Genomic DNA, 411,241 nt, shown 5'->3' with positions numbered 1-411,241 from the left:
TCGGAGTGTGGGCTCTACTGTGGGCCCTGGCTGGTACTGTGTTTTGATTGGTGAATTGTCACCGTGGTAACTTCACACGTGCCCAGGAGCTGCAGGATTACTAAGGCAAGTAAAGCGCAGGCTCAGAGTTATGAGTGCATCTGTGATGGACACGAGCGCAAAAAGAGAACAAAAGAGGGCCAGAATTACTGCGTGAACGAGTCTGAGGAGTCCACATCAGACATGTTGTAGCCCTTGATGGCCAAAGATGTATACGGTGGTCCAGATCTAATTATGCAGATCCAGATCGTCTGGATGACTTTGAGTTATGCGGGGACGCTTCCAGTTCGACGCGAAGACAATTCTTCATGTCGTCAGTTCGCACACTTCTCGATGGGCCGGGATTTTAGCGTGATTCTCAATGTAATAAACTTAATATGTTAAAGCGTAATGAAAATTGCATAATTAAAACTGGACCATCCTGTATGTGCTCTCCTCTGATGAGGGCTTTAATTTCGTGTTAGTGGGACTGATTCGTTTTTAACTAAAACTGACACCCTTGGCGGTTCCCCAAACCAGTTTCTTTAATACTGTGTTTTTACTTACCACGCTTATATTAACTTCACCGGTTTGTTTTCTGGTACAAATCTTGTAAACTCACTTCTTAGTATCCAAATGACTTGAAATTTTGCCCACTTACTCACTTCCGATGACAATAAATGAATGAATCGTCAGTTTCACTAATTGATCAATTAATCCATGTTAATTAAGAAGTGAAATTTTCATATGAAGAATAGTTCACGATTTCACCAATAGATGGCGCTAGTAACGGATAGAAATATTAAAGGAAGTGTTAAAATATTGATTACAAAATTATATTAAAACAAACCAAGACTAAAAAGTTGAAAATAATTATATAGTTTTTAAAAACCACGCTTACATTAAGTTAAAAAGTGCACTAAAAAAGTACAAAATAAGTCTCTCATACATCACTCGTAAAATAAAAGCGTGGGCGCTTAGCGCTAATCAACATTCAAAGAACACTTCTTAAAAGCGCCCAAATTTTTATTTTACGAGTGATGTATGAGAGACTTATTTTGTACTTTTTTAGTGCACTTTTTAACTTAATATAAGCGTGTTTTCTAAAAAGTGTGTGTGTGTGTGTGTATATATATATATATATATATGTATGTATGTATGTATGTATACTTTTGTTTTTATTATTTATTAAGGATAGCATGGTAGCACAGTTGCAGTAAGTTTGTGTCTGTCTCTATGTGGAGTTCGCATATTTTCACTACATCCATGCTGGTTTCGTCCTACGTTTGTGAGACGGCCACATTATGTTATCTGGTATCTTTATTTTGTTTTTTGTTTTTTTTTTTAATGTCAGTGTGTGCCCTGCATAGGCTCTTGCTGGTCCAGAACTGTTTCTTTCCACCGTGTGCCGAGTACTGCTGTATTAGGCTCAGGCTCCACAGGACCTCATACTCAGTTGCTGGTTAAGAAGATGGATAAACAAATCTGACTTTTTTAAATTAACTTTTACACATTAGCAGCTTGCAAATCGCCATGTTTATACGGTGTTTCGTTCCCATAATTCTACGACAGTAAAGCTCGTGGGTAAAGTCAGTCGCTTCTAGTTACACACAAGTGACACCATTATAAACGGCTAACGCTTTAACCACAAGAGGGCGCATCTTGGCGCCTGTAAGTTATGGAGGAATATTTCAGGCAAAATTAAATAACTAAATGGATTGTAAAATGTGGCGATAAATAACTAATAACATGTGAGTATAAATAATTAAAAATACCGCCCTATTCATTCACAATTCAAAAACAGGACTTGTTCGCGTCCACCCTCTCAACTTTGACATTTCAGGGCGTTATTCATGCAGCGTCACCGAAATAAATAAATGAAGAAATAATTACATAAACAATAAGCAACACAAAATATATTCAGTCACACGTTATTTTTTATACTCCCATTTCATTATATTATTTACTTGAACACCTTTCACCGTGCATTTATTTAATTGTGTTTGCAGAGAAAAGCCAAGCAAAATGACACCTTTTATTGGCTAAAACCAAAAACATTACAATATGCAAGCTTTCAAGGCAACTCAGGTCCCATCTTCAGGCAAGATGTAATCTTTTGTCTGAAATACTTCTCCATAGTAATACGCAATAGTCGGTTTCTGTAATATGGACGGATTTCGAGAAGGTAAAAGATTAATTGAAATAATACCTGGACCCACTGGTGTCATTTAGTGGCATGGCCGGGTACATTGTTAGTGAACTGAAGCTTACAGTGCATCCAGAAAGTATTCACAGCGCATCACTTTTTCCACATTTTGTTATGTTACAGCCTTATTTCAAAATGGCTTAAATTCTTTTTTTTTCCTCAGAATTCTACACACAACACCCCATAATGACAACGTGAAAACGTTTACTTGAGGTTTTTGGAAATTTATTAAAAATAAAAAACTGAGAAAGCACATGTACATAAGTATTCACAGCCTTTGCCATGAAGCTCCAAATTGAGCTCAGGTGCATCCTGTTTCCCCTGATCATCCTTGAGATGTTTCTGTAGCTTATTGGAGTTCACCTGTGGTAAATTCAGTTGATTCGACATGATTTGGAAAGGCACACACCTGTCTATAGAAGGTCCCACAGTTGACAGTTCATGTCAGAGCACAAACCAAGCATGAAGTCAAAGGAATTGTCTGTAGACCTCCAAGACAGGATTGTCTCGAGGCACAAATCTGGGGAAGGTTACAGAAAAATGTCTGCTGCTTTGAAGGTCCCAATGAGCACAGTGGCCTCCATCATCCGTAAGTGGAAGAAGTTCCAAACCACCAGGACTCTTCCTAGAGCTGGCCGGCCATCTAAACTGAGCGATCGGGGAAGAAGGGCCTTAGTCAGGGACGTGAACAAGAACCCGATGGTCACTCTGTCAGAGCTCCAGAGGTCCTCTGTGGAGAGAGGAGAACCTTCCAGAAGGACAACCATCTCTGCAGCAATCCACCAGTCAGGCCTGTATGGTAGAGTGGCCAGACGGAAGCCACTCCTTAGTAAAAGGCACATGGCAGCCCGCCTGGAGTTTGCCAAAAGGCACCTGAAGGACTCTCAGACCATGAGAAACAAAATTCTCTGGTCTGATGAGACAAAGATTGAACTCTTTGGTGTGAATGCCAGGCCTCACATTTGGAGGAAACCAGGCACCGCTCATCACCAGGCCAATACCATCCCTACAGTGAAGCATGGTGGTGGCAGCATCATGCTGTGGGGATGTTTTTCAGCGGTAGGAACTGGGAAACTAGTCAGGATAAATGAAAAGATGACTGCAGCAAAGTACAGAGACATCCTGGATGAAAACCTGCTCCAGAGCGCTCTTGACCTCAGACTGGGGCGATGGTTCATCTGTCAGCAGGACAACGACCCTAAGCACACAGCCAAGATATCAAAGGAGTGGCTTCAGGACAACTCTGTGAATGTCCTTGAGTGGCCCAGCCGGAGCCCAGACTTGAATCTGATTGAACATCTCTGGAGAGATCTTAAAATGGCTGTGCACCGACGCTTCCCATCCAACCTGATGGAGCTTGAGAGGAGCTGCAAAGAGGAATGGGCGAAACTGGCCAAGGATAGGTGTGCCAAGCGTGTGGCATCATATTCAAAAAGACTTGAGGCTGTAATTGCTGCCAAAGGTGCATCGACAAAGTATTGAGCAAAGGCTGTGAATACTTCTGTACATGTGATTTCTCAGTTTTTTATTGTTAATAAATTTGCAAAAACCTCAAGTAAACTTTTTTCACGTTGTCATTATGGGGTGTTGTGTGTAGAATTCTGAGGAAAAAAAATGAATTTAATCCATTTTGGAATAAGGCTGTAACATAACAAAATGTAGAAAAAGTGATGCGCAGTGAATACTTTCCGGATGCACTGTAGATTCTAGAAAGTCACACTAGTACAGGGGTGGCGAACTCCAGACCTCGAGTGCCGCAGTGGCTGCAGGTTTTCATTCTCACCATCTTCTTAATTAGTGACCAGTTTTTGCTGCTGATTACTTCTTTTAATTAATTTGACTCAGGCCCTATAGTTGTTTCTTTTTCTTTAATTAGCAGCCAAACCATAATGAGACACAAAACAAGCCATCACATGACCAGCTCCCCTGTGCCCATCACACAATATCTGAAATTAAAGAGAGGTGATGGTCTTGGTAAGGTTGATCTCTCAGGTCACCAAAACATTTTGACGGTGCTTTTAGAAAGAACAGAAAAAAAAAAAACAGTATTCGAACTTTGTGCTGTGGCAGAATGAGAGCAGCAGCAAGTCATGGGATTAAATAACGGGTTTAATTAACAGCAAGAATTGGCTTCTCATTAAGAATGTGATTGGAGTGAAATTGGTTGGAGTTTGAAGCCTCAGTTTAGCTGGTCATCTGTTAGCTCGTTTCACGTCTCATTTCTGCTTGGCTGTCATTTAATGAAGAAAGGAATCGATTCAGAGGGCTGAACTCTTCTAACTGGGCTATTAAAGTGGTCTCTGATTAAGAAAAGGGTTAGTATGAAAACCTGTAGGCACTGCGGCACTCCAGGCCTGGAGTCCGCCATCCCTGCACTAGTATTTCAGATTTCTAAACTATGTACATTAACAAACAGATTGCTTATAGTTATCTTATTCGCGCTGTCCTTCAACTGGATAAATAATTAATCCGAATCCATGACGGGTATTAATGCAGCTAAACTGAATAACAAAGCGCTTCCTTAAAAAAGCAGGTCAGACGAGCCGCTCTTGTGACGTCAGGACGAAGCCACGCCCTTTAGCGCTACATACAGTGCTAAAGGTATGCCGACCAGACCATCGAAAGCAAAAATCTAATACGTGATTGGCCGAAGAAAATATTAATAGCAAAAATCTAACAAGTGGATTGGTTGAAATTGAAAATGATGTCCCTATTCCCCGCCCACTTTTCATCCAATCGGCAGCGATATCTACTTGTAAACAGAGCGCCCGAGTCTGAAGTGACTTGCTGTGCGCCGACTTCTTCCAACACAGAAGACCCTGTAAACTCTCCTTTTTCAGGTACTGTAATGAGGCGAAGTGCGCCGGGTTGATGTCCCCGGAAAAGTAACTACACACAACCGTGCGTTCATTCTTCATATTCGCACTGGTTTTATACAGGAGGTAATGTAGGCGGTCGTGTTGTATAATCCGGGGCCCATTACACGCTGGGCGGTCGCGTCGTGGCCATCTGTATGGAGCTCAGCGGCCACTTTAATTCAGGTGTCTTATGTCAACAGACGAAATTGCCTTCCTGTTAATAACAGAGCAGTATGTTGCCAAAACCCGCCCGTCATGTATTGTTGACTCTGGAAGGTCGAAAGATAATCATTTAGACAAGAAAAAACAACAGATATTCCGGCCGTCACGATTACATGATACACGAAGGTAAACGACACGGTGCCGCCGTACGGCGTGACAGCAGTTTTCGGCTCCGTAGCATTTGTGGAGATTGGATGTTCTCCCCGTGCGTATGTGGACCTTAGAGCTCTCCATACGTGTCGAGTGAGTGGTTACTTCATGAGACAGAGTGGTGTGATTGAGTATTTGCAAAGATGTGTTCAGTTGTGGGTAGGTAGTTTAATTATTCTTGTGTATTTGGCTGACGCCTTTATCCAAGGTGATTTACAACATTTGATATACGATTGGTTACATTTGCTGTGCTTTTCTAATTGGAGCACAGCAGGTGAAGTGACTTGTTCAGGGTCACACAGAGTCAGGTAGTGGGAACTGAACCCACAACGTCAGGGTTTGAAGTCCAAAGCCTTAACATATGCCACACTTGTTTAACAGGAAGTTGCCCCACAATTGTACCATCTTCGCCATCCTAGAACACTGGTCTTCAATAACAAAATTAAATAGGTCGCTCCCCTCAAAAATTGCAGGTCTTCTTTACAGATCTGAAGGTGCTGAATTTAATTCTAGCAGCAGAATTGCAGAAGATGAAGGCTTAAACTGAAAAAAAATACTATTTTAGGTAAAATAGGTAATCTGTTTTTAAAATGGATTATTTAGACTTGAAACAATTCTAAATTGCACATATTCATTTCACATATAATTACTACTTGCAAAAAGTACTCACTTGGTAGTTCTTTTTCCTCATATCAAGCTCAAAAATGGTGAGTTTTACCCCCTGGGCCTTCCAGGATCTTGCAATATTTTTCACATATTGCTAATATTTTTGCTTTCTCCCAGTATTTATTTCAGCATTTCTTGCACCGAGTTGCACTCTGCACTTTGTATGTATATACAGTATTTACGTTCTCTGTCTCATGTATTTGAGGTGTGTGATTAACTGTTGTGTGTATGTTGATTATGTAACTTGGAGAGTCACCAAAAGTGGAGTCCAATTCCTTATGCATGCATACTTGGCCAGTAAATCTGATTCTGGTAATCTTCTGAAGGGGTTTCACGGTGGCTGCTGGCATTGATTCGTTTCACTTTGACTTATAACATCTCTTAATTTGAATGAAGTCCTGGTGGAGCTGCTCTCATGTTCACCAGAGACCATCTCTGTGTTCTTGGTGGGGAGGAATCCAAATGAAAGTGTGAGAGTAAGAAGAGAGAAGAAGCTCCTTGTAGTTTTCTGCCTTTCTATTCCAAAGGCCGTGTATTCTTTCATCATCTGCTAACCTTTTACATCCTCAAGGCTATGGATGGATCAACCCGATCTTGCTTATTTCTGTAAAGAAACATTTAAACAAAACGTTTTTTCACTTCCAAACAGTAACAGGTATCTTTCTGACCTTCCAAATATAAAATTCAGGCTATATTGAAGAAATAATAGGAGAGAAGAAAATACTTATGCCATAAAACAACTATTGGTTGAGAAATGCCATCCTCCTGGCAGCACTAGTATCCCTAAAACCCTGGGCATCAACCTCCGGCTACAAGTTTATCATAAAGGGAGCGGGCATTACTTAACAGCGTGGATGACCCTAGATTTGCACCCTGTGTCGTCTCTGACGGACTGCCCTCCAGCCACGTTAATGACCTAGTAGTAGTTAACTCCCAAACACCACCCGTTATTTTGACGTATGGTACACCAGTCTGGTGGTGGTTTAGTGGTGCTGACTACCATTTCTAAGGTATAGTAACAGCCGCTATAGTCACAATGAAGTGAAAGAGGTGCTGTTTTTACTTGATATACAGTGGGTACGGAAAGTATTCAGACCCCCTTCAATTTTTCACTCTTTATTATATTGCAGCCATTTGCTAAAATCATTTAAATTAATTTTTTCCCTCATTAATGTACACACAGCACCCCATATTGACAGACAAAAAAGAATTTTTGAAATTGTTGCAGATTTATTAAAAAAGAAAAACTGAAATATCACATGGTCCTAAGTATTCAGACCCTTTGCTGTGACACTCGTATATTTAACTCTGGTGCTTTCCATTTCTTCTGATCATCCTTGAGATCACCTTCATTTGAGTCCAGCTGTGTTTGATTCTACTGATTGGACTTGATTAGGAAAGCCACACACCTGTCTGTCTATATAAGACCTTACAGCTCACAATGCATGTCAGAGCAAATGAGAATCATGAGGTCAAAGGAACTGCCTGAAGAGCTCAGAGACAGAATTGTGGCAAGGCACAGATCTGGCCAAGGTTACAAAAAAATCCTGCTGCACTTAAGGTTTCCAAGAGCACAGTGGCCTCCATAATCCTTAAATGGAAGACGTTTGGGACGACCAGAACCCTTCCTAGAGCTGGCCGTCCGGCCAAGCTGAGCTACCGGGGGAGAAGAGCCTTTGTGAGAGAGGTAAAGAAGAACCCAAAGATCACTTTGGCTGAGATCCAGAGATGCAGTCAGGAGATGGGAGAAAGTTGTAGAAAGTCAACCATCACTGCAGCCCTCCACCAGTCAGGGCTTTATGGCAGAGTGACCTGTCGGAAGCCTCTCCTCAGTGCAAGACACATGACAGCCCGCATGGAGTTTGCTAAAAGACACCTGAAGGACTCTGAGATGGTGAGAAATAAGATTCTCTGGTCTGATGAGACCAAGATAGAACTTTTTGGCCTTAATTCTAAGCAGTATGTGTGGAGACAACCAGGCACTGCTCATCACTTGTCCAATACAGTCCCCACAGTGAAGCATGGCGGTGGCAGCATCATGCTGTGGGGTGTTTTTCAGCTGCAGGGACATGACGACTGGTTGCAATCGAGGGAAAGATGAATGCGGCCAAGTACAGGGATATCCTGGACAAAAACCTTCTCCAGAGTGCTAAGGACCTCAGACTGGGCCGAAGGTTTACCTTCCAACAAGACAATGACCCTAAGCACACAGCTAAAATAACGAAGGAGTGGCTTCACAACAACTCTGTGACTGTTCTTGAATGGCCCAGCCAGAGCCCTGACTTAAACCCAATTGAGCATCTCTGGAGAGACCTAAAATGGCTGTCCACCAACGTTTACCATCCAACCTGGCAGAACTGGAGAGGATCTGCAAGGAGGAATGGCAGAAGATCCCCAAATCCAGGTGTGAAAAACTTGTTGCATCTTTCCCAAGAAGTCTCATGGCTGTATTAGCTCAAAAGGGGGCTTCTACTAAATACTGAGCAAAGGGTCTGAATACTTAGGACCATGTGATATTTCAGTTTTTATATTTTAATAAATCTGCAACAATTTCAAAAAGTCTTTTTTTTGTCTGTCAATATGGGGTGCTGTGTGTACATTAATGAGGAAAAAAATTAATTTAAATGATTTTAGCAAATGGCTGCAATATAACAAAGAGTGAAAAATTGAAGGGGGTCTGAATACTTTCCATACCCACTGTGCAGGTAAAATCCCGTCACAACGAATATCCTTACAACAAAATAGTGTTTTTATGGTCACGACAGCTTCCCCACATGACGAATCTATAGAAATCTCATTACCACGAAATACATTCAACAGATACTATCATTACAACGAAGTGCCAAAAGGCCTTAGAATACCAAAAGAGTTGCTAACTTTGTGAAGTTTTTTCTTTAAGAAACGCAGTTAGACCTGCTCTGAGCGGTTCTGCGTTTGCAGCTCACTTCCATAGAAAGATCCTGATGACAAACATTGTAAAAGTTCCTCAGAGTTTCCTTTGCTGTTAAAAGTCGTGTTAAAGTTTTGCTCCGTTTGTTCTATTGTGCTTTTCGATTGCCCTCAATAAAAAATGGCCGAGTCGAAAAAGCGACAGCAGTTCACCTTAGACAAAAAGCTTGAGATTTTTGCGGCTCTTGATTTCTGTTTAAAGAAAAAAAGAAGTTGCCAGCAAATTTGGAATTTCACAGTCAACACTCTCAACCTTCTTGAAACAGAACGCCAAAATCGAGGAGAAATCTCAGGACGCAAACCTTGGGCCCAGCGCAAGCGTATACAAACTGCAGCATCTGAAGATGTTGAAAGAGGAGTTTTTATGTGCTTCCAAGATGCTCGTGCGAGGAACGTTCTGATTAACGGGCCACTCATACAGGAGAACGTGAAATCAATAGCTACTGCCTTGGGGCATGAAGACTTCACTGCCAGTTGGGGATGGCTGAATCGCTTTCGAGATCAAAGCAAAAGCAATCTGCGGTGAAGAGTCGGCAGTTCCACTCGAGGCAGTAAACGAATGGAGTTAAAAACTTGATTGCTCACTGCAGTCCTGACGATGTTTTTAATGCTGACGAGACAGGGATGTTCTAGAAGCTCCTACCACACCACACCTTGGCTGCCAGGTATGATCCCAGTCGTGGAGGCAAAAAATCGAAACAAAGGCTTACTGCTCTCTTTTGTTGTAATGCCTCTGGGACAGAAAAGTTTCGGCCACTTATCATTGGGAAGTCGGCGAAGCCTCATTGTCTTAAAAATATGACGTTTCTCCTGTGTGAATATAAAGCCAACAAGTGCGTTTGGATGACTACCCCAGTCTTCGGAGAATGGCTTAAACAGGTTGACAAGGACATGAAAAAGAAGAATAGGAAAATCCTGCTGACCATTGACAACTGTCCAGCCCACAGGGTCATTCCTTGGTTAGAAAATGTAGGTGTAGAGTACCTACCACCAAACTACACAGCCGTTCTTCAACCTCTGGATTTAGGCATCATTCGAAATCTGAAAGTACATTACAGGAAGACGCTTTTGCGTAAAATGCCATCCAACATTGCTTGCGAAAAAAGTGAACCTGAAGTTAACGTGAAGGAAGCCACAGAAATGATCGCTAGTGCCTGGTCATGTGTCACGAAGGACATAATTGTGAAGTGCTGAAAAAAGAGTGGCATAATGAAGATGGCTTTCAACCCAGATGACTGTGAAGATGAGGAAGATCCTGTGGAAGACGCATCAGTTCGTGAGCTGTGGGCTACTATTGCAGGAAGGTCATCTGGAATCCCTGCAGAGCTCAATTTTCATCACCGCTTAGGACCAGGTACTTGTCACGAGTGAGACGACTGATCAAGAAATTTTGAATAGTGTGACCAACATTGAAGCTCCAGGAACAAGTGATAGTGATAATGATGAAAAAGAAGATACACCTGTAGTTACCGAGGAGAAAACAAGTGCTGGTGAAGCTTTGGCTGCTTTCGAGTGCGTCAAAGATTTTCTAAAAATGTTCAGACGTGGCAAATAATTTATGACACGTTGAAACAAGTAAGACGCACTGCTGACGTCAGTAACAAAACATTTTGTACAGACAAAAGTAACAGACTATTTAAAGAAGTAAATACAGGCATGTTTAATTTTATGTTCATAAAAAATAAAATACTGTAATGTAAACAGAATTCCATCCTAACGAATTTTTCAGTACAACAAATTTTTTTTAAGTCCCTCCAGATTCGTTGTAACGAGAGTTTACTTGTACTTTATTATTCCCTGAGGAGACGTTGTCTTTTCACATCACTTTTGGAGGTCAGAGCACAGCGTCAGCCATTGTGCAGCACCCCTGGAGCAATTTGCAGGTTAAGGGCCCAATGGAGTAGGATTCCTTCTGGCAGGAATGGGATTTGAACCGGCAACCTTCCCGATATCGGCACAGATCCTTAGCCTCGCAGCCACCACTCCACGCAATATCTGTGCTTGTGAGATCCAGCTAGCCAACTAACTGGGAACATACCTCATTATACAATAAATATTAGTTACTGGAGGGGTTTAAATGGTTTAGTAGTAGATGGGAAGAAAAGCATCTGCACATGCTCAAGTGTCAACAGGTAATAGCGGGTGGCGCACAAAAAACCGAACCATCGACTGCAACGTCGACATACGTTTCTTAGCCCGTACACGAAATTAAATATATGCAATACAAAAATCCAACTGCAATTGTTTGAAGGAGCCACGTGCAATAAAATACACGTTTTTCTTTCAGTTCTTGTACACAAGTTATTCTGTACGGCTTCATTTGCAGTGCGTGAAACATTCGCTTGTTGTGCCAATTTGCATGTCGATTTCCTAGGGCTTCTGGCCATCCGTTCCTGAATATCTGCTCCGACCGCAGGTGTACAAACAGACGAGGCCCGATTCTTTTTGCAATTGATCCAGTCTTACACCACCTGTTCACTAACTCATGAATACCGCTCTTTGCTGGTAGGTATACGCCAGGAAACTTCTATGTGAAAATGTCCCGCGTTTCCTTAAAAGAACCGGTAGACACAAACGCCTTCACTATTCCAATCCTCCGCTGCGGAGAATACATCTTCCAGATCTCTTTCACGCACGTCTGTACCCAATGGCTGACAGCTTCCTTACTAATGCACAGTTGGGGCTGCTGACCCCGTCACGACAATGAGGCTCTGCAATCGCGACGGCACCCGCCTGTATAATAAATAGCTCGAGCCAGCCGATCGGAGATGGTTCGGTTCTTCGTGCGCCACCCTGTATTAAATGTACACATTTTAAGGCTTTACGGTAGAACGAATTGTGGTTCAGTAACATTTATTTCGTATAGTAACTTTTTATAGGGAATAATACTACAAAGTGCCTTGTAACTATAAATCCATAGTAGAGCTGGTAGAGCAGTAGCAGTAATAGAACATACCAGAGCAGGTGAAGCAACTGGATACAATACAATACAAATTATTTTTATATACCCCAAAATCACACAAGACGCGCCACAATGGGCTTTAACAGGCCTCTTGACAGCCCCCCAGCCTTGACTCTCTAAGAAGACAAGGAAAAACTCCCAAAGAAAAAACCCTTGTAGGGAAAATTGGAAGAAACTCTGAGAAAAGCAGTTCAAAGAGAGACCCCTTTCTAGGTAGGTTGGGTGTGCAGTGGGCATCAGAAAAAAGGGGGTCAATACAATACAACACACCGAACAGAACACACGTAATCCTCAATACAGCATAAAAATAATACAGAATGTAACAGTAGACGATATCACATAATATGATTTGGATGAGGATAACACACCGAGTCCAAGGTGGGAACTGAACTGGCACTCTGGTGGGTTAGTCTGCAGTTCCTTGACCACCACATTGCTAATGCTGGTATTTTTACTGCTGTGCTATTAAATGCCATTTTTAAAGTGGATTAGGAATCCGAGTGGCAGATATTGGCCATTTTTTGGTGGATTCGGTTACAAAGTATGTTATCTGAAACTTATTCTAGCACTTGGGTCTCAACTGCTTTAATACTTTGGATCACAACTGCCAGTATTAGTGTTTAACACGCTAATACAAAAAAAACACTGAGATGGTAATTGTGAATGCAATTTAAATTTGATTCAACAATGTTGACACCCATACCAAGCTATGCTGCAATGGTTGTGCAGAAGATGCCTTGTGATTGAAGTTATGCTGGCACCTATAAGGCTGGCACTTAAATGTGTGGAGCTACCTTGAGTGCAGTGCCAGTGCAGTGTCCTCACATTGTGTGCTTATCAGAGCTGTGAGTCTTTTTGGAATCGCATTCCCACAGCTAGGCTGGCTGCTTTTGTTCACAACTCTGTCTTTTTTTAGTGAACTACTCTTTATATAATTTAAAATCGGTTAAAAAGAGAATTTTATTTAAAAAAAAAAAAGGAAAAGAAGACACAGATTGCCTAGAATGTTCAAAGGACTGCCTGCGTTAGGCTGCTTGGAAAAAACTAGCAAGGCAGCTGGGCTGCTTTGGGCTATCCGCTGGAAAAATATGGCAAGGAGTGGAGTGTGGCTTTTTGGTGTATGGGGAGACACCAGCGGATTACACTTAATTTGGCGTAAACCCTTCAAAAACTAAGAGTATCAATGTCGACGTGCACTTTTGACTTGTTGTTTGAAGATGCCAAGTTCTACTTTGGTTTACAAATGTTGATATGGAAATCATGTTCATCATGCACGTCAAAGGCATATTACGGTGTCACTTCTCTGGTAAGTCTACTTTTCAATTAAGAGCAATTAAATGACAACAATGAAATGTGCCTGGTTATACAGAACCCTGGTGTGTACTGTTGTGCATATGCGGATATTAAAATCTGCCATATTTTGCAGCTGAGTCAGCGCACTATTTCACAAACTGTACAAACCCTTTACAAAGTACTAGTCTTGACACACAAGTTCAGCACCATTTTCTCGATTAATGCTAGCACTGAACAAGCCATGCTTCTCTTGGAAACACAATATACATTTATAGGGTGGGTATCTTCATGGGTACACGGTACAGGGAAATTCGTACTTGCATTTGCTGCTTAATATGCAACATGTCTGCACCTTCCCTGCGCCATTAATGAACAGAACTACCTCACTTGAAACGTCTGTCTTCCTTATCTGGTATAATACAGTGGTGTGAAAAACTATTTGCCCCCTTCCTGATTTCTTATTCTTTTGCATGTTTGTCACACAAAATGTTTCTGATCATCAAACACATTTAACCATTAGTCAAATATAACACAAGTAAACACAAAATGCAGTTTTTAAATGATGGTTTTTATTATTTAGGGAGAAAAAAAAAAATCCAAACCTACATGGCCCTGTGTGAAAAAGTAATTGCCCCTGAACCTAATAACTGGTTGGGCCATCCTTAGCAGCAATAACTGCAATCAAGCGTTTGCGATAACTTGCAATGAGTCTTTTACAGCGCTCTGGAGGAATTTTGGCCCACTCATCTTTGCAGAATTGTTGTAATTCAGCTTTATTTGAGGGTTTTCTAGCATGAACCGCCTTTTTAAGGTCATGCCATAGCATCTCAATTGGATTCAGGTCAGGACTTTGACTAGGCCACTCCAAAGTCTTCATTTTGTTTTTCTTCAGCCATTCAGAGGTGGATTTGCTGGTGTGTTTTGGGTCATTGTCCTGTTGCAGCACCCAAGATCGCTTCAGCTTGAGTTGACCAACAGATGGCCGGACATTCTCCTTCAGGATTTTTTGGTAGACAGTAGAATTCATGGTCCCATCTATCACAGCAAGCCTTCCAGGTCCTGAAGCAGCAAAACAACCCCAGACCATCACACAACCACCACCATATTTTACTGTTGGTATGATGTTCTTTTTCTGAAATGCTGTGTTCCTTTTACGCCAGATGTAACGGGACATTTGCCTTCCAAAAGTTCAACTTTTGTCTCATCAGTCCACAAGGTATTTTCCCAAAAGTCTTGGCAATCATTGAGATGTTTCTTAGCAAAATTGAGACGAGCCCTAATGTTCTTTTTGCTTAACAGTGGTTTGCTTCTTGGAAATCTGCCATGCAGGCCGTTTTTGCCCAGTCTCTTTCTTATGGTGGAGTCGTGAACACTGACCTTAATTGAGACAAGTGAGGCCTGCAGTTCTTTAGACGTTGTCCTGGGGTCTTTTGTGACCTCTCGGATGAGTCGTCTCTGCGCTCTTGGGGTAATTTTGGTCGGCCGGTCACTCCTGGGAAGGTTCACCACTGTTCCATGTTTTTGCCATTTGTGGATAATGGCTCTCACTGTGGTTCGCTGGAGTCCCAAAGCTTTAGAAATGGCTTTATAACCTTTACCAGACTGATAGATCTCAATTACTTCTGTTCTCATTTGTTCCTGAATTTCTTTGGATCTTGGTATGATGTCTAGCTTTTGAGGTGCTTTTGGTCTACTTCTCTGTGTCAGGCAGCTCCTATTTAAGTGATTTCTTGATTGAAACAGGTGTGGCAGTAATCAGGCCTGGGGGTGGCTACGGAAATTGAACTCAGGTGTGATACACCACAGTTAGGTTATTTTTAACAAGGGGCAATTACTTTTTCACACAGGGCCATGTAGGTTTGGATTTTTTCTCCTAAATAATAAAACCATCATTTAAAAACTGCATTTTGTGTTTACTTGTGTTATATTTGACTAACGGTTAAATGTGTTTGATGATCAGAAACATTTTGTGTGACAAACATGCAAAAGAATAAGAAATCAGGAAGGGGGCAAATAGTTTTTCACACCACTGTATCTACTTCTCCATAATTTGGTTTGACCAGGAAGTATTCAACCCAGTTAGATAGTTCGGCTTCTTTCAACCTGAATTGGAAACCAGTGAAGGTCTGCTGCAGAGGTCTGAACTGCCCATTGTTCTTTGCATGTCTGCCTGCTCCACTTTCTAAATATTCTTGGAATATCTGGGATTCAGAAATAACTTTGTAGCAATAATGGCAGTATCATGGGAATTTTAATACATAAGTAGGAATTGTTACGATGTAGTGTTTTTGGTTCATATTCAAAGCAATAACATTTTTAATGGAGTTTTGTTACACTTTATGGGCAAATGCAGACTGCTAAATCTTACCTTCATGAGAGTGAAAAGGAGCTGTACAACTTTTACAAGGAGCCGCTTGACATACTGATATTAGTCTTAATCTGGATGCACATTTCTAACGCACATCTTTCTTCACCAGCACCTTCAGTGGTTGCATACTGTATAGGATAATAGTGTGCATTGTGATCCACAATACTATAACTTAATAATTACCCACCTGTCAGAATAAAAATGTCATCTATAAAGCCATGGTTAGAAACTTGTGTGGAATCCAGGGGGCACCCCAGCTTCCCAAACACCCAACACAAGCAGACTTGGACACAAGTATAGAAGTCTTTTATTGTGGGAAGCTCTTCCTTAAGCGTTTCCCACCACAGCCACAAGTATCATTAAGCACAATACAGCACAACTGTTTTTTTCCTTCTGTCTCTGTCACTGCCACTTCCACTCCTCCATGCAAGCGTTGTCCTCCTCCTCCTCCCAGCACTCTCATTGATGTGAGGCAGGCATCTCCTTTTTATCTACCACTTGGTAGTACTTCCGGTCTTCCATACATGTGGTCTGAAAGTTCTTCTGGGTAAGGTGGAAGCCCCATGAAGTAGGGTGGCTCCCCAGTCCCTGCAGTAGTTAACCCCTGGCGGCACCCATGGAAGCCAACAAGGCTGTGCCAAAGACCTCTCATGTCCCACAATGCCCTGTGGGAATCTGAGGCACCGCTGCACGCTAGGTAGGGCTGCCATCTAGCAATCCAGGGAAGATAATGCCCTGTGCACACTCTCTCCCCCGGCCCTTCCATTCTGAGTCCATCCCTCACCCTTGACATACACTAAAGCTTGAGTCGGAGTTTTTCTTGTTAGCATTCGTCACAACACCGCTAGGGATGTTATACAAAAGAAATCCAGTGTTTGTACGCTTTATGCGTTTAAGTGTTTTTTAAGAATTTCTTTTTTTAAATGGACAACAGTTGTGACTCGAGGTTGTATTTTTATTTCAGAGATGCCAGAAGGACCTGAACTGCACCTGGCAAGTCAGTTTGTGAACCATTTCTGTGCTGGAGTGGTATTCTCTGGAAAGGTGAAAAAGTCAGATGTCTCCAAAAATGTGGAGGTCCCCTTTGCTTGTGACAGTTATTCTATTACTGCTTGCTCTCGGGGGAAAGAAGTCCGGCTAAGGCTGACACCTATCAAAGATGAGGAATCCAAAGAGATGAAACCCACAGATGCCAGTCAGCCAATGGATATCATCTTTCGGTTTGGGATGTCAGGATTTTTCAGGTTTACATCTGAAAATGAAATACCCAAACATTCCCATTTGCTTTTCTATACCAAAGAAAAACCGCGAAGAGTGCTAAGCTTCGTTGACATCAGACGCTTTGGAAGCTGGGAGCCCAATGGAAGCTGGCAGGCAGACAGAGGGCCGTGCGTTATGTTTGAGTATCCAGAATTTCGGTAAGATCCATCAAGCGATCTTTATCATAGAAAGAAGTTTATAGGAAACGAATACCGTGCATTGTGAAAGTATTCATCCCCCAAGGTCTTTGTGGTGTTTTGTCTCATTACAACCTGGGATTAAAGTGGTTTTTGGGGGGTTAGCACCATTTGATTTACACAAAATACCGACCACTTTGAAGGTGCAAAATATTATTTTTTGTGACTTAAGCAATAATTAAGTAAAAAAAAAAAATCATAATTGTGCCTAGGCATTCATGTTCCAAAGGCAGTACTTGGTAGAGCCACCTTTTGTTGCAATTCCAGCTGCAAGTCTCTTGTTGTATTCCTCTATTGGCTTAGCACACGCAGCCACTGGGACGTTCACCCATTCCTCAAGGCAAAACTGCTACACCTCTTTCAAGTTTAATGGGAGTTGCTGGCGTACAGAAATCTTCAAGTCATGCCTCACATTCCCAGCTGGATTGAGGCAGAGGCTTTGAATAAGCCATTCCACGACATTTAAATGTTTCTCTTTAATTCACTCCAGTGTACTTTTAGCAGTAGGGTCATTGTCCTGCTGGAAACTGGGCCGTCAGAAACAGGTGTTCCTCAAGAATTGCCCTCTATTTAATCCTTTTAATCCTGACCAGTTTTCCTGTTCCTGCCAATGAAGAACATCCCCACAGTATGAGGATGCCATTGCTATGCTGCACTGTGGGAATGGTGCTCTTGGGGTGATGGCAAGTGTTTGGCATTGCCCATGATAGCCAAAAAGTTCAATTTTAGTCTCATCTGACCTGAGAACCTTTTCCATGTGTTTGGGGAGACCACCACTGTTGGCCAAACTCCAAACATGTTTTTTATTTTTGTTTTTTTCTTTAAGTAATGTCTTTTTTTTTTTTTGTCCACTCTTCCAAGCCCTCTACCCGTGGCCCCCAACACAACCAGGGCGGTCACCCCCTCGCAGTCTGGAGGAGGTACAAGCCCTCCTCCGGTTCTTCTGGGCGTCCCGGCTGGGCTCCACCCCCAGCCACATGCGACTATATATGGTTGAAATAATTTTACTGTCAAATAATGCAAAGAGTACACGACACGTGTTTCACCCTATTCAACCATTCTATGATCTGCTTCTCGCAACTGAAAGAGGGCACCATGGCGGATGTTAGCCGACTTGCTGACCAACCACAAGCGTTACCTGGTAGGTAACCACCCATACAATCTGATTGTGATTCAGACTATGAATGCATTGAATATATATATATATACAGTGGGATGCAAAAGTTTGGGCAACCTTGTTAATAGTCATTATTTTCCTGTATAAATCGTTGGTTGTTACGATAAAAAATGTCAGTTAAATATATCATATAGGAGACACACACAGTGATATTTGAGAAGTGAAATGAAGTTTATTGGATTTACAGAAAGGGTGCAATAATTGTTCAAACAAAATCAGACAGGTGCATAAATTTGGGCACCGTTGTCATTTTATTGATTCCAAAACTTTTAGAACTAATTATTGGAACTCAAATTGGCTTGGTAAGCTCAGTGACCCCTGACCTACATACACAGGTGAATCCTATAATGAGAAAGAGTATTTAAGGGGGTCAATTGTAAGTTTCCCTCCTCCTTTAATTTTCTCTGAAGAGTAGCAACATGGGGGTCACAAAACAACTCTCAAATGACCTGAAGACAAAGATTGTTCACCATCATGGTTTAGGGGAAGGATACAGAAAGCTGTGCCAGAGATTTAAGATGTCTGTTTCCACAGTTAGGAACATATTGAGGAAATGGAAGACCACAGGCTCAGTTCAAGTTAAGGCTCAAGTGGCAGACCAAGAAAGATTTCAGATAGACAGAAGCTAACGAATGGTGAGAACAGTCAGAGTCAACCCACAGACCAGCACCAAAGACCTACAACATCATCTTGCAGCAGATGGAGTCACTGTGCATCGTTCAACCATTCGGCACTTTACACAAGGAGATGCTGTATGCGAGAGTGATGCAGAGGAAGCACAAACAGAGCCGCTTGAGGTATGCTCAAGCACATTTGGACAAGCCAGCTTCATTTTGGAATAAGGTGCTGTGGACTGATGAAACTAAAATTGAGTTATTTGGGCATAACAAGGGTTGTTATGCATGGAGGAAAAAGAACACAGCATTCCAAGAAAAACACCTGCTACCTACAGTAAAATATGGTGGTGGTTCCATCATGCTGTGGGCTGTGTGGCCAGTGCAGGGACTGGGAATCTTGTCAAAGTTGAGGGACGCATGGATTCCACTCAGTATCAGCAGATTCTGGAGACCAATGTCCAGGAATCAGTGACAAAGCTGAAGCTGCGCCGGGGCTGGATCTTTCAACAAGACAACGACCTGAAACACTGCTCAAAATCCACTAAGGCATTCATGCAGAGGAACAAGTACAACGTTCTGGAATGGCCATCTCAGTCCCCAGACCTGAATATAATTGAAAATCTGTGGTGTGAGTTAAAGAGAGCTGTCCATGCTCGGAAGCCATCAAACCTGAATGAACTAGAGATGTTTTGTAAAGAGGAATGGTCCAAAATACCTTCAACCACAATCCAGACTCTCATTGGAACCTACAGGAAGCGTTTAGAGGCTGTAATTTCTGCAAAAGGCGGATCTACTAAATATTGATTTCATTTCTTTTTTGTGGTGCCCAAATTTATGCACCTGCCTGATTTTGTTTGAACAATTATTGCACACTTTCATTTCACTTCTCAAATATCACTGTGTGTGTCTCCTATATGATATATTTAACTGACGTTTTTTATCGTAACAACCAACGATTTATACAGGAAAATAATGACTATTAACAAGGTTGCTCAAACTTTTGCATCCCACTGTGTATATATATATATATATATATATATATATATATATATATATATAAAAAATACTGCATCACAGCGAGAAGTAGTGTGTTAAAGAAGTTATGAAAAAGGAAACATTTTAAAAATAACATAACATGGTTGTCAGTGTAATTGTCGTAGGCTTATTTTTAGTACTGAGAGTGAATTTGAAGATTGTAACGAAAAGGCAGGAGTCACCAACAGGAAGACGTGAAGCAAGGCAAACAATAACAGGGTTGAAGCGGTGGAGTAAAGAAGAAGGGAGCAGTGAGCACGACAGACAGCTGAGGAAAGTAAGGAAGCGAGTGAGGAGGCACATGAGCGCGGGATGTCGTTAATGTATATAGGCAGGGAGCCAACTACGTGGTAGGTGTGCGGACAGCAGCCGTGCGGAAAAAGGAAGGGGGACCGCTGGCGGCTGTCATGCGTCTCTGCCATGAAATAAACTGTCTGTTAATGGAAATAAGGAATGAAACATAAAATCCAAGTGAAAATCCATTTTAATTCCCGTCTGTAATGTGACAAAACAGGACAAAGACCGTGGGGGATGAATACCTCTACAGGGCACTGTATTCATCTCATGTAAAAGAATTTAAAAACCAAATCATGTAATTCAGTTCTCAATTAACAAGGTCTTATTGTGAATTCATTAGTTTACTGGTCTAGTTTATCAGCCAGAATGTATTTTGTGACAAGTAAATTTATGAGAGCTAATGTAGATATCTGTTTATAAGTTGTGAAGTTAGCACTATGTAGAGCCCGACCCGGCACAGAGTCACTCCAGAGGTACGTGTAAAATGGCACAAGACTCTTATTTTTCTTCACCTGTGGGGCATGTCTTCCCCGTGAACCCCACAGACAATACACAGTCCCAAATACTTAAAGATAAGCACCAAACACACAAAGGCACTCTCTTCTCAAACCACCACCCCTCTCTGGCAACCTCGTCCTCTTCCTCCCGATTCTGGCCCCCGAGTAGTGGCTGCAGGCTCTTCTTATAGTCCTCCTGGAAGTGCTCCAGGTGGTGATTGGCCTAATTAGGCTGCACTTCCGGGTGTGGCTGCATTCTAACCCACACGGGCTCGTTAAGCCATGCAGCCCCTCCAGGTGGAGCCCCACAGGTTTGAGCCCTGAAGTCCCACGCTTGTGGCCCCGATGTAACCCAGGAGGGCTGCCACCAAGCGTCCTGGGTGAGGTATCGTGTTGCCCATGGTTGCTCCCCTGGAACATATGCAGCAGGGGCATCCCGGCTGGGCATGGGACCCGGCTGCCTGTCACCAAGTATTTATTTATTTTCAAGCTCACGTAATTCAGCTATAGGGTCTAACGGACCCCACATTTGTCCCAGCAGCATCAAACACACCATTGACCAGTCATTTGTACCCCAAAATATGGAGTCAATTTGGTATCAACTGATTATGTAATCTGTTGGAGGAAAACTGGAGCACCCAGAAAAAAACAAAAATGAACAAAGAATTCAAACTGATGTCCCCTGGAGTTGTGAGGTGGCAGTGTCCCAACATAAACCTTTTTGTTGTTGTTAGATAAGAAAGCTCTGGCAGTTTGAGGGAAATGTTGGGGTGTGATTTGATAAAATGTTGGTTCACTATTTCCCCTGTAAAAAAAATAATTTATCCAGTATCTGCAGGGGGTGAGCTGTGAACCCTCTCAATTCTTCAACTGTCAAAAATGAAGCAGGTTTTGGCATAAGAAATGAAGCTTGGGGCTGGCAGTGTGCTTCAGCTTTCTCCTGCTCTCATTTCCTCTTTTTGTTTTGGTTTAATGCTGCAGCTGCACCTGCAGATTATGTAAATCCTATGTGCTCTTACAACGGACTTTCATATTTATGTTTAAATATATAACGTTTGAAGGGTGCAATAAACAATGTTGATTTTCTACTAGAATGCTTACTTTTTTTTTAGTATGATTGCATTACAGGAATCTGCAGTGTTCAGCAGTAGAGCACCTGTTCACACAAACCAAACTTCTGTTACATTTTCCAAATGTAGAATAGAAAAGAGTATTGTTGTAGTTGATATTCGGAGTTTGTGTTCAATGGATGTGCACATTTTATGAATCCGTGGACACATCTTGACAGTCTCCAGTGTGACATGTCTGTGTCAGTGATATGCACAACTTGTAGTTGAATTATTATTACCTGGAGATGAGTTTACCTCTCCTCAGTGTTTAGCTATCCCTATGACCTCGTTCAACTGAAGCAACTCTGTGCAGTTTGTTTTTTGTTTGATTTTTTTTTTTTGCCCATTATTGAGCATTGGAACAAATCATCATTACCACTTGGCGATATCACTGCCAGTCTGCTGCATTTAATGAGACGTTTGGCCGCTGAACTCTTTCAAGTGAGCACAAATGTGCTGCTAATGAGGGAGATCAGTGTGCGGAGCCACTCTCAATGAACTGCAAATCCTAATTTAAGACCACCCTAGATATGTCTGTGACTCTTGTTTAATATATTGTGGCAAGTGATTTTGTGGGAGGAGAAAATACTTTGCTTAGTTAGATTTATAAAGCTTGTGGTAAGATTATACAATAGTGTCTAAGCCACGTTTTGCTTCTCTGGGGATTTCTTACCATTTCTTACTAATGACAGTTGTGTGCAAAGTTTAAAGCTGCTGCCTTACATCAAAAGCCCTATTTACCCTCTTTGTGTGCCACTTTTTTTCTTTTTTTCTCATTTTTCACTCTGCAGATCGAACGTGTTGGCCAACCTGTCTGACAAAGCCTTTGACAAGCCCATATGTGAAGTTCTGCTGAATCAGAAATATTTTAATGGAATTGGAAACTACCTGCGAGCAGAAATACTGTACAGGTACACATGAAACTTGGAAAAACACACACGCGGCTATTTGAGTGCCTTTGTCTTTCTTTTTAAAAGTGATAGGATTTCCATTTGTTATTATTAAAGCAGAAAGTGAATGTCAAGTAAGAATGAGCAAGAATGGAAACCAAGAAAGTAGCAGTTATAAGTAACATATTTATTAATGAATGTTAGAAAAAGTAAATAGATTTTTTTTGTGGATGATTGAGTCATAAAGATTGAGAAAAATATAAAGAGTAATGACATGTTGCAGGTCTCAGTATGTCATCTTCTATTTTAAACATTCATTTGCCTTGCATATCCAGTGTTTTAATTTTCTAAACCTGCTTTTTCCTGATTGGGGTCATACGTCATTCGAGTCTCTACCAGTACCAAGGTAGAATTAGTCATGTATGGGATGCGAGTCTGTGACAGAGCACATTTAACACTTGGACATGCACACAAACGTAAAACCACGCGACCTCCACACAAAAGGACATGTCAGCCAGGATTTAAACAACACTATTTCTTGTGCCATCGATAAATTATAGTACTTGCCACACCCTTAAAATTTTAGATAGATAGATAGATAGATAGATACTTATTTTTGTCCCCAAGGAAAAATTAGAGCTTTACAGAAGCTTGAGGAAGAGAAATAACATATAAATAATAAAACAAACAACAACCCCCTAAGCACACATAAGAACTTGTGGCTTGGATACTAGAGAACCGCTGCAGTCAATAAGGCGGCAGTAAGATGGCCAGTGACCAGAGATTACATTTCTTCTCCCTTTCTCTGCAAGTTGTAAAATTGCTTGGGATGTGTGGAAGAATAATTGTAGGGTAACGGAGCATTCATCTTAAAGAAACAGCATAAAGGGGTAATAAATGTCAAAAATCAGATAAAGGTCACGTGAACAACAAAATGTACTGAAAGATGATTAAGAAATGAGCAGATGTCCTGTAAAAAAACAGAATGGACAGTCGTTATATGCACAGAAATTTCAAGGGTGGTAGCTCATTTTAAAAGGTATAAGAAGAACCAAAATGTAATATAATAGATTTTTATTTTATATAAGTTGTTTGGGTGTAAACCAACAAACCAGCCAGAGTAAATGTTTGCATTGTCTGACACTGTATGTAATTTCAATAGTTTATAAAATGAACCTCTATTCTTTTGTGTCTCTGACCAGGCTGTAACAGTCTGCTCCCTCGTAAGGCGTTTTGCCGAGGAGTAATTAAAAGATACAATGGACAGCTCCTCTCCTGCCTGATGACTGACTTGTCCTGTTAGAGGATGTTTCTTTTTTTAATAAGATGTTAAATTTCTACCACACATGAGAACAGATAATTATCCTCACATACCATAGTTTTAATACCTCCATGAGAAGTTAAGTTAGTGAGGATAATCCTTTAATATGGCAGAACTAAAACCACAACTGTTAAACAAGAGTTTTGTTGCATTCAACACATCAAATACAATGGTTTACTCTTCACTATTGCTTTGAAGCACAAAAAAAAAAAATAAGATTTTACTTTGTTGCTTAATCTACTATTAATTTTTTTTTCTAATTCTTCCACAAGATCCATGGGATCAGAAGGCTGCTGTGCAGTTTGTGTGTTCCTTCTATATATAATCTAATTCATTATGTAACATGTGATGTTAGATTCATTTTCTCCATTTCATTACAAGGGCAGCACAGTGGTGTGAGTGTGTGCTCTGCCTGCAATGGACTGGCGTCCTGTTCAGGGTTTCTTCCTGCCTTGCACTCTGTGCCAGCTGGCAGAGGCTCCAGCACATCCCCACAGCCCTGGTCTGGATTAAGTGAATTAGAAAATGACATTTCATTACAATAATGTTCGTGTTCTGTTGATTTGTACTCAACAATAAATAGGAAAAAAAATTATACCAAGTCCATCCATTTATCTATTTTACAACCCACTATATCCTAACACAGGGTCACGGGGGTATGCTGGAACCAATCCCAGCCAGCACAGGGCACAAGGCAGGAACATACCCCGGGCAGGGCGCCAGCCCACCGCAGGGCACACACACACCCAGGACAATTTAGGATCACCAATGCACCTAACCTGCATGTCTTTGGACTGTGGGAGGAAACCCACGCAGACATGGGGAGAACATGCAAACTCCACGCAGGGAGGACCAGAGAAGCGAACCCAGGTCTCCTAACTGCAAGGCAGCAGCGCTACCCACTGCGCCACAGTGCCACCCTCATTCTGTAGTCTACTCAGTAAATTCACTGCCTGTGAATTGTTGCATGATATAATCTTTCTCTTTTAATGACAGGGTGAAGATTCCCCCTTTTGTTAAAGCAAGGACAGTCTTGGACAACCTATTACCAAAAAGCAAGGCAAATGTGGAAGTCAAAGCAGAAGATAACCAGTGCCAAACGCCTGAGGTAACAGATGTTTGCTCTACCCGAGTCGTCCCTGTCAACTCATTTGAGCTAGCGCAGAGTTAAGGGACATGCTGTCATTTTATTTTTTTGTCTTCTTCTTTGAAGTAATGGGATTGGCCCTTTTTGATAAGAGCACAGGCCTCATCGCAGACTAGCTGTTCAGTGCCTGGCTTGAGTTGCCAAGAGAAGAATGCAGCATGCAGACCAGGAGCCTTTGTTCTGCTTGTCCACTTCAGGCTTTTCATTCCTGTCAGGTAAATGTGGATAGCTGCCAATGGAAAGGTCCGCTGTAGCTCAGTGGAAACCCTGATGGCAGTAGAATAGAAATATTATGCAGCAGATCAAGTAACCCTAGGAATCTACACTTTGCTTGAAAATGTCCACATTGAGTCAAAAACTTGTACAAATGTAGATGTAAGATGTTATTACATTATTTGTACATGTGTCTTACTGAGGATATATAAGATGGTGCAATATAAAGTAAACAGAATAGATTACAAATAGAGTATGTTTTTCATTTAATGTTCGGTTATAAGTAGTAGACACAGTCTCACAGCATGTTTTAAAGTGGCCAAGTTATCCTGATAAGATACAGTTGTTCAGATCCAGAAAGTGCAAGGAAAACATTGTATGCCGGCTTATTGAGTGTATTCCCACCAACGCACCTCTTTAGCAAACGGCTACATTTGGGTGACAAACTGTATTTATGCTCCAGGTACCTGTCACGTTTTAGCACACAGCTCTCTTGGCCTGTCAAGTTTTCTCCTCAATCCCTTATTTAGTCATTAAGGCTAAATGGAAACTGACTAGGTAGATAGATACTTTACTTTATGTGTCCCCAAGTGTAAGTATGTTCCAAAATATCCAGAAAGTATTCAGTGCATTCCTTTCTGTGGCCAAACCTGACATTTTCAAGGCCATAATAAACTTCCAAGTGAAGGCTGCTTTATCTAGCAATGAAAGAAACCACATATACCACAAAAAACAATGTATGAAATGATTCTTATTTTTCTGGCGGCGTTCGCTGAATCTTTAACGGTTCCTTTTGCAGATAACTTTGAGCAAGAAAATCAAGCAGAAAAAGGAGCGCCCTGACATACTTGACCTCTGTCACTTTGTGCCTTTGGAAGTTGTTAAAATGGGTAAATGCAAGCTAAATATTTAACTGACTGTAGGGACTCCTGAATATTATTACTAAATGTTGACACAGTTTGTAAATTCCATCATTTTAATTTCAGCTACTGAGATTCCGTTCAGTTCTTTTCTTCTCGGAGTTCTTTGCCTTCTGTAATCCACTTTTATCATCACTCATTATAGTCCGGTCAGTTTTTTAGTAAGGAAGGTATGCAGCTTCAGGCATAGCCAGTTGCTTATTATATCTAATCAAATATTTCTGAAATTAACAACACATAGAATCTTTTTTTAAAAAGAAGAAACTTTGCTGGTTATTTCTTGTGCCCCGTTTAACAGGCTTGGTTTTATATTGTGTTACAAAAATGGGTTTCCAGACATTCTTCTTTAAATGTCAAGTTTGTTGTTTGCATTTGGTGGTGATGGAGGTGGGCTGCTGCCTCGTGGATCATCCTGCATGTCTTTTGTTTTTCCCCACTTTGAGCAAATGAGGGTGAACTAATAGGTACGCGGTCAATGTTGTTGCCGGTCTTGTATCCACACAAAGACACGATAACCAATATTTGTAGATTCCTGTAAATGTTGATTACACAAACAGTAATTTTGAATGAAAAAAGGGAGAATTCATAATAGACTGTGGTACAAATGAAAAATACTGAATAATAACAATGGGTGAAAATTCTTAGCTCAAGGCTGCCAATGCGGTTGGAATTATAAAACAAACTGCTTGCCACCACTGAAAGAGAAAAGCGTTTTTATACTGCGGGCCTACTGGGGGTGACTGCACTTCATACCCTCTGAGCTTTCGTTAGGCGCTGACTTTTCTCAGTCGTTACATGGATTATGCCAGTGAATATCTGGATGAATGAAGAATTAGGAGGTGTACAGTGTACTGTGAACCAAGGTTATTATAGTTAACAAAAACTAAAATCAAAACTGAAACTATTATTAAAAAAACATTTTCGTAAACTGAAATAAAATAATTAACAAAACCAAAATTAAAAACTAAAACTAAACAAAACTATTAAAGTAGCTGGAAAGACTAACTGAAATAAAATAATAATTTACTAAAATATTTTTAGTTTTAGTTTTTGAATGAATATTCTTGCCGTTAGTCTTTAACCCTTGTAAGTTTTGCAATCCTATTCTAGATAAGCAGGTTTAGATAATGTATATGTTGTTCTTAATCTCGGACGCTGTCTCTGTCGTTTTGTGCCTGTCCATACTCTTATTACCTGCTCCTGCTCTGCTCATTATGGGTTTACTGTTCTTATGGTGGGCTATTCAAGATTTACCACCCCTAACCTTGACACTACATGCTTGTTGTTCTTTGTTTCCCTCAATACAGCCTGGTGGGGCCTGCACACTGACTCAAGCCTAAGAGTCCTGTTCTTCCTAAGCTCTTGTGATTTTCATGAGAAAATATTTTAAAAATGATAAAATTGTTCATATTCAGTGTCTAGTTTTGATTATGTTTGGTTGTATTAGACAAAAACAAAACCAGATAGTAAACTAGGCAGTATAGTAAGCTTCCACTAACATTAAACTCATATCTAAATCTGTTAAGTGTGCAGTTCTGTCTGATTGTGACACAAAAGTAACTCCGTAGGCGCTCCATACCATAATTACTAAAACTGAAACTAATATATATATAAAAATAAAATAGAAATACCTTTGTGAAATAAAAACTAAACTAAAACTAAAATACACAATGAAGGAAAACTAAAACTAAACTGAATTTCCAAGTAAGGTCAGAAAAAATATAGAAATAAAAACTAATATAAAAAGGCAAAACTATAATAACCTTGCTGTGAACATTGTTGCCCAAACAACAGCTCGACATTATTATTTATATTCCAACACGGTAAGCATTTTATTTTAAGGAGATCAAGCATTAAGTCCTCCAGTCAGTTCTTTGTTTCCTGAGTAAGGTGAATGTGAAATGAAGATTTTGCTTCAAGTAGTAAAAGAAGCAATATATAAATGTAAAGAATTCTTATTATTACCATTACTTTTTCTATACCTAATCTAGTAGGTGGCCATATTAGACAGTGCATGCAATTAAGTCGAAACTAAAGAAACATTACCTAAATTATCAGGAATTATGATTCTCATGAAAGACTGCAAAGCAAAATACACCGACAAACAGAATTCGGGGATTACATGAAGTTATTTAACACGGACGCCTAGAGAAGTGCAGTTTCCATTCTGTTTCAGCTACGTCGATATAACTTGTGATGGCCATTTCAGTGACTGATGCCAAAAAGGCACTACATTTAGAATTATCAGTCTTTCTTTTATATAATACTTTGTCACAGTGAGCACACTGTCCAAATTATATAAAGTACAAGTGAGGGTGGAAATCTGCTGCTAATCCACTGTATGTGTACAGTTCAGTGAATTAGTTTGCTTATTATATATAGTAATATTGCAGATAAATTATTTTCCCTTTATTTAATGCACCACTGAATTTTATGAGCCCCATTAACAAATTGAGAATTTTACAACATGTACATGGAGATCAACATAAATAGGCATGCAAGTAGGGTTACTGTATCGTTTATGCTGGCATATTTACTAAAAAAAGAATAAAGTTACTTGTAATTGTGCTGCACAAACCCACACGTCTCAGACAGTATGGAGAGCCCCACTTCAAGGTTTTTCTATTTCTATTTCAGGAGGCAAAGGCTATGACCCGGAACAATCCAATGACTACTCTTCTTTCAAAGGCTGGCTGCAGTGTTACTGTGTTCCAGGAATGAACTCCACGCGTGATCATAATGGAAGAACCATCTGGTTTCAGGTTTAAAGAGACAAAGAAAGCTACTTTTTAAGAGTTAGAATAACAGAGAAATTGCAAGTTGGTTACCTTGAGGGAAGTGATTGAGGAAGGTGAAATATTCATGTTATAAAAAGGCACAGCCATTTCCATTAATCAAGTATCAATGAGTGCTTAGGCAGACTTAGGCAATGTTGCTAATCAGCATGTGCCAACCAAAGTAAATTATACTTGATGTCTATCAACACTCTTTCATATGATGGAATGAAACACGATCAATTATATACAATACGATGGTGCAAATGTTGTTTACAAAGAGGCCTATGGTAGATATACGCTTAATAGGGTGTATAATGTAAGGTTGTGAAGTAATTGAATCATCCGTGTGATGAAATGAGGCGACTCTATTGAATTCCTGAGAAACTAAATCACTAAACTACCGAGACATGCAGTGGAAGCAGAAACCTTGAGAACGTTTAAGAAGAATCAGGATGAGATATTGGGACAGCTCAGCTCTCCGCTAAACACTCAGACTTCATGGACTGAATGGTCTCCTCTCTTGTCAGATTTCTTACGTTCTTATGTCTGGGAAATTTGCTTGTGTGTTAACAGAGTAATTTATTAAAGAAATACTAATGGAAAGAACACTCCTGGACTGTCCTGTCAGGCTGGGAAGTGTGTTGTATTACGTAGTATTAACAATGCAGTGTTGGATAGAACTGAAATATGGAGATAAAACTGCTGTGGACAAAACTGAAGGTTTAGTTTCCAAAAACAAGGCTTGCTCATTTAATCCTTTTATCAAATATGCAGGAGCAGGTCTGATTAATAATGGTAACTTTTTGTTGCTGCTTAGTCATATCAATGTAAAAGCATACAGTTAGGCATATTTTTAATAAATATAACCAATGTAATACGCCATATGGTTATCCTGTACTTATTTAATAGTAAAATAGAATGAATATTAGAAGGTAAAGAGCAGAACTTGCCACTAGCAACTAAAATACCTAAAAATAAGACAGAGGGCAGAACCCATCAAACGAGCGCCCATTCATCCTTCTTTCTTGATTGTGTTACAACACAAAAGATGAAAACAGCTACTACTACAGTAAAGAATCGTCAGAGAGCTGTGCCTGGGTATCTGCAAATGCTGGCAGCTTACTAAGAAAAAAAGAACCAGCAGACCTTTTATTAATGTTGACTAAGGACGAACTGAAAACATCTCTTCTCTTTTTTCATTTCAAAAGTCTTGTCATATTTGCTAATTAGCCGTTTTCTTTTTACAGGGAGACCCTGGACCTTTGGCTCCTAAAGGTCTGTTTTTTCTGTCATCTTCTGTCTTTCTAATCATTCAGACTAGTGTGGTGCTGCGGTGTCACCCACTGCACGATTTCCCTCGGGTCCTAATTTGGGATTCTTGAGGTGTTTCCTCGTGTGGTGGGTGCAGCAACACGTAACAGCGCATGCTCACAACCTCTCACTCTAATCTCAACATACTGAACAATTTAACTTTTTTTTTATATATATATTTTAGGCTTGAAGTCTCGCAGAAAGAAAACCAATAAGCAAAATGTAGAAGATAGTGATGAAAAGGTGAGATTTTTCCCCAGTATGTTTTGTATCTTGTTACGTGACTAATTTGGATAAGAGAATCGCATGCAACATTGAAGTTCAGGTAAAGTCTGGCTGGTAACTGTTTAAGCAGTCGACGTTGTGCAAGGTTAAAATCGGAATTCTTATCATTTTACCAATAACTAAAACTTACATCCCACTTTAATGTTTTATCTGTTTCTGACTGTTTCAGTTTTCTTTTTGACTTTCATAGCCAATTGTAGAAAAAGAGGAAAAGAAGCCTAAAAGAAAAAAAGGGAAAGATACCGAGCGTGAGAAAGATGAGGTTTCTGAAGAATATGAGTCTGAAAAACTGCATACAGACAAAAAAAGAACAGAACTTGAAAATGAGGAGGCTGCTGCTGCTGTGAAGAAAGGTAGGGAATGAAAGGATTTATTCTTTAAACCAAATGTTGCTTTCTTACTGCTGTAAAAAGCTTACGTGGAATCAACGCTGGGAATTGCAGGGAACATTAAGATCTTGTTATCACAGTCCTGCATCAAAACACAATAATATTGTAATATTAAAAGTCAATTCTGAAATAGATTCACATTTATTTTTTCCTTTTTGTTTTGATGTAGTATTAAAATTATATCCCTGTGCACAAAATGGCAGGGACACTGTAAAAATGGTGCCATCTTTTGGATGTGACATAAAACCGAGGTGCTGATTCTCTGTGGTCATAAAAAAAAAACCCTTGGCATCCTTTATAAAAAGTAGGGTGTACCCCAGTGTCCTGGCTAAATTGCCCATTGTGACATTGTCTATTCTGGCCCCCTAGTCATCTCCTGATTTTGTCTCTCACCCCTTCACAACTTAATTGTTAACGTGTGCTGAGTGTACTGGTGCAGAAAATGACTGCCATCACATTATTCAGGTGAGTGCTACACATTGATGGTATTTGAAGTGGCTCCCCACTGTCTACGTAAAACATATTGGGGGTCCCAAAAGTGTCATATAAATGTAACTAACTATCTAAATTTGATTTGATTTGCATGTAAAGGCAGAGTGAACAAAGTTCTTACAGAACATGGATTAACAATGTGACCCAATGAGATTTCAGGGTTTATTCCCTATACAGCACAATGTGTTTTGTTAAGCAAGTACCAATAAAATGCAATCTTTTTACATGAACATAGATGCGCCAAAACAAACTGCAGTACCGTACTGTATCTTGGGAGTGGCCACTTGATTCTGTATGTACAAGTAGCAAGTCTAGTATGGTGACTAACGTCCTTCTCTTCCGGATTTATTTATTTGTAACAACACTTACATAATCCTTGGTGTTTTGTTAGAGGTTTTTCTGTGGGGATTACTTTGCATTTTAGAAAGTGCTATCTCATGTATCAATACTTTGTTACCATTAAGCTTCAAAAATGGATATTGTGATTTACAGCAGCTTTGTAGAACATGTCATTCTGATAGGTTGCATCTCAACAAATTCAGAACTTCTGATTCAAACACATCGTGGCCAGTGCAGCATGAAAGTAGTCTTGTGATACAGTCATATGAAAAAGCTCTCAGCCTGCATAATAGTTTACTCTGCTTACAACAAAAAATATAACAGTGGTATGTCTTTCGTTTCCTAGGAACATCTGAGTACTGGGGTGTTTCCCGAACAAAGATTTTTAGTGAAGCAGTATTTAGTTGTAGGAAATTTAATCAAATGTGAAAAACTGGCTATGCAGAAATTTGGGTTCCCTTGTAATTTTGCTGATTTGAATACGTGTAACTGCTCAATACTGATTACTTACAACACCAAATTGGTTGGATTAGCTTGTTAGGCCTTGAACTTCATAGACAGGTGTGTCCAATCATGAGAAAAGGTATTTAAGGTGGTCAATTGCAAGTTGTGCTTCCCTTTGACTCTCCTCTGAAGAGTGACAGCATGGGATCCTCAAAGCAACTCTCGAAAGATCTGAAAACAAAGATTGTTCAGTCTCATGGTTTAGGGGAAAGCTACAAAAAACTATCTCAGAGGTCTAAACTGTCAGTGTCAACTGTAAGGAATGGAATCAGGAAATGGAAGGCCACAGGCACAGTTGCTGTTAAATCCTGGTCTGGCAGGCCAAGAAAAATATAGGAGTGGCATATGAGCACGATTGTCAGAATGGTTACAGACAACCCACAGATCACCTCCAAAGACCTGCAAGAACATCTTGCTGCAGATGCTGTATCTGTACATCGTTCTACAATTCAGCGCAATTTGCACAAAGAACATCAGTATGGCAGGGTGATGAGAAAGAAGCCCTTTCTGCCCTCACACCACAAACAGAGTCGCTTGTTGTATGCAAATGCTCATTTAGACAAGCCAGATTCATTTTGGAACAAAGTGCTTTGGACTGATGAGACAAAAATGGAGTTATTTGGTCATTAAAAAAAAGCGCTTCGCATGGCGGAAGAAGAAAACACTGCATTCCTAGAAAAACACCTGCTACCTACTGTCAAATTTGGTGGAGGTTCCATCAGGCTGTGTGGCTGTGTGGCTAGTTCAGGGACTGGGGCCCTTGTTAAAGTCGAGGGTCAGATGAATTCAACCCAATATTAACAAATTCTTCAGGATAATGTTCAAGCATCAGTCACAAAGTTGAAGTTACACAGAGGTTGGATATTCCACTGAGACAATGACCCAAAACACAGTTTGAAATCTACAAAGGCATTCATGCAGAGGGAGATGTACAATGTTCTGGAATGGCCGTCACAGTCCTCTGACTTGAATATCATAGAAAATCTATGGGATGATTTGAAGCAGGCTGTCCATGCTCGGCAGCCATCAAATTTAACTGAACTGGAGAGATTTTGTATGGAAGAATGGTCAAAATACCTCCATCCAGAATCCAGACACTCATCAAAGGCTATAGGAGGACGGCGTCTAGAGGCTGTTATATTGGCAAAAGGAGGCTCAAGATAGATAGATAGATAGATACTTTATTAATCCCAAGAGGAAATTCACATTCACATCAACTAAATATTGATGTAATATCTCTGTTGGGGTGCCCAAATTTATGCACCTATCTAATTTTGTTATATTGCATATTTTCTGTTAATCCAGTAAACTTACTGTAACTGCTGAAATACTACTGTTTCCATAAGGCATGTCATATATTAAAAGGAAGTTGCTACTTTGGATTTTTGTTTATCATTGGCTGAGTTTTCAAAGAAACTCAAACTTTTTCATTTGACTGTATGTGCATAAAAATGTTTACCATTGCTTTAATGTAAATACCAGACAAGACTGGAGAGCCTCTCTGCCACTTTTTGTGGTTAAAACATACAGAACAAAAAGATGCCTAAATAGGAAAATCAGTGGAAAGTAAACTTTTTCTACTTCCCTTGCAGTGAAATTGGGAGTCTGCTGTCATGTTGAGGACAGATGCTCACACTACAAGTAGATTCACCTTAACGGAGTAGGAGTTAAATCTTTCACCAAGAGAGACCGATTATACTATCTCACTCCAATTGCCAGCTTGGAGAGCAGAACTGTTATTCACAATGTAGACAGAAGTGTTAACGTTACACGCTGAACTGCACACATTTCTTTGACACGATTATTCGTCAAGGCATTTCAGTGCGGTGCGCACTATCAATAGAAAGGTTTATACTGTAGCACTTGTTTGTTTTTCTGACTCCATGTCAGAAAGCAGGAAGGTCAATTTTTGCTCTGAAGGTTTTTATTTTCTACTTACTGAACAACTTAACAACCAAAACGCCAAATTTAGCATGACAGTGGTCTTTCTCAGCCATCATAATTACAGCTTCTTTTAAAAGGCTTTCCTTCTCCACCCTCTGTGACTTCTAGACAGGAATGTATGGTGAATTGACATTGTTGTTTGTTTGTTTTTTAGGATCAAGAAAAATGAATCTTAGGAGCAGAAAAGTGAAGTCAAAACCTAGCTGATGTTTGAAAAGCTGATTATATTTTTAATATGAATGCAATATATATTGCACAATAGCACAATATATACTGTGCTTTTATTTTTATACTACTGTATTTCCAAAAAACACTTTTTAAAATAAAAAAAAATATTAGCTGTTTTTAATGGATTCTATCTTTAAAAATATGTTACAAAAGAACCCAAACTATAACTTGAAAGCTGTTTCTTTGCATAAAACAAAAGGCATTCCAATTAAATCTTTTCTCTGATAAATGACTAATGTTTATTTGGTAACAAACGTGCATCTTTCAACTTCTGAAACAATGAAAGACATTCAAAGATATAAAAAGTGTCGCCTTACTTCATTAAGGTCTATCAAAATACTTGAAAGGCACAGCAGCACAAGGAAGGTCTGGTGCTTCAGAAGTCTGGAAGAAACGCCTCTGGTTCACTGAAGGACGAGTAGAAGACTGGTGATCTGGAATGGCCTGAAGGTCAAGGAGAACTCAGATGCTGGGGCACTTGCTACAGGGTGACTTGTATCAGGGCGCTCAAGAAGATCACAGCTGTAAGAGATACAAAGTCCGCGATTTCTTTAAAATGCTCTCGGCAAGCACTAAACAGAAACTCCGCCACCACTGCTAATAGCGAGTGAGCACTATCTGGGATGACTTTGATGTGAAGTGTGTGCCATTCCATAGAAAGTAAACAAAACAGGGATGACATAAATAGTACATCTGCCTCGGTTCAAACCTCATGTCTGCTTGTTGCATCTATGGAGTTTGCACCTTCTTCCTCAGTTTGTGTTTGGTTATAAAGATGCGCAGGTCGGGCCTGTTTACCAAGTCTAGGCTGGCCCATTGTCAGAGTAGTGATGGGTGTGTGCACAAGTTGGCACCTTAATGGATTTGCATCCTGTGCAGGGTAGGCTTTGGACCCCCATAACTGTTTGTGTAGAGAATGTAGTACTTAAAATATGAAGTATTATGATCTTCAAAAGATTTCCACAATATTGCAGTGTTCAATCATAATGTGATCCTGTGGGTCCTGAAGTGAGATTTTCTAAGATGCATTACAGTAATCTGCTGAAGAGGACCGACAATGGTGACCTCCAACAGCTGTTTCTTCTCGGTCCTTTACACTGCATGTCCATTCCTGTGTTAACAGCCAATGAGTAAAGCCTGGATGGCTTTTGTGTTAGCCACACTGAGTTATCCTCTAATAGCTGGGGCAGGCAGAGACATTAAACTTTTTGATGAATTTATGGTAACAGCAAGTGTGCGTATTAACTAGGCCCTGCACTAGTGTCTCACCCATGGCTGGTCCCTGCCTTGCACCCAATTCTGCCAGTGCCACCCCAGATCATAAATAGGATTCACTGGGCTTGAGAATGTTGTGATGCACCGATTATCAGGATCTCCATAAGGATTTAATAAAAGCCCAATGAAGATCCTTTTTCCATATTTGCAGAAACTGTTTTTCTTTTAAATGTTTTTATGTTTTATGATGCTTGGTACTGACTTAACCAGGAATTAAACGGAGCAAACATTTGGTAGCTTTTAGAAGTTGCATATATTACTGCTAAAACAAGGTACACTGAACATGATGGGACATTTACGAGTGAAAAGCAGGTATTGTTTTTACTGTCTACTCACCCTAACTGCAATGATTCAGGTAAACACTAAACGGTACAATTATAATGCATTTTTTTGAAATATAAATTATGTGTTCAGGACTACCAGGCACATCATCCCAAGGATAATCTCTGCTCCAAAAGGACAGGAGTGAAAGTTAGATGATACTTGCCTCTGGCCTCAGTACTTATGCAAGTCTGTCCTATCTCGGACTTGTCAAGTATCATCAAAAGTGTCTCTAATGTCACAGACGTTTCCTCTCATTGTATATCAAATGCTTTCTCTTCTAATCATTTGCCTGTTTCCAGTATTTGGAAATTTGGTTATGTTTGACTTTTTGTTTTACACACTCATAAATCTCCAAGACGGTTGTCCACTAATGGACTGCAACCCACAAGGTTACCAGTTCAGTCCCCACAACAGACTTGATGTGGCGCACATCAATCAATTAATACAATAGCTACTATCATCATAAAATATAAAAAAACAACAACATTGTAATTCCCCACTATCCTAAACAAATTTCAAAAATTCTTTGAATCAATTAATTTATGGGCGCCCCACGATTTTGTTTTAGTCACATATAACCATGAAAATTGCGGTTAAAGAAAATTAAATTTTTTTGCTTTTTAGTCCATTTATAACTAAAATAAATAAAATTGCTTTACTTGAAAATATTTTTTGTATATTTTATTATATGAAATGTGAAAAAATGGATTTAACCTACAACAGAAAAAGGCAACCAAAGCATTTCTATAAAGTATGTGTAACAAATTTAAAATGTAATTATTTCTGCCGTCTCTCCTCAGATATACTCACTAGTAGGCAGCCTTAACAGCGAGAGTGGTGCGAAGCATAGTTGAGACTGTGCTGCCGTGAGACTCATAAAGCCGCAGTACGACAGCATCCTTCTGGTCCTCCGCCTGTCAAATTCAAATAGAAAGCAGTTGGCGTACACAAAGCACTCGGCTAACTAACAAATGCAGCCTGTAGACTAAAAAATGAATTCCATATCTTCTGTAGGTTATGACACACTAAACCTAAAGAAAGCTGACAGTATATCAGACTTCTCATCTTCTAGATTTCTCAGCTGGTACGATAAAGCAGTAAAGTGCGACTTGAGAAGCTAAAATAAAAGGCACTTACAGAAAAAGGGGTATCATCAGACACTTAAATAGAACAGAGAAAATGACACGTTGTAGACCTGAGGAACAGGCCCTAATAAGCAAACCAGACTGCACTGAATTGTTTAACTGAAGTCCAGAAACATGAATACTAAAATCCATTCTGGAAAATGCATTTAAACGACTGTAATGTATATGCCGCTCATTCCCTTGAGAAATGTGGTGGAAGAGACGTGATACAGCTGTAGGTCTTGATGGTAGCTGAAGGGCACAGTCTCTGCAAAGTCGGGCATTGGAACATTTTGTTTCCTAAATATGAAAACAACCCGTCCATTTCTGAACTGCGAAATGAATCAGTGTGCTTAAGTTTTCCTTTGTGATCTACAGCAGTGCCCACATTTGGCTTGCACTATGTATCTCAGTGGCATTGCTGCTCCTTTGCATCTAAGAAGTTAAGGAGCCGTTGAGCATCAGCAGCTCAAAAACTCACCTGTTTTATGGTTTCCAGGATGATAGCAGGACAGTCTACTGAAAAAGCACTCCATGACACGGCCTGGGAAGGACTCCTTTGTGTGGGAACACAATGAAGGGGAAAGTTCATGTTGTATGCACACTGGATAACGCCAGCTTCCTGAAAAGAGCCTTTAGGGAAAAAGGAAACAAATGAAGAGTTGCTGTGATCAGTTGATTCTAAGGTACTCTGACCTTACAAGTTCATCTCAATGGCATCACTTAAAATGAGACAGACAGGTCACTGTTGTTTTGTTGAAGGCATCCTTGCTAAGCTTAAGATGCCTACCTTGTTATGTTGCAATAATACAGTATAAAAGGGCAGGGGTTCAATAAATGCTGGCTTTTATTTGTATTTTCAAGGATAAAATAAAACACAAATTCAAACTGTAGGAGGTTTGTGCCATTTACTTATAAATAAAGATGCACCATGACATCCTAAACCTATCTGACTGTACACCCAAAAGGGAACACTTGTTTGAATCTCTGCCTGTTTTTAAACATTTAAGGTTTTACTCACACTGGTAATTCATTCCGTGCCCAAGCACATTTGTCCACAAGTAATTCCACAAAGTCTCATTCGTTTCACTAGTGTGATTGCTCTGTGACGTACCCTCGCCTACTTGAAAAAGGTAGGCCTAAGCACGGCTGTGTAGCATTTAGGAACAGTGTGATCGCTAAATGTGCCCAAGCGCGAAAAACAGACGCGATGTCAATGATGTGACAAGTCAGAAAGTGCAATTCTCATTTCATTCAAAACCTTTTGAGTTAAAAGCAGATTTTCATTCTCACTTTACGCATGAACTTGAATTGTAGTTGGCAAGAAGAGCCGAAGATTCCTCCCATAACATCATTTGTCACCATAAAAAGCTTCTTGGATGTGCAGCACGATTATCAGCAACATGCTGCACTGCACACTCAAAAAATCTAAAAGAGGACAGAGCGTTATCCTGCCCTATTCGACTCCAAAACAACCACAAAATAAGTAAAGTCGTTTTGACATGCATGCTGTCACACCGTGTTCGGATCATGTTTTGGCTTTACACAAAGTCACATGGTCATGACGAAAGTGGCCCAGGCCCAGAATGTTAAGCACAGTGTCCGTGCAGGCTACTAGGGGGACAATCGCACTTAGGCACAGTACGGAACAGACATGCCTAGTGCGAGTACACCCTGACAAGAGTAGCTGTAAAGATTAGCTTACAACAAATTACTTCACTGATGCAATGCAGCCTCATTTGCCAGTAAGTCACATATCAAGACATTACCAGTCACTACCATGATCTCATGATCAAGAAGCAGGCATGCTATCTGTACCTTCTAAATAATAGTTAATTATATGCCTCTCTATTATAAAAAAAGAACATTTTAGGACAAGACGTAATCTTTTGAAGAGAGACAGAGAGACACCTTCATGTCCCGCGAGATGGCCAAGTCACATCATACTTACAACCTTTGGAAGCAAGTCCCGTGAGACAGTGTCTTTTGCAAGTCACACACTACTTACAACCATTTTCAAACAAGACCACGGTCATCTAACCTCTCAGTGGTTGGAATGCTTTTGGCAGACACACTTCCTGTGCTCTCAGCTCTTAAAAATTTTATATGTTCTAGATGACATATCATTGACTAAGCGAAGAAGAAAGAGCACCACATCGAAAAGAGACATAAAAGCATTGGAGAGAAAAGAATGCAAAAAAGAACCAAAATAATCGATGTGCAAATTCTGAAAATTAGGCAAGTAATAATCAGCCCGTCCCGTTAGACTAGACTTTGTGCCAAGAGATTTAACCATGCCCAGGACTAGAAATAAAAGACAAAGTAGAACATCGTAAAGAATTTAAAAACATTGGCACGATACACGTGCAGAGCAGGTTAGAGATAATGGAAGTACTAAAATTTGAAAGTCTCAAAAAGAGATCTTTATATAGACAAGTCTTTGCATCCTATGAACAATTACATTCCAAATTTAACATTCCAGCTACACATTTCTTTCACTATCTTCAAATCAGGAACTTTGTTAAAAAGAATCTTCCAGATTTTCCTCATCTTGCACCCACATCCATGCTGGAAAAAATATTGCTCAATCTCAAGGACTCCATCTCTACAATATATAAAATCATTTTACAATACCTCCCTTTCAAAGATCCAAGAGGACACTGGGAAAAAGATCTCTCAATCAATATATCAGAAAAGGAGTGGAAAGTAGCAATGCAGAGAATTCACTCGAGCTCCATATGCGCAAAGCATACAATTATACAACTTAAAATTATATATCTAGCACATCTGTCTCGACTAAAACTCTCCAAAATGTTTCCAGGACATGATCGAACCTGCGAACGTTGCAACCAAGCCCCAGCCTCAACAGGTCACATGTTCTGGGCCTGCACCAAATTAACATTATTCTGGACAAAAATTTTTAATTACCTCTCAGACAGCCTCGGTGTCACAATCCCTCCTAACCCATTAACAGCTGTGTTTGGGGTTCTTCCAGAGGGGTTTAAAGTGGAGAAAGACAAACAAACTGTGATTGCATTCACTACACTGTTGGCACGCAGACTTATTCTGATAAACTGGAAGAACCCAAACTCTCCTCTTTTAAGTCAGTGGGAAACCGATGTGTTATATTATTTGAAGTTGGAAAAAATCAAATACTCAGTTAGAGGATCTGTACAGACCTTTTTCAAAACATGGCAGGATCTAATCAGTAATATTTTAAAATAAGTTCATAAAGCACAGAGAATTTATTAATTTAGGTATGTTTACAAACCTTAAATTTCACGCCGTTTGGCTTGCTCTCTCTCTCAGGGGTGGGGATCGATTTGTTCTTAACTTAATTTTTCTTTTTGTAAAAACTTGATTGATTTGTATGGATTGTAATAAAATTAATAAAAAGGAACAAAAAAAAAATAATGGAAGTAGGAAAATTCGAAAGTCTCAAAAAAATTATAGTAAAGATCGCATTAGCGCAAACAAACGGAAAATATAACTTGGTGAAACAACAGAACAATAAAAAGAGATCGCATAGTGTTTGAGGATGCCTGGGGGAGAAGAGAGACAAGGCAGTGAGAGAAAAGGACAGCTGCTGTACAGGCTTTTAAACATTCGAAGCGCCGCACGAGATGCAGATCACACGGCTTAGCAGCAGCTGATTGAGCAAAGAGGAGGTAAAAAAAACAACTGTATTTGTTTCCCATTGCATCACCGTTTAGAAGGGGTTTCGGTGGAGCAACCACGTCTCCTTGGGGTGTGTTCAGCCCCCCTCTTCACAACAGCGCAGGGAGGGTGTGGGGAGGGGGCAAAGCCCCCTAGTACTGTATAATAAAATTACATTTTTTTCCCTCTCCTTTAAAGAGTCATATAATCAGAAAGTTCAGAGGCACGGTTCTGATGCAGGATTTCAACAAACTGCAAGTTACTACAAAATCTGCTCCCTGTTTTCGACTTCAGTCTATTACAATATCAAAGACAGAAAAGGTACTGCACATTACCAATGACATTAGAAATGTTTTCTCAGTGGGCAGCCACCATCTTGAGTCCTACCTTGATGAGGCATCACAGCATAAGTGAACTCATGCCATCCAATGTCAGCCGTGGCATCAGGAGACTTTGGTGCTCGTAACCTGAAATGCACATGTTGCACAGCAAGTCAAAAAAGCATGTGACTCAGGTCAGACAATATTTGAAAAGGCCACAACACCCCATTTACTATGTCAGCTCCTGGAAAAAAGACACAGTTGTTCAAGGTTCATGTACGGAATGCAGGAAGCTTCTTCTGCACCCTGCCATACCTGCATATGGTTTTGCTTGCCAATAGCACATCTCTTTTAATTCCTATAACAGTTTTTTTTCAGGGTACAAATGTATGTAATGAGACTACAGCTTCCTAGAGATTCTTCATTGCTCACAATTTATAAAGATATTGCCTCTTGGTGCTTGATGTAACTTTCAAGTGGAGTTTTGCGGTCATGTACCTCTTGACTTTGAGATTGCACTGTGATAATATGCATGTGCAAAAGCTGAACTACAGCCTGAAGGCAATGTCATCTGTGCAGGTCATCAACATGTCTACTGATCTTACTGATATCCTGTCACACTTTATAAGTTCATTCGTACAGAAACCACAAGTAGCTTTGCCAGTTTTCTAAAATTACTTGCTATGGTATGCATAATGCACATAAGGTTATTTTTAATAATGCTATCGATCTATTCTGCAGATGAAATGAGAGCTTCAGGACAAACATAGCGTGGTATGCAGCTCAAGCCACTTCATGTAAATCTGATGTTGTTTCCTCTTCCACCTAAATAACACGGTTAGCTTTCATACTTAACTCTCATGGGGGCGAATGTCATCTGTAATGGCTGCAATGCAGAAAATTAGTTTCATTAATGTACATTGTGATAATAACAACCCTATAAACGAACAAATGTACAGTGTGCCCTAGAAAAGAAAACCATGCTAGTATGCCCTGGGGATTTTACCTACATCAGTATCTGCAGAACATTTACGTTTCCTGCTAACAAGTCAGTCCTCAGAGGGATAGAAATGTTTTTCAAACACTGCTGTGTGTGTACAGTGCATCCGGATAGTATTCACAGCGCATCACTTTTTCCACATTTTGTTATGTTACAGCCTTATTCCAAAATGGATTAAATTCATTTTTTTCCTCAGAATTCTACACACAACACCCCATAATGACAATGTGAAAAAAGTTTACTTGAGGTTTTTGCAAATTTATTAAAAATAAAAAAATTGAGAAAGCACATGTACATAAGTATTCACAGCCTCTTCCATGAAGCTCAGAATTGAGCTACGGTGCATCCTGTTCCCCCTGATCATCCTTGAGATGTTTCTGCAGCTTAATTGAAGTCCACCTGTAGTAAATTCAGTTGATTGGACATGATTTGGAAAGGCACACACCTGTCTATAGAAGGTCCCACAGTTGACAGTTCATGTTAGAGCACAAACCAAGCATGAAGTCAAAAGAATTGTCTGTAGACCTCCGAGACAGGATTCTCTCGAGGCACAAATCTGGAGAAGGTTACAGAAAAAAAATCTGCTGCTTTAAAGGTCCCAATGAGCACAGTGGCCTCCATCACCTGTAAGTGTAAGAAGATCGAAACCACCAGGACTCTTCCCAGAGCTGGCCGGCCATCTAAACTGAGCAATCTGGGGAGAAGGGCCTTAGTCAGGTAGGTGACCAAGAACCCGATGGTCACTCTGTCAGAGCTCCAGAGGTCCTCTGTGGAGAGAGGAGAACCCTCCAGAAAGACAACCATCTCTGCAGCAATCCACCAATCAGGCCTGTATGGTAGAGTGGCCAGACGAAGCCACTCCTTAGTAAAAGGCACATGGCAGCCCACCTGGAGTTTGCCAAAAAGCACCTGAAGGACTCTCGGACCATGAGAAACAAAATTCTCTGGTCTGATGAGACAAAGATTGAACTCTTTGGTGTGAATGCCAGGCGTCACGTTTGGAGGAAACCAGGCACCGCTCATCACCAGGCCAATACCATCCCTACAGTAAAGCATGGTGGTGGCAGCATCATGCTGTGGGGATGTTTTTCAGCAGCAGGAACTGGGAGACTAGTCAGGATAAAGGGAAACATAACTGCAGCAATGTACAGAGACATCCTGGATGAAAACCTGCTCCAGAGCGCTCTTGACCTTAGACTGGGGTGACGGTTCATCTTTCAGCAGGACAACGACCCTAAGCACACAGCCAAGATATCAAAGGAGTGGCTTCAGGACAACTCTGTGAATGTCCTTGAGTGGCCCAGCCAGAGCCCAGACTTGAATCCAAATGAACATCTCTGGAGTATCTTAAAATGGCTGTGCACCAACGCTTCCCATCCAACCTGATGGAGCTTGAGAGGTGATGCAAAGAGGAATGGGCGAAACTGGCCAAGGATAGGTGTGCCAAGCTTGTGGCATCATATTCAAAAAGACTTAGGCTAGGCTGTAATGGCTGCCAAAGGTGCATCGACAAAGAATTGAGTAAAGGCTTTGAATATTTATGTACATGTGATTTCTCAGTTTTTTTTATTTTTAATAAATGTGCAAAAACCTCAAGTAAACTTTTTTCACGTTGTCATTATGGGGTGTTGTGTGTAGAATTGAAAAATGAATTTAATCCATTTTGGAATAAGGCTGTAACATAACAAAATGTGGAAAAGGTGATGCGCTGTGAATACTTTCCGGATGCACTGTATGTCACATATCAGAATCACCATACAAAGTTCTAAACAGGAGTAAAAAAAAAAAAAAACCACACCAGATGATGATGTTCCCCATAATGACTGCTAACACCAGCACTAACAGATCTGATGACATTCAGTTTTAGTTTAAATAAATGCCCATTGCTTATTATACAGAAAATTAAAAAAAAAATGCTTCATTAAAAAAAAGTGGGGATTGATGTGTCCTTAACTCAATTTTTCTTTTTGTAAAAACTTGATTGATTTGTATGGATTGCAATAAAATTAATTTAAAAAAAATGTCTATCTCCAGTACTACACATATTAAGCACACAAGGCAGAAAAGAGAATACTTACAAGGACAGGGTGAGTGTGTTCCTGTGCACGGAGTACCCATATTTGCAGTCATTCAGCAACGCTACTCCAAATCCATGTTCAGACACATCCGCCCATTTGTGACCCCAAACCTATGAAACAGAACAGATAGTTGAAAATGACGTAACCTTCATACAAACAATTCACAAAATCAATCTAATAAGCTAGAAAACTTCCAAAGTTCATTTTCTGTTACAAATTCATACTGTTTGGTCATCAGAATGTCACATAAGCAGCACAAGGGGACATCTTTAAAACAGCATATACGGTGGGTATAGAAAAGAATCCCCCCTTCAAAATATTCCCTATTTTTTGCTTCACATCCTTAAAGGAAAACACGCAAACCAATATTTTTTCCACGTTTACTTACTCAATGCAATCTGTAACATCCAAGTGAAAGATATCATAGCTACAGTTCAGAAGAATTAAAAAAAATAAATAAAAAAAAACAAGACATACTGAGATTAATAAAAGATCACCTCCCTCCTAAACTCCATCAGTTGCAAGTGCCCACCATTTCCATTGCAGACCATAGTTACTGGCTTCCTTCCACCTGTGATCAGTTGTAATCGGTGTGATTAGTGAAGCTGTTCCCAGAGCATTAATTCCCTTGCTTGGTACAGCAACTGACAGCAAACAACAGACTATGGGTGGCAAGCCACTTTCAAAAGATCTCAGGGATAAAGTTGTGGACAGACATAAGGCAGGAGATGGATACAAACAAAAATCTCAAAGGCTTTATCAATCCCAAGGAGCACAATAAAGTCCATAATAAAGAAGTGGCGAGTGTTTGGTACTACTAGGACCCTCCCTGGTCCGGCCGTCTGGATGGAAGAGCAAGGAAGAAACTGGTAAGAGAGGCTACCAAGAGGCCAATGGCCACTTTGAAGGAGTTACAGGATTTGATGGCAAGAGTGGTCATTGTGTGCAAGTAACAACAATTTCACATGCACTCCACAATTGTGGCTTGTTCGGGAGGGTCGCAAGGAAAAAGCCACTTCTCAAGAAAGGCCACATTAAGGCTCGCTTGAGCTTTGCCAGACAAGTGGAAAAAGGTCTTATGGTCAGATGAGACCAAAATCAAACGGTACACCTGGTGGAAATCCAATGCAGCTCACCATCCACAACACACCATACCTACAGTAAAGTATGGAGGTGGCAGCATCCTACTGTGGGGTATTTCTCTGCCACAGAGCCTGGCACTCTCGTTAGGGTAGAAGGAAAAATAGATGGGGCAAAATCCCGTCAAATTCATGAGGAAAACCTGCTACCATCTGCCAGAAAGTTGAAGATGAGCAGAATGTTCACCTTTCAACACGACAACAACCCGAAGCACACAGCAAAATAGCACATACTGTGGCTGAAGGAGAAAAAAGTTAATTGTCCGCGAGTGGCCAGTCAGAGCCCAGACCTAAATCCCATTGAAAATCTGTGGAAAGATTTGAAGATAGCAGACCACCAATGCTTACCATCCAATTTGACTGAACTTGAACAGTTAAACTGTAAAGAAGAGTGGGGGTAAATATTACTCAATCTAGAAGTGCAAAGCTGATAGAGAAATATCCCAACAGACTCAAGGATGTCATTAAAGCAAAAGTTGGGTCAGCAAAATGACATTGACATTAGGGGGTGATCCTGAGAACTGTAGCTATGATAATTTCACTTGGATGTTATTGGTTGCATTGAGTAAGTCAGTGGTTCTCAAACTGTGGGGCGGGCACCCCTAAGGGGGCGCGAAGTAACAAAATGGGGGGCGCAAAGATGTGGAAAAAAGAAAACAAGAATCAAAAATATGAAAAATACATCTTTGAAACCAAAACTAATTAACTTAAACTACATTCTGATACTAGAAAAATAAATATAGAGTTAGATAAATGTCGATAAAAGTTAAGTAGGTATAATAAAATATGCATCTATGATATATCATTAATTAAAAAAGAACAAATTGGTATTAGTGGGCTCCTTTCAAAAAAACGTTAGGGGGGGCGCGATTAAAACTGTTATGAAAACTCGAGTCGCAAATACTGAAAGGTTGAGAAACGCTGGAGTAAGTAAAGCTAGGAAGAAATATTTTTTATGTGTGTTTTCATTTAAGGCCATACAGCAAAAAAAAAAAAAAGGAATATTTCAGAGGAGGGATTCTTTTCTATACCCACTGATTTCACGATTGCAAAACATAGTGCTAAAACACTGAGTTGAAATTATTTCCAACTTTGTTTTGTTGCCATAACCATGCTCATAAATATAGACAACATGTTTTATTTTAGGGCGGCATGGTGGCGCAGTAGGTAGCGCTGCTGCCTCACAGTTAGGAGACCCGGGTTCGCTTCCTGGGTCCTCCCTGCATGGAGTTTGCATGTTCTCCCCGTGTGTCTGTGTGGGTTTCCTCCGGGTACTCCAGTTTCCTCCCACAGTCCAAAGGTTAGGTGTATTGGAGATTCTAAAATTGTCCCTAGTGTTTGCTTGTGTGAGTGTGTGTGTGTGTGCCCTGTGGTGGGCTGGCGCCCTGCCCGCGATTTGTTTCCTGCCTTGCGCCCTCTGTTCGCTGAGATTGGCTCCAACCAATCCCTGTAGTTAGGATACAATGGGTTGGATAATGGATGGATGTTTTATTTTTTTGAAGGCTTTTGCTTCACTTGCAGTCTGATGCCTTATTTGTTGCTACTGTAAGCCACTTAAGGAGATTTTGTAACCTCCCTAGTGTTTACCTCGGAAAAAAGAGCTAAAAGCTTTGAATTTTTTTTTCCCAACAAGAAAATACCCATACTGTACATGTCAAGTGGCCCCTACTATACTGATGCAGATTTACAACACGTCTTACAGGTGATATGTTTTGAAACAATCACCATGTACAGTACAGCCATATGTTGCAAACGAGACAGTACAAGCGTGTTTCTTAGTGCACCTTTCTTATAAGATTTTTCTTATAGGGTAGAATGTCAGAGCCTGATCCCCAGGATCGACACCGCCCATTGTGTTATTATAGGCTACCACAGCACGTGGCTTAGTGACTTCCACATTTCCCCCAAGATGAACAGTGACAGTTGATGGACTTAGGGGGCTAATGTCTTCTTGCACATCTACTTGATCAAAACAATATTACCTTTTTGCAATTCAGCTGCAAAAATTCACCAGCCAGAGCACGACAGTTAGGTCATCAGATAGATAGATCGATCGATCGATACTTTATTCATCCCAAGGGGAAATTCATATACTACAGCAGCAGCATACTGACACAAAAACAATATTAAATTAAAGAGTAATAAAAATGCAGGTAAAAACAGACAATAACTTTGAATAATGTTAACGTTTACCCCCCCGGGTGGAACTGAAGAGTCGCATAGTATGGTAGTGTCTGGTGATGATCCTGTTCAGTGGATGCAGTGGATTCTCTATGATTGACAGGAGCCTGCTCAGCGCCCGTCACTCTGCCACGGATGTCAAACTGTCCAGCTCCTTGCCTACAATAGAGCCTGCCTTCCTCACCAGTTTGTCCAGGCGTCCCTCTTCTTTATGATACCTCCCCAGCACACCACCACGTAGAAGAGTGCACTCGCCACAACCGTCTGATAGAACATCTGCAGCATCTTGTTGCAGATGTTGAAGGACACCAGTCTCCTAAGGAAGTATAGTCGGCTCTGTCCTTTCTTACACAGAGCATCAGTATTGGCAGACCTGTCCAATTTATCATCCACCTGCACTCCCAGGTATTTATAGGTTTGTACCCCCTGCACACAGTCACCTCTGATGATCATGGGGTCCATGAGGGGCCTAGGTCTCCTAAAATCTACCACCGATTCCTTGGTTTTGCTGGTGTTCAGGTGTAAGTGGTTTTAGTCGCACCATTTAACAAAGTCCTTGATTAGGTTCCTATACTCCTCCTCCTGCCCACTCCTGATGTAGCCCATGATAGCAGTGTCATCAGCGAACTTTTGCACGTGGCAGGACTCCGAGTATTGGAAGTCTGATGTATATAGGCTGAACAGGACCGGAGAAAGTACAGTTCTCTACGGCGCTCCTGTGTTGCTGACCACAATGTCAGACCTGCAGTTCCCAAGATGCACATACTGAGGTCTGTCTGTAAGATAGTCCACGATCCATGCCACCAGGTATGAATCTACTCCCAGTACCATAATGCATCAACTTCACTATTCATGTCAACGCCTGATGACCAATTCACACTCTCCTCACTATTCCTTGATTCATCTAATGCTACAGTTTCATTTCATTCTAAAACTGGCTTTACAGTTTTTCATTTACAAGCAATTGTTTTCCACCCTACCTATGAATATTAATGAGTTACCACAGAGCAGCAGAATTTATAGAAAAAAATTCATGTTTTTTTTTTTGCAATTTGTTATTTTTATCCATAAGATGGCAGCAGAAAATTGTCCCAAATATTATTCAGGCACAACACTATATATTTCAACAAAACAGGTTACCATTTTTACATGAAATTCTGAATCCAAGAGGTGCTCAGGATGAATGCCAAGGAGGTTAATTATTGAATACTTTAGGACACATGCATCTCTGGCAAATGAAAGTAGGCCAACACTCTGAAAAACAATACGTCACCTTCAAAAGACCTCACTAATAAGGTTCATTGGTAAAACTGAGGCTTTTTCAATTATTGTTGAGGTACAGCTAGAAGCAGTACTTAAGATTTCTGTAAAGTGTGAACAAAACAGCTTTGTTGGGAGACTATGAAACTAATAATTTAAAAGATCAACTCCCATGTAAATCCCAGATTTCAGCAAGAATGTTTTCTGATGCTTCTCAACTGTGCCCAGTGCTATGAGGAAGTACAAAAGGTTTTCATATATCCTTAACTGGATGAGGGGTTACAAAATAAATGAATAGACATATATAAACATATATATTTTTGAAATGGAGACAAATCATTCAGCTGCTTGCTTTAACAATACAGTCTTAAAGATGGGAGATAGCAGATTATTTCCGATTGAAAAGACAAGTATGTGTGACGTCATCATAAATATTTTAGAAATGGGCTTCATGGAAATCGTAGTTTGCTTGTATGTTTATTTGTTACCCTAGGAGAAGGGCTGTCAGGAATATTTTATTGATTAACTGTCAACTTGCTCATTTATAAATAAATAGGAAGAATTTCCAGCCAGAGAATAGTCCTTCAGTGCCAATAGATCCAGCTTTACAGTGTCAGTGAGGAACAGTGAAGTGCGCGTTATCAGCTGCCTTACATGTTCCACATTGTTCATGCAGTGGAGGAGGCATGCCTCTGAAGCATACACACACTTCAAGATTTGCCAGTAGGACTTTATTTATATTTTTTTGGTGAAGCTGCTTTGGCTGAGAAATGCTACACCCCATCATCCATAAGTACTCATTATTTACAGCTAGACTGTTTTATCACTTTTGCTATCCTGGAGTGTTTTGGAACTCAGCACATACAGTTTGGTGTTTGTGTATTTTTCGTTAATTTGAGGGGGCATTGTAAATATTTGGGTAATTGTGGCAGCATTTTTATTCTGTAGTATTTCTTTTATTTGAATAGGTGGATAGCGGGAAGTATATTTACAATATTTGGGCAATCTAGACCTTTAAATTCCGTTGTTTTTTTGTTAATTGTAACCTTTTATAGTTAAGCAAATCTGTGGCAGCCTCAGTGCTCCTAGTATTCTTGAGGTCTGCAACAGTTAATGAAAGGATAGGCTTAGAAACCAGTACAAGTACAGGAGAAGGACCCAGGCATTCCCTGTTGCATCTTTTTCCTCCCTGGAAATTCTCATTGAGTACCAAAAACAGCAAGAGTATAAAAGGCCTACCTCAAACCTGGCCCAGTCCCACGAGGTGTTCCAGTGTGTTGGTCTCTGCAGATGGCCAAACTGAATCTCATATGTGGCATTGGCACTGTGAACCTGCACTGGAAACTCCACCTTCAAGAACTTATGTGCTTCTTTCCAATCTACCTGTTATAACAGACAAATCAAAATTTATATTCAGCACACTACCATCAGATAATCTGGGATTCAAGCCTCAAAATCCACAGATAAGCAAAACAAACAAACTCTTAAGCCATTATCCAACAACATTGTACTATAAATTTGCCATCCAATACAGCCTAGATTTACTGAGCCTAGAGATCATAATGCAACATATATTTATAAAATATATCCCAGTTAAAAGTATAATATGTGCAGCATTCTACTTATATATGTCTAAATGAATTAAATCTTACTTAACACTCAACACTTTAGTCTACTTAGTCTAAACAACTATGTGATTAGATGGCTCACTATGAGATAGTTGCTCATGCACATTAAAACATCAAAAGAAAAGGATGGTTAAGTAGAGGGTCAGCAGGCTTATTTTAGAACAACACTAATGAATTTTTGCCAAGTTTGCATAGAGAGGTAAACATCTACCTTTGTACGAAATTTGACATAAGGGCACTGAGCATCGAGGATAATCTCCTGAAAAAGCATGCTAGCTTCACCAATACGCAGTGAGAAAGTGACACTGCCCCGCAGACCTCCAGAACTCACAATCCTCACTGGCTCAATTATCTCAGTGACTGGTTTCCTGAAACAAACAAGAAAGAAACATAATTTAGACAAAGTTGTTACCAACAATTACATTTTCCAGCAGTGATTTTCATAATTCTTTCATCAAATCAAACTATAAAAAAATCACCCAAAGCTGAGTAGAACTTCCACCATACCTGGTCTGTAAATGGTAATCCATCACATCCCAGGCATCCCAGTAAAGAGGAATGTCATCAAAAATAACAAACTGGTTTCCACTGCATCCATTCAAGATGGCTTCTCTGAAATTAACAGTTACAATCAGATATTTGTCCCATTCCAGTATATACAATGCATAGCACTGCCATGACTCTGTTTTTCTTATACTGTATGTTCTAATTCTTCTATATACTATTAACATATGAAGGTAGCCTTTCTCAAAGTATGGAAAAAATTTAATAGGCAAGTTGCAACCCTTGAGATCCCACTTATGAATCCAAGAAGTGAATACATCTCAGCTCAGATAATAATATCACACATGTAAATGATTCTACTCTTCCATTATTTTCTGTCTAGTACTGTGTAAATTTTATGCTTGGGCATTTGGAAAAGGTCTTGTGTTTGATTCATCATATACTGCATTTGAATCATGTTGCAAAGCAGTTTGTTCATTTTTATACTTCTGCGCTTTCAAAGGGTGTGTACAGTTAGAGTTATAATGTAAAATACATTTGCTAAGCAAGAACAATTTCAGTACCTGTTAGAATCAATCAAGCGCAGAGATATGACACATCCATTCCTGTTAACAATAAGGCGTAGAATTCCATTCTCCAGGATGACACTGTCATCGGCCTGTGGATAGACAGCACATGCATTCATTGCAATGCAAACTGTTTTAAAGGTATTAAGACATTACTCAGCACAATGCTTGCTTAATTCTATTAAAAAAAAACTGGCAGTGTGGCTTGACAACTTGCCAGGTGTCTCATATAAAACAGTCCACAAGGTTAAGATGTGTATGTGTATAAAAATGAATTCAGTCTCTCTTCCATATTGCTTTCCACAAAATATCATCCTTATAATTCCCTTCCCATCAATGTCTGATCATTACTTTTAAAATTAAAACACAAAGTGAACCCCATCTAAGATTATCACAACCTATTGAGCAACTGTTCTGTAAGCAGAAAAGTACTCACTCAAAGCCAAAAGTTTAATTTCTAAGGCAATTACAGTGTTTGGTATGATTGTTCATCCATCTACAGTAAATGCAAGTACAGGGCCATTTTATATTTTAGCAGCATGAGCTACAAATCGGGAAACATTTTTATATTCACTTGCACTCACTAACAACATTCCAATTTAAAGTTAATTAAAACTTAAAATAAATGTCTTTGGTATTCAGAGGTGAACCAGAGAATCAAACAACAACTGCAACAGTGGGGCTGAAATTCTACCCCAGTTTCCTCAAACTGTTTGACAGCAGCATTAACCAAGGCACAACCTTGCTATCATTTCTTTTGCAGTATCTTATTTTTTAATTCCCTGTCGTAAAGTACACAGCTAAAGCTTACATTTGAAATACACAATTAGATTATGTTTAATTGTACTGGGATTGGAAGGAAGTTCTTCACACAAAGTGTATAGGAGTTTAGCTTCACCTGCTAATTATGTTGACCTGCTTATCTTAGGACCATTAGCTACATGCTGACCTATTAAACCAGATGGCCTACAATGTAATATCTAATTTGGACATTTCTAATTTTCTAATGAGACTTTTTCATCAAACTTGTCAGAAAACAATTCTGTAGACCTGCTAGAGTGCACATTGTTCTATTATAAAAGGAAAGCCTGTGAAGAGACATTCTCTGAGATAATTTAAAGACCCGTGAGAGATAAATTTTAAGTCCCGCAAGACAAGACTTTATGCAAAGAGATTTTGAAAAGTCCTGCCCTCCTTTCAAATGTTTACAACCACGCACACAGTACAATCATTTCTCATTCCTGTGAATGCTATTGTCAGACACAGTTGATGTGCTCTCAGCCCCTATAAATGTTTACGTTTTATACTTTTTAATTCGTTTACGAGAAGTCCTCAGTTTCATCCTTTAGAGAAGCTTTTCTGGACAGTATTTTTAGACATACAATCTATTTGTTTCCTTCAATGTGGTCCTTTTATGGACAATAATTTTATATGTACAAGATGACACGTCAAAGACTAAGTGAAGAAGAAATGGCAATGTGTTGAAATAAGGCCCAAAAGTATTGGAGAGAAAAGAATTGAAAAAAGAACAATAATAATCTAAGTGAAAATTCGGAAAATAAGGAAAGTAATAATCAGCCCGGAACAAGAGGAACTGAAAACCTAGCAGCTCCAAGCAGGTTCAGAAATAAAAGACAAAGAGTAGAAGACAAAGTAGAACGTCATAAAGAGGTTCAAAAACATTGGTGCGAAACACATGCAGAGCTGGTTAGAGATTATGAAAGTACTAAAATTTGAAAGTGTCAAAAAACTGATAGTAAAGATCATAGCACTAACAAACAGAAATTATTACTCGGTGAAATAATGAAACAGCGAAAAGAGATCGACTACAGTATATGAACACAGGTGATATGACAGAAGTATGTAGATAGTGTTTGGCTTTACACTTTAAGTTGGAGACTTGTAGATTGTCTAATTCGTGTTACCATCAGGGAAAAACAAGTAGTGTTTCTTCCCAACGAAGAGTCGTATCCATGAGAATTAAAGGATTTGTTGTTTGGTGAAAGTGAAATCCACATACGTGAGCGGTAGAGACGTGAAGTGGCTGGTGCGTAGCACAGGCAGGGGGGTTGGCGAGTGAAGCGAGTAGGGGGCAAAGCCCCTTAGTTAAAAAAAAGACAAAACTAAAGTAATCACCCACTATTTTAGAACTATAAATATCATACTCCAATTCAAACCTGAGAAGCGAATGAACAAAGGAAAGATGCTTGTCTGGGTTTCTGAACTATACAGTATTATTTTTACTGTCGTGGAATCTGAGAGCCAATTTCATGTACTCCCTATACATGAACTTGCATAAAAACAGAACAGACATCTGATTTTCTAAAATAAATTTCTGTTTTAACTCATGCCTCTAAACTGCTGTTGGACACTTATGATTGTTGTTCATCATATCAACGCTACAGTATGTGTATCACAAAGTAAATAGTGTTCAGTTACCTGTGTTGATACCGTAACAGAACAGCCTGGTTCAACGGACTCCTCCACAGAAGCAATTCCAATACTTGGGACCTTTACTAACGCTAACAGAAAAAGAAACACAATTTGTTTAAGGGAATAATGATAGCAGGCACACTCAACAATAACATTAGTCTATTAGTCTACATTAAAGTAAATTGAACTATTAATCTAAACATACCTCATCATTCTTTTAAATTTGTCAAAATGCATTTATTTAGGGGGCACTGATGTTCGAGGTAACACATACTTCATAATGGTATACTATATGTGTGTGTGATTTTTCCCCTTGGGATTAATAAAGTATCTATCTACATATGATATATGTAGGTTACAGATTAATGTATTAGGCACTGGGACCTATTGCTTACTCTGTTAAACAGGATCAGCAGTATTATAGTGAATAAATGTGGCTGAGAGTTACTTAAATATCCAGAAACACCTTCAACTACCAAAACAACAATGCATAAATATTCTTTAACAGCGCATTTTCTTTTGTCTAAAATACCTTAAGAATGTTTATGTACCAAGCAATGGTTCAGCACTGCCCCCTGGTACTGAGATGACTTCAGTGCGCTCCCACGGCATACTGTTAAATACCACATGACAGCTTTTCTCTAGATCTTGCGGCAGAAGTGCCTGAAGTGCTTCCTTCAACAGAGCAGAACCAGTATTTCGAATCTCTAAATCATAAGCATATAAAAAATTGGATGTGAATAAGCAAAGTAAAAGATCAATTACTTAGTAGATTTATAACTTGAAATATAACATGATCTTGTATAACTGATTAGTCTTGATGATGATTCACGCAGCATTTCAACAATGGATAAAAGTATTTCAAAGAATCTACTCTTTAATGATCAAAAGGAATGCTGGGAAAGGGACCAATTAGTATTACAGAAAATGAGCGAGACTCAGCCATACATCGAACACATTCTAGTTCTACGTGCGCCAAGCATTCCAGAATTCAACTAAAAAAAATCTTCCTTTAATCATATTAATCTCATTTAAAAGTATCTAAAATGTTACCAGTGCAAGGTCCAGCCTGTGAGTGTTGCCATCTGGCTCTAACATTAGTAGTCCATATGTTTTGGGAATGCAGTAATTTATATATTCCTCCAATAGTCCTGGTGTTACAGTCACTCCTAATCCATTAACAGTCATATTTGGTGTCCTTCCAGATTGCATTAAAAGTGAATAAGAATAAATCGGTTGTAACAGCCTATACTACTGGGTGGGAGATGTTCTATTTAATCTCACATTAGAAAAAAAAATCGAATTCTCTCTTAGTGGATTTGTCCAAAACTTAAAATGGCAAAAATTCATATTATATTAGACCAAGCATGCTGGGCCTATGACTGACTGCCTTATGCCAGGGTTGTTTACATTTTTTTTTTATCAAAGTCTTGACCTTTTTAGTTTCTTTGAGGACCCATTTCTTGTTGAATGTCCAGACAATTATCAGTGCAGGTGTCCATCTTGAAGTATTATGGACAATTGTCAGATTGCAGGTGGAAGAAACAAGGATGATCATCAGAGCAAAGAGCAGTATTGACTGCTTAATCAGCCTTCCGCAACCCAATCTGTAAACCATCCATGACTTATTACCATTAAATACAACAGTAACTTGCAACCCAACAGTGGCAGACCATAGCCCCATACTTTAAGGATCCCTGTCTTATACTATTAAATTGCTCTATTATATTTAGAAAGTTGTTTTTTTTTGCTTGTCTCTCATCTTTTTCTCTTTGGTGGGGGTTGAATGTTGTTTTGCTCTTTTCTTTATATTTCAATTTTTCTTTTGTTTTCTTTGCATTTGTTTCGTTTTTTTTTGTTTTTTTAAATAAAATAAAAATGTATTAAATATAAAGATTTTCTTGGTGCACAGAACAATAGATGTATGAATTAAGTTACCAAGTAGTGTGGTAGACAGTAGGATCTTGGGAACCTTCAAAACTAGTCTTGATGTTATTTTGGAAGAATTAAATAGCTACGACTGGTGAGCTTTATTGGTCTAAATGGCCTGTTTTCATCTAAAGTTTTCTAAAGTTGTAATGTCTTGAATGTTGTACAGGTTTTCTATCCACAAGATGTTTAATACACTACTACGACATTTCTAATACTTTTGTGGTAAGAAGTAGTAACAGTCTTAGCAATTCAGGGGGTGTCACAGTATGAAGCCTTACCAGGACAGTAAAGATATGGCTTACTGATCTGACTAAATGACAACATTATAATTTTTTTTTTTAAATGTTATTGCTATCACTGCACTGTATTTATGAGAACCCAAATAAACAAAAAGGCACAAAGCTACCCATTCCCTGAACTTACCATCATAGTATTTAATTGCATCCTCAACCACCAACTTAATGCAACTGCCTGGAATGACATCATGGAACTGATTGAGCAGTAATAATCTGCAAAAAAAAAAAAAATCAGCATACAAAACAACACATTCAGAATCAGTGCCGAGGCTCTGCCATGACTTTATTTAAGTCTTAAGTCATTTATTTAGCTGCAGAAATTCTATAGGTTGTCAGAATTTAAAGCTCAACAAATAAATTAAGTGATGTTGAAGTAACTGTTTGTTTTTTTTTTCATAAAGAATCAGTCATGAACTTTTGTGGCTTGGATCTTTCCTATTCTGTATGTGGATCTCAATGCATCCCGGAAATATGAAAAACACCACAGTCACATTATAGAAATGTACTAATTTCAGCCTGTAAATGCAGAGAGGATGCATGTTCTCAAAGCCCTGTACTCCATGTTTTAAGCTTATTTTTATGTTTTTGTGTATTGCAGTAAAAAAATAAATCAAACCACTAAACTTCCTCCTGCAATGTAAAATAAGTAACAAATGCACTGAATCACAAATGACACATAAATTATGTTAACAGTGTAAAACAGGACTTAAATCAATAACAAAAAGATGTGTACAGGTTATTATTAAATTAGATGACAGAAATGGACATAAAATAGAGCTGAGTGAAAGTAAAATCTAAAATAAGAATGCAAAAATGCAGAGAAAATACCACCAGTGTAACTTCACTCATATCTAATATGTGGGTATGTACTATAGGTAAATATCTACCTCATACGTTAGATGTAATCAAACTAATGCCGCCTTTGAATTATTTCTTGCAAAGGAAAAAGACCTGAAACCAGACTATCAGCATCATTATGAAAACAGTAAAGTGCCGCAACAGTTTATACTTTTTATACTAAACTGGATATCCTTGCCGTGTTCTCATACCTTATTAATGAAACTAACAGGTGAAGACTAAAGAACTTTACTAAATCAGACATTATTCGGCATATTATTAATCATAAATCTTTTCAAATGTCAAAGTCCATTTACAAACCCAACAACTACAGTAACTCACCTCCAGAGATGGTGTAATCGGTCCAAAGGATAGAGAAAGTTCTTGTCTCTTATCAAAGCCAGACTGCTTGCTACTTCGATATCATGAAGTAAAGCTTCACACTGTCTGTTGCCAAGCTTTATCTTTAAATCGCATAGAGAAAATATAAACAGTAACTGTGAAATACATTCTGGCACCACAAAAAGCTATCAAAAAATATGCACCATACATTAAATAAAAGTGTAAAAAAATGATGTTTTTAATATAACTTAAAGCTGTTATATTTGGTCTAAAAATGAAAGAGTGTATTTATAATATTTTTCTTTATGTGGCAGTGTCTCTTATATTTTGATTGTTTTTTAGGGTATTTTTGTGTGATATTTATACATGGAACACACATGGGAATCATTTAATCAATGCATCTAACGTTGAGCAGACTGTAACATGAAAGTCATACACTTTTTCGAGGTTCAGCAATATGCCAATACATTAGATTGTCAGAAAAAAAAATAACCGTTTCATTGCCCATTGTCAGAAAAAAAAAATAACCGTTTCATTGCCCATAAGATGTCTCTAACAGAATTAATGAAGCAGAGCAATTAACTGTACACATGATATGAAAAGTTCCTTTGAATGTTTTCTTAACAGTAGAGGTGCAATCCCTTTCAGGCTTGGTAATGATGATCTCTATTCTTCTACAAATTTCAGATTACTTTCTCTCAAATGTCTGTAATGCTCTTACTTACTTTCAAATGTCATCTTTAATGAGTAATGTGAGGCATGTAATGATTTACCAGGATGGTAGAGGGCATTTCTATACAGAAATGAGGCTCATTTAGTGTCATGTGCACATATTACAATACAAATTCTTACTTGCATGTCTCCCACACACTACTGACAATACTACAACACCAACAGCAGATATAAAATATATTATATATTAAATGCAATAAGCAATCATGAATTTGTCATTATAAATGGCCATTAATTAAGCTTCTGACCTGTGGATAAGATCCATTTCTGATTCGAATGGTGCAAGTGCTAATGGCTGTATACCATTTGCCAGAAAAAAGGAGATACAAGAATGACTGAACATAATGGCCTAGGTATATATATATGTCCTGCACAGAGGAGAACTGTGTAGCAGTAGTGCTGTATTCACCACAGAGTGAAGTGTTTCTAAGATGCAAAGCTGAGTGGTGCCATACATGGATGAGTATGGAGTCCACTGCACACTTGTAGAAGTTTCTGAGTATAGAAAGAGAAAGAGATATCCTGGTTTCCTCAAACATCTAAGGAAGCAAACTACAACATTATTGCACCCTCTTGAAAATACCCGAGTTGTGTTTTGCACATTTCAGGTTTTCAGTAATGGTAACTAAAAGAAATTTAAAGGCACTGATCCCCCTTCACAAAGTCCTCTCTGATGTAGATGGAAGAGTGGTTTGCCCACTGCTTCCTTTAAGTCTCTGACCAGTGTCTTTGTTTTTCTAATATATAAATATTTCTTTTTAATATTATTTAGTAAACCCCGGCCTCTTTCTCTTCTTCTTCCCAACTGTCAATAGTCAAGCAATGGGTGAAATTATGTCTGGATTTTTTGTGCTGGCAGGTAGGAGTGCTACAATGTTAAAGTTTATTGTGCATTCTATGCAACAAGGGCTACATAGCTTTTTCTTTTTTTTTTTTTTTTTTTTTTAAGAAGTGCTACATAAAGTTTCAGAAGGTAATATGGTTAAACATCAATTCTTATTCAACAGATGTTAAAAGTTTTATAACACGCATCAGATAAAACAGGCAAGACAGGGAAAAAAAAGTCACACTGAAAAGTAAAAAACTTCCGACGTCAAATTAAAGTTCACATGTCTCTTGGGCTTATGAAGCGTAGTATTAAGGTTGTGGTAATGTTATCAAATTCATCCCATTATACCATTCACCTGCGAGTTGCAAGGACTTTGTGAAATAAGTATTTATTACTACTCTAACTGCAACTTGCAAATATTCTTCATTTCAGCTTTCAGTTCTGGGCCAACATAAAAATTACTTCTGTTTTTACTTCATACATGTTGCAAAGTACGCATGATTCTTTACCCAGTTTTCACAGTTAACAATATCTAAGATACAACATTTCTTATAAATGAATGGAAGTTTGTGCGATGAAGTTATTTTTAAAATGTATTGCTTTCAGATTAAATGTCTTTTAGTCTTAAAAATTAACTCATTTCTAAGGGTTTGCCAGCACTCTGATCTTGTACAGATATACAAAGAACTTCTTGTATCTGAGTTATACTGTATATACTGTATATTGAAAGTCAAATTCAGGTAGCAAATAGACAATACCTGAGCTTGTGTTGTATATGTGCCATTGTGCAGCTCCAAGAAAAGCTCTCCTGTCCAGCTGCACAGAAGGGAGGTGTTGGCTTCTAAGGCAGTAAAAAGCTTATCAGGGTTGGATATTTGGATTCTGTAATATGAACAACACAACATGTTTAAATCACTGCTCATCTAAAATGTCTAAAAGCAGAAGGTGGATGCATTTTTATCAGTTTATGTTCCTATGAACATAATGAAGCAACAAAATGAATGCTCTGCTTTCCATAAAAAAGAAAAGTAAGTCAATAAGACATAAACAATCTAAATCACCCTTTCCCAGCTTGCCGGTATTATAACAAATTCTCTAAAAGACTGGCTTAATTAACAATAAAAGGTTTTATATCATACTGTGTGTGTATATATATATATATCTGTATGATATAAATGTTTTGTGTTTTCCTCTAAGATGAGAACTTAGGCCTCCACAGTACATTTGATTCTCTTCCTGCTTATCCAGCTGAATCTAAACTTTGATATTCTAAATACAATTGCTGCTAACATCGCATTTGACTTCCACATGCCAGCCATTAGCAAAGATAATTAATGTGGGATAAAAAAATGATTCTAACATAAATGTATATTATCTCTCTCAAATATAGCTAAACCAATGTCATGTTCACTGTATTACTTGGAAAATATCTTAATTGTTGATGGGATTACAGATAAACCTTGTTATCCCCATTACATGATCATATTTCTTTGGCAAAGATTAATCATTTACCTCCTTTACCCAGTATGCTGTGTAACGTGTTTGAACATATTTTGGTGCTTGTGTAGTATTATAATATTAGATGTTATTCTTCATTAAAGAGAATAAATTAACCAGGAGGCTACTGTATATATAGCATAATAAACTATATACAAATGATCCAGTTGTCTTGTGCTCTTAATCATTTTTTTAGTATTATTCCACCTATGAAATATTATATAAAATTAAAAAAAAAAGATTAGATATTCAATCCTGGATACTAGCTTCTTTTGTTACATCATAATTAGATATAGTACCTGCTAGGAATGAAATGAAAATAGGAAAAGAAATTGTATGGTATGCATAAAGTATTTGAGACAATGCTAACTATGAAATATACAAAATAAAAGATTTTGAAATCCAGAAAAATGTTGTGGCGTTTGCAGTACACATAGGACCTTACATTGTTTAGTGCTTTTTTCTGGAGTTTGTATTGCTTTTTGACAATGACAGCAATATTTTTTTCTTTTTTTAGCAACTTCAAGGTTTCACACTAACCTGGGCAATCCATCAGTGTCCATCACTCGCTCCAGCCGGTCCAACATTATCTGTGTTGGACCTCCACCTCCATCCCCAAATCCAAACAACAATGCACTGTGATTGGCTCTCCCTTTGTCCTTGTTATTCCTCACTGTATTTAGCAACTAAAAAACAATCAAATAAATAAGTTACCAATTACACACAACTGACTTTATCATTACACAAAAGTTATATGTAGGAAACTGAAGGAACTCACATCCTCCACTTTACACTTCATCTCATAGGAGTTGCCAGGAGGAAAGTGGGTCAGAACTTTGGACCCATCAATGCCTTCCCAAAAAAAAGTGTTGTGCTGAAAAACAGATTGTTATTAAAGCATAAAAACAGGAGATGTTCCAGTGTGGAAAAGTCACATTTAAGCTGCATACTTCTATCAGTAACTGTATCAGTAACGGAAAGCAGATGAAAGCCACATTAGACAAACAATGCAGATAATCAAGTGAAATACTGTAACAAATAATAATTTTATTATTAATTATTTAATTAATAATTCATAGAACACACCTTTAAGCAAATAATTATCTAATATCTTTTCTTTACACTTTATTCTGAGCAATTTTTCCTATTTGAATTCAATCATAAATCTCACCAATTTTTACTTTAATTCACATATTACAATACAATACAATACAGTTTATTTTTGTATAGCCCAAAATCACACAGGAAGTGACGCAATTCTCAGTACATTTTTTTTCCATCATTTTTAAAAAGAACCCTATATATCTTACAAGCTTATAATAGGAAAAAAAATAAAAGAAGACTATAAAAAGAAGTTATGAATGTTCCGGGCCACACATACAAGTTAATAAAAAAATACTACATTGTTATCATGCCCAAATTTACATTTATAATTTTACAGGCTCCTTAAGTCTTGATATTTGGAACAGTGAAAGACAACATCTGAAGATGTAGTGTGTTATATGCAAAATGCACAAACAGTATTTGCAAACTGCTTAGTATAATTTATTAACTACTGGAAATACATACGTTTGGTCATGTGTGTAAATACTGCTATTTCACATTCAAAGTTTAAAATGAAATAAAATAATCAACAAAATAGCAGCTCTTCAGTCTTATATCAAACACAAAGAAGTATCTATATCGTATCTAGAGTTTCCAACACTTGTGAAGTTAAATCTTAGTTGCAGACTTAAACAAGAACAGATAATATGTACAATACTATGATCTATAAAATATCAAGGCTTTCAAACTGCTATTCTTAAATAGCATAATTCTGAAGGTATGGAAGCACTTATCTATATCACCTCCTTTAAATATGCACATGTTAGGATATAAATAGGAGCAATATTTACTCTTCTAACCATTCTTCTCAAACCACTTATTCTTTTACACATCTGCAGGAAGCCAGAGCCTGCCAACCAGTTCTAATTCAAGACGACAGTACATTGCAAGACGAACTCTAACATTTAATGTTGTCAATGAACCCAATATGTGCAACTTTGCAAAATGGAAGGAAAATGAATCACCTGAATAAACTCCTGTAAGCACATTTGGGAACTGATAACTGTTTTAATAGCTGAGAAACTGTGATATTTGTGCTACTCATAGAAAAAAACTATTTACCATGCATCACATTATGCATACTGTTTTTTTTTTTTGTTAAGGCATACACTTTAGTTTGATTTCTGACATTCAGCTTCAATTCTTTGCACATGGATCACTGTGAAGGACAACTACACTTCCTTGAGAAAATGTGCCATGAACTAATATTAACCTTTAATTTCTGTCTAATGTGGTTGTGATGTTTTGCTTATTAAAGACATCTGAGACATAATAGTTGTCTCTTACTCAATTAATATGAAGCTTTTACTGTGATTTGTACCCAGTTGTAAGTATGTTTTTAGCAAGACTGATCAAAATAACATCACATTACTTTTATCTGTGTGTGCATTTCCATGATTTACTTTATGTCAAGCACATAATCTTTTTGTCACTATTTATTAAAGTTTACCAAAAATTCCATTACATATTTCAACAAACATTTTAATTTGATAAAATGCTATTAATATCAAAACATCTGAATGGAGATATCGCCACACTACCTATTATTTCCCTTTAAATCCTTGTACTGTTTATGATTTATTGTCATATAATTCATTTATGGTCCAAAACATTCTTATGCACACTGCTTGCATTGACTCAGTATGCCTGTATAGTTTAAGTCCACACAATCACACATTTAGAAATCATGTTCCAGCAGAAAGTTATTGGCTATAATGTTATAATAAAAAATCTAACACTTTAATGACCTTTACCCAAGGATAATAAAGAAGGTTATGAAAAGATAGCTGACTAACAATCTTATATATCTGTACCACTAATAAGCAGCACTTGGAGTGCTCAGTTTTTCCGGATACTCTGAACCTCTATTAGAAACAAGAAATATGCATTCTTCTCGACAGATTTCATCAATGAAGTACTCACAGGAAAGGTGTTTACTAAGTTCCAGCTGAGTTTCTGAGTCAGGAACCTGGTTATTCCACAATTTTGCATTATCTGAGGCAGCTGAGCAGAGTAGCCAAATGTATCTGGTAACCAGAACTAATGAAAAAAAATAAGAAAAGTGCACCTAAATAAGATTTTTTTAACCAATTCAATGCTCGTGCTAAAAATATGTTAGAATGTTAAATGTTAAAATATTAAAAATAAAACTTTCAGCATGTGTTGAAGCTGAAAGCTCCAATTTCTACCACTCAACTCTTCAGATTTTTCAGCTGTGAAAAAAAGAATAAAAAAATATTTTTTATTTCTGACCTCGGTGCAGTATTTTCCAAATTCCTGATGGAAAAATCTTTGACCCTCTAGGAACTGTCTGACCATTGACTCTCCAGAAGGCAAGTTGCCATCCTACAAATGGTAACATAAATGGATTGTTAGTTTCACTACATTTACCACTACTATATACCAAATTAATAAGCAGCTCAATCTTTATTTTTACATAGGAAACAGGCCTATCAAGTAAATATTTTCAAATCCCTATTAACGAATGTGGCACATTGTTTAAAAATTACCATTTCAACCCAGGTCCCACCAACAGGTACAAACTGTTGTCTCCTGACAAAGTGTTGAATTCTTGAGTACAACCCTGGGTACCAATTCTTCACCCAGGCAAACTGCTGTGCCTAAGGAATAAAATTGTTAAATGTGAGTGTTTCTTTAAAATGCATACCAAAAAGTTAAATGAACTATTAAAGAGTTCTTACCTGGGAGCAGGTAAATATGAAGCTAGGGTTTTCTTCCATCAGACGGACAGCTGTCACCCAACTGCGAGCACACTTACGAACTGTCTCTTCATAAGGCCAAAGCCATGCTAGGAAGGGAAAAAAGCAGAACACATTGACTTGCTCTTTTACTGTATTTACATATCATTAAACTCATTCATTTTCCTTGACAAGTATTATAATTGTGTTATTTTTGATATTTTAACTTTTCTCCCACAAAATTACAATTCGGTTGATATCTTTCAAGCTTATTGAGCTTTGCCAAATATCTTGCCAAGGGTACTGCTAGTGTCTTTTGGTTTATGTAGTGGTTCCAAATTTTGTACCTTAATTGATGTTCAGAGCATACTATGAAAATATGGAAAAAAGAAGGGAATTTAGTTATATGCACTCTCCTGTTACTGGTATCACAAGTAGCCATTTTGTTCTAATAAAAATGCATGTTATGACCAGAAGCAGTTGAGTCCATCCTTATTAAGCCTCAAATAAACTAATGCCTGCAGCCATCAAAATAAACTTAATATGGCATATTTCATAACATGCCCATACCGGATATCACTGTAGGTTTTTGAGAGCTCACATTGTACATCGCACTAGATAAGATACTTTTATTTTAAAGGTACTATATTTAATATATCATTCATGTCATGTTGCATCCACAAACACTATTTAAATTTTTCAAGGAAATTAAGTCCTTGTTCTGACATCATACACATTTTATCTCTACATCAAGCTTTCAAACTATTTTTTTCACACAATATGACAAAATATTACTTCATACTAATTTGTATGATTTTATTTTAGGTGCTTTCTTTAACAAATTGTATTTCCATTGCTTAATTCCAGTTACACAAACTCAATTAATACAAAGTTTGCACTAAATCTATGCCTGAAGCATTTCTTGCATTCACAATTTTTTTTTACTTTTGCATTATGGGCTTTTGTGAGATGTCCTATTCTTACCTTATAATGAGATAAGCATGTTTTTTACCAGGCCACATGGCCACCACTGAATTCTGTTAGAAATTTCTAGTTTTATTTTATTTTAGCATGTTTTACTACAGTATTTTACATCAAAGGTTACACACATAGATTTTAATCATGTTGCTGCAACTTTGATTGAAAGATCAATTTGTGAAGAATCAGAAAGGAAACGGATTACTGCTTTACCTGCCCTCTAAAGCCCCGGGGAGCAACCACTTCTGTCTCTTTTTTGCTCTTAAGTCTTAAACCTACGAGTGCACCAAGACTAAGTAGAAGGTCTACTGCCCATTAACTATTATCTTTTTGCTTCTGTGAAATACAGAAGTGCTTTTTCACTGCAACTGTGGTTATCTCTCATACTCTAGCCAAACTGTTCACTATTTTGTGCCATTTAGAAGGGGTGATTTCTCTTGGCAAGTCCTTGCCTGGTGTGCACCATTAAACACCTTAAAAATGAGGTTTTATCTAAACCTGTGCATGAAAAATGTTTCACTTTATACCATCTGTCATATGCTTTATTTGCCTTAGACAAAGAGTTCTCCTCATTCATATCTGTAATTGATAAACTCATGGCAAGTGAGTGCAAACAGAATATTATATATATATATATATATATATATACACATACACACACATTGCTCCTCCTATAGAAATGGGTCTCATATTTCTCATCAAGCCACTGCCCACTGGGCATTACTGTTTTAAAATATGAGGGAGGCCTGAAATAGGACAAACACAGCAGACGGGTGGAAAGTATGTGTTGTTCTCTATAGTTTATCACCTTAAGAATTTACCATGTATCAGCATACATAAAACAAAAGAAAGTGTTGCTCAGGTTTCTTTGAGTTGTGGGTATTGAGCAGGAAATCTACTGAAGTATATTAATGCAACTGATTTTCTATAAACAAGATGTTCTCTGACATAGCATCTTTGCACTCTTCTTTATACAGCTACATTTACTGCATAGCCATGAAAGTGTAAATTGTCTAACCGAAATTACATGTGGCCTCCAAAATTTGGAGAAATTTGGCAATATAGGAAAAAAATGGAGATAAACAACACAGCATTATTATTTTTTTTTAATTGTCCTTATGTCTTTACCGAATTATTGGTTGAAAGATGCCAGAAAGAATATACCACAGATGCAGTAAGGATTTTTGCTTTCAGTAAACAGCTTGCAATTTATGAAGTCCTAAATGTTTACACTGTGTATCATGTTTTTATTCAAATATTTTCAAATGCAGATAATACTTAACCTTTTAAAAGTAGTGTATGCATTTAAATAATTTTCTTAATCAAATTTAAAACTAGTGGCCAAATAGAACCTTTTTTTAAAATCATGCACAAATCTGGGTAGGTGTTTGATTATATCGGCTACTCCACTAATAAAATATGGTTCCATAAACAAGTTATATTACATTTCAGTGTGAACATTTAACAACTATTGTCAAAGTAAACAATAATTTGACTATATGTCAAAGTCAAAATGCTTGCATTGCAGCTTTGTGTGTCATATGATCTCTACCACATTCTCACATATTGTTTCTTCCATCACCTATACAAATAATTCTGCATGGTAATTATGGTTAACCCTTTACCATTGTTTATAGATGCTTTTACACTGATCTGCATTACAAATGTATCCTACATGTATATATGTAAATTTAGAAAAAAGAGTTAATTTTGAAGTAATAAGTAACACAAGAAGGCACAGTAAATAAAGTTTGGGGGAGTGAGTAAGAGATAAAATGACAGACATGACTCCCTCACAGACAAAACAGAATACATTTTTCATCATATAGGAGTGGAAAGATGAGGACCAACAGTCTAAAGGAAAAACATCTGTGCATTTTAGAGGTAGCCCTGCTAAGTTAAAAAATTAAAAGGTAACAGAAATACATATGTTATGAGACTGTGGAAAGAACAGTGACTAACTAAGGTGAAAGTAGGGTAGGGTAGGGTAGAAGATGTTGAGGCTTTTGGAAGTGTTCTGGAGGACAACAACTCATTTTGGATTTAGATGTTGAGAGTGAATGAAGGTCCATTGGAGAACCCAGAGACAAGGTTTCTTTCTATTGCTTCTAAATATTTTGTTGTTCCTCGTTGCCTTTTGTCTTTCTTTGTACACGTGAAGGGGCACTGTCAAATTAGGTTTTTGCTTTAATAAAAATAAAACATGTCACCAGCCTAGAATAGATTTCAAAACTGAATGGGTCCACTTGAATTAAACATTGTCTTGAACTGGCTAAGTGCAACAATACTTTGCAACACTGTATTTAGACATCTCAAATGTAACTTTACATTAATATATAATAAAAATGTCTAAAACCAGACCATACATGCACTTTGCCCAGTAAAGTTTATATAAATAGCTCCAAAGCTTTTTATGATTAAGTTATTTCTGCTTTTACACGTCTACCAATGGTAATATGTTAGCAGCAAATTAGATATTTTTGAGCTAGAGGAACTCAGGCTACACCCTCCAAAATAATCACTTGGATGTATTGTCCATAACTGTGGTAGGAATGCTAAAGTAAAAAGGACCTTATTGTTCACACTAATAAGTACTAATAACTGCAAAAGCAAGACACACTTACCTGTGTCAATGTGACAGTGGCCCATAGCATGGACTGTATGTTGACTATCCCCATTCTTCTCACTGAAAAATTTCTTGGCAAGCTTGCGAGCTGCAGAAAATGTGTTGGGATTTTGGACATCACACACATTCACCATTTCATTAGCTACATAAAGTGCCTGATATCCACGCTGGTCATTCTCCCCAAGCATCTAAAATAGTAAAGAATCATTTAGAGAAAAAAAATCACCCAGCTGAAATTCTGCTTTGATACACAAAACAATATTCCAACATAATAAAACAAAGACCATATGCAAAAATGAAATCAGTATTTAACAGAAATGATTATTGGCTATGCAAAATTATAAGAGATTACTATTAAACCATATATGTGTCTGCGGTGGATTGCCAAAGAGACTTACAATTATGTTCAAGTAAGGTAAAAAATATGAAAATGAAAATTCAACACACAAGCATGAAGAACTAAAGCAGTTGAACAGTGGGGGTATTCCAAGTCATGATTTGTATATAGAAATGACTGCAACAAGTCAAAACATATAGTTCATATAATGCAACATTTGAGAAAGAAGTAAAGTGGTATACCTTTCTATGTATATGCAAATGAACCATAACTACATATATCAAACAGTTCCAGATGCACCTACATTAAAAACTTTACTTACTTTAAGTAAAGAAGAATAAATGATACCTTTACGATGTCAATCAGCATCTCAAAATCCACTAACAGGTCATTAACAGCAGAATTAAAAACAGCAAGCTCTGCCTTTTGAACAAAAAATTTCTTGTCAGGGTCTGGAGGTGCAATCATAGATCCCTTCCCTGCCCCGAACAAACCATTACATGCCAGCTCCACATATAAGGTAATGCTGCAGGATAAGAAACACAGGAGAGGCTTTACTTTAGAATGTGAGTTACTTAAGGCACCATTCCCCAACCCTATATTTTAATTGAGTAAGGCTGGATCTAAGAGTTAAAATGTTATGACACAACACAAATTGTTAGCTCATAACGGATAATTAAGTCAAATGTGACACTAAATGTACTTTAACAGTTTTGTAATAATCCACAAAATTGACTTTACTAACTTGTGAGTTTCATTTTCTTTAAGGTTTCGAGATAAAACATAGCTTGTCTTGCCGCCTTCCTTAGTTAATCCCTGTGTTTAAATATAAGAGAAGAACAATTATTAATAAATTCATTTGAACACTTAGATGAAGTATCAGTAAGTACTTTAGAAATACTACAATAGAGGTATGTAAGGAAACAGGCAAAAAGGCCACAATATTGATAAAAAAATGTGATTATAATAAGAGCTACTGAATGCTGCAAACATCTGCAAAGGAAAATGTCCATACAACCACCTATTTATTCACAGTACTCACTTTATTTAATTTTAGCTTTATGAGGTGCTACAGCCTAATCTAGTAGCACTGGACAAAAGGAAGAGATCAGAGAGGTTTACCACAACCACTCACACTAGAAAAATGTAGAGCTTCTGATTAACCTAACCTGCTCATCTTGTGTGTGAATAACTTTAGTACACTGAAAAACGTCTATGAAGTTATGAAGAGAACACAAAAAACTTCTCAAAAACAGTGACTACCTTTGGATTCAAACAAAATCTTGAGGATATACAAGGCCATAGTGTGCAGCTTACATATGGATCATGACACTCAAAAGAAACTTCAGAGAACAAAATGAAAAAAATAATAAAAGGTTACAGTTCAAATAAGTGTACTTTGATTAAGGATCACTTACATTTTAAAGTTAAATGCATATAATTTTAAAATTAAAAAAAAACCTTCTCTGAAATTAGGAGGACAAGAGCAAGAAAAATAAGAACACATTTTATAGCATTCTCAGAGAATTTATATAACAGGTACTAGTACTGAGAATGTGTGTTTAATTTGTTACAGGGTCCTATGTTAGCAAGAATTAAATGGGGAAAGGACGCCACCCAGAGGGAACAAGGGAGCAGAATATCCCATAACAGAAATTCAGGAAAAAGTGAGTATCACAAAGATAACATTAGAGCAGCTAAAGTCACCAGATAACTTCACAAACACGTTTTTGTGATTTAGTAGGAAAGCCGGCAAACCCAGAAAAAATAAAGTAGGGAGAGAGGACAATTATCATGCTGATATTGACTAGGCAAGTATATAATCTTAACCTCCAGCAGAAGTGGATTGGCAGTACTAACTACCACACTACATTGGGGCAAAATAATCATCCATCTATACATCATGTTTTTAATCATCTGAACCAAGTCATGAGCCAGTCCTGTACTGAAAGCACCAGTCCATCACAGGGCACATTTACTCACACACACCCATATAAGGCCAATTCAAAGTCACCAATTAACGTACCTAGCACATCATATGGATGGGGAAGGAAAGCCTGGGAACCCAGAAACAATATATTATACAAAAAAAATCAGAAAGATTGACAGAAAGCAAAACTTTTACCAGAGTGATGCTGCCAAAAGTGGCAAGCAAGTTACATAAACACATTTAATGATAGGATATTAATTGGTATACATTAAATCATTGCTGATTTAAACAGTAACAACATTTTCAACCATTTGGTCATTTCTGCAACAGTATTCCTATACTGCTTTGATGTACTTGTTATAAACTGTAAATTAAGTAGACCGAGAAACATGCAAAAAATAGCATTCGCCCACTTTTTATGGATTCAAAAATATAAGTAGAAAACATAATATTGTTTATAACAATACCAATACAATTTCAAATATAATATTTTTATTATCAGAATATTTTAATGTAAACATGATGGACAGTGGATGTACAAAATATTAAACTCAGGTAAGGCTCCTAGAAACAACGGCTTGAGTTAAGACATTTCACATTTTTGCATTTATAAGGGGTTTCTTTTAATACACTTTCTCAAGTTACATGAATCAAAGTCGCACTTTCTATTGAGTGCTACAGACAGATGAATATAAGAAAGGTGTAAGAAGCCAAGCAGATTAGTTATCATTCTTTTGTGTGGCTAATCCATCCGCTGATGTGTGGGCAATTACCTTCTGCTTCTGGCTTCTGTTGTCTCATCTTATTAAAAAAATCTACAGCCTCTTTCTCTTCATTTTTTCACTCTCACTCTCTCACCCACTACTGCAGTCACCAACCAGCACACCACAATTATGCTACAACAATTCCTGCATCTTCACTTCACGCTCAATTTGTTATTTACGGAGATCAGATGTTTCTTTTTCCCTGATATGTCCAATATTTGTGCCTTAATAAAATAAACTGGTCCAACTGGGTTTCATAAAATTCTAAAATGTGTCTGTGAGAGCTTATTTTCTTTGTAACTCAGAATGTATAAACAAACATTTGCCTACATATTTCATTTGTTCCATGTGCTACCAGTAGATGTTCTGAACTTGCTTGCTGAATAACTTTGAGCTGTGCATACAGTGCCGTACAAACTGCTAGGCAATTGTTGTTTATCTAAAGAAAAGCCAAGAAAGGCAGGTTGACTCAAATGACAGCTATAAGCACCAGTACATAAGTACAGAACAAATCCAAACAAAAGTGTAAACTACACACAATTAAAAAAATACTTTGGTTTTGACCTTGACTCAACGAGGGAAGTGTCAGTAGCAAAAAAGGCACTAGTAACTTACAGGCTCATTTTCAATATATAAAACACAAAACGTGTATTCAGGGAGAGAGCTGGCAGACTAGTTACAGCTCAGTGGACTGCATACATGACATGAAAACTACCATGTGCTCACTTCAAGACAGAACCAATAATTAATGTTTTGATTAAATTGTGTTCTGTAGAAGCAACTCTAAAAGCACTTACCATGGCATTGCAACTTATGGCAGCAATCAGTGTAGTCAAAACATTTAAATTTTCAGTTTAAAGTAGGGCTTTGTTTTGTTTTTTTTTTCTTTTTTGCCATTATGGGAGCTAAATAGCAAACCTGCCACTGTTTAAAAATAAGCAAGTTCAAATAGATTAAAATTAGTTTATAAAAAGTAATAAAGATTAATGACTTTGAAGGCTTGTATCAAGAATTCCCCGTCTCTTAGCCCAAAAGTATCTCTGTGTCTCGGTCATCGGCACATCTTCTGAGTGAGTATTCAGCACTGTCACAGGTTAGCACTGAAGCCAGTATTAATAGATAAGCTGGTCTTTTTCTTCTCAAAGAATCTGAAGATGTGATATCTATTAGCTCATTTGATCAAAGAAAATGCTACTTTGTTTAAAGAATCAAGGTCTAATAAGGAATTAATTGGCATTAAATGTACACTTTTATTTTCAGAACTACATTAAAGTCATTGACTTCTTTGAAAGGATACAATCTACTCCATTTGACTGTTTATATTTATTATGAAGATATGAATGCTACTTACTGTGTAAGTTTACTTTTATATTAAAAAATAAAGAGTTTTTTTTAGTTTTTCTCTTTATATTTACATTTAAGATTTTTAAGATTATTTTTATTGATTATTATTGTTATTATTGAATGACCCTTTGATTACTTTTTTTTTTCTGATTTAAAACTTCTTTGGTTAAACTTAACATTTATGGGCATTTTGGTAAGTAATACATAAAATGTTCCAAAAACTAAAATTAATTGCTAAAAAAACTAAAACTAAATTAAAACAAAAAAATTCAGACGTGAGCATAATAAAACATTTAAAAGTAATAGTACAATATCTAGAATATTGTTTCATATCACCATCAATATCATTATTGCAAAAATGTCCTTAAGTATTTTGATATAATTTTAAAGGCCATGTCATGCATTGCTAAACAAGACCCACCTGAACTGGCTGCCCATCACGCCATACCATACCCTCTCCATCACTTTCCCATAAGAAGTGAACCTCTTTCCCATGCCATTCATCTGGAATACTAAGACAAACTTTAAACCAACAAGTCCACCAGCTGGTAAAAAACAAACAACAAGAGAAAATGCATTAGCCCCAAGAGTACTGATACAGAAAAGAGAATCTCAGAAAGACTTGCAAACCATGCAATACTTACGTGAGTCCATAGCCATCACCAACTTTAGCTGGCTGGAAGGTCTGCTGTTCAGCTTCTGAGAAAGGAATCCGATTTGGAGTTGAGAATACAGAAAGGGACCTCACTGGAAACGTAGCACCATAGAGCCTTATGGAGAAGACACACAAAAAAAAAAAAAAAACTGTCACATAAGGTACAGGGACAACTTAGTTATTAGTTAACCAAACAGTCATGATGGACTGAAAGGTAGCATGTCAGTAAGGTTTCTTAAATTCCGAAATATATTTCCTTTGCAATTAAAACAAATAAACAAGTACAGTACTTGTATTTAAAGGTATCTAGTATATTACACTATGGTTTATTTGATAAGTAGGTAAATGTCATTTGTGGCCTCTAGAGAGTGCTATTGTGCCAAACTCAAATGTTGGCTGGGATGCAAAAATAATTAAAAGGAAAAATCTAGTCCTTTATGTGAGAGTGTTACTAGGTTAGTTATGTATATATGTCTGGTTCTGCCCTACCAGTCAGAGCTTACATATATATTACATGCTAGCTTACTTACCGCCTGGTGTGAATTTGTCACATTGAATCTTCCATCATACCTCAAAGTATGTATTCATGTAGAGCAAACTCTGTATGAGAGAATGCATTACTAATGTGCATGCACTGAGGTGAAGTTCAGCACATAAAAATTCATTTGCAATAAGTCAACTTAGAGGCTACCAGTAACGAGTGCAGCTCACAACAGTTAATCTGTTGTCAGTAGTAATCACACCACAATCACTACCTGGGAGAAGCGATAGTTTTCCCAAAATAAAACCTCTAATATCTTAGGTCCACATCACCTTACCTGGATAATTTCAGGATAATGGTTGATTTCTCAGCAATATATGACTTTAGAATCAGTATGCTTTATAAAGCAAAGCATCTCTGTGACTTTTAAGAATTTAAAAACATGGGAGCGAAGCAAGGAAGGCACAATGGCACAGCATTTCAGCTGTATAGAAAATTTTTAAATCAAAACGGTTTTCTCTATCTAGACTCCAGAGGTTCCCCCTGTTAATCTATGGCTAATCTACTGTCCCTTATATTTGTATACACCACTGGAACCAACTGCTGTCTAGGAGCATTTTCAACCCCACAGCCCAAAACTGCTAAGGTATGCAGCAGCCTCTTGCAACTTTGACAAACCAATACAGGAAATTCATGGATATGTTATTTTATTTCTCTTTTTACCAGAACAGCTAACTATTGGTCTTAAATATTATAGCAAAAATGTATTTGCTTGTTTACTACTACATAATTCCAGAATGAAACATTCTCCTTATTTTAGAATATAAAGTGGATTAGAAAATGGATGGATAGATTAACACTTGACCAAACAGGGTTTACTTTAAGACCTACCACAATAAAACATGAAATATATTATAGACAAGGGACCCCACCATAAAGATGAACTTTTTTTTTTTAAATGAAAATGCTCTGTGCAACACCTATAAATCCCAACAGGTAATATAGAACATTTTTACACATAATATGTTCATTTGCTTTTTTAACAGGAATATGTCTATGGAACATATAAATAATGTAACCAGCATACATTAAGCTAAATGAATGCCAGCACAGCTCAGTATGGTGCCTAGTACCAATAAGGTGGAGAATAACTGCATTTTCTACACTTATACTAAAAAGAGATAAAATAAGCGAAGGTAACATAACAAGGCCCAAGAACAAAGGGACAGGATCAGGAAGTGGTAATGCCAGCATGTCACAATGCCAGTGTAGAAGGAGAGACACTGCCAGGGTGGGCAGCTAAACCTGGACACCAGAAAAAAAACAGGTTCAGGTGCATTTGAGAAGAAAGACCTGCCTCAGAGGAAACTGGCATTCATCCCATTGCACTCAACGTCTGGCCAGTAGCCACACAACCTAGAAAACGATCAGTGAGCTAAATAAGCTGTTTTCCAGACTGAGCATTTACTAATACTGGTATATGTAAGTTTAATGTTGTTACAGTACCATCACGGAGTACTACTGTAAATTTGCCATCTTCTGCAAAAAAAAAACTCCACTTTCTAGCAGTAAACTGTAATTGAGCTTGAATCTCATGCTTAGAACTTACCAACCTCCACCACACAAGCAATCTTAATATACCTTTCTAAACAAAATGCTTTATTGAGACTTTTAACATTAATGGTGACGAATGCATTTTTAGGCATCAACATACAAACTGCAAGTGAGCTTTAAAGACGCTGGATCTGCTACTTCAATAAATAAATAAATAAATAACATGATTATAAGAGTATCAGATTTGATTTTAGACAAAACGTTACACACAAACACAGTCTTCTCCAGTAATACTATTCATCCCCTCTGCAGGGCCGTTCTTAGGCATAGACAAAGTAGGTGACCGCCTAGGGCCCCCACTGCCAAAGGGCCCCACCCGGCCATTATTTTTTTTTTTAGCCGTAACCAAATACAACTTACAGGTCCATATTTCAGAAGTACAAATTTTCTCTGGTGGGGGAATTATCAGTATGGTTACGTGCTAGCAGAGATAAAATAGTGATGACAGGCAGCATCAACAGTGACGGTGGGGCCTGACATAGTGGACGGGGCCCCAGTGGGAGGGCAGGTCATGCTCCTCGTCTGCCAGGGCGTCTGTGCAAAAGATCGATCATACTATAAATAGCGGAAGCTGAGAGGATAAAACCATTCCACAAAGCGGCACGACTCTGTTAAAGCTGTGCGCTTTCAAGTAAGATTGATTTATGCTACATTGATTGAGATCTCTGAGATGCAAGAACAGAGGCTGCCACTTTGGCAAACCAAATTAAACGTTGCCCTTTCTTGGTGTCATTAGTAATCTGGTATGATCTCTTGGTGCAAATTAATATTGTCAGCAAAATATTGCCAAGTGAAGATACGCAGTTTGACATCACTTTGAACTGCATTCAGAACACAGTCGACTTCTTGAAATCCTACAAAGAAGGTTTCGAATCGGCCCAAGATGCAGCTAAAGAGTTAGCTACAGAACTGGAAATAGACGAGAATGAAATTCACATTTCAACTGCACAGGCCACACGTAGATGGAGAGTGTGGAGACAATTTGATTATGAAGTTCATGATGAGCTGAACTAATTTGACAGAGTGCTGCGATGTTCTTTGCAATGTCTTAACAGATGAAATTAGTGGGTCCGATATTGATGCTTATGATTTATGTGCCGAATTGTGCAATTAAGCAAATTTGGTTCCACAAATTATTTCTGCTCTTAAAAGTTTGCAATTCATACACAAGAACAATTTGCAAGATTCTTTCCCAAACGTCTTTGTTGCATTACGTATCGCTTTGATAATTCCTGTAACTGTCGTGTCTGCTGAACGCAGCTTTTCAAAGCTCAAGCTGATTATGAGTGACCTGTGAACAAGCATGACGCAAGACCGATTGAATGGCTTAGCATTAATATCAGTAGAGCATGAAGTCATCGACTCCCTTGATTATTCACACTTGATCAAAGAATTTGCAAAAATAAAAGTATGCAAGGTGTTTATACGTTAAAGGTTTGATTTACATGCTACGTTAGGTATAGTCAGTAGGTTCCTTTGACATGTTCCTCTCAAATCTGATGTATATAATATGTAATCATAAAATTATAAGCTATAAATCACTAATTATTACGCATTTATATCAAACAGTCAAAGTCAAAGTGAACTTTGTCATCTCAACCATATACAAGTATACAGATAGACAAAATTGCAAAGCTCAGGGTCCGCAGTGTAACAACATCATGTGCAAATAACAAATTAAAAACAGAATTAAAATTTAAAAATTAAAACACAAAACAAGACAAGACATTGTGCAAAGATAGGACAAAGAAGTAGCAACAATATTGATGTGTAAGATATGTAATATAATAAATAAATAAATAATAGATATAGATTATACAGAGATTATCAGTGTATGATAATAGTTGTTTAAGACATTTGTAAACAATGACAGGTCAGAACGTTTCACAGCAGAAGGATATCAGGAGTGTTAAAATACTTAAAGGTCAGTATGAGATAAAATAATTATGCATTCATACGGATAAAATAATTATCATACATTAATGTGGATAGAAACAGCAGGTACCTTTGCCTAGGGCCCCCAAAAACCTGAGAACGGCCCTGCTCTCTGTTAACTACGGGCTGACACTGACCATTTTGTTTCAAATGACATCGTGCGCATCATTCATGACAAATGCTTTAAACTGATATTTGACCAACTACGCTGGTCACATGTGTCATTGTTGCAAAGCAGTATACTTGGTTCGCTTTATTTCTTAAAGCTTCTTATACATTTATAGCAGGTGTACTCCTTAACTGTGGTCTTACAAGTCAAAGGCTACCGTACTTTGAACTTTGCATATGTTACTGTATTGCATACATATAATTATATAGCTAGAGGACATTCAATACAAAAAAGAAAAAAAAGCTGTCAAAAGCCGTTTCACACATATAATTAATCAATAAAAGAACAACAGACGAGCCAATCACGTCATGCACTAGTATACTAATGCACCACAAAGACTCATCAAGTATCCCGTGTCGTGTCAATCACAGCAGTTGCTATAAAGCAGGCGACCAATTCGCCATCACCTCGCTTACCTGCCCCTTAGATTGCAGTCTGTGAAATACACATCTGAAATAAATTTCTCTGCCCGCTCTAAGAGCGTTCTACGGTTTTTTAAGACTGGCTGGTGATACATGTTGCAAAGACAGTAACTTAAAGTGCAGAACAACACATCGGGGTTACGTCGCGTTTCCAGTGAAATGTACATGCGACTCTACGGTCACGTGGCACGGAAGTGGCTTAGCAGTTGGATATTATTGGCGGAAAACGCACAGGCTAAGGGAGCGTCTGCAAAAATTCGACTTACAGAATAAGCGTGGCGGAGGCGTGAAGAGGTATTTAGGGAGTGTCAACTTCAGCACAAAATTAAATTGAGAAAACGGATTCTTACCATCTAAAATGCATAAACTGTTACTCCCTTCAGTGCAGTTTTTGCATAACTAGTTTTTAATTTCTCAGCTTATACAAAAACATAGAAACTGGGAAAGAGCAGTTTGCTTAACTATGGAAGAAGTCTGATGTAAAGAATAAATCGGTTGGTATTACTAGTGTGGTGCTGAGGTGTCACCCGTTGCATGGCTAAACGCGGGTACAAATCTGGATCCTGAGTTGGTTTGTCGTGTGGTGGGTGCGGCAATGCGCTGTATCAGCGCGGGCTCGTAACCTCTTCCTCCTCCTCCTCCTATAAACATCTGCAGCCACAGGGGGCCCCCCAGGACTGACACTAAGAACCACTGATGCAGACCTCCACGGGTGACCTGACGTTCATTCTGAATGCTTTTGGAATGCTGGAGGGAACCTGTGAGGCCAAAGACAACATGCAAACTGTGCACAGACAGTAATCAGGCTGTACTTCAAACCCTGCCCCTGTGGTACGGTGCTAATAAATTGGTCAAATTTGAGATTCTTATTATTTTTCTCCTGTTTATCATTTTTGAACTATTTCATGCATTAATATTTTGCTTTTCTGTAATTCGTCCCATTTTTAGCATTATTCTGCCAGTTTCATTTTGTGTTCCGTTTGCCTACCCCATATTTGTGATGTTTTCATGGCTATGTCCATATTGTTTACTGTTACTATGTCTGTTGCCAGTCACATGGCACAGAGGTCACGTGACAAATTGTGTCAATCTTCCCCACCTAAATGAGATGATGATGTGCTAAGCTTATTACTTAAGTATTTGGATTGATGCAGTGCTAATTGCTAGGCCAAATAGATCCCCAAATTCTTTTGTCTTTTTTGTACAATGTTTATTTTAGATGTCTGTTTAAGACACTAAGCCATTTGGTGTCTGTTTCTGTTTTGGCATCTCAATCATTTTCACCTCCTTTTATTGCCCTTCGCAACATTTTTGACTGTCATTCTGTTAGTAATTTTGGGTCATCTCCTGGTCACTCTTTCTCAACTGTCCTTTTCCGGACATTAGTACCACCAGAAGAGAAACTGTCTTGAACTGAGAGTCCCAAAACATGTAAGTGTAAAAAATATTTCCTAAAAAGCCCACTAGAGGGGGGAAATCCCATCAAAACCCCAGAAAAAGGGCCATGCAGAATCTTTATAAAATAAAATGTTTATCCTTCACCAAAAAATGTTTCTCAACTAGAAATGAAGCTCCATGGAACACAAAGTCAAAAAGGAATTCTCTGTAACAAATAGATATATGAAGGCAATCCAAATCAAACAAGTTCCAATACAGATTCCAAAAGCAAGGTCAAAAAACAGAGCAGAAGGTCTCTGGAAATCCAAAGAAATAAAAAATAAACACAAATAAACTCACCAACACTATAGCATATTCACAATAAACTATCAGGAACCATCAAGAACTATGGAAGGTCCTCCAGTTTTACAGGGCAGATGGTAGTTCCTGGCAGTGACTGGAAGGTGACCTCGTTTCTTAGGTGGACCACCCACAAAACACATGCAGCATAACACAGTTGCAGATACAGACACATCAAATGTAGAAAATACTGCAAATCACAAATAAAAGAAAATAAAGCAAAAAGGTTCAACAAAGCCACAAAGCAAGCATTTGAACTCCAGCCACGGGAGGAACCCTGGCTAAGATATAACAAAAACTACTAGAATATATGCTAGTGCTTAACTATTTTATTATATGTTTTAAAATCACTTGCAGTCTAATGCTTATTTATTGATCCAGTGACCTTGTTTTTGTTCAGAATGTGTCCTACTTTTGCATAGAGGTAGCTGAGTTCTAATATACTCATTTGTAATTGTAATTATTAATTGTTAAGTAATTGTGTTCAATGAATTTTTAAATTTATTTTTGCACCATCTTTCAGTAACTTTTTTTGTCAAATTCTGATAAACTAAACACTTTTTTATCATCCATGCATATTTTAGAGTTTTACATGCTTTATGCTAGATGTCTTCCATAACTATGCAATTAATATCTCTCTATTATAAAAGAAAATCTTGAGATGAGACGAGACTATTGCCAAGAGATTTTTTTCAAGTCCCGCCCTCCTCTCAACCATTTCTGGCTAATGGTCCAAGACCACGGCCCTCTCACTTCTCATTCATGTGAGTGCTTTTGTCAGACAAACATAGTTCCTGCGCTCTCAGCTCTTATAAATTTTTACGTTTTAATCACTTTAAGTTCCCAATAAAAGAAAACTATTATGTCCAAATCTTATTGAAGAATTTCATCCCGAAAGGTTATCAACAGAAGAAATGAGTGCACAGGCAATCCTAGCACTGAGAAACAATGAAGCCAAACGAATTAACGTGAAATTTGTTGATCAATTACAGGTTAAATTGGTTAAATGTGTATCAATAGACTATGCTGAAGCAGTTGGTGGTGATGGTGCAGAAGATGAAAACATCAATTTATAATATCCTGTAGAATATTTATAACTGTTAACATCATCCGGTCTTCCACCTGCCAAATTACTGTTGAAAGAAGGATCAATCGTAATGTTATTGCATAATTAATGTATGAGTGATGGGCTATGTTGATCAGTTGTATTGAAAATTGGATGAACAATTCTAACATGTAAAATTTTAACAGGTGACAAGAAAGGTAATGTAGTACATTTTCTGTGGGTAACAGTAGACACCAAAGGAGATCTTGATATAATAATTCTTTGTATTTATATAGCGCTTTTCTCACTACTCTATGCCATTCGTATTAAAATGTTTACAGTTTCCCATTAGAATAGCTTTTTGCTATGACAATTAACAAATCACAGGGACAAACATTCAAAAACGTCAGTTTATTTATTAGAGAGAAAGATTCGAAAAAAAGAAAGAGGCACAATTTAAATTAGTGCAGACAAAAGTCAGTATAAAGTGCATTTGTAAAAAGGATAAGCTCAGGACAGTTGCATCCTTTAGAGCAATAATCATTTATTTAAAACATTTATACAAACGTGTAAGCCTAAATATATAGAAACGATTTCACCCAACGTTACTGAGGCAAACTCTATTCATTGTAACAGAGTGGTGTAGTTGTAAAAATTCTGAATCTGAACCTACTGTGCGCTTTAAAAGCAAGTACATCTGGTAACTTGACATTTAAAAATCCAAAACAATAATGCAAAACTCTTTACTATGTATGGATTCAACAAAGTGAAAATGTCATCTAGATGTTAAAGCAGTTGGAATATAAAGCATCACGTTGCCAGTTTAATCTCACCGTGAGACCCTAAGTAAATCACTTAAGCTACTTGAGTTCCAGTTGCAAAAACTTTCTGTATTACTTTGTGTTTTATTTTAACTGCATTATGCATAGTGCCATGTAGTTACAAATTATTATGCATAATGATTGCTGTCATTAACATTGGTACCATGTTGTTTTGCTGAACCAGGTCGCGGGGAAACTGATGCACATCACAATCAAAAATGCTTCTCAAATAAAACTACTTTACTAACAAAAAGAACTCTCAATCCTAAAAGTCCTATACAGGTAACTAAAAAAAGTTAGACAATTAAACAATTAGTCATCTAGGACGCCACTTTCACTAATTTATTTGGTCGTCCACATGGCTGATGGCGCTGCTAGCGCCGTGATAAAGTTACGCGAACACGAGCGATGCCATTGTTGCCCAGTCGACACGATACGTCAGCGCGTCCGCCCTATTGGCAAAAGTTCCATTGAAACTAATACAGGTAGACGTGGAAACAGGGTTTTCTGATGAAAAAAACAATAACGTTTAAAACAGTATCGTTTACATAGAACATTTTGGCGAATAGTTTAAATGTAATTATTTATATCCATTTATACACTAATAATGGAAATCTTCCATTTAAGTAACATTTCTCGGACTGCCTTCTTCCATCTCCGAAACATTTCTAGACTTAGTCCTGTTCTTACGCAACACAGTACTGAAGTATTGGTTAATGCCCTAGTCACCTCACGTATAGATTACTGTAATGCTATTATATCTGGCATCCCACAAAAACTTATCCATCGCTTACAACGTCTTCACAATTCTGCTGCCAGGATAATAATCTGCTGTTCTAAATTCACTGAACATATTACACTTATTCACTCTCAACTTCACTGGCTCCCTATTAACTACAGAATACAATACAAAATACTGCTCTAAACATTTAAAGCTCTCCAGAACCTCACTGATCTCCTACAGACTTGCACTCCTCTCGCTCACTCAGATCCTCCTCTGCAGCTCGACTTTCTGTAGCACACGTCAGACTCAGTGCTATGGGAGCTCGAGCGTCCTCTCATAGTGCTCCTCAACTCTGGAACTCTCTTCCCACTCATATACGTTAGCTCGATTCAATAACACATTTTAAAACTGCAGATTAAAACTTATCTTTTCTAACTGGCATAACAATTGTGAATTTTGCACTGTTACTGCCAGTTACCTTTGTTTGTTTGCTAATTATTGCTTTTTGATTTATCATTCTCTTGTTTTAATTTTACTAATGTTTAATTTTATTGTAAGGTGACCTTGAGTGCTAAGATTATAAAACGGGATTTTCTAATGGCCAAATATAACCATAACAATTGTTCGACCTTATCTATGAAATGTAATCCCCCGGGATATGGTTTGGAGCGTACAGCGGTTTGTACAATCCCAAGCAGCACATGCGTGAGGGAGGCATATCTTTATCCTTTACTTCACTCCACAGCAGTGCCACTCGCAATATGGCGACGACGTTGACGTATGATGCGGCTGATCATGCGGCGTCTAGTAATTCTATGTCTAAGAGCGATGCCACACTTATCTAAGCAGTTTTTTAGATGTCTACGGTGATCGTTGGGTGTTCAGCAGTAGGAAAGGCGCATGCGCCACAACTCACGTGACCAACCTCTGCTTCACAACAGGGATGTACTCTATAAACTGGGTTGTATGACTTTACTCGAGAAGAAAATCGATTTCATTAACCGTGTTTGGATCTGTTTTACAAAATGACAGTTTGTGTGTTTTTTGGCTGTACGTTCATCGCATTCGGTCCTGCGATTTCATTATTCATATTTACTGTGGCCAGAGATCCCTTGAGGGTTATTTTTCTTATTGCTGGGTGAGTGCCTTTTGATTTATTCATTTATACAATAGTTACGTTATTGAGACCGATACATTGAGACCGGACTTACAAAAGAAAACGTGTCACGGACAGTGAAGTTGAAGCGACTTTAAATGCTCTGTTTTACAATGATCACTCATATGACCTTTATAAATGATTAGTCAGCCGGATGCCTTAAACTGCCGGAGAATTCAGCTACTTCCACAATCCTTAATACTTTTTTTATGAACATTCCTCACTTGCTGCGTAATGTCCTGCCTGCCAGGCTCTGTGCCTGAAGTGGATGGTCAGTTATACAATGTGCGCCCATTTTTTTTTATTGAATTTCTAGTCTAGTGGCTTTGAAGTCTAAATTGTGGCATGAATGGCAGGGGGCTTAATGTGTTTGAGTCCTACTATGACAGGTTTACGCTGTCGGCATGCCTCAGCATCAGAATATTTTTATTGTCATTCTAACAAATACAATGAAATTAGGTGCAGTCCCTGCGGTGTCAAAATATAAATAAGTATAATTACAAAAGGATAGGAAAGGATACGAAAAAATAAGGTAGAACGCAAACATTCAACATAAGACTTTAATTGCACATGAAACACTATTGCATAAGATGTCATCTATTGCACTGCTGCATTGGAGGTGATTAGGGGCATCGCTGCCTGGAGTACTTAAGCATCTCCCTGAGCTAAAGGAGCTGGGTTGCCAGGTGTTAAAGTCAAAATTCCCCATTCAGGAACAAAAGAACTAAACTAAATCGTTAAAGTTTTGTTAAGTAATGAACAATGGCAAATTGTAAAGGAAAGTTTTGTCACTTGTACGATTACAAGTACATTTTGCTGCCAAAGCTACTTAATGAACTAGCGTAGGCTACACTAATATTACATTATTATTATTAACAATCCTTTCCAGCTTTCAGTATGCATTCCTGTACACCATCTGCAAAAAAAAAAAGTCATGGTTTTTACATGAAGGATATTAAAATAAATGGCCAACTTTTGTTATGCAAAACCGGTTAAAGTATTTGTCTTTAATTCTGTTGACAGTATTCTTTAATAATTTTAAAGTTTTACAAACTTACTACTGTACATATAAATCTCTTATGGAAAACATCACTCTAAATATCTGAGGGGAGTTCCAAAAGTCCATGTGCTTTAGTACAAATAAAAGAGATAACGGCAAATGTTTTTGTCTTAGGAAACCTTACTCATTCTCTCCTTCTCCACATAATCACCTCCGCCTTCAAGGCACTTTTACAATCTGTGAATCCATTTTTCAAAATTTTCCCAACAATCATCTTTTTTTTCCCAGCTTTGGCAGGTATAAGCTGCCTGACGTCTTGATCCTCATAGCATTTTCCACACATGTTGGCCTTAATTTTGGGGAAGAGACAGTAATCTCAAGGGTCCAGGTCAAGCAAGTAAGGTGGGGTCATCTAAGAGGTTGATCACAGAGGCACCAGTAAAGGGGATGGCTTGAGGCACAGGAACAATGTGGTGAAACAACTAGTTGCTCACCTTGCACTTGGGGCCACTGCTCTTGAAATTTTTGAAAAATTCTTTAGGAAACATTATAGTGAAACATTTCTTTGGCTAGACTCCTTTTTTTTTTTTTTTGAGTAAACCATGCTCTGCTGTTTTACCTCGGGATACAATTTGAAGAACCAGACTTCACTTCTACCTTCATATCTTGTCTCCATGATGAACTACAAACCTGAAAATTGCAAGACATTTTTAATGAATAGATTAATGGTTAGATAGAACTTGATTTTTCCCCAGGGGGGAATTTGGCTTTTTACATAAGCTCTATAAATAAATAAAATGACTGATATATACACACTATAGACTGAACACACACCAGAATGACTAAAAAGGAAGAAAAATAAATAAATGAAAACTGCTGACTTGGCAGCCCCAGTCTCCGTGAGACATTATACAGATGTATTGTTGCTGGTATAAAGGTGCCTCAGTTGTGTTTCTTGACACACTTCAGATTAATTATTTGTTTGTGAAAGTCCTCAGTGTTAGTGTGTCAGATAGAGGATGTGGAGCATTGTTTATAATGGCACTCAGGTTTGCTTTAATTCTCTCCTTCGCTACTAAATCCAGGGGGTCCAGAGTGCATCCTGTAACTGAGTCTGCCCTTTAATTAGGTTATGGCTTCAGTGGGCCTCTCTTGAAGAGATGTTACCAGCCCAGCACACCACAGCTTAGAAAATCACACTGGCCATTGCAGAATTGTTAGTAGATGGGAAGGATGTCATTTCCCACATTAAAGGAACACGGTCTCCTAAAGGAAAAAGACTGCTGTGCCCTTTTTATATAGTTCTTGTATAGGTTCACTGAAAAAAAACAATCAAAGGGAACACATTTAAAAGTCCATGTCAATGGTCTTTTGAAACCACCCTCATAAAGCAGTGCTGTGTTTTCTGATATGAAGGGATTTGATTTAAAATGAAGTCATTCAAAATTATATTGATCCTAAAAATATTATCACAGTTTTATTTACAAAGCAACAAATAAAACAAAAACAAAGGTAATCTTTTAAATACTATAGTCACTACCTATACACCCTTGTTATATAGTTTATTTACTGTTGAAATTCTGCCTATAACATGGTGCTTTAGGAGTTGTCATTACACATGGTATTGTCATACGGAAATATATTCATCCATCCATTATCCAACCCGCTATATCCTAACACAGGGTCACGGGGGTCTGCTGGAGCCAATCCCAGACAGCACAGGGTTCAAGGCAGAACACAAACCCCAGGCAGGGTGCCTGCCCAGCTCAGGGCACACACACCCACACACACCAAGCACACACTAGGGACAATTTAGGATCACCAATGCACCTAACCTGCATGTCTTTGGACTGTGGGAGGAAACCGGAGCACCCGGAGGAAACCGACACAGACATGGGGAGAACATGCAAACTCCACGCACGGAGGACCCGGGAAGCGAACCCAGGTCTGCTTACTGTGAGGCAGTTGATTCAATTTTAATCTTGCAAAGCTAGGCTGACAACATCACAGAACTGCCCAAGCTAACACCAGCCCTAGATTTGTGTTTTGTCCTTAACTGGAACTCTGACTCTTGATAATAAAGTTAGAAAAGTGAGCAGGGGGAATACAGGCTGTGGTGGGATAAGCAGGCCACACTCGGGTGGCACATCAATCCCTGGTCACTCCGACCCCTAACCAATAATGCATGAGCTTTGAAACGAGTGAGTGGAGCATTGACTGGCATCTGTTCAGTATGTTATTGCTGGATGACGGTTTGATCAAGCATTTGGGAGTAAATGGGGAAGTCAATGTCTAAAAGAAAGGTAATTCACCTAAAAAACTCCATTTATTTTTAAGAAGTCCCCCCATGTTATATTTTTGTCCTTTCATATTTAGCCCATAAAAGCCTTCCCTCTATTTCCCTCTAAAAATGGGGAGTTCTCTTTAATCTGGCAACATTGTAAAGAAGGGGTCTTTTTTAAGTTTGAGGGAAAATGATGTTGCTGCCTGTCTTTGAGTATTTTTAACATAAAAATGTCAGTAAAACCTCTTGTTATGTTGTATCAGGCATTAGTTCCTTACCATTGAAAGGCAAGTGTCCTAACATCTACCTATAATTAATTTACCAAATATTTTAGTGTATCCAACTACACATAAGAGATGCATGAGTGCAGTATCTCTCAAGTCCATAATGTTGACATTAATTTAGTAATTAAATAAGTCTTCTTTCATTTAAGACACCTGGCCATTTCTGGGACCCTCTTTTGCCAACTTTAAAGCTAAATCTCTCTGTCAAACCCATACACTCATTACTGAATTAGCCCTGCAGTTCACTGCCACCCATTCCAGGGCTGGAGATGACCGTGTGCCCAGTATTTATAGGATGAACTTCAGCCCCTGTGAACCAGAATTTGATTAAGCAGGTTAGAAGATGGGTGAATAATTACTCCTAATTTTAGATATGAGGAGTCTTTAGGCCAAACACCCTGTGTCCTCTCTAGGAGAGAATGGAAAAGAACATTCAGATACTCTACAATACTCTGATCAGGTGAACAACATGTTCAGTAACTGATACAGCTGTAAAAATGTTTTGGTCTGTTCTTTAAATCAAGATACACGGCCTAAAATGCTCCTTTTGACCATCAGCTTTTTCTGAAAGTGATACGGCTGCGATTTTATGTTTAGGTTATTGTGATATACTAAATGCACGATGAAGGATGGCAATAACCCGTAGTGCTTTGTTATTCACTCTAGGGCCTTTTTCTGGTTGGTCTCCTTGCTGCTCTCCTCTTTGGTGTGGTTCATCGCAGTACAAATCAGCAATAAAGAAAATGCCTCTCTCCAAAAGGGTCTTCTTATATTTGGAGTCGTGTTGTCAGTGTTCTTGCAGGAAGCCTTCCGTTTTGGCTATTACAAACTGCTGAAGTAAGTCATTTCCAACAGCTAAGTATGCTTAAAAGAAAGTGAAGCACGTATTATTTTCTGTATGTGTCTATAATGTAATCTTGGTTTTTTTTTTTGTTTTTTTTTTCTGCTATATTTTTTTCTTTTTTTTTTTTGCTTATTAATTGTCTTTTTAAACTGCAGGAAGGCTAACGAAGGCCTAATGGCTTTGAACCAAGATGACACAATGCCAATTTCAATTCGGCAACTTGCATATGGTAGGTCCCCAGTTCAAAAATGTATTAATACATTATCTGTCAGATATAACAGAGGTTAGTTTTAATATGTTTTTGAGAGGATGGTGGCTCAGTGGTAGCGCTTATGCTTCACAACAAGAAGGCCGGGGTTCCCATCCCAGGTCCTTCCTGCATGGAATTTGCTTGTTCTCCCCATTTCCGCGTGGGTTTCCTCCAGGTGCTCTAGTTTCCTCCCACTATCCAAAGACATGCAGTTTACGTGGCTTGGCTGTGCTGAACAGGCCATAGGATGTCTGTGTGTTTGCCCTGCGGTGGATTGTGGTCCTGTCCAGGGATTGGTTCAACCTTCTACCCTGTGCTTGCTGGGTAGGCTGACATGACCTTTATAAAAAACGGATGCATGTTTTGATCTTAAACATAGTAATACACTTTAACATCAATGATGTGTCCCACATAACTGGTATGTAGTAGTAGTTTACACCTTTTCATTAGTTCATAATCCATCCATTTTCTAACCCGCTGAATCCGAATACAGGGTCACGGGGGTCTGCTGGAGCCAATCCCAGCCAACACAGGGCACAAGGCAGGAACCAATCCTGGGCAGGGTGGCAACCCACCACAGGACACACACAAACACACCAAGCACACACTAGGGCCAATTTAGAATCGCCAATCCACCTAACCTGCATGTCTTTGGATTGTGGGAGGAAACCGGAGTGCCCGGAGGAAACCCACGCAGACACGGGGAGAACATGCAAACTCCACGCAGGGAGGACCCGGGAAGCGAACCCGGGTCTCCTAACTGCGAGGCAGCAGCACTATCACCGTAATCCATAATCATTTATCTTTTTTTTTTTATGTTTTAAAAGTTTACTGTATATTGAATTATATTGAATTGTTCCTTTTTCTGTCTTGTTATCTATAAATGCACTTTGGCATATTATTAATTTCTGTTCACCTTACTAAGTCCTTGTTTTACTTACTCAAAATGTAATACTTTTTACTTTGAGATTTGGTATGTAAAAGGATTTCACCTTTTGGAAAAGCTTGTATGGTAACATTTGTAAATGTATCATTATAAATTGTGATTTTTCTTGATCATTTAATAGGTAATACATATATTGTGCTTCTCTTACTGCTAAAATGTTGTTTTCTTATGTACAAAGTCCTATATTAAATATTTTTTATGTGAATCTTAATACATTAAATAATATATCCTTTCAGTCTCTGGCTTGGGTTTCGGTTTTATGAGTGGAGCATTTTCAGTTGTCAACATCTTAGCAGATTCTCTTGGCCCCGGCACAGTGGGAATTTATGGCGATCCTCCACATTACTTTGTATCTTCAGGTAAGGTGACATTTTCTCTCCTACTTCACATAATTAATTAGGTTAAACTTTTATCTGACTTGCAGTAAAAATTACTGCTGATAAAGCAATAAATGTGTCTTTGCTTTAGGTATTATGAATCCAATATTCTTGTGTATTGGGAACAATGCAGGGCACATTTACAAAACCACACTCGTTAAATAGTGCTAAATTAAAATGACATTATAACTTAAAATATGGTATTTTTGAGTAAACAGTAGCCAAATTCTTAGAAAATAGTAATTTACTTAAGATGCATTATTAATTGGGCAGCGCGGTGTCACTGAGTTTAGTGTTTTTGCCTCCCTGAATCACTGGCCCAGGCCCTTCTGGTGTGGAGTTAGCAGTTCTTTCTGTCTTTATGTGGTTTTTATGCCAGATATTCTGTGTTTCCACCTGTATCCCCTAAGTTAGGTTAATTGTCAATTCCAAATTTTCCCAGTTTAAGTGAGTTTGAATGTGTGTATGTTTCTTGAACTACCACCCCACCAAGAGCTGACGGCCACCTTATAATGAATGCTTCAATTGTAGCCACCTATGGCCAGTCAGTTCTTGTACTGGATGGCTGTATGTGGAGATAGAGATGGACAGTGTTTTTTAATACTTGAGTAGAATAAAAATATTAGGGCTGGGCAAGTTAAAGCGTTACTATTGTGTTAACGCATTAATTAATTAACACCGATTAATTATTTTATTGCGCGTTAATGTGGTTTTTGTTACTATTATTATTATTTTGAAAGCCTCAATCTCACTAGTGATCTATAGAGAACAGGGATCTTCTTGTTACAGCACTCTTCTATATGCTTTTGCTAGAAGGAAAGTTAACTTTGTTGATTTGACCTCAATTCCCTGTGCGTGTATGAGGAGCGAAGAGCAAACAGCTTCTAAAATGGCCTGTGGACAGATACCAAAGTGAAGGCTCAAAGCAAAATAATCCGTGGATGACTTTTTTCGTATTATCGCTGAATCGGACTCCGATTTTGTTGCAAGTGATCTGGAGATGAAGATCGAAAATGAAAGTGAGGAATCGGCATCAGCTGATCGGTCCCCAGCTGGTCGTGGTGCTAATGCACCTATGGCAAAGTTCGCCTGAGAGGACAGACACTTACAATGACAGGAGGTACAAACTATATTGCGTCTCACTGCAACTTCCACCCCTGCCCACCTGTCTCACAAAGACAGCCAGGCAGCCAGCCCACTGTGCATTCCTGCTGGCCGTCGAGCCGATGCTGCCGCAAACTGCAAACAGGCGCCACCAGCAGGCACAACAGGCAGCAACAGACATTTTATGTTCATTTATGTGTGATACCATTGCTTTGGGCGCTTTTCAGAAAACTAGGGGGCTTTGCCCCCTGCTCACTTTGCTTGAACGCACCAACCAACCTCCCTCCCCTAAACCCCCACCCCAGGGTGCGCTACGTGTCAGCCACTTCGCATCTCTGCCATTCGCATAGTGCTGCCGAGCTGCGTGTTCTGCTTGTCGCACTGTGCGTCGATCATTTAAAAGCCTGTACAGCAGCTGTCCTTTTGTTTCACTGCCTTCTCTCGTGGGACATTAAAGTGTCTTTTTGAGAAGATCACAGCTCAACCCCAGATTTTTTTATTATAATAGAGAGACATATTAGCCCTCAAGGAGCGGCTACTGAAAATACAACTGTTTATGCTGTTCCCTGATAAAAGAAAATGTTTCTGCTGGTATCTGTTCAGATAAAAAAGAAAATATTTAGAATTGTTAACTTGCTGTTGCTCGAGAGGTGCCTGTTATAATGTTATGATCGTGGCTCTGGACTCTGAAGGTAACTTGTTTTTCTATAACAAACTAGATAAAACATTAATGCCCTGGCAGTGGCAAATGGCTTTGGTTTTATATTTGATTTGATTACATTAATGTTTAAGTTGAGATTTACAAGAAATATTTTAACTGCCACTATGTAAAGGGAATACTGCTGTTAAAAAGCACCTTATTTGTTTAAAGTGTTTGCAAACCAAATGCACACAATGCACTACTTTTGAGTTCATTATTGAATTTTGCGTATAACAATGTAATTGTTGTGATTGTCAATTAATCGCAGACAATCATGCAATTAATCGCGATTAAAAATTTTAACTGCTGCCCAGCACTAAAAAATATACTCCCCAAGTTGAAAAAAAATCCACATATGTAATTTATAGGAGGCACAGCAGTGCGATTGTCTCAAGTTAATCAGTGATTTTAGGCCCTCTGTGAGTGTGAGGTATGGATGTATGCGTGACTGAGCCCTGCAATAGACTGGGACCCTGTACACTGTTTGTCCGTTCATTATGCAAGATGCACTGATCTAGAATTGGATGAACAAAGTTTGAGAATGTTTAAAGTTGTGTCATAGAATACTGTACAAAAGTTTTACGCCACCCAGTTATTATTTTAAAACAAGTTAAGTGGGCAGTATGTGTTTATTTACGCATGGTAACACTATATAACATTTGAATGTTTGGCCAGGACATTTGCATAGCAGAGTATATTCATACATAAAGGTAGCAGGTTGGCACACTGGCTTGCATTGCCACTTTGTAAGTCCAGCATTGTGCTTTTGAATAATGCACCCCAGATGTCATTTGTGTGGGGTTTGCATGCTCAACATGTATCTACATGGATGTTCTTCTGGGTACTCTGGTTTTCCTGCCCCATCCCAAAACACATACAGGTTAGGCTGATTGACATTTTCAAAATTTGGCCCCACAAGAATGTGGTTGTTCCATCCAGGGATGTTTCCTGACTTGTGCCCAATGTTGTTGGCACTTGGTATAGACTCCCGAATTGGATTAAATGCATATTGAGATAACTGCTAAACCATTTCACTATCTGCTAAAGTGTACAGCTGTTAAAAACAATCCACTGGATGGTGGTGTTGTTTCTTGTATGTCTGGCATGGGCATTGGTGTTTAACATTGTGACACATTGCTAAGCACCACCACCTTAAAACAACAAGGATCTGGCCCTGTAAGTGGAGTCTGCACATTCATCTGTGCTCTGAGGGGTGCTCTTGATTGTTATCCACCTCCAAAACTCATGCATGTTAGGTTAGTTGATGGCTATAATCTGGCCGAGTGTTTGTGTCTGATGATTGACTGGCATTCCATGCAGAACTGCTTCCTACTTTGTACCCAATACTTCAGAATATTGTTCAGGTGTTTGCAAACTGAATTAGACCAAGCAGCTTCAAAGAAGTGATGACTGAATAATGCTTGTGTAATATGCAATTGGAGTTGTCCAGAGAAACCTTATCAAGGCGTCCACACTTAAATGTATTTTTTAGGCAAGCATAAGTATTTGTTCACATTTTCAGTATGCTTTTATTGTGTTTGAATGTGCTTTATAAAATACCAGGTTGTAAAATTTATATATCTGCTCACTCATATTTCTCTGAATGTTAGTTTGATTTTGTACACAGAATACATACAGTGGGTATAGAAAAGAATTTCCAAATATTCCAATTTTTTTTTTTTTTTTGCTTTACAGCCTTAAATGAAAACACACACAAAAAGTATTTCTTCCCAGCTTTACTTACTCAGTGCAGCCTATAACATCTAAGTGAAAAATATCACAGCTACAGTTCAGAAAAATTATAAAAAATCAAAACTAAGACCTACTGAGATTAATAAAGGATCACCTCCCACATGTCAGCATTTTGTTGAACCCCCTTTTGCTTTATTGACATCTTGGAGTCTGTTGAGATACTTCTCTGTCAGCTTTGCACATCTAGACTCAGTAATATTTGCCCCCCAATCTTCTTTACAGTTTAACTGTTCAAGTTTGGTCAAATTGGATGGTGAGCATTGGTGGTCTTCTATCTTCAAATCTTTCCACAGATTTTTCATGGGATTTAGGTCTGGGCTTTGACTGGGCCACACGAGGATATTCGCTTTTTTCTCCTTCAGCCACGGTGTAGTCAATTTTTCCTGTGTGCTTCAGGTTGTTGTCGTGTTGAAAGGTGAGCATTCTGCCCATCTTCAACGTTCTGGCAGAGGGTAGCAGGTTTTCCTCATGAATTTGACGGGATTTTGCCCCATCCATTTTTCCTTCTACCCTAACAAGAGCCCCAGGCCTTGTGACAGAGAAACACCCCCACAACAGGATGCTGCCACCTCCATGCTTTACTGTAGGTATGGTGTGTTGTGGATGGTGAGCTGCATTGGATTTCCGCCACATATACCGTTTGGTATTGAGGCCAAATAGTTCGATTTTGGTCTCATCTGACCATAAGATCTTTTTCCACTTGTCTGGCAAAGCTCAAACAAGTCTTGATGTGGCCTTTCTTGAGCAGTGGCTTTTTCCTTGTGACCCTCCTGAACAAGCCACAATTGTGGAGCGCTTGTGAAATTGTCACATATACACAATAGATAGATAGATAGATAGATAGATACTTTATTAATCCCCAAGGGGAAATTCACATACTCCAGCAGCAGCATACTGATAAAATAAATATATATATATATATATATATATATATATATATATATATATATATATATATATATATATATATATAAAATTAAAGAGTGATAAAAATACAGGTGTAACAGACAGTAACTTTGTATAATGTTAACGTTTACCCCCCACCGGGTGGAATTGAAGGGTCACATAGTGTGGGGAAGGAACGATCTCCTCAGTCTGTCAGTGGAGCAGGACGGTGACAGCAGTCTGTCGCTGAAGCTGCTCCTCTGTCTGGTGATGATCCTGTTCAGTGGATTCTCCATGATTGACAGGAGCCTGATCAGTGCCCATCGCTCTGCCACAGATATCAAACTGTCCAGTTCCGTGCCTACAATTGAGCCTGGCTTCCTCACCAGTTTGTCCAAGTGTGACGTGTCCCTCTTCTTTATGCTGCCTCCCCGGCACACCACCGCATAGAAGAGGGCGCTCGCCACAACCGTCTGATAGAGCATCTGCAGCATCTTATCGCAGATGTTGAAGGATGCCATCCTTTTAAGGAAGTGTAGTCGGCTCTGTCCTCTCTTGCACAGAGCATCAGTATTGGCAGTCCAGTCCAATTTATCATCCAGCTGTACTCCCAGGTACTTATAGGTCTTCACACAGTCACCTCTGATGATCACGGGGTCCATGAGGGGCCTGGTCCTCCTAAATTCCACCACCAGCTCCCTTGTTTTGCTCACAACTCTTTACCATAAAATCCTGTAACTCCTTCAATGTGGCCATTGGCCTCTTGGTAGCCTCTCGTACCAGTTTCCTCCTTGCTCTTCCATCCAGTTTGGAGGGACAGCCGGATCCAGGGAGGGTTCTAGTAGTACCAAACACTTGCTGCTTCTTTATTATGTACTTTATTGTGCTCCTTGGGATAGATAAAGCCTTTGAGATTTTTTTTTGTATCAGTCTCCTGCCTTATGTCTGTCCACAACTCTATCCCTGAGATCTTTTGAAAGTGGCTTGCCATCCATAGTCAGTTATTTGCTGTCAGTTGCACTGCCAAGCAAGGGAATGAATGCTCCAGGAACAGCTTCACTAATCACGCTGATTACAACTGATCACAGGTGGAAGGAAGCCAGTAACCATGGTCTGCAATGGAAATGGTGGGCACTTACACCTGATTGAGTTCAGGAGGGAGTGATCCTTTATTAATCTCAGTGTGTCTTGTTTTTGATTCTTTTGAACTGTAGCTATGATATCTTTCACTTGGATGTTACAGATTGCATTGAGTAAGTAAAGCTGGAAAAAAATATTGGTTTGTGTGTTTTCATTTATACATGTAAAGCAAAACAAAATGGGAATATTTCGAAGGGGGGATTCTTTTCTATACCCACTGTATTTGTGATCTGGACATTAATAATAAGTAGTCTTGTTTTCCATTTGATTTTCCTCAGCCTTCATGACAATGGCCATAATATTACTCCACATGTTCTGGGGAGTTGTATTTTTTGATGCCTGTGAAAAGAAGCAGTGGTTGTCACTGGCTGTGGTGGTTTGCACGCACCTTCTTGTGTCCTGTTTGGTAAGAATTTTTTTTTCCTTTGGTTAACAAAAACAGCTTCAGTTTTCTACAGGAAATAATTACTCGATATCGAATATAAAACTAGAGTTGCCAACTTCCTTTGTATATTATTGACAGTCCTCTAAATACATCAAGAAGAGTGCTCTTAACAAAAGATATATCCACATGTTTTGAGTACAGCTTACTAAGAGAAATGACAATAAAAAAAGTAATGTTTTATTTAAGCCTAAGTGATTGTGAATCAACTTCTCCTGCTTTGGTGCAAATGAAAGTGACAACACGTGCACTGGAGAGGCAACAGCAAGACAACCCCAAGAAGAGAATGGCTTTGCAGGTGGAGGCCACAGACAGTTGCTCTGTCCTTATCCTTCCTGACTGATCCTTCTCTAGTTTCGCGTTTTGCTGTTGTCCTTGTCACTATTGGTACCATGAGGCGGTACCTGCAGCCAATTCAGGATGCACAGGCACGATTACACATCCATACATACTGTCACAAGGTTTTCTGTGTTTCCCGCCACAGTCTCAGGAGCATGGAGGAAATACCAGGAGACGGGCTGTTACACGAGGAGAGCTCACAGGGCCATAGAAGGGCATCAGTCCAGCAGCAGGACTGGTATCTGCTGCTTTGTATGAGAAGGAACAGAACAGGCACTGCCAGAGCTCTACAAAATGACCTCCAGCTGGCTACTGGTGTGCATGTTGCTTACCAAACTGTTAGCAACAGACTCCAGGGTGGCATGAGGGTCTGATGCCCTCTAGTAGGACCTGTGCTCAGAGCCCATCACCATGCAGCTCGACTGGCATTCTCCCGAGAATACCACAATTGGCACCTCTGCCATTGGTCTCCCGTTCTCTTCACAGATGAGAGCAGGTTCACACTGAGCACTTGACAGACGTGAAAGAGTCTGGTGACGCCATGATGAACGTTATGCAGCCTGCAACATCATCCAGTATGATCGATGATCGGTTTGGCAGGTGGGTCAGTGATAGTCTGGGGAGGCATATCCTTGGTGGTCACATAGAGCTCCATGTGCCTAGGCACCACAACCCTGACCACTGTTAGGTACTGGGATGAAATGCTCAGAGCCATTGTCAGACCTTATGCTGGTGCAGGACAATGCTGGCCTCGAGTGGCAAGAGTGTGTACAGTAGGCAGTTCCTAGATGATGGTGGCATCGATGCCATTGACTGTCCTGCGTCTCCCCCAGAAATGAATCCAATTGAAAACTTCTGGAATTTTATGTATAAGTGCATCCAACATGGCTAAGTAGCACCACAGACTGTCCATAAGCTCTGGGAGGAGATCCCCCTGGATTTCCATTGACTTTTGTTCTTGATGAATTACACAGTATTACTTAGTGAAGATTTTCCACTTGAATATTTTGTTCATTGAGATCCGATGTGTGATCCAAGTGTTCCCTTAATATTTTTGAGCAGTAATAATTATTACTTATGAAAAATGCCAGAGCTGTAATCCCACTGTTTGACTTGTGAATGAGATAATTGCGTATTACAGCTAGGACTTTGCATCTGGCTGGCTTCGGGTTCAGGTTCAGGGCCAGGTGAAGTGTGCCTTTTTTCAGCACACTGTTTATGTGTTTTTAAGTGGTCTATTATTTTCATTTTTTATATACCGTATTTGGTTTTGGCTTCAGTTCCGTGGTATCTTTAGTGAGTCAGGCAGTGACCTCTGACTGTGTTGGCCAAGTGAGCAAAGCATTGCCTTTTGCCTTTGGAGGCTCTGCCCTGCATTTAGTTACCTGTTTTGCTCATATTAGGGATGAGGGCCTGCAGGTTATTTTCTTGGTTTTTAGGGCACCACTTGCTGATTCATTTTGTAGTCACCTTATAGCTTTAACAGCTTTGGCGACTCGGTGGCGTAATTATACCACATTATTTTTATGCCACACAGAATCTGACGACGTATGACCTATCCTCATTCCCCACGAACAACACTGCAGTGCGGTTTGCACTGTTACAGACGTACAAGAGGCCTGATTTTTTTTGCATTGTCTTAAGAGAAAGGTGATACACAGAAAGCCATAAAAATGCGGACCTATCTGACAATTCTGTACTTCTGTTTTAGACTTTCCTGAATCCACAATACGAAGGCAGCCTCATCCCAGCCTACGTCATTGCGTTTGTGATGGGAGCCTGGGCATTCTTCATTTCGGGGGGATCACTTCGCAATTTACGGCTCTGCTTGACATGCAAAGATAAAGACTTCTTACTGGCAAATCACCGCCCGAGATAACAATTTGAGAAAATGGCATTCAAAATAAACCAACAGGAACTGGTTACGCTGCAGTGACAGCCATTTTACTTGCATAACAGGTTATTTTTTCTCACCTGTTGCTGCTTTGCTTTTTGTGGCAATATTCAAAAATATTTCATTTTTCTTCAGCTACATGTGGGAGCAACATCTAAAAAAAGAAAACGAGCCATTTTTAACAAAGCCTAAATGAATGAGCAAGCAAGTAGTACCAGCCATAGGACGGAATCGACTAGACCTCTCCTTTCTGGTGGATAAACAACATTCCTTTACAGAAGTTTTATTTGAATTTTGTAAAATTCACTTCTTCTTTTATTTACTGTTTGACGTATTTGATTCTAAAATGTAAATTGGTCGGCCGTTCATGGTACATTAATCAATCGATGCACCAGGCACATGTCTAAACCACAGTGCCGATCGGGAAATAACTTTGCTACCATTCTTGTTTTAAGATGAATATCCTAATATTTCGATAAAACTTTAGATGGCCTTACTGTTTGCTTAATAGCAATTTTCTTAAAAAAAATCATTTTCAAGTCGCACATTAAACCTTTATGTTGAGTTTGACATTTCTACATTCAGCCTTAATTTGTCCTCCGTGATGTGGATGCTTTGTACTTTATAGAAGCAGAGATATTTAAAGATGGATTTGTAAAATTTGTGTGGAGGACAGTACCTCAGTGAAAACTACTGCTACGTGTTGAATTATTTTCTCTCAAGATAACATTTATCAGAGATTTTAAACATGCGTATATTTTGAATGAATACTTCATAACCTGCAGAATCTATCATCAAGATGTAGGATCAGTTTTGCATACAGAAGACTTCTTTCCCTAATTTTGCTCGTTAGGTTGATTTATTTATCATGTTTATTTAGAATTGATTACATTTGTTAGATTTAGGAAACCTCCATGACAGACTGCCAGGAGCACAAGAACACTTCGAATTTTACTGACGGGGCTGCTTACGTTATGGTAAATGACACTTGAATTTAAGTTAGTATTACATTAGTATCCAATTTTAACATAACTAAAACTTTGATTACTAAATAATGTCCAAGAATTTTACATTTTATAAAGAACAATTCACATTTGACCAGTTTATGTACTCAAATCATGCTGTTATCTAATACACAATAAATTTGTTAATAACTTTATTGTGGACATTTCCCTCTGTTTCAGGACTGTGTGCATATGTGAACGGCAGAAGAATTTTATGTCTTTTCTGTGTGCAAGTTTTATTTGTTCATGTTTTTATTTTCACAATTGTGGATCAGCATGCCTACTATATGCAGTGATTTAAAGTTGTGGCCTCATGGATCAAGGACCTGGGTTTGAACTCCACACCTAGTCATAGTCTTGGTGGAGTTCACAAGTTCTCCGGGTGGGTCTTCTGCTGGCACTTGGGTTTTCCTCCAACATCCCAATGAGGCGAGTGCTACTTTGACTGGCAGTTCTAAACAGGCCTGGTGGGAGTTGGGGGCCGAGTGTTGGGTGTACCCTGTGATGGGCTGGGGATCAACAGTGAAGAGACAAGTCCGATGCTTAGGATGCTGGCCTAATAGGCAGATTCTCTCAGTCATCGTCCAACCCGCAATATCCTAACACAGGGGTCTGCTGGAATCTCAGCCAGCACAGGGCAGGAACAAATCCCACGCAGGGTGCCAGCCCACTGCAGCTAAGAGGCAGAGTCTGAAAGAAAAATCCTTCTGGGAAACTGGAAAAACAAAAGAAAAGGTTCAAATTTGTAAAAGAACACAAGCATTGGTCAGAAACCGACTGGAAAAGCATGTCATGGCCAGCATCACAGAGTTGTCTTTTCTTTGCTGCAGATGACACTGGTATTTGGTGTGCAAGTAAGGAAGAAGTCAATTGAGGACCTGTAAGACATTTGTTTCTCAGACTACAACTCTGATGTCCTTATCCTTTTATGCAGTTGTCCATCTGGACCTTCCCAGATTAATATATACTCTGTCAAAAACATGAACATTTCTGGGTGGGACTAGACTGACTGGTACTGTATAGGAAAATTTAAGAGACTCTTAAGCCACTTAGGGAGGTGCAATTTTAACCTCATTAGTGTTTCTGGATAAACACTGAATCCCCCAAAAAAAAAATTATAACAAACATGTAAATACCAAAACGGCAACACAAATTTAATAGAAAAGGTATTACTAGTGAGCCCACGGCTGTACGGAGGCAGATTTAGTAGACATCCCTGTGGTAAGTTTTGAAACGGTCGCCATCGCACAGTTCAATGTCATAATTGGGATAGTAGAAGTGTGTCCCTTTGCGGACACTCATTTTTTACTGTTGTCTGCACATGAGGGTAGTGCCCGATACACACAAGTGCTGCTGTAGTTTGGAAACTTCAGCCACTTTATCACAATGATGAAAAACCATTCCAATTCCCCCCCACCAAAGAAAGAGGCATAAGAAACAGGATGGATTTTGAAAGGAGGTTTCCTTTATTAGAAGTTCCTTGCACTAAAAGAGATATTTACAAATCTAGACAAATACACACTCAGCAGGCAAGAATAATAAAAAAAAAAAAAAAAGGGTGTCAAGTTATAACCAAACAAAACAAAAGCTACAAAAAAAGATTACAATTCCGCCCTTCATTACTTGAGAATGAATTTTATGAATTTTTTGAACTTTTATAAAAGGAGACCATTCCCGCTTACCATTTCATGCTTAAGAGAAAATTGAATCCATAATCCTAAAACTGCTATCAATATAAAAACACAAACACGTCTTTACATAACACAATACAGCACCACTTTAATAAAATCTGAAGGTTCTGGTCAAAGTGGACACCCTTCAAGGTCATGCCATCACTCAGATGCCCTTTGTCCATGCCTGCATTAAGGGATTTAAGTAATTGGATTTATTTCGACGTTTCCTACATAAATGTGCATTCCATACTGATATAGACCAGAGTTACGGCACCCGTTCTTTCCACGTTAATGCAGCACCACCAAGCAGGCATTTCTAAGTTCAACAGTGGAGCCGGTGTCCCTCAGCCAGACCTTCACTGTTGGACTTTGGAAATCTGGAACAGATGAGGTAGAATTGACGTGTCCTGCCCACATTTCCAGTTACCACAAAAATGTCCAGAGATCATGCAGAACACAACAAAAGTTAAAAGGCTTTCTAAAATTCGTGCAACTTGAGATCTTGGGGTAAACAATTTCCTTTAAATCCTCAAGTATCCAAAGAGCACCGGGGGCCACATCAAGCTCCTCTTTTCATGCTACACTTTGGAAGCCTCCCCTTCTCGTTGGGCAGCGGGTTTGTAGACGACTTCTTTCATCTTGTGCTCTGCAGCCTTTCTTCTGTAATGAGGAAAGGAAACAAATTGAGTAAAATGTGGAATGAAAATGTTGGAAAATGAAGAATACTGGTAGTACCTGTGCTGGGAAACAAGTCAATCCATTTTTTTTTTCTTTTTTTGGAAAGAAAAGCCAAGCGAAATGACACCTTTTATTGGCTAACTAAAAAGATTACAATATGCAAGCTTTCGAGGCAGCCAAGGCCCCTTCTTCAGGCAAGAGATTGTCTTGTAACACTAAATTGGCCCAGAAAGAGCAAAATGGGCCGTGAGACACAGTGGCACCTGTAACAAAAGGCACTATACCAGCACTTGACCCAGCATAGGAACCACACTAATGAAGAGTTTTTATTTTTCTTTGCCTGTGGGTAACGCCTTCCCCGTTTCACACAGGCACAACACAGTCCCAAAAAGCACTAAGTACACACAATACTTTTTCTTTTCTGTCTCCTCCACTCTTCTCCAGCAAGTTGTCTCCCTCCACCCGACTCAGGCTGGTGGAGTAGTGTCTGCTGTCCCTTATATAGGTCACCCAGAAGTGCCCTAGGTGCTAGCTGACCCACTTCCAGGTGCTTCACAGGCTCAGGGACAGTTGCAGCACATCCTGACAGCACCAAACCGGATCCAAACAGGGCTGTAACGAACTACAATTCCCATGAAGCCCTGGGAAAGTCGGAGATATTGCTGCCATCTAGCATTCCGGGGAGGAGATGCTCTGTCCACATTTGTGGCCCCACAGTCCTTTCAAGGCAGAGGCGTCCTGGCCACCCATGACACACCCTATCCAGTTAAAATTGTTCCTTTTGTGCCCCAGATGTTACAAGTTGCTTCAGAAACTGACTGCGAATTGGAATATGCAGGACCATAGATGACCGAATCATCTGATGTAATCAATCCCAGCAGCACAGTAATACTCCTTCACTAACTTAGCATTCAAAATGAAGGCAAGAAGGACAGCATGGCAGCACAGTGATATGTTCCTGGACCTAGATTAGACTGTAGTTAGAGTTTTATATGAAGTGCTTACATTCTCGCTAGTTCCTTTTAGGGTTTGTAATGTCCTCCCATATCCTAGTTTGTGTGCGTTAGGCTAACTGGTGACTCTAACCTGGTCTTCATTGGGGTTGCATGTAAACCAGAGTACATTGGTGGGTGGTAGTGATGGGCATGTGCAGAAATCAGGCTAACAACTGAACTCGATGGCTGGCGGGTGAACACACACCCATGAAAGTCTACGCAAAATGCACACTTTCCCCAAACTTGCTCCTATACAGACTGGTTTTCCTAGTGGTCAGAACATTTACTTTTTTTACAAGGAAGTTGAAAGTTTGTGTTGTCATTAAAAGTACATGGAGCCCAGATGAAGCCACTTGCTTGGAAAACTTCCCTTATGGATACGTAAAGTTCCAAATTGAACTTCGTCAGCTCTTGACTTTCACACGTGACTCGCATATGAACTGCGGATGTTCGTGTGGCACGGATTGCATTGGTGTTTTATGCAAACAGAAACCCCAGAGATGTCATATTTTGGCAACCTGGCTTTGCTTGTTTGGATATTGTTTTCCCCCCAAACAGTTCATACGAGATGACGCACACAAGCTTTTTTTTTTTTTTTTAGTGCCTTGGGGCATATTCCTCTGCTGTTTTCCAGCTAGCTGACATTAAACAAAGAAACAGTGAGAATTAAATGAAGCAGCTTCAGTAAATGGATGGATAAATCATCAGCCAGAGTCACCCAGTTCTATAATGCCGCAGCCCAAGACACACACAGATGAGAATTAAGAGCTCACCTCTTCTGTCGTATCACAAAACAGGTCAGTGCAATGATGAGAGCAACCCCAAGTAAAGCTGCTACGATAATGGACAGCAGCATACCTAGGAAAGAAATACAAAAGTGTGAACTGAAGCACAACTGGATCAGGTCAGCGCAAATCCTGGGCAAAGATCTGCTACCCACAGAGGTTATTTTGTTTAAAGTGCCCTGAAGCTACAACTAAACAGGTGAATCCTTCCACAGTCTCCTTACCACAGGTCTCCTGTGCAGACACTTGAATAGCCAAGAAATGCCACACATGCCAGTGCCCCCTAGGAAACGTGAAGTGAAAGGCAGCCTAGGTCCAGAACAAAAAAGAAAATACACAAAATCCAACTAGGCAGAAGTTGACTGCAAGTCAGAGGTTAACCACCTGTCCTGATGGCATAGATTCACTTTCAGAATTCACCAAGAGGTGGTAAAAGGGAGGCAGAACGTATCCCACAAGCACCTGCCCCAGAGAGTATACCAGCTATTATGGGCACTGGACACTATGTCACAAGGGATTACTGGCCCTGGTGTTTGTGCCTGATCTTCAGAGGACAAACTGAGCAGACCAGTTTACAGACGCCACTGGTACCAAAAGCAGGTCTGAAATGTGTAAATAGGCCAGTTTAAAACTGCAGGAACCTGTCAACTCTGCACAGATTGAATAGGAATAAAAAAAAAAAGTCACACAACTTTCTATAGGGTGGTCCAGATCTAATTATGCAAATTTTCATTACGCTATAACTTAAGTTTATTATATAGAAAATCACCCAGAAAAATCCCGGACCATCTAGAAGTGTGCCAACTGACGACAGAAGAATCGTCTTCGCACCAAACTGGAATCATCCCCGCATAAATCAGTCATCCAGATGATCTGAACCACCTTGTAGATGTACAATGGCCTATTGGCACTATTTAACAGTGCAGAAAATGCCATTCACCCTCTCCTTCTGGTCTTAGCAGTAACGAACAAGAGCAAGTGGCACATTGTGTGTAAAATTTTTAAACTATCTCCACAACAGTTAATACATTTTATTTATACAAGGCACCTTTCTAAGCACTCAATGACAAACAAAAAAAGCACATAAAACAAAAAAAGTTAACACATCAGAAAATCTAAAAATTAAAACCAAACAAAGCCATTTTAAAACGGATGGGTTTTAAGTTTACATTTGAAAGCTGAAAATGATTCAATGTCTAAAGCTCAGATGGTAAGGAGTTCCACAGCTTGGGAGCGGAATGCTCGGCTCCCCATGGTGGTTAGACAGGCGAGAAGGTCAGGCAGGTGGATGGAGGAAGAGGATCTAAGGTTACGGGAGGGAATGGCAACATGAAGGTCGGACAGATATGGAGGGGCGAGGTTATGAATGGCCTTAAATGTTAACAGCAGAATTTTAAAATCAATTCGAAACTTATGGCCAATTAAGCTGTTCCAAGACCGAACATGGTGAATAGATGGGGTAATGATGCAAGCAGCAGAATTCTGGGCTATCTGAAACTTAGAGATTTATTAGGGAGACCCAAGAGGAGTGAATTACAGTAGTCCAGACAAGACTGTGAACAAGGATGGCAGTGGTATGGAGAGTGAGGGCAGGGGTGGAGGAGATTAAATATTACGTAGGTGGAAATAAGCAGACCAGGTGATGTTATTAATGAGAGATTGGAAAGATAGAATACTGGCAAAGATGACACCCAGACTCTTGACCTGAGATGAAGGGGAAACAGAAGTTCAATAGCATGTGAAAGATTATCAGCTTTAGCTAATGATGTTGTACCAATGAGGAGAACCTCTGTTTTGTAACGGTTTAAGAAAATTTGAAAACCAGGATTTAATGTCAGCAATGCAGTCAATAAGCAAAGATGGTGGAAAAGAATAGTTGGATTTACTAGCAAGGTAGAGCTGGGTGTCATCAGCATAACCATGAAAATTAATTTTATATTTACAAGGGGAAGGTGGTAAATAAAAAGAGGCCCCAGCACAGAGCCCTGGGGCACACCTGAAGTAAGAGTGGTGGGTTGGGATGTGAAAGTTTTAAGCTGAATGAACTGATGGAAGTCGGAGAGGTAGAATATTTATTAACAGTTGGCACTTTGTGCCACACTCTGTGGTAGGCATGCCTTCCCATCACCATAGTTCAGTTTAAGCCTGGTCATCCATCACAGGCAGAAGTTGAGCACAGGTACTATGGGGTAACTCCACAGCTATGCAGATTTATCTGATCACATCTCTTAACCACCAGAAGCTAATCCTTACTGTGTGAATTGAACTTGTTTCTCTGAAAATTCACGTGAATCCAAAAAAAAATTCCTACAGGACAGAAAGGGCAGTACCAAGCTATTTACCTTAACTCTGGTGCTGGGTCTAGCCCTAATGTGTAATACGTTAATAAAAAAAAAAATAAAATAAAAATCACAAGGTAGCAGCCATACCTAAAATGGACTGCAGTTCCCAGCAGCCCCAGAACCTCTGTGCAATTGGCCAGCTTCAGTGGCCACTGAATTTAAAAGGAAGCCTCAAGCAGCCAGCAGGATCAGAAGTGTCTTGTGCAGTTTTCTTTTAGCACTGCAGCTAACCCTCTGGATTAAAATGAATTACACCCATCAAGGATTATAGTATGACACCTGTGTTCCTGTCCCGTTCATTCATTCATGTAATCTCATCTAAACTGGACACCTTCAGAGCACACACAATCTCCACAATTCATCACCAATGGTAGGCATCACAGGATGATAATTTTACATTACATGCAGGTGGTTGTGCACTGGCCAGCTCACGTCAATCACCACCATTTGTGAAACTAGACTGTACCATGAGTGTTGGCAGTTTCTATTGCTAATCACCGTTTAGTTGGTTATCACCATTGGGGTCTTTTGGATGGGTCTCTGCATGCACTACCCAGACAGTGCTCAATCCACACTAGCCAAACTTAACTCTGGTTTAACCGAAACATTATCTGGCTGGGGGAGAGAAGAAATAAACCTTCATTTACTACATACAGGTCCTTCTCAAAAAATTAGCATATTGTGATAAAGTTCATTATTTTCTGTAATGTACTGATAAACATTAGACTTTCATATATTTTAGATTCATTACACACAACTGAAGTAGTTCAAGCCTTTTGTTTTAATATTGATGATTTTGGCATATAGCTCATGAAAACCCAAAATTCCTATCTCAAAAAATTAGCATATCATGAAAAGGTTCTCTAAACGAGCTATTAACCTAATCATCTGAATCAACTAATTAACTCTAAACACCTGCAAAAGATTCCCGAGGCTTTTAAAAACTCCCAGCCTGGTTCATTACTCAAAACCGCAATCATGGGTAAGACTGCCGACCTGACTGCTGTCCAGAAGGCCATCATTGACACCCTCAAGCAAGAGGGTAAGACACAAAGAAATTTCTGAACGAATAGGCTGTTCCGAGTGTTGGATCAAGGCACCTCAGTGGGAAGTCTGTGGGAATGAAAAAGTGTGGCAGAAAACCCTGCACAACGAGAAGGTGACCGGACCCTGAGGAAGAATGTGGAGAAGGACTGATTCCAGACCTTGGGAGAACCTGCGGAAGCAGTGGACCGAGTCTGGAGTAGAAACATCCAGAGCCACCGTGTACAGGCGTGTGCAGGAAATGGGCTACAGGTGCCGCATTCCCCAGGTCAAGCCACTTTTGAACCAGAAGCAGCGGCAGAAGCGCCTGACCTGGGCTACAGAGAAGCAGCACTGGACTGTTGCTCAGTGGTCCAAAGTACTTTTTTCGGATGAAAGCACATTTTGCATGTCATTCGGAAATCAAGGTGCCAGAGTCTGGAGGAAGACTGGGGAGAGGGAAATGCCAAAATGCCTGAAGTCCAGTGTCAAGTACCCACAATCAGTGATGGTCTGGGGTGCCATGTCAGCTACTGGTGTTGGTCCACTGTGTTTTATCAAGGGCAGGGTCAATGCAGCTAGCTATCAGGAGATTTTGGAGCACTTCATGCTTCCATCTGCTGAAAAGCTTTATGGAGATGAAGATTTCATTTTTCAGCACGACCTGGCACCTGCTCACAGTGCCAAAACCACTGGTAAATGGTTTACTGACCATGGTATTACTGTGCTCAAATGGCCTGCCAACTCTCCTGACCTGAACCCCATAGAGAATCTGTGGGATATTGTGAAGAGAAAGTTGACACAAGACCCAACACTCTGGATGAGCTTAAGGCCGCTATCGAAGCATCCTGGGCCTCCATAACACCTCAGCAGTGCCACAGGCTGATTGCCTCCATGCCACGCCGCATTGAAGCAGTCATTTCTGCAAAAGGATTCCCGACCAAGTATTGAGTGCATAACTGAACATTTGAAGGTTGACCTTTTTTTGTATTAAAAACACTTTTTATTGGTCGGATGAAATATGCTAATTTGATAGGAATTTTGGGTTTTCATGAGCTGTATGCCAAAATCATCAATATTAAAACAATAAAAAGGCTTGAACTACTTCAGTTGTGTGTAATGAATCTAAAATATATGAAAGTCTAATGTTTATCAGTACATTACAAAAAATGAACTTTATCACAATGCTAATTTTTTGAGAAGGACCTGTATTCAACTCTTTCAATCTTATTGGAGGAATACAGGATTCACCGCATGATCAATGTCAAGATAGCCTCCTATACAATTGTATCTAGTAAACATGAGCCACGGCTGATATGTAGAAGCTGCTGATTAATCAGATATTCAACAAGAGCTTAAGTCAAAAAGGGACTGTGGTAGGTGGGGCGCTCGAACAATTCAGTGAAGGGAATTGAGGAAGGGGACAATCTATGGCTCTTGATAATGACCTGCTGTAGAGGTCTTCGTGATGCAAAGCTTGTACTGAAAAAGACGAGAGCACAGCCAGTGTGCATGTATATTATACAATTACCAAAGACACCACGTTATGTGAAGATAAAGATCAGTAGCCAAAGCCTCGTCTGGAAGAAATTCCTAGTGTAGGACCAGATTGTAGGGTTTCTTAAGGTCTTATTTGTAACCCAAGTTTCCCCATCCCACAAATTACACTCAAAAAGGGGGACCAGACCCATCATAATTATATTTATTTCGATAGACCAACATCATTTTGGCTTGGCAACGCTGAAATAACACACGTTTGTGTACATATACTGCCAAATAATGAGGTAGGGCGAGGAAGGCTAGACAAATTCAGACCCCAAATGGGCAACAGGTTCTCTTCATTTGATGCACATGTTACTCTGACATGCATAGTCCAGCAACAATTCCATTTGCAATGAATAAACTCCATTAGTGACAGGACAGATTTCCAGATTTTTTCAAAAAAAAAAAAAAAAAAAAGGTAGGGCAATGTACGTACTATACATGCTAAATTGACTTCTCACCAAATGCAAAACCCAAAATTTAACATTACAATATTCCATAAAAAAGGCAAAAACAAACAAAAAAGGACCTTGAGACTCCAACCTCTGCCTTGACCAAGTTTGCTTTGCTTCAGTCAAATCACAACCTTCATGTACTTGGCATTAAAGTCAAGCTTCCTGGGGCAGATACTGCTCCAGGTCACTGGCCTAAAGAACAAAAGGCAGGATATTAGACAAGTTCACAAGTCTCAGTCTTGGAGGTGTTTATCTTGTGGTGTGTAACCACAAACCTAATCTTCTATATTCATCCTACGCAGATGAACAGAGTTTCCACCATTCCAGACTTTTGGATGGTAATTGCTAGTGCGTCGCACTTTGGGGTGGACAGCTTGAACACGAGAGGACTGAGCAATCCCTGCTCGTGGGGCGTTGAAGCTACCCCTTTGCCCACGAGCGATTCTTCTTGGGACGTGATTGAGTTCTGCAGCCTCTTTGGCTCGTCTAACTTGCAGGATTCTCTGCACAGTTGCCGGCATGAGAGAAGATCTTCCTTCAAGGTAGCTTCGAACGTTTAGTTCTGGACACACCGCTTCGCTAATAGCAGATACAAACTCTCTTGAGGAATAACTCTTCTTCAGTAATCGAACATACTTCTCCAAGGCACTGAAACTGAAGGGGGAGTCTTTAGATTTCGGATTTCCTGTCTCCCCAATAATCCCAGAGTAGCTCCAGTATTCTGGCAAGGCTCCTGGGGCATGCCCTGTGGACCGCTTCTCCCAGTCCACATCATTAGCTCCTTGAGTCACTCTACCAGTCCGTTTGCTAGCTGGAAGGTCAGGATATCCAAACTTTGAATATGGTATTCCAGTCATTTCATCATCAGTGAGGTCCCCCAAGTCTTCAAACTTCAACTTCTGGATAAGATGTCTGCGCAGGTTTGGAGGTGGCACCCTTGAAGTTCTGGCTTGTCCTGTCCCAGAGATACAGCGAGTCTTAGTTTGTGACAAAACGCATCACACACTGCGATCTAGAGCCAAATCAGCATGTTCAGCTTGATGTGGCCATGCATATAGTTAATTGGTCATGCAGGTCTTAAAACTAATCAATTATATTCAGCCAGTCTTCAAGCAGTACCCAAGAATGAGCCTTCAGAGTTCATGTTTTAGTTTCGAATGACCTTCATGCAGAGGCTAAGGAACTTCATTCTGAACATACAGGATACCTGCGTGAACACCAAATCAACAGATCTGCATGCTAATCTCCGCATGCCATGGAGAAACTAAACCAGGCAATTGTTCAAGCAGTGCACAGCCAAGCAGTCTTGCCTCAGTGGGCTCAGCGAGCAGCATCAATTCAAGCAAAATTCATGTGCCTATCATATACCATGATCATGCAGTCATATGAATGCAGATCTTATCAAGGCACTTACCTTCACGGAAGGAAGCAGAGACCTGTCTTTGATTCACATCCTTGGTGTGCCTAAAGTTATCGACCATCATTACTGGTACAGTCTCTTGGAAACTGTTGCAATACAACTTTGACACCAACATGTTCAGCTGAAAAGACAAATAATGAAGTAATTTACCTGGAAACAAACCAGCTTTACCTGCCATCTTGTTCAACTAAACATTCTTTAGAAAGCAGGAAAGTAAGAAGTCACAGGTTCTTAATGCATCTTTTGTAAGGTTCTCTTCATTCAGGCTTCAAAAGGGGACCATTCAACCAAGATGGCTACTTACTGTTGACATGTTATGGCTGGTTAGCACTACCAACCAGTTTTTACTCTGCCTCTGACACAGTCAACCACCAGACCCACACTGCCACCCTTGGACCTTGGCATCACTGGGAGAGATGTCAAAGGCACAACAGGCAAACATGGGGGTGCCCCGAGGATTGCTAATGTGCCACTCTCTACAGCCTCTCACTTGGCCCTATCTGGTCTCACTTATCCATGCTTTAACAGCTGTACCTGTCATTTCCTCGATGTTTGACAGATATGTTCTGTCATCCAAGTTTCACTATCTCCAGCTCAGCCTTGCAAATACAGACCTTATCCCAGCTTATCCATCTATTCAGCAACCCATCTCTGTTCAACCCAACTTTAGTGCAATGTCTGTATGCAATCTTGTGGTGGGTGGATGACCAGCAGTCCTTCAACTATTTTGCAAAGGTCTCTCAGTCTTGAAAATTCACATTGTGTTGCATACTTTGTCAGATGTCCAACATCCACAAGATTAGACCACAAGTCCTGGTCCAGGCTTTGATCCAATTATGTCTGGACAACTGCAGCTCTGCTGGCAGGAGTACTGGCTTGCGTCACCAAGCTGCTGCAGACATTTCAACCTGCAGCAGTGGGCACCTCTGTTCAGATCACTACATCGGCTCCCTGTAGCAGTACACAGTAGTCCAAATCCTCAAGGCTTGCCTACAGAGTCAATGGATTAACATATACAACATATGGAGATGTGGGATCATTTTTTTTTTTTTTTATAAAAATAAAGCGTACCATCTGGTTGCCGTCTCTGCTTAACAGATGGCAACTCAATCAGCAGCACTGCTTTTACAAATCCGGTTCCAAATAGTATGTAACAAACATGGTAACCAGACAAATGCTGCACTGCAATTAATGTGGAGGTCTACGTTGCTTAGATTTCCAGTCTTAGACTGGTAGCACAGGTAGGTTAGAGAATCTGAAAGGGACAGAAAAACTACAGCATATAGTAGCACATTTCTGCACTCCCATTACAGTTTCAGCTTGATGCTGCAGCTCCATAGTCCAAGTCTTTTTCTGACGAGCACAGGTACCCTTCAACTCTATGGCTGCTGAGGAGTGGGTTCTGGGTATTAAGGATACTGCTCACCTCTACTTCCGATCACTGTTCTAGGCACAATGGTGAAAGCCTAGTACTCGTTACTCCGGTTATACTTCACATTTATAAACAGGAGGGATAACTAAAGAGGCCATGAATTTATAAAACCCCAGCCCTCTAGTAAATAGCTTTCAATGTACAAAAAATGAACACAGAAGCCAGTTTGTACTCCAGTCTTGGAGGGGGAAAAAAAAAAAAAAACATTCTCCTCCAACTGGCTTTAGTGCAAGTTGAAATATTCATAGGGTGGTCCAGATCTAAATTATGCAATTTACATTACACTATAACTTAAGTTTATTACATAGAAAAATCACCCAAAAAAATCCCAGATCAAGAAGTGTGCAAACTGACATGAATAGTCTTTGCGCCAAACTGGAATTGTCCCCGCATAAATCAAAGTCATCCAGACAATCTGGATCTGCATAATTAGATCTGGACCACCCTGTATTCATTTCTCTAAGCTCAAACATCCCTCAATCTTGCCCACAGGAGCAGATTTAACAATCAAAATTACAGGCTGTGTGTCATCATACAAGAGGGCTGTGGTTGCTGCTTTCTGTTCAATGACAGCAGGTTCTTCACTTTCACAAATGCAGGAACCTGGTGGCTCTCACAGTGCATTAGAGTATCTAGTCACTGAAATGGCAGAGTATTCTCTCCTTTGATACACACTGCATACAAACACTTCAGCAGCCAAAAAAAAAGGACGCATGTGTGGCAACACACACACACACAGAGCTGCCGTACCTGCTCTGAAGAAATCTCTACTGGCTCTCTGAAGATGGTCCACAGAACACTGGGGTAGCAGGGGGGTGTTGTTAGAGAGCCATCATAACGGTAATATTCATCAAGCTTCTCAGGGAGGAGGTCCCGGATATCAAACGGCAACACTTGAATAACCTGATCTGAGAGAGCAGAAATGGGAAAGGTACAGTCACCATTATCAAGCAGACAATTTGGCTTTACAATAGACCACCTGAAAACCAGTAACAGAAGCAATTGGTTATGATGGCAACAAGTAGATGAAGCCAAACTCACCTCTAAATTTTACACTGCTCAAGTGCTTCAGAATTCTGGCAAATGCTGGACTGAACTGACCAACCTGGAAGACAGAAGACATTCAGCAAACCTGGTTCGGGGGCTTTGGAGATTCTCCATCTCATCATTCTTCAGAGTTACCTTAATGAAAACACCAAGCACTGCCAGGCCATCTGCTTTGTCAGCAGCTGTCGTCAGGTCTGCATACTTGTCAGAATTGAAATGCACAATGTGCAGCTGGGCATTGGGAAAGGGGGTGGGGGGAGAAAAAAAAAAAAAAGCCAAGACAGTGTCAGAATTTTCCTTGCTTCTAAAGGTGCTTAGAAATAAGGTATAAAGCACTTACTAGCCATGTTCATATTTGTATAGCTCCTTTCATAAGGACTACTAACCCTTTGCACAAATCAGTGATCTGACAGATTTCGTGTTCCCTTTATAATTAAAGCCAACCAAGCCATGGTTCCAAGGTTCTAGATGGGCCAGTCCTTTGAAAATTTTCAAAGAGGCCACGCTAATAACTAGAGCGGATGTGCTTTTGTTTTTCTATGTTAAGAGTCCATGACTGCAGAAAGCAAGCAGTGCACTATCAAGACCAACAGAAGCTACCAAATACTGATGAGCAGCTACCATCGGACTCAAATGATAAACTGAAAGTACGTTGGTGCTCAATGATTCTATGCTAAAAGCCTACAAGTTGTCCCATAGTGGCCGAGCAGCCGGGGGGGGGGTTTGGGGTACTAGCCCACAGTTATATTAAAAGCATTTTGCTTCAACCCTTTTTCCATGAAATACACCCAATAGCTGTACTACAGGTGGTATATTAAAAAACTCCAAGATTCAAAACACCTGGCATATCATTGATGCTACACTCAAATGCAGGTACCATAATGGCAAATCACTGGGTGCTGGTGCTTCCTTGTGAAAACCACTGCCTGACTAAGAATGGTTTAGTTCCAGTAGTGTTTCCCCAACATGCAGGCAAAACAAATACTTAACGTTTAGTAGGCAAATGAGCAGGATACTAACGAAAAACCTTCAACTTAGCCGGTGTTAGTCTTCCGACTGCTCCAGTTAGGAGTTACCACAATGGATCTTCCATATTGGTCTTCTGCATCTTGTTCGGTTACACCCAATACCTGCATGTCCTGTCTCATCTTATCCAATAACCTTCTTAGGCCTTCCTCTTTCCTGGCAGCTTGATCCTTAATATCCCAGCCTCTCTCCTCTGCACATGTCCAAACCAAAGCAATCTCACCTCGAACTGTCTAACAGCCTTCCCACCTGAGCTGACCCTCCAATGTAAAACGTAGCATGTGTTATTTCCCTTTTAAAATCCACAAACTCATTGTTATTTCACAAATATGATAATGGCCGTTTATGGACCTTGTTATGGATATAAACACATTAATGCCTTCACATGATTGGTTCTGTTGGGAACGAATGGTTTCCCTAAAGCATCTCTGATGAATCATTTTGGCACCTTTATTTGTAGGTTGCTTTTCTGCTAATCTGCTATTTCAGGATAATGTCCATGAGGACTATCTCTTCATATGTGGGGTCATCTATGGCACCAGTTGTCAGTAAACCCACATCCTGAGGTTTCTTGAAACCTTGCTAGTTGGGGATAAAATCTTTACATTCATGTGGCACTCCTCCCAATCCTGAAAAACCCTCAGAGAATGCAGGCACCTTGTGTTTGTTATGCCTGTGAAGCTCTAGAGAGAATTATGCACCTTTTAGAGCTCCTAAGGAATCTCTTCATTTCTGGAAGTAAAGAATGATCCATTCATTCTCTAAGCTACGAGTCAGGTTAAAGCAGAGATCTCCAACTATGGTTCCAATGCACTACCATAGCTGCAGGATTGGATTCTAACCCTTTTAATTAGTGTCCAGTTTTTGATGCCAATTAATTTTCCTTCAATTCGACTTGCTATTTAAGCATCTGACCCCAATCATTTTCCTTAATTAGCAGCCCAACAATAATGACAAAACAAGCCAACATCTGACCAGCTAACCTGCGTCCATCTTAGGATACCCAAAAAAAAGGGGGGGCGAAGATCTTGAGATCTTGGTAATGTCAATTGGCTCAGTTCCATACCACATTGATAGCGCTCCAGGGGTGGGGGTGTTTAGGGAATAATAAATAAGTTTAGAAATATCTGCTGTGGCAGAATGAGAGTACTAACAAGCCACTGAATTTAACAAGAACAGGTTGGTCATCTGTTAGTAGACATCTCATTTTTGTTTGGGTGGCATTCAGGTGCCGGAATCTTATAGTAACAAGACGGGAAAGTTCATTAGCAGGAAAAACTGATCACGATGCTAGAATGAATACCTGCAATGACAGTAGTGCTCGCAGACAACATTTGGGGACCCTTGAGTTACAGGATAAAGCATCAAGACAGGTGCCAGCCTATCATACAGCACACTCCTTCACACCAGGTCAATTTGGAGCCAACAAGCCAGATTACATGATCAGATTGTCCACTCAAAGCTGCTCTGGACTGGATTGTTGAGCCATACCTCTGCTGCAAATCGCTTTCCATTGATGGTGTGCTCCGAGCCCCATGGCTGCATAGTGCTCCCCCAGTGCAGGTGTAGCTGAGCTGCAGAGTAACGGTAGGGCAGACCTCCGATGCACATGCTGGATGGCAGTGACAATTCCACTAAAAAAAAAAAATAAATAAAATTTTAAAAACTGAGAAAGCAAAAAGGAGTCATGCTCTGTGCTAGTCTCTGAAGACAATGTACTGGCAGATGCAAGTCATTACACTATGGCGAGGAGTGTCAAGACAGACTTGAAGCCATTAGAATGAGTTTCTCTACACCCCCTTCTCTCTAGGAACATAGGCTAAGGCAGGGGCATCGTGTTCTGCCATCTAAATTTTCACTGAAGATGAAAAGGAGTGCAGAAGGCAAAACTTGCTGCAACGTGTGAAAGGCACTATAAAGCTCAACACCAGCAGCTTTACTCAATTACAGCCAGCAGCAGAGACATGCAAAAAAAAAAACCCAAAACAAACCACACACAAATGCAGTAAATTCCTGACATCAGTAATTTATTTCAAAGGAGTTAAAGACCGCACTTTAAGGAATTAATGGGTAACATTTATTGGTCACCAATCCTTCATACACTACCAATAGTTAATACTAAAAAGAGCCAGACTGGCAGTTCTCATTCTTAATCGGCCTTTTTTTTTACTGTTTGAACTAGACATTGAGTGGATTAGTATTGTTAAAACAGGACTCCTGTTGAAACTGTAAAAGGTTACACAGCATGTTTCCATTTGAAAGTCATAATACTATAGATCTTTAAATAGTCCCTTTTTTGTATCATGGCAATTTAGAGGGTATGGCTGGGCAGGAAAAACACTGCCGTTATTTTGCGAGCTCCTTTAAATTTTGATGGGGGGTGGGGGGCAAAACACAAACTGAAAAGCAGACCAATGGCAAAATTTAGTTGAGAAACTGAGCAAGTCCTCCAGTAGTAGTGCAAGATTGACTGGCCCACTGCTGGGGCAACCAGTTTGTGGGCAAGCCTGCTGATGATACTGGGAATGATGACAGCATCATGTGGGCAGGCACTGGTTTCAATACCCATAAGGTTTATTAGGGTGTGTAAGAGACACCAATTCAAAAAGGAGCATTTAAGCCAGGGAGTCTTAACTCTAGGGTCACATTGTAGCCACAAAGTGGGTTGTGAGGGTCCCACTGGGACAAATTTGCAGATAAGTGAAATTTATTTTATTTATTTTTTTAAAAAAGTCAAACAGACCACTTGCTTCAGCAATAAAAGATGCCGATACTTATTTGGTCACTTTCTTGGAGGTGGCTCATGAGAAACTAAAAGGTTACAAACCCGGATTTAAGGGCAAGCGCACTACAGAGAGTACCTGGTAGGGTAACAGTAGAACATGGAGTGTACCCGAAGGCAACTGGCAAAGTATAATGAAACAAGGGGAGAAGCCCCAAGAGCAGTAACATTCTAAGAGATACAAAGCTACTGCTTTAAACCCAGGAGACATCAAGATGGGAGACTGCAAATAAATGTATAGAAGAGTTTGCAAAGTATGCCAATATGTTGACAGCTCACTTAATAAAAAGAATCACTGGAAGTTTGGATGAAACACCAGCAGCACTGGTTTAAAAAAAAAAAAAAAAAAAGTACATGATTTATGATTATCAGAAATGTGACCACACACACCTTACTTTTCCTAATATACCGCTTTAAGAAAAAAAATTCATCTAGTCACATAAAAATACCATATTTTAAGAGGAAAAACACATGCAAGCAAAGTGGTTGCCAACCTTTATGCCCTGTATCCCTATAAAATTTCTTGCACTCCCCTTACAAATGTAAAATCACATTTAAGATGAAGTCAAATTTATACATTTTTCTACCTCTTGCAGTACTGAGGTCGAACAAACTGAACTCCCAAAAGTAAACTTAACTCTGTGCATACAATTTAAACTGAACAATTTACCTTTAATACGGTAATTACAATCGTGTAAAATGTGTCACCCGTGAAGCTTAGACACTAAGGACTACCTGGGGCCGAGATATCCCGCAAATGGTCAAGCGCCTTAAAGAAATGATACGATCCATGATCAGTGCTGGATTAACCGTAAGCAAAGGGGGCACCACAAAAATTAAACTAAATTTATCGCCATTTTCAAAATTTAATGAATAAAGCCTCCCTGTACCTCCCTATGCCTGGACTGTTCGTAGATGGCGCCTTACACAGTGAGTTCTGCATACTGGTGCCATCTATGATGGGGAATTCCCGTTTCATGGGGATTCCCTTAAACGCCACGTTGTCAAAATATTGGGAAAATTCGATTCAAAACAAGTTTATATCTCTTAAATATAGTTAATAGTTGATTAAAAATCATGTAATTGTTGTTTCGTGAATTATGGTTATTTAACTTAATATATATTTTTGCTTAAAACCGAAAATAACGCTTTCTATACGCACTAGAATTTTTTTTTTTTTTTTAACATTAATGGTCACAAACTGCTCAGCGCTAAATTTTCTCGGTTGAAATATATTAAAAATCCCCTCAGAACAACTATGCATCAAAGCAGGCTGGATGCATCATCTCTAATATGTATAGAAGCAGATGTGTTACGCAAGATTGATTATGAAGATCTAATCAAGGAGTTTGCAAGGAAAAAAGCAGAAGAAAAGCATACAAAAAATTTTATATATATATATCCTTCTTACTATATGTATGTTTTGTTTAATTTAGAATTTTCGATAATAAAATTTTCTAGTTTGTTATTGTTTAAATATTTTGAATTACTAGTGTAAGGGGGCACCAAAATTATTTTGTGCACCTAAGCGTCTTAATCCGGCCCTGTCCACTATCAAGGGGTTTTAGGGATGAGGTAAGCAGTGAAGACGACCGTGAAGCAACGGGTGCCGGCGCACAGCTAAGCAATGAAATCCAGAAGACGAGCCGAAGTTCAAAAAACGGCTGCACCGCACAAATAAAACTGCCACGTGACTACCACAGGACCGCCAGAAGGGGAGTTGGAGGAATGTAAACGGCTAGCAAAAAACGTCAAAAATCAAAAATTCGCGACGTTCAGGTCTCAATATAAAAATCAATTCTACACCTCGCCCTTCCCTACGGATTATTACAAAAGGTTTGCCTTTACGAACGCTCAGACCATTGCCTTGAAGACTCGTGCACTCGTGATTACTATCTTGTAGCCGTCTGTGAGTTTTGCTTAAAACCAAGCAATACAGGACAGCTAAATAAACACTGTAGCAGCAGCAAGCCGAGACTTGGCTACAATTAATTTCAGAAAAAGAAACTTTAGTGCACAAAAACAAGTTTTCAATTACCTTCACTTTTACTGAACCGACATGCGTCACGAAAAAAAGAAAAAAAAAAAAAACACCTGTTAGCATTACTTTTCCAGGCTCCAGGATGTCCATGCCAATGATACACCAGCTAAACGCTTATGGCGCCTTCGACTGGCACCCATCGTGTAGGTTTTCATTAACATGAAAGATTAAGGAAATCGCATCCATGGAGAGAGCTCGCCGACTAGACGCAAATTAAAACCACCCACCAATGAAATTGCGTTGTGGAGAATTTACACAGAGAAAGCCTTAGACCTACTAATTTTTTTATTGATTATGTTACTGGCAAGGGACGTCGAGCTATTAAAAGATTTTTTTTTTGCGAAGCGGCGTATCTCCTTATACAGAGAATGGCCGATTTACATGAACTGCCCTCACCACCGGTCACTTCGATTAGTCGTTACTTTACCAGTAGCAGACAAAACCCGTTCGTAGCAGGCGTACTCGCTCTTAAACAAGGGGTTCGATGCTTTCCACAGGAATCCAAATGTTTCAAGGTGTCACTTTTTTATTGATGTACGGAGTTCTGATTGAACAAAACTAACGTGGTATTAGTTTGCCTGCAAGTGTCTTCATTTTCCTCATACACACACCTAATGTTCTTTTAATGAACAATGGTGTGGTTTGATATGGAACAAAAGCCTCCAAAGCTTCCATATTGTAATCTGTTTAGCTGGCTAATAAAAAGGTGTAATTTTGCTTGACTTCTCACTACATTTATAATGGCTAACAGTACAAGACCCTAGTACTATGAGCAAAAAGTTAGAAAGTCTTAAACGTCCATATTTAAAAATTTACCGGTCAAATCTTGAATTTCATGTGAAAAATAAAAGCACTGAACTGCATTTTTCTTCAGTGTGTTGCAGTTTTGTAATGAGATTGTAACAAGATTTCAGGTGACTGCTAAGAAATTTGTACACCATATTCTCCTTACAATCATTAGTCACCATAAGTAGTATAATTTATGCTGCACAGTAGCATGTCAAGGGCTTGAATCCCATTCCTGGTCAAAGTCTGAAGTTTACACTTTTACCTCATGTTTTCCTCCCAATTCACCTAAATATGCAGCACATCTTTGGGGATATAGGAATAAAAATTTGCCCTAGAGAAGCGTGTATTAATGGGCCCCCATAATCAAGGAAAGGCTTCAACCCTCGTAACTGAATTGAAATACAAAATGTCCACACTACCTACCTACCCACACATCTATCCATCCATTATCCACCGCTTATCCGAGGTCAGGTCATGGGGGCAGCAGCCTAAGCAGGGAACCCCAGACCTCCCTCTCCCCAGCAGGACCCCTGAGGCGTTCCCAGGCCAGCTGGGAGATATAAACCCTCCAGCATGTCCTGGGTCTGCCCCGTGGCCTTCTCCCAGTGGGACATGCCCAGAACACCCCCTCCCCCCCGGAAGACGTCCAGGGGGAATCCTGACCAGATGCCCAAACCACCTCAACCGACTCCTCTCAATGCGGAGGAGAAGCGACTCTACTCAGAGTCTCTCCCAGATAACTGAACTCCTCACCCTCTCTCTAAGGGAAAGCCCAGCCACCCTGCAGAGAAAACTCATTTTGGCCGCTTGTATCCACGATCTTGCTCTTTCAGTCACTACCCAAAGCTTGTGGCCATACGAGAGGGTAAGAACGTAGATTGACTTGTAAATTGACAGCCTCGCCTTTTGGCTCAGCTCTCTCTTCACTATGACTGACTGTTGCAGAGCCCACATTACTGCGGATGCCGCAACAATCCATCTGTCAACCTCCTGCTCCATTCTTCCATCACTCGTGAACAAGATCCTGAGATACATTACTGCCTTGAGTGGAGGAGTGAAGTATTCCCAACCCGGAGACAGCATTCCAACCTATTCCGGCTGAGAACCATGGCCTCTGATTTAGAGGTGCTAACTCATCCCCACCACTTCACACTTGGCTGTGAACTGCTCCAGTGAGAACTGTTCGATGAAGCCAACAGAACTGTCATCCGCAAATAGCAAAGATATATATTTTTTTTTATTAATTTCATTTCTATTATGAACTCAAATCTATTTCCAAAGTTTGGATTTTATACTTTCCTATGTAGCATACTGTATGTACAGGGGGAGATTTTTACACCTGTAGTGGTCTTAGTGTATGGAGTACACTTCGCTCTCTACTCAATTATGGTAGAATGTAGAATTGCTTGACAAAATAACCTCATTGTGGGAAGGATCTTTGCACTTTGAGAAACTATATGTCAATAAATAAATCTATCACACATTGTAGTCTTTTAATGTATGGTAGGCTGCCTAACAGACTAAGAAAACCTTGACTTAGCCTGTGTGGCTGTATGCAACAACAGTCCTTTGGTATTGGTCATCTATTTGTAGTTTTTGATTGAAAAGTTGATGCATCTAAATAAAAGGTTCCTACTGGAACTTTCATGTGGATGGGACTTTTGGTAACCTAAAATGGTTCCCCTATGGCATTGCTCAGAAGAGCCACTTCGGCAACTAAGTGTGTAGTGAACTTCCTACTTGCATCAACATTAATGTGCTGTGAAAAATTGGGAGGACAGGAGATATAAATTTCATATAAAAACCAAATGCAGCTCAATGATTGGAGATGTACTTAACTTAAAAATGCAGCACCCAATGACTGGAAACAGTTTTCAGGGTTTTACAAGGTAGGAAAATAATTTAGATTAACTGGGTTTGAGACTAAGTTCATGTGGCTTCAGAGTTTATCCTGGCAGCACCAGGCAGAAACCAACAGTGGACAAAACGTCAGTTGATCACAGGACCCACTCACACACACATTGAGTCCGGTCAAAGCCAGCAATTAAAGGAACTCCTGGGTCTTTGGGTACACAAAAAGAAAAAACACACTCAAGTATGGGAAGTATAAACAACGTCCAGGCCCAGGAGTTGAACCCACCTGCTGTATATGAGGCGTGCAGTTCTTAGAGCACCGATTTCTGTACAAATTAAAATGGCTTGTGTGATTGGCTTGTGTGATGGGCTTATTTCCCCATATAAAGCAATTCGCTGTTCTGCTGCAGTTCAGGACATTGATGGGTTACAACATTAATCTTGTTATACTTGTACATTGGCAATTTCTGTCTAAATAAATAAAAATAAATTTATTTCCACCTCACCTGAATGCCCATTGTTTTTCAGGTTCAGCATTGAGGCCCCAGACACATTATAGTAGAGAAGTTCAACTGGCTGCAGGGAGGCGTCATACTGCACCACATCACTGCGTATGTCAATAGGGGACTGGTGCACCCCACCACAATATGGGAAGTTTTTGTTCCAGTAAAGCTCTCCATCAGGTCCTTTATATTTATTAAAAAAGAAAAAGAAAAAAAAGTTTAGCAGCTACAGAGTTTTTGCTTGGGGTGATTTATCCAACATTTTAAATATTAAAAACCTTCAGACAATTCAGGATCTCAACTCAAGGATAAAAACTTACACATACAGTACATGCATGCATTTTGCTTGTGCAGACTGCCAATGGAGGAGATCATCATGAACACAAGTGCCTTTAAAGCTGACTTATGTGGGCTTATAAAAGCTGAACATGATTAAAAGGTGCACATGTAATTACACCCAACGTAACCATCGCCACCCATCATCATCTCAAACAGCAGTCCTTCAGACTCTGAAAGGCATCAGGTCACCTTGCTGAACATCCCAATTAGCAGAGATATGGCAATCAGTTGAGCTATACCCTAGGGGGCTGCAGGTTTTCATCCCAACTACTTTCAATCAGCAAGTCATGTTACCTCCAGTTAAGCTCCTTGTGTAATTAGGCAACCCTTTTTCCTTGGTTTGCCTTCAGAAAAGTGCCATAGTGCAAGATTTACATTAATAAATTTTTTGCTGTAGCTTTAAGTACATAATTCTGCCCCCCCTTCACATTTTGTAATGATTTTACTCTGTTAAGTTTACCCAAATAATGACAGTTGCATAAACTTTGGGTACACACGGCACTAAAGGCAAAAGGCCAGCAGTTATTTAGTATTAGCCACTTGTGTACTACTTAGCAAATACTTACTGGCTTAAAATAACCCAAATTAAAAAAAAATTCTAAACACACACGTTGTTTCATCCATTAGTTATTTAGCATAAGTAGTTTATGATTTCTGGATTGTCATAAGAAAACAGAAAATGAGAAACAGCTTGATCAATTAATGGAACAGTCAGATGAATATTAAAAAAAAAAATAGTTTAGTGGGTTTCAAACTGGGCTTGAACACCCCAGCAATACTGAAAAAGCAAAAACCAACTTTGTTGAATTTGGAGGAAGTGGATTTATGATGAAACACTTGTCAGTGTGTGTTTAAATTTGCACCCCAAATCTGGAGCAGGTTCACAGGTATTGCATTCTCTATACATGTTAATGGGGATGGTCAGTGGATAGGCAGGGTAGAAGTGGCGGCAGTGCAGGGATTCAATGTAATCTTCGTAAACTGTGCATGCGTTCCTCCCCACTCACCCTGACTCGCCCATAGCAATTTTCCTCATATCAAAATGGCATGCATGTTGCATTGACAGCTCTAAACAAGCCCCATACGAGTGCAAATGTGAGTTTATACAGGAGTGTACCCTGTAACAGACTGGCTCCCTGTACAAGTGTGGTTGTTGCTTTGAGTTACACGCATCAGACAAGACTTCGGCATAACTGGATTATGTGACTCTAAAAAAGGAGCAGCCACAAGTAAAGCAGAAGCTGGGAATTTGTGATGCCACTTACAGCCAAGGTGTGCGCAGTGGCAGAAATGGAGCATACCCCCCCCACCCTGCTGCATTTATTAGATACTTCTAACCAGAGTTTCTTGCAAGCCACAAGTGCAACCATAGTTGTACAAATGGATGAGAGGACTTGCCCAGGGTCACAGCAAGTGGTGGGAGTTTAATTTGAAACCTATAGGCTCTTTGATAAGGAATGCCAATGCAAGGTGGTTAACAGGGCGATTTAAATAAATTAGTCACAATCTTTGTGCTTTACACCACTTATCAATCTCACTGCATGTTTGCATTGCACAAATGAGCCTCCATTCATTCCTTACAAAAAAATCCATTGCAGGAGAGCTCAGTTGATGCAAAATTTGGTTTCTGGCAAGTAAGCATCTGCTCTTTGTAGCTCATAACTGGCATAACGCCAACACTAAACAATATAATCCAATAGGAGAAAATGACAGGTCACCAAGTAAGCAGCCTCTGCAAGGTGTCTTGTCAAAACAAGGGTGTCTGCTCATGTGGGTGCAGTGCCTGTGGTTAGGCAGGCTATCTGTAAGTGATCCCACTTTCCAAGAAAAATAATAAGGAGCCGCAAACAAAATGAAGACAGTCGTAACGTCCTCCTAGATAAATGCTCACTAATGAGATGTTCTACAGGCATGTGGCCAGACAACAAAAAAAAAATAAAACACCACGCCTAACAGTGCAGAAGAGAAGCAGGCTGACCAGTTTCTCTTGAAGCATCACTGCTGGCTTATTGGTGCTTTAACATGGGGGGAGGGGCTATTCACTACAGCCGCAGAGAGAAGAAAACAAGGAGGCTGCAACTTCAATTGACAGTAGATGGCCACATATAACAAATAAAAGCACCACTTGGCACTGAATTACAGTGACTATGAAGTTGACGTGAATAAAATTAGAATTAATCTTTACAATTAAGGCTCTACAGGGCAAGCGAAAAACTGCATGAAGCAGGTTAAATGCTTTGAAAGCAAAAAAAGCATTTTATACAGTTCCTCTCAATCATGAGCACCAACTCAAGTTCATTACAGAGCTTCGGCGTTTTGTTTTTAATTGAACAAGCGTTAATCGACGGTGCCAGGCATACAAATGAAAACCAAGCCAGTAACTTTTTGGTTTGAAGTCCAATGAATAAACAAGCGGGTCACGCTACCTTCCAGCCAAGGCATTAGTGACACTTATTATGGGCACCAAATTAATTTCTGCTCCAAAATACAATTACTGTATCCCTCAAAATGCATCATTTCACATGACCTCAGCAATTTAAGTAATTTGTCTGTCATTGTGCATTTTGCTTTCTAGCGGTGAAGTGGATACACTTATTCAGCAACGCATGGCTCCGCTTTATAATTAGCACTTTACGAGGAGGCTTAACTATCCCAGACAGACATGAAGGCGTCTTGAAATAAAACATCTTGAGAAGCCCGACCCACAGACGAGCCCAGTGCAATACTTACCCGTGTAGGTCCACTTTGGCCCTGTATAAAAATAGAATGGAAAAGTGAAATTAGGAAACAGTGCTCCTAATATACACCGTTTAGTCTCTGGTTTTACACACTAATAAGCCTTCTACAGAGCGTTGAGAAAAAACAAAAAACCGCAGTAAGAGTCAAAATGAAATCAATAGTCGAACGTATCTAAAGGCTTCATAAGTTTCCTTAGCAGTAGAGATTTTAGTGGGCAGAACGAGACTTTGGAAAATGTTCGAATACATTTGTAACGCGTTAAGATAACTCGGTCAAGGTGGTCTGCGAAAGGCTGATTTAACGCAGCGGACGACCAGCGCAACACAAGCCTGCAGCGGATAAGGCGAAACACCGACGAACAGAAGGCGCCGGCTATTTCTCTTACGATTAGGCGGAAAGGGGGCGTGGTTACTAGAGATCAAGAGTTAATTGGTCCACATGTGGAACTCCATACCACAATGGGCACACATTTACTCGCAATAGATGGGGTAACATTTGAAATGGTTCCTTCGCACTCATATATACAAGTCTCGCTTTCTAGGGGCACCTGTCCAGTGGATTTTGGAAAAAGGCGAAGTGAAATTCGGCTAAAATCCGCACGCGCATATTTTAGAATTACAAACCAATACTAAATGCCGTTTTTCATGGGGGCTACAGGGTCGAAGTCGTCGTTAACGCAGCTGTCCGACATCTCTAGGACACCTGAACGCCGCCCCGGTAAACTTTCTATGGAGACTTACAAATGCTCTTGTCCACGTGGGTTCTGCCCCTGAAAATTTTTTAAGTGTCGAAAAATTAAAGTTATGTTTGCCTGTAATAGATAGATTCGGGTCGATTCTTGTCTTGAACTCTTTGGTCTTCAAACCCGGGGGTTGTGGATTCAAATCACGCTACTGACACTGTGACTATGAGTAGGCAACTTCAACTAGGCAAATTGTGCGCAACTGGTATTTCTGAAATGCAAGTCGTCTTGGACAAAGGGGTAGGTCAAATAAATGTACAAGAACTCAACGCAAATGCCCTGTGGCATTTAACCCCTTGTTTGCTCAGAAGTGCCATATTTCACTTAGAACTGTTTATTTTTCAACACCACTGTAGTCATTTCCATTGTCAACGTATCGAGCTGCACTTTCACTAGTATGACATTGCATCTGACCCTTACATGGTGCAGGTGGCGGGTCCATGTCACCTAGACAAACGTCACTCACCGAAAAGCACTGTCCAAGCCAGCCTTCAGGAAGGTATACTGCACGAATATAACGATACACACATGTGAAATGTCAATTACTGCAGCGATCCGGAATCCGCCTGACGAGTTACCTCCGGGAGCCTGAACGATGCGCTTCAATTGATAGGTGATAAAGAAAACAATGAACTGATGGTATTCCACGGACTTTGTCCAATTCCTCTCTTTATCAAGGGATTATTAATACCAACATGTTCGACGGCACATTGCAGTTCTTTCAAACGCTACAGGTTTTTCTTCCGAATCTTCATCAGCAAATGCTGCCTAGTTCACCGAAATCCCGAAAATTGGTCGCGGAGTAATTCATCACACTCCATTAGAGTGAAGGAGAAAGCGATTTTAAACTCCATGGGGAGGTGAAAAAAAAAATCAGTCTTCTTATTTGATCTTCTCAGCTACGCTTGAAGCTTCTACAGGGTGGTCCAGATCTAATTATGCAGATCCAGATCGTCTGGATGACTGACAGGGACGATTGCAGTTCGTCGCGAAGACGGTATTTCATGTCGTCAGTTCGCACACTTCTCGATGGTCCGAGAATTTTCGGGCGATTTTCTAGTTATAGCGCAATAAAAATTGCATAATTAGATCTGGACAACCCTATACAATGTCCAGGCCTACGTAAAGAAAGAAGTTCGGTCGGGGTTGTACCATTGGGCCTTTAAGTCCATTCCGATATGGAGTGCCGAGTGATTAAAATCGTCTTTAATGCCTTAACGGTTGCGCCAAGTTCAATGTGCAGCATCAAATGCCTGGCTACAAGCAAGTTGTCGCTTCGATTGTTCAGCGACAGAGTCACTGACCGGACAGAACCACGAACCGATCGAGACTCAAGAGAAGTTTTAAATATCAGGAGCGCCTTTATCAACGTGTTTAAGAAAACTAAAAGTTCAAGTCTTAAGTAACGTTTTATCTAGCAGCAACATGAAAAACGGTTTCCTATGAAATAACTATTAGGAACTATCTAACAATTTTAAAGCTAGTCTCTCAATGGTCAATATAAAGTCTACGCGCTCACAATCTTCAGATCAATGTAGCGAAATGCAAGGCGGTATTTTCTTAATTAGTAAAAGAGCTTACAGTGGCGTATCTCAACAACTTAAAATTTATTACCCTTTGCATTGGGATCGCTATGGACAGCGACGATCAGATACGTTAGCAGCGCAGGTAGAAACCGCCAAGTCATTTCTAGTACTCAGGTGAGCCTCCAAACACGCGCAAAAAAAAATCCCCAAACGCTGGGGACCTTGCGCTTTTATACATCAGGCTCAGTGCTCTTCGCCACTCCTACAACAAAGCAACCTGCCGGGGGAGGCGCTCGAGTAGCCGCGGTAATTGGAGGGGTGGACGTGTAGTGGCCAGGTGCTCTTGCTTAGGGTGTAAGGCTACTGTTTTCAGAATGTAAAAGGTAAACAACGGAAAAATAAATCGGGACATTAGTAGAACACTTACACCAAATGAGCAAAGCACACATTACTGAGTCACATACTGTTAGTAAACAGATGGAGGATCCACATATAGTTTAGAAGTTGCACCGGGACATTTTGTCTGACATTGATCAGATTGAATAGCAGATCTATTCACAGAATAAGCATTACATTTATCAGAGTGTGTAGAACAAAAATCCTGTACTTATTGTTTCCGTCCTAGGGATCAGCAATAAGGGGAACAAATCAAGTGTTAATGAAAAGGATTGCGACTTACTCATCAATACAAACGTTAAAAAGCGCGCGCGCGTGTGTTTTTTTTTTAATTTCAACAGACTGACAAATGAACAGTTTCTGTTTAAAGACAAGTGTGGTTTCAGAACTTGCGCTTAATTGCTTTGCTGACCCGTAATTGGCGGCTGAGCGGCCAGTTCCCCCGTAACTCAAGGCGCCTCGTTTAGTCTATGACGTAAAGATGGCCGGGCTCTGCTATTAAATGTCTCCGGGTCTGCACGTGAAAGGAAAATAAAGCGTAATGCACTGGCTGCGCTGTTGTCAGTTTGTTATTGTCAGCTGTCAAGTATGTTATGTGGCATGCTGTGTCTGCTGGTTATCCCGCTCTGTCAGGCATTTGAATTTTGGGGTGCTATACCTGTGTGATATCTGCATGTTCTCACCTGTAGGCACTCGATTTCTTTCGAGTGCTCCAGTTTACACACATCTTAGAATATTATGCTGTTGGTAAATCTGAATTTCCTCACGGTGATTAACTTTGCCATGCACTACATCGGCATCCCTACCTGGATTTGTTTCTACTTGTGACCAATATTACAGAAATGTGGCCCCTGTTTTGGTGGATGCAGGATTAGAAAACCAATTGGCAGATAAATAAAAATGAGACCTGATAGATATAGGACCAAATTTATGAGTGAAATCCTTGATATTAAAATAGTTAGACAAGAGAAGCTGTAGAAAAGTAAAATTCTCTATCAATCTATCCATCCATCTTGATGTGTTTTCAGTATCATCAAGTTCAACTCAGACTCACTGGTGCCAAAGCCTAAACTAGCAGCACTGGGTGCAAGGCAGGAATTGAACTTGAATAGGACTCCAGTGCACTGCACATGTCCACACTCAGACATACTGGGTCAAACTGGGGTTGTGGGCATGGATGGAGGTTGGAGGGTGGACAGAAGAGCATGCCCCCCACCAATAAATACTAAGATAAATTCCACTAAAGGGTTTCTAATCTCCAATAAAGGTTTTTTCTTACTTTTTAAAATTATTATGTTGTAAGTACATAGCTAATGTAAATATGTTGGTAATCAATAAAAATGTCATTCTACCTAAGCAACTCTCAATTGCATCTTCTTCAAACAAACCGAGAAACATTTACTACATAAATTACAGATTATTATACTGCTTGAAATTCAGCCTGAGAGAGGTCACTTCAATTTGTTTTTTTCTGTTTTATGTGTTATATGGAAGACATGGATCAGGGCCCACTGTTTAGAGTCATTCGGTCCATGTTTTTGTGGAAAGATAGTTGTGTCCACATTCTTGGCACTAGCTAGATTCCATTTAGCTTTACAGAAGGTCCATCTTTTCAGAGAGAGCATATCAAGGCAGAGCCAAGGCTTGGAAATGATTCAGTTTAGGGATCCGAATCCTGTAACTCTGGAGATTAATATTGTCATCTAACTGTGATCATTAGTAAACATGGGGAGACATTCACCAAGGCTAAGGATTTGCAGGTCTAAACCTGAAGTCATTTTACCTTTCTGGTAAAGATTTTCATGCTCTCTATTGGTCACATGGGAGCATCCACCCCAAATAGAGAAGTCTAAGTACTTTACGACACATGAATGAGGGTCAAAAGAAAGGAAAAAATGACCATTGGAGTGGTGCAGCAGTGACAGGATATTGAACCACTGCCACCTGGCAACTTCCCTACACTTGTGTGTACTTTTAAATCACTTGTCAATGTGACTAGTAATATTTAATGATTGTAACACACTAAGTGTTGGTGAGAATTTTACTGTACATGTGACAGTAAATTTAAAGTTGAACCAGACCCTCAGATACAATATCTTTAAATCAATTTATCAGTAACTCTACACTCCATCACTGCTAATAGCCATGAAGTTTCAGTAACAACTCGAACATTGAGGTTACAAGTAGAAGTGACCAAAATGAGGTTTACTTACAGATTTGATGGACTCATGCCCAATAATCGGTTGAGGAGTTCAACAAGCCAGGAGGACTTTGGAGTAGAGCTTTAGTATTCTAGTGAGAATGTCAACCTTCCTTCCAAATGGAGGTAACCCAACCATTGTGAAGATGACATAAGGAAATGCTGGAGGAATTGTAACTCTTAGCTAGGAAAACCCAGAGAATCATCCTGAAAGATCTGAAAGAAAAGAGGTCTGGTTACCACCACAGTCCTCATCAGGTGAGCCAGCTGAAGTAGATAAGATGAAGCGAGACAAGACATACAGATAATTAATCGCAAGTACTTTCCTTAACTCAAAGAGGAGAACACGTCAGACCAATACAGAGGTAAGGAAATAAAACAAATCATGAAGTTATTAGAAGCTCAGAGAGGCTTTAGTCATAACTCCTCTAACAATGCCCTGTTTATGGACAGTCTGCTTAAACAAATGAATAACTGAGAAGGACATTTACCAGCGGTGGCACAGTGGTAGCGCTGCTGCCTTGCAGTTAGGAGACCCGGGTTCGCTTCCTGGGTCCTCCCTGCGTGGAGTTTGCATGTTCTCCCCGTGTCTGCGTGGGTTTCCTCTCACAGTCCAAAGACATGCAGGTTAGGTGCATTGGTGATCCTAAATTGTCCCTAGTGTGTACTTGGTGTGCCTGTGTGCAGCCTGCAGTGGGCTGGCACCCTGCCCAGGGTTTGTTTCCTGCCTTGCGCCCTGTGTTGGCTGGGATTGGCTCCAGCAGACTCCCGTGACCCTGTAGTTAGGATATAGTGGGTTGGATAATGGATGGATAGACATTTACCAGCAATGAGAAGAAACAGGCTCAGCAACTTTCTACTGCAGCCAGTCAATTCTGAAAAGCGAATTCCACAAAATGTATTTCGATATGGCACCCTTCACCATATTTTGGTTTATATGCAAAGTTCTACCCAGATGATCAGACACCTCCTGCTTTGTTTGCAGCTCTTTGGCTGGTGGCTCCCAGTGCGTGATGTACAAATTACCCACAGTGTGAAGCTGTGTTGCACCTGCAGGTTTTTCCTTCATTTGTAATGCTGTCAAATTTTCATACTAAACAATTGTAAAAGCAAATGAACAGGCTAAGCAAAAAAAAAGGAAGATTCTAAATATTTGACATATTAACTTTAAACAGGTGAGCACTGAGGGGGCTACCTGCATAATAATAAAGGAGAAATCATACCAGCAATACACTCTGTGAGAGACCTCACTCAGCAAGGTGCTATATAAAATGAAGCCTTTGCGACTGAAGGAGTTCTCGTCAACTGCCACCATAACAGCCACCCTATGACTTTATAGAGAGTGAATAAAGGGTGTGTTGCCCTGGTGCCGAATGAAGCAGACAACAGCTGTCTGCTCCATTTATTATGCCAAGTTTTGAGACCAGTGACCACAGTGTTTATTTTCAGCAGAGCCCGAGGATATATCTGTCATTTCAAAGTGAATATTTAAGGAGCTGTGTGTAGTGGCCTAGACCAATATGATGAAATCAGAAAATTAAACGTTTTAAGTTGGCTAAATTCAGAGTCAGTTAATTGCGTACTGCCACCTTTCCTCATTTTTGCTCTTACAGTTCTGATGCACTTGGTGACTGGTAGGCTATGTGTGCCTCATCCCTTGGGGTGCTGACTGTGTTTCACACCAAGCCAATGGTACCAACCTCTTTGGTAGTTTTGAATGTCAGACTAGTCCTTGAGCAGAATGGGCCAAGCTGCCTCCCAGCATTTCTCCGGTGTGTAGTGCTACCCTGGGGTCTCACTAAGCTCAGTGCAGGCACACAATTAGAATACTGCTATCACACTAGCGGCAATACTTCATGAAAATCTGTTTGGTGTTCAGTGACCAACACTCACTCATCCTTGCTTAACCTGCTCATCACAAATCCCAGACCAGCACTCAGTGTACAGCAACTTTACAAACAAAAACAAATACTTTACAACACAAACCTTCCAAACAACAGATCTATTCCCAGAACAAAGCCTGACATTAACAAATTAGGGTGCGTGATGCAATCACCATTATTAACCCTTTTCACATGAAAATAACAGTCTTCTTTTACATTCCTTACTGTTCCATAAGAGGCTAATGGAAGCAGGAAGGAAGCAGACACAAAAAATATAAACACTCTGTCCTACCAGGAAAAGTAGTTGGGCGCTCCTGAGAAAGTACAAGCAAAAGGGTTCATCTTCTGAGACGCATCTCACTTGTAAATCTGGACAACAACCCAACTTCCAGTAGAAGGCTTCAATTATGAATTTCTCGCGCTTGTGTGATATTGCTCCTTGCTTCACCTACAGATGTCTTACTCTCTCTCTCCTCTTACTTTTCTGGGTTAAATCTCTTCTGGCAAATTGTCATGTCCCACAAGCGCAAATGTTCGAAAAAATATTTTCAAAAATAACCTTTGTAAGTAAGTGGATGCTAGGTGGCACTGTTGGCCACCTTTTTCCCAACAGATAGATGCAGGATACAGGTTAAAAGCACTAAGAAGACTTTTAATCTTTTCTTCTTCTGAAATAGTGTCTCCAAAGCACCACAGCCACAATAAACACAATATAATACACAATAACAATAAAACAATAAACACAATAGTAATACTAATTCCTAATTTCTCCTCCACACCTCCCAGCAAGCTCTGTCCTCTACCTCCCAACTCCAGCTCACTTGCTGGGTCTCCACCAGTCCTTTATATACACCTTGACCTTCTGTCCTTCCGTCCATGTGACTTGTCAGCACTTCCGGGTCAGATGGAAAGTTGTATTTCTCTACACTCCGGAATTACTTCTGTGCTTCCGTCCCCTTGACTTTGAAATACTTCTGGGTTGTGTAAACAGTAGGAAATCCACAATCTCCCTGCAGTGTCTCCTGGTGGCACCCACGGTACCCAGCAGGGCTGTGTTGCCAAACTTTAAGTCCCATAGTTCCCTGCAGGGCACTGCTGCAGTCCAGGGAAGCTGCCATCTATCGTCCTGGGGGAGGCAATGCTGATAAGCTGCCTTCCCCCATCCTTCCGTTACTGGAGCATCCCAGCTGGGATAAACTGCTGGCTGCCCCTTACACTGTCAAACCCTAATTAAATACAAGAAAGACCCTTGAAATATCTTTATAAAACAAAATAGTTTATTTTCCAATAGGCTCTGCAAAAAAGGAATCTCTGAAGAGCTCAAAGGAGATACCTGAAGAGGCGAGGCAAACACAGCAAACAAGTCCCAAATCAGAATAAAAAGGCATACTCAAAAACTGAGCAGAGGTTCAAAAATCAATGAACACAGTCCCAATACAGAATCCAAAGACGTCGTCGAGAAACAGACCACAGGAACAAAAATCTGGAAAATCACAATTCAAAGCCAAAGGCAAAAGGCAGGACAAGCTACACTCCACTCCTTAGGGCATTTGAAAGGAACTGTAGAAAGCCCTCCCATAAATAGGGTGGTGGGCCACTTCCAGTCATAACTGGCAGGTGGGCCCACCCCTTGGGGAACCACCCACAAAACACAAGGGACATAACCTAGATCATTACTACTTAAAACTGAACAGAAAGAAAAATGTACATAATAAACAACAGAAACATAAATACAAAATTAGACAATACAAAGAAAAACACAACTGTGAACCCTAGCCAGGAGGACATGCTGGCTGAAACATGACAATTGTCCTGTCCCTGCACTGTCTCTTCCTTAAAGGTACAGATCCCCAATAAGAGGCAAACCCACATCAACCTAATTTCCAAGATTTACATTTAAGGAGAGGGCAAGCTAACAAAATTCCCACAGTACATGCGGCATTCGCAATAAGTGAGTCAAACGTATGCTGAACACACAGGAGATGGACATTAGCCAGAATTTGAATGCAGATCCCAGGAGCCGTAAAGTAGCACTACTCTTTAAATTTCTTCAGGTTGAGATCTTCCTTCTTTCATTTCACTAGATTTACTGACAATTTGTAATTCATGGGACTTCACCCATTAGTGTTCACAATTGTATTCCAGGATGTCCTCTAATAATTGTTATCAGCATATCAAAGCTGACACAATGCCCGCTTTTAATCAGATCAAAGGTTATCAGGCGGATGCAGACATTGACTAAACACCTAGGAGTGCTGCTAGTATATCATGGATTATTACTTGTGCAAATAAGCAAGCTATGTACTACTCAATACAATGAATAAACACATAGAAATGTACTGTAGTTGCTGCTATTAATAATATGTCCAGCAGGGAGCGCCAAGCTCCACGCGTGGACAAGGGTCAAGGTTAGGAAATCCACTGTGGAAAGGTTGTTCCACTTGCAGTACTGCAATAAAGCTACAATAAGAACAAAAAAACTTAGCATCAACAAAACAAATCATGACACAAATAATAATTTAATAATAGTTGCATTAGATCATTTTTACATTTAGTAATCTATTGAAACCAACAACCTTTTCTACATTTATTTTGCGAAGTTCCAACAAATCCCCACGGACTAATACAGAGCAATAATGGAAACAAGAAGCAAGAAACCATAATTAAAAGAAAAGCAAGCAATAAAACATCTATTATGAACTAAAGAGTTCCTAAGCATAAAAGTACAAAAAAAAAACCTCCCAAAAATGCCCAATAGAGGGGGAAATAACGTCAAACCCTGGATATTTACAAAATAAGGCAATGAAGAATTTTTATAAATAAAACAAAATCCTGCTCTCTTAGCTCTTATAAATTTTAACATTTTCCTCACTTTAAGTGCCCAATTAAAGAACACATATTACATCCAAATCTTACTGATGAATTTCATCCCAAAGGGATATCAACAGAAGAAATGAGTTCATGGGCAATCCTATACCAAGAAAAGATGAAGTCAAACAAATTAATGCGAAAAATTGTCGATCGGTTACACAGCAAATTGGTTAAATGCGTATCAATAGACTATGCTGAAACAGTTGGTGGTGATCGTGCAGAAGATGAAAACATCAACTTACAATATCCCAAAGAATAACTACAAACTTTAACACTGTCTGGTTTTCCACTGCTCGATTTACCGCTCAAATCTACTATACAGGAGAAGACTCCCTCTTTTATGCTGGACTCACGAATACTTCCTGTGCCACAGCACTGCACCTCATCCTAGTCGGGCATCAGTCTATCTCTGCCTTTCCATTAAGACCTCCCTCTCTGGCAAGGAACCATCTTTCACTTGGGTCAGGATACCAGTCCATCTCATATGGTACTCACAATATACTATTACCAACTTAATGGGATAGGTTCTGGAATGTTACTGCTCACTAGAAAATCATTTAATTCAGCAAGGCTAACTGCCAATTCTAAGCAGACACTGTGTGTGTGTGTGTGTGAGTGTGTACAATAGACTGGTACTGGGACAGGCTCCAGTCATCACAGTCATGAATTGTATTAAGTGGTTTCAATAATGGATGCATAAACAAAACAATGTTATACGATATTTACTAATAAAGCATGTCTTAAACAATACAGCTAACCAAACAATTATATTAGAACACATTTGACATTTTGCCAGGAATTATGGGCATACACTTCTTTTTTGTTTTTAAGCTGTGCCTTTAACAGTATAAACAAGGCAGACACAATTAGATAGATAGATAGATAGATAGATAGATAGATAGATAGATAGATAGATAGATAGATAGATAGATAGATAGATAGATAGTGTGAGACAGAATTGATGAAACTAAACCATTTTCCCTTTCAATCTTTTGAGTAGAGGAGTAGCCTGATGTCACTTCCAGTCTGTATCTGCAAGCTCCACTTGTGTATGTATATATTGCCACCTACTCAGAAGCTGACATTCATTTTGAAGTCAGCATATAAGGAAGACAGACTCCAAACTACAGAAGCACTAACTAACATATAGAGTGCAGTAAAGACTGGTGACGAAAACCAGACAAATATTTTTGATTTTTTTTTTTTGTTTTGTTTGATTCGTTTGGAAACGAAACAGGGAGTCCTCTCAAGCTCTAACCCTTTAATCAGTTTTGGGGCTTCCTTTCCACAATAGACAGGCAGACCACATAGTGTACATACTGTTTTTATTACTGTATTAACTGATTGATGTCTGGTGTCCCTAAAGAATCAGAGTATACAGTGTAACTGCACCTTAATACCCATCTGCACAGTTAATTATAGAGCACAAAAAAAAGCAACATACTGTAAATTCAAGTCTCTTGCTTATGCCTGCCAGACCAGTCTCACCAGGATCTCACTTTCTATCTATGAATAGCTGGTTAGGCCAGCAAGACAGGCTCTCTGGGAGCAGCCTACAGGTGCATTAGGACAAAGCCAGCAGGTATAAAGACACATAATGTTTTTGGGATATATGGAGGATTTTACATTCAGTGAGCAGTACAACAGATCATTTATTCACAGATGCCCAGGTTCAAGATGGCCTGAAACATGAAGCAGTTGTTGTTGGAATACCTAGAACAGGATTTCATACCAACCAATCTGTTTTGTTGATGTCCTCATTTCAGCAATGACTTTCACGTTTTGGTGACCTCTTTTCACTGATGATCCCTTTTTCCTCATGACTCAATATCTCCAATGGTTTCTTCTAATTGAAGAGTCTTTGTTAAGTATGACATTCTTTCTTTGATAAACTTCTTCTATTGTTTAATTTTGTGGCTGACATTGTCTAATCAATGGCCTTCACTGTTTGATGAGGTGCTTCTCCAATGGATTCCTATCATTAATGACCTGCTCTCTATTATTGATGAGTGCCTTCTGAGTTATGCTCTACTCGTGTGATTGCTCTTTCTGTTTAATATGATCTTAACTTGTTGATAACCTCCTTTTCTTGACTGTCTCATGTCATTGACAATCCTCCTTCTGATAGCATCTATTGGTGGTTGACTTTCTGTTAATGGTGGCAGAGAAAAGCCAAGCAAAATGACACCTTTTATTGGCTAACTAAAAAGATTACAATATGCAAGCTTTCGAGGCAACTCAGGCCCCTTCTTCAGGCAAGATGTAATCAATGTTAATGTTAATGTTAATGGTGGCCTAAGTTCTTTAATGACTTCCCTTCACCAAAGGAGTCCTATCATTGATGATATCCTCTAACCAAGGGCATAAATGAATTGATGTCTGCTACTTAGTTATGTCTACTTTTTGTGCCTGAGTTCAATAATTATCTATACTTTTTCATGACCTCTTTTGCTGACTTTGCTGACCAATACCTTGCTTTTGCAACAGACATCCACTACTTGCCAATAGTTTTCACTCTTCAATGAGTGAAAACTATTTGTCAATAATCTCTTGTCACTAATGATAATCTTTCACTGATATCCTCCTTTGGTGACTGATCTCTTGTCAACAATGACTTCCACTGCTCAATTACATGAGTTCCCTATTTTTGTGTTTTTTCTTCAATGACCCACCCAATGATCCCTTTTGCAGTTGACCTCTTCTCAAGAATGACCGTCACTCTTTGGTAACCACCTCTCAGCGATGCTATCCTGTCACTGATGACCCCGTCTCAATGATATTCCCATTTGTTTCTGAATTCTTCTCAGCAATGTCATCCTGTCATTAGAGCTGAATAGAATGTGCAGAATTAATTGATTATGATACAGAAATTCACTAACTTTTCCTGGAATACATGGAATGACTTTAATGTCTTGCATATATTACACAAGCTGAAGACCTCATGCCATACTGATTAAGAGGTAGGCACTGCAAGTAGATTTCTACATAATGCCTGAATGCCAGAGCTCTATCACTTGTCTTCCTAATTCAAACACATCTTGAACTAAGAAAGAAGCAAGCTATAATTACAAACCTGTGGTGAAAGTGCAGATATTTTTTAACTGTCATCACTCTTTTATTGATTGTTATTGTTTTATGACCATTGCTTTTATTAACTTCTAGAGGCCAATTTTGATGGAAGTTTGCAAGGTCAATATACAGAATAAAACATCAGTAAAGCAATGAATTTGGGTGATCTCTGGAAAAACAAGAGTATCAAAATAAACACAAAGATGTGGCTGTTCGGTTCACTTATACTGCCAATCACTCTATATGGTTATGGAACCTGGACGTTAAGGAAGGCTGAAAAAGAGAAACTCCCTAAGGAAGATTCTCTGCATGCATCTGCTGAACAAGATCAAGAGTGAAGAGATCAGGAGGTGTCTAAACCAGGTAGAGACACTAGTGCAGTTGGTACATCTAGGACAGCACCAGTGGCTTGGTCATCTATAATTGCAAATCATGGCTATATTGAAGGAGTTAACAGGTCAGAACACTCAACACAAACACGGTTCCAGTCAGCACTGGAAAGATTTAACATTATTAGCCTCCCTGATAGGAGGCTATTTTGTGGGCTGCACACAACAGAGATAAATGACACCTGGCTTTCAATTCATGCGAGAACCAATTGTAACAATAACATCTCTTTTCTCCTCCATAGCTCCCAGAAACCACTCAGTAAGGGCACCACAGCCGTACCCCTGCTCAACTAAACCACACCTCTTCCAGTGGAGACAACATAAATTCAAGGGCTCCATGGAGATCGCATCTCAGTCTGAGGAACTCAGTCCTACACCACAGACCACTCCAATCAAGACTTGCTCAAGAGAGATGATAAAAAGGCAAATATTGCACCTGAATTATGTTGCACCACCCTGCACTTATTTTTGTTCTTTGTTTTGGACACTGGCAATAAACAGGGTGACCCGGCTGGCACCACAAATTTTATTTGGTTCTCCCCTCCTTTGTTTGCATCTCACAGTCTACATTGGTAAAGTGCAATGACTACATCATACAGAAAACTGGAAAAGAAGAACAGAGAAGAAAATAGCGGAGGCCGCTCAGGTATCTGCTCATATAGGGTCACCTCAAGTGTTAGGCCAAACACAAGGAAAAACAAGTCTGAAGAAATGCCAAAAACTAGACGAAAATCTGTAAACAAACGTTCTCCTGATCTTTCACCAAACCCAGGAACGTTTAGTACAAACAAACGAACAGTATGCAAAAGTCCAAATCATTATGCCAGTCTAAATACTGAAGAAATAAACCCTAAACATTAATTAAACACACTCAAAATTTGCTTTTATCTGCATATTTTGATACTGCTAAATAATGAGTTGCTGGTCACAACCCCTTGAAACCACACACCCTACCAAAAGGCCACCACATTACAGCAACAAAACCACAAAATGACTGTTATAATCTGTACTTTCGTTTAATTTGCTTCGCTCGCCAACCCCTGTGTTTGGTTAATCGGATATACAATTTAAATTTTTTTTTCTTTAGAATTGTTTCAATTTCATTATTTGCACTTTTACTTTAAAGCTTCATTAAAAACAATATTTTTTGGAGACACATTGTGACAATGCAACGTATAACTGCCCGTGAGTGAATATTGTTTCTGATTCTCTAATAAATAATCTGACTTTTTCTAATGTGTGTCCCTGTGATTTATTGATTGTCATAGCAAAAGCTATTCTCACATTAAACTGTAAACATTTTAATACGAATGGTATATCACGATCTCCTTTGGTGTGTAATGTTATTCGTGGAATATATACGTTACCTTTCTTTTTGCCAGTTAAAATTTGCATCGCTTCTCTGTGATCATAAATATACACCTGACCAAATTGTGTATTCTTTGAAATTAAACTTGTCGTTGCTTTAACTGTTCCGGTACCACAGATTCTCATAGCGTATGGTCTATTATTGTGTAAATCCACATTTTGTGCATTGAATGATGCGAATGCGAAAAGACTTTGTTGTCTACTCTTTGCCTTTTATTTCTGACCTCGATTTGTCCTGCTCTGTCTTCAATTACACCTGGTTCTGATGATTAATCACCGTTTGTTTTGCGGTAATGCGATCTTTTCTGTCTTTTCTTTGATACTGTAGCGACTGACATGATAAAGTGTCACAAAAGTTTTACTTGAACAATCGCTGACTTCGTAACCCCAAACACAACTTTCTAGCACCTTCTCCAACCCCTCATCCCCTGCAAATCGCCCCCCCTTATCACATCAATGTATACCCTGCTATCAGTCTTCTGTGCTCTACTCCGCCCTCCCTCAATCGGACAGAACAATCAGTTAAAACCAAAAAGGCCTCAACCTGGCAGGGAGGCTACAATACTTTCGAATTTTACTAGTTTCATAATGTCTTATCTGCCTTTTTTTCTCTCCAACGCCTTTGGGTCACTATTCTCCATATTGTCCTTATACGCTTTATATGTGTTGAGAGCATAGGATCTGTGTGAACTACGTGCTTTTACACGACTGAATGTTTTTTGATGCATGTGTTCTTATATGATATCTTTTGTAAGTAGGGCGTGTCTTGCAAGAATCTTATGTTCCACGTCCCAGCGAGGCAGTCCTGGCACAGTCTCTTGGCACCAAGTCTCATGTTTACGGTCCCCACAAGACACTCCGTGGCAAGTCTGTTTTGTCTCATGCATCTTTTAAATGTCTTTCGAGAACTTCCGAGATGATCATGTATCGTTGCCTTGCTTTTGCTTTCCATGATTTCTTTTTATAATAGAGAGATGTGTCTCTTTTTAACATCATTTTAGGATTTCATTTTAGGATTTTATTTTTGTAGTCACTGATTTCGATCCTGATCTCAGTTTTTTATTATTTTGGGTGTTTTTAATGTTGTTAAGATTTTTTGTGTTTTTGTGGTATGTTCTAAATTTTGCTCTTGTCATTAGGGTAGTGTTCTATGCTGTCAAGGTGTGCCTTCAAAGGTCGTGACCTGCGGGAGATGATCCAATGAGTTAAAAGGTCCTCATCTGAGCTGACAAATTCCAAACACCCCTCCTTCATTTCAAAACTAATTATTTCCTTTGTAATTTTGATTATCTATCTATCTATCTATCTATCTATCTATCTATCTATCTATCTATCTATCTAACAATGCGAAGTACATCACACATCAGGGGGCCACCTTCTGTTTTACTTTCTCTTAATCTTACCATGTTGTGCAGTGTGATGTATAAGAGCTTTGATAGACTGGTGGAGTTAGCCCTTAGTCATGGAACCAGAGAGCACAAACTGGGATAATGTTAGTGCAGGAAGAATGCTCGACTGGTTTCATTGGCTTTGTCTTAAGCCTGTGCTGTGAGTTACCAGCGCCACCTCCTGTCATGTTTAAGTACAGTTAAGAGATTAAGAAGGTATGATAATCGGATGTCAGGCACGTTAAAACAGGGCCCTCTAGTGTTTCTCAGAAGTACCCATTGCCTCACACAACACTTCAGGAGCTGTATTCTACTAATAAGGATTGGGCTGCACACACTTTACCTTGGCTATACAAACATCAACCCTCTTATACTCAGCCAAGCAGTGAGGAAATTATTTAAAATTATGTCATGATATTGGATGTATTAAGAAAAATTTAGAAAAACCCAGTGAGACTAACAAAGAAATGAATAATTTGATGGACAGCTTTCTTTTTCTGGCTATTTCAAAAGTCTCTCATTCATGCAAATTCACTGTATAACATCCACACAATCAAGCCTTATCTGACTGAGAATGCAGCATAACTTGTAGTCCATGCTTTGATCTTATCATCTTGTCACACGTGGACTACTGCAACTCACCAGTAGTAGCAGGACTTGCATGTGCCATAAAGTAACTGCAGATGGTCCAAAATGAAAATGCCTGTCTTGTATTCAGCCAGTCAAGATGGGTGTATGTCGCTCCTCTGTTCAGGTCACTATATCGTCTCCCTTTAGCAGCTTGCTTTAACTTCATCTCCTTGATACCTGCCAACAGAGTTGTCCATGGGTCAGCATCTGTGTATATGGAGACACTGGTGAGATACTATGCTCCTTCTTGTCCACTCAGGTCTACCAGTGAACAGTATCTGGTGATGCATGGTATCAAATCTCATTCCAGACTCTTTTCGTGTGTGCCTCCTAGTTGGTGAAAAGAGCTGCCCACCTTCATCCAAACTGCTAACTCCCTCATGTGTTTAGAAAGTGATTGAAAATCCTACAGTACTGTGTCTATCTGTCAGATTATTCATGAATACTTCTGGCTCTGTGGATATCACTTTTTTGTTATACTAGCTTCATAACTCTTCACTTGTGGTGATCAACTTTTGTAAGCTGTCCTGCTACACTTGTTCAACACTGTCCCTAGACTGATTTTTCTCAATTTGTAAGTCATTTTGGATTAAAAATAAGTGTCTGTTCAGCAAATAAATGTAAATGTACGTAAGATGATCTACCAGACTTGATAGACTGCTCCAGAGAAGGGGCGTCCAGCTTCAGTCCTGGAGGGCACAATGGCAGTTGGTTTTCATTCTAACCACTTTCTTAATTAGTGATTAGTATTTGTGGCTAACTAACTTCTTTTGCCTTAATTTTACTTGACTTGATTTTTAAGACCCATAATTGTTTCTTTTTTCCCTAATTAGCACATGAACAAAAATGAAATATGAAACGAGCCAACACATTACTAGCAACCTATGTCAATCATACAATATCTGAAGATGAAGAAAGGTGAAGTTCTCAGTTCACATTCTGACGGTGTTCTTAGAAAAAAAAATTAACAGTTTTGTAAATGTCTACTGTGGCAGAAAGAGAGCACCAACAAACCATGGAATTAAATAACAGGTTTAATTAACAACAAGAGTTAAAAAAAAAATGGTTTGAGTAAAGTTGGGTTGAGTTTGAGGTCCCAACTTAGCTGGTGTTAGCTCACTTCACAGTTACCTTATGTTTGGCTGCCATTTAAGGAAAAAATTAACAATTCAGAGGATTGAAATAAACACTGCAAATAAAATGAAAGGAAAAGAAGTCAATTAACAGCAGAAACTGTTCACAGATGAAGAAAGTGGCAGGAAGGAAAGCCTGCCACTGTAGCTCTCTATGATTTGAGTTGGACTCCCCTGTTCTAGAGGATCTAAGGCACAAGCCCTAGGAGGGGAGGCACATGGTAAAGGCACTAAGAAAGTAACAACCTAATGGAAGAGGAAAATTAAAGTGAAATATGAATAATCCAGGGATGATTCAAGCAGGAACTCACTCCACTCTGCAAGACTTATTCAGTCAATCCAACTTGTTTGACATTGCATAGTGGTTAAGGCTTTGCACATTAAACTCTAAGGCTGTGGGCTCACTTGACATGCCAGTTCTCCAATTGGAAAGGCAAACGAAACTGTTGTAAGACATCTTGGATAAAGGCATTAGCCAAATGTGTAAATATTTTGGAAAGGCGAAGTCCATATAAACATGTAGGCAGCGTTTCTTTCATCGAGATAAGCATTGTGAAAACACGTGATCGAGAATTCAGAAATGACACAATACGTTTCTGTTTTTCCCTCAAACATAGCCTTTCTACTTCCTTCTTTCCTACCCCTCACACATGGATGAGACATGCAGGTGAGGTTGGCCATTTTAAAGACACAGTACCCTCTTTCCCCCTTTCATTTTACATGTGTAAGTATTTGGGGCAACATTACTATACAAGGGCCAGTCACGTTCAGAAGTGCACAAAACATTCTTTGGGGTCCTCACACCACTCAATTGCAAAGCAAAATCTGAATAGATGTTACAAGTTTTTTTATTGTTGTAGAGCCATCAAGTGGCTGGTACTAGATGAGAGTCCGCGGGCCAAATGCCCTATACTGCTTATATAGTATGAGGCAATCCTGCAGTGCTTCACGCTGAGAACTTCCCAGGCGCGCTCTGAAGTACTGGAGTCTCAGTTTCACATCGGGCAGCACTGATAAGATGATCCTATTATGAGTTTGCTCAGTTCATTCGCTGCTTTACTTTATTGCACAGAAAGTCCAAAGGGCAAGCAATAAAAGAGTCATCCCAGGTGTACTGGCTGTCAGTATAAGTCATCACCAGCGCCCTGACGCTCCTTCCTTCCAGATCATCATGGGGCACACTTTCATCACTGGTCTTCTACTTCTGTCCACTTGGCAGCTCAGTTCTGGCCAATCCATCAACAATGAAGGTGAGCCACAGTCTTTACTTTATTAGGTAGCATTCTGGGGACAATTGGGAATGAGGAACATGTGCCCCACAAGCCATTTCACCCCGTATTCTTTGCATAGCTGGATCAGTTAGAATGTGACTTTATTGTAGTCAAGGGCTTCTCAAGTCCATGTGGGACTAACTTTCGAATTAGTGAATTATGTATAACAAGTGTATAATTAACAGGCACTTCCAAAAATGTCAGACCCGACTGGTGTTGTTCCTTCTGGCTAACTTGTATACTGTAGAGCCAGTGGGAATTAAGGTGAGCACAAAATGGTGGCACTTTGAGGGAGTAAATTGAGGGGAACCTGTCCATCATTCTTCTTTGAGATGTATGCAGCAGCACTGGAGAAGACATGCCTGCTCCAGAACAGTTGTGATTACAAGAGGGTCATTTTCCATCAGCTTAACAGATATAAATGTATACAAAATGGAAACAGACAGATGGACTACTCCTGAAAATGCTCCACTGCTCAACACTGTTTTTGTAGACTCATATGAAGAAGCAGCACTAACAATGATTCATGACTGATGTTAACAATCAGGAAGCACAAAGAAGAACATGGTGGAGCACTCAGGCATGATGGATACTTATTGCCTTACACAAAATACTAGCTAAATTAAAACTGCACCATTCCTTGGAAAGTTGATGGAGATTGAATGTAGGTAGTAACTTGTGGTGGCAGCAGATTGGAGAACATGGAGTGCAGCAATTAGGGACAAAAAAGTGAAGTATGGTCAGGTGGCATAAATATGCAGGGCTTCTGCAGTTCTCAGGGCAAATACTGAATGAGATGTGCCATTAAACAAGTATAGATAACTCAAAGCAAAAGGAATCTACGTACTTTCTGCAGCAGTATAGATTAGATACTAAAACTGACAGTGGTGGATAAGGCTGTGCCCAAGAAAACTATGCATCAGCCTCCTTCATAATCATCTGTGTACCACCTTTACTGTCCAAGCCCCGGTAAAGCCCCCACCATTTGCCTATAGAGTTGTGATGGCTCCCTTTCAGTCCCCTTATTATACGCGACAGACTGCTTACTGATGTCCACTTCTCCTAACATTGTTTATCCGCAATGCTTCTTCTGTGTAATCCTAACCTAGTAGCATTTGAGATACTATATAAAGTACAAAGGAGGACTGTCTGTTAAATATTGTTTGCTAGGTGATGGCTAGGTGCTTCTAATAAAAAAACAGTGAGGTCTTCAAGAAGGAGCAGCAGTGCGCCGGGCTGGGCCAACCGGAAGACACACATTGTTTTTTTAAGAACAAAGAGAACTGAAGTCTGGAGCACACCACTGTGCGCTCTTCCCAGTTCCTGAAACTGTGCCTCTTGTTAATTATTGTCCAAGACTGTTAGGCCGACTGTTTGTCTTCTGACAGTTATCTGAGCAAAGCTGTAAACTTTACAGCATGTCCACATGACCTTTGCATCTACACCTCTCCCAGATTCCAAAAGTGACGTCTCCACCTGAAGAGGATCCTGCCTACAGTTTTACACACTGAATTCAGGAGGAGGAGCAGAACTTGTGGAAGGTGCTATGTAAAATAAAGTTTGATTAATTAAGCCCTTACTCCTTTGCTTTATTTTAAGCCTACCTGGTTGCAAGTGAACATCTAATAACCAGCTAATCTTGGAGCAATTCTACATCAATGAGGGACTATTTAGCACTAATCTGAACAGAAAATCTCAGATTCTGTGGAGCCTAACAAAGTTCAGACATCTACAGCTACTTGCTAGTGTCTAAACCGCTGGCATTTTTCAGTTCTACCTGCTTATGTTGACATGTTGTGACCTTTTTTAGACCAGCTGCCTCCTACTGGCAGATTAAGTCATTTCAGGTCACTTGAACCCTTAGCCGCTAGCAACACAAAACAATACACAAGGTGCTGAGGAAAATGAATCAATGAACATCAGCAGACAAAACTGACATGACTACCCTAGAATGCCAGGAACATCATGGGCAGGAAGAAGATGCAGCAGAAGGGGAAAATGGACCCTTCTCTTGTTCACCAAATATAAACAGATGGAGGAGCAGCTGGAAGTGTCTCAGACAACGCCCAAGGATAGCATCCAACAAACACCAGACTTCCAAGAAAGTTCTTATGTGCCGTCAGACACTTCTCACAAGATCTATAGAGAAACATATACTTACAGCGCACTTATGATATTTTAAATTTCATTTTCTACAGCGTGTCTGTGCCCAGTGCAGTAATTAGAGGGGAAAAATGGCACAGACAGCTTCGCCAAGCCACATTCACCTTGTGGCCCCTCTGAGCCAGCGTGGCACCACTCCCCTGCTTTTAACACAATCGGAAAAATAAAAGGAAATTCTTTGCAAGTGTACCAACTGAAGTGTAGTGCCTTTCAAGGTGAATACCACTCCACATCGATTTACATGTATGAAACAGTTGTTTTACACTGACACATATTTGTACAGGGGGAGTGGAGGTGAGTGCAACAACTCACTCAGATCGCATAGGATGTCTCTATGGGCAGAGTTCAGAATAGAATTAGGCTGTAGTTACTTTGCCACTAGGGGGCTCCACTCCGGCAGGCGAGCTCATGGAGACAAATTTAGAGCAGATCACATTCTGCCTCTCTTTACTAGAAAGGTGGGACTGGCTTAGCCATGTCTCTGTTTGACCTTTTCTAACTAAACCTCCATATCCTTCTAATGCTCATCTATTAGATCTCTGGTAGATAGATAGATAGATAGATAGATAGATAGATAGATAGATAGATAGATAGATAGATAGATAGATAGATAGATAGATAGATAGATAGAACTGAAGAGTACTATATAATAGATAGATAGATAGATAGATAGATAGATAGATAGATAGATAGATAGATAGATAGATAGATAGATAGATAGATAGAGATAGATAGATAGATAGATAGATAGAAGAGTACTATATAATAGATAGATAGATAGATAGATAGATAGATAGATAGATAGATAGATAGATAGATAGATAGAACTGAAGAGTACTATATAATAGATAGATAGATAGATAGATAGATAGAACTGAAGAGTACTATATAATAGATAGATAGATAGATAGATAGATAGATAGATAGATAGATAGATAGATAGATAGATAGATAGATAGATAGATAGATAGATAGGTGTCCGTGATTGAATAGCTGACTGACTCATAAGATATTTTTGGCCATTTATAGACAACGTAAGGTAGAATTATTTTCATCAATGGATGAACCCCATGTTACCAAAAGCTGACTAAAATCCAACCTCACCAAAGGTTTTTCATGCAATAAATAAAAAAACACACCCTGGATTTGAATGCCATGCCCAGTTGTTAATGATTTAATATGTTCAAATGGCAATCTTTGTGCCGGTGGTTGCAAAGATGGTAGCATAACCAAATGCAATTCAGCGGCAGCAGCATTCCTTCTGGTTTTTTTTTTTGTTTTTATCTTGATCTTATTTATATTTTGTACACACAAATATGTGCAGAAGGGCCGCACAGTGGGAGGGTACTCCCTGCAAGGAGTTTGCATGTTCTCCATTTGTCCAAGAGGGCTTCCTACAGTTGCTTGCTGGAGTTGGGTTGGTGATGCTAAATTGTCCCTTGATGTGTGTGTGTGGATGTTTGCCCTGTAATGGACTGGCACCATGTCCAGTGATTGTTCCTGCTTTGTGTCCTATTATTGTTGGGATAGGCCCCAGCTTCCCCATAACTATGCTCAGGATAAAGTGTGTTCATAAAATGAATGAATGAATGAACCAATTTTTCAAGTGTTCCTTGTTAAACAGGGTGTTATACACCTGGGTACACTATGGGAGTACAAGATAAGGTAAAATAGAAATGTGGGGGACATCAGGATCAGGCTGCCGAGCAGGACCATGTTTGAGGACTTGATGGCCGTTCAGGTCACATGTCTATGTATTTGTGAACTAACAACACAGAAAGAAGTTCTGAGACCAAGTGTACATTTAGCTGGACTGATGGTATTTTGTCTTGTCTGTTTTCTCAGACACACTACAATTTAAAGTCTTCTATTTATTTTTTCCTTGTGGCTTTAAGGCTACTCTATGCTATGCTTTTGTCTCCAAAAATGACTGTGGATAAAGCTGACACGTACTTGAGGAATACAAATTGTTACTTTAGTGGTGCAGCAAACATTTGAAAGTGTTATGACAGCAGACTGTGGTGGCACTTCTGACTCATCAGGCTCCAGTTTCACTTTGTGCTCCAAAGGCGAAGGCCTGCATTACAAGACAGCGGACGTCTCAATGTCCCTGTGTGTGACAAATGACCGGTCCTGATGTAATATACATGGTAGTGAAGTCTCTTCAGCAGAGGTGGACAGTGTGGCGCAGTGGTTAAGGCTTTGGACCTCAAACACTAAGGCTGTGGGTTCAATTGGTTAAAGAATAGACATGTAACCAACTGTATCTCAAATGCTGTAAGTTGCACTGGATAAAGGTGTCAGCCAAGTAATTGTTAAATAACTGTTACCCTGCATGAAGTATTACATATGTTGCTAGCTAATACTTACAAGGCCACTTTACTTGATCTCCTTTTTCCTTTTTTTTCTTTCAATGAATAGAAGTGAGGATCTCCACAATGATATGGAGATTGCACATCATCCCCTCCCCAGGCTGGCATACAAAGCTGCATTTCAGTGGTTCACTGCTGTCAAGAGTCCATTAGTCAGGTGGCAGAGTTCCACCCGTGACTGACAGAGAGCTGGTGAGTTACACACCTAACCAATCCCAATGATTCTCTCTTTCTTTCTCTTTCACAGTATGCAACCTGCCAGCAGATGAAGGACAAGGAAGCGGTAATATTCCTAATCTTTATTATGATAAAGCCAGAGACAACTGTCAGCCCCTCTCATACCGTGGAAGCGGAGGCAATTTAAACCGATTTAGCAATGACAAGATGTGCATGAGGAACTGTTCTTCCAAAGCACATGTACTGTACCCTGAGACAGGTGAGTCCACACAAGCATTCCATGGGAGTCGGGTATTTTGTTTAAAATAGTAATTTGCAAATGATGAAGAGCAAACTGTGTGGTGGCCATAAGCCTCAGAGCGCCTGCAAAAGGCCAAAACCAGATCTGTCAAAGTAATGAGCATGAACATGAATTAAAAATGCATTTGTCTCTCTTACAAGCAGGTGGTAAGGGTACTGAATCAACCCAGCAGTGAACTACTAAGTAAATGTTAGCTCAGTATTATTGCAGTGAAAATTCGGCACCATATGCCCCCACCACAAAACACCTAGCAGGCCATATAAACCTTAAAGACAGCCATGTGCAACTGGCATCTGCCACACCTCCAGCTTTCCTACAGTGAAAGTCTTCTGATTAGAACTCATGCCGAAGTTCTTGTGATGGCTTTTAAGACCTGGCTGAAGCAATAAAATAAAAAGACACAGCAAGGAAAGCCACCACTCCATACGGAGTATTGGTACTTGATCACAGAAAGCAGGTAAGACTGAAATGAAAAGGAAGATGTGGCGATTTGCATGATAGTATTTCATGTCCATGGGGCCAAGAACCCAGCAAGTCCCTTTGCATTATGGTCAATGTCACATAATTCCTGGTGAAGACATTTGTTAGTGCGTTTAGCCCTAAGAGTGCCCCAGCTGCAATGTCATGGCTGCTTGTGTGCCACCAATTGTTATGCAATGCTGCAGGAGACTGATATGGACAGGCTGAACATGAGAGATGGGGAGAGTCGGCAACAGATTTTTCCAATTTTAGTTTGCCTATTATGCATTGGTGAAGGGAGGGCTGGGAACAGACAGAGAGACTCACTGGCTCACAACAAGAAAAACAGACACGAGGTACAAGTGACAATGGAAAAAATAAACAGCGGAAAAGACAGGTAGTGGAATCAGGAAGTCATTGTGATTAGTGTCCCGAGGGTCCTGTGCTCATGGACAAGCAGACAACGTAAGAAAGAAAGAGAAAGGAATTGTGAACATAATGGCTTTACAAACAATGACTCCAGGTACCTGAGAGCCATTTCTTTACACAGTGCTGAGATGCTCCAAAAGTTACTTAATAATTTCACAAAGTAAATGAATTTAGATACTATCCATCCATCCATCCTCTTCTGCTTATCCGGGGTCGGGTCGCGGGGGTAGCAGCTTAAGCAGAGAGGCCCAGACTTCCCTCTCCCTGGCCACTTTTTCCAGCTCTTCCGGGAGAATCCCAAGGCGTTCCCAGGCCAGCCGCAAGACATAGTCCCTCCAGCATGTCCTGGGTCTTCCCCGGGGCCTCCTCCCGGTTGGATGTGCCCGGAACACCTCACCAGGGAGGCGTCCAGGAGGCATCCTGATCAGATGCCCGAGCCACCTCATCTGAGAAGGGTCTGGCTGCAGCCACTGTAAGGTGTTGAGCTCCACAGTAAGCGGAAACACGTGACCTCCACAGTAGGCGGATGAATATAGGACCTACCCAATCACCAGCCCTAACCTTAAAAACACTGGGGAAGGCAGAAACAGTGAAATAGCATGTCTAAGCTTAAGATAGTGGGAGAGGGGGCTTATTCCTTCTTTAGCGTATAAAATAACGTCATGAAATGTCCAGAAATTGTCCCGGACAACAAGTAACACGAGGCAGGACAGGATCCAACTTAAAAAGCTATTTCTTCCGCAAACTAAAAAAATCCCTCTAAAAACACACATGGATGAACACCTTTCCAGACAAGAGTACGATGAAAACGGTTTCTTTTAACTAAATGAAGCCAACCCGAACAACCGGACGTACAAGGCAGGATAAAATTAAAAAGACTAAACGGGACTAACTAATATAGGACCTACCCAATCAACAATCCTAACCTTAAAAAACAATGGGGAAGGCAGCAACAGGCAAATAGCACGCCTAAGCTTAAGATAGTAGAAGAGGGGTGTTTTTCTGTCTACTGTGGCGGTCACGTGTTTCCGCTTACTGTGGAGCTCAACACCTTACAGTGGCTGCAGCCAGATGCTCTTGCCTCATCTGACTCCTCTCGATGCGGAGTCTGAGCCCCTCCCGGATGACTGAGCTTCTCACCCTATCTTTAAGGGAAAGCCCAGACACCCTGCGGAGGAAACACAGTTCAGATTTAGATACTAAATTTGTACAGTTCTTTGAGAAATTCATAAAATTAATCCGTGGAAGGATAGCAGGAAATAAGAATGGCCTTGTCTTTAAAACAGTCAAATATGTAAGAGTGAGTTTTACATTTACTGCCCTCAGCGCATATGTACGGAAGCGTATTAGGGCCACGGTGAAAAAAAAAAAATACGGATTCCTTGAAATGAACTTCAGTAGTTTTGACACAAGCTCTCCCTCTGCTGGTGAAAGCAAAGAAGTGCACTGATTTACTTTGTAGTTCACCACGTCTAAAACAACTTTTCTTGCAAATGGAAATTACCGCGAATGATCCTTGGATAAATAGATGAGGAAGATGGATGGATGGATGGATGGGTAGATGGCTGTTTGCAGGGTCTGAAGAGGGGTCGTGCACACCGATACACCATACCAGCTTTCCCCAGTTCAAGCACTGGATGTATGCCTACAATATCTGCTCAGTTCTTGTCACTTCATTGCCTGCTGCACGAGCTCAATATTGTCTCACTGAGGCCCACATTTTCTTTGTCAATCACGTCGGAACAGGCAGGTTTTCCTTAGAGTGAAAGAATATTTACGATCATAAGTGTGATTTTTTTCCGGTTTTGTGGTATAGCTATCTATAGAGCAGGTATAGGATTAAGACAAACAGGGAAGACATGAGGCACACATCCAGTCTCCTTTTAAAATGGCTGAATCTCATAAAAGTACTTTTTGCTTTTTTCTTCTTAAAATTAAGGAAGATTATTAGTGCCAAAATTAAATGCAAATCTAACATGTTAGCACTGTAATAAATGTAAATGTAATAAATATGCACATGGGTGGTTTAATTTTGTTTTTGATCGTGACATAATTAAAAATGTATGGTTGTGCATTGCACTCCCATGCTCTGTTCATATTGATAGCCCACAATAGCCTCTGGGGAACCCCCCTCTTTCCCCTTTGAATTGGCCACGTTCAATTCCCAAAAGTGGAAACCCCCTCACTCTCTTTGAATTGTTAGTTCTCAACAACTAAAAAAAAAGTGGGGCTAAAACCTTGATAAAATCATATCCTAGAGACAACTACATAAATTGCCTGTGCCATGGGCCAGTTCCATGTTTTTGACCTGCAACATGTAGATATACACTAGGCAACCACCTGTGTCACCTACTGTATGTGAGGCACTGTATGTGTGTGCCATCGGCCAGACCTTCCACCATCATCATAGACTGGTTGGATATTTCCTGAGTCAAGGTTGATCAACTAATGTTAATGAATATACCACGCAGTTGGGAACAATAGTTGAAAAAGAATAAAGAACACAGACATCAAACACAATAAACAGGACTTCATGTACCTGAGAAAAGAAAATGATCAATCAGTCCTTACAATTCAGGGCAACAATGGGGAAGGAAGATGATAACATTTGTCCCAGGCCCTGGACTGGTGGGAAGCCCAGGATGATCTGAGCACAATGAGCTGGTATGGGGCGAATAGATGGTATGTGCACAATGGGCTGATGGGTGGCCCAGGACATTCTGTGCACAATGGGCAGATGGGGGGTCCAGGACAGTCCAATACACAAATTCACTGTTTTCGTAACAGCACCATTAGTAACACTATTTGGAGATTTAATGTCATATGAAGTCCCAAAAGAAGATACATTATGCCAGCTTTAAAAATGAATGGACCCTTCTTGAATTGCTTAATGCCATCCATGGTATGAAGCTTCACTGCACTTACCCAAATATGTGTGTGTTGCACTGTGTATTTTATGCACATTACACTGCAGTGAGGGGACAGCATGTCCATCCATCCATCCATTATCCAACCCGCTATATCCTAACACAGGGTCACGGGGGTCTGCTGGAGCCAATCCCAGCCAACACAGGGAACAAGGCAGGAACAAACCCTGGGCAGGGTGCCAGCACACCGCAGGGACAGCATGTTATTTTAGTAAAATGAAATTGATTAAAAATGACTTCTGCTTAACATTGTACCATGAAAGACTGAATGGTCATGTAATCCTTGTCTTTATCTTGGGAGCTTGAGAGTCAAGTAAATTTTGCAGACATCACTAATGTCATTGCAAATAAGAAAAGTCAGAAGTGAATCAAGTAGAAATTATGCACTAATGTACACTACCTTTGCTTTACATAATGTTAAAAGGATAATTTGTTGTACAGTATTTGGTTTGCAGTGTTACTAAATCATTTGCATTTGGTTTGAAATGTAAAGTAAAAATATGCAAGCTAGTAAATTTATGCATATGTGTTGAAATGTTCCAAGATACGTATTTGTAATGTTCTGCTACTAACAGTTTTGAAAAAAGGTTGATTCATCATTTGGTTGAGGCTCAGGACAGACAGAATAGGACAGTTCTGCATTGGGCCCTGATATCTGTAATGGCGCCCCTGCTCATGACCAGATTACAATCAGTTGCAAACAACAAGTACCACCTGGGCATCTCCAGTCCATCTGTTGCCAATGCTGAAGCACAACATTGTTTTCCTTTATGTCCTGTTCTCTTTTTTTTTTTTTTTTAGACGCTGTTTGTAAAATGAAGAATGACAAAGGCTTTTGTCAAGGTTTCTATTACGTATTTCATTATGACTGGTCAAAGAGGACATGCGACGGGTTCTTCTACACAGGCTGTGGTGGAAATGGCAACAGATTTGAAACCAAAGAAATGTGCAACAGGACATGTGGCCACCTTGTTGGTAAGCACGAAGACAGAAAGCTTGAGGGCTTCATGAATGATGTGGGGTGAGGGATGGCTCCTATAGTTCAGAAAACTTGTCACTTGACCCCAAAGGGGAGATGATTCATAGTAGGTGCTGGAAGAAACCTATTTTGATATCAGGCTCTGAAGGTCTTAACAGAGAAGCCAATACAATAGGCTCCTGTTAGTTTATTGTCTTGATTGATTGTATTTAACTGGGTGTAAATGGAGAGCACATTCCAGGTATATACAGCTGGGAATCCTGGAATAGTGACAAGTACTTCCAAATGTATTAAAAAGGTGTATTTATATAAACAACACACAAAATGGAGGGTCACACAAGGGATAACAGAAAGAACAAAGGAAACAAAATGACCAATCAAATCTCGTCAACGCTTTGGGTCTTCTTTCACCACTATAAAAATCCCATTTTACCAGTTTGATAGACTTTCCAGAGCTCTGTCCCTTTATTTTAATTTGTTCATGTTCTTATTTTTATATGATTATTTTGTGATGTTTTTTTCATTGTTAGAGCCCGTTTATATCTAAGCATTTTTTTAGCACCCTAGCCCTGAATGCTCCTAAACCACTGGAAAAGTTAGTTGCCATTTTTTTTCAATGGCACTATTCACGCCTTTAGCAGAGAGTGATTTAGAAAACTCCTGCATGCTGCAGCTTTCAAGCTTTTTTAGATAGACACTTGCTCCATTGAGATCAATGGTAATGTTCATAAAACACTGGCAAAAAAAATAATAATAAATAAATAAAAGTGTATGTTTGCAGAATTTTTACAGGAAATCTCTGTTTCTTCCAGGATAAAGAAGGAGTGAAAAACTCATAGAAATGAGAAAAATAAAAACATAAGTTAAAAAATGCCATTGTCATCGTATACAAGAATGCTTCAGTCATCTAGTGACAGCTGTTGACGGGCAGGTCCGGTGCACACGTAGCTTGCAATCAAGTGACAATAACTTAACAAAGTTATAAGTATACATTTAGTTTTAATCAAGTTAAAGTTTACTATAGATATTTAAACATATACTATAGGCAGAGTAGTAGCGCAGAGCTGTCATTCCTGCCTCAAAAAACCAACTGTATGGGACATGCCTGTTCTCCCCATGCATTTCTGGATTAATCACAATTAATGTGCGTGTTCAACTAAGTATGATTACCTGTTTTAACACTGAAAACTAGATATGTGTCAGTAATACTTCTCAATTTAAAAAACACATTGATTCCTTCATGTGCTGTTAAGTAAATAACATCCTTCCCATTTTATCTATCCATTATCTGAGCCCCCATTTATGAAGACTGGTCATTGTGCCACCAGATCACAGTGTTTCAAAATCAAATAACTGAATTACAACTAATGTTTAATCATTGTAGGATTAAAGTTGGACAGTTTAACTTCTGTGGCAGAGCGATGGGCATTAAGCAAACTCCTGTCAATCATGGAGAATCCACTGCATCCACTGAACAGGATCATCTCCAGGTAGAGGAGTAGCTTCAGTGACAGACTTTTGTCACCGTCCTGCTCCACTGACAGACTGAGGAGATCGTTCCTCCCCCATACTATGCGACTCTTCAATTCCACCCGGGGGAGTAAATGCGAACATTAATTTTATTTTAATTCTTTTCATTTTTATTACTATTTAATTTAATATTGTTTATTTGTATCAGTATACTGCTGCTGGATTATGTGAATTTCCCCTTGGGATTAATAAAGTATCTATCTATCTATCTATCTAAACAGATGCTTTATTTATAGGTTTCTGCTATTGGATTGCATGCAACACATCCTTTCTGTTTAACAGTGAAATTGAGTCCTGAAAAGGATTGGCACGCCATCATTCACACTCCTCTAAATGACCCTAAACTGGGAGGATTAAATGTACCCCTCAGTTCATTCAGGATTAAATGTATATGCATACAGCATATGTTCGATTCTTTGTAGTTGATAACATGCCATGCTTAATTCCTTCTTCACTAGCTGTCACTACAAAACTGGATTGTCAGCTTGCATGCTACACCAACAGCAGCAGGCATTTTTATAACAAAAATAACACAATGATATCTTTTTTTTCACATATTACTACTTGTGGGCTTATGTGTTAATCGACACCCATGTGTTATCTTGGAAAATTTCAGCATGCTGCCTGCTTCAGAGAGAGTCGAGAAATGTCTGTCTTTTTTAGTTTTGCCTTTTAATTTTTTTGGCCTATGTTCTTTTCAGGGTGGCGCAGTGGGTAGAGCTGCTGCCTCGCAGTTAGGAGACCCGGGTTCGCTTCCTGGGTCCTCCCTGTGTGGAGTTTGCATGTTCTCCCCGTGTCTGCGTGGGTTTCCTCTGGGTGCTCCGATTTCCTCCCACAGTCCAAAGACATACAGGTTAGGTGCATTGGCGATCCTAAATTGTCCCCAGTGGGTGTGTGTGTGCACACCCTGCGGTGGGCTGACGCCCTACCCGGGGTTTGTTTCCTGCCTTGTGCCCTGTGTTGGCTGGAATTGGCTCCAGCAGACCCCCGTGACCCTGTAGTTGGGATATAGCGGGTTGGATAATGGATGGATGTTCTTTTCTGACTTATAAATCCTTTTGTTCAACTATGAACTATGTGATGATACTTAAACCCACCCTACAATGAAAGTGTCTGTTCAACCAGTTGATCCACCTCGTCAGAATGCCTGTTGTATTCAATTACTTTCAAATGTCAATTTTCGTCTCACTTGGACTTTCTGTATTTGGGGATTTCATTTCTGATGTTACCCTTTACTTTAATTTTTGTTATAATGGTGTTGTTCTTCATTACTATCTTATTTTGATCTTTTTACTCGACACAATGTCAATCATGCATCATCATTTTCCCATTCACATTGCTGAGGGATAAACAATTAAAGATGTCACTGGGATTTCCCACCTAAATATGGTGGTGCTCAACAAGTTCCGTATCCCTCAGTGGATATTCTCTACGTCTTGTAGTCTTAGCGATAGTTAGCTTAATTTCCATGTAGACCTAGTGTATGGAATTCTTGTTTAGATTTTAACCTTGCCCCTGTGCTCAAATTATGATTTTTTTTGCCCTGATCTCTTCGTTCTCCTGTTTTTTTTTACTCACTCTGGCCTTGTCCTTTATTTCTGCTAATATCTCCTGGTTTATTTCCCCCTCAGAGGGATTTCTGTGTGAGTCTTTAACACTGTCTTCGTCCTCATACAATGTATGCAACTTTAATTCAGTTTAGTTTATTCTTCTCTGGTACTCGTCACCATGTACATGCTGAAATTATTCTAACTGTACTGTATTATATTTTTAAAGTACATAACCTTATTCTATTTCCATTTACAAACAAACAAAGAAAAAACAAACTGACTAGTTAAATATAAAAAAGTTAAGCTCCCTTAACAACTGTGACATGGCCAATTAACAGTAGAGAAGAACAAAACCCTCCATTGATTTATAGTATACTATCGACTGGGAGCCCATTCGAATCGGGCTACAAATTCAACGTTTGTGAAACCCATACTTTCTCTGCAAAGAATTATTTGTTAAGTCATTGAAATGATTTTGTTATCATGGTACTGATTTGTGGTTAAAAGAGACCTTTTCGGCCGCCGCAAGGCACGGGCTGCTCGATTTCTTTCAATCCCTGCTGCATTTGCGGCTGCTCGAGCTTCTTCAGTCGCTTGTGCACGGCCGGCACGATGTCTGTCAGCGTTAGTAGCATTCTGTAGCGCATGTTCTTCATCTATCCTTTGTGTCCGATTTGCACGATTTCTTTCAGCGTTAGTAGTATTTGAAGCCGTACGCTGCTCATCCGTTCGTTGAAGTGATGGGTCGTTCTTGAACAAATCTTTAATGTGACTCGGGAAGAACGAGTCGTCTCGTGGGAGTGATTCGTTCAGTCGCGCATGCGCATTTGCGCAACATCCTATAGTTTCTGTATTGGAATTGATTCACCTGTTTCGAGTCTTCGGGTTTTTCGAGTCGTTCGTTCATCACGTGACAGCCCCATAAGCTTAACCTATGCAGTCTGATCCGGAAACAGAATTGATTAGTTCATCTCTCGAGTCTTCGGGTTCGAGTCGTTCGTTCATCACGTGACAGCCCCATAAGCTTAACCTATGCAGTATGAGCCGGAAAGAGAATTGAACGAAATGACTCGAAAAATGATTCGTTCATTTTGCTGAACGAGACTCAATGATCCGAACTTCCCATCACTGTGAGAGGGATCTGGCTGCAGCCAGGTGCTCTTGATCACTGTGCTCATTGTGTACGTGAGGTCATATTAGCAAGTCTACGTTCTGCGTCAGTCATGTGACTTCCTTTCCTCCGCATCCATCCCGCGGCCGCTGCTCTTGTGGCTGCTCGAGGCATTGCTGCGAACACCATAAATACAGATAGTATCACATTATCTATAAGGATAGAACACTGAAAAAGAGAACTGGTGGCACCAGTAGGATGATAACTACCTCAGGACTTCCTTTGGAATTTTCTTTAGGTCTTAGGATCAAATGTGTTTCTGCAGTTCCTTTTTTCTGAATGGATCAACCCAGAAATTGGATACACAAAACACATAGTTGCTGAAAAGCCCTACAGCTCCAACCGTAATAAAAATGTAAGACATTTAAAATTTGATGCACATTTCCTACTGGATAATTCTTCCTAAACTTCTTTGTTGTTAACAGATGCTCCAAAAGATGAAGAGGATGAAGAGAATAAAAAAAATGGTATGAATGACTTGTGTTACTACACTCTGGGGCTTCTTGTGAGGTGCATTCTGCTGCCATCTGAGGTCTGCCCTGCCATCAATGCGTGAGAAGGTTGGGAATTGAAATCCAGGGTTATCTCTGTACACAAGTAAAGACCCTGTAGCATTAAATGCCTCTTTTCTGTAATTTTCACTTATATACTTTGTGTATATAATCTTAGTGCGTCAGGGGAAGTTGTGTAGTTTGACAGACTCAATTCAACACCTCACCCTGACCAAACCAAACAAATTGGATTTTATCTTAAATCACAGGGGTGGGTGCTGTGTATGTGAGGACTGATAGCCAATAAGTTCACATTCTCAAGTACATGTTTTGGTTCTTGCAAACAAAAGAAAGGCTCGTCTCATATTTTTACATACCAGAATAGGAATGGAAAAAAAAAGAGAAATAAGGAGAGAGATTGCAGTTGAACTTGCCATACTTGTAAAGCATTCATACAACACCAGCTTCTTCAAGCAAGACATTATTGGCTGCCAAAAACAAAAGGTGCAAGCTCACAGTACTTTGCAAATCTGAAACTGCATGGAACAGTTGTCAAAACACAGTCACATAACTTGACATGCCCTGCAATTTTTAGCCATGTAGACTGAAACACTCAGTTGACTAGATTAGTAACTCGGTCATCAAGTCTGACATCCCTCTTGCTATAAGTCATGTAATGTCACATCAGCTTAACCAACAGGGACCTGTCATACTCTATGAGCACTACTGGAAGCACAACATCTTGTTTGCAAGCAGACAGTTGCCCTCAATCGTAATAGAAAGGAGTTAAGCTCACTCTCAGTGTTTTGCTCTCCTTCTCTCCCACCAGAAATCATTCTGCCTCATTCCACACTTTAGAATTCCATAGCCATAGATTACACATGCCTTGTGTTAGTCCCTTGAGGGCATTTTAAATGATGTTAAGAACCATGACATATGTACAGTGGTAGGAGAGGATGCCCAGAGTACAGGGTGCATGTCCTCCACTTATCATTCAAATAACATAAGGAGTTTTTGGTTTTATGCCATTCTGATTCTATTTAATGAGTGCCCCATTTTAGGCTGTGATGATGACCTGTGGTTTTTCTGAGTAGATTGTGCCACAGCCTCGGGTTACTATAACTATTGCTTTTAGATTTTTTAATCGGTGTTCATTATTTCATTCTAATTCAAAGTGATGTAAGCTTTATTTTAAAGGGTAGTCACTCAGCATTGTACTGTGATGCCCAGAGTGGTAGTTGTTGTATAAAATAAACTGGTGGACATCATTCAGAGGATTCACACCTGTTTTGAAAGTTTTCTCCTGGTTACTCATTTTCTGTTTACGTCTTGCAGACTTAGTCCTTTACATCGTGCTATAACTAAGTGGTGTGTTTATAATCATAGCTGTCATTGTTTTTACTGTCAAAGCCAAATAAGACAACAACTAAGTGCTCATTTAGCTGCCTTGCCGATGCTGCTTCTTAGATGTTTACTCAGACACAGTAACATTTAAAAGTCTTCTGTTTATTTTTCTTTTTTTGATTTGTGGCTTTTAGGCTACTATAGTCTATGCTGTTATCTCCAGAAATGACAGAGGATAAAGCTGGCACACACTTGAGGAGTACAAATTGCTACTTTAGCAGGAGTGGCAAATATGAGAAAGGGCATGACATCAGACTGTAGCGGCAATTTTGACTCATCCTTTTATGTGGCCAAAGTGTCAGCCGTCTGTCACCATGGTCTTAAAATAGGGTCTTGTCCTCCAGGAAAATAAGGCAGGAGGGAAAAGGCAGTGCTTTAGCACCCCGTCTTGCAGTAAAAGATCCACATGCTGGATACCATTATCTGGCATCAGATGTGTACATGAAGCATTATGTGCGAAAGAAAAGGTGTTGACTTTTTTAACATATTTGAACAGGCAAATTTGAGCAAATAGTGCCTACAGATAAAGGTGATATATTTGAATAAAAACACAAGGAACAATGGTCTGTTCAATAATTTATTTAGCAAAAATGCCAGTAGATATAATAGTCTACTGGGGGAAAAGTAAGTGAGTTTTGACCTCAGAAGCTGGTATTGTTCCCTTTAGCAGAAATGACCTCTTGTAGGTGTTTTGCACCAAATCTTTCACAACATTTTATTCTCTCTTTTCATAGCTTGCAACATGAACTTAGACGAAGGATATGGAGACGGCTACTTTTTTCGTGTTTATTACAATAAAACTTTGGACAACTGCCAGCCTTTCTCATACCGAGGAAGTGGGGGCAACTTAAACAAATTCATCACCGACAAGATGTGCATGAGAAACTGTTCTTCCAAAGGATATGAAGTGTACCCCGAGTCAGGTGAGCAAAGAGAAGCTAGTAATGTGGAAACGTGGAGGTGCATGTGATTTAAAAGTGAATAAAGTCATGCTAATAATATGTTGATACCAAGTATTTGTTGAAAGCAAATGAGCCCAAAATGAGTTCTGTTTCAGACTTGTCCTAATTCAACACATACATCCATCACATACAGTGCCAGGCAAACACCTGAACACACCTGAATTAATGTATGTGTTTCATGACCTTAAATAAATTAGTTTCTAAGAAATATTTAAGAAATCAAGTTGATGTCCATGCATTCGTTTCCTTCTAAAGAAAAAAATACAAACTTTAAAAAAATGGTTTTGTAAATTCACCTCAGCTCATCAAGTGCACTTTGAAATTCAGTGAAATTTGTAGTTGCAAACTACAAACTACAATCATTTTAACCAAATAATTACTTATTGTGTTTCTTTAAAATTTAATTTGTGCAGCTAATTCCTTGTTAATGCATATGAGCCAACTGGGTGAGTTATGACATTACAACATACTGTAGCTATAAATATGGTAGAAAGCCATTGTTTGGTTGAAGTAGCCCATAAATTGACACAAATGGCTCAGCTTAGCAAAGAGATACAACAATCGATCATTACTTTACACGAGTAAGTAAGAATTTCACTTCATCTGTACACAAGACAATAATGACCCTCTGAACCTGTCAACTTTATGAAGTAAAGGTCAATTAATCCAGATAATTTTAAGAACTCTGGAAGCTTCTTCAATTTCAATTGCACAAGCCACCAAGCAAGAACGTAAAATAGACTCTCAAGAACACAACCTCAGGAAAAGCAGACCAAGAGCTATAGTGCATCCGGAAAGTATTCACAGCGCATCACTTTTTCCACATTTTATGTCACAGCCTTATTTCAAAATGGATTAAATTCATTTTTTTCCTCAGAATTCTACACACAACACCCCATAATGACAACGTGAAAAAAGTTTACTTGAGGTTTTGCAAATTTATTAAAAATAAAAAAATTGAGAAAGCACATGTACATAAGTATTCACAGCCTTTGCCATGAAGCTCCAAATTGAGCTCAGGTGCATCCTGTTTCCCCTGATCATCCTTGAGATGTTTCTGCAGCTTAATTTGAGTCCACCTGTGGTAAATTCAGTTGATGTGACATGATATGGAAAGGCACACACCTGTCTATAGAAGGTCCCACAGTTGACAGTTCATGTCAGAGCACAAACCAAGCATGAAGTCAAAGGAATTGTCTGTAGACCTCCGAGACAGGATTGTCTCGAGGCACAAATCTGGGGAAGGTAACAGAAAAATTTCTGCTGCTTTGAAGGTCCCAATTAGCACAGTAGCCTCCATCATCCGTAAGTGAAAGATGTCTGAAACCACCAGGACTCTTCCTAGAGCTGGGCAGCCATCTAAACTGAGCGATCGGGGGAGAAGGGCCTTAGTCAGGGAGGTGACCAAGAACCTGATGGTCACTCTGTCAGAGCTCCAGAGGTCCTCTGTGGAGAGAGGAGAACCTTCCAGAAGGACAACCATCTCTGCAGCAATCCACCAATCAGGCCTGTATGGTAGAGTGGCCAGACAAAGCCACTCCTTAGTAAAAGGCACATGGCAGCCCACCTGGAGTTTGCCAAAAAGCACCTGAAGGACTCTCAGACCATGAGAAACAAAATTCTCTGATCTAATGAGACAAAGATTGATCTCTTTGGTGTGAATGCCAGGCGTCACATTTGGAGGAAACCAGGCATCGCTCATCACCAGGCCAATACCATCCCTACAGTGAAGCATGGTGGTGGCAGCATCATGCTGTGGGGAAAGTCTAAGTAAATGATGTTATGCGCTTTGCTTTTATCAACTATTGCACGTTCCTATTAAAAAAATATAAATAAAAAATTGGCTTGGCACAATCTTCCTCTCATAAATCCAAGCTAGCTGTTACTTAGTATATTATTTTCTAACTGGCCGACGCCTGCCGTAGCATACGGCGGTGTAAGAATAGGAACAGAAAACAGTGAGAAAGGAATTCAGAAATCAAGAAGAAAGAAATACTTCTTGAAAGACGCAGTTGTGAAGAGGCGTTTTGCTGGAGACGATTTGTGTCAAGAAATAACCCACTGATAGGAACAGGCAGTTGCTGGATCCCGGAATAGAGATGACGTTGTACAAAAACCCGTCGACAGACAAGATACTGTTGTTCATTTTATAATAAAGGCTTAGGAAACAACCGTCGCAGAAAGAAAGAAAATACCAAGGAGCGAAACCAATGCCCAAGGTCGAGAGCATAGACATATATAGATAGATGCCGCATTCACTGTGTTGCCCAGTCGTCACGATACGTCAGCGCGTCCACCCTATTGCGAATGGCAAAAGTGCCATTTAAACTAATACAGGTAGACATAGAAAACTGGGTTTTCTGATGAAAAACAATAACATTTAAAACAGTATCATTTACATACAACAGATTTTGGCGAATCGTTTACATGCAATTATTTATATCCATTTATACACTAATAATGGCAATTATTAAATAATAATAATATTATTATTATTATTATTAAATAATTCCTCCCATATAAGTAACATTTCTCGGACTGCCTTCTTCCATCTCCGAAACATTTCTAGACTTAGTCCTGTTCTTACGCAACACAGTACTGAAGTATTGGTTAATGCCTGAGTCACCTCATGTATAGATTATTGTAATGCTATTCTAACTGGCATCCCACAAAAACTTATCCATCACTTACAACTACTTCAAACTTCTGCTACTATGATAATAACCTGCTGTTCTAAATCCACTGAACATATTACACATATTCTCTCTCAACTTCACAGGCTCCCTGTGAAGTTGTGAATAGGTGTTTTGCTGGAGACGACAGTTGCCGGATCCCAGAATAGAGATGATGTTGTACAAAAACCCGTTGACAGAGATGATACTGTCGTTCATTTTATGACAAAGGCTTGGGGAACAACCATCGCAGTATAACAAAAATAGCAAGGTGTATGGGAGGCCACAGACAGCGTGGGGAAGGGTTTGGAAGAGGACGAATAGGAATCGAAAATGCCGTGTTGGCTGTGTGTGGGCGGGACCGGTTTTGAAGAGGAGCTGCAGGCAGCGTGGGAAAGGGTTTGGAAGAGGACAATTAGGAATCGAGAAATGTCATGTCGGCTGCGTGTGGGTGGGACTGGTTTTGAAGTGGAAGCAGGACGAACCAGAAGAGAAATATATATGAGATGTATTAGTTTCCATAATTTTGCATGATACAGAAGTAAGATTATTGATCCGTAAGTGCCAAAGCACCATTGCATTATATGAGATGAGATCACACATTCACAGCTGCAACTCTGTCTGTTCCCCTTAGACAGAACAAAGCACTGAGCTGAAGCAAATGTCTTTCTGCTGAATTTGTAATTCTTGTAAGTCACACATAAGAAGTATCATCCCAATAACATTCTGCTACTGATGGACATTTTCAAGGCGGTATGTTTACAACAGGGGAAAATGAAACAGGGAAGTATTTCCTCATAAGAGAGACAGTGGTGACTCAGCCCACAAGGCCTTACCCTGTATGGTCCATGTATGGTCACTGTATGGTCACTTAGTCATGTGCTCACTTAGGAGCATTTATAGGTGATAGCTAAGCTTGAAGTGCTTTACATTACTTCATAAATAAGTTGGAATGAACCAGCATCTTATCATCTGTCTTTTCACGATTCTTCCTTTAGATAAAGTTTGCTCCATGAAGGTGGACCCTGGATTTTGTCAAGGTCGCTATTTATTATTTTATTATAATTCAACAAAGAAGGCATGCAAGACTTTTTCCTACACTGGCTGTGGTGGAAATGGAAACAGATTCGTGACAAAGGAAATATGCAATGAGACATGTGGCCAATTCACTGGTAAGCATGAAGACGTTGCATGATTTTACAAGGGTATTTGAACAAGTGGTGGAGAAAGATTTGGGTGCTGTGTCTCTTTAGGTCAACAGTGGAGCAGGTCTCAATGACAAATGTAGCAGGAAGTATGGCAACATCTCTCCCTCTCCGGTGACATTTCTGACAACAGGTAATCCTTCTTAGTAAAGGATTATTCTTTACCCTGATGGGCTTGCCCATTTTTTTTGTGCTCCGAATTGAGTATAGTGGAGAGTTAAGGTCAAAATTTCACATGTTACAGAGAACTAAGTCACAGTAACAATAGCTTTTTCCAATTTGAGAATAGTATCGCTTGTGTGACTATTATAAAGGAGATCTGGTTCATTATTTAATTAATACTAGGGGGCTTTGCCCCCTGCTCGATTCGCTCGCCAACCCTTGTGCTTACACTACACACTAGCCTCTTTACGATTCTGCCGCTTGCGTATGGGGATGTGGATGTACAATTTACTAATTATTTTACACAACAATGAGTATTTAACATATTAAAAATATTAAAATGTAATACTTTGAATGTAAATTATGTTTCATGTTGTGTTAGAGTTATTCATTGCATAATACAATTTTGTTCTGTTTGGCTTTGAAATTAACATACAAAAACTAATTAAACTTACACTTTTACTGTAAAACTTAAGTAAAAACAACTTTTTGAATTCAATTTTCGTCAATATCACATTGAATTGTGATTCTGTGTTTGGACTTTCATCGTGACAATGCCACGTATAACTGCACGTGATTGAATTTTGTTTCTTTCTCTCTCTTAAATAAAACAACTTTTTCAAATGTTTGGCTCTGAGATTTGTAAATTGTCTTTGCAAAAGCTATTCTAATGGGAAACTGTTAAAGTTTTAATATGAATAGCATATCAAGATCTCCTTTGTTGTCTAATGTTATCCCCTGAAGATATACTACATTGCCTTTCTAGGATACATCCTTCTTTCTACAGTAATTCATGCAGAGGAAGACCAGACGGTGTTAATGGTTATGAATATTCTTTGGAATATTGTAAGCTGATGTTTTCATCTTCTGCACAATCACCACCAACTGTTTCAGCATAGTCTATTGATACGCATTTAACCAATTTGCAGTGTAACTAATCATCATTTTTGGCGTTAATTCATTTGACCATCGTTTCTCGCTGCTAGGATTGCCAGTGTACTCATTTTTATTGTTGATAACCCTTTGTGATGAAATTCTAAGAATTGGACATAATACGTCTTCTTTAATTGGGAACTTAAAGTGAGGAAAACGTTAAAATTTATAAGAGCTGAGAGAGCAAGAACTGTGTCTGTCAACAGCATTCACACAAATGAGAGGCGAGTACCACCGTGTGTGTGGTTTTCGATGGTTGAGAGGAGGGTGTGACTTGAAAACATCTCATGGCCAAAGTCTTAACTTGCGGGACTTGAAAAAATTTTCCAAAAAGTCTTGTTTTGTAGCAGGATTATTTTATTATAATAGAGAGATATTAATTAATGACATTTATATAACACTTTACGTAGATAAGGGGGGGGGCACATCAACCAATACCAATGTGCAGCATCCACCTTGATATTGCGACAGCAGTTATTTTTGCATATTTGCATATGCTCAACAAACATTGGTGAAGGGGTGAGAGACATAAGTAGCCAGTCAGAGACAGGGGGTGATTTGGGAGCCAGAATAAGCAAGGCTGTGATGGGCAATTTTATACAAGACATATGGGAATCCACCACATGTTTCAAAAGATGCTTAGAGATCTTTTATGACCACAGAGTCAGGACCTTGATTTTTATATTTCATCTGAAGGCTGTCCCCGTCACTTTACTGAGTTATTGGAATCCACACATAGACCATAGGATAAGTATTCCCTAATAGCCCCAACAACACTTCTGGTACTGTAAACTTGATGGTGCCAAAAAATAGAATGATCTAAAATCTAAAAAGCAACCCAAGCTTTCATAGTTGGCATCCCATCAAAGAACTGGCCTGGCCCAAATAGCTTAGGTTCTGATGGATTTCCCACTCTGAAGTGGAGGTTGTATGGTTGCTGTTTAAGGGTTATGACACCTTCTTTGCATTTGACATTACTCGCTGTGAAGAAGCCTAATATGCCCAAAGATACTAAATGTGGAAAGTCAGAGCTGGCTGCAAACATCATTAACAAATTTATATGGGTGCTATCTCTGAAGTATTGAAACTAATTGTACTTAAAAAAGGTCAATGGCTCCCTAAGCAGTGTGCTAATGCTTAAGCCACCTTTGAATCAGAACAGATCTAATGGCTAGACTGACAAAGCACATAGTGACTGAACCCTGATTACTGCTACACCCTAGATGGGTCTATAACTACAAACGCCATCAGTCCTGGACATGATGTGTAATCGACTAAAGTGAATGATGCCTTATTGGATAGGAGTTTGGATAATGGAAGGTATGAATAAAAGGTGTCTCATAAAATTGAACAAGAAACATTCAACACTGCAGCAAGAATCCTAAGCTTTAATTTTCAGAATTCAGAAAGTAATTACTCTGCTGAATATTTCTTTTTCATTGCTGTTTGTTAACAGATGAGCTAAATCCAGAATATGATGATGATGAAGAAGTGAATGGAGTCGATCTTGGTATGTAACTCCTTATTATATACAGGTTTCTGCCATCTTATGTGAGCCATTTAGAATTGAAATAGGTGGGAGCCGTTGCAAGTTTCTTTGCAATTGTAGAGGATGGGCAAGTTCAGTGGTCACATGGCCAACAGTTAACAAGTAAGACCCCTGAGATTTTTCCCATTTTTGTTCTTCTTGGGGGTATTTGTTTGATTCCCTTATTTATGACTTTAGGGACTGTCTATGCTATGCATCACTTGTAGGTGGTGTGGCCTTGCCTTACTGAAGTCTTTGCCTCCAAATGTTTTGACTGTTGTACAAAATTTGCTAATGAATTAAAAAGGTGTGAGCTCTTCGATGTTTCTCTCCTGATATCTTACTTTCTGTTTTATGTCTTACAGGTTTAGTGTTTGGTATTATACTGATATTGGTTGGTGTGGCTGTTTTCATAACTGTCGTAGTCTTGGCTGTCAAAGCCAGCAAGTAAGTAACATGAAATGCTGATGCAATTGTTTGCAGTCTCAAAATGAGATGTGTGGCTTTTTTTTATTTCTGCAGACTTGTGCCACATATAATCAGACATTTGCTCATGTAGAATGCATGTCAAAGTAGCTCTGGATTCTAGTGTATAGCAACAAACAACTTCCACTGCATTTTCTTAAGACAACAGGTACTTCTCTGCTCATCACAATTCTGTACTCTGCCTCACATCTTTCTTGAAACTGCTTTCCATCTTCGTGAAATTTTCTTGGACATTACAGTGGATTGAAAACCTACCAGCAGTCACAGGACTAAAACTGAGTGTAAAAAAAAAAAAGTGCATAAAGTCAAACATGTGGAAATGTGTAGGTAAAGCAAACTACAATCAGCATTAACATGAGCCACAATCAGACGGCACTAGGTGTATATGTGCTGGTGATGGAGCACCCAGACCATATTCTGAATTGGTCAGAAATGGATAGAAAAAAATATTTAATACAACTGCACATGCACATGCCACATACATCAATTAAGTCAGGGGAAAAGACAAAAACAGGTTGGTGGATGTCAGGTAATCTGTGGAATGCTAGTCACCCCTGACACCAGCAGCATGTGGAGTCAGGCAACCCTCTGATTCATTAAACCATCACATCTTTCTCATCATGTTAAAACATTACAATTCTTTATGGCAGTGTGGTCCTTTTTTCACTTCTTTTTTGTTGGCTTGGTTAGGATTCCATTCTGACTACAGGATAACTGCTGTGCACTGTGGATGCATTGCAATGCCAAGTGTAAATGTGTTCTGGCTAGTGATATACGGATGCATAGGGAAAAGAAAACTTAATAGTCACTGCATGGCACATGTAACATGTTTTGAATATGGATGAAGCGGGATGCTTAATAACAGTAAAGGTTTAAGTGCCAGATTGGGCCTGCAGGCCTTGAGTTTGACATGCCTGCTTTAGTCAGAACAGCATTCAATTGGTGTTGCAGTCTTTCTCAGCTGAAGTACTCTTCCTATACAATGAACCTGCTAGGTAGGTACCAAGATCTCAGAGCCCAGCAAGCCATTTTCATGGTGTACTTGTGCAATTGTGACAATATTTAACTGTTTCACTGGATTAAATGGTTTTGCAATCAACAATTTTTCAAATCTACTTGAAGGATGGGTTTTGTAGTTACAATGGTAGTTTTTAATTTTTTCACCATTACATTCACTTTCACTTGGAAATATAAATTGCTCAATGAAGCTATATGTATAATGGAAAAAGAAAGCAAAGAGAAAAAGTTGCTTTCCCATGTTAATCCTGCAAAGTGGTCCTACAGAATAAACATAAAACAAAATCCCTAAAATACGTTCAGTTTTAAGCGGCAAAAGATCCAGTTTTAGAAAATATGCCTTTCACAATTCAGAGGTAAGACCAAGAAGAGAATTTGGAAAAACTTAACTTAAAGCTAACATTAATTTTATTTTTATTTTTTTCATTTTTTCATTTCTATTACTATTTAATTTAATATTGTTTCTTTGTGTCAGTGTACTGCTGCTGGATTGTGTGAATTTCCCCTTGGGATTAATAAAGTATCTATCTATCTATCTATCTATCTATCTATCTATCTATCTATCTATCTATCTATCTATCTATCTAAAGCACCAATTCTTGGCACTAGTTTTTCTGAAGAAAGGATAGGTCTTCTCCCTTTACAATGACTGCCTTAGGGAGAAAATTCATGTACGGTAAATAAAAAACATCATAAATTAGATTAGATTAGATACATTTATATAATCCCATGGGGAAATTCAAATGCATACAGCAAAAGAAAAATAAGAAAGAAGAGTACTGTAGAGACTCACAGGACAGATAATACTGCCATTCAGTTCATCAACTGATAAGTAAATACATAAATAAAAATAAACGGCGCAGTGGTAGCGCTGCTGCCTCGCAGTTAGGAGACCTGGGTTCGCTTCCCGCGTCCTCCCTGCAGTTTGCATGTTCTCCCCGTGTCTGCGTGGGTTTCCTCAGGGTGTTCCGGTTTCCTCCCACAGTCCAAAGACATGCAGGTTAGGTGGATTGGCGATTCTAAATTGGCCCTAGTGTGTGTTTGTGTGTGTCCTGCGGTGGGTTGGCACCCTGCCCAGGATTAGTTCCTGCCTTGTGCCCTGTGTTGGCTGGGATTGGCTCCAGCAGACCCCCGTGACCCTGTGTTCGGATTCAGCGGGTTGGAAAATGGATGGATGGAAAATAACCTTAACAAGTACATTGGGTGAAAGTATTGAATTGCCTGATAGCAGTGAGCAAAACATATGCTTTGGTGGAATGAGCCAGTGGCTAAAGGTACTCCAAGACAGTGCCTCCTGGAGGAGATGAAGGGGAGTTTTCATGATGGTATCCAAATTTCTCACCGTCATCTTTTCCATAACAGCTTCCAGTGTGTCCAGGGTTGGCCTTATAATGGAGCAGGCTTTCATGATAAGTTTGTTCAGGCATTGAGCTTCTTTTGATCGCACACAATGTTGTTTCCCCACGAAAATGAAGTGTAGAACACCACACTGAACACTTTGTTTTTTTTGTTGTTTGTACTATTATGGTGTCACTGTCACTAGTCTGTGGGAGACATGCAAGTAAGAATTCGCACAGAATTCAACCTTTTTAAAACTGTCGTACAAAAAAAAATAATGTTGGGGAAAATTACTCGGATATGCTGTAAATTAATACAGATGTATTATTGCTTTAAAGAAGATGTATTTATAAAGTTTAAAGCTTTTTTTTTATCATATTTCATATGATACTCCACTTATAAGCTGTTGGAGAGACACCTTTTGTAAATTTACTAAAACAGTTTTCCCTAAAAGCACTAGTTTCTGTGGCAAAAGAAGGTATTCCACAAATGTGTGAAAATTAATTTTGACTTTAAAGATACCAGCCTAATAATTTAATCTAAGTTATGTTTATTAGATATTTTTAAGTAAAAGGAAAAAAAAGGCCCGAAAGGTTTCCATCAATCTCCCCCATCAAATGCTCTTTTCCAGGGTTGCTTGTAACACAAACCTACACTTTCAGGTAACCATAAAGGCTCGTAATGATGATAGTTGTGTTCACTTATCCTTCTAGAAGAGTTGGGCTGATAACAAATTGAAATTTCCACAGATTGTTAAACCTAACTGTCCTCCATATACAAACTATTAACACTAAAGTACAGCAATTTCAGAAATAAAATAAAGCTCTCTAAAATAAGCTCTCCTCAATAGCCCAGAAAATTGTTTGTTTGTAGACTGCTCCCCATTTACAAATGAGGCATCCAGGCAGTCCGAAAAAAACGGCGCTCTGCTCAATTAGTTGGCTTTTTTGACAGCTGGGGAGCTTCGTGTGGTAGGCCAGCACTTTACTGAACAGATGGTCTGCACGCAGCTTGTGCTGAACATTCACACTAACACAGCAAAGTGTTGTTGCTGTACATCATTCCTAGTATGAGTAGTGTGGAAGAAATACACATCTAAATAATATAATGGAAATTAATATGCTTATTAACATCCTCTGTATCACAAATTGTAACTTCCCTGCATGGTTCAACGACAAGCGCGGGTCATGAAAAATCCCCTCCATCCCCTCCAGAAGGTGCACTTCTGAAATACTTTTAGCCACAGGCTCATTCCACCATGGTGTCCTAAGAAGTGCCTCTGGGGTTCTTTTATGCTCACTGCTATCACGCAATTCAATGCTTCCACCCGATGTACTCGTTAAGTTTATTTTTATTTATTTATTTATTTATTTATTTATTGATTGATTTTATTTTTGCAAATTTTTGTTACATTTTTTTTCCTTCTTTTATATTTGTCTAGCATTTCCTATTCTTTTCTGGTAATTTAAGGTGTTGCAGCAAAACAAACAAATTTAGAATGCTTATTCTTATCTTTATATATTTGGATTTATTTTCATTCTAACTTGGGTTCTTCATGCTAACCCTTTTAATTATCACCCAGAGCAGAGAATATCCGTTTCACTGGAATTCACCTGAACACACAAAACTACCACCTGATTTTTCAGCGAATCTTAGCACTATTTTTAATTCAGTAACTTGTCTCTGTTAAAGTGTACCTACTATTTTACAGACACATTTTCCTATATATCCACCAGTTCATTCATCAAAATGATCTTTGTAAAACCATTTTTACAAGAACTTCATCTACAGGCTGATTCAGTCACATGACAACATCTTTTTTTAAGATAGTTCTTGACAGCTCGGTCGGCACAGGCTCTCTTAAAAGAACAGTTTTTCCTAATGCCTCGAAAGTTGCTTGTGCTTAAATCTTAATTAAAGAAAACAACTCAAGACAGTTCTATTATATCCAGATCTGATTAAAAAATGTTTGCATTCAACTCACCTTCTTCTTGAAATTAAACAATTTTCTTGATAGGTTTCAGTCATGCTTGAGATCTAATTACAACATACAGATCGTAATATAAATGTTTTGAAGACCTGATATAAGTCAGCCTAAAAATATTTGAAATTTTCCCATTTATAAAATATGGTGGAGTGAAGATAAGAATGTCCCTAAGATGCCACTTTCAACTAAGCTATTTGCTATTTTTTATGCATCTGTGTTTCTATGTGTGTCTAACATTTGTAAAAACTCAATTCCTTCTATGTCTCTTTCTTTTCTGTTGAAAAATGTTCCCACTTCCATAATTGTTTAAATAATTATTCACATTTCCATCATAATACCTTACTTAAAAAAAAACAAAAACATTGAAATGTGTTATTAATTGTTACCTGAAGTTAGATTTTTCTGTTTATAGTTGTTAGGGATAACACAATTGTGATTTAGACCCTGATTGTTAAAATCTCTGAACTGAAGGAGGGCATGCTTTTGTTTTTCGCATGACTATTGTGGAAAAATAATAAAAAGTTGATCAGTATTGATCAATCTGGTGTACGTGACAAAAGCCACACAGGCCTATCTTGTCCATTGTGCACATGACAAGTGTAACTTCCTGTTTCTCCTAACAGACAAAAAACCACAAGTGACCAACTGATGAACTTTAAAAATGTTGTAAATGCTGATCCAAGCAAATTGTTGTAAAGATGTAATGTCTTGAAATTCTTGTGCAACTAAAGTCATAAGACAAAGCTTTGCCCTATAAAAGATTTGGGACACCGACCCCTCGGGGCAGATGAAGGGTAGGTGTCCTAGGACTGTGCTTCTCTGTCATCTTACCTTTGCCTGGTGTGTATTAATAAAAGATTTTTTACTAACTTTAATTATATCTCTCTGTCTTCAGTCACAAGAAACGACACTAGAGAAAAAGTGTCCACACTATACAGTGGTGTGAAAAACTATTTGCCCCCTTCCTGATTTCTTATTCTTTTGCATGTTTGTCACACAAAATGTTTCTGATCATCAAACACATTTAACCATTAGTCAAATATAACATAAGTAAACACAAAATGCAGTTTTTAAATGATGATTTTTATTATTTAGGGAGAAAAAAAATCCACAACGATCTCTTTGTGGGGCCATTAATGTTTAATTTATATAGGCAACCAAAAAGCAAACTTGTTTTTGGTCATGGACTTAATTTCCAAAATGAATGAAAATGTCAAAATTCTTGTTTCTTTGATAAAATTTTACACACAAATAAAAAGGGAGAATAGAATCCCTACAAAACTGAAGGAGGATACCCTTGGTAATAAGCCACAAAACAAAAATAAAAAATCACACTAAACTTGGTGTAATGGATTAATAATTATTCCGGATGCTATCCTTAAACCTGATCTGTGTTTTAAAATCCAAATTAATCATGTGACCCAATCTGTTTTCTTATCTAAAAATATTACATGTTGAAGTATTTATTTTGTCCAGAGTCACAGAGAAGCTGATTTGCTATTTCACTTTTAGTTAACTTGGATACTTTCATACTGTGTATCTTGGATTGCCAAAAAATATGCAAATAAACTGCTAGTTGTACTCTACGTATGTGTAACTATTGTCAGTAAAAACATCACATAAATTGCATGGAGACATTGTTAAAGTAGCTACCTGTTTAATTTAAAAAAGATTTTAGATTATTCTATTGTTTTGGCCCTTGTTTATCTATGTATAAATTATTCTGCTGAGAAACTGGTGATCTCTTCCAAACTCTAAATTTGAAATATTTGAAAAAAAAAAGAATGGAGAGATGGCTTTCTGTTTTTAAGCTATGGAATTCATTATTTATGCTTCACATACAATCATAATCAATACTGTTTTAAAAAGCAGCTCAAAACATATGGTAATCTGGCTTTTACTGTATAAAAACCACTGTTTCCAATATTCCATTTTATCCAACCCGCTATATCCTAACACAGGGTCCCGGGGGTCTGCCGGAGTCAATCCCAGCCAACACAGGGCACAAGGCAGGAAACTAACCCAGGGCAGGGCGCCAGCCCACCGCAGTTTCCAATATTAATATCATTAATAATAGTGATTCTCTTCTAGAAATTTTTTTTGTTCTTTTATTCTTTGCTTAGTATGTGAGGTGACATATTGTTTTAGCAAAGTACAGTACATATACAGTATTAAATACAGTGGAATAATTAATGTAAAAAGGTGCTAAATATTCACTCATAAACGTATTCATCCTACTTAATTCACTATAGGGTTACAGTGAAGTACACATAACATAAAAAGATGCCTTTAATGGCAGAAAGAACCTCCAAAGCAGTCTATCTCTCTCTCTCTCTCTCCCTCATCCTGGTGAAGTGATGCATGCTGGTATTTTGAGGATTCGGTCCAGTTTTATTTCAGTTGCTAAAACTATTGGCTAAACACAGGCACCATATGGAGGTGCCCAAAGTCTGATCTCTGTGAAGCTGCACCAGTGTTGAGAGGAGCCCCAGGCAAATGCAGTGACCTGCACCTGTTTTTACCCCTGGGTATCTACCTGGTACATCAAGCTTTCTGACATTTTTAACAAGAAGGCTTCCCGGGGCCATATGTAGCTGACATCTGTAAAGTTTTATCTGTTCAATTTTGTGTTTTATAGATTAATTGCCAAAAGCTAAGACTGTCTTTATATTTCAAATTACAGAGAAGAGAAGAAACATAAGAAGACTATCCAAGAAAGTGAAGTTCAACCCTGTACTCAATTGGAAGATAAAGATATTTTGTAGACCCAACACCATCATCGCATATCTGGACTGAGCAGAATTTTTCCCTCTGAAGAAATACCCCGAAAGTCCTGGCAGCTTACAGCACGAGTGCTCCCTCTGTAACTTCTTAACACTCCCATTTTGTAGAAATCCAATAAGAAAATGTGTCGAAATCACCAAGAGAGACTCCACGCCACCCCGATCTTAATTATAACATCTGTGTACAACTTGTGCTAACCTTCAAAGTGTATTACCACACCCCAACACTCTATGATCTGTTATAATGTGTAAAGCAACTACCATGAAGATATGGGGCATTTATTTGTAGTCCAAGATTAGTATATATGTTTAAAATAGGCATTGAGATTCATTTTTAATGGGGTATTGATCTTTAAGAAAGACTGTGCAGGATTGCAGGGGTTAATGGGAATAGGAAAGGATTGTAACTTTTTTGTATGGCATGGAATGGCAGTGGAAACACATTATCTTCTCACTGGGTCTTTTTTGAAGTTTCATATTATAAATGTGGAAATATAACTTGGAAATTAAAGGCTGCTTGATTTACTCAAAAACGGATTAGATCATTTAAAAGCCAACGACTGGACAGGTGTAGGTTGATGCTGCCACCAGTTTGCGTTGTTTTGCACTTACAACTTAAAAACAACACAGGCCTAGACACTCAGTACTTTTGGATATGCGATATCTCTGCCTAACATAACCTCATTAGTTCATAGTAGTAAACAAAATCTTACCAAGATAAGCTGTTAAGTGTCATGATTTGATATACTAGGGTCTAGTTTACATTGTACAGGATATTTTATCATTATATAATTAGGCATGGGTTTATTTACTTCCACTTGTAAATTACATGTTAAAGTGGCTATAAACTCCTCTTTGCAGCACAATTATAAAGGTGACTAATCTTTTTTTTTTTTTGATACATGAATAAGAGTGCTGCTGGGGTCTGTTCAGTCACATGATTATAGCAGGGGTTTACTTCTTGGGAGTGCTATGTTTGCTTCTTCTATACTGCTAATATTAGTTTGTAAAAATGAAAAACAATAAATATTTTATACTCTTAAACAGAGGCATCTCTGGTCCATTATAAATGTCTCTCTCACACAGTCTCCTCTATTAATGGTTGTCCTTCATCTACTCTCTTTTGTCTTATTCTGTCATTCTCTGCCTTACATTCATTCCTGTATTATCATGATGACACACACACACACACATACATATAGAGATCCTAGCCAAAGTGTCAAGCTGTGCCAACTGCCAGACACTCTGCAGCATTTCACATAGGATCTTCACGCAGAGGCTCACTATCACCAGCACTAACAATCATTGCAACAAAAGTGCAACCAAATTATATCTTGCTTTTACCACAGTTCTAATTATTGAGAAATTACCTCAATAGCTTTAGTAAACCCTGTGGGCAAGAAAGTGCCAATTTTGCCAACACTTGACACCCTTTTATTATTCAATCAGTTTAGATAAAAGACAAAGTATAGAAAATATAAAAGCAATGTGGCATTTATTAATGTATAGCAATACTAAATATTACTGCGGTGGGTTGGTGCCCTGCCTGGGGTTTGTTTCCTGCCTTGCACCCTGTGTTGGCTGGGATTGGCTCCAGCAGACCCCCGTGACCCTGTAGTTAGGATATAGCGGGTTGGATAATGGATGGATGGAATGCCAAATATTATAAAATAGTAAATAAAATAGATAGCAGTGTCTGGATATAAACAATCTAGGACAAGCCTGCTGAAAACCAGAAATGGCATGGGGTGGATGTTGTCTTGGACGACTTTTGATTTAGAGATTGTTGTTATTCATAGACTAAGTTCTCTGATGTCCAGATGAAATGGTTACATGTGTCTCTATGTCTGACGTCACTTCCTCTGTTGCCCTTCTGTAGTTTTTTTCCATTTTAGTCCCTTGAAAAAGCCATATTTATGTTAAATTGCACAGGTGGGGTTTCAGGACATGTGACATTGCATACATTTGATTCACTACCTTGTCATGATGACAAATGACTTTGATCAAAGTCTTGTATCTCTTAAGTACATCCAAACTCCTTCCTTTCTCAGCCTATAATTCTATAACTCTAAGTTCTAACGCTTCCACCCATTCCCTGGTTATAATTAACTAAAAAAGGTTATATGGCATCTGGACTTATTTCCCATTTCCAAGTCACTAACTAATTGAAAAAGAAACCAACTGAAACAAAAGCATGCATTACTGGTACAATACAGGAAGAATGTACAAGAAAAGATGCTTGTAATGTCTGTAATTAAAGTCCTGTAAATTTAGTTTATCTTTATTCATTTGAGCAAAATAATAAAAATGTAATTTAAGTCTGCATTTAAAATACTGAAGATTTTTCCACTCCAGAACAATTCCTAAATAATTATCTTTATGACTATTTGTATTTCAAGGACAAAACTGAGTATGCCTAGAAACTGGCATTAGCAGCCATGTAGGATTGGGGCCTGTTGAAATCTATGTGGGTGACAAAGCTGATACTTCTGCATTTCTGAAGGAATACCATCTTCAGCTCAACCTGGTGAAGATGGGCCCTCTTTTTAACCCAGCTCATCTGTTTATTCAGCACCCTATCTCTATTCAGTTTGGCTCATTATCACTAAACCCACCAAGTCGTTTGGCAGCCTTGGGGTGGTGATCAATGACCAGCTATCCTTCAGGGACCAAGTTGCTATGCTCTATCGGTCTTGCAGATTCACTCTATTTAATATCCACAAGATCAGACCATATCTGACTTGAGCATGCAGCACAACTCCTGGTCCAGGCTTTGGTCTGGTCATGTCTGGATTACTGCAACTCTCTGCTGACAGGAGAACCAGCATTTATCATAAGAAGCTGCAGGTGTGGCATGTCACATGTTTAACCACCCATAGCGGGTACATGTCACACAATGTTAGCATGTACTAATTTCAAAGCCTTGAAATCTGCCAACTGAGTAGTCAGCAGTTCAGCACCTATATACTGTATATGCTCCTTTTCTACCACTGCTGATAAATGTCATCTGGTGGTGCCACCTCTGCATTGTATCAAATCTCAGTCTAGACTCTTTTTATGTGGACCTCCTGGCTGGGGGAATGAGCTGCTCATCTGCATTCGAACGTAATAGTCCATCAATGGGTTTAGGAAATATTTGAATACTGTCTTGTCTGGTGAATTTCTAATTGATATTAACTGTTAGGTTTTGTAACCTAAAATTGTAACTTGCTTGTAATTTTGTTCTGAACTGCTGCGATAATCAATTTTATAACCTTGTCCTTTAACATTTGTTCCCAAACAGCCCTGCAGAATGATGTTTATTAAGTTGACCTCTTTTGTAAGTGGCTTTGGATATAAGTATCTGGTACATAAATAAATATAAATAAATGTCCTGAGCAATGTGAGAACCCAAAACAGTAAGGTACTGGAATGCAAAAGTCCTAAAATGGAGAAGACAGTGGCAGCCTTTTAGGAAGATGTAGGAACAGCTTGGATCAGCAGAGGGCAGCAGAAGCTAATAATACCGTAGCTTCACATTTTTCCACTCTTGTGAGTCCATGTGACTTCTGATGTCATTTCATGTATAATGCTTGACTGCACCAGAAAGCAATCAACTCAAAGGCTTCTTGGTCGTATGATCAGTGTGGCTAAGCTACAGCTACTGTAAAATGCCTTGGAGGTCTTCAGCGGGTCTGCCACACCTCCTGGCAGCAATCCTGCCCAGCTACTACCAGCAGATGCTGCTATCACTACTGCAGACTGGTTGTTTTCATTATTTGCATCTTCAGCAAGCATTCTTTTTCATCATCATGAAGGCAACAATCCTTCAGCATACAAAGAGGGCAGCAGCTGGGATATACATAACAGTGGTACAACGGAATACTGAGTATAATGTGCAATCAAGATTCATATAGAAAATTCAATATAAATGTACTGGAGTTATTGATAAATCAGTCATTTCAGTTACTATATATAGCACTGCCAAACCACAAACACAATTAATTCCAATTTATTCTTTTAAATGAACTGTTACTTATGAGCCCATCATGCTACATTACTACAGTGAAAACTATAAAACTACACTATACTACAATTCAAATACATACAAATTAAAGTATATTTAAAGGAACAGGAAAAGAAGGGACTATCTTTAAATGCATAAAGATGCTGAAAAGCCCCTAGAAGCTTTCTGCCCTCTAATGAGCAGACAGACAATGGTCAAGTCTTCTGTATCTAGACATTGGAGTTGTGTGAGGCTCAGCCTACTGTAGCAGTGAACAGATGAACACTTGCCATGCTGTCATCTGTCGCCTGTTTTGCTAGCGGTGGAGGAGATTTATACAAGAGCCTAATAGGCATGGATCACACTGATTACAAACTGTCCCAGTATATACAATGGATTCAGAAAGTATTCAGATCTCTTAACTTTCTACACATTTTATTGTGTTGTAGATTTATTGTTAAATGGATCAACCTGCCATTTTCTTCCATCAGTCTTCACTCAATAATGATAAATTGAAAATATGTTTTCAGAAAGGTTTGCAATTGTATTTGCTAATTCAAAAACTGAAATCTTGTATGGACAGAAGTAGATTTAGATTTTGTACTTGTAGAAGCCCCTTTGCCAACAACTACAACTTTTAGTCTTCTTGGAGAAATCTCTACAAGTTTTGCATCCCTGTATTTGGAATTTATTCCATTATTCCTTGCAGATCCACTCAAGCTCCATTAGATTGGAATGGAAGCATCTGTAAACTGCCATCCTCAGGTCTCTCCACAGATGTTGTGTGTGGTTTAAGTCTGGTGTTTGGCTGTACCACTCAAAAACAGTCAGAGACTTGTCCTCAAGCCACTCCAGCGCGGTCTTGGCTGTAGGTTTCGCATCATTGTTGTACTGAAAGAGTCTGAAGTTGTGTGCACTCTGTAGCAGATTTTCGTCAAGGATATTCCATCTATTCAGAACAGAATCCCTGCCCCTGCTGCTGAGAAGCACCACCATGGCATGATTCTGCCATCGCCATGCTTCACTGTAGGGATGGTATTAAGTGGGTGATGATCAGTGCCTGGTCTTCCCTAAACATAATGCTTGGAGTTCTGCAGTTCAATTTTAGTCTCATCAGATCTTAAAATCTTTTGCATCATGCTCTCAGAATTATTTAAATTGTCATATGTCTTTTATTCAAGAGTGGCTTCTGTCTAGTCACTCTGCCATAATCACCTGATTAATGAAGTGTTGCTGAGATGGTTGTCAATCCAACAGGTTCTCCAATCTCAGCAGTAGATTTCTGAAAATCTGTTAGAATGACTATTGGGTTCTTCCCTGACCATGGTCTTTCATGCCTGGTTGCTAACTGGTTCCAAACATCTACTGTTTCATAATTTTGGCGGTCACTGCGCTCCTGGGAACACTCAAAGGTTTTAGAAATGGTTTTATTCTCAGCTGCTGATCTATACCTCACCACAATTTTATCACAGCAGTCTACAGAGAATTCCTTGGACATCATGGCTTAGTTTTTGTCCTGACATGCAGTGTGAATAGTGGGATCCTATATACACAGGTGTGTGCTTTTCGAAATCATGTGCAATCAATTCAGTTTGTCACAGACAGACTCCAAGTTAAGTTCTAGACACACCTCAAGGATAATTAAAGCAAATGGGATGCACCCAACCACAATCTGGAGTGCCAGAGCAAAGGGTCTAAATAGTTATACTGTATGAATGGGAAATTTCGTTTTTTGATTTTTAATAAAAAAACATGTCTTCACTTTGTCATGATGGGTTACCAAGTATAGATTAATGGAAAAAATGACAAATTTATTAATTTAAAATAAAATCTACAGCACAGTAAAGTGTGTAGAATATCAATGGGTCTGAATATTTTCTGAATCCACAATAACTGCATCACACAATATCCATACGACTACTGGGTATGAAATGACTTCGTAAGCCACAGATAAATTGAAGGAATGCAACTGGTTAGTTTGCAACAAAGTCAAGAGGAAAGTCAAGTGGCTCCTGCCCATGCAAATGCTGTCTTCTGTAATTGCTTGCTCTTATGCGTGAGTGTAAAATAAACCATGCATCAGTAACAGAAATCCCTGAGAACTTGAATCTTTAACTTCAGTATGAAGAGGTGTGGCATGTTAACCACAGAGAGAACCAGGAAACAAAATAATCTAAAAGGACATGACCTGGGTACATAGGCAAATGGTGTAAAGTGTAAACTAACATCACAGTCACTCTTAAAGAGGAACACAACCTAAGCTGCACAGCAGTCATCCCATGGCTCAAACCAAAAAAGAATAAGCTCCAGACCAAAATTTTAAGAAGGGGTATGTAGAATACTAGGGGTGGGGGGCATGATTTCATAAAGTCCTAAATAATCCAAAAGGTAACATTATACCCAACGGAATGGGGTGGCCTTATCCCTGTCAAATGACCTCCTTGTGCTTTTTTCTGTCAGAATTTTTACATTTTTGAAGTAAATATAATCAGCAGTACATAAATGTCTAGACATGGCATCCTGCATCCGCTCGATTAGGCTACAAATACAGAAGAGTGTAATACAGCTCCCAACCAAAAACGGTAAAAACCTTATAGTCACTCTCCAGTTTCTCAACAAAATTTAAAAACTGGCTCCAATGTGCGTAGGAAACAGATTGATTTCAAAGAGAGAATTTGCGTCCGCCTCTGTTTTAGAGTTTACTTCTTCATGGGAATGGGTGCACGTGACCCGCGGGTACGGATTAAAGAATTACTGTACAATCAAATTAGTGAAACTAACAATCCATTTAAGTATAAATTGTAATCTTTAAGCATGTTCTTGAACGAAAATGTGCTATACTGTATATACATATCCATCTATCTATCTTCCTAAGCACCCCTCCCCTGTCCCCACGCACACACATAAGGGGACAATTTAGCAACGGTAGTTCTCCTCGCCTGCGTTTGGAATCAATGTACTGTGAGACGGGACTTGTATAATTACAATACAGGTGTACTGGCAATTAAATTCTCGCGAGACTGTAAGAGGCGCGCTTTTGTTCTTCAGGTTGGCGTGATGCCGGCTTAGCACAACTTTATACCATGAAGAAAATTGTCCAACAGTTGGTAGCAAAACGCCTAGTACAGTTTGAAACTGCCATGAACAAGCTGTTGTTAAATGATCACTTTGCAACAAAGTGGAATTTACAAGACACAGCCTAAGGATACATCTTGATAGCTATTATTGGAAGCCAGAAACCAACCGACTGTCGATAAAATAAGAGCTGCAAAATGGACTACCAAGGACATGACAAGGTGATATTTATTTATTAAAAAATAAAGTATAATAGCAGTTAAGTTATAGAATTGTATATTACTAGTCAAAGTATGTTATTTAACCTTCACTATTGAAAAAAATATTCTTTTTATTTATTTGTATTTTTAATTGTTTGGCGGCCGCTGCACGGACGCATTTCAAACGGCGAGAAGGTGGTTACTTGACGTCAGGGCCGTTTGTGGACATAGGCAGTCAAGACGGCCCCATTTAAAGATTTCTACCGGTATCTTGATTTTGTTTAGATGACCGGACTGGAACACAAAGAAATGTTTATGCTGTGCGCCTGACTTGTCTGCACCATGGACAGCACAATCTGTTGCTCAGAAATGGCCCTGGCCGACGGGACATTTTTTTTTTAAAGAATACAGACCTACTAACATACAGACTCAACGCGGAAGTGCGATTATATCGTTTTACTGTATATTATTTTTGCATACTAGCGATGTTCGGTCTTAATATCTGATGACCTACACGGTCCAACAACAACACCAACACCAACAGCAGCAACAATGATGATGATGATGTCATTAATAATAATCTTCAGATTGCTGAATAGAACAGACAAACATGGCGAAAAAAATTAATCGATGAAAACAGCAACACGACTAGCTCTTGAGTGAATTGCTAAAAGCTGATTTAACCTAAACTATGATCGTCTCTCAAATGGACATACATTAAAACTTGGCAAATATCCTTCTTTTTTGGTGATGACCGTTTGTGTGATTCGGTCTGAGCACGCTAAGCAGTTGTGCAGTTTTTTTTGTAAAGGTAGATTGCATTAGGGTGGCACGGAGACCAGGGTTTGCTTCCCGGGTCCCCCATCCGTGCTGTTTGCATGTTTTCCCCGTGTCTGCATGGGTTTCTTCCGACAGTCCGAAAACATGCAGGTTAGGTTCCTTGGCGATACTAAATTGGCCCTAGCGTGTGTGTGTGTGCACGCCCTGCGGTGGTTTGGCGCCCTACCTGGGGTTTGTTTCCAGCCTTGTGTTGGCTGGGATTGGCTCCAGCAGACCCCCGTCACCCTGTGTTAGGATATAATGGGTTGGATAATGGATGGATGGATAGATTGCATTATTTGTATATATGAGCATACAGTAAATGTGTGAGTAAAGATTCATATTTAAAGATAATCAGTATAGTTTCAGTGAATGTTATCAGGGTGGCACAGTGGTTGCGCTGCTGCCTTGCAGTAAGGAGACCTGGGTTCGCTTCCCGGGTCCTCCCTGCATGGAGTTTGCATGTTCTTCCCGTGTCTGCGTGGGTTTCCTCCGGGTGCTCTGGTTTCCTCCTGCAGTCCAAAGACATGCAGGTTAGGTGCATTGGTGATCCTAAATTGTCCCGCGTGTGTGTGACCCTGTGTTAGGATATAGCGGGTTGGAAAATTACTGAATGTTATCATTATGCTAAGTTTTCAATGTATTTTATTAATTTAAATCATAGGTATATGATATGGTAATGTGTTAGTTAAAAAACAATAATAATAATACAGTGGTGTGAAAAACTATTTGCCCCCTTCCTGATTTCTTATTCTTTTGCATGTTTGTCACACAAAATGTTTCTGATCATCAAACACATTTAACCATTAGTCAAATATAACACAAGTAAACACAAAATGCAGTTTTTAAATGATGGTTTTTATTATTTAGGGAGAAAAAAAAATCCAAACCTACATGGCCCTGTGTGAAAAAGTAATTGCCCCTTGTTAAAAATAACCTAACTGTGGTGTATCACACCTGAGTTCAATTTCCGTAGCCACCCCAGGCCTGATTACTGCCACACCTGTTTCAATCAAGAAATCACTTAAATAGGAGCTGCCTGACACAGAGAAGTAGACCAAAAGCACCTCAAAAGCTAGACATCATGCCAAGATCCAAAGAAATTCAGGAACAAATGAGAACAGAAGTAATTGAGATCTATCAGTCTGGTAAAGGTTATAAAGCCATTTCTAAAGCTTTGGGACTCCAGCGAACCACAGTGAGAGCCATTATCCACAAATGGCAAAACATGGAACAGCGGTGAACCTTCCCAGGAGTGGCTGGCCGACCAAAAATACCCCAAGAGCGCAGAGACGACTCATCCGAGAGGTCACAAAAGACCCCAGGACAACGTCTAAAGAACTGCAGGCCTCACTTGCCTCAATTAAGGTCAGTGTTCACGACTCAACCATAAGAAAGAGACTGGGCAAAAACAGTCTGCATGGCAGATTTCCAAGACGCAAACCACTGTTAAGCAAAAAGAACATTAGGGCTCGTCTCAATTTTGCTAAGAAACATCTCAATGATTGCCAAGACTTTTGGGAACATACCTTGTGGACTGATGAGACAAAAGTTGAACTTTTGGAAGGCAAATGTCCCGTTACATCTGGCGTAAAAGGAACACAGCATTTCAGAAAAAGAACATCATACCAACAGTAAAATATGGTGGTGGTGGTAGTGTGATGGTCTGGGGTTGTTTTGCTGCTTCAGGACCTGGAAGGCTTGCTGTGATAGATGGAACCATGAATTCTACTGTCTACCAAAAAATCCTGAAGGAGAATGTCCGGCCATCTGTTGGTCAACTCAAGCTGAAGCGATCTTGGGTGCTGCAACAGGACAATGACCCAAAACACACCAGCAAATCCACCTCTGAATGGCTGAAGAAAAACAAAATGAAGACTTTGGAGTGGCCTAGTCAAAGTCCTGACCTGAATCCAATTGAGATGCTATGGCATGACCTTAAAAAGGCGGTTCATGCTAGAAAACCCTCAAATAAAGCTGAATTACAACAATTCTGCAAAGATGAGTGGGCCAAAATTCCTCCAGAGCGCTGTAAAAGACTCATTGCAAGTTATCGCAAACGCTTGATTGCAGTTATTGCTGCTAAGGGTGGCCCAACCAGAGAGAGGTTCAGGGGGCAATTACTTTGTCACACAGGGCCATGTAGGTTTGGATTTTTTTTTCTCCCTAAATAATAAAAACCATCATTTAAAAACTGCATTTTGTGTTTACTTGTGTTATATTTGACTAATGGTTAAATGTGTTTGATGATCAGAAACATTTTGTGTGACAAACATGCAAAAGAATAAGAAATCAGGAAGGGGGCAAATAGTTTTTCACACCACTGTATGTATAATAATAATAATAACATCACCATCGTCGAAAGGCACATATTTAGCTGGTGGTTTAAATAGATAACTATAGAATATTAAAAAAAAGTTTTAAAGAAATGTTAAAGACTACCAATACAACACGATTCATTTTTATTTTCTGAAATGGCACCAGTCAAGAGTGTATTTTACTGAGACGGTCTTGTAAACAGACGTTGCTATAACACAACATTCTCAAATTGTGAATTCAAGTTCCTAAATACTTGTCTGTCCTCAGTCCTGTCTCCAGGTCTCAATGTACAGGTCTGACAGTGATGATTCCTCTCAAAGCAAATGGGATGGCTGGGCACCATTTACAACTTCACCTAGGTCAGCAAAAATCTTAGAATCATCTCTGCTTGAAATGGCCATGATAGTCCCGGCTGAGCTAAAAAAAATGTCCTCTTTGTAGAGCAACTATGGCAACTTCCAATTGATGATGACATGCATGCATTGCATTCACAACTTTTACTTCTTTGTCCGAGTATTTTACGTCTCACATTTCACACTTGGCTGCTAATAGCTCAATGGTGACAAGTCAGCATGATCTTCATCGACCTGTTAAATCTATAGATCATGGCACCAGTGACAGATGATTTTTCTGACAGGAATGTTACTCCACCGTCACATTCAAGTTCACCCTTGAGAATGCAAATTCTGATTGTAGCGATTGCTGTGCCAGACCAAATCTCAACCACCCACACCAGGGTTGCAAAATAACCACATTTATTTATATTGCACATTTTTATACATGAAAGTAGCACAAAGTATTTTACAATAACGATGGTTAAACAAAGTTACAAAAGAGAGTAAAAACTAAGGAAATTATATTTTTGCCAGTAAAGAATCATAATGTCCAGCGCAGTACAAATTATGATGAGGTGACCAGGGAAGATGGGAAAATAAAAACTTTAGTTCACAGGATGTTGGAGAAAATAAATCTGTGGGGTTCCAAGGCCAAAACACTGCCCAATTCCCTCTAGGCACTCCACACTTCATGAATGTGTTGCTATTGACAAGGCATTCTCTGTATCCTTATGCGGACCTTAGTGCCACTGCTACACTGCCAAGTTGTTTGCCTGCCATGGAAAAGTCAACCCAGATAAAGGAGTACTGAAATCTTCAGGCAGAAAGTCCTTTTATCAGACTGGCTGACCCAGCACTGACTCAGTTTTAGAATGGCCAGTAGCGGGGAAGCAGATTGTTGGCCAAGGTCTCCAGAACTCTACTGTGTCTGGCTTGTCTGACACCTTTTTTGACAATCTTGCAGTGGTTCTGTAATTAGCTGATGGACAGGTATTGTTATTTTTCATTTATGTTAATTAGTTTCTACTTTTGTTTTTGGGGATTGTGGAAGACAGGTGAAAAAAAGAGTGCAGGCAGGGTGGAATGGGTGGAGAAGAGTGTCAGGAGTAATTTGTGACAGACAGGTATAAGCAAAATTGAAAGGGGAGGTCTACAGGATGGTAGTGAGACCAGCTATATTATATGGGTTGGTGACAGTGCCACTGACCAGAAAGCAGGAGACAGAGCTGGAGGTAGCAGAGTTAAAGATGCTAAGATTTGCATTGGGTGTGACGAGGATGGATAGGATTAGAAATGAGTACATTCGAGGGTCAGCTCAAGTTGGATGGTTGGGAGACAAAGTTAGAGAGGCGAGATTGCATTGGTTTGGACATGTGCAGAGGAGAGATGCTGGGTATATTGGGAGAAGGATGCTAAGGATAGAGCTGCCAGGTAAGAGGATAAGTGGAGGAAGGCCTAAGCGAAGGTTTATGGATGTAGTGAGAGAGGACATGCAGGTCATGGGAGTAACAGAACAAGATGCAGAGGACAGAAAGATATGGAAGAAGGTGATCTGCTATGCAAACCCTGACGGGAGCAGCCAAAAGAAGAAGAAGAAGACGTTTCTACTTTGCTTTTGATTTATTTGAACAAATCTCTATATGTGATAGTTCTGTATTTAATGGGTGGTATAATCCATTCTTACATCTTGCCTTGAGAGCTGTCGTGGCGCTCTGCACTTGCACTTAGTGAGGAGTGCTGGGCAAGAACAAAGTACAGTATTTTTGACTATTGTGTCTACTATTGGATTACTTTTGTTCTGTTTTGTGTTTTGTATTTACACCATTTTTTGACACCTATTGCGCACCCAAAATACCTGGAAGTGAGTCTTTCTCTGAATTGTGTTTCCTAAGCTTTCTTCCATTTTTTTCATATAAAGTTGTTTTTTTTTGGGGGGGTGGTAGTGTCTTCTTAGGTAGTCAAGACAGTTGGACTGTCAAGAAACAGGAATTGTTAATGCCCACTGACGCATTCCTTGAGTGAATTTAGGCTATACAAGAAATAAAATGTGGTTGTTATTCATCTTTCCAGCATTGTGGGTAAATGCAGCATACTGAGGCCTGGGGGCAAATGTACATAGTGCCACCACAGAGTACCAGAAAAAAAGAAACACACAAAAGTAGTGTTTAGTGACTAGTCCATAAAGCAACAAAAGAACTGCATTTTATGAAAACTATAAATTACATCCTGCCTTCATTATAAAAATAATGCTAGTGAATCTAATAATTTGTTAAGTGATCAAGAAAGCCAGATTGAATAGGTTGGTTTTTAGTAGTTTTTTTGATGTGTTCAATTGTACTGGTGTGGCATATCTCTAATGGTAGAGTATTTCACATTTGTGGTGCATAAAAACAGAAATCCACCTCACCATTTCTTTAATGCTTTACTCTCAGAATACTGAGTAAGCCAGTATTAGAAGATCTAACATTTAGAACAATTAGAAGTATAAGGGGACAAGCACTTCAAAATATAAGGTGGTAGTTTGTTTAGAGTGTTGTATACAATCAAAGGTATTTTAAAATCAATTGCAAATGACACAGGCAGCCAGTATAATGATGCTAAGATTGTTGAGATAGGCTCTAATTTTCTCAAAATTCTTGCTGCTGTGTTTTAGACTAATTGCAGCCAATTTTGATCTTTTTTTGGTAATTCTAATAGTGTGCATTTCAGTAATCCAGATGACTAAAAACAAATGCATGTATTAACATTTCAGGGTCTTGCAGTGATGAAAAAAATCAAATATTTGCAGTGTTTTTTAAGTCCAAGAAGCAGCCTAATGGGCACTGAAGTTTAGCTTTAAATCAAAAATGACAACTACATTCTTTACTTCTGCTTTTATTTATAACACCAGATGGCTTAATGTATTTCTAAGGTCCTCATTTTTTTGTTTGCCACCAAGTATTAAAGTTTCAAATGTAGATTGAGGAAAATAAGTTACTCAAAATAGAACCCTATGGCACACCATACATAGTATTGTGGATCTCGGATGTACTGTATAATCTCCACAGCTAACAAAGAATTTTTTTCCTTTGATATAAATTTATAACCAACACAAGGCACTACAAGAAAGGCCAACCCCTCTGTCTAAGGTGGTCAATAAAAATGCTGTGATCAATTGCTTTTTTCTAGAATTTTACTTAAGAAAACCAAGCTAGAGATAGGTGTAAAATTGTCCAAGAAACATCATCAGATTATTATTCTTGCGTAGTGCCCTAAACTACAGCAGTTTTTGGAGAAGCAGGAATAATGCTCATGCCCTATAAACAATTAAATATATCAAATATAGTGTTGCTTAGCAAGTCACATACTTCTTTAAAAAAGCCTTTTAGGACTGGAACTAAGACACATGTGGCTGATGTTAATTGAGTAATAATTTCTCAATTAAGTTTATTTTGGTAAAGATGTTTAACTAATTGTTCACCATGCTGAGGTTCAGTTAGCCATCAAATCAAACCTTTATAGTAAAGTGATTTTTAATGTTAACACTGAAGAGTAATGTCACTTGTGAATTTAAACACTATGGAACAGACGTAAACGTGAAAGCTGTTTTTAAGTATGAGCTAATGAGTGAACTGGTTATGTTTAAAGTGTTTTGAAATTTGTAACTTTTATAATTCTTTACAACAAATGCAGAACATTGATTGCACATTCCCCAAGTATTTCAGTGTTTTCACCTAGAGTCTGCAGTTTCTTCCAACCATACAAAAGCATACATACTGTTGTTCTTAGGTGACATTAAAAATGTTTTGATGTGCGAATGTGTTTAATAGTGCCTGTTAATGAACTGGCATCCAGTCTAAGATGTGATCCTTATCTTGTATGTGTTGTTAGTGAAGAAATACAGTAGACAGATTTTTTTAATTAACTTTAACAGAAGAACCTTATTCAGATGCATGAAACTACCTCTCAAAGATAAGTGCAAAAATGACATTTATTTAACAATAAATGTAATAACAGCACAATGGAACAAATTACTTTGTATAATGAAAAAATGTGCCCATGTTAAAAGACTACAATAGTAAACTATGGAAAAGCCATAAGCCACAAGGAGCTTGATTCTGGGAATAAGGTAGGGTCTAAATAAAGTTGACTCCAGAGGTATTGAAGAAGGGGACAGTTTTGGTGGCTCTGTGAAGATTTTCAAAAGCTTCTTTTAGGTACTTCTACATGTAAACCTTGGAAGATACTGCCTGTAAAATGGAATAGCTGCCACAATTCTGGCTGTGGCAAGGAAAATTGCAAACATCACCTTGATATGCGATTTGGGAAGCCATACTTTCCACCTGTCCTTCTCGGGACCAAACCATGGTTTGTTGCTTGGTTTCTGACTCCATTTTGTAAACAAGCTTTGTCGCCATTGAGGATTGATTTAAGCTGTACCAAATGCTCTTGCTCAAATCCCATAAGGAATCATTTGGAAAACTTCATGAGGGCCCGTTTCTTTTCTGTCAACAGCAAGTGTAGGACCCAACGAGCAGAAAGCTTCACTTGTGATTGCAGATCACCGCCACTTGCACATCTGCTTTCACATTTGCATGACTTTCATTGGGGATTAAATGTTTTGAGCTGTTCTTTAAAACATTGAAGTATGTGCCATAAAAGAAGGAACCCAATCTGATGACATGAAAGCACATTTAAAATAGACTGTTGGACTTCTCCTTGTAAACTGTAACACCTTATTAGCTTTCTTGATCTCTTCTGTGTACTGTCTGGATGTAGTCAGTGATGAGTCCATTACAACTCCTAGATCCTTCTCATAAGGTGTATTTTCAGGGCTCAGGCCTTTCTTTTTGTATTCACATCAAACATATTCACTTCCTACATGTAGTGTTTTACATATACTTCAATTAAATTTCATCTGCCACAAATCTGCCCAGGCCTGTATGCTACCCAAGTACCTCTATAACAATTTAGCTGATCCTACATCATCCGCAAACTTAACCAGCTTATTGATTATATTCTTGTACAGATCATTTGTATCTATTAAAAAGAGCAGCTGCTCCAGCACAGATCACTGGACGTGTGGTGTAATTTCATAGCACTGTGCTCAATTAGAAGTCTGCAGACATCAGAGGAGGCAACTGTTCAAGCATGCAGATGAGCCACCTAGCTGTGACGTGCTGGTGGCATGTAGACTGTTACTGCAGCCACCCACTGACATACTGTTCCGACATGAATTATGGAGCAGTTTCACCGAAATTGTCATCCACATGTTCTATTACCTTATATAGGACATTTTTTTCTTTAGTTTCTCCAAACTATTTGCAGTCTTTCACTGTTGTGCATTTAATTTATATCACTGGGTTTTTTAGTTAAGGCAGTGTGGTGTAGTGGTTAAGGCTTTGGACTTCAAACTCTTAGGTTGTGGTTTCAAATTCTGCTACTAACACTGTGTGACCCTGAGGAAGTCACTTGACCTGCCTGTGCTCCAATTGGAAAACCAAAAGAAATGTAACCAATTGTATCATAAATGTTGTAAGTCACCTTGGATAAATATAGTGCCAGATAGGACGCCATGCACAAATAAATAGGCCGCCGGCGTGTTAACGCTAATGTTTGTCTCAATGCAGTACAACAATTCAAACCATAATGTGGATTTGTTATAAGATAGCTCTCCTCTCTGGTATAGCTGATCGTGTACGCCTAATGCAGTAAACGTACGCTCACAGTCCTCCAGTCCACCCTTAATCGCTCCGCCCCCACGGCCTCGGCCTGGATTTGCAGAGAGGCCCGCGTGTTGACTGGAAATCGCGGAATGGATTTCCTTGCCACCCGGGCAGCGGCTCGTTGTGATTTAATGAGACACGCTGTATGAAAGATGGCCGTGGCGAGCTTTGAGTGAGAGGGTCCTGGGAACAATTAGCGAAACAACAAACCGTCGACCGAAAAAAAAAGATTCACTTTAGAGACGCGCGCTGGAGGATATTATCGTGAACCTGGGGTCGCCCTGCCTGCTTTTGTGGGAAGTAGTGGTCTCTTCGCATCCGATGGAGTGCCCGCACCTTAGCGCCAGCGTCTGCATCGTTCCCGATTCCACTCGCTTCCCCAATGGGTCGCCCTCCTCCTGGTGCTGCAGCGGTAAGTGGCTGACCCAGTAATCCGTATCGTGCCTGCCAAGAAACTCCGCAGGCTGAATTTTGGCCTGCTATTGGCAAGTGGTGCCGCTTTAAAGAGCTACAGGCCGACTGAGGCGAAAGTGCAAATTTAGTGAGCAGACGTGGTCCAGAATCGAGAGAGACGGGGTTAGGGCTGGTACAACTTTTATTTTTATCATTATAATTGTTGAAGTTGTTTAAAGGTTAACATTGAATAAACGAAAAGAGGAAGAGTTCCGATTTGGAACTCCGCTCCATTTACTTAAGTGCAGCGTGTACTTCATCTCTCTTTGTCTGTGCAACACTCGGTCATGAAGTGCCGCGCTGGGAACTTTACGAGTAGGCACTCGCGTTCATTGTTAAGTGTTCCAGATCTTCATTTTAAACAACGGCAGTTCGTAAGGTCAAAACAAAACCAGGGTGTAGAGAATATCGAGTGCACCCAATGCAGAACTCTTAGTAGTACCCTAGTCGGGATTACTAGCGTGAACCCCTTTTGGCCGAATCCAGGTCTCAAAGTGTAGAGCGCAAAGGGTTAACGGGTTTCTAGACCTTGGCATACGACAGCCAGTGTGGCTTGGTGACTATGCAGTGGACCTTTCATCAGAATGTATCCTGTTCTCTGAGCGACTTGTGACTCTGTACAAGTTCCCTAACATGTTTGTGCTCCAGTTGTAAAACAATTAAAATTACAATTTAAGCATCTGCACAAAAGATCACAGCTTCTTAAGATAAGTGTGCATCACAGAAAAGTGCTACATAAAGTAAAGATTGATTGTAAGGCCAGCAGCCATCACCGGTCTCTGTCGTTGCTGTTTTTTTTTTCCGGAGCATTTCGAGAACATCGTAAACCTGGTCCTTGAATGGATGCTTGTTTGCAGTTCAGATAATTAGGTTAGGTAGACTTTATTATCCCGGTGGGATATATATATTTGGTACATGTATTTTTTATTTTTTTTTTTTTGCAGCATGAAACGAGCCTTTAGGCACTTTTACACCTATAGATAATAAGTCAAAACACCAGCAACCAGTGTTGTTACACACAAACTAAAAATTAGTAAAAAAAAAGAATAATTACCCGTTTTACAGTACACAAAATAATTCAGAATTCATTAGCATCTCTCTGCAAGTAACAGAATTCAAGATGCTTATAACGCTGGGAATAAAAGAGTTCTTAAATCTGTTGCTGTTTGTTCATGGAAAGCTGTATCGACAGCCTGATGGCAACAACTAAAATTAAGGAAAAAAAGAGAGTGGCCGTCCCTCTGACAGAACTGAGTTGGCCTTCTTTCTAACCTGGTTATAATACAGTTCAGTGATAAACCAATAATTTTACTACTAATTTTTGCTATGTTGTTAAGGTGGATTATGTACTTAATGCTGAAGTTACCAAACTAGTATATAAAAAGGAAATGTAACAACAGATTTAATAAGAGACCCATGAGACTGATTCAGTATGGTTTTAGCCACTTTACAACAATTGAAATACCTAAGTAAGAAAGGCTGTCGCTGCCCCTTTGACATTTTTGTGTTAAGACCAAAGTTTAGCCTGTTATCAGTGATTGTCCCTAAATATTTGTATTACTCTAATAATAATAATACATTTTATTTATACAGTGCCTTTCCCATGCTCAAGGCATCTCAAAGAAATTTAAAATGTTAAATGTAACATATGTATATTACATTGGAAACAAATATCTGCAAAAAAACTATAAAAAACACAATAAACCAGAATAAAAATACAAAATATACAAAGCCAAGTATCCTGAGCACCTAGACAGAGAAAGGTCAGAATGTCCGGTTACGTTCAAAGCCTTCCTGAATGAATGAGTTTTAAGCTGTTTTTTTTTTTTTTTTAGGAATGAATTGAGTCTTCTGATATCATTAATTTATGGAGGTCGTTCCAAGCTCTTGATGCAGTATAGCTCAAGTTTAGTTATTTGCTGTAGGGAAAATCTTTCTATTGCTGGTTCCTCCACTCTGTTCTGTCTTCTGACCTTTTCATGTCTTGGTATGATTTACCATCTTTCATATAATATAGCATGTCCTGCCTTGGCTTTACTCTTGATTTCTTTCCCTCCAGTTTATCTTCCAACACAATCTTCAGAAATCCCTCACCATTAAGTGCGTGTTCCATCCAACTTTCTTGCCTTCTCTCTGTTTCCAATATGCTCCTTAATTTATGTATCCTCTCCACCACTTTTTCATTAGACAATTTATCCATCCAAATGATCATTTCTATTCTTCTCCATGGCCAGTAGGGTAAGGAAATACAATTTGTAAGGGTAATGAGTCTTCACAAGCATTCAAACTAACATAACCAAAGCATTGTTTTTTTTAAGTAATTGGCCTTAACAAAGACTTGAAACCACTATGGCCTTGTAGGATTTGGAATTTGGAATACGGCACAACAATCTGTGGCACCCTTTGACATGTGGCATTAACATGCTTCATATTAGGATTGTATCTGGATGTTTTCTGGCCCGATTACATGTACACCTGGCTTTAACTTGTGTCTCGATACAGATCTATTGTCGCCTTTCTTGTAAAATTAAAATCTGTCAGCTTACATGATCATTGTATGTAGATACAAAATTAATTTGTCTTCATGTTTGTATTAAATGTAGTTGCTATCAGTTTATAATCATCTCTGAATGTGGTCTGAGTAAAATTAGCATTGAAGCAGTATGGTGATTGAGGCATGAAGTCTTGATTGTATCAATACAATAATGGGTGTGTTCCCCATTGAAGACTTGATTATGTCAAAATAATGGGCCTTGGGGGTTGGAATCCCCATCAAGGCCTTTGGTTTGAGGTAATCTCCAACACCTCCAAATACGTTTTCCTTATCAACTTTACTGAGTGTTGAGGGTGTTGATTTGAAAGCTGCCGTTTACTGCTGGTACTATACAGTTTTAAAATTTGAGTATTTCAGTATTGTTCCAGTACCATTATACCGTGTAACTCTAGGCCTGAATGATTCAATCAAAATTCGGTCACAAGTCTATTTATACCTGATTTTTAATGTGGTCACGTGATTTGCATTTCTGATCAAATCAAGAAAAAAACGTGTTAATTTTTATTATTAATTCTTATCTGGTGGATTCCTTTTTCCAGCCAACTTACAAAATTTGAGAGAGACATCTGGTTGCATTTCTTTTGTTTTTTCATTTAGAGCAGAGGCAGGTGAAGTAACTTGGTCATGGTCACACATTATCATTAGTAGGACTGGTACCTGGAACCTTAACACTGCACCAGGTATAGTGCCCGGAAGCACTTGTGAATGAATCAAATGGGCAACTCCAGTGTGTATTAATATGGTTCACCAAAAAATGTATTTGAAAACGCCACTTGCAAAGGAATACACATTTTCATTTCATGTATGGACATGGAAAAAAAGATTTTCATTGCACTGTGCTTACCTGAACATATTATAACTACTACTCCATGTGTGTGTTTTAACCTTTTTTATACTTTTTAAATATAATTCTGTGAAAATCTGACTTCCAGAGCAAAGTAATACTAGGATACATTTTCAGATATACATATTATACTGACACTCATTGGAAGAGTAGAGTAGTATCTAAAATTAAAGAAAAACAAAAGAGTTTCTAGGGAAGGGAAAGGAAAAGGAAATGTGGGGATGAGTTAATCTAGTCAATTTCAGAATGGATTGGCAGATTGTCTTGTTGAAGGCATTTTTTTAAAATTAATATTACTGATACTGTACATGTAATTATGCTGCGACAGATACTGTAACATAGAGGATATCTGTAACAAAACAGAAACTGAAATTAATGAATCCTCACATTTTTTGAGAGAAATGAGCCATAATAACTACACACTGGACCCAGATAGACTCTTTGGTTGTGGAAGGAAAACAGGGACATTTTGTACAAAATACAGTGCCACTAAGCTGAAATTCAAGCTGTTCTGCCTTGCCCTCTCAAATTGTTCTTTTAATCTTTTTTTTTATTCAATTTTCCTGTCTTTGAGAGTGGAGACACATTCTGTACAAGATAACAGGTCATTACAGAGTAAATAGGGGCAATTTGTATTCTTACACAGTAAGAAGTAATTATTGAATTTGGTTCTGATGTGTAATCATAACTATGTTAATTAAAACAAGCATTATGTTAGTAAAAGTTTTACATAAACCACTAAGAGTAAGCAATTTGTAATATGGCAGTGCACCTTTTGGTGCTACCCCAAGGCATTTGGACCCTGGCTTAATGTCCAGGTAAGAAGGATTCTTATTGTCCTTGTGTTTTATGCATTGAATTTTATACAGAATCTTATCCTATAAAGACATTGTTACTTTGCAACTGTAATGTGGTCCTTTGTGGGTTATTGTGCCCTGTGATGGAATGACATTGCTTTCTCCATCTTCCACAACTCGGTAGGAGAATCAATATACTGCACATGTGTAAATCTGAATATGGTCATTTTCATATTTCATGTCTTTTGTATTGTGTCACAGGAGGGCCTGGCAGTGGCAGCAGGAACATTTTTCTTTTTATGGGTTCAAGTGTAATCATTTATTTAATCTAGCTGACAACAGTGCATGGTTTCTAACTGCTGCCTGTGAATGTGTGTGTTGGCACACAGGTTGCAAACAGTGAAGAAGAATACAGTCAGAGGTTTCCAAAAATCAACCACTTCCTGGACCTGTCAGCTTTTCTGTTTGGAACAACATCCGTTAAAGCAGGAGGAGGAGCAGAAGGAAGAGTAGTTTTTAAGCCAATAGTCACTTGCAAATTCCTCTAGCTCTTTCTTGCATTTTATTCGGCCTATTTGTACACTTTATACCAAAATCACTATCAGGATTTAGCTCAGTACAGGTTCTGTCTTCAAAGACATGTCTGTGGCCAGTCATAGCCATCAGAAAGCACTGCTGGTGTATGAAAAATGTTTAATGTTTTAATTTATAATTTTGGCTGGTATGCTGATTTTGTGGTTAGTGTTTCCGGATGTGTTCAAATTGTGTACCTCGTCATTATCTGTTTGGAATCAATGCATTCTTTCTGGCTCTGCATTGATTTTCAAAGACCTGTATTTTAGGTTTATTTGTGCCTCTAAATTGGCCCCATGATGGCAAGTGAGCCCAGTCATGGTCTAGTCCCTGTAACAAATGCTTCTGGGATATTCTGCAGCCTCTCGCAACCTTGAATTAGATTCAGTTGGGTTGAGTATGTTACATTATGCAATGTGTTAACTGATGAATAGATGAAAAAGTAAAATTCTAAGCTGTTGAATTCTAGAAGCTCTTCATACACAATTTATAAACACAATAAGGTAAGCTTTTTTCCATTATTTCACTGGTTCAATTGAGTTGATATAATGCAGCAGCTTTTTAAAGTTTGTATGATCCATGATTTTTTCAGTATCAACTCGATTATGACTGCTCCTGGGTTTTGTCAGTTAAAGTTCTTCATGTATCACTGAGCTAGTACACCAAAGATGAACTGGCAGGATGGTGTTATGGTGGGATACAAAATGTGGAATGATGCTAAAACTGTACTAGTGAATACTCCTACATATTGACTTTTACAGCATACAGTTGTTCACACTATTAACTCTGTATATGAGTACATATCTGAACACCTTTATATAGGAAATTGTGAAAAAGAGGTGCTTAAATAAAAGTACTTACAGTACTATAGTAGTATCACTCCTGCATTAATGATGTGTTGCCTAGTTAGGAGCTAAACAGTGATACGCTATAATTTAAACCTAAGAAGCATGCTCAGAGGGTGATATTTGTTATATTTTGCTTAGAATCATTAGCACCCTTGAACACTATATCCTTCATAAACTAAGAAACCTGATTACATACCACTTTTTTTGGGTTCACCTACCCTGTGAATCAGCAGAAATCGTACCAGGCAATGTATTTGTAGTCCTCCACCAAGGAAGATGGATTTATAGACTAATTTTTATTTCCTGGTTCTTCTATCAACAGCAACTGAGGATTTCAGTATCAGTTTAGTTCTGTATAGTCCTCTTCACTGTGTGCAGACGCAGAGTGCCACGCCATGTTTACAGGAAGATTTAAGTACAGTCTTTACTAATTACATAATGAGTACATGTAAGGATGCAGATTTGTTTAAACGGACAGTAAAACAAAGTAGTTTAAAACCAATTCATATAAATAGAGCCCAGCAATTTTGGTCCATTATTTAATTGTTTGTCTGGCCAGTTAACAATGGAAGAGAGGAAAACAACCTCTAGTCAGCAGCACCTCTGGGTTATCCAAGGACCGTATTAACACAAAGTCAACCGATGAAGTCAGGCACAGTCATAGTACTGGAGACCTCAGCCAAATGGCCACCTGCTCCATTCTGGTCATTCTACAGTAGAGTCTGCAGTAACCTAGATTTATTAGACCAAGCGATGTTTTCCAATTGTCTGAGTATTCCTTGTCTTATAATGATAAAGGTGGATCTAAATTGCTGTGGGGGCGGCACGGTGGTGCAGTGGTAGTGCTGCTGCCTTGCAGTTAGGAGACCCGGGTTCGCTTCCCGGGTCCTCCCTGCGTGCAGTTTGCATGTTTTTCCCGTGTCTGCGTGGGTTTCCTCCGGGCTCTCTGGTTTCCTCCCACAGTCCAAAGACATGCAGGCTAGGTGGATTGGCAATTCTAAATTGGACCTAGTGTGTGCTTGGTGTGTTTGTGTGTGTGTCCTGCGGTGGGTTGGCACCCTGCCCGGGATTGGTTCCTGCCTTGTGCCCTGTGTTTGCTGGGATTGGCTCCAGCAGACCCCCCGTGACCCTGTGTTCAGATTCAGCGGGTTGGAAAATGGATGGATGGATAAATTGCTGTGGACTTTGACATAGCTTGTGAGACTGTGTGGTACAGGGGCTGCATTCTCACATGTTTGTTTCTGTCCATTTGTTGTACACGTGTGGATGAGAGAGTGTAGTCCATATTTTACTATGTACAATCGGTCATCTTGGAAACCATTTCATCAGTGATTTCCATTTCTGGTGGTAGAGCTTCTATTGGCTAGATAAGTTTTAGGTGGTGGCTGTAATGCTTGTTGTTGATCTAAATGTACTCATGCCAAAGGGACTTGGAACTTGTGACTTGGTGAATAAAAAGCATTTTAATCTCTAATTTTGCTCATTCACCCTCTGAAATGATTTACACTCATGCCCATGATTTTCTGATACCTGTTTTTTGATTTAAATAGTGTTGCTTACACATACAGTGATTTTACTGATTGATCAGTTGGTTATGCAGAAATAGAAAAAGGTGAATGAAGCTGAATTTTCAATTTATGATTAATATCACGCCAGTCTGTGTTTACTCGGATCACTTGTTTGCTAAAGGTCATGGCACATGCCGTAAGTGGATAGAAATGTAAACAATAGAATCTTCTTGTCAGACTACAAGTTATATCTGTATATGCTGTTAAAAGTTAGCTGTTGAAGGAAAATTTTAAGAAAAAAAAAGTGTTCCTGTTCTGCCTTAACAAGCTAAAAACAGAAAGCCAGATTAAAGTTCACTTAAGCAAATGGTTACTTTACTGGTGTAATCTAGCTTTTCATCACCATGGCAGCTAAAACTGAAATCTGCAGGTAGTATGAACCTCCAGTACTTTGCTCACACTGACCTACAGGAAATATTTTAAAAAATCTCCGTTATTTTCTATTACTGCAACAAAGTAAATTGGGAGTTTCAGTTCTGTCACTTAATAGCTATAACCAGACCATTATTCACTTATGTAGTTCTTTCTAAATTCTTTCTTCACTTGGACAGTATTAAATGCTGTGTTTTCATGCTTGAAGTGGTTATTCCCCTTCTGCTGAGTTCCTTGCTAGAACTCTGCACTGACATGCATGGAGAGGCCTACTGAAGTTGTCCAGAAGGTGTTCGCCATTGAGGAGCAAATTTCATAACTTACTCAATCCATCAGGCTCGGTTTCAGAGAATTGCCCTCCACTTAGAAATTCTCAAATTACTACATACATGATGGTGTTATACATATTTATGCTACTTTTTTTAAATTGGAACACAAAATGTGATAGTTATTTTGTTTACCAACATGAAAGATATGGTGCTAATTGTTCTTTTTGCTTCTTTAATATGTTTTACTTTTTCTTACTCTGTAATGTTCCATGCTGCGCATACCCATTTCTTTCAGCTTCTTTTTATATTCACCTACATACTTTTTCATTGCAGATTGAAGTTTCCATGTCACAGTGAATACTGTCATAAGTCCAAACCACTTGAGAGCCAGTGCATATGTGACTCCACTGTATATGAAAAGGCCAGTATTGCAAAAAAAAAAAAATAATAAAGTATTTGTTTAAAAGAGGCACAGATGGCTACAGTGCTTTAGCCTTTTTGTATGCATGATGACGCAGGCTGAACTAGTTAGTCATAGCATCATGGGGGCGGTGTTGAAGGCATTTCCAAGTCAGAACAAGCTCCATGTAACCAAGGGTGGCTGTAAAATTTTATGGAGCCCTTAAAGAAAAGGTAGATTTTGAACCACTCGCAAACAAGACTTGATCAGGTCCTGGGTAGTATTAGAAAGAAAAGTGACATTAGTGCCGTTCTTGTTTTACAGTGTGCAAAAATATTTTAAGAACATATTTTACTATCATGTCCAAAATGAATAAATATGAACTGAATGAGCCTTAAAGATCTGCTCCAACTGGAGTTCCTTCTGCATGATGGCTCTTTGGGAGACCGCAGCTCATTAAGATGAATTGAAGCATTGTTTTTAAGAATTCCCAGCTGGCCAGGAAAGCAGAATTTTTAGTTCTGTAATTTTTATGTTACAGGAGAGCAAAATGCTTTACATTCACCTATCCTACAGTACTCTGGGATTGTTTTTGAGAACCAGGCTGTTTTGAAACATATCAGAAGAGACTCGTATTTAAAGGTAGGAATAGTAAGGCTTCCCATTGCTTCATTATGATGTGAACCTTTTGATTTCATGTCTTAGTTCACATTCATCATATTTTAGCTTTTTTATGTTTGCTTTGTTTTCTAATACAGGGGTTTTGTTATCTTACAAGATACTGTATGTGTAATCACCTTATCCACAGTCACTCATTTGCTCCCTAGATACAGTTGTGCACTTTAAACTCTGCTCATATTGTTCATTGCTCTCTGCAGTGATGAGTAATGTTGGCGACATTGGCTGCACTGTACTGTACTCTGTGCCTATGTCATGATTTGGTTTGTGTGTCTTTATACATGCCTTAACCTGGCTTCACGCTGCACAGTTATTCCAGTGGGTGTGGTTTTGGGGGGGTGGATGTAGCCCTGATTAACATAATCTTAGCAAGACATTTTCAGCTGCGGCTTGTGTTACTCCCAGTCATGTAGTGTGAACCTGTCATAGAACTCTTATAACCTTCATCAACAAACCAGTACAGATTTGATTTAGTCTTAAATTGTAGGCATGGACTCTTATGTGTGTGAGAATCAGTGCTTATCCAGTAGTACAGTGCAATCAATGTGGCCGCAAGGTTAAAAAAAAAAAAAGAAAACCTCTGTTTTTGAGGTTTGCATACAGAAGAGAGAGCTGTCTGTCTAATATCTTGTGTTAGTTCTACAATAGCCAGTTGTAAGGACAGAGAAAGGCCAAGACTGTGATCTAACACACTATACCTGGAAAACATTCACACTAGCCCCAGCATGGTCAGGCAGCACATTAATTGGTTGTCAAATTGAAGTGAGCTCATAATACTACAATTTGTGCTAAACTTTGATGAAAAGTCTTCGAAACAAGTAATCTGTCTTCCTCTGTGAATCCTAGTTTTATAATTTGATATTGTTAAGATGGCAAGATACAGCAAATGCAGTTGCTCATTTTAACTTACTCTCAGACTCAAAATTGTATAGTGTGCCATCGGCACCTGGAAAAAGGAATTACAAAGAATAACAACATAGCTTTCATGCAGAAATTTACATAAGAGTTTATTATTTATTGTAAAGGTCTGGTATGTCAACTGTATTTCATGATGCTTAGAGTAGCTCAGTTGAAATACTCATCATTCTAGTATTTTAAGTTTGGCATACCAGCCTCAGCATTGTTTTACTACAACATAGAAGCAAAACAAAACCTATCCACTTTGTTGCCACAGATTCAGCACTCTGTATAATTCGTCACAGTAAACTTGCGTACACACTACTTTATAACTTTACATTGAGCTTGCAGATTTAAGTTTGATACTTTGGGTTTAAGTACACAATTTAGGATTGAATAATCATTGGCAGGGTGGTGCAATCTTACGTTTTGCTGCCTCGCACATTCAACAGTCCTGGATTTGAATCCCACACTAGGCTGTTGTTTGTGAGGTGTTTGCATAGTCGTCTTGTATCTGAGTTGGGTTTTCTCTGTGTACTCCAGTTTGCAAATTAGTTCAGTTGGTAATTCGAACTTAGTCCAGTTTGTGTGTGAGTGAGCCCTCCTCTGGATTGGTACCCCATCCAAGACAGTTTCCTTCCTTGTGTATCCTGCTGCTGGGAAAGGCTTCTACCACATATCCTTATTTTGATAAAACAGGTTAGAGAATGTTATATTAAGGCTTAACATCCATTTTCTGCTGCTGGCATCTGAACAATGTTTAGTGCAGAACCGAGTCCCAGGGTCTGAGAGGTGACTTAAGAAAATGTCTTTATTGTTTTTATAGTTGTTTTAGTTGTACATTTTAAACTTCAAAGAGACTGCATTGTAGCCAGCCTGAAGCTAACATGTTTCCTTTTAATCCAAGTAATAGTTGCTGATAGGTTCCTGCTTTGGGTCAGGCTCTGCTGGGGTTAGGATCCAGTAGACTGAATGTCAGTGTGTGTTCAGAAAATGAGCAAATGAGTGATAGTTTTTATGTATGTCAGTTTGCTCTTGGTCCAGCTGCATTTTTTGAATTCCTTATGTCACCAATATAAGTGTATGATACTAACACATACATGTTGCACTGCGGGGAAAAATGTATAAATATCTTCAGACAGCCTAAACCTTCCAGACCACGCATAGCGTTTACTTTCAGAAAAGAGTAACACTAAGGGATCAGCTGGGGTTTTTTTTCCACACATATGTAAGCAGAGACTTTCAGGATGTCGTTTACAATTTTTTTTAGAAGATCTCAGTTTTCCTGAGAGAGGATGTTCTGCTGCTATGTCTCATCATTTTAAAGGAGTGACACTAGTGAGAAATGTCCGAGTACTGCCCTTCTCTGTTTCATGTCCTTGCATGGAGAGGCTGGGCTTGAGCCCAGGGCCTCCTAAGTCAGTAAGCCAGAGCTTATGTAGTTGACCCAGAGTGATTTCTCTCCAGTGACATGGAAGTGTATATTGCAACCGGATTTGAAAGCATACTCTATATTCAACATATTGGGAACCTGTAGCACAAACAATGAGTGACTTACAATCATCCAATCAGTATTGCAGTTGGTTATTAAATGTTTTAAATTGGTCATTTACAGGTAATTGTGCAGTTGAGTTCCTAACAGAAGTTGCTTTCAAAAGATTCTGTTGAACAATTTAACAGAGTTTCCAGGCTTGAGTTTGCTTTGTCTTATAGGTGTACTGATTTTGGAGAGGATGACGTTTTTATTCTGTTTCATATTTTCTGACAGTGTGCCGTTCTAACAAGAGCCCTTGGGTGTGTCTGACTTGTTCAAGTGTTCACTGTGGAAGGTAAGTGAATACACTCAATTTAAACTGTCTGTAGTCCCATTCCTTATTGCTTATCAGATGGTGTGCTCTTTCAACAGTGAACTCATAATGGCTCCTCAAGAATATTTTCTCCTCCTGGGTTTGTTTATTTACAGTGTGGACCATGCCCTTGCCTTTTGTTCTCCGCCCCCTGCAGAGCCTTTTTGTCTTACAGGTTGCATCATTGCTATCTTTCATTCTATTTTAGTTGGATCTGGCACTTTGGGGGCCGTGCGCTATGGTGATGTGCACCTGTGAGGGTTACTGTGCATCCTACACACTTTAAATAGTTAAATAAGAGGTAGTGTGAAAAATAATTTTATAAAACTGATAAGCTCTGGTCTGTAAGATTTTGGAGTAAAAAGCAGTTAGAGTTGCATAATACACCAAACGCCCACTTCATTTGACAACTTGCTGTTTGCATGTAGAATACTCTGGAGTTGACTAGCTGGCGCAACAAGTTTCCATAATGCAGTGTGTTGACATTGGCCTTCATCTTCTGTCTTATAGTTATACCAAGTGTTGGTGGATCTCTATTATGAATACTGTAACTCATTCCATCTCATCTCACAGATGCTCGTCTGGATTGAGATATGATGACTGGGAAAGCCACTACTTTAAGATAAAGTCTCTGCCAAGGTTGTAGAACAGTTTTGGGATAAAACTATACTTGTCGAATAGACCACTGTCCTCGTTCAGATGTTAACTGAAGGCTGGCACTTTATCAGTAAACACATTCAGAAAACGTATGCCATTCAGATGTTTCTCCACTTTTACTGGGCACCAAATGGCATTATTGGCATCCAGCAGGATAAAATCATGGACTCGTCCTATGTGTTGTCCTCCCATGTGCACATCTCAGTGGTAGACAGATTTATCTGAACAGGATAAGTGTGAAACCTGATGCAACAGCAACTGAAAGGAGTGACACTCACTTTTGTCATCTGCTTCTGTACATCATTAATGGCAAGATCGAAGATGTTTCACAACACTGCTGTACTGAGCCATTTCCTGTACAACTTATTCAGTACAAATATTGCCAGACTCCATTTGCTCCTCAATTTAATGGGATATTTCTGACCACTGATTTACTATAGGCCAAATATTTTTTGCCTGGTTTTCCATTCTCGATACATTTTCAATTTAAGAGTTTGTACATGGAAAAACTGTCCGGGATTTCCCTGCCTAATCAACTTATGACAGAAATGACGTGCCTGCTATTATGCCACTTTCAAGGGCACTTAATGTTTTTATTTTTGGTAATTCTTCCCAAGTGCGCGCACACACACTCACACAATCCTTCAAAGCTTGTCCACAGTACCTGCTTTAAATAACAGTCACTATGTACAGTATGATATTCTTACTGTTTAAACAATCTTTTATGTGGTATTGTCACATGACCATAATAAAGTGGTCATAAATCATGTTACATTTAAAGGCAAGTATACTGTGTGTCCAAGACATCTTGCAAACAATGTGGCCTATAAATAAAGCACAGTTTAAACAATCCTGAACCTGCATCAGTGATTAATCAACTGAAAATTTCTTTAATTGGACAAAAATTTGGAAATCTTGTCTGCTCACACTGCTTTTTGTGTGAATATGACTAGTTTCACATTTTTCCTGCAAAACAAGCTAAATAAGTTGTTTTGTTCTGTTTTGGGGCCTTAAACAAAAGTATTCATCCACTTTTTGAATTCACTTTTTTCTTTACAGGAATGTAGCATCTGGTGTGATAGAGAAACCAATTCTGGATGACTTGGTTGTCAGTCATAAGGCAAAAAGGCACTCATTTACTCACTTGCTTTCACTAACCCTGGGCAGTTTAGTGCCATCAATCAACTTCACTTGTTTGTCTTGAGACTGGGGATTGGGCCATCGATAATGTGGGGGGCATTTAAGCCACACATACAATTAGCCACTAACCGCTAGCCATTAGCCGCTAGATCTCAAACCTTGCGCCTTAGAATTCTGAGGTAGCATCCTTAAACTGGCATCCTCAACTAACATCTTTCAGAATCCGTATTTAAAAGAATTCATCCCAATTACTGTAAGAAATTAAAAATTTCAAACCATTGCAGTGGACCACACCTAGTTAGCATGTGATGTTTGTTGCAAGGGGGAAATACACACAGTGAGGTAACCCTGTGCCGGGCAGGTTTATACTTCACGTTCACAACGGATACGCACATGCATCATGGTTGCCACACACTCCCAGCATTCATTTGATGTGTCCTCAGAAATTAACATACATGTGCGTGAGTTACAGTAGCAGGAAAAAATTTGGTGGTACAGAGTGTTCAAGTTGGAACATGACGTCAGAGTCTCTGTTTACGATCTGCATGTGACAACAAGCCGCTTTGCAGATCCTGCAGGATCAGAGTGTGCACTTCAATGTTTGATGAATAGTTCAACGTGATGAAGCAAAATGCTGACATAAATGTATTGACGGTGCTTTTCAAGCGTCACATATTCCCCATCGTAGTGACACGATACATTTTAAAGGTCTCACATGCCTTCTTTCTGTGTCTTCTTTTTTTTTTGGCACCCTTACAACAGCATCAGAATGTACAGCAGCGTATTTGAGCTACAGAGAAAAAAATTTAGGGACACAATGAAAAGGTCCATTTTGTGATTAAACTAGAAAGTTCAGCTTTAATGACAAAATAAACTGTGAGATTACAGTGGAAATTTAGAGATTAAAGTAAAACATCGTAAACATCATGTCAAAACTGGCCCAGTTGTTAATCACTACATGCTTCTGGGGCTTCCTCCTGGACTGACAACAGCGGTTGCCACACAGACCACATTAAATGTGGGATATTCTAGCTCTCTGCACATTTAGACTCCTTAGATTTATACTTGATATCACTTTCAAGATGAAATGCATTAAAGTTTATATATTACATTTTACAGATAAATTGTTCATTTAAATAATGAATACTGTTAATAATTAGATATGTGGGACGGCATGGTGGCAGAGCAGTAGCGCTGTTGCCTCAAGGTAGGGAGTCACATCCCTAGTGTTCCCTGCCTGGAGTCTGCATGTTTTCCTGGTGGGTTTCCACAGCTTATGAAATGTTAAATTATGAAGAGTTTGTTAGTGTCGCAGCAGAGTGATCAAAGACTATGAGTATTCAGAAACTTAACTAAATTAGATATAATTGAGTATTGGAGCATTAAAACCTTAGAAGGTAAAAAGAGTCCTTTTATAGATAGCTGGCAAAATGCTAAAAAGATGCAGGTTTTGGGATTTGGTGCTGCTAAAATGACGCTAGTGTATGTATGAGCTTGTATTCACCTTGCGATGAGCTGATGCCCCGTCCAGGTAGTGCTTCTGTCTCTCACCCAATGCATGCTGGAATGGGCACATCCATGGATTGATGGATGTAATCATTAAACAATTCATAACACAAGGAAGCCGAACATTTACTGACCGTGATGATATTTCTCATTGCCAGCAGGTGGCATCTTCCAGATTTACATGAACTACTCATGCAAGTATAAACAGTACACCGCTTGCGTAGGGGAAGCGTCCACAGATGTATAAACCCGGCCTCAGGGTTTTAGTTTTTCTCCTTCCTGCATCATTTTAATATTTAAATCAGCAGTTGCACATAGTGCCTTGAAAAAGAATACTTTTTGTTACCTTGAAAAAGAATACTTTTTGTTACCGTAGTGTAACAAATTTTTTTTTAGTCTTGCTCCTCTTTGTATTGTCTAAATTTACCACATTAGGTTATGGAGTACCATTGAAATATTTGTGTGTAGGGTTTTTATTTCCCATTTAGTATTTTGGGATACTTTGCACCAGTTATATTGACTACCATTTTGTGCGACAGTTGATGCACATGCAAGTATTGGAACATGGCAGTTACAGATTATACAGTACTGTGTCTATTTGTTTGCACTAAGAAATAATTGATTTAGATCAGAGACTATGAACAGAATAAAACAATATAGATTGGCCTCTTTTGTATGTGAACTTGAGGAAAGAGTCATAGGGTTTTGCGTTTAGTTTACAATAATAAGCAGCATATTGGGAACAAACATCCTGGGGCCTCATGTATGAACAGTGCATATGCACAGAAATGTTGCATAAGAACTTTTCCACGGTACCTCATACCTTGTCGTACGCAAGTTCTCCGCTCGGTTTTGAAGACTGGCGGCCCCCAGCATCAAAGCAGTGCTACTGTTCCTGTGTGGTTACCCTTTATTTCTTAGAACCACATTTCTGATGCGGCTTTATAAAAACACAAACTAACCGCATATTGTTTATTAGTGTAATGCATCTGATTGGAGATTACCTGTAACAATATAATGGCCCAGGTAATAGCCATAGTATTCCAAATACCATAACTGCTTTAGCGTTGTTAATCTCACTGCACCATCTTCTTTTTCTTCTTTCAGCTGCTCCCTTTAAGGGTTGCCACAGCGGATCATCTTTTTCCATATTACTCTCACTGCATCACTCGGAGTATTTATATCACTGTATCTGAGTGGTGAATCACAGCAGCAGCTGATTGGAAAGAGAATTATCGGTATACAGCATCAAGCACACGCTGCCAAAGCCACAGCAAAACGTTTCAAAGCCTTTCCTGTACGGACCTTGCGATTCAGAAACAGTTTCGTTCCAAGAACTATAAACGCACTCAATCAATTGGTCCTTGTAGAACTGTTAGTACTTATATAAGTACAATCACCCCACTGTAAACTTGCACTACCGTTATAATATTGCACAACCTGCGCCACTTTATAAAGCGCGTATTTACATTTGATGACGATATCATTTTTAAGATGAAATACAGCAAAATATGTTGATTATATTATACAGATAAAACTTTAACTTCATTTAAATAATCTGTATTGTTAATAATTTAACATGTGAGGAAACCGTGCCGCAGCGCTTGCTAGTTTACATGTTGTTCCTGCCTTGCGCACTGTATATTTACTGAGGCTGGCGAGACACTGGAAGGATAGATGAATAGAATAATTAAACACGTACTACGAAGATATTTTAGTGTTCCTTAAAAGTTTTGAAGAATTGTCATTGTAGGCTTACAGATGGATTAACGTCTATTACAGAGCTGATTGTGTGGCGATTGGATATTTGGGGAAAGAAAAGTAAGGACAGGAATTGCAGGTTAGTACGTTTGAAAGAGACACTATTGCTACAATAAATTATTTCATCGAAGGTCGCAGCAGCATCTTGTGTGAGACATGATCAATTACTGCGCCATCGTGTTCCCATGTTTAATAACAGGCTTTCATTCCAATCATCATGAAAATGATACCATGTATACATCTCAGTATTTTAATTATTCAGAGAGCTGTAATATCACGAATGTAATGGATTCTGTGTCCTGTCGGAGAAAGAGAAAGAACGGAAGCACATAGTGATTCACACACACAGAGCACATAGAAGATCAAATACAAAATAAAGCATTTAACATGCTACTTTAGTTACGATGGGATTTGAGAAACTAGTACATTAAATGAATTTAAGATGAAGTTTATGATCTACTTTAATGACAAAATAAACTACGTGATTAAAGTGGAAATTTCGAGATTAAAGTTGACATTTTGTGCTTTTTTCCTACTGTGTGCCTTTTTTTTTCTCTGTACCCTAATAAGCTTTCATATGAAACTCAGACGGTGGGCTCTGGCTCACCTTTTCACAGCAACTTTGATATGTGACAACTTCTTTTTTTTATTTTGGGCACTGTGCGAATTTGTGAACTTGAGCTTTCGAGTTTCTCCAACACACTATGTCAGTTGATCAGCTTCCTTTTGTTGTTTATACCACTGTTTAAATCAACAAATAGTACGTTTTTCTTTGCCTCCACTTGGTATTCGCTGAAATTCTTATTTTCCCCCGTGCTTTTCCCATTGTCTTTTCACAGAACGCTGTGCTCAGGGGCTATTTATATTGATTTGCATATTCAAAGAGGTGTAACTCTGGGAGGAATTGGGGCAGGACAGAAGGTGTGTGCACGTGTGTTAGTTTTCACGCTGCTCGGGATTTATGGAGCGGAAGAACTTGGAAGTTGGAGTACGCACAGACTCCTGCATCTGGATTTTTCTGTGCGTAAGCACATTTTGGCTTTTGTGCTTACGTCATGTTATAGTGCGAGTTCTACGCATGGCGTTATACATGAGGCCCCTTGTTATCTTTGGTGTGCTATAATGATGTTTTTATATCATTTTGGCATTTTGTTGTTTGTTAGGCCCTCCTGTGATTTTGTTTGGTTTTCATTTGTTAATTTAGGCTTTAATTGTAACTCTTCTCCCACTGGACAGATGTTTCTGAAAATTAGAAAAGTTGGAATTTTCAAAGACAAATCACTACATCATATGGTATTTGTAGGAGCCTGTTATCTTTGAGAGTTTTTTACACTATGGGACATATGTATAAAAATGATTTTATTTCAAAAAAGGTATGGTTTCAACACAGGAAATGACAACAATAAGAAACATTTAAAGAAGTTCTACATCCATAATGCACCAACCTGTACATTCTGCAGGTCCTGATTGCCATGTGGGATGGCTGTTCTGGTTCACATGAGTACAAAAGAATATTATCTGCTTACTGCTTGACTGTGCTACACCTCCTCTATACATATACTGCATGGTTGCCTTCCTTTTTTCCCTCTAGCTGATCTGTTGCCACTAACCCATCTTCTTTCTTAAAGCTACAGCAAGTTACCATATAGCTAGAAGGGGATATTTATAGCAAAATCTCCAGTGTTATGATAGGCTCTCTAATTGTTAAATTAATTTCCATATAGTATACTTTATTGTGAAAAAAAACTATAAAAGTGTTATCAACCTTCAAACGTGTTGAACGTTTTCTCATAAAAACACATATATCACGATGATTAATATGTTAATGATTAATATGTTACCTTAAACTGCAGAGGCCGCTGTTATGCTTGGTTCTGAATTTCTTGCCACAAAGGTTTACTTGCAATATGATAAAAACATGCTTGCCCATATAACAATGGGCATTGGTGATGTTAGGTAATAGGAAACCAATCTGTATGTATCTCCGCTTTTAGATAGCACCACCGGAGTGGTGGCTCTGAGGCTAGGGATCTGCACTGGCAATCGGAAAGTTGCAGGTTTGAATCCCGTAAATGCCAAAAGGGACTCTGCTCTGTTGGGTCCTTGAGTAAGGCCCTTAACCTGCAATTGCTGAGCACTTTGAGCAGTGAGAAAAGCACCATATAAATGCAAAGAATTAAAAAAAAAAAAAAAAATTTTTAGTTTGTTTTACATTGCACCAAGACAAATGGATAGTTGAATAACTTGCTAAATGACAAAATTATATGCTCAGTAGTAATGAGGAAGGGGACTTAAATCTACTTTATTTAGCAAAAATTAATTTTAAGTAAGAACTACTATGTTTTGCTAATAGAAAGTAAATTTTATAATGTTTTTGGTAAAGTGATCATATTACTTACAAATAAAAATAGCAGAGGCAGCATTAGGAAGCAGGTCCAGATGACACTTTTTGATTTAGTTTGGAGCTTTTCATAGCTAAATAAACGCAAAGGCATATTTACAAAAGGTATACAAAAATGGCAATTAAGACAAAATACTTGTGCCAAATTCTTGTAGGTCTGCCTCTCCCAATACAACTTAACAATTAAATGTACAATTTGAAAGATTACAGGGAAAAGTGACGCGGTTTACATTCTAAGTCATCCAAATACAAAATATCTTCTCTTATAGATTACTCTAGGATCTTGAGTGGAGAAAATCAAAATGCTAGTTTTGACATATTATGACTAATTCATTTTAATTGATATCAAACATTTTTTTTGTACCGATCTTGATACTTAGGTAAAAGTGCTTAAAATTTTTTGTTTTTTCACCCATAAAGATACGTAAATGGACATGCAAAGAAACATTTTGAAGACTCTCAAAATCCACCCAATCTCAGAAAACTGGAAAAACAGGAAAAAGAAAAGCAAGAGCATGTTGTGTGCATGGACTGTAGCAGCTACAGCACATACTGGTAAGTCAGACCTACATATATCTTCTCACTTTTAGTCTCTGTCAAAAATGTTGAGTGAACAATCTGCAGGCCTCGCCCTGCTGTGTATGTACTGCTCAGCTACGGGAGAAATAGAGCATCATTAACAAACCTTGAAAGACTCATAATGTCTGTGGTGATTTTTAGAAATCTTTAGGGTGCATATTTATTGACCTCAGTGTTGCGAGCACCTTCCATTTGCTTCTTGGTTTCTCATCCACTTGCAGTTCTTTACAGTTGGTATTCTGGATACTTTGAACCATTTAATGAGGTGAAAAACATGTACAATTGATAATTTATCTAACAAATGTTTACCTTTACAATTTGGGTGAAATGTGGCTTAAACAGTTTACTATTTGTACAACATTTTGCTTTGAAATGAGAATGTCTACTAAATTGCAACTCACTGTGGAAGTGTGGTTGGCAAAGGATGCAGCTCCACCTTGTTGAAAGTAGCCTTGTATCTAAAGCTATTTTTAAATGTGGAAGTGCAAAGTTTCCTACAGATTGTTTTGCTCATTTTCCTTTGGGTGTGTTAGTAGGTTTTAATTATTTTATATATGAATGGAGGTGTAAAAGGCAAAATGCATGTTGATTTGTCCATCAAGAGACTCTGTTTACAACACAGTACCTGTTCAGAAAATGTAACAAAAGTGAAGAAATAGCAGTAAAGCAGAAAAATGCACTTGCTTGTGATCTAATGCCATCTGAGTTGCCTTATTTCTTTCAATGACTAAAATGTTCTTTTTAGCTACAGGTGTGATGATTTTGTAGTGAATGATACTAAAATGGGTCTTGTACAGAAGGTCAGGGAACATCTGCAAAACTTGGAAAAGTAAGTACTAAGTAATTTCTGTTATGTATTTACAATGTTTTTCTTGCATTAATCAATGTCAGAAAATCCTGTATTAATCAAAGTATATTTGAAAAGTTATACTGGGGCCAATTGCAGATATGATAAGGCAGTCTGTTTTCTTCAGCTTATGAAATGTTAAATTATGAAGAGCTTGTTACTGTTGCAGTAGAGTGATCAAAAACTATGAGTATTCAGAAACTTAACTAAATTAGGTATAATTGAGAGCACTGGAGCATTTAAACCTTAGAAGGTAAAAAGAGTCATTTTATAGGTGGCTGACAAAATGGTAAAAAGATATCCTGTGGTGCACTTTTTGCATATTTTGTTAACCTAAATCCAGCACGTTTACCAATAAAAATATGCTGTCTCTTTATCTTGCTGCCAACGTTACATCTTTTTTTTTTATATTGAGAATTCTGAGCAAGGGAGTTCCTTACCTTAATTTTTAATACTTTATAGTAGAGACATGCATTCCTACAGGACTTTTTTTTTTTTTTTGTGCTGTAGGCAGCACTATGGTATGTTGTTTATGCTAAAAGGAAGGAATAGGATGAAGTATTTAAAAATTGGGCAGGAGTGGTATTAAGGAAAATCGCAGTCCTCAAACCTTAGATGTATGTGCGATTGGGAGTGGGGCAAAGTGGTTAGTGTGCAAATCCTTTCTGTGCAGGCGCAGGTGTGAGCAGAATGAAACCTTTAGACAGTCGGAAGGGGCAGCATTATAAAAGTAATAATCAGTCGCATGTAGTCCTCTGAATTGTGTTTCACAGTTGGATGGGAGTAAAACAAAGAGTTTAGTTTTGGTGTGTAGGTAGGAATGAGGTGGTTCTGTTGTGAATGTGGGCAGAAGCATTATTATAAAAATCACTCCCTTGCAATCCACAACTGTAATATATCATTTTTCTCAACCAAAATTATAATGTGACACAAACATTAGCTCATTTAATGCTTTTTTTCATGGTGATGTATTCTCAGGTGATAATACAATGAAAATTCTCCATTACAACAATGTTTGATGTGGTATATTTGTTATTTGTATGGAATTATATTGTCTGTTAATTGTGCTTTTGAGTGAAAGGAAGAAAATTAAACATTTTTTCAGGTGGTATTTTTGTAGGTTTTCTGCCTTTTTAATTCTGTTAACTTACAGAGATTTACACTACCAAAACAGTACAAATATGTTCAGCCAAGATCCAGTGTTCCCTGCTGTGCTAGTGTCGTACCTTTCAAACTGGCCATCATAATTGATTAACAAAAAATATTCTGTAAAACCTCAAATTCGGTTGTGAGAGATTTGTTATATCATTTGCATCATTTTCAAATAGCCAATTTTTACTACGTGCTGTGGTATAAATTCCACTTTAGGTGTTGATACAATGATAAATTATGCAGTGGACTCAGAAACATCATCAGTGATGTTGCCCAGGGCAACTGGGTGTTTCATCATTATTAACCCTTGGCCATGTGACCCAACTGGGGGTGTGCCTGAGTATCTCTCTGCCATGGGTCATTCCTTTTGATCCATAACCGTCTTGATTCTTATTGTGTGGCTGTTGTGCTGTTCCTGATGACTTTTCTGTTAAAACCTCCTGGAATTCCCATCAGGCTATGGGCTCGACAAAGGGACTGACTAGCAATCCAACTGCAGAACGTCTGCACTGGAAGTACACTGTGCTTTCCAAACTTCAGCTGCTTTCCTAAGTCAACTCTCAGTTGTCAGTGTCTCACTGTTCCAAGTGGCCAGCTAGTACCTTGGGTTGGATCTGATCTTGTTCTACTACCTTACTAAAAGTAATTGCTTGCTTTGCTGGACTCGGATATTTGGATTTTGCATCAGCCACTGTTTTCCACACCTAGTCATGGCACCAACAGGAGCATCCCTCTTTCAGGGTTTTTGGGCAGAAACTAAGGATTTGCTGTAATTTTCCGTTTCCTGGGCACGGACAAAGATGTCAGTGTTTCAGCCTTTTTCCCAGCTGAAGAGATTTGCAAGGCTAGACGAGCTTTTAAACTGATTTGTTATTTTTAAAAGTGGAAACTGGTATAATATATAGAGTATATTGTATTTCACTAGAAACACCGTTAAATACAGGTAATTCTCAATGGCTTTACTATTTCTTTTCAGAAAGATGTGTCATTAAATATATTTTTGTTGCTTCTGTCTGTCTGTTTGTCTTCCTTTGAACATAATAGGCATCTGTGTTTTTTTGACGGCCTTGCTAAACCATGCTGCTGCAGTCACCTTTAAAACTGAGCAAGGGGCTGCTAACTATCAGAGCAAAAGTGTAATATGACGCACGCAAACTCAGGAATGTTTATGTAGCTCCTGACCTAGAGTTCAGTTTATTTGAAATGTGATCTCAGTTTATCCTCTGTCGCAGTGGATAAATACGTACGCAGAGGGCTTCAACTGAATACGTTTTGCTGGACTTTTGAGGTGTGAGTGAGTGGAAAATAAAATTGGCAGCAAAACTGAAGTTGGCATAAGACATAGAAAGTGTGTATGCTCTTTTTAAACAGAGTTTGTGATTGCTGCTTTTACATAATAGTATTAGTAATTTGAAAGGTCTATGTAGGGATGGGAGATATGACCAAAAAAAATATTTTTAAGCATTTTGACAATAAATATATTGTGAAACGGCTATTGATTCACTTGGAAATCATAGACATGTTACCTGCATAATGCCACTGGTAACACTTCTTTTTCAGGATGTGGTGAATTATTACTCATTTTTTAATTACTGTAGAAAGCTAGGCAGTCACATCCTCCTGTGGACAAAACAGTATGGTAAAGACTTTATAAGAAATGTCAGTAAAAAGGATGCGCAGCATTGTAACAAAATGTGTCATATATTAATGACATGATTCTTTTGTTTCATTCCATATGGCCTGTAATATTTTCCCCTAACAATACAGCTTTAAGTTAGCAATTTCATGTGCTGAACACAACAGACTTTTAAGTACTGAAAATATAAACCTTGATGATTTGTGAAATCTTCTGAAGAATGTATTAGTTTACAATATTCAATGTGTTTTAAATGAATAACAAGGAAAGGTTTTACTCGCTGCATGTGGAATTATAGTTTTTGCGTTTAACTTTTTTTTAATTATGTATAAAGTATCTGGTTATTTGATGTACACTATCCCATCTTAAGAGAGATTTTTTTCTATATAATTAAAGAATTCAGAGTTGAGATAAAAATGCGAGTGAGCAGAATACAATTTATATGCTTTAACAGTTTAGAGCAATACCACTTTTAGTATTCCATTACCGTGAAAGTCACATTTTACCTAGTGCATTGATGGTGTAAGAACTGTAAATGTGCAGTGTTGGATTTAGATTTTGGGTTTTCCTTTGGTGTTGGCTGTTGAAGCCAGGATGCCCAAACCAACATGAAGACTAAAATGTCCATGAGAGGAAAGCAAACATGGAAAAACTGCTTATCTAAAAGGTTGTAGTTTACTATAAAAATGAATTTGCACAGAAATAAAATATACTATTCACTACTTGCACCTTTTTGATGTGTCCATCCCAACTCCAAAATTGTTTTTATATACGTCAAAAAATGTTGGTTTTGACTCCTTTTCCCTAATGCATAAGTAGGGTTCTGTACAGATAAATTTGTTATACATTTAACAGCAAGCCTCTCTCTATGGCCTTTGACAGAGGAGTGGAAAGAATTTGTGATAACTGATCGACCCAAGGCAGCATTTCACCACCTCTGTGTGGCAGCCGTTGAAGTTCATCCTAGTTGGTCAGGAATAATTGGTTTAGCTGTAAAGTGACAGATGGAGATTGCAACAAAATAACATTTTAATTGTTTTAACAGGTTAAGTGCTAGAAAGAAAAAGTAAAAGGCGTTAAACATGCTCATATGCTGAATCTGTACTTAAAAAGCAGCGTTGTTGCATATTGTGTATGAATATAATTTTCCTTAGCTTTTATTTCCTGTGTATCATTTCTTTTTTTCTTTATTTTTTTTTTACTTTACCACCATCTACAGATAGGGAACACAGGGATGCAGGATCTACAATCTTGGGTTTACATTCAATGCTCAGTCATCTGCATATAGTCTGCACATTCTCCCCATAACCACACAAGTTTTCTTAGGGTATCCCAGTCTATATTACCTTTAAAATTCTGCACTTCGAATTTACCCTCTCTGAGTTTAAGTGTGAGTTTCTGAGTGGCCCCAGTGATATCCAGGTACCCTGCCCAGTGGCTGCCAGAATAGGCTCCAACCAACCTACAACCCTGAATTGAATTAAATTAAATTGAATTGAATTAAGCTGGTTTGGGAATGTGTTATTAGTTTTATGTTATCTGTAGTTTGTCATTTTACTCTCCACTGCTAGAAGCACTATTCAGGTGTTTGAGACATTTTGGTATTCCTATAGTTTTATAGTTTTTTTTTATAGTTATTATTTTATAGTCAAAAGGCACCTCATTTATAGCAACAGTGAAAAGGAGTAAAAAATCAGAATCTCCTTTGTTTTGTGAGCTATAAAACATTTGAAGGTCAAGAAGTATTAATTGCATACTCTTTTATTGTTTGTTATCTGTAGTTCTGCTTTCAGTGAAAGACACCGGAAAAGAAAGCTTCTGGAAAGCTCATCGTTGAACAATAAATTGTTAAAAATCAATGTAAGTATACAGTAATTTTGCATCTAATTTATAGTACTACTTAATATGAAAGATGCAACCATCATTCCTCTAAAAACATTTAGTTTAATTTGATAGATGTTGCAAATTGCCATTATATTGACAAGAGTATATCTTTGAACTAAATACAGCTTGTCATGTCGTGTTCTCCTAGCGTTTCCTGTGCTCATATCAAGTCACTGTTTACCAGTTTTGTGTACAGTATGTACACTAGCATCCAAAAGTTGGGAATCGTCCTTACATTTTCTTTTTTTTTTTTTTTGATAGAAATTGATACCTCTTCTTCTTTTTCTTTCGGCTGCTCCCGTTAGAGGTCGCCACAGCGAATCATCTTCTTCCATATCTTTCTGTCCTCTGCATCTTGTTCTGTTACACCCATCGCCTGCATGTCCTTTCTCACCACATCCATAAACCTTCGCTTAGGCCTTCTTCTTTTCTTCTTCCCTGGCATCTCTCCTCTGCACATGTCCAAACCAACGCAATCTCGCCTCTCTGACTTTATCTCCCAACCGTCCAACTTGAGCCGACCCTCTAATGTACTCATTTTTAATCCTACCCATCCTCGTCACACCCAGTGCAAATCTTAGCATCTTTAACTCTGCCATCTCCAGCTCTGTCTCCTGCTTTCTGGTCAGTGCCACCGTCTCCAACCCATATAACATAGCTGGTCTCACTACCGTCCTGTAGACCTTCCCTTTCACTCTTGCTGATACCCGTCTGTCACAAGTCACTCCTGACACTCTTCTCCACCCATTCCACCCTGCCTGCACTCTTTTTTTTTTTTCTTTTTCCCCACCTCTTTTCCACAATCCCCATTACTCTGTACTGTTGATCCCAAGTATGTAAACTAATCCACCTTCACCAATTCTACTCCTTGCATCCTCACCATTCCATTGACCTCCCTTCATTTACACACATGTATTCTGTCTTGTTCCGACTGACCTTCATTCCTCTCTTCCCTAGAGCATATGTCCACCTCTCCAGGGTCTCCTCAACCTACTCCCTACTATCGCTATAGATCACAATGGCATCGGCAAACATCATAGTCCACAGGGACTGCTGTCTAATCTCGACTGTCAACCTGTCCATCACCATTGCAAATAAGAAAGGGCTCAGAGACGATCCCTGATGTAATCCCACCTCCAAATTGAATGCATCCATCACTCCTACCGCAGACCTCACCACTGTCACACTTCCCTAGTACAAATCCTGTACAACTGTTGTTTACTTCTCTGCCACTCCTGACTTCCTCATACAATACCACAACTCCTTTCGAGGCACCCTGTCATATGCTTTCTCCAGGCCCACAAAGACTCAAAGCAACTCCTTTTGGCCTTCTGTATACTTCTCCATCGACACCCTCATAGCAAACCTTGCATCTGTGGTGCTCTTTCTTGGAATGAAACCATACTGCTGCTCAGTTCTTAACCTCACTTCTTAACCTAGCTTCCACTACTCTTTCCCATAACTTCATGCTGTGGCTTATCAATTTTTTCGCCCTGTAGTTACTACAGTCCTGCACATCCCCCTTATTCTAAAATATCAGCACCAGTGCACTTCTTCTCCACTCGTCAGGCATCCTCTCACTTTCCAAGATTCCATTACACAATCTGGTTAAAAACTCCACTGCCATCTCTCCTAAACACCTCCATGCTTCCACAAGTATGTCATCTGGACCAACGGCTTTTCCATTCTTCATCGTCTTCATAGCTGTCATTACTTCCTCCTTGGTAATCTGTTGCACATCATGATTCACTATCTCCACATCATCCAACCTCTTTTCTCTCTCTCTCTCATACTCTTCATTCATAAGCCTCTCCAAGTACTCTTTCCATCTGCTCAACACACTCTCCTCGCTTGTGAGTATGTTTCCATCTTTATCCTTTATTACCCATACCTGCTGCACATCTTTCCCAGCTCAGTCCCTCTGTCTAGCCAATCGGTACAGGTCCTTTTCTCCCTCCTTAGTGTCCAACCTCTCGTACAACTCGTCGTATGCCTTTTCTTTTGCCTTCGCCACCTCTCTCTCTCTCTCTTCACCTTGCGCCTTATCTCCTTGTACTATTGTGTACTTTCTGCATCTCTCTGACTATCCCACTTCTTCTTTGCCATCCTCTTCCTCTGTATACTCTCCTGTATTTCCCCATTCCACCACCAAGTTTCCTTTTCATCTTTCTTCTGTCCAGATGTCACGCCAAGCATCCTTCTTGCTGTCACCCTTACTACATCATCTGTAGTTTCCCAACTGTCTGGTAATTCTTCACTACCACCCAGTGCCTGTCTTGCCTTCTCCCTAAACTCAACCTTGCAGTCTTCCTTTTTCAACTTTCACCATTTGATCCTTGGCTGTGCCCTCACTCTCTTCCTCTACTTGATCCCCAATGTCATCCTACAGACCACCATCCTATGCTGCTTAACTATGCTTTTCCCCTGCCACCACTTTGCAGTCTTCAATCTCCTTCATATTGACTCTTCTGCATGGGATGTAATCTACAAGTGTGCATCTTCCTCCACTCTTGTACATCACCCTATTTTCCCTCCCTCTTCTTAAAATACTTAGTCACCACAGCCGTGTCCATCCTTTTGGCAAAATCCACTATCCTCTGACCTTCATTTCTCTCCTTGACACCATACCTACCCATCACCTCCTCGTCTCCTCTGTTCCCTTCACCAACATGTCCATTGAAATCCGCTCCAATCACCACTTTCTGTCCCCTTGGGTATACTGTTCATCACTTCATCCAACTCACTCCAAAAATCAATTTTTCTCATCCATTGCAAACCCTACTTGCGGGGCATATGCACTAACAACATTCATCATCACATCTCCAATTTCCAGCTTCATAATCATTACTCTGTCTGACACTCTTTTCACCTCAAAAACACTCTTGACATACTGTTCCTTCAGAAATACTTCTACTCCATTTCTCCTCCTATCCACACCATGTTAGAACAATTTGAATCCACCGCCGATCCACCTGGCTTTACTCCGGTTCCATTTAGTCTCTTGCACGCACAATATATCAGCCTTCCTTCTCTCCATCATATCGGCTAACTCTCACCGCTTACCAGTCGTACTACCAACAGTCAATGTTCCTACCCTCAGTTCCACTCTCTTTACCTTCCTCCTGCCTCCGGACACTTCTCCGCCCTCTTCTTCTTCGGCCAACAGTAGCCCAATTTCTGCCAGCACCCTGTTGACTAACCGTACTGGTGGCGGTCGTTGTTAAACCGGGGCTCAAGCGATCCGGTATGGAAATTTGTATTGTCTGCATATTTGATTTGGCAAAATTTTACACCGGATGCCCTTCCTGATGTAACCCTCCCCATTTATCCGGGCTTGGGGCCAGCACAAAGAAACACACTGGTTTGTGCATCCCCTGTGGCTGGGTTGATACCTCTTTTTATTAAGGTACCATTAAATTGACAAGTAATGTCTTGGCTATGTTTTTTAATGTCAAGAGGCAATTTACTGTATGAAATAGTTGATTTATAATTTTATTATTTAAAGTTGACTGCAAAACTCCCATTTTCACTAGCCATTATTCCAGTGTCACATAAGGTTAAAAGCTCTTAGCTTATACTTAATTAATCTTGTTTAATCGCTGGATGTTAGAGAAACCGTTAATTGTCTTTGCATAGCCATAACCTGTTATTCTGTTCAAAAAACAAGTTAATTATTTTCTTCAGTTGCAAGGCACTGGCGTCCTTAAAGTTCAGTTCCCAGGTTTAACAACTCCAAAAATGGAACAGCTTTCTCAAGAAACACGTTAGTCTCTTGTTTATTTGTAAGAAATGTGACAGATTGCCAAGAAAGTGAAGGTTTTTTTTTTGTGGTTAGTTTCAGGTATTGCTTTTTCAATGAAACTCTGTATCCTAGGCGAGCATTCAGGAGTTCTCTGTCACTGTTGTAGAGAATTAATTTAATTCTTATTGCTTAATATAATTTGTATTAAAAACTTGACCATTTCTGGGTGATTCCAAAGTTTGAATGCAAACCAAGGGTAAAGACCACATGTTAGTGTTTTTAACCCAGTCATACTAGTTTCTACTACTAGATTCCAGCTGTCACTGTTGGGCTTAACTGTTTCAGGTAAGTGTGTTATGAGGTGTGTATTGTTTCCATTAAACGCCTGGAGTAGCCTTTTGGGCAGCAAAGTAGAGTGAAGTTGTCCTGAACTCTGCTTCAGAGTAGGAGTACCTTTCACTTGGAAGGCAGTTCAGAAACTGGTGCACATCATAACAGCAGGATGAGCTTTTTTTTTGATGTGCTGCTATTGTCTTGTACAGGGAGGTACCTCAGTGCTGTGTGCTACAGGCCTCAGGAACCTTGGTAACACCTGTTTTATGAATGCAATTCTGCAATCCCTCAGGTAAGTGCCTTATTATATTCTCCTTGCTTAGATGTGATTTAAATAGTACTGGACATCATTCACTGCATGCCAGAATAATACATGTTAGTTGGAGCCAGGCTGGCTATGTGAAATAAATGCAGGGTTTATGGTTTCTTCATGCAGTGGTAGGTAATTATTGTCTTTGTCTGACTGACAGCACTGAAATTCTCCTGCCTTTATGGCTGTCAGCATTCCCTTTTGGCATTTTTTGAAGACTATTGGTATTATGATTATAATATGGAAACCTTTACATTCTCTTTGCATTCAAATAAGGTTTCTGTAATTTCATAAAGGGGTAAAGTGTTCGCTACCATTTTATGAAGATATATTTGGGTTAAAGAAAGTCTTAGCCTAGTCTCTATTGTCATTCTTTTCCTGTATTTATTTTTAAGGTTTTAATGTTTTTGTCAGCCCCAGAAAGTCTTTCATGTGATGTATTGTTATATTCAGTGGTGTTAGACATGCCTTCCTCTTTTCCTAATCTGTATCTTCTCTCTTGTACCAGTACAAGTTCAGTAGTATTTGACTTAATTTTTTTTCTGTTTTAAATAATTTTCTACTGTACTTTATACAGTTGAGCAGATGATTGTCAATTTAGACTTTGTAGACATGAGGGAGGTTTCCTTCTTTTTTCTCTTTTTGGGAAGTTCCTCATAATCTAATTGAAAATCTGTCATTCTGCACCTTAATAAAGTATGCAGCAAAAAAATGCAATTCCAGCTGAAAGGATTTGACCAAGAAATAAATGACAGGTGGTGCAGCCTTCCAGTGACCATGTAAGGTGCTATAAATAATCTCTTGTTTTGTTCCCTTTTTAGTAACATTCAACAATTTTGCTGCTATTTCAAGGAACTCCCAGCTGTTGAGTTACGCAGTGGTAAAACAGCAGGCAGAAGAATGTACCACACAAGGAGCCAAGGAGACAACAGTGTGTAAGGACTCTTTACACTGAACGTAATCTTTATCATATCTTTGCTGTCCGATTGCTGTGCTATTTTGTCCTGAAGCCCTGAGAGATTTAACATAAGATTCTGATTTTTTTTTTTTCTGTAGCAGAATAAGCAAGAAACTCATTAACAGAAGTGTGTCATGGAAACCTTCCAAGCCCAGTGCCTCAGCTATATCTGCATATATTTGCTGCTGCCAGTGGTTCAATCAGTAGTCACAGCTTGGTGGCCTCTCTTAGACACGATGTTTCTTTAATAAGTGCCATTCTAGTGTATGATTTCACTACAGATTTCCTTGTGTCACATGTCTTTTCTAGATTGTTAGCAGTTATTTTTAATTTTCACCTATACAGTACATAATTAAAAAAATATATATTTTCAGTTATGACCTGCAGTTTTCTTCCACAGGGATTAAATATCCAGGAACTGCATGTCAAAGGAGTTGCTTGAGTTTATTTGTTTAGACATAAATTAAGAAAATTTCCTTCTGTGACCCTGATTTGGATTAAGTGATTTTGAGAATATGTAGAAAAATTTTTTGATGAAGTGATTAATTAACACAGCTGCATCCTGTTTTCAAAGTCCTGGATTCTATTCCTGGACCAGGCATACTGCCTGTGTGAAGTTTACGTGTTCTCCCTATACTTTCTTCTGATTATTCTCATGGTTTAAAGACTGACTAGCAAGGTTAATTATTAGCTCTAAACTGGCCTAGTGAGAGTGACAGTATGTAGAAGTGTGCCTGGTGACAGACTGGTACCACATCTGCAATTTCCAACCAATACTGCTAGATAGGCACTGGCTCCCAGCTTTCCTGAAATGGATAAGCAGATTGAAATATAAAAGGTTATAATAACAAAATTACAGCTAAATGTTACTCAATTCTGTCTATACTAGGATACAGTTTTAAAGAGCACTTTTTCATGTTGACTTTGTTTTGTTTAATGTATAAAGTCCATTATCTATTGCAAATGTACTGGTGATGCTGGGATAGACCCACAATCTGGAATTGAAAGAAGTACATTCCAGAATGTCATGTCATTACAGTGGTCTTGATGAAAGCAGTTTTATTCAGGTTATTGAGTGTCAGTTGCTATTCAGCTCTGCCAAGTCTTGATGAGTAGTAGTTGAAGGCCCCCAACATACCTCTATCCGCTGGTTGTTCGTGTGTCTGTGGTTCTGTCTTTGAAGAAAAATGTGCCCATATTTAAGTAAAACTAACATCCTTCTGTCTGGAACCCCATGAAGGACTCATTTTAAAGTCGCCACTGGTATCTACCATACTAATTCTTATATGACACCCAAGCCCTTCACATAAATTGTACTTCTATGTTTTTGATCCCCACAGTGTTGTCATATCTAGTATTTTTAATTCCTATGTATAGTTCTTTATGCTTATTTACATTAAATTTCATCTGTCACATTTCTGCCCAAGTCTACTTTCTGTCCAGGTCCATCAAGACTCAGCTGACTTCTAAGGTATCTGCCATTTCCTTTTGGTTTAGTCTCAAAACATTAAGTCAAAGAACACTAATTCATCTGCTGTACCAAAACGGTAGCAATACTAAGTTTTTTTTAGGTTTTTGTTTCATTAATCTACAAGTGTTATATAACTTTTTGTCCTTGGGTGGGGAGAAATGTCTATTTACACAAGCTCTTTAAATAAATAAATACATAAATAGGCATATAACTAAAAAAAATAAACATACACACACCAGAATGACTATAAAGCAAGAAAATTAAAAAAAAAAAAAAACTGCTGAGTTGGCTGTTACAGTGAATGAGGTATTATACAGACATATTGCTCTTGGTATAAAGAAGCTCCAGTGGTGTTTCTTGACACAGTTCATTGGCTGAAGGCCCTCAGTGTTAACTGTGTCACAGAGAGGATGTGCATCATTGTTTATAATGGCACTCAGTTTTGTTTTAATTCTCTCCTTCGCTACAAATTCCAGGGGGGCTAAAATGCATCCTATAACAGCTTGCTATTTTAATTAGCTTGTCAATTCGGTGGGCCTCTCCTGAAGTGCTGTTACTAGCCCAGCACACCACAGCGTAGAAAATCTCACTGGCCATCAGTTATAGAAGAGTGAACAATGATACTTCCCACATTAAATTAATTAATTTTTTTTTTTTTGGAATTTTTTATAGTTAAACAACCAAGTACTTGTAGGAGTGGACCACTTCAACATCCACTCCTTGAAGAGTGACCAGACATAGAGGCACCTTGGTGCTGCTTAACTCTATAACGGGTTTTGCTGTCGCTGAGATGCAGGCAGTTCTCATTGCACCAACAAGCTAACTTCGCTTGACTCCTATACTCTCTCTTGTCCCCTTTATTAATACATGCAGAAGTTCTCGGATGATTCAGCACTTAAAACAAGTAATATGACGTGGTATTATATTTGTAGTTGGTGTACAGAATGAAGAGAAAAAGAGAGAACTGTTCCTTGTGGTGCTCCAGTGTTGCTCACATCTGTATTAGAAATACAGTCCTTGAGTCTTACAAATTGCGATCTGCCTGACAGCCCATTATCCAGGACATCACAGGCTCATCCACCTGCATGCGTCCGAGTTTGCCCCTTAACAGGAATGGCTGTATGGTATTGAAGGCGTTGGAGAAATCAAAAGACAAAAATCCTGACAGTGCTGCCAGCTTTGTCCAGGTGAGAATAAGCCTTGTGCAACAGACAGATAATTACATCCTCCAGACCAATCTTTGCCCGATAGGCAATCTGCAGTGGATCCAGGTGATCTACCACAAGAGGACTCGTATAGTCCAGGACCTGTTTGTCAAAGGTTTTCATGATGCAAGAAGTAAATGCCACTGGTCTGTTGTCATTAGAAGAAGAGGTGCCTACCTTCTTTGGAACAAGAAAAATGCAGAATGTTTTCCACAACGTGGCACTTTTTGAAGCCTTGGGACAGACGTGACAGGGGACACCAGAAGGTTCGTCAGCACAAGAATTAAGAACTTGAGGACTGACTCCATCTGGTCCCACAGCTTTTCCTTTATGTAACTTCCTCAGGTGTCGTCTTACTTGGTCTTCAGTTATGGAAAGTCCACACTGATGGTCAGATGAGGGCTTTCACCAGCCACTCCAGTTGACGTGTAGGTTTTGTTGATGTAGGGTTGGTGTGGGGAGACTGGCCAATGAAAGAAGGTGACAGTGAGAGGTAAAATGAATTTGATAAAAAAAAAAAAAAAAAGGTTCAGGGCATTGGCTTTGTTCACATCTCCTACTAGCAACAGAGCCCTGGATTGGCTCAGCCCCATTAATTATATGCAGTTCATTCCAAGAATCCTTCATGTTATTCTGAGTGATTTTGTTTTGTATTTTAGCTTTGCAAGCATCCTTTTGTTCACTCTGCACACTCTGTCCTTCAGGGCCTCATTGTCACTGGACCTTCAGGGCCTCATTGTCACTGGATTTGAATGCTCTCTTTTTCTCATTCAGGAGACCTTTCAGCTCCTTGGTATTCCAGGGCTGCTTGTTTGGAAAGGAGCACATTGTCTTTGTGGGTATGACACAGACGTTAATATAGTCTATGGAGCACAGACTGACTCCCTCAATATCATCTCCATGAGACTCGCACATCATTTCCCAGTCCATCATTTGGAAGCAGTCATTCAGAGACATTTCAGGCTGCACTTTCTCACCATTCTGGTGGTAACAGGTTGCTGTCTAATAACAGGCTTGTAGCTGGGAATAAGGTCTATCAGGTTGTGGTCAGATTTGCCTAAAGGAGCCAGTAGATTACACTTAAGGGCATCTTTAATATTTAAATACAGCAAAGTCAATGTATTTTCTTGAGTTAAGATGGTCACAAAGTGATCGAAATTTGTTCCATGTTTCTTATTTTTAATCCTATCACATCTATACACTTCTTTTTGAACTCGCTGTACAGGGTGTGCAGTAGCATATGGTACCCTACAGTACAGGTGATAGCACTACAAACTCGTATCTCCAGGGTTCTAATGGCAGCCTGGATTGACATCTGTGGCTTGGTGCACAAACTCCATAAAACTGCAGGGTAGTTTTCAAGTTTACTGGTGGTGTAATTTTAAATCATGTGTTGTAAGCCTGAGAAAATCACTTTGAGACTTACTGGGAAGGTTATCTTCTGAGGATGTCTTTAGTATCCAATGGAAAGTAAGTTTTCTTAAAGCTCTCTTGTATTCAGTATTTACATGGTGGCAGCTAATGTTTGAGTAGGCAACTTTATAACTTAAAGGCATGTGTTTTTAGAATAAGCATGCACTTGTGTACCTGCAGAGGATATCTGTTTGTAGCACTGTGTTCAGCAGTCTGCTGTAAAGCAATGCATCCAGATGTTATGTTAAAGGAATATATTTAAATGATTTTTTTCTACCCTGGATAGTGACACTACAACAAATAAACTTAAAGATTTAAGCCAGATTTGGTTGTATGTGCCATAGACATATGTGAAGAAATAACATTCTCCATCCCTCTTAATCCAACTCAGTGTTGCAGGGCAGCAGGAGCCTATCCTGGCATCACTGGCACATGATATGAATTTAATGAAATGTAAACAGGGACTTGGGAGGTGCTTTGGGTCGTAGGGCTGGTTAGCTTCCAGAACAGGTGAATGGACTTCACACCGCCATCATCCTGTCTTTATTTTTTTCACTTATCTTTACAGTTCTCTTGTAGAAGAATTCCGGAAGACACTTTGCTCTTTATGGCAAGGAAGCCAGACTGCATTTAGTCCTGAATCCTTATTTTATGTTATTTGGAAAATAATGCCAAATTTTAGGTAATGTATACTCTCTGTTGTATATTTGTTTGTGTGCATTCTTGGAATTTATTTTTCATTGTTTAAAATTGCGTTCATCCTTTCAGAAACCTGTTTGACGTTGTAACACTTGTAGGTGTACTTTATAATCTGTCTCTAGTGAATATGAATTATGCAATTCTCATGCAAATTAAACCAAAATGCAGTTGACCAAAGAAAATGTCAAAATTCATGTCATTATTACACTTTTACTGCACTGATTTACATTTGTTTGTTCTGATACCATTTTTAAAAACTACCTTTTCATATGTCGTACTGTACTTAGCATGTTAACATAACTTTTTGTAGCGTGTTTAATGATGATCAGGATAAAGGAGACTGGAGCTGATCCCACCAACACTGAGGGCCAGTTCGTTATAGAGATACTTTATTAATCCCAAGGGGAAATTCACATACTCCAGCAGCAGCATACTGATAAAAAACAATGTTAATTATAGTGCCCACTCATGCACATACGCATAGAGGGCGAGTTTAAAATTCCCAGTTAGCCTAATATGTATGTACTGGGGATGTGAGAGGAAAACTTGAACACAATGGGAAGCACTTCAGAGACCCAGATAGAACATTCTGACTTCACACAGACAATTGGCAGATTCTGGATCTTAACCTAGGATACTGGTTACAGGGGGCAGTAGCACTTACCACATATTGATACCCTTTGCCACTTTACTGATCCAGAAGATTATGTGTGTGTATATATATATATGTGTATATATATATGTGTATATATATATATATATATATATATATATATATATATATATATATATATATATATATATATATATATATATATATATATATATATATACACACACACACACACACAGTGGGTACGGAAAGTATTCAGACCCCCTTCAATTTTTCACCCTTTGTTATATTGCAACCATTTGCTAAAATCATTTAAATTAATGTTTTCCCTCATTAATTTACACACAGCACCCCATATTGACAAAAAAAAATTTTGAAATTGTTGCAGATTTATTAAAATATAAAAACTGAAATATCACATGGTCCTAAGTATTCAGACCCTTTGCTCAGTATTTAGTAGAAGCACCCTTTTGAGCTAATACAGCCATGAGTCTTCTTGGGAAAGATGCAACAAGTTTTTCACACCTGGATTTGGGGATCTTCTGCCATTCCTCCTTGCAGATCCTCTCCAGTTCTGTCAGGTTGGATGGTAAACATTGGTGGACAGCCATTTTTAGGTCTCTCCAGAGATGCTCAATTGGGTTTAAGTCAGGGCTCTGGCTAGGCCATTCAAGAACAGTCGCAGAGTTGTTGTGAAGCCACTCCTTCGTTATTTTAGCTGTATGCTTACGGTCATTGTCTTGTTGGAAGGTAAACCTTTGGCCCAGTCTGAGGTCCTTAGCACTCTGGAGAAGGTTTTTGTCCAGGATCTCCCTGTACTTGGCCGCATTCATCTTTCCCTCGATTGCAACCAGTCGTCCTGTCCCTGCAGCTGAAAAACACCCCCACAGCATGATGCTGCCACCGCCATGCTTCACTGTGGGGACTGTATTGGACAAGTGATGAGCAGTGCCTGGTTGTCTCCACACATACCGCTTAGAATTAAGGCCAAAAAGTTCTATCTTGGTCTCATCAGACCAGAGAATCTTATTTCTCAACATCTCAGAGTCCTTCAGGTGTCTTTTAGCAAACTCCAAAAATTGAAAGGGGTCTGAATACTTTCCGTACCCACTGTGTGTGTGTGTGTATATACAGTGGTGTGAAAAACTATTTGCCCCTTCCTGATTTCTTATTCTTTTGCATGTTTGTCACACAAAATGTTTCTGATCATCAAACACATTTAACCATTAGTCAAATATAACACAAGTAAACACAAAATGCAGTTTTTAAATGATGGTTTTTATTATTTAGGGAGAAAAAATCCAAACCTACATGGCCCTGTGTGAAAAAGTAATTGCCCCCTTGTTAAAAAATAACCTAACTGTGGTGTATCACAACTGAGTTCAATTTCCATAGCCACCCCCAGGCCTGATTACTGCCACACCTGTTTCAATCAAGAAATCACTTAAATAGGAGCTGCCTGACACAGAGGAGTAGACCAAAAGCACCTCAAAAGGTAGACATCATGCCAAGATCCAAAGAAATTCAGGAACAAATGAGAACAGAAGTAATTGAGATCTATCAGTCTGGTAAAGGTTATAAAGCCATTTCTAAAGCTTTGGGACTCCAGCGAACCACAGTGAGAGCCATTATCCACAAATGGCAAAAACATGGAACAGCGGTGAACCTTCCCAGGAGTGGCCGTCCCACCAAAATTACCCCAAGAGCGCAGAGACGACTCATCCGAGAGGTCACAAAAGACCCCAGGACAACGTCTAAAGAACTGCAGGCCTCACTTGCCTCAGGTAAGGTCAGTGTTCACGACTCCACCATAAGAAAGAGACGGGGCAAAAATGGCCTGCATGGCAGATTTCCAAGACGCAAACCACTGTTAAGCAAAAAGAACATTAGGGCTCGTCTCAATTTTGCTAAGAAACATCTCAATGATTGCCAAGACTTTTGGGAAAATATCTTGTGGACTGATGAGACAAAAGTTGAACTTTTTGTAAGGCAAATGTCCCGTTACATCTGGCATAAAAGGAACACAGCATTTCAGAAAAGAACATCATACCAACAGTAAAATATGGTGGTGGTAGTGTGATGGTCTGGGGTTGTTTTGCTGCTTCAGGACCTGGAAGGCTTGCTGTGATAGATGGAACCATGAATTCTACTGTCTACCAAAAAATCCTGAAGGAGAATGTCCGGCCATCTTTTCTTCAACTCAAGCTGAAGCGATCTTGGGTGCTGCAACAGGACAATGACCCAAAACACACCAGCAAATCCACCTCTGAATGGCTGAAGAAAAACAAAATGAAGACTTTGGAGTGGCCTAGTCAAAGTCCTGACCTGAATCCAATCGAGATGCTATGGCATGACCTTAAAAAGGCGGCTCATGCTAGAAACCCCTCAAATAAAGCTGAATTACCACAATTCTGCAAAGTGAGTGGGCCAAAATTCCTCCAGAGCGCTGTAAAAGACTCATTGCAAGTTATCGCAAACGCTTGATTGCAGTTATTGCTGCTAAGGGTGGCCCAACCAGGTATTAGGTTCAGGGGCAATTACTTTTTCACACAGGGCCATGTAGGTTTGGATTTTTTTTTCTCCCTAAACAATAAAAACCATCATTTAAAAACTGCATTTTGTGTTTACTTGTGTTATATTTGACTAATGGTTAAATGTGTTTGATGATCAGAAACATTTTGTGTGACAAACATGCAAAAGAATAAGAAATCAGGAAGGGGGCAAATAGTTTTTCATACCACTGTATATATAACAACAACATTTATTTATATAGTACATTTTCATACAAACAGTAGCTCAAAGTGCTTTACATAATAAAGAATAGAAAAATAAGACACAATAAGAAAACAAAATAAGTCAACATTAATTAACATAGATTAAGAGTAAGGTTCAATGGCCAGGGGGGACAGAAAAAACAAAAAAAAACTCCAGACGGCTGGAGAAAAAAATGAAAATATGTAGGTATTCCAGACCATTAGACTGCCCAGTCCCCTCTGGGCATTCTGCCTAACATAAATGAAACAGTCCTCTTTGGATTTAGGGTTCTCACGGAAGGACTTGATGATGATGGTCACGTAGACTTCTGGCTTTTAATCCATCCATCATTGTTGGAGCATCATTAAGCTTTGAGTAGGTGGAGGTGGCGCAGGCCACCACCACAAAGAAACCGGAAAAAGAAACAGAAGAGAGAGTTGGGGTCAGTACGGATTTTAGAGCCACCATGAATAGTTATTATGAAGAGTTGAACAGAGTATCAGGATTAAGTTAAATTGAAGTTATAGAAAGGCCATGTTAAAGTAATGTGTTTTCAGCAGTTTTTTTAAAGTGCTCTACTGTACTAGCCTGGCGAATTCCTATTGGCAGGCTATTCCAGATTTTAGGTGCATAGCAGCAGAAGGCCACCTCACCACTTCTTTTAAGCTTTGTTCTTGGAATTCGAAGTAGACACTCATTTGAGGATCTAAGGTTATGATTTGGAATATAACGTGTCAGACATTCCGATATATAAGATGGGACAAGATTATTTAAGGCTTTATAAACCATAAGCAGAATTTTAAAGTAAATCCTGAATGACACAGGTAACCAGTGTAGTGACATTAAAACTGGAGAAATGTGTTCGGGTTTTCTTTTCCTAGTTAGGATGCTAGCAGCTGCATTCTGCACTCGTTGCAAACAATTTGTCTTTTTTTGGGTAGTCCTGAGAGGAGTGCGTTACAGTAATCTAGTTGACTGAAAACAAATGTGTGAACTAATTTCTCAGCATCTTTCAAAGAAATAAGAGGTCTAACTTTTGCTATGGTTATATATATGAATGAGAGAGATAGATAGGGTGGTCCAGATCTAATTATGCAATTTTCATTACCGTGTAATTTAAGTTTATTACATAGAAAATCACCCCAAAAATCCCGGAACATCGAGAAGTGTGTGAACTGACGACATGAAAAATCGTTTTTGCGCCGATCTGCATAATTAGATCTATACGTGTGTGTGTGTGTATATAATATATAGACAGAGAGAGGATGTTTGCCGACTGGCAGACCAACCACATGCGTTACCTGGTAAGTAACCACCCATACAATCAGATCGGAACTCGGACTACGAATGCTATGAATATATATATATATTTTATTAACTAGTTAGAGTCTGTTAGTTGGATAGATGTCTTGTGTTTGAGTGAGCTGGATTTGAAGCTTCACTTTAGCTGAAGTTGTCATTAACACGGACCACAAACAAGTTTATCTGTTTAGTGTCCTACATCTGAGTTGATGAAACATTCTAAATAATGCAATCCAGTAAAGTCTTAACTAAATTGTTTCTCTGACAGGGGATATCAGCAACAGGATGCCCATGAATTCATGCGATATCTTTTGGACCATCTTCACTTAGAACTTCAGGGAGACTGTAATGGGGTGTCACGCACCACTATTCCACCGCAGGGAGCAGTGCTGTCTACAGGAAGCAAGTGCTGCATGTAATTATCATGGTGAAAAATGTGTGTGATGACTGACTGCTCTGTCATTATAACCTGTCAAGGGAGTCCGTAGCTTTCAGCCAAACGTGCAGGGTGCCTGAAGCTTGTATTTCTCGAGGTTTAGCAGCTGTGGCTTTTAGCGATCTGAGAAGTGAGCATGTTAGGGTTTGGGAGTGTGTACTATTTGGGGTTTATCCTTTGCGACTTTTTTTGTTTAAATTCACTTGATTTTGTGGAACGATTCAGGAGTCAGTTCAGTAAGTCTGGTTGGACTCACCACATAGGTTCATGGACCCTTGGACAGGAGAGTAAACTTATCAGATCATTTCTGCTTATTCTAGAAATGGGACTTCTACTGTTGTGACAGCAATATTTGGCGGCGTCCTCCAGAATGAAGTTAACTGCTTGATATGCGGCACAGAGTCTAGAAAGTTTGATCCATTCCTAGGTAAAAGAGGCCACTTCAAAAGCCATGCATCTCTCCATTTATTGACTCATCTGTCCATGTGTACTCATGTAGTTTCCTGTGTTTCAGATCTCTCTCTAGATATTCCAAGTCAGTTTCGAAACAAAAGAACCAAGAACCAAGAAAATGGGCCAGTTTGTACCCTAAGAGGTAAAGCCTCCTATTTAAAGTGCATTGAAGTTCACCACAATAGCATACAACTCTTCTGAGCACTTGTTTGTTTGTTTGTTTTAGACTGCCTGCGGAGCTTCACAGATCTTGAAGAGCTGGATGAAACTGAGCTCTACATGTGCCACAAATGCAAAAAGCGTCAGAAGTCTACAAAAAAGTTCTGGATTCAAAAGCTACCCAAGGTCAGAAACTGGATAAAATGCCACTGTCACTGTATTTGTAATGCCATCTTGCCTTGTGTTTGTAAATGTAAAATCTGAAACCTGGACTTGTTTCTAGTGGGAAACTTTTAGGCTTTTTATGTGAACCTTTGTCTGTTGTTGAAATGGTTATGACCCTGGGCTATGGGTACCTCCTTTAACGGGGTGTCCCTGTTTAAATCTATGCTTTGCCAGCTAGATGGGATTTTATTTATATATTTTACATTGCACTGCCAAAACATTCAGGAAACAGAAAATGTCAGTAGTAAAACATAAACCAACAATGTTCACATTTAAAGATGACAAACACATTTATGAGTGTATGTATACACTTACTCAAGACTGGGTAGCACAGTGGCTCAGTGGTTGCCTCATAAATCCAGTATCCTGCATTTGAATTCTCTTCCCAGTCACTGTTTGTGCAGTTTGTGTGTTCTCTCCTCTGGGTGTTCCTTCAACTGCCCATCCCCAACCTCCCCCTCCAACTCCAATCTCCAAAATATGCGTCTCGCATTAATTGGTGATTTTAAACTGGCACCATGAGTATGTCCATGAGTAAGCCTTGAGATGGACTGCTGCCTTAGCCAGTGTTGGTTCTTATTTTCCACCCACTGTTGATGAACTAATCTTAGCCATACTCCGTTTGGAATTGGATTAGGTGCATTTGTGATATAACTTGCATATTCTGGTGTGTTGGTATGATGTTCATTGTCTTGCTACAGAGCTCAGGCCTTGATGGACTACAGCCGTCCCAGACTTCAAACTAAAATATACACCCAATAATCTACCAGGCAGGTGTTCGTTTACCCCCAAAATGTCTGAATTCTTCAAGGTATGGATTCAAAAAGGAGCTGAAACATGGCTTAGGGATTTTTGTCCATGCTGACGTGATATCTTAGCATAGTTCTACAGATTTTTGGCCCCATTTTCACTCTGCAAACCTTTCTTTCCACCTCATCACAAAGGTGTTGTGTTTGATTGATATGCTGTCCAGGCCAATGTAATAAACTAAAGTGAGTATTATTTTTGTGATACCATCTTGCTTTGTGACACGGAGCATTATCCATTTTGTGAATGGGCAGTACATGACAGTGTGTTTATGTTAAGAGGCTGTCTGTACAAGACTTACCGGTGGTGCACTGTGGTATTCAGCTGGTATTAAGGGGCCTAATGTATTAAGGACACATCCCCTCATTATTCATTTCACTGCCACCATTGGCCTGTGCTGTTGACACAAAGGTGGAAGGATCCATAGTGTTTATGCCAAAATCAGACATGTCCATCTGTATCTCGCAGCAGAAATCCGGATTTGTCAGACTACATGACATTTGCAGTTGTTCACTTTTGGTGACCATGTGCCGGTTGTAGCCTCGTCATCTTGTTAACAGACATGGGACCCAGGGTGGTCCTGCAGCTGTCGCATACTGACTTTAAATCGGCACATAGTGTGCCCTTCTACACAACACTGAGTTGTTGTTTTAGTGTCAGTGGCCTGTCTGGTCATTCATTCTCTGCTGACCGCTTCTTAAAAAGGTGTTTTAAATCCCAGTACTCCCAACTTCCTGGATGATGATTGTTTATTCCAACATTCTTAGTGACTTGTACTACATGAAAATCCTGGGAAGGCAACTTTTATTAAAATGTTGAATATACCACATCTGGCACAAGACAGCAACTCCTTAAAAATGGCATCTTGTCCATTCTAATGTTTGATTTAGCAAAAACTAAACTTCTTGCTTATGTTGGCATTGTGTATATTGATTGTCTATTTTGAGGAATGAGATATTTGCATTAATGAGCAGGTGTATGTGTTTTATATAAAACATGGAATATATAAATATAGAAATATTTCTCAAAGAAGAGTGGCAAGAGATTGGTAAAACTATATTTGGTGCCGTTGCGTTTAATGGATGACACCTGCCAGCATGGGAAAGGTGCTATATAAATAAATTGCATTATTATTATTATTATTATTATTGCTCAGATTTATAATAATCCAGACAGGCTCCCCCTCCCGCCTCACCGGGTGAGTGAAAAAACGATAGTACTTGCTTATATCTTTGTCTTTATAACAGATTTCAGACATTTTTTTAAAATGTATGTCCACATTCCATAAGGGATTTTTTTTTTTAACTTTGTATTAAAAAAATTAAAATAAAAAATATGTGATTGGTAAATTGGCTTGGATAAAGGTGTCCATTGATGAACAAAAGAGGCAGTATGTATCTTAGTGTGACTGGTAGCAGTTTGTTTATTTTATACTAATTGGAAGTCCCCCAAACTACTGTACTTATCGTTTAGTTTTGCCTCCGCTCAGTGAGAGGAGACCCAGCAGCGCTGCCTTATATTCTGATATTGGGACCCTGACAAGTTTATAATCTACCAGCAGCCCCAAAACATATTCATAAATGCGCTTCTGTTTTCCCAGTTTTATTAACTCCTTGCAATCTCCTTTTAGGTATTATGCTTACATTTAAAGCGGTTCCACTGGACAGCCTACCTTAGGAACAAAGTGGACACATATGTGGAATTCCCTCTGCGAGATCTGAACATGAAGTGCTTCTTATTGGAGGTTAGTTGGCACCTGCATTGTTGTCTTCATGCATACAGTACATGTTGATTTGTAGGCACACCTTTAATGTAACTTTGGTCTCCCTCTTCTTTGTCATCAATATAGCCTGAAAACATTGGTCCAGAAAGCTGCCTGTATGATCTGGCTGCAGTCGTAGTGCATCATGGATCTGGGTACGTACTCGGTGTAACAGTTAAGCAGCTCTGTCCAGTTTCTTAAGACTTAAACTCCTCTCTGTTCGTCCAATTCAGTAATTCTGGACTCTCATCTTATTTCACATGTGGCACTTGCTACACAACCCATCATTTTATTTTCTTAGTTTTAATATTCAGTGTACTGTGGTGCTTGCAAAGAACATTTAAAGAAAACCGTTGCATGGTCTTGTGGGTTTGGATCATGATGCCACTTTAGTTACATACACTAGCAAAGCTAACCTTGGTGGCACCAGTAAAGATTTGCTCAGGGTCTCCTCCCTCTCCTTCTGAAATACAAAAGCCTCTTGAGTCTAAAGGAAAAACAAAACACTCATTCAGCTTTGCTAAAGGCAAGTTCCCTTTGCTTGGTCAGACCTCCGTGTTGTCCTAGATGGCGTAGTCTCTGAGCAGGACAGGCCTGGGTCCGCAGTCTCTCCGTTTTGACCACAAGGCAGTTCCTGACTGGTCAGAGAGTGGTTTTGTTTTTCACAGTATATCAGTAGCATGCTGCAGGGCCTGTGTGACCGAGCATGGTTGGTGTTGTGTGCCCAGGCCATGTTGGTCACAGAAGAGCTAACAAAACGAGAGTGGTGGTTCTGAGGCTAAGGATCTGCGCTGGTATCTCAAAGGTTGCCGGTATGAATCCCCGTCGCTGCCAAGAGATCCTACTCTGCTGGGCCCTTGAGCAAGACCCTTAACCTGTAATTGGTCCAGGGGTGCTGTACAATGGCTCACCCTGCACTCTGACCTCAAGGCGTATGCGAAAACTAACAAATTCCTAATACAAGAAATTGCATAAGGCGAAATAAATAAAACAAAAACAAAACAAAAAGGAGACTTGCCTTTTGTCCTGTTTTGTATGATGTCTCAGCATTTCACCTGGCAGAGCCCAAGAAATACTTTTCTCACAGAATAAAGCACAAAAAGCAAGACTTTATAATAAAAAGTAAAGCAAGTCATTTAAAAAGTAAGTAGTAAAAATGTAGCTAAAGAACAGAATTCCATAAGCAGTCCATTAACCACACAGAATGTTGATTGAACTTGATGGCCGCTAGAGTGTCGGGTGTCCCCTGCTGACCTCTGCCTTTCTCTTTTAAAGCGTTGGCTCTGGACATTACACTGCATACGCAGCTCATGAGGGCCGCTGGTTCCACTTCAACGACAGCACGGTCACCCTGACTGATGAGGACACCGTTGTGAAGGCCAAGGCTTACATCTTGTTTTACGTAGAACGACAGACCAAATCGGGATCGGATGCCAAACTTTAATACCTCGGGCACTGACGGACCGATGCATCCGGGCATTGCAGACCATCAATGTGTGGCCCACCATCCACCGTTCCTTTCATGCACTTTTTTACTTGTTGCTGTTAACTTGAGTTTGTTGTGCAAGAGCTGGCTTTTCTCTTTTTATATGGATTTATTTTTTCTTTTTGTGAAAAATTGTCACAAGAGAAGTTCAAGATTAATTGCTGCTTTTAACTCCAACCTTAGGAATTACATATCTAATTTCAGTTTTCTCTCTGTGTTTCATAAGTTTCATTCCAGTGAAGCTGTTGATAAGCATACAGCGCCATTGGCACTCTTGTCATGCACGCTTTGTATTCTGCTCTTCACAGTTGCCAGACCAATGACTTTACATCCTTGGAGAAAAACAAAAGCCTAATGGCTAAATAATGTCTTGTACAAAGCTGGTGATGGCAGCTTGGTGCCTGCCAATCTGTAGCATTCACTAGGGGTCACCAGTCCTGTTAGTGCCACACTAGGATCTGAGGATGCAGTGTAGACCAGCAGACTGGTTATGACATAAATGACCACACAGTGTGCATGTTCTCCCCGTGTCTGCGTGGGTTTCCTCCCACAATCCAAAGACATGCAGGTTAGGTGGATTGGCGACTCTAAATTGGCCCTAGTGTGTGCTTGGTGTGTTTGTGTGTGTCCTGCGGTGGGTTGGCACCCTGCCCAGGATTGGTTCCTGCCTTGTGCCCTGTGCTGGCTGGGATTGGCTCCAGCAGACCCCCGTGACCCTGTGTTCGGATTCAGCGGGTTAGAAAATGGATGGTTGGAAGGTGTCCTGCTAGCCAGTTAGAGCAGAATGAACACAATGGATGAAGCCGATTTTATTTTAATAATGCGTTTTATTTATATAGTGCCTTTCTCATAACCACAGTGCTGCCCACAGAAGGTGGCCTCTGTTGAGGACATCATATGATATTTAGATGTCAGCATGGGAAGAGAAGTGGGAGGCAGCACTCCTGGTGGCATGCCCACACCAGTGGATGACAGACTGCTACTAATCCTATTAGGGTCATGGCAGCCTATGCCAGCCCTTTGGTCTGAACTGCACTCCTCCTACACTTGAATGGGTGCGATGGTTAATCGATTACAGGCAAGGGATGAGTGGGGGAGGCAAAATGACCCGGCTGTGGTGGGCAGTTTAGCCAGGACATCAGGCAATGCCCCAGTTTTTTCAAAAGATGCTCAGAAATCTTTTAGGAACACAGAGGGTCAAGACTTTGAGTTTAGTTATGTCTGCTCTGCAGGACGGCTCCATTTGTATGGCAGTGAGACCCCGTCACTACAATGGGCCATTGGTATCCACACAGAGACCACCGCGTAAGCGCCTGTTGATGGCCTCGCCAGAAGTACAAGGACTGACTGGTTAGGAAAACCTGTTGGCACAAAAACCTCCAGCCTCATGGGGGTCTCCAGGACCTGAAATAGTAACCACTGGCTCAGAGGGCACGCAGGAGCACACCATGGAACTCCTTCACGTTTTACTGCTCAGCGCCTGGTGTAACTTCAACAGGAGGTCCTTCATAACCCTGCGTACTGCCTGCACTTTGACGAGGGCTCCTCTGTAAGTCAACCTGTTCACTTGATGTTTGCTATAAAAATGACGGGTGACCGCGATTTCTTTTTTTATTTAATTATTAGAAAGTGCCGTACTCTTGAATTGGTTACAGATGTGTTCAGATTGAAGAATGGGTGTCCAGTGGTGGTTCCAGCCTTGTGCCCAAAGCTTTCTTGTACCCCGTGTTCAGGATAAGTGGGTTTGAAAAATGGATGATTTATCTGCAGGAGAGAGGGTGCGGACGAAACAATAAAGCCCACCACTCCATTGAAGTTCATGTGTTACCGGCACTCAAACAAGGAGATAAAACGGGGGGTGGGCATTCAATTCCTATAAATGGCGTGGGGGTCAATACTTGAAGGAAAGCCGTCAAACTGGCCTGCAGCAATCCTGTTCCTTGGCCAGGTGGTGCATCTCAAGTATACATGAGCCCCGTTTACACTAAGGCACGGGTGCTGCCAGTAGATGAGGCTACCCAGGACACTTTCTCCACACCGTGTGCCTGGCGTTTCCATTTTTAACTGCAGCGCCAGTTGTCTTCCCAAAATAACTTCCATTCCTTCGCCTTATAAGTCAAGGAGCTCCCAGCCCAGCACAGCCGCCCGCCGGCTGACCTTCTGCAAACCTCGCAGAATGAACATCACGGAGCTGAACCGGGAGTGTCTCCTGCACGTCTTCTCCTTTTTGGACAAGGAGAGCCGGAGAAACGCGTCCCTGACCTGCCGCCGCCTGCGCCTCCTCTTCCACGACACCGCGCTCTGGCCGCTGCTCGTCTTTCACTCGCCGTCGGAGCTCCGCAGGGACAACTTCGTGCTGGGCGCCGCGCTGCGCCACCTGTCCATCTGCTGGCACTCGAGCAGGGTCAAGGTGTGCAACATCGAGGACTGGATGAAGAGCTCCTTCCAGAGGGACCTATGCCGCAAACACGAGGACATCGTCGGCAACTTCCTGAGGAAAGTCTCCTCCAAGTAAGTAAGACAGCCGGGGTCGTCGGGCACAGTAGGCTAATGGGTTTACAAAAAGTGATCAACCCGACAAGCGTCACGTGAACAAACGGGGATCACCCCCAGTGAGGCTGTACGGACTGCGCGCCGAGCCGAGACGACACGAGACGCGCTTTCAAAAGTTGAAAAAGCAGGCAGCGTGCGTTTTGTAGCGGACCACAAAGATTCGCGCAGTTAGTGACCAGAAGGCGTCGCGTCGTCTGACACCCGACTGACACTTCTCACGCGTCCGCAGCCATACCCGGTTTAACCCCAACTGTATCGCTGCTCAAAGTGGGGTCCGCAAAATAAATAGTAAAACTTGGAAAGTGATTAAAAACACACACGGCTAGTGAACTACCGCTCTGCTCATTCTCCGTTTCACTTATTTTAAACAATCACAACCAGGCATTCGATTAGAAGCAATGGGGAAAAATGTCCCAAAAACCCGGCTGGCTGCCGTCCTGCGAGTCAGCTTTTGAGTCTCTGCCACCTGGAGCTCCAAGTAGGTGGGTCTTTCTTCATTGACCGCGCAGTACTTGCCATTGTTTGAGTCAGATATCCCCTCCCACCACTTTAAACCACAGCGTGAAAGGGCGGAGCTCTGGCCGTCTACCACTAAATTCTATTGGTACCCATTGGAGTGAACTCCACCTACTTGGAGCTCCGAGTTGCAGAGACGTGCAAGGGGAATGCAGTCATCTAGCAGCCGGACCTTCTTTAACACGTGCTGAGACCCTCTGCAACAAGCGTGAGTATAAGGAAACAAACTTACTTTTGTACCAGTGACCCCATTAATGTTCTGAGCTAATGAAAAAGATTGTGAAGCCTGGTGTCCCTCATTTTGTATCTGCAATCATTCACGTGGGTGTCAGTCACTCGCCACTCTGCTCGGTCACACAGAAGCTAGTTGGCTACAACGGAGGAAAAGGAAAACCTTTTTAAGTAATGGATCGATTCTTGGGGGACGCGCCAACATCGGCAAGTGAAAATTAGAAAAAATATAATTATGAAATCTGAGTTTGGCTTTACGAGTCCTCATTCTCAGCACTGACAGCTATGTGTATGGAGGATGATCTCCGAGTCTGCCTGCCATCCAGAGGACTGAGAAACTACGCAGTCAGAGACCAGCACACCCAGGTATGGGGTACACGATCACTGAAGGGGCAGCAAACTCTTAGTATGGAGACCAGGCTTCTGCCCGTGTCTGCGTGGGTTTCCACCCACTGTCCAGAGACATGCCGGTCTGGTAAAATGGCAACACTAAATTGGCCCTAGTGTATGTTGTTTTCGAAGTTGGGGTATTTGCCCTGTGACGGACTGGCACCCTATGCTAGCTGTGATAGGCTCCAGCACCCCCCATGACCCTGCAATGGATTAAGCAGGATAGAAAATGACATGTCGATCATTGACAGTGCAAAACAAAAAGTGGCATAGTGCAGATCTAAATGTGATGTGTTCGGGATGTCGTGAGCATACGACTGAGCATCTGATTGGTGGATTATGCGACGTGAGTAACGCGAGGTTCTTTTCATGGACGTTTTGATGTTGCTTGCTGTTTTATTTAGAGCCAGACCCCATAAAAGCCTGTTGCGTCAAGAACTTTTATTTCTATTCTTTATAAAGACTAGGGGGCTTCACTTCCCCGCAGCGCGTCCACCTTCTTGAAGGCTTGGGCTCGGCTTGAATTCCTCATCCTGTCTTTTTATCTTCAGCTGGTTCCATGGGGAGGCCAGCGTGGGTGGCAAGTGGGTGTCCATAGCCCCGTGTGCTCCTCTCCCTTGAAGGACAAGCTTACTGTAATCCAATGAGATCCCAGCTCTTCTGTCCGAACTGCCTCCCTGTCTACCCCCCAACAGACAGCCCCAGGACCCCCCACTGATGTCCTTGGTGTGCGCGTTTATCCTGGATGCAATAAGGCCACAGAGTCAGTCCCCACCACTGTCTTGGACACTTCATCTGGCCTTATGACGAGGAGAAAGCCACCCATGAAGCACAAATGGAAAGGCGCCACGTGCTCCTTAGGTGGTTATTAAGATATTATTAAGTTGGATATTAAGGTAGCAGTTGCTGTTGGCTGCCGACGTTCACAGTTCACTTCCACTCATCCAGGAGAAGGAGCCTGTCCCAGCAGCATTAGGAACTCGTCTAGGAGGGGGCATGTGTGTCATGAGGGGGGAGAGGAGCACACACGGCCCCCAGGTCCATGGAGTGAGGCTTGTTCCTGTGACCACCAGATGGCGTCTTGTGCGCTCGGCCTCCTTGTTCAATAGGTGCTAATGGACAGCCCCTCTTTGAAATGGTGAGGAGCCCCTGTTAACAGCAGCACATGGTCGCTGGGGGGAGGCCGTGTGCTCATCTCGTCTTGTTTGTGTTTGCTGGAGAGCAGACACGATGATTTCATTGGGACAGCACATTAAATTGTTGAAGCTGTATGTTTGTTCATCTCCTTTGCATTACAATGGGTGGGATTCATGTGGTACTATCCCCTTGAAAGCCCCCTTACAATCCAGCAACTGCTGAAAAAGTGGAGGAATGCAGGACCTGCGAGTAACGCACCAAAGGTCCAGAGGTTGTGTCATGGCAGACCATATGGCAAGAGACCCTCATAAGAACGTTAAGAAACGTGATAAACGAGGAGACCACCCCGTCCGTCAGGTCTGTTTGTTTAGCTCACAGCTAAGCTGTCCCAGTATTTCATCCAGATTCTTCTAAAAAGTTCTCACGGTCTCTGCTTCAACTCCATGACTAGTTTGTTCCAGAGCCCCACAACTCTTTGTGTAAAGAAGAGCTTCCTCTTAATTTCCACCAATGGTGAACCATTAATTTGAAAGAATTCTGCTAATCTACTTTAGCAATGGCTTTGAGAATTTACAAGTCCTCACTGCTCAAGACTAAACAGGTTTAATTCTCTGAGTCTGTCACAGTACGACACGTCCTCATGTCCCATGATGCACTTGGTTGCTCTCCTCTGCACAGCGTCAAGTGCTGCTGTGTCTTTCTGGTACCGGGGTGACCACACAATACTCCAGATGTGGTCTCACTAATGCATTATATACTCCCTTGACCTAACAGCTGTCATCGTAATCCCCTACATCCTTTCCAGAAGTTGCTTCCTGTAGGACCTCGTCTCCCATCTTGTGTTTACAACTGACGTTCCTTTCACCCACCTGTAGCACTTTGCACTTATCTACAATGAACTGCAACTGCTCATTAGCAGACCCTGCGATGATCACAACAGACTTGTGTGTCACAAACGTGGCGTCAGCTTGTCCCCCACGATTTGAGGGCTATTGTTTTATGCTCTGCTCAATTGTGGCACATCTCCTTGTGGTTCAACATGTCACGATGCCTCATGCTTTCACTTTCGTGGGGTCCGTGGGCATTGTTTAATCGTTGTGTCTCATAGCATGGCACGCTGCAGCTCTTTCACCTCCGTTTTTTGACATCAGCTCACGTAAGGCCCACGCCGCAGTGCACGGAGGACATTTTTTTTTTCTCTCACATGCCCTCCCTTTAATCTAAACCTTCAGTTCTGTCTTTCTCCTCTTCCAGGTGCCCCAGCTTGCGGTCCCTAAGCCTGGCGGGATGTGGCCATGTCACTGACCAGCATGTATGTGAAATCCTACAGAGCTGTCCCAGGTTGAAAAGCCTCCAATTAGAGAACTGTGTGCGGATCACCGACCGGACACTTCACGCAGTCGCCACTTATGGCACGAGCCTGGCGAGTCTCCGTGTGGATTTCTGCCGTAATGTGAGCCTGGCGGGTCTGCAGCTTGTGAGGACCACATGTCCAGGGCTGGAGGTGTCGGCCGAGCGCAGTGGTGGGATGATACCAGACAGCCAGCCGGATGAGCGGGAGAAGCTGGGAAGGACACTGCAGAAGCTGCTTCTGTACTCGTGAAGTGATTGTCTGCTGCTGGGGGTCACGGCTAACAGGGTCCCAGCGTCATTTTTTTTTTAATATACATATATATATATATATATATATATATAAAAAGTATGATTTTTTTTATGCTTTATAATACCAAGTGTGAATTTTTATAAAGTTTCTTTTTTAATTAAGTGCATTTATATTTCATGTTTCCTTTCACCGTCCGAAGACATTGTTTAATCGTGAGTTTTCGGTCTACTCTCGCCCCTTAAGATTATCACACATACAGATACACAAAGTCTCAGGTGAAAGCCTAATTGTCAGTCACCCCCCAATATTCTACTCGGAAGACCCCTCACATTCACACACAGATATCCTTAAATAGACAATGGAGCCTTAACATATCTCACGATATTCTGTAGGAGTCTCTGCTTACATACATATCCTTAAGTAGAGAGTGGAGCCACAGTTATGATCTGCTTTCCCACGCGCCACCCTGCTGCCTGCACTTGGGAAAGCAGATCATAACCTGGTTCTGCTTCAGCCTCAATACAAACCAAGAGTGAGGGCGCTACCTACAACTACACGCTCATTCAGGAAGTGGTCCCCTGAAGCACAGCAGGCTCTGAGAGACTGCTTTGGAACTACAGACTGGGATATATTGCTTGGGTGCACCTAGTGAGAACATTGAAGAGGCTGTTGAATGCACAACTGATTACATCAACTTCTGTATGGACATTGTAGTTCCAGTAAGAACAGTATGCTGCTATGCTAACAATAAGCCATGGGTTACAAGTGACATCAAGGGCCTTTTGAACCAGAAGAAAAGGGCTTTTAAAGGTGGTGATCAGCATGAGCTCAAGTGCGTGCAGAAGGAACTCCGAGTCCAGCTCAGGGCGGCGAAAGAGCAGTACAGGAGAAAGCTGGAGCAGAAGTTGCAGAACAACAGCATGAAGGAAGTGTGGGATGGGATGAAGATCATCACTGGCTGCAGCTCGAAGTGGGGTGCCGCCATCGAGACAGACGTGGAGAGAGCAAACCAAATGAACAACTTCTTTAACAGGTTTGACCACCCTAACCCACTCTCACCTCGGAGTACTGCATCCTCCAACCATCCTTCTGCTACCAGCATAGGTGAGACATCCCCACCCACAATTACAGCAGCCCAGGTGAGCAGAGAGCTGAGGAGACTTTGTGCCAGCAAAGCAGCAGGTTTAGATGGAGTATCACCACGACTGCTGAAGGCCTGTGTGTTGGAACTGGGAGGTCCTCTACAACACATCTTCAACCTGAGCCTGGAACAGGGGGAGAGTCCTGAGGCTTTGGAAAACATCTTGCATCACCCCTGTCCCAAAGGTATCACTGAATGACTTCCGGCCTGTTGCTCTGACGTCACATGTGATGAAGACCATGGAGCGGCTGCTGCTTCACCACCTGAGGCCACAGGTCCACCACGCCCTCGACCCTCTGCAGTTCGCATACCAGGAGAAGGTGGGAGCGGAGGATGCCATCATCTACATGCTACACCGATCCCTCTCCCACCTGGACAGAGGCAGTGGTGCTGTAAAAATGATGTTTCTTGAATGATGTAGCGCCTTCAACACCATCCAACCTCTGCTCCTTAGGGACAAGCTGACTGATATGGGAGTAGACTCACACCTGGTTGCTTGGATCGTGGACTATCTTACAGACAGACCTCAGTATGTGCGTCTTGGGAACTGCAGGTCTGACATTGTGGTCAGCAACACAGAAGTGCCACAGGGGACTGTACTTTCTGCGGTCCTGTTCAGCTTATATACATCAGACTTCCAATATGACTCGGAGTCCTGCACCGTGCAAAAGTTCACTGACGACACTCCTATCGTGGGCTGCATCAGGAGTGGGCAGGAGGAGAACAGGAACCTAATCAAGGACTTGGTTTTGCTGGTGTTCAGTTGTAAGTGGTTTGAGTCACACCATTTAAAAAAGGAACTGGTGGTGGATTTTAGGAGGCTCAGGCCCCTCATGGACCACGTGATCATCAGAGGTGACTGTGTGCAGAGGGTGCAGACCTATAAATACCTGGGAGTGCAGCTGGATGATAAATTGGACTGGACTGCCAATACTGATGCTCTGTGTAAGAAAGGTCAGAGCCGACTATAATTCCTTAGAAGGCTGGCGTCCTTCAACATCTGCAATAAGATGCTGCAGATGTTCTACCAGACAGTTGTGGCGAGCGCCCTCTTCTACACGGTGGTGTGCTGGGGAGGCAGCATAAAGATGAAGGAGGCCTCCCACCTGGACAAACTTGTGAGGAAGGTAGGCTCTATTGTAGGCATGGAGCTGGACAGTTTGACATCCGTGGCAGAGCGACGGGCACTGAGCAGGCTCCTGTCAATCATGGAGAATTCACTGCATCCACGGATCAGGATCATCTCCAGACAGAGGAGCAGCTTCAGTGACAGACTGAGGAGATCAATCCTTCCCCACACTACGCGACTCTTCAATTCCACCCGGGAGGGTAAACTTTAACATTATACAAAGTTATTGTCTGTTATACCTGCATTGTTATCACTCTTTAATTTAATATTGTTTATTTTTTTATCAGTATGCTGCGTCTCCGTCTCTTCTTCTGACTTCACTTTTGCCTTCTCTTGTCGCTGCTGCTTTTCTGGCCATATTTATGTTAAAATTCCATGTGGGGCTTCGGGTCATGTGATATTACAGACATTTGATTGGCTGGCTCAAAGTTGTTGATCAGTAAGGACCTCCAAACTCCTTCCCTTCCCAAGCTGTAAACTAATTTGGCAATTCCAAGTCCTAGGGTGTCCATCTGTTGTCAGGTTATGAAGTATTTTCTTTTTCTTCTTTGACTCCTGGTACAATTCGGGAAGAGATGTTAAATTACCCCCCCCAAGGAGTGTTGAGTTCATCTTGGCTGTTTGAGCAAAAACTAAAAGCATTAGATGACCCGACTGCGGGTTTACAGCATGCTCTTGATGATATTGTAACGGGCAATTGGTCATCTGTTCACAAAATGGTCTCCATAATATAGCAGGCGGGACCACACCAGAGCTGACTTCGACTTCTGTGGCTTTCCAACAGAAGTGGGCAGCTGACGCCATCACTGAGGTCTTCATGTCAGGGTGAGAGTTAGGGCCACAAGCGATGCCATCAAGCTAGCAGACATCTAAGTGCTGGTTGGCCTCAGTTATCTTAGTCGGATCCAAAGATCTTCAGTCCAGTCGATATCATCTGCGGGCATTTGGTGGTAGTGGTGTGCAGTTATCTTGCTTCTGCCCCAGGAACACCTGCTCACCACCTGATGACAAACCATTTTCAAATGACACACACAGATTCCATTACTGGGGTGGGTCCAGCTGTCCGGTTTGGCTAATCTGATCTTTTCTTTTTGGCCAAGATCAAGTAGGTGGGCCGAGTCTGTCCTTTGCTTAGACACCAGCTTTGCCCAGTGTGTGAGAATTCTATCTTGTGGTTGGGTGAGCTGGCACTTGGGAGAAAACAGATGGAAGGCAAGGACATGGAAAGAAAAATCTTTAAAAACATTGGGAAAAAGAGGATACACGAGAAACCCAGAAACTGGACAGAATCAGAGAAAAGAGGAGAGACAGAGAAAGAGAAATCTGCTTCTGGAAAACGCTGAGTGATGGACGTCCACATTGAACACTCGAGTGGGGAGATGTGAGGGGCAAGAAGACGTCAACCAAAGACAGTTGGACTTCACACCACACGTACATAAAGTACAAAAAGCAAAGGGTCTACTGGACTGCGCCCCATTGACAACATCAGTGAGGACATTTTAATGACCAATGTGGAAGCTCACCCCTATGCCCACCTGGGCTGTCAGGACAAAATCTTTAACTACCTGGATTAGGTCCCCACGTGGTCTCCTCTGCTCGAGACTAAGCAGGTTGAATTCTCTGAATCTGCCCCAGTAGGACACGTCCTTGAGAACTGGGATGCTCTCCACTGCACATCCTCAAGTGCTACTCCAGAGGTGGTCTTACTAATGCATTATACAGTCTGAGCCGAGCGTCCTTGGACTCAAATTGAACAGTTTGTATGTGAGAACCAAACATTTTATTTACTTTTTGGTCATTTTGCCCATTTCTTATGACAACGTGGTGTCAGAGGTTGCTTCCTGTAGTCCAGTGTCTCCCACTGTGTGTTGAGATTGATGTTCCTCTTGTCCACGTGTGAGCTCTTTGCACTTTCCTATGTTAAACAGTATTTTCCAAATGTTTGCACAGTCCTGAAGTGTTTTTGCGGCATTTCAATGTCTGCCGTTGCTCCAGTTTTAGTGTCATCTGGGAATTTCACAAGTTTTCTAACTGTACTGGAATTTATGCCATTAATCGAAATCAGAAGTAGTAATGGTCCCAGTACAGACCCCTGTTGGAGTCCCCTGGTCTCCTCTTATCTGTATTCGTCGTCGCCTGCTGGTTAACCAACTTGAGATCCAGTTTTGTTGGTGACCTCTGATGCCCACAGCTTCTAGTCTTCGAACTGACTTTCAGTGTCGGACAACAGAGTTCAATGCTTTTTAAAAGTCTTTCATTAAATAATGTTCGACACTTTGCTTTTGAGAACTATTGCAGTTGCCTGTTTAACAAAAACCTAAAATCTTCCTCCCATGAACCCCTGCTGGCCATTACTGTGTTCATATTACTTGTGAATGCTTTGAATCACTTCAGCCATTTGTGTCTGGTGCCCCCCTGACCCACCGGTATGAGGAAAGTCCAACATACAATACGCTGTTTGATTCTTCTTCACGTCTAGCGATGCACAATCTTCAGCATTCTGGGGGGTCCCCCTATTTTTGACCTGAAATTCGCTCGTTTTTACACCATATTTTGTACATTTCTATTAAAACCTGCCAAGGGTAACATCCTGAGGCAAATGGTGTTGTCATTATTTGTATGGAAAGCACCCTGAGCTGCATTCTGGGTATGAAATTTGGTAATAATAATAATCTTTATATATTATAAACTACCGTGGCTGTCAGTTTGTCTGTCCAGGATTTTAAATCGCCTGTAGCTGACCTGACATTTGGTACACAAATACTACGTGACCTCTACTATCCGCTTTCGGGGTGATGATTGACCTCCAAGGTTATTCCATTTATTATTTTATTTTACTGTAGAATCAACACTTGGCAGCGGCCAGCCATGCGGCTCATGCATACGGGCGCCGTTCTCATCTCTACCACCCTCGCCATCACTTCCTCCACCTCTTCATATCTTAAATCATTCTTGAGGCAGATTGAAGACTTAAGTTTAAGAAAACGTACTAAGTAACTGCCACACAAACACGGACTTATTTTGTTGGCATCTTTTCGCGTTAAAACCGATTAAGAGAAGCAGCAAGCGCATCAACCTCTGAGCAAACGAATGCTAAACGCACAGAGAAAGAGTCTGAACGCTCAAGTCAAGTGTTCACTGCACGTTATCGTGTCGTACGCCGTCACTGGTAATGAACAATACTTAAACAACATTAATATTAAACAACGGTCAACAATAAAACATTTCTGTCTCACGGGGGAAAATACCAGAAATGTAACAATATTTTGGGTGCTCAATCCAAACAGATTTTTCAGATTTCTCGATCGCACAAGGCTGCTGAGTGACATGAAGTTAAATTTGAAAATATCATACATTTACATGCTTATTAAAATGACAAGCATTTAATCGAACATTTGGCCGTTTGGAATTTTCTGCTCTACTTTGCCTCAGAAGCGACTCTCTTAAAGAGTCCAGCAGTAGGCCACCAGCACATTGGGCCTCCACGTGCCTTGATGATGCTTCTCCAAGATGGAAATGTCCTGATGAAATCACTTGCCACGTTCATCACTGTCCACACCATGGAAAAAAAGTCAAAGTGAGAGTCCAAGAAATGAATCTTCAACGACATTTTGCACAGACAACCCATTGTTTGGTCACTCGCTATCTCAGCACTGAATTTTGAAGCTTTGCCAAGCAGCTTTCTCCGCTTCCTCAGCTCCTCTTTAAATTTTCATCTTTTAACACTTCTCTGATCTGAAGACCTACAAAAATGTGTTCCTAAGTTTGCTTCAAAGTACACAAATCTTGCATGTGTTTTATTTATCCATCGCTTTAATGAAGTTTTTGATAGGCCGAAGTGTGATATGCAGAGGAGGAAGGTAAACTTTCTTTGGGTCAACAAGTGGACCGTTGACCACATTTTGCTTTCCTAGACGAATGACGTCCATTTTGGCTGCTCTCTCTCATCAAAGCGGTTCTTCTGGCCTCTCCTGTTCTACTCGCAAAATAAAACCCAAGAAAACACCAAGAGTGTTTGGAGTAATCAGCAGAAGTACCCACAGATCTCCCCAGGGATGTTACAGATGTTTCTAGTACTGTATGTTCTCATAGGACTCATTTTAGTAGCATATGCTGTAGGTAACAGGATGGAACGGATTTCCAGTATAATCTTAATCTTTATCCACTGCTTACAATTGGAAAACGACATCGTAACCACAACAGATGAAGGCTGACACAGTTTAACAAAGGATGTTGGCTTGCGCAGTCCTCTAACCTATTTGGTTACCCATTTTGTTGAAACTTTATCCTGCTCCAATTCATTATGCACTATGGCACGTGCTGATATCCAAAAATGCAGCAACAGCAGATGTCGTCATCCATCGGTCTTCACTGATGAAGGCATTCTCCATGCTGATTTTGACTTGTGTATATGATGCTGATGGTTGACCAGATCAAGCTTCGTCAGCTTCCACTTTAAACCTTTCCTTGAGTCATTGTATATTTTCACTTCCATGTTCATCTGACCTTGGCTTCAACTAGACTGAAGGTAGAGAGCACTGCGCTGTCCGTGTCTGAACCGTCCATAAGTCACTGCACACGTGTCGTCTTGTGCCAGCTTGTGCCTGTTGCAGTCACCATAGGATTGATTTTCCAACTGCCCTTACTTTTTGATTTATCCTCGTATGCACTCCAAGATACTCAACAGAAAATAGTTATAAAAAAACTATTTCTTGGCATCTGAGATTTATTCACTTCAGAAGTACAGTACAGGCCAAAAGTTTGGACACACCACCTCATTCAATGTGTTGTCTTTATTTTCATGACCATTTACATTGGTAGATTGTCACTGAAGGCATCAAAACTATGAATGAACACATGTGGAGTTATGTACTTAACAAAAAAAGGTGAAATAACTGAAAACATGTTTTATATTCTAGTTTCTTCAAAATAGCCACCCTTTGCTCTGATTACTGCTTTGCACACTCTTGGTATTCTCTCGATGAGCTTCAACAGGTAGTCGTCACCTGAAATGGTTTTCCAACAGTCCTGAAGGAGTTCCCAGAGGTGCTTAGCATTTATTTGTTGGCCCCTTTGCCTTCACTCTGCGGTCCAGCTCACCCCAAGCCATCTCGATTGGGTGTTGAGGTCCGGTCATCTGCCGCAGCACTCCATCACTCTCCTTCTTGGTCAAATAGCCCTCACACAGCCTGGAGGTGTGTTTGGGGTCATTGTCCTGTTGAAAAATAAATGATCGTCCAACTAACCTGACTTCTGCACAACACAACTGCTGGTCCCAACCCCATTGATAAAGCAAGAAATTCCACTAAATAACCCTGATAAGGCACACCTGTGAAGTGAAAACCATTTCAGGCGACTACCTGTTGAAGCTCATCGAGAGAATACCAAGAGTGTGCAAAGCAGTAACCTTTTTTTGTTAAGTACATAACTCCACATGTGTTCATTCATAGTTTTGATGCCTTCAGTGACAATCTACCAATGTAAATGGTCATGAAAATAAAGACAACACATTGAATGAGGAGGTGTGTCCAAACTTTTGGCCTGTACTGTATAAAATTCCAATTTAATTGTATTATTTCTGTAAATATAATATTGGTATACATTATCATGTGGAATAAGTACATTATTTAAGAAATTAAAGGCTGCTTATTTGTCAACAGCAGCAGCTCCCAACCTGTGGTACGCGGTGAACCGATTGGGGGTATGCGAAAATAATATTGGTAATGGCGGAAAACATGAAAAAAAAAGGACAAATGACAAAATCGAGTCTATGATCAAGAAATTGGATTTTTGGGAATCATGCATCAAAAAATGACGAGAGTGAAGGTTTTGAGACACTTCACAGTTTTTTTTATCTGAGAATGAGCTGAAATTGTCAAAGTAGTATAACAGCTCACTTAAAAGGAATTAAGGTGGCGGTCAGTCAGTATTTTCAGAAGCAAAATAGTGAAGATAACTGGCTTTTAAACCCATTCAACAAATTCTTTTTTCAACAATTAGTTTCTGAAAAAGAAAAATTGATTGAACTTTCCACTGATTCTTCTTTACAATCTGATTTCAAAAAAAGAAATGTCATTGACTTCTGGGCAGCAGTGAAAGAAGAGTACCAAGAACTCAGTGATAAAGCAATCAAATATTTATTACCTTTCACTTACACAGAGCTGCGTTGAAAGAGCATTTTCATCATATACATATATTAAGAATAAATATCGCAATAGGCTTGACGCAGCTCCTGATTTGAGGTTCTCTCTGTCTTCACTTGAACCTGATTTTCAAAAACAAGCTCAAGAATCGCATTAAAATTATTAAGAGCCACTTTGGAAGACTTTGTATATCAAGTCGAATAATTGTTATGTACTTTCATCATAAGGTATTGTGGGCAAAAATTATTTCAATGCTGTTTTTATTTGTTTTGATCGTATGTTAGGCTGCTATTATAAAAAATTGAAATAAATTGGAAAATGAAAAATAAAAGCCTATAAACATCATTAGGTTAATTTGAGTCATTTGATTATTTAGCTAACCTAAGAAAATTAAAAAAAAAAAAACAACAAACTTTGAGGGATGGGTGGGAGTAATGAAGAGAGGGGGTACTCATTAATGAAAAGCCTAATCAAGGGGTACGGGAGAGAAAAAAGGTTGGGAATTTCTGTTCTACAGATCTGAAGTGTAGAGTATATGGGTAACTAAACTAGTAACAAATATAGTACAGGGGGTCCTCGGGTTACAACGTCGCGACATACAACGTTTCAAGTTTACGACGCTCATTCCCATAAAAAGTAAAAAAAAATAAAAAATTGAGACGTGAGTGTTTCGGATTACGCTCTTAGCATCGTACTTACAGACTTACGGGGGTGAACTAGTTTGGTTGTGGGTGGCGAAAGTATGCGACCTATGAGTGAGGGAGGTTGCAAACTACAGTAGTTTTGTTGCATGCCGTGAAAGTACGTGGTGTATGAGTGAGGGAGTCGAACTTACAACGCTCACTCCCATAAAAACTTAAAAAAAATTGAGACGAGTGTTTCGACTTATGCCATTAGCGTCGTACTTACAGACTACGTGGGCAAACTAGTTTGGTTATGCGCAGTGGAAGGATACGCAGTAACAGAGCAAGGGAGTTGGTGAACTCGTTTGGTTGCACGCGGAGGAAGTGTTCTATTTGTGTTGCTTTGTTTGGCAACTTTTTGGCTCTTATCATGGCTCCTAAACGAAAGTCAGAGTCTTCAGATGGTTGTGTTGCGAAGAAGAGGAAAGCCATCACGATGGAAGTGAAATTAGACATTGTAAAGAGATCAGAAGGAATAAAAGGTAAGGAATTTATTTTTACACTCATTTTTTCTGTTACTACAGTACAGTATATTTATGTCCTTTTCCTTTTCCTGTGGCTTAGTTGTTTGTGTTTTTATGTTCTAGATTATAATTTTGCAAATGTGTTACGATAGGTAAGTGACTTAGGCTAGGGTGTGTTTCGACTTACACCAAAATTCGGGTTACATCACTATCGTAGGAACGGAACTGTCGTAACCTGAGGACCCCCTGTACATAACTTACTGTATTTCTGAACAATGAATTGTAATTGTAAAGGCCATGTCACACTTGACGACTTTCCTCACGATTCAAAAGCAGTTGTGGAATATGACATACGTTCTATAAAACTGGTCTGTGACCCGCTCCGACAAAATCGACCAGGTGTGACTTTGTTTATAGCTGTTTTGATGGTGTGTGTGTGTGTGTCACAGCTGACAACCAAAGGCATCACGTTACTGGCTCTGACAAGAAGGGACATACGCAGTGATTTTCAATCACATAAACTGACATGATCCAGTGAAAACATCAGCACCTGCAGTTGCCAAAAGTCTGACATGCGCCCCGACCAAAAGCAATTGATATCAGCTTAAGTTAAGGATTCTCTGTTTCATTCATCGGCTGAAACCTAGTCAATTGAGCCCACCATTGTGGTCCTTACTGGTGAAGTTCAAAACTCTTGTAAAGAAACCCTGGTTCAAAGAAGGAAATTAAAAGAACTCTCTTTTGGAAATTGAGGAATTTATACCTATTTTATAATAGCACATATGAAAAATCCCACACATACCTCAGAAAATATGGCATACATAAAGAACCTGCATTTATTTGTCCTGAGATCATAGCTTGTAAGAATTTGAGCTCCTTGACTCCTGGGGTTCTTACAGAAACTCCTTTTATGACTTGCTTTCACACTTTTGTCAGGGTGTGACATTCAGCCTTTTTAGTAAATAACCCTGCCAGCAGCAAATCCTGCATTCTTTAGTTTTACACCAAAACCACACAAACGCATTTTCAAAATTGTTAAAGAAACATCGTCAGGAAAACATTCTAGCACTTTCATTTGTATGAGCATAATTTGTGTACAGAGATACAAATAAAAACAACAGCACTCAGAGGTATTTACCCATTTATTGATATTTTCTCTCCTTTAGTAAACTTAGCACAGGCAAGTCAAAATAAAACAAAATAAATATGAATATTTATGTAAAACTGTATTCCCTAATAAACAAATGTACACAATGTACATTTCTGCATATTATGTATTGGGCTGCTTTGTTGAACCATATCTCCATGCAAACTTAAAATGTGAACAGAAAGTGTGAACAGATGGAAAACGTTTACCTTTTGTACGGCTGCTTGATTGTTTAACTGCTAATAAAGCACAAAGTGAAATTAAAAACATCTAATTGGCTACATCTGAAGATACACAGGATAATTAAAAATGTGGCCAGTCCTGTCCTGAAGAAGATGTGTGTCACCAATCTCAATTATTCCTGCGTTCAAAATGGAAATATGATTCAAATAATTTTGTTCACATACTTCAGTAGTCTGTATCAGAGCCCTCAGCATTGTCTACATTTCGAGAAAGCATATAGTTGTCCATGTCGATAGATCTGCAGTTATTGATTGCGTAGCGAAGTCTCTCCGCCATTATGGGTTGAGTGGAGTATGGAGGAAGCCTTAACTGAAAGAAGCAAGTCTGTGAGGTAGGCAAGCTGTCATATGGCTGTAAGTGGAGAAGAGATAAAACAAAAGTCACCAACAGCACAGAGATTTTTCTACCTGCACTTGTGGATGCACCTTTCCATATAAACCTTGCTACCCTTTTCCATTTGTTTACATGATTTTAAATTATTTATACTTACCCTGTCAACCTTCATAATCTGAAACCTCTGGGATATATCTGCAGTGTTGGCAGGCAGTCGAGACCTCCCTGAGACAAATCGCATGAAGAGCACTCGCTCCTCATTGGAGAATTCCTCAAGAGTCTGCCAGAACCACAGGACCAGCTGGTGGTGTTCATCAACCTCCCGGTAGCGCACCACTTTCTTCAGCACTTCCACAGAAATTTCAGGCATTCCACATACCATCTGTTCTAGTTGCTTTGCAGTGAGAAGAGAAAGGAGAGGCACTGGAATGATCCAGGACATCCCTTCACGTACCGCAGCCACCTTTAATGTTGTCAAGGAAAAAAAAGTGTTAAAATAAAGGCTATACAAATCAGACTGGCTTAACCGGCTTACCCATTTACATGGTGAATGACCTAAACAAGAATATATATAACCTGAATTAAATCACTCATACAGTTTTTCTAACTATAATTCTGTAAAAGAATAGCAGTGACCAAGACAGAAAAGACAACAAGCATCTTTCAAAGCCTTGGCTCATGACTACACAAGTGCAGCCTGTACTGACTCAAACACAGACACTTGGTGAAGGACAACTGTAACTCAGCTATGAGATATTAAGAGAGTACATAAATTAGTTTGTGATTTTCAATGTCTTCTATGTTCCAAACAGGTGAAATATTTACACATTAAGCTGAATTAGACGCAATAATTAAATATGCAAGAGTTTCAAGTAGTTCATTCATCTTAGACAATATTCAATCAAACTTATTGTATAAAATTCTCTTTTCAGTTAACTACATAATTCAATAAAAAATAATCTTACTTGACGATCCATTTCATGAAGCCTGTATTCTATAGCCCGGTCAACATACTCCTTTCTGTTGCTGAAAGTCAGTGGGATGCTGTTACCACCAGGAATTATCGGCACCATTTTACCATCTGCACTTTGTCCCACAAAAGAATCCAAAGGAATCATCTAATATAAAAAAGAAAGACAATTCTTACATTCACAGTAGTGCTCCTCACCTGCCTCAGTCTCAAATTTTGTAGATGGAGGCACTATCCTGTATGAAAGACCAACACTAAGAAAAAACAACACAATAATTTTAAGGTGGGCCCTAAGAGTCATCCATTACCATCGTTAACTTTGACTAATAATACTTCTTGCTTTTGATTACAGTTCTCTTGGAGACACTTTATTTTATTCTGCTAACACACTCAGCTTGTCCATCTTTGTCTTTCAGTCCATCAGAAAAAAAACTATTTACTCATCTACCATTCTGTTTTGTCAGCTGCATCTAGAGAAGTTTACTTCATTTACCTCATGGAAGCTGTCCTCAGTTATTCCACTGTCTTCAATATGAAGAATGCTATTCAGAGTTTGAACATAAAGCAAGTCGACCTCCTCTAGGTCTTCCAGTGTCAGAGGAATACAGCACAGCTGCTTCCAGACCATTGGAGCAAGGTGCAGGTCCAAAGGCTTTTTGGTTCGAATTGCAACACCCATCAATATACCCAGAAATTTAAACTGCATAAGATGGTCATCACTGCAGGCTGAGGGGTTGAACAAAAATCTGAAAATCCAAGTTTCAAATGGTTATCTTCCTCTTTTTATTTTAAGATTTTACAGTTGTTATACACATTTTTAAAAGCTCCTCATGGATCTCACAACATGAATGGCTCAAATTCTGCAGCATCCAGATAATAAATTTGGGCCACAGTATGGTAAGCCAATGTGCATCAATGTAATAGCAAAAATTGTTATCAAAACGTAAGTCATGTGGAAGAGCCCATCTAAAAGCTAAAACACATTATTAATGCTGATATGAAAGCACATTCTTGGTGTGTCAGATAAGTTGCAGATTAAATTCAAACCTCTGTAGTTTGTTAATGGATGAAGAGCAAGAGAATATTAAAAATGAATAAATAGTCCATTTGTTATTTTGTTCAGATGGTTAAAATGATAAGTTAAGATGTGATAGAACTCAAAGTGCTAATTTCAACTATACCTGCTTAGTTCTCTGTGGGAATAAATATTTTCTAATATCTGTGTGAAATTTTAGGAAGTATTTGTACTCCCATGTCCCTACTGTCACATCAGCAAAATAATTCTCAGCTGCCCCTAAAATAACCTCCATTACTTTCTACCACAAACCAAACCTGTTGGCATTATCTTAGTTACATGCCAGTAGATCATTTACATTAAAGATATTTACTTTCTTCAACTGCAATGTGACCATAAACACTTGTATATACGACCCACTGTCAATGATGCATAAAAATCAAGAGTCCAAAAGGAGCTGACCAACTTTGTTAATGCACTGCATACCAGATTCCATGGTCATGCATTATGCAACACTTGCAAAAGGCAGCCTTTTCCCCTCTGAAACTGGTAATCACAGCAGATAAATGCCTGATAGCTCTTTAGTGGCAATATTTGTGTAATCATCAACAAGAACAATTTCACTGATTGTACGAAAATTACATGTATTCACCAGCATAAAAACAACATTGCTAAGAATGTTGTAAACATTCAGTTTAAGTAGGGTAGGAAAATAGATAGAAAGATGAAGTAATGAATTATATGGCAATAAAAAGCTGTTGGCAGACATTCCACAAAGATGGAGGGAGGAATCTTCACTTCATCTGTCATTGATTGCGTTTAAGGCGTAGAGCCTCAGCTCAGAAACACGGAGTGCAATGGTGAGTTGCCCTCTAGTTTAACACTTTCCTGCCATTGTAACCAATACCTGATTATCTAAATCCTTCTACAATACATAATGAGCAAAAGATGGTGTTTGTATGAAACAACTGTCCTTCAATTTTCTAATGACAAGTGCTGTTAAACTGTACAAAGGCAGAATGCTTCAAGTGAAATTAGAAACTAACTTCAGAAAGAGACCCAGTGTGAAAGTATTCAATGTTTAATTTATTTTGTGTGATTAGAGTTGGTAAAATAGAGCAATATTGTATCATATACACCAGGGGTAGGCAATGTTGGCCCTGGAGGGCCGCAGTGGCTGAAGGTTTTTGTTCCAACCCAGTTTCTTATTGAGAAGACAATTATTGCTAATGAAGCACTTATTGCTCAAGTGACATTGTTCTGCTTCATTTATAGTAGTCTCATTTGTTAAGGTACCTTACCTTTAATTGCTCATTTCAATCTTAAATCTGCAGTCACTGTTTTTTAATTGCTCCTCATTAGCAATAAGATGCAAATGACAAAGGAGCCAGCAGTTCTTCGTCTAACTTGTTTCCATTTACATCTGTGTGGATTTATCATTCACAATTTAATTTAATAAAATACTTAAAGAGGAAAATGTGACAGGCTGAAAATTATCAGTTTTAAACTTCAAATCATTTGGATGATTTTCTTGGAATGGAACAAAATGTACAATATAAGAACACTACACTGCAGATTAAGAAGGCACACAATTAAATGAGGTCTGAGATTGGCAAGGATTGGTTTCTAAATAACCAATTGGGTTGGAATGAGCCACTGTGGCCCTTCAGGACTGACGCTGACTAACTCTGACATACGCTCACCATCACTACTATCAGTCTAGTTTCGGCATTACACGTTGAACAAATCAATCTAAAATCTGCTCAATAGCAACTCAATGTGTAAATGATTGTGTCAAAATGAGTTCTGAACAATTCAAAGGGAAAATTCATTCAAAGGTCAAGGAAAATTTCACCTGTCTCTGTTGTAGCCAACTTCTGCTGTGGCATTTGGAGATGGAATAAGCAGCTCTACCACACCAGTCTCCAGTTCCTTTTAGAGGCAAAAATATAGTGTTTTGGTTTAGATAATGTTGCCTGTCCGCCCAGTGTATGTACATTAATGAGAAAGGAAGTAGTACCTGGCACATTTCAGTGATGGTGTCATCAAAAACACCTCCCGCATCATCAGCTCCTTCACCTACTAGCTTAACTTTCCAGGCACGAGATGGCAGTCGTAGGTCTGAGGCATTGAGCTTCACTACTTGCCTGGCTATCTGAACAAAAATCGGCTTGCACTTCCGGCCCCTATATTTCAGAGGAGATAAAATACTTCATTTTTGCACATGTATTTGTATCTAGGAACCATGCAAAACAAGACAGGAAACTCACCTAGTTGATATTCTCTTCACTGTAATTTGAGGGCCATAGTTTTTGCCCTGCACCATTGTCTTGCCAATGGAGCGAACCATTGGAAGAGTGTACACCCGGGGTGCTAAAATGGGTCTTAGTTGACCCTGGACAATTCCCCAAGTTCCAGCATTATATCGTGATGTTGAGCTCTGCAAGACAAGTATCATAATGAAGCAAATTTCTGTTTAACAACCTTCAAGGGTGTCAAGTTATAACAGCTCCACTAACAGTTAGCTAGATTTTTAACAGCCTGAGTATCGATAAAGACAAATGAATTTGAAGTTTGGTCTGTGATGTCATTCCTGAGGCAGAAGTCTTAGTAAGACAGTAATAATAACAATTCTTTACATTTATATAGCGTTGTTCTCACTACTCAAAGCACTTAAGTATCTTTAGTATAGCACAAACTGCTAATAGTATGCGGCGAAACACATGGAATCAGAAACTTTATATGTCGTTATCTGCACCCAGACTGAGAACAAGTCTCCTGCACCAAAAGATCAGTAATCAGTAAATGTTACAAGAACAGAGTGTGAAGTAAACCCTAAAGCAAAGCATAGCACAAGAAGAGTAAAGTAATTGTACTGTATCCCCTGTATCCCCTTTAGTATCACTTGTCTTATGAATGAATGAGCATTCACCTATATACAATGAATAAAGCTGTATAGCAGTGCACTGCCTACCTGGTTGTTGGGACTCAGATTGAGTAACCTCCAGGAAGAATACATGAGGTCAGAGAAGTGGTACAGTAGGCGCAGCCTAGCACGCACAGTCTCCATGCTCACCTCCTTGAGAGCGCTGTATTGAGGAGGGACAGAAACTGGCAGGCCAAGCTGTAATGGTACTGATGCTCCTGGAAATAACAAACCAAATAGATGAAGTTTCTGGATTACCTTTAAGCAAAATTAAGGGGACAAAGTTTACCATGGGCTGTATTACAGAGGGAGCAAAAAGGTAGAATTTAGGCCAGTGAGTGGACTGATGACTTTCCACTAAATCTTTTACCCCCTTTTCCCCCTCTCCTTATTTATCTTGTTGATTTTGAAGCTCCAACTTGATCACTGAACCATTCACGTACCCCTACCTTATCTTTAAGAAAATGTATAAACTAACAGGCACATAAGGGGTGAAACAAATATAAAAAGTTTTTATTATGTTAGGTGAAGCTAAGCTTCTCATTTTACAAATAAAGGAGTGCTGACCTGGTGCACGTGGTGGCACAGGGGGTGCTGTCCAGGCTGCACTGTGACACCGACCAGCAGAGATCTGATTTATGTTCTTTCCTTGCAGGGATGTCAGAAGAGTTGGCTCTCGTACATGATTTGTATGACCAAGACCAAGCTATTAAACCCCAGTCAGGGAGGGAGAGTAAAACAAAAAATTAAAGTTAACAACAACAGGAAACAATAAAAAATGTGCCAGGAGATCCATTAATGTGACAGCTCCCAAATAGTTACCATGATGACATTTGAATGATGACAGTTTTTGGCCCCTACCCAAAAGGCAAAGGACTGTCATATTAGTTAGCTTCTTCAGTCTTGACTTTAGTTTTCAATGGGACCACTCATTCATACCTGTCTATAGCATTCTAAGCAAATGACTAATGCTGACTATAGCTTTATTATGTAGAATACGGGTGGAAAAATGTCCATTTATGAAAAGTCAGAGGTTTGAGATTACCTTATTTGTGTGAAGTCATGATTAGCAGATTTACCAAGTCATGATAACTAGAGCCATTTTAAAGTAATACAGTGTAATGGACATTAATCACAAATAAAGTATATATCCTAAAATAAATAAATATCACAGAAAATACTGGGGGCTTTCAGAAAGTATAAAATTACATGTACAGGGGTAGGATTCAAAAGTAATGAGCCTCATTTTGTTCTGACGCGAACGTACCTCGCCACGCGCCCACTTGCCAGCGACGGTGACAGTGGGTGTTGGCTTCACAACAACATCAGCGCTGAAAGGAAAACGCTTCGACTCGATCGAGGACATCCAAGCAAATGTCAAGGCAGCCCTTGCAACCATCCCGGAACAGGCCTTCGAGTCATGGAAAAGCCGTCTACAAAAGTGTATTGATGCAGGAGGTGCCTATTTTGAAGACTATTAATTAGTTGTACCGATTTGCTCAATAAATTTGTCTTTTTGAATAAAGGCTCATTACTTTTGAATCCTACCCTGTATACAGATTTAAAACTGCACTCTGATTTCAAACTTGGGAGTTTACTGTCTCTCCTTAATGTTGATGTGAGCCAAAGATGTTGCCAAGTTTCTTTTAATTGTGGTGTGCTACCTTCAATAGGTTGTATCTTCTTACACTTGTTTGAGAAAATGCAGTGAGCTTCTGCAAAGCAGAATTTCACAATACTAGAGAATAATAAAATTATCTTTTTATATTTGAATAAACACCCCTGAAATCTTAAATGGGAAATTCAGTATTCTACATAACTCTATCGGAAAACGCATCACATCTTTGGTCAGACATCCTAGAAAAAGGAGACAACATATTTAAAATAAAAAAAAAAACAAAAAACAAAACAACAAATGGAATGGTCCATACAGTACCTCCGTATAAACTTCACTTTAGTGATACTGCAACAAATCACTTAACAGTCACAATCCAACTGATTGTACTGCACAATACTATATAATCAAGTACATTAACATGCACTGTGATGGACAGACGGCATTTCAGTCTGGCCGGGTCGTCCCTCAACTGAAAGAAAGAGTCTTTTTAGGGCAATACATCCCCCAGGACGCTAGATGGTTCCCCGGATTCCTGCATGGGACTTGGAGTCCGGTTCTTCAGCCCTGTTGGGTGCTGTGGTTGCTGTCAGTGGGTGCTCACCAAGAATCAGGGGAAATTATCACAACGTTAACCTGGAAGTACGTAGGAGTCACGAGGACGGAAACCCAGAGTACTTCCGGGGCACCTGAGGAAGGTGTTTGACCTGGAGACGGAATACTTCCGGGCATGGACTTTAAAAGGACTCTGGGAAAACCCAGCAGATCGAGCTGGAGTTGGGTTTGTAGAGGATGGAGCTGCTGGGTGTGGAGGATTGTGATTACTGTGTTTATTATTGATTATTGTGGATTGTGCGCTGCTTTGTGCACTTTATTGGAAGAATATTGTTATTAAAATCTTCTTGGTGTTTTACACGTGTGTCTTGAATGTCTGTCAGGTGGGTTCAACGGGGCAACAGCGACCCCTAATATTCACAGCACACAAATAAATGTAGGATAAGATGAATTTGACTGAAGTGAATAACAAATAATATTAATATTTACAGATCTAGGTGTGTGTGTGTATTTTTATATTCATTTTTTGTTTTTATTATCTTGCATGTGCTTTAGTAGGGCAAAAAAGTTGTCAGCGATCTTCACATATAAATTTCTTTGAGTGTGCTTCTGTGTGCATTCATGCACAGTATATTTAAATAAATTATGTACCTCAAAAGCTACCTGTGCAAAAATTTTGCAACCCAATAGACCTGGTGCCATGACTAAATGGAGCAGACTGCAAAAATCCCAGTTAAATCACATAATTTCTAAGGCAGTCATCATTGAACATAAGTCACACAATTTTGAAATTATGCGGATAAAAGTACTGAACCAAACTGGACCAAAAAGAACAGACTTGGAGCCTGTGACAAGGCAAACACATCACAATTTGTTAGAAGAAGAAAGGTATATTTTTTCAGAAGTTATCATTGTACATAGGTCTCTGTGTTCAGGAAGGGTATCCCAGAAACCACTTGTTCTAAAATGTTCACCTTTGCTAGGATTAAGTCAGAGAAGCTCTACACAACACACACATAAAAAAAAAAACATTAATAATTTTCAGAGAAAACTGTCATTTTAAGACGTGAAAATCTCATTTCCACATACAGACACCATGGTAAAACTGACTCTTCTTAATGTTTTGAGTATCATAAAATTATAATCTGAACTTAACTCAATAGTAAATTTTTATCCCCATTACTAATCTTCCATTTACATGAAAGTAACAATGAGTCAGTCTCCAGGTTCAATATCCATCCTTATGTCTTTTTCAGTTTGCACTGGTCTCTAACAGATAATGTAAGCTGCATCACTAAAAAAAACCTGAACCCCACATACCTGGCAGAATGTGTCGCTTTGACTAGATCTGCTATGAGTAATGGCTCTGGTCTTACTTTTAATGTGGTCTTCTGCTCTGCAGTTGCTTCTTATATGAACACTTAACACTTCATATTCACTGACCTTTTGTTTTAAACTTGGCCCAAACAACAGCCTGGATGTTTATGCTGAAATGCTCACCTGCCCTTCTGAGTTGCTACCCCAGGCATAAACATCTCCAGCAGAAGAGAGTGCAAGAGTGTGTTCTGCCCCCACAGCAATGTCCTTGATGAAGATTCCAGACAGGGCTGGCACTTGCTGTGGTCTATTGTGGTTCCGTGCTCTGCCCTCTGGTAAACCAATCAGACGGTCTAAGAAACGCAACATTAAAAAAAGAAAACAATTAAAAAAAAAAAATAAAAATCAACCATTACATTTCATAATTTTGAAAAGCAGAGAGTTCATACAAGTCTATCAGTTTACATTTCATAACAGTGGTTTGTCTAAACTGATTGAATGATGGTACCATGATCTCAATAAGCAGTTTTATGATAGCATTTTTATTTGACATTTACAAATATGATATGACTCTTGCCTCTTATATTTCAGGCTTATGTATATTATTGCCTGGATCAGTTTCAGCAATATGAACATTTACAAATATCCATTTATTAGACTAAAATATATAAATGTGTGGAACTGACCCATCCATGCATTTACTGAACCCACTTGAAACCCATTATAAAATTACTGGGAGGCTATTTATTAATGCCACTTTGGTTTATTTTGCAATTTATTACAATTTTTAAATGTTAACTTTCTTTTTATGTCTTATTCTTATAAATATACCAGTTACTATGATAGATTTGATTTTTATTCTATAGCCTCTGAAAAAAAACATCAATGTTGAAACTATACAGGGGCTGTGCAGACAACCTAACGATAAAAACTATTAAAAAAAAAGTACCTTGTCCAAATGTATAAACATGTCCATCTTTTGTTAAAGCAACAGAAAACTGTGTTCCACAGGACACTTTTTTGATGCCAATACCACAGAGGACATCCACTTTCTGAAATGAAAAAAGAACAATGCTAAAAGATAACTCTTCTAAGAGAGGACTTCAATTCACTCCAAAAGGGTGAAGAAATAACACTCTATTCTACAAGCAATCTTGCCTATCTGATAACTTTTTAAATTCTATTAATAGATCTACTTACCTGAGGAGATGACTTTGCTGTTGAATTTCCTAAACCCAGCTTTCCATAATCTCCATCCCCAAAAGCCCAAACCATCATTCCATCTGATGAAACAGCAAGTGTATGGTTCAGGCCACAAGAAACCTGTACATAATGAACGAGAAGTCTTGGTTAAGAATTAGTAGTGTTACCTCACCAAGGTAAGCTGTGTAACTGGCTACATCTACCATGAAATGCAAAGAACTAGACAAGACTAGACAGGACATTTATGTCTGCACATTTGTTCATAACATTTTTTTTGCCTGTGAAAATTCTTCAATTTGTCTTTCAATGCTAAGGATTAAGAAGCCACCTCTATGCTGACTCAGAAGAGGAAACAAGCATCCTGTAGTATTAAACTGTAATCTTGAACAGTTTCCTGTATTATTCTACATTATGAAGACATTTATTTCTGACTGCGAAATAATTATCTGAGAGCTATCACTGAAGTTGATCCCTGCTATCCAAGTCCGTTGACACTTCTATACCTTTTCCCAATATTTACAGACTGCTATTTACTTTTGTATGAAAATACAGTATTTCATATCTGTACTGCATTTTGAAGGAAGGGTGGTGGGAAAATTGGGGGTTTGACGGGGCGTGACAAAAATTCAGAGTGAAAATCCAGGTGGGAACTAGAGCGACTTACCTGCCCCACCTGATAGCCCTCTAGTGCCACCACTCGCTCTGGCAGCTTCTTATTAGATGTATTTCCAAGGCCCAGGCGTCCATAGTCACCATTTCCAAACGTAAACAGCTTACCATCTGCAGTAACCACAGCTGAATGTTTAAAGCCACATGACATCTGAAATTTAAAATAGAAATTGTGTTATATTTTAAAGTTCCATAATGTGACACAGTGATCTTATCAATGTTTAAATAAATCAACTTTTTACATAAAAAAAACTACTGTTCTAAAACAAATGAAGCTAATAAGAAACTCACTGCATAAAACGTTGTGCAAATTTGATTAATCACCATACAACACAGAATGTAATGATAAAATAATATATAGTCAATTACAGTTGTTCACCATAAACTATATAACAAAACACATAGTCTCAATTATTCCAATTATAAGTAGACCCCCGCGAAGTCGCGGTTCAGGGTTCGTGGACTCAGTTGCTAGCGGATTTTTCCTTAGAAACTAACTATTAATTGTTATCGTAAAGTGCAAATATCCTCTGCAATTTCTTGTGGCTTTTTTTGTGACAATACTGTGCTGTAGATAGAACAGGAAGCAACCACTGAGGGAAACGCAACTTGAGATGGTGAACGTAGCCAATCCGAGAGTGTTATTAATTTCTCCTTGCTGCTGATTGATTGCTGCTCTGTGACGTGTCTCCACCCGAGTGTCCTTGTGGTTTCGATTTTGTTATTGTATTCATTTTGTTATTCTTGTTATTAACTACTGGATTTGCTCCAGGAACTAAAAAGTTATGCTGCAGTAGCGCGCCACTATGGCATTAATGAAAGCACCGCACACTACATAAAGAAGAACAAAGCAGCAATCTGGAGTACTGTATCTATAAGTTTCTGTGATAGTGCCAAAAAGGTAACAACCGTAAGGAATAAAAATAGCATCAGGATAGAATCTGCCTTGGCATTGTGGATCACCGACTGCAGGAAGAAGAACATCCCCTTGGATGGTAACATCATCCGTGAGAAAGCACAGAAATTGTACTATCAGTTCGCTGCAGGAGCTTCCCATCACAATGTTCCTGAAACCTTTAAAGAAAAGCCAGCACGTAATCCCACCAGTAGAAGACCTGTCCAAAGATACGACTCCTCCTGAAGCGCCTGAAGAAGAGGCGCCACCCGAGGAGTTTTAAATCCTCTGCATCAAACTGCAAAGCTACTTCATCATCATCAATATCATTCTTCATTGGTGAGTACCAATACATTTTACTGTATTTTAATTAAATGAAATTATTATGTATTTACTCTACTTATAACAAAGAAAACGACAGCGCATACCAAAGAAAAAAAGCTTGTATGAATTACAGTACATATAGAGGTAACATTGGTATTTTACATTCTAGCACCACGGGAGACGTAGCAGTACAGTACTGTGCAGTATACGGGTTTACCTTTACATTCTGTAAACTTCAAATCTATACTAATAAAAGGCAAAGCCCTCACTCACTCACTCACTGACTCACTCACTGACTCATCACTAATTCTCCAACTTCCCGTGTAGGTAGAAGGCTGAAATTTGGCAGGCTTATTCCTTACAGCTTACTTACAAAAGTTGGGCAGGTTTCATTTCGAAATTCTACGCATAAGGGTCATAACTGGAAGCTATTTTTCCCCATATAATGTAATGGAGTCTTGAGTTGGAGATGGCGTGGGGGGGAGTTTAGTGTGACATCATCACGCCTCCTACGTAAGTGCGTAGAGAACAAGGAAGAACTCCAAACAGCGATGAGCACAAAGCGCCATTTCACAATTGAGAAGGCAGAAAAACATTATGAAGCAAATGATGCATACAAGCATATTCATAAGTACAGCTACTCGGAAACAAAGCAGCGTGAACCGTAAGTTTATATTAAATTAAGTTCATAGACAGGCTGCCACTAGCGTTTGTAATTTAGTGCCTGCCCATATAAGGCCGTCCATCAGCGGCAATCCAATACAAACACTGCGGTAAATGTTCACGGGTGAAGGACTGTGCTTATGCAGAGGAAGATGAGATGGTCAGGGTGGTGTTTGGCACAAACTCATTGAAACTGCGAGAGAAACTTTTAAGTGCGGGTCTTAGCTGACATTACGAGATGGCACCAGTACAGCTGGGAACCTTCGATGCAAGAACACCAAGCGGCTCCGTGAACTGGCGCAATGCGCAGACAAAAGCAACAGTTCCAAAGAGTGCTGAACAAAACCGAATTACACAATTGAGAAGGCAGCAAAAAATATAGGCGTCTTATACATACAATCATATTCATAAGTGCAGCTACTGCGGAAACAAAGCACACGGTGGAAAAAGTGAATGTCCTGCTAAAGGAAGACAGTGTAAAAAAACGTGCATGCAGTTTGTCACATCTCAGATAAAAGGAAGGCGAGCTGTTTATTGATGCAGTAAGGAACTAATCGATGAATGAAACCTCTTATCTTTACAGCGATTGACAAACACGGAATGTAACTTGAACACATCCTACAAATACGAGCCTGATTGAAAGAAATAATGATAATCAAATCCTTGATGACAGCAACATTCAATAACACTCACAAAACAATTACTGTATATTGACAATCATGTTACGTTATTTTTAAAAAGTTCCCTTTTCTTTTCATAACTTCTACTTCTCCACTGCGATACGGGTATATATATATAAATGTATATATATACCCGATCTACAATACATACTTTAGCATAGACAAGCCACGCTGTGGCTAATTGTAGAGTCTTAAGCCTCTACGCCGACATTGAGGTTGATTCGAGAGGGTGTACTGACTATGTCTGCGCTACCGATTCATTTTACCTTAGCATCTCCTTGGTTTGGGGCGTATGAAAAATATTAGGTTAGCAGAATCATGTTACGTTATTTTTAAAATTTTCCCTTTCTTAGCACAAGCACAGCTGAGAAGCTTCGATGCATGTACTCCATAGCGTTAAAAATAGCGCATTTAATCACACTTTCAATTCCAAGCAAGCGGGAACTTTTGTCAATGCATGATTTCCTGGTACATCCATTACACTGATGCACACATCACAGCTACAAAAATGTTAGAGTCGGAATAAAGCGCGTTCCTCGACTGATCATTTCGACTACCAGCGAAGCCTTGATAAAAGCATGGTTTTGTGCACACTGAAAAGCAAGCAAAATTAGATGCATTACAGAAAGCGGACTTTGTGGCTCTTACTGGGGATCATTGGACTTCCGTGACCGTTAGTAATTCTAAATACATCTAATTACAAAATGTTCAATGATCACACTGTTTTAGCCTAATGTACAAAATAATTTTGGCTAATGTTACTCAGAGTTTAAAGAGTAAGCTGGTCAAATTACCTTCTATGTTTCTGACTTATTTTTTAAGAAGAAAACTGCACTTTATGTTGAAATTTTGGTTATTATTATTTAAAGACAATACTATTCTGAAAATGTACTTAAAGTACTTAAACTACCACTTTATTTTTAAGTCTGCCCAATTTTAACCAGGGATGATATTTTTGTTTCTGTTTTGAATTCAAATGCAGTTTAAAGCTTTTTTCAGAAATTAAAACAGCTTCAGTTTACAATATTCATGTCCATGTCTATTATTTGATTCTGTAAGCCCACTAAAACCGTTTTAAATAAAAAAAAAAACATTTGCGATTTGGGGCAAATTCGTGTCGATTACATACGATTAATCAAGATTAATTCTTACACAGCCTCTAATTAATTGGATTAATTTTTTAATCGAGTCCCACCTAATATATATATGTAGATATATATATGTAGATTTGTATATATATGTGTATATACAGTATATATGTAGATATGTATATGTTGTATATACAGTATGTATATATGTGTGTGTGTATATATATATATATATATATATATATATATACCAGCAACACTCATGACAAAACAATTACATTGTCAATCATGTTACGTTATTATTAAAATGTTTCCTTTTCTTTTTACTTCTCGCTGCCAATGCAGGTATTTTGATATATATATATATATATATATATATATATATATATATATAATATAAATAGATAGATATGACAACAACACTCATATCAATGACAAAACAATTACATTAACAATCATCTTACGTTATTTTTAAAATGTTTGCTTTTCTTTTTCATAATTTCTTTAACACACTACTTCTCCGCTGCGAAGCGCGGGTATTCTGCTAGTAATATTATATAGCACAAATGAACAATAAAAGGTAAATATATTTCTGCCAGAATGTCATTAGATAATCCAACACTTGGTTAATATTTACCAAAACAAGACTAACTGCAACAAAAGGCAAATATCTGTAGGTATGGAATGACTTGGGGTAAATAGTTTTTCGTAATTTAAAATTCTTCTTAATGCTCAATTTAAAACGCATTTTTATAGAAAAAATACCAAGGTAAGTCACTCACCATCAAATGGGAGATGGTATAAAAGGATCTAAGAATATCTGTGTATTTTATGTTTGGTACACTGGGTGATGTAGCACATTTCATTTTATTTATTTTAATTACACAATAACAACCCAGTGGTGAACAAAAAGGCATTGTACTTTACAAGTCACTATATGAAATGTTTGAATTTGTATTTAGAAGTCCAAATTGACTCTTTCAATTGAGTATACCTTTAATTAAAACACTTTTTATAACAGAATAGATTAATGGATTAGCTGAACTGTGTCCACTATCGGCAACAAATAATCGTAACCAACTTAGAATGATTTTGGATGCAAGAAAACAGAGCGAGTACCTTGATAGGCAAACTCTTTCTGATTATGTTCCTAACTGAAACTAGTTACTCCAAATTGAGAATAATATATAAATATTTTGTTGATGTGTTAAATTACTTTGTAGTGTTATCATCCTGCTTAACAACATTTAAATACCTCTTTGGCTACATGGCTTTATATTTTGCACTCCATGTGTGAACTGCAGTTTTCAGAAAAACTCCACCAACAACAGGTACAGTAAAGGGAGGAATTAAATTCATCTTTCAGAAAAAAATGGCAAGAAGAATCAGAGGATTCTTTGTTTTTTGCTGCCATAAACTTTTGATACATCCCAGAGACGGGGGAAATAAAACAAAAGTGAAAGAGAATGATTATTTTTTTTTAATCATGAAGTTTCACCTATGAGGAGGTCAGCATTGTGACAGTAACTAAAGGTAGTGTTAGAGAAGTAATGGAAAATTTTAAGAATGCAGAGAGTGAAAAGAAAACCCGATGATACTTAATCAAGAGTTCTCAAAGAAGCTAAGGATTATATATAGACACCCTTAACATACATATTCAAAAATGTCTAAGCTACTTTTTTTTTTTTTTTTTTAAAGAAGTGCAGATTCCGTACACACATAACCTCTCCAAATTTGTGAACTATAACCACCATCTCTTCACCAAAATGAAGTGCTATTAAAAAAAAAAGACATCCAAGTGAGCTAAACAAGGAAGGTTGAATAAGGAAAAACATTTTTTAGAGTGGTATAGAGAAGCTAAATAAAATTTCTAAGTGTGTTAGTGCTCATGGGGATTAGGCGGAAAAATAAAACATGTTCGGTGTCGCTGGTATTTCTCGTAATAGGTTAGGCTCAACACTTTTAAAATATATACAGTGTATCTCCACAATTGTAATTTCTTTTTTCACCATGAATAACACAATCATACACCTTCAGAAAATCCAGTCAAGTAATTACCAAAGTTTATCACTCCAGTTTACTAGTGCCACACTACTAATGTAAGACAATATACAGTATACAATTTTCTTGTAAACTTGTCACCACGGAGAAGAAATACACACAAACAGACACACTCTAACAAGTGACCTATTTGTCAAATTACACAATAAATTTTGTCAGAAATAAGCATTGTTCTGATTTCGTTTTAAAATATTACCAGAAAAAGGAATACCTTCTGTACTTGAATTACTATTCACTTATGGTGAATATTCATAATTCATTCACTTATGGTTTGGTATGGCACTCAAATAGCAGACCCATCTTTTGTTTTAAATTTACTAAATATAGTGTCACCTAATAAAGGAAGTATCTGGAGCAAATGAAAGCAGACTATGACTGTAAAAAAATTAAGTTCAAATTATCTTTTAAGCAAAATGAAAAGTGACATGACAGATATATTTATAATTCTTCAACAGTAGAATGGTTGCTTGTATTTACCAGTGTTTTCTTGAACAAGAATATTAAAGGCATGGGTGTAATTTGCTCAAAGACCAATTTCTTTCAAAACTACAGAAAATTACAGAAACATGGAATAAGTTATCAAGCAGTGTAGTGGAAAGCAGAAGCTTGCATTCCAACAATCCATGACTAAGAAATATTTTTAAAATATTAAACGAACACAAAAAGATTTATGGTAAATGGCCTAATTTTGTTAAAAATGGTTTTAATGCATACTTCCTATACTCTAATTTATTAAGTAGACTTGTTAAATTTTATTTCTTATATGTTTGGACAAAACCATTATTAAATTGCCACTTTTAAATGTAAGAAAAAAACTAACAAAACCAAAAGCATCCAACCATAAAATCTTTTGCATTACAACATTAACTTCTTTTGAGACCGATTTTATTTTTCCATTATGATTGTAGGCCAAATTCATTTCAGAAAAATTCACTTTGTGTGAAAAATATTGTTTAATTCATCAAATTGTGGAAAACATACAAATAATAAATGTATGAACATGCTATACATGATAATTTTGAAGCGTATGTCGGTTTGCAATACATGTTAAACTGCTGACACTATTTTTCATCAGCATCATGTCATTGCGACTTTCTTTTCAGATCTCAAAACCTTCATTCAACAGTAGTCAGATAATACACAAAACATTTACTGAAGACGATTAAAAAAAAAAAAAAAAAGACAGAAACTACCAGTATTTGATGCCAAGCTGCAAGGTAAAGTAGGTAATTTTTTGAATGAGTCAGTTCATCTTGCAGTCTTTGCTGCCACCTATTGAATAAAAGTAAATAATGCATTCTATGCAACTTTTGTTGACAATGTTCACTTTTGTCAACTCCTGCATCCTACCCTTTATGTCCTTTGTCAAGATCTACCTTGGAAAATATAAAGAATTTGTGGAATAAAATAAGAAGCAACTAGTATCTCCATTAGCAGCATGTAAGTGCAGATATCATCAACAAGTTGTCATTCCAGATTCACTGACCTGTACCACTTCCTCACCCTGAAGTGCTTCAATTTGTCTAGGGCGTCTCTGTCTGTCACTATTTCCATGGCCCAGCTTTCCATAATCTCCATCACCCCAGCTGAAGACCTCTCCGCTCTCAGTAAGTGCCATTGAGTGTCCATCAGATCCACAAGATGTGATTAGCTGTGTTACGACAAAACCTTGAAAAACACAAAAGCAGACATTCTGTGGCCCGTTTCTGAAATTCCAAAGAACTAACTTCACATGTCCACAGATGTAAAATGAGCAATGAACTTCAATTTCTTGTAGTTAAAATGAACAAACGGATAAACTACAATTTAATTAAATAGCAATTAAAACTTTGTATATGTATTGATTTAAAATACATACTAAATTAGCAAAATTAGTAAAAATGAACAACACCTTGCAATGCTGAAATCACAGTCAAGACATGCAGATCATCTGAGTTTCCTTGCCCAAGTCTCCCATAGCTGCCTTCTCCACAAGCAAGAACAGTTCCATTAGCCTGGATCACAAATGTACAATTCTGACCACAGACAACCTGCAAAACAAAGCATATTAGCATTCCTTGGGTGAAGTGAGTTCTAACTGTGTCACAAGCACATAACTTGAGCTTAATTGGACCTGTTGGTAGCAATTTTGTGCTCTTAACGTGTAAAGCTGCAAGATGCTGATTAACATTTATTTAGTGAGTATCAGAGATGTGTGCATTGCTTCCACGACACTATTTCTTACCAGTGAAATTCTTAATATCTCACTTTCAACCAAAATATGGTCCTTCGAATTCTTACAACACCTGCTTTTTCATCCTGCACAATAAGAGGCAAAAATCTGACGGAGATTCAGTTAACACACTTTTACTGTTCAGATAACACACTTTTACTGTAACTGTAGCTAGAGGGTAATGAACAGAATATCACTTATGCTGCCTTAGTGGCTATCCTTGGAAAACACTGAAGACTGACTCATCTTTGCTCTATAAATCTCTATTCTTGTTGGGGGAGAATGCTCATACTGCCGCACTGGCAAATACAAAGTCAACAGAAAAGAGATAAAAACAAGAACTGCAACACCATTTCTATAGTATTTCAAAATCAACACATTTTGATGGCACTGGCTTCTTACTTGTTGAGCCTGAGAAAATGATGGCGTTAAAGTTGGCACTAGAATATTTCTTCCAGCTTCTGCAAGCTGCCCATGTCGTCCAGCTCCCCATAAATAGACATCACACTTGCCTCCAAGATGCCAGTCCTGCAGGGAAATCAAACACATGGGATAAAGCACACAAAGCTAACCAACAATACAGAAGAGCTTGTGGTTAAGGCAACTTACTTCTGGCCTTGATGTTGCCCATGACATTATCTGCTCATCCATTCCACCCATCCATTTGCTGTTGTCCTGTTAACATAGTTATTCATTGTTTTATTTAATATCCTTATGATTACACAGTATAGAAATTTGTAAACTCAAAATCACTAATAAAATTCATTTATCAAAGTAAAATAAATAAAACTAAAAAAGGAATCTTATTTACAAAAAAATGCTCATCATACCATCAGAAGTGTAAGTTCTTCCTCTGGCACAGGCTCTAGGTCTGGAACTGTAAAGGCTTCAGGAAAGCGAGCTCCTTTTGCCAAGGCCTCTGCTGCCTTTACTGTGGTGGAAAAGCAGTCCAGCCAGGCCCACTCATTAGGGTTCCAAGCAGATGACTCTGAAGGGCAGTTAAGGTGGTGAGGTGGTACAGGTGGGTTACACAACAGCTGATCCAGGTGTAGACCAACTGCCAGTGACGCCAGACACTGCATATATGGACTATGAACAAGCTGGTCTCCACAAACTACATGTGGCTAGAAGTAAACAAAGAAAACACAAACTGTCAAACTTAACAAAATAAAGCAACACTCAGTAAAATCTGCAAACATGAGTAAACACTTAAATAACTGAAAACCTGTCATGATTCTTGAGTTTGTCCAGAGGGAAGGAAAACATATACCCACCGCTACCTTTTTCACATCCATTTATGAGAGCTTCTTTATTTTTAAGTCAAATTTAGCACTACAAATCAGTACATAAACATTATTGTGGGTAAACCCACAAGGAACCACATTTTTTCTGGCCATTGCTTAGATTCAGTGAAAAAGTCACATCTCTTGTCACACCTCTATTACCTTTTCATATGCATACTGCTCCTGTAGCATAAGTGGCAGTCGTTCAAGGAATGCTCTCATACAAGGTGCAAGGTTCAGCCCAATAACTCCCTGCTTTTTTAGAGCAGTTCGGCAAGTAGCCAAAATGTGATTGGTAGAAAGAAATTCACTGGAGCAGTTCACAACCAGTATGTCCTTGAGAAGACAACAAGCCAGAAATTAATGAACAAACAGCTAAAACCACAGCAGTTGATTCATTCTTTTATTTATAGCAACTAACCTTTGACCTGTTAGAACAAACAGCAACTCCTACTTCAGGTATCCATGTGAGGTTCTGAATTGCACCTGACCCAGTGACAACTGTCTGCAGAACTGATCCATCCTAAAAAGAGGACATAAAAAAGGTAGCTGCAGAAAACTAAAGCCCACTTAAAGAGAATATTGTACATTTAGTCAAGGTTGCTAATTAACACTAATTCCTGTTAAGTGTACCCTAAAAAAAAAAAAAAAATTATATATATATGCAAAGGGCAGGCTGGCTAGAATAAGAATAGCTCAACAAACAGTTTAATACAACTCTCATTTTTGGATGTCCAGTGGTTCCAGTGTGTTTTACACTGACGAAAGTATGCATATGGAATCCATATATGTGAGAACTAGACTTTTAATTCACTTCCACACCCTGCAGGTATATGCTACGAAAGTTTAAAATAGAACCAAGAAAAACAAACAGGCAGGCATAAATTGAGACTTATGAGACAGGAAAAAATAGTGACAGATGGACATATCCATAAAGTTCTTACTATATTGCTAATTAAAAAGCAGAAGTAAAACATGTGAATGAACAGCTTCTCATCCTCACCCTCAACGACCAGACATTCATCAGCCCACCAACTCCTCCAGAAACTAGAGCAAGGCCATCTGGACTGAAAGCAACAGTTCGCACAGGTGTTATATGGCCCTTAAGCTGAAGAACACAAGTAGCTTCATTTGATTTTCTGCAGCAGTCCTGCAAACAAAAATAACTATTATACAAAAATGGTATCACAGAGGCTAATCTACATCAATTATATCAACTGAACCCCACTCCTCATTTACTTTTCCTCCAGAAGCTGACTGGTCCTTGTTAAGAGATAAGACCATCAAACTGGGCACTACTGTAAGCAATTTGAGTGATTAGATTAGCCTAATGTATTTTTTCTCTGGTCTTTTCCACAAGCCGCTATATCATACAGGAAACAAATGTGAAACATATAACAGATGTTATGCAAGCCAAGTGAAATGAAATGTGACACAGCAATAAGACCAACTAGTTCAAAGTATGTCACATTTGTATACATGGAAGTGTATCATAAGTTTCTACCACAATAATGTAGCAGTTGCTCAATAGTCTAAGTAGGAGAAGCCCAAAATATACTATTTGGTTCATTTGTAAAATCATAAAAAAAGATGCTTGGTTACACAAAGATATAGGACTCAAGTACTCTGTAGTGGAGGGCTATGTGAGTGGTAGTAAATAAAGTCTTTGGACATAGAAAGTGTTCCCTCCTTGTGATTTGTATCTCAAATTAATGTGCATATACTTTGTGCCATTTCTTTTGTTAATATCTACTTAAAAATAAAAGAAGGCATAACAAGAGCTCTTGCCTACACATTATGTTATGTTTTTACTCTTCTTTCCTCACTTTTAAACTATTGCAAAGACTTCATTGTCAAGATAGTTAATATCTAGAAGATCAAGTCTTCAGTTGCCATGAGTATAATATCATGATTAGAATTATTTTGGCTTTTAAGCTTCTGTGTTGTTACAGAGAATGAATTTAACCACAAAAAAAGCTTTCTGTAATTCATTTGTTTACTAAGTTCATAAGAATACTAAGATGTCTGACAAACATGAAAAAGTAATTCAGGCCATCAAACTTACTTCATTAGTTCCTAACAAAGTTATATCTATTTAATTGAAAAACATTTACTATTTGGCTGCTGCTTCAACTACATAAATTAGTATTTTATTCCAGTTTCTTGCAACCTATTTGTAAAAAAGTGCTTCCTGTCTTTCACCCTAAATGCACCTGTTCTTGATTTGCAATAATGGAGTATATGATTGACTATTAAATTGAAAGGATGCTTCTGGAACAGTTTTATCAATGTCATTAAGAATTTTCAAAACCTGGATTAAGTACCCATCTATTCTTCTCTTTTTAGGATTAAAGAGGTTTTGTCTCCAAGTCACTCAGATTGAAACATGCTCTTTAGTTCTAGGATGAATGTGGTTGCTCTTATTTTGAATAGTTATAATACCTCAAAAGATGGAATGGCAGTTTTCATACCTTTGGTTTGGTTTTCGACTCAAGTTCCCACCATCCATCTGAACTACATGATGCCGATTCTGAAATGCTTAAAAGATCTTGAGGAATGGTCCAGACACAAACCAACCCATTCTGGCAACATCTAATGTTAAAAATACAACATAAACATCAAATCAAAAAAGTCAAATTTCCTATCATGCTCAAACTACCAACAGCTGCCTAGAAAATATTAATCCTATAAAAGTCTCAGCCAAAATTAAATAATCCATATTATCAGTTAAGAAAAAATTGCTGCAGCAGAACATACTAAGAGAGACCAGCAACTAAAGAATGTGCATTTATCTAAAAAGATAAAAGAACAGGAAAAAATAAAGCCATGTGTGTAAATCATAGAGAATAAGACACTGCTGGTACATACGTAGCTAGCATGGCTCTTGGTTTGAAGCTTTTTCCTTGCAGGCCACACCAGCTAATGCCATTGACTACAGCTGGGTGAGAAAGAACATGAAGGCACTGCCACCTGTCTTCAGCATATGCCCATAACTTTACCATCTCCTCTTTTGCACACGTGAGCAGGTTTTTCCCATTAGGGTCCCATTTCAAACTGGTAATAGATTCCTGAGAAATTAAAGGAAATGGCTAAGCTTTTCTATTAAACCATATATGTTTTGAATTCCACACAGAATAATTAGTGTACCTTGTGTGCATCAATAACTACTATTGCTCCTTTGTCTAATGGTTCTTTGGCTCCAATCAAAAGCTTTCCATCAGCATACCCGACTGCAAATGGCTGATCTTCGCTGTACCAAGCAATGCCTGTGACAGCAACTGTTAAAAAGAGAAAGACCAAGCATTTGTCATGCTGTATAAACTGGCAGCAGTCACGGTTTCAGATTTATTTTATCAAGTACACTTGCCTTCTTTTCTATAGCAATGCTGAAGCTCCAGCCGGTGCATTGTGCATGAATCAACCACTTCAATAAGGCCAAGAGAACCATCCATACGACCCACCAATAAAACTTCTAATGTATCTCCAGCCCAGCTTGCTACAGGTCCATCTTCAGGCCATGCCAAAGCTGACACCCAATGTGGCTGAATATCCACTAGGCCCTTTCCTCCTGAAATAAAATAAAGCTGTCAATGTTACCTGTTGGCTAGTAAATGGCATGTTATTAGTTTTGTTAAGTGTATACCAATTACTTGTATTTTCACGTATTAGTATTGTGTAGCCTACCAGCACTTACCATTTACTTGCCAGATGTTGACAATTTTCTCTATTGCTGTTGCAATGTATTTCCCACTAACACTCCAGTAAACGGAAGGCAGGATGCTGTCAGTAGGGGAACCAAGGTCAGCAAGATTCTCTTCAGATGTATCATCTCTGCGACATAGGAAAATACAGAGAAAAAATATTCATCACTGTAGTCTGACATCCAACACTTCTCATAGAAGCATCAAAGTTTAAAGAAAGTTTGATTTCTAAGTCTGATATTGTATAAGAATAATCTATGCTCAGCTGCACAGATAAGAAATATTTGTAATTTCTCTCTACATTAAAACACAATGCCCAAAATTTTTTTAAATTATTTCCATGTATCTTTTAGAGTGGAGGCAGCTTGAATAAAACTTGGAAAAAAAGAAGCATCACTTAGCCATTAAAAATATAAGATCCCATATGTAGGGGAGATGAGGGGGTGGAAGGTATTTTCAACCCTTCCTAGATGAGGCAATGTGCTCCAATAACAGGACCATTAGTAATATTCTCAAAAGTTGAGAAAAGATGATTGTAATTTAAAAATCCATTTAAAATTAAAAGTAAAAACAAAAGAAAAAGTTTCACACATGCTCCTTGTATAAGAAAAGCAGATAGACTGACAAGTTACAACTGGGAAAATTATTCAGCCCACAAAAGAGTGCCAAAACAGTGTCAGCCGAATATGAACACACGTTCTCTGCTGTAAACACCACAAACAGAAAATACTGCAATGGCTTTCAGGGGCATTGCTTCTTATTACTTTTTATGTGAATCTTAATATCCCTCCTTTGCAGACATTAGACACCTTTGCCTTTTGGATTGTTATTAATTAAAAGATGTCATTAGTTCTCCAATTCCAATTAAATATTAAAATATAGCTGAACAGGTCAGGTCGGGTCAGATTATGAAGCATGCACTGGTACAGCATGTTGTCACACTGACCACACAATGAAACAGCGCAGGATCCCTGTTGGCAACCCCCCAGGCAGACACGCAGGCCATTTATCATCCTCCAGAAATAACCATCTATCTGCAGCAGCCAGGTGTTACACAGGTGATCCCCTTGGCATGGTCCAGCCATTTGCATCCTCAGCAATGAGGATTCTGCGAGCCGGATCACCCTTGGGAAATCACGCCACACTGCCATAGTGACATACCTGACGCCTGCTGACAATGCAGGTAATGTGCCTCATTCGGGGCTTAATGAGCAACCACTCATTCGACACAAAGTCAAACCAGTGGTATCCAAGGATTCTCTGAAGAGACATAGTACCGAAGGAGTTCAGGTCTTTGTCTCAAAACTTGGAACACCTGGAATCTAAAGACTTGGACTTTCGTCCTTATGCAGAGATATCGGGAGCACCACACACCCAATTCCAATGACCTCATGACTCACCATACTCTACCAATGTGTCTATTGACTTAATAGGAAGGGTCACCAATGTCAACCTTCTCTTCACAGACAGACACACTTCTAATGGCTGTACCCAAGAGCTCTGAGGCTAAGGATCTGCGCTGGTATCCCAAAGGTTGCCGGTTCGAATCCCCATCACTGCCAAAAGAGACCCTACTCTGCTGGGTCCTTGAGTAAGGCCCTTAACCTTCAATTGCTCCAGGGGCGCTGTACAATGGCTGCGCTCTGACCCCAAGGGGTATGCGAAAACTAACAAATTCCTAATACGAGAAATTGTATAAGGCAAAATAAAGAACAAAAAAAAAATGAAAAGCCTGGATCTTGGTTTTTATCTAGGATAATAGAGTGCGAGAAAGAATACACCCCTGATGACCCCCAAAATCAACTAGGAAAAACTCAGAGGTTCTGCCGCCACTCTGCATAGCACTCACAGTACCAGTGTAAACACCGGCCATGATATCTGAAAACTTCAGGGGGATCCCGCAAAGTCTCGGGATGTCCCACAGGGCAGCTCAATAAACTGAGTCGAATGCTTTACGAAAATCGACAAAGGCTGCAAAAAAGTAGGTCAACAGCCTAAATTATTTTTGCATTTTGCACGATCATCTTCCCCAAGATACTAAAACATAATTTATAACTTGCTGTACCATCTCTGATTTTGAGTGCAAGTTAAGCAATACAGTTAATGACATTCTCTTTAAATAGTTCTGTAAAATGCCACAGTACAATGAAAATTGGGCCCAAATGGGCAAAGTCTCAGGAGATTGCTGCATGGAGTTCAGAGCACATAAAGTGCAGTTTGTAAATACTTTATTTGAACAGTGAAACAAATTGATATTAGCGTGGCTCACTACACCCAATCATACTGGCTTTGAAATTAAATAAAATATGGTTTATTAGCATAGACTTTCAGCATTAAACCAAAGGGTATTTAAATAAAAATAGGGTAATTTTTATGGAAATTGCAGCACTTCTTATATATAGTCACCCCTTTTTGAAAGTCCCTACAATAGAATAATTAGCTGTCTACTTAGCTGTTCATTAGCCGAATGTGTGTTACTCCATCTTTAAGCCAAACACAATTAACTGGATAAAGGGATACAGGTGATTCTGTGTGTTTTTTTTATTTGGAATCTGTTACTGTTGTCACTCAACATGAAGACCAAAAATATTTGCCATTATGAGGGTGAAAAAAAAATCCAAGACATAGCAAAAAATGTAGGTTTGTCAAAATGAACAGTTTAAAAATACAGTATCTGGTCTGCTGACCAAGAAAGACTCCTGTAGTGGGTGACAGAAAAATGCTTGTCAATAATAATGTTTATTTGTAAAGAAACCCTCTTTTCAACTGTTGGCCAGGCCAAAAACACTTTCTAGGATGTATGTGAGGCTGTGTCTAAGATGATCATGACCAGAAGGTTGCACAAACATAATTTCAGAGGGTTCACTACAAGATGCAAACCACTGTTAAGCCTTAAGAACAGATATGCCAGGGTACAGTTTGTTAGGAATAAATTCAAAAAACCTGTATAGTTTTGCTGCTGTGGGCTAGTGCCCTGCCCAGGGTTTGTTTCCTGCCTTGCGCCCTGTGTTGGCTGTGATTGGCTCCAGCAGACCCCCGTGACCCTGTAGTTAGGATATAGCGGATTGGATAATGGATGGATGGATATATAGTTCTGGAACATCATGGGGAAATCAAAAAAAGATTTCTCTGTACCAGAATGATGCAAAGAGAAAGGTGTAGAGAATGAAAGGGATAGTTCATTATCCTTAGAATACCACATCACATCTCTGAATCATTATGCAGGCAGTGTTATATGATGAATATATATGACTGGCAATTGTAGCACCATTTTATTATTGACTAGCAAAATACCCGCACTTCGCAGCGGAGAAGTAGTGTGTTAAAGAAGTTATAAAAAAGAAAAGGAAACATTTTAAAAATAACGTAACTCGATTATCAATGTAATTGTTTTGTGACTGTTATGAGTGTTGCTGTCATCAAGGATTTGATTATCATTATTTCTTTCAATAAGGTTCGTATTTGGAAGATGTGTTGTGTTCAAGTTACATTCCGTGTTTGTCAACCGTTGTAAAGATAACAGGTTTCATTCATCGAAGTGTTCATTACCCAAATCTATACTTGTGAATCTATGATGTTTAACAGGCATTCCTGGTATTAAGTTGTGGATTTGCCTGTGAATATTTAGCGGCAGCATGTCTATGAACTTAATTTAAACTTAAGCTTTACACCTTGCTTTCCTATTGATATGTCTACAAAGGCTTCTTCAGCTTCAGAGGGTTGTTCCTTTCTTACTGCATCAATAAACAGCTCATCTTCCTCTTTATCTGAGACATCACACACTGCATGTACGGGTTTACCTTTCCCAGTCCTGCAAACTTTAGCAAAGTGGTTCAACTTACCACATTTTTTACACTTCCATTAGCTGGACATTGACTTTTTCCACCGTGTGCTTTGTTGCCGCACTTATGAATATGCTTGTATGCGTCACTCGCTTCATATTCTTTTGCTGCCTTCTCAATTGTGTAATGTGTTTTTTGTTCAGCGCTCTTTGGAACTCTTGCTTGTTGTCTGCGTACTGTGTTCACAGTCAGTTCACATGAGCCGCTCGGAGTACATGCATCGAAGGTTCTCAGCTGTGCTTGTGCTATCTCGTGCGATCTTGTGATGTCCACGGCTTTATTTAATGTTAGCTCAGACTCGACACTTAAAATTTTTTCTTGCACTTTTGCTGAGTTTGTGCCAAACACTATTGTATCCCTGACCATCTCATCTTCATTTGTATAAGCACAGTCCTTCACCAGCAATTTTAACTCCATTACAAAGTGATCAAAAATTTTGTTTATACCATTCATCTTCTCACTAAACTTGTATCTCGCAAATATCATATTTGTCTTAGGCATGACAAACACCTTGTAGCGGCAGCGTGTCTATTGGATTGCTGCTGACGGACGGCCTTATATGGGCAGGCACTCAATTACGTGGGAGGTGTGGGTATGGGGGGCGCAATATAGGCAGGCAGCCAACTACGTGGGAGGAGTGGTGATGGGTGACGCAACTCCGCCTCACATGGCGAACGAGCTGCTGGCTATGGCCGTATATACATACATAAGTAGGATTCAGTTATGACCGTTACGCATAGAATTTCGAAATGAAACCTGCTTAACTTTTGTAAGTAAGCTGTAAGGAATGAGCCTGCAAAATTTCAGCCTTCTACCTACACGGGAAGTTGGAGAATTAGTGATGAGTGAGTCAGTGAGGGATTTGCCTTTTATTAGTACAGATGAAGTGACTGCTAATAAAACTGGGTGAATTCTGAGGTATAAAGAGACATCTTATCTGCTCAGATTTAACAGAATGTATCAAAACGTATTGGACAGTGCTTCATACTACAGCTGCAAATGAGTTCTTCAAGGATAAAAGATGTTCCTGAAGGCCAGTGTCAGTCAGCTGACCTAAATCCTATTGACCTTACATTTAATTTCCTGAAGACAAGACTGAGCCAATAAAAGACCCTGAAATAAGCAGGAACTGTAGTACAGACCTGGCAGAGGATAACCAGGAAAGAAACTCAGCACCTAGCAAAGTCTATGAGTTCCAGACTTAAGGTAGTCATTGACTGAGAAGGCTCTGTATCAAAGGATGAACCAAGTACTAAGTAAGCCAACGTTTAAAATATGAATTTGCCTAATTACTTTTGGTTCTTTAAAACATGGGGAACTACATATAAGAAATCCTGCAAATCCAGCACCATTATCCCTCTTTTTACGTAAACATCCTCAATTTAATGCAAGGACTCTACACTAAAATCTCATATAATTTGTTTCATTTCAATACCAGTATGCATTGGTAAAGGGAGACATGCTAATAATAATATTAAAACTGTGAATACTTACTAACTGCATCATCTTGCGTACTAGCCTACTGCTTAGATCAAAAGGAAACTAGACATGTGAGCTTAACACAAATTGATACATGCTGGTCAGAAATGAAAGAAAAGAATTTCATTCTATTCTGGAAACATGACTGACATGAACTGAAATATTCTGAAACATAGACTCTCAGGGATATTCATCACTCCATCAGTGCCACTTTACTCTCATTCAGCTGTCATTTTTTTCCTCTTAAATAAACAGATGGAGGAATGGGTAATCAACATTGTTGGAGACAGAAATACAAAACCTGTCTATAATTTACGTATGGCAGACTGGTAGTGTAAAGTATACAGACTGACGTACAATTTATTAAAGATGCAAGTCTGTTGCAGAGTATACTGGTTCTTGGTTACATTCCAAACTCTGACTGTTCCGTCTGTGCCACTGGTCACCAAGAGTCCTTTTTTACTGCTCCAGCCACATGCCAGCACCTAGATCAAAAACATCAATCAAAATTTCACAGAAATGGGTAGGAAAAACCAAATAACTTACAACTCAGCAGCAGAGTAACACATAACATTGCACAAATTAGCAGTTTTCTGGTACAACACTGTATTCAGAACTTTGAAGTACTATACAGACATGTATATCAAGTACTCATTTATTAGACAGTTAACAATGCAGCCTTGTTCTGATATAGTCTAACAGTGCAGATTATGTCAAAAAGTGTGTAAGTCTATATGATATTCTGCTTTACATACCCTGCCTTGATGTGCTTCAAGTTTAACACAAGGACATTTGCGCAGGTCTCCTGCCATATCAGCAAAGGTCTGAGGCCGGCTCTGGTTGTCACGATCATGTGCTGCTAGAGTTCGCACCAGCTGCTGAGCAGCCCATTGCCTGTGCTGTGATGACAGCCTTGATGAGAGACAGCAGGCTGCAAGTGCATTCGCCAATTCCAGCGGGCCTACAGCGGAAGGATTATAGGAAGGATGGGCATACAAATGCGCAATTAAACCTGCTTAAACAAAACAGCGACATGGTGCCCAAGTGAGAAAATTGTGAGAGAAAAATAAAAATTAATAGCAGTACAAAAGTGGGACAGAAACTTAACAGCCTGTGTGAACCCCCGTGACAAATGCACAAAGAAAAAAGAGCAAACCTCTCTTGTCTGTGTCCGTCTTGTCATAGTTCGGCCTCAGCTTGGCACCCTTGTCAGCAAGTAAGGCAACTAAAGCTTGGGTAACAACAAAGTTTGGTGAAGTCACCAGTTTATTTTCTTCAGCTGCTCCTCTCAAGAAGCTGGGAAGAAATTTCCTCTGCATAGGATCATCCACTGTGGTTAAGTTCATTCCTGTTGCTGCCGATATTAAATTCTGTTGCAGATACACAAAGATACATCTTCAAATTCATCCAGATGCAAATACTATAGATAAGAGATACTTCAAATGTGAATTTCTGGGTCAGCCCCTAGAACATTCAAAGAGTAACAAAAGTCACCTGAGTGCATAGTTGTACAAGTAGCTTGGCAGCACTTGGACTATTTGAAGCTAAACAACCAACAGCTGTGCTCAGGTACGCCAAACATGAAATTGGTTTGTTGCCTTTAGAGCCACCACGGGGACGCTCAAGGGAATTGCAGACAGCAGTAGGGCTTGTAGAAAGACCTGCTCGACCAGCAGCAGCAAGGCACATGAGCCGGACCAAAGTTCGAATGTCAGTCAAGCCAAGGGACTCAAGACCAGCTGCTAGACTGCAGCTGGAACCACTAAAACAATGAAGGTAATTCACACAGTTACAAAGCATAGTCAGGGTGAATATCAACAGAAAATTTCCCCAACACCCCATATACATACACAAATGCATAGATGCAAATGATTGAAACTAGCTTAATTTTCCAAGAGGCATATATTAGTTTGTGATATGCTTTACAAGTGATGGGACTAACAGCCTCAGATTTTACTTGGTCAAGAATAAATGCATCTGTTATCTCAGTATAGCACAGACCACTAACCTATAATTTATTTTGCTTTACTTGTCCAAGACTGGAGACTAGGACACTGCATTTAAATAAATTGTATTCTATACTGTGCAGTTTTCTAGTTTTTCTGATTTTTGTCTCTGCCTTTTTAAGGCTTAACATATAGCAAGTTAAACTGCCTTCATTAGACTAATGTCCTCACCTCACAGATAAAAGGGAGAGTGCTCGCATAACCATCGTTCTTGCCAGGAGCACCTGGGCAGCTGCAGTCACTCTGCGGAGGGCCATAACTCGATCATGTGGATTAAGCAAAGCTGCTGCCTGCTCACCAAGTGTGATTCTCCCAGAGGAACTCTTCTCCACAGAGCCATGGCAACCTAAAAAAAATCATATAGCCATTAGTTTTCCCAAAACATAAAGCCTCATAAAACTCAAAACCTACATGATCTTAAGTAGTATGAAATGCAGAATATGCACTTCTAATTAATTTTTAATGGCACTTAAGATTTAGTGGATATACAAAAAGAAATCAAACAGGTCAGAGGTACCTATCTGAACTATGACATTGACTCAACTTATTCTTGAATGAAAGAAAATCAAGATAGAGTGACATATAAGATAGAAACTAGCAAGTCTCACATGTCACAAAACAAAAGAAAGAAAATGTATTCATGCCCTTATTACACCTCTTACTCCACATGACTGGAACCAACTGGCCTCATTCCCTGCTTCATTCATTATTTTGTCCCTGATTCCTGTCTTATAAGCAACTCTGTAGCTGTTCAGAGACATGACCTGTGTGTTTCCTACTAGGATTTGTCTTTGTTATACTGTAGTCTACAGTGAAATACATAGATTAAAACAGATAATATTAGAGTGTGGCACAGTAAAACTATCATTAATGTTACTGTTTATAGATCCAAAGACACAGGAGGTTCACTTACAGGCTACTCAGTCACTGTGTAGTCTGGATGTTCTTCCATTTTTTGTGTGCATTTTCAAAGTTTATTCCAGGTTGCTGCAACAGCCTAGTATGCTATGCTAATTACCATTTCTAAACTGGTCCATTGTAAATTAGCCTAGAAGTGCACATGTGTGTGTATGTATATAAATGAGTCCTGTGATAGGCTATTTTCAAATGCATAGTTGGTTACTGCCTTGAACTGGAGAGTTAATAAATCTTTTGAATAGGTTGCTAGAAATGTAAGAGATAAAAAATCAAAAACACAAAACCTATTTTATTCAAAAGTTTGATTCTCCGCATATAAGTATTGAAAAAAGGAATACAGGTTACTCAAGAACAGAAACCAGACTTCTTATATAATAATGATGGGCTTTTTACCTAAACACTCCTCTCTTCCTAAAGAACTATGCATCCCAAAATCTTTTCTCAAGAGCAGCACTGCTTCCTATTGCACTGGCTTTAATGTGGCTTCTAGAGGCACAGGTCTCATGCAACTAGATATTTTAAGCACACAGAGAATATTTTAATATTACTGATATTGGTTATAGAAATGCATACAGATACCTATTTGTAAAAGGGTTTCTTCCATGCTATTGGTTGCAGTGACCATGGCAACTGTAGCACCAAGTGGGTCACTGTCTGGGAATTGCACTGCTTCAGGTACAATTTGCCGTTCAGTTAAACCAAGAGGTCCTGCCAACAATTCAAACTCCTCCTCTCCTGTTAGTTTCTCATCCTCATCAACATCCAACATATCCCAGTCTTCTGCAGAGAAAAATAAAATAAAAATATATTTTGTGTTCAGGATTAAGAGAAAATATTTTGATGCAGATCTTATTTTATTAAATGTACTGGGTAATGCCATTTGGTATATATATGATGTTCACTTTAAGTGTACTACAGGTGCCTTCATGGAGGTAAAATAACTGTAGTTTCCAATCTATTCAAATGCAGTCTAATCTCAAAGAAAGATGAAAGAATTAGTAAACCAGCGAGTTACCTTCATAGACACTGTCTTGCTTCCCTAAGAGATCAGGAGCCTGTCCTTTGTATCTACAGAAAAGCAAAAAAAAAAAAAAAAAAAAAAAAAGGCATGAGATTTAAAAAAATGAGTACAAGAGTGCAGTCAGTTACAGATCAACAAAGTAAATGACAATCTATTGGCTATTTTACAAAGTTTTGTAAACAGCAATCCTTATTTGTCCAATTAAAAAAAAAAACTTTATATACAACAAATAATTTTTACAAACAAGGGGGCTCTGCCCCCTGCTCTCTTCGCTCACACACCCCCAGGGTTTGGTTTACCAGTTATACAATTTAAAGAGATTGTTATTTTCATGGGAATTGTTACATATGCATTATTTTCACTTTTACTTTAAAACTTCTGTAAAAACAATACTTGTCCTTTATTTCCGGCCCCGGGCGTGGTTAAATCTTTCTCGCAGGACGTATAACGCTGCTCGTGTTGTGAAGGGGGGGCGGCTGAACGCACGCTAAGGAGATGCCGTCAGATCATGTGCTGTCATTCTGTTGCTGTGGAGCTGCCTGTTCTGTTTGTCATGCTGCACGTCGATCATTTAAAAGCCTTACAGCAGCTGTCTTTTTGCCACCTCGTGTCCCTGCCGCTCGCATTGTGAAGGGGGTGCTGAACGCACGCTAAGGAGTTGCAGTCGGATCATCTGCTGGCTTGTTGCTGCTGTCGAGCTGCGATTTCTGCTTGTTGTGATTTGCGTCGATCGTTTTAAAGCCTGTATAGCAGCTGTCCTTTTGCCACTCTGCTGCTCTCGTGAAAATGGAGGGGAATAAACGCACACTAAGGAGAATCAGTCGGATCATCTGCTGGCTTCCTGCTGCTGCTGTGAAGCTGCGTGTTCTGCTTGTCGTTGTTTTAAGAGCTGGGAGCACATGATGTCTGTCTGCCAAAAACATTCCAACAACTGCTTGGTTAGATGTCTGTGAACTTGTTTTAAATGTTGTCTCACTGCCTTGTCTCACATGACGTTAAAGTGTCTCTCGCGGGACGTCAAATTGTCTTCTGAGATCACATCTTGTCTCCCACCCAGGATTTTTTTTTATAATAAAGAGATATGCATTATTAAAAGAAAAAGCTAACCTCTAGGCATAATATTGCTATAATACTTTTACCCACCTGGATGACGTTCTCATCGCAGTGTACTTTAGGCCTTGGACCAAGCTAGCATACCCTGAGACTCTATTCTCAAAGCTCAATTCAAGTCTGCTCTCATATATATGGTTTATAAATGACAGAAGACTTGTAACAGAAAGTTTTCCTTATTTCAAACTTAATGAATAAAGTTTTTGTTATTTCAGTTCATTCTACATACCTCTCGAGGACTGGTACCTTCATTTTGCTCTTTAAAGAAAGGTATTTCTCTCTGCAGCTGCCACATAGCAGATAGTAAGGATTTCCACTTCCACATTCTCCTCCAAACCAACCATCAACATAGGATCCATTGCTACGGTAGCCCTGACGGTTTGCACTACGACCACACCCTGGATGATTTTTCTTCATGTGCTGATTGAAGCTAGCAACACTTGTTTCACAGAGTTCACAGATGACAACTTCATCCCTATCTTCGGATTCACAAACATGCTGAAATATGAAAACATACAGGATTTGATTGTTTTGGAACTTGTATCTGAAATGTTTAGCTTTGCCCTAGTTATTTTCTAATAAGATTTCTAAAAGCTCTCTTGAGAGAAACCCAGGTATTGTTAGTTGGTACACATTTTATCAAAGCTGTAACATTCAGGCCATAAAATTTGAGAACTGCATATCAATGAAACTAGAATTCTGCAGCATTTTTATACTTCACAACCAATAATAAAAAATATTATTTTGCATTTTCCAATAGTAAACTTTAAAAGCCGAGAAAATCTTTTCTAACAGACTTAGCTTGAAATTCTGATTCAGCTTGGGTCCCACAGATTTTTAAAAAGCTTCTTGCTTTTTAAGATGTGCTTATCTCTTTCATTAGACATAATACTATGATGTCTTTAAACTATAGTGCATTTGGAAAGACATCTTGTTGAAAGTGTAAGGAGGGACAATATTTCCAGTGACCAAGAAACACAACAATACAGTCTGCGGCACACAAGAAGTAGTTTCAGAACAACCAGCCAAACATTAATATGCCCATGTAATTTGTGATTAATGTCACAATTATTATTCAATATATTCACATCAAAAATACAATCTTGTTACTTCTTAGTCCTCTAGGATAAATACAAATATAAAAAGGAGATGAACAGCAGAGCTCAAATGTTTATAAAAGTGACAGAGTTCCCAACACATCACGAGAAAGCATATGGCTCACAGTCTCAGTAATTCATAATGGTCAAAGTCACTGTGATTTCTCCTCACTATTTTATGACCTCTAAATTTATGCAACCAGTCTTCACTTTGGGTCTGGAGAAGTCCACATGGTGCCCCATTATTACTGTTGTAAATCTGTGTTATGCTCACATAACCTGAATCATACAGCTTTTGCACCTTTTTTACAAGAATAATGAAACTTTACAAACTGCCCAGTTTCCTACAGACTAAGGGCAGACTAAGCGTTCCTAATAAATTTGAAGGCAACACCAACATATATTACTTTAAGAATTTCAGTTAACAGTTACTTTAAAGGCAGGAAAGGAAGTTAGTTTCTGCAAGGCAGAGAAAAGAATAAGCAAAGCAGCCCCTGCTGCAGTCACACACACCCAGGTTGGCCAGTCTAGTACCTCCGGGATACACATTCCCAGAATGTCGCTGTCACTAGCCAGCTCCTGGCCAAACATTGCTTCCATAGCTTCATCATCTAGGTCAATCTCTAACTCTTCATCCAAACTAAAATCATAGAGATCTCCAGTTTCTTGCTGAAGTGATATTCCTTCTCTGCGACTCTGATTTCGGTGAGCCTGAACAGAACGATATAGTCCAGCTGCAAAGAAAGACAATAGGCAAAATTAATATGCATTTTTATCTTAAACATGGTGCTGCACGTTTTGATTTAATAAAAAAAAAAAGTGTTTTAGCAGGCATCTTTGAGAGTTGGCATAACACACTACTTTGCTAAAGCTGATTGCATTTATGTGGTTGCACAAAAACGCACAAGGGCTTTTCCAGTTGGGATTTATCATTTAAAAGCCATTTAACATGCATTGCACTCACTGAAAAAAAAAAAATCCATTTTACCCACATTTTTGTTGTCATCAAAAAAATTAATGGGCAATCCAAAACAATTGCAGGATTGATAAAAGAAAAGCAACAGTTATGTTAAAATTGACTGTCAGACATATTGAAAGTAAAATTTATTTTATTAAACTCTTAAATGCAAGAAATTCCATAAATGCAGAAATGATAGTGGGGAAACAAATCTAACTATTCCCTTAATAAAAAGTCTTTTTCTCAAATATACTTACCTGCTCGTGCCAGTAAAGTCCTTGCTGCTAAATCAAACCTCTGCTTTCTAGTGAAAGATCGACTTCTCGATGCGGTACCTGCATTAGAAGATGAGCTTTCCCCATGTTCAATTCCATCAGGTCTAAAATTTAGAAATTAAGAAATGTAAAATCTAAATTTTGACTCCTAAACTGTGCAACCTGGAAATGTATTCTGCTACTTTTTCCACCTTTATTCAAATTATGATAAAGGGCAAGAAACTTACATAAACACTCTCAGCAGTACAATCTTGTCACTAGTTGGTTACAGTTTTTGTCCTGGTAACTAATCTTTATCCTGCACCATACCCATAATCTTAAAGTACTGAACCAGTATGAATGCCTTCCTCTTAATCTTAAATTTCTTAAACCAAGAAAATGCAGACAATCTACTATCATCTTACCCTTCACTAAATCCATCCTCCATTTCTGTTGCATCTGCAGCAGGTATTTCGCCAGAGGAGTTTAAGTAGGATTTTCCTCCATTTGCTGATGCAGATGTTCCTGGGCATTGATCTGTGGTTCCACTCAACTGAGATCCTTCATCTTCTTCTGTGCCTGGGTGCTCTATCATCCACATAGCTAGGACTGTGATGTTCTGAGCATCTGCTTCTCCTCTAGTCCCTAAAAGAAAACAATAGTTATTTTACAAAGTTAAAAATACCACAGATTTAGAGTTTATAAACATTACAAAGCAAGCATTCCTAGCAGGCATTAGACCATTGATCAAGATGTTAATGAGGCAAAAACTGGACGAGCATTTTAGTTTCCAAGTTTCACACACTATATAAAATCAGGAAAAAAAGTGTGCCTTATCTTGTTAACATATACTTGTATGCAACATTAACAATGGCTTAATTTATAAATTAATAAAAATTTGCATACTGAAAATATATATCTTACACAGATCAGGAAATTAAGGCAAACAGACTAAAAACATTTGGGAAAATAAGGTCACAAATTATTCAATTTTTAAAGAAAAGACGATTTTTTCATCAAAAGACACATCTCAGATTGCCCTGCAAATTAACATAACAACAGGCTGGATTCTTGTAATGGTATCATTAAACCATCATTTTACAAGGAACTATAAATTCCAAGATTATATTATTACAGTTTCACATTTGAAGGTAATAATGGTAACAAAAAAACACACATACTCAGTAAAGCATCAGTTACAAGGAATAGTTCTCTTTTTCTAACTTGTAATAAAATGTACTTCCTTTAAAAGGTTCATATATTTTCATAGTAACTTAAAAATTCTATGCTCTAAACAACGCAAATCTGTTTACTCTTTCCATGCTAGGTACACATTAACAGATTATTAATTACTTACCTGTAGCTTCCATTGCTTTTGTTATTTGACGGAGAGAGAATCCCATTTCCAGCAATGGAACAGCAATGGCAGGTGGGGGAGGAGATGTAGACAGCCTGCTACTTGGATCTGACAATGCTTTAAATAAATAAAATAAGATAACAAAGAAAGGAAAAAACTATTTAAACATGAAATATTTTAAAAAGTATAGTATTGATCATAAAATCTAAGCAAGGGTCCATCAGGTATGAACACACTTTATTTATTTATTTATTTTTAATACTGCCCCCATCCAAGCTTCCTTGAAAATGCATGTGCTGAACACCAACCAAACACACACTAAGGTTTCATATGGCAGAACAAGTCATATTCTGTTTAGGATAAATAGGTATAATATAGGGTTGTGCACTCTGTATGGCCTATTAGTTCAATAATTAGAAGCAATAATATGACCCAACTCCACTGTGCTTAGCAGCATTCCACTCTAAACTCATCTGATCTATAAACATATCAAGCACTATCCTTTAAGGCACTGGGTAGAATAGAATGCAGAGAATCTGAAAGCACATTGAATTTTTTGTGCTTTTTGTGTTTGATTAGGATAGAGACTAGAGAAAATTTTATTTTGGTTCCAAAGTCAGAAAAAATTAAATGTGTAGTCTGGTTTTTACTTTGGTAAAACAAGACCTGCTCACATTTTGAAAACTTATAAGTTTTCTCATGTAAGCCTTTTGTTACTTATCTTTAGGCATCATTTTAGAGTTACTGCTGAATTTCATGTGCAAGCTAAAACATTATTGACTGCTAATTCTACTCCTTTATATTTTCATTGGTGTGCAAGTTCCTAGTATGGTCAAAAGTGAAGAGGAAACAGGAAGGAAAAAAAATATCAAACTTCTGGCTAGGGCGTACTGATCTTCCTCTTTGTGTAACAAAGACATTTTCAGTGCATTTTCTGTGATTCCAAGTCAGAGAAGAATAATGCGAAGTCCGAGAATATGATGTAACTTTATGTGAAATTCAATTATAAAAGAAAAGTCTTAGTCTACTTAGTAGACCATTCCTTAGCATCTTTACAGTGCCTTGAACAAAAATGTATTCTGGTCTCAAAATACTTATATAAGGCATTAAAGTAAAAGTTATTTTCAACAATATGTCAAACTTTTCAAAAATTTTCCAATAAGGAAAATTGTAAGCTTTAAAAAATATTTATACCCTTTTGAAATACAAGGATGGCTATGCCTAGGTGCAGTCTATTAACTTATCAGTTCTCTCAATTTTTATGTTCGCCTATGCTCAACTAACCAATGATGATAAATACCATACTGTTAAATATCAACAAGAGAGTAGTAAGATATTTTCAATAAAGCAAACAAAAATTAAGGCAAAAGATCTAGGAAAGAAGTTTACATTTTTTTTTTGTTGTTGGGCAGTATGGTGTATGTGTTTGATTTAGTCAAATTGATCAAAATCCCTGACTGTGACGATCATTTATGTAAAAAATAGTTTGGAGTCTGAATATTTTTTGAAGGCACTGTATGCCGTTTCTGACGAGGGCTGTTGATTATTCAACAATTAAAGGATAAGGTATTTAAAAGTTATTTTTTCATAAACACAGTATATATGCATTTGCCATGTGAAATTGTGTTGTAAAGTTAAGCGCTTTCCCCAGCTGTGGTGCTTTAAAATGGAAGGTATGGGGCACGGAGGAAAAACAATAAAACTTGCCAAATATGTCCATTTTTCAAGCCAAGATAGCTAACGAGTATTGATTTGCACCTTCTGTGCTTCGGACACATGTTTGTGACAACAAAAGGGATGTGAACATAGTAACTTTGTTGTATATTCCTGGTACTGTTTTACTAATGGTAAGGATACATTTTTTATTTGCAAGTACAAATTCGTACATAAATAAGAAAGTAAATCAAAACACAACCAAATACATGCATGTATTTGGTAACTTTTTTAAGCTTTTTCTCTGAAATGTAAAGATTTTCTTTTTGGATATATAAAAAGAGAGTGTGAGGTAAAACAAAGAACTCTTTTAAACCATGATTTAATATTTAGTAGTTTGTTGTTAATGTTGTAGGAACTGACTTAAAAACTGCCTATAAATTAGAAATACTAAACAGGTTTCACATGAAAATGAGAAAATACGTATTTTGTTGGTGACTTGTTTATAATAACCATACACTCCCTGAAAACTTTGCCACTAGCCTTCTTCCTTCTCCATCCTTGATTCTTTAAAATTAATGGACAGTATAAGCTAGCAAGAAAGGTCTAAAATTAAAGTGAAAATCCTACCTGTGCGATTAGCTGGTCTGGCAGGCTGTGAGTCAGGAGATGTCAAGCTTTGTCTTCGTCCAATTTCATCTGATGGAGATGTTGGTAATGATGAAACAGGCGGGGTTTGTGCACGACGTGTTGGTAACACAGTGGTTGTTGGATAGCTAGAGAACATTTGCCTAAGTAGGGAAAAATCAAACATTTATTCAGTTTTTACATTATTCGATATACCTGACTTTTCACCAGTTCATTTAGCAGATGAAGTTGAGCTTGTGCATTGAAGTGCTTTGGTTTGGGGAAGCACTTGTTAGAAAATCAACAATGTTATGTTCTATGCATCACTGTGTTCATATTGATTCTACATTCTTCAACTATGGATTCTTCCTTTTATTCATTGTGCCAGAAATATTCAGAATAAATAAAATTCAAGTATACAAAAAGTGAAGGATTTTACTGGAAGATAATTTTAATGATGTCCACTTTCACAAAACTGATTTTCAAATGTGATGTAACTCTCAAATCTAGCAAAAACAATTAAGTCTTTTTATTTAGGATCTGGTCTCATAAATAAATTAACATTTTATTGATAAACCAACCAGGCACGTCAAAATGCTAACTTTCAGACACTGACCTTTAATATCTAGATTAACAATTGCCCTATGGCTGTTAATAACCTGCAAGGGACTGTGAGTAGATGACTCTGTCACTGTTTCATAATATACTTGCATCATCATGAAACAACATGACTAAATCAACTCTCCTACCTATTATTGCCCATCTCTGTATCTCTTAAGATACAACAAATCCACAACACCATTGTAATGTGCAATCTTGAACTGTTTTTATTGTGCTGTAACTCTACAGTACACAGTATCTTGCTTGGGCTTACTGCAGTGGTAATAAGCCATTGGTATGGGCTTTTGTTTACAAAGCAGTACAGTAATCCCTCGCTACTTCGCGGTTCACTTTTCGCAGATTCACGACTTTGCGGGTTTTTAAATATAGTAGTAGTATTTCCTAGTCTAAGAACAACAAAACAAGTTTGGTGACTAAGTGCGTTGTAACACGGGCTGTGATTGGTACATGGGAGGGAGACGACAAATCACAGCTTCCCGCTTTCTAATCGGGCCCGTGATTGGTGCTTTGACTGATGATCAGCTCCCACAGCATCTCCCCTTGTCTCTCTGTTGCGGCCATTTCGCTTCAAGCTTTCTCGCCGAGCATTTTAGTTTACACTGTACTACGGATACACCTTCGGAAACTGTGAAAGAGGTGCCCCAGGAAATGGCATCGCTGTCTGAAGAGACATAAATTATAGTCATCGGCTGTGCAGTAAAAGTCATCATCACCTTCATCGTCATCATTTTTACTGCACAGCATATTCATCACCATCATCACGTCATATATAGCTATGTGTACTTTGCTATACAGTAACTGTAAACTTATCTACCGATTTCATATTGCTTAACAGTTGTCACTGTTATTAACAGAGTAAAGGGTGGGTTGTAAACAATACAGGGAGGGTTTAAAAACGTCCAAATACACGTTAAATAATTAAATAAATATGGTGTCCCTACTTTGTGAAAATTCAGTTATTGTGGCCGGCCTTGGAACCTATCTCCCGCGATAAACGAGGGATTACTGTACTAGAGATGGGATCTATTTGGTCTAGCCCTTTTTGCAGAGTTACTGTTATTTCTCCAATCTCCACATCCAGTGAGTAGTGAAAGTTCATTATGTATCTTTAAAGAAATTAGGTGACACAAAGCTCTTGCAGCAGTTGTAAGAATTGCAGGGCCTTGTCAAGCTAAAACAAGTAAATGAACCATGAGAAAAGATGCTTTCCCTGCCTCTTTTTTAATTAAAAGACTTAAACAGTTAAGAGATTAACTGATATGTGCATTTCAAATAACTATTTTTTGTATTTTTTTCTAAAAAAACATTTGAAAAGAAAGAAAAGACAAGAAGTAAAAGGAGTTACTATTTATATGTGTTTGCTATACTTTAAAACATGCACCTGAGTAAACTAAGAGGCATGACACAAGGAGACTCGGATGCTGGAACAGTTTCTGTGTCAGTAACTGGGGTAGTTGCTGTGGTTGTGTCTTCTAGGGAACTACTCATAAACGATGTTGTGCTTGAAGCTGATGGGCTTGTGGTTACAGGAGTCTGTGCTTGCTGGGAGCCATCGACTTCTTCTGACTCGGGTTTCACATCTGTAAAAATCAACAATTATACATATGTTTCATACTTGAAATGACAGCATTAATTTCTCATAAATTACATAAAACAAATACTGTTAGTGTTATTCTTAATAAAACTTTGCAGAAATAAATATGCTGGGAATGATACACTAACACAAAGGAAACCCATAAACAAAAATAAATTATAGGACATTAGGTGCATATGTCAGCTTTTATTAGTACGCATTGATTAAGAAATGGCTTATTCCTTTACTTAGACTAAAGAGTTGCCTTCTTTTACCTTCAAACCAAAAAAACTAAACCAAGAAATTGAAGCAAGTGTTAACGGTGCCAGGCAAACATATCAGTATAAACTGCACTGTTCTATAGATAGTTTCAAGTAGTTAAACCAGACAGTTTGTAGACTTGAAACATGTTTAACTGCAAAAACTCAGGGAAAATGTAGGCCAGGCTTCAACAAGTACTACTCCTATTTTCAATATGTCTAAACCAATACTAATGTTTGTGAACTGTTTCTTTCTGCAATGTGGTAGGTTAACAGGTATCCACACCAAATGACAAAATGACCTTATATAACAAGAATATTACCATTAATGTGGAGCTCTGGGAAGATGCGACTTCCAGGTTGCCTAATACTGCCATAACCTGAAATAATGTAGCAGACACAAGCGTTTCAGTAGACAAGTGGTCATGAGTTTTGTGCTGGAAATATCCTATTGTTTATGTTCATTTGAGGCTTTCTGTTTTGAATCTGCATTCTAAATTTAAAGTTGTTTTACATATTTTCAGTTTACTGGGATGCTCTTTCTCTGATTTCCGATTGTAGATTTTATTAAAAGGGTGGTGAAATTACAAAGTACAGTTAGGTCCGTAAATATTTGAACGGAGACAACTTTTTTCTAATTTTGGTTCTGTACATTACCACAATGAATTTTAAATGAAACAACTCAGATGCAGTTGAAGTGCAGACTTTCAAATTTAATTCAGTGGGTTGAACAAAAAGATTGCACAAAAATGTGAGGCAACTAAAGCATTTTTTTAACACAATCCCTTTATTTCAGGGTCTCAAAAGTAATTGGACAATTGACTCAAAGGATATTTCATGGGCAGGTGTGGGCAAGTCAGTAATTATGTCTTATCAATTAAGCAGATACAAGGCCTGGAGTTGATTTGACGTGTGGTGCTTGCATGTGGAAGATTTTGCTGTGAACAGACAACAACATGCGGTCAAAGGAGCTCTCCATGCAGGTGAAAGAAGCCATCCTTAAGCTGCGAAAACAGAAAAAACCCATCCGAGAAATTGCTACAATATTACGAGTGGCAAAATCTACAGTTTGGCACATCCTGAGAAAGAAAGCAAGCACTAGTGAACTCAGAAACGCAAAAAGACCTGGACGTCCACAGAAGACAACAGTGGTGGATGATCGCAGAATCGTTTCCATGGTGAAGAGAAATCCCTTCACAACAGCCAACCAAGTGAACGACACTCTCCAGGGGGTCGGCGTATCGATATCCAAGTCTACCATAAAGAGAAGACTGCATGAAAGTAAATACAGAGGGTGCACTGCAAGGTACAAGCCACTCATAAGCCTCAAGAATAGAAAGGCTAGATTGGACTTTGCTAAAGAACATCTAAAAAAGCCAGCACAGTTCTGGAAAAACATTCCAAGATCAACCTCTACCAGAATGATGGCAAGGAAAAAGTATGGAGAAGGCGTGGAACAGTTCATTATCCAAAGCATACCACATCATCTGTGAAACACGGTGGAGGCAGTGTGATGGCTTGGGCGTGAATGGCTGCCAGTGGCACTGGGACACTAGTGTTTATTGGTGATGTGACACAGGACAGAAGCAGCCGAATTAATTCTGAGGTGTTCAGAGACATACTGTCTGCTCAAATTCAGCTAAATGCAGTCAAATTGATTGGGCGGCGTTTCATGATATAGATGGCCAATGACCCAAAACATATAGCCAGAGCAACCCAGGAGTTTATTAAAGCAAAGAAGTGGAAAATTCTTGAATGACCAAGTCAGTCACCTGATCCTAACCCAATTGAGCATGCATTTCACTTGTTGAAGACTAAACTTCAGACAGAAAGGCCCACAAACAAACAGCAACTGAAAGCCGCTGCAGTAAAGGCCTGGCAGAGCATTAAAAAGGAGGAAACCCAGCATCTGGTGATGTCCATGAGTTCAAGTCTTCAGGCTGTCATTTCCAGCAAAAGGTTTTCAACCAAGTATTAGAAATGAACATTTTATTTCCAGTTATTTAATTTGTCCAATTACTTTTGAGCCCCTGACATAAAGGGATTGTGTTAAAAAAATACTTTCGTTCCCTCACATTTTTATGCAATCTTTTTGTTCAACCCACTGAATTAAAGCTAAAAGTCTGCACTTCGACTGCATCAGAGTTGTTTCATTTAAAATTCATTGTGGTAATGTACAGTACCAAAATTAGAAAAAAGATGTCTCTGTCCAAATATTTATGGACCTAACTGTATGTTCAGTTTACCTCAACCTGACTGGTGTGTACAGTAGCTTGCAAAAGTTACATACATACACAGTGCATCCAGAAAGTATTCACAGCGCATCACTTTTTCCACATTTTATGTTACAGCCTTATTTCAGAATGGATTAAATTCATTTTGTTCCTCAGAATTCTACACACAACACCCCATAATGACAACGTGAAAAAAGTTTACTTGAGGTTTTTGCAAATTTATTAAAAATATACATACAGTATATTTGTTGTTTCTTTATGAGACTCGTGAAGGTCATCGAGCATGGGAAAGGTGCTATACAAATAAATCTTTTATTAAGCGGTGAGGTGTTGCATTGGGAACCAAACCAGGAAGGAGGGTTTTAGAGTTATCCCTTATTTGGTTTAGAACGATTTTGGTACTGGTACTGAGGTATGAAAGCCTGGCATCAATATCAAAGTCAAAATTTAAGTCCCTATCCAACACTAAAGCATAGCCAAAATGATAGCAAAAAAACAGGGCAGTATTAAAGAAGCACATTTAGTAAACAAACTTTGCAGTTCTACTCACCTAGCTTTATTTTTCCACCAAACTGATCCTCCAAAAGACTGTTGACAACAAGCTTGTAAATCATGGCTTGGGCACGTTCAAGGTCTGCAAGTCCCAAGGCCCTTTTGATAGGTGAGCGCATGACTGCTCTTTTTACCATATGTCGCATTAAAAACTGGAGAGCAGCTCTCATTTCAGCTTCCTCTTGGATTACAGGAGAACTTGCACAGTCCGAGTTATGTCCATTTTCAGTGAGAACTTTAGGAATCAGGAGAAGTTCAGCATACTTGCTACAACTCAACAATGCACTCAGGGATTTCATAGCACCAAGATAGAGATAGGAGAGCTGGATGGCTCGAATTTCTGACTGTATCACATCGTGAGCTCTTACTGCATGCTCATGAACTTTCTTTTTCCCATCCACTTGCTGAGGTTGAGATTCTAATGCAAGTTGAGGATCTAACGAAAATGAAGATATTTCATTTTCAGACTTGGAGTTGGCTGTCACGTGAGCTCTGACCTCATCTAAACTTTGGGAAATCCTAATATCTATCACTTCCTTTTGGAAATCTCCGCCATCTGTTTTTTGATCAATTTCACCTTTTTCTTCAGATTCATGTCTGTGTTTCTTTTCATGGCGTCTAGTGCTCAGCTTTCCTGAGTCTTCATGGATACCAGTCAGGTAGGTAAGGTCCATCAGCAGAGAGGCCGTCAAACCACGAAACCTTGATACATCAAAGGGCAGCGGCTCACAAGGCTCCAGATTGTACAGTGGAGTGTCACTAGGCGACCAAAAAGTTGGGAAGCTTTAATAAAAGATCAGAATGACGCAGGAAACAGCAAATGAGGGAAAAGAGAGAAGGAAAGGTAAAGAATGTAATGCAAGGTGTGGAAAAGAACAGAGATGCATAGGAAACAACGAGTACAATAATGTCACAGTGAAAGAAGAACAGAAAAGTAGAGTTATGCAACAAAACATAACACATCTGATTGTGCCTTTGGCATATTTGGTTGATAAAAATGTTTAAAAGCAAACCCAAAAATACCAGCAGTCAACTGAATATTGCTCTGAAAAAAAAAATCAAATATCCCATGATGCTTAATTATAGAAAAAGACTGACTAAACTAATATTAATAATAGAAAATACTAAAAGGAGGCAGACCAAGTTCAAAAGATCATCCTCAAAACTGACAGTGTCTCGTTATTGTGAATAGCCATGTGCGTTTTGGATAAGACAAACACATTACATTCCCTTGACAACCTATGGACTCTTTACTCACTTAAGCAGTAAACCTCACCTAATACTAGAGGACTCAATAGTTAAAGTCTAAACCCTGTATCTTTATAATACTACAGTGTAGGACTATCAGATGAAATGTCACTATGGTAATCCCTCGCTATATCGCGCTTCGACTTTCACAGCTTTACTCATTCATAGATTTTATATGTAAGCATATCTAAATATATATTGCAGATTTTTCACTGATTCACAGATTTCGGCGGACAATGGGTCTTCTTATTTCTGGTACATGCTTCCTCAGTTGCCCACTTGATTTCATATAAGGGACACTATTGGTGGATGGCTAAGAAGCTACCCAATCAGAGCACGCAGTTAAGTTTCTGGGTGCTGACTGGCTCAGCGACAGAGAGCAGCATTCGATTCCGCTTTGTGTTAGCCAGAATCTCGTCTTGCTCATTTAGCATCAATGTGTTTCGCATGTAAAGAGTTAACTTTTGTGCTCTTTTGTGTTTATCTTTGTGTCAAGCCCTTCGTTATGTCTCCAAAACGATCTGCTCCTGCTACTGCTTCCGGGGCCGTGCCCAAGTACCACAGTCGCCTAAACAGGCTCCTTTAGAAGAGCTGTAACGCTCTCCTTTGTTGTGCAGTAATATGTGATATCGGAGACGCTTGATATCATTAAAATAACATTTAGGTTTTATTTATATTTACATGTTGTAGATTTTTCATTTATCTTATATTACCTAATCAATTACAATGTGTTTAAAACTATATTACATATTAAATAAAACTCCTCAATGATATACGATACGTATGTTTGTGCGTAGTATATAAACATTGTGTTTACATACATCATTTCAATGAATCTTGCCTAATATCTAAGAGAATATAAATGGTTTATGCTGTATAACTGTGTGGGAAATGTTTATAAGAGTGTGCAAGAGTTTATAAGGGCTTAAAATATATACAAATAACCATATAAACATATGGTTTTTACTTTATGGATTTTCACCTTTCGCGGGGGGTTCTGGAACGCAACCCCCTCGATCGAGGAAGAATCACTGTATTGAAATACAATTAAGATTATGTTTAATCTTATTTGAATAAACTGACATACACTATGCAATACTGGGGTATTTTAAAGTTCAGTTTTTACACATAACTTCTATTATTAGCCTCTTCTTAATTTTGACTAATTAACTTGCATTGCTTTTAGTAAAACAGAGACGGTTCTGTTTCTTAAATACTCCTCCACAACACAATTTAAGAAAAGATGGCTTGCAATAAGAATACATTTTAAATAATTCTGTAACTTTCTGCATGTGTATCATAAACCTATATGCTATATTAACTTATGTTGTACTACTAATGTATACTGCATGATGGCAACACCAAGTGAATGATAACAGCTGAAAAAGGAAAGAAAGAAATGATTTAGAGAATGGGTTTAGTGTACACAAGATTGATGACAGTTACATGTATTATACAGTTCATGCACACATGCCCTTGTTTAAAGAAAAGACAGTTGTTATAATCAAAAACGTAAATGAGTGTATAATTTATTCTTAACTAGTAATATCATGCTGTAACTTAACAAGGTGGTCCCTCAGTCACTCCCAAGCTGCACTGTAAAGCTGGAAATTACAGTGACCCGGAATAAGTCCTTTAGGGCTACAAATTAAATAATATGTTTCCCTCTGTAAAATTTACCCTGAACATTAAAGGCAAAGAATACAAACACACACATTACTTTTGATTTGTTCATTAAATAGGTTATACCATGATATTTGGCATTGCACATACCTGATTGTTATCTCTGTTTCATCCCATTGAACTTTAGCAGAAGTGCTCCCTTCTTTCACAACACCCAAGAGTGTGGCATGGCGACCAGTCTGCTTATGAATGCATCGGCCACCAACTCTAAGGCCAGCATCAACACCACCAATTACTGCCAGCACCGGCCAAACTTCTGTGCAAAGCATTTTTAACTGTGACTCAGACAGATCTGCCAGCCCATGCTTTCCATGTTTTCCCTTTTCATCTTCTTTGAATTCATCCTTAACATCATGCTCATCTCTACTTTGAACCGAGCGACTTTTTTTTAGTTTTTCACACCCTTCCCTAAGGCAGGTTTTAATTTTCTGCAGCCGTTCCATCATATTTCTGTTGATGCAGTGAGTCCATCTGTCAGTACGATGAAGAATGCGAACAAGCTGAATGGCAGCTTCAGCAAGGACTGCAGCAACTGGGCTGCAAATGGGGTCTCCAGGTAGCAAGTCCCGTGGGGTGCCACGCATTTGCATGTCACAAATTTTAACCTAAAATATAAACACATTATAGCATATAAACATATGTAGTTGAATAATCCAGTCACGTAATAATATAGCATGAGATAATGCATTCATTTTAGTCTTTTACTAGCCAACAGAGTAATAAAATTACGAGGGGTTGGAGCAATCAAACTCTAGCAGTTTGAACAAATTCCACCAAGAGTTTTCCAGTACACTATGATAACCCATTTAGGAGAATTGTGGTTGTATAGTTGTGCACATTGTGTGATGAGTGGAGGCAAAGCTATGACAAACTCCAGTCTGCATTACAATCTGACAGCAAATTCAAGGAACAGTGTGGTCAGAAGAAGATAGTTTCCCAAAATACTAGGTCACAAACAGATGCATTTCTTATTAAAACCAAAAAAAAGTGTTACTTTTAAAATGTAATACAGGCCACATTCTCAGCCTTATACTCTGCCTCTTATTCCTAGTCTTCAACAATGATAATGGGGCTAGTAGATGCATTATTTATTCTTTGGAAAGGTTATTTTCTCCATCTGTCAGTGGAGAAACTAGACTACATTCACCCCATTTATCTCATCTGAAAGCCCTACACTGCATATATACATTTTAGCATGCCTCATAATAGTATGTTTAATTACAATCTGACAGAGTGCTACTTGTGTAGTTTGCAATCAACTGAAGTATAAAATAAAAACAGAAATGAGGACATTCTTTTTATCAACCATCTCAGATAAACTGGTAAAAGTTACCTTTTCACCTGGGTTACTGCTATAAAACATTACGCAAGGATACAGCTCAGTGGCATCCACATCTTCAAAGGCCAACTTTGGCTCCTACACCAAGAATACACACAAAGAACAGAATTATTATGTAACACAGTTGATTTTTTTGGTAATTATGCAACACAGAATTAACAAAATCTAAACAACTGGTCATCTTAGGTTAAAACCTTTACTAAATAAACTCCAAAAAGTCTACTAAATATGCCGACACTGCCTTGATTCAAAATACTAGAAACATAGGCAGAGATATCTACAAGTTATTTGCAGCTTCTACTATTTCTACTATTTCCAATGCAGTTCTTGTAGTATTATATTTTCAATGGTGTCTTAATATAATTATCCTACCACATTAATCAATGTTATTTACATAATAACATCTTAAACTCACTTCTGATCCTGTTGCTTTAACCATGTTCTACCAACTGTTTTCAATTTTTTTTTTTTTTGAAGTGCTGACTATAGATGTGAATTAAAAACAGTTAAATGTTTTAAATGTTTAGCTGATATGAAGATGAAAGCCATTAAGGACATTAAAAAATGTAAGATTCTATACCCAAAGCCAAGTACAGTACTTGCACCTCCTTCTGCCTTCCACCCAAACACCACAATGTTCTTTTAAAAAAAAAGACTAAATTACAAAATAACATGAAATATCACAAGGAAGCTATGAATTACTGTATATACTCATGTTTAAATTCCCCCAGGGATAAGTCAGGGTTTGATTTTGCCGTATAATTTTTGATATTTAATAAATGTTTGTAGTATAAATCAAATGTGGAAAACTCAAACTATTGGTCCAAGAGATTATGATATGCTAACGCCCACTTGAGAGAGTAACCACGGAGCACACTGCCTTTTTTTTTTTTCTCTATGTATTGTGCCTACGAGACAACACGATAAAACCTGAACTATTCCAAAATGACGTTTGCACGGTTTTGGTTTTTTTTTCGTATCTCACACCCTCATACACCTTTATTGTAAGAGCATCCCTTATCTATGATGGAGTGTTTGATCAGAAAAAAATATCAAGCTGGTTTTAAATTAAAAGTCATTGAAGTGGCAAAATAAATTGGTAACTGCGCTGCTGCAACAAAATTTGATGTGTCTGAGAAACTGGCGCGAGATTGGAGGAATCAAGAAGATGATAAAAAAATGTGTCACATTTTTAAATGGGTGTACAAGTCAGGGTCTGATTTTATTATAGATTTTTCAGGTTTTAAGACTCGACTTGTACGCGAGTATATACGGTAAATTTGCACAGCTGAATCAAATCAAATATTAACAAGGTGACCTCAGACAGATCCAGGAAAAATGGCTTGCTGGTCGCTCTTCATTTTGCCTGCTATGAATTTAAGTGTTCTCTCACTAGCTCATTTTACAACACAGGCAGAAAAGCAACAGTGTTACAAAAGTCAATCAGCCGGCAAACTAGAGTGAAAATCATACCTTAGTATGACCAAGTTAGTGGAGTTTGTAGCAAGGGCAAATTAAGAAATGTCAGAATTTTTGGATTCAGGACAATATAACTACTACAATAAGCAATTAATTATCATATATAACGTTTGGATTAGATATTATGACCACTTATCTTTTAGCTAACCAACAAGCTTTATAGACTGCTAGACTAATTTTCCAACTTATTATGTCAGGCTCTAATGTAAATCACATCTTATATATAGGAAATAAAATAATTATAACTATATGGGAAGCTGATGCTATAAATTAGCACTTATGAGAAAGGCTTGTGGTTCATAACAGGAGTTCTCATTATTCACAAATGCACATTTTGTACAAAGTCAATGAAAAGATAATAGAATTATTAGAATTTGTGGTTATATATTATTTCAGGTGGAATACAGAAGAGATTATGCTTATGCACCCAAATGAACATGGAATTCCAGATGTATCCTATCAGTTACTGTCCACACAAGAAGGGAACAAAAGAAATAAACAAAATCAAGAGAATAGTGAATGAATTATAGAAAATTGTAGAAAATTTGCACCATCCAAAAATTAATTTCTACCAAAAGAAGAGTAAGAGAGCACATAAGAGAAGTGTGCACAACTGTGAAGCAAGTACTGTGAATGCCAACTGTCAATTTAAAATAATTTAAAAGTCAACAAATGCCCTAATAGTAGCTAAGTACAGTATAAGTTTCTCAACAAACGTTAGAACCATTTATTCACCCAGAAAATTGAAGATAAATGTTACAAGTTACTACGAAGAGTAGTTGGAACACAAAAAAAGAAACGGCTACTCACCTCTCCATTTTTCCCAAATGAAATAGTTCTTGCTTCCATATCTAAAACACAGGTGATGTAATCACCTTGAGTGAAGCTTGACAATGTCAGTGTTTGTTCTCCATTGTGGTAAAGATTACCACTATATGCACGATATATCCACATGTCTGTTGTGGTTCTGTGGTTAAAGTCATGAACAGGCCAGCGAGACACTCCAACACAGGTTCCTTCATTACCCCGATTTTCCTTAACAATGTAGAACTGCAATTAAACAAAAGATTAACAAATTTATACTAATTTCAGTACTCCAAAACACAGGGATCAAAATGAGTAATCCTCTTCTCTTTGTCATGCATGACTCATCATTTATAAAAAATTTTATTTCATCCTCAGTGCAAAATTCCATGAAATATAACAGTGTTAATGCCTGGAAGTAAAGAAAACCAATAACGGAATCAAAATATTGTAATGGTAGGTGTACAAAATAGGGATGAAAAAACTAGCAATATTATTATTTGTACAGATTATCAAATAAAGTAATGCAAAAAACCATAAGGTCTAACTGATAAATTTAGAAGTAGAAAACTTTATATAAAAAAAAAAAAGATTTTGCACAAAAGTATATTTAATCATCATTTCAATAATAGTGATAGATAAAGGTGAACAAACTTTAAACATTAACATTGAAAAAATATTCATTTTGGATGCACTGGTAAAGCGTGTAAATCAAAAGCAATGCAATTTCCTTGTGAAGAAAAAAAGGTCTGCTTTTACACTTTAGGGTCTAACCAGATTTTACAAATGTATCAGAAAATGAGACACCAGGCACCAAAAGGCTGAAGCTGAATTTTAAGTGGAATTTGCAACAAGGAAATTTCCCAAACACTCAAACAAACCCAAAAAAAAACTAGCTCAAAAAGAAGAAATGGAGGGTTACGGTGCAGTGCATGACATACTAAGAATATGTATTCGTTTGTCTTTGTTTTCTTTATTGTTTCACGGATAAAATTAAGGTTTGATGATAGTTTTATAAGAAAATGGAACACTGAAAGTTTGTCTCTCTGAGGTCTCTTTAATATTTCTGGAAGTCACAAGGGTTTGTGCAAGTTTAAAAAGAGCAAAAACAGCAGTCACAAGAAAAAGAGGGTGTCAAGATCAAAGACATGAGAAGTGAAATAATTCTGGACAATGAAAATCAAGAATATCTGTTGGAAATTGGCACAAGACTTGACACTGGTCTAAATTTAGATTATTTGTGTATAAGTGGAGTAGTTATGGACAATGTTTATAGGTCTTATGAAAGATGATTTGTTTCTTGCTGACTGCTAAATTTCATCAGGTATTGGCATAGATTAATTTATTACCAGATAAACACAGTGAACTGAACTTTTCTACTATGAATGTAGACTGTGGTGCAATTACCCTTACAATGTATATGTGTTACTTTAAAGTTTATATAAGATCAGCTGCATGGGGTGTTAATTATATAGAATCACGTGGGGTATGATTTTAATACAATGTAATCTGAAGTAAACAGTTAAAAGCTTGAGAAAGCCAAGTGGTAGCAGGGTTTCCTGTTTTATTAAAAGATACCAGAAATGGAGAGTATATTCAACAAAGCCCTCAAATACCAAAAAGTGGGAGAAGTTCTGTTAGAAGGATATTCTAAACATCTTTCCAAGTTAATGAAGGAGACATTTAAGTATAAGAAATATCTACAAATAAGTTGTTTTGATGTATGGGGTCAACAGCTCCTTTCACAGCAGTCAAATGTATTCCTGAGTGTTTTTTTTTTTTGGCTGAATATATGATTGCAAAAAATTCACTTCATTGTCTTTTTGTTAAATTATATCACCTCTCAATTGTTGAAATGACAATCAAACATTCATACATGTAAATATATTAAAGACCACACCACTTTCATGGATTATATTTAAATAAAAAGTGTAATTTAATACGCAAAATCTCACAGAAGTAAAATGGGAAAGATTGCATAGGTAAAAAGTGCAAATATTCATGAAAAATTTCCCTCAACGTAACAGTGCAAAGAGTTTGGGGAATTCATGCTCTACGGTGTAATCATTATAACATTATGAGAATCCTGAGAAATATCTGTACGCAAGGGACAAGGCAGAAAACCAGTATTGGATGGCCATGATCTTCGAGCCCTCAGGCAACTGCATTAAAAACAGACATGATTCTGTAGTGGAAATCACTGCCTGGGCTCAGGAACACTTCCAAAAACCAGAGCCTGTGACTACAGTTTGTAGTTGAACAAACAAATTCAAGTTAAAACTCTACCATATATAGAGGAAATGACATGTGAAACATGAGCCATAAATACCACCAACTTTACTGGGCCCAAACTCAATTAAAATGAATTGAGGCAAAAAGGAAAATAGTCCTGTGGTCTGAAAAATCTAAATTTTAAATTATTATGGGAAATCATTGACGCTGTGTCCTCCAGGCTAGAGAGGAGAGGGACCGTCCAGCTTGTCATCAGCACACAGTTTAAAAGCCAGCATTTGTGATAGTAAGTCATTAATGCTGAATGCTGCCATCCAGATGACGTTTTTCTAGGGAAGGCCTTGCTTATTTCAGCAAGATAATGTGAAACAGCATTCTGCACATATTACAACACCATGGGTCTGTTGCAAGAGAGTCTGGGTGCTAAACTGGGCTGCCTGGTGTCCATACCTTTAAACTATTGAGACATCTGCCAGATTATAAAACGAAAAATATAACAAAGTAGACCCTGAACTGTTGAGCAGCTGAAATCCTTTATCGGATTCAACATTTTACTTTCAAACCTACAACTATTGGTCCTCCTCAGTTCACAAACGTTTACAGAATAACAGTGTTGTTAAAAGAAGAGGTGATTCAAAACAGTGGTAAACAAGCCCCATCCCCAACTTTTTGAAAAGTTTTGCTGGTACCAAATACAAAAATAAGGATATATTTTTCAAAAAATATATTTTTCAGTTTAAACATTTGATATGTTGTCTTTCTAACATTTTCAAGTAAGTATAGGGTTTACATGATCTGCAAATTCTGTTTTTACTTACATTTGACACAGTGTCCCAACTTTTTTGGAAATGGGGTTATACATTTGAAAACTAAAAAGGATTCGTTATGTCCCCTAAATTGTGTTCCAGAAATGCCAAATATGAAGAAAAATAGGAATGCTTGCAGATTAATATTATTTGAAACTATACAAATTGTTAATTTTAATGCCAAACAATTCTAACTGCACAAAAGATCAATTCATCTTACCTTCCACTGATAACATCCAGACATGATTCCAGTAGACGCTAAGCCATATCCCTTTCCTCCACTTCCATGAGTTAGAACCTGGCCATTCTCCACCACACAGCATTGTGCCTTTTCTGGGTCAAATGACACCTCTTGTATGGGAAGATTGTCATCCTCCTCCTCTATCTCTCCCTGTATTACAAATAAGCAGACAATGGTTAAAAAATAAACACAGAAAACACCTAACGATAAGAACTAAATAAAGAAAAACACAAGATAGATACCTGTACTTTTACTTCATGCTCTTTCTGCTTCACATTAAGTATATGCTTGGCCTGAGCAATGGGTGCCTCCCACATACAGTCTGAGAGCAACAAAAACAAATGCTCAACAACCTATAAGCCAAATAAATAAATATTATGAGGTATATCATAAACAGTGACCATAGCAATCAACACCACTACAGCCAAAGATGACTTAAAGCTCTTTATAAGTACATATCCAAAGTACAATTGGAAATGAGGTAAAGATAGTTGTACAAGTATTTTTGTTATTGGTTGTCACAAGGGGAAGCATCTAGCAATTCATCTATATGTATATGTCAGATGTATCAACCTCCACCCCACCACCCAGTGTCCACAGTGTACATCAGCAGTCCAGTCTGAGAGTAAATGACACCTTGATGGCATGAGTGTTGCAACAGAGACAAAACATTCTGGCCCACAGAAAAGATGCCCAGGGTTTGTAACTTGTGGCTTCAACTCTGCTTAACATGCTTGCAAACGTTGTTCATCAAGCCCTAGGAGTCAGCGTCGGAAAAGCATTACTATTGTTTCTAGCATGGCTGAATAGAGTCCAATCTGTATGATGCCCTTGTGATATGGTGCATGTCATTCTCCCAGAGGAAAGCTTTGAATTCCACTGACAAGAACTTACATTTTAACTTACAACCTGATCTGGTACTCCTTTACAACAGAACAGGTTGCTTTGAAGTTCAACAGTCTTTGCAGATATTTCTTTATTGGTGCACAATATCTCTAGCAACTAAAAGTGAGCATCTACTAAAAAAATAACATGATACTGATTCTGCAGGTCCTTTCTTTGATATGTATGTATCACCACAGTGTAGTGAGCCATTCTCACAAGTCCTTGGCGTTTTCTGGCACCCATTACATGTCTTGGTGGGGTAAGTAACTGATGACAGAGACCAGTACGTAGACATAGCTGCAAACCAAGTTCTTGATCTTCATCATCCTTAACTGCACCTTAGGTAACATATTAAGGACTTTATTATGTAGTGCTGGAAGAAAGACAACATTTGCTCAAAGATAGCTGGATGTGGTGTAATGATTTAAAAACAGTGCATCTTCAGATGGCCAAGATTAAAGTATCAGCAAGTGAACTCTAGTCTCATGTCTTCCACTGGATTTCAGAGCATGGGAAAAAAATGGATAACAGGGGCTAACCATCAATGACCAAAATAAAATCTCATGGGAAATCTCTCACAGTTATTTTTTTTTTTAACTGGACCCACAAAACCAAGGGCCTGTCTTATAAGTCTGTAATAATTGAACCTTTCTGGAGTTAAGAATCTAGATGCAAAGGAAACGGTTTTGTTTGGGAACTTGTGTGACAATACTGCTTCAATGATGGAAAGGAAGGAAAGGCATCACATTGGTCAGCTAATTGTCTAAGGAGACAAGAGGTTTTGCCTCAATGTAAGCACACAGATGTTTTTTCATCAAGCACCATATGATTTCACTGCATAGCAAGCTTTTGAGAAGGTTCAGGATGACTGGAAGGAACTCCTATGACAGTAATTCGTTAGTGCTATGTAATTGAGCTACATTCTGGGGTTGTGGTGCTTTCAGGCACACTTCAATTATCTCTTTTACTCAACAATTCAGAAAAAGAGTAGAAGGCAGCCATGCACAGAATTCACTCTAGCACTGTATGTGCAAAGCATATAATTATTCAACTTAAAATTATATATCGAGCGCATCTGTCTCATTTAAAATTGTCCAAAATATTTCCTCTGCAAGATCTAACCTGCGAGCATTGCAATCAAGTTCCAGCCTCATTGGGCCATATGTTGTTGATGTGCACCAAAGGAACATCATTATGGACCAAAACCTTTAAATGCCTTTCAGACAGCCTTGTGGTCTCAATCCCTCCTAATCCACTAACAGCTGTGTTTAGTATACTTCCACATGGATTTAAAGTGGAGAAGGACAAAAAAAACGTAATTGCCTTTACTTCACTATTGGTATGTAGACTTATCTTGCTCAACTGGAAGAATCCTAACTTACCTCTTTTAAGTCAGTGGATAACTAATGTTATATATTATCTGAAATTGGAAAAAATCAAATTGTCACTTAGAGGATCTGTACAAAACTTCTTCAGAACCTGGCAGGATCTAATCAATAACATTTTAGAATAAGCATTTAAATTGAGGAAGCAGATTATCTTCCCTTTTTAATTCTATTTATTTACATATTTATTTATTTGATTGTTCCTACTATAAAGTTTTATTCTGTTGGCCTAGCTCTCACTCAGGGTTGGGGGTTGATTAGTTTCAAACCTAGTTTTGCAAAACATGACTTGCTTGTATGAAATGTCATTTGATTTTAATAAATTCAATAATATTAAAAAAAAAACTCTTTGCATTTATGCATGCCTTATTGACAAATTCAGTGGCAAAACACTTCAGGTAATCTGGTAATGACCTTGCCAACATTCAAGATGTTTGCTGTCAAAATGAGAAGAATGTCACCATTACAGCAATTATTGCCTGGAATGTTTTACAGGACTATTACTATAATCTTCTGTTGTATTTCTTGTGCTGAAGCAATCCCAAAAACAAAATTATTGTTCTGGCAGAGGCATTTGGTACTGTAAATAATAGAAAATTGTTTACATGTGTTCTCTGTATCCATTTGCAGGTATATGTCTGTGAAAGGCTGCAGGTTTGCTTCTACTTTAAGGAATAGTGCATACAGTAGAACTCTGCACTCCTGTGGGATTACCGTGGGATTCACAGGACCCAATGCAATTGCTTGCGATGCAAGACTGATTTTCAGTAATGCAGGAGAAAGCGGACGGAAATTAAAATTAAAAAATTATTTTAAAACAAAACGTACATTCAAAATTCATTATTCACTTGCAGTTCAAATATATGCATGCATACTGTGTTTCGCATGCAGCCTTCCAAGATTGAAGACCCCAGAGACAGTCTTACATCCACAGAAGTGGAACCAGCATTAAAAAATGTACAGCACAAGACTGCGAAACTCACTAAAGGGAAGTCTGACATCTAGCAGTCATTTTTAATTGCTACTAACGGTGATGGCAATCAACTGTCATTTGCTTGCTGTGATAAATGTCCGAAAGAACTAGTATACAGTGGATACAAGTCAGGTACCTCAGGTAAAAATATGGGTCAAACTAAACTGATAAACTGTCAAACCTGTCAAAAGTAAAAACTAATGTTAAAAGCAAAGAACTGGGAAAATGTGTGGATTCAGTGTGCAAGAATACAGCAGGCAACGTTGGTCCTAGAGGCTGCAATGGCTGCAAGTTTTCGTTCCAACCCAGTTTCTTAATTGGAAATCAATCCTTGCCAATCTCAGACCTTATTTATTTTTATGGTTTGTTAGACTGCAATGTTAGGTTCTTATATCATAAGATTTTTTTCCTTTCCACAGATATCACCCAAATGAGTTGAAACCTAAAACATGTAATTTTCAGTCTTAAACATTTTTCTAGTAAGTGTTTTATTAAACAAAATAGTGTATGATGAATCCACACAGGTTGTAAATGGAAACAAGTTAGACAGAGAACTGCTGGCTCCTTTGTCATCTGCATCTTATTGCTAATAAGAAGCCATTAGAAACACTTGAAATAAGCAATTAAAGGTGTGGAACCTTAACAAGCGAGACCACTAAAATGATGTTCAAAATGTCACTTGGTCAATAAATGCTTCATCAGCAATAACTGACTTCTCATTAAGAAACTGGTTTGGAACAAAAACCTGCAGCCACTGCGGCCATCCAGGACTAATGCTGTCCACCCTTGATATACGGCCTTATGACACAGTGCCTGATGAGGGCTATATTCAACTTGAGCAATACCTGGTTGACATGGCAGCCAAAAAAATTTGAAGTTCAAAGAGATAATGCCCTATCCAGAAACTGTACTGTGGCAGAAAAAGCCCAAAAACTGAGAAGGGGTATTGTATATGCCATGCTAGGGACTCTCAATAATTATGGGTGTGCTGCCACAACTGATATTCGGATCAAACACATCTTTCATATCTGCTATCACCCATTATATTAATGAAAACTACAATCTTGTATCAAGGATGCTTTTTGCAACCCCATTCAAATGAAGCACAATTAAAATAGGTGAAAATATTTGTGCTTTAGTGTTTGAAAAACTTAAGTTTCAGAAGCTTTTAAACACAAATGTATTACATCACATCATTTAGTAGAGTACAAAGATAGCATTATGAAATGCAACTGAAAAACATGACATCTGGTAAGATTTCAAATCCAACCTGTGTCATCTGGTCATCTTCAACACTGTTCTCACAAGCAGGGAGCACTGCCTCCAGTACATGAAGTGCTAGGAGTCTTGTTCTTAAGTTCCCAACTAATGGAACACCTAAGTGAGATAAAAAAAAAAAAAAAAAAAATATATAAACTTTATTATTCAGTAACAATCATCATAAGATAAAAAAATGAAATTCAAATATCAAACATTCAAAGAGAAATTATTAGCAAAAACATAGTTTTTTTTTTTAAATGTTTCTGATCATCAAACATTTAACCATTAGTCAAATATAACACAAGTAAACACAAAATGCAGTTTTTAAATGATGGTTTTATTATTTAGGGAGAAAAAAAATCCAAACCTACATGGCCCTGTGTGAAAAAGTAATTGCCCCCTGAACCTCTCTCTGGTTGGGCCACCCTTAGCAGCAATAACTGCAATCAAGCGTTTGCGATAACTTGCAATGAGTCTTTTACAGCTCTGGAGGAATTTTGGCCCACTCATCTTTGCAGAATTGTTGTAATTTAGCTTTATTTCAGGGTTTTCTAGCATGAACCGCCTTTTTAAGGTCATGCCATAGCATCTCAATTGGATTCAGGTCAGGACTTTGACTAGGCTACTCCAAAGTCTTCATTTTGTTTTTCTTCAGCCATTCAGAGGTGGATTTGCTGGTGTGTTTTGGGTCATTGTCCTGTTGCAGCACCCAAGATCGCTTCAGCTTGAGTTGACGAACAGATGGCGGACATTCTCCTTCAGGATTTTTGGTAGACAGTAGAATTCATGGTTCCATCTATCACAGCAAGCCTTCCAGGTCCTGAAGCAGCAAAACAACCCCAGACCATCACACTACCACCACCATATTTTACTGTTGGTATGATGTTCTTTTTCTGAAATGCTGTGTTCCTTTTACGCCAGATGTAACGGGACATTTGCCTTCCAAAAAGTTCAACTTTTGTCTAATCAGTCCACAAGGTATTTTTCCAAAAGTCTTGGCAATCATTGAGATGTTTCTTATGAAAATTGAGACGAGCCCTAATGTTCTTTTTGCTTAACAGTGGTTTGCATCTTGGAAATCTGCCATGCAGGCCGTTTTTGCCCAGTCTCTTTCTTATGGTGGAGTCGTGAACACTGACCTTAATTGAGGCAAGTGAGGCCTGCAGTTCTTTAGACGTTGTCCTGGGGTTTTTTGTGACCTCTCGGATGAGTCGTCTCTGTGCTCTTGGGGTAATTTTGGTCGGCCGGCCACTCCTGGGAAGGTTCACCACTGTTCCATGTTTTTGCCATTTGTGGATAATGGCTCTCACTGTGGTTCACTGGAGTCCCAAAGCTTTAGAAATGGCTTTATAGCTTTTACCAGACTAATAGATCTCAATTACTTCTGTTCTCATTTGTTCCTGAATTTCTTTGGATCTTGGCATGATGTCTAGCTTTTGAGGTGCTTTTGGTCTACTTCTCTGTGTCAGGCAGCTCCTATTTAAGTGATTTCTTGATTGAAACAGGTGTGGCAGTAATCAGGCCTGGGGGTGGCTACGAAAATTGAACTCAGGTGTGATACACCACAGTTAGGTTATTTTTAACAAGGGGGCAATTACTTTTTCACACAGGGCCATGTAGGTTTGGATTTTTTTTCTTCCTAAATAATAAAAACCATCATTTCAAAACTGCATTTTGTGTTTACTTGTGTTATGTTTAAATAATGGTTAAATGTGTTTGATGATCAGAAACATTTTGTGTGACAAACATGCAAAAGAATAAGAAATCAGGAAGGGGGCAAATAGTTTATGAAGTACTCCCTAAACAAAAGGTATTTACCGTTGTACTATTACTCCCTTCCCACTCTTCCTCAGACCATTTTGGTGCTGATCAGAGCATCCATGGTTGTTTGGTTGATGCTTCTGTGATCACTGTATTTGTCTGTTAATTGTGCTTTTTGTAATTACAGTAAATGCAGATTGTTTACACTTGAGATCAGCTACTGATTATTGGGAATGGACTTCAAACAGTTTCAACTAAACAAGGATGTTCAAAAAATGGGTTAAAAACTTATGAACGCTCCAACTGTAAACGCTGCTTCTAGGCCAGGTATTCTGAAACCGTTTGTAATGTTTGTTATTTAACCAATGTTACTTATGTTATGTGTCTGTGATGTTGCTCCAAAGCTACCAAGTTATATTCTTGTACATAAACTACTAGTGGATAAAAGTAATTCTGATTCTTTTTTGTCCACATCATCCAACTGCACACTTAGGTATATACTTCTTTATCTTGTCTATGGTCAAGCAAATAGCAGGAGTTTTACAGCTTTCAGCCTTTCAAGACCTCTTATTCCAGTTAACTTCAGCTGAAGCCACTCTTTGGAAATTTTCCAAAAGAGACAGTAAAACATTGAAACATTTATTACTGCTTCTACTCCAAAGGTATTATCTACATGGGCTATGATTTTCAGAGGCAATGAACATTGAAGAAAAGACAGCTTTCCCCCCACCCCATTAACATTATCAGAGGGATCAACGACCTAGGAATGCCAACATCCCAGAAATACAGTACCTTTGCCTAAATGCTATAGCTAAATTTAAAGGAGTACCCAGGCTACCACTGATTTTAGTACACTCTGAATATTGCTATAGTGTAGCTACATCATTTTAATAAAAATAGGGACACAAGTAAACACATAAATAATGATGCTTCACTTGGTCAAATTCCTTCTCCAAGGCCTTTTCCAAGACTTAAAACCACAGAGAAGGTGCCAACACATGAATTTTGTATGGGTTCTCTGGCTAAGAACTATTTACCACCAAACTCAATCAGAGGATAGGTAGCCTACTGATGGATTCAGTATAGGAACTGGGCTGTTTAAAAATAAACAAACAAACAAAATGCATGCAAGTCTTGCTTTACATAAAAGCCTTGACAATCGCTAAATGACACGGAGCTGGACAGTTTGACATCCGTGGCAGAGTGATGGGAACTGAGTAGGCTCCTGTCAATAATGGAAAATCCACTGCATCCACTGAACGCGATCATCTCCAGACTGAGGGGCAGCTGTCCTGCTCCACTAACAGACTGAGGAGATCGTTCCTCCCCCACACTATGCGACTCTTCAATTCCACCTGGGGTGGTAAACGTTAATATTATACAAAATTATTGTCTGTCTGTTATACTTTCATTGTTATCACTCTTTAATTTAATATTGTTCTTTATCAGTATGATGCTGCTGGAGTATGTGAATTTCCCCTTGGGATTAATAAAGTATCTATCTATCTATCTATCTATCTAAAAAGCTTAAAGTTGATAAGGAGAAAAGACAAAGCAGAATTGGTCAGTCCAGTTTGAAGTGAATTATTTACCAGACCATATAAATACCAAGCAACTTTTTGTATGACATCATCTCTCACCTTAATCAGGTTAATTTGCAAAAAAATAAAAAGGGAAGAATTATGCTATTGCAGACATATATGAGGCAGTTGAAGCTCTCCACATAAAGCATACCCCATTTTGAACAATACATCCAGCAAAGAACGTTGAAATTTCCACAGCTGTGGCAACATTGTGAAAAAACAAAACTTCAGAGCATTGTCTGATGCATGCAACCACAGCAAGGCTGACAGAGAAATCCTTCTCTTTCTGTGATGAGCGATTCTGTTTCTACAGATAGCCAGTGGATTGTTGAGGCCAAACGAAATACTTCCAGTCTCTCAAACTAGAATTATTGCAAATGTCAAAACCAGGTTTGTTTAAAGAGCAGAACAAGAGGGCTAGCAGGAAGTACTTGTGAATAGACAAGTCTCTTCGAATAGACACACAAGAGTAATTGCAAATCATCATTTTTTTTTTTTCAATTAACATTTTTGACATGCCTGAAGAGGGAGACAGCTACCATAAATTCATGTTTATGTGTGTTGTTTGTACAATCGATGTAGAAATGGTTTCATTTCCTGCTGCTTATGCTACTCTAATCCCATGTAACATCTTTGCAGACTGAGGGTGAACTTCAGCATGATTTTTGTCACTTAAAATCATATTCAGCGCAATTAATATCCCCTTCTCTCCCCATACCAAATGCTGATGTAAAAACACTACCAAAGCTAAAACATACCTCCAATTCAACTTTTACCATAAGCAGCCATCCTTTAACCTATTTAAAGACAGACACAAGTGCTTTGTAAAATGATTGGTATAACAGAGTTCAATGTTGGACTGAAACTAAAATAAATGGCTCTCTGTGGTGTCATGTCATGTCTAGCTTTGGAGGTTAAAGACTGATCCATTAAACCACCTTCCTCTCCACAATCAACAGCTGATGATTGTTCTAAGTAGTTTCCCCTTGACCATACTGCCTAAACATGGTCTTCATGTGTTTCTAACTTTTAACAACTACAGGGATTTAAATCCCCTGGAAAAACATAGAATCACCACCACACTTCTGTTTTTTTTTTTTTTCTGCAAATCACAAATTTAACACTAAACAATGTTTGTTTAATAGCGGGGCATGCGTTTTTAGACTTGTGCTAGTATTTGTTTTAATAATGCAACTAACAAGGTGGTTCCAAATTTTTTGACAACACCGAGTGGTTCCGTAATTTTTCCTCGCCTTGATCTGGAAAAAATATGGCATTTATTAAAATAATGTAGATGGAATTTGTTTCAAGCAGATTTCACAAAGTCAGTTATTAAGCAAGAATTGTTGTGTTATAGCTCTAATTTGTTTATTTGCTATGAAGTAAAAATGCTGGATGAACATCCTCTAAGTGTGGTGATTCCATAATTTCTGCCAGGGGTTGTAAAACCTTTGTTTACATTCGCAAGTTGCCCCATACACTGGTGTCCATCCATTCAATCTCATTCCCATGTAACATATACAATATAACTACAGTTTCCTTTTTTTCCAATATTATCTTCTACCCTAAAATATTTCCATTTTCATGCATTTTATTCTTTGTTCCCCTACTGCATTTCTTTTACAGATATATCTGCAGCCATTCTCACAGTTTCTGCTAAGATTCAGGACTGTTTTCTTCACAGACCCATAGACCCATTTCAACTTAAGGATTACCCACTTCAGGATGAGATGACTACAAGCAAATTAACCAGTGTCCCCTCATTCAAAATGCTTGATGGGCTTCAGATATCACATATTGATAACCATCTATTTAAAACTTCAAAGGTAGATTATACAGTATTTTCTTGTATACATTTATTTTGTATAACTATAAAAAACTTCAAAATTACACAATTATTCACCTGATGGGTGAATTGGTATTCTTATTATTGGGGAAGCCAACAGAAAATAAAGAAAAAGCTGTTTTTCCATAATCTCACTAAGCAGAAATGGGAACTACTGGACAGAGTAATGCTTTTTAGAAGGAGTCACTGAGACCTCAAGCGTAACTGCGCTGTTCACTCTTAAAAGTAGCCAAATATTTTCAGGACCAATCACAAAGACAACTGCTAAAACACATTCCTCCAAAGAGCAACTAGTCAGGCCTCAGCATTACACCAAGCCACCCCGTAAGTTTTGCAAATTCACTATTCAGAAAAGGGGTGCATGGCAACTTCATTTTTTTTGTTGTTCATTTCACTCACTATGGGGACCAGCAGCCTCATTCAGAAATTTTGGCAGTCTGTTGCTGTATGTCATGTACAGACACATTTTGAACGTATCATTTTTGTAACTTTATAAATCATGAAAGGTTTTAAATGTACCAACCTTAAACCTCAGTGTTAACGTTCTCAGAACCATAAAGACCTCTGCAACCCTATCTGTCTTATGTTAATCAAAGTATGTCAGACAAGCTTCATCTTTACAGCATCTTTTGATAAAGAGTGTGTACCTTTATTAGCTGAAGTGAAAATTGGTATAACAGAAATCAGAGTGTCTATAATGACATTTTCTTATTTACAAGTGGATTAACTAAATGAGTAGAATCTAATAAAGAAAACATCAACAATTCCCCTGCTTACACATGAAGCCAAATATCCTACCACTTTTCCAACCAATCTCCAGGCCTTGTGCCCCAACATTTCAAAATAACAGTAAAGAAACAAAAAACAAAAAAAAAAACAGAGACAAGAGAGAAGGTCAAATCTGCAGATGTTGACATGCAGGCACGCTAAAGCCCCACTCTTCCAGAAGGAAGGGAAGGAGAGAAGAAAAAAAGCAAGGAAAGGAGGGAGGAAGTAAACAGGAAAGACTCTATCCCTTCCTCCTTCCTGCAAGAGTGATGGTTGGGGGTAAAGGATGACTTATCAAGTAGCAAAAACCAGTTATGGGTAGCGTAGCTACTAGAATGGAAAAACAAGCCTAGTGAAATTTCAGAATACTGAAAACATGGACAAAGGAATGTTACATTTTAGAAAACTAGAATTCTAAAAGCATTTTCTACCACTCACCTGAGCAACATTTCTGTGCAGCTATACTCATTAAAACTTCAGTCCATTTGGGTGACGCCATCTTGGACTGTATTGCTTTTGAAGATACAACCCGCCGTAGAAATACAAGAAAATCTCCCAGATGCAATTCTGCACTGTGTTGTTTACGTAACAGTGCTAAAGAAACAACAAAGTTTAAAGTTCATTAACGTCCATTAAACTCCAATGAAAAAACTTTGCAGAACATCACTGTTTAATGCCAGTTCTTTTATACATACACACACCTCGCAAATCTCTTTTTTCTCCTTCTCCAAGGTCCTCACTTCTTTTTTCTTCATCCTCTCTAAATGATGACACAAGTGTAACGCCAGTCTGGGAGAGGAGGTTCTTCAGCTGACTACAGAGCAAATCCAGTAATGATTGTACCACTTTAGGACTTAACTTATCAGCATACGTTCTGTATTAAAAAAGAAGGCACATTGTAAAACTTAGGAGAAGGAACTCCTGCCTAAACTCAACTCATAGTTAAACATTTGATTAAGCTTAGAGCAGTGAACACAACACTTTAATAGGCCGCTGCAACAAAGTAGAGAAACTAACCCTGTTGTGATGGCCAAGATCTGAAGAAGTCTTGTACTGGCCACCTTCAGGGCTGTGCCCAGCTGAGAGATGCCTGGTTTCTGCAACAACTGTATAGGCTGTCCTAACATGGTGTCAGTGCCACATAATTGAGACAGCACATTCAACAACCCACTGGAGATGGCCAAAGAAACATCCACAGGTTGGTAGCGTACACTTAATGCAAACACTGTTACCAAAAGAAGACGCTGCTGAGCTTCTAAGAAAAGAAAAAAAGTCACAAAGCAATTAGAGCTCACTTTTAAAACTCAGTTTAGAAAGCTTCTAAAACATTCAGCTCATTAAAAAAAGTTCAGCTCTCAAGCAGAAAGATACTGTAAGTCCAGAACAAGATTTTTCCCATTCATTCTCTCCTACAGAGCTTTCCAGGCTTACCAATATGATGCTTGTTGGCTAACAATGCTCTCTCCAAGGTTGTAGAAAGCTGCTGATAAATTTTATGGACAGCAGTCTGTATATCTTTCTGAATGTTCTGTCTTGCTGTTCTGATGCCATCCTTGATTAAAAGTAAACAAAAATGTTTTAGGATTTCCTTGTTGAGCAATGACACCGAAGTGCCTCAACAATTGTTAGTTAATGACCATGTTACACACCACTGAATGACACCTATGTACAGTTTCCTATGCATGCCTGTGATTTTGGATTATTGTTTGAACAGCATGTGGTGAAGCCAACTGAGTGTGTCAACCTCTAAGGTCATATTTGTTTAGTATACTAGGACGGCCAGGAATTCCTTCTATTTCCTGACATCAAGTAGGACCTACAGAAGAGACACATGTCTGGGATACTCCCAACAACTCCAATAAGCAAGAACTAAATACATTGCGTCCTTTATAAGCATACATTTCCAACAGTAGCATAATTCTAAGTTGGATTGACTTCCAGGTGCTACACAAGCTGCAGCCTTTTTACAGAAGCTCTGGATTTCTCACTGTTTTCTTTCTTTTTTTCTGAACTTATTTACTAGTTATTAATCTTATTTAAAATCAGAATTGATCTGCCTTCTGACTTGTCACTGATAGCAGCCACTAGAAATCAGATAAATGGAATTTAAATTGTTTGATGAACTGCAAGACATTCAAACCCAGGCACTTGACTGCATTTCAAACGGGTTGTCATTTCAAACTAGGATGGTGTCGAAAAGAGGACCGAAGGCTGCCTTACGTCTGCAGCACCTGAAACAGTAAGAGACACAGACAAAGTAAAAGCGGAGTGCATTAAATACTCCCATAATCATCTAGTTCACTGTGATCACAAACACCTAAACAGCTCAGTTACACTGACCGAGAGGTACAGTGGTGTGAAAAACTATTTGCCCCCTTCCTGATTTCTTATTCTTTTGCATGTTTGTCACACAAAATGTTTCTGATCATCAAACACATTTAACCATTAGTCAAATATAACACAAGTAAACACAAAATGCAGTTTTTTTAAATGATGGTTTTTATTATTTAGGGAGAAAAAAAATCCAAACCTACATGGCCCTGTGTGAAAAAGTAATTGCCCCCTGAACCTAATAACTGGTTGGGCCACCCTTAGCAGCAATAACTGTAATCAAGTGTTTGCAATAACTTGCAATGAGTCTTTTACAGCGCTCTGGAGGAATTTTGGCCCACTCATCTTTGCAGAATTGTTGTAATTCAGCTTTATTTGAGGGTTTTCTAGCATGAACCGCCTTTTTAAGGTCATGCCATAGCATCTCAATTGGATTCAGGTCAGGACTTTGACTAGGCCACTCCAAAAAAGTCTTCATTTTGTTTTTCTTCAGCCATTCAGAGGTGGATTTGCTGGTGTGTTTTGGGTCATTGTCCTGTTGCAGCACCCAAGATCGCTTCAGCTTGAGTTGACCATCAGATGGCCGGACATTCTCCTTCACGATTATTTGGTAGACAGTAGAATTCATGGTTCCATCTATCACAGCAAGCCTTCCAGGTCCTGAAGCAGCAAAACAACCCCAGACCATCACACTACTACCACCATATTTTACTGTTGGTATGATGTTCTTTTTCTGAAATGCTGTGTTCCTTTACGCCAGATGTAACGGGACATTTGCCTTCCAAAAGTTCAACTTTTGTCTCATCAGTCCACAAGGTATTTTCCCAAAAGTCTTGGCAATCATTGAGATGTTTCAGAGCAAAATTGAGACGAGCCCTAATGTTCTTTTGCTTAACAGTGGTTTGCGTCTTGGAAATCTGCCATGCAGGCCGTTTTTGCCCAGTCTCTTTCTTATGGTGGAGTCGTGAACACTGGCCTTAATTGAGGCAAGTGAGGCCTGCAGTTCTTTAGACGCTGTCCTGGGGTCTTTTGTGACCTCTCGGATGAGTCGCTCTGCGCTCTTGGGGTAATTTTGGTCGGCCGGCCACTCCTGGGAAGGTTCACCACTGTTACATGTTTTGCCATTTGTGGATAATGGCTCTCACTGTGGTTCGCTGGAGTCCCAAAGCTTTAGAAATGGCTTTATAACCTTTACCAGACTGATAGATCTCAATTACTTCTGTTCTCATTTGTTCCTGAATTTCTTTGGATCTTGGCATGATGTCTAGCTTTTGAGGTGCTTTTGGTCTACTTCTCTGTGTCAGGCAGCTCCTATTTAAGTGATTTCTTGATTGAAACAGGTGTGGCAGTAATCAGGCCTGGGGGTGGCTACGGAAATTGAACTCAGGTGTGATACACCACAGTTAGGTTATTTTTAACAAGGGGCAATTACTTTTCATACAGGGCCATGTAGGTTGGGATTTTTTTTCTCCCTAAATAATAAAAACCATCATTTAAAAACTGCATTTTGTGTTTACTTGTGTTATATTTGACTAATGGTTAAATGTGTTTGATGATCAGAAACATTTTGTGTGACAAACATGCAAAAGAATAAGAAATCAGTAAGGGGGCAAATAATTTTTCACACCACTGTAGATGTGCCAGTGCGAAAGTAAAAGGAAGGCAAAAAGGTTTTAGAACTGGTCTATCAACTATTGTAATGGGAAATGTTCAATCAACGTCAAATAAGATGGATGAACTCTCTGTATTTATAGCAGTTCATGGAGCATACAAGCACAGTGGCATCTTGTGCCTTACGGAGAGTTGGCTTAAACTTGATATACCTGACAATGTTTTAATTCTGGACAGATTTCATCTCATTCAAACAGACAGAGACCCAGTGCAGTGTGGAAAAAACCCACATGAGGACGATTGGTCATCTGAGTGAATGAGGAATGGGAGTAAAAGGGAGCATATTACAGTTAAAACTACAGATTGTAATTCAGATATTGACATTATGGACACCACCAGCAAAGCAAAACCATTCCTTTTCTGTGGACTGTCTTGCTGTTGCCTCTCCAGACCACCTGTTGTCACTTTCCATTTGCACAGAAGCAGGTGAAGTTGATTCACAATCGCATATGTTTCCTGAATGGACAGATTAATATCCATGAAGCTGAACTGACCTGGGGTTAGATTGTGATAACTAAGTGTTCCCTTAATGTTTTTGAGCAGTGCATACAAGAAAGGACAGAACAGGCTCTTTTTCCTTAAGAGTCTGCATTCCTGTAAAGTGGGAAGTGACATCCTTCACATTTTCTATAACTCTGTGATGGTCAGTGCAGTTTTCTACACTGTGGTGTGCAGGGCTGGTAGCATCACTTCAAGAGAGGGCCACTGAATTAATAAGCTAATTAAAATGCCAAGCTCATTTATAGGATGCACCTGAGATCCCCTGGAGGTAGTATTGAAGGGGAGAATTAAAACAAAATTGAGTGCCATTATGAACAATGCTGCACATCCCCTCTCTCTGACACAACAACAATGAAAACTTTCAGCCAACAAATTATTCAGTAGAACTGTGTCGAGAAATGCCACTGGGGCTCTTTTAAACCAACAGCAATACATCTGCATAATATCTCACTGTGACTTAACAGTCAAGTCAAAACTTTTGTTCTTTTTTAATTTTCTTGCTTTATGGTCATTCTGATGCATGTTCAGAACAAAGTGTGGTTATATCTATTTATTTACTTTCTACCTGTTTATGCATTTATTTATTTAAAGAGCTTCAGTAAAAAGCCAAAACTTCCATGGGGAACAAATAAAGTTTGTTTGTTCAATCAATTGATCTATCATGTTTCAAAATGAGATTACATAAAACACTAAATAACCATTGAACCGATTTACAATTTGGAACTAAAAATTATTACAGACAGGCCCCAGGTTACAGGGGTCACGGCTTACTCCAACTCCACAAATATGAACAAGCACATAAAACCCTAAATTTTTCATTTAACTGAATTTTGCTTAATTTTTACCTAGAGACTTTGTGTTTTTTGTTTTTTTTTTTTTACCTACAGCTGATTCAGAAAGTATTCAGACCTCTTCACTTTTAGCACACTGTGTTGAAGATTTCATTTTAAATGAACACATTTGCCATTTTTCTCATCAATCTACACTCAATAATGCACAATAACAAAGTGAAAACATGTTTTCAGAAGGGTTTGTGAACTTAATAAAATCAAAACTGAAATTTCTCATTCATAGAAGTATTTAGATCACTAACACAGAATTTTTTAGAAGCTACTTTGGTAGCAATTACAGCATGAAGGAGCCTTAGCTGCCTCAAAAGCGTGCATTTGTGATCTATTAGTTAGCCAGTAAAAGGTGTCATTTTACCCTACTTTCTCCTGTATCAATCTATGGCTAACACGGTACAACACTCTACTGCTACAGTCATAGCAAGGCATGATACAGGCGTAAATTATGTCCAGTCAATTCAATTTGCCACAGATCGAACTCCAATTAAGTTCTACACACATTCAAGGATAATTAAAGTAAACAGGATGCATCTACCACAGCAAAAGGGTCAAAATACTTGCATAAATGAGAGATTTTAGTTTTTTTGAATGTACAAATCATTCCAAAGACATATTTTCACTTAATATTATTACTGAGTGTAGATGGATGCATAAAAATGGCAAATTTACTAATTTATAATTAACTCTACAAAACAAGAAATGTGCAGAAAGCAAAGTGGTTGAATATTTTCTGAATCCACTGCATGAACTAAGCAAACTAGTTTTGATGTGGATAAACCAACATAACAGTCATCATTAATGCTGAAGCATACAACAGAAAAGTAAATCTTTGTCACCCATTTTCAATTATTTTGTGCTTTTGTCTGTATGTAAGCACTGCACCCAACCATGAAATTAGCCATGTCTTGGATAAGCTATTAGATTGAGAACTGTCAGTTCAGCTAAGCGGTAGAAAATGCTGCTCGATATTTCCAGCAACCGAAATATACCTTGTGGACATGTCATTTTAGTGAGTACAAATGCTGGACAGCATGTTCTCTATTGAGGGATCAATAATAAAGCTTGTGGTAAGCTTTCATGCAATTATTATGCCTTTTCCAAATCCATTAGCTACTGTATCATTATCAAAAATGACCTTAAGCATGAGTTCAACATACTAGATAAACTTTTTTGTTTAAATTAGTTCAAATTATTGAATTTGTGATTTAAAGTACAGTAATATTACTTCACTGTCATTTTACTAATAAGAAAGCTTTCTCTGTAAAATAAGCAATGAAGAGTTAGGCATTTTTACAGATGTTATCATCAATGGACATTTTCATTGCAAGTTCCAACTTATGTTTAAAAACAGGTTACAAATGTCCACAGAAAATAAACTTACTAGTATCTCGAGGCCTGACAGTATTAAGTAAACGAGCACTCTTTAGTTTATAAAGAGAAAGTGTTCACAGACACAGAAGTACATTTTGCTAAATGGAGAGGTGATGCAGTACATTTCAATTGTAGCACATATCTTTACCATAAGGCATAGTAAACTGGTGTGCGATTCAGTACTACATGCTGTATACTGTTAAATGGATGAGGTGAATTTAAAGGATTAGGAAAAAAAAAATAATAAAGCTTGGCTCATACCTGATAATGATGAAGCTGCACACTTTCTCCTTTGACCCCGCCATTCCCCACTGTTCCAAGGCCAAAACAACCAGCTAAGAACTGTAGTCGCACAGAGGTAAGTAGAGAAGATGACTGGAACATGGCTGCTTGGCGGCTGCTTCCTGCTGTCTGGCAGCCTTTCTCTTCCATACCAGAAAGCAGAACCAAAATTTGGTGAAGAGCTTCAAGACGGAGCTGAACACAATAGGGGAAAGACAAAAGACTGTTGTCTTCCTCAAAAAAACTCTAAAGCTGGTTCAAACTGAAAGACTGAAATGTAAGATTGTACCCAATTTTGGCCTTGCAAACAGGTGGACATTGTTTAGCAACCCCTCAGGTAAAAGGGAATACAATTGTTTTAACCCACTTATAGATTATGGGGTGGGGTCTAAAAGAATGGCAGCTGACCGAAACACAGGAGTCAATGATAGTATATGGCGGTTTGTTGTCCTGCATTTAAGATCACATTTTTGTGCCACATACATTTAAGTCTCAATGTTACATTATTAAACACTGACAAGTTATAGTACAGATGGGCCTAAGTTGAAGAACTCTGCTCTGAGGAATAAACAAAGTGAAAGTGATGCTGAATAACTTAAAAACTGCAAAATGCATAAGGGGATCAAAAAGAATGTCTTGAAACTGAATTTTGACTATTAATTACTTTGCTTTATCTTATAACATAATATCAATATTTTTCACTTTGCCATCATCACTGATTGAAAAAATATATCTAATTTTAATGCACCTCTAATTCAACTCTAAAATCTAGCATCTAATGTATTCTTTTGTATTTAAGTTGAAATGCTTCTGCGAATATTGTTTCTATTGAAAGGAAGCCAGACCCACATTACTCTATACTAAATTCTTTCCAATTTCAAATTCTCCATTATTGTTCAGAACCTTGGAATACATTGCTTAAACTCATTTAAAAATAACCTAAATTGCAGCATACTGTTTAAATTATCTTAAATTAGTGCCTTATCACAGCACAAAGACAGTTCATGTATATGCTTGTGAACAATCTCATGTCTTACTACTAATGTTAGGTCTCCCTGTGAGTTATTATCATATAACACTTTCCTACCATACATTAAGAAAATTATTGGAGTAACTGATACATGCTACACTGAGATTTGTTCCTATGGCTCTGGGCATTTACAGCCTGTAACATTTGGAGGCAAAACGACTTCTCTGAAGACTCATTCCATACAGGACTTGATCTCCTGATCTCATGTTCTCTTCATATGATACCAAGCTATATGTGACAAGCTGTTTTGGTTCATTGTTTGATACAGACTAGTTCACGGCCTGCCTCAGAGGTAGAAATGTGAATGTCTGGTGTCTCCTGAAAATGGAGATTATTAAAACTACACTGGCTCTTGAGGTGACCTCCTCTCCTTAGGAGACCGTGTTCCTTTAGTGTGGGTAGTGTCATCCTTTACATGTTCTATAACTCTGTAACAGCCAGTGTGATTTTGTATGCTACACAGTGTACTGGACTGGTAACATCACTTCAAGAAAGGGCCGCTGAATAAACAAGCTAATTAGGAAGGCAAGCTCAGTTACTGAGCATAATCTCAACCTGTTGGAAGTAGTAGAAGAGGAGAAAGAAGACAAAACCGAAGGGTACCACAAATAATGCTGAACATCCTCACTATGACGTACTACCATTAAATGCTTTTAGCCAACACAAGTGTGTCAAGAAAGGCTACTTGGGCTACTTCATGCCTACAAAAATATTTATATGTCTTTATAATGACTTACTATAACTGTTCTCTTAACATTAGCCAAGTCAGATGTTTTTCCTTCTGTTTTGCAATCTTGTGTGTGTATGGGGGGGATGTCATTGTTGTTTTAACATTTCTATATTCTAAATCTTCTGAAAAAAACTACCCTTCCACCTTGGGCCAAATAAAGCACTGTGTGTCTGCCTACTGGCCTTTTAAGAAGTCTTCCAATAGTGTAACCTGTGAACAGGGCCCTCAAAAAATAAATGCATAAATAACGTTTAATTGAAAATAATTAGAATTGCAAAAACAGAGTGGAACAGGACTGGACATCACACAGAATAAGACAAGATAAAACAAAATGCAGGATAAAATCTCACTCCCCAGTAGCAGCATTTGAGAAGTGGAATCAGCCACATTTCTTACCAATAAAGACAGCAGTCAGCCAATGGCTTACACATCAACCACAAATGTTTTACCTCAGCTCTGTTCTGCTGCTGCTCCATTGCTGTCATAATTCCTTGAGGACAAGTAGACATGCTTTCCTCCGGCCCTTTAAAGGCAGATGTGCTGCCCACATCTCCACTCACAAAACTGATGATATTTTCCATTAAGCTGTGAACGCCCAACGTCCTGCTCAGGTTAAAGTCAGACTCATGGTAAGAATGGAACAGAGAGTACAAGCGATCTCTGCTATGCTTCATTCGAGACCAAGAGTCAGCCAGGGTATCTGGGGAGTTTTGCTGCAGACCTAAAAATACAAATTAACACTCATTATAGTCTCAGTCCCAATTTCATTCAGACCTACAAAGGGAGGAAAATGGGGAAAAACTACCATGCTTAACATATTAAATTCAGGTAGTGCAGTAGATGATGAGCCAATACACAGCAAAGCAGAGGCGAGCAGAAGCATGAGGAATTGAAAAAAGCAGCATGAGAAAAGGAGTCATCAGCAAGTAACAAAAGAGCCTGTTTAAACCACCCAGAGCTCTGCAAAAGCCAAGCAATACATCAATTCTCCTGCTGCCATTAATAGAGGGAGCGACAAGAGGCAAGTCCATATGCGCGGGTGCTAAAAATTTTCCCCATCATGTCTCTGGCCGCTTTTATGCTCAGTTCCCATTGCACCTAAATTCTAGGGAGTTAAGAAACAATCTCTCACTAACAACAAATGACTGCTGCTAGTCAAACCTGGCTCAATATCTGCATATACTTTATGTATCAGAGGTAAAGGGATGACTTAGAATGTTTGAATAAAGCACTACAAAATTATTAGATGAACTGAACTCAATGTTAAACCAAAGTAAATTTTAAGAACAATTATTTGTGAAATTAGCCATGGAAATGTGTTGCAATAAAAGGCACAATACAAATAAAGCACCGAAACAAAGATCAGCTGCTACGGTCACACCTCTGTGGGTATATCAGAAGAAGGGGGGGTATAAACAGTAATTATGACAATAATAAAAAACTCTGAATCAGTATGTCTCCACTTATGGTCCTGCAAAGGCAGGAGACTCTGGTCAGATGACCATTCAGTCCTTATCTTTGTATACCTGCTTCGAACTGAGTAAGTATTGTATAATACGATTTTATTAGCTTTTTTAATGTCAATTTTCGGAGACAGCTGTGCAGCAAAACACAACTGCTAGAGGACAGGTAGACGTGAAAGACTGGATAAACTTTCAATGAAGTACTAAAATCAGGAACAAAGAATTCCTCTAATGTCAGCAGACCCAAAGGTCAAAAGTAATAGAGGTGAACCTCTGAATCAGAGGCAACACAACACAAGGTACAGCACATGTTCCTGCAAGGGCAGAAGCCTCTATATGGTTAGCTATTCTGACCACTTTATGAAGTTTCTGCTTCTAGAAACCATAAGCTAAGCAACAATTCTCAATATTGACATAAGTGCGTGAATATAGCTAAACCTCTTATGGGCAGCAACAAATGTTTTTCACCGGGGATGCTAACTTTATAAAAAAAAAAAAACTATATAAAATTGCAAATAAAAAGCTCATTTCTGTATTGAATGTTACACGCAACAGTCACTCGAAGGGCAATGACCCATTGGGGCTGGAATATAATTTAGTATGTGGTGGATGCTTGGAACAATGTAGAGATCTCACAAATTGTACTCAAGCCAAGTAATTCTACTAGACTGGATTGACTTATGTTTGATCTGCACATTACCTTTCCACATAAAACAGGAGAGGAGAATTCAGTTAATCTGACAGAGTCATGTTTATTTCAAGGAGAACATGACTAAAATAAAAAAATAAATAAACAGACAAAAAATTGTTATTACTGTTAAAGCTGTGTGTTATAACACTGCAACATTTATTCTATTGCATGCTTTATAGACTATTATTTGCTCATATTGTTTTAGCAGTGCTTTATCTACTTTACTATGTCAGAATAAGACTTCAAATCTGTCAAAAGAAAAGTATACAGATTCCTGAAATTTTGAAGAAACTTCAAACATGCAATGCTGTCTACTGTTTTACTGGTTTTGATGTTTCGCTCTTTTGCTTTTAATTTTTTTTTGCCTTCGTTGAGATAAATCCCACATTAGGTGGTTTCCAATTTTAACTGTTTACGTGTACATCTTCATTCCATTCCAATCTAAAAACCATTTATGTACAAAGTCACATGAAGTCAAGTTGGAATCAACATTTTTTTTGAACTGCATATCTTTGGAGACGTGGGAGGAAAACCAGATTACCCAACTTGGCATTCAGGAGCATCCTCTCACAGCTACAGTAAGTATACCTTTATAAGATATGTAAAAACATGCTAGGCCATTTGGATTCCAAAAATCAAAGGCCTTACAGACATTGACAGTGAATGTCAGTATATGATGTTTGCTGGAAAACTGAATCATCTCTTCACTACTATGTTTACGGCACAAGCAAGGACATCAATTTAGTATTTCTAATTACAATATTTTATATACTGTAAAACTGCCAGGTGAGTTTACAAATACAGTATATACAAACGTATTGCAGTTATTTATTTTGCACAAATTCAATATTCTGTGAAATTTGTTTTCCAAATTATTTTAACTTTTTTTATATTATAGGATATCATGCTCTTACATTACATAACCCCTTAATAAACATGCTTGCAAGGCCCTAGTATTGCATGCAACTTTCCCAAGTTTAATTAGCTAGCCACTAATAACGGTCTTTTTTTTTTTTTTTTATTTTATTAATTTTATTACAATCCATAAATAGCAATCAAGTTTTTATTAAAAAAAAAGAATTATGTTAAGAACAGATCGATCCCCACCCCTGAGAGAGAGAGCAAGCCAAACGTGTAAATTTAAGGCTTGTAAACATACCTAAGTTAATAAATTCTCTGTGCTTCATAAACTTATTTTGAATTATTACTGATTAGATCCTGCCATGTTTTGAAAAAAGTCTGTACAGATCCTCTAACTGAGTATTTGATTTTTCCAATTTCAAATAATATAACACATCGGTTTCCCACTGACTTAAAAGAGGAGAGTTTGTGTTCTTCCAGTTTATCAGAATAAGTCAGCGTGCCAAGAGTGTAGTGAATGCAATCACAATTTGTTTGTCTTTCTCCACTTTAAGCCCCTCTGGAAGAACCCCAAACACAGCTGTTAATGGGATAGGAGGGATTGTGAGTCCAAGGCTGTCTGAGAGGTAATTAAAATTTTTTGTCCAGAATAATGTTAATTTGGTGCAGGCCCAGAACATGTGACCCAGTGAGGCTGGGGCTTGGTTGCAACGTTCACAGGTTGGATCATGCCCTGGAAACATTTTGAGAGTTTTAGTGAGACAGATGTGCTCGATATATAATTTTGAGTTGTATAATTGTATGCTTTGCATATGGAGCTCGAGTGAATTCTCTGCATTGCTACTTTCCACTCCTTTTCTGATATATTAATTGAGAGATCTTTTCCCAGTGTCCTCTTGGATCTTTGAAAGGAAGGGATTGTAAAATGATTTTATATATTGTAGAGATGGAGTCTAATTCCTTGAAATTGAGCAATATTTTTCCAGCGTGGATGAGGGTGCAAGATGAGGAAAATCTGGAAGGTTCTGTTTAACAAAGTTCCTGATTTGAAGATAGTGAAAGAAATGTGTAGCTGGAATGTTAAATTTGGAATGTAATTGTTCATAGGATGCAAAGACGTTGTCTATATAAAGATCTCTAAGCAAGTTAATTCCAAATTTTTTCCAGATATTAAAACCTGCATATGTTTGTGAAGGTTGAAAGAGGTGGTTCTCTTGCAGGGTGCCACAGATAGAAGCTTCTCCGTCTTAAAATGCTTTCTACATTGGTTCCAGATTCTAAGTGAGTGGAGCACAATTGGGTTATTAGTGTATTGCCGATAGCGTGTGTTTATTGGAGCAGAGCAAGGAATACAAAGAAGTACTGCAGGATTTTACTTCTATTGTGGTCCAAGCCTGTGTATGTTCTTCTATTTGTGTCCAGGTTCTTATCGCCTGTATATTTGCGCCCAGTAATAAAACTGGAAGTTAGGTAGAGCCATGCCGCCTTCTGCCTTTTGTCTTTGTAGGGTCGCTCTTTTGATGCGTGGATGTTTTGAATTCCAAATAAATGAGGTTATTGTTGAATCTAATTGCTTAAAGAATGATTTATTAATGTATATTGGGATGTTTTGAAATAAAAAGGAGCTTAGGAAGAATATTCATCTTAACAGTGTTAATTCTTCCAGCTAGTGTGAGATGAAGGGTTGACCATCTATGCAAGTCTTGTTTAATTTTTTCCATGCAGACGACAAATTTTGTTGATAAAGAGCTTTATGTTTACTTGTGATGTTTACCCCTAGGTATTTAAACTGTTCTGCAATGATAAAAGGTAGGGTGTCTAATCTAATATTATATGCTTGAGAATTCACTGGAAAGAGTACACTTTTATTCAGATTAATTCTGAGACCAGAGAGCTTTTGAAATTCTGTGAGTGCTGCTAAGACTGCAGGCACAGAATTTTCTGGGTCCAATATACAGTACCATATCATCTGCATATAATGAGATTTTCTGTTCCAGTCCTTCTCTGCTAATCCCCTTTATCTGATCAGTATTTGACAATGTATTGCCAGTGGTTCAATGGCAATGCAAACAGCAGCGGTGACAAGGGCATCCTTGTCTTGTGCCACGTTCTAGTTTAAAGTAGTCTGAGCAAATGTTATTGATGCAAACTGAAGCTTCTGGGTTAGTATACAGTAATTTAATCCATGCACAAATGTTCGGGCCAAACCCAAACTTCTCCAATATAGTAAAAAGGTATTTCCATTCAATCATGTCGAATGCTTTTTCTGCATCCAATGATAATAATATTTCTGGGGTGTTTGATTTAGTTGGTGAGTATATTACATTAAACAGGCGTCGAAGATTTGAAGATAAGTGTCGGCCCCTAATAAATCCAGTTTGGTCTTGTGATATTACCGAGGGAGCACTTTCACCATCCTTCTAGCTATGATTTTAGAGAGTATTTTAACGTTGTTATTTAGAAGTGAAATTGGTCTGTATGATGCACATTGTAATAAGTCCTTATTTTGTTTTGGAAAGACAGTGATTAATGCTTGGCGAAAGGTTTGTGGAAGAAATTGGTTATCTCTGGCTTCTGTAAATGTTGCTAATAGGAGGGGAGCTAGCTGAGCGGAGAATTTCTTGTAAAACTCTGCAGGGTACCCGTCAGGGCCTGCTGCTTTTCCACCTTGGAGTGACTTTATAGCATCTAGTAGTTCTGATAATGCCAGAGGTTTATCAAGTTCCTCCACACTAAAAGCGTCAATTTGTGTTAACGGTCATTTTTGCACATTCACTATTTCAAATCAATTCTTCTAAACCATTAAAGTTTTCAAAGCTGCAACAATTTGTTTTATGCCTGGTTTTAATTAACTTGCAATGCATTTTTGCTTACTAGCATTTATGAAATAAGTTAACAAAGGACATATGTATTACTGCTTAGTATGGTTTTCCCACCTGAAAATAACTAAAGATAGCTGTGCAGTTAACTTTAATGTTTATGGTATATATTAGTAAATAAATGTGCTTAATTAATAAATGAATTTAAATAATGTCAAAAAACTGACGTCATATTAGAGGAACAAAGACCAACAGCCAAAACCACCCACTATATGGACAGACAACCCCTGCATAATCTTCTACCCTACCATAACAGGACATGGCCATAAAACTTCCCTTTAACACCAACAATGCCTAATAAATCTGATTCTAAACAAACTGGAAACTGAGCATACTGGGCATTACTTAAAAACAGCAGCTTGCCTATTACAAGTAAATATTTTGGAACCAGACAATGTTTTTCTTAAAGCCTAAGTTTACAGGTAGTTTAATTTTTTTTTTCTCATTAGTTTTTTATGATGCACAAAAGTGCCTGAATGCCAACACAGAATGTATTTAACATACTGAAACTAGACTTAAAAAAGAAGTTAAACATGCCATCATGTACTTGCTTGTAGCTCTTCTTGTTTCTCGAGCTCAACTGGCCAAAAAGGAGTAAATACACTACCACACAAAAATCAGAAGACAAAAGGAGACATTTCATACAGAAGACACAACTAAAAGCTACATTGTTAATTAAGACAAAATGAAAAAGATGGCATGCAATTTTTTACAAGCCAAAGAAAACATATAACGTTTAAAATTGTACATTTTCAGTCTGTATTTCAAGTACAAAAAAATAAGAATTAATCATAAGTATATGCATCATGTGCATGGAAACCAAGGAAAAGACCTGGACCTAAGGATGTCTAATAACAGAAAGTGCAACTTACTGGTTGCACAATTGAGTGTGCCTGTGATAAACAGCACTCCAAGAGGACAGTCTATAGTGTTTGCAGTTTCTTAATGTGATGACATGTGTTGGGAAAATAGGTCCTGTAAGGCAATGGTTGGGCACTCCATTCTGTAAAAAACTACTGCTGCCAAAGACCACTCCACAGAATAACTGTTTCATAAAGGACTGGTAACTGTGGAGCACTAAGGGAATTGCTGCTTCATATTAGGTAGCTGCCCATAAAATTTTGAATTCAGTTCTTTAATAAAACCTGATGCATCACTAAGGCAATTCTAAAATTGGCCATCTAGAACTTACCCCTTTTTTTACGAGATGAAGCCAAATCTAAATCAACATTTCTTCTTGCACTCTGTAGAAACATAAATAAGTACATATAAAATCGCCTATACCATAAAAGATGAAATTTTCCACTTTAAGAAGTGTCTTAAAAATAAATGCATGCATAGTGATCAGTATTTTACAAATCATTCTGCAGGAGTTATCTTGGTTACAGTGGAAACTAGAGGAAAGTAAGTCTGTGGGGCTGATGTTAATTTATTCATATTAGAATTCCTTTTGTCATCTGAAAAAAATGTAAAAAGTTGGTAGGACAAGTATGTAAGGTATATCTGCATTTTACACTTAATGTAATGTGATCCAGTAAGGATCAGGGAAAATAGATGATAAGAGTACATCATTGTACAAAAGACTGCTCAATAACAAGATTTACAATGAATATTTTTTGCCTGCCATGTTCTCTTTTGTTTCCAATTATAAAAATTTTCTTTTTATTGTTACAGGTTTTTGATTCATAAGCATTAATGAATTTAACTTTTTTCTGCTTCAAAGAGGAAATCAATCAAAAAGGGAATAATCCAATATGGAGCATTTTAAATAAAGTCTACACCTGAAAATTCTAACACTCCATGATTTTGTCTCAGTCACCTAATAACACGTCAGGTTTGGCAAAGAGAAAAACATGTATAATATTGATGCGAATATCTATTTGGTTCAGATAAAAGCATCAGTTAAACAAATACAACAAACTGCGGGATGGGATAAAGTAAAATATACAAGAGCAATATTGTAGAGAGTAGTCATTCTACAAAAAAGCAACCTAATTATACAAGAACAAAGATATGAATGTTTATTACTTACCAGTGTGTATCCTTCTTCATCAGATTCTGGCTGTGAAAGATCAGACTCACTTCTTGACTTAATCAGCCGATAGCCAGGGCTCGCCTGTACAGAACGTCTTTCTGCAGTCAGGCTTTCACTTCTGTAAAAAGTTTAAAATCAATGCTTTGGGTTTTTAATTTGTATCTTCTTGTCATTATGAAAACAACAACTTTAGCCCAAAGTTTACTCTGTTAAGAAGTGTTGTTTTTCAAGCCACACACTTGGAAAATTTAGCACACATATATGTCTTGTTATAAGACAGGTTTCTCCTATATATCACCAGCCTTGCTCTTCCTCCACAATGGTGCCAGAGGAGGAGTTTCTTAGTTGGAATGAATGGCGTGAAGTACTATATTGTGATCTATCAATGGAAAAACAGTAGCATGCAGAATGTGCAATGTTTAACACATTTACCTTTCTGTCCATTAAATTAAACCTCTTTAAGCGAGCATTTCCCTCACTATTTGTCTTTGCCCTAAGCAGTACCATATTATCTCCAGCATTGTTTACTGAAATTTGGAGTCACAAGCACAATTACACACCATGTTCTCTGTTGTATTTGAACTTGCACTTTGCTAACCAATAGTTGTACCCTAAAACTGCATCAAACCTCACAACGAAGCGGGATCATCAATAGTATTTAGGGTAAGCATAATAATTTTACCAACTTCAAATTGACAGTAGACACTTTAAAAACACCTAGGAAAAGGTGAGAAACACAGCTATACCTGCATAAATAAAGCCGACTTTATGTTTCGTTGTTTGAATATACAGTCAATGTAAAAAGTATGTGAACCCTTTGGAATTATCTGGTTTACTGCATGAATTGGCCATAAAAAGTGATCTGATCTTCATGTACGTCACAGGTACTGATATACACAATGAGCTTAAGCCAATGACACACAAACAATTCTACTCTTACATGTCTTTATTTTACAAACGCATTCAACGTTCACAGTGGTAGTGGAAAAAGTAAGTGAACCTTGGGATTTAATAACTGGTTGACCCTCCTTTGGCAGCAATGGCCTCAACCAGGCGCTTCCTGTAACTGCAGATCAGACCTGCACATCGTGCGGAGGGGATTTTAGCCCATTCTTCACTGCAGAACTGCCTTAACTCTTCCATATTCATTGGTTGTCTTCTGCGTATGGCTCTTTTCAAGTCATTCCACAGCATCTCAATAGGATTGAGATCTGGGCTCTGACTGGGCCACTCCAAAGGTGGAGTTTGTTCTTCTGAAGCCATTGTGCTATGGATTTGCTGTGATGTTTGGGGTCATTGTTCCGTTGCATCACCCAGCCTCTTCTGAGCTTAAGTTGACGGACAGACACCCTCACATTATCCTGGAGAAGTTGTTAATAAACTTGTGAATTCATTTTCCCCTCAATGATGGCAAGCGGTCCAGGCCCAAATCATGATGTTCCCTCCACCATACTTTACTGTAGGGATGATGTTTTGATGTTGATATGCAGTGTCCTTTTATGCCAAATGAAGTTCTGCTTGTTCCTGCCAAATAGTTCAATTTTGGTTTCATCACTCCACAAAACAATTTCCCAGTACCACTGTGGAGTGTCTAAGTGCTCTTTCACAAACTTCAGGCATTCAACAATGTTCTTTTTTGATAGCAGTGGCTTCCTTCTTGGTGAACTGCTATGGACTCCTTTTTTGTTGAATGTTTTGTTTATAGTTGACTCATGAACAGAGATGTTAGCCAGTTCTAATCACTTCTTCATGTCCTTTGCCGTCACTCTAGGGTTCTTCTTTACCTCATTGCTGACTCTGTGTTGTGCTCTTGGGGTCATCTTGGCAGGGTGCCCACTTTTAGGCAGAGTAGCCACAATACCAAATTGTCTCCATTTATACACAACTTGCCTAACAACAGACTGATGAATATCTAAAATCTTTGAGATGACTTTGTAAATCTTTCTAGCATTATTTAGATTAACAATTTTCCATCGTAGCTCTTCAGACAGCTCTTTTGTGCAAGGCATGATTCCCATCTGGATATGCTTCTTGTCAAAAGCTCAAACTTTATAGTGTTTTTTATCAATCAAAGTAATTCTAGGCCATAAGTCTGAACTTATTTCATTAAATGGACTACAGGTGTGCTAAATTCTGACTGCAATGAGCTTCTTAAAAAGTCATTAGCTTAGGGTTCACTTACTTTTTCCAACCTTCAGTTTCACAGTTTGAACGATTTATTCAATATGGTCAAAAATTCTCTGAAAGTCTGTGTATCTTTAGTTATAGGAGACTGTGTTTGTTCACTATTGTGACTGATATGAAGATACGACCATGTTTTATATGGGAATTAGACATAAATATAAATAATTCCTAGGGGTTCACATACTTTTTACTTTGAGTGTATGTATATGTTTCAGCATTACTTGAAAAGAGCTTGTTACATGTTTTTATGCAACCTGGAGGATAACTTCAGGATAGTATAACTACAATACAGGCTATATGGTGCACAGAGAGGCAGGGAAGGTTGAATGAATCTTATCCCTTATTTACAGTGTCCGAGGCTAACTGTAAAGCTGCCAAGTTGAAAATGAATAACAGTGTAATCAGGATAACTCAGGGGCAGAACAGGTGACCACGTTTTTAACAGGATGCAGATAAAAGAGAATCCTTATTTAGAATACAGACATCCCTCATTGCATCAAATTAGTCTCTTTGATTACCATTGCAGTTTCTATGAGTGCATGGCTTGGAAAACATACATCTAAAAAGTTCTCATGGTTAACTCTATATTGCTTACTCAGCCAAGTGTTACCGCAACGTTTTGAAATAAAATCTGGACAACACTGCTACTAGTCTAAAGAGCAAAGGAATGTTATTTTCGGCATTTCTAGGTGTTATGTAAAATACATAATAAATGTTAGCACAGTCCCTGATAAGGGAACAAAATCTGTTCATAACAATATGCTTTTCTTGTGTTTGATGGACTGAATAATCTCCTTTAAATTACAATGTGACTAGCCACATTACCTGTCAAAGACAGGTAAAAGTATACATTTTAAATGATTTGATATATTTTGCCCTGCTTGTACCTTCATCATTTCTCATACATTTTTCCTTGTTATTCGTGTGTGTGTGTGTGTGTGTGTGTGTGTGTGTGTGTGAACTTCTCTTACCCAACGCTCACTCTTTGTGCATTTCTGTAAAGCATGCTTCTTAGATTGTCATTTCGAGGCACAATGCTCGCCACTTGTGTGATTTTTGAGCCCCACCACTGGGAGACAGGCCCCATTACTTGCTGTGAATCCATCATTCATATTCTTCAACTCTCAGCTTGCCTCTTGCACCTCGACGTGTGTGCCTCAACCTCTCTTCCACTGCACTTCCTCTGTCGATCATGTTATCAAAGTCAGATTATTCCAAGTGATCAGATATACACATACACACAAACACAAGTACATAGAGTAGTGTTTTATTGTATAGTAGATTATATCCTCCTACTTGTCCAAAGTATATTTATATTCCTTAACACACACTTTACATGGAGCAATTACAATGTTTTGCAGTGGAAGAAGAGCCAAACTAGGTATTCACATGTGATATGACATGTTACATTTCTGAAAAATAAAAATGAAGGATAGTGGGAGATGTGGGGAGAGTGGTATGGGGAGGCAACATTACTTATTTTAAATCTTTTCATCTTTCTCTCTTTTTCGTACGCTTTGCTCTGAGGATAAATTGTACAATTTTATCCTCATACACATAAAGAAATGTCAATAACGCCTACAACTAAAGATAATAAATCTGCCCCATCATGCAACAATGTTAGAAACAGGAGATGCATTTGTGGTTGAAGAGATGGATGTGACAGATGTTTCACTACAATTTTCAATCCAAACGTCATAGAATATTTACATTAATATACAAGACAGTTTCTTTTCTAATAAACCAGATATGTTCAGACCAAAAGAGCTGCTGCATAACTACAGTAGGGATAACAATTGCACCACTGTGGCTTCTATCTTCTCTCAAATGTATGTAAGTCACTCATTAGAAGATTACATGACATTCAGCTCATCCAGGACCACTACAATAGTAAATGAATCTGTGTAATTCTTTCTACTCTTTTTAGCCTGTCTAGTCACAAATTTATACAAGCCAGTGGTTTATTAATTGTGCTTCTAATTCAGCCATGGATCTTTTATCCTCATTGTTGAAGAGTCTTCCAGGTATGTTCTAATAACTTACTATTTTAAACTCATGCACAACTTCTGAAACAGAGACTATTTCTCCCATATACCTAACAGTATTGTTTTATCCACTGCATTATAGTTATTCATACTCAATTTACTCCACAGCTTTCAAAAATTGAACAACCTTTGAGACTACACTCCTGTTTTTTTTGATAATTCTCATTTATTTAATGCAATATTCTCTCTGTTGGAACACCCAAATGTATAACTCTCTCAAGATGCAGAAAACAACTCATTTACATAAGCACTTTGAGCTACATTATTTGTATGAAAATATGCTATATATATAAATATAAAAAAATGTTGTTGTACTGTGCTGCATAAGTTCACATTTGTTCCCAAAAAAAATTATGGATAAAACTAATCTACTGAAATCCTGTAGTGTTATTTTGGTCATATTACTAAAAACCTCATACTTTCTCAAAACTGTGACAAAATACCTGCCTACCATCTGCTAACTCAACAGTACAGATCCTTTGTGAATTCCAAGGGTAAACTTAGAACAAAAAGTTCTAAATATGTTACGCTTCACTAAATTTCTAGTCCAGTAGCTTAACAGACATCTACTTTAACATTGCTGGCAGGACCTTTTAGAACTAAAACATTTTTAATCAAAGATATTTAAAAAAAAGTTGTAAATGGATAACAGCCTATTTTCAATAATATATAGTTAAAACTGCTAGTTAGATGACTAATCCTGATGAATTTTAAGAAATCTGCACCACCCACTTCTACACAGTTGTTAATCAGTTAACTAAAATATTAAAATAAAATGTATCCAACTATAACCTGCCCACCTATTATACAAAAAAGACTTTTTCTTTCATACGGCTATACTGCCACAGAAATCTAGGAGCTTTTCTTTACATTTAATAGTTTCTCATATGTTATTTACAGGCGGGAAACAAAAGGACTGGATGAGCTTTGTTGGGCTAATTGGCCTGTTCTCGTCTAGAGTGTTCTAATATTCTAATATTAAACAAGAGAAAAAAGAATTATAATAGCAATATGTGTTATTGTTATGCTTTACTTTTCAAAAACTTTATCAGAAAGAGGTTCAATATAGCAAAAAATCCTACCTTGTCATATAAGCAACCCCCTCTTGAGTTGCAGAAATTGTTGGCTGCATCTGTCCCTCATCTTGCTGTTTATGTACATCTTCCAATACTCGACTCACTCCTAGAATAATGAGGGCACATCTGTGAATAACAGAGTTGCAGGCTGCTGTGTAGAGGTCCTGTCCCTCAGGAAGGCCTGAAACAACTCGTCTGGACTCCTGAGACTGTGAGGGATCACTCTCTTCTCGTGGACCTGCTCCATTCACAGTACCATTATTGATACCGATGCACTCTCGTTCACGACTGCGGGCAACTTCTCGGGCTGATAGAAAACACTGGAAGATTTCTGTGAAATATCAAGGAACATTACAGAATTAATCAAAATAAATCATTCTTACAATTCTGGCAAAGCTAAATATAGCCAAGACTGAAAAAAGCAACATTTTTATGACATAAATTTTTTTTGCTTAAAAAAAAAAAAACAGTCCTCCATTTTGTCTTTATTTCTTTCATTTTAACACATACACTTTTTTTTATATTTACATAATGATAGCCACACATATATTTTATCACTTTTCACAAAACCTGGTATTTAGTGAAATAATTTAAAGTTTTTTTTTTTTTTTTTTTAATTTTACCATGATTTACCTAATTAGCCATGGCCTCCAGGATAGAAAGTTGTTCATGGCTACTCATGCAGTTTTTGCACTTTGTGAGATTAGTGTGCCATTTTAGAGGGGCTTTGGATTTCACCAAATGTGTTCAATCTTAAATGACAACAATAAAGAAGAAGTTTAAAGTTAACCCTACAATTCAGTATGACGTTACTAAAGAGGATCTGTTTAAATGTTTTTTATTATGTGGTCTTCCTGTACATACTGCATGATGTTTCTTTAATATTATGTTTTGTGCTTATGTTTTCATACTATATTTCTAATTATTATACACAAGACACGGAGTATGTAAGTGGAAGTACACTTAAAAAGAATAAACTTGAATTGAGGTTTTGTTAAAGATTCTTCCCAATATAAATGGACAGAACTGTATCTGAGGCAAGCAAAAAAGAAAAGCAGTACAGTTACTAAAAGCTACTTACTACCAGCAGTCATAACCTCATGGTCTCTGTCATCTTCATCATCCTGATCTTGATGACTTTCCTCCCTCTCTCTATCCGCTTGTTCTTCCAGTTCAGCCTCCTCATCAATAGTACGAGTAAAAGAGTGCTCCTGGGGATCAATCTCTAACGAATCGTGATTTTCTGACATCTTATTAAAAAAAAATATATATAAAAATACAATTAAACTAGGTAAATAAACTATGGCTTAATTTGCAGTGGAAGTACAAAATACGACTATTGAGTGAAAACAAATATACTGCATTTTTGTATGGGTATAAGGTAACAAGAAAACATATTACAGGTATAAGAGTGAGGCTCTGATTTAATGGCCCAATTACAGGTTAGTCACAGGATGAATGACAAGGTGGCTATTCAAATCTACATTAATCCGTACTATTTGCAAATCCTAAAAAAATGAAAAGGCACACAGGTGCAGTAATCCTTATCTTTAATGATTTTATTAGCTCCCTAATTTAAACTCAATACTCTAGTGTTTTTAGCAGCTAACAGATGTTGCAGCACTAAAACATTTGTGTTATATTTGAGCAGTACTGACCATTTTTTAATGTGATCTTTTAAAATTATTATTGATTAATTGTTCACATTTTCCTCACACATTAGGATAAAAAAAACTAAGTGAATGGGTTAAAACAGAATTAACAATGCTTAAATCCAAATTTCTCAGTTGTTCCTGAACATGTAAAGGGCTTAGGAACTTTTGGGAACTTCCATTATATTGACACCAAAAGGTGTGTAAAGACGCAACTACAGTGGATTCAGATGCTTGCACTTTTTGCATACTTTGTGTTGTAGATATCATTTTAAATGGATTAAAAAACCGAAATCTCTGATCCATTAGTATTCAGACTTTACAGGTTCAGGTCTTCTTGGGTAAGCCTCTATAAGTTTTACACACCTGGGTTTGGGGAGTTAATAGCATTTTTCATAATATTACAGGGAAAGGGTCAATTAAAAACATGTGTCTTGAAACACACAAATTCCTGGGCTGTAGAGTGTTGGAGGATTTCAAATTACTGAAATCAGAATTTTCCACACATTAATGTGGAATGTCAATACATGCATTATGGTTGTTCATCAGAGGCCGTTCTGAGAGAGACAAAAAGAGAGAGGGATTGGGAGCATGTGCTGCACCCACCACACGGCGAACCACCTGGACTGAGATCCAAGTGCAGCAAACATTGAAAAGTGTGGATTTTTTTGTGTGTGTGTTTTTTTTTTTAAAACAGTGTCTGGAGTGTCAATCCTGCCACCAACCCTCGGGTTTTCCCTGCAAGTTGGAGGACTTGCTTGCAGGGCTGGATGCAGATTAACGTCATACTCAGGACGGAGCAATTGTAGGCTAAGGGTCTTGCTCAGAGATAATTTAAAAAAAGTTAGAAGTGTCACTGAAACCAATGACCCTTTATTCATTAATTTACTTTTCCGCTGAATTCATGTATCTTAACCTGCTTCATCAGAGTGTAGAATGGACACTTCTCTACAACTGACAAAAAAAATCTATTAATAAACAGAGTAGTGTACACTGCTTCTAAAATCCCTCTCTACTCATTTTTATCCTATCTGGCAACTGGCTAGGTTATTTCAGTCTTGTACCAACAGGTTTCATAACAGTAGTTACATGCCAATTAAGAACTATATCTTCCCATTGTAGTCTTCTGATCTAATTTGATGAATACAACTAGTTATTTTTGGTTAAAGTGGACTATTGTGAAACGATGAGCTGTCCTGTAGAGATGTACGTTGATTTTTCTTTGTAAAAAACATAGGGAGCATTAAATATATATTATTTGAATGGCCTTTACTGTTAATTTTGTTCAAAGGTTTAATAGAAACCAAAACACAATTCTGTTCAGTATAAAATCTGCAATGCTTATTACTTAGGCACGGCAGTTACATTGTATTGTGAAAATAAGCACTGTAGATTTTACACAACAGGAAAAAGCAGCAACTACATCAAATGAACATGCAAGGTACGCAAAGAACAAAAGGGCATAGAACTATCGAACAACATCCATCCATCTTCCAACCCGCTGATTCTGAACACAGGGTTACGGGGGTCTGCAGGAGCCAATCCCAACCAACTCAGGGCGCAAGGCAGGAAGCAATCCCGGGCAGGGTGCCAACCCACCACAGACTATAGAACAACAGCTAAGAGCTAAATGTGATGACATTACTAGGTTATGCAAGAAGTAAAATGAAATGGAGCCTGTAGCAATCAGGGTCTTCACTGCTTTTATTAAGATTCTATTGTGGTGTAATACAAAAACGCACACACAAACAATGCAGTAGTCAGAAAAAAACCTAATGAATAAAGTGGAAATGCTTTGGAGTTGACAACTTACACGTCTTTCTCTTGATGATGATCTTGTTTGAATGAGCTCCATATTTTTACAAGCCAGCAAACGATTACGTACTTTATAAACACAGCGATAAACTTCTGCTAAGGTTTTACTGGGCTGGTACCTATAATAAAAAACATTTTATAAATCAGCTTTCACAAGAATTATTATACCTATTACTACAAGTGAACCCTGCCAAACAATTTTCCCATTACTGCATTTATAAAAGATTGGAATACATGTTTGCTAAACTATGAAAGATACTTAAAAAACAAACAAAAAAAAAAACACATTTCTTAAATGTCAAAAACTGGCTTTACATGCAGAACTACATTTAATAGCTTTTCCACTAATAATGTATGTAATTAAAACTAAAAATACAGGTAATAAAATATTGTTTGGTGATTTCTGGCAAAGATTGATTTTAAAAAACTATTTGGTATCCACTCATTAAATGGAAAAGGTGATGGTTCAAGATACCAAAATCTTGAACCTTGATGTTGCTTGAAAATGAAGTATATTTAAAAAAATGTCAAAGGGGTACGTCCTGTGATCAACGACCCTTGCAATCTGAATGACGAAAGAAGACTATCATATACTCCAAAATAACGGAGAGATATGAAGTATGAGATAGATAGAGAGATAGATAGAGAGATAGAGAGATAGAGAGATAGAGAGATAGAGAGATAGATAGATAGATAGATAGATAGATAGATACTTTATTAATCCCAAGGGGAAATTCACATAATCCAGCATACTACCTACATACATACAGGATACTACCTAGCAAAGCCTGACCTTAATGTCACTAAATAAAGGACTCACTGTGGACACTAGTAAAAAGATCATCATATAAAATCAGCAAACACACAATTTTTAGGATTTTTTATTGTATCACCAGCATTAACTGAAAACACAGGCTGGATGAAACAGATTAATCCCATGCTCTCCATTGCTTCTGTTTTCCAAAACCAGCTAGAAGTATTATTGAATATAATGCAGTGACCCTAGACATACGCTGCTTCTCATGTTAAACATCCTAGCTGCAGTGATTATCTGGACTCTGCCTGACTTCATTGTACTACCAGTGGTGTCACTTTGGAAGATGACTAAAAATATGTGAATCAAGAAATGATCTGCACTGGAAAATTAACCAGTCTAGTTTTTGTTTCCTTGGTCAGATAACCTCTGAAAATCATTACTGCACTCTTACATTAATCTTATTGTTGTCATATAATTATGGCTTACAGTGATCATTTGTATTATGCGTTTGCTTGACTTACTGAGGGCAACCACAACTAAGAATTTTACTTACCATATGACAACCTGGAAGAAGAAATAACTAAAAACTGTTGATCAATGCATTTTTTCCTAAATCACTAAAATATTTCCTTGGGCATACCCACTTCTCACTGGGCGTTGTCATTTCTGTTTTGTTTTATTTTGTTCCATCTAGCTTTTTCACTTTCACCTTCTAATTTGACTACTCTTTATGGATTTAACTTTCTATACAAATGCCATTAGCAATTGCCAAGATCACAACTGCTTCAATCTTGCACGAGTCCTCTGTCCTGTTACTAATTTCGCAGTGAGTAGGAATCTACTCTTGCTTCGTTTGCAGTCGCCAGCCTAAACTACAAATGTGCAGCTTGCCCACTGTGCTTTTTGCTTTTCTAACTGGTTATGCAGCGAGATTTGGGTTGGCTAATGTGCTGCTCGAGTTAGCATGGTGTTTTGTGGCATTCTGTTCACTTTTGGCAATGTCCACCAGCGCCTGGATAATTTTAGCCCATTTTGACTCTGGCTTGGAATTGTGCTATGTGTTGTCATTACTGCTTTTTTTGGCAATGCACCTCATTAATTCTCCGACTGAACTTAAAAATCTCGACTGTCATCCACAATTGGTCATCCCTGACTTCTAGTTTGTGCCAGTTGCTTGGAATTATGCGGTGTCCTTGCTATATTCACCTGCAGTTACCGCAATCCTTAAAAAACCTGGCTTTGATTTTTCTTCTGTCTCTAGTTAGTCTCTCCAAGATCGCTCCCCTTTCTCCACCTTTAAATCTCAACTCAAAACTTTCCTCTTTGATGAACTTTCGTCTTCTGTGTGATCATTTTTCCCCTCTCCCCATCTATATGTAAAGCGACCTTGGGATTATGAAAGGCACTCTACAAATTCAACTTATTGTATAAAAGAAAGTCAGACTATGCTGTATCCATTTATAGCTTTTAAATATCCTACACCTCTGGCTGATCCACTGTCATAGAATTTTCACTTCACGTTTTTAGGACCAGGTGAAACTATCCTGTTCTAGTCCTGACATGTTTGTCAATAGACCGGCACTATACCAGCTCTCATCGATTTCTTGTCTGGTGATGAGCCAACATTGCATCCGGAAAGTATTCACAGCACATCACTTTTTCCACATTTTGTTATGTTACAGCCTTATTCCAAAATGGATTCAGAATTCTACACATAACACCCCATAATGACAAAGTGAAAAATGTTTATCTAAGGTTTTTGCAAATTTATTAAAAATAAAAAAAACTGAGAAATCACATGTACATAAGTATTCACCGCCTTTGCTCAATACTTTGTCGATGCACCTTTGGCAGCAATTACAGCCTCAAGTCTTTTTAAATTTAATGCCACAAGCTTGGCACACCTATCCTTGGCCAGTTTCGCCCATTCCTCTTTGCAGCACCTCTCAAGCTTCATTAGGTTGGATGGGAAGCATCGGTGCACAGCCATTTTAAGATCTCTCCAGAGATGTTCAATCGGATTCAAGTCTGGGCTCTGGCTGGGCCACTCAAGGACATTCACAGACTTGTCCTGAAGCCACTCCTTTGACATCTTGGCTGTGTGCTTAGGGTCGTTGTCCTGCTGAAAGATGAACCGTCGCCCCAGTCTGAAGTCAAGAGCGCTCTGGAGCAGGTTTTCATCCAGGATGTCTCTGTACATCGCTGCAGTCATCTTTCCCTTTATCCTGACTAGTCTCCCAGTTCCTGCCGCTGAAAAACATCCCCACAGCATGATGCTGCCACCACCATGCTTCAATGTAGGGATGGTTTTGGCCTGGTGATGAGCAGTGCCTGGTTTCCTCCAAACGTGACGCCTGGTATTCACACCAAAGAGTTCAATCTTTGTCTCATCAGACCAGAGAATTTTGTTTCTCATGGTCTGAGAGTCCTTCAGGTGCCTTTTGGCAAACTCCAGGCGGGCTGCCATGTGCCTTTTACTTCCGTCTGGCCACTCCACCATACAGGCCTGATTGGTGGGTTGCTGCAGAGATGGTTGTCTTTCTGGAAGGTTCTCCTCTCTCCACAGAGGACCTCTGGAGCTCTGACAGAGTGACCATCAGGTTCTTGGTCACCACCCTGACTAAGGCCTTTCTCCCCTGATTGCTCAGTTTAGATGGCCGGCCAGCTCAAGGAAGAGTCCTGGTGGTTTCGAACTTCTTCCACTTACGGATGATGGAGGCCACTGTGCTCATTGGGACCTTCAAAGCAGCAGAAATTTTTCTGTAACCTTCCCCAGATTTGTGCCTCGAGACAATCCTGTCTTGGAGGTCTACAGACAATTCCTTTGACTTCATACTTGGTTTGTGCTCTGACATGAACTATCAACTGTGGGACCTTATATAGACAGGTGTGTGCCTTTCCAAATCATGCATGTCCAATCAACTGAATTTACCACAGGTGGACTCCAATTAAGCTGCAGAAACATCTCAAGGATGATCAGGGGAAACAGGATGCACCTGAGCTCAATGTTGAGCTTCATGGCAAAGGCTGTGAATACTTACGTACATGTGCTTTCTCAATTTTTTTTTATTTTTAATAAACTTGCAAAAACCTCAAGTAATCTTTTTTCACACTGCCATTATGGGGTGTTGTGTGTAGAATTCTGAGGAAAAAAATGAATTTAATCCATTTTGGAATAAGGCTGTAACATAACAAAATGTGGAAAAAGTGATGCTCTGTGAATACTTTCCAGATGCACTGTATATGGAGTTTTTTTTTCTGGCCAAACCCATCTTGACTATGTAGGTTACCTGGACATCAGGTACTCAATGGCAAAAACCACTGCTAGGCCTGACTGCAGGATTGGATTTTGGGATCCCTGTTTGAGACAAGATAATCTTATATTTAACTGAAATGGTCATGAGAGTCATTAATGACCTGTTCTTTGTTTGGATTCTACCCTTAAATCAATTGAACATGGGCATCCTCATCAGGAGGACATATCTTCAGACAATACTGATGTAAGTATCATTGAAGCATACAAACTCCAGGATGCATATTGTTTCCTTTATTCATGTTTTTAATGATATACCAAGTTCATAATTTGCCAGTGTAAAACGGGGGATATGCAGTTGAGCATAATGCAAAGTCTTTTTCTTGGAAAGAATACCAAGCTTGATGGCTTATTTAATTACATATATTGAAATGACTTGAATTATAACCAAGTGATATGGCTGACCACAAACATTCAATGGAAGATCTGCATCACCTTCTATTGCATAGACTGTGGTATCAAGCAATGTATTACTAAACAATTACCTTTCAAGGTTTATTTTGTATTACAAACCGGATTCCAAAAAAGTTGGGACACTAAACAAATTATGAATAAAAACTGAATGCAATGATGTGGAGATGGCAAATGTCAATATTTTAATGATCAAACGTTTAATCCGAGTAAATGTATCATTTTTAAAGGGAAAATATGTTGATTCAAACAAATCCCAAAAAAGTTGGGACAAGTAGCAATAAGAGGCTGGAAAAAGTAAATTTGAGCATAACGAAGAGCTGGAAGACCAATAAACACTAATTAGGTCAATTGGCAACATGATTGGGTATAAAAAGAGCTTCTCAGAGTGGCAGTGTCTCTCAGAAGCCAAGATGGGTAGAGGATCACCAATTCCCACAATGTTGCACAGAAAGATAGTGGAGCAATATCAGAAAGGTGTTACCCAGCGAAAAATTGCAAAGACTTTGCATCTATCTTCATCAACTGTGCATAACATCATCCGAAGATTCAGAGAATCTGGAACAATCTCTGTGCGTAAGGGTCAAGGCCATAAAACCATACTGGATGCCCGTGATCTCCGGGCCGTTAAACGACACTGCAGCACAAACAGGAATGCTACTGTAAAGGAAATCACAGAATGGGCTCAGGAATACTTCCAGAAACCATTGTCAGTGAACACAATCCACCGTGCCATCCGCCATTGCCAGCTGAAACTCTACAGTGCAAAGAAGAAGCCATTTCTAAGCAAGATCCACAAGCTCAGGCGTTGTCACTGGGCCAGGGATCATTTAAAATAGAGTGTGGCAAAATGGAAGACTGTTCTGTGGTCAGACGAGTCACGATTCGAAGTTCTTTTGGAAATCTGGGACACCATGTCATCCGGACCAAAGAGGACAAGGACAACCCAAGTTGTTATCAACGCTCAGTTCAGAAGCCTGCATCTCTGATGGTATGGGGTTGCATGAGTGCGTGTGGCATGGGCAGCTTGCAAGTCTGGAAAGGCACCATCAATGCAGAAAAATATATTCAGATTCTAGAACAACATATGCTCCCATCCAGACGTCATCTCTTTCAGGGAAGACCCTACATTTTTCAACAAGATAATGCCAGACCACATTCTGCATCAATCACAACATCATGGCTGCGTAGGAGAAGGATCCGGGTACTGAAATGGCCAGTCTGCAGTCCAGATCTTTCACCTATAGAGAACATTTGGCGCATCATAAAGAGAAAGGTGCGACAAAGAAGGCCCAAGACGATTGAACAGTTAGAGGCCTGTATTAGACAAGAATGGGAGAGCATTCCTATTTCTAAACTTGAGAAACTGGTCTCCTCGGTCCCCAGGCGTCTGTTGAGTGTTGTAAGAAGAAGGGGAGATGCCACACAGTGGTGAAAATGGCCTTGTCCCAACTTTTTTGGGATTTGTTGACACCATGAAATTCTGAATCAACATATTTTTCCCTTAAAATGATACATTTTCTCAGTTTAAACTTTTGTTCCGTGATTTATGTTCTATTCTGAATAAAATATTAGAAGTTGGCACCTCCACATCATTGCATTCAGTTTTTATTCACGTATTGTATAGTGTCCCAACTTTTTTGGAATCCGGTTTGTACACAGGGGTATACCTATCTAAACTTTTTTTTTGAGTCCACTTTCATATTAATTTTCTTTTGCATCTATTTCCAGTTTCACATACAACCATATATTTTAAACCACTGGAAGTATGAAGAGGTCAGCTCATTATTAATAAAGGAATTGAAGCCCATTCCCATTCTCTCATTCAAACACGAAGCCTGTATATTATATAGATTTTTAAGAATGCAAAAACGCAACAAAATAAAAACAAATGATTACACAAAAAAAAAAAAACTTAACTTCTGGCATTTCAAAATTACAGGTTTAAATGTTACAGATGTTCTTTGTGGATGCTAGGTCAACTCATAATTACACAGCATCAACTCGGCACACATTTCAGTATTCAAAGGTATAATAGGGATATTACAAATTTTACGGTTATAGCTTTTCAAAGCTATTTCCATCTAAGCTTGCTGATTTTCTTCAGCCTTCAAAGGGTTAACTGTTTATTCTAAGCTGAAATTGCCTAAAGATCACATATTCGATACTTTCCTACATAAAGTCTATCACTGACTTTCCCCTAGATCCACTTCAGTTCACATATAGGGCAAATCGCTCTTTGGAGGATGCAGTTAATTTATGCCTGCACTACATTCTTCAGACTTGCCTAACACCTATGTGAGGGTCTTGTTTGTGGATTTCTGGTTAGCCTTCAGTACCATTGTTCCAGAGTTGCTTCAGAGTAAAGTAATCCAGTTAGGTGTACCCTACGGTGTCTGCCAGTGAATTACGAGTTTATTGACAGGTAAGAAGCACTATGTGAGACTGTGTCCCCATCTGTCAAATCCAATGTCAATTACCATAGGCTATCCAAGGCTATGTTCTTTCACCCCTCCTGTTTTCATTTTATACACATGACTGTAGATCCATGGACAAATCTGTAAAAATCCTAAAGTTTGCAGATGACACAACTGTAGTGGGCCTCATTACTAATAACGACCTGTCTTCCTATCAAAGAGTGGTGGGCCGTCTTGTAGAATTGTGTACTTATAACAACTTGGAGCTCAATGCTATTAAAACAGTAGAAATGAGTATGGACATCCACCAAGAAGTTACTAACTATCCATCTTTGCAAATTAATGGCCAGACTGTCTCTGTGGTTCAGTCACTTAAACTCCTGGGTACTACTTTCACTAATACATTAAAATGGGACAATCACATCTCCTCCATCATCAAGAAAGGCTTACAGAGGTTGTTATTCCTTTGCTGGCTTAAGAAGCTTGGCTTATCAAGGTGTATATTGCTAAATTTTTACTCAGCCATCATTAAGAGTATTGTGACCACCTCCATCACCAATTGATTTCCTACTGCCTCTTCCCTTTCTAAGAATCGGTTGCAGCAGGTGATTTGTTCAGCAGAGGAAATCACTGGATGTTGTATCCAGAGCAAAAAGGAAAGATGAAGATTACAACTGACTTCATTCACCCAAGCAGCCATCTGTACATTAAATTACCATCACTGAGGTGGTACAGATCTATCATGACCTGATCTACACACCAACTCTGCAGAGTATTCAAATCCTAAATAAACTTACATAGGATTACTCATAACTGTTTTTACAACATATAACTGGTAACTGTGCTGTTTGTCCAATCATAAATACTTCATACTTGCTCAACTTGTACTAATTGATATCTATATTATTTTATATAGTTTTCTATTTGTTTGATGGTACTACTGAAGTTTGTAAATGTTTTTGTTCAAGACACTTGTATTTGTTTAGTTGTTTGCACAGTATTAGGTTAAGGGTGGGTTGAAATTGTGTTGTCTTGATTTGATATTGTCTTGTATTCGATGTTTTTGCACCTGATCAAAGTCACTTCTAGTATGTTTCACATGCTAGCAATAAAGTAACTCTGATAAGTTATTTCTTTTAATTTTGTTAGCATAACAAGACTGTGGGTAGCTATAAAACATTATGGTTTGTTTTCACCAGAGGGACACTTTTCTCTCTGATGCTCTAAATGGTATGTATTAGTCATGCTTCTTGGTGACAATGTCTTTTGTCCTTTGTCCTGTAACCAAATAAGTCTAAGTCTATCTAGCTTGATGGTCACTGGAGGACAGGTCTAAAGGCTAGACGGGTAAAAAAAAAAATAAAAATAAACAGAAATAACACCTGCTTACTTTTTGATTGGAGAGTTTTGGCTGGCTGTTTTGGAGATGCTTAGCAATCTTTTAAGAGAATGTCGGCTTAGTTTTAACAGATTAATTTGCTAATATAGGTTTTTACAGAGTCATTGGAATCGTGCTATGCAACAACATCTTCACAGTGCAAGCATTATACAAATAAAACTCTAAATCCCTTAAGACTGTGGAATGTCAGCACAGCAGTGGCATAATCAATTATAATCACATAAGGTTTGCATCTCAAAAAATACTAAAAGGAAAAATGGGCAATGTCAGCTCAATAATGCCCATAACAAAAAATTCAAAATTAGAATGAAAAGGCTGGCAAATTAATTCATTTTTCTCCCACCACTGCAAAGATTTTTTGTATCCTATCTGAGACAACACATTAGTAGAAGTATCTAACATGGATTACCAGTAGGAGTCATTCATTTTTATTTAGCTATTTCTAATATTTACCTGCCCTCACCACAGGCTTCATTCAACAAGCCAGTATGTTTTAGCAAGGCAGCAAGAACAAATCTGGAAACTGTATCCAAAAGTGACTCATTGCCTAGAGTTGCATTATCCCAGTCTGCAAACAAGAAACAAAAAATGTGTTATCTGAAATTTAACCGAAGTTTAATAATTAAAAATAAATAAAAATAGCAGTAAGCCTAAACTCGAGATAACACTGGATTAGGAGTTAATTTATATTTTAACTGGTTATGCAGACATACAGTACAGGCCAAAAGTTTGGACACACCTCCTCATTCAATGCGTTTTCTTTATTTTCATGACCATTTACAGCACTCCATCACTCTCCTTCTTGGTCAAATAGCCCTTACACAGCCTGGAGGTGTGTTTGGGGTCATTGTCCTGTTGAAAAATAAATGATCGTCCAACTAACCTGACTTCTGCACAACACAACTGCTGGTCCCAACCCCATTGATAAAGCAAGAAAGTCCACTAAATAACCCTAATAAGGCACACCTGTGAAGTGAAAACCATTTCAGGCGACTACCTGTTGAAGCTCATCGAGAGAATACCAAGAGTGTGCAAAGCAGTAACCTTTTTTTGTTAAGTACATAACTCCACATGTGTTCATTCATAGTTTTGATGCCTTCAGTGAGAATCTACCAATGTAAATGGTCATGAAAATAAAGACAACACATTGAATGAGGAGGTGTGTCCAAACTTTTGGCCTGTACTGTATATATGCTTTATTTTATTATATGAACATATGCTTGTATATCATATACTTGGAAGTTAAATCTGAAAAAAGTATTTAACTTATATTTGGGTAAAAAATTACTTAAAGTTAGATGTTATATAATAATTTACACTGTGCAACACAACCTTTAAGCAACAACCTAACAAATAAAGATTAAAGTCAGGTACAAGATTCTTTTATGTAAACAAGTCCAACATACTATAATTCTCTAAATATACACAAAAAACAACAAAATAATGGCATTTAACACTACAGTAGAATCCCTGAAGCCTACCAAAAAAAGTTGTAATGGCAGGCCACCTTAAATTCCTTTGCACCTCTCCATCAGCGTTTTTGTTTTACAAATGTGTCAATCAGCATTAGCAGGCCACTATCCCATCCCCATCCTCCCCATGCCCGACGCAGCTGAAAAACAATTAAGGTTTAGTTATACATTTCTTGCCTTGCATTTTCTGTCATCCCACATTTATCCACATCGTTGTAGACACGGAAAACACATAAAATATATGTATTCCAAATAATGATATATTATTTACCCTATACAACTCCAGGCACCTCACACCCAGATAAACAGACCTATGCTGGAAGAATTTCCACTGTGTTGGTGGAGGACTGGGTAGCAGGCTGATTGCTGCTTGCGCTGATTGATACATTTACAAAACAAAGACGCTGATGGAGAGGTGCAAAGGAATTTAAGGTGGCCCGGCATTCTGACTTTTTTTGTAGGCTTCAGGGATTCTGGTGTTAAAGCACCTTATTTTCTATTGGATTATTTTTTCTAAACAACACTATAATATGATGATAAAAAACAGCTACTATGTCCTGATATGGAAGAATACTTGTGTCTGCAAATACCAAATATTAGAATATAGTTAAGCTCTCTCAGCCAGTCACTGACAGTCAGAAATTTTGGTGCGATTAGTCTTGCAGCAATAACTTGCTTTTATCCAAAGTTACTAACACTAATTACTAGTAGGCTATCGAAAAACCATCATAGTTCCAAGACTGATCTAATAACACTTGTATGACAGTTGTTAACTTCAGTATGTTTACCTTTAGTAACAGCATAATCTTGCATATTCATCCATGGATTGTTTGATGGCTCTTTGCCAGATCCCAAAGCAAGTTCAACAAGAAGAGTAAGTTCAGGACGAATGAGGCATTCAAATGGCTTTTGTTCTTCATTCCCAGAAAGAGCTACTTCTAATAAAGAACTTATACATTTATCTACAAAAAAGGGAAAAAACGCACACATATTGAAAACTTTACATTCTGCTTCAACAGTCAAAAAAACGAATAGAAGAACAATCTACAACTGAGCCAGCTCCTCAAATTGTGGGCAGTAACACTGTAGCACACATTTAAGATGACCTCACAGAAATTGTAAAACCATGTGGTCAGCATAGCACTGTTCTTACAATTCCACTATTATTCGCTGCTCTCAACAAGTAAGAAAATGCATTCATGGACTAACATTCAGGTGTATTTGAGGGCTGTGCAGACACTGTAGCCCTCAATTACGAGAGTTCATTTGGTAGCTTCTATAAACTTCTCAATACATTTCAGGATTGTGGGGGTTAGAGGATTTCCAACCATGATAGGGCAAAAGGCTGAAGACAGGCCTGGCTATGACTCTAGTCTATCACAGGTAACACGGTTACTAATACATGTATCCTATATTCATATAAAGTGACAATTTGCAACTGCCAATTAACATAATCTAAATAAATATTTATAATGAATTCCTTCTGTGTTTGAGCATGTCTTGTGGTGGTAATTTTCATGAAATGGGACATGCAAAAATATTCTGTTATGACAAATGTAAGGGAATAACTGAAAGGCAAACTTTACTAAAGAGAGTGAACATTAAAAATATCAAATGAACATGGTACTCTGATGGCAAATTATATGGTGACCAGATTTTTCAAGTCCCAAACTAGGACACTTGTGTAACATGTATGCCCATGCATGAAGCCTATCCTTGTAATACCCACTTTATCCCATTGTCATCACAGAAGGATAAGGGCCTCAAAAATAAATAAATAAAATTATATATATATATATATATATATATATATATATATATATATATATATATATATATATATATATATATATATATATATATATACACAGTAATCCTCCTCGATCGTGGGGTTGCGTTCCAGACCCCCGATAGGTGAAAATCAGAAGTAGAAACCATATGTTTGTATGGTTATTTTTATATATTTTAAGCCCTTATAAACTCTCCCACACTGTTAACATTATTAGAGCCCTCTAGACATGAAATAACACCCTTTAGTCAAACGTTTAAACTGTGCTTCATTACAAGACAGAGATGGCAGTTCTTTCTCACAATTAAAAGAATGCAAACATATCTTATGTTCAAAGGAGCACCGTGAAGAGCAGATAATGTCAGAGAGAGCGCTCGCTAAGAAAAGCAATCAAAAAATCAATACATGCTTTTAAGTATACAGAAGCACCGATAAAGCGGCATTTTGTAGAGGCGTCCTCTCTTCTAGGCAAACAGCCACTGTGTAAACAGCCCCTCTGCTCACACCCTCCGTCAGGCAGAGAGTGAGAGAGACAGAGAGAAGCAAACAAAACAAGCGCAGCGGAAGCATATCTTATAGCATTGAGGAGTTTTAGTTAATATGTAATACATGCGCTGATTGGGTAGCTTCTAAGCCATCCGCCAATAGCGTCCCTTGTATGAAATCAACTGGGCAATCAAACTGAGGAAGCATGTAACCCAAATTAAAAGACCCATTGTCCGCAGAAAGCGAACCAGCGAAAAATCCGTGATTTATATTTAGATGTGCTTACATTTAAAATCCGCGATAGAGTGAAGCCGCGAAAGTCGAAGCGGATATAGCGAGGGATTACTGTATATATATATATATATATATATATATATATATATATATATATAAATACATATAAATGTAAACAAATGTCAGTGCTCTATTCTTCTGTGCTTCATGTTACTCATTGCAATACTGCATTGTTTAAATATAATGCTAGCTGTTAATCAAGCAGGGATATGTCTTGGAGTTTCGTAAATACACTGCAACAGACTTTGCAGCACTGAAAAACTTTACTAGGTAGGCAGCCTGTTAAAACCAGAACATTCTGATATTCATCCATTTTTTAGTGGGATTTAAGCCTGAAATTAAAATTTTTTTGTCACTTGGTCAACCTAGTAAATTATACAGCCAGTGAATGTAGTCATGCTACTGGGTACTTCATTCATATCTAGGTAACATTTTATTTTCCTTGCTTGTATTTTTGAATTTTACACTTAGAAAGATCATTTAAGTAATAGTGGTTTTTAACCTTTTTACTAAATGAACCGTTCTTAGAAAGAAAATATCTTTGCGGACTAGGAGGGTTTCGACTGGCTTGATCAATTAATGTTCGATTGAAGGATGAGGGTCCCCAGTGGGATTCTGAGCAGCCCACAGTCAAGTAATTGCAAGAAGAGTGAGTTGCTTCCTGATTTACTAGCAGTGCAGCTCCGTGGACCGGCAAGAATTCATAGCCTGCTTTTCATTGACCAGCAGTAGGCAATAATGGGGTTAATATGCTAGCTATGCCGTTTCACAGAGGGCCTTAAAATATTGGGAGGTGTGAAATGCTGGTGGCACTGGTTCTCTTCTATTTGTGGTAAAGCTGTTGGGAAGACTTCATGAAGCAGAAACATATTGGCGATCTGTTCACCATCAGTAGAGGCTACCAGCGACGATAAAGAAGGAAATACAAAGTATACAAGATGGTGAAACCACTGGCAAGATAAAACTGAAACATTAAAGTAATTTGTAGTTTAAATTATGCAGAATGTTTCTGTTTTAACATAGACAAGTTAGCAGATTTGTCACTGCTTTTCAATGAGAGATTTTGAAAGTTTAAAACATTGCACTGAACGATCATCTCCAAGTTATCTCAATGAATACTGAACTATCTCAACAATTTCCTGGAAGAATAAGGGTACCATATTTCAACAAAATTGGTCCACTTGGGGCCGGAGTTATTTCATGAGGGCACACAGAAGGGTTGACAGACAGTGACAGACTATTGCAATAGGTGCTTTGCTAAGGGCACAGGACAACTTAATCGCTTTAACGGGAAAATGGACGGAGCCATGTATCGTGAAATCCTGAGCGACAATCTCCTTCCCTCTGCCAGGAAACTGAAAATGGGTCGTGGATGGGTGTTCCAGCACGACAATGACCCAAAACATACAGCAAAGGCAACAAAGGAGTGGCTCAAGAAGAAGCACATTAAGGTCATGGAGTGGCCTAGTCAGTCTCCGGACCTTAATCCAATAGAAAACCTATGGAGGGAGCTCAAGCTCAGAGTAGCACAGAGACAGCCTCGAAACCTTAGGGATTTAGAGATGATCTGCAAAGAGGAGTGGACCAACATTCCTCCTAAAATGTGCGAAAACTTGGTCATCAATTACAAGAAACGTTTGACCTCTGTGCTTGCAAACAAGGGTTTTTCCACTAAGTATTAAGTCTTTTTTTTTTAGAGGGTTCAAAAACTTATTTCCCTCAATGAAATGCAAATCAATTTCTATCTTTTATTTAAAGTTATTTTTTCGATTTTCCTTTTGATGTGCAATCTGCCACTGTTGAAATAAACCTACCATTGAAATGATACTGTTCTGACACTTTTCATTTCTTTGTCATTGGACAAACTTACAAAATCCAGTGAGGGGTCAAATAATTATTTCCTCCACTGTATATAATTCACTAAGGCAAGACGACCATGGAAAGCACGCTGGAAGGGGCGTGGATTCACTATGCCGCCGACAAGTGAGACACCTATGGCGCACGCAGGAAGGAGCCACGCCCACCAACTCCAAGACCACTGGATACGACGACAACTCGCAGAGCCACGCCCACCAACTCAGACACAGAAAAAATGGCGTCATTTATAATTTGTCTGTCGTTGAGGCAACATGCAGCTCCAACCCACGCTGATTGTTCATAGAGGCATGTTTCTCGCGGAGGTGAATCGCCATATGCAGTGCGTAAAACAGTTTGCGAGGGGTATCCCATGAAATCCTTAAAACATTCCTTTACAACTGAGGTTAGAACACAATGAAGTAAGCAGTCTTTAAAAAACGAGTTTTCGGTTATGACGCACGACCGCGTGACCATAGCAAACTGTTTTACACGCTACATACAGCAATTCGCATCCGCGAAAAACATGCGTCTTCTTAGATGCTCCTGCACTTTGTACACACCTCCCTCCCACCTCGCTACTACCGTGGTCGGGTGTCTTGGTGGATTATATATAGAAAGGCAGCCAAAACCGCACAGAGCAATGAAAAGTCTACGTGAGTCACAGGTGCATCTGAACTGTACAAAGACGACAACGACTCGAGTGACGAGTTGAGGAAGCAGTCTTTAAAAACCAATAAGCCATGTGCCTCTGTTTCATTATTGTCTCACCTGCTTCACCAATGCAGGCCCCACAACAGGGCAGCCAACCGGGTAACCAAAGTCTTTGGGTTCAGGGGGGAGTATGGTTACAAAGCTGAAACTTAAAGGAATTGACGGAAGGGCACCACCAGGGGTGAAGCCTTTCGCTTCATTTGACTCAACACAGGAAACCTCACCCGGCCTAGACACGGAGAGGACTGACAGATTGATAGCTCTTTCTCGATTCTGTGGGTGGTGGTGCATGGCAGTTCTTAGTTGGTGGAGCGATTTGGCTGGTTATTTCCGAAAACGAACGAGACTCCCGCCTGCCAATTAGTTACATGACCCAACAGCGGTCGGCGTCCAAATTCTTAGAGGGGCAAGTGGCTTTCAGCCACGTGAGATTGAACATTAACAGGTATGTGATGCACTTGTATGTCCGGTACTGCACGCGTGCTACACTGAATGGATCAACGTGTGTCTAACCGGCGTGGGTAAGCCGTTGAACTCCATTCGTGATGGAGACCGTGGCTTGCAATTGTTCCCCACGAACGAGATATTCCCAGTTCGTGCGGGTCATACGCTCGAAATGATTACGTCCCTACCCTCACAGTGCTGCAGTGGAGCGTCGCAGAAGTAAATCCGAAAAGATCATGGTCACACTATAAGTCCATGTCTTGCACCCCAAAACACGAGGGTGAGCCTCGGTACTTTAGCAAAACCAGCTTTAGTCAGCTTGAAACAGGAACAGCACAGTTATTTATTGCAGCGGGATCTACTACTCTCCTATACACAGACACAGCAGTCAGGCAGTGTTGTGGCTATGTTAGTGGTCACCTAATACTGTTCCCTGCATTCACAATGTTCCTTGCATCACCCAACAAGATCTTTTCGGAGTTGCTTCGGTGGCAAGCCGCAGCAGCGCCATGAGCCTGCTGGTGCCCCGGCAACGGATAAACAGTCTTCCACAGACTCAGTAATTGTACTTCGGGACACTCTTCAGCATGTCGTCCCATTGGGGGTGCTCCCAAAAGAGTTTAGAAACCTCACAACAGTGACTTTCCTTTTTTTTGAATGAGTGGCGCACTAATAGGAATGTTTTTGAATGAGCATCACTGAACCACATAAAAACTGCTTTTTTGATGTCTTCAACTGCAGCAGTTCACATATGTTTGCAACTCGAGATTTTTCTTCTTTTTTGTACAGTCTTTCAACTGTTGTCGTTTTTTCTATAGGAGGGTGACAATAAGTTAAATTCTAATAGATGTTTTTCAAATGTTGACAAGCAATAAGCAAAAGTTATCACTGAAAATGACAGAAATCAAACTCAGCAAAAAAATAGTACGAGGAAAGTTCGAAGAAAGAAAAAAATTTAAATGTTTTTGTTTGGGGATCACTGTGCACAACTGAGCTGCAACCACAGAACTTACTGCTCTGTCGATGGTTCATTCAGGCATTTAAAGGTCTTTTGGGCAGTTCGCTGTAATGAAAGTATCTGCCGAATGTATTTCTATGTAACAAGATTTCTATAGACTCTGTCAGATGGGAAAACTGCTGGGACCATAAAATACTTTTGTAATGAAAATTTTGTTGTAAAGATATTCATTGTAACAGAATTTTACCTGTAGTTCAGTACTTGTTGAGTCAAACAACATAATAACACACACTTAGTACAACACACTCATCTTTTAAACAACACTGTCGCAGTTATCCAGAAAACAGTTTATGCAGATATCAGCATGCAAAGCATTTCTACAATTGCAATATACTTTCTTGATAGGTCTCTTAAGGTATCAAAGGAAATGCATACTTTTTATAACATTAACTATTATACCATTAACTTAATTAAGTAATTTCCATCCATCCATCCATTTTCCAACCCGCTGAATCCGAACACAGGGTCACGGGGGTCTGCTGGAGCCAATCCCAGCCAACACAGGGCACAAGGCAGGAACCAATTCCGGGCAGGGTGCCAACCCACCGCAGACTTAAAAGTAATTTTTTTTGGGAAATTATTTCTTGATGAGGGATCGTTTCATATGTAACAAAACCACATGTGCCATGATTATTAGCACCCATAGAAAACCTTATGAACACAGTTTAACTGCAGTCAGGGAATGGCTATAAAAATATACATTCACCTGAATATGCCATTATCTGCAGTTAGGACAATAATTAAAAAGTTCATATCAAATGGAACTGTTACCAACTTGCCTAGCAGAGAACCCAAGTTTATTGCCTCGGCCAATAAACTAAAACTGGGTCATCATTGGATCTTCCAGCAGAACAATGACTCAAAATATATGTCCAAATCAATACAAAATCAAGCTCCTGCCCTAGCCATCTCAGCCTCCAGACATATACCCCATTGAAAACCTCTCTGGGTAAGCTGAAGATAAGAATGCACAACATAAGACCTAAGACCCAGGAAGTTATGGAGAGAATCTCTAAAGAGCAATGGTCTCAGACTCCCTGCTGCATATTCACCACATTATAAGAGGAAGACTCTGCTGTTTTACTGGCAAGGGAAGGGTGTACAAAAAATTAAATGCAGGGCTACCAATAAATGCTGTGTTATATTATTACTGTGGAATTACTTTCTCCGAATAACTTCATTTCCATTAAAGGTTGGACTTCTCTCATTTTTTACAGTTTGATATTAGGAATATTCACCAAAATGTGATTTTATTTATAACCTTTTTTATTCATCTTTCCCAGGGATGCCAATAATTGTGGAGGAAACCACATGTAAAACATTCCATAATTCTATAACTTCACATCCTATAGAAACCTACTCAAAGATGGGTTGCAATCTGAACAAAGATTCATATTCATCCAAGCAGCGGCCTGGCTCAGACCTCCGAATGAGCTCTAGCACAAAAGAGCAACTTGACCTTTCCTCTCCTTGCGCTCACAAGCCACACAATTCCTGACTGAATCCTCTTTGCAACCTGACGCTTGACTGAAGTTTTGCTAAGCATTCTTGTAAAACAAAACAGATGTTGAAAATCATGAAAAAGATAATTATGAGAGCATGTAAGTAGGCTTCTAAAAGATGACATGTCAGTATAACCAACCTAGCTGTGGAATATCCATCTCAAGTCCATTACTGAAGAGAGGTGTTTTGAGCCAATAGCCTGTGTCTTGTTCTTCTGGGGATGTTGGAGGTCCCTGTAGCATTCCACCTAAGCAACGGCCCACAAGCAGAGCAACAGTTCTTTCCAGATCAACAAGCCACACCCACAACTGTGCAGGCTGAGGAAGAGGAGCACCAGTTTGATCAACAAAGTCAGAAGTTCCTAACCAAAGAAATATTGCAATCAATAAACCAATGAAGAGAAAAAAACAGAAAATAAGCAGTCAGACAGAGAAAGGACACAAGGTATGGAAGGAACAGATAAAAAACTTAATTTAAAATTTATGAATGCATACAGTTCTCACAAGCTTACAGCTTAATGGTGAAAAACTTACGTGTTAAATATTTGTGTACTGAATAAAACTAACCATGCAGAGGCCACTGTAGCTCCTGATCCTCCAGCAGAGTTGCAGCTGGCAATAGTCTGTTCAAACGATCCAGTGGTGGGAGCAAGTCCAGGAGAAAACAGAGTAATGGCCGTGCTACTGACACAGGGAGCAGGAGCAGAGAGCTAACAATCTGACACAGCATGCTCCCTGCTGCAGACACATAGATCACATCTGCAATAAATAAAAAGCAAAGCAGCATCTAAGATTAATTAAATGTGTTACTCAAGACACATCATCCCTGTGATATACTGATTTATTTAACATATGCCATTAGGCAGTCACCTTTTCCAAAGGAAGAATCAGATTAATAGCTAATGGTACAGTATATTAAAAGGGGTAACTCTGGTGTGAAGAAGATAATGAACAGCCCATAATTTGAATTAGAATCTGTCTGGAGTACACTATTGGCTAAGAATACTTAAAGGTCTCTCATGGTGGGTGTGGCAGCCAGCATGACAAAGCTGGGAATCCTACATACCACAATAAGCAACTGCTCTTTAAACTAAACATGCAACACCATGTACAGTAGTTATTGCTCAGCCTGGAGAACCATGCAGTGGTACTTAGGTTTTTAGGGCAGGTTCTTAACCTTCATACTGTTAGTACTTAACATTTTCAGGCAACAACACAAAGGAGGGCCAGAGTGGACACTAGGCGTGTGCAATATTCATCGTTTACAATTATATCTTAATTGCTGTTTTAACGATGTGCAGAATTAAATTATTGAGTATGTAACTCACTAAGCAAAAAAAAGAAACAGTTCATTCACTAATGCAACATTACAGACCACTGCGCGTGCGCAAAGCGAGTTGCGTAGGCGTGAACGTCTAGCAAGCCACAAGTTAGCATCGCTCCCTGCCTCAAAATGAGTAAACAAACAGCACCAGATGATAAAACAGCCTCGCCATCTACGTCGTCAGAGTTAATTGCCAGACATCGTTCATTCTCACTCACATGGCAGTGGTTTGGTTTTGAAAAGACTGATGTTGCTCAAAAGACAGCAATCTGCAAACTATGTGGTAAATCGGTTGCCGTTAAAGACAGCTCGACAACTAACATGTTTCTCCATTTGCTAACTAACCACCACACTGAATACAAAGAATACAAAAAGCTTAAGGAGCCAACTGTCCAGCACAAGTCTAAAGTAACCAAGGTAAGAGCACAAAAACACACTCGACAAACTTTAGCGGACTCATTCTGCAAAAAAGAGCCTTACGACAAGAAAAGCTACAGATGGCATGACATAACAAACGCCGTCACCAATTACATCACAAAAGATATAGTGCCAATTCAAGTGGTTGAGAGAGATGATTTTAAACAGCTATTGAATACTTTAGACCCAAGGAACACACTGCCTGGCTGAAAATATTTCAGTCAAACAGCTCTGCCTAAGTTGTATGATTCGTGTCGCCAAACTCTAACGCATAAACTGCAAAAGGTTTCACATTTTGCCACAACAACCGATTTATGGTCAAGCCGAACATCCGAGCCATACCGTTCCCTGACGGTGCATTTCATTTAAGAAAACTGGCAACTGCAAAGCTTCTGTTTGCAAACATCCTACTTCCCACAAGATCACACTGGCCATATCTTTGTGCAAGGTCTGAAAGATGTGCTGGCATCATGGTCACTGCGAGAAGACTGCATGGTTTGCATGACGACAGACAGCAGGACTAACGTTGTCAGTGCACTACGGATTAATAACTGGAAGAGGCTACCTTGTTTTGGGCATAGGCTTCATATTGCGATTGGTGATTAATTTGGGGTTCCTCTATAAAATGCAGTTTAGGTTAAATTGATCTTATTTATTATGACGTTTAAAAATACAAAAAGTCCTGATAAGTAAAGCTATAGATGACAAAAATATAATTCAATATAATTTCAAATAATATATTACATTATCTTGGAATTATTGTTATCGTCAAAGTCCCAGATAATATCGAGATATCCCCAATATCGCACACCCCTAGTGGACACCAACCAGAAAAAATGTCTTACCTCGCAATTTCTCTCTTAAACTTCCATTCCAGGAGCTCTCTTTAAGTAGGGTTGCTGATCGTGAAAAGATGTCCGTGGCATGAGGCAGAAGTAGCTGTAGATGCTTGTGCAACAATGCTACACTGCTAGAGTTCTGTCAGATAATTAAAGTTTTAAATTTATTAAAAGAAAACAAAATGCAGTTATTTTAATAAATCAAACAATTTTCTGTAGCTCTTTCTCTCACTAGGCAACACAAGTCACCGGACACAATGCTTGAAATAAAGGAAAGAAGCACTTCTTTTCTTTCCAAACTATTTCCATTTTTATATAGGGTCACCGTTTTTTATTTTTTTGTTTTTTTTAATAAAAGAAGACAACATTAAAATTAAAGGCACAAAGGCAGATGAACTTAAAATTCACAAACAAGTGAACATGCAAGTTTACTCATTTAAACTTAATTGCACTTTCTAGTTACAGTTGCTATCATGCAAAGTCATCTCTGTGGTAGTATATTTGAATAACACACTCATTTGCCCATTAAGATCATTTCATTTTACTTTTTTTTTTTTGAGCATACAAATACTCTAGTCCAGATAGGCATTTTTTCCATTTAGGGCCCCGAAACAAACAAGATGAAGTAGAGTCTATAATAAGGGAACAAATACACACCAATTCTTATTTTAGCCATAAGCCTTAAAATTACTGTAACACTAACCATACAATGCTTTATCAAGCAATCTAAAACACTCATTTTGAAAGCCAAAGCTGTATGTATTAGACATACTTAATGTTGAATCTCTAAAGGTGTCATTTCGTACACCAAGATGAGCCACCAAAATGCTAAAATCTGGTTTGTGCTTGAAAAATGTGAAAAAAGCATTTCCATAAAATTAATAAAAATATAACACTTAAAAAACAATATTTATACTCACTTCACTGATACTGTTAATATGACAATATGCCAACAATTGCTTCTGCAGGGAGCACAATAGTTCATGAAGGTGAGCAGGCTGGCTGTTTTCTGAGGAAGACGTACCCTGAAGTAGCTTGTCACTGTTCTTCTCCAACTCTCCAAATGCTTGGTCCTAATACACAGGCACATTTGAGACATGTCCATAAAATGTGAGTATAAGAGAAATTCATTGTAATGCAACGTATGCTTGTTTGTGCTGTATGTTTGTCTTGAAATGTGCCTTATATTATATTATATGTTATATAACAGATCAGATGTCCCTTTTAGAAATGTCTTTCATAATCAGACCATGATTGATCACTTCTTAGCAGCTGGTTTCTGCTACTTTATGTTAAACAAGAATAAGTACAGTGTCTAGTGTTAACTGCAGAGTTAGAGAATGAAACCTACTTCATTTTCTCTTACAATTTATTGCAACTGAAGAAATAGTAAGTAGTACAGCAAACTACAACAGGTTAAAAAAAGCTTGTCAGAACAGAAGTAACTACAGGACAACAAGACAATCCTCACTGTATAAAATCCTAAATTCCTTAGAAGTGTCTTCATGAGAATTTCTGCCAAATGAGTGTCTGGATGACTGCCTGGAGAACTGTTGGACGATTCCAAAGACAATCCAAAACCAAAACTGCAAGAGGAAGACTCAGGAGCATCAGGAGGAGAACTGTATCCCAATAAAGATGCTACATGGGTATGGTCCTGCAAGCTTGTCAAAATTATGTCCAACTGCATCCTCTAAAAAATACAAAATAAAACAAGATTAACATGTTCCTAAAAGAGCAGACCCAAAAGATATGCCATATGCCACATTGTACATGCTTTCTGAATAAAGCAGTATACGGGCAGTGAATAATACACAGTTTGCAAATATTTTTTATATTACTTTTCATCAGATAATACTACAGATAATAATTTAAAAAACAAAATAAACTAAAACGAAATGAAAACTGAAGAACGAGAGCAGAGAATGCAATGTTCTTACAGTAGACATATTTTAGCCATAGTGAATGCGAGAACAAACAAGCTGTCTATACAGCGAGCAGAGCTACTGACAGGAATCGGTCATGTGGACAGGAGAACCCCAGATACTGAAAATTATAGGCTTTTCTGCAATAGAAATTAATCTGTAAAAATCTGAGTAATCAGTACAACAGAAAAAATAAGCATGGTGTTTTCTTTACCTGTCCTTTTGATAAACTCTCCCATCGATCAGGACCCTGAGGCAGAAGTGAATGCAGCAGCTCCATTCTTTCTCTAAGAGGAGGTAGCAACATGGTGGCACCTACAGACAATGTCTCTATAACAGCCTGTAACAGCACAGTTCAAAGATCCATTATAGAAAAAAAGACATGTAAAGTGGCCACACCCTAGTCTTTTACACTTAAAAATATATATACTGTAAAACAGGCAGTTCATGAATCAAATTTGAAAGCCTACCTCTTGAATTTCATCAGGTACTGAAGAATCCATCAGTCGAAACAGAAGATTTCTTAAAGGTCTTGCCTGTCTGCCAAGTATGCTGGTGGCGACACCACCAGCCAGTGCTAAAGCAAGGTGATTAGACAGTAATTTAAGACACAGCTTGAGAAAATGATGGTGCTCTCTGAAATAGAATAAACAGAAAGTGTCCATTTTAAATAAATATTCTATGAGAGTATCCTAAATAGTATTGCTTTATAGTTGCAAAATCTGCACAGAAAACTTTCATAAGTCTGAAAGTATACTTCGATATAAAGTAATATATATATATATATATATATATATATATATAAAGTATAATATAAATGACAAAAAATAAATAGGAAGAGATACTCCTCCTTAACTCAAACGAAGCATTATTTTCTTGATAAAAACAGAAACAAACAAGTATATAGCACCGGTGTGACAACTCACCTTGATGAAGGGAATGGAAGAGGAGGAACATCATTATTGATTCCATCACAGTATCTCTCAAGGAAGGAACGCAAATGTGAGAATGTGCTCTCTTCTAAATCAACACAATATGGTCGATGCCAGGCCACAACTTGCCTGCAACCATAAACAATTTTAAAAACTGAATTAATCACAAAAATATATAGCCTTTCACAAATGTCTCTAAATACTTCATCAAAAACAATCTGAAATCTGGAATCGTGTAGTCTAAAACGTCAGGGAGCCCAGACAAATTTTACAATTTTGGTAACCAGAGGGCTACCTGAAAGCCATATTGCTTTTAAACAGTACCCGCCAAGTTGTGTAAGGTGATTTTCTGTTAATCTATTTATCATGCTAAGCACATAAAATGAATGAAATACTGGAGTATCCTAACATTAAAAAAACTCTTATGAAGCTACAACAAATGCTGCTTAAAAATGGCTGCTTTTAACTTCTCCTGCTCTCCCTTTACTGCCCATGTTTCAGCTCCACACATCATTGCTGGTCCTAACACTGTTTTCAAAATCTTAACTTTAACCTTCACCTTAATTTTTGGATTACACAATACTCCTGATACCTTCTTTCAATTGTTCCATCCACACTGCACTCTATGGGTTATCTCTACATACATTTTTCCATCTTGCACTACCAGATATCTGAATTATCCGTTCTTTTCAAGAGCTCCCCCTGCAGGCTAACTTCTGAATCCACATCATTAAACATCATATATTGTCTTCTTATTTATCCACACAGGTGGAGCAGTGGTAGTGCTGCTGCCTCACAGTAAGGAGATCATGGGTTTGGGTCCCGGGTTCTCCCTGCATGGAGAGCACTTTGAGTAGTGAGAAAAGAGTTATATAAATGTAAAGAATTATTATCATCATCTTCAACCCTCATTCTTCCAAAGCCCTTCGCCAGTCTTCCAATTTCCTTTTCACTTCCTCTTTTCATGTGCCACACAACACAATCCAGGGGGGACTGGTCTTTGATCTGGTTATGGATGTGTTGAGTCTTGGAATAAAAGAGGCAAGGACTTAAAGAAGATCCCTGGTGCAGACCAACTAATTGTGATGTTCTCTGTTACCACAACACTGCTTTTAACCCATGTCATCACTCCCTCATACATATCCTAGACCGGGGTGGGCAATGTCGGTCCTGGAGAGCCACAGTGGCTACAGGTTTTCATTCCAAACCAACTACTTAATTAGAAACCAATCCTTGCCAATCTCACACCTTATTTAATTTTATGGCTTGTTAGTCTGCAATGTAAGGTTCTTATATCGCAGATTTTTTACTCTCCAAGGATATCTTCCAAATGATTTGAAGCCTAAAACACATAATTTTCAGTCTGTCACATTTTCTATTACATCAAGAACTTCTGGTTGCTTTGTCATTTACATTTTATTGCTAATAAGGAGCCATTAAAACAATGAATGCAGCTGTTTAAGATTGAAATAAGCAATCAAGGGTGGGGAAACTTAACAAGACCAATAAAATGACGCATTAAAATGTCACTTAAGCAATAATCAGCAATAATTGTTTTCTCATTAAGAAACAGGGCTAGAACCTGTAGCCACTGCAGCTCTCCAGGACCAACATTGCCCAACCCTGTCCTAGACAATCCTCACATACATCTCTGGTACTCCAGTCTCTCTTGTGAGCCTCCAGACCTCTCGACATGATGGAATCAATTCAATAAGCTTCAGTAAACACTTAAGAGTTTAGTAACTCTGCAATTCTACAGATAAAAGGATACTGTCCTGTTATATGCAGATTGACAATGTAGCATCTGAAGAAGAATGTTCCATTTTAAAATAATTAAATTTCTACCGTTCCATTTGGAAAGGACTAGCAGGATGTGGAATGAAGAAGTGTAGGTTTGTTTAGAATGTGCTTTGCATTGATTATTATTGCATGAAAGCAGGACACTTTGCTAAGATTTCAGTCTTCAGGATCATTAAGAATGTTTAATCACAAACAGTTCAAAGTTTACAAGAAAGCTATGCATTCAATTAGGAGGAGGAGGAAGTGTGCATGAAAAGGATCAGGACTACAGTATGCCTTAGAATAATCTACTATTTCTATTATAGGCTATTCACCATTACCTCTTTTTAACACTAATATGTAATTAATCTACTGCTGAAACTGGAATGAGTTACTCATTTTTAGTTACAAGGACTTTTACTGGCATGAGACATATGTAGTGTATATAAATGTTTTATTTGATATTGGGACTGGGTGCATTGCATGTTTTTATGTATCAGTGTTCTTTTTGGGAAACAGATGGTCGGGAGTCCAAAGAGTTTAGTGTTGGACGTGTGTTATAAAGTATGTATTATGTATTTAACTTACCTGTCCCTAGGTAAAGCTGTCCAGGCTAAACTATGTGAGGTTCCAGCAGAAATCTGCTGTATAGCTACTCCATCCAAACCAATTACTTTCTTAGGTTTTGTTATTGGGCCAGTAGAATTTCCTTGGCCACACTGGCCCATAGAATTATTTCCCCAGGCATAAACTTCATTGTCTGCAAAACAAAGAAATATACATGCAAGTCAGTTAGTACAGACACTGGCTGAAATCTGCAACAGAGACACTCTATTAATTATTATCGTGATAACAAGGCAATTCAGTAACAACAGAAACTTAATTTATTCAGTATCAAAGGCCTGCCAAAAAATAATTTTGATTGATTTTAATGAATTATTTTTTATTCTCTCTGACCAATCCCTTTAAAAGGAGCACTTGGAAAATGTTATAGGGAACTAGCAATACAGAATAGTTTTATAAGATTAAACAACTGAAAAAGTCTAGGTATCAGCATGTGGAGATGACTCAGGATATGCAGAGCAGGTGGGCGGAAGATTAAGAAACCACTGAAATAGTTTAAGTTTCATAATATTTTTTTGGTGTAACAAAACATAAAACGTGTCAAGTATGTTTCCGGATTATCTGTTGTAACCATTGAAACTCCATATCATTTGCAGAATACTGAAGATTCTACTTAACCATAAAATTTAAAATGAAGCCACCATCTTGGATCTTCATGTTGCATTTGCTTATTGATAAACACACATATATTTACCATGTGATAAGGCCAAACAGTGACTGTCACCAATTGATATATCAACCACTCTTGTCATTGCCAGTTCCTCAGCAAGTTTGGGTCTTAACGCAGTGGCCTCAGAAGAGCCACATCCAAGACAAGCACCACAGCCCCAAGCATAAACCTAAAAAGGTAAATATTTTGCTTTGTTAGTGTCATTAAACATAGTTTTCAAACTCATAAGCATCTGCTTGACCTTTGTTTACTATTTGTATGAACAATGCATAATATAAAAATGTTCAATGTAACAGGGTACACCAAAGTAAAAAAAAAAAAAAAACATTGTCAACATGACACACAAAATATTTAGCTTTCCAAAAAAAATTAAAAATAGCATTATAAATGCATGTTTAAATTCCTTAGTTTGTGTCCATTTTTCCAAATTGCCAATAAATATTTTTTTTATTTCGTACACGTCTGAAGGATTTACCAAATCAAATTATATTAAAGAAAAAAAATGGACTTAATAGTAACCGCTACAAAACTTTCAATAATGAGTGCAGCTTAATGATCATGAAGCTGAACTGGAAATACAAGGCCATAGGTTTAATTTTCACAAAATTCCCTCCCTCCCTCCCTTTATAGATCACCCAGGGCCAGTCACTTCTCTGGTATTTAGGCTGCAGCAGACCTTAGAAAATGTTATATGAAACCCGCAGTGAAGTCTAGGTTCCACAAAAGTTTCAGCAAGGGTCTTTTTTACAAATACTTCAATAAATCAAACTAGTTAAAAAAAAGTATTTAAACAATACAGTAACAGTAATAGTAATAATTTTTTTAAAAACTGCAAATATTACTTAAACAATAGCAGAAGCAAAGTTTATTATTAAAAAAGCAGGATAAGAGGCACACTTCTTATGAAACTTTTGATAACAAGAGTTACCACTTTGTACCCAGACGATAAAAAAGTCTTTGAACCCAAACTGTTAAACAGCTAAACAGGAAAGTTTCTGAAACAAAGTTCCGTAGATAAAAAAAAAAAAAGTCAACATTCAATATGACGAGGAAACTTAAAAAAAAATATATTTATAACAAAATCAAATGCAGAACTTTAATAAAGTGAGAAATCCAGGTAAAAAGGTTTGTAGAACCCATCTTCACCAGTTCTCCTCATTTCACATACGTTGTTAACATGCACAGCTAGAAATTACAGTGTTACTACCAGCAGCACCTTGTATAACACAGGCAAGGAAGCAACAGAGAGATTATAGTTAAGCAATTAGAAAACATGGTAGAGAAAAAGAATACTTTTGGCGAGACTGAGCTACTCAAGAGCTTAGTATTGGCACACTAAGAAAAGAAGTGTTAGAACATTCTTAAGCTCGGGACACAATTTGGTAAGTAAAATAAACCTTTATCAGGAGCTGTTAATGTCAGTGAGCTCTTGCTGCTTTAACAACTTTTAAGCACGGAAGGTTTTGCTCATAGTCAGGGTGCTTTTTCTGCTTATAGGTATATTGGTAGGCTGGTGGTGTGTTGGTCATTCTTTTAGTTCTTGTAAAAGAAAATTATGTGATTTTTTTTTTTAATATTGCTTCTAAAACTAAAGGTTTTACATGTAATTGTGGTCTGCATATAAAAAAAGACATAGTACCACTGGAGAAAATACAAAGTGTAACTGAGCTGATTTCAGGACTGCAAGGTAAGAGATATGAGCAAAAACCGAAGGAGTTAAAATGTTTTAAAATGAGGTACTTAACAAATACACAGGTAGAGTGGTAAACTCATATAGGGTCAATTTCACACAAATACAGTAATCCCTCCTCGATCGTGGGGGTTACGTTCCAGAACCCCCCGCGATAGGTGAAAATCTGCTAAGTAGAAACCATATGTCTGTATGGTTATTTTTATATATTTTAAGCCCTTATAAACTTTCCCACACTGTTTATAAATATTCTCCGCACAGTTATACAATAAACCCTTGTTTATTGCAGTTAATCCGTTCCAGACTCTACCGCGATAAATGAATTTCCACGAAGTAGGATTCTTTATTTATAAATCTAATATTTTCACAGTTACAGCATAGAACACATGTTTACGACCTTCTAAAGACGTTTTTTAGCATTATTAGAGCCCTCTATACATGAAATAACACCCTTTAGTCAAAAGTTTAAACTGTGCTCCATGACAAGACAGAGATGACAGTTCTTTCTCACAATTAAAAGAATGCAAACATATCTTCCTCTTCAAAGGAATGTGCATCAGGAGCAGAGAATGTCAGAGAGAGAGAAAGAGACAGAGAGAGAGAAAAAAAGCAAACAATCAAAAATCAATACGTGCTGTTGGGCTTTTAAGTAGGAGAAGCACCGCGATAAAGCAGCAGGAAGGGAGCAATGTGATGGTAGTCTTTCAGCATTTTTTACAGGATTGTCCATATCCTCTAAGCAAACAGCCTCTGTGCAAATAGCCCCTCTGCTCACACCCCCTCCGTCAGGAGCAGAGAATGTCAGAGAGAGTGAGAGAGACAGCGAAAAGCAAACAATCAAAAATCAATATGTGCTGTTAGAGCTTTTAAGTGTGTGAAGCACCGCATGGGTATATCATTGAGGAGATTTATTTAATATGTAATACGTGCTCCGATTGGGTAGCTTCTCAGCCATCCGCCAATAGCGTCCCTTGTATGAAATCAACTGGGCAAACAAACTGAGGAAGCATGTACCATAAATTAAAAGACCCATTGTCTGCAGAAATCCACCAAGCAGCGAAAAATCTGTGACATATATTTATATGCTTACATTTAAAATCCGCGATGGAGTGAAGGCGCGAAAGTCGAAGTGCGATATAGCGAGGGATCACTGTATTACATTTTTTTCTTCACATATAGAACCACAGACCCCTGGAATGAATTACAAAGTAGTGCAGCGGAGTGTGGGACTTCCAAATGTGACTTATTTTATAGAAAATAAGCGGATAGAAAAACATATTAAGTGAGTTGTTTTGGTTCAGCATTTGACATTTTGGTAAATGCTTCCTCAGCTATTGTACATTTAATTTTTATGGGACTCTATTTTCATTCCCATAAATAAGCAAATCTCACATTTTGGTACTGTATATTTTTTTCCCCTCTGGATCAGCATTGGAATTATCAATATTTGTTAGCATAAGACATGGAATAACTAGCAGAGCTTCTAGATACACAGTGTGGTTTATGTCACATTCCAGTGCTCTGCAATTAATGAAAAAACAAGCTTAAAACTAAATTTGTCAGTTGAATAGTGCCCAACTACTAGTCATAGTCTACTATAAGGGATTGAATTTAGGAAGTGTTACAATGTAGGTTTTTGTATTGTGAAAGGTAAAACAGAGCACCTAGAGAGAACCTGTATAAACAGACAGTGATAATGCAGACACCTCACAGAAACCCAGAAAGTTGGGTCCAAAAAACTGCAGCATTAACCTCTGCACTCTTTGTTATGAAACACTAGGTAGACTTTATTATCCCCGAGTAAAATTTGTTTACAGCAGGAAAATTCAAAACTAATGTCATAATATTATAATAGTAATCCAGCTTTATCATTCAGTAATGTTGAATATATTTGTTGTAATGCCAAAAAGAGGTGTAAACAGTCTACTGCTTATTGGTTACACCACCAAACTTTGCAGGGGAACAACTACCCAGTCCGGCTGAACAAAACACTTTTGCCATTAAAAAAATAAAACATGTCTGTCAATTTTGATGTTCTGTAATTTGAAGTCAAGCACCTAATTTCATATAATGGCTTACAAATTTTTTCATTCTTAATATTAAAGGTTTACCAAATGTCTTGGATTTTAACATCTCTTAACTTCTATGCTACATGAAAATGCATCATGAATATATTATGAATTTAGTTGTTTGACATGACATTTATTTAAAAAACAAAAACAGTCAGTACCAAATTGCCAACTCTTACTACTGTGTTTGGCTCTTAGTAATTCTTGTATGCTTAACTTGCATTATAAATTTGACTTCAGTACCACCCCTCCCATATGCCCTCTGAATTTTCTAAACACTACATACCTGGCCTGTTGAAGTCAGTGCAAGTGATGACTGGCTTCCAGCACATACTTTTCGTATAAACATTCCTTGTAAGGCTTCAATAACCTTGGGTTTGTACACTCTGTTTGTATCACCATGCCCTAACTTTCCTAGAAGAGATTTTAAAAGGCCAATAAGTGTGGGATGGACAAAACACAGAATAAGTCAATTCCAGATTAACATATAGAAAGTGCCATGGAAAGAAATAAAGAACATGAAAAGAAAAAAAAAAAAAAGTCTGAGTAGAGTTTGTTTAGACTTTAAAGCATTATGTCAGAGTGTATGGTTTTGATTACATGTCATCTAAAAACAACTTGAAACAATGACTATGACCAATCTATGAACAACTTAAATTATTTTCTCTCTCTTGGAACAAAGCTGAGGCCCTGAGAATAAAGAAAATAAATTTAGTTCCCTTAACACTACCTCATAACTTAAACACCAAATTTTGAATAAACTGATACACTTTCTACTCTGGTTGAGACTTTGTCTCAGCAAATGGCAAGGTACACATTCAATTTTTTATTTTGTGACACTCATACACATTATCTGTAAATCAATGAAATGCACTGGCCAAAACAAACTTCATAGCTCGCTAGGGAAAACGAGACTTTTATTGAACATAAGCAAACACACATTAAGTTACTATTCAACAATCATCATGGACAGCCCCCTAACTTTTACCTTCATTCACAACAAAATATATAAAATGAAAGAGCTGTAATATTGAAAGCTTACCATTGTCTCCTCCCCCAAAAGACCACACTGTTCTCCCATCTTTGGATAAAGCTATGGTATGTGAGCTACCACATGACACTTCTCCAACATTACTAATATCCTTCACTAAGGTTGGAATGTTACGACTGTTACTGTCACCATGTCCTATAAAGAAACAAAAGTATACTGAATACTGCAGCTTTCAGCCCGTTTTTTTTATTATGCAGCTATCAACAAATCACACTGAACATAAATTTGGCAATGAGTTAGTCACAATTATCCAAATTATATTTCCAATTCTAGTTAGTTCCACTGTCTAATAATTATATCGGTAATTATTTTTTATCTTTCAGAATACTCACTTCTCCTACCATAACTTAAAACACTTTCACATAACTAGCAAATATAAAATGGCCCTGCAAAGAGTTTTTAAGAGTATGTGAATATACATGTCCTTCACTTGCTTCAAATCTAGCACTGGTTCTTGCAAGGGCAGACTCTATGAAACCTATATTACTGTAGATTTTTATTTTCTTAGGTATTCTAATTTTTCAATATAAATATGTTCCTGTCCAGCCACTAGAAGGCTTACACTATAACCAATAAATAACCTTAATTTTCAAATAAACCTCCTAGCTGCATAAGAAAACAAATACCTAGTCTTCCAAAATCTCCTTCACCCCAGGTATACAATTCTCCATCCTCGGTGACTGCAGCACTGTGCCTATACCCAGCAGACACACAAACAACCACCTAAGCAAAAAAAAAAAAAAGTGTAAACTTCAGGTCCTGTTGTGGTATTTTTTGAATTATTCTAGACATTTCTCTAAACTGCTTTTTTTTTTTTTTACAATTATTTATACAGTATATATGTATTAACATCCATAGTGCTGGGAGTGGGGTCACAGTGACAAACAATTTAGTTCTCAATATTTGAACAGTTTAATTTCACATAAAATATTGACTTACCTTTCCCTGAAGCGGTCCCTGGATGAGTTTGGGGTACTTCTGTGTTGAGCTGTTACCATGCCCTAGTTTTCCATAGTCACCATCACCCCAACTGAAAACCTCTCCTTCTGTGGTGTATGCTAGTGTGTGTCCATCTGAACCTTTTGAAGATGAAACTTTTTTGATTGCTCGATGGGGCTCAAAAGTTAACTTTTTCAAAGTAGACTGATTATTAGAATCTCCTAGTCCAAGTCTACCATAACTTCCTTTTCCACATGCACGTACAGATCCATCAGATGAAATCACAAAAGTACAATATTGCCCAGCTTCAATCTAAAATTGAACCATCAGATTTGTTAAAATACATAGAATTACACTCAAAGATAAAATTTGTAACAGGTAATAATGCCAAAGTGAAAGCTTATTAATATACAGTACATCTTGTAGCTCTTGTTCACATTTTCATCTATAAGTATAGTGACATAGCAGTTTGCAGGACAAATACATTTTTGCCTCCTCCATTAGCAATAAACTAACATGTAAACAGGATAGATAAGAAAGGGAAGACCCTCTTGTAATTTCATATTTTTTAGGCACAAACAACATAAAATGGAGAAATATCTAAATTAAAACTGCATATGTTTTCAAACCATATACATACTACACAAGAATTTTAGTTGCATACAACATGAAATTACTTACTGTTTGTGCATCAGCAAAGCTTGGAGCAAGTTTGGGCTGTAGTATTTTCTCTTGAGTACCCTCTACCAGTTGATGGCTGCTATTGCTACCCCAGACATATACTTCACATGTTTCCGACACTATAGGAGCATCTCCAGTCTGGATGCTATCTGGGCTGGCACAAGTTCTTGAATAATCAGATGCCATTCTACAGACCTAATGAAATAATACAAGTAAGTCAATCTCTCTACTTCTACTTAGGAGAAAAGTTAGATTACAATGTTGCCTTCACACCATCTGTTTCACCAAACTCTTGACTTTTCCGCGAACTGCCAAAAAAAAAACCAAACACAACATTGATAAAATTAGGCCATAGCTGATGATACCTTATCAGTGTACTCCTAAAATGATCAGCAATGGATGACTTAAAAATGTTCAATTATCAATTTTTATGATGAATACATGTATGTAGACTTGAATGTTAAAGAAAATGGAAAAAAGGAAATGCTTCTTGATATAATGGAAAAAAATGCATGAAGTGAACACGTCTCCAATGCAAATGAAAGTGAAGCAAAAATGTACTCTGGTGCTTTAGTTTAGAGAGATCTTTACAATGATTTTTGGCAAAATATGGCAGAGTGCTAGTTTATAACAGCTGCATCAGATACTAGTCAAAATTAATATAGGTGCGAGTCAAAATTAATATAAGCATTTAAAAAAAAAAAACTCTAAAAGGAAAAATCAGAAATGTGTTTCAGACGAGCAGTGTAAATAACATCAAGTCGGATATTCCTAATAATTCAGAACCACCATTATTAAATAGTTAAGACCTGGAAGGCCAGTGTATAACTTATTTTCTTCGGACTCAAATTCATGGGCTGTATGAAGAGCTGATCACCCTCTCAACAGCATACCATCCAAAACAGTTAGGTGTTTGGTATGCATTCTGCTTTCTGAAATTTATGACCAGCTCCTTTAAAAGTGCACCATTCCATTCCGTCTTATCTAAACACATTAATTCATTTTTTTATCAAACAAAAGCATTTTAAAGTGTTACACAGAACTAAAGTTGTCTACACAAAAAAAGAGAAAAAAAAATGGTGAAGTCTTATAAAATTAGGTGCCACATTAGTGTAATTGCTGACTGTGCTGCTTCACAGCTCTGGGGGCTCAAGTCCAGTTTTCAGCCAAGCTACTGTGTGGTGGTTGTACATTTTCTCCATGTGTATTTTTCAAAATCAACATCTAAAGGAAGCCTTTAAGAGATTGGCACATTAATCCAAGTTTGCTTCTTGTCTTGCACTTAAAAAATAGGCACCTACTATCCATGACCCTCTGACAGAAAAAGCAGTTTCAAAAAATTAAAGAAAGGAATGAGCATAGGTTCTGCAAAACTAACAAGTCTTCAAAGGTAAACTATAATTTCTACAATGATCTCCTGAAAATATAAGCATATATTTCCACAATAATTTCTGCATTCTAAGCAAACTTTTAGAAGGTATTAGATGACTTACCTCTTCAAACAAGCAAAGAGCGGCTTCATACAATGAACATAGGCCATCTGGTGTTCTTGTAGGCTCTCTCCATTGACTCCGATCTGATGAAGAACCCTAGAATTATATATACAAATATATATATATACTGTATATATATAATTTACTGTATAAACAAAATAAAGCAAATGAGGAGACTTGGGGCATTTGAATAGCTCTTTTAGTTATTCAGAAAAATCACCTCTTAAAATGGATTTCAAAAATGGACTTGTTTAAAAAATGCTTGATGTTAGTGCTCACTGTAGACAATTGAAATAATAATAAATAAAATCACAATGTGGACGCCAAGGCCAAATCCCTATGCTATAATTTAGCTTTTTTAGTGAAGAATATATTTATAATAATCTAAATCAGGCCATTTTTATCACCTATTTCATTAAAATAGTTTAGATGTTTGCTTCCATCTAGGCAGCATAACTCTACAGTGTGAATGAATGCATTTTCAAACATACACATAACATTGTTTAAAAACAAAATTTCTCATTAAACAAAAAAGAATCAGACATTTCAAAAAGGTGAACTTTATACCAGGCAAGATAGATAGATAGATAATATAGATAAAAATAAAAGTTCACCCCAAACGTAACGTAATTAATATACAGGGAGTCTTTGGGTTACAACATCTCGACATACAAGGTTTCGAGTTTACAACACTCACTCCCATAAAAATGTAAAAAAATTCAGACATGAATGTTTTTGGCTTACACCGTTAGCATCGTACTTACAGACTACATGGGCGAACTAGTTTGGTTGCGCACAGCGGAAGAATACATAGTAGCACAGCATATGAGTGAGGGAGTTGGTGAACTAGTTTTGTTGCGCGCGAAGGAAGTGTTCCGTTTGTGTTGCTTTGTTTGGCGACTTTGTGGCCCTTATCATGGCTCCTAAACGAAAGTCAGAGTTTTCTGATGGTAGTGCTTCGAAGATGAAGAGGAAAGCCATCACGATGGAAGTGAAATCAGACATTGTAAAGAGATCAGAAGGAATAAAGGTAAAGAATTTTTTTTACACTCATTTTTGTCATTTTATCTGTTACTACAGTACAGTATATTTATGTCCTTTTCCTTTTTCTGTGGCTTAGTTTTGTTTTTATGTTCTAGATTATGATTTTGCAAATGTGTTAGGATAGGTAAGTAACTTAGGCTAGGGTGTGTTTCAATTTACAACAAAATTCGGGTTACATCACTGTTGTAGGAACGGAACTGTGTCGTAACCCGAGGACTCCCTGTACTGAAACAAAAAAAAAAACAGCTTTAGCTTATTCCTACACTGAATGGTTTATTTAGCAAGGAACAAAGTTTATTGTTTTTGATCCAGGCCTTAACTAATTGTACAATACTTTCAAATAAAGAACTTATTATAAAGAATATTCAAAGTTACATGATTTATCAAAACCTTAAGAGAATATGTACCCTAAAATGTATATCATCAGCATTTTAAAATTTTAAATTAGGAATAAATACATTAATTTTAACTTATTGATGGCTCTGTGCTGCTCCCTAAGTAAGAATCATGTTCTGGGTCCTCCCAGCGTGAAGCGTTTTGAGTAGTGAGAAAAAGCACTATATACATGTAAAAGAAACATATAATCAAGGTACTACCACTTTGCTCTCCCACATCCAAAGGAAATACAAGTTAGGGTAATTGGGTATTCTAAACTGACCATCATTAAGTTTAGGTATATTAATAATAATATTTATTACATTTATACAGCACTTTTATGTGTGGGTGTTGGCCATGCAATGGACTGGAACTCTGTCCAGGGTTGGTTCATGTTTTGAAATCAGTAAAGTTGGGAAAGTCTCTGGCCTCCCATGACCCTGAAAGGGATTATTTGATTTAAATAATATTATTTTTAACTTGTTAACTTGCTGAACTTCTCATTGGCTTGCATGACTGCAAAAGTAGGTCTTTGAAAGTGCTGTATAGGAATTGTGTCATTCTATGTAGTGTGCCAACTTTAATCTTTGGATTTCAAACACATGTAAACACAACAAAAAAAATTAAATGTGGATAAAAGATAGTATGTAGTATAACCATTTTTGATCCAGAAAAAGGCTACTTTCAAACTATCACTAAAGATCAATTCTGATTTTTGGCTCATACCGGATTATTTTTGCAAGTAATCCAAATAATCAATTGTGTACAGATATCGATCCTGAATGTGTTCATTGAAAAATTAGTTTTTATTAATTCTGTTCACAAAGAGATGAAATGTAATAGATTACCATGAACACCAATATCATGCTGACATCTGTGCTATTTAATGCTGTTTTCAGTCTGGAACTTCTACAAATTCATCAGCTCAAGATGGCAAGGAACAAAAATAGACAACTAAACTGTTACTTTGAGTGCAACTAGCACTGTTGCAATTACCCATAGCATCCAGTAGACATAACAGAGAAGCTCAGACTGGTGGGGATGATATGTGGAGGGTTTTGATGCAAAACAATCATTTGAAAATTTCAGAACATCATGGGGATTGCTCAATTACCAATGCCAACATATGTCCTCAAGACTGTTTTGGAAAAATATGTACATATGATACACCATTTGCATCAAGAATCATGTAGCAAATGGGCGTTACTGACTGGAGACAATCACCAAAATACTTCACTTTTAAAGTCTATTAAAATAATCTTGCATACTTTCCATTGGCATGCTGAGCCAGTAATGTAACCCTTCAGGAGTGTCCAAGATTTTCAGAGATACAGGTAAATCCGATTTAGTCATTTAAATGTAGGCCACATCCAAGTCAAATGTGTTAATATCAGATTTAGTATTACATTAAAATAAAGTGTAAATCTTTTCTGTAAAGGTCCGATTGCATGCGTTTTTTCTGTTTACATTCCACTGAAAAGATCAGATTTGTGCCACATAGAAGTAAAAAAAAAAAAAAAGTTGGAACTGAGCTGCAGCATGAAAGTTGCCATTTTTTCCATTCCTAATGTAGTATGAACCCAGATTAGTCTAAAGCAGGATTATTTTATCCTCTTAAGACAATGGTTCTTCAGATTCAGTCTTGGGGGACCCAAGTGGCAGTAGGTCTTTCTTCCAATCAGTTTCACAATCAAGAGAGTCATTTTAACTCTAACTGATGTTATTTAATTAGGTGATCTTTAGTCTCTTTACTTATTCTTAATTCAAAAAAGCATAAAAATGTGATTTTTACATTTATTAGGCATTTATAAAAATGTGCTTTTTTGTTTTACATGCTTAACTATCTCATTTTGCTATTAATTTTCCCATTTTCAGTATTGTTCTCTCCCTTAATAGTATGCTAGTAATGAAAATAACCAACAATCTGAGAAGATACCCGGGGCCAATGATACTGAATGCTGAAAGCCTACAACTAACCACTAGCATGCTTATTAATAAATGAAATAAATAACCATGAGACAAGGAAAAGCAAAATGTAAATTATGATGATAAAACTCTGAAAGAACAAAAACCTAAATTATCACTATTTCTTATACATAAAGGCTTAGCACATTCTAATAAAACTTTTAACAAAGTTAGTTGTGTAGTTACTACATTGACAACAACAGCATACTTAATTAATCTAGGCGGCCAATTAAAACCAGAAATTGGTTGGAACAAAAAAAAAATAGCCTCATGGTTTCTCCAGGTTTAAGTATAACAATCATCAATCTAAGTTATGACAATTATCCACCTAATCAAGCCCATTCTTAAGCACTTCTTCCCCATTATATATGACGCTGCATGCAACTTGTGGAACCATATGTCATACATTAGGATGCATGGCATAAATCAGGCCAACCAGCATCTGTAGCATCAAATAGTATGAGCAAAACAAGGCTCATTGCATGATAGTTGGCGCTAGGCATGTCAGTATTATATTATTACTATTACAAAACAGTATTATCTGCAGTTGAATCCTAAAATGTTTCTATGGAGGAATACTTCAGACAAAATAAAATAAATAAATACATAAATAGATAAATGGACACATAAATAAATGTCCTAGGTTTGCCATGTAATTTGATTTGTTTACCCACATTGGGCTAAGCAAAATCTAATTTAAACAAGGGGTGCCTCATATAACAAAAATGGTAATAGTTATACGGCCTAAAGTGTTTTAACCATTTACAGTGGCTGGTAACTCTCACAGATTACAGTTGTATAGTTGTGTGAATAGCCAACCGACTTAGATGCTATTATTTCTAAACATTCAAAGACACCACCCAAACATGGGATATAAGATGAAATCGCAAGGAGTAGGAGTCCCAGGTATGTGGTAGATAAGAAAGTATCATATTTGTCACTGATCAGAGCTGTAAAATTGTTTGAAAAAAGTTTCAGTGAATATGCACCTGACTTTAGACTCGTAAAACAAGGGTCAAATATTCAGTTCAGTATATTACTTGGTGCTGCTTTGGTCTTTCCGTGTCAGAGTGAGTATGTGTTTGTATATATTAGTGCTGAGAGGTATACTGGTTCATACCGAAAACTGTTTTTTATTTTTGTTATGATATGGATTTTTCTTATACCGCAACACCGGTTTAAATAGCCTAAACAATGTTCAGAACATTGCACAGCAGGAAATTGTTGGGTGGGCGCTTTTTCACTGCTACACCGTTAAACACGCATGCAACAGAGTACATGCGTTAGTGGAGGTATTGAGTGGTGAAAATGGACAGAGAACATTCTGAAACTGAAGCTGTAGCAGACGATAAAGTTGAACATGATGACACAAAAGAACTTTTGCCAAAAAAATAAGCTGTCTGTTGTCTGGATATACTTTGGTTTCAAAAGGTCGGATGTGGACCAAACAACAGTTTACTGCAAATGCTGTCAAGCTAAAGTTGTCGCCAGAGGCGGCAAAACGAGCAATTTGCTGCACCACCTTAGCCGCAAACATGCTTTGGAGTAGCATGAATGTATGGAACTAAGATTGGCACCCTCCACGTCCTCAGGTAAAACTGGAAAACCTAGAGGACATGCGAGTCAGACATCACTTATAGAAGCATTTGCCGAGCTAGCCCGACGATATTTGTGTATCCCTGCTACCAATTCTCCATCTGAAAGAGCTTTCAGCACTTGTGGGAACATTGTCACATGCCACAGGGCAGCACTCAAACCAGATGCTGTTGACCGTCTGGTTTTCTTGCCCAGAATTTATAATGGCTAAGATTTAAGTAAGTACCTTGTTCATTATGTTCAAATGTGTGAATATAGTTTATGTACTACCTGATAATACTGCAAGCCAAGTTGCACTTTTATTTTTTTTCCCAATACTTGTGAATACTGTGTAATGTACCTGGGTACTGTGTAATAGCATTATAAATGCAAGTTGCAGTTTTATTATTTATGTATATAGCTTAGCTTGAAGTAAGGTCCATATTAATGCAATTTGCCTTAATGATGGTTCAGATGGTAAAGATGCCATCACCAAGTTGCACTTGTTTTATTTTATTTTTATTTGGTGAATACTGTGTAATGTACCTGGGCTTGAAGTCTTGAAGTAATGGTATTATTACTGGAAGTTGCACTATTATTTATTTTATTGTTATTATTTATTAGTTTAAATATTATGCAGTTTAGTGATGATAAAGTTGTTTAAAAAGTCACTTTAACGTGTCAGTAGACAGAGATTGTTAACATTAACAGAAAGTGTAGTTGGTTTACAAAAAATATTTACTATTTATTCGTTTTCTAAGACATGTTCAGTGCAATACAACTTTTGACAAGCACCTCTGGATATTTTACTAAGTCTAAATGCCTTTTTGAATGGTTGAAAATATATTGTCAAAATTATAGTTTAAGTTGTTTGCAAAATTTTTTCAATAAAAAGGTTCTATATTTTGACTGCAATTTTCATGCAGTGTGATTCCTTCTCTTCATTTGTGCCACCCCCTTGAAAACTATCACTTTATGGGGCCATGAAAACCTGCATATTAAAATGTATTTTTACACAATGTACAATTCTCATGTCAGTGGAATAGGTTATTCTTAGCCAGTCTACGGCAGAAATTGCAGTGGAAAATGTGGTTAACGTCCACTCATGAATGTGAAAAAAATTCCGTTGAATACCATGAAACCGGTATAATTTTGAAAAATACCGTGATAAAGAATTTTGCTCATATTGCCCAGCACTAGTATATATATCACTTTTTTTGTTAGAGAAATTGTGAATACTACTTCTTTAATAAGCCTTATTTCAGACAGGCACATTACAGAAAAAAAATCAAATAATATTACAGCCTGTAATTATGAGAAGCATTTTCTTTTCTTTTATGCCACTAGAGCGCTCTGCCCCCTACTCGCTTTGCTCGCCAACCCCAGTGTGGGCCCTATGTGCTAGTCATTTCCTGGACCTGCTGCTTGCGACGAATTGTGCTGTGATTTTGGATGAACATGAATATCAACTCTGTCTTTGACATCTCCATCTTTCGAAATTATTATCGCTGACAATTTGCCACATGTTGGTTTATTATATATGCAAGTGTGATGTTTCGGATTCATATAGAAATCCAAGAAAACTTCTTTGTCCGTGTTATTCAGATGTTTTGTGTAAAGTGCGATACTTTTGGATGTATTGATTTGTATCCATTATTGGCTGTAGAATTTCTAATACGTCCTATTGTTTAACTCTTTCAATTTTATATTACATCTCTTCTCCATGATCATAAATATAAACCTGATTGAATTGTGGTTTCTTTGAAATTAAACTTGTAGTAGCTCTGTCACATCCCCTATGTCCATATATTCGACCTCTTTTCGCTGTTCAGTTATTTCACCGAGTAATAATTTCCATTTGTTAGCGCTAATGTGAACTTTACTATCAGTTTTTTTGAGACTTTCGAATTTTAGTACTTTCATAAGCTCTAACCTGCTCTGCATGTGTATTGCGCCAAAGCTTTTAAACCTCTTTATGACATTCTACTTTCACTTCTACTCTTTGTCTTTTCTTCTTCTACTGTTTGTCTTTTATTTCTGCCCCCACTTGGACCGGTTAGGTTTTCAGTTCATCTCTTGGTGCAAAGTCTTGTCTCGTGGGACGTGAAATTCCCTCTCTGAAGATGTCTCGTTTCGTCTCTGAAAAAGTCTTGTCTCAACTCTATTATATACAAAAAATTCTTGGGGTATGTATTATGGATAAGTATTTTTGTACATATTTTATTAGTATGTATTTTAAGGAAATTGTATTTATTTGTATGGTCTATGAACAATAGCCCAGTAATGATTTCACTTTGTTAATTTTTTTTTTTTAACAGTTAGCACTATAGTTTAATTATAAAAATGCATTTTTAATATAGAACATAAGACTTCTATGCATCTGGTTATGCAGGAGCTTAGTGTGTAAAATTTTTTTGAAAGAGTAAAGGAGGGGGGAAAAAAAAAAAATCGGGATTGGCTGGTCAAGTAACACAAAATCAATGACTGGTTATCATTATCATTATAGTCAATGATCATAATACATGTGCATATTATACATATATTGTTTTATGATTTACAATGGCTCCAAATTATGTACTTGTATTGCATATGCATGCTTTGTTTGTCTGTAACAGTCTGAAAAAAGTGGATAATTTTGCATTAAGTGTACCTAACAATTTCTGGAATCCTTCCTTGTCTGTGGTAGAGATTGGCACTTTGCACCGGGTAATAATCTGTAAGACGGGGGTTGGGTTGGGGGTATAAAACTCTCAGGAGGTCACCGATTATTTCAGTGGAAACAGAGCCATTCCAAAAACCAGTGAAACTTTTAATTTCACTTTCAAACCAAATAAAACAGTGAAAGTGAAGTAATATCAGTAAAGTAACTTCTCCCGATTAAAAGTTGGCATTATAAATATTGCCATTTTAAATTCATTATTTGATATTTTATTATCAAATAACAAACCTTTACTCACAAAGTTAAATAATTGTACATTTAACTTAAAATATTCTTAATATATTCAAAGTTCACCAGGATAACATATTTATAAATGTTATGCAAAACAAATGTGCTAAATGTTAAAAATCCATATTGTAATAAGGAAACTCAACTCCCCTCCTAAACAAAGATACAAAATTAAAATTAAATTACCTGTAAAACTGAATAATTCACACAAAAGAAAACCATGATAGCTGCATGTTTTATTTTTGCTTGCAAGGTTTCAGTAGTGAAGACTATATGAAAGGAACATATGAGGGCTTATGTTACATAGAGATCTCATTTCTGGTGTGATGTGAATTATTGGCTTGTGTATTTATCAGACTAATGACAAAGTACTAGTATTTTTAGAGTGCAAGTTAAGTAGGCAAAAGTGTGTTTTGCAAGAAGGGAAGTCACTGCAGGTGATATCACTTTGCACTTGCTGCTACACTGCTCACACTGAATGCAATGGAACAGCAAACAGGAATTGAAACTTTGCTTAGCAGAGACCGGTTTTGATGAGGAGGTGGGAGGACACATTGCAGGCACTCCATGTACCAAATAGTCTTTTCATATGCAGTTGTGTTTTATCTTAAGATGTTCTACTGCTTGAACTGTAATCCTGGTTAAAACCAAACATTAGAAAACAAGAGCCAACCCTACTTGCTCTAAACTCATTCTCTTTTGATACTCCATTATCTTCTCACTACTCACTGCCAGACATTTATTAATTAATTAGTAAATTGTGCATTTATTAATCAAACCATGCTCTCTTTCCAGTGCTATAATTCTTTTTATGGTAGACTTTGTCATACATGGGCAATACGCATTTGAAATATCGGGGTGACATATTTTTCCGTATTTTTAATGCCTCGTAAACCAGAAATTTTAATTTTTTAGGCAACAAGTTCCCAAAGAACTACAATATAACACAAGGACTACCTATCAAAATGTGAAAGATCTAATGTGGTTTAGAGTTGAGATAGAGTAGGGCCAAAGTTGCCCTAGCCCCTTTTTAAAGCCTCCATTATCTCAGAAACTAATGGATATAAAATTTTGTATACTCATTGAGTGTCATTATTTTTAACAAGTATGAAGCAAATCAGAAATGATCAGTTGGGAACATCAGGTAAAATCTGTTAGAGTCTGCAAAAAAAGTTAAAAAAATAAATAAGATTTTGAAAATAATTTTTGAAAACAATCTGCACCTATTCTAATAAATATGCCATTATTTTTGCATACATATTTTAAAGACTCATAATGTGATGCTAGTATTTCATCAGCCAATGTATTATATGACCATTCAATACTTCCTTTATTAATGCTTGAATCCATAGAAACTGAAAGTGCCCCATTACTTCTATCTGAAAATAAAATGTACACCTTTAAGCACTCATTTTTAAAAGACTTTTGAAAACTACAGACCAATGCCTGTAGCTGGGGGTCTTGAAAAACAATCCAGTAAATTTGGCAACAGTAGCATAAACATGTGCTAACAAGTGACTGTTGGTCCTAGGTATGAAAAACTTTGATGATTGTTTAAAATACTACCTTGAATTAAAATTGAACCAAGCTGGAAACATATCAGCTCTTAGCACATTTAATCAAGGAAATTTGAAATTGAAGTAAATTAACTTAAATCACTAGAATTTCCACCCTTTAACAGAGGAAGAGCATATGCCAAGACTTATAAATGAACCCTAACTTTAGTCACACTGTATATTTAGGTAAGTGGCTCAGCTATACAGTAACTGATTCTGCCAAAACTGAAGCCCTTGGTCAAGCTGCAGAGGACCAAAAGAATTTCTAACATCAACAGAAAGCAAAACCTCAAGTACAGTACTTCATCTTTCGTGAATTTTCTTCACTGTATAGTACATATGGATATGCTAGTTAAAAGTTTAGACAAATACACCATTTGCTTCCTCCTCATTTAAGATCAGTGGATTACTACACAACTTTCATTCAGATACCATGTCACACTGAATGAATACAGCTGGTGGATCTTGTCACCTTGAGGATGTCAAATGACATGACTAGGCATACCCACAAAGCATCATAACAAGCTTCCTGCATTTTGACAGGAACTTACAAGTACTGGGGGGTTCATATTAATGACTGGTTGGACCGGTCTCATAAAACAGAGGAATTATTTAAGAAAAGGTAGAGCAGGCACTTTTTTCTTTGGTGACTGTGTTCCTTTAATGAGGGCAGTGATACAGTATCTTTCACACTTTCTACAACTATGAGATGGCTAGCATGATTTAACGCTATGGTGTCAGATCAGGTTGGGGAGCATGCACTTGGACAGTGCGTTGCTGCACCAACCACACGAAGAAACAGCTTGGGATCCTGGTTGGCAACCTCCGCCCCAAGGCAGACATGCAGTCCAGTTCCATCCCCTGGAAATTACCATCTATCTGCCACAGCAAGATGTTCCCTGGGGGTACCCTTGGCCTGGTCCAGCCACTCGGGTCCTCAACAGTCAGGATCCTGTGAGTCAGATCACCCTCTGTGAATTGTGCCACATGGCCACAGTTCTGTGATAGATGCTCCCTCACAATGCAGGTAATGTGCCTCATTTAAACCTCCATGAGCAACCTCTCGTTCAGCACAAAGTCAAACGAGCGGTACCCAAGGATCTCTGAATAGACAGTACCAAAGGAGTCCAGTCTTCATCTCAGGTCACTAGATAGTATCCATGTCTCACAAACATACAGCAAAATAGGAAGCACCAGGGCTCCAAAGACTTGGACCTTTATCCTTTTGCAGAGCTATCAGGAGCACAATACACCCATTTCCAGCTACCTCATGACCCTAAGTGCTCTTCCAATCCGTTGACTGAATTCATAGGAAGAGCCACCAGAGACATGAATGTTGCTGCCAAAGTAAACCAACCTCTTGGCGAGGTCTACATTCTCTCCACAGAAAGACACACTGTTGTTGGATGTGCCCAAAATGTCATTAAAGGCCTAGATCTTAGTTTTTATCCTGGATATTTGCAAAGCCCAGACATTTGGACTCCTTGCTCAGTCTCTCAAGAGCCCCAATCAGAGCCTCCACTGACATCGCAAAGGTCACAGCACCGTTGGCAAAGTTGGTATCCAACACCCAGTTCATGCAAACAGTGAATTGCTATGGTGTGCTGCATGGAATCATAACTTCAAGAGAGACTCACTTAATCAACAAGCTAATTAAAAGGGCAGTCACAGTTACAGGACACAAACTAGACCCCCTGGAGGTAGTAGCAGAAGTGTGTCAGGAAACACTACTGGGGCTCCTTCATATCAAAGACAATACTCTTGCATAATGCTGCATTGCGACTCTGAAAGTTAGAAGTTGTGTGTGTGTGTGTGTGTATATATATGACGCTGAGCCACTTGCTCTGAACAACATGCGCTTTGCCTGCAGCTGAATGACTTTTTTTTGGCTATGCACAAGCTAGTGCATGTAACATTATAAATACGCTGTTAGCCACTTACCTTGGAATGTCTGTATGAGTGTGTCACTGGTTTCCTGTCAGCACAAAGCTGGCATCAAGTGTTTAAACATGGTGCTTTAGCTCAACGCATGCACATTCTGACAGCGTTAGCCAAAAGTTGCTGCAGGGGTGTCCACTCTGGTTTACATTTGTTTCTGATTTCACATTCAAAGGCAAATGGGGGACCACAAAAGGGTGTCATGGATTTAGGGAAAGTATTAACTTCTATCAATGTTAAGTTATTTAGTGGTTTGATTAGTGTTTGTGTGTAGCCACGTTAGTCCATCTCCCAGTAGTTAGTTGGTAGGGGTCATTTGATCTGGTTTATGGGAGCAGTAGTAGCAGAAAAAGCAGGAGAGAACTAAATGTCTGACAGCTGGGGAAAGGCTGAGTGGCTCAAAGCCCTACTGACTCATTGGAGCTTTTTGAAACACCCATCTAGTTGGCAAAAGAGCTCGATTTTTGAGCGTCAGCGGAGTTTTGTTTGTAGCTGTCACAGAGCCATCTTATTGTGATTACTTCTGTTTTGGGCAGTTAACCTTTGGACGGAGCATTATTTGAACTCAGGTAACAGCCTAATTATTTTTGTTGGGGATTTATTTTTCCCATTTCTTTTTGATTTTGTAAATCATTCTTATGGACTTATTTTGCTTTTTGATATGATTGTTTTACAACATTTGCAACTATACATATTAACAGTAGACTTTTTAAGGATTGTTGTAAATAAACATATTCCTTATTATAAATGCCAGCATAATGACTGTTTTCGGTCCCGACTGGTAGAAGACCACCTGCTCCCACAGGAGAGTTATTCACTGAGCTACTGGGGAAAAAAAAATAATTTCCCCCTGGCGAAAAATAAAGTTCTGTCCATCTACAGTAAGTCAAAGTGCTGTAATGATACAAGCTATAGATGCTGTCACTTATGACTGTACTCTGTTGTATTACAACATGAATGATATTCAGTGAGGACAAAAATTACATCTTTTTTGCTCATACAAAATTTCAAGTTGCCAGTTGAAGTAGCACATATTCAGATGCGGAAGAATCATAAGGATAAACCAACAAAGACTTAACAGTTACTTTAGAAACTGACATGAACTTAGGGTTACTTACCAATGAGCGTCGCATTTGCATTAATACATTCATGAAGTAATCATAGCCAATTAACCCCTCTTGATTATGAAGGGTTATTGTGCTGACTACTGCTGCTGCAGCTAAGGCCATTTCTATCCACTCAAGAAGGTATCGAAGTGAACCTCTTTGTGCAGCCAAGCCAAGCAAAAGTTCAGAAGCAAGCCGTCGTCCCAATATATCAGCACCTGAATTAGGCATAGTTACTCCTTTAAGGAATGATGTCACTTGTGACAAGCAATCCAAACCCATAGGCGGAATTTTGCTTTCATTAGCTAATGATAATGGTGGTAAAGAGCTTATGACATCAATAGCTGTGTGAATGACATCATTACACAAGCTAAGTCCAGGTGCAGGAGGAGGCATCAGCCAACTCTGCCGTAACAGGGCAAACAGTAAGCTAAGACCAGTCCTGACACCCATTTCAATTAGTGCATCTGTGCTGGACCTTGGCCGTTCACTAACCGAGTGGCTATCAGTGGAGCCAGAGTTATTCTCTGGTGAATGCTGCTGCTGCTTTACTTTTCCCTTGTCATGGTATTTGTTGGAAAGTGCATAAAAAATGCGCTGCAATACCAGCAGTCGCTTACGGAGGGCAGATGCAAATGGGGAGTCTGAGCATACCATCTTCGCCAGTGCCAGCTGGCTACTAAGCAGAGCATCCAAGTAATGTTCTTGCTCATCGCTAGAAAGGGACTCGCGTTCAAAGTCTGGCAGTTGAGGTCCCTTTAGGCAAAGCACCTGTTGGGGCAGCAATACCACCTCCTTATTGGCAATAAGCTTGGCATACAAAACAGAAACCCCTTCTCGGGTGGCAATAGATTCACTGTCTTCTGTGATCCAAGAGCTGTTGAGATGCTCTAGCCATTTTAACTTCACTGGGGGAATCATCAAGGCCATAGCTGATTACTTGGGTTCCATCAGTCCTTTAGAAAGAGAAAACAAGGAGTGAGACTTGCACTATATAAAAAACAAAGAAAACATTATTAAAATATTGTCATCTTTAAAGCTTAAGTGTCTATGTTATAGGTTTGGCCAAATAAAGGTAAAAACTATGACAAGCTTGTATCACTTCTACTGTACAAGTGTGACATATGCAGGTCTGCTTACTCCATATTTGCAAATACTTTCAGACATTATGTAATGCATCCCCAAAGTAAATCCTCTACTATTTAGGACTAAATTAAATAGCACATTAATAATCAAATCTAACATAAAACTAAAAATTCAAGCAGACCGCTTTTACACTCTAGGCATAGGTTTCTAACACAAGCAGATTGAACAAACAGGATGAAGAAAATTGGCGAGTCAAGTGGCAACATTGTATTATGTTTTATTTTTATTTGCAATATTTCTATATTACACAGGTCTCAAATGAAAGTGTGGTAAAGAGGAATAAATGTAATTCCTTTTTTTTTTTTGTTAGCTGATCTTACACTTTTATTAGCAGCCTTCACTTAAGGGCAGAGTGGTGGCTCTGAGGCGAAGGATCTGCACTAGTATCCGGAAGGGTGCCAGTTCAAATCCCTGTTACTGCCACAAGGGATTCTACTTTGCTGGGCCCTTGAGCAAAGCCCTTAGCCTGCAATTGCTCCAGGGGCACTGTACAATGGCTGACCCTATGCTCGGACTCCAAAGGGTACGCAAAAACTAACAAATTCCTAATACAAGAAATTGTATACGGTGAAATAAAGAATATAAAGAAAAAAAAAAGAGAGATATTTCAGTATGACATATTCATAACACTGCAGTGGGTTGGCACCCTGCCCGGGATTGGTTCCTGCCTTGTGCCCGGTTTTGGCTGGGATTGGCTCCAGCAGACCCCCGTGACCCTGTGTTCGGAATCAGCAGGTTGGAAAATGGATGGGTGGAAGGATATTCATAACAAATTTAGGAATATTTTAATTTTTTCCATAATGTTAAATGATTAAAAGACAATTGTCATATTCTTCTTTGTAATTCAAGGAGGTTTGCTCTTGTGTCAAAACAGTGACAATTTAAAAAATGGAATTGACGCAATTGCAAATGACACTGAATATTAAAGGAAACCAGCTATGTTTGTGTTATACTTGCCTCTGTGCTCATTTTTGGCAAAGGTTTAAATAACTAGAACATTAACAAACTAACTAGAAAATCTCAAAAAAACAAGATAAACTAATTCAACCATGAGCAAGAAAAACTTGCTTTAATTTCATAAAATTTAAACAACACAAGTTAATAATTTCTGGAATTGCACAAAAGTGGTAAAAAACTCAGAAATAAAAGCATGTTTAATTGAAAAACAAGTGTTCAACTAAAAAAGTAAAAGTTGGTTAGAATTAATGCTGAAACCACATGAACTTTGGAAAACAATCTTAGACCATTACCAACATTCTTAACACCTTGCATTAGTCAAATGACAGACACAAATCTATATCCAGGTGAAAATTAAAAACAAAATTTTATGGTATTCACAGTACACATAGTTAGCACTAGTCATTAAAAGTGATTCTCAAAAACTAGTGAGAAAGATCAGGAAAACCTAGAATAGAATGAGTGAACTACTAGAACAGCTCTGCGCAAGTCACAAAGATCTAGGCTATTATAGTTGCTACTGCATGGTATTCTACCAGATTAACTAAACATATCCACAAACACATGAAAAGGCACATATAAATTAAAGTTTCTCATTCTTTTTCTCAATCCCTGATCCATACACTACCTGATACTGCATCATCCGAATGATGTAAAAACTGTGCTTATAGGGGAGATACAAAGCAAGCTGTAAGTCATTTCTGTATGCTACATACCCATTATTAAAAATGAGGGGAAAAAAAGAGCCTCAGCTCTTTTGGTGTGGCAGAAAAGTAATGAGACTGATTTTTTATTTACCAAAGTTTTTATTTTTTTCAAACATCAATGTTATCCCCTTCAAAGTGGTTCCCTTGGGCAGCTACACACCAATGGAGACTGTTCCCACTGTTGGTAGCAGCGCTGGAAGTCTTCAACCGGTATGGTCTTCAGCATGTCCGTTACACTGTTTTGGATGTTTTCTAAAGTCCCGAAATGACGTCCTTTGAGGACATTTTTCAGTTTAGGAAAAAGTCACACGGACTGAGGTCAGGTGAATAAGGGGGCTAGGGAACCACAGGAATGCCTTTTGAGGTCAAAAATTCTGTTACGGAGAGGGCAGTTTTTCAGCACCATTTTGGCACAGACCTTTCGCATGTGCAAATGTTCAGTCAAAATTTGATGAACGGTAAACCTGTTCAAATTGTTCACTCAACATTCTTAATGATAAATGACGGTCTGATCTCACAAGATTGTTGACACGTTCGATGTTTTCATTGGTTTTCGAAGTTGAAGTCCTCCCTGAACGGTGTTCATCTTCTACGTGTTTTCTGCCTTCCAAAAATGATTTGTGCCAGCAAAAAACTTGAGCTCGGGATAAAGAATGTTCCCCATAGGCCTGTTTTAACTTTTCAAACGTCACACTTGCCGTTTAATGGCACAACGTTGCTCCAAATTCCGCTGTTCCATTTGGCGTGACGCACAACCAAAAACACAACTTTGCTAATAGCAGTCACAAAAATCACGTAGTTAACGGAAGGAGTTGAAACTCGCACTGAGCTATCGGAGGGTACCGATACACGTGCTCTATCAAGGACAACAGCGCAGCGTTGCTGGATCGCTTGCAGTGTTGCCAGTCTCATTACTTTTCTGTCACACCTCATATATCAACAGCTGATTAGCATCCCATCCTAATAGCACAGCTAGATAAGCAGCATATCTTCAGTTTTGTTTGTCTGCTGCAAATAAATATATAAAACAACTCTGTGAATTACAAACCATTGATCCACCTACTAATTTTTAAACCAGATGAATCCAACCAACAGTTACATGGGACAGCAGGTGCCCTTCAATTGTAAGTCACATTTATTTATATACATTGGAGTGGCCAATAAACCTAAACCATATTTGGACTATGCACAGAACAGCCCATGAACTTATGGGGAAAACATATACCACACTCACTTACATTATCTCTGGGTGACTAGGCTTAGTATCAGGAAATGTATACAGTGCATAACTTTAATCACACAATTAAAAAAATAATATAAAAAAATTGTATAAAGACAGCAGGGTATGAGCTTTCCCAATAATTTTAGCATTTGGCCCTGATACTGTGTATGAACTGCAGCTTCTAAAATTTTCCTTCTTAATAACCATTCCCCGATTCCCTGAGGGTGAACCACCTCACAGGATCCTCATTACTGAGGACCTGAGTGGCTGGACCAGACCAAGGGGACACCCACGTAGCACCTGGCTGCAGCAGATAGATGGTCATTTCCAGAAAGTGGGGCTGGACCACGTGTCTGCCTGGGGGGTTACCAATCAGGATCCCCAGCTGTTCCATCATGTGGTGGGTGCAGCAACGCACTGTACCAGTGCATGCTCCCCAGCCTGAATAACCAAATATCTCTACTAACTAAAGCAAGAATGATTCATTCATTTTTAAACCTATTGGACTTAACATGATTAAAACTTTTAAACTAGCATTAATTACCATCAAGTAATAAACTTGGCTAGTGACACTATAACACAAGTACTACATCACTACAATGGATACCATAAAAAGCATGACTGACAAGGCCTATATTTACTGCTTGCATGTACTTATAAGATTGTGTGTTTTATTATTTATTATTAGCATGCTTTGCACTGCTTTTCCTTACAGTGTAAGTCTTAATAAACTTTAACTGGATGCAAAAATGTCAACATTAAGTTATGATTTTTTGCCTAACAGCAGCACAACAGTAGTACAATGCCACAAAAAATGCTGAGTTTCATCTCTGTGTGGAAAAGCAAATATGGGTGTCACTGTACAGTAAACCTGTTGGGGTATAGCTTCCTATGGGTCTTCCAGAAATGTGTATCTTAATGTAAGGTGTAAACAGAACATGAACTTAAACGGTCTATAATAAGTTGATGGCTTACTTTTCTCTCTCCCCATTAAGGCAATCGCTGTACAAAACGGGACATGAGAGAATTGTTAAAGCAGTGAGATCAATAAAATAAAGGCGAGAGGAGACAGACTGCAGTGATAAGCTTCTGACATGGCGCCAATGGAGGAATGATGACAGTTGCTTTTAAAAACTGTGCAGATCCACAAAGTTGAGGTAAAAGAAATGTGAAATTGTGTAATAAAACGAATGGATAATATCTAGGCAGAGTGATATGACTGGCCAACCGTTAATAAGGCTGCGCCCACCTTCTCCTTTGTGTGCAGTGGAGCTTTCCTGTGCTGCTGGGAGCCCTGAAGATGTCAACGATGGGACGAATGAAGCAGATTATTTGCCTGCTTTTTAACGTCTAGCAGGTTCTGTGTACGAATGACACAGGAGGAAGCCTGTGACATGTGCACTCTTGTACACTTTCTTTGTTAAACCAATAACTTCACACGCCAAGGTAGCCCCTCCTAAACCATCTCCCCTGATACTTAACATTGTTTTCCTGTTGCTTTTGTATTTAAGGCTCCTGTAGCCAGCAGATCACGCGGTACTTGATAACGTTCGGCGTAGGTGCCGTTTTCCTCCAGAGCCCCTCTGCTGTCACCGATGTCTCCCGAAAAGAAAGGTGCTTGGTGTCACGTTCGGTTGCTGCAGTGCTTCCTTTCACAATATCGGCTGAGAAAATGTGAATGCCGAATTACCCCCTAGTGTTCGTCCTTACATTTTATAGCGCCAAGCTGGTCATTGTGCTTTCTTTTCCCCGCCCTGCCAAATGAAAGGAGGGTGCAAGAGGATGGCTCCTTTTCAGCGCCGAAGCTGCGGCTCCCCTATTTTTTTATTTGAGCATTTCCAGTCGTCACACTGGTCTGCTATGCAAACTAACCGGGGAGACCTGCCAATCTCCGAATGGAAAAGGCCCTACCCAAAACAGCCTGACGTGTCGCTGCAGTTGCGACTAGGCTAGTCCGAGGACTCGAGGCCTACATCGACGCAATAGCACGAAGCAAACTGTCGGCCCCGCAAACAGCTAACTTACCGTCAAGTGCCAATGACCACATCCCCGGCTCCGCGGTGCATGTTGTGCATTCCCACAAATACACTGTCATGCATACCCCATGCTCTACCCGCAGAGCGTCTGCCAACTTTCTGCCGCAATGAAATTCAGTCAAGTCCGATCCCCGGCCCCAAAGAGGCAGGGCGCTTCAACATCACGTGTTTACCAAGCCAGCCTGTGGATGGAGCTCTCGTACAGCAGCTCGTTTGGCAATCGTGCAGGTAGGCTGACAGGAGAGCACAGAGCAGGCTGGCGGGTGCGTAAGGCGGGGCGGGAGCAGGCGCGTCTCTATCCCTACAGAGTGCTGCGCGTTCACACGCGCGCGCGACAGCTCTGTTAGGTGTTGAAGGAGCTTCTCGTGAGAGTCGATAGCCCGCCCGATTTCGTCTTCAGACCTTACGGCTCGGAGATGGTGCTTTCTGTGTCACTGATGCTTTATACATACCTTAGCAATTCTGGAAGGCGATGAAAAAATAGCCTTTATTCTTCTGTAGCCATTAACCCAATTTTTTATTTTACACAAAGGATAAGGCGGGTTTGGAAAACGGATGAATGGGAGGATAACGCTATTAACTTCATGAACCAACTAGGTACATTACAGAACATAACAGATTAACGTAAGATATCCTATAGAAATCTCACAGAAATAAACTTTGTAAAGATTTGCTGTAGCACAGTGGAGGGCATCTTTCTCAAAAGGAACGTTACAAGAATGGTAACAACCAAGACGACAGTCGTATAACGAGAGTATATCACAGAGAGGGGGCGCCAGAGAACTGATGAACAGTCCCTCATTGGTGTACACACGGTTAGAGGGCAAGGGAAAAGTTTATTTTTTGAGAATGGGTTTAGGGATAGCATTTTATTCATATTTTTTCCAAATTACATATAAAATCTTGCTTAACCCAGCCACAGGGGGTGCAAAAGCCAGTGTGTTTCTTCGTGCCTGTCCAAAACCCGGATAAATGGGGAGGGTAACGTCAGGAAGGGCATCCAGCGTAAAATGTTGCCAGATCGGACAACAATACAGATTTTCATACCGGATCGATAGAGTCCTGGGTTAACAACGATCGCCACCAGTACTGCTAACCAACAGGGTGCTGGCAGAGATTGGGTTACTGTTGGCCGGAGAAGGAGAGGGGGGAGACGTGTCCGAAGGAAAGAGAAGAGGAGGAAGGTAAAGAGAGTGGAACTGAGGGTAGGAATTTTGAATGCTGACGGTATGACTTTTAATGGGAGAGAGTTAGCCGATATGATGGAGAGAAGGAAGGTTGATATATTGTGTGTGCAAAAGACTAAATGGAAGGGGAGTAAGGCCAGGTGGATTCAAATTGTTCTTTCATGGTGTGGATGGGAGGAGAAATGGGGTAGGGGTTATTCTGAAGGAACAGTATGTCAAGAATGTTTTGGAAGTGAAAAGAGTGTCATACAGAGTAATGATAATGAAGCTGGAAACTGGAGGTGTGACATAGTGCATATGTCCTGCAAGTTGGGTGTGTGATGGATGAAAAAGAAGATATCTGGAGTGAGTTGTATGAAGTGATGGACAGTGTTCCCAAGGGACAGAAAGTGGTGATTGGAGCAGGTTTCAATGGGCATGTTGGTGAAGGGAACAGAGGAGACGAATGGGTAGGTATGGTGTCAAGGAGAGAATGAAGAATGTCAGATGATAATGGACTTTGCAAAAAGGATGGGCATGGCTGTGGTGAATTCATATTTTAAAAAGAGGGAGGAAGATAAGGTGACGTACAAGAGTGAAGGAAGATGCACACAGGTAGATTATATCCTGTGCAGAAGAGTCAATATGAAGGAGATTAAAGACTGCAAAGTGGTAGCAGGGGAAAGTGTAGTTAGACAGCATAGGATGGTGGTCTGTAGGATGACAATGAAGATCAAGAAGAGGAGGAGAGTGAGGGTAGAGCCAAGGATCAAATGGTAGAAGTTGAAAAAAGAAGACTGAAAGGTTGAGTTTAGGGAGGAGGTAAGACAGACAATAGGTGGCAATGAAGAGTTACCAGACAGCTGGGCAACTACAGCAGAAGTAGTAAGGGTGACAGTAAGAAGTGTGCTTGGTGTGACATCTTGACAGAGGAAGGAAGAAAAGGAAACCTGGTGGTAGAATGAAGAAGTACAGGAGAGTATATAGAGGAAGAGGATGGCGAAGAAGAAGTGGGATAGTCAGAGAGATGCAGAAAGTAGACAAAAGTACAAGGAGATGAGGCACAAGGTAAAGAGAGAGGTGTTGAAGGCTAAAGAAAAGGCATATGATGAGTTGTATGAGAGGTTGGACACTAAGGAGGAAGAAAAGGACCTGTATGGATTGGCTAGACAGAGGGACCAAGCTGGGAAAGATGTGCAGCAGGTTAGGGTCATAAAGGATAAAGATAGAAACATACTCACAAGCAAGGAGGGTGTGTTGAGAAGATGAAAAGAGTACTTTCAGAGGCTGATACATTAAGAGAATGAGAGAGAGAGAAGGTTGGGTGATGTGGAGATAGTGAATCAGGAAGTGCAATGGATTAGAATGGAAAGGCCGTTGATCCAGATGACAACCTTTGGAAGCATGGAGGTGTTCAAGAGAGATGGAAGTGGAGTTTTTAACCAGATTGTTTAACAGAATCTTGGAAAGTGAGAGGATGCCTGAGGAGTGGAGAAGAAGTGTACTGGTACTGATTTTTAAGAATAAGGGGGATGTGCAGAGCTGTAGTAACTACAGGGGGATAAAATTGATGAGCCACAGCATGAAATTATGGGAAAGAGTAGTGGAAGCTAGGTTAAGAAGGGAGTTGATGATTACTGAGCAGCAGTATGGTTTCATGCCAAGTAAGAGCACAACAGATGCAATGTTGCTGTGAGGTTGTTGATGGATAAGTATAGAGAAGGCCAGAAGGAGTTGCATTGTGTCTTTGTGGACCTGGAAAAAACATATGACAGGGTCCCTCGAGAGGAGCTGTGGTATTGTATGAGGAAGTCGGGAGTTGCAGAGAAGTATGTAACAGTTGTACAGGATATGTACGAGGGAAGTGTGACAGTGGTGAGGTCTGAGGTAGGAGTGATGGATGCATTCAACGTGGAGGTTGGATTACATCAGGGATCGTCTCTAAGCCCTTTCTTATTTGCAATGGTGATGGACAAGTTGACAGATGCGATTAGACAGGAGTCCCCTTGGACAGTGATGTTTGCTGATTACATTGTGATCTGTAGCGAGAGTAGGGAGCAGGTTGAGGAGACCCTGGAGAGGTGGAGATATGCTCTAAATAGGAGAGGAATGAAGGTCAGTAGAAACAAGACAGAATACATGTGTGTAAATGAGAGGTCGGTCAGTGGAATGGTGAGGATGTAGGAAGTAGAGTTGGCAAAGGCAGGTGAGTTTAAATACTTGGGATCAATAGTACAGAGTAACAGGGATTGTGGAAGAGAATTGAAAAAGAGAGTACAGGCAGGGTGGAATGGGTGGAGAAGAATATCGGGAGTAATTTGTGACAGATGGTTATCAGCAAAAGTGAAAGGGAGGATCTACAGGATGGTAGTGAGACCAGCTTTGTTATAGGGGTTGGAGACAGTGGCACTGACCAGAAAGCAGGAGACAGAGTTGGAGGTGGCAGAGTTAAAGATGCTAAGATTTACACTGAGTGTGACAAGGATGTTCAGGATTAGAAATTAGTACATTAGGGGGTCGTCTCTGGTTGAATGGTTGGGAGACAAAGTCAGAGAGGTGAGATTACATTAGTTTGGACATGTGCAGAGGAGAGATGCTGGTTATATTGAGAAAAGGATCGTAAAGATAGAGCTGCCAGGTAAGAGGAAACAAGGAAGGCCTAAAAGAAGGTTTATGAATCTGGTGAGAGAGGACATGCAGGTGATGGGTGTCACAGAGCAAGATGCAGAGGACAGGAAGATAAAGAGCAAGATGTACTGCTGTAGCAACCCTTAACAGAAGCAGCTGAAAGAAGAAGACATATAAAATCTTGCTTCAACATAACTTAGCAGTTACTTTAAAAGAATATAGCACTGTCTTTAACACAATCCCTTACAGTATTTGCACCCTCATGAAGACTGTTTTCCAAAATAGTCATTTAATACACGAAGGCCGTGAAACAATTTCTGACAATGGGATCAGCATAGCAGAAGGAAATTCAGAAGTTTATTATGGATCTAATAATTCTAAAAACCCCTCCTGCTGTGCAACCTAAGTGTGCATCAAAATGCTGGGTTGACTGAAAGATGGTACGGTAACTTCCTCATAAATGCATTTTGACAAATAAACTGAAAAAGTACCATATCAGATCATTCATAAATGTAATCCATGCAAGATTTTAATATCTAAATTAATATATCTATCCAAATATATTATATATATATATATATATATATAAATACAGAAATACATTATATATATATATATATATATATATATATATATATATATATATATATATATATATATATATATATATATATATATATATATATATATATAGCATTTGTGGTGAAAAATAATGAAAATATTAAGTATTTTAGTAACTGTGTACATTACAAAAATGTTTGTCTTGCTCTAATGAAGGGTTTTAGTAAAAAATGAAAAGAAAAATAAATATGGTGAATGCAAAGAATAACAAAGAACAAAGACTGTAACTATGTAACTGATCTCTTAATTTCCTTGCAAAATTCTTTATCCTTAAAATGAAATTTTGTAACATATTGTTTATTTATTAATGATTTCAACTCATTTGTGTACTCTGAAAAGATGTAAAAATAGCAAGGGAATCAAAATAATAAATCTGCTTTCCAAATATAAATTTATTTGATTTGTACTAATCCAGTTTGTCTCTTCCGTTATGCTCTTTATTATTTCATTGATATTATACAATTATTTCAATATGTTATTTTCTTTTTTTATTATTTGTAATCCATTGCTATAAATATAATGAATATATAAATTTATACTTATGCCTGTAATGTATTTTAAATAATACATTTATAATTCAAATAAAAGATAAGAGGGCCAAACAAATACATTGGGGTTGACTTTTTTGAGTAAAGATGATTTACAAGTGCTTCAGTAATTGAAGGAAGAGCAGAGATTTACTTAAGTGTTAGAGGTGGAAGCCAGGAAATGTATTTAGTTTTAATGCAAACTGTGTTATGTATTTCTTATTGACATATTTATTCAACAAAATGGACAATGATAGGATGGTCAGTATAATAAATAGTTCTTTGAATGAGACTTTTGCAGAATTTTATCAGAAGTACCACCACAGTGTTAAGGTAGACCTGAGGCTGAGCTTTATTTAAAAATAATAAATGAAGCTGACAGGGGTGATTATATTTATCAGATTGTTTTATAACAACATACTGTAGTTGGTCTAACTGGTAGGCTTCACAAATCTTCAATTCAATGCAATTTTGTTGACCCAAAAGGGACATTTTGTTTGTCGGCATGTTTTACAGAGAGAAAACATAACATTAAAAACAACAAAAGAACTCAACCATCAAACATAAACCAAGTACAAATAAATATAATAAAGCAATAAGAACTTATAGCGAAACATTTGATCAAACATATCACATAGTAAAATTAAACCAATATTTAGGCTTACCTAATGATTGATGCAAATGATAGCTGTTCATCCCATGATTGAAGCCTGTGGATGTTTTTTAAAGTTGAACTTATTTTAAAGATATTTTAATAGCAGTTGAGATGAACAAGTATTTGAACCAGATGTTTTTTTATCCTTAGAACCTTGAACCTATGACCTGATAGCAGTAACTGAAATTGAGAATGTAGTTGGTAAGCTAGTCTGAAAGAATATGCACCGGTTTCCAAAATGCTTATTTTTGGTCTGTGAGATTTCACAGTTGAGATCTTGTTTTTCTTACAGCTCCATTTTAAAACTTGGGTTATTCTGTTTTTGTTGATAACATTAAAAGTTCCAAACCAGACCACGAGAACATAAGTAAAGACAGACTGTACAACATTTGAATGAGTTGTATACATGGTTTAACATTAAGGTACGTTTGAGGGCTCTGCAGTCACTCTGACCCAGATGGACTTAGTTCAGTAAGTAAATAAATAAATACAGACTTTATTAATGAATTCCTTCTGTGCTTGAGCATATCTGTCTATACAGTAATTTTCATTTAATGGGACTTAGAAAGCTATTCAGTTATGATAAACACTCCTTAAAATACTGATTCTTTAACAACACTTAAAAGCTTCTTTACTTGGGTTGCGTGGTTCCTCTTGGAACCATTTCATTCTGGGAAGGGTTATTTGCATATGAACTTGGTTCTTTGTGCTTTGAAGAACTTCCTGATTTGTAGGGAAAAAAATAAAATCTTTAATGTATGGTAGGCTACCTAACAAAACACTAACAGATTAAGAAAAGGTGGCTGTAGCCCATATTAATGAACAAATGCAGCAATTGCCTTTTTAAAATCAAGACCCATTGGTATTTCACAAATCTGTTAGTATCTTTTCCTGTTTATTTACTTTATGGAGATCTTAATAAATTCAATGTTCTTTCTGGAATGTTTTTGTGGATGGGTCTTTTAGGAACCAAAATGGTTCCTCTATGTTGCTCTGAGAAATCGCCCTGGCACCTTTATTTTTAAAAGGGAATGTTAGGGAATAACAGAATCGAAAGGCAGACTTTGTTACAGTGACCATTAGACATTAAATAATATGTAAATTATAGGGTGCCCAGATTTTCCAAATCCCAGACCGGGAAACTTGTGTAGCATGTGTGCCCACGCTTAAAGTCCATCCTCGTAATGCCTGCTTTATCTCATCAACATCAGAAAGGAATCGGAGCATGAAAATCACAAACGAACACATAGGATTTTACACAGTGCCTGAGGTATAAACAAATTGTAAGTGCATTGTTTTTGTCTTCTTCTTCTTCTTCCCCGATTCGATGCTATTTAAATATAACGCAAGTTGTTAATCATGCGACGTTCCTGCACGCTTTTGTAAATATAGTGTGGCGATGTTTGTTTTGGCGAAACAATATTTGCGGCTCTGAAAAACTTTATTAGATGAGCATCATGTTAAAACCGGGACATGTAAATGATGTAAATTAGATTGTCCGTGAAATAGTCACGCCACGTGTTATACTGTGTTTATATCTAGATTACGTTTTGTTTTTCTTGCTTGCACTTTGTAATTGTACAGTCAGAAAGATCATTTAAGTTGCAATGGTTTTCAACATTTTTAACAAAGAGGAATCTCTCCGTGGGCCATGCGATTCTCCGTGGGATTTCAAGCGGTTCGTTAGATAAACGTTCGGTCGGAGGGCGAGGTTCACTCCGTGGGAATTTGTGTGACTCGATCAATTAATATTAGAGCATTCATAACCTAGCCGCGAACTGCCCGTATTGTCGACGATTAACTTTCTGAGCGCTCACGCTTCCTAATGGTGTTTTATTAACTTGCATTGTGGAATCTGTTCATCACCATTAGCGGTTAAAAAGGCGAAGATATGCAAAATATTCAAGTTAGAGTAACCACTGCCAAGGTAAAATGTAGTTTAAGTCGCAAAGTATGCTCCTCTGTTTTATGTTTAGACGAGTTCGCTTATTTGCTAAAGCTTTTCAATTTGGAGTTTCAAAACTTTGTAGGAGATCTGTTTGAGATGGCTCAACAACAACGGTCTTGACACATTTTTCCAAGACAGAGTAGGTCACGTTTCAACAAAGTTGTTTCTCTTGGGGCCACTTGTTTAATGCAGACAGACGGATGGTCAGACAAGAGAATGACTAACGTAAGAAGTGCATTATATGCGAACGCACCTGTAAGACTGAAATATTGTAGCGCTCACACTAAAATGACCCAACTGCCTTAGACAGCAGAGGAACCGCGGCCCCTTTTCGCAGACGGCTCCTTTATTTTCATTGAAAGTCAGTTTTAAATCTATGATTGTCCCCAGATATGTGTAACTGTCAACAGTCTTCTCTACCTGGTCACTGAAGACGGTTTCAGGTGGGGGAATGCTGTTTCTTCTAAAATCGATTATTTGCTCCTCAGTTTTTTTAAATGTTTAGATGTGGAAAAAACTGACACCAGTTGACAAAATCACCTACCACAAGACCACGAGTAGTTGCAGTCTCACTCAGCAGGTTTACAGTCACTCGGTCATCACTTATTTTAAGATGAATCCGTTTTCAAATATACCGTGAGAACTATTAGTGCTGAAAAGTTTCAGTTGTGTTCTTTCACAACACACCACTGAGTGGACCCTGTGGATAAGGACAGCGTTTCAGACATTCCTGTCTGAGTTTCCAAAAGTTGCAGTATTGGATAGTTAAAAAATATAGTACTGAGAAACATGGGATCAGAAGTGTACATTCCTGAATCTAGAGGGAACATCATAAAAGATGTATTAATCATTCAACAGTGTGTTCAGAAGAATTAATGTCTTTTTCTCTGCTTTAGAATGAGCAGAGGAAATAAAGCCATGTAAAGTTGTTTTGAGTGACTGCCTTGGGTTCAGTACAGAATGGATAGGGTAGTGTAAGGCCAGATATAATACAGGAAGTTCCATATTAATTTTGAGTCACATGCAGTCAAGGTGTTACAGTGGGGATTTTATGTGTTCCAGCGTATACCTGTATGTATACAATTACAGGCAAGCTTTCTGGAATAGCAACTGTTAACACACACATTACATTTCTTGGAGTGTATGGACTATTCTAAAAAGATAAATTATGAAATTATGTCAAGATAAATGTGAATTGAAAGCAAGGTGGGCACTTGTTTGAAGTTTAGAATTGCATTTATGAGAATCCTTTTATTTGGTACAACAGGTGGGATGATAAAAACTTTAAGTTTAGAATAAGATGTTGCAAGTTGAATCCACATTTAAAACAGATTGGAAAAACAGTTGACAGGAAATTTATGGTAACTGAACCATTATTATAGTATTTTGTACTGTAAATATAACTCTGTTTATAGTTCAGATTGATTACAATGTTTATGTAGTGCAAAAAAAATACTTACTTGTATCTCTCCCATGTACTAGTGACAGTTATATAATACCAACAACAGACAATGAATGCAGCACGGACCGTGAAATACAGTATATACAAGAGGTATTGATGCAGTTCTCAGGATGAATGGCCATTAAATAGCCTTAAGATCTGAAAATAAAAAGTGTCCCTAAATCTTCTAACATGAGTGCTGATGGGCCTGTATGTTTTGTTAGAAGGGAAGGAAGGAGAAAAGTTACTCTGCAGGATGGAAATGCCTTTTAATAAGAATTTGAGTCTTTCTGGGGCAGTGTGCTTTATATGTTGTACAGTATATCCTGGAAAAAGGCAGCTGTTCACCTGTTTTACATTTCTGAGCTGAATAGTTTTCTACAAGGATATAATGTAATCAGTGAGGCCGGACTTCACTTTGCGCCTGTAGATATTGGTGAGCATTGATGGAGGCATCTGAAGATGGAAAGGCATAAATAAGCCTTCTCTCAAATTTAATAATGGAGTTGGAACTGTATGAGGCCACACAGTCATAGATGAAGAAAGAGTACAGCAGTGGACTTGGCACACTTTCCCATCAAAAGAACATATTTTGTTGAAAGAAGTTTGTATTCAAACAAGTGCTGATGTCGGCAAAACTGTTGTTATCTGCAGCAGATGTGTATCCAACAATGGTTATCCTGAGTGTCATTACTATTTGAGAGGTCAATAGTGTACACTAAGTTAGGCCAATGGAACGATCCTGATTTATGAAACCTCCCAGGCTCCTGTTTTTCTCAGGTACTATACATAATTTCCCAAAAATTCCATCCCAGTCAACCAAAAAAATTAGGTCTAAAGTTTACATTCAGCAGGAAAATCAGCTTAGCACAACAGAGACCCATAACATAGCAATAATAAGTTAGTTTTAGTTTCAGGTAAAAGTATGATGTTTTTATCCAATACATAACCTTGCAACAAATCTACTTAATTCAGCTAAATATCAAAAAGGTAGTTGAATACCGTTTGAATGATTATGATTAAAAAAAGTTCTGTGTCATCATGTTTTTCATCTCCGTTTTTCTCATGGGACTGTGATACAGAATTTACTGTTTTTTTCACATCATGATTGGCTTGAAATCCATAGCTTTGCTTAAAACTTAGTAATAAGGTGTGCCTCCTGTTCATGTTTGGTGAGAATGACCTGCAGGTGAACTAATCAGAGAGCAGACTTTACCAACATGTAGGAGATTGTACAGCCACAGATTTCATCTTCTGTACCTCGGAGTGAGAATCCAGCAGATCAAGGTAAATGTTTTTAGAATTTAAAATACAAATTAGTGTTAGTATGGGTAGTAATTATTTGTGATATAGCAGTCACCTTGTCATATACAACATGTCGCAATTCTCTGACACCATGCTAAACAAGAATTTATTGAAATACATAGCATTATTTTATTATTTTTTCCAGAGAAAGAGAGCTAGGCCAGCAGTGTAAAATTTTATGCTAGTAAAAATAAGTGAATAGATAAATTAATGTATGAATAAAGATACATAAAGTAAAAGAGGGGAGAGAACCTGCTTCCTCAATTTAAATGCTTATTCTAAAATGTTACTGATTAGATCCTGCCATGTTTTGAAAAGGTTTTGAACAGATCCTGTAAGTGCAAATTGGATTTTTTCCAATTTCAAATAGTATATAACATCAGTTACCAACTGACTTAAAAGAGGTGAGATAGGATTCTTCCAGTTGAGTAAGATACTGTAAGTGTACGTGCCAATAGTGCAGTAAAGGTAATCACAGTTTGTTTGTCCTTCTCCACTTCAAGCCCATCTGGGGGAACACCAAACACAGCTGTTAGTGGATTAGGAGGGATTGTGACTCCAAGGCTGTCGGAAAGGCATTTAAAGATTTTGGTCCAGAAGGATGTTAATTTGGTGCACGCTCAAAACGTGGCCCAGTGAGGCTAGAACTTGATTGCAACGTTCACAGGTTGGATATTGCCTTGGAAACATTCTGGACAATTTTAAACAAGAGAGATGCGCTTGATATATAATTTTGAGTTGAATTATTCTATTCTTTGCGCATATGGAGCTCAAGTGAATTCTGTATTTAATTTTATTAAATAGAAAACACAAATGAAGTAAATGTTAACAAGCAGCTTTAAAAAAGCGCCTTGAGTATTTGAAAATTATGGTTCATTAATGAATCCTAATAGAATTAATATGATCAGGTCAGGTCAGGTCAAGTTGGGGAGCATGCATTGGTACAGCTCATTTCCACACCCACCACACGACCAAACAGCTCAGGATCTTGATTGGCAACCCCCCATGGAGACATGCGGTCCAGTTCCACCCCCCCAGAAATGACCATCTATCTGCCGCAGACAGGTGTTACGTGGGATCCATCAATGAGGATCCTCTGAGCCAGTTCATCCACTTGGGGAATCATTCCACATGGCCGTAGTGCCATAACAGATGCTCCCTCATGCAACTCTGAAACAGCAGACAGAACTCCTTTCTGCTGTCCATGGGAGTAGCTCTGCTACAGCTGCCCATGGGAAGGCTGCTTGCATTATGAAGGGGATGGGGGACAGCCCTAAGGGGCCTCATCCCCAGAAGAGTCAAAACCACCAGAGAGCCAGTGGGATCAGGCCTTTTAGGGATCAGAACTGGTGTGGTGCTGAGGTGTCACCCATTGCACAGCAGCACTCACGTGCCGATTTAAGGCAGCCCATACGGGTAGGCGCATGAAACGTCTCGTCTCTCCAGCATGAGAAATGTCACATGTTGAAATAATTAATATATATTATATGTAATGTAAAGGCTTTTGATCATACTGTACTTTTCAAATTTTTATGATGCAACAGAAATGTTTTTTCCTAAAAAATGTTGTATTTACTTTTTAATTAAAATTTTCTTCCAAGTGTTTTTTTCCTATTAGAAGAACAATGTTATTGCAAACCATTAATCCATGCTTGGACCAACTTAAGGCAATTAAGCATAACAGTGCTGGAACACATCCTAATTGCACTGGGAGCAAGTAAGGAACAAATTCTGAAAAAGTGCCAGTCTATCGTAAAGAGAGCGTTAATTTACACACCCACACTCCATCATATGAGCCAATCAGGACTCACCAATTAACCTGACATGCATGTCTTTTTGAAGTGCAATGAAAACCCATGAAGACAGATACAGTGGGATGCAAAAGTTTGGGCAACCTTGTTAATAGTCATTATTTTCCTGTATAAATCGTTGGTTGTTACGATAAAAAATGTCAGTTAAATATATCATATAGGAGACACACACAGTGATATTTGAGAAGTGAAATGAAGTTTATTGGATTTACAGAAAGTGTGCAATAATTGTTCAAACAAAATCAGGCAGGTGCATAAATTTGGGCACCACAAAAAGAAATGAAATCAATATTTAGTAGATCCGCCTTTTGCAGAAATTACAACCTGTAGGTTCCAATGAGAGTCTGGATTGTGATTGAAGGTATTTTGGACCATTCCTCTTTACAAAACATCTCTAGTTCATTCAAGTTTGATGGCTTCCGAGCATGGACAGCTCTCTTTAACTCACACCACAGATTTTCAATTATATTCAGGTCTGGGGACTGAGATGGCCATTCCAGAACGTTGTACTTGTTCCTCTGCATGAATGCCTTAGTGGATTTTGAGCAGTGTTTCAGGTCGTTGTCTTGTTGAAAGATCCAGCCCCGGCGCAGCTTCAGCTTTGTCACTGATTCCTGGACATTGGTCTCCAGAATCTGCTGATACTGAGTGGAATCCATGCGTCCCTCAACTTTGACAAGATTCCCAGTCCCTGCACTGGCCACACAGCCCCACAGCATGATGGAACCACCACCATATTTTACTGTAGGTAGCAGGTGTTTTTCTTGGAATGCTGTGTTCTTTTTCCTCCATGCATAACAACCCTTGTTATGCCCAAATAACTCAATTTTAGTTTCATCAGTCCACAGCACCTTATTCCAAAATGAAGCTGGCTTGTCCAAATGTGCTTGAGCAGACCTCAAGCGGCTCTGTTTGTGCTGTGGGCAGAGAAAAGGCTTCCTCTGCATCACTCTCGCATACAGCATCTCCTTGTGTAAAGTGTGCCGAATGGTTGAACGATGCACAGTGACTCCATCTGCTGCAAGATGATGTTGTAGGTCTTTGGTGCTGGTCTGTGGGTTGACTCTGACTGTTCTCACCATTCGTCGCTTCTGTCTATCCGAAATCTTTCTTGGTCTGCCACTTCGAGCCTTAACTTGAACTGAGCCTGTGATCTTCCATTTCCTCAATATGTTCCTAACTGTGGAAACAGACAGCTTAAATCTCTGGGACAGCTTTCTGTATCCTTCCCCTAAACCATGATGGTGAACAATCTTTGTCTTCAGGTCATTTGAGAGTTGTTTTGTGACCCCCATGTTGCTACTCTTCAGAGAAAATTAAAGGAGGAGGGAAACTTACAATTGACCCCCTTAAATACTCTTTCTCATTATAGGATTCACCTGTGTATGTAGGTCAGGGGTCACTGAGCTTACTAAGCCAATTTGAGTTCCAATAATTAGTTCTAAAAGTTTTGGAATCAATAAAATGACAACGGTGCCCAAATTTATGCACCTGCCTGATTTTGTTTGAACAATTATTGCACACTTTCTGTAAATCAAATAAACTTCATTTCACTTCTCAAATATCACTGTGTGTGTCTCCTATATGATATATTTAACTGACATTTTTTATCGTATCAACCAACGATTTATACAGGAAAATAATGACTATTAACAAGGTTGCCCAAACTTTTGCATCCCACTGTAGCATCAGTGCCAATTCTATACAGCGAACGACTGGGACAAAATTCAAATGGAGCTGTGAGCCCATTGGCAAATTACTGTTGACAGTTTTAAAATTTCTGCATAAAAACTTAATCATTAGACAAAAGAAATCATATAAAATGAAATACTTTTCATGTAGACAATTGTCAATTGCAGATTAATTGATTCTGAAAAGATGAAATCTAAAGTTAGAAAGCAAAATGAGGCTCCAGCATTATGAATGTTGTCTTGTACTCTGACTGATAACTGACTCTAAAGCAGGAGTCTCCAACACGTCGCTCGTAACCCCTTTTCAAGTAGCTCGCCAAAGGGTTAATGAATCCTACATAAATTTGAAAACTTGATTAGTCAAATTAGGGGTGGGCGATCTTTCCAAAAAATC

The 411,241-nt window shown here is 38.7% G+C and overlaps 8 protein-coding genes and 1 pseudogene across 18 annotated transcripts; 6 read left to right on the top strand and 3 right to left on the bottom strand.

Moving 5' to 3' along the window:
• Positions 1 to 4,959: 4,959 nt before the first annotated feature.
• On the top strand, positions 4,960 to 34,757 carry neil1 (nei-like DNA glycosylase 1). 2 transcript variants are annotated; one of them, XM_039773689.1, is made up of 10 exons: positions 4,960 to 5,064; positions 16,657 to 17,110; positions 22,673 to 22,792; positions 25,089 to 25,200; positions 26,252 to 26,342; positions 29,010 to 29,134; positions 30,397 to 30,424; positions 30,645 to 30,703; positions 30,936 to 31,098; positions 34,568 to 34,757. In XM_039773689.1, the coding sequence occupies exons 2-10, from the start codon at positions 16,659 to 16,661 to the stop codon at positions 34,618 to 34,620; spliced, it is 1,203 nt and encodes a 400-aa protein (XP_039629623.1). In that variant the 5' UTR covers positions 4,960 to 5,064; positions 16,657 to 16,658; the 3' UTR covers positions 34,621 to 34,757. The 2 variants fall into 2 exon arrangements, with proteins under 2 accessions (XP_039629623.1, XP_039629624.1); XM_039773690.1 differs by lacking the exon at positions 4,960 to 5,064 and adding an exon at positions 12,959 to 13,337.
• On the top strand, positions 8,802 to 10,953 carry LOC120541770 (annotated as a pseudogene).
• A 97-nt stretch (positions 34,758 to 34,854) lies between the features above and the next one.
• Positions 34,855 to 77,830, bottom strand: man2c1 (mannosidase, alpha, class 2C, member 1). 2 transcript variants are annotated; one of them, XM_039773686.1, is made up of 26 exons: positions 77,648 to 77,830; positions 73,022 to 73,147; positions 72,799 to 72,922; positions 69,085 to 69,155; positions 68,688 to 68,865; positions 68,001 to 68,190; positions 64,402 to 64,508; positions 64,210 to 64,320; positions 63,953 to 64,045; positions 63,623 to 63,739; positions 61,374 to 61,469; positions 61,136 to 61,281; positions 59,857 to 59,980; positions 57,538 to 57,659; positions 56,486 to 56,571; positions 54,682 to 54,837; positions 54,137 to 54,219; positions 51,695 to 51,789; positions 51,135 to 51,239; positions 50,839 to 50,995; positions 50,239 to 50,382; positions 44,420 to 44,529; positions 41,409 to 41,488; positions 37,846 to 37,997; positions 37,051 to 37,154; positions 34,855 to 35,163 (listed from the first exon to the last, which is right to left on the bottom strand). In XM_039773686.1, exons 1-26 carry the CDS (start codon positions 77,818 to 77,820, stop codon positions 35,046 to 35,048), a joined length of 3,168 nt encoding a protein of 1,055 aa, XP_039629620.1. In that variant the 5' UTR covers positions 77,821 to 77,830; the 3' UTR covers positions 34,855 to 35,045. The 2 variants fall into 2 exon arrangements, with proteins under 2 accessions (XP_039629620.1, XP_039629621.1); XM_039773687.1 differs by lacking the exons at positions 34,855 to 35,163; positions 37,051 to 37,154; positions 37,846 to 37,997; positions 41,409 to 41,488 and adding an exon at positions 41,495 to 42,227.
• A 5,050-nt stretch (positions 77,831 to 82,880) lies between these two features.
• On the top strand, positions 82,881 to 97,652 carry aph1b (APH1B gamma secretase subunit). Its single transcript, XM_039773685.1, has 6 exons — positions 82,881 to 83,118; positions 87,371 to 87,541; positions 87,704 to 87,777; positions 88,981 to 89,103; positions 94,981 to 95,108; positions 97,195 to 97,652. Exons 1-6 carry the CDS (start codon positions 83,006 to 83,008, stop codon positions 97,360 to 97,362), a joined length of 777 nt encoding a protein of 258 aa, XP_039629619.1. The 5' UTR covers positions 82,881 to 83,005; the 3' UTR covers positions 97,363 to 97,652.
• A 2,431-nt stretch (positions 97,653 to 100,083) lies between these two features.
• Positions 100,084 to 126,327, bottom strand: ca12 (carbonic anhydrase XII). 2 transcript variants are annotated; one of them, XM_039773684.1, is made up of 10 exons: positions 126,203 to 126,324; positions 123,838 to 123,858; positions 120,772 to 120,951; positions 114,291 to 114,433; positions 111,909 to 112,004; positions 111,768 to 111,831; positions 111,477 to 111,634; positions 109,289 to 109,415; positions 102,501 to 102,585; positions 100,084 to 100,714 (listed from the first exon to the last, which is right to left on the bottom strand). In XM_039773684.1, the coding sequence occupies exons 1-10, from the start codon at positions 126,273 to 126,275 to the stop codon at positions 100,633 to 100,635; spliced, it is 1,029 nt and encodes a 342-aa protein (XP_039629618.1). In that variant the 5' UTR covers positions 126,276 to 126,324; the 3' UTR covers positions 100,084 to 100,632. The 2 variants fall into 2 exon arrangements, with proteins under 2 accessions (XP_039629618.1, XP_039629617.1); XM_039773683.1 differs by lacking the exons at positions 100,084 to 100,714; positions 102,501 to 102,585 and adding an exon at positions 107,557 to 108,829 and having other exon boundaries at positions 126,203 to 126,327.
• A 16,219-nt stretch (positions 126,328 to 142,546) lies between these two features.
• Positions 142,547 to 174,684, top strand: si:dkeyp-73b11.8 (BPTI/Kunitz domain-containing protein). Its single transcript, XM_039773682.1, has 9 exons — positions 142,547 to 142,691; positions 147,495 to 147,683; positions 152,342 to 152,515; positions 157,196 to 157,237; positions 159,400 to 159,588; positions 163,298 to 163,471; positions 166,056 to 166,109; positions 166,493 to 166,574; positions 173,639 to 174,684. Exons 1-9 carry the CDS (start codon positions 142,613 to 142,615, stop codon positions 173,718 to 173,720), a joined length of 1,065 nt encoding a protein of 354 aa, XP_039629616.1. The 5' UTR covers positions 142,547 to 142,612; the 3' UTR covers positions 173,721 to 174,684.
• A 15,516-nt stretch (positions 174,685 to 190,200) lies between these two features.
• On the top strand, positions 190,201 to 236,175 carry usp3 (ubiquitin specific peptidase 3). Of its 2 annotated transcripts, XM_039773680.1 has the most exons (15): positions 190,201 to 190,588; positions 202,198 to 202,258; positions 210,162 to 210,296; positions 211,066 to 211,149; positions 215,737 to 215,815; positions 220,124 to 220,206; positions 221,046 to 221,159; positions 225,840 to 225,953; positions 230,908 to 231,054; positions 231,396 to 231,502; positions 231,590 to 231,670; positions 231,755 to 231,873; positions 234,350 to 234,463; positions 234,569 to 234,636; positions 235,757 to 236,175. In XM_039773680.1, exons 1-15 carry the CDS (start codon positions 190,498 to 190,500, stop codon positions 235,923 to 235,925), a joined length of 1,566 nt encoding a protein of 521 aa, XP_039629614.1. In that variant the 5' UTR covers positions 190,201 to 190,497; the 3' UTR covers positions 235,926 to 236,175. The 2 variants fall into 2 exon arrangements, with proteins under 2 accessions (XP_039629614.1, XP_039629615.1); XM_039773681.1 differs by lacking the exon at positions 202,198 to 202,258 and having other exon boundaries at positions 190,507 to 190,588.
• Positions 236,176 to 236,683: 508 nt separating this feature from the next.
• fbxl22 (F-box and leucine-rich repeat protein 22) lies at positions 236,684 to 242,445 on the top strand. Its single transcript, XM_039773679.1, has 2 exons — positions 236,684 to 238,478; positions 242,049 to 242,445. The coding sequence occupies exons 1-2, from the start codon at positions 237,976 to 237,978 to the stop codon at positions 242,395 to 242,397; spliced, it is 852 nt and encodes a 283-aa protein (XP_039629613.1). The 5' UTR covers positions 236,684 to 237,975; the 3' UTR covers positions 242,398 to 242,445.
• Positions 242,446 to 253,081: 10,636 nt separating this feature from the next.
• herc1 (HECT and RLD domain containing E3 ubiquitin protein ligase family member 1) lies at positions 253,082 to 397,219 on the bottom strand. Of its 7 annotated transcripts, none has more exons than XM_039773671.1 (79): positions 397,044 to 397,219; positions 390,999 to 391,942; positions 378,481 to 378,576; positions 376,988 to 377,182; positions 376,307 to 376,618; positions 375,994 to 376,090; positions 375,359 to 375,502; positions 374,603 to 374,730; positions 370,582 to 370,726; positions 369,852 to 370,023; positions 367,479 to 367,613; positions 367,023 to 367,188; positions 366,767 to 366,892; positions 366,099 to 366,320; positions 365,548 to 365,700; positions 364,634 to 364,766; positions 362,615 to 362,806; positions 362,188 to 362,409; positions 354,735 to 354,908; positions 352,928 to 353,042; positions 344,176 to 344,296; positions 341,792 to 341,960; positions 340,717 to 341,041; positions 335,403 to 335,523; positions 334,563 to 334,614; positions 333,908 to 333,973; positions 327,926 to 328,197; positions 325,696 to 325,911; positions 320,144 to 320,264; positions 319,730 to 319,967; positions 319,414 to 319,586; positions 319,151 to 319,306; positions 312,765 to 312,871; positions 308,494 to 308,604; positions 308,231 to 308,401; positions 304,979 to 305,218; positions 302,684 to 302,767; positions 301,441 to 301,955; positions 298,418 to 299,202; positions 295,182 to 295,380; positions 293,183 to 293,343; positions 290,900 to 291,016; positions 289,968 to 290,187; positions 289,546 to 289,667; positions 288,844 to 289,064; positions 287,463 to 287,731; positions 286,118 to 286,170; positions 285,682 to 285,882; positions 284,356 to 284,530; positions 283,673 to 283,940; positions 283,335 to 283,548; positions 282,934 to 283,193; positions 282,536 to 282,663; positions 276,851 to 276,987; positions 276,524 to 276,724; positions 276,304 to 276,434; positions 276,025 to 276,224; positions 275,628 to 275,748; positions 274,160 to 274,306; positions 273,578 to 273,679; positions 273,319 to 273,492; positions 272,704 to 272,997; positions 272,483 to 272,548; positions 272,276 to 272,401; positions 271,553 to 271,691; positions 271,148 to 271,329; positions 263,946 to 264,101; positions 263,279 to 263,401; positions 263,028 to 263,130; positions 262,262 to 262,431; positions 259,159 to 259,297; positions 258,640 to 258,809; positions 257,936 to 258,105; positions 257,686 to 257,851; positions 257,521 to 257,597; positions 255,144 to 255,396; positions 254,646 to 254,798; positions 253,838 to 254,143; positions 253,082 to 253,698 (listed from the first exon to the last, which is right to left on the bottom strand). In XM_039773671.1, the coding sequence occupies exons 2-79, from the start codon at positions 391,914 to 391,916 to the stop codon at positions 253,513 to 253,515; spliced, it is 14,688 nt and encodes a 4,895-aa protein (XP_039629605.1). In that variant the 5' UTR covers positions 391,917 to 391,942; positions 397,044 to 397,219; the 3' UTR covers positions 253,082 to 253,512. The 7 variants fall into 7 exon arrangements, with proteins under 7 accessions (XP_039629605.1, XP_039629606.1, XP_039629609.1 ...); XM_039773672.1 differs by having other exon boundaries at positions 282,934 to 283,190; XM_039773675.1 differs by having other exon boundaries at positions 282,934 to 283,139.
• Between the last annotated feature and the right edge of the window lie 14,022 nt (positions 397,220 to 411,241).

The sequence above is a fragment of the Polypterus senegalus genome, chromosome 12 (assembly GCF_016835505.1).
Source record: "Polypterus senegalus isolate Bchr_013 chromosome 12, ASM1683550v1, whole genome shotgun sequence".
In the NCBI taxonomy this organism is placed as follows: Eukaryota; Metazoa; Chordata; class Cladistia; order Polypteriformes; family Polypteridae; genus Polypterus; species Polypterus senegalus.
The sequence above is the reverse complement of the archived record's forward strand: the minus strand, read 5'-3'. Positions and strand labels throughout refer to the sequence as shown.

Excerpts from the sequence above, each read along its gene's own strand:
- neil1 (XM_039773690.1), top strand. The coding sequence starts at position 13,283 with ATGGAAATCATGTTCATCATGCACGTCAAAGGCATATTACGGTGTCAC. Across the intron at positions 13,338-16,656 it reads ATTACGGTGTCACTTCTCTG|AGATGCCAGAAGGACCTGAA; the intron begins GTAAGTCTACTT and ends TTTTTATTTCAG. Across the intron at positions 17,111-22,672 it reads TTTGAGTATCCAGAATTTCG|ATCGAACGTGTTGGCCAACC; the intron begins GTAAGATCCATC and ends TTCACTCTGCAG.
- man2c1 (XM_039773686.1), bottom strand. The coding sequence starts at position 77,820 with ATGTACATTTCACTGGAAACGCGACGTAACCCCGATGTGTTGTTCTGC. Across the intron at positions 44,530-50,238 it reads GGGACTGGGCCAGGTTTGAG|GTTTGGGGTCACAAATGGGC; the intron begins GTAGGCCTTTTA and ends TCTGTTTCATAG. Across the intron at positions 35,164-37,050 it reads GCTGTTAAGGCTGCCTACTA|CTGTGATCTTCTTGAGCGCC; the intron begins GTGAGTATATCT and ends TATCTCTTACAG.
- aph1b (XM_039773685.1), top strand. The coding sequence starts at position 83,006 with ATGACAGTTTGTGTGTTTTTTGGCTGTACGTTCATCGCATTCGGTCCT. Across the intron at positions 83,119-87,370 it reads GTTATTTTTCTTATTGCTGG|GGCCTTTTTCTGGTTGGTCT; the intron begins GTGAGTGCCTTT and ends TATTCACTCTAG. Across the intron at positions 95,109-97,194 it reads ACCTTCTTGTGTCCTGTTTG|ACTTTCCTGAATCCACAATA; the intron begins GTAAGAATTTTT and ends CTTCTGTTTTAG.
- ca12 (XM_039773683.1), bottom strand. The coding sequence starts at position 126,275 with ATGACTTGGCGGTTTCTACCTGCGCTGCTAACGTATCTGATCGTCGCT. Across the intron at positions 111,832-111,908 it reads TGCTTGGTGTTTTCATTAAG|GTTGGTCAGTTCAGTCCAGC; the intron begins GTAACTCTGAAG and ends TCTGTCTTCCAG. Across the intron at positions 108,830-109,288 it reads CTCTGCTTCCTTCCGTGAAG|GACAAGCCAGAACTTCAAGG; the intron begins GTAAGTGCCTTG and ends TCTCTGGGACAG.
- si:dkeyp-73b11.8 (XM_039773682.1), top strand. The coding sequence starts at position 142,613 with ATGGGGCACACTTTCATCACTGGTCTTCTACTTCTGTCCACTTGGCAG. Across the intron at positions 147,684-152,341 it reads TGTACTGTACCCTGAGACAG|ACGCTGTTTGTAAAATGAAG; the intron begins GTGAGTCCACAC and ends TTTTTTTTTTAG. Across the intron at positions 163,472-166,055 it reads GACATGTGGCCAATTCACTG|ATGAGCTAAATCCAGAATAT; the intron begins GTAAGCATGAAG and ends GTTTGTTAACAG.
- usp3 (XM_039773680.1), top strand. The coding sequence starts at position 190,498 with ATGGAGTGCCCGCACCTTAGCGCCAGCGTCTGCATCGTTCCCGATTCC. Across the intron at positions 211,150-215,736 it reads CATCTGCAAAACTTGGAAAA|TTCTGCTTTCAGTGAAAGAC; the intron begins GTAAGTACTAAG and ends TGTTATCTGTAG. Across the intron at positions 234,637-235,756 it reads GTAGTGCATCATGGATCTGG|CGTTGGCTCTGGACATTACA; the intron begins GTACGTACTCGG and ends TCTCTTTTAAAG.
- fbxl22 (XM_039773679.1), top strand. The coding sequence starts at position 237,976 with ATGAGGCTACCCAGGACACTTTCTCCACACCGTGTGCCTGGCGTTTCC. Across the intron at positions 238,479-242,048 it reads CTGAGGAAAGTCTCCTCCAA|GTGCCCCAGCTTGCGGTCCC; the intron begins GTAAGTAAGACA and ends CTCCTCTTCCAG.
- herc1 (XM_039773671.1), bottom strand. The coding sequence starts at position 391,916 with ATGGCCTTGATGATTCCCCCAGTGAAGTTAAAATGGCTAGAGCATCTC. Across the intron at positions 362,807-364,633 it reads TTTAAGAGAGAAATTGCGAG|ATGTGATCTATGTGTCTGCA; the intron begins GTAAGACATTTT and ends TATTTATTGCAG. Across the intron at positions 258,106-258,639 it reads ATCTGAGTCCCAACAACCAG|AGCTCAACATCACGATATAA; the intron begins GTAGGCAGTGCA and ends CTTGTCTTGCAG.